At 44.6% G+C, this 558,015-nt stretch overlaps 8 protein-coding genes, 3 long non-coding RNA genes and 2 pseudogenes across 20 annotated transcripts; 4 read left to right on the forward strand and 9 right to left on the reverse strand.

The window, feature by feature from the left end:
* Window positions 1-46,680: 46,680 nt before the first annotated feature.
* On the reverse strand, window positions 46,681-189,937 carry LOC149329978 (uncharacterized). The gene is made up of 8 exons (XM_089559338.1): window positions 189,787-189,937; window positions 187,870-188,697; window positions 187,625-187,763; window positions 187,354-187,560; window positions 163,842-163,895; window positions 162,866-163,078; window positions 50,012-50,092; window positions 46,681-47,405 (listed from the first exon to the last, which is right to left on the reverse strand). Exons 2-8 carry the CDS (start codon window positions 188,671-188,673, stop codon window positions 46,681-46,683), a joined length of 2,223 nt encoding a protein of 740 aa, XP_089415464.1. The 5' UTR covers window positions 188,674-188,697; window positions 189,787-189,937.
* Window positions 75,060-87,130, reverse strand: LOC149329979 (uncharacterized; the record flags this gene model as incomplete). The annotated part of the gene is made up of 5 exons (XM_089561213.1): window positions 75,060-77,133; window positions 77,894-77,947; window positions 86,068-86,274; window positions 86,339-86,477; window positions 86,582-87,130. Coding segments are annotated over 5 exons (1,674 nt in total), but the record flags the coding sequence as incomplete, so codon positions are not given.
* LOC149329980 (uncharacterized) lies at window positions 109,326-111,047 on the forward strand. The gene is made up of 2 exons (XM_089560707.1): window positions 109,326-109,562; window positions 110,481-111,047. The coding sequence occupies exons 1-2, from the start codon at window positions 109,421-109,423 to the stop codon at window positions 110,930-110,932; spliced, it is 594 nt and encodes a 197-aa protein (XP_089416833.1). The 5' UTR covers window positions 109,326-109,420; the 3' UTR covers window positions 110,933-111,047.
* On the reverse strand, window positions 176,781-179,274 carry LOC149329981 (uncharacterized). Its single transcript, XM_089561214.1, has 3 exons — window positions 179,262-179,274; window positions 178,860-178,913; window positions 176,781-177,667 (listed from the first exon to the last, which is right to left on the reverse strand). Exons 1-3 carry the CDS (start codon window positions 179,272-179,274, stop codon window positions 177,027-177,029), a joined length of 708 nt encoding a protein of 235 aa, XP_089417340.1. The 3' UTR covers window positions 176,781-177,026.
* LOC149329982 (uncharacterized) lies at window positions 180,235-181,333 on the forward strand (annotated as a pseudogene).
* Window positions 182,261-185,691, reverse strand: LOC149329983 (uncharacterized; annotated as a pseudogene).
* Window positions 189,938-193,068: 3,131 nt separating the features above from the next.
* Window positions 193,069-196,997, forward strand: LOC149329984 (uncharacterized). 2 transcript variants are annotated; one of them, XR_016285626.1, is made up of 3 exons: window positions 193,069-193,420; window positions 196,182-196,275; window positions 196,885-196,997. It is a non-coding gene; the product is annotated as an uncharacterized LOC149329984 (long non-coding RNA). The 2 variants fall into 2 exon arrangements; XR_016285627.1 differs by lacking the exon at window positions 193,069-193,420 and adding an exon at window positions 193,452-193,734.
* Window positions 196,998-210,737: 13,740 nt separating this feature from the next.
* LOC149329985 (uncharacterized) lies at window positions 210,738-432,696 on the reverse strand. Of its 8 annotated transcripts, XM_089560704.1 has the most exons (9): window positions 432,571-432,696; window positions 430,638-431,456; window positions 430,393-430,531; window positions 430,122-430,328; window positions 291,336-291,389; window positions 289,992-290,045; window positions 288,600-288,713; window positions 280,754-280,807; window positions 278,537-279,417 (listed from the first exon to the last, which is right to left on the reverse strand). In XM_089560704.1, exons 2-9 carry the CDS (start codon window positions 431,430-431,432, stop codon window positions 279,005-279,007), a joined length of 1,830 nt encoding a protein of 609 aa, XP_089416830.1. In that variant the 5' UTR covers window positions 431,433-431,456; window positions 432,571-432,696; the 3' UTR covers window positions 278,537-279,004. The 8 variants fall into 8 exon arrangements, with proteins under 8 accessions (XP_089416828.1, XP_089416824.1, XP_089416830.1 ...); XM_089560705.1 differs by lacking the exon at window positions 280,754-280,807; XM_089560700.1 differs by lacking the exons at window positions 278,537-279,417; window positions 280,754-280,807 and having other exon boundaries at window positions 285,234-288,713.
* Window positions 359,613-368,403, reverse strand: LOC149329986 (uncharacterized). The gene is made up of 2 exons (XR_016285628.1): window positions 367,265-368,403; window positions 359,613-359,735 (listed from the first exon to the last, which is right to left on the reverse strand). It is a non-coding gene; the product is annotated as an uncharacterized LOC149329986 (long non-coding RNA).
* Window positions 376,261-386,979, reverse strand: LOC149329987 (uncharacterized). The gene is made up of 2 exons (XM_089560706.1): window positions 380,871-386,979; window positions 376,261-378,258 (listed from the first exon to the last, which is right to left on the reverse strand). The coding sequence occupies exon 2, from the start codon at window positions 378,218-378,220 to the stop codon at window positions 377,534-377,536; it is 687 nt and encodes a 228-aa protein (XP_089416832.1). The 5' UTR covers window positions 378,221-378,258; window positions 380,871-386,979; the 3' UTR covers window positions 376,261-377,533.
* Window positions 432,697-435,487: 2,791 nt separating the features above from the next.
* Window positions 435,488-439,246, forward strand: LOC149329988 (uncharacterized). The gene is made up of 3 exons (XR_016285488.1): window positions 435,488-435,687; window positions 438,458-438,551; window positions 439,159-439,246. It is a non-coding gene; the product is annotated as an uncharacterized LOC149329988 (long non-coding RNA).
* Window positions 439,247-472,408: 33,162 nt separating this feature from the next.
* LOC149329989 (uncharacterized) lies at window positions 472,409-516,512 on the reverse strand. Of its 2 annotated transcripts, XM_089560708.1 has the most exons (8): window positions 516,403-516,512; window positions 514,405-515,223; window positions 514,145-514,298; window positions 513,874-514,080; window positions 504,301-504,354; window positions 503,325-503,537; window positions 477,119-477,199; window positions 472,409-474,406 (listed from the first exon to the last, which is right to left on the reverse strand). In XM_089560708.1, the coding sequence occupies exons 2-8, from the start codon at window positions 515,197-515,199 to the stop codon at window positions 473,682-473,684; spliced, it is 2,229 nt and encodes a 742-aa protein (XP_089416834.1). In that variant the 5' UTR covers window positions 515,200-515,223; window positions 516,403-516,512; the 3' UTR covers window positions 472,409-473,681. The 2 variants fall into 2 exon arrangements, with proteins under 2 accessions (XP_089416834.1, XP_089416835.1); XM_089560709.1 differs by lacking the exon at window positions 504,301-504,354.
* A 31,761-nt stretch (window positions 516,513-548,273) lies between these two features.
* LOC149329990 (uncharacterized) lies at window positions 548,274-551,955 on the reverse strand. The gene is made up of 2 exons (XM_089560710.1): window positions 551,513-551,955; window positions 548,274-550,266 (listed from the first exon to the last, which is right to left on the reverse strand). Exon 2 carries the CDS (start codon window positions 550,184-550,186, stop codon window positions 549,629-549,631), a length of 558 nt encoding a protein of 185 aa, XP_089416836.1. The 5' UTR covers window positions 550,187-550,266; window positions 551,513-551,955; the 3' UTR covers window positions 548,274-549,628.
* Window positions 551,956-558,015: the final 6,060 nt, after the last annotated feature.

A 558,015-nucleotide genomic window follows, 5' to 3' on the forward strand; every position in this document is an offset into this window, starting at 1 on the left:
TGTGAAAAGTTCACTGGTGACCGAGTCAATGAGATGGTCACGACCAAAAACACACCCCCATATGAGTGTTCATAAATTAACGACAAATGCAGCTTTGCAGCCTATTGTATCTACTTGCCAACTGATGCAAGTGTTGAAGTAGCAGGTTCAAAGGAATAATTCCAGCAAATTTCACAGAAGAAAATTTGTCTGGTATTGCGGTCATACAGTGCTGCGGCTTTCATGTTACTGAAAAAAGCGTCAATAAGCCCAAATCTCTTTCATGACTGCACGATGACATTTGGGCACGCACGTACAAAGACGGAGCATATCATCACAAGCGTACGCTGCCATACGCGACCGAAGCGTGGCCTTGTGGTAGAGCATCCGCCTCGCATTCGGGAGGTACTCGATTCGATCTCCAGTGCTGCCGGGTACCCACCGGTTTCTTTAATGGGTACAAGATTTCCCCTGGCCTGGTGCTCGGCTCTTCTAGGGTGAGATGCTTGGGAAAAGGGTCTTAGACCAAACAGTTGCCTTGACGGATCAGCGATAAGTTCCACCGTCAGGCAAACATAAGCCCGCCTCGTGCGGCAGAAGCCCAACTTGTGGCCCTTTTTTTTCCTATAAGGCGCAGCTTTTTGCTCAAGTTGGCGCAGTGCCACTGAACTCACGTTAGAGCGAACTCGTTTAAACTTCATCGAACTCTTGAAACTCTGTCGAAACTGTGAACTCTGAACTGAATCACGAACTACCTTTGCAGGCTGATGGTGTTCGAAACTGGTTTTGCCCCCAAAAGGACACAGCGGGGTTTGCGGAGCCTCTTCCAAGCGCACACCCCTGAAGAAGCTGGGCGCCGGGCCGGGGGTGGCTTGTACCCATTTTTACCGGTGGGTGTCCGGTGGTGGGTTTCGAACCAACCACCTCCCGCAGCCGAAGCGGACGACCAAGCCTCTAGGCCACGACTGCGGTGGCCTAGCGTGGCCTTGTGGTAGAGCATCCGCCTCGCATTCGGGAGGTGCTGGGTTCGATCCCCAGTGCCGCTGGGTACCCATCGGTTTCTTTAATGGGTACAAGATTTCCCCTGGCCTGGTGCTCGGCTCTTCTAGGGTGAGATGCTTGGGAAAAGGGTCTAAGACCAAACAGTTGCCTTGACGGATGAGTGATAAGTTCCCCTGTCAAGCAACCTTAAATCCGCCTCGTGCGGTAGAAGCCCGACTTGTGGCCCTTTTTTACTTCTGCCAAACGTACATCCCTAAGGAAAGCCGAGCGCCAGGCCGGGGGTGGCTTGTACCCTTTTAACCGGTGGGTGCCCGGTGGTAGGTTTCGAACCACCCACCTCCCGCAGCCGAGACAGGCGCTGAAACCACTAGGCCATGACTGCGGTCGAATAATGTTATCCTTGCTTTGTATGCACATAGATTTCTTCTTCATCCTCTTAAGAATGGCGCATACCCACGTGGGGGGATTGGCCAAGGTGTAGCAACATAAACAAGTAAATTTCCATCAGCGATTACTGTATCGGTGATCGCTAAAACTGTACGGTGCACGCCAGCCAGTCTGGCAACGTGCTCGGGCACTTCCGGTGAGCGGGCAATAAACGTCAGTTGTTTCATGGCTACCGCACGTGTCGGTCTCTTGTATACATGGTGTCAGAAGTGACCAGTTCCCGCGCCGAAAAATGACGGAGCTTCCGCCTCCAGAGCCGTTACGTTTCGGGGATAGTGTGGCGGACAACTGGACTCGATTCAAGCAACGCGTAGAGCTCTACTTCATCGCCACTGAGTCAACAGAACCAGGAAGACAACGCAGCAACGCCCAGAAAGCCGCCATTTTGCTTCACCTCGCCGGTCAAGAGGCAATAGATGTTTACAACACCTTCGATCTTACCGCTGAAGACAAGAATGACTACGACAAGCCTAGTGCAAGCTTTTGAAGCCTACTGCCTACCGCAGAGCAATGAGACGTTCGAGCGCTACGTGTTCCGGAACCGCACGCAAGCCGAAGGTGAGCCGTTCGAGCACTTCTATCGAGACCTGCAACTGAAATCGAAGACCTGCAATTTTGACACCCTTCGGGAATCGATGCTGCGTGACCAAATAGTGTACGGCACATCTAGTAGGACGCTGAGGGAAAAACTTCTAGCCAAAAAGGACTTGACACTCACCGCAGCCGTCGAGTGGGCAAAGGTTGAGGAAATTGCTGCCGCACAAAGCAAAGTGTGGAGTGAAGACAAAAGCGTCGACGCAGTGGGTGAAGAGAAAAACAAGCATCAGCAGCACAGGAACGATGCGCTGGGTTACGGCAAAGGGAGACACCAAGAAAAGAAATGCGGCTACTGCAACCGCTCGCATAGGCCTCGCGAGTGTCCAGCATATGGGAAAAAATGTGCTAGGTGCGGAAGGCAGAATCATTTCGCAGTTTGCTGCAAAGCAAGAGCAGCGGATGTTAACGAGGTTGCCGAGCGGCCGGACGACGACGACGGCTTTACCGTGCTGCACGTATCTACAGCATGCAAGAAAGCGAGCGCTGCTGATGCGCGCGACTGGGAGGGAGCGACTCGTATTTCGGGACGGGAAGTGCGGCTGAAAGTCGACACCGGCGCGCAGGCCAACCTGCTGCCGCGCGGCTTGTTTGAAGCCCTGGGAACCAAGCAGCAGCCAGAGCCAGCCAGGGCCGTACTACGCAGCTACGGCGGGAATGAAATCGTGCACATGGGAAAGGTATGCCTCCCGGTTCGGATTGGCGCCGACACTCGACTAGTGGAATTCTTTGTTGTGAAGAAGGGCCGTCAGGCGATCTTGGGACTGCAGGCTTGTAAGCAGTTTGGTCTTGTCAACAGAATCAGAGCAGTAAAAAAAGATGAGGCTTTGTCCGAGTGCGTTCGCCGGCAGTATCCCAAGTTGTTCACGGGCATCGGAAAACTGAAGCGGGAATACAGCATGACTCTTCAAGATGGCGCCCGTCCAGTCGCCGAGCCAGCGCGGCGGGTACCTCACGCAATTCGATCGCGGCTGAAAGAGGAGCTTGATCGCCTGGAGGCTGCAGGCATCATTGCTAAGGTGCGAGAGCCATCTGACTGGGTAAGCCCACTTGTTATTGCTCGAAAGAAGAACGGCCGACTTCGCGTTTGCATGGACCCCAAAAGAGTGAACGAGGCTTTGAAGAGGGAACACTTTCAGCTTCCGCGCAGGGAAGAGATAGAAAGTGAGCTGGCAGGAGCGAAATATTTCAGCACGCTTGACGCCAATAGTGGATTCCACCAATTCCCGCTTGATGACATGTCCTCGAGAATTTGCACATTTAGCAGTCCATTTGGTCGTTACCGGTTCCTAAGGCTGCCTTTTGGTATTTCATCGGCTCCAGAGATATTTCAAAGGACAATGACAGAGATTTCGACGGACTACCAGGGGTACGCATCTACATCGATGACATTTTGGTTTGGGGTGCCTCATGGGAAGAGCACCAGGAAAGACTGTACAGAGCTTTGGAAACGGCCAGTGCTGCTGGCCTAACTCTTAATTGGGACAAATGTAGGTTCGGAGAGTGAAACAGATCGACTTCCTTGGAGACAGAATAAGTGAACAAGGCATCAAACCAAACCCAGAACTGGTAGAGTGCCTAGCCCATTGCCAGAAGCCAGCTACGAAAAAGGAAGTCCAGAGGCTACTTGGAGCAGTCAACTATTTCAGCAAGTACTTGCCGAACTTAGCAGGTCAGACAGAATCACTTCGTGGTCTGTTGCGGGAGGACTCTGTCTTTGAATGGACTAGGGCGCACGACATCGAGTGGGCTCGTCTAAACGAAATGCTCACGCAAGCTCCTGTACTTGCTATATTTGATCCATCTTTACCTACAAAGCTGTCCACTGACGCATCCGCCTTTGCATTGGGTGCAGCCCTTTCCCAGCAGCATGGTAGCGACTGGCGGCCTGTGGGCTATGCGTCAAGGGTCCTGACAGAGGCTGAGCGCAGATACGCACAGATTGAAAAGGAAGCCCTTGGAATAGTGTTTGGCTGTGAGAAGTTTAATGAGTTTGTCTTGGGCCGAAGAATCACTATAGAGACCGATCACAGTCCATTGATATCTATCTCGAAGAAAGGACTCGGAGACATCCCGCCTCGACTTCAAAGGCTCTTCCTGCGACTGCTGAAATACGACTACCTGTTGCAATTTGTTCCTGGGAAGAAACTGGTTATTGCTGACACTCTTTCCAGGATGCAAGGGAAACGCTTGTCAGATAACTTCTCAGATGACTTGGAAGTACACGCCATAAGTGTCTTGGAGGACCGGGTGAGCAAGAGAACAATGGACAAATTGAAAGATACCACGGCTAGGGACCCGGAGCTGCAGCAAATCATGGCAAAATTGCAGGCGTCACAGTCTTTGAACGGGGAGTGGAAAACGCACACAAGTGAACTGTCGGTGGTGGAAGGTGTTTTGTTGAAAGGTACCAAAGTTGTCATTCCTTCCGAGCTTCGAAAGGAAATGCTTTGTCGGTTGCATCGAGGGCATCTGGGCATAGCGAAATGCACATCACGAGCACGCAGCCTCATGTACTGGCCCAGGATGGCAGCTGAAATAAGAGAAATGGCTGAGCGGTGTCCGACTTGTTAGATACATGCTTACAAACAGCTTGCTGAACCTCTGCTGTTACGGGATACGCCCAGTCGCCCCTGGTACAGGGTGGGAGCTGACTTGTGCGAGCATGCTGGGAAGCATTACCTTGTTGTGTACGATGCCTACTCTAACTATCCGGAGGTGGAGGAGTTGAACGGCACCACAACTACTGAGGTCATAAACAAACTATCTCGGATATTTGCACGTTATGGAATGCCCCACGAAGTCTGCACTGATGGAGGTCCCCAATTCACAGCCAAGGAATTTAAAGACTTTGCAGTGATGTTTGACTTTGAACACATCATTTCCAGCCCTTATTATCCGAAATCGAATGGACTTGCGGAGAAAGGCGTACAATTAATCAAAAGGTTACTCAAGAAGGCAGCATCATCAAAGGAGTTTTGGCTTGGCCTCCTCAACTATCGTGCGTCTCCGCTAGAAGACTGTGTCTCACCATCCAAATATCTCATGGGTCGCGACAGCAGAACGCCGCTCCCGGACCCCTGCTCGGATTCAGCTCAGCAGCTCTCAGAACCTCGAAAACATAAGCAGGATACGAACAAAGGACAGCAGCTCCCGCCATTACAGCCTGGAGACAGCGTTCGGATTAGGTCTGGAAGCGAGTGGGGCACAAAAGCTATAGTTTTAGATCTTGTGGCCCCCCGATCATACAGAGTAATAACAGAGGATGGAAGCGAACTTAGAAGGAACCGTCAAGACTTGCGAAAAACAAGAGAGGTTTGCAACCCAACATCACAACAGCTTCATCCTACAGGACGCAACGCTGGAGACGTAGAAAGTCGCCCAGTGCTGCAGAGAGCGACAAGACCCCAACAGGCCCTCATGCGTGTTGACACTCCGTTATCGAATGCAAGATCAACAGCCCCAGCAAGCGAGCAGTGTACACCACCTAGAATACTAAGACCGCCTACAGCATCCTCGCCAGCAGCAGGAGAAAGGGGTTCCGCAGAGTTCGTTCCTCTCACACCCCCTAGACCAGCTGGAGTGTTGGGTGCAACCGAACCAAGCGTGTCGCCCAAGCAACAAACAGGGGAGCAGCCAGCGGTGCAACCTCGAGGGGGAGCAGCAGAGACTGCTACAGAACACACTACATCCTCTGGACCGACTAGAGTGGTTGGTGCAGAACTAAGACGGTCCTCAAGACTCAGAAGGCCTCCCCGCCGGTTGGCCTACCAGAATTAAAGCGCCCCGTCCTGCATATCACCCGCTCCCTATTGTGGAGGACTTACTCTATAGTCACCTTCTCAATGTTTAAAGAAAAGAGGATGTATCAGTGACCGCTAAAACTGTACGGTGCACGCCAGCCAGTCTGGCAACGTGCTCGGGCACTTCCGGTGAGCGGGCAATAAACGTCAGTTGTTTCATGGCTACCGCACGTGTCGGTCTCTTGTATACAATTACGACAAAATATTGGAGCCAAGCGTAAATTTTGAAAAATGTGTCAATGAAAAACGACAGAAGAATATTTAAAGTTAAATAACAAAGAACACTCCAGTGAAAAAAAAAGAAAAATTACAAGAATTTTACAAGAGTTAGCGAATCAACCGACCAGTTGCAATTATGTAATCACGGAGAATCCCACAAACTGAACCCAATGCAAATCCTTTGGCGCTCGCACCGAAGGATAACAACACTGGCAGAGATAACGGGAGCCCTAACCTGGAGAGGGACCTCCAGGTAAATCTTTCTCTGAAGTGCGAACTTTGGACAGTACAGAAGGAAATGGTCCACAGATTCAGCATGCCCGCATGAGTCACGTAGGTTTGTCGGTGACCACCCACATCCGCACAGATATAAATTTGAACTGGGAATCCTGCATCGCAGCCGCGTCATTGATACCTTAGACAGCCTGACATCAGTCATCGGGTCCAACGACCTGAGGAAAGCTCGCACCGTGAGTACTTGAAAGCGGGAAATTAGATCAGGGATACTGGCTTTGAGATAAAGCAGGGCGTTTGAAACTGATTTCGGGAGACCAAGGCAGAGACGTAGAGCTCGTCTTTCCAGTAAGTTTAAGAGTTACATCTCGTAGTTTGCACTACCAGAGAACAGAATGCAACCAAATTCAAGTATAGGTCTTACATAGGCTTTGTACAGTAACAATAATGCGTGGCGGCGCATCCCAAACTTTTTATTGTCGATTCGTCTCAGCCGGCCTAGAGCATGTTCTCCCTTAAATACATTGTTCTTTATATGAAGGCTCCAATCTATAGCTGGGTGATAAGTAACACCCAGATATTGAATGGATTCCGCTTGTGGAATCTGGTTAGAGCGATGGACTAATGAAATGTGCAAAGGCGTGTCTGGAGGAAATACCGGTATGCCACATTTGTTAACATTCAGGGATGAATTAATATGGTGCAACCAAACTCCAACAGCATCAAAATATCCCTGCAGAATCTGGTAAAAGGGAATGGATATCCCTGGCCAAAGCGAAAAAAGCTATGTCATCTGCATACAAAAAATCTGTTATATCAGGACGAATGGGGATGTCATTGACCAAAGTATTAAAAAGCAGCAGTGATAGCACTGAACCTTGCGGCACTCCTCTTGATTGATAATAAGTATTAGAACATAGGGTTTCCTCTGTGCAGTAAAAGTATCTGTCCTTGAAAAATTCAGAGATCCACGCATAAATGTAGGTTGGAGGATGTACCTGTGCAAGTCTGTTAAGTGAAATAGTACGTTCTACACTATCATAGGCCTTTGCTACATCAAGAGTCACCAAAGCTGAAGCTTCCCTTCTACATATTGAGAGCCTGATTCTACTCTCTAGATCCACATACGCAGAATATATAGAGCATCCGCGACGAAAGCCAACCTGTACTGAGCTAATGCCATTAACATCTTGAACATGTTTTGTGAGACGACTACGCACTATTCTTTCTATTAATTTGACTAAATTTGAAGTTAGCGCAATTGGCCGAATATTATCTCACATATCCTTTCCCTGCATCTTTCATCAATAAAATAATTTTCGCTATCTGCAAAAAGCTTGGAATGCATGCATCTTTCAATCAAGCACGTGCAACATATAAGAGGTTGCCTGTAAAATCCTGGGCTAAAATTTTAATCACACCAACAGTGACACCATCTCCTTGTCCCGGAGCTGCAGGATGCAACATTGCCAGGACTGAGAGTAGCTCTGATGCGTCAGCCTCGGTGTAATCCAAAGAGGGTGAGACTGTGCACAAAGGGACGTTTCTCTGCATCTGGAAATGTAACGCCAGTGCCCGAGCAATACTCTCCATGGTTTCCTGAGCCTTTTGTGGTGATAACACTGTTGAAGAAGTGAGGTGAGGGACTGGAGAACTCTTGTTACGTTCCATGAATATATACGGGGCCATCAGATTACGAGGATTTGAAAGATAAGCGTTTAAATTTTGGCTATACTCCTCCTTGGCTTTTGCAATTGTTCTTTTGAAAGATGCAGACAAAAATTTGTAATTTAACCAATTTGATGGACTGGTTGCAGGATGGCCTCTTCCAGGCTGCCTTTTTGCAACGATAGACCTTCTCGCATTCTTCAGTCCACTAGGGAGACAGCTGTGTATTAGAGGCTGCTGCGGGCACAGTGAATATTGAGTGCTCTACTGCACTTTGCAAAAGTGAAACTGTCTGCTGAGCTCTGTCATCCCTGCTAGTACTGACTATAGAGGCGAGGCAGACATCAAACTTTTATAAATACTGTGGTTGACAAATTTATGGGTTACATAACTATTTTTGAGCAGAGATAACCGGAGAGTGAAAGTTATAGGAAAGTGGTCACTAGATGTACCCGAATCTTCTGTTCACCAATCAGTTATAGCCTGCCTGCTGATAATGTCAAGTCAATGGCTGAGCGAGCAACACCTCGCATAAAAGTTATTTCTCTTGAATTGCAGCAGTGTACAGCATTTGCAGACAGCCACGACCAGAGAAGTTGGCCGCAGGAATCAGTGTGACTTCCCCAATCACTATGGTGGGAATTAAAATCCACTGCCATGACTACACTGCTTTCATCAACCACCAAGCAGTCTAAACAGTCTGTCCTGTGTACACGTAAAGGAAAATAGACATTAGCAGTTGTAATATCGGCACACTGCGGAAATGAAATTTTGATCGCTAAAAGCTCGCAGTCAGGAAGAAGAATTTTCTCAGAGATACATGCCTGATGACATATATGTCTAGATAGCATGGTTACCAATCCGCCTCCCCTACCAGTATTTCGATCTGATCCGAAAACTCTAAAGTTTCTCATTGAAAATGATTTATAACGTGATAACCACCTTTCTTGTAAAAGTACGATATCAGGGTTATGTTTGTGAATAAGTAGTTCTAAATCTAGAAGAGAAGAGAGTATGGAGTGGCAATTCCATTGTAACACTGATACCTGCCCTGATTATTGACCAATTGAAGAGGCAGAAACCGCCTATTTGAGGATATCAACATGTGAAGGAAGTTTGGGTGGGCCTTTTTTAGCTTTCATCCAGGGAGAACTAGATATAAATGGTGACGAGGAAGCACGACGCTTATGCGGAGGACAGGACATTTCGACATCTGTTGTGCATATGTCGGGGCGACATGCACTGCTAGGAACAGAGATGTGAGGTGGGACCTTAGAAGCATCAGCAGGTGATGTCGAGCGGCTAGCACTAGCTGCACAAGCTGACACAGATGCAGACGTTGCTGCCAGAACGGATGTTGATGGTGACACACATTGAACTGCAGCAAACTGAGCCAACACCTCATAAAATGTGTTTAGCATTCACTCAGACACATTTTTAAGGGCTTTTTCTACAGTGGTGACAATTGAGGCAGTCAAGTTGGACTCAGTGTCCCCAAAAGAAGCACGCACGCGACTAGCGTATGAATCTTTTTTCCTGTTAAGAAGAGCGCAAGCATCAGCTCTGGAGCACCGCTTCTCTTTGGTGATGCCTAACAAGCTACGCTCTTCATTGCGCTTTGCGCAATCGGCATCATCTGCTCGGTGGTTATTGCTGCAGAAGCAGCAGTGAGGCTGCTCTGAGGTGCAGTTATCAGCAGCACGACCTTCTCCAACGAAACGGCAGCAGGTCTCTGACTTGCATGCTTTGCCGCTATGCCCAAACCACCAACAGTTGGTGGATTGTAAAGGGGGCGGTTGCAGAGTGTCCACACGATTTAATATCAGCCAGATTTTTAGTTCATCAGAGCAGGAAGAGCCGGCAAAAGTTTTTATCACAGACTCAGTAGGCACACGCGAGCCATTGACCTCTCTACTGCAGCTCCAACTGCACTCCAACTGCAGCTCCAAATTCTTACAGCATTTCCTGCGGGGAAGATGCTGGGTCGACACCGCGTACAATACCCTTGACACGTGCAAGCTGTTCGAGAATGAATGCTCTCACTTGCAATGACCTGAAAATTTTGCACTGGAGCAAGTCTGCTACACAAGCGTTGTCTGGGGCCTTGCAGAAAATGCCTCGACGGCCAAATGGACGCACTCAGAGATCTGCAGATAGCGGGCTGTCAATGATCTTAGCTCCCGTTAAATCAGTTTGGGGATTTTCATTTTGATCGCACCCTCACCGATTGGGACGAGAGCCACAGGAATTGCATCAATGCCATTTTTTTAGAAGGACTCAAGTGGCAGGCTTTGGACTCGCAAGCTGGCAAACCAAGCTGCCAACCCTCCACCTGGGGAGGTCAAAGACATCTCTCAGCGAAACACGCCCTCAGGTTCACTTGAACTGCGTCTTAACCTAAGCCTTGGCCAAAACCCCCCAACGTAGAACGGCCTCACCAATGATGAACGAGCCGGAACCGCCAGGAGAAGCACAGAAACAGCAGCATCCCGCAAGGATACGTCAGCGCACTCCTTCTATCTTATTCTTCTTACAGACCGACAACACACAAATTATGTAATGCAACAACTAGAGGAAACTGGAGGAACGGTCACAACCGGCAACAGACGAAAAGTAGGTCCCTGAGGAACGAAAAGTGTGCGATTATTGATGCCACCCGCGATGCAGCTTGCGCCATCATACATATTCTCTCAAGGTTGGCGTTGGCACGTTTGAATAGATGTATAAAATAAAGCAATATCAGGACCATGTGGACAACCTCAATTAAGTATTAACGACGAAGGAAAGTTTGAGCTGTGCCCAAGGTATAGTTGATTGAAAACTGGCATTCTGACCTTCCAAAGCGATCGAAAGCAAAACCGAAATTCGACACTGTTGGTTTCGATATCGCACCTGATTGGGCGCAATGCTTGAATTTTGTATCTGAATTTTATATCTGAATTTTATATCCGCGGCTTAACTTGTACGTGCGACGGTTTACTGAGCGCCACTGCGAACGGCGCGAATAGAAACCATATGTGGAGATCATTCTCCACTGCACTATAGTTGATTGAAAACTGGCTGTCAGCTGTGACCTTCCAGCGTGATCGAAAGCAAAACTGTTGGTTTCGATATCGCACCCTCTGCTGCGCAATGCTTGAATTTTGTATCCGAATTTTATATCCGGCTTAATTTGCACGTGCGATGGTTTGCTCGTCGCCACTGCTAACTGCCCGAATAGAAACCATATGCGGCGAATCCTCTCCACTGTATTGAAACTACACTCCGCCGATGCGTTGAATGAGCAGCACTATAGAACGCGTCCAGCTCGAAGCCGCCACGCACAACGCATGTCACGCCTATCGCGAACGCCTTTTACAAGGACCTCATCATGCGTAGAGTTTTAAACTGCAGCTCCTGTCCGGGCTTATTTTCAGCAAACGCGTTAAGGTGACGCGATGCAACGAGATCCTTTGGATCGAGGGACACTTCGTTAATTGCGATTGTAGATGGTAACGTTCTACTCCGCCAGTTGTAATCGATTTCGGCGCATTCGTTGTGGAGTAGAGGAGGTATCACCCTGGTATGCGAGCTCCCTGTCCCCTCTTCCACAACCTACAGAGACTTCCATATTTATCTGCCGGATTTTGTCTAAAAATATTTCTGGGAGCAAATTTCAAAAGCAGATATATATCGCTTACGTGCTTGTCTTTGCGTTGAGTTTTATGGCGCGTATGCGACTACGACTACCATGCGCCCACCAGAGGATAGAATTTGTTTGCTTTTAAGAAACCTCTGGGATGCTTATAAAGCCTCAGTTTGATAAGCTTGCTTTTTTTTTAAATGTATAAACATGAGACATTTCCACAAGCACACTTTCTCGAAAGAGCAAACAAGGGTTTTTGAAAAGAGCAGCATATATTCAGAATAAAACAGTTGAAAATATTTTTTCTCACTTTGTGCAGCTTTGTGCATGAACATCGGATATGATTTATGGTGAGCACTTCTCCGCACAACTCGCATGCTTATCATCTTTTGCCAGAATAAAACTGTGTAGTGCGTTTATCCAATATATTCGAAGGCGACATAAAATGACTTTGAGCTATATAGGCGAGCTAGTACATTATCAGGCATTCATGCCTTTTCATCAGCGTAAACACAGAATGAGTGCAGTACCTTTTATTTTGTTCTGCTAAATAAATGACCCGATTTGAAACTTTGCAAGCATTGTTCTGAAGATGTTATTGATTTATGATACATTTATACTGTAATCTGGGTATCTAAAATCTTCTATAGGGACTATTGGCACTTACTCTGTTATCTGAATCATTTTTGCAGTGAGCACAGGTTCTTCCGATTGTATATTCCTCCAGGCTTCATATTTAATGGGATTCGATATATGCTTTACATAGTTTTCTTGCTTGATTCAGTAACTTTGATAACAATTAAACTACAAGAGCTTTCAACCTAAAAACTTAATAACCAAATTATTTCAGCTTTTATTTCTTTGATACCCAAATAATCATATGACCCAATTAAGTCCCTCATTGCAGTTGTAACCCTTGCTCTTTCTCTCTGCTTGATCAAAATGACATACTTTTCAGCCAAAACGCAGTTGGTCCCAATTTATTTCAGCACTTGCTTGAAAGCCCTTTAAACCCATTTTTTTCTAGGTATATCCATATAAATGACTTCAATGAATCATTTTTGGAGTGACCATGACCTCTATTCTGCTATAATAGGTTTTACTAGGTGTATCTTAAGATTTACTTCAATATTTCATTTCAACAATTTTATTTATTCAATTCTTACTATCTCAAAGGCCCTTTCAAGGGGTATTACATGAGGGAGTGGATTACAGAGCATAACGTTGCTTCAGTTGATGACTTGGATAGTGATCAATCAGTCAGTATGGGGCATGACATGGCCGGGCAAGTCATTCCAGTCTTTCGCAGTGCGTAAAAAAATGAAGACAGATGTGCAGGCAGGTGGAGGAAAGGTGGTCTTTTCATGGTTCGTGCAGCTGGAGATGCAGTAGGGAGGAATGATAACAGACTCGTGCAGAACATGATAAAAAAATGATATAGACATAGCCTTGCGATATGATGTTGGTTAGTTAAATCTGTGAGATGAGCATTGCAATTTAGTTTGGTGACACTTTCGTGATGCTAGTGAGCAAAGATGAACCGAGTGGCGTGGCTTTGTATTGCTTCTAGTGCATTAGAAAGATTGATTAGGGTCTTAAATAGTGCGTGCATACTCTAGTTTGGGCCATACAAATGTTACATAGCATAATTATTTCAACGATGGTGGTTGAAAGCTTATAGTGTATAGAGTTTATTGGGTACCACATGCAGGGAATGTTCACTCTTGATTTCTTTGTGGCAAGCTTGCGCAGGACATTGATCTACTTTCTGATTACCACTGATTTTGTCTATTTATTGTGGCTCTTGCTACCTTGTGCATGATGTCTCTGACTAGTGGTGTGACTGCATTGACATAGTGAAGTGAGGCGAGTATGCTCAGAGTATCAGTAAAAATGATGCTGTTCCCGATGTTATCATTTACTATTTTTCCTACAGCCAGAGACACAACGTAACACACTGCAGAAAAGATGGATGCACTCTGAGATAGATGTATTGTTCTTTCCCAGTTGTTTTGTACTATGGCACTTCCAACGTAGTGTGCTGATTTTGAACCATTAGCATAAGATGCTGCGTATTCTTCGTATCTTTTTGTTTCATAATTATTCTTGTAATATATGTTCATTCACAGTGTATTTCTTCCAAAATGTCTTAATATGTGGTAATGTGAAGTATGTACAGGACCGCGTAACAATCTACGTTCTTTAAAAAGCAATTTAAAACATCAGCACTAACCTGGATTTTCTGTAACTGATGACAAACTGCCTAATGATGATCAAAGCTCCCTTGGACGTACCACGGGCATCTAAAACATCCACAGGACATCCAAGAGAGTTTATTGCCCACTTGGTGGTGCCGCTCACATATAAAATTTCCAGAAAGGCAGCCATAAGGATTGGCTGTGCCCCCCTGCCAGTCGGTGAAGCAACCGAAGGCTTGGCTCGGTAGATGGGCAAGTTGTGCGGTTCCTCGAAGATGCTATTTGATTCTCTTGCCAAAATAAAGAGAGATGGGATCTTAGAAAAAAAATTTTTAAATGAAGTCACAATTATGATATCTTCAGAGAACATGTACTTTTGGACGCTGATGCCAAGAGTTCATATAATATTATGTACGTCCTTCTAAAGTATGTTACATAAAATATCCCATTACTTATTGCAATATTTTATGTTTATGTAACAATTTGCCGTGTGTTTTATAGAAACTGACAAAATGAAGGCAGGCCATTGGTTTCTCTTGATATCAAGCTAAGCAATAAGGGTAAGATTGTCATCCTGCCTGTAATAGAAGTTGAGTTACACGGTTTTGAAGTTCACACATCAGAAACAGGAGTGGGTATTTCTCTTCCCGTTTATGAAGGCAAAATCAAAACTTTGTAGCCCAACTCCTACGATAGGCAGGATAATAATTTTACCCTACTTGCAAGGCTTGATATCAAGAATTCATATTCGCAATGCTGCATTCTTTTCGCCCCTCCTGCTAGGGCCCAAAGTACTTGTTAAATAAAAAAAAAAGAGAATCCAACAACATGCATTCTAGGAAGATCTCTACAGAAAAATTTCTTGAAAGCTCTCAGCAAAAAAAGTTTATGTACCTAAAGTGCATAAGGACTTTTCACATAAAATTAAATTACATATTTGGAATCGGGACACAAAAATACATCTTCCATGAAGATTCCATAAATATGACTTTATGACTTTATTAGCAGAATTTTTTTGAAAGACCACTTCCGTCCTAAAGCCAAAAGAAGAGACATATTCACGAAAACTTTGCGCAGAATAACACAAGACAGAGGGAGAAACACATACACACACACGAGCGCTCGTGTGTGTGTATGTCTTTCTCCGTCTGTCTTGTGTTATTCTGCACCAAGTTTTCGTGAATTTATCACTGCACCAACTGGCCCAACATTCTGCTCTACCCAAATGAAGAGCCATCACTCGTCTAACTAAAACACGACACAAATGCTGCAGCAACCTTCAAAACAGACGCACAACTCGTGCTGCCACCGAGCCAGAATTTCGGTTGCACTTCTTCGTCTCGAGGTGCAGCAGCCTGTCGGATCAGATGCTTGGCTTGCACCTGTGAAAACTGTACTCTCAGCCAACCGCAGTTTCTTCTTAATTCAAGAAACTGCAGGCAAGCGCCAATGTTTAATTATATTTCAAAGAACATCGACCATAACTTGCTGCCTTGCAAGCGATGTATGCTCCTGATTAGGCCAGCAGCTTGCATACAGAAATTTTTCAATCCAGCATATAAAAAGAGAAGTCTCTGTAGATGCCAACTTCAGCTGCCTATGTTACAAATAGGAGTTTGTTATAATGTACCACTTATCTTCGCTTGGATGCATTGCAGTAATTTGTCAAAGATACATTCCAAGTGTCCGTTATTCATCGCAGTGACCACGGTTTTATTAGGAAAAATCAGCACAGCTGTGCAGTTTTCGTTCCCTTCTTAATTTACAACAGGATACGTTCCGCAGATCACAGGGCACAATCCAGCAACACAATTACCAGCAGTATACACACAGAAAACTCCAGACTGGCTACAAAACTTATGCGGTCATCTTTGTTAGCTTCCCAGATAGCTAAATCTAGAAGACTGCTGGGCACTTTTCTCATTTTGGTCAGCTACATTACAGAGAGTTTTACAAAGAACCAGAATGTATTCAACATTTTGTAATGAATATTGCAATATAATACTCATGTGCACTAAGCAATTTCATACAGTTAACGCAAATTATGAACTTTACAATGCACTACAAGATTACAATGTTTTTTGTAGGTACTAAACACAGTATTTTTTGTGTCAGCAGCCATGACCTTTGCAGCTAGTTATCAAGAATGCCTTATATAGATAAATGCTTTTTCAAGTGACATCAACACAACATAGATGCTAGCAGAATATGAAATGGTCAAAAACAGTTACTAATCTGACAGATAAAATAGATTAAAGATGGTGTTGAAACAATGAGCCACAAATACGCCTTTTTTTATATTCAGCGCAGACAATGCATTAAGAAATGATAAATCAGATGTTAGTGAACTCTTTTGCTAGTTCCCGTTCCAAACTACAGAGAACTCTTAAAACCACCAAATTAACACAAGACACCTCCATTTGAAGTTGGACACTTACTCGGCCTTAATCATTCCTGCCACAAACACTGAAGAATAAACACACAAAAATTTACACAAAGTCAAGTTTTCCTCTGTTGTCATACAGACATTTAGAGGTTGTGACATAAATGAGTGAGTTTATATTGTTTGTCACAAAAATTAGCCCCCGCAGGCTAAAAGATTAAAAGAAATTTTGAGCACTTTTACTCCGCGAAATTTCTTCACCGAGGCAGGCCGACAGACTGGCACCAGCAATAAATATTCAATATAAAGTGTTTGAAAGTCTCTCTCCAGCAAGAAGTGATGCTATCCACGTATTACCATGATTTTATTTCCATTCATGCAGGTTTACGAGCATAGCAGGCTCACTCTCTGTGTTCAGGAAAGACTGAGTGACTGTCTGTGTGTTGCCTAAGGGAACAAATGTTGTTTTCTGAAAACTGCATTAGAGTTAATGATGAAAAGTGCATGATGGAGTTAATGATGAGGTTAGCTACCAACACCTTCCGTAAGGTAGTCAGTCAGTATGTCATTAGCTTCCACACCAAACAGTAGCTAGCAAAACACATTGACTACGGGCATCACGAACCACTGCTATTTTTTGTGAAGAGCCATCTTGTGGAGTTTCAAATTATGGCTCTGAGTGAATCTCTTTTCGCACAAGCCACATTGGTAGGGCTTTTCGCCCTTATGGGATCTAACATGCCTCGTAAGACTTGCACTGGCTGCAAAAGCCATGGGACACAGTTGGCACTGAAACGGCTTATCACCCGTATGGGTACGAATGTGCGTCACCAGGTTCTTCCTCAGTGCAAAGCTGCTGCCACATTGGTCACAATGGTAAGGGCACTCACCTGTGTGAGTGCGCCGGTGTGACTCCAGATTGACCTTTAGTGCAAAGCTGCTATCACACTGGTCACAACAGTAAGGTCGCTCGCCTGTGTGAGTGCGCTCGTGTCTCTTTAGGGTGACAGCTAGTGCAAAGTTCTTTCCACAGTCGTTACAATGGTATGGGCGTTCGCCGGTATGGACTCGGAGATGCTCCACTAGCTGGTATCTTCTTTTAAATCCTTTGTTGCAATGGGTGCATTTGAGCATCTTATTTCCTATGGGATTACCCAGGTGGTTACCCCTGCCAGGTTGAGTAGATTCCATGCAGCGGCTCACAGGGTGCCTTTCACTGCTTGAATCTTGCACAGGAGGTGCGCCACGTCCCATCTCTGTGAAGACTGAACCTGCATTTTAAAACAAAGTACATTCAACAAAATGCTAGAACCTACAATCCATAGTTCACAAGGAGTTAGGGATAAAAAATGAATGCAGAGGACACACTCATCAACAGGTGTAGATGTTTATAAAAAGTTTTATTTAACAGATAGGCCTTAAGGACAATCCAGGACTGAAACGAAATGTCCCTATAGTGAATTCTGCACAGAGCTGAAGAAAATATTTAGCAGGCAAGAAATATCATCAATGCCAGTCAACGCCTTTGACCCTTGCACTGGCATTGCTGGCACGACGTATGGAGCTTTCAATAAGGAGTAATAATATGTTTTCCCCGCTAAAATCCAACTGACACAGTTCAAAACTGCCAGATCCCATCCTGTGATCTCGTACGACACTAAGCGCACGCTGAACACAGCGGGCCTTGCTCTGAAGGAACAAAGGATTGACAGTGTGGCGCAAATAAAGAGGATTTATTGCTACAGTAATAACGCCAGCTAGCAAGATACGCTAAGGAATCAAGGACGACCAACTGAGCAGCACAGTTACAAGCAAACGTTTGCCCACCCCAGGGCAAATGGGAAACTCCGAAACAAGACGGGACGAGCTGAAAAGAAGAATGTTTCCACCACAAAGCCTCCCTGCACTAGTGGAGAGTGGAGCGCCGCATCGAAGCGACCGCACACGACAAACTGCCTATCCCAAGAGAGAGTGCTCTCCCGCCTGCGCGCAGCAGTCACGCAATCTGTGGCACTCAGGTCGGTGCGACGCAGGCACCCTCTCTTGTTAGCAAAGGTAACTAACTAGGGAGGGTCACATGGCGCTCTCCTCCTCGGGACCGGCCGTGGGAGGGTGCATCGGAGGAACACAAACCACAGGAGAAGGCGTGGGGCAACGTCCCGACACGACAGACACTGCCCAACGTCCACCCAGGTGCACTTAATACCTAAACACGACAAACTGCCTATCCCAAGAGAGAGTGCTCTCCCGCCTGCGCGCAGCAGTCACGCAATCTGTGGCACTCAGGTCGGTGCGACGCAGGCACCCTCTCTTGTTAGCAAAGGTAACTAACTAGGGAGGGTCACATGGCGCTCTCCTCCTCGGGACCGGCCGTGGGAGGGTGCATCGGAGGAACACAAACCACAGGAGAAGGCGTGGGGCAACGTCCCGACACGACAGACACTGCCCAACGTCCACCCAGGTGCACTTAATACCTAAACGATGGCAATTAGCTATGCTTAGCACATAGGACAGTGTCACTTTTTTTGCTTTATTTGCTCCTCAGTGTCTAAGGGAGGGCGAAGGCGTCAAACCCTGCACAATTTTTACATCATTGAACAGAACCCAAAGGGGGTGATAGTTCGGTCAAAAGTCGATATTTCAAAGGAAACTTTCCAAAATATCGTACGCAATTATCGCCACTCAGCAGAGTCCTGTAAACTAAAGCTTCCATATCCTTTATGCTGATTGTTAAAAGGCAACCTCCACGAAAGAGCTCATGCAGAAAAACTGCAGATTCCAACCTGGTGAGTTCTGTCCAGGAGGTACACCATGTTTGTGGTCTCCATAGCTCAAGCCTGCATACGAAAACCACATTACATCCAATAAGACAAAAGATTACATGTGCAAAAGCTCATGTGGTGTCATGTGCATGAGGCGGTCAATATAGAATACAATTTCGTAAAACAGCTTTTCCAGATTATGCAGACTGAGTAGAACGAACTTAAAAAGAAGCGAATTCCAAAGCAAACATAATTGACATAATTCTGCACACAGATGATCACGACATTTACGGTCATGAAAAACTGATTACTGTCTACGAATTTATAGACCTACTGGAACCCAGACAACAGACATGAAGAATGAACTTGCACAATTTCTGGCTTCATGGGAAGGACAGTACAAGTCTGCCTACATAGGCAGACTTGTAGGCTTAAGGCTTAAGGACATAGGCTTAAGAACTAATGAGTCTCAGTAATTCTTAATGACACAACATGACAGAGCACTCATTTTTTAATGAACTTTTTATACCTCCTGAACATGCAGCGCTGACAGACGAGGGACGAAGGAGAGACGAGACACATAGGGCGCTGAGACACTGCACCCTGTGACTGTCGTCTATCCCTCGTCTGTCAGCGCTGCATGTTCAGGATGTCAAACCAACTTGCCCAGCAACACACCCAGCTTTTATACCCGTTATACATACGAAAAAAAAAGGACTTTCACAGCATAGCTACTGGTAAAAACTGCCAAGTTACAGCTGCCCATGAATGTTGCCAATATGTCCAACAATGTACCGCCTCCACAGTCTCCAAGAGTGCAATTAATTGAGTAGAAGCATGTCTGAAACTACACAGAGCATACCAAATTTACTTGTGCAACACCCGCATCTCCAATTCTGGGATGAGAAATCAGGGGGGAAAAAAGGAAGAAACTATCGTGACTGAGATTCTCAATGCACTGCTCTGAAAGAGGTTTAAGGTGACCAGCTTTTCTAACACCATGGATGGCACAGAAGAAGTCCACCCCTGGGAACACGGTGATGAGGTGATATTGATGCGGGTAGACGACGACGACAAAGAGTGATGGCACGAGTGAGAAGAGTAGAAGACGACAACGAAGTTCGGACTGTGTTCTCGGTGCCGCTCGCAGCTGTTCTTGTCTATTTGTAAATATCTGTAAATATATTCTTTCCTGCAACATATTTGGTGGAGGTGCGGATTTCCCCTACGTCTACCGACGACGGAGCTCCGCAGCGGCCGCCAGTTGCCTTCACTCATCATGACCCACGACGCCGCCCAGCAAACCTCAGCCCCGGCCATGACATCACTCGTTCTTTCTCCCCCTCGTGACCCTGGGACATTTTCTGGTATCGACAACACTGACGTCGACGACTGGATCAACATGTACGAGCGAGTGAGTGCCTACAACCGCTGGGATCCGACCCTTATGCTCGCAAATGTAATATTCTATCTAAAAGACACCGCCCGGGTCTGGTATGAGACACACGAAGACCATCTCACCAGCTGGGACGTGTACAAAGAGAAACTCCGCGAATTGTTTGGATGGCCGCACGGTCGAACGCTTGCCGCTAAGAAGGACCTCGCCTCCCGAGCTCAAACATCTACGGAGTCTTATGTGTCGTACATTCAAGATGTGCTGGCCCTCTGTCACAAAGTTGACGCCAACATGCCCGAGTCTGACAAAGTCGGCCACGTGTTGAAGGGAATCGCCGACGATGCCTTCAACTTGCTCGTATACAAGAGCTGCACTACAGTCGACGGAATTATTAAGGAATGTCGACGCTTCGAGGAAGCCAAAAGCAGGCGTATCAGCCAGCCGTACACACGCCTCCCCAACACGGCTGCGACTTCTTCATGTGAAGACCTGCGACACCGGGCAACTCCAGCGCCCCCAGAAAATGTGACCCGCATCATCCGACGCGAGCTCGAAGCTATGTCCCCTGCCCCCCTGCATCTACATGATGGCGACACCCGCTTGCCTACCATCTCTCTGGTACAAGCTGTCGTCCGCCAAGAGCTTGCCAACCTTGGTTTCCAGCCCGTCAGTCCTGTACGGTCTTCACCACCACCCGAAATCACTGCGATTGCTCCTGGACGACCTTCGTACTTCACTCCACGTCGCCGAAACCCTAACGACTGGCGGACAACCGACGACAGGCCCATCTGTTTCCATTGCCACCGCATTGGCCACATCTCCCGCCACTGTCGAAATTATTGGTCCCGTCGCAGCACATACCGTCCTCTCAGCTCCCACCGCGACGACGAACAGCCCAGCCACTACACGCCCCCTCCAGCTCAGCACAGTGCTACAGTCGACGGCCAGATTCCCCGCTCCAGCCGCTCCCCGTCCCCCCTGCGTCGCCAGTCTCGTTCGCCCCAACGCCGTCGCTCCTCTCCTGGCCCCTACGGACACTCGCAAGCGGAAAACTAGACGCTGCAGTGTCTGGAGGTGATGCTGCAGTACAGCCCCAGTCCCAAAATCCTCGATTAGTCCTTCGCGCACACCATAATTTGCTTGCCATTCATGTCGATGGAGTGCCTGTGAGAGCCCTGATCGATACAGGCGCGCACGTATCCGTCATGAGTTCAGCCCTACGACTCCGCCTCCGAAAAGTACTGACCCCTGCACCCAAAGCCGTTCTCCGCGTTGCCGACGGCGGAACTGCTCACGTTGTTGGACTATGCACAGCCCGTGTGACCATATCCGGCCGCCATACATCCGTTCTGTTCTCTGTTCTGGACCAGTGCCCTCATGAAGTCATTCTTGGCCTCGACTTCCTGTCTGAGCATTCAGCCCTCATTGACTGCGCCACTAATGTTGTTCAGCTTGACCTTCCTTTCTGCTGAGTCGCCGTCCCCAGTTATCCACCGTCTATGTGCTGTCGACTTTGTCCGTCTACCGCCTCAAGCCGCAACTTACATTTCTTTCTCATCTGTTCCCCCTGTACCTGATGGTCACTACGTAGTCACTCCGGAACTTGACGTCGCCCTGACGCGCAGCATTGCGCTTCCACACATTGTATTTACAATGTCGGCCAACCGAGCTTGCCTTCCGGTCCTGAACTTCGGTTCATCCATCCAACCGCTCCCGCAAGGCATCTCACTCGCCACGCTGTGCCCTGCTGCCGAATGTGTGATATCAGTGGTGGACAGCTGCTTACCTTCCACTCAGCAATGCCGGTTGCCTGCGGCCACATCAACAGCGAACCCAACGGACGACTACGCAGACATGATCGCTTCTGACCTACCGCCGATGCAGGCTCGCGATCTTAGGTGCCTCTTATCATCTTTCCGCGACATCTTCGACTTTGATAGCCGTGTTTTGGCTCGGACCTCTGTGGTGACGCATCACATAAACACCGGTGATTCCGCTCCTCTCCGCAGACGTCCGTACCGAGTGTCCAGCGCCGAACGCACCGTCATAAATCAAGAGGTGGACAAGATGCTCGCAAAAGACATCATCGAGCCCTCGTCAAGTCCTTGGGCTTCACCAGTCGTCCTGGTGAAAAAGAAGGATGGCAGCTGGCGCTTCTGCGTTGATTATCGGCACCTCAACCGCATCACCAAAAAAGACGTATATCCACTCCCAAGGACCGATGATGCCTTATATTGCCTCCACGGTGCCAAATATTTCTCTTCAATTGATCTTCGATCGGGGTACTGGCCAATTGCCGTTGATGAAAAAGACCGCGAGAAGACCGCCTTCGTGACGCCTGATGGCTTATACCAGTTTAAAGTCATGCCGTTCGGCCTCTGTAACGCCCCGGCTACCTTCGAACGAATGATGGACTCCCTTCTTCGTGGCTTTAAATAGTCCACCTGCCTCTGTTACCTAGACGATGTTGTGGTTTTCTCGCCTACTTTTGCCACGCACCTCGAGCGCCTCTCCAATATTCTGACAGTGTTTCGTAACGCCGGACTTCAGCTGAACTCATCGAAATGCAAGTTCGGTCGTCGCCAACTCACTATTCTCGGACACCTCGTTGACGCTTCTGGTGTACGCCCAGATCCCATCAAAATTCAAGCTGTGAAGGACTTTCCTCTTCCAAGGTCGTCGAAAGATGTGCGCAGCTTTGTCGGCTTGTGCTCATATTTTCGCCGTTTTATCAAAGATTTCGCCGGCATCGCTCGTCCCCTCACCGATCTTCTGAAGAACGACACGCCCTTTACCTGGGGCCCTGCTCAAGAGAACTCATTTTCATCTCTCGTCCATTTGCTGACCACTCCGCCCATCTTAGCACATTTTGACCCGTCGTCTCCCACTGAGGTTCGCACCGACGCCTCCGGATATGGCATCGGCGCCGTCCTAGCCCAACGTCAACAGGGTCAAGATCGAGTCATCGCTTATGCCAGCTGCCTACTTTCAGCCGCAGAGCAAAATTACACCATTACTGAGCGCGAGTGTCTTGCCCTTGTCTGGGCAGTAGCTAAATTCAGACCCTACCTGTTCGGCCGTTCATTCGCTGTTGTCACTGATCACCACGTTCTCTGTTGGTTGTCTTCACTAAAAGATCCCACCGGTCGCCTTGGTCGCTGGGCATTGCGCCTCCAAGAATACTCATACTCCGTCGTGTACAAGTCAGGGCGCCATCACCAGGACGCTGACTGCTTATCCCGATACCCTATGGAACCACCTGACCTAGAGGACGCTGAGACCCTGCCCTGCCTCTTAGCTATCTCCGATCTTGCTGATATTGCCAACGAACAGCGTCACGACTCATCTTTACGACCTATCTTTGATGGCATCCGTTCTGCAAACCGATCTCCGTCTCTGAACCTTTATGTGGTCCAGAACGGCATTTTGTATCGTCGAAACCTACGCTCCGATGGCCCTCCGCTCCTGCTCGTGATACCCCACCGTCTACGCTCTTCTGTCCTTGCAGAACTGCACGATCTACCGACAGCCGGTCACCTTGGCGTGTCCCGCACGTACGCTCGGGTGCGGCATCGCTTCTTTTGGCCTGGACTCTATCGTTCCGTCAAGCGTTACGTGGCCGCTTGCGACCTGTGTCAACGTCGGAAAAGGCCCTCCACTCTGCCTGCCGGTCTTCTGCAACCCATCGACATACCTCCGGAACCTTTTCACCGTGTTGGCCTCGACCTTCTTGGTCCTTTTCCGACGTCCCTCTCCGGCAACAAGTGGATCGCTGTCGCAACTGATTATACGACTCGGTACGCCATCACACGTGCTTTGCCGTCCAGCTGCGCTACCGATGTTGCCGATTTTCTTCTGCAAGACGTTATCCTTCACCACGGCGCCCCTCGTCAACTGCTCACCGACCGCAGTCGTATTTTCTATCCAGAGTAGTTCACGACATTCTTCGTTCGTGTGACACGCAGCACCAGCTCGCGACAGCTTACCACCCACAAACCAATGGGCTTACGGAAAGGTTCAACCGCACGCTCACCGACATGTTAGCCATGTACGTATCGCCAGACCACCGAGATTGGGACGCAGCCTTGCCTTATGTGACATTTGCATATAACTCTTCCCTTCATGACAGAACAGGCTATTCTCCTTTCTACCTTTTGTTTGGTAGGTATCCCACCTTGCCTTTGGACACACTCTTGCCGCCTTCTTCAGCCCCCACCACTGCTTACGCTCGGGACGCCATCTCCCAGGCCACGCAGGCGCGCCAAATAGCACGTAGTAGGCTCCAAGCCTCTCAAGTTTCCCAGAAGTCAGCCTACGACCGCCGTCACCAGGCCGTCGAATATACCCCGGGATCACTCGTCCTTCTCTGGACGCCCTCTCGCAGCGTCGGTCTCTCCGAGAAGCTTCTTTCGCACTACCGTGGCCCTTACCGTGTCGTGCGTCGTGTTACCGACGTGAACTATGAAATTGCTCCCCTTGAAACCTCGCCCTCGTCATCTGGCGCCACCACCGACATCGTCCATGTCTGTCGCCTTAAACCTTACCACGACGCTCATACGTCGCCGCCCTAACGCCGATACGGCGTTTCAGCAGCCGGGGGTCCTGATGCGGGTAGACGACGACGACAAAGAGTGATGGCACGAGTGAGAAGAGTAGAAGACGACAATGAAGTTCGGACTGTGTTCTCGGTGCCGCTCGCAGCTGTTCTTGTCTATTTGTAAATATCTGTAAATATATTCTTTCCCGCAACAATATCATCGAACAGCAACGAGCGTGAGAGCTGGTAATGATAATGATAAATTGCATCACAGCAGCACTATACTCAATTTACGGACATTTCGTGATGCAAGGGAACCAGTGGGGCAACACTAAAAAACAAACACTGCAGGTCAGTGTCGTAAAACTGGTGCTGCGCTTAGCAACAGTTTATAGCATCACTAGAACGCACAGCTTAAAAAAAAGCATAGGCCAATTTTTGAAATTCCTTTTCTTTATAATAAGACAATTTCCACCGCAAAGATAAATCAAAGCCCGTACCACCATCATGAAATGAAATCCATAAACAATGAATTCCAGTTGTGCAGATCAACATTGAGTATTGTAAGAACACTACAATAAACATTGTCACAGCACACACCATACAGCCAAATGTAACCTGCTCTTAAAAAGGCCTAAAAACAAAATGAACGATGTCAGAATGCAGGCTAAATGAACACAGCAATGGATATAGTTTGGACAGAGTCAGTAAAGGGCGACCCACATGGAGCGAACTTGCGCTGCGGATTTTGAGCGGCGCGGCGGAACGCGGCCGCACCGCCGCTGTGCCGCACCACAAGAGGCGGAAAACGGGCGGCTGCTGCCAAACCGCTGCCGACAAAAACAAACAAAAAAAAGATTTGTAAGCTTACTCTAAAGCCATTGTTTATTGGAGGGCGCATTCTCACTTTTTAGTTCAGCGTATGCTATCTCCCCTCTCCACTCCACCCCCACTCGGTTTCACCCTGCGCACCGAGCCACCGGCAGCTGCTGCCAGCAGAGACGTAAAAATAGACTCAGCCTATAGTAGCGCCATCTGGTTCTCGGGACAGGAACCATTATTGTAAACTAACCGGCTCTCCTCTTAAGCCTAGAAGTGGGAGAATCGTCACTCTAAATCAAAAAATAAGGCCAATTTATCACTTATAAGTTTTATTATAGGCAAGGCGAGACGAAGCGAAATACCGGTGCTCCATTTACGGCTAGTGAACGCAGTGAAAAAGGCAGCAACAACGAGAATTCAGTCCAAAGCGAGGGGTCCGGCTTCGAAAGGCGCCACCATGTTTGTCGCCGCGCGCGGGCGGAAGCTAGATGCGGGAAGAGAGCGCCCTCATTGGTCCGCGCTGACAGCCCGCATTCGCCGCTTCCGGTGAGCGGCTGACCGCCGGGCGAACGTATCTAGCACTGCTTGGTCGGCGGCGAACGGCCGCCGGCGGCCAAGCGGCCGCCGCCGGGCGGCCGTACGCAGGTTTTCCGTGAGAAAACTGCTCCATGTGGGTCGGGCTTAATGCTATCTGCAATGACAGAATAATGCCACTCATGTGTGAACAACCACAAGCAATCAGTGTACTCTTCAGCAAGGCCAAAGGATGCCCAAACAAAAACCAGTAAACAGCGGCAAATACAATACAATATAAAATTCACTACACGATACAGGTCAGGTTTTGCAGAGCTGCATTCTTCACAAGGCGCCAACCAGGAGTAAAAAGTGGTGGTTACATTGAAGTATGTAAGCAAACATTCGCGGATTTAAGGTCATACAGCACAAGAATCAGGACTAATATTGAGGCGTCAAACACAGAGGCACGAAATGCTGAGTTCCAATGCATGTAATTTTCAACCTTGATGTTCCTGCTTCGACTGAAAAATCAAAGAATCTTGTATAAATATAAGAAATAAATTCATCCACATAACACAATGATCACACAAGTACCAGCATAATTTTGTGCTTTCATACAATGTCACACGATGTTTTTCATAATGACCATCACCTCAGAAGTGATCTTGCTTTGATTTTTTAACGACAAGATGGGGTCTGATTCACCCCATTTTTCACCAAAATTAAAAGCATCATTTTCTGCTGTTTCTATTTTTCATGCAGCATATTTTCGAACCAATGAGCCTCCTATACTAAACGTGCACACTAGGTGCTCATTTTTTTTTTTTTTCAATTCTTCACGTCACAAAGCTGCTATGTGACATGCGATGCCCTACTGACACCGGCAGAGACTTTCCTACAAAAATATGCAACATCTCCTGAATGTTGTAACTGCCCTAAAACATATGCCAATCTGACCCATTCTCTTCCGGAATGCCCCATGGCCATTCAGCTTCCGAGTGACCAAATAATGTGATTCTACTATAGTACTACTAATTGCCCACGTTGCTGGCCACGCTTGATTCCTCTATGTGGTCAGGTGTTCTGTTTGTGCCGTGACTGAAATGCGAATCCCGCTGAGAGCTTAATTTAAAGTGTTCAACCATTGCACGCCAGTGGGTCCTGCTACATGGCTCTTGAGCTAAGAAGAATGTAGTGCCATTTTTATTCCTGTTATTCCCTCCTTCCCTCTCCATCCTAAGCCTGATGTCATTTCTGTGGAAAGAATATTATTGTTTACGAAATGAGTTCACTAAAAAAAATTTGTAATGAGGGCGGTCCACATTTTCCTTATTATTTAGATCCCTGTAATTCAAGCAATACATTAAAAACGCTTCCATCTAATTTTGTACATAGACACAGTGCACTGAGATCATTGCACATAGAATTTTCTAGCTTATGAGCATCAAGCAGTGGAGTCATGGAAAGTTGTCAGGCGTGGTTTTGAAGGTTTCTTCCTCTGGAACCTTGAACACATCGGCTTATCGATAATGGCCTGCAAAAGAATAAAGAACAAATGAGAGTCGCTACAAAACAAACACAAATGCCACAAGCAACACGGCCGGTGTGCTTTTGAGCAAATGGCAATGCACACAGAAGCGAGCAGGCTCAGCAGATCATAATATGAGCAGGCAGGCTCATATTATGATCCAGTTTTGCAACAACGGTGCACGCTTAAGATTTTTTTTGCCTCCTTTCATACTAAAACGATGATTTGCAATCAGTAAATCATTCATGACATGTACACAAGCTGTCTAGTTTTGACAATAAAGGCAAAATAGCCCTCATCTGCATTAGGCTTAAAAATGCAGCCCATGCAACTTGAAAAATGTAATTGAAAACATCAGGATACAAACCTAACCTAAACAGCGTCCGAGCGAGAAGGTGCCTTCATGAGCCTTAATTTGGATCTCTATAGCCAAACATTCGCGTGCCTGAAAAGTATGACCAGATTACCAAGGAGGCAGCCGATAAGAAGCTCACAAACTGGTCATGCTTTCTGGCCACATATGAGGCTGCAAGGGTCAGGGGATAATGTAGCGCATCCAACAGTGAGGTTTTTACCATGGCATCGACAGACTGCCAGCTTATACCCCTGTCACACTAGCAAATTTAATGTCATTCGAATCGAATGACATTAGCACCTAATGTCATTATTCGACTGCTACACGGGAACATGTAATGTCATTAGGTTCGAATGACATTCGCCATCGAATGAGTTAGGGGAACTCATTCGCATTCGATCTCGAACCGAATGCGTACTCTGGACACCAGATACGCAGCAGGAACAAGCGACGCGAAAAAATAATGTGCACACTGCCAAACCTAAAAAGTGCATTTATTTAGTTCTGCTAAAAAAAAAGTTAATGTTGGTGTGACTCTGTTCACACTAGAGGCTGTCGTGGATAGCTATTACTCTCGGTCTCAGCAGCCTACAGCAGCGGCCGAGCGCGAAGCAGCGTCTTTCCCACGACCGTCGGTCATTTTGGGATGCGTGATTCTTGCTGGCTGGCGTGCCCTGTTTGTTAAGCTCGAAGGTACTTAAAGACGTAACTGAGCAGTTCACCTTTTGGAAGTCATTTCCAAGCTCCGCGCGTGTCCGCGCGCCGCTATGTCAGCCATTTTGTTTGTTTACATTCATCGGATTTGTGGTTGACTTTGTACTTGGCTTGGCTTTTGATGGCTAAAGTGGTGCAGAATGGACACAAATAATATTTTAAGCGTATAATACGGCACACAAATGTTCTCACCCGCTTTTTAAACACTGCACAATAATTTCAAACATCTTTTATGCGCGCCGATGACGTTCGGTTGGACTATTTTTTTATCACTGATCGTCGATGCCATCATTTTCGAATGACATTACTTTTTTCCGTGTAGCACCGAAAGAGACCGAATGACATTCGATGCATCGAATGCCATTAGGTTCGAATGACATTAAATTTGCTAGTGTGACAGGGGTATTACAATGCAACCCCATGCCTTTCCACAGAAAAATTCTGACTTGTGACGCCGCATGACTACATTTGTGGCTGTGGCCTAATGGCCACTGTCATGACATGTGGCAACACAGTTCGTAGGTCAGGATGAGATGTCTTCCTCTGACCCTTTGAAGGGTTGATTAAACATAAAAATATGGCTACAGTCATGCATTACAACCAGCCAACACAAATCCAATAAAGTATTTTCAATTCGGGACATGAGAAATGCATGCACAACTAACCAAAGATTTGCTCAACCAGAAAAAGAATGCTTCAGTTGCAATTTCAAGCTGAACATCCAACCGTCATGCAGAAATGACTCCTGCCTTACTTTTATGCAATTTTTTCACTGGCACTTCCTAGCAAAAATATTATACCAAACAACAGACAAAAAAGCACATATGAAATAAATAAAATAATGATGGCTAGAAGAAGAGGCATTATCACAACTAAGAAATGCAGGACAATTTGTGAACCTGGAGGAGCTGGTGCATAACTTGCAAGAAACTCTTAGAAAAACACACAATGGCTAATGTGCCATCAGACTCCAAGGAAAATGTAGAACGAAAAAATTATGCAACACGTCATAGAAATCGAAGCAATATAGCGTGGAATACAAAAAATAGCAATGGGAAAAAAAATAAACAGAACTGGATCCAAAGCTTAAAGATAGGAAGGGGAAGTAGAAAAATAAAACAATGAACCACTTCAGCTGCCTAGGCGAGGTGGCACTCGCCACAGGCCTGATACAAAGGGGATGCCGATAGTTATCTATTTACCTAGGCGACATCTCTTGGTGCATGGTACAAAGGCACGTCCTGCAATACATATTTTACAGGATAGGAGCATCAAGCTATGGGTCAGCATAGACTGGCTGCAGTTCTTCCCCTGGAATGTTCTTAAAACCCCTGGCTACTTGTGCTCCTTCACTGGCTGCAAAATCGAGAACACACAATAAAGGCACACACACACACAAAAAATACACTGACATTGTTTAATATGGCTATGGGATGTAGCCCTGCTTTTTAAAATAGACCATTTAGTGGAACTGAAGGGTATAATGCATTTTTCATTCCAGTGAAGAGGCTATATTAGGATGTGGAAAAAGAATTTTATACTTGCATGCCAAGGAGACTACTTCAGTATAAAAAAAAACACTGGTGACATGCGCTGAAGGTGTTTGTACCAGTTTTCGGCATAAACTCCTGGTTACAGGTACCGCCATCGGGATATGGTTAACCAGCTTACACAAGTCACCGTAACGCACCATGAACGGTTTTCACACATAACGACACAGAATTCATAAATCATCACCCTCTTTACCGCAAAGCTCTATACTGCAAAAGAACTAATTGTTGCATTTGCTATGCGATTACAAACACAGAGAACGTAGGTATCCGAGAAGAAATGCGAACGGCGCAATCTCCACGAACGTGCTGTCTTTGCTAAAGCCTGCTACAAGAGAAATAAGGTGTGGAAAGTTCACTGGTGACCAAGTCAATGAGATGGTCACGACCAAAAACACACCCCCATATGAGTGTTCATAAATTAACGACAAATGCAGCTTTGCAGCCTATTGTATCTACTTGCCAACTGATGCAAGTGTTGAAGTAGCAGGTTTAAAAAAATAATTCCAGCAAATTTCACAGAAGAAAATTTGTCTGGTATTGCGGTCATACAGTTCTGCGGCTTTCATGTTACTGAAAAAAGCGTCAATAAGCCCAAATCTCTTTCATGACTGCACGATGACATTTGGGCACGCACGTACAAAGACGGAGCATATCTTCACAAGCGTACGCTGCCATACGCGACCGAAGCGTGGCCTTGTGGTAGAGCATCCGCCTCGCATTCGGGAGGTGCTGGGTTCGATCCCCAGTGCCGCCGGGTACCCACCGGTTTCTTTAATCGGTACAAGATTTCCCCTGGCCTGGTGCTCGGCTCTTCTAGGATGAGATGCTTGGGAAAAGGGTCTTAGACCAAACAGTTGCCTTGACGGATCAGCGATAAGTTCCACCGTCAGGCAAACATAAGCCCGCCTCGTGCGGCAGAAGCCCAACTTGTGGCCCTTTTTTTTCCTATAAGGCGCAGCTTTTTGCTCAAGTTGGCGCAGTGCCACTGAACTCACGTTAGAGCGAACTCGTTTAAACTTCATCGAACTCTTGAAACTCTGTCGAAACTGTGAACTCTGAACTGAATCACGAACTACCTTTGCAGGCTGATGGTGTTCGAAACTGGTTTTGCCCCCAAAAGGACACAGCGGGGTTTGCGGAGCCTCTTGCAAGCGCACACCCCTGAAAAAGCTGGGCACCGGGCCGGGGGTGGCTTGTACCCATTTTTACCGGTGGGTGTCCGGTGGTGGGTTTTGAACCAACCACCTCCCGCAGCCGAAGCGGACGACCAAGCCTCTAGGCCACGACTGCGGTGGCCTAGCGTGGCCTTGTGGTAGAGCATCCGCCTCGCATTCGGAAGGTGCTGGGTTCGATCCCCAGTGCCGCCGGGTACCCACCGGTTTCTTTAATGGGTACAAGATTTCCCCTGGCCTGGTGCTCGGCTCTTCTAGGGTGAGATGCTTGGGAAAAGGGTCTTAGACTAAACAGTTGCCTTGACGGATGAGTGATAAGTTCCCCTGTCAAGCAACCTTAAATCCGCCTCGTGCGGTAGAAGCCCGACTTGTGGCCCTTTTTTACTTCTGCCAAACGTACACCCCTAAGGAAAGCCGAGCGCCAGGCCGGGGGACGCTTGTACCCTTTTAACCGGTGGGTGCCCAGTGGTGGGTTTCGAGCCACCCACCTCCCGCAGCCGAGACGGGCGCTCAAACCACTAGGCCACGACTGCGGTCGAATGTTATCCTTGCTTTGTATGCACACAGATTTCTTCTCCTTCTTCATCCTCTTAACAATGGCGCATACCCACGTGGGGGGATTGGCCAAAGTGTAGTGACATAAACAAGGAAATTTTCATCAGCGATTACGACAAAATATTGGAGTCAAGCATAAATTTTGAAAAATGTGTCAATGAAAAACGACAGAAGAATATTTAAAGTTAAATAACAAAGAACACTGCAGTGAAAAAAAAAGAAAAACTCCAAGAATTTCACAAGAGTTAGCGAATCAACCTCCCCGTTGCAATTATGTAATCACGGAGAATCCCACAAATTGAACCCAATGCAAATCATTTGACGCTCGCACCGAAGGATAACAACACTGGCAGAGATAACGGGAGCCCTAACCTGGAGAGGGACATCCAGGTAAATCTTCCTCTGAAGTGCGAACTTTGGACAGTAGAGAAGGAAATGGTCCACCGATTCAACGCGCCCGCATGAGTCACATAGGTTTGTCGGTGACCACCCATATCCGCATAGATATAAATCTGAAGTGGGAATCCTACATTGCAGCCGCATCATTGATACCTCAGACAGCCCGACATCAGTCATCGGGTCCAACGACCTGAGGAAAGTTCACACTGTGAGTACTTGAGAGTGGGAAATTAGATCAGGGATACTGGCTTCGAGATAAAGCAGGGCATTTCAAACTGATTTTGGGAGACCAAGGCAGAGAGCTTGTCTTTCCAGTAAGATTAAGAGTTACATCTCGTAGTTAGCACTACCAGAGAACAGAATGCAACCAAATTCAAGTACAGGTCTTACATAGGCTTTGTACAGTAACAATAATGTGTCACGGCGCATCCCAAACTTTTTATTGGCGATTTGTCTCAGCCGGCCTAGAGCATGTTCTCCTTTAAAAACATTGTTCTTCATATGAAGGCTCCAATCTATAGCTGGGTGATAAGTAACACCAGATATTGAATGGATTCCGCTTGTGGTATCTGGTTAGAGCGATGGAGTAATGAAATGTGCAAAGGCGTGTCTGGAGGAAATACCGGTATGCCACATTTGTTAACATTCAGGGATGAAATAATATGGTGCAACCAAACTCCAACAGCATCAAAATATCGCTGCAGAATCTGGCAAAGGGAATGGATATCCCTGGCCAAAGCGAAAAAAAAACTGTTATATCAGGATGAATGGGGATGTCACTGACCAAAGTATTAAAAAGCAGCAGTGATAGCACCGAACCTTGCGGCACTCCTCTCGACCGATAATAAGTATTAGAACATAGGGTTCCCTCTGTGCAGTAACAGTATCTGTCCTTCAGAAATTCAGATATCCACGCCTAAATATAGGTTGGAGGATGTAACTACGAAAGTCTGTTAAGTACAATAGTATGTTCTATACTATTCATAGGCCTTTGCAACATCAAGAGTAACCAAAGCTGACACTTCCCTTCTGCATAGCGAGAGCCAGACTCTACTCCCGAGATCCACATGTGCAGACCATATAGAGCACCCGCGAAGAATGCCAACCTTTACTGAGCTAAGGCCATTAACATCTTGAACATGTTTTGCGAGATTACTACGCACTATTCTTTCTATTAATTTGGATAGATTTGAAGTTAGCGCAATCGGACGAATATTATTTAAGACGTATGCTTTGAAATTAATGGCGGCGCAGCAAGGACGCTAACACGAAAGGGACACCACATGCGCACACTACCAACTGTTCACTACATGGAAAGGTGGCATGTATAAACATACAGCTCAGGCATGACACTCATCGCATTATTGCTCCGAACCTAACACATGGAAAAAAAGCAGCAACATCAGGATAACGGACAAGAAACCTTTAACCCCTGCAGAATTCGACCCGCCTCCGTTTTCTAACGATTTTTTATGCTCCCGCGCCCTGTCGTTAGAAAAATCGTTAGAAAACAGAGGCGGGTCGAATTTGCCCCTACAATGTAAAGATTGCAATTGTGAGCCAGTGCTAAACGGAATAAGGATTCTGGGCAGGAGTTGCGATCAGGTGGCACGTGAAATTCTTGAGGCTTTTATGATCAATAAGAAGGGAAGCACTTGTGTTAGCGACTGTTCAGTATACCTCCGTAGAAATGAAGTGTCCTTTCTTTATAGTTTTTTGTGACGTCATGTACTGTGCGTCTTTTCAGCCCTGCATCTCTAGCGGCCGTCCGTTGTTTGTTTAGGCGGGTTGTTAATTTTGTTATTGTTTTGGTCTCTTCCTTTGTGTTGTTTTTTCGGGTTCTGACTGCTTTTGCTTCATGTGTTTGACTCTGCCTTTGCTACGATTGTCATTTGTTTTCTTTTTTACTTTTTATTTTCGATATTTGGTTTCTGACTGGTTTTGCTTCTCATGAGAGAGAGAGAAACTGTTTAATGAAATAGATTGTTTGACACTGCTTTTGCCAAGAGATGGCCTCCTCCACTAATTTCTGTTATCAGAGTCTCTTAGTTTTTTTCTACAGGGGTTAAAGGTTTCTTGTCTGTTCTCCTGGTGTTGCTGCTTTTTTTCCAAATGTTTGGTTCGGAGCGATAATCTGATGATGTCTTGCCTGAGCTGTATGCTTAAATATGCCACCTTTCCATGTAATGAACAGCTACTTGTTAGTGTCCTTTTTGCGCCGCCGTTCATTTCACCATGCACCAACTCGCCCCTCAGGCCATTCTCCTGATGCATCCTTTCCCTGCATCTTTCATCAATAAAATAATGTTCGCTATCTACCAAATGCTAGAAATCCATGCATTTTTCAATCAAGCACTGGCAATATCTAAGAGGTTGCTTGTAAAATCCCGGCCTAAATTTTTAATCACACCAATAATGACACCATCTTCTTCTCCTGGAGCTGCAGGATGCAACATTGCCAGGAATGAGAGGACCTCTGATGCGTCAACCTCGGTATAATCTGAAGAGGGTGAGGCTGTGCACAGAGGGATGTTTCTCCGCGTCTGGAAATGTAACGCCAGTCCCCAAGCAATACTCTCCACGGTTTCCTGAGCCTTTTGTGGTGATAACACTGTTGAAGAAGTGAGGTGAGCGACTGGAGAACTCTTGTCACGTCCCATGAATCTATACAGGGCCTTCAGATTACGAGGATTTCAAAGATATGTGTTTAAATTTTGGTTATATTCCTCCTAGGCTTTTGCAATTGTTCTTTTTAAAGATGCAGAGAAAAATTTGTAACTTAACCAATTAGCTGGACTCTGGTTGCAGGATGGCTTCTTCCAGGCCGCTTTTCTGCGACGATAGGCCTTCTCATTCTTCAGTCCACCAGAGTGACGGCTCTTCATTAGAGGCTGCTGCGCACACAGTGAATATTGAGTGGTCTACTGCACTTTACCAAAATGAAACCGTCTGCTGAGCTCTGTCATCCCGGCTAGCACTGACTATAAAGGCAAGTAAGGCAGACATTAAACTTTTATAAACACTATGGTGGACAAATTTATGGGTTACATAACTATTTTTGAGCAGACATAACTGGATAGTGAAAGTTATAGGAAAGTGGTCACTAGATGTACCTGAATCTTCTGTCGACCAATCAGCCTGCCTGCTGATGATGTTAAGTCAATGGCTGAGCGAGCAAAACCTCGCATAAAAGTTATTTCTCTTGAATTGCAGCAGTGTACAGCATTTGCAGACAGCCAAAAACAGAGAAGCTGGCCGCAGGAATCAGCACGACTTTTCCAATCACTATGGTGGTAATTAAAACCTCCTGCAATAACTACACTGCTTTAGCCAGCCACCAAGCTGTCTAAACAGTCTGTCCTGTGTACACCTGGAGGAAAATAGACATTAGCAATTGTAATATCGGCACACTGCGGAAATGAAATTTTTGATTGCTAAAAGCTCGGTCAGGGAGACGAATTTTCGTAGAGATAGATGCCTGATGAGACATATGTTTAGATAGCATGGTTACCAATCCACCTCCCCTACCAGCATTTCGATATGATCTGAAAACTCTTAAAGTTTCTCACTGAAAATGATTTATAAGGTGATAACCACCTTTCTTGTAAAAGTATGATACCAGGGTTATGTTTGTGAATAAGTAGTTCCAGAACTGGAATAGACGAGAGTACGGAGCGGCAATTCCATTGTAACACTTTGATACCAGCCATGATTATTCACCAATTGAAGAGGCAGAAACTGCCTCTTTGATTGGTTTATTGGGGTTTAACGTTCGAAAGCAACCCAGGCTATAAGGGACACCACAGTGAAGGGCTCCGGAAATTTCGACCACCTGAGTTCTTTAACATGCACTGACATCGCACAGTACACGGGCCTCTAGAATTTCGCCTCCATCGAAATTCAGCATCCGCGGCTGGGATCGAACCCGCGTTATCCGGGCCAGCAGCCAAGTGCCGTAACCACTGAGCCACCGTGCCTCTTTGAGGATATCAACATGGGCAAGAAAATTGGGTGGTTCTTTTTTAGTTTTCATCTGGGGAGAACTAGGTTTAGATGGTGACAAGGAAGCACGATGCTTCTGCGCACGACAGGACATTTCGACATCTGTTGTGCAGATGTCGGGGCAACATGCACTGCCAGGAACAGAGATGTTAGATGGGACCTGGGAAGCATCAGGAGGCGATGTCGAGCGGCTAACACTAGCTGCACAAGCTGAAACAGATGCAGATGTTGCTGCCAGAACGGATGTAGATGGTGACACAGACTGAACTGCAACAAACTGAGCCAACACCTCAGAAAATGTGTTTAGCATTCACTCAACCGCAATGTTAAGGGCTTTTTCTACAGTGGTGACAGTGGAGGCAGTCAAGTTGGACTCAGTGTCCCCAACAGAAGCACGCACATGACTAGCGTACAAATCTTTTTCCTGTTGAGAAGAGCGTAAGCATCAGCTCTGGAGCCCCGCTTCTCTTTGGTGACGTCTAACAAGCTGCGCTCTTCACTGCGTTTTGTGCAATCGGCACCATCTGCTGGGTGGTTATTGCTGCAGAGGCAGCAGTGAGGCTGCTCTGGGGTGCTGTTATCAGGAGCATGACCTTCTCCAACGAAACGGCAGCAGGTCTCTGACTTGCTCTGCCACTATGCCCGAACCGCCAACAGTTGGTGCATTGCAGAGGGGGCGGTTGCAGAGTGTCTGCATGGTATACAATTGGCCAGACTTTTAGCTCGTGAGGGTAGGAAGAGCCGGCAAAAGTTGTTATTACAGATTCGCCAGCAACATGCGAGCTGTTTACCTCTCTACTGCAGCGATTGACTGAAAGGACTCCAACTCCTGGTTTGGTTTGGTTTGGGGGGTTTAACGTCCCAAAGCGGCTCAGGCTATGAGACGCCGTAGTGAAGGGCTCCGGAAATTTCGACCACATGGGGTTCTTTAACGTGCACTGACAGCGCACAGTAAAAGGGCCTCTAGAATTTCTCCTCCAAAGAAATTCCGCCGCCGCGGCCGGGATCGAACCCGCATCTTTTGGGTCACCAGCCGAGCACCATAACCACTGAGCCACCGCGCCGGCGGACTCCAACTCCTGCATTTTTAAAATTATTCTATAATTTCTTGCGGGGAAGATACTGGGTCGATACCGCGCACAATACCCTTGACACATGCAAGCTGTTCGGGAATGAATGCTCTCACTGACAATGAGCTGAAAATTTTGCACTGAAGCAAGACTGCTACACAAGCGATGTCTGAGGACTTGCAGACAATGTTCTTAGCTCCTGTTGAATTCGTTTGGGTGGTTTTCATTTTGATCGCACCCTCACCGATTGGGACGAGAGCCACAGGAATTGCATCAATGCCATTTTTTGGAAGGACTCAAGCGGCAGGCTTTGGGCTGGCAAGCTGGCAAACCAAGCGGCCAACCCTCCACCTGGGGAGGTCAAAGACATCTCTCAGCGAAACGCACCCTCAGGTTCACATGAACTGCGTCTTAACCGAAGCCTTGGCCAAAACCCCCCAACGTAGAACGGCCTCACCAATGATGAACAAGCCGGAACCACCAGGAGAACCACAGAAAAGCAGCATCCCGCAAGGATACGTCAGCGCACTCCTTCCGTCTTATTCTCCTTACAGACCGACAGCACACAAGTTATGTAATGCAACAGCTAGAGGAACCTGGAGGAACTGTCACAACCAGCAACACACGTAAAGCTGGTCCCCTTGGCACGATGTGTGTGTGATTATTGATGCCACCCGCGATGCAGCTTGCGCAATCATACATCGCATGGAGGTAAAAAAAACTAGGAGAGAGTGCGCTCAGCCTCTGCAAGCCATCCTCCTCTGACGCCGCTGCCGAGGGCCCTTTTGCGCACTGACTCATGGGAAATAGGCCCTCCTCCACAGTTACCAGACTGCCAACCAGCGGTGCTTTTTAGTGAACGTCCGTGCTCCGATGTAGCGCAGAAGCGCAGCGCCTGTGTTGCAGCTTTGGCGGAATGCGTACCGAGCTCGAGGTTGTCTGAAGGCTCCGCGTCTCAACACTTCTGTTGATTACACTCTTGAGTTTCTGGGTGCACTGTAGAAAACTGCAGGTAAACTTTTCATCAAAGGGTGCGGCCGCGACCTCGTCACTGTTCAACTGTGGTTCATAAAGAGAATGGAGAGGAATTCCTTTCGTCGTTATACTCACATACGGAGCGTTTATTTCAGCGCATGCTATAAGCGCAGAACTCGAGAGTAGACGAAGAAACGAGCCTCTAAAAAAGGGCGCAGCGGCTTCCAGAGCACTCACGGCGGACGGACGTGTTTTGACGAGCGCTTCGGCGCGCTGCGCAAGATTCTATTTCTCAGGCGGACTTCGGCCCGCCCATGGGCCCGGCACAAGTCGTGCCGAATACGCTCGCGCACATACGCGGTTCCGACGTGAAATGCAGCAGTGAAGTATTTCTCTCTCTCTCGCTGTCGAGAGAGAGTGCCGGCGGCTTTACGTCTGCCCCTGCGCGGGGTCTCCCGGCCACTGCGCACAATCACTTACAAAAAGAAGTAAACTGTATGTATACATAGCCGCGCGCTCGTAGCGTCCTGTCTCGGACTAATCGCGCGCGCGGCACACTGCACTAGCTGCCGGGGTGGGGCGCCCGGCCGCGTATAACCGTCCGAGGTAGCACCCACGGAGCGTTCGTGTCACGGGTGCACTACCTGGCGTAGAGCAAGCGGGAAGTCAAGCCCGCCTGCTCGATGAACGCACAGAGGCTCACCATTGTTCTGTCACGGGTGCGCGCACTGCCGCGCGGCCACAGGAGCGCTTCGAGACTGTCCGGGATGATTCCCAGCGCCCTGCAGGCCGCGAGAATCTCGCGACGCGGCACTGCAGAAGCGGCACAGCGAAGGAGCATGTGCTCCAATATCTCCACTGCGCCGCAGTCAGCGCACGCGTCGCTCGGGGACGGTGGCCGCTGCGGCGAGCGAGCAGTTTGCGCTCACCACGGAGCCGTCAGTTAACACAAGCAGATGGTCCCGCAGTTGCTCGTAGAACGAAAGAGCGAAACCGAAACCGAAATCCGGCTAAGAGCTACCACTGCCTTGTCACGTGAGGGCCTATTTCCCATGATTCTTTCCATTATATTTTTTATGACTAGGCTTCAAGATTGTGACGTCATGCTCCCTCCTAGTTTTTCTTCCTCCATGATACATCGTCTCTCATGGTAGGCGTAGGCACGTTACAACAGATGTATAAAAGAAAACATTATTAGGACCATGTGTACGACCTCAATTAAGTATTAACGACGAAGGAAAGTTTGAGCTGTGCCCAAGGTATAGTTGATTGAAAACTGGCATTCAGTTCTGACCTTCCAAAGCGATCGAAAGCAAAACCGAAATTCAACACTGTTGGTTTCGATATCGCATCTGATGTGGCGCAATGCTTGAATTTTGTATCTGAATTTTATATCCGCGGCTTAACTTGTACGTGCGACGGTTTACTGAGCGCCACTGCGAACGGCGCGAATAGAAACCATATGTGGAGATCATTCTCCACTGCACTATAGTTGTTTGAAAACTGGCTGTCAGCTGTGACCTTCCAGCGTGATCTAAAGCAAAACTGTTGGTTTCGATATCGCACCCTCTGCTGCGCAATGCTTGAATTTTGTATCCGAATTTTATATCCGGCTTAATTTGCACGTGCGATGGTTTGCTCGTCGCCACTGCTAACTGCCCGAATAGAAACCATATGCGGCGAATCCTCTCCACTGTATTGAAACTACACTCCGCCGATGCGTTGAATGAGCAGCACTATAGAACGCGTCCAGCTCGAAGCCGCCACGCACAACGCATGTCACGCCTATCGTGAACGCCTTTTACAAGGACCTCATCATGCGTAGAGTTTTAAAATACAGCTCCTGTCCGGGCTTATTTTCAGCAAACGCGTTAAGGTGACGCGATGCAACGAGATCCTTTGGATCGAGGGACACTTCGTTAATTGCGATTGTAGATGGTAACGTTCTACTCCGCCAGTTGTAATCGATTTCGGCGCATTCGTTGTGGAGTAGAGGAGGTACCACCCTGGTATGCGAGCTCCCTGTCCCCTCTTCCACAACCTACAGAGACTTCCATATTTATCTGCCGGATTTTGTCTAAAAAAATTTCTGGGAGCAAATTTCAAAAGCAGATATATATCGCTTACGTGCTTGTCTTTGCGTTGAGTTTTATGGCGCGTATGCGACTACGACTACCATGCGCCCACCAGAGGATAGAATTTGTTTGCTTTTAAGAAACCTCTGGGATGCTTATAAAGCCTCAGTTTGATAAGCTTGCTTTTTTTTTTAAATGTATAAACATGAGACATTTCCACAAGCCCACTTTCTCGAAAGAGCAAACAAGGGTTTTTGAAAAGAGCAGCATATATTCAGAATAAAACAGTTGAAAATATTTTTTCTCACTTTGTGCAGCTTTGTGCATGAACATCGGATATGATTTATGGTGAGCACTTCTCCGCACAACTCGCATGCTTATCATCTTTTGCCAGAATAAAACTGTGTAGTGCGTTCATCCAATATATGCGAAGGCGACATAAAATGACTTTGAGCTATATAGGCGAGCTAGTACATTATCAGGCATTCATGCCTTTTCACAGCGTAAACACAGAATGAGTGCAGTACCTTTTATTTTGTTCTGCTAAATAAATGACCCGATTTGAAACTTTGCAAGCATTGTTCTGAAGATGTTATTGATTTATGATACATTTATACTGTAATCTGGGTATCTAAAATCTTCTATAGGGACTATTGGCACTTCCTCTGTTATCTGAATCATTTTTGCAGTGAGCACAGGTTCTTCCGATTGTATATTCCTCCAGGCTTCGTATTTAATGGGATTCGATATATGCTTTACATAGTTTTCTTGCTTGATTCAGTAACTTTGATAACAATTAAACTACAAGAGCTTTCAACCTAAAAACTTAATAACAACCAAATTATTTCAGCTTTTATTTCTTTATGATACCCAAATAATCATATGACCCAATTAAGTCCCTCATTGCAGTTGTAACCCTTGCTCTTTCTCTCTGCTTGATCAAAATGACATACTTTTCAGCCAAAACGCAGTTGGTCCCAATTTATTTCAGCACTTGCTTGAAAGCCCTTTAAACCTATTTTTTTCTAGGTATATCCATATAAATGACTTCAATGAATCATTTTTGGAGTGACCATGACCTCTATTCTGCTATAATAGGTTTTACTAGGTGTATCTTAAGATTTGCTTCAATATTTCATTTCAACAATTTTATTTATTCAATTCTTACTATCTCAAAGGCCCTTTCAAGGGGTATTACATGAGGGAGCGGATTACAGAGCATAACGCTGCTTCAGTTGATGACTTGGATAGTGATCAATCAGTCAGTATGGGGCATGACATGGCCGGGCAAGTCATTCCAGTCTTTCGCAGTGCGTAAAAAAAATGAAGACAGATGTGCAGGCAGGCGGAAGAAAGGTGGTCTTTTCATGGTTCGTGCAGCTGGAGATGCAGTAGGGAGGAATGATAACAGACTCCTGCAGAACATGATAAAAAATTTGATATAGACAGTCTTGCGATAAGACGTTGGTTAGTTAAATCTGTGAGATGAGCATTGCAATTTAGTTCGGTGACACTTTCTTGATGCTAGTGAGCAAAGAAGATGAACCGAGTGGCGTGGCCTTGTATTGCTTCTAGTGCATTAGAAAGATTGATTAGGGTCTTAAATAGTGCGTGCATACTGTAGTTTGGGCCATACAAATGTTACATAGGCTAATTATTTCAACGATGGTGGTTGAAAGCTTATAGTGTATAGAGTTTATTGGGTACCACATGCAGGGAATGTTCACTCTTGATTTCTTTGTGGCAAGCTTGTGCAAGACATTGATCTACTTTCTGATTGCCACTGATTCCGATGTCGCTTGGAACACAGCAAAATTTTCTCGTGTCTATTTATTGTGGCTCTTGCTACCTTGTGTATGATGTCTCTGACTGGTGGTGTGACTGCATTCACATAGTGAAGTGAGGCGAGTATGCTCAGAGTATCAGTAAAAATGATGCTGTTCCCGATGTTATCATTTACTATTTTTCCTACAACCACAGACACAACGTAACACACTGCAGAAAAGATGGATGCACTCTGAGATAGATGTATTGTTCTTTCCCAGTTGTTTTGTATGACGGCACTTCCAACGTAGCGTGCTGATTTTGAACCATTAGCATAAGATGCTGCGTATTTGTTTCCTAAATATTTTGTAATATAAGTTCATTCATAGTTTATTTTTTTCTAAAAATGTGTGAATGTGTGGTAATGTGAAGTATGTACAAGATAGCATAACCATCTACGTTCTTTAAAAAGCAATTTAAACATCAGCACTAGCTTGGATTTTCTATAACTGATGACAAACTGCCCAATGGTCATCGAAGGTCCCTTAGACGTCCCATGGACATCCAAAACGTCCACAGGACATCCAAGGGAGTTTATTGCCCACTGGGTGGTGCCGCTCACATATACATTTTCCAGAAAGGCTGTCCGAGCAGCCATAAGAACGGGCTGTGCCCGACTGCCAGTCGGTGAAGCAATTGAAGGCTTGGCTCGGTACATGGGCAAGTTGTGCAGTTCCTCGATGATGCTATTTCATTTTCTTGCTAAAATGAAGAGAAATGGGGTCTTAGAAAAAAACTTTCAAAAATGAAGTCACAATTATGAAATCTTCTGGGAACATGTACTTTTGCACGCTGATGCCAAGCATTCATTTAATTTTATGCACAAGTCCTTCTGGAGTATGCTACATAAAATATTGCATAACTTATTGCAATATTTTATGTAACATTTTGCCGCGTGTTTTATACAAACTGACAGGATGCAGGCAGGCCATTGGTTTTTCTTGACATCAAACTATGCAATAAGGGTACAAGTATCGTCCTGCCTGTCATATAAGTTGAATTACAGGGTTTTGAAGTTCACACTTCAGAAACAGGAATACATATTTCTCTTCCCGTTTATGAAGTAAGTAGCAAAATCAAAAATTTGTAACTCAACTCCTACGATAGGCAGGATAATAATTTTACCCTTTTTGCAAAGCTCGATGTCGAGAATTCATATTCACAATGCTGCATTCTTTTTGCCCCTCCTGCTAGGACCCACTTAGGGCCGGCAGTATTAGTTAAATAAATAAATAAATAAATAAATAAGAGAATCCAACAGCATGCATTCTAGCAAGTTCTCTACAGAAAAATTTCTTGAAAGCCCTCAGCAAAAAAGCTTATGTACATAAAGTGCATAAGGACGTTTTAAATAAAATTAAATTACATATTTGGAAACAGCACACAAAAATACATCTTCCAACAAGATTTCATAATTATGACTTTATTAGCAGAAATTTTTTTTAAACACCACTTCCCTCCTAAAACCAAAAGAAGAGACATATTCACGAAAACTTTGCGCAGAATAACACAAGACAGAGGGAGAAACACATACACACACACGAGTGCTCGTGTGTGTGTATGTCTTTCTCCCTCCATCTTGTGTCATTCTGCGTAAAGTTTTCGTGAATATATCGCTACGCCAACTGGCCCAACATTCTGCTCTACCAAAATGAAGAGCCATCACTCGTCTAACTAAAACACAACAAAAATGCTGCAGCAACTTTCAAAACAGACGCACAACTTGAACCAGCCACCAAGTAAGAATTTCGGTTGCCTCTTCGTCTCGCAGGTGAGGCAGCCTCTCTGATCAGATGCTTGGCTCGCATCTGCGAAAACTACTCACAGCCAACCGCAGTTTCTTCTTAATTCAAGAAACTGCAGGCAAGCACCAGTGTTTAATTATATCCCAAAGAACATAGACCGTAATTTGATGCCTTGCGAGCAATGTATTCTCATAATTAGGTCAGCAGCTTGCATGCAGAAATTGCATACAGCAGCTTGCACACAGAATAAAGAAGTCTCTGTAGATGCCGACTTCAGCTGCATATGTTATACCGTATTTTCCGGTGTATAAGACGCGGCTTTTTTTCAAAAATCTTGCTGGTGCGTCCTATACAAGGCTGCGTCTTATAAGCGAATTTTTCGTTTTTTTGTGAATTCGAAAATTACTCAGGTTCATGTTCAAGCTTTTCTCACTGAAAAAGTACCGCTAGCAATAACGCGGTTTTCACACGGTTAATACTTCACTACGGGTATTGCCGTGCGCATCTTTTTTAGGTGAACTTTATTATGAAACGGCGGTGAAAACGACTTCCAGGATCACAAACACACAGCAGTTTCGGAGGCCCTAAACAAAAGTAATATGAATTGCCAAAAGATGGCTTAAAATCACGCTTCTCGCCATTGTCAAGACAAGACAAGCCAAGACAAGCCGTCGTTTTTTTTAGTCGCCCTTTGCAACTGTGTTTGCTCTGTGTGCGTAGTACGTCTATAGTGCGAAGAGAATGTTTCAGCCACGTTGCCTCCAGAAATGGGCAAACTTTTTGATAGCTTACCCGAAGATGAAGACGTCGAAGGTTTTAAGTTAAAATAAAAAGTTGTTGCGAAAATGAAAAAAGTCCGTTCGTTTTTTTTTTTCTTTTTTGCTAAAACGTGGGTGGGTATGCTGTGAGTGTTGCCTTTTTCGATCACTTAAGTGATCGAGCGTTGCTTAAGAACTCACAGGTATGGTGCACGATGGCCGCACAAGCATGTTTAATTAAGCCTCACTAGGCTAACTGGGTAAATTGGGGTACGTCTTATACACAAGTGCGTCTTATATACCAACTTTTTCAATTACAGCCTGCATATATGGCAGGTGCGTCTTATAGACCGGATAATACGGTAAATAGGAGTTTGTTACATTGTGCCAGTTATCTTCGCTCGGATGAATTGCAGCAATTCGTCAAAGACACATTCCAAGTGTTCGTTATTCATCGCAATGATCACGATTTTATTAGGAAAACTCGGCACTGCTGTGCAGTTTTCGTTCGCTTTTTATTTACAACAGGATATGTTCCGAAGATCACATGGAACAATGCAGGAACACAATTACATGCAGTAAACACACAAAAAATTACCAACGGTCTACTCAACTTATGTGGTCATCTTTGTTAGCCTGCGAGATAGCTACATCTAGCAGACTGCTGGGCACTTTTCTCATTTTGGTCAGCTACATTACAGTGAGTTTTACAAAGAGCCAGAAAGTGTTCAACATTTTGTAATGGAAATTGCAATATAATACTCATGTGCACTAAGCAATTTCATACAGTTAACGCAAATTATGAACTTTACAACATACCACAAGATTACAATGTTTTTCGTAGGCATAAACACAGTATTTTTTATTTCAGCAGCCATGACCTTTGCAGCTTGTTATCAAGAACACCTTATATAAATAAATGCTTTTTCAAGTAACACCAACACAACAAAGCTAGCACAATGTGAAATGGTCACAAACACCTGATATTCTGACAACCAAAACAGATTAAAAATGCTGCCGACACAATTATCCATAGATACGTCATTTATATTCAGCGCAGACAATGCACTAAGAAATGATAAAGCAGATATCAGTAAAATATTTTCTTAGTTCCCGTTCCAAACTACAGAGAACCCTTAAAACCACCAAACTAATGCAACACACCTCCATATGAGGCTGGACACTTACACGGCCTTAATCATTCCCGCCACAAACACTGAACAAACACACAAAAATTTACACAAGGTAAAGTTTTCCTCTGTTGTCATACAGACATTTAGAGGTTGTGACATAAATGAGTGAGTTTACATTTTTTGTCACAAAAATTAGCCCCCACAGGCTAAAAGATTAAAAGAAATTTTGAGCACGTTTACTCCACGAAATTTCTTCACCGAGGCAGGCCGACAACTGGCACCAGCAATAAACATTCGATATAAAGTGTTTGAAAGTCTCTCTCCAACAAGAAGTGATGCTATCCACGTACTACCATGATTTTATTTCCATTCATGCAGGTTTATGAGCATAGCAGGCTCACTCTCAGTGTTCAGGCTGTCTGTGTGTTGCCTAAGGGAACAAATGTTTTCTGAAAACTGCATTAGAGTTAATGATGAGAGTTAACGACGAGGAGTTAATGACGAAAACTGCAAAATGGAGTTAATGATGAGGATAGCTACCAACACCTTCCATAGGGTAGTCAGCTAGTATCTTGTTAGCTTGCATACAAAATGGTAGCTAGCAAAACACATTGACTAAGGGCATCACGAACCACTGCTATTTTTTGTGAAGAGCCTTCATGTGGTGGCTCAAATTATGCCTTTTACTGAATCTCTTTTGGCACAAGTCACATTGGTATGGCTTTTCGCCCTTATGGGATCTAACTTGCCCCACAAGGCCTCGACGTACCGCAAAAGCCATGGGGCACAGTTGGCACTGAAATGGCTTTTCACCCGTGTGGGTACGGATGTGTCCCACCAGGTGACTCCTCCGTGCAAAGCTGCTGCCACAGTGGTCACAACAGAAGGGACGCTCACCTGTGTGTGTGCGCTGGTGTCTCTTTAGGGTGACCTCGTGTGAAAACCTGTTGCCACAGTGGTCACAAGAATAAGGGCGTTCGCCTGTGTGAGTGCGCTGGTGTCTCTTTAGGGTGACTGCAAGTGCAAAGCTGTCACCGCAATGGTCACAACAATAAGGACGTTCACCAGTGTGAATAAGCATGTGTTGCCCTAGGGTGAACTTGCGTGCAAAGCTTTTTCCACAATGGTCACAATGGTATGGCCGGTCGCCGGTATGGACTCGGAGATGCACCACCAGATTGGATCTCGTTTTGAATTTCTTGCTGCATTGGGTGCATTTGTGCATCCTATTTTCTGTGGGATTACCACTGTGGTCACCCATGCCAGAAGGAGTGGATTCCATGCAGTGGCTCACTACGTGCCTTTGACTGGTTGAATCTTGCATACGAGATGCGCCACGTCTGATCTCCGTGAAGACGGAACCTGCATTTTAAGACAAAGTACTTTCAACAAAATGCAAGAATCGAAAATCCCCAGTTCACTAGGCGTTAGGGAAAAAAATGAATACAGAGGAGACACTCATCAACAGGTATAGGTATTTATAAGAAGTTTTATTTACCAGATTGACATTAAAGGGACAGTGAGGAGAACTCTATTAATATTTTTTTATAGCAAAATCCGATAGTTCGGCATTTCATGACTTTGTTGCCACTTGGCCAGCAGCGAAAGATGCATTTATTTCTGAGAAATTTGGATTGGAAGTTGAAAAAGTTTTTCCCGCCACTCAGATTCAAACTTGGGATTCTCCTATGACGACACAGGACTAAGTGACGTGAAACACGTTCTCATGACGTAACGCGGACTCCGTGATTTCTGACGGCCAGCATACAGCGGCCTAGCAGCAGCCGAAATGAAAGCTACCGCCGGCCGCATGTTGAAGGCATCTATCGGCTATTGCGGCCATCGCTACCGTCGCTTCGCTTACGTTTGCACTGGCGTTTTGCCAGCATTACGATGGATCCTGTTCTCGAAGTCGTCAACGAAGTTCTCGCAAATAGACACCTTTAGCATACTATGTACCTTGTTACTGTTAGCGGAATACCGGGAGCCCACCTATAGCCGGTGAGCAGGCGCTGATTGGTCCCGATACTGCAGGCGCGCGTAGCTGCCATGTACGTGGTGCCATCTGGCGACGTCAAGGAGATCTGCGCATGCATTGGCTGCGCCTCAGTGATTCGTGGCTCCTCGTGTCCCAGTGTTATTAGAACCATTGGTTCTAGCAACTTTCTTGTCCTATGACGTCATCCCGCTTGTACTTGCGAGTTTGGCCTGTGGCGGCGATACCTGCATTTCGGTTCTTCTCTTTTCTACATTACAAGAGCTTTGTTTTCAGTATGAGTGGCGTTTTTGTAATCAGGAGCTGGTATTCTATCGATACAAGCCAACTTCAATTTCTCCTCAGTGTCCCTTTAAAGTCAATTCAAAACTGAAACAAGATGTCCCTATAGTGATTTCTGCAAACAGTTGAAGAAAACATTTAGCCTGTAAGAAATATCATGAATGCCAGTCACCGCCATTGGCCCTTGCACTGGCATTACTGGCACCTTGTATGGGGCTTTTAATAAGGAGTGATAATACATTATCCACGCTTACCCACGGCTGACACAGTTCAAAACCGCTGGACCCCATCCCATGATCTCGTACGCTACTCAGCGCACGTCGAACACGGCAGACCTTGCTCTGAGAGAATAAATGAACGACACTGTGGCTGAAATAAACAGGCATTTATTGATACAACAAGAATAACGCCAGCTAGCAAGATACACTAAGGAATTAAGGACGTCCAACTGAGCAGCACAGTTACTAGCAAACGTTTGCCTACGCCAGGGCAAGGGGGAAACTCCGAAACAAGACGGGACGAGCTGGCGGGAGAATGTTCCCACCACAAGGCCTCTCTGGACTAGTGGAGAGTGGAGCGCTGCGTCGAAGCGACCATACACGATAAATTGCCTAGCAAAAGAGAGTGTACTCCCGCCTGTGTGCAGCAGTCATGCAATCTGTGGCACTCAAGTCGGTACAAGGCAGGTGCCCTCTCATGTTAGTTAAGGTAACTAACGAGGGAGGGCCACATGGCGCTCCCCTCCTCGAGACCGGTCATGGGAGGGTGCATCGCAGGAATGCAAACCACAGAGGAAGACGAGGGGTAATGTCCTGACACATGACAGACACTGTCCAACGTCCACCCAGGTGCGCTTAATAACCATACAAATGGCAATTAGCTGTGCTTAGTACATAGGACAACGCCATTTTTTATTGCTTTATTCGCTCCTCAGACAGTGTCTAAGGGAGGTCTAAGGGTAATTGCCTGAGGAGGCAACAAACCCTGTTCGTTTTTACGTCACTGAACCAAACTCACAGGCGTGACACTTCGGTAAAAAGTTAATATTGCAAAGAAAACATTCAAAGAAAAAACTTTCCAAGGCAAATATCATCACTACAACGAGCCCCTCATCCCCTTCCCTTGTTTGCTTAATTGCTTAGCGAGGGCCTCGATTCTGGCAGCCTTGACGCCTTAGGAAGCATAAGAGGGTTCTCACGCAGCTTCCACCCTCTCCGTTCGATGACGTTCTACGTCACACCTGCGGTAACTCAGGACGTTCTACGTCCGCCACTTGTGAACGTGGGTGGCGCTGATGAACACTCTCAAGGTTAGGTTACTTGTAAACATAAATACCTCCGAAAGCAGAAGAATTGACAGCCGTCGCCGTAGCTCAGAGGTAGAGCACCGGACGCGTAATTCGGAGGTCGTGGGTTCGGATCCCACCGGCGGCAGGTGGTTGTTTTTTCTTCTGCTTTTCTAATCAGTTATCTTTAAACGATAACATATTCAGTAATATTCTAAATTGATCAACACCACAAAATACATAACTTAAAAAAAAAAATCCCCTGTGCCCCTTGGTTTCTGTGGCTGTTGGCTTCTGTCATCACTCAGCAGAGTTATGCAAACTGAAGCTTCCGTATCCTTCGTGCTGATTGTCAAAAGACAACCTTCACGAAAGCATATATGGAGAAAAACTGCAAATTCTAACCTGGTGAGCTCTGTCCAGAAGGTACACCATGCTTGTGGTCCCCGGAGCTCAAGCCTTCATGTGAAAACCAGGTGACATCCGCTGAGACAAAAGATTACACATGTATATGGTGTTATGTGCATGACAAGGTGAATATAGAATACACACTTGTAAAACAGCATTACAAGGTTGTATAAATACAGTAGGGTGAAAATGAAAAGAACCGAGTTCCAAAGCAAACATTCTAGACTTTTAATTCTGCATGCAGATGACTACTATACTTACGCTATTGAAAAACTGATTACTGCCTACAAATTTATAGACCTACTAGAACCCAGTCAACAGCTATTGCATTGAAGAATGAACTTGCATGCACATTTCCTGGCTTCATGGGAAGGACAGTAAAAGTCTCCCTACACAGGCTTAAGAACTACTGAGTGTCAGTTATTGTTAATAACACAACACATTGACAGAGCACTCATTTTTTTAATAAACCTATTACAACAGTTACACTGCACCCAGGAAAAAAAAAAGACTTTCAGAGCCTAGCTACTGGTAAAAATGCCATGGTTACAGCTGCCCACGAATGTTGCCAATATGCCCAACATAATTTTCCGCCTCCACATACTCCAAGAGTGCAATTAATTGAGTAGAAGCATGTCTGAAGCTGCACACTACACTGTCTTAAGTGAAGTTAGAGCATGCCATAATTAAATGTGCAACACCTGCATCTCGAATTTTAGGAGAAGAAACCAGAGGGGAAAAAGGAAGAAACTGTTGAGACTGAGTTTCTCAATAAGCTGCTCTGAAAGAGCTCTATAAGGTGACCAGCTTTTCTAACACCATGGATGGCACAGAAGAAGTCCATCCCTGGGAACATGGTGATGAGGTGACATCGAACAGCAACGAGCGTGAGAGCTGGTGATGACAATGATAAATTGTATCACAGCAGACTATACTCATTTTAAGGAAATTTTGTGATGCAAGGGAAACAGTCGGGCAAAACTAAAAAACAAGCACTGCGGGTCTGTATGATAAAACTGGTACTGCGCTAAGCAACAGTGTATAGCATCACTAGAGCACACAGCTTAAAAAGAAAGCATAGGCAAATTTTTTGAAATTGATTCGCATTATAATAAAACAATTTCCACCGCAAAGACAAATCAAAGCCCGTACCACCATTATGAAATGAAATCCATAAACAATGGATTCCAGATGTGCAGGTCAACACTGAGTACTGTTAGAACACTACAATAAACATGGTCACAGCACACTCATATAGAGCCAAATTCAACCTGCTCTTAAAAAGGCCTCAAAACAAAATGAACAATGTCAGAATGCAGGCTAATTGAATGCAGCAATGAATACAGTTTCGACACAGTCAGTAATGCTATTGTGCAATGACAAAATGAGGTCACTCACTTGTGCACAACCACAAGGAATCATAGTGTACTCTTGAGCAAAGTCAAAAGGATCCCGAAAATCAGTAAACAGCGGCAAACAGAATAGAATATAGAATTCACTACACGATACACCACCGGTTCTACAGAGCTAGTTTTCACAAAACCCCAACCAGAAGTGCAAATTGGTGGAGTTGCATCAAATTACATAAGCAAGCATTCGCAGATTCGAGCTCATACGGCACAAGAATCAGGATAAAGATTGAGGCATCAAACAAAGAGCCACGAAACGCTAAAAGCTTCAACGAGTGCAAATCTCATCCTTGACGTTCCTGCTTTGATTCAGAAAGGAAATAATAATGCATAAATGAAAAAATCAATTCATCCACATAACAGAACAATCACAGAAATAACAGCATACTTTTGTGCTCTCATACGATGATACGATGTCACACGTGATGGTTTTCACAACGATCATCAACTCAGAGGTGCTCTTGTTTTGATCTCTGAATAACAGGATGGGGTCTGCTTCACCCCAGTTTGCACCAAAAATAAAGTCATCATTTCCTGCAACTTGTATTTTTGATTGAGGATGATATTTTCAAATCAATGGGTCTCCTTTATTAAGGTGCACACCAGATGCTTATTTTTACAATTTATTTTTTTCAGTTCTCCGTGTCACAAAGTTACTTGATGAAGGGACATGCAGTGTCCTACTGACACCAGCACAGACTTTCTTACAGAAATATGCAACATCTCCTGAATGTTGTAACTGCCCTAAAACATGCGCCAATCTGACTCATTGTCTTCTCAAATGCCCCAAGGCCATTTAGCTGTTGAGTGACCAAATAATGTGATTCTATGACTACTACTAATTGCCCACCACAAGAGTACACACATTGCAGGCTTCACTTGATTCCTCTACGTGGTCAGGTGTTCTGTTAGTGCCGTGACTGAGATGGGAATCCCACTGAGAGCTTAATTTAAACTGTTCAACCATTGCACGCCAGTGGGTCCTGCTACACCACCCTGGAGCCAAGAAGAAGAAAAGAACTTGGTGCCTATTTTTATTGCCGTTATTCCCTGCTTGCCTCTCCGTCCAAGCCTAATGTCATTCCTGTGGAAAGAATATTATTGTTTATGGAACAAATTCCCTAAAAAAAATTTGTACTGAGGGCGGTCCACATTTTCCCTATTATTTAGATCCCTGTAATTCAGCCAATATCATTAAAAACACTTCCATCTACTATTGTGCATGGACACAGTTCACTGAGATCATTGCACATGGAATTTCCTAGCTTATGATCATCAAGCAATGGAGTCATGGAAAGTTGTCAGGCATGGCTTGGAAGGTTTCTTCCTTTGAAACCTTGTTCACAATGGATTACTGATAATGGCCTGCAAAATAATAAAGAACAAATGAGAGTCACTACAAAACAAACACAAATGCCATAAGCAACACGGCCGGTGTGCTTTTGAGCAAATGGCAATGCACAAAGAAGCGAGAATGCACAAAATCCACGTCTGACAACATATTCTGTAATCTCCTTTGTTCTGCAGGCACAAAATGTGAAAGGACACAGATAGCAAAAAAGTCCGATGGCAATCTACTGTAAGCTGCAAGTCCACATTTGTAAAACAGATGTTTACTACCAGCTAAAATGCAATGTACTTGTCATATTTTTAGTAGCACAGCTGGTCTGGATAATTCTGAGATGGATTCCCATGCACCTAACTTTTCATATGCACATAAGTGAAGGTAAGGTTCTATATATGTTCGCAGCAGAAGGCTGCATTCAAAGGTTCTTCCTCAAGCATTAGCTCTGTGTCCTCCTAATACTGCGACTCATGCCTGCAACTTGAAACAACACGTAGTAGATTAAGGAGAAGTCTCCAAGACTTTAACAGCATTGTTTATATGCTTTGTGTATTGAATACATATAATTCAGTCCTAGAAGTCATGAGTAGACTGACTCAGGCTCATATTGAGAGCCTGAGTCTTACTGAGCCTGAGCGGTGATCGAGTTGGATATGGACTCAAATTCAGTGAGTGAGTCCGGGCAGGCTCATATTGTGATCTATGTTTTTGCAACGACGGTGCACACTTAGATTTTGTTGCCTCCTTTTATACAAATGAGGATCATTTGAAATCAGTAAATCATTCGTGACACGTACATAAGCTGTATAGATTAGACAATAAAGGCAAAAGAGCACTTATCTCCATTAGGCTTAAAAATGCGGTCCATGCAACTTGAAAAATGTAACTGAAAACATCAGAATACAAACCTAATCCAAAGAACATAAGACCAAGAAGATGCATTTGTGAGTGTTAATTTGGAACTCTGTAGCCAAATATATGAGTGGCAGAAAAGTATGACCAGATTACCAAGCAGGCAGAAGATAAGAAACTGGTCATGCTTTCCCTCCACATATATGGATGCACGGACGTCAAGGGATAATGCAGTGCATCCAATATGGAGGTTTTTTTTTACTGTGGCATCGACCGACTGCCAGCTTACAATGCAACCCTATGCCTTGCCACAGACAAATTTTGACTTGTGATGCCACATGACTACGTTTGTGGCTGTTGAATAATGGTCGCTGTCATGACAACACAGTATGTCGGTCGGGATAAGATCTCCACTGACCCTTTGAAGGCATGACTAAGCATAAAAATATGGCAACAATCATGCATTACAACCAGCCAATACAAATTCAATAAAGTATTTTCAATTCGGCACATGAGAAATGCGTGCACAACCAACCAAAGATTTGCTCAATCAGAAAAAGAAGGTTTCATTTGCAATTTTAAACTGAATAGCCACACGCAATGCAGAACTGACTCTTGTCTTACTTGCAATTTGCAATTTCAATTTGTAATTTTTTCACCTGACACTTACTAGCAAAAATATTATGCCAAATAACAGACAGAAAAGCAGATACGAAATAAATAAAATTATGGCTAGAAGTAGAGGCATTATCACAACTAAGGCAGGACAATTTGTGAACTTGGAGGAGCTAGTGTGTAACTTGCAAGGAACTCTTACAAAAGCACACAATGGCTAATGTGCCATCAGACTCCAAGAAAATGTAGAGCGAAAAAATTGTGCAACACGTCATAGAAATCGAAGGAATATAGTGTAGAATACAAAAACTAGTCTTGAAAGGAAAAAAATAAACAGAAATGGATCCAAAGCTTACAAATATGAATGGCCAGTAGAAAAATAAAACAATGAACCACTTTAATTTACTAGGCAAGGTGGCACTCGCCACAGGCCTGATACAAAGGGGATGCCAATAGTTATCTATGTGTCTAGGGGAGATATCTTGGTGCACAGTACAGACACGTCCCACAATACATCCCAGAAAACCACAAACCTCCCATAGATGTCCAGATTAAGTCTGAACATCTATGTACCAAAGAAAAATCTCTCAGACGTCTTATTTACCAACCTTTTTTCATGAAAAAGCTGGAGACGTACCCACGACATTATATCTGCCTGAACCTAGACTCCTCGTAGATATTACTTGTCACGTCCTGGGAATGTAAGTGAGATATAATTTAAGAATTCCATGTTTTTCAATCTTTCGTGTTGCCTTACTGCATTTAAAGTTGGAAATCGCTGTTGACTACAAATTGGAGGCATGACCAGCGCTACCTGTGTTTTTGTGTGCTTTCGTGCTCGCTTCACGCCAACATTATCCTACTTAGAAAGAAGGAAAATATGGGAAGTAGTAAAGACAAATCTGAATACACACGCATCAGGTTTCTGACTCAACTGTACGCAGTTGGTTTGAAATGCCAGTTACTTTGGTCAGGATTCGCATTGTTATTTCATTACTATCCAATGCAAGCTATCTCAACCACACTGAAAAGTGAGGACACACTGAAAAACTTTCTTGTTATTCAGCAGCCAGGACTATAATACCATTTTCTTCTGATTAAGCATGTTTTATTCAACTTATCCAACTATTTAAAGTACAAAAATTGGTTCAGTTCAATTTTTGGGAGTTATTTGTTCTCAAAAATGTGTTACATCTGCTAATCGCACTAGCAATGATAACTATTGGAATGTTGAACTGAGGAAAGCTTTGGCATTTGTGTAGCTGAATGTGTGACCTCATATTTCTTGAGAATAAACTTCTTGAGTCCCGCTTTTTATCATCATGTCCACTACAGGCCGAAAATTTCTCCAGTTAACCTTGTGCCAGTGGCAGCCACCTTATCCCAGCAAACTTCCGAACCTCAGCTGCCCACCTGTCCTGATCCTCTCTGCTGTGCTTGCATTCTCTCTGAATCTAGCCCGTTACCCTAATGATAATTGGTTATCTTGCCTTCATGCTACATGCGCTGCCCATATGCCTGTTCTGTGCCGCGGACAGGCGGCAGCGGAAGTTCGTATCGTATTTTATCAATAATAGCGCAAACTGCGCATGGCGATTGCAGCTGTGAAAAAAAGTAATATGCTACAATTTAAAAATTATTAACTTATTTTTCGTGTCACAGCAAGCATACTACTAAGTATAAAAAAGAGACGATACAAAACATGTGTCAGTTTCGCACACTCCGCACGAGGCTAGGTTCAGCCATGGCAGCAATGGTAGAGCGCACGGTGTGTGCAATTTCTCATCGTGTTCCGTGGGAACGTTGTGTTTGAAGAACCTCGACACAGAATTATTCCCTTATTATTGCTGGCGAGATTGTTCAACAGTTCTTTCCTTGATGGAGTTGAAGGAATACAGTTTGCTTGCTTTTATTATGCAAAAAAAACAGCGCGAACAAACGGGGACGAAAGGAAGAATACACAGCAACAAGCGCTGTTCCTGTGTATTCTTCCTTTCGTCCCCGTTTGTTCGCGCTGTTTTTTTGCATAATGTATCACTAACTCACCCGCTTATCTATCCTGTTGCTTTTATTACTCGGCGAAGTGGACCCGTCAGTACGAATTAGGACTACAAGTAGTTTTCACCGGCTGGAATCGTGACCTTTCCTGGTGCGTACTCAGTCTCAGTTTACTCATTGAAGTGTATTTTATGCTATTTTTGCGTTCGTAATGAAAAAATTCTAATGCATTTATCGGCACGTTATATTTTTACGCTCACTCGTTTGGCTGTTTTGCCAAACTCGCTGTGTATTGAAACAAAGGCTGGTGATGTATGCAACTGGCCTCCACTACCGAAATGTGAGCATGCGTTCGGATGGTGTGCCGAAGTGCATGTGCAAGCATACTCCGCTCAGCACGACTGCCTTTTAGTGCTGCAAGGGCAACCTTTGACGCTTCATAGACTTGCATCGGTAAAAATGCCGTAAATTACTGGGCTTGTTTGTTGTGGTTGCTATGCTATTCTCTTGTCACCTATAAAGGTGAACAATTATGCTTTCTTTTGCAGCAACCCTGACTTATTGGGCTCGGCAGAAGAGTATTGACGCCACCTCATCTGTAGACCTGACGATTATGCTCAACGAGAAGATTCAAGATTCAGTGAAAGCGCCGAGCGCAATAAAAGACTGACGCACTCAGAAGTCATCTGCAGTGTTTTGGGCTCCCGTGATGGCCATGTACTCGCTTACTCAACTGTATTTGAGCTAGCTGGAGTGCTTGGACGTCCCGACAACTCCATAGGGAAGTCTGTGGCTGGGATGCAGTAGGTCTCCGTTCCATCTGGAATTGTAACAGGTGTCAGCTGCATCTCGTATTGCAACTGGTTCCAGTTGCAACTGGTTTAAGGAACAAATTTCCAGTTGCAACAACTGGAAATGTGTCCCTTAAAACAGGTGGACTGGAACCATTTAGAAATTTTCACCTGGATATTGATCTATGTATAGTCATATTCTCTTTATATAGACGTCCAGACTACGTAGACTGGGCGTACTTACATGTTCACAAATATCTGATAAATGTCAAGCTGGATGTCTGCAGTATGTACTTATAACGTGGACTGGACCCCAATTTTCGTGTTGCGGGTACATAGATTTTTCGTAAACGATACTAAAATGGATGTCTAGTGGAGATGTCTAATGTCAAGTGTAAATATCTCGCTGATGTCTATGTGACGTTTTATGGTTTACTGGGATATTTTACAGGATAGAAGCATCAAGCAATGGGTTGGCATAGACTGGCAGCAGTTCTGCTGGAATCTTCCTATCCTGGCTACGGGTGCTCCTCCAATGCCTGAAAAACTGAGAACACACAAAAAGGCCCAGCAGAGAGACAAAAAAACGACACCAGCATATTTCAATATGGCTATGGGATGTATTCCTGCTTTTTAAAATAGGCCATTTAGTGGAAGGGAAGGGTATCATGCATTTTTCATTCCTGTGAGGTGGCTATATTAGGATGCGGAAAAAGAATTTTGTAGTTGCATGCCGAGGAGACTACTTCAGTATAAAAAAAAACACTGGTGACATACGTTGAAGCTGTTTGTACCAGTTTTTGGTGTAAACTGCTGGTTACAGGTACTGCCATCAGGATATGGTTAACCAGCTTGCACAAGTCACCATAACGCACCATGAACAGTTTTCACACATAACGGCACAGAATTCATAAATCACCCTTTTTACCACAAAGCTCTAGACAGCAAGATAACAAATTGTTGCATTTGCTATGCGATTAGGAACACTTAAGAACGCAGACATCCGAGAATAAACGCGAATGGCGCGCTCCACGAACATGCTGTCTTTGCTGAAGCCTGCTACGACAGAAATGAGGTGTGGAAAGTTCACAGGCGACCGAGTCTCAATAAGATGGTCATGGCTGAAAACACACTCCATGTGAATTTTCATAAATTAACGCCAAATACAGCTTTGCAGCCTATTGTGTCCACTTGCCCACTGATGCAAGTGTTGAAGTAGAAGGTTTAAAGGAATAACTCCAGCAGATTTCACTGAAGAAAATTTGTCTGGTATTGCCTATACTTTTCTGCGGGTTTCATGCCACCGGTAAAAGGCTTAACAAGCCCGAATCTTTCGTGACAGCACAATGACACTTGGGCACGCAGGCAGAAAGACGGACCATGTCTTCACAAGCGCACGTTAGAAAAGTGACGTTCATCGGGTATCTGTATGTACATAGATTTCCTCTTCTTCTTCATCCTCTCAATAAGAATGGCACACATTCACATGGGGGGATTGGCCAAGGTGTAGTGGCATAAATAAGGAAATTTCCGTAGAGTTACGACAAAATATAGGAGCCAAACGTGAATTTTGAAAAATGTATCGATGGAGAACGACAGAAGAATATTGAAAGTTAAGTAACAAAGAACATTGCAGGCGAAAAAAAAGAAAGGAAGCATTTTAAAAGAGTTAGGGAATCAACCTACCAGTTGAAATTATATAATCATGGAGAATCCCACAAACTGAACCCAATGCAAATCTTTTGGCGCGCGCAGTGCACGATAAAAACAGGAGCCCTAGCCGGGAGAGAGAGACCTCCAGGTAAATCTTTCTCTGTGGTGCAAACTTTGGACAGTAGAGAAAGGAATGGTCTACAGATTCAACGTCCCCGCATGATTCACATTACTTTGTTGGTGACCATCCACATCTGTATAGATGTAAATTTAAACTGGGAATTCTGCACCACAACCGCGCCATTGATACCTCACACAGCCTGGTTTTACAAGAACGGACATTGCAATTACATGCTAAGTGTTGATAATCATTGGTATTTAGTAAGGGATCGCGTAACCTGGCTAATATGTGTTGGAACCGCTGAAACCTGGGAATCGCCAGCAGACTGAAATTCGGGACGGGATGTGTCACTGACCAGTCAGGAGCTGACCTTGCCAAGTAATCAGCCACCTCGTTTGAATGAATGCCTGCATGGCCAGGAACCCAGACAAAACGGACCTCCTTTAAAGTGAACGGGACAAGAAATCACAGGACACGGCTCAAAAAATCTTTTTCTCAAGTAATACTGACAAACAATCAACCAGGATGATAATGTGGGATACATGACATGGAATTTTGTGCAGGGCCATTCCAAGAGCCAAGAATTCTGCAAATAATATATGAATATATTCTGGCTTGCGGACAGAATAGCTCCATGCCAAATCCTGCGAAAAGATGCCAACTGCAGCTTTCTGGCAGATGACGGAGGCATCGGTAGAAAGCACCATATGATGGGGGTATTCCGCTATGTGATCAGAAAGAATACTGTATAAAATGTTTGCGGGCATGTGTTTCGCATCAGATGGGAAGATGCGGTCAAAATGGATTTCCACTGCTGCCGGCGTGTTGTCAACCCACTGCAAAGAACTGAGATCAACACCAATCGGTGTTAAAAGGTTCTGCATTAAGGTAATTTGTGTCATTTGATAACGTGACCAATGATGAGAAGAGAATAACGCAGGCTGAGACACAAAAATCTGAGTACTGACATAAGTCATCGGGTCCAACAACCTGACGAAAGTTCGCACCGTGTGTAGTTGAAAGCGGGAAATTAGATCAGGGATACTGGCTTCGAGATAAAGCAGAGTGTTTGAAATTGATTTTGGGAGACCAAGGCAGAGACGTAGAACTCGTCTTTCCAGTAAAATTAAGGGCTGAATCTTGTAGTTTGCGGCACATCCCGAACTTTTTACTGCCGCTTCGTCTCAGCCGGCCTAGAGCGTGTTGTCCTTTAAACACGTTCTTTATATCAAGGCTCCAATCTAATGCTGGGTGATAAGTAACAGATATTTAACGAATTACCCTTCTGGAATCTGGTTAGAGTGATAGACTAATGAAATGTGCAAAAGCGTGTCTGGAGGAAATACCAGTATGCCACATTTAATAACATTCAAGGATAAATTAATACGGTGCACCAAACTCCAAGAGCATCCAAATATCCCTGCAGAATCTGGTAAAGGGAATAAATATCCAAGGCCGAAGCAAAAAAAGAAAACATATCAGGACGAATGGGGATGTCACTGACCAAAATATTAAAAAAGCAGCGGCGACAGCACCAAACCTTGCGGCACTCCTCTTGATTGATAATAAGTATTAGAACATAGGGTTCCCACTGTGCAGTAAAAGTGTCTGTCCTTCAGAAATTCAGATATCCACGCATAAATGTAGGTTGGAGAAAGTAACTGCGAAAGACTGTTAAGTAAAATAGTATGTTCTATACTATTCATAGGCCTCTGCTACATCAAGAGTGACCAAAGATGAAGCTTCCCTTCTGCATATCGAGAGCCGGACTCTCCTTCCCAGATCCACATGTGCAGACCATATAGAGCATCCGCGATGAACGCCAACCTGTACTGAGCTAAGGCCATTAACATCTTGAACATGGTTTGTGAGATTACTATGCACTATTCTTTCTATTAATTTGGATAGATTTGAAGTTAGCGCAATCGGCCGAATATTATCTAAGACGTATGCTTTGAAATGAATGGCAGTGCAACAAGGACGCTAACACGAAAGGGACACCACATGCGCACACTGCCAACTGTTCACTACATGTAAAGGTGGCATGTATAAACATACAGCTCAGGCATGACACTCATCGCATTATCGCTCTGAACGTAACACGTGGAAAAAAAGCAGCAACATCAGGATAACGGACAAGAAACCTTTAACCCCTGCAGAATTCGACCCGCCTCCGTTTTCTACCGATTTTTTATGCTCCCGCGCCCTGTCGTTAGAAAAATCGTTATAAAACGGAGGCGGGTCGAATTTGCCCCAACATTGTAAAGATTTAAAGTGTGAGCCAGTGCTAAACGGAATAAGGATTCTGGGCAGGAGTTGTGATCAGGTGGCACGTGAAATTCTTGAGGCTTTTATGATCAATAAGAAGGGAAGCACTTGTGTTAGCGACTCTTCAGTATCCCTCAGTAGAAATTAAGTGTCCATTTTTGATCGTTTTTTGTGACGTCATGTACTGTGCATCTTTTCAGCCCTGCATTTATAGCGGCCGTCTGTTGTTTGTTTAGGCGGGTTGTTAATTCTGTTATTGTTTTTATGTTTCCTTTGTGTTGTTTTTTCGGGTTCTGACTGCCTCTGCTACGATTGTCATTTGTTTTTTTTACTTTTTATTTTCGATATTTGGTTTCTGACTGGTTTTGCTTCTCATGAGAGAGAGAAAAACTCTTTAATGAAAAAGATTGTTTGACACTGCTTTTGCTACGAGATGGCCTCATCCTCTAATTTCTGTTATCAGAATCTCTACTTTTTTTCTGCAGGGGTTAAAGGTTTCTTGTCTGTTCTCCTGATGTTGCTGCTTATTTTCCACATGTTTGGTTCGGAGTGATAATGTGATGAGTGTCATGCCTGAGCTGTATGCTTAAATATGCCACCTTTCCATGTAATAAACAGTTACTTGTTAGTGTCCTTGCTGCACCGCCGTTCATTTCACCATGCACCAACTCGCCCCTCAGGCCATTCTTCTCATGTATCCTTTCCCTGCATCTTTCATCAATAAAATAATGTTCGCTATCTTCCAAATGCTTGAAATCGATGCATTTTTCAATCAAGCACTGAAAACATCTAAGGGTTTGCTTGTAAAATCCTGGGCTAAAATTTGAATCACGCCAACGGTGACACCATCTTCTCCTGGAGCTGCAGGATGCAACATTGCCAGGAATGAGAGGAGCTCTGATGCGTCAACCTCGGTATAATGCGAAGGGGGTGAGATTGTGCACAATGGGACGTTTCTCTATATCTGGAAATGTAACGCCAGTCCTTGAGCAATACTCTCCACGGTTTCCTGAGCCTGATAACACTGTTGAAGAAGTGAGGTGAGCGACTGGAGAACTCTTGTTACGTTCCATGAATCTATACAGGGCCTCCAGATTACGAGGATTTGAAAGATATTTGTTTAAATTTTGGTTATACTCCTCCTAGGCTTTTGCAGTTGTTCTTTTGAAACATGCAGAGAAAAATTTGTAATTTAACCAATTAGCTGGACTCTGGTTGCAGGATGGCCACTTCCAGGCCGCTTTTCTGCGACGATAGGCCTTCTCACATTCTTCAGTCCACCAGGGAGACGGCTGTGTATTAGAGGCTGCTGCAGGCACAGTGAATATCGAGTGGTCTACTGCACTTTGTAAAAATTAGACTGTCTGCTGAGATCTGTCATCCCGGCTAGTACTGACTATAGAGGCAAGTGAGGCGGACATCAAATTTTTATAAATATTATGCTTGACAAATTTATGGGTTACATAACTATTTTTGAGCAGAGAAAACCGGAGAGTGAAAGTTATAGGAAAGTGGTCCCTAGATGTACCCGTATCTTCTGTTGACCAATCAGTTATAGCCTGCCTGCTGATAATGTTAAGTCAATGGCTGAGCGAGCAACACCTCGCATAAAAGTTATTTCTCTTGAATTGCAGCAGTGTACAGCATTTGCAGACAGCCACGACCAGAGAAGCTGGCCACAGGAATTAGTACGACTTCCTCAATTACTATGGTGGGAATTAAAATCTCCTGTAATTACTTCACCAGACACCAAGCTGTCTAAACAGTCTGTCCTGTGTACACCTAAAGGAAAATAGACATTAGCAACAGTAATATCGGCACACTGCGGAAATGAAATTTTGATCGCTAAAAGCTCACAGTCAGGAACAGGAATTTTCTTAGAGATAGATGCCTGACAACACATATGTTTAGCTAGCATGGTTACCAATCCGCCTCCCCTACCAGTATTTCGATCTGATCCGAAAATTCTAAAGTTTCTCACTGAAAATGATTTATAAGGTGATAACCACCTTTCTTGTAAAAGTGTGATATCAGGGTTGTGTTTGTGAATAAGTAGTTCTAGATCTGGAAGAGAAGAGAGTATGGAGCGGCAATTCCATTGTAACACTTTGATACCAGGCAAGATTATACACCAATTCAAGAGGCAGAAACCGCCTCTTTGAGGCGGAGGAAGTTTAGGTGGTCCTTTTTTAGCTTTCATCTGGGAAGAACCAGATTTAGATGGTGACAAGGAAGCACAACACTTCTGCGTAGGACAGGACATTTCGACATCTGTTGTGCACATGTCGGGGCGACATGCACTGCTAGGAACAGAGATGTGAGGTGGGACCTTGGAAGCATCAGCAGGTGACGTTGAGCGGCTAGCACTAGCTGCACAAGCTGACACAGATGCAGACGTTGCTGCCAGAACGGATGTTGATGGTGACACACATTGAACTGGAACAAACTGAGCCAACGCCTCAGAAACTGTGTTTAGCATTCGCTCAACCACATTGTTAAGGGCTTTTTCTACAGTGGTGACAATGGAGGCAGTCAAGTTGGACTCAATGCCCTCAACAGAAGCGCACACACGACTAGTGTATGAATCTTTTTCCTGTTGAGAAGAGCGCAAGCATCAGCTCTGGAGCACCACTTCTCTTTGGTGATGTCCAACAAGCTAAGCTCTTCACTGCATTTTGCGCAATCGGCACCATCTGCTGGGTGGTTGTGGCTGCAGAGGCAGCAATGAGGCTGATCTGAGGAGCAGTTATCAGCAGCATGACCTTCTCCAATGAAATGGCAGCAGGTCTCTGACTTGAATGCTTTGCTGCTATGCCCAAACCACCAACAGTTGGAGGATTGTAAAGGGGGCGGTTGCAGAGTGTCCACACGGTTTACAATCAGCCAGATTTTTAGTTCATCATGGCAGGAAGAGCCGGCAAAAGTTTTTATCACAGACTCAGTAGGCACACGCGAGACGTTGACCTCTCTAATGCATCGACAGACAGAAAGGACTCCAACTCCTGCATCCTGAAACAGCATTTCCTGCGGGGAAGATGCTGGGTCGACACCGCGTACAATACCCTTGACACATGCAAGCTGTTCGGGAATGAATGCTCTCACTGGCAATGACCTGAAAATTTTGCACTGGAGCAAGTCTGCTACATAAGCGTTTTCTGGGGACTTGCAGAAAATGCCTCGACGGCCAAATGGACGCACTCAGAGATCTGCAGATAGTGGGCTGTCAATGATCTTAGCTCCCGTTAAATCAGTTTGGGGATTTCCATTTTGATCGCACCCTCACCGACTGGGACGAGAGCCACAGGAATTGCATCAATGCCATTTTTTTAGAAGGACTCAAGTGGCAGGCTTTGGGCTCGCAAGCTGGCAAACCAAGCTGCCAACCGACCACCTGGGGAGGTCAAAGATATCTCTCAGCGAAACGCCCCCTCAGGTTCACTTGAACTACGTCTTAACCGAAGCCTTGGCCAAAACTCCCCCAACGCAGAACGGCCTCACCAATGATGAACAAGCCGGAACCGCCAGGGGAAGAAGCACAGAAACAGCAGAATCCCGCAAGGATACGTCAGCGCACTCCTTCCGTCTTATTCTCCTTACAGACCGACAACACACAAATTATGTAAAGCAACAGCTGGAGGAACCTGGAGGAACTGTCACAATTGCCGGCAACACACGAAAAGTAGGGCCCCGAGGAACGAAAAGTGTGCGATTATTGATGCCACCCACGATGCAGCTTGCGCCATCATTCACCTCTCAAGGTTGGCGTAGGCACGTTTGAATAAATGTATAAAAGAAAACATTATCAGGACCATGTGTACAACCTCAATTAAGTATTAACGACGAAAGAAAGTTTTATCTGTGCCCAAGGTATAGTTGATTGAAAACTGACATTCAGTTCTGACCTTCCAAAGCTATCGAAAGCAAAACCGAAATTCGACACTGTTGGTTTCGATATCGCACCTGATGGGGCGCAATGCTCGAATTTTTTATCTGAATTTTATAACCTCGGCTTAACTTGTACGTGCGACAGTTTACTGAGCGCCACTGCGAACGGCGAGAATAGAAACCATATGTGGAGATCATTCTCCACTGCACTATAGTAGATTGAAAACTGGCTGTCAGCTGTGACCTTCCAGCGTGATCGAAAGCAAAACTGTTGGTTTCGATATCGCACCCGCTGCAGCGCAATGCTTGAATTTTGTATCCGAATTTTATGTCTGGCTTAATTTGCACGTGCGATGGTTTGCTCGTCGCCACTGCTAACTGCCCGAATAGAAACCATATGCGGCGATTACTCTCCACTGTATTGTAACTACACTCCGCCGACGCGTTGAATGCGCAGAACCCGTCCAGCTCGATGCCGCCACGCACAACGCATGTCACGCCTATCCTAAACGCCTGTTATGAGGACCTGATCATGTGTACAGTTTTAAAATACAGCTCCTGTCCGTGCTTATTTTCAGAAAATGCGATAAGGTGACTCTATGCAACGAGATCCTGTGGAGGGACACATCGTTAATTGCGATTGTAGACGGTATAACGTTCTGCTCCGGCAGTTGTAATGGATTTTAGCGTATTCGTTGCGGAGTTGAGGAGGTATTACCCTGGTATGCGAGCTCCCTGTTCCCTTTTCCACAACATACAGGGACTTCCATATTTATCTGACGGATTTCGATGAAAAAAATTCCTGGGAGCAAATTTCAAAAGCAGATATATCGGTCAGCAAGATATATCGCGAGCGTGCTTGTCTTTGTGTCGAGTTTTATGGAGCGTATGCGACTACGACTACCATGCGCCCACCAAAGAATAGATCTATTTGTTTGCTTTTGAGAAATCTCTGGGATGCTTATGAAATATCTCATGGTTTGATAAGCTTGCTTTTTTAAAATATATAAAAACGAGACATTTCCACAAGTGCACTTTCTCCAATGAGCAAACAAGGGTGAAAACACCGGCAGATATTCAGAATAAAACAGCTGAAAATATTTTTTCCTCACTTTGTCCAGTTTTGGGCATGAACATAAAATACGTGATTTATGGTGACCACTTCTCTGCACAACTTGCATACAGATGACTCCTCTTTTGCAGGAATGAAACTGTGCATGTGTGCATCTGATAATATATATGCAAAGACAACATAAAATGACTTTAATTAATGACATATATATATACGAAAGAGCTAAGCGTGCTGCTTGCAGGCATTCGTGCCTTTTGTTCGGTTTAATAAGTGACCTGATTTGAAATTTGACGAGCATTGTTCTGAACATGTTGATCTATGATTGATTTGTACTGTAATCTAAGCATTTAAATTCTTCTATAGGGGGCTATTGGCACTGCATCACTTTTGCAGTGAGCACAGGTTGATCTGATAGTGTGTTCCTCCAGGCTTCACATTTAATAAGATCTGATGCATTTTTTTACACAGTTTTCTCGACTGATTAACTTGAATAACAAACTTCAACAGCTTTCAACCAGAAAACTTAATAATAAGCAAATTATTTCAACTTTTATTTCTTTATGATGCTCAAGTAATCATATGACCCAAGTCCCGCATTGCAGTTCTAATCACTGCTCTCTCTCTCTCTGCTTGATCAAAATGCCATACTCTTCAGTGAAAATGGAGAGGGTCTTAATTTACCTTAGCATGCACTTACTTGAAGGATCTTTAAACCTATTTTTTTATATGTATATCCTTATAAGTGACTTCAATGAATGGTTTTAGTAGTGACCATGACCTCACTTCTGCTATAATAAGTTTTACTAGGTGTATCTTAAGATTTACTTCAATATTTAATTTCAGAATTTTTACTTATTTGTTTCTTACTACCCCAAAGGCCCTTGAACGGGTAATACATGCGGGAGAGCTAGGGTTACAGAGCATAACATTGCTTCAGTTGATGACTTGAATAGTGATCAACTGGTCAGTATGGAGCATGACATGGTCAGGAAAGTTGTTCCAGTCTTTCGCAGTGCGTACAAAAAATGAAGACAGATGTGCAGATGAGCAGGCAGTCAGAGGAAAGGTGGCCTTTTCATGGTTCCTGCGGCTGGAGGTGCACTAGGGTGGAATGAAAACATGGCAACAGACTCATACAGAACATGATAATAGAATTGGTGGTATAGACATAGTCTGGCGATGTGACATCGGTTAGCTAAATCTGTGAGATGAGCATAGCATTTTAGCTTGGCGACACTTTCATGATACTAATAAGCAGAGACAATGAGCCTAGCGGTGTGATATTGTATCACTTCTAGAGTATTTAGATCATTTTCATTAGGATCCTAAATAGCCCATGCATACTCCAGTTTGGGCCATACAAATGTTACATAGGCTAATGATTTCAACGATGGTGGTTGAATGCTTATTGAGTATAGAGCTTATAGAGTACCATTCATAGGGAATATTCACTCTTGATTTCTTTGTGCCGAGCCTGTGCAGCCCATTGATCCACTTTCTCATTGCCACTGATTCCGATGTTGCTCGGAACACAGCAAAAATTTCTTGTGTCCGTCTATTGCGGCTCTTGTTACGTTGTATATGATGTTTCCGACTAGCAGTGAAACTGCATTCGCATAGTGAAGCGAGGCGAGTATGCTGAGAGAATCAGTGGAAATGATGCTGTTCTCGATGCTATCATTTACTGTTTTTTCTACAGCCACAGAGACAGCGTAACACTGCAGAAAAGATGGATGCATTCTGAGATAGCCGTACTGTTCTTTCCCAATTGTTTTGTACAATGGCACTTCCAACACATAGTCTGCTGATTTTTAACAATTAGCACAAGATGCTTCGTATTCCTCATATTTCTTGTTTCCTAAATATTCTTGTATACTATGCTCATGCACAGTTTATTTTTTTCTAAAAATGTGTTAATGTGTGGTAATATGAAGTATGTACAAGATAATTGGTCCGTGTTCTTTAAGAACCAGTTTAAACCTGGATTTTCTGTAACTGATGACAAACTGCGCAATGGTCATCAAAGCTCCCATGGACGTCCCATGAACTTCCAAAACGTCCACAAGACATCCAAGGAAGTTTATTGCCCACTGTGTGCTGCCGCTCGCATATACAATTGCAAGAAAGGCTGTCCGAGCAGCCATAAGAATGGGCTGCTCCCCACTGCCAGTCGGTGAAGCAACTGAAGGCTTGGCTCGGTAGGCAGACAAGTTGAGCAGGTCCTCAAAGAGAACATTTCATTTCATTAAATGAAATTTAATTTTCTTGCACAAATGAAGAGAAGTGTGGATTTTGAAAAAAAATTTTATAAATGAAGTCACGATTATAAACTCTACAAGGACCACATACTTTTGCATGCCGATGCCAAGCGTTCATTTCATTTTATGTACAATAAGTCCTTCTGAAGTTACACAACATTTTATGTAACATTTTGCCGTGTGTTTTATAGAAACTTTGCTGAGAGGAACTTGACAGAATGCAAGCCATTGCTTTCTCTTGACATCAAGCTATACAATCAGGGTGAAGTTATCATCCTGCCTGTCATAGAAGTTGAGTCACAGGATTTTGAAGTTCACCCTTCAGAAACAGGAATACATATTTCTCTTCCCCTTTATGAATTAAGTGGCAAATTCAAAACTTTGTAACTCAGCTCCTACAATAGGCAGGATAATAATTTTACACTTATTGCAGATCTTGATGTCAAGAGAAGCAAATAGCATGCATTCTAGCAAGTTTTCTACAGAAAAATTTCTTGAAAGCTCTTGGCAAAAAGTTACGCATAGTGTACAAGAACATTTTACATAAAATTAAATTACATATTTGGAATCAGCATACAAAAATACATCTTTCATGAAGATTCCATAATTATGACTTTATTAGCAGAAATTTTTTTCAAAGACCACCTCCCCCTTAAGCCAAAGGAAGAGCCATCGTTCCTCTAACTATCTATGTTTATCTGGCTCACTAAATATGTTTATCTCACTATGTTTATCTGGCTCACATATGCGGAAACTGTACGCGCAGCCAACAGGAGTTTCTTCTTAATTCTAGAAATATACAGGCAATTACCAGTGTTTAGTTAAATCTCAAAGAACGTAAACCAAAGTTTGCTACTTAGTGAGCAATATTTGCTCATGATTAGGTGAGTAGCTCACATACAGGAACTTTTAATCCAGCATATAACTACATGTCTCTGCAGACGCCGACGTCAGTAGCATAGGCGATAAATAGAAGTTTGTTATAACGTACCGGTTACCATGGCTCTTATGCATAACAGAGATTCATCAAAGACACATTACAAGAGTGAACGTTATTCATTGCAATGATCGCTGTTTTATTAGGAAAACTCAGCACTGCTCTGCAGTTTGCGTTCTTTCTTTAATTACCAGTAACACACATTCGGAAAATGGGATGGCACAGTGGAGGAACACAATTGCTAGCAGTAAACATGTGAAAAACTCTCGACAGTGTACTAAACTCATGCAGTCATCTTTAACTTAGTTTGCAAGATAGCTAAATTTAGCAGACTACAGGGTACTTTTCTCATTTTCTAAAGCTACATTATTCAGAGCCAGTTATAGATGTGCTACGAATGTACTCTATGATAAAGGGAAGTCTTAGTAGGCTAGGAGTGTAAAAGAAGGTTCGTTTCCTTACCTCATGCTTGGAGATGTATACCACAATCCAAGGCTTGCAAACGGCTGTATTTTGAGTAGTCTGCCAGGTTTTTGTCAAACAAAAACTTTGGTCAAGAAATTAAAATGTATGTCTAAATACGAGTCAGGCATGATCACATTTTAAAGTATACAATTCCAGCAACTTGCGCTAAATGCATGAAGCTATGTTTAACAGAGTAGCCTGATAGGTGATACTCATGTGATTTCAGAGGAGAGTATAACTGCTGCCGAGTACATCTGAATTTAAGGCTTGCCTAGTATGGGAGTCTATAATGAGAACATAGTTCTTGTGAATCCTTAAACTTCACAACTACGCTGCTTGTGTGCTTGGTTCTGTGTTTATACTAGGAATCCGGAAACAGATGCTCCGAATACAGTTTGCACCCCATTGGCTGTGGTGAAGAATTCCTTGAAGGAAAGTGGAGATTGTTTTTAGCTCAGTTTCAAACTGTTGCTACTGATGTGCATTTTTGGAGACTGGCTTGAGCTACTTACAGAACATATCATCATCACCATCAACCTGACTATGTGCACTGCAGGGCAAAGGCCTCTCCCATGTCTCTCCAATTAACCCTGTGCTTTGCAAGCTGCAGCCACAGTATCCACACAAACTTTCTAACCTCATTAGCCCACCTTACTTTCTGTCGCCCCCAGCATCGCTTGCCTTCGCTTGGATTCCACTCTGTTGCCCTTAAGGACCAGCGGTTATATTGGCTACGCATTATGTGCCCTTCCCAAGCTCATTTCATCCTCTTGCTTTCAACAAGAATGTCATTAACCCGCATTGGTTCCCTCACACACAGCACCTGCTTCTGGTCTCTTAATGTTACACCTATCATTTTTCTTTCCATAGTTCATTGCGTTGTCCATAACTTAAGCTGAACCCTTTTTGTTAGCCTCCAAGTTCCTGCCCCATAGGTGAGTACCGGTATGTCAGGCTAATGATGATGATGTTGCACTGTGTACGAAGAGCAGTAATATTGTCACGTGCTACCTATGGACTCTGAAGGAACAATGAAGTGCGCAAGCAAAAGAGGAGGTCCATGCCAGAAGATGACAGCATGAAGAATAAAGACAGAGGTTTCAGCAGCGGTGGCGGAAGGTAGAGCAGCAGTTTCGCAGTAAAGGGTGAGGAGATCAACACACATGATGGCCGATCGGTTATCGTTGGAAGAGCGGGGAAACAGGCCTAGCAGGTCGAGACCCACTTGTTCGAGGATGCAAGTGTCCCAGCGGAGAAGTTGTCAGAATGTCAAACCGCTGACGCTGCACACACACCTGGCTATGTAACGCTGAAGCGTGCGACGCAATTTTGGCCAATAAAAACATTCATTGACATGGTTAAGGGTCCTGGCAATCCCCAAGTGCCCAGCCATGACGTCATTGTGCGTTGTGTGTAGAACATAGGAATACAGAGTAGCCGGATGACGACGAGAAAGTGCGCAGTTTTAGATGAGTAATTCATTCAATAGAGTAAACAGTCGTGAATGCAGAAAGGGCTGGCGTCGGGTCACGGGCTTCGGCAAAAAGCGGCATCAAGCACTCATCCTTGCATTGTTCGGTCTTGAAAGTGGCAAGATCCGAAAACTCTGGGGAAATGGCGGGAAGATAGTGGTCAAAGTTTTCATCATCGAAAATAGACGCGAGCAGCAGCGTGCGTCGGTGTGTTGGCGGCCACTTTCGTAGGACACTCTGAAGTGGAACTCTATCAGGTGTAATGCCCACCAGGGGTCGCTCAGAATCACAAGCCAGCACAGAGAATGATGGTCTGTGATCACTGTGAAAGCATGTCCCCAAAAGTACGAATGAAATAATTGTACGCCAAAAACAACGATGAGATGCTCTTGCTCAGTCACAGTGTATTTATGTCCAGACTTGCTGAGTGTGCAACTGTCATAAGCGACGTGTTGACTGCCGTCATGACATTGGATGACCGCGGCACCCATGCCGATGCCGTTGGCGTCACTGTGGAGTTCAGTGGGTGCTTCTCGGGCAGGAATGACGCAATATTGGCTGCGAGGTAAGGTGAAGCTTGAGCTGGCGAAACACGGAGTTGCATTTGGGAGTCCACTGGAAAAGAATGTCTTTCTGCAAAAGACTTGTAAGCGGGTGGGCTAAGTTAAAAAACTTGGGAATGAAGCACCCAAAATATGCCCAAGTTCTCAGAAACTCCTAAGAAGTCTTAAGAAACTCCTGAGCTTTTCCACAGAATTGGGCTCTTTGGCACTGCTTACAGCTTCAATCTTCTGCGGGTCGGGCCTGACACCATCCTTGCCAACCATATGAGCAATAAGCGGAGATAGAGGAAGAAGCTATTGGATTTTGGCGTTCACCGAAGTGACACTTCTTAGAGCTCAGAACGAGGCCCGCTCTCTCTATGCAGTCCAGGACAACTGCAAAGCGGCTGTTATGTTCGGAGAAGGTCCTTCCAAAAATAACATCATCATCTAGATCACACATGCAAACTTGTCACTTCAGGTCGCGTAAGAGCGTATCTATGAATCATTCAAAAGTTGCAAGAGCATTCAAAGGCTGATTGGCATCACATTAAATTCATACAACTCATCAGGCGTCACGAACACTGTCTTCCCTTTGTCTTTCGACTGCATCGGGATCTGCCAGTATCTGGAAACTAAGTCAGCAGAGGGAAAGTGGGAGGCTGAGTGGAGGCAGTCGATGGCATCATCAACACGTGGGAGTGGGTAAACATCCTTCTTTGTGACACTGTTGAGGCGGCAATAGTCGACACAAAATCGCTGTGTGCCATCTTTTCTGACGAGGATCACTGGAGTGGCCCAGAGGCTTGACGATTTCTGAATAATGCCCTGGTGACACACGTCACGGACTTCTTCATGGATTATTTGACGATCTGAAGGCAAGACGTGGTATGGCTTCGGTCTAATGGGTTGTGCAGATCCAGTATTTATCATGTGATGGGTATGGGAAGCTGGAATCGTCGGTGGTTGGTCGCAAGCGAAGTCAAACACATCTGCATGCTTCAAAAGAATGGCCACCAATATTCTACGGTCGCCGATGGGTAGGGATTTGTTGATCATGGCCAGGAACTGAGATTAGGTCAGGTCACGGTGTCTACTTGGACGGGAAACGTTGTCAGTGAGCGAGGCAACTTGCACAGAAAGCCGTTCTTCAGAGCTGGCGAGTATTAAACCGCATGGCAATACGGCAGGTTCATTGGAATGATTGACAGTACAAAGAGTGGCTTGGCCCGTGAAAATATTGAAATTTTGGAACACGAATTGAACACAAGTGCACAGAGAAAATGTCTTTGAATATCGCACCGAATATCGCATATCTGTTCACGCTAAAAATATTTTCACAAGAAGATTAATGGGCAACCTTTATTATTTTCCGAACAGTCTATGGACTTTGGAACGCAAGTAAACAAAGTTATACAGACACAGCACCAAGCAAAAAAAAACATAATGTGCACAGAAGTGTGCACTTGTTGATTATGCAGGATAAACAGCATACAACCTTAAATGTGGTCATGCAAAATGATGATGATGATGAATTTTTATGATGCAAGGGCATCTGTGGCCAAAGAGCTCCCTGGCACAAAGTTTTTTCTTTTACTCATGGTGGGCTCAAAGACGCATTTAATAAGCACTTAACCCTACAGAAGCTGAGCACCAGGAAGGTTAAAGCTTGTACCCATTGTATCCCCAGAGTGTACCCGGCGGCACTAAGGACCGAACCCTGCACCTGCCACATGTGAGGCAGAAGCTCAAACGACTGGGCCACCGGTGTGGTTGGTTATGCAAAACGAGTGACAAACTGAGTTCCATGAACTGACACATAAGTTGCCACTAGTTAATAGCATGACGGGTAGTAAAATCTTCATAACTTGTATTTCAAGTGACCATAAGAATGCCCGATTTATTTGAAGGTTGACACATGGAATGCCAGCCCCACCCTCAAAATAATAAAAATAAAAACTACCAAACATGCGGTGACAGCTTATGAGGAGGCTCCGTTGCCCAAACAACAAACAGCATGTGACGAGCAGCTTCGGCGTGCCAGAAGAAAAAAGTGGACGTAAACGAGAGGAACACAAGTTTGCATCACAGCTTTTCTAGCATGAGCTCCGCTATCTCTTGATAAACTGAGGTATGCAGGAAAGCCCACTTGCCTGATGAAGGGGTGGGGTTGAATCGAGGTGTCACCGGCAGTGCAAGTGATAGTGCAAAAATCCCGCCTATTGCATGCTGCATTATAGCCCATGCACTCTTATGTGCCTATAGCAAAAGTAGTGCCGACAATTTTAGGAGAATCTTTGTTCTTTGTTGCTAGGCTAAGGAATAGTGTAGGCATGTAGGTTATGTTTCTGAGCTTAACTGCTAACCTGTGGCAACGTCAACTGGCTTGTCAAGTCTGATATCTTTTTGAAAACACTACGACTGCTAATATATATATATATATATATATATATATGTATATAGTCGTAGTGTTTTCGATGCGAACTTGTGTTCCTCTCGTCACCGGCGGCATGTGGTTGTTTTTTCTTCTGCTTTTCTAATCAATTAGCTTTAAGCGACAGTAATATTCTTACTTGATGAACACCACAAAAAATAAATTAATTAAAAAAAAAATCCCCTGCGCTCCTTGGTTTCTGTGGCTGTTGGTTTCTGTCATATATATATATATATATATATATATATATATATATATATATATATATATATATATATATATATATATCAGAGTTGACAAGCCAGTTGATGGGTGGCGCTGATGAACACTCTCAAGGTTAGGTTATTTGTAAACATAAATGCCCCCGAAAGCAGAAGGTTTGACAGCCGTCGCCGTAGCTCAGAGGTAGAGCACCGGACGCGTAATTCGGAAGTCGTGGGTTCGGATCCCACCGGTGGCATGTGGTTGTTTTTTCTTCTGCTTTTCTAATCAATTAGCTTTAAGCGACAGTAATATTCTTACTTGAACACCACAAAAAATAAATTAATTTTAAAAAAAATCCCCTGCGCTCCTTGGTTTCTGTGGCTGTTGGTTTCTGTCATATATATATATATATATATATATATATATATATATATATCAGAGTTGACAAGCCAGTTGATGTTGCCATAGGCTAGCAGTTAAGCTCAGGAACTTAATCTACATGTCTACACTATTCCTTAGCCTAGCAACAAAGAACAAAGATTCTCCTAAAACTGTTGGCACTACTTCTGCTATAGGCACATAAGAAGTGCATGGCCTATAATGCAGCATGCAATAGGCGGGATTTTTGCACTATCACTTGCACTGCCGGTAACCCCTCGATTCAACCCCACCCCTCCGTCGGGGAAGTGGGCTTCCCTCATACCTTACTTTATCAAGAGATAACGGAGCTCATGCTAGAAAATCTGTGACGGGGACGAGACAACTGATATGAGTGCGGGCGTTATGCATATATCACATTATGGATGAAAAAAAAAACTTCAGGCTTTCATTCTGTGATTGTTCGAAAGGGGCATTTGGCCATCTTATTCTCGTCACATGTGGGAAGGTACAGTAACAGAACTGCGCAGGAGGTCCAAGCCTCTCAGCATCAAAATGTGGCCAGCCCACATGATAAATAATGTGAAAGAAATGATTTTGTACTGTTTTTCTAACATTTATTGCTTGACTGATTTTTTGATTGATACCGATGTGCACTAATCGATTTCAAACAATGGACCCAAATTACGAGCTTTACAATACGATCTTTATCGTCGGCACTAATCATAGTATTTACCAGCCACGACCCTTGTAGCGTGTTATCATGAACACCTTATGTAAATCACGAAGGATTTTTCAAATAACACCAACACAACATGGAAGCTAGCAGAATGTGAAATGGTCACGGACAGTTGCTATTCTGACAGAAAAAATAGATTAAACATGGCGTAGAAACAATGCTCCACAAATATTATGCCATTTATATTAAGCAGAGACAGTGCCCTGAGAAATGGTGAAGCAGATTTTAGTGAAATCATTTGTTAGTTCTTGCTCCAAACAACAGAGAACTCTTCAAACTAACGCAAGACACATCATTTTGAGGCTGAACGTCTACTTGTCCTCACTTATTCCTGCCATTAACACAGCGCCCGTGTCTGTGTTTTGCTCCTCGTGTTTCGTCCCGTTCCTTACGCTGTTTTATTTATTGCTGCTGGAAAAAACACAAAGGTTTACACAAGAACAAGTTTTCCCTTATTGTCATACTAATATTTATAGGTTCAGTGATATTAATAAGTGAATTTCTAATTAGTGTCACAAAAATTATCCCACTCAGACTGCACGAATAAAATGAATTATTGCGCGACCTTTCACTCCCCCAAATCTATTTATTGAGGCAGGGTGACAACTAGCGCCAGAGAATAACACTGAGTACAATGTTTTTGAAAGTCTCGGTCCAACAAGAAGTGATGCTACTCATGTGTGACAGTGATTTGATTTCCGTTCATGCAAGTTTACAAGAATAACAGGCTCCCTCTCCATCTTCAGGAATGACTCAGAGAGAGTGTGTGCGCAGTCTAAAGGCATAAAAACTGTCATTTGCAGACAAGTTTGTCGAAATGAACAAAGCTTAAAATGTAATTTTGATGTAGGTTAGCTACCGGCACCTTTCATAGGGTAGTAAGCTAGAATCATCTTAGCTTGTAGACAAATTGGGAATTAGTCAAACATTTACACCAGGGGCATCACGGACCACTGCTAGTTTTTGTGAACAGCCTTCTTGTGGTAGCTCAAATTCTTCCTCTCGCTGAATTTCTTTTGACACAAGTCACATTGAAAGGGCTTTATGCCCTTATGGGATCTGACATGACAAACAAGGCTTGAACGTGCCGCAAAAGCCATGGGGCACAGCTGGCACTGATAGGGCTTTTCACCCGTATGGGTGCGGATGTGAGTCACCAGGCTCATGCTGTGTGCAAAGCTGCTACCACAGTGGTCGCAACGATAAGGTCGCTTGCCTGTGTGAGTGCGTTGGTGTGCCTCCAGATGGCCCTTTTGTATAAAACTGTTACCACAGTGGTCACAGTGGTATGGGCGGTCGCCTGTGTGAATGCGCTGGTGTTTCTCTAGGGTGAACTTTCTTGCAAAGCTATCTCCACAGACGTTACAATGGTATGGGCGGTTGCCTGTGTGAATGCGTTGGTGTTGCTGTAGGGTGAACTTTTGTGCAAAGCTATCTCCACAGTCGTTACAATGGTATGGGCGGTCGCCTGTATGGACTCTGAGATGCCGCACTAGATGGAATCTGTTTTTGAATCCCTTGCTGCAGTGGGTGCATTTGTGCAGCTTATTTCTTGCAGCTTTACTCCGGTGGTTCCCCATGCCAGAAGGAGTAGATTCCATGCAGCGGCTCACAGGGTGCCTTCCACTGGTCGAACCTTCCACAGCAGGTGCACCATGGCCGCTCTGTGTGATGACTGAACCTGTGTTGCACAGGCGGAGAACTTTAAAAAACTGCAAGAACAAACAATCCACAGTTCATTTGGAACTAGGAATAAATGTTGAACGCAGTGGTCACACTCATCAAAAGCTGTGGATGTCTGTCAACAATTTCATTCAACAGGTCAGCCTTAGAACTCGGGCCTCAAACAACACGTCTCTATAGTCATTTCTGCACGCGGGCAAAAAAACATTTAGGCTGCAAGAAATTTTGCCACTGCCAAAAAAATTGGGCAGGTTTTGCAATCCATCCAAAGGAGGAGGTGGTAGAAGAGGAAAGGCAGGGAGGTTAACCGGAATAATAATCGGTTTGCTACCTAAGTTGCTGCATTGGACCCTAGTGCTTACATTACTGGCATCATGACGAACACTGTCCAAAGTCCCCACAGGTGGGCTTAATGGCTAAACAAGTGGCAGTCAGCTATGCTTAGCCCAATGCATGATGCCATTTTCTTCCTTTTATTTCCTCCTTAGTGTCTAATAGGAGAAAACGGCTAAAGGCTATAAGCCAGATGAGCCCTTGGTCTCCTGTACAATTTCTTTGCATCAATGAACAGAACTCACAGCGGAGACAGTTCGGTGAGTATAGTTCACTTATCACAGAACAACTTTGCAGAATATTGAACGCCCATATCACCATCATTCACCACAGTCCGGTAAACTAAAGCTTCCGTATCCTACAAACTGCTCTTTGAGAGACAACCTTCACGAAAGCATATAAGGAGAAAAACTGCCGATTCTAACCTGGTGAGCTATGTCCAGAAGGTACAGCATGTTTGTGGTCCCTGGAGCGCAAGCCTGCATGTGAAAACCAGATTGCATCCACTAAGACACTTAGCTCATGTGGTGTTATGTGCATGACATGGCGAAAGTGGAATAAAATCTCATAAAACATCTTTTCCCGGTTGTGTAAATTCAGTAGGGCTAGCTTGAAAAGTAGTGAGTTAAAAAAGAAATATTCCGCACTTAAAATTCTCCATGGAGATGACTACTGTACCTGTGGTCACGAAAAACTGATGATTGCCTACAAATTGATAGACCTAATGGAATGGAGCCAACAGCTATTTCATCGACAAATGAACATGCACAATTTCTCGCTTCAAGGGAAGGACAGCACAAGCCTGCCTATACAGGCGTAAGAACTAACAAGTGTCATTCACGCTTAATGAACCAAAATATTGATACAGCCGTCATTTGCTTATTAATTAAGCCTTCTATGCTTGTTGTACTGCACACAGGGAAAAAACTTTCAAAGCACAACTACTGAAGAAAACACCCAGATTACAGCTGCCCACGAATGTGGCTATATGCCTAACGTGATGTTCCACCTCCACAGTCTCCAAGAGTGCAATTAATCGAGTAGAAGCAAATCTGAAATTGTACACTATTCTGTCCTAAATGCAATTAGAGCATACCAGATTTACTCGTGTAGTACCCTCACCGCCAATTTTGGGACAAGAAACCAGGAGGGGGAGGGGGGAAGAAACTATCATGACCGAGTTTCTCCATACGCTGCTCTGAAAAAGGTTCAAAATGACCAGCTTTCTTAACACCATGGATGGCACTGAAGCCCATTTCTGTGAACATGATGATGAGGCAAGCTCATTGGAACTAATAACAGTGAGAGCTGAAGATGACAGTGATGAATTTTTTAAGAAGCAAGGGCAGCATTGGTGAAAGAGCATCGTGGTGTAAGGCACTTTCGTTAACACAGGGGGGATCTAATACCCATTTCCAGGCACTCACTAAAGCAGAAGCCAGAAGGAAAGCTTGCGTATCGTACCACAGGTGGGTACCTAGCGGCACAGGGAATCCAACCCAGCACATCCTACATGCGAAATGCACGCTCCAATGATTAGGCCACCGTGGCAGGGAGAGTGAATGTGGCAAGAAACAGCGAATAAAGAAGCGACTTGTCATCAGATGTTGCAATATTCTGAGCAGAAATCATAGCAGCACTACACTCGTTTTACGAACATTTTGTGATGCAAGGGAACCAGTCAGGCGAAACTAAAAAACGAACACTGTGGATTAGTAAATCTGGTAAAACTGGCACTGCACTGTGTAATAGTGTAAAAAGACAGCTTAAAAACACTTAGCTTAAGAAGACATAGGTCATTTTTTTTTAAATTGCTTGCATCATAATAAAACAATTTCCAGTTAAAAAAAAACGAATCAAAGACCATAACACCACCATGAATTGAAATCCGTACACGATGAATTCCAGATGTGCGGATATACATTCAGTATTGTTAGAAAACTAAAAAAAAACATAACACTGTCAAATTACAGTCCATACAGCCAAATGTAACCTGCTTTTAAAAAGGCCTCAAAACAAAACTGAAGATCTCAGAATGCAGGCAAAATGAGCACAGCAATGAACTTAGTTTAGAAAGTCACTAATGCTAAGAGTACATTAATCACAGTGTACTCTTCAGCAAAGCCAGTAAACAGTGGCAAATACAATGGGATATAAAATTCACCACACAATACAGCACAGGTTTTTTACAGCTACAGTCATCACAAAGCCCCAACCAGGAGACAAAGCAGAAGTGCGAAGTGGTAGAGTTACATCGAATTACATAAGCAAACATCCGCAGATTCGAGCTCATACACACAAGATTAAGGATAACGGTTGAAGTGTAAAACACAGATGCACAAAAGGTGAATAATTTCAATGCACACAATTTTCACCCTTTATTTTTCTTCTTTTACTGAAAAATGAAAGAATATTGCATAGATGAAAAAGAAACAATGCCCCATGGTCATTCAGCCTCTCAGTGACCAAATAATGTGATTCTACTACTACTAATCGCCCACCACGAGAGTACACATGTTGCAGGCTTTACTCAATTGCTCTATGTGGTCAGGTGTCCTGTTAGTACCGTGACTGATATGGGAATCCAACTGAGAGCTTAATTTAAGCTGTTCAACCATTGCACGCCAGTGAGTGCTGTTACACGACCCTTGAGCAAAGAAGAAAGAACTTGGTGACTTTTTTAATCTCGCTACTCCCTCGTACCCTCTCCATTCCAAGCCTGATGTCATTCGTGTGGAAAGAATTTTACTGTTTACAAAATGAGTTCACTAAAAAAAATTTGTTTCGAGGGCAGTCCTCATTTTCCTTATTATTTACATCCTTGTAATTCAAGAAAAATCATTCAAAACACCTCCATCTAACTCTGTATAGTTTTTGTCAAAAGTAACCAGGCTGCACGTTTTGCTTCTCGGTTGTATATTAAAGCTATTATGCCAGCCCTCAAGCTCTAAATCTCTGTATGGTAAGAAGAACCCCTATTCTCACCTTCAAAGAACTTTTTGATATTTAGGGAAGCCGTGAGGGCCCTGTTATGCGAGTAAGAATCAAACCATGCAGCCTGGTTAATTTTGACAAAGACTGTACATAGACACAATGCACTGAGATCATTGCACATGCAATTTTATAGCTTATGAGCATCAAGCAATGCAGTCATGGAAGGCTGGCAGGCGTGGTACTGAGGGTTTCTTCCTCTGGAACCTTGCACACATTGGCTTATCGATAATGGCCTGCAAAGTAATGGAGAACAAATGAGTGTCACTACAAAACAAACACAAATGCCACAAGCAATGCGGCCTGTGTGCTTTTGAGCAAATGGCAATGTACAAAGAAGTAAAAATGCACAAAATCCACGTCTGACTACACATTCTGCCATCTTCTTTGTTCTGCGGGCACAAAATGTGAAAGGATATGGACAGGAAATAAGAAAAGCAATGGCAATGTACTGTAAACTGTGAGTACAAATTTTTGAAACTGATATTTTCTACCAGCTTAAATACGATGCCACTTGCCATATTTTCAGCACAGCTGGTCTGGAAAGTTCTCTTAGCACAGACAAATGGATTCTCATGCACCTAATTTTGCACACGCATACAAATGAAGGTAAAGTTCTGCATATGTAGCAGTAGGTTACACTCAAAGGTGCTTCATCAGGCATGTACTCTGTGTCATCCAAATACTGCTCCTCATGCCTGCAATTCGAAACATTGTGTAGCAGACTAAGGAGAAGTCTCCAAAGATAAAACTACATTGTTCATATGCTTTGTGTATCGAATATGTATAATAGATCAATGGAGGGAGTAATGATTAGTTTAGTTTAGTTTATGGGGTTTAACGTCCCAAAGCGACTAAGGCCATGAGAGACGCTGTAGTGGAGGGCTCCGGAAATTTCGACCACCTGGGGTTCTTTAACGTGCACTGACATCGCACAGTACATGGGCCTCGAATTTCTCCTCCAAAGAAATTCAGTTGCCGCGGCCGGGATCGAACCCGCGTCTTTCGGGTCAGCAGCCGGGCACCATAACCACTTAGCCACCACGGCGGCTGTGAGTCATGAGCAGACCAACTCAGGCTCATATTGAGAGCTTGAGAATTATCTGAGTGGTGAGCAAGTTAGATCCGGACTCAAATTCAGACCGTGACACGAGTCCTGAGCGAGTCCGGATTAGGCTCATATTATGATCTGTGTTTTCGCAACAACGGTGCCCGCTTTGATTTTTTTTGCCTCCTTGTTTAATAACAGTGGAGAGCAGGAATGATTAACTGCCGCGAACAAGGACACCTGAGGGTGAGGCTGGCTGGCGACGTCTGCGGGTGACCGAAGAAGGGGATTCTGCGGAAGCAAGGAAGACAGTATTTCGTCCCATCCCCATAGCTAGTTTGTGCAGGTGCAGTAATGAGCCGGTAGCTTTGTTCAAGTCCCTCCATGCTGCTGAGAGTTCATATTAGTACAAAGATTTGCAATCAGCACAACATTTTTGACACGCAGATAAGCTGTTCACTTTTGGTATAAACTTAACCCAAACAGCGTCAGATCAAGAACATACGTCCATGAGCCTTAATTCGGACCTCTATATGCAAACATATGCGCGGCCGAAAAGTATGACCAGATTACTGAGCAGTCAGGAGATAAGAAGGTGAGAAACTGGTCATGATATCTGGCCACATATGTGGCTGAAGGGACGTCAGAGAGGCAGTGCATCCAACATTGGGGTTTTTTTACATTGCATCGACAGACTGCCAGCTTATAATGCGATCCTATCCCTTGCCACAGAAAGATTTTCACTTCTGACGCCACATGACTACATTTGTGGCTGTGGCCCAATGGTCGTTGTCGTCACATGTGGCAACACTCTACGTAGGTGCGGATGAGATGTCCTCCACTGACCTTTTGAAGGCAGGACTAAACATAAATATATGGTAACATTCATAAGTTACAACCAGAAAAAGAATGTTTCAGTTGCAATTTCAAGCTGAATAGCCAACCGCAATGCAGCTATGACTGTTATGTAATCTTTTTTTTTATGTAATCTCTTCACCTGAAACTTCCTAGCAAAAATATTATGCCAAAAAACAGACAATAAAGCAGATATGAAATAAATAAAATGATGGCTAGAAGTAGAGGCATTATAACAACTAAGAAAGGCAGGACAATTTATGAGCCTGGAAAAACTAGTGCGTAACTTGCAAGGAACTCTTAAAGAACCACACAATGGCAAATGTGCCATCGGACTCCAAGAAACATCAGAATGAAAGAATTGCACGACACATCACAGAAATCGAAGAAATACAGCACAGAATAAAATAATAGCCTTCAATGGGAAAAAAATAAATGTATCAAGATTAATGAAAGCATAGGAAAAGGAAAAGCAAGTAAAAAAACAATGAACCACTTTAACTTTCTAGGCGAGGTGACACGATCGCCACAGGCCTGATACAAAGGGGATGCCAACAGTTATCTATTTATCTAGGGGACATCTCTTCGTGCGTGGTACAAAGACACGTCCTTCAATACATATTTTACAGGATAGGAGCATCAAACTATGGATTGGCATAGGCTGGCAGCAGTTCCGCAGGAATCTTCTTCTCCTGGCTACGAGTGGTGCGCCAATATCTGAAGAACTGAGAACATACAAAAAAGGCCCGGCAGACACACAAAAGAACGACATCAGCGTTGTTCAATACTGCTATGGGATGTAGTCCTGCTTTTTAATGTAGACCATATATTGGAACTGAAGGGTGCCATGCATTTTTCATTCCTGTGAAGAGGCTATATTAGGACGCGGAAAAGAGATTTTTTCGGTATACAAAAAAAAAAAAGACTGGTGATATGCCATGAAGCTGTTTGTACCAGTTTCGGCGTAAACGGCTGGTTGCAGGTACCGCCACCGGGATATGGTTCACCAGCCTCCACAAGTCACCATAACGCACCATGAACGGTTTTCACACATAAGGCCACAGAATTCATAGATCATCACCCTTTTTACCGCAAAGCTTTAGACAGCAAGATAACAAATTGTTGCATTTGCTATGCGATTAGGAACATTGAAGAACGCAGACATCCAAGAAGAAATGCGAACGGCGTGATTTCCACGGACGTGCCGTCTGCTAAAGCCTGCTACAAGAAAAATAAGGCGTGGAAAGCTCACTGGCGGCCGAGTCAGTGAGATGGTCACGGCTGAAGACACTCACCTAATAACTCCGGCAGCTTTCATTGAAGTAGATTTGTCTGTTATTGCGGTTATACACTTCTGCAGCTTTCATGTTACTGGTAAAGGCCCGAATCTTTCGTGATTGCGCGATGGCATTTGGCACGCGCGCACAAAGACGGACCACGTCTTCACAAGCGCACGCTGCAAAAAGTGATGTTCACCGGGTCGCACGGAGTTATCCTTTCTCTGTCTGTAGGCCCACAGATTTCCTGCTGCAAAACTTCTTCTCACGGACTGACACACGAAATCGGGCACGCAAAGCAACAGATTAGGGAACTGGCCCAAACGGCCACACACGAATTGTGTGCGATAATTGATGCCGCCCGCGATGCAACTTGCGCCATCATACGTGTTTCCTGCATGGGTTTTTTTTTTAGAAAATTGAAACCTTTTATTGGCGTCGTGTGTCGTCGCGTTTTCACTACTATGGGTTTTGCACACTGCGTTCGCGAGAAAGTCGTCTGCGCACACACGAACAGCGTTTTCGGAATGAAACATCTTAGTAGTGCCACTCCATGTTCTCCCAAAAAAGTACGACTGTTCCGCAACAAGTAGCTCACCGCCCCATGATGCTTTGAGCGTCCATGGTGGCTGAAGTGCAGCGCCGCCAGCTTTCAACCAGCACCGCACCGCAACTAGTATGGGAAATAGAAACGCCGTCCCGTTAAGACCAACGAGGTTTTAGCACTTGGACGCGAAACCACCGAAAAATCGCGGCTGTGCTGCACATGGAGACCGCAACTTTCTTTCGAGCCCATGCACCGATTCAGTCAGGGAAATTTCACGAATTGTCCGTTACAGGATTTATACCCACAAGAACCCAACACGTACTATGTACGCACCGAAGCTCCTGCATTCCCGCACATCACAGACGTCCCTCATGCTAGCCAGCGATAGCACTCCTCACCTAGGATGGATGCGTAACTATTCGCTCACCGCCGACGTCCAACCACTAGCGTAGTTTTCACCACCTCACTGCTCACTCCTTTGTAGTTTCCACGAGCCAGAGTCGAATTCGAACGAGCGCGCACCAGAATGTCTACACCTCGACAGCCATTACCACCGTAGCACTTGCTGCCAGCCTACCTTTTCCGTACAAGCCGCAGGTCCGTACTCGCGGCCACCGCGCCCCCACTACAAATTCCACGCCATTCAAGACTTTACCAGTACACTGGCAGTCCTCCGAAAGCAGAACAGACTACACAAGTCTATTGAAATAGATCTTTATTCTATACTTTTATTTCGCGTAGGCAGATCCGATCTTTACCAGGTTCACCTTTGTCCGGCTGAAGTCCAGGGGAGGGGGAACCTGCGAAGAACGCACGCACAGCGAACCCACCTAGGCAAACCCCCTTCGAGCACGTACCAGCCTCACGGACAGCTTAATCAAATCACTGCAACAAAGTTGGAACTCTCAATGACTAGCGAAGCTGCCATTTAATTTGGTTCCGTACCCGCTGCCCAGTGTAGCAATACGTATCGCGACGAGCAAATTGTGTACAATATTCGGTGTAACAGCACAACCTGCACTCACCCATTCTCGCATCTCTCCTTACACCCACACTTTCATACTTCCAATCGCCCATCCTCGCAAACCGTTTTTTTTTTTTGAACACTTGTCGCCCCGTGTCAATGTCCAGAAAGAAAAACCCGACACCAGAACCAAACCAGCAATTTACTTCCTTCCGGTACAGATACAAAGCATCGCTACAGTGACAACGCAAAGCGAAACCCCTAAGGCCCTGACAAGTTACGTCAAAGGGAGGGGAAAGAGCGGGACTGGGCTAAGAAGTGACTTACCATCCAGAGCTGAGACTCCAGTGCTGGTAGAAGCTTGCAGCAAGTCGGAACGAAAAACCGCAACGGCACGAGACGCGAAAAAAAGCGCGTGATGACTGCAGGCTGGATGTCATCCTCGCAGTGGCCAGGCAGGACAAGGTGGTCTGAAGATCTTCCGAAGGTCCAAAAAATACCCAATCCACTTGGAAACTCGCACCGCGAAAGCGCCGAAGATAAAAATGACACAAGAAACGGGACAAATGACTGGGCGTCTTCTGAGAAGCCTCCGGGGTCGAGGCAGCGAGGGAAGATGACTTTACTTAGTCGATTGTACAAAGCAGGGCGATACAGAGAATACAGCACAGCTCTTACATAACCCTGACAAGCTATAACCATTAACACATTGAACGGTGGCCTCAAGGTGGAGACCAAATCTCCATGTAACAAGCCTGAATGGCAGAACCAGAGACCAGCGTTGGAATAGAGCCCGATACAACCGTAGCACCGGCACTAACCCGGCGTTGCAGCCGAAGCTGAACCCCAAGCACGACGGGGGCTAGGGCTGTCGTGGGGCAAGAGAAGGGGATAGGAGAGAGGACGGGGTAACGTACCATGAGACGGCGTTGACTGCTGCTGCTTGTCCGGATGATAATTGGACGGGCCGGCGATGGCAGGAACACCAGAAGTGTCCGTGTACATCACCATGGCGCCAGATGCGCCGTCCCCGGACGACGCAGCGGCAGGAGGGGCGGAAACGACAGGCGATATCGCCTGCTCGACATAGGGCATTAAACTAGAAGGCGACGGCTTGATATCCACTGAAAACAGAACAGCAAAGGTGGCTTAGGCTTCATGAGTGAACACACACGTATTACAACATACCTTGACTCGAGATGTCTGAAGGCAATGAGGCTTGAACAGGAACAAGTGCTGAGTTGTCTGCTGATGTGGACCCTGTGTGATGCGACTCGTTCCCTAGTGCTTGCGATGATGAGGCGACGTCCGCGAACACAGGTTCCTCCTACGAAAGGGCAAGCAACCATAAGCACTGGAAATAAAAACACGGAACTTTACGGAGTCCACCGCACAGACTTAAAAGGAGCACAACAGCAAGGGAGCACCTACGTTCTCCGTCGACATAGACTGTTCCAGAAGGTTCGAAGGCTCCACCTCAAAGTCTGCATCGTCGCCCTCCCCCACGTCGTCACCAACCGAGTCCTGAGTATGCTGCGAGGTGGTCATAGAGTTTGTGGCCTGGGCGCTGGAACCGAGAAGTGCGCCTGAAGGCTCGGCCGTAGAAGACACCGCCACAGTGAAAGAAGTCCGACTCGAAGGAGACTCGGCCGGAAGGGCGGGCACGCGGTCGCTAGACAAACTACCGTCCTCAATAATTTCGGGACTCTCCGGCCCCTTGATGCGCGTTGCCGGCGGCGCATCTTCGGAGTCGCTGGATGACCGCCGCCGCGGTCGGCCTCTTTTACGTTTACTACTTAGCGGCGGAGATTCGGCACAAGGAGTGCCCACAGGTTTAGCGTCCGCACCGTCTACACTCACGAGCGCACCTTGCTTGTTCTCACCGGTGATATCGGCAAGACCTTTCACCTTCAACGTTTCCGCGGTATTGAGTAAAGCGTGGCCCGCATGGAGCGTTTTTCCGGGCGATTCGTCGGCGTCGACGGCACCGGAGCGTTTTTTTGCCGCCGGAGAGGACGTTTTTGCCAAATCGTCGGGTTCTGTCGAAACAGATAAAAACGTCGACGCCGCGCCGACGCCAGGAGAGGGCAGCGACAGAGGGCCAATGAGAGCCGGAACGGGCGTCACGTGACTCTGGGCGGAGCCACGCCGGTCGAGAGAGACGCGCTTGCGAGCTCTCTCTGGCACTGTAGCTTGACCACCAAAACTGCGTCGTGCTTCCCGGAAAGCATAGTTATTATCCGGAAACACGGGCGTTTGACACACCGAGGGTACCGAGTTCTAGTTCACTATAGTACCGAGGCTTGGGCTTCGGGTTTCTCGGCCGAAACGGCCGAGCAGCGTGTTGTCTCTCGGAGGAGTCGCTTTTAGCTGGCCGCGCCGTCCATCAGGGGCACGCGTAAACGGTAGCGCCATCTAGTGACAAGACGCCAAAGCACATAAACGCTGTGTTGAAGAATTTTTTTATCCGTAATTGCTGATAACTACGATGGGTGCATTGCGAGCCTTTTTTCGTTCCAAGTAGAAAAACTGCTAATAGATGAAAATGTAGCAAGTGAATAAAAGCTAGACAACTGCTTCACCAGGTGTCGTTCTTGCGAGGTAAACACAGTTAGGCCTAAGAGCTTGAAAATCGCGAAATTATCTGAAAAACAAAGGCTAGTTATCGCTTATACCTCTACGCGTGGGCGAGCTGTGCGAAGTAAAAGCGAACCGCTACCATCTGAGCGAGCTATCACGTCGAATAATCCAGCGGTGACATGTATTTATTCCGAAGTGGGCGAGCAGGGCGCAACCATCTTGTCAACGTCGCCCGTAGCGCGCGCCGCTCGGCTGCTGACCATGCGGGAGTGAATTCGTCGACGCCGGCGCGGGCGTTGGGCGCGCGACGCGATTTCGCGGGTAAAAAACGCTCCATGCGGGCCAGGCTTCACTGACGATCCGCAACGAACATCGTCCCGCACTGACGAAAACGAAGCCACGGGGTTGACGGGGTCTCCCACTGTGCGGCCAAGCGCCAATAGAAAGCCGCCGTTCGTTTCCCGCGCTTTGTCAACCAATGGCAGCGCACAACGTCGACGCAGGCGCCGGGCGCTGAGATGCGGAGGGAGGAAGAACGGATGAGCGAGAAGCAAGGGAAAATGGCCGACGAGGCAGCCGTTGGTCGAATTTTCAAACATGGCGGACGCGGCATGACAAAAAAAAAAGCAAGCAATATTTAGATAAAGTGACGCGCTAAATTAGCCATCTGTGGATGACTGAATCCCAGACGTTACGGCAATATCATGTACGAGGCATCTTATTAATCAACAGAGGGCGGAGGGCACCGTTCGTTGGTATTGGTGGAAGTAGCCCAAAATAGAGGCGATGTCCGTTGGCGGTAGTCATGGAGGAAGAAAAACTAGGAGGGACCATGACGTCACAATCTTGAAGCCTAGTCATAAAAAATATAATGGAAAGCATCATGGGAAATAGGCCCTCACGTGACAAGGCAGTGGTAGCTCTTAGCTGGATTTCGGTTTCGGTTTCGCTCTCTCGCTGTACGAGCAACTAGGCGACCATCTGCTTGCGTTCACTGACGGCTCCGTGGTGAGCGCAAACTGCTCGCTCGCCGCAGCGGCCACCATCCCCGAGCGACGCTTGCGCTGACTGCGGCGCAGTGGAGACACTTGGAGCACATGCTCCTTCGCTGTGCCGCTTCTGCAGTGCCGCGTCGCGAGATTCTCGCGGCCTGCAGGGCGCTGGGAATCATCCCGGACAGTCTCGAAGCGCTCCTGTGGCCGCGCGGTACTGCGCGCACCCGTGATATTCTAGCCTCTATTCCCGTGACAGAACAGTGGTGAGCCTCTGTGCGTTCATCGAACAGGCGGGCTTGACTTCCCGCTCGCTCTTCGCCAGGTAGTGCACGCGTGACACGAACACTCCGTGGGTGCTACCTCCGACGGTATACGCGGCCGGGCGCCCCACCCCGGCCGCTAGTGCAGTATGCTGCGCGCGCGATTAGTCCGAGACAGGACGCTACGAGCGCGCGGCTATGTATACATACAGTTTACTTCTTTTTGTAAGTGATTGCGCGCAGTGGCCGGGAGACCCCGCGCAGGGGCAGACGTAAAGCCGCCGGCACTCTCTCTCGACATCGAGAGAGAGATAAATACTTCACTGCTGAATTTCACGTCGGAACCGCCTATGTGCGCGCGCGTATTCGGCACGACTTGTGCCTTGAGAATAGCGGAGAACGGAGGGCCCATGGGCGGGCCGAAGTCCGCCTGCCCGAGAAATAGAATCTTGCGCAGCGCGCCGGAGCGCTCGTTCAACACGTCCGTCCGCCGTGAGCGCTCTGGAAGCCGCTGCGCCCTTTTTTAGAGGCTAGTTTCTTCGCCTACTCTCGAGTTCTCCTCTCATAGCATGCGCTGAAATAAACGCTCCGTATGCGTGTATAACGACGAAAGGAATTCCTCTCCATTCTCTTTATGAACCACAGTTGAACAGTGACGAGGTCGCGGCCGCACCCTTTGATGAAAAGTTTACCCGCAGTTTTCTACAGTGCACCCAAAAACTCAAGAGTGTAATCAACAGAGACGCGGAGCCTGCAGACAACCTCGAGCTCGGTACGCATTCCGCCAAAGCGCTGCGCTGCGCTACTTCGGAGCACGGACGTTCACTAAAAAGCACCGCTGGCTGGCAGTCTGGTAACTGTGGAGGAGGGCCTATTTCCCATGAGTCAGTGCGCAAAAGGGCCCTCGGCAGCGGCGTCAGAGGAGGATGGCTTGCAGAGGCTGAGCGCACTCCCTCCTAGTTTTTTTACCTCCATGGCGGTAGTCCGGCAGGCAGGGAGAAGACGAGGCGCCATGTTGGAAATTCGTTCATTATCCAGTGCACGTAACAGGGCCGTTGGGAAGGCTGATTCTCGCATTTTATCGCTTTTAATACGTTTTATAGGGTTACTTCAAACTGTTGGCGGTCTCTCCTGATACTCCGAATGACATAAACATGAATGACATATGAATTTTGACCAATTCCTTTTTGTTCGTATTAAGAGCGCGGAATTTTGCTCGAATAAGCACAAATGCGTTCTCACAACCTCGCTTCTCTGCTTTGAGCAGCACAAGCAATTAAATAGCTCTCTGCTGTGCAATTAATTCTTGCCACAAAATTATCGGATTATTTTGTCGTCTAAACAAACGACCGATTACACAAGCGCTTTCGTTGAAATTACTGCCTTGAGCAGGTTTTACAATGCGCATTCTCAGAAACAAAGCTGCTTACCAGCACGAAATTTCGAGTGGACGCATGACCCGTGCCAGTTCGCAGACAGCCGCAGATGTATGCATGTTGTTTATTTTATCATTCTGAGAAATTTTCCTGCGATACAAATGTTTGCTTTGTAATGACTTCGGTGTATGCATGATGGTCGTAGTACGCTAACTCAGACACATATTTGCTCGAGACGCGTATATTTTATTTTTTCACGTTACTGCAAGCTTTTTGGTTAGCGGGCCGCAATATGCCTTCTGAGGGGATTCTAGCACGTTTTGTTTTTTCACAGATGCAGAAAGCGTTACGACAGCAGATAACAACGGCAGGAGTCAAGGATTTGTGCTGAATTAACATCCGATTCTAACGCAACTCCTTCGCGCTAGATAAAAATTGGTTCTGTGGCTCTTTGTTCTGTCGCAGAATGTGGTACTCTTTATTTTTGTAGGATTCTCCTGTTGCAGTGGTTTTTACACTTCCAGTCGACGTTTTTACAGCTGGGAGAAAACACGGAATGGAGCAAGGCGTCAACGTTTCTATCCCGCCCGAGCAGTTTAGAAGAGCAAGGTTCCGGGCTAGTTGGTAATGCTTTTAAAGAAAGAACAGCGCGAAGAAACACATACGACGAGTGTGTGTGTCGTTTTTTCGTATGTAACATGTTTCTTCGCGCTGTTCTTTCTTTAAACGGAGCAGTTTGTGTCCCGTTTCCCGGCCTACCGGCTCATTCATCGTATCATGTTGTGTGGATGACGACAGACGCTGTTGTTGTTGTTGTGACTGAGAGAAGGATGAAAAGGAAATTGCACGGGCCTGCTACTGGCTCGAGCCAAGCCACCACCGCTGTCACATGCAGATAGAGGAGAGTTAAAAGATCAGAGGAAAGAGAGAGAGGAAAGGAAAAACGCGCGTCGCAGCAACAACTGCGTCCGCCGGAGCGGACGCTGCTCGAAAAACAGATAAGCGGCCGAAGCCGCGCTCGCCCAAGCGAGAACAACACACGCAGCTGCAATGAGTGCCTTTGTATTCTGCGATATGCGTGATAGTGCGTTCTGTACTTTTAAATCCGTAAAAGTCGGTCGCATGGTTCGCTTATAAAAAAAATAACATCAGGGCACTGAGTCACAAGCGCAGTATTTTATTTCGTGCACAGGTTCACACGGATTTGCATAAACTGGCATGAATAGCAAGCCGACAAATTCGCATGCCGCTAATGAAGATTTGCGCGAGTGTCATGCCTAGCCAAGCACTAATAAATGTAAATGAATGTGCTTAAACTGTTAGCTGCAATTTTTGCAACGACAGTTGGAACTGTTAGGCCGCCGCGGTGGCTCAGTGGCTATGGTGCTCGGCTGCTGGCCCGAAAGACGCGGGTTCGATCCCGGCCGCGGCGCCTGAATTTCTTTGGAGGAGAAATTCGAGGCCCGTGTACTGTGCGATGTCAGTGCACGTTAAAGAACCCCAGGTGGTCGAAATTTCCGGAGCCCTCCACTACGGCGTCTGGGACGTTAAACCCCATAAACCAAACCAGTTGGAACTGTTGCAATATAACTGCTCAGTTTTTATATATATTGTCAACACTGCATAAGCATGCCGCTAATGAAGATTTCCACGAGTGTCATGCCTAACCAAGCACTAACAAATGTAAATGCATAACTGTTAGCTGCAATTTTTGCAATGACAGTTCGAACTGCTCAGTTTTAATATATATTGTCAACACTGCATAATTTGCATCACAGACACATTTGTAACACTGTCATATAAAAAGCATAAAACATATCCTCTGTTAAGCTGACCGTCAGCCAGCATACACAACTATATAAAAACACAAAGCCTGCAGAAAGTGTACACAAAGGTGCATTTTTTGTTAGCAGTTTTGCACCAACTGCACACTTTGCTCTGTGTGACATTTCAGCCAGCACATGCAGTGTATCCCTGAATTGCACAGAACTGAAGGTTTGATGTACTGGAATTATCATGTGAGTTTCAAAATCTCTCTTAAAGTCCATGTTGTAAACCACCTGTATGATCACAAAGAGCCAATTATCAAAATTTGTAAATGATGTGGTGCCTCTTAAAAATATGCATAGTGCTCTTGAAAAGTAGCAAAGGCTGCAGTAATGACTGCACAACCAAGCAAGTACATCCAAGTGCATCCAAGCAAGTGCACGCTGCCAGATTAGCTATTGGCTAATCGCATTGGCAACTTCCGGGCGACGAGCGAAATTTTCTGTGAGTGCAGATCCGAGCGACACGACAAGCGACACGGGTATTTTGCTTCGCGCGACGGCGTCGCTCGTCGCTTGTGTAAGTGGAAACAAGCGATTAGTGCATCGCGCCAATCCTCGCCGACATCGAGCGGAAACAACGAAGCGCGAACGTGGCGGTCTGCGAGCAACTGACCTCAGCTGTACCGGTCACGACTGGTCCAAGTGGGCTGAGGGACTCGAGATCATTTTTGTAGGATGCAACACTACGGCGGATGCACGCAAAAAAGTGCCTCATCATAATATCGGCGAAAAACACAGTAAGTCCCCTTATGTGTTTTACGCATGGCTCAGATGGCTCCATGCGTGAGTCAGATGGCTCCCTCGGCACTGTTACTTTGGAAATGCCGACCTTGAGATAAAGAAAAAGATAATCCTTGCCTCAGTGCCGTCTCGCATCCGGAAGGGCACTATGCTACAAGGGTGAATGTCTTGGAACGTTGAATGTGGTGTGCCCGAAATCTTCAAGAGCGCCGACCGCGACGCGAGTGTGCCTGCTGCGCACAAGCGTGGTCAGCACCGTAGCCGACAACACAGCGGAAACATCAGACAGATATGCCTTGGAAAGGCCTGAGGTGAAAGATGCTTAGTCTAAACCCCGTAGCATTTTTTAGACTGTGGTTGAAGCATTCTGGCGGTGTCCATTCCACATGCAGCCCGGAGAATTTCTTGACTGGTTACTTGTTACAGTTCATTTTGGCCGCTGACGTGTGATGTACCGGACTGATATGGCTTTAACCAATGAACAGATACAAATTAAGAGTACTCCCCTATTTTTTGACGGCTCTTATTCGCTACTGAGAAGTTCGAGGTATAAAGCTTAAAATATCAATGTAGCTGGAGAGAGCTGGAAGCGGAAGCAATTACTAATAAATTGTTCTAGTGCGACAAAAAGTGCTCTGAAGTGCCGTTGTGGTCTTCTTGTCGCGCGACGGGCTCAAGTCTCGAGCTCGCAGACAACCTGCTAATAATGTGTTTTGCTTCCCATCTTCGTTTCTTTCTTTTTGGTCTTTATAGGTGAGGTGCGTTTCCGCTGTCAACGCAAAGAGTCATGGGAAAATCGTCTGCTAGCTACTTCCGGTTCCAAATTGCTCAACTGATTGCATGCATCGCCCTATTCACCGCGTAAGTTGACATCGTTTATGCGATAAATAACTCTTGGTACTAGTCACTGATTGCACTGAAGCATCGAAAGAGAAATTCAACTTCGCCTCATGAGCAGTCTGCAAGTTGATTCGCCTTGTAGCCTGCTGCAGTTGTGATTTTAGGGTGACGAAAGGAGCCTGGTACCTAACACACTTTTAGCTCTAATATGGTACGTTGCGCAGCGCAGGGCTAATCACACATGCGATTGAAGTAAGTAACGTGGTGACCTTGACTTCATGCAACGTATTTCCAACGGATCACTGAAGCAGTAAGTACTCGATAAAATATTTCTGCTCCACAACACGCGGGCAAGCCATTTCATTTTATTCAAGCAGCTCCGTACAACACAGTGTGGCATATATAATCTAACGCCTCTACTCTCCTTTGCGGCGTGTTCCTGAGTGTTCTCACATGAAATGCCGCCTGCACTTCATCTAGAATAACAAAAAGGCGACAAGGCGATTTATTACTGCACCATGTGATGTGCTGAGACGCGTGCCTCGCGCAGTGGCATATATGGGTTGTCTGCTAGCACACTGGCGGCTCTACACGCTGTCAGGAAAATACGAGCATTGTCTAATCAGCTGCACAGATTGCAGTTTACCAAAGTGCGGCAAAAAACGGCTGTATAATGACTTATGCGCTAAACATGTCGAAACGCACACGAAATCACCCTCAGCGCATATGCACAACAGACGTGGACTAAGGCGGCCGGCATATATCAACCATGAAAAAATACTCTTACCTCTCTAGATTGTCCATTTCTGCGCTCAGGTCATGCAGATATGTAGTACGGGCTTCTCTTTCGATGCTTCACTGCAATCAGTGAATAGTACCAAGAGTTATTTATCGCATAAACGATGTTAACTTACGCGGTGAATAGGGCGATGCATGCAATCAGTTGAGCAATTTGGAACCGGAAGTAGCTAGCAGACGATTTTCCCATGACTCTTTGCATTGACGGCGGAAACGCACCTCACCCATTGTCTTCGTCATTCCACGACACGATTGCTGGTTTGGCTCACATGGACTATCTCGAAAGGATGCCTTAAATTCCTATTGCTCTGTTCCCTATTCGCAGCACTTGCAACCCAATGAGCAGTCAAGTTTCTGTTGATGAAAATTGCTATTTGCGTTAGCATGGAAGGTAGATCATGAGCATTCTCTCTCTCTTGAAAGACGGCCATGAGAATATCAAGATCAATTTTGGTAAACTGTCACATGGTTTTATCTAGCCAATCAGAGGCAGGTGCTTTGTAATTTTTAGGACAAATTTCTCCTGGTCGCTGGGGAAATAGACACTTTTTTCTCCCTCGACTAGTCTGCTTTTCCATATACAGGCAAAGAATGTGCACAAATGGCAATAAAAAGATCAAAATAATTTAGAGTAAAGATGAAGTGTAATGCCCTTAGACCCATTACATTCCAGTAATTAGTTATTTAATTACTTGTCCGTTTCAAACTTTCTACTGAATTCTTCAAAATTTGTCATGGCTCGCAATTCTCTCTAATTGTAGAATAGGTTTTGTATATCATTTGCTGCAATGGCTGATCACACAACCTTCTGCATTCTTGGTTTTGAACTTTTCAGTGGAAGCAAAGAAAAAGTTTGCGAGAGTCACAGAGAAGGTGCACTCATATGGAGCTGATTGACTACGCTATGCCCCATCAAGGATTAAGCAAAGGTGAGAAACTGTTTCTGCATAAGTCGTTCACCTCAGTGCTTTGCCAAATATGTGGAGAGATGCAGCTGCTGCAAGTGCAAGATGCCTTTTGAGTGTATTGTGCTTTATGAGCACAACTGTCAGCACGTACTGTGACATTCAACTTGGCCGACAGCAGACCTTAGTCTGGACAGCACCTGTGGAACAGTTATGACAGCGGCTGCATGGTGGTATTGTGAACTAGTAATTCTATAGAATATCCCTCCCTGCTCATGTTTTTCTCTTTTTATGCACAGTATTATTTACAGATATGCTCCTGGGACAACAGAAGGTTCAAAAACAAACAGAACAAGGTGTCCATATGAACCATCTGCAGTGCCGACTCTCAGCTATACCGTGCTTTGGTTGCGGACACAAATTCATTTTACCATGACTTCTCTGCAGTCATAGCACTGCACTGCAAAGAACATCTAAGTTCCATGTTTCGCACTCTTCATGGCATGTTTCTGTCAAAACATGTCTGTGGTATATATGATTGCATACAAAAGCTAGTAGAACATTTTTGTTCTTGCAGGTATTCTCCGTCAGATTTCCTATTGTTTTAAGTGCAACTTTTTTTATACTTTGCAGAACTTGGGCTACACTCAGCAGGGACTCGTGCAGGATGCAGCATTGCCGATTACGGGCCAGAAATATCTCCATTAGTTCCGAGGTCAAGCAAAAGTCCTACTAGTCACTCTGCACATTTGTTTGTCTGTTTAAGCACTGCCGTTCTCACAAGCTGCTGGCTGGTCAAGCTATGAACAGCAGGAGCACAATCTTCAAGGTGTGCACGCAGCATGCGTGCGTATATTGTATGTTACTGGAATGTTGTTTTATGTTTCCTGAAACATTACATAACGTTGCTTAAACGTTTCAGCAATGATGCAGCAACATTGTTGAAATGTGGCAGCAACGTTGTTGTGATGTTGCATGCTAACGTTACCTGAATGTGATTTCAAGAGGACATTATCCACGTTGTAGCAACGTTGCAGTGAAACATTGCTGCAATGTTGCTGCAACATTTTGTGCTACCAGGGCAATTTAGCGCAATGCTTTAATTTTATATCAGAATGGCCCTACGCCAAAAATTTGAAATTTGGGAATGAAACTGCAGTGGTTCCCACCGTAATCGGGCCCACTTGCAGCTCCATATCCCACAAACACCGTCTGTTACAACCCCAGACGTGATTGCAAGAAGCTAGCGGCTGGGCTACACTTCCAGGATACTGCCACCCTATTATTACACTAGTAACGCAACCGGCTCCTTCACAGCCACGCTCGTGCATAGAAATATCACCGCGATTCAACATTTTATAAACGAATCGGGAGAAGATCACACCCTACTTGAGATAGTACCAAGGCAAAAAGGGGACACCAATCTTTTCATCCGCCCAGAAGCAAAGGCACCGGACTCCCGCAGTTGTTGATAAACACAATAAAGCTGGCTGCTAGAGCTTAACTAATAATTATATGAAGACTTCAACTCTCAACAGTCAGCCTGGGGATATCCCAGGTGAAAATATGAAGTGGGATTTGAGATGGACCTACTTGTATTCAAGTGGTGCGACTTCAAAGCAAGTGGTTTTACAAATGGTCCCATTTGCTTTCAAGCGGTCCCACATGAAAGCTGGTGGTTTTGCGAATGGTCCCACTTGCTTTCAAGTGGCACCATTTGAAAGCAAGTTTTTTTCACAAATGGTCCCACTTGCTTTCAAGTGGTGCCATTTAAGCAAGTGGTTTTTCACAAATGGTCTCATTTGCTTTCAAGTGGTGCCATTCAAAAGCAAGTGGTTTTCAAAGTGCGACCACCAGACTGAAAGTGGCCACAGCTGGGCATCAAGTGCAACCATGATCCATGTGAACATTTGCATATTAAACAAACAAGGCCGAACTATAAGAGATTCTTAAATAGAGAGGTCAGCAGCTTAACCTACTGAATTGTATTCTTCATTTGCTCAACCACTGTGGTCGAAATTATATGAAATAACTGCGCTCAACAGGCAAGCGCCACTGGCCCCAGTATGGGAGTCTCACAAGGAGGGTATATATATATATATATATAGAAGGAAAAAAGTGTTCTGGGGATGTGTACACACAAGGCAGTGTTATTAATGTCTGACTATAGTATGTCTTTCTTCTGTGCGATGTATGCTTGTGTATGTGTCTTGATTTCCATGACAGTATATGCGATTCTCAGTTTCAATTCTCCTGTGAAAATGTTGGCACCAAGCTCAACGCCACCCTGCAGTCCTCACAAATCAGTTTTCCTTTTGCTCCTTAATAATACGCAAAGGCACAATTGGAACCAATTTCAAAACCCAGTTGGAATCATCTGAAATATCGAATTTCATGGTTCTACTTAAAATTTCAAAATTTTTTTAATGGTTCCGTTTGCTCAAGTGGTCCCATTTGCTCAAGTGGTCCCTGTCCAATGACCCACTTTAAGTGGTCCCACTTGCAAATTTCCACCTGGGATACCAAAGCAACTCCGAAAGGTAACCTGCTGTGGCAAATCATCCAATCACTAGGGCTCACAACGCTAAACAACCCGAGCGACCACACACGCATGGGTAACAGTGTATGTGTAGACACATCTCCTGACTTATCCCTCTCTAAAAACGTCAAGGACGTAAAGTGGGTAACACCGGGAAAAATCTTGGTAGCGATTACTTCCTCCATAGCATCACCTTCCCCACGAGAAAACTAAAAAACAAAGCTAAAGAAATATGAACCACGGATTGGGACATGTTCAGGGAACTTCGCAACAAAATAGCTCCAAAGGAGATATCTCTAACCTTGACTGCATGGGTTATCTGCCTGAATAAGGATGACAGCTCCATTAGAGATGTGGTGCCAGTTGAGAAAGTGGATATGCAGACTCAAAACTTTTACACCTGTGGCAGGCACAAAAAGGGCCCCACAAACTCTGTAAGAAGCAAAAACACAACAAGCGACCCCGCAAAAAGATCACTGGAATCGAGATGCGAATTGAGGAACATACATTTACTCCAAACACAACAATGGAACCGAATATGTGAAAGCATCAGTGGACAGCTCGCAAAAAAGAAGACATATGGCATCTTCTAAGACACCTGCTTGACCCAGAACAAACACGTACCGTGCAACAAAGTTGACTGTACAGACTCATACATAAATATGAGGGTACAACTGAAGACATAATCAAAGAGCTAGCAGAACACTCTCTAAACACAGATGAGGGTACCATACAACCAGACTACCGGGGACTCCTAATCCAAATGCAGACACAGATCTTAAAGACGCAGACGGACAAAATTTGTGGCAGGACCACACAAAGTAACAAATAAGACTCTCAGGAACTTAGACACAACGTCGATCGCGGCAGTTACAGACCTTATGAACAAATACTGGCATGCAGGCACATATTACAAGAGTGGAAATGCGAAAATCCCTTTTATTCCTAAAGCGGGTGAGAAATTCAGCACTGAGAATCTACGCCCAACTTCATTAACATTATGCCTAGGCAAATTAATGGAGCATGTCATCATCAACAGGCTCCAAAACTATGCGGAGGACATGAACCTCCTACCTGAAGCAATATTAGGACTCAGGACCCAACTATCTACCCAGGACATACTCTTGCAGCTTAACAAGGACATAATTGAAGCTGACGAGGGAACGGGAACGAAAGAAATGTTGGGTTTAGCTTTCTACAACATCACCCGCAAAGCCATATCGACAAACTTGTCAGAAATCAACCCCAGAGAAAGGACATACAACTGGAATCTGATCCTTCCTCACTAACAAAACAACAGTGATAATGGTGAGAACAATAGAGTCTGCCCCAATCACACTTGGAAGCAAAGGAACACCACAGGGCTCCGTCCTGTCCCCTTTCCTTTTTAACCTCTCCCTCATCAAAATTCCCTCCAAATTGCCACAAATCCCAGACCTACATCACACGTCCTATGCAGTGCAGATGACATCTCGCTTTGGGTAACCAAAGGATGCGAAGGCTACATAGACGACACACTCCAAGAAGCAATGGACATCATTGAGGCATACGCATGGCAGTTCGGCCTCACTTGTTCAGAGAAAAAATCTGAACTCCTTGTGATACAACATAAACGAAGAGCTAGGAGAACTACGACTTACCCCCTGCAAAAAAATATCTATCTCAATGGACGATCCGTCAAATAGGTACAAACCATCAGAATCCTGGAGTTGTATTTACAAACAAATGGAAAGAATAATGACACACTCACTAAGCTAAAACGCACGATAGAAGCGACGGCGCGATTAATCCACCCCATAGCTGATCGAAGACAAGGGGTGAGGGAAAGAGATTTATGCCGACTAGTGCAGGCCGTTGCGCTAAGCAGGATACCCTATGTGACATCTTATCTCAAATTTGCAAAAGCAGAAAGGACAAATTGGATAGCATGATACAGCAGGCCTACAAAGCTGAATTAAGACTCCAACTAAATGCCTCAACTAAAAGGCTTATGAGGATAGGAATACAGAACACCTACAATGAACTGAAAGAAGCCCATTTAATGGCTCAAACAGCGAGATTAGCCAATTCCAGAACTGGCAGGAGTATTCTTACCAGGCTTGATATTAACTTTCAACCTACGAATAAAGACAATAAAGTAGACTTGCCCCGTGACTATAGGACGGCCCTACTAATCAAAGCCACTCCCCAAACACATGCACCCCAAACACCATGAGAGTAGAAGACAAGCCCGAGCCAAAGCCTTACATAATAAAATACAGACAATGCGCTGGAACACTTGATGTAGATGCGGCAGAATACAAACGTAAGAATGTCTTTGCACTGCCAGTGACACCTGATCTCACCCCCCCCCGTCCGATTGGAACCCCATGTGAAAGTCAGCAAGTGAGCTTTCCCACATATTAATGTACAAAGAGATTGCGGAGCTTGTGCTAGAAAAGCTGTGAAGGCGACGAGACGAGTGCTGTGGGTGTGGGCGTTAAGCATGCATCACATTATCGATAAAACAAAAACTTCAGGCTTATGTGCTGTTATTGTTCGATAAGGGGTGGTTGGACATCTTATTCTCGTCACACGCGATACGTGAGAAGGTACACCAACAGAACTGTGCAGGAGGGCCAAGCCTCCTAGTGTCAAAATGTGACCAGCCCACATGAAAAATAACTCTAAGACAATAACTTTGTACTGTTTTCTTAACATTTATTGCTTTAGTGATTTCTTGATAGATTGTATCTGCTCAGATAGTGTACTTTTTTCCACACCTGTAGCATAAAAACAGCGACTATATTTCCAGTGTCTGCCAGCATTGCCATGATCAACCAACACAAAGCCTTCCAGTCCATGTGAGCAGATCCATGATTCACTGCAACAATACAGCTCTGAACTGCACAGAAGTGCACTAGACAGGGCAATGCCAGCTTCTGCACGTGCAGCCGAACAACGAACTGTGACGCACGAGTGCACCTCATCACACTGCTGTCACGTTAACATACAACAATGCACATCCAGTCCAAAACTGTGCCCGCACTCTCGTCTCATCTGCTTGTCGACTTTAGACCAACGGTAAAACATGTCCCACAACATGGTGTTGCACACCGGGTAACGAAACTGTGCCAGAATTGTGCACCATTACACCGCAGTACATTTCACATCCAACTACCATGGTGGTTCGAGGCTAGCAGCGAGATCCCTCTCCTGTGGTTCTGCTGGGTAAGGGATGCAGTGGTATGCGTGTGAGCACTCACTCAGCATCACCTATAGTGACGAAGCATCTCAATGTTGTGGTGTGTAGGCTGAAAAATAGCCACTGGTCCATTCTGCAGAGTCAGAAGTGATTCCTCACTTGTCCACGCAATTTTAAAACAGCAAATGGGATCCCTGTAAGTGAGAACCATCACCTTAATGACGCTCCTCACGAGCCCTTTCGGATGTCATGAAATCGTGAGCCAGCACAACTCAAAAGCACCTGATTTGCTTTTTATGCAATCAAGGAGAGGGAAGTGTGTGTACAGAGTTGGCTTTGTAGCTAGTTTAGATTAGCTTATGAGGGATTAATGGCCCCAAAAGACTCGGGCAATGAGGGACGGCGTATTAAAGGGATCCGGAAATTTTGACCACCTGGTGTTTCATAACATGTACTGACATTACAGGGGCCTCTAGAATTTCGTCTGCATTGAAAATTGACTGCAGCAGCCGGCATAAATTGTAGTGTGACCTTTCACTCCACAGAATGTACATTTTGTAATGGAAACTTCAATAAGATACTAATGGGCACTAAGAAATTTCATACAATGGACCCAATTACGAACTTTAAAATACACTATAAGATTAAAATGTTTTTCATAGGCACTAATCACAGTATTTTTTGTTTCAGCAGCCATGAACCTTGCAGCATGTTATCATGAACACCTCATGTAAATCGATAAGGCTTTTTCAAGTAACACCAACACAACATAGAAGGTAGCAGAATGTGAAATGGTCACAAACAGTTGCTATTCTGACAGACAAAATATATTAAAAATCGCTTCGAAACAATGCTCCATAAATATTATGCCATTTCCATTCAGTGGAGACAGTGCTCTGAGAAATGATGATGCAGGTGTTAGTGAACTCTTTTATTGGCTTTCGTTCCAAGGAACAAAGAACTCTTAAAGCCTGCAAAATAACACAAGACACATCATTTTGATGTTGGACCCCTATTTGTCACTATTCAATCCCGCCACTAACACTGCTGGAATAAAGACAAAGATTTACACAAGAAAAAGTTCTCCTTTATTGCCAGACAAACTTTACAGGTTCAGTGATATTAATAAGTGAATTTATAATTAGGGTCAGAAAAATTATCTCACTAAGACTGCACTAATAAAATGAATTGTTATACGACCTTTCACTTCCCCAAATCTTTTTATTGAGGCAGGGTGACAACTAGCGCCAGTGAATAATACTGAGTACAATGTTTTTGACAGTCTCAGCCCAACAAGAAGTGATGGCATTGATGTGTGATCGTGATTTTACTTCCATTCACGCAAGTTTATAAGCATAGCAGGCTTCCTATCCGTCTTTAGGAATGATTCAGAGCGGGTGTGTAGTCTAATGACACAAAAAATGTCATTTTCTGAGAAGTTTGTCAAAACGAACAAAGCTTGCAAATGTAATTAATGATGAGGGATAGCTACCAGCACCTTTCATGTGGTAGTCAGCTAGAATATTGTTAGCTTGTACACATACTGGCAGTTAGCAAAACATTTGTACCAGGGGAATCACGGACCATTGCTATTTTTTGTGAATAGTGTTCTTGTGGAGGTTCAAATTATGGCTCTGAGAGAATCTTTTTTGGCACAAGTCACATTGGAAGGGCTTTATGCCCTTATGGGATCTAATATGCCTTGCAAGGTCTGAACGTACCGCAAAAGCCATGGGGCATAGCTGGCACTGAAACGGCTTTTCACCCGTGTGGGTACGGATGTGTGCCACCAGGCTGTTTCTCTGTGCAAAGCTGCTACCGCAGTGGTCACAATGGTATGGGCGGTCACCTGTGTGAGTGCGCTCGTGTACCTTTAAGGTGAAATTTAGTGAAAAGCTCTTTCCACAGTTGTTACAGCGGTATGGGCGGTCACCTGTATGGACTCGTAGATGCCGCACTAGATGGTCTCTTCTTTTGAATCCCTTGCTGCAGTGGGTGCATTTGTGCAGCTTATTTCCTGTGGGATTACCCCGGCGGTTACCCATACTAGGAGTAGATTCCATGCAGTGGCTCACAGGGTGCCTTTCACTGGTTGAATCTTCCACAGCAGGTGCGCCATGGTCGCTCTGTGTCACGACTGAACCTGTGTTACACAGGCAGAGTAATTTAAAAAAACAGCGAGAACCAACAATCCACAGTTCACTTGGAGTTAGGAAGAAATGTTGAATGCAGCAGACACACTCATCAAAAGCTGTTGATGTCTATCAAAAGTTTTGTTCAACAGATCAGCCTTAAAGAGTTAACTGAGACCTGAAACAAGATGTCTCTACAGTCAATTCTGCACGCAGGCAAAAAAAACATTTAAACTGCAAGAAATGTCGTCACTGCTGAAAGACAAATATGGCAGCCATTGTAATCCATCCCAAGTCGCTGCATTTGACCCTTGCGCTTACATAAACTGGCATCATGACAGACACCACCCAAAGACCACCTAAGTGGGCTTAACCCTTTCTGGTCATCTGCCGCACTGTGCCTGACAGCTTAAAATTCCACGTCCGGTCAGTTCAGGCCATGGCTTGACACACAGTTTTGCCTGCTATTTCCGTATGAAAAATTTTGCACCATTTGTTTATAATTATTGTAGCCTGCAAATTAACTATTTGGCCTTCCTTCTGAGGATAGCTCCCCACACTGATGCAAAATTATTTCATTGATGACATGGATTTAAAGGCAATAAATGGCGCCAAAATATAACGGCATGACTTCCATTCCAGTAGGTGAATGTTATTGACAGTTGTCAAATAAGTTTGTAGAAAAGACGACGACTTTAGTGACAAAGAAAACTATGTGCACCCTGCGACAAGGATTGCGAGCTGTATGCAGTGAGAGAACGATAAAAGGAGGCAGACGGGAGATGGTGTTTTTTTTTAAGATTGGCGAGAGGAAGCCTGGCCTCCACCTGCGAGGTACCACACTCTAAACAAGCACGGGTGAAACCCTACCAAAGCTGAACAAAAATGGTTTAAATATGTGCCTATAACCAAATCTTGATGTGGCAGTCACTTTCTTTGCTATGGGCCAGAAAGACCATAATGCTGACCGGTGTAGTATTCACTGGAAAAAATACACTCGACTGGAAAGGGTCAATAGCTAGACAAGTAGCTCTAAGCTTACCTTAGCCCAATGGCATTTTTTTTTTATTTGGTCTGTGTAGGTAGGTCGAGGCTAGAGGCCTAAGGAAGCCTTGGTGCCCTGTACAATTTCTTGCATCAATGAACAGAACCCATATAGGTCCTAGTTCGGTGAGTATAGTTCACATATCACAGAAAACAAATTTACAGAATATCGAAGACACATATCACCATACTTCACCACAGTTCAGTAAACTAAAGCTTCCGTATCCTAGAAACTGTTCTTTGAAAGACAACCTTCAGGAAAGCATATATGGATAAAAAGTGTAGATTCTAACCTGGTGAGTGGTGTCCAGAAGGTACAGCATGTTTGTGGTCCCCGGAGCACAAGCCTGCATGTGAAAACCACATTACATATACTAAGACACTAAGCTCATGTGGTGTTCTGTGCATGACACGGTGAATATGGAACACAATGGCACAGAAAAACTTTTCCAGGTTGTGTAGGTCGAGCTGGAAAAGAAGTGTGTTGAAAAGCAAACATTCATTTTAGTTCTGAATGAAGATAAATACTATACTTATGCTCACAAAAAACTGACAATTGCCTACAAATTTATAGGCCTACTGGAATCGAGCCGACAACCATTGCATTGAAGAATGAACTTGCACCATTTCTGGCTTCATGGGACAGACAGTAAAAGTCTGCCTACACAGGCTTAAGAACTAATGAGTATCATTCACTGCAAAAAACATTGGTACAGCCATCATTTTTTTATTAAAACTTTATGGCAGTTCTACTGTGCACAGTAAAAGAACTTTCGGTGGATGATAACTGGTAAAAATACCCTGGCTACAGCTGCCCACAAATGCTGCAGATATGCCCAACATGCTGGTCCGCCTCCAGCGTCTCAAGAGTGCAATTAATGGAGTAGAAGCACATATAAAACTGCACACTACTCTTTCTGAAGTGCAGTGCGAGCATACCATATTTACAAGTTTGGCACCCGAATCTCCAATTTTGACAAGAAACCAGGGGGTTTTTGAAAAAAGGAAGAAACTGTTGTGACCACGTTTCACAATGCTCTGCTCTGAAAAATGTTTAAGGTGACCAGCTTTTCCAACGCCATGGATTTCACGGAAGAAATCCATCCCTCGGAAAATGATGATGAGGTGACATCATCGAACAGCAATGAGCGAGAGAGCTGGTGATGACAGCGATGAAATTTTATGACGCAAGGGCCGCTTTGGTCAAAGAGCAGTGTGGTATAAGGCACTTTCGTCAACGCAAGTGGGAGGGTCGAATACCCATTTCCAGGCACTCCATTCAGCAGAAGCCAGGGGGAAAGCTTGCGTATCGTAACACAGGTGGGTACCCAGTGGCACAGGGATTCCAACCCAGCACATCCTACGTGCGAGATGCACGCTCCAATGACTAGGCCACCATTGCAGGGAGAGTGAATGTGGCGAGAAACGAGTAAAGGTGCGGCGTGTCATCAGTTGTTGCATTATTCTGAGCAGAAATCACAGCTAGCGCTACACTCGTTTTACGGACATTTTGTGATGCAAGGGAACCAGTCAGGCAAAACTAAAAAGCGAACACTGTGGGTCAGTAAATCTGGTAAAACTGGTGCTGCATTGTGCAATAGTGTATAGCAAAAGAGCACACAGCTTAACAAAAACATAGGCCAACTTTTTAAATGGCTTCGCATTATAATAAAACAATTTCCAGCTCAATAACAAATCAAAGCTCATACCACCATCATGAAATGAAATCTGTACATAATGAATTCCAGATGTGCAGATATACACAGCAATGAATATAGTTTTGACAGTCAAAAATGCTTTGTAGAATGACAAAATGAGGTCAGTCACTTATGACAAACCACAAGGAATCATAGTGTACTCTTCAGCAAAGCCAAAAGGACGCCAATAAACCAGTGAACAGCGAATACAATAGAATGTAAAATTCACCACACCATACAGGACAGGTTTTACAGAGCTACAGTCTTCACACAGCGCCAACCAGGAGACAAAGGAAGAGTGTGAAGTGCTGAAGTTACATCGAATTACGTAAGCAAGCATTCGCAGATTCGAGGTCATACAGCACAAGATTCAGAATAAATGTGGTGTGTCAAACACAGAGGCACGAAACGCCAAGAGTTCCAATGCGTGCCATTTTCATCCTTGATGTTTCTGCTTTGATTGAGAAATGAAAGAATATTGCATAAATGAAGAAATTCCGAAATGACCGAATCCGAATAAGAAAAGTTACAAAACAAGAAGGAACGAGCTGGCGGGAGAATGTTTCCATCTGTGGCATCTTCACGTGTGTTTCCGATGTGCGCGCACCTTTTATCGCCTTATCTGGCGATCCTTCATAGCTTCGAGCTATCACTATGTACACGTGCTCCTTCCTATCTTCCGGCCACTCGGCTGCTTATAAATACGTCCTACACTTTTGAATAAACGTTCATTTTTCTGGTTCTACTGGCTGTGCGGCTGCTTCCCTGGTGCGGCGTTCTGCGGGCATGCTATGAATAATGCAACAGTGGCGACGAGGATGAACACTGCCCATGCAGTGAAAGTCGACATTGAACAGGAACCCACAGAGAACCGAGAAACCAAGGCCAGCATGGCTCACCACCTTCCGGACTTCGAAGAAGGCAAAGATAAGTGGCAACCGTACCTTGTTAAAGTGGAAGCATACTTCGAAGCGAATGTGATTGAAGACAGGTCTAAGAAAAGAGCATTGCTGGTTGCCGCGTTAAATACGCATACGATTCAAGTGCTGGCAGGAAAGGTTGCCCCGCGAAAACCAAATGCGTTGACGTATGCAGAAGTCGTCGAAGTACTAAGTGAGCACTACAGTCCGAAGAGACACGAAATCACCGAAAGCTTCAAGTTCTTCAGTCGTCGTCAAGCGGAGGGAGAGCCGATTAATGAATTCCTGGTAGAGATTCGCCGAATAGCTGACAATTGCAATTTTGGCAGTGCTTTGGATCGCATGCTACGAGATCGCATTGTGTGTGGTATACGGTCAAGTGCCCTACAGAAGCAGCTACTGGCAAAGCAGGACTTAACGCTTCAAGACGCTGAGACGATGGTCCTTGCAGCTGAGGCTGCGGATAGTGGCGTGGAACGCATGTTTAGACCGACAACGACACCCGGTACAACGACACCCGTGTTAAAAGTACGGGCGTATCAGACGGGAATTCGGCCAGATGAGAGGAGGGCTGCTGAGCATCAAGAATGCGCAAGGTGTGGTAGTACAAAATATAATGACGCAGGTTGCTCCTGGTCTAACGCCCGTTGTTACCGCTGTGGACGACGTGGTCACCTCGCAAGGAAATGTCGAAGCCACGGCGCTCGGGGACAATGCACGGCAAGGACGGCGCAAACTAACGCCCTTTCAGGGACGGAAAACTCAGTAGACGAGGAACACGATGCCGCCCACATTTGGACTTTGGTATCTCAACGAAAAAACTGTCTGGAACCACCTATCCGCCGAACATTTGCCTGGGGAGGCGTGCAGCTTAGCATGGAAGTCGATACTGGGTCGCCCGTTTGTGTCATTCCGCGTCAGCTGTACGATAAGCATCGCGAGCAATGGCCGAAACTCAAACCGTCCAGCCTGAATTTATCGTCCTACACAGGACGCCTTCCAATAGTTGGGGAGCTTGCGCTCCAGGTTTGCCATAAAGGGGCGACAGTAAAGTGTGCGCTGACCGTGTTGGACTGTGCGGGACCAAGCCTCTGTGGTCGTGATTTAATCCAGCAGCTGAACAGAGCAGGCGTTCCGGTGGTTCGGTTTGTCGAGGACTCCGTGTCAACAAAAGAAGCAAGCGAAGCCAGCGTGAACAACATATTCCATGACTACCACGACGTGTTCTCCGAGGAACTGGGGCTAATCAAGGGTCCTCCAGCCAGCTTGCACCTGAAGGAAGGCGCCGTACCCAAGTTCTGTAAGGCCAGACCCATTCCATACGCGTTACGCGAGCGAGTGTCACTTGAACTAGACCGTTTAGTTTCTCTGGGCGTACTGTCCCCGGTGGCTCATTCTGAATGGGCAACGCCCATAGTCACAGTGCTTAAGAAAGACGGTGCAGTAAGAATCTGCGGAGATTTCAAGGCCACGGTAAATCCAGCGTGTGCAACAGAGCAGTACCCATTGCCAATCATTGAGGATATGTTTGCCCAACTTCATGATGGGGACTATTTCAGCACTCTGGATTTACGGGATGCATACAGTCAAGTGGCTTTAGACGATAACGCGAAGAAAGTTTGCGTCATTAATACGCCAAAAGGGCTATTTTGCTACAATAGGCTTCCTTTCGGGATAGCCTCTGCACCCGCAATATTCCAAAGAAAAATGGATGAGGTTTTGGCTGGCCTTCCAGGAGCGCAGGCTTATCTTGACGATGTGCTCATTTCCGAGAGAGCGAGTGACAGCGGTGAGAGGCTCAAAAGCGTCTTAGAGCGCTTCCGAGAGTGCGGTGTAAAGCTAAGGATCGATAAGTGCAAGTTGCGTAGCCCAGCGGTAACTTATCTTGGTCATCGCATCGATCGTGATGGGCTTCATCCGACAGAGAAAAACCTTGACGCTATCATGCAGGTGCCGAGCCCCTGTAATGTCAGCGAGCTACGTGCGTTTTTGGGTATGGTTACGTTTTACATGAGGTTTCTGCCGAACATGTCAACCACACTTGGTCCATTGTATCAGCTGCTTGAAAAAAATGCACGTTGGCAATGGAAACAGCCTCAAGAGCTCGCGTTTGAACGTGCCAAGGAAAGCCTTAAAACAGCCAAGGTTCTCGTTCATTTCGACCCTTCGAAGGAACTTAAGCTTGAATGTGATGCATCTCCGTACGGTGTGGGAGCTGTCTTGTTTCACACGACTGGTTAACATTCACAGGCCAATTCGCGAACATTGACCCAGGCGGAGCGCAAGTATTCACAGCTCGAGCGAGAGGCACTGGCTCTGGTATTCGGCGTCACGAAATTCCGTGACTACCTTCTAGGTCGGGAATTTACCTTGGTGACTGACCATCAGCCACTGCTCGGCCTGCTGAGATCAGACAAGCAAACGCCCACAATGGCCGCCGCACGGATACAACGGTGGGCGCTTCACCTGGGGGCCTACCGATACCGGTTACAGTACGCACCAGGACGACAGATGCTGAATGCGGACGCCCTGAGCCGACTTCCGCAGCGGTCTCCGGAATCTGGCGACGACGGTGAGCCGCCCGAATATGTGCTGTCGCTGAACCAGCTGAACAATGGCGTCGTAACAACGCGTGAGCTAAAGGCATTGACGTCTTCTGACCCTGTCCTGGTCGAGGTCAAACGGTACATACTACATGGGTGGCCCAGGAACACAAACGGAATGACCCGGGCTGTGCTGCCGTTTTTTGACCGTAAACTAGAACTATCCGTAGCACATGAACTGGTGTACTGGGGTAATAGGGTCATAATACCGACCGAAGCTAGGGAGCGTGTGCTGCATATCCTACACGAAACGCACCAGGGTTCACCGGCAATGAAATCCGTCGCACGTTCTCTGTTCTGGTGGCCAGGCCTCGACAGAAACATTGAAGAGGTGTCTGCTCAGTGCCAGCACTGTGTGCAAAATCTGCCGATGCCAGCCGCGGCCCCCGTCGTTAACTGGCCTGAAACAGGCGAAAGGTGGTCCCGTATTCACATTGACTACGCGGGTCCGATCTGCGGAAAACTGATACTCGTAGTAGTCGACGCACATACCAAGTGGCTCGAAGCACTGCCTTTGGCGCATGCTTCAACGCAGACTACAATTAACGGTCTGCGTGACATTTTCAGCAGGTTTGGAATACCTCGCACAGTCGTTTCTGACAACGGTACCCAGTTTACCAGTGAAGACTTCGCGTCGTTCATGGCAAACAACAACATTGTGCACCTTCGATGCACTCCATACCATCCCCAGTCTAATGGTGCGGCGGAAAGGGCCGTGCGAACTGTGAAAAATGGCCTCCGAAAGATGAGTAAAGGGAACCTGGAAGAGAACCTAGCACGGTTGCTTTTTAACTACCGGAGGACTCTGCAAAAGTCGGGTAAATCCCCAGCAGAGCTGCTTTTGGGCTATCAAACACGCTCACGCTTGGACACATGTTTTCCTCCAGCCCTTGCGGGACCAAAAGAGAGCAACGATGACTGGCTGCCACTACCTGGAAGTGAGGTATATGCCCGCAATTACGGTGCGGGGAGCAAGTGGACACCCGGCCATGTGAAGGCGACGTCTGGATCGAGAATGGTGACAGTGGAAACATCGGACGGAGTCGTCCAGCGGCACGTAGACCAGGTCCGCCCGCGGCAAGAAGCGCCAGGGGTTACCCCGGCAGTAGCTACAACCACCACACATCCCAGTGAGCCAGACGAAGCAACACAACTACAGCATCCAGAAACTGTGAGCCCGGATGAAGACACCAATGCGCGGCGCATCCCAAATGGCAACGATTCTCCACATTTTCCAGCACCAGATATTCCGGTGGCCCCGTTGAATACGGGTGTCGCCCAGCAAGCGCTAAGACGCTCGACAAGAGAACGCAAGCCAGTGCAGCGCTTTCATTTCTGAGGAGGAAGGAATGTGGCATCTTCACGTGTGTTTCCGATGTGCGCGCACCTTTTATCGCCTTATCTGGCGATCCTTCATAGCTTCGAGCTATCACTATGTACACGTGCTCCTTCCTATCTTCCGGCCACTCGGCTGCTTATAAATACGTCCTACACTTTTGAATAAACGTTCATTTTTCTGGTTCTACTGGCTGTGCGGCTGCTTCCCTGGTGCGGCGTTCTGCGGGCATGCTATGAATATGCAACACCATCACAAGGCCTCCCTGCACTAGTGGAGAGTGGATCGCCGCGTGGAAACCAACATTTGCGACAAATTGCCTAGCCCAAGAGAGAGTGCTCTCCTGCGTGAGCGCAGCAACCACGCAATCTGTGGTGCTCATTTCAGTGCAACGCAGGCACCCTCTCTTGTTAGTTAAGGTAACTAACTAGGGAGGGTCACATGGCACTCCCCTCCTTGAGACCGGCTGTGGGAGGGTGCATCACAGGAATGCAAACCACAGGGGTACACGTGGGGCAACGTCCCGACACACGACAGACACTGTGGAAAATCCACCCAGGTGCTTTTAATAGCTATATGAATGGCAATTAGTGATGCTTAGCACATAAGACAACACCATTTCTTTTGCTTTATTTGCCTCTCAGACATTGTTGAAGAGAGGGCCAAGGTTAAAGGCTAACAGCCTGAGGAGGCGTCAAATGCTGTGAAGTTTTAACATCATCGCACAGAACTCACAGCGGTGACAGTTCGGTAAAAAGTTGATATTTCAAAGAACACAACTTTCCAGGATATCGAAGGCCAATATTGTCACTTAGCAGAGTTCTGCAGACTGAAGCTTCCGTATCATTCACGCTGATGGTCAAAAGACAACCTTCACGAAAGCATATATGGAGAAAAACTGTAGACACCAACCTGATGAGTTCTGTCCAGAAGGTACACCATGTTTGTGATCCTCGGAGCTCAAGCCTGCATGTGAAAACCAGATAACATTCACTAAGACAAAAGATTACATGTGCAACAGATCATGTGGTGTCATGAGGATGACACAATGAATACTGAATACACTATCGAAAACAGCTTTACCAGGTTGCGCAAATTCAGTAGGACGAGACTGAGAAGAAGCGAGTACCAAAGCAACATCATTGACTTTTAACTCTGCATGCAGATTACTATACCTACACCCACAAAAAATAGACAATTGCCTATAAATTTAAAGACCGATTAGAACCTAGCCAACAGCCATTGCATTGACAAACTTGCATAATTTCTGATTTCATGGGAAGGTCAGTTCAAGTCTGCCAGCAGAGGCTTAAAAACTAACGAGTCTCAGTCATGCTTAATGACACAAAACATTGATAGAGCCATTATTTTCCTATTAAACCTTTTTGTAGCCATTGTACTGAGCACAGGAAAAAATATTCAGAGCATGGCTACTGGTAAAAACGCCCAGTTTACAGCTGCCCACGAATGTTGCTAATATGGCCAGCATGATGTCCTGCTTCCACCATCTCCAAGAGTGCAATTATACGAGTAGAAGCACATAGAAAACTGCACACTACTCGGTCTTAAGTGCAGTTAAAGCATATCTCATTTACTTTTGCAACACCCGCATCCCCAATTTTGGGACAAGAAACCAGGGGGGGAAAGGGAAGAAACTATCGTGACCGAAATTCTCAATGCGCTGCTCTGAAAGAGGTTTAAGGTGACCAGCTTTTCTAACACCATGGATGGCACAGAAGAAGTCCATCCCTGGGCCCATGGTGATGAGATCATCGAACAGCAACGAGTGTGAGAGCTGATCATGACAACAATGAAAGGTATCACACCAGACTATACTCATTTTAAAATTAAGGACATTTTGTGATGCAAGGGAACCAGTCGGGCAAAAGTAAAAAACGGACACTGCGGATCAGTATGGTAAAACTTGTCTTGCACTAGAGCACACAGCTTAAAAGAAAAAGCATAGGCCAATTTTTCCAAATGGCTTCAGAAAATAAAAAAACAATTTCCAGCTCAAAGACAAATCAAAGCCCACACCACCATCATCAAATGAAATCCATACACAAACTCCAGATGAGCAGATCAACATTCAGTATTGTTAGAAAACTAAAACAAACATTGTCGCAATATACAGTATACAGATAAAAATAGCCTGCTCTTAAAAAGGCCTAAAAATGAAATGGAAGATGTCAGAATGCATGCTAAATGAACACAGCAATGAATATAGTTTCGACAGAGTCAATAATGCTTTGTGCAATGACAAAATGAGGTCAGTCACATAGGACAAACCACAAGGAATCATAGTGTACTCTTCAGCAAAGCCAAAAGGACGCCAATAAACCAGTAAACAGCGGCAAACACAATAGGGCATAAAATTCACCACACGATACAGAACAGGTTTTACAGAGCTAAAGTCTTCACAATTTCCTACTGACACCAGCACAGACTTTCCTACAAAAATATGCAACATCTCCTGAATGTTGCAACTGCCCTAAAACATGCGCCTATCTGACTCACTCTCTTCTAGAATGCCCCAAGGCTATTCAGCTGCTGAGTGAACAAATAATGTGATTCCACTATAGTACTACTAATTGCCCACGTTGCTGGCCACACTTGATTCCTCTATGTGGTCAGGTGTTCTGTTTGTGCCGTGACTGAAATGCGAATCCCGCTGAGAGCTTAATTTAAAGTGTTCAACCATTGCACGCCAGTGGGTCCTGCTGCACGGCTCTTGAGCTAAGAAGAATGTGGTGCCATTTTTATTCCTGTTATTCCCTCCTTCCCTCTCCATCCTAAGCCTGATGTCATTTCTGTGGAAAGAATATTATTGCTTACGAAATGAGTTCACTAAAAAAAATTTGTAATGAGGGCGGTCCACATTTTCCTTAATATTTAGATCCCTGTAATTCAAGCAATACATTAAAAACGCTTCCATCTAATTTTGTACATAGACACAGTGCACTGAGATCATTGCACATAGAATTTTCTAGCTTATGAGCATCAAGCAGTGGAGTCATGGAAAGTTGTCAGGCGTGGTTTTGAAGGTTTCTTCCTCTGGAACCTTGAACACATCGGCTTATCGATAATGGCCTGTAAAAGAATAAAGAACAAATGAAAGTCGCTACAAAACAAACACAAATGCCACAAGCAACACGGCCGGTGTGCTTTTGAGCAAATGGCAATGCACACAGAAGCGAGCAGGCTCAGCAGATCATAATATGAGCAGGCAGGCTCATATTATGATCCGGTTTTGCAACAACGGTGCACGCTTAAGATTTTTTTTGCCTCCTTTCATACTAAAACGATGATTTGCAATCAGTAAATCATTCATGACATGTACACAAGCTGTCTAGTTTTGACAATAAAGGCAAAATAGCCCTCATCTGCATTAGGCTTAAAAATGCAGCCCATGCAACTTGAAAAATGTAATTGAAAACATCAGGATACAAACCTAACCTAAACAGCGTCCGAGCGAGAAGGTGCCTTCATGAGCCTTAATTTGGATCTCTATAGCCAAACATTCGCGTGCCTGAAAACTATGATTACCAAGGAGGCAGCCGATAAGAAGCTCACAAACTGGTCATGCTTTCTGGCCACATATGAGGCTGCAAGGGTCAGGGGATAATGTAGCGCGTCCAACAGTGAGGTTTTTACCATGGCATCGACAGACTGCCAGCTTATACCCCTGTCACACTAGCAAATTTAATGTCATTCGAATCGAATGACATTAGCACCTAATGTCATTATTCGACTGCTACACGGGAACATGTAATGTCATTAGGTTCGAATGACATTCGCCATCGAATGAGTTAGGGGAACTCATTCGCATTCGATCTCGAACCGAATGCGTACTCTGGACACCAGATACGCAGCAGGAACAAGCGACGCGAAAAAATAATGTGCACACTGCCAAACCTAAAAAGTGCATTTATTTAGTTCTGCTAAAAAAAAAAGTTAATGTTGGTGTGACTCTGTTCACACTAGAGGCTGTCGTGGATAGCTATTACTCTCGGTCTCAGCAGCCTACAGCAGCGGCCGAGCGCGAAGCAGCGTCTTTCCCACGACCGTCGGTCATTTTGGGATGCGTGATTCTTGCTGGCTGGCGTGCCCTGTTTGTTAAGCTCGAAGGTACTTAAAGACGTAACTGAGCAGTTCACCTTTTGGAAGTCATTTCCAAGCTCCGCGCGTGTCCGCGCGCCGCTATTTCAGCCATTTTGTTTGTTTACATTCATCGGATTTGTGGTTGACTTTGTACTTGGCTTGGCTTTTGATGGCTAAAGTGGTGCAGAATGGCCACAAATAATATTTTAAGCGTATAATACGGCACACAAATGTTCTCACCCGCTTTTTAAACACTGCACAATAATTTCAAACATCTTTTATGCACGCCGATGACGTTCGGTTGGACTATTTTTTTATCACTGATCGTCGATGCCGTCATTTTCGAATGACATTACTTTTTTCCGTGTAGCACCGAAAGAGACCGAATGACATTCGATGCATCGAATGCCATTAGGTTCGAATGACATTAAATTTGCTAGTGTGACAGGGGTATTACAATGCAACCCCATGCCTTTCCACAGAAAAATTCTGACTTGTGATGCCGCATGACTACATTTGTGGCTGTGGCCTAATGGCCACTGTCATGACATGTGGCAACACAGTTCGTAGGTCAGGATGAGATGTCCTCCTCTGACCCTTTGAAGGGATGATTAAACATAAAAATATGGCTACAGTTATGCATTACAACCAGCCAACACAAATCCAATAAAGTATTTTCAATTCGGGACATGAGAAATGCATGCACAACTAACCAAAGATTTGCTCAACCAGAAAAAGAATGCTTCAGTTGCAATTTCAAGCTGAACATCCAACCGTAATGCAGAAATGACTCCTGCCCTACTTTTATGCAATTTTTTCACTGGCACTTCCCAGCAAAAATATTATACCAAACAACAGACAAAAAAGCAGATATGAAATAAATAAAATAAGGATGGCTAGAAGAAGAGGCATTATCACAACTAAGAAATGCAGGACAATTTGTGAACCTGGAGGAGCTAGTGCGTAACTTGCAAGGAACTCTTACAAAAACGCACAATGGCAAATGAGCCATCAGACTCCAAGAAACATCAGAACGAAAAAATTGTGCAACACGTCATAGAAATCGAAGTAATATAGCGTGGAATACAAAAAATAGCAATGGAAAAAAAAAATAAACAGAACTGGATCCAAAGCTTAAAAATAGGAAGGGGAAGTAGAAAAATAAAACAATGAACCACTTCAACTGCCTAGCCGAGGTGGCAATCGCCACAGGCCTGATACAAATGAGATGACAATAGTTATCTATTTATCTAGGCGACATCTCTTGGTGCATGGTACAAAGGCACGTCCCGCAATGCATATTTTACAGGACAGAGGCATCAAGCTATGGGTGGCAGAGACTGGCTGCAGTTCTTCCTCTGGAATGTTCTTAAAACCCCCGGCTACTTGTGCTCCTTCACTGGCTGCAAAACCAAGGACACACAAAACAGACACAGCACACACACACACAGGCTCCAATCAAAATGCTGGGTGATAAGCAACACCTAGATATTTAACAAATTCCCCTTGTGGAATCTGGTTAGAGCGATGGACTAATGAAATGTGCAAAGGCATGTCAGGAGGAAATACCGGTATGCCACATTTGTTAACATTCAGGGATGAATTAATATGGTGCAACCAAACTCCAAGAGCATCAAAATATCCCTGCAGAATCTGGTAAAAGGGAATGGACATCCCTGGCCAAAGCGAAAAAAAAACTGTTATATCTGGACAAATGGGGATGTCACTGACCAAAATATTAAAAAGCAGCAGTGATAGCACCGAACCGTGCAGCACTCCTCTTGACTGATAATAAGTATTAGAACACAGGGTTTCCTCTGTGCAGTAAAAGTATCTGTCCTTCAAAAATTCAGATATCCACGCATAAATGTAGGTTGGAGGATGTAACTGCGAAAGTCTGTTAAGTAAAATAGTACATTCTACACTATCATAGGCCTTTGCTACATCAAGAGTCACCAAAGCTGAAACTTCCTTTCTGCATATCGAGAGCCAGACTCTCCTTCCCAGATCCACATGTGCAGACCATATAGAACATCCACGATGAACGCCAACCTGTACTGAGCTAAGGCCATTAACACCTTGAACATGTTTTGTGAGATTACTTTGCACTATTCTTTCTATTAATTTGGATAGATTTGAAGTTAGCGCAATTGGCCGAATATTATCTAAGACATATGCTTTGAAATTAATGGCGGCGCAACAAGGACGCTAACACGAAAGGCACACCACATGCGCACACTACCAACTGTTTATTACATGGAAAGGTGGCATATTTAAACATACAGCTCAGGCATGACACTCATCGCATTATTGCTCCGAACCTAAGACGTGGAAAAAAACCAGCAACATCAGGATAACAGACAAGAAACCTTTAACCCCTGCAAAATTCGACATGCCTCCGTTTTCTAACGATTTTTTATGCTCCCGCGTCCTGTCGTTAGAAAAATCGTTATAAAACGGAGGCGGGTCGAATTGGCCCCTACATTGTAAAGATTGCAATTGTGAGCCAGTGCTAAATGGAATAAGGATTCTGGGCAGGAGTTGCGATCAGGTGGCACGTGAAATTCCTTGAGGCTTTTATGATCAATAAGAAGGGAAGCACTTGTGTTAGCGACTCTTCAGTATCCCTCCGTAGAAATGAAGTGTCCTTTTTTGATAGTTTTTTCTGACGTCATGTACTGTGCGTCTTTTCAGCCCTGCATTTCTAGCGGCTGTCTGTTGTTTGTTTAGGCGGGTTTTTAATTCTGTTATTGTTTTTATGTTTACATTTGTGTTGTTTTTTCGGGTTCTGACTGCCTCTGCTACGATTGTCATTTGTTTTGTTTTTTTTTACTTTTTATTTTCGATATTTGGTTTCTGACTGGTTTTGCTTCTCATGAGACAGAGAGAAACTCTTTAATGAAATAGGTTGTCTGACACTGCGTTTGCCAAGAGATGGCCTCCTCCACTGATTTCTGTTATCAGAATCTCTTAGTTTTTTTCTGCAGGGGTTAAAGGTTTCTTGTCTGTTCTCCTGATGTTGCTGCTTTTTTTCCACATGTTTGGTTTGGAGCGATGAGTGTCATGCCTGAGCTGCATGTTTGAATATGCCACCTTTCCATGTAATGAACAGTTACTTGTTGGTGTCCTTGTTGCGCCGCCGCTCATTTCACCATGCACAAACTCGCCCCTCAGGCCATTCTTCTCATGTATCATTTCCCTGCATCTTTCATCAATAAAATAATGTTCGCTACCTTCCAAACGCTTGGAATCCATGCATTTTTCAATCAAGCACTGACAATATCTAAGAGGTTGCTTGTAAAATCCCGGACTAAATTTTTAATCGTACCAACAGTGGCACCATCTTCTTTTCCTGGAGCTGCAGGATGCAACATTGCCAGGACTGAGAGGAGCTCTGATGCGTCAACCTCGGTATAATCTGAAGAGGGTGAGATTGTGCACAAAGGGACGTTTCTCTGCATCTGGAAATGTAACGCCACTCCTTGAGCAATAAATACTCTCCACGGTTTCCTGAGCCTGATTACACTGTTGAAGAAGTGAGGTGAGCGACTGGAGAACTCTTGCTATGTTCCATGAATCTATACAGGGCCTCCAGATTACGAGGATTTGAAAGATATGTGTTTAAATTTTGGTTATACTCCTCCTAGGCTTTTGCAGTTGTTCTTTTGAAACATGCAGAGAAAAATTTGTAATTTAACCAATTAGCTGGACTCTGGTTGCAGGATGGCCTCTTCCAGGCCGCTTTTCTGCGACAATAGGCCTTCTCACATTCTTCAGTCCACCAGGGTGACTGACGGCTCTTCATTAGAGGCTGCTGCGTACACAGTGAATATTGAGTGGTCTACTGCACTTTGCAAAAATTAGACTGTCTGCTGAGCTCTGTCATCCCGGCTAGTACTGACTATAGAGGCAAGTGAGGCGCACATCAAATTTTTATAAATATTATGGTTGACAAATTTATGGGTTACATAACTATTTTTGAGCGGAGATAACCGGAGAGTGAAAGTTATAGGAAAGTGCTCCCTAGATGTACCCGAATCTTCTGTTGACCAATCAGTTATAGCCTGCCTGCTGATAATGTCAAGTCAATGGCTGAGCGAGCAACACCTCGCATAAAAGTTATTTCTCTTGAATTGCAGCAGTGTACAGCATTTGCAGACAGCCACGACCAGAGAAGCTGGCCGCAGGAATTAGTACGACTTCCTCAATTACTATGGTGGGAATTAAAATCTCCTGTAATTACTTCACCAGACACCAAGCTGTCTAAACAGTCTGTCCTGTGTACACCTAAAGGAAAATAGACATTAGCAACAGTAATATCGGCACACTGCAGAAATGAAATTTTGATCGCTAAAAGCTCGCAGTCAGAAAGAAGAATTTTCTTAGAGATAGATGCCTGACAACACATATGTTTAGCTAGCATGGTTACCAATCCGCCTCCCCTACCAGTATTTCGATCTGATCCGAAAATTCTAAAGTTTCTCAATGAAAATGATTTATAAGGTGATAACCACCTTTCTTGTAAAAGTACGATATCAGGGTTGTGTTTGTGAATAAGTAGTTCTAGATCTGGAAGAGAAGAGAGTATGGAGCGGCAATTCCATTGTAACACTTTGATACCAGGCAAGATTATACACCAATTCAAGAGGCAGAAACCGCCTCTTTGAGGCGGAGGAAGTTTAGGTGGTCCTTTTTTAGCTTTAATCTGGGAAGAACTAGATTTAGATGGTGACGAGGAGATGGTGACGAGGCGTAGGACATGACATTTCGACAACTGTTGTGCAGATGTCGGGGCGACATGCACTGCCAGGAACAGAGATGTTACGTGGCATTTGAGAAGCATCAGGAGGCGATGTCGAGCGGCTAGCACTAGCTGCACAAGCTGACACAGATGCAGACGTTGCTGCCAGAACGGATGTTGATGGTGACACACACTGAACTGCAGCAAACTGAGCCAACGCCTCAGAAACTGTGTTTAGCATTCGCTCAACGACATTGTTAAGGGCTTTTTCTACAGTGGTGACAATGGAGGCAGTCAAGTTGGAGTCAATGCCCTCAACAGAAGTGCGCACACGACTAGCGTATGAATCTTTTTCCCTGTTGAGAAGAGCGTAAGCATAAGCTCTGGAGCACCGCTTCTCTTTGGTGATGTCTAACAAGCTGCGCTCTTCACAGCGTGTTGCGCAATCGGCATCATCTGCTGAGTGGTTGTTGCTGCAGAGGCAGCAATGAGGCTGAACTGAGGTGCAGTTATCAGCAGCATGACCTTCTTCAATGAAACGGCAGAAGGTCTCTGACTTGAATGCTTTGCTGCTATGCCCAAACCACCAACAGTTGGAGGATTGTAAAGGGGGCGGTTGCAGAGTGTCCACACGGTTTACAATCAGCCAGATTTTTAGTTCATCATGGCAGGAAGAGCCGGCAAAAGTTTTTATCACAGACTCAGTAGCCACACGCGAGACGTTGACCTCTCTACTGCAGCAACAGACTGGAAGGACTCCAACTCCTGCATCCTGAAATTCTTCCAGCATTTCCTGCGGGGAAGATGCTGGGTCGACACCGCGTACAATACCCTTGACACATGCAAGCTGTTCGGGAATGAATGCTCTCACTGGCAATGACCTGAAAATTTTGCAACTGGAGCAAGTCTGCTACATAAGCGTTGTCTGGGGACTTACAGAAAATGCCTCGACGGCCAAATGGACGCACTTCAGAGATCTGCAGATAGTGGGCTGTCAATGATCTTAGCTCCTGTTGAATTAGTCGGGGGGTTTTCATTTTGATCGCACCCTCACCGATTGGGACGAGAGCCACAGGAATTGCATCAAGACGCGGTCTGTGCGCACGACGTCGTGATCTTGAACCGGGAAAAGTATGCGCACGACGCGACCTTAGCGCCCTCAGCCGCGACGGCGCGCGCGCTCGATGTCGGGATGTCGGCTCGGCCGCCGCGCTAGCAGACAAAACTAAGACGAAATGCGATGTATCGCGACTCACAGATATGGACGTGGAGAGTGCCTTTTCGGCGCATTCAGACTACTGAAATCGGCAGCCGGACGTACTGCTCGGCGCGGCGTCGTGTGGTGCTGCTGCATGCTCACGCTGGCGTTGCAGTCTGTAAATAAAGCGATGCGCGGTGGCAATTCTATTCCGCTTTATTTGAAGTCCTTTTACGGGGGTATCCGAATTGTTGACAGCGAGATTCGTGGCAGCGCACAACGCCATGCTCGTGCCGTATCGCTCCGAATCAGAACTGGCAACAGTAAAACCCCGACCCTAATCATAGTCGGGCTGACCCGCGCGCGGGACTCGATTTTCGGTTGGTGCTCCTGATCACATATAACAACAAATTCTACGACATACGTCACATTAAGTTCTAGTAGTTCACAATGAAAAAGCATAGCCAGGCATGCGAGGAAACAGTGGTAAAGTTACGTAAACTAGTTTTCCGGCAATTTATCAGAAGGAACGAATTACTTCTTTCCATTGAGTAAAGGTTGGTTTATGGTTGGTTTATGGGGTTTAACGTCCCAAAGCGACTAAGGCTATGAGAGACGCCGTAGTGGAGGGCTCCGGAAATTTCGACCACCTGGGGTTCTTTAATGTGCACTGACATCGCACAGCACACGGGCCTCGAATTTCTCCTCCAAAGAAATTCAGCCGCCGCGGCAGGGATCGAACCCGTGTCTTTCGGGTCAGCAGCCGAGCACCATAGCCACTGAGCTACCGCGGCGGCGGTCCATTGAGTTTGCAACGGAATATGGGTGACTAGTAGATCTACCGCAGAGAGCCATGCAGATAGCCGCAGACAGATAACCATGCACGCCGACGTACGCGTGACATTTTGCGCTGAAATTATCTGAAGTGACATCTCTTACAAAGCAGGAAGGAGCAAATCTCTCATCCAAATCTATCGCGGATGGCGAGCGAAAAAATGTGGGAAGCAAAGCAACGTCGCGCGTAGGAGACCGTCTGGCGCTGGACTCGGTTTGCGGATGCTGCTCGCTCCGGGTCACATAGTAAGAGCAATTCATTACGGTACCGTCGTCAGATCTATGCGGGAACACTTGGACAGGGCAACGTACCACAAGGAAGCGGGGGAGCATATAACCACGACGTTGACCGCACCCGCGATTGATTAGTATCACCGGCATGAGCAGCGGTAGCGGCACACAACGCCGCGCCGTCCGGCCGCCGATTTCAGTAGCGTTTAGAGGGAGACTTCGGCACCGGGGGGGGGGGGGGGGGGGGGGCACGGGCTCGACAGCCGTAGGGAGCCTACATGTTGCCTGGCTGTCGCCTGACATGTAGGCTCCCTAGACCGCCGAACCAGAACAGCCTTCATCGAGCGCGCGCCGCCGCTGCGCCGCCGCGACGCTGAGGTCGCGTCGTGCGCATACTTTTCCCGGTTCAAGATCACGACGTCGTGCGCACAGATCGCGTCTTGCATCAATGCCATTTTTTGGAAGGACTCAAGCGGCAGGCTTTGGGCTGGCAAGCTGGCAAACCAAGCTGCCAACCCTCCACCTGGGGAGGTCAAAAACATCTCTCAGCGAAACGCACCCTCAGGTTCACATGAACTGCGTCTTAACCTAAGCCTTGGCCAAAACCCCCCAACGTAGAACGGCCTCACCAATGATGAACAAGTTGGAACCGCCAGGAGAAGCACAGAAACAGCAGCATCCCGCAAGGATACGTCAGCGCACTCCTTCTGTCTTATTCTTCTTACAGGCCGACAACACACAAATTATGTAATGCAACAGCTAGAGGAACCTGGAGGAACGGTCACAACTAGCAACACACGAAAAGTAGGGCCCCGAGGCCCCGAACATCATTCTTTCCTCCATGCCCCGAGGAACGAAAAATGTGCGATTATTGATGCCACCCGCGATGCAGCTTGCTCCATCATACATATTCTCTCAAGGTTGGCGGAGGCACGTTTGAATAGATGTATAAAAGAAAACAATATCAGGACCATGTGTACAACCTCAATTAAGTATTAATGACGATGGAAAGTTTGATTTGATTTGTGCCCAAGGTATAGTTGATTGAAAACTGGCATTCAGTTCTGACCTTCCAAAGCGATCGAAAGCAAAACCGAAATTTGACACTGTTGGTTTCGATATCGCACCTGATGGGACGCAATGCTTGAATTCTGTATCTGAATTTTATATCCGCGGCTTAACTTGTACGTGCGACAGCTTACTGAGCGCCACTTCGAACGGCGAGAAAAAAAAAGCATATGTGGAGATACTTTTCCACTGGCTGTCAGCTGTGACCTTCCAGCGTGATCGAAAGCAAAACTCTTGGAGGAAGGAAAAAGAGAGGAGAGGCCCTTTCCACACAGCACCCTGGGAGTATAGTGCCTAGAGGCACTATACTGGGAGAAAAGTGTGGAGGAAATCACGTGGTTTTTCCACGATCGGAAGAACATCTAGTCCGGGCAGCTTAGCAACGGTGGCAACGGCGTCGTAGTTGCTGCTTGCAAGCCGGGCGGTAGCAGACGGCCGCTGCGTAGCATTTGCGGTGCAGCGTAGGCGTACTTTTCTCAACTGCTCGAGTTTGTTTTTGGTCGTGCTCACAGGCTGACGTTGGCGCCGTTCACTTATATCTCAGGTGGAATTCGCTGCAAAACTCTCGTTGTTGCGTGCATTGATTTCAACGTGCTCGTCGCGACGGGCATTTCATCACTGCGTCACTGCTCGGAGCCGTCGTGGCCGTCGGGAGACCACCGCTGCTCACCGAGGAGCACTCGCGCTGTTCGTTCACCAGTGGTTCAATACCCCGTGCGCTACAGAGGTCGTCGTCGTATTGTGCGGACGTTTCGCGTCCTGTCCGCGCAGTGTGCGTGTGCCACTCGCGCTCCCGTTTCCATCGGCAGTGAATTCTTGCAACGCTCCAGTGATCGTCGTGTAACTGTCATTTTCGTTTTTCGCGATTGCGCTTGTGTGAGCGGCGGGGGCCATGACATGGGCGGAGGGCGATATTTTAAAGGATTCAAGCAGCTGCGCTCGCTTTGCTCTTAGTATACTGCAGAAACTTTGTTACACGCCCGTTTCAAGCGTGTAACATTTGAAGTGTCTAGCGAGCTCTAGCTTCTGGGACGTCCCGGGCTCAAGTGTGTTCGTTCATATCGTGGCCAAGTCTGTGTTTCTGGTCGCGCGACCGGTTTCCCGTCGCAGGTTTGCAATTGCTTTTTTATCTGATGTCATGGTCAAGAAGTGCGAAAAAGACGAAGCTTTAACTGAATTAGGAGGCCTTTTCTCATGTGTTTATTGTGCCCATGTCCTGTGATAGTGTTTTTTGGGGTAAAAAGTACATATATAGTGAAATGAGGATCCACATATATGTGCGCTGAATTTCATTGATGCCTGTGGTTATGTTGAAGAAAAATAATTTGATGCATTTGATCATTACGTACAATAGATCTACTTTCATTTTATGTATTGTCGATCACAAGTAAAGTGTGCTACTATGCAGTGACATTACAAGCTAGTATTTCATCAAGTAGCGAAAAGCGGTGTGTACAGCTGCAGCTCTGCACATTAAACATAAAACACAGCATTGAAATGATGCACAACACAGTGAAACTTATGCTGCAGCCACTGGGTACTCCTAAACTTCTAGAAGTCTGAAAAGCTACGGTAATATGTGAAACATGCTATGTTGACATGCTACAAAGGATGGATTTATGGAGAGGGGCAGTCACATTTTAAACATGTATTTCTTGGACTTTTTTCATCCAGAAAAAGATGTTCAGAATGGTTATCCTGTTTTAAATTTTTAGATAAATCCTCCCCTGCTGTCTACTATACGCACTTTGGCCCTCTCCGTCTCTGTCACCTGTGTGAGTGGCTCTTGGAGTTGTGAATCAAAAGTCATTGGTGGCACAGCCACCATTACAACATGTTATGATATTACATTTTGCGTTCAGGGTCAAGAACTCAAACTTTTTAGTATACTTGCCCATCCTCACTGCTGTACACGAGAAAGCATTCCTTGCATCACCAGCCGCACGAAAACATGCTATGAAGATAAGTATAGCATTTAAGACCAACAACAAAGTACTGCAGAATTTTTCTTGCCCTCACTTCTGCAGCAAAGGGCACTGTTGACACAGCCAGCTTCCCAAACATATGCAATGCAAGCAGATTGCAACATTCAGCAGCAAGAGCTGCATTAAAAGCACCGTGATTAAAAGGCAGGTTGAACACTAAGGTGGGGTGTGACCATGCATGGCAGCATTGTTCACATCTCACCCGAAAGGAGACACGTGCACACTCATTCAGCATAAAACTGAGAGGTTAGTGCTATCCACCAGAGAGCGCAATTAAAAGTGTGGCCAGTATGTGGGACACTTTTATGCGAGCATAGCATGCAAACAACCCAATATCAATAACCTTGCTCAGGGCTCTCATGCATGAACCTCTAAACTCATTCTAGCAAAGGAGGATTTTTTTTACAACCTCATGAGCACATTTGACAGCTGTCCACTCAAAACTCATTATGCTCTCAAATAGAAAGTGTTGCAGAGTACCATTCAAATTTAAGTCTCGTGCAAGCAAGCTGTACATGAAAGGCTTCCAGGGTAGCCATATACTAAAACATTTCAGGGAGCTTAAGTTTAAAGGCAGTACTTTACACTGCATTAAGGTCGGATAGTTTGTTCAGAAGCTTCATGAAATACACTGTGAGATCCAAGACACACAGCATTAAAAAAAGAAAGAAAAAGAAAAAAGAAAGTGCTTTCAGGCAATCGGTATGTGAAATCTCTTAATTTTAGAATGTTTCCCAAAGCTCTTATAAAATTTGATAAAATATTTTTGCAGAAATGACTCAAAAACCTGAGCTACCGGTGACTATTGCATGCAATACTCAGCAAAGAATGCAGGGGCTCGTTCGGTCGAATGTGAAATTTATCGTTGATTTTATATGCGACTATTGTTGCGTATACCTTTATGCACTAGCTGTAGTTTCTACCGGCATCTTGGTTATACCTGCGATTAATTCGATCCCGACTTAACGTAGTCATTGATCACATGCGCCCTTAGGTTATTCTAAACTCAAGGTAGACACGTGCGCCAAAGCAGATGAGTAAATTTTTCACAATACAGCCACTACCAGTGGCGTAGGCAGAAATATTTTTCGGGGAGTGTTATACGCCACTGGTAAAAAGAAAGAGACCCTGCGCTTAAACAATACCTTAGAGATTTTTCTTCCTTAATAAATGTGAAGGGTTAGTTTTGTTCACTACATAAATATACGAACGCACACAGGATCCCGAGAACTTCATTCATAAAAAACATTTTTCTCACAAAAAACAACTCATACGGAAAAACGTGGCTATTTACAATATTTTCACATCATATACAACAACACAAAAGCTTCTGCTGTACAACAAAGTCGTCAACTGCGAACAAATGGCATTTGTCAAAACTTCTACCCCATACATGCAAACCTGCGGGGGCGTGTTGCCAATGCGGTAGCACGCTCCTTCGTTGGCTTTGAAACGCGCGCGCAATCGGCGCGGAGGTGAAACGTCAGCATGACGTCAGCCCGGACAAGATGGCGCCGAGCTTGTTTCCGGCTTCACAAAATGTCACGTGACGGCCTCTCCTCTAAATTTTCCTTCCTCCATGGCAAAACTGTTGGTTTCGATATCGCACCCGCTGCAGCGCAATGCTTGAATTTTGTATCCGAATTTTATATCCGGCTTAACTTGCTCGTGCGATGGTTTGCTCGTCGCCACTGCTAACTGCCCGAATAGAAACCCTATGCGGCGATTCCTCTCCACTGTATTGAAACTACACTCCGCCGACGCGTTGAATGCGCAGCACTAAACCCGTCCAGCCCGATGCCGCTACGCACAACGCATGTCACGCCTATCCTAAACGCCTGTTACGAGGACCTGATCATGTGTACAGTTTTAAAATACAGCTCCTGTCCGTGCTAATTTTCAGAAAATGCGATAAGGTGACGCTATGCAACGAGATCCTTTGGAGGGACACTTCATTCTACTTTGGCAGTTGTAAAAAGTAAAGGCGGTATTACTCTAGTGTGCAAGCTTTCCTTTCCCGCAAACGCACAGAGAATTCTTTACATCTACCAGATTACAAAAAAAAATGCGGGCCGAGCAATCCAATGGCCTGTAATGAAGAGCAAACATCGCTCAGAAGATATAGTGTTGGCTTGCGCCGAGTTTTACATTTTTTTTAAATATAAAAATATGTGAGACATTTCCTAAAGCACACTTTCTCCAATGAGCAAACAAGGGTGAAATGACCGGAAGACATTCAGAATAAAACAGTGCAAAATATTTTCTCCTCATTTTGGCCAGCTTTGCATATGAACATAAGAAACGGTTTATGGTGACCACTTCTCCGCACAACTCACATGGTGATGTCTCTTCTTTTGCAAGAATAAAACTGTGTAGTGTGCACATCCAATATTATATACGCAAAGATGCCATAAAATGACTTCAAATTCAGTAAACCATGAATATGCGAGGATATCCACAAATGGTCCTAACGTCCAATGTTCATGTATCAATATCCTCAGCATCACGCATGTTCATCAGAACCATAGGTAGTACCTTTTATTTTGTTCTGCTCAATAAATGAACTGACTTGAAACTTTGCAAGCATTGTTCTGAACATATCGGTTTATTATTGAGTTATACTGTAATGTGGGCATTTAAATTCTGCTAGAGGGGGCTATTGGCATTTATTGTGTTGTATGCGTCATTTTTGCAGTGAGCACAGGTTCATCTGATAGCATTCCTCCAGGCTAACAAATCAAACGGGGCTCGATATATATACATTTTCTTGCTTAATTTTGATATCAAACTTCAAGAGCTTTCAACGTGAAAACTCAATAATCAGCAAATTATTTCTACTTTTATTTCTTTATGATGCAGAAGTAATCATATGACTCAAGTCCCAAATTGAAGTTATAATCCTTGCTCTCTTCAGCTTGATAAAAATTCCATACTTTTCAGTGAAAATGCAGTGTGTATGTGCGTGCGTGTGCGTGTGTGTGGTGACCTCAATGAATCGTTTCTGGAGTGGCCATGACTCATTCTGTAATAATAGATTTTATCAGGTGTATCTTAAGAAAGATTTACTTAAAACTTTCCTAAAGACATTTTTATTTCTTCCTGTCTTACAACCTTAAACGCTCTTTGAAGGGGTATTACATGAGAGAGTGGGTTACAAAGCATAACATGGCATCAATTGATGACTTGAATATTGATGGGTCAGTAAGGAGCACGACGTGGCCACGCAAGTCATTCCAGTTTTTCATAGTGTTAAAAAAAAATGAAGACAGATGTGCGGCAGGCAGAGGATATAGGTGGTCTTTAGCCTGGAGCTTCTACTGTCAAAGGTCTTCGAAGAAAACGGCAGTATTTAGAGCCACTCTGCTTCAATGGCGGCTTCAGTGCACCTTCGTGGACAAATGGCGACTGATATAATTACTGACAAACATAATCTCTTCAATTTTGTGACCCGAACTACATCCACAGCAAAACAAAAGCCTCTGTCCCTCATCTAGAGTACACCCTGCCAGACAGATCGAGCCACCTAATCCCGAAAAACCTCTGAATCTCATCTACTGACTCCACTCATTACCATGCAGTGCTATTTCGGCTTCTTTCACGATATGACCTTTTTGTAGTAGGACACAAAAACTTAGAGAAACTTCTTGAAAAAAAACACTACTTGTGTTAGCAACATTCTTTAGTGCTGTCATCTATAAGCTCTTAAAATTTAATAGAAGAAGCTTTTACTTTTGGCTCTGTTATGAACTGTCATCAGGCCATCAAATACAAAACTAATGATGCACTGGTCCTGTGTACCATGTAGACATATAAATTTGGGATGTGCAAATATAGAAATTTTTGAATACGAATTGAACACCAATGCGAAAAAAAAAATGCCTTTGAATATAGTGTCAAATATCGCATATCTGTTTAGTATAAAAAAATTTCAGAAAAAGATCAATGGGCAAATGCATTATTATTTTAAAAACAATGTATGGGGATTGGAATCCAAATAAACGTAGTTATACTGACATAGCACCATGCAAAAAAAAAGTCTTAATGTACACAGAAGTGTCTACTTCTTGATTAGGCAGCATAAACAGTATAAAATCTGTGATGTGGCGATGCAAAATGAGTGACAAACTGAAATTCATGATCTGACACGTAAGTGGCCACTACTTAATAGCATGACGGGTAGTAAAAGCTTCATAACTTGTATTTCAGGAGACCACAAGAAATGCCTGAATTATTCCAAGGTTGCCGCATGAAATGCCACCCCTCCCCCTAAAAAAAATAAAAACTGCCAAAAATGTCGCAACAGCCTATGAGGGGACTCTGTTGCCCAAACAGCAAACAGCACCTGATGAGCAGCTTTGGTGTCCCGGAAGAACAAAGTGGACGTAAATGAGAGGAACACCCGTTGGTGTCAAAATGGTGAGACTGCTTATATATATAAAAAAAAAGATATGACCCATGAAAACCCAATAAGCCCTGAAACTCCTCTGGACGTCCATGGGACGTCCAGAGGAGCACTAAGGGAAAGCGAATTCCAGTGACCCTTTTAAGCTCGTTGAAGGCCAGTTGGCATCGCCATGGGCTAGCAGCGAAGCTCAAAAACTGAATTCATATGCCTAGGCTATTTTTTGGCCTAGCAGCAAGGATCCTTCTATTGTCGGCACTACTTCTGCTATAGGCACAGCAGAGGTGCATGGACTACAATGCAACATGCAATAGATGGGATTTTTGCACTATTACTTGCACTGCCAACAACACCTCGACTCTCCAACAAGTGGGCTTTCGCGCATACCTTAGTTTACCAAGAGATAGCAGAGCTCATGCTAGAAGAACTGTGAAGGCGGTGAGACAACTGCCGTGGGCATTAAGCATGTATCACATAATGGATAAAACAAAAACTGCAGGCTTTCGCGCTGTGATTGTTCGAATGGGGTGGTAGGCCATCTTATTCTCATCACGTGATATGTGGGAAGGCACACCAACAGAACTGTGCAGGAGGTCCAAGCCTCCCAGTGTCAAAATGTGACCAGCCCACATGATAAATAAAGCGAGGACAATACCTTCGTACTGTTTCCCTAACATTTATTGCTTGACTGATTGTATCCGTTCAGATATTATTTTTTCCACACCTGTAATATAAAAAAAACGACTAGCTTTTCTGTGCCTGTCAGCACTGCCACGATCAACCAACAGAAAGTCTTCCAGTCTATGTGAGCAGTTCCGTGACTCACTGCAACAATAGAGCTCTGAACTGCACAAAAGTGCACTAGACAGAGCAATGCCAGCTTTTGCACGTGCAGCCTACCAACGAACTGAGACGGACGCACGACTGCACCTCATCACACTGCTATGACGTTAACATACAACAATGTACATCCATTCTAAAACTGTGCCCGCACTCATATGTCATCTGCTTGTCGACTTTGCACCAACGGTCAAACCTGCCCCACAACATGGTGATGCACTCATGCTGACAAAACAAGGGTGCCAGCACCGTGCACTATTACACTACAGGATATTTCACATGCAACTACCATGGTGGTATCCTCACAAACTTCTTAATCTCATCCACCCACCTAACTTTCTGCTGACCCCTGCTACGCTTGCCTTCTCTTGGAATCAACTTCGTTACCCTTAAGGACCAGCGGTTATATTGCCTCCGCATTATATGCCCTGCCTAAAACTATTTGTTCCTCTTGATTTCAACTAGGATGTCATTAACTCGCATTTATTCCTTCAGCTACTTTGCCCACTTCCGGTTTTTTAACGTTGCACCCACCATTTTTCTTTCCATAGCTCGCTGTGTTGTCCTTAACGTAAGCTGCAGCTGGCAAAAGACGGTTAAATGGAAAGATGTGGGAAAGGCCTTTGCCCTGCGGTGGGCATAGTCAGGTTGATGATGATGACGACCAGGTGGTTCAAGGCTGACAGCAAGATCCCTCTCCTGTGGACCTGCTATGTAGGGAACGTGGCGGTACGTGTACGAGCACTCATTTAACATCACCTATGGTGATCAAGCATGTCAAAGCTGTGGTGTGTAAATTAAAAAAAGGTCACTCGTGCATTGTGCAGAGTCAGAAGCGATTCCTCTTTTGTGTATGCAATCTGAAAAAACAAATGGGATCCGTGCAAGTGAGAATTATGACCTTAATGATGCTGCTTACCGGCCCTTTCTCTTATCATGAAATCGTGAGCCATCAGAACTCAAAAGCACTTGATTTGCTTTTTATGCAGTCAGTTAGAGGGCATTACATACAGAGCTGGCTTTGTAACTAGTTTAGATTAGTTTATGGGAGTCTAACCTCCCAAAGCAACTATGTCTATGAGGGACGCCACAGTAAAGGGCTCTGGAAATTTTGACCATGTAGGGTGCTTCAACGTGCACTGACACTGCACAGTAGACACGCCTCTAGAATTTCACCTCCATTGAAATTTGATCGCCACGGCTGGGATCAAACCCGCGTATTTTGTGTTGCCAGCTAAGCGCCATGGCCACTGAGCCCCTACGGCGGCGGCTGTGTAATTGTGACGTGCATTGTAATCATTCTTTCTTTGAGAACACAGCTGAACTTGTACACGCCGAAACTTCTGAAATTTGAAAACAATGCAATAATTTTAAAATACAAAGTTTATTTCAACCTCTAATCAGAACAATTCTTTAATTGGCCCCCTATGGCGGCGGCTGTGTAATTGTGACGTGCATTGTAATCATTCTTTCTTTGAGAACACAGCTGAACTTGTACATGCCGAAACTTCTGAAATTTGAAAACAATGCAATAATTTTAAAATACAAAGTTTATTTCAACCTCTAATCAGAACAATTCTTTAATTGGAAGAAATATTTTTCAGAACACCCATCTTCAAGCTGTCCTGCAATGAAGAATGCTAGGCAAATTAGCTGCCTGTTACATGCCGTAAATCTTCAAACATTTGATAGTGAGTTTAAAATCGCATTTTTCATCAGGTGTGGTGGTTTCCTAACGACAATGGCCAAAAATGATTTGTGTTTATTGCAGAATTACAAGGTATATGATGGAGTTGAATTTCAAAACTGGTTTCTTGAAGGCTGCCCAATCTTTCTGAACACATACAACGCGTAAAAGTGAAAAACACAACACAACCCTTGCACATGAAAAGTTCAGACCCTCTTGAAACCACACTAGCAGGCACAAGTTTTGTGCTAAATAAACTTTCAGAGTTACTCCGCACGAAAGCGGTGTCCTGCTCAGGGAAGAGTGCACATCGTGCAACAGAGACGAACGAGGGTTATTTGTTTTGGGTTCACCAAAGAGCTTGCTGCTCAATCTTTATTAGAACGAATATCTGCAACGCATTTAAAGGTACACTCGTTGAGAAGATGAGAAGTTTAAACTTTCCTCCAAAGCAACCAACAAAACAACCACAAGCTGTTGTGCCACTGGTAATGCAACGTCATCAGAGAAAATAGCTTTGTTGTCGCGAGTGATGATTGAAAGTTTTTGCTGGATGCAAGGCATAACGATGTATGTCAAAGCTCGAAGTATAGCAGCAAGAAAACAGAGCAGCAGCTTTTTTGAAGAAGCAGGCTAACTAAAGAACTGCACTGCTTTTGAATATTAATAAAATATGTCAAGTAAATGAGTTTTAGAAACAGCCAGAACGTATATTTAACATTTTGTAATAGAAATTACAATAAAATACTATTGCACAATAAGCAGTTTCACACAACTGACCCAGATTATGAGCTTTACAATGCACTACAAGGTTACAATGTTTTTCATAGGCTCTAATCACACTATTTTTTTTGTTTCAGAAGCCACGACCCTTGCAACTTGTTATCAAGAACACCTTACGCAAATAAAAAAGGCTCCTTCCAGTAACAACAACACAACAAAGAAGCTAGCACAAAGTGAAATGGTCACAAACAGTTGATATTCCAACAACCAAAAAAAGAATAAAAATGATACAGACATAATCCTCGACAAATATTACGACATTTATATCCAGCAGAAACAATACTCTGGGAAATGGTATGCAGATGTTGGTGAACTCTCTTGTTTTTTTTTTTGTTCCAAACAACAGATAGCACTCGTAAAGCCTGCAAACTAACACCAGACACATCACTTTGATCTTGGACACCTATTTGTCGCCACTCATTCCTGCCGCTAAAACTGCTCGAATAAACAAACAGATTTTCACAGGAGCTGGTTTTCCTGTGCTGTCATAAAAACAATCATATGTTTAGCATAGGTCGGCACACTCACTCATGAGTGCACTCATGTCGCCTCACTAGTAAGTGGTAGTGCGTGCAAGTGGGAGTGAGTGTGAGTGAGTGGATGTTAGTGTGAGCAGAGACGAGTGTGAGTGAGTGGCTTTGAGTGGAAATGAGTGAGAGAGATGAGTGGTGATAGGGCATGAGTGATGAGCAGACATGATTGGGTGTAAGTGTATGTGAGTCGACATGAGTGGCGTGTGAAAATGAGAGGCGGCAAGCTTCATGTGACAGTGAAGTTTGTTCCGTATGATTAGCTATTTTCATGCTGACAGTTGAAGAATGTAAATATTCACTGCCGAGGGCACTCGAGGCAGCATAAGGCATCATTCCGGTGTCTATTTCCAACCGAAGCAGAAGATTACACTGGCGCCGGAACGGTAATCTTTCGTTGCTGTTCGCCTTAGTAGTTCACCGCTGGCATGGGCGCAAGCCCTTCGTGGGTATAGTGAGCCGCTATGAGTTGTGTCAGATCCTGGCCGCAAAGAACCTGGCCTACTTGGCCCAGCAATTGAACTGCACATGCTCGGCTGAAGCATGAAAACGATGCTAAAACCAAGTGCGCTTTTCAGGAATGCAAGACGTTCTTGTTTCTATTATGTACTTAAAGAAGTACAGTGATGCAAATCAAGCATGTGGTTTTTATTTTTTGTATGCATAGCATGAGGCGGTGATGCCTTGACGCCAAGGAGGTAGCCGATTTGACAGCATTTATGTTTTATTCTGCTCAGAAATCATTGTTTCGTGCCAATAGTGAAGAAATATTGCAGCTATTTTGGGCAGTGGATATGAAGAGGCAGCCACATTGGCCACACCCTTTTTGAATGGTTGGACGTACAGTCCAAATTTATTTCTTATATACGCGGGAAAGGAATCTAAAATATGTTTCTGGGTATCGTCACCTTTTCATTCTAGCAAAAAAAAACTCCAATACAAAAGCAGTACAAGCGAATGAAAGGTAAAAAATTAGCCTACTGTGGCCACACGCATTAGGACAATGCGTAAGCATTGACGCTTCCTCGGCACTCGTCGACTATTTTTACCATTCTTTTTGTTTGTTAATCAATTTACTTATTTAGCGTAATTATCTTATGCTTTAATTAAATATCAATTTATTCACTCTGATTACACTCTTTTGTCTCAATCAACCATTTTGGTTTTTCAGATTTGGTGCCGTGGTTGCTTTCCCTTCCACTTACTATATTTCTGTCCAGCCTATTCAACTGTCCAATGGTTTTCGCTGATAATTAATTAATTAATCGAAGTATATGAAACTTTTTGCTCAATGTATTATTGCTCACCAAATACATTTCATTTCTTTTGAAACTTTATTTTCACTCCTTTGCCTATTTTTCCACGACTTTGCTGTCTACGGATGTTCTCCCGTCGACTCACTATATGGACGTCCACGCTATTTCGAAGCTTTTTCGACATTCCTGGCTCTAATTAATGAACCAATCATTCTATCGACATAACTTTTTTTTATTGTGCACCATCGTCACATCATCCACTTTTAATTACAATCACTCTTTTAATGCTACCTTTTCTGAGAACATCACAACTGCTGCGGACACGCTTTGGTGATATGATCCTGCCGACATAGCCTAGAAATGCTTTTGCATTAATAAGAATCAAGGTAGGGATGAGAGTTTTTGTTTCGCCTGAAAGCATTAAGCAAGCGAGCGCTACTCTTCAAACTGCCGATACCAATAAAGCAGCGTAGAAAAGGCTTCCAACGGACATCATAGCCATAGTGAACTAGAATACTGATATTCTAGTTCATTATAATCATCGCCAGAAATGTGACGAGAAGAGGACAGGAGGCTGACAGCGAGGAGTTTTTCATAAACAGGTTGAAGGGTGCCGGCATGTTGAACACTGAACTGCGCTTGTAGAACAGGAAAGGGTTGATGACTATGCTCCCCCATGCTCTCTTTAGAGTCGAAAAAAAAAAAGGTTTTTCTGTAGGGTCACGAAGAGGCTCCCGTCAGCACCATGTATGCGAAACTACGCCGTTACCGATTTGGGCTGCTGCAGGCTTTCCTACGAAGTCAAGAACTGCATACAAGCTTCCGCTGCATATGTGCAAGGCGTGGATCTGATTTGTGGTGCCCGATCTTCGAAACAAGGGAAATGAAATGGGCTTGTGAAATCTGCCTTCTTTAATCATCAAAGGGGGTGCCAGGTCTGCCCCATACCTTTAATTTTCGGATCTGTTCTGTCATTGTTTATAGTGCAGTGTTATGGCCATTCAGGTTTTATGACGATACCGGCAGCCGAAGACCCATGATACTGCATTCAAAAAACAGGTACTAGCCTGGTCACTTCGAGGCAAACTTTTCCGGCCCTTTTTTTTATGCGGTTAACAAAAGACAGATGTGTCCTATTTTCTGTGGTTTAGAGGGAATGGAAATTCATTTGGAAGCGCTTTGTTACACTCATGCGCAGAGACTGCTTTCCTCTGCCGATCTTGGACATGAAAGTAAAAACTACTGCTCAATAATATTCTGTACACATTGAAATAAATATTTTATGATTATTCCTCAGCTTTGCACTCCGTTTTGACCATAGGCGCCTAGGGGAGAGGATGTTGGGGGAAGAGAGTGATGCACTGAAACCTGGCTCCCCTTTATGAAGAATCCTGGACATGCCTATGGAAATCGTTGAAAACGTCCCTAAGCAAATGCGCTGATGCTAAACAGGCACTCATCATCTCAGCAGCAAGCACGGAAGCACACGTGCGTAACACTGGTTCGGAACATGGAAGATATGAGTGATAAGCGACCACTTCCTATGATCATTGAAACTGTGAAGACTGGCCAAAGAGCCGGGCAGAGCGTCGGGCGACTCGCCACATCTGTGCGGCCAAGACTATGCCAGAGGAGCCACGAGCACAGATGGCCAAGGCAGCAAATCTTTCATCCCCTACGATGTCAGCAAAGAAAACAGTGAGTAAACGTGAATGTGAGAGAGTGGGCATCAGTACTTGAGTGTGGTTGTGGGTGTGAGAACGAGTGAGTGGTTGCGAGTGCGAGTGAGTTGTCACTGCGAGTGAGTGGTTGTGAGTGTGTGACTGGTTGTGTGTTAGTGGACATGAGAGTGAGTGAGAGGTTGTGAGTAGTCATGAGTGCGAATATGAGTGAGTGATTGTGGGTGCAAGTGGTCATGAGTGGGAGCGTGAGAGTCGCTATGAGTGGTTGTGAGTGTGAGTGAGCAGGTGTGAGTGCAAGTGGCCGTGAGTATGAGTGTGCTGAGCAACCACTCAAGGTGCTAAGGTATGATATCTAGTGATATTAACGAGTAACTTTATAATTACATCACACAAATTTGTCCGCTCAGACTGAATGAATAAAATAACTTGTACACCCTTTTACTGCCTCAAATCTCTCCAATGAGGTAGGCTGACAATTGGCACCTGTGATAAATCATGGCCATAATGTTTTTCAGCAGGAAGTGATGTCATCCACACATGCCAAGATCTTATTTCCATTCATACAAGTTTACCTGCTTACCAGACACACATTCCTTGTTCAGGAAAGCCTGAGTGACTGTGTGTTGCCTATGGGAACAAATGTGTTTTATGAAAACTTCGTTAAAGTAAACAAAACTTACAAATGAAGATATGACGCAGGTTAACTACCAAAACCTTTCAAAGGGTATTCAGCTAGAATCTCGGTAGCTTGCACATAAAATGGTAGCTGGCAAAACACTTTGACTAAGGGACACCAACCGCTGCTATTCTTTGTGAATAACCTTTTTGTGGAGTTTCAAATTTTGCCTTTGAGTGAATTTCTTTTGGCACAAGTCACATTGGTAGGGCTTTTTACCCTTATGGGATCTAACATGCCTTGCAAGGTCTGAACGTACCGCAAAAGCCATGGGGCACAGTTGGCACTGAAAAGGCTTTTCACCCGTGTGGGTACGGATGTGTCTCACCAGGCTGGTCCTCTGTGCAAAGCTGCTACCACAGTGGTCGCATCGGTAAGGACGTTCGCCTGTGTGAGTGCGCTGGTGTTTAATTAAGGTGGTCCGTTGTGCAAAGCTGCTACCACAGTGGTCACATCGGTAGGGACGGTCGCCTGTGTGAGTGAGCTGGTGTTTCATTAAGGTGGCCACTTGTGCAAAGCTGTTCCCACAATCGTCACATTGGTATGGGCGGTCACCTGTGTGAGTGCGCTGGTGCGCGTTCAAAGCGGTCTTTTGTGCAGAGCTGTATCCACATTGGTCACAACAGTAAGGACGCTCGCCTGTGTGGATGCGCTGGTGTTGCTTTAGGTAGAACTTGCGCGCAAAGCTTTTTCCACAATGGTCACAATGGTATGGGCGGTCGACGGTACGGTCTTGGAGATGCGCCACCAGCTTGGACCTCTTTTTGAATCCCTTGCTAGAGTGGGTGAACTCGTCAAGCTTCTTTTTTGCGGGCTTATCACGGTGGTTACCCCTGCCAGAGGGAGCAGATTCCGTGCAGTGGCTCACTATACAACTTTCACTGGTTGATTCTTGCACGGGAGGTACGCCACGTCCACTCTCCGTGAAGACGAAACCTGCATTATAAGACAAAGTACTTTCAACAAAATGCAAGAACCTACAATCTACAGTTCATTAGGAGTTAGGGATAAATGATGGATGTGGAAGACACCCGCATCAAAAGGTGTAAATGTTTATCAAAAGTTTTATTTAACAGACTGCCCTTAAAGACAATTCAGGACTGAAACAAGATGTCCCTGTAGTGAATTCTGCACGCAGTTGAAGAAAAGATTTAGCCCGCAAGAAACATCACCAATGCCAGTCCCTGCCATTGGCCCTTGAACTGGCATTACTGGCATCACGTATGGGGTTTTAGTAAGGGGAGATAATACCTGCTCCCCACTTAACCGCACCTGACAGAGTTAAAAACCACCAGATCCCATTCCGCGATCATGTACGCTACTCAGCACACGCTGAAAACAGTGGGCCTTGCTCTAAGGGAACAAAGAAATGACACTGTGGCTGAAATAAACAGGCATTTATAGCTACAACAATAATGACAGCTAGCAAAATACACTAAGGAGTCAAGGACGTCCAACTGAGCAGCACAGTTACAAGCAAACATTTGCTAACGCCAGGGCAAAGGGGAAACTCCGAAACAAGGCTGAACGAGCTGGCGGGAGAATGTTCCCACCAAAAAGCGTCCCTGCACTAGTGGAGAGTGGAGCGCCGTGTCGAAACGAACATTCGCGACAAATTGCTTAGCCCAAGAGAGAGTGCTCTCCCGCCTGTGCGTAGCAGTCACGCAACCTGTGGCACTCATTTAGGTGCAACGCAGGCACCCTCTCTTGTTAGTTAAGGTAACTAACTAGGGAGGGTCACACAGCACTCCCCTCCTCGAGACCAGCCGTGGGAGGGTGCATCGCAGGAACGCAAACCACAGAGGAAGACGTGGGGCCACGTCCCGACACACGACAGACAGTGTCCAAAGTCCACCCAGGTGTGCTTAATAACTCCACGAATAGCAATTAGTGATGCTTAGCACATAGGACAATGCCATTTCTTTTGCTTTATTTGCCTCTCGGACAGTGTTGAAGAGAGGGCCAAGGCTAAAGGCTAACAGCCGCAGGAGGCGTCAAACCCTGTGAAGTTTTTACATCATTGCACAGAACTCACAGGGGTGACAGTTTGGTAAAAAGTTGTTATTTCAAAGGGCACAACTTTCCAGAATATCGAAGGCTAATATTGTCACTCAGCAGAGTTCTGCAGACTGATGCTTCCGTATCCTTCACGCTGACTGTCAAAAGACAACCTTCACGAAAGCATATATGGAGAAAAACTGTAGACACCAACCTGATGAGTTCTGTCCAGAAGGTACACCATGTTTGTGATCCCCGGAGCTCAATCCTGCATGTGAAAACCAGATAACATTCACTAAGACAAAAGATTACACGTGCAACAGCTCATGTGGTGTCATGTGGATGACACAATGAATACTGAATACACTCTCGTAAAACAGCTTTACCAGGTTGTGCAAATTCAGTAGGAAGAGATTGAGAAGAAGCGAGTACCAAAGCAACATCATTGACTTTTAATTCTGTATGCAGATTACTATACCTACACCCACAAAAAAATAGACAATTGCCTATAAATTTACAGACCTATTAGAACCTAGCCAACAGCCATTGCATTGACAAACTAGCATATTTTCTGGTTTCATGGGAAGGTCAGTTCAAGTCTGCCAACAGAGGCTTAAAAACTAATTAGTCAGAGTCATGCTTAATGACACAAAACATATAAAGAGCCATTATTTTCTATTAAACCTTTTATAGCCATTGCACTGCGCACAGGAAAAAAGATTCAGAGCATGGCTACTGGTAAAAACGCCCAGTTTACAGCTGCCCACGAATGTTGCCAATATGCCCAGCATGATGTACTGCCTCCACCATCTCCAAGAGTGCAATTATACGAGTAGAAGCACATAGAAAACTGCACACTACTCGGTCTTAAGTGCAGTTAGAGCATATCTCATTTACTTTTGCAACACCCGCATCCCCAATTTTGGGACAAGAAACCAGGGGGGGAAAAAGGGAAGAAACTATCGTGACCGAAATTCTCAATGCGCTGCTTTGAAAGAGGTTTAAGGAGACCAGCTTTTCTAACACCATGGATGGCACAGAAGAAGTCCATCCCTGGGACCATGGTGATGAGATCATCGAACAGCAACGAGTGTGAGAGCTGATGATGACAACAATGAAATGTATCACAGCAGACTATACTCATTTTAAAATTAAGGACATTTTGTGATGCAAGGGAACCAGTCGGGCGAAACTCAAAACCGGACACTATGGATCAGTAGGGCAAAACTTGTCTTGCGCTAAGCTTTACTGCATAGCATCACTAGAGCACACAGCTTAAAAGAAAAAGCATAGGCCAATTTTTCTAAATGGCTTCAGATAATAAAAAACAATTTCCAGCTCAAAGACAAATCAAAGCCCACACCACCAACATTAAATGAAATCCATTCACAACCTCCAGATGTGCAGATCAACATTCAGTATTGACAGAAAACTAAAACAAACATTGTTGCAGTATACACCATACAGATAAAAATAACCTGCTCTTAAAAAGGCCGCAAGATAAAATGGAAGATGTCAGAATGCATGCTAAATGAACACAACAAATGAACACAGTCACTTATGACAAACCACAAGGAATCATAGTGTACTCTTCAGCAAAGCCAAAAGGACGCCAATAAACCAGTGAACAGCGGCAAACACAATAGGGTATAAAATTCACCACACGATATAGCACAGGTTTTACAGAGCTAAAGTCTTCACAAAGCCCCAACCAGGGGACAAAAAAAGTGTGAAGTGCTGGAGTTACATCGAATTACATAAGCAAGCACTCGCAGATTAGAGGTCATACAGCACAAGAACCAGGATAAAGATTGATGTGTCAAACAGAGATGCTCAAAAGGCAAGTAATTTCAATGCACGCTATTTTCACCCTTTATGTTTCACCTTTGATTGAAAAATGAGAGAATATTGCATAAATGAAAAAAATCAATTTGTCCAAATAACAGAAAGTTCATACAAGCACCAGCATAACTGCATTCTGTGCTTTCATGCGGTGTCACAAATGAAGTTCTTCACAATGACCATCGACTCATAAGTGATCTTGCTTTGATATCTGAATAACAAGATGGGGTCGGATTCACCCCAGTTTTCACCAACAATAAAGTCGTCATTTTCTGCAATTTGTATTTTTGATTGAGGATGATATTTTCGAATCAATAGGTCTTCTTTATTAAGGTGCACACCAGATGCTTATTTTTATAATTTATTTTTTCCAGTTCTCCGTGTCACAAAGTTACTTGACGAAGGGCATGCAATTTCCTGACACCAGCACAGACTTTCCTACAAAAATATGCAACATCTCCTGAATGTTGCAACTGCCCTAAAACATGCGCCTATCTGACTCACTGTCTTCTAGAATGCCCCAAGGCTATTCAGCTGCTGAGTGAACAAATAATGTGATTCTACTAGAGTACTACTAATTGCCCACGTTGCTGGCCACACTTGATTCCTCTATGTGGTCAGGTGTTCTGTTTGTGCCGTGACTGAAATGGGAATCCCACTGAGAGCTTAATTTAAACTGTTCAACCATTGCACGCCAGTGGGTCCTGCTACACGGCTCTTGAGCTAAGAAGAACTTGGTGCCACTTTTATTCCTGTTATTCCCTCCTTCCCTCTCCATCCCAAGCCTGATGTCATTCCTGTGGAAAGAATATTATTGTTTACGAAACGAGTTCCCTAAAAAAAATTTGAAATGAGGGCGGTCCACATTTTCCTTATATTTAGATCCCTGTAATTCAAGCAATACATTAAAAACGCTTCCATCTAATTTTGTACATAGACACAGTGCACTGAGATCATTGCACATAGAATTTTCTAGCTTATGAGCATCAAGAAGTCGAGTCATGGAAAGTTGTCAGGCGTGGTTTTGAAGGTTTCTTCCTCTGGAACCTTGAACACATCGGCTTATCGATAATGGCCTGCAAAAGAATAAAGAACAAATGAGAGTCACTACAGAACAAACACAAATGCCACAAGCAACACGGCCGGTGTGCTTTTGAGCAAATGGCAATGCACACAGCAGCGAGCAGGCTCAGCAGATCATAATATGACCGGGCAGGCTCAAATTATGATCTGGTTTTGCAACGGCGGTGCACACTTAGATTTTTTTGCCTCCTTTCATACTACAACGATGATTTGCAATCAGTAAATCATTCCTGACATGTACACAAGCTGTCTAGTTTTGACAATAAAGGCAAAATAGCACTCATCTGCATTAGGCTTAAAAATGCGGCCCATGCAACTTGAGAAATGTAATTGAAAACATCAGGATACAAACCTAACCTAAAGAGCGTCAGTGCGAGAAGGTGCATTCATGAGCCTTAATTTGGATCTCTGTAGCCAAACATACGTGTGCCCGAAAAGTATGACCAGATTACCAAGGAGGCACCTGATAAGAAGCTCACAAACTGGTCATGCTTTCTGGCCACATATGAGGATGCAAGGGTCAGGGTAAAATACAGCACGTCCAACAATGAGGTTTTTACCAAGGCATCGACAGACTGCCAGCTTACAATGCAACCCTATGCCTTTCCACAGAAAAATTCTGACTTGTGACGCCGCATGACTACGTTTATGGCTGTGGCCTAATGGTCGCTATCGTGACATGTGGCAACACAGTTTGTAGGTCAGGATGAGATGTCCTCCTCTGACCCTTTGAAGGGATGATTAAACATAAAAATATGGCAACTTTCATGCATTACAACCAGCCAATACAAATTCAATAAAGTATTTTCAATTCGGGAGAAGACGGATGCGTGCACAACCAACCAAAGATTTGCTCAACCAGAAAAAGAATGCTTCAGTTGCAATTTCAAGCCGAACATCCAACCGTAATGCAGAAATGACACCTCCCTTACTTTTATGCAACTTTTTCATCAACACTTCCTAGCAAAAATATTTTACCAAATAGCAGACAAAAAAGCAGATATGAAATCAATAAAATAAGGATGGCTAGAAGAAGAGGCATTATCACAACTAAGAAATGCAGGACAATTTGTGAACCTGGAGGAGCTAGTGCGTAACTTGCAAGGAACTCTTACAGAAACACACAATGGCTAATGTGCCATCAGACTCCAAGAAACATCAGAACGAAAAAATTGCGCAACACGTCATAGAAATCGAAGCAATATAGTGTGGAATATAAAAAATAGCCTTGAATGAAAAAAAAAATAAACAGAACAGGATCCAAAGCTTACAAATAACAGGATTAAAAGCTTACAAATAGGAAGGGGCAGTAGAAAAAAAAAACAATGAACCACTTTAACTGCCTAGGCGTGGTGGCACTCGCCACAGGCCTGATACAAAGGGGATGCCAATAGTTATCTATTTATCTCTTGGTGCCTGGTATAAAGACACGTCCCGCAATACATATTTTACAGGACAGGGGCATCAAGCTATGGGTCAGAAGTGACTGGCTGCATTTCTTCCTCTGGAATGTTTTTCCCCTGGCTACTGCTGCTCCTCCAATGCCTGCAAAACTGAAAACACACAAAAGAGGCACAGCACACACACACACAAAATCCACTGGCATTGTTCAATATGGTTATGGGATGTAGTCCTACTTTTTAAAATAGACCATTTAGTGGAACTGAAGGGTATAATGCATTTTTCATTCCTGTGAAGCGGCTATATTAGGATGCGGAAAAAGAATTTTGTACTTGCATGCCAAGGGGACTACTTCCGTATACAAAAAAAAAAACAAAAAAACACTGGTGACATGCCTTGAAGCTGTTTGTACCAGTTTTCGGCATAAACTCCTGGTTACAGGTACCGCCATCGGGATATGGTTAACCAGCTTACACAAGTCACCGTAACGCACCATGAACGGTTTTCACACATAACGGCACAGAATTTATAAATCATCACCCTTTTTACCGGAAAGCTCTATACTGCAAAAGAACTAATCGTTGCATTTGCTATGCGATTACAAACACAAGAGAACGTAGGTATCCGAGAAGAAATGCGAACGGCGCAATCTCCACGAACGTGCTGTCTTTGCTAAAGCCTGCTACAAGAGAAATAAGGTGTGGAAAGTTCACTGGTGACCGAGTCAATGAGATGGTCACGACCAAAAACACACCCCATATGAGTGTTCATAAATTAACGACAAATGCAGCTTTGCAGCCTATTGTATCTACTTGCCAACTGATGCAAGTGTTGAAGTAGCAGGTTTAAAGGAATAATTCCAGCAAATTTCACAGAAGAAAACTTGTCTGGTATTGCAACATACAGTTCTGCGGCTTTCATGTCACTGAAAAAAGCGTCAATGAGCCCAAATCTCTTTCATGACTGCACGATGACATTTGGGCTCGCACGTACAAAGACGGAGCATATCTTCACAAGCGTACGCTGCCGTACGCGACCGAAGCGTGGCCTTGTGGTAGAGCATCCGCCTCGCATTCGGGAGGTGCTGGGTTCAATCCCCAGTGCCGCCGGGTACCCACCGGTTTCTTTAATGGGTACAAGATTTCCCCTGGCCTGGTGCTCGGCTCTTCTAGGGTGAGATGCTTGGGAAAAGGGTCTTAGACCAAACAGTTGCCTTGACGGATCAGCGATAAGTTCCGCCGTCAAGCAACCATAAGCCCGCTTCGTGCGGCAGAAGCCCGACTTGTGGCCTTTTTATTTTTCTGTAAGGTGCAGCTTTTTGCTCAAGTTGGCGCAGTACCACTGAACTCACGTTAGAGCGAACTCGTTGAAACTTCATCGAACTCTTGAAACTCCGTCGAAACTGTGAACTCTGAACTGAATCACGAACCACCTTTGCAGGCTGATGGTGTTCGAAACTGGTTTTGCCCCCGAAAGAACACAGCTGGGTTTGCGGAGCCTCTTCCAAGCGCACACCCCTGAAGAAGCCGAGCGCCGGGCCGGGGGTGGCTTGTACCCATTTTTACCTGTGGGTGTCCGGTGGTGGGTTTGGAACCAACCACCTCCCACAGCCGAAGCGGACGACCAAGCCTCTAGGCCACGACTGCGGTGGCCTAGCATGGCCTTGTGGTAGAGCATCCGCCTCGCATTCGGGAGGTGCTGGGTTCGATCCCCAGTGCCGCCGGGTACCCTGGGTACCGGTTTCTTTAATGGGTACAAGGTTTCCCCTGGCCTGGTGCTCGGCTCTTCTAGGCTGAGATGCTTGGGAAAAGGGTCTTAGACCAAACAGTTGCCTTGACAGATGAGTGATAAGTTCCCCTGTCAAGCAACCTTAAATCTGCCTCGTGCGGTAGAAGCCCGACTTGTGGCCCTTTTTTACTTTTCCCAAACGTACACCCCTAACGAAAGCCGAGCGCCAGGCCGGGGGACGCTTGTACCCTTTTCTGCCGGTGGGTGCCCGGCGGTGGGTTTCGAACCACCCACCTCCCGCAGCCGAGAGGGGCGCTCAAACCACTAGGCCATGACTGTGGTCGAATAATGTTATCCTTGCTTTGTATGCACATAGATTTCTTCTTCTTTTTCTTCATCCTCTTAAGAATGGCGCATACCCACGTGGGGGGATTGGTGTAGCGACATAAACAAGGAAATTTCCATCAGCGATTACGACAAAATATTGCAGCCAAGCATAAATTTTGAAAAATGTGTCAATGAAAAACGACAGAAGAATATTTAAAGTTAAATAACAAAGAACACTGGAGTGAAAAAAAAAGAAAAACTCTCAAGAATTTTACAAGAGTTAGCGAATCAACCGACCAGTTGCAATTATGTAATCACGGAGAATCCCACACATTGAACCCAGTGCAAATCCTTTGGCGCTCGCAGCGAAGGATAACAACACTGGCAGAGATAACAGGAGCCCTAACCTGGAGAGGGACATCCAGGTAAATCTTTCTCTGAAGTGCGAACTTTGGACAGTGAGAAGGAAATGGTCCACAGATTCAACGTGCCCGCATGAGTCACATAGGTTTGTCGGTGACCACCCACATCTGCATAGATATAAATTTGAACTGGGAATCCTGCATTGCAGCCGCATCATTGATACCCCAGACAGCCTGACATCAGTCATCGGGTCCAACGACCTGAGGAAAGTTCGCACCGTGAGTACTTGAAAGCGGGAAATTAGATCAGGGATACTGGCTTTGAGATAAAGCAGGGTGTTTGAAACTGATTTTGGGAGACCAAGGCAGAGACATAGAGCTCGTCTTTCCAGTAAGATTAAGAGTTGCATTTAGTAGTTTGCGCTACCAGAGAACAGAATGCAACCAAATTCAAGTATAGGTCTTACATCAGCTTTGTACAGCAACAATAATGTGTCACGGTGCATCCCAAACTTTTTATTGGTGATTTGTCTCAGCCGGCCTAGAGCATGTTCTCCTTTAAACACATTGTTCTTTATATGAAGGCTCCAATCTATAGCTGGGTGATTAGTAACACCCAGATATTGAATGGATTCCGCTTGTGGAATCTGGTTAGAGCGATGCATTAATGAAATGTGCAAAGGCGTGTCTGGAGGAAATACCGGTATGCCACATTTGTTAACATTCAGGGATGAATTAATATGGTGCAACCAAACTCCAACAGCATCAAAATATCCCTGCAGAATCTGGTAAAAGGGAATGGATATCCCTGGCCAAAGCGAAAAAAATCTGTTATATCAGGACGAATGGGGATGTCACTGACCAAAGTATTAAAAAGCAGCAGTGATAGCACCGAACCTTGCGGCACTCCTCTTGACTGATAATAAGTATTAGAACATAGGGTTTCCTCTGTGCAGTAAAAGTATCTGTCCTTCAGAAATTCAGAGATCCACGCATAAATGTAGGTTGGAGGATGTACCTGTGCAAGTCTGTTAAGTAAAATAGTACGTTCTACACTATCATAGGCCTTTGCTACATCAACAGTCACCAAAGCTGAAGCTTCCCTTCTACATATTGAGAGCCTGATTCTCCTCTCTAGATCCACATGCGCAGAATATATAGAGCATCCGCGACGAAAGCCAACCTGTACTGATCTAATGCCATTAACATCTTGAACATGTTTTGTGAGACGACTACGCACTATTCTTTCTATTAATTTGACTAAATTTGAAGTTAGCGCAATTGGCCGAACATTATCTCACACATCCTTTCCCTGCATCTTTCATCAATAAAATAATTTTCGCTATCTGCAAAAAGCTTGGAATGCATGCATCTTTCAATCAAGCACGTGCAACATATAAGAGGTTGCCTGTAAAATCCTGGGCTAAATTTTAATCGTACCAACAGTGACACCATCTTGTCCCGGAGCTGCAGGATGCAACATTGCCAGGACTGAGAGTAGCTCTGATGCGTCAGCCTCGGTGTAATCCAAAGAGGGTGAGATTGTGCACAAAGGGACGTTTCTCTGCATCTGGAAATGTAACGCCAGTGCCCGAGCAATACTCTCCACGGTTTCCTGAGCCTTTTGTGGTGATAACACTGTTGAAGTGAGGTGAGGGACTGGAGAACTCTTGTTACGTTCCATGAATATATACAGGGCCATCAGATTACGAGGATTTGAAAGATAAGCGTTTAAATTTTGGCTATACTCCTCCTTGGCTTTTGCAATTGTTCTTTTGAAAGATGCAGAGAAAAATTTGTAATTTAACGAATTTGATGAACTGGTTGCAGGATGGCCTCTTCCAGGCTGCCTTTTTGCAACGATAGACCTTCTCGCATTCTTCAGTCCACTAGGGAGACAGCTGTGTATTAGAGGCTGCTGCGGGCACAGTGAATATTGAGTGCTCTACTGCACTTTGCAAAAGTGAAACTGTCTGCTGAGCTCTGTCATCCCTGCTAGTACTGACTATAGAGGCGAGGCAGACATCAAACTTTTATAAATATTATGGTTGACAAATTTATGGGTTACATAACTATTTTTGAGCAGAGATAACCGGAGAGTGAAAGTTATAGGAAAGTGGTCACTAGATGTACCCGAATCTTCTGTTCACCAATCAGTTATAGCCTGCCTGCTGATAATGTCAAGTCAATGGCTGAGCGAGCAACACCTCGCATAAAAGTTATTTCTCTTGAATTGCAGCAGTGTACAGCATTTGCAGACAGCCACGACCAGAGAAGTTGGCCGCAGGAATCAGTGTGACTTCCCCAATCACTATGGTGGGAATTAAAATCCCCTGCCATGACTACTCTGCTTTCATCAACCACCAAGCAGTCTAAACAGCCTGTCCTGTGTACACCTAAAGGAAAATAGACATTAGCAGTTGTAATATCGGCACACTGCGGAAATTAAATTTTGATCGCTAAAAGCTCGCAGTCAGGGAGAAGAATTTTCTCAGAGATACATGCCTGATGACATATATGTTTAGATAGCATGGTTACCAATCTGCCTCCCCTACCAGTATTTCGATCTGATCCGAAAGTTTCTCATTTAAAATGATTTATAACGTGATAACCACCTTTCTTGTAAAAGTACGATATCAGGGTTATGTTTGTGAATAAGTAGTTCTAAACCTAGAAGAGAAGAGAGTACAGAGTGCGGCAATTCCATTGCAACACTGTTACCTGCCATAATTATTGACCAATTGAAGAGGCAGAAACCGCCTATTTGAGGATATCAACATGTGAAGGAAGTTTGGGAGGGCCTTTTTTAGCTTTCATCCGGGTAGAACTAGATTTAGATGGTGACGAGGAAGCACGACGCTTCTGCGGAGGACAGGACATTTCGACAACTGTTGTGCATATGTCGGGGCGACATGCACTGCTAGGAACAGAGATGTGAGGTGGGACCTTGGAAGCATCAGCAGGTGATGTCGAGCGGCTAGCACTAGCTGCACAAGCTGACACAGATGCAGACGTTGCTGCCAGAACGGATGTTGATGATCATGGAAGACAGTTGGGCTAGTTGGTGTGAATTCGTTAATGACTGCGACATTGCAACTAGCGTGGAAACACAAGGACAGCGACACAAGAAACCGACGGGACAGCACGCTAGACTTCAACTGACGTTTTAATGCACACATAACAGATTTTTACACTTCTATTCGGCGCATGCTCAGGAGACTGTACCCCCGCCCCCTTCTCTTTATCACGAAGCAGGTTGTCAAGCAAACAGTAAAGATTTAAACCAAATTGACGCGCAAGTTTTTCGACAGATAGGTTAACTCTTTTCTCGTGAGGGCTACTGAGGGTGTGCTCACGCACTTGTCCCCTGCCTTATCAATGCAAAATGCTTCAAATATCTCCCTATCACCCTGCCTATGAAGCCGCCTCAGCACTCTCGTGTGGCTAAAGAGTGGAACGCATTTTTCTTCATTTCCGCCTGTTGTTTTGACTTTGCATTTGCGGCAATGTGCGGCCAAATGGCTGATGGCGGGGGGCCATTTGGCCGCACATTGCCGCAAATGCAAAGTCAAAACAACAGGCGGAAATGAAGAAAAATGCGTTCCACTCTTTAGCCACACGAGAGTGCTGAGGCGGCTTCATAGGCAGGGTGATATGGAGATATTTGAAGCATTTTGCATTGATAAGGCAGGGGACAAGTGCGTGAGCACACCCTCAGTAGCCCTCACGAGAAAAGAGTTAACCTATCTGTCGAAAAACTTGCGCGTCAATTTGGTTTAAATCTTTACTGTTTGCTTGACAACCTGCTTCGTGATAAAGAGAAGGGGGCGGGGGTACAGTCTCCTGAGCATGCGCCGAATAGAAGTGTAAAAATCTGTTATGTGTGCATTAAAACGTCAGTTGAAGTCTAGCGTGCTGTCCCGTCGGTTTCTTGTGTCGCTGTCCTTGTGTTTCCACGCTAGTTGCAATGTCGCAGTCATTAACGGATGTTGATGGTGACGCAGATTGAACCACAATGAACAGAGCCAACACCTCATAAAATGTGTTTAGCATTCACTCAGACACATTTTTAAGGGCTTTTTCTACAGTGGTGACAACGGAGGCAGTCAAGTTGGACTCAGTGTCCCCAAAAGAAGCACGCACACGACTAGCGTATGAATCTTTTTTCCTGTTAAGAAGAGCGCAAGCATCAGCTCTGGAGCACCACTTCTCTTTGGTGATGCCTAACAAGCTACGCTCTTCATTGCGCTTTGCGCAATCGGCATCATCTGCTCGGTGGTTATTGCTGCAGAAGCAGCAGTGAGGCTGCTCTGAGGTGCAGTTATCAGCAGCACGACCTTCTCCAACGAAACGGCAGCAGGTCTCTGACTTGCATGCTTTGCCGCTATGCCCAAACCACCAACAGTTGGTGGATTGTAAAGGGGGCGGTTGCAGAGTGTCCACACGATTTAATATCAGCCAGATTTTTAGTTCATCAGAGCAGGAAGAGCCGGCAAAAGTTTTTATCACAGACTCAGTAGGCACACGCGAGCCATTGACCTCTCTACTGCAGCTCCAACTCCTGCATCCTGAAATTCTTCCAGCATTTCCTGCGGGGAAGATGCTGAGTCGACACCGCGTACAATACCCTTGACACATGCAAGCTGTTCGGGAATGAATGCTCTCACTGGCAATGACCTGAAAATTTTGCACTGGAGCAAGTCTGCTACATAAGCGTTGTCTGGGGACTTGCAGAAAATGCCTCGACGGCCAAATGGACGCACTCAGAGATCTGCAGATAGTGGGCTGTCAATGATCTTAGCTCCCGTTAAATCAGTTTGGGGATTTCCATTTTGATCGCACCCTCACCGATTGGGACGAGAGCCACAGGAATTGCATCAATGCCATTTTTTTAGAAGGACTCAAGCGGCAGGCTTTGGGCTGGCAAGCTGGCAAACCAAGCTGCCAACCCTCCACCTGGGGAGGTCAAAGACATCTCTTAGCGAAACGCGCCTTCAGGTTCACATGAACTGCGTCTTAACCTAAGCCTTGGCCAAAACCCCCCCAACGTAGAACGGCCTCACCAATGATGAACAAGTTGGAACCGCCAGGAGAAGCACAGAAACAGCAGCATCCCGCAAGGATACGTCAGCGCACTCCTTCTATCTTATTCTTCTTACAGACCGACAACACACAAATTATGTAATGCAACAACTAGAGGAAACTGGAGGAACGGTCACAACAGGCAACACACGAAAAGTAGGGCCCCGAGGAACGAAAAGTGTGCGATTATTGATGCCATCCGCGATGCAGCTTGCGCCATCATACATATTCTCTCAAGGTTGGCGTTGGCACGTTTGAATAGATGTATAAAATAAAGCAATATCAGGACCATGTGGACAACCTCAATTAAGTATTAACGACGAAGGAAAGTTTGAGCTGTGCCCAAGGTATAGTTGATTGAAAACTGGCATTCAGTTCTGACCTTCCAAAGCGATCGAAAGCAAAACCGAAATTTGTCACTGTTGGTTTCGATATCGCACCTGATGGGCCGCAATGCTTGAATTTTGTATCTGAATTTTATATCCGCGTCTGAACTTGTACGTGCGACGGTTTACTGAGCGCCACTGCGAACGGCGAGAATAGAAATCATATGTGGAGATACTTTTCCAGTGCACTATAGTTGATTGAAAACTGGCTGTCAGCGGTGACCTTCCAGCGTGAGCGAAAGCAAAACTGTTGGTTTCGATATCGCACCCGCTGCATCGCAATGCTTGAATTTTGTATCCGAATTTTATATCCGCGTCTTAACTTGTACGTGCGACGGTTTACTGAGCGCCACTGCGAACGGCGAGAATAGAAATCATATGTGGAGATACTTTTCCAGTGCACTATAGTTGATTGAAAACTGGCTGTCAGCGGTGACCTTCCAGCGTGAGCGAAAGCAAAACTGTTGGTTTCGATATCGCACCCGCTGCATCGCAATGCTTGAATTTTGTATCCGAATTTTATATCCGCGTCTTAACTTGTACGTGCGACGGTTTACTGAGCGCCACTGCGAACGGCGAGAATAGAAATCATATGTGGAGATACTTTTCCAGTGCACTATAGTTGATTGAAAACTGGCTGTCAGCGGTGACCTTCCAGCGTGATCGAAAGCAAAACTGTTGGTTTCGATATCGCACCCGCTGCATCGCAATGCTTGAATTTTGTATCCGAATTTTATATCCGCGTCTTAACTTGTACGTGCGACGGTTTACTGAGCGCCACTGCGAACGGCGAGAATAGAAATCATATGTGGAGATACTTTTCCAGTGCACTATAGTTGATTGAAAACTGGCTGTCAGCGGTGACCTTCCAGCGTGATCGAAAGCAAAACTGTTGGTTTCGATATCGCACCCGCTGCATCGCAATGCTTGAATTTTGTATCCGAATTTTATATCCGCGTCTTAACTTGTACGTGCGACGGTTTACTGAGCGCCACTGCGAACGGCGAGAATAGAAATCATATGTGGAGATACTTTTCCAGTGCACTATAGTTGATTGAAAACTGGCTGTCAGCGGTGACCTTCCAGCGTGAGCGAAAGCAAAACTGTTGGTTTCGATATCGCACCCGCTGCATCGCAATGCTTGAATTTTGTATCTGAATTTTATATCCGCGTCTTAACTTGTACGTGCGACGGTTTACTGAGCGCCACTGCGAACGGCGAGAATAGAAATCATATGTGGAGATACTTTTCCAGTGCACTATAGTTGATTGAAAACTGGCTGTCAGCGGTGACCTTCCAGCGTGAGCGAAAGCAAAACTGTTGGTTTCGATATCGCACCCGCTGCATCGCAATGCTTGAATTTTGTATCCGAATTTTATATCCGGCTTAACTTGCTCGTGCGATGGTTTGCTCGTCGCCACTGCTAACTGCCCGAATAGAAACCCCATGCGGCGATTCCTCTCCACTGTATTGAAACTACACTCCGCCGACGCGTTGAATGCGCAGCACTAAACCCGTCCAGCCCGATGCCGCTACGCACAACGCATGTCACGCCTATCCTAAACGCCTGTTACGAGGACCTGATCATGTGTACAGTTTTTAAATACAGCTCCTGTCCGTGCTTATTTTCAGAAAATGCGGTAAGGTGACGCTATGCAACGAGATCCTTTGGAGGGACACTTCGCTAATTGCGATTGTAGATGGTAGATTGTATGGTAGCAGTTGTAATGGATTTTAGCGCATTCGTTGCGGAGCTTGCGGAGTATATTACCCTGGTATGTGAGCTCCCTGTTCCCTTTTCCACAACATACAGAGACTTCCATACTTATCTGCCGGATTTTGACAAAAAGTATTCCTGGAAGCAAATTTCAAAAGCAGATATATATATCGATCAACAAGATATATCGCGTACGTGTTTGTCTTCTCGTTGAGTTTTATGGCGCGTACGCGACTACGACCACCATGCGCCCACCAAAGGATAGAATTCGTTAGCTTTTGAGAAACCTCTGAGATGCTTAAAAAAAGTCATAGTTTAAGCTTGCTTTTTTTTTAATATATAAAAACGAGACATTTCCACAAGCGCACTTTCTCCAATGAGCAAACAAGGGTTAAAAGACTGGCAGGCATTCAGAATAAAACAGCTGAAAATATTTTTTCTCACTGTGTCTAGCTTAGTGCATGAACATAAAATACGCGATTATGGTGACCACTTCTCCTCACAACTCGCATGCTGATGACTCCTCTTTTGCAAGAATAAAACTGTGTAGTGTGCTCGTCCAATATATGCGAAGTCAACATAAAATGACTTTAATTAATGACATAGGAGAGAGCTAGGGGCGCTGCTTGTCAGGCATTCATGCCTTTTGTTCGACTTAATGTGACCTGATTTGAACCTTGGCGAGCATTGTTCTGAACGCGTGTTGATTTATTATTCATTTGTACTGCAATCTAGGCATTTAAATTCTTCTAGAGGGGGCTAATGGCACTTACAGTATTGTCTGCATCATTTTTGCAGTGAGCATAGGTTCATCCGATAGTATATTCCTCCAGGCTTTATATTTAATGGGATTCGATACATTTTTTACAAAGATTTCTTGACTGATTAACTTTGGTAACAAACTTCAACAGCTGTCAATCTGAAAACTTAATAATAAGCAAATTATATCAGCTTTAATTTTTTTATGATGCCCAAGTAATCATATAACCGAAGTCTCGCATTGCAGTTCTAATCCTTGCTCCCTCTCTCTGCTTGATCAAAATGCCATACTTTTCAGTGAAAATGGAGTGGGTCTTACTTTACCTTAGCAACCACTTGAAGAATCTTTAAACCTATTTTTTTCTATGTATATTCATATAAATGACTTCAGTGAATCATTTTTGGAGTGACCATGACATCAACTCTGGTAAAATAGCTTTTACTAGGTGTATCTTAAGATTTACTTCAATATTTCATTTCAGAATTTTTATTTATTTGTTTCTTACTACCTCAGAGACCCTTTGAAGAGTTAGGTATTACATGCAGGGGTGGCTTACAGAGCATATAACATTGCTTCAATTGATAACTTCAATAGTGATCAACTGGTCAGTATGTGGCATGACGTGGCCGGGCAAGTCATTCCTGTCTTTCGCAGTGCGTACAAAAAACGAAGACAGATGTGCAGATGTGCCGGCATGCGGAGGAAAGGTGGTCTTTTCACGGTTCTTGCGGCTGGAGGTGCAGTAGGGAGGAATGATAACATGATAAAAGACTCGTGCGGAACATGATAATCGAATTGATGATATAGACACAGTCTTGCAATGTGACGTCGGTTAGCTAAATCTGTGAGATGAGCATAGCATTTTAGCTTGGCGACACTTTCATGATACTAATAAGCAGAGACAATGAGCCTAGCGGTGTGATATTGTATCACTTCTAGAGTATTAGATCATTTTCATTAGGATCCTAAATAGCCCATGCATACTCCAGTTTGGGCCATACAAATGTTACATAGGCTAATGATTTCAACGATGGTGGTTGAATGCTTATTGAGTATAGAGCTTATAGAGTACCATTCATAGGGAATATTCACTCTTGATTTCTTTGTGCCGAGCCTGTGCAGCCCATTGATCTACTTTCTCATTGCCACTGATTCCGATGTCGCTCGGAACACAGCAAAACTTTCTTGTGTCCGTCTATTGCGGCTCTTGTTACGTTGTATATGATGTTTCCGACTAGCAGTGAAACTGCATTCGCATAGTGAAGTGAGGCGAATATGCTCAGAGAATCAGTGGAAATGATGCTGTTCTCAATGTTATCATTTACTATTTTTTCTACAGCCACAGAGACAGCGTAACACCGCAGAAAAGATGGATGCATTCTGAGATAGCCGTGCTGTTCTTTCCCAATTGTTTTGTACAATGGCACTTCCAACACATAGTCTGCTGATTTTTAACAATTAGCACAAGATGCTGCGTATTCCTCATATTTCTTGTTTCCTAAATATTCTTGTATACTATGCTCATTCACAGTTTATTTTTTTCTAAAAATGTGCTAATGTGTGGTAATATGAAGTATGTACAAGATAATTGGTCCGTGTTCTTTAAGAACCAATTTAAACCTGGATTTTCTGTAACTGATGACAAACTGCGCAATGGTCATCAAAGCTCCCATGGACGTCCCATGAACTTCCAAAACGTCCACAAGATATCCAAGGAAGTTTATTGCCCACTGTGTGCTGCCGCTCGCATATACAATTGCAAGAAAGGCTGTCCGAGCAGCCATAAGAATGGGCTGCTCCCCACTGCCAGTCGGTGAAGCAACTGAAGGCTTGGCTCGGTAGGCAGACAAGTTGAGCAGGTCCTCAAAGAGAACATTTAATTCTCTTGCACAAATGAAGAGAAGTGTGGATTTTGAAAAAAAATTTTATAAATGAAGTCACGATTATAAACTCTACAAGGACCACATACTTTTGCATGCTGATGCCAAGCGTTCATTTAATTTTATGTACAATAAGTCCTTCTGAAGTTACACAACATTTTATGTAACATTTTGCCGTGTGTTTTATATAAACTTTACTGAGAGGAACTTGACAGAATGCAAGCCATTGGTTTCTCTTGACATCAAGCTATACAATCAGGGTGAAGTTATCATCCTGCCTGTCATAGAAGTTGAGTCACAGGATTTTGAAGTTCACCCTTCAGAAACAGTAATACATATTTCTCTTCCCCTTTATGAATTATGTGGCAAATTCAAAACTTTGTAACTCAGCTCCTACAATAGGCAGGATAATAATTTTACACTTATTGCAGATCTTGATGTCCAAGTTTTCTACAGAAAAATTTCTTGAAAGCTCTTGGCAAAAAAGTTACGCATAGTGTACAAGAACATTTTACATAAAATTAAATTACATATTTGGAATCAGCATACAAAAATACATCTTTCATGAAGATTCTATAATTATGACTTTATTAGCAGAAATTTTTTTCAAAGACCACCTCCCCCTTAAGCCAAAGGAAGAGCCATCGTTCCTCTAACTATCTATGTTTATCTGGCTCACTAAATATGTTTATCTAACTAACTATGTTTATCTGGCTCACATATGCGGAAACTGTACGCGCAGCCAACAGGAGTTTCTTCTTAATTCTAGAAATATACAGGCAGTTACCAGTGTTTAGTTAAATCTCAAAGAACATAAACCAAAGTTTGCTACTTAGTGAGCAATATTTGCTCATGATTAGGTGAGTAGCTCACATACAGGAACTTTTAATCCAGCATATAACTACACGTCTCTGCAGACGCCGACGTCAGTAGCATAGGCGATAAATAGAAGTTTGTTATAACGTACCGGTTACCATGGCTCTTATGCATAACAGAGATTCATCAAAGACACATTATAAGAGTGAACGTTATTCATTGCAATGATCGCTGTTCTACTAGAAAAACTCAGCACTGCTCTGCAGTTTGCGTTCTTGCTTTAATTACCAGTAACACACATTCGGAAAATGGGATGGCACAGTGGAGGAACACAATTGCTAGCAGTAAACATGTGAAAAACTCTCGACAGTGTACTAAACTCATGCAGTCATCTTTAACTTAGTTTGCAAGACAGCTAAATTTAGCAGACTACAGGGTACTTTTCTCATTTTCTAAAGCTACATTATTCAGAGCCAGTTATAGATGTGCTACGAATGTACTCTATGATAAAGGGAAGTCTTAGTAGGCTAGGAGTGTATAAGAAGGTTCCTTTCCTTACCTCATGCTTGGAGATGTATACCACAATCCAAGGCTTGCAAACGGCTGTATTTTGAGTAGTCTGCCAGGTTTTTGTCAAACAAAAACTTTGGTCAAGAAATTAAAATGTATGCTTAAATACGAGTCAGGCATGATCACATATTAAAGTATACAATTCCAGCAACTTGCGCTAAATGCATGAAGCTATGTTTAACAGAGTCGCCTGATAGGTGATACTCATGTGATTTCAGAGGAGAGTATAACTGCTGCCGAGTACATCTGAATTTAAGGCTTGCCTAGTATGGGAGTCTATAATGAGAACATAGTTCTTGTGAATCCCCCCCCCATACTAAACTTCACAACTACGCTGCTTGTGCGCTTGGTTCTGTGTTTATACTAGGAATCCGGAAACAGATGCTCCAAATGCAGTTTGCATCCCATTGGCTGTGGTGAAGAATTCCTTGAAGGAAAGTGGAGCTTGTTTTTAGCTCAGTTTCAAACTGTTGCTACTGATGTGCATTTTTGGAGACTGGCTTGAGCTACTTACAGAATATATCATCATCACCATCAACCTGACTATGCGCACTGCAGGGCAAAGGCCTCTCCCATGTCTCTCCAATTAACCCTGTCCTTTGCAAGCTGCAGCCACAATATCCACACAAACTTTCTAACCTCATTAGCCCACCTTACTTTCTGTCGCCCCCAGCATCGCTTGCCTTCGCTTGGATTCCACTCTGTTGCCCTTAAGGACCAGCGGTTATATTGGCTACGCATTATGTGCCCTTCCCAAGCTCATTTCATCCTCTTGCTTTCAACAAGAATGTCATTAACCCACATTGGTTCCCTCACACACAGCACCTGCTTCTGGTCTCTTAATGTTACACCTATCATTCTTCTTTCCATAGTTCATTGCGTTGTCCATAACTTAAGCTGAACCCTTTTTGTTAGCCTCCAAGTTCCTGCCCCATAGGTGAGTACCGGTACGTCAGGCTAATGATGATGATGTTGCACTGTGTACGAAGAGCAGTAATATTGTCACGTGCTACCTATGGACTCTGAAGGAACAATGAAGAAGTGCGCAAGCAAAAGAGGAGGTCCATGCCAGAAGATGACAGCATGAAGAATAAAGACAGAGGTTTCAGCAGCGGTGGCGGAAGGTAGAGCAGCAGTTTCGCAGTAAAGGGTGAGGAGATCAACACACATGATGGCCGATCGGTTATCGTTGGAAGAGCGGGGAAACAGGCCTAGCAGGTCGAGACCCACTTGTTCGAGGATGCAAGTGTCCCAGCGGAGAAGTTGTCAGAATGTTAAACCGCTGACACTGCACACACACCTGGCTATGTAACGCTGAAGCGTGCGACGCAATTTTGGCCAATAAAAACATTCTTTGACATGGTTAAGGGTCCTGGCAATCCCCAAGTGCCCAGCCATGACGTCATTGTGCGTTGTGTGTAGAACATAGGAATACAGAGTAGCCGGATGACGACGAGAAAGTGCGCAGTTTTAGATGAGTAATTCATTCAATAGAGTAAACAGTCGTGAATGCAGAAAGGGCTGGCGTCGGGTCACGGGCTTCGGCAAAAAGCGGCATCAAGCACTCATCCTTGCATTGTTCGGTCTTGAAAGTGGCAAGATCCGAAAACTCTGGGGAAATGGCGGCAAGATAGTGGTCAAAGTTTTCATCATCGAAAATAGTAGACGCGAGCAGCAGCGTGCGTCGGTGTGTTGGCGGCCACTTTCGTAGGACACTCTGAAGTGGAACTCTATCAGGTGTAATGCCCACCAGGGGTCGCTCAGAATCACAAGCCAGCACAGAGAATGATGGTCTGTGATCACTGTGAAAGCATGTCCCCAAAAGTACGAATGAAATAATTGTACGCCAAAAACAACGATGAGATGCTCTTGCTCAGTCACAGTGTATTTATGTCCAGACTTGCTGAGTGTGCAACTGTCATAAGCGACGTGTTGACTGCCGTCATGACATTGGATGACCGCGGCACCCATGCCGATGCCGTTGGCGTCACTGTGGAGTTCAGTGGGTGCTTCTCGGGCAGGAATGACGCAATATTGGCTGGGAGGTAAGGAGAAGCTTGAGCTGGCGAAACACGGAGTCGCATTTGGGAGTCCACTGGAAAGGAATGTCTTTCTGCAAAAGACTTGTAAGCGGGTGGGCTAAGTTAGAAAACTTGGGAACGAAGCGCTCAAAATATGCCCAAGTTCCTCAGAAACTCCTAAAAAGTCTTAAGAAACTCCTGAGCTTTTTCACAGAATTGGGCTCTTTGGCACTGCTTACAGCTTCAATCTTCTGCGGGTTGGGCCTGACACCATCCTTGCCAGCCATATGAGCAATAAACGGAGATAGAGGAAGAAGCTATTGGATTTTGGCGTTCACCGAAGTGACACTTCTTAGAGCTCAGCACGAGGCCCACTCTCTCTATGCAGTCCAGGACAACCGCAAAGCGGCTGTTATGTTCGGAGAAGGTCCTTCAAAAAATAACAACATCATCTAGATCACACATGCAAACTTGTCACTTCAGGCCGCATAAAAGCGTATCTATGAATCATTCAAAAGTGACAAGAGCGTTCAAAGGCTGAATGGCATCACATTAAATTCATAAAACTCATCAGGTGTCACGAACACTGTCTTCTCTTTGTCTTTCGGCTGCATCGGGATCTGCCAGTATCTGGAAACTAAGTCAGCAGAGGGAAAGTGGGAGGCTGAGTGGAGGCAGTCGATGGCATCATCAACACGTGGGAGTGGGTAAACATCCTTCTTTGTGACACTGTTGAGGCGGCAATAGTCGACACAAAATCGCTGTGTGCCATCTTTTCTGACGAGGATCACTGGAGTGGCCCAGAGGCTTGACGATTTCTGAATAATGCCCTGGTGCAACACGTCACGGACTTCTTCATGGATTATTTGACGATCTGAAGGCAAGACGTGGTATGGCTTCGGTCTAATGGGTTGTGCAGATCCAGTATTTATCATGTGATGGGTATGGGAAGCTGGAATCGTCGGTGGTTGGTCGCAAGCGAAGTCAAACACATCTGCATGCTTCAAAAGAATGGCCACCAATATCCTACGGTCGCCGATGGGTAGGGATTTGTTGATCACGGCCAGGAACTGAGATTAGGTCAGGTCGCGGTGTCTACTTGGACGGGAAACGTTGTCAGTGAGCGAGGCAACTTGCACAGAAAGCCGTTCTTCAGAGCTGGCGAGTATTAAACCGCATGGCAATACGGCAGGTTCATTGGAATGATTGACAGTACAAAGAGTGGCTTGGCCCGTGAAAATATTGAAATTTTGGAACACGAATTGAACACAAGTGCACAGAGAAAATGTCTTTGAATATCGCACCAAATATCGCACATCTGTTCACGCTAAAAATATTTTCACAAGAAGATTAACGGGCAACCTTTATTATTTTCCGAACAGTCTATGGACTTTGGAACGCAAGTAAACAAAGTTATACAGACACAGCACCAAGCAAAAAAAAACATAATGTGCACAGAAGTGTGCACTTGTTGATCATGCAGGATAAACAGCATACAACCTTAAATGTGGTCATGCAAAATGATGATGATGATGAATTTTTATGATGCAAGGGCATCTGTCCCCTGGCACAAAGTTTTTTCTTTTACTCATGGTGGGCTCAAAGACGCATTTAATAAGCACTTAACCCTACAGAAGCTGAGCACCAGGAAGGTTAAAGCTTGTACCCATTGTATCCCCAGAGTGCACCCGGCGGCACTAAGGACCAAACCCTGCACACCTGCCACATGTGAGGCAGAAGCTCAAACGACTGGGCCACCGGTGCGGTTGGTCATGCAAAACGAGTGACCAACTGAGTTCCATGAACTGACACATAAGTTGCCACTAATTAATAGCATGACGGGTAGTAAAATCTTCATAACTCGTATTTCAAGAGACCAGAAGAAATGCCCGATTTATTTGAAGGTTGACACATGGAATGCCAGCCCCACCCTCAAAATAATAAAAATAAAAACTACCAAAAATGCGGTGACAGCTTATGAGGAGGCTCCGTTGCCCAAACAACAAACAGCCTGTGACGAGCAGCTTCGGCATGCCAGTTGATGCCAGTTGACAAGCCAGTTGATGTTGCCACAGGCTAGCAGTTAAGCTCAGGAACATAATCTACATGTCTACACTATTCCTTAGCCTAGCAACAAAGATTCTCCTAAAATTGTCGGCACTACTTCTGCTATAGGCACATAAGAAGTGCATGGTCTATATGCAGCATGCAATAGGCGGGATTTTTGTACTATCATTTGCACTGCCGATGACACCTCAATTCAACCCCACCCCTCCGTCGGGGAAGTGGGCTTTCCTCATACCTTAATTTATCAAGAGATAGCGGAGCTCATGCTAGAAAAGCTGTGACAGGGACGAGACAACTGATATGGGTGCGGGCGTTATGCATATATCACATTATGGGTGAAAATAAAAACTCCAGGCTTTCACGCTGTGATTGTTAGAAAGGGGTGGTTGGCCATCTTATTCTCGTCACATGTGGGAAGGTACAGCAACAGAACTGCGCAGGAGGTCCAAGCCTCCCAGTGTCAAAATGTGACCAGCCCCCATGATAAATAATGCTAAGACAATGACTTTGTACTGTTTTCCGAACATTTATTATTGGACTGATTTTTTGACTGATACTGATGTGCACTAATCGATTTCAAACAATGGACCCAAATTATGAGCTTTACAATACAATGTTTATCGTCGGCACTAATCATAGCATTTACCAGCCACGAACCTTGTAGCGTGTTATCGTGAACACCTTATGTAAATCAAGAAGGCTTTTTCAAATAACACCAACACAACATGGAAGCTAGCAGAATGTGAAATGGTCACGGACAGTTGCTATTCTGACAGACAAAATAGATTAAACATGGCGTGGAAACAATGCTCCACAAATATGCCATTTATATTAAGCAGAGACAGTGCTCTGAGAAATGGTAAAGCAGATTTTAGTGAAATCATTTGTTAGTTCTTGCTCCAAACAACAGAGAACTCTTCAAACTAACGCAAGACACATCATTTTGAGGCTGAACACCTACTTGACCTCACTCATTCCTGCCACTAACAGTGCTGGAATAAACACAAAGGTTTACACAAGAACAAGTTTTCCTTTATTGTCATACTAATATTTGTAGGTTCAGTGATATTAATAAGTGAATTTCTAATTAGTGTCACAAAAATTATCCCACTCAGACTGCACGAATAAAATGAATTATTGTGCAACCTTTCACTCCCCCAAATCTCTTTATTGAGGCAGGGTGACAACTAGCGCCAGAGAATAACACTGAGTACAATGTTTTCGAAAGTCTCGGTCCAACAAGAAGTGATGCTACTCATGTGTGACAGTGATTTGATTTCCGTTCATGCAAGTTTACAAGAATAGCAGGCTCCCTCTCCATCTTCAGGAATGACTCGGAGAGAGTGTGTGCGCAGTCTAAAGGCATAAAAACTGTCATTTCCAGACAAGTTTGTCCAAATGAACAAAGCATAAAATGTAATTATTGATGTAGGTTAGCTACCGGCACCTTTCATAGGGTAGTCAGCTAGAATCATCTTAGCTTGTAGACAAATTTGGGATTAGTCAAACATTTACACCAGGGGCATCACGGACCACTGCTAGTTTTTGTGAACAGCCTTCTTGTGATAGCTCAAATTCCTCCTCTCGCTGAATTTCTTTTGACACAAGTCACATTGAAAGGGCTTTATGCCCTTATGGGATCTGACATGACAAACAAGCCTTGAACGTGCCGCAAAAGCCATGGGGCACAGCTGGCACTGATAGGGCTTTTCACCCGTATGGGTGCGGATGTGAGTCACCAGGCTCATTCTGTGTGCAAAGCTGCTACCACAGTGGTCGCAACGATAAGGTCGCTCGCCTGTGTGAGTGCGTTGGTGTGCCTCCAGATGGCCCTTTTGTATAAAACTGTTACCACAGTGGTCACAGTGGTATGGGCGGTCACCTGTATGGACTCGGAGATGCCGCACAAGATGGCATCTGCTTTTGAATCCCTTGCTGCAGTGGGTGCATTTGTGCAGCTTATTTCTTGCAGCTTTACTCCGGTGGTTCCCCATGCCAGAAGGAGTAGATTCCATGCAGCGGCTCACAGGGTGCCTTCCTCTGGTCGAATCTTCCACAGCAGGTGCACCATGGCCGCTCTGTGTGACGACTGAACCTGTGTTGCACAGGCGGAGAACTTTAAAAAACTGCAAGAACAAACAATCCACAGTTCATTTGGAACTAGGAATAAATGTTGAACGCAGTGGTCACACTCATCAAAAGCTGTGGATGTCTGTCAACAATTTCATTCAACAGGTCAGCCTTAGAACTCGGGCCTCAAACAACACGTCTCTATAGTCATTTCTGCACGCGGGCAAAAAAACATTTAGGCTGCAAGAAATGTTGCCACTGCCAAAAAAATTGGGCAGGTTTTGCAATCCACCCAAAGGAGGAGGAGGAGGTAGAAGAGGAAAGGCAGGGAGGTTAACCGGAATAATAATCGGTTTGCTACCTAAGTTGCTGCATTGGACCCTAGTGCTTACATGACTGGCATCATGGCGAACACTGTCCAAAGTCCCCACAGGTGGGCTTAATGGCTAAACAAGTGGCAGTCTGCTATGCTTAGCCCAATGCATGATGCCATTTTCTTCCTTTTATTTCCTCCTTAGTGTCTAATAGGAGAAAACGGCTAAAGGCTATAAGCCGGATGAGCCCTTGGTCTCCTGTACAATTTCTTTGCATCAATGAACAGAACTCACAGCGGAGACAGTTCGGTGAGTATAGTTCACTTATCACAGAACAACTTTGCAGAATATTGAACGCCCATATCACCATCATTCACCAAAGTCCGGTAAACTAAAGCTTTCGTATCCTACAAACTGCTCTTTGAGAGACAACCTTCACGAAAGCATACAAGGAGAAAAACTGCCGATTCTAACCTGGTGAGCTATGTCCAGAAGGTACAGCATGTTTGTGGTCCCTGGAGCACAAGCCTGCATGTGAAAACCAGATTACATCCACTAAGACACTTAGCTCATGTGGTGTTATGTGCATGACATGGCGAAAGTGGAATAAAATCTCATAAAACATCTTTTCCCGGTTGTGTAAATTCAGTAGGGCTAGCTTGAAAAGTAGTGAGTTAAAAAAGAAATATTCCGCACTTAAAATTCTCCATGAAGATGACTACTGTACCTGTGGTCACGAAAAACTGATGATTGCCTACAAATTCATAGACCTAATGGAATGGAGCCAACAGCCATTTCATCGACAAATGAACATGCACAATTTCTCGCTTCAAGGGAAGGACAGCACAAGCCTGCCTATACAGGCGTAAGAACTAACAAGTGTCATTCATGCTTAATGAACCAAAATATTGATACAGCCGTCATTTGCTTATTAATTAAGCCTTCTATGCTTGTTGTACTGCACACAGGGAAAAAACTTTCAAAGCATAACTACTGAAGAAAACACCCAGATTACAGCTGCCCACGAATGTGGCTATATGCCTAACGTGATGTTCCACCTCCACAGTCTCCAAGAGTGCAATTAATCGAGTAGAAGCAAATCTGAAATTGTACACTATTCTGTCCTAAATGCAATTAGAGCATACCAGATTTACTCGTGTAGTACCCTCACCGCCAATTTTGGGACAAGAAACCAGGAGGGGGAGGGGGGAAGAAACTATCATGACCGAGTTTCTCCATACGCTGCTCTGAAAAAGGTTCAAAATGACCAGCTTTCTTAACACCATGGATGGCACTGAAGCCCATTTCTGTGAACATGATGATGAGGCAAGCTCATTGGAACTAATAACAGTGAGAGCTGAAGATGACAGTGATGAATTTTTTAAGAAGCAAGGGCAGCATTGGTCAAAGAGCATCGTGGTGTAAGGCACTTTCGTTAACACAGGGGGGATCTAATACCCATTTCCAGGCACTCACTAAAGCAGAAGCCAGAAGGAAAGCTTGCGTATCGTACCACAGGTGGGTACCTAGCGGCACAGGGAATCCAACCCAGCACATCCTACATGCGAAATGCACGCTCCAATGATTAGGCCACCGTGGCAGGGAGAGTGAATGTGGCAAGAAACAGCGAATAAAGATGCGACTTGTCATCAGATGTTGCAATATTCTGAGCAGAAATCATAGCAGCACTACACTCGTTTTACGAACATTTTGTGATGCAAGGGAACCAGTCAGGCGAAACTAAAAAACGAACACTGTGGATTAGTAAATCTGGTAAAACTGGCACTGCACTGTGTAATAGTGTAAAAAGACAGCTTAAAAACACTTAGCTTAAGAAGACATAGGTCAGTTTTTTTTTTAAATTGCTTGCATCATAATAAAACAATTTCCAGTTCAAAAATAACGAATCAAAGACCATAACACCACCATGAAATGAAATCCGTACACGATGAATTCCAGATGTGCGGATATACATTCAGTATTGTTAGAAAACTAAAAAAAAACATAACACTGTCAAATTACAGTCCATACAGCCAAATGTAACCTGCTTTTAAAAAGGCCTCAGAATGCAAGCAAAATGAGCACAGCAATGAACTTAGTTTAGAAAGTCACTAATGCTAAGAGTACATTAATCACAGTGTACTCTTCAGCAAAACCAGTAAACAGTGGCAAATACAATGGGATATAAAATTCACCACAAAATACAGCACAGGTTTTTTACAGCTACAGTCATCACAAAGCCCCAACCAGGAGACAAAGCAGAAGTGCAAAGTGGTAGAGTTACATCGAATTACATAAGCAAACATCCGCAGATTCGAGCTCATACACACAAGATTAAGAATAACGGTTGAAGTGTAAAACACAGATGCACAAAAGGTGAATAATTTCAATGCACACAATTATCACCCTTTATTTTTCTTCTTTTACTGAAAAATGAAAGAATATTGCATAGATGAAAAAGAAACAATGCCCCATGGTCATTCAGCCTCTCAGTGACCAAATAATGTGATTCTACTACTACTAATCGCCCACCACGAGAGTACACATGTTGCAGGCTTTACTCAATTGCTCTATGTGGTCAGGTGTTCTGTTAGTACCGTGACTGATATGGGAATCCAACTGAGAGCTTAATTTAAGCTGTTCAACCATTGCATGCCAGTGAGTGCTGTTACACGACCCTTGAGCAAAGAAGAAAGAACTTGGTGACTTTTTTAATCTCGCTACTGCCTCGTACCCTCTCCATTCCAAGCCTGATGCCATTCGTGTGGAAAGAATTTTACTGTTTACAAAATGAGTTCACTAAAAAAAATTTGTTTCGAGGGCAGTCCTCATTTTCCTTATTATTTACATCCTTGTAATTCAAGAAAAATCATTCAAAACACTTCCATCTAACTCTGTACAGTTTTTATCAAAAGCAACCAGGCTGCACGTTTTGCTTCTCGGTCGTATATTAAAGCTATTATGCCAGCCCTCAAGCTCTAAACCTCTGTATGGTAAGAAGAACCCCTATTCTCACCTTCAAAGAACTTTTTGATCTTTAGGGAAGCCGTGAGGGCCCTGTTATACGAGTGAGAATCAAACCATGCAGCCTGGTTAATTTTGACAAAGACTGTACATAGCCACAATGCACCGAGATCATTGCAAATGCAATTTCCTAGCTTATGAGCATCAAGCAATGGAGTCATGGAAGGCTGGCAGGTGTGGTATTAAGGGTTTCTTGCTCTGGAACCTTGCACACATTGGCTTATCGATAATGGCCTGCAAAATAACGAAGAACAAATGAGTGTCACTACAAAACAAACACAAATGCCACAAGCAACGCGGCCTGTGTGCTTTTGAGCAAATGGCAATGTACAAAGAAGTAAAAATGCACAAAATCTACGTCTGACTACACATTCTGCCATCTTCTTTGTTCTGCGGGCACAAAATGTGAAAGGATATGGACAGGGAAAAAGAAGATCAATGGCAATGTACTGTAAACTGTGAGTAAAAATTTTTGAAACTGATGTTTTCTACCGGCTTAAATACAATGCCACTTGCCATATTTTGCAGCACAGCTGGTCTGGAAAGTTCTCTTAGCACAGACAAATGGATTTTCATGCACCTAATTTTGCACACGCATAAAAATGAAGGTAAAGTTCTGCATATGTAGCAGTAGGTTACACTCAAAGGTGCTTCATCAGGCATGTACTCTGTGTCATCCAGATAGTGCTCCTCATGCCTGCAATTCGAAACATTGTGTAGCAGATTAAGGAGAAGTCTCCAAAGCTAAAACAACATTGGCTAAAACAACATTGTTCATATGCTTTGTGTATCGAATACGTATAATGCAGTTCTAGATCAATGTAGTGAGTCATGAGTAGACCAACTCAGGCTCATATTGAGAGCTTGAGAATTATCTGAGTGATGAGCAAGTTGGATCCGGACTCAAATTCAGATCGTGACGCGAGTCCTGAGCGAGTCCGGATTAGTCTCATATTATGATCTGTGTTTTCGCAACAACGGTGCCCGCTTTGATTTTTTTGCCTCCTTGTTTAATAACAGTGGAGAGCAGGAATGATTAACTGCCGCGACCAAGGACACCTGAGGGCGAGGCTGGCTGGCGATGTCTGCGGGTGACCGAAGAAGGGGATTCTGCGGAAGCAAGGAAGACAGTATTTTGTCCCATCCCTATTGCTAGTTTGTGCAGGTGCAGTAATTAGCCGGTAGCTTTGTTCAAGTCCCTCCATGCTGCTGAGAGTTCATATTAGTAGAAAGATTTGCAATCAGCACAACATTTGTGACACGCAGATAAGCTGTTCACTTTTGGTATAAACTTAACCCAAACAGCGTCAGATCAAGAACATACGTCCATGAGCCTTAATTCGGACCTCTATATGCAAACATATGCGCGGCCGAAAAGTATGACCAGATTACTGAGCAGTCAGGAGATAAGAAGATGAGAAACTGGTCATGATATCTGGCCACATATGTGGCTGAAGGGACGTCAGGGATGCAGTGCATCCAACATCGGGGTTTTTTTACATTGCATCGACAGACTACCAGCTTATAATGCGATCCTATGCTTGGCCACAGAAATATTTTCACTCCTGATGCCCCATGACTTCGTTTGTGGCTGTTGAGTAATGGTCGCTGTCGTGACATGTGGCAACACTCTACGTAGGTGCGGATGAGATGTCCTCCACTGACCTTTTGAAGGCAGGATTAAGCATAAAAATATGGTAACATTCATAAGTTACAACCAACCAGAAAAAGAATGTTTCAGTTGCAATTTCAAGCTGAATAGCCAACCGCAATGCAGATATGACTGTTATGTAATCTTTTTTTTTATGTAATCTCTTCACCTGAAACTTCCTAGCAAAAATATTATGCCAAAAAACAGACAAAAAAGCAGATATGAAATAAATAAAATGATGGCTAGAAGTAGAGGCATTATCACAACTAAGAAAGGCGGGACAATTTATGAGCCTGGAAAAACTAGTGCATAACTTGCAAGGAACTCTTACAACAACACACAATGGCAAAGGTGCCATCAGACTGCAAGAAACATCAGAATGAAAGAATTGCACGACACATCACAGAAATCGAAGAAATACAGCACAGAATAAAATAATAGCCTTCAATGGGAAAAAAATAAATGTATCATGATTAATTAAAGCTTAGGAAAAGGAAAAGCAAGTAAAGAAACAATGAACCACTTTAACTTTCTAGGCGAGGTGACACGATCGCCACAGGCCTGATACAAAGGGGATGCCAACAGTTATCTATTTATCTAGGGGACATCTCTTCGTGTGTGGTACAAAGACACGTCCTTGAATACATATTTTACAGGATAGGAGCATCAAACTATGGATTGGCATAGGCTGGCAGCAGTTCCGCTGGAATCTTCTTCTCCTGGCTACGGGTGGTCCGCCAATAGCTGAAAAACTGAGAACATACAAAAAAGGCCCGGCAGACACACAAAAGAACGACTCCAGCATTGTTCAATACTTCTATGGGATGTAGTCCTGCTTTTTAATGTAGACCATTTAGTGGAACTGAAGGGTGCCATGCATTTTTCATTCCTGTGAATACTTGCAGGCCAAGGGGGCTACTTCGGTATACAAAAAAAAAAAAGACTGGTGATATGCCATGAAGCTGTTTGTACCAGTTTCGGCGTAAACGGCTGGTTACAGGTACCGCCACCGGGATATGGTTCACCAGCCTCCACAAGTCACCATAACGCACCATGAACGGTTTTCACACATAACGCCACAGAATTCATAAATCATCACCCTTTTTACCGCAAAGCTTTAGACAGCAAGATAACAAATTGTTGCATTTGCTATGCGATTAGGAACACTGAAGAACGCAGACATCCGAGAAGAAATGCGAACGGCGCGATCTCCACGAACGTGCTGTCTTTGCTAAAGCCTGCTACAAGAAAAATAAGGCGTGGAAAGCTCACTGGCGGCCGAGTCAGTGAGAAGGCCACGGCTGAAGACACTCACCTAATAACTCCGGCAGCTTTCATTGAAGTAGATTTGTCTGTTATTGCGGTTATACACTTCTGCAGCTTTCATGTTACTGGTAAAGGCGTTAATAAGCCCGAATTTTTCGTGATTGCGCGATGACATTTGGCACGCGCGCACAAAGACGGACCACGTCTTCACAAGCGCACGCTGCAAAAAGTGATGTTCACCGGGTCGCAGGGAGTTATCCTTTCTCTGTCTGTAGGCCCACAGATTTCCTTCTGCAAAGCTTCTTCTTCTCACGGACTGACAACACACAAAATCGGACACGCAAAGCAACAGATTAGGGAACTGGCACCAACCGACAACACACGAATTGTGTGCGATAATTGATGCCGTCCGCGATGCAGCTTGCGCCATCATACTTGTTTCTTGCATGGGTCTTTTTTTTTTAGTTGTTTGCCATTAGGCACAATGAAAAGGGAAAGAAAGTTATAAAAAAGAGTGTAAACAAGCCTCGCTTAAAAAGCGGCAAAAGTTCGCGATGGCAGGGCACGTCTAAAATAAATATAAAAAAAAACAATTTAGGAACATGTAAAGAATCAGAATTAAATAATAATAATGACGCAGAAAAGTTTGATGTGTGCACAAGATATAATTGATTGAACATTGGCTGTCAGTTGTGATGTTCAAGCGTGACTACACTGTAAGCGTGACCGAAAGCAAAACCGAGTTTCGACACTCTTGGTTTCGATATCGCTCCATATTTAGCGCAATGCTTGAATTTTACATCCAAATTTTGTATCCGTAACTCAACTTGTATGCGCGATGGTTTGCTAGTCGCCACTGCGTACTGCGCGAAAAGGAACCATAAGTGGCGATACTTCTCCACTGTATTGAAGCTACGCTCCACCGACTTGTTGTGGCCGGTTTTTTATTTGCTGAATGCGCTGTACATGAATACGTCCAGCTCGATGCCGCCACGCACAACGCATGTCGCGCGTACCCTTTGCATGACCAGGGCCTTTGTTGCAAGGACCTGATCATGCGTAGAGTTTTAAAATACAAAAAACGCGATCAGGTGACGCTGCAAGGCCCTTGTATGCTGCGTTGCGATTGCAGTTTTCCTTCGGCAGTTGTAATGGATATCGGCGAATTCCCTTTCCCCCAACCTACAGGGACTTCAGTATTTATCTGCCGGAATAAAAAAAAGTGGGCGCAAATATCAAGACCAAATATATATCGCACACGAGATAGCATATATGTTGTCTTGCGCCGAGTTTTATGGCGCATAAACGACTGCGACTATCATGCCCCAACCAAAGGATAGAATTTGCTTGCTTTTAAGAAACCTCTGAGATATGCTTGTTTTTTATTAATATATGTAAAAACACGAGACATATCCACAAGCGCACTTTCAATGAGTAAACAAGGGTGAAAACACCGGTAGACATTCAGAATAAAACATCGGCACTAGGCTGGATTTTCTGTAACTGATGAAAAACTGATGCTGCACACACATACAGTTTCCAGAAACGCTGTCCGAGCAGCTGCCAAAGCAATGGTCTGTGCCCCAATGCCAGTCGGAGAAGCAAGCGATTGCTTGGCTCGTAGGTGGGCAAGTTGTGCGGTTCCTCTAAGATGCCGTTTCATTTTCTTGCTAAAATAAAGCCAAAGGAAGAACCATCACTCAGCCAACTAAAACATGACAAAAATCCTAACGGGAACATTCAAAACAGACACGAAACTCACGCAGGTACCAAGTGAGAATTTCGGTTGCTTCTTCCTCTGACAGATGAAGCATCCTGTCGGATCAGAAGCTTGGCTCACATCTGTGAAAGCAGTATCGAGATCAAAAAGAGTTTCTTCATAATTAAAGAACCTGCAGACAAGCACCAATGTTTAATTATTTATCAAATATCATAGGACACAATTTCTGATCTCATGAGCAATGTTTGCTTATGATTAGATCAGCAGATTGCATACAGGAATTTTGAAGTCTCTGTAGACGGCGACATCAGCTGCGTATGTGTTAAATAGGAGTTTGTTACAATGTACCAGTTATCTTGGCTCTGATGCATTGCGGTAGTTCGTCAAGGACATGTAGCGCACAGCGATGCTGTAAAGCAGAGGCGCTAAGATCGGTACGTGTTCCCAGCCGGTGAAAGAAAAAAATGAAGTTGAACGGCGTGTGCTCGGCGCGTTAAGACGGCATGGGCTATTCGGTTTGAGAAGCCTGCCACGCTGGACCTCTTGTTCTGGTGCTCCTTTGTGACCCCGTAAATTCTCTACAGACATATTCTAAGTAAGCGTCATTCATCGCAATGACCACCGTTTTATTACAAAAACTCAGCGCTGCTGCGCAGTATTCATTCTTTTTTTATTTTACAATAGGATGCATTCGGAAGATCGCACGGCACAATGGAAGAGCACAATTGCCAGCCGTAAACACAAAAAAAACAGCCAGCAGTCTGATAAACTTGCGCACTCATCTTTGAATTAGGTTGCAAGATATCTAAATCTAGCAGACTGCTGGGCACTTTTCTCATTTTGGTCAGCTACATTTTTCAGAGCAAGTTACAGATGTGCTAGTAATATCCTCTATGATAAAAGGAAGTATTTATAGGCTAGAAGTGCATCATTGGTATTTGAGCACGTTTCTTTCCTTACCTCATGCCTGGAAATGCATACCACTCATTTCAAGGTCTGCTAACATTGACTGTATTTTGAGTTGTCTGCCACGTTTTTAACAAGCAAATTCTTTGGTCGAGAAATTAAAATTTGTCTAAATACCACTTCGGCATGTGTACAGATTTAAGTAAACAACTGCAGCAACCTGCGCTAGGTGCTTGAAGCTGTGTTTAACAGAGTAGCCTGACCAGTGATACCCAGGTGATTTCAGAGGAGAGTATAACTGTTGCCAAGTGCATTTGAACTAAACATGTTCCTAGTGCGGGCGTCTGTAATCAGTACTTAGTTCTTGTGAATCACCCAATATTGATCTTCACAACTACGCTGCTTGTGTGCTCAGTTCAGGGTATATACCAAGAATCCGGAAACAAATGCCCCGAATGAGCTGTTTTGATCCCATTGGCTGCGGTGCAGAATTCCTTGAAGGAAACCTCTAGTTCAGTTTCAAACTGTTGTTACTTATGTGCATTCCTAGGAGGCTTGCTTGAGCTACTTACAGTACATATCATTCATCTTTAAATTTGATCCAAGATATTACACATGTGCTCCTCACCTTAACCATCTGAGTACGCACTCCTTCTCATGCATTCAACGTTCAGTCGTTTCAAAGCACAAATTTTTCTGCATAAAAATTTTTTCTCACATCTGTTGAATGCCTTTATTATTTTCAAAACAATGCATGGACTTTGGAACCCAAGTAAACAAAGTTATATTGAAACAGCACCAAGCAAAAAAAAACGATTTGCACAGAAGTGTGTACTTCTTGACTAGTCAGCATAACAGTATTCAACCTGAGATGTGGACATGCAAAATGATGATTAATTTTTATGGTGCAAGGGCATCTGTGGCCAAAGAGCGCCATGGCACAAAGTTTTTTTTTCTACTCAAGGTGAGGTCAATGACCCATTTCCCAAGCATTTCACCCTAAAGAAGCCGAGCGCCAGGCAGGGGAAAGCTTGTACCCATTATAACACTGGTGTGTACCGGCGGCACTGTAGACCGCACCCCACACCACCCATATGTGAGGCAGATGCTCAAACGACAAGGCGACCGCTGGGGCTGGTCATGCAAAATGAGTGACAAATAGAAATCCATGAACTGGCACATAAGTGGCCACTAATTAGTAGCATGAAGGGTAGCAAGACCACAATAACGTGTATTTCAAGGGACCAGAAGAAATGCAAGAATAATCCAAAGGCCAACGCACCAACTGCCACCCGCACCCCTAAAAAAATTAAAAACTGTCAAAACTGCAGGTACAGCTTACGACGAAGCTCCATTACCCAAACAGCCAACAGCACATGGCGAGCAGCTTTGGTGCCGGAAGAACAAGCTCGATGTAAACGAGGGGAACACTTGTTTGCATTGAAACGGTGAGACTGCTCATATATATATATATATATATAAATATATATATATATATATATATATATATATATATATATATATGGGGCCACCTGGCCCCATTACCAAGGAGTAAAAGCGGCATTAGCGTACGGATTTCGCATTTTTAAAAAAAGTTAGTAAAGTCTAACTTTTAACACCCTCTCTAATATATATATATATATATGTGACCTATAAGACCCATGACAACACAATAAACACAGACACTCAATAAGCAACTTTGGTGTGCCGGAAGAACAAAGCAGATGGAACTGACAGGAACACATGTTGGCATCAAAATGGTGAGACTGCTTATAAAAAAAAATATGACACAAGACAACCCAATGGCACTGAAACTCCCTTGGACGTCCCATGGACATCCACAGCACGTCTAAGGGAGTTTCACTGACGTCCAGTTGGCATCGCCATGGGCTAGATGTTAAGCTCAGAATCTGAATCTAGATGTCTAGGCCATTCCTTAGCCTAGCAACAAGGACCCCTCTATTGTTGGCACTACTACTGCTATAGGCACATAAGAGGACTTATAATAAAAAAATGACTATATTTCCTGTGTCTGTCAGCATTGCCACGATCAATCAACGGAAAGCCTTCCAGTCCATGTCAGCAGTTCCCCGATTCACTGCAACAATACCGTTCTGAACTGCACAGAAGTGCACTAGACAGAACAAAGCCAGCGTCTGCCCATGGAGCCGAGCAACGAACTGTGACGCATGACTGCAGCTCGTCACACTGCCGTCACATTAACATACAACAAAGCACATCCACTACAAAACTGTCATATCTCTACTCATATCTTATCTGCTTGTTAACTTCGCATCAATGGTCAAACCTGTCCCACAACATGGTGCTGCACACCTGCTGGCGAAACTAGGGTGCCAGCACAGTGTGCTATTACACCGCAGTATATTTCACATGCAACTACCATGGTGGTTCAAGGCTGAAAGGAAGATCCCTCTCCTGTGGTTCAGCTGAGTAAAGGATGCGGTGGTATACATGTGAGCACTCACTTAACGTCACCTATGGTGATGAAGTATTTCAAAATTGTGATGTGTACGCTGAAAAAAAATGGCTCATGCATTGTGCAGAGTCAGAAGCGATGCCTCTTTTGTGCATGCAATTTTAAAACAACAAATGGAGTCCCTGTCAGTGAGAACCATGAACTTAATGACCCTGCTTATGAGGCCTTTCTCTTGTCATAAAATCATGGCTAGCATAAATCACAAGCACCTGATTTGCTTTTTATGCAATCAAAGAGAGGGCGCTGTACATTGTGGCTTTGCAACTAGTTTAGTTTAGTTTATGGGGGTTTAACGTCCCAAAGCAACTTAGGCTATGAGGGACGGCGTATTAAAGGACTCCGGAACAGTACGCAGGCCTCTAGAATTTTATTTCCATCAAAAATTGACCGCTGCGGCTGGGATGAAAACGTCTTTTGGGTCAGAAGCCGAGCGCCATAACCACTGAGCCACCGTAACTTTGACATGCTTTGTAAGCAATTTTGATTAACAAGATAAACATTCTCTGAGTTACAGCTGAACTTGAATATGCCAGAACTACAGATATTGAAAAACATTAAAATATTTTGAATATGAAAAGCTTATTTCAATCCCAAATCAGAATCATTCTTTTATTGGCGGAAATATTTTTCTCAACTCCAAATTTAAAGCTGTCCTACAATGTAGAATACTAAGCAGATTCACAACCTGTTAGATGTGAGAAACCTTTAGACATTTGACATAGACTTTAAAATAGCATTTCTCATCACGTGCAGTGGTTTCCTTAATGATAACGAACAGAAATGATTTCTTTTTATTGCAGTATGACAATGTATTCGATGGGGTTGGATTTCAAGACTAGTGTCCAGAGAAGACTCTCAGATATTTCTGAACATATACAATGAATAAAAGTGAACTACCACACGTTGTTGTGCCACTTGTAATGCAATACCATCAGAGAATAGCCTTGTTCTGGGTAATAGCACTGACAGCTGAAGAAAGTGTGGACAGATATTCTTTGCTGAATGTAAGGCACAAGATGTCTGTATAGATGCTCGAAGTATAATGGTCAAAAAAAGGGAACAGCAGCTTTTTGAAGATGCTGTTCCCATTTTTTTTACCATTATACTTCGAGCATCCACAAACATCATTGTGCCTTGCATCCGGAAAAAAAAAAGGGGGGGGAGGGGGAACAGCAGCTTTTTGAACAGCCCGCTGCGGTGGCTTAATGGTTAGGGCGCTCGGCTATTGAGCCAGAGTACCCAGGTTCGAACCCAACCGGTGCGGCCATGTTTCGATGGAGGTGGAACGAAAAAGGCACTCATGTGCTGTGGGATGTCAGTGCACGTTAAAGATCCCCAGGTGGTCGAAATTACTCTGGAGACCTCCACTACGGCACCTCTTTCTCTTTTTCTTCTTTCACTCCCTCCCTCCCTTCCCTTAGGGCGTGGTTCCGATGTCCACCAACATATAGTTCTGGTGTCCAACATCATATGTGAGATAATTACAGCACCATGTTCTTTCCTCAAAAACCAATTTTGATTTTCTTTTGAAGAATTGCACTGCAATTGAATTTCAATGCACAATATGTCAACCAAGTGAGTTTACAAACAGCCAGAATGCATTCCACATTTTGCAACAGCATCTGTAATAAAATACTCAAGTGCACTAAGCAATTTCACACAACCGACCCAAATTACGAGCTTACAATACACTACAGCATTACAGTGTTTTTCGTAGGCACTAATCACAATATTTTTTTTCAGCAGCCATGACCCTAGCAGTGTATTATCAAGAACATTTCATGTAAGTAAAGAAGGCTTTTTCAAGTCACGCCAACACAAGAAAGAAGCTAGCACAATGTGAAGTGGTCACAAGAAGCCACTGATGACGCAGACACAATGATCCTCAAATACGCCATTTATAGTTAGTGCCAACCGTCCTCTGAGAAATGGTAAAGCACATGTTAGTGAACTCTTTTCTTAGTTCTCATTCCAAACAACAGAGAACTCTTCAAACCACCAAAATAACGCAAGACAAATAATTTTGAGGCTGTACACCTACTTGTCCGCACTCATTCCTGCCATAAACACTGCTGGAATAAACAGATTTACACAAGAACAAGTTTTTCGCTATTCTCACACATACATTTCAAGGTTCAGAGATATAAATGAGTGAATTTATATTGACTGTCACAAAAATTAGCCCACCCAGGCTTAAAGATTAAAGGAGTTGTTTTGTGCACTTTTACTCCCCGAAATTTTTCTGCTGCGGCAGGGTGACAACTAGCGCTAGTAAAGAATATTGGGCACAATGTTTTTGAAAGTCACTCTCCAACAAGAAATGATGCTATCCACGTGTGACCACAAGTTTATTTCCATTCACACAAGTTTACGAGCACAGCAGGCTCATGCTCAGTGTTCAGGAAAGACTGAGTGACTGTCTGTGTATTGCCTAAGGGAAGAAATGTTGTTTTCTCAAAGCTCGGTTAAAGTGAACAAAACTTACAAATGGAGTTAAATATGCAGATTAGCTACCAACACCTTTCGCTAGAATCTCATTAGCTTGCATACAAAATAATGGCAAAACACTCATACCAGGGGCATCATGGACCACTGCTATTTTTTGTGAATAGCGCTCTTGTGGTGGTTCAAATTATGTCTCTTTGCGAATCTCTTTTTGCATAAGTCACATTGGTAGGGCTTTTCACCCTTATGGGATCTAACATGCCTTGCAAGATTTGAATGTACTACAAAGGCCATGGGGCACAGCTGGCACTGAAACGGCTTTTCACCCGTGTGGGTACGGGTGTGTGTCACCAGGTAACTGCTCTCTGCAAAGCTGCTACCACAGTGGTCACAACGGAAAGGCCGCTCACCTGTGTGAGTGCGCTGGTGTTTCTTTAGGGTGACTTCAAGTGCAAAGCTGTTGCCACAATGGTCACAGCGATAAGGACGCTCCCCTGTGTGGATGCGCTGGTGTCTCTTTAGGGTAACCAGTTGTGCAAAGCTGTCACCACAATGGTCACAATGGTATGGGCGGTCGCCGGTATGGGCTCGGAGATGCTGCACTAGATGGTCTCTTCTTTTGAATGCCTTGCTGCAGTGGGTGCATTTGTGCAGCTTATTTCTTGCAGCTTTACTCCGATGGTTCCCCCTGCCAGAAGGAGTAGATTCCATGCAGTGGCTCACAGGTTGCCTTTGACTGGTTGAGTCTTGCACAGGAGATCCGTCACATCCAGTCTCCGTGAACACTGAACCTGCATTTTAGGACAAAGTACTTTCAACAAAATGCAAGAACCTAAAATCCACAGTTCCCTACGAGTCAGGGATAAAAAATGAATGCAGAGGACACACCCACGAACAGGTGTAGGTGTTTATAAAAAGTTTTATTTAACAGATTGGCCTTACGAAGAATTCAGGACTGAAACAAGATATCCCTATAGTGAAATCTGCACGCAGGTGAACAAAACACTTAGCCGGCAAGAAATATGATCAATGCCAGTCACCGCCATTGGCCCTGGCATTGGCATTACTGGCATGACGTATGGGGCTTTTAATAAGGAGTGAAAATACGTTCTCCCTTCTTAATCGCGGCTGGCACAGGTCAAAACCGCCAGATCCCATTCCACGACAGCGTACGCTACAGAGCGCACGCCGAACACGGCGGGCCTTGCTCTGGGGAAACAAAGGAACGACACTGTGGCTGAAATAAACAGGCATTCAATGCTACAACAACAATAATGCCGGCTAGCCAGATACGCTAAGGAATCATGGACGTCCAACTGAGCAGCACAGTTACAAGCAAATGTTTGCTAATGCCAGGGCAAGGGGGAAACACCGAAACAAGATATACGAGCTGGTGGGAGAATGTTCCCACCACAAAGCCTCCCTGCACTGGTGCAGAGTGGAGCGCCGCGTCGAAGCGACCGTACACGACAAACTGCCTAGCCCAAGAGAGAGTGCTCTCCCGCCTGTGCGCAGCAGTCACGCAATCCGTGGCACTCATGTCACTGCGACGCAGGCACCCTCTCTTGTTAGTTAAGGTAACTAACTAGGGAGGGTCACACGACTGACATTGTCCTAAGTCCACCCATGTGGTCTTAATCACTACACTAATGGCAGTGAGCTATGCTTAGCACACAGGACAACGCAATTTTTTCCCCTTTATTTGCTGCTCAGGCAATGTCCAAGAGAGGGCCAAGGCTAAAGGCTAATAGCCTGAGGAGGCATCAAACCTTGTACAAGTTTTTGCATCACAGAACAGAACTCACAAGGGTGATTGCTCGGTCAAAAGTTCATATTTCAAAGAAAAGAACTTTTTATAATATCGAAGGCAAATATCATCACTTAGCAGAGTTCTGTAAACTGCAGCTACCGTATCCTTCATGCTGCTTTTTTGAAAGACTGCCTTCAGGAAAGCGTACATGGAGACAAACTGCCGATTCTAACCTGACGAGTTCTGCGATGAAGGTTCCCCATGTTTGCGGTCCCTGGAGCGCAAGCCTGCATGTCAAAACCATATTACATCTATTAAGACACTAGATTATACGTGCAACAGCTCATGTGGTGTTATGTGCATGACATGGTGAAAATTTAATACAATCTCATAAAACAGCTTTTCCAGCTTGTGCAAATTCAGTATGGCAAGCCTGAAAAGTAGTGAGTTCCAAAGGATATATTCCTGAATTTTAATTCTTCTACTTATGCTCACAAAAAACTGACGACTGCCTACAAATTCATAGACCTATTGGAATCGTGCCAATAGCCATTGCATTGAAGAATGAACTTGCATAATTTCTCGCTTCAAAGGAAGAACAGCACAAGTCTGCCTACACAGGCTTAAGAACTAACGAGTGTCATTCATGCTTAATGAACCAAAATATTGATACCGCCGACATTTGTTTATTAAGCCTTCTATGGTCGTTGTACTGCACACAGGAAAAGAACTTCCAAAGCATAACTACAGGTGAAAACACTCAGGTTAAACTGCCAATGAGTGTCGCCAATATGCCCAACATGATGTTCTGCCAAAACCGTCTCCAAGAGTGCAATTAACCGAGTGGAAGCACATCCGAAACTGCACACTATTGTGCTAAGAGCAGTTAAAGCACACCATATTTACTCGTGTAGTACCCGCATCTCCAATATTGGGACAAGAAGCAAGGGAGTTTTTGAAAAAAGGAAGAAGCTATTGTGACCGAGTTTCACAATACGCTGCTCTGAAAAAGGTTTAAGGTGACCAACTTTTCTAACACCATGGAATGCATTGAAGAAGTCTTTCCCTGCAAACATGATGATGAGGCGAGCTCATCAGAACCAATGAGGAAAAGATGGTGATGACAATGATGAATTTTTATGACGCAAGAGCTGCTTTGGTCAAAAAGCATAGTGGTATAAGGCGCCTTCGTCAACGCAAAGGGGGTAGGTCCAACACCCATTTCCAGGCATTCCATCCAGCAAAAGCCAGGGAGAAAGGTTGCGTAACGTACCACAGGTGGGTCCCCAGTGGCACAGAGAATCCAGCCCTGCACAACGTACATGCGAGATGCACGCTCCAATGACTAGGCCGCTATTGCAGGGAGAGTGAATGCAGCGAGAGAGTAAAGGTGTGACTTGTCATCAGTTGTTGCATTACTTTGAGCAGAAATCACAGCAACACTACACTCGTTTTACGGACGTTCTTTTGATGCAAAGGAACCAGTCAGGCAAAACTAAAAAAGCAACACTGCGGCTCAGTAAATCTGGTAAAACTGGTGCTGCATTGTGCAATAGTGTATAGCAAAAGAGCACACAGCTTGACAAAAACATAAGCCAATATTTTTAAATGACTTCGCATTATAATAAAACAATTTCCAGCTCAAAGACAAATCAAAGCACATACCACCATCATGAAATAAAATCTGTTTCCTGCGCGACAGGACCCTCCGACATCGTCGGAAAATGCATCGCGCAAATGAAGAGTGTGGACTACGACGTGCGATTGACGGTAAGCGCATTTCATGAAACAGCGTTATATTTATTCTTTGCATGCGTGTGAAAATGTGTATCGTGTTTGTGCAGTTGTCTGCGAACCCAAGGGAAATCGTTGAAACCAGCTGCACGTGTAAGGCGGGATGCCGAGGATGGTGCAAGCATGCGGCGGCACTAGCTGTGTTCGTGAACAATTCCGTGCACACGTCCTGCACAGACCTGCCGTGCGCGTGGCACAAACCTTCAGCGCGTCCAACCCTGGACACGAAAAAGCAAATTAAGGAACTTTTCCCAGGTAAGAAGAAGAATTGTGTGACAAGGTTCTTTGCATAACCTATTCCAATTGTCCGCCCAGGTCGCCCCTTGCCTGTACCAGTGCTTAAGGCACTGTCCCCATCCGATGTTCACCTTCTATTTCCGGGCGTTAGGTGCGCCTTCATAGATCTGCTACAAGGCAATGAGGGCGATACATTCAAAGAATGCGAGGCTGTGCGGCCCAGTGCAGTTGGTCAGGTAGCCAGTCAGACAGCTTCTGAGCTCGTAAAAGCAATTGTGAAAAACGAGCGCGCCACGCATGGCGTAATGGAAATCCTGAGTACACTGCCGCTCAGAATTAAAAGATGTGACCTGTTGTCTGCACTGCCAAACAGGGAGAAAGCATTTTATGAAAAGTTTGTGCAAAAAAGTATTAGTGAAATAGTCGAAATCGAACAGACTACCAGGGGCCAAGGAAGAGTAAAAAGGTTTGTTATTTGTCTGCATATGTCGCTTAACTTTCTTCCTGTCAGTAATGGCATGTTCTTGATACCAGGTGGCATCAAGAGAGGAACCTTCGGATCACAAGCTCCACTGCTCACAGAATTAAGACAAGAGAGGCAGAGTTCGAAGCTCTTGCAGATGCAGTGGTGACACCAAGGGCCTTTTCAACTGCTGCCACAACCTACAGTAAGTAGCAGTACAGCCCGTTCAAACAGAACATGCAAATATGAATGAGCAAACTTGTAGTGCCCTCACTCGTTAAAAAAAGGCCAGTCCCATAAAGTGTATCATTCAGTGCACATTACGAAGGTGCCCAATATGAATGTGACCTCTCATTCTGCAGGCAAGAATACAGAAGATGCGGCAAGGAAGGAGCTCTCAGTGCTGCTGCGAGTTCCAATTCATGAGGTAATGATACAGTGTGTTCGGGAAGACTGTCATGTTCCTTATTTCTTGCCATATTTTTTCTTGCAGGTTGGACTAGTTATTCATCCAGAACAACACTGGCTGTGCTGCAGCCCTGATGGCATATTTGTAGCCGGCAGAACAGCTCGTGTAGTTGAGATTAAATGCCCCTTTTCTCTTAAAGATTCAAAGCTTATCGATGCTGATCAGGAAGTTAGCTATGTTAAGTATATTCACTATGTAAATGGAAAATTGACTCTTAAGAAAAAGCCACCCATATTTCACGCAGGTGATGGTAATATTGTATGTTTTAAATATTGATGAGGCGCTGTTTTTTGTATATTCAGAAAAGCAGAGCGTCAGCATAACTGTCGAGAGGGATGAAAAATTCCTCTCCGAGTACATCCCTAAGCTAGAAGGGTACTATTTCAAGTATATTGTAACGGCTGGCAAATCTGTCGCGAAATGTTCAGGTTTAACGCACTGTCCACCTAATTTCGTGCTGTATGTCTTTGAAGTACTGGGTTTTTGAGAATGAGAGCAATAAAAAGTGGCCATGTTGACAGTAAGAACAAGGTTTATTGCACTGCAAACATGCATTTTATACAGTTCATGGAAGTCAATAAAATTGGTTCCCCGTCTCACATGAGGTTCTGGAAATATGAATTTGAACACTTCTTTGGGCTCGTTTTTGCTGAACTGGCTATGCTAAGATTTCAGCGCTCCTGTACATGGTCAGGCTTTTGGGCACCAAAGATTGGTGGCTGCAGGTTGGCCAAAATGCAACACATTCGCATAATATCACTCATGTGGGGAATCAGTTCAATGGGTATCCTTGTGTTCAGGATGTTGAACATCTTCACATGCTGAATGACTCTTTCTATGTGTATACGCACCTGGGCGATGTTGTATGTCTCCTGGAGTTCCTCATGTGTAAACTGTACATTCCCTTTTGAAAAAGGGGGCAAAACAACGCCTTCCTGCTCTGCAGCGGGCGCTCTAATGCCTGGAAAGCCCTTGTCAGCGAGCACTATGTCACCTGGCTCAATCCTGTCAAGGAACCCAGACACGAGCGTGATGTGTATGTCCGATGCACGACCACCGTAGGCCTTCAACACAAAAGTGACGACACCATTAGGAACAATTCCTAGTAAGAACTTCAAAGTGTAACCGCCCTTGTAGTGTGAAAAAAGTGCCCTCCTTTGCTCAACAGTAGGTGGCTCTTCAGTTCTTCTCTCGGTGCAGTCTATTATGTAACGGCAGCGAGGATAGTGTTTCTGAAAACATGCTGGCATGGATGCCTGCACGCTGCACGGTGGCAAGCGACGGCTCTGGAATCCATTCATTCAGTGCAGCCAGCAAATTACTTAAAACAAAATAAAATATGCGGCTTACTGCTGTCCGGTGAAGCCCAAAAAGAACGGCAAGGCTAGCAAATGAGATTCCTAGTTTAAGTTTCATAAGAAAAATAACAAGTTTCTGAGGAGTCGGCACATCAATTCGCCTTACGACTATGGGTGAAAGGGCAAACGTCAGCAATGCAAAGACGTTCGTGCTGACGCCGCACAGTTCTCTGAATGAATCTTGTCTCTCATTCAGCGAATCATAGCCAAGAAAGACACAGCTTCTCTCATCTGTTCCAGTGGTTGTGGACCTTGTGGGTGCAACTGCCTGCACAGCAACGCTTGTTGCGCTTGTGTGTGACACTTGTGCAGAGGCTGAACTGTTTGATGTCACCGAGAGAAAAATGCAGCAGTGGCCTCCGGCCACTGCTGCACAAATGGCAGTAAATGCTTAAGGCCTTAAGTTTGTTAATGCCATTATTTTCGGAGTTTGTGCTACACGTCCACATTTAATGCCATTATCGAAAGTGACGATGACGATAACGCTTGCAAGGTAGTCAAAAGTTACATCTAAATATAAACATTCCTAATGAGCACAATATATCGGGAATGTTGTTCAAATGCAATGTAAAAACGATTTTCCTGAAAATTCGGCTGTTCCTGCTTTACTAGTCGGAAAAGTAGCTATAAACTCGCATGTCACAACACAAGTCGAGAGTACCTGTCAATAAGGCTGGTTAAAATGGCGCTCTTCGCATCGAAAATGCGGTATAGACGCCTCATCTGACTGAAACTTAAGAATTAACCATTTCTGACTGGTTAGGAAGTTGTTACTAACAAAGCTGCATGCTTTTCTGCGTGTGGAATGGGAACGAGAGTACACAATGCACGGGCAAATGAGTTGTGGCGAACTCAGTAGGTCGCGAATGGCAGTAAGGCTAATGCCATTAAATTTATGCGTGTGGCACCGCACGAATGCCATTAAAACTTAAGGCAGTAAGCACTTAATGGCATTAAATCTGTCCGTGTGGCACGGGTATTACACATGTACAGGCACCCTTTTGTTATTCAGCACAAATAATTTTGTTGTGAAGCTGTATGAAGAAATTACCATGACTAGTTAGAACAGAATATGAGTGCTGTTGAGGACACATATGCATAACACCAAGCACATTAAGATACTCTCAGGGGAAGTTAACATTACTGACAGGACTGCCATGGTTGCGCACAGCTGCACTATTTAGGACGCACCAGCTGTGCCTGTCTTTATTTTCTTTTTCAAAGCTAAACAAATCTGTTCACTCAGAAGAGCCAGGGTCAGCAAACTGCACACGCAAGTTACTTTTCATTCATGGAGGGAGGTAAAGTAGAAGCCGAAATGAAAACTAGAACGACTAATGCGCAATTTTGTTGTATCCCCCTCTTAGCAGTGCGTTTCCCCAGTAGTTTAGGATCGTTAAAAATGCATACTGTAGAATTACGCCACCGCGCATAAGAACACCCTACGTACAGCGCGCGTTATTATTTAAGGTTATTCTAAATGTGAAGGGTTTACCATGGACGCAAATGTAACGCTTTCTTCTGGCGCTTCACATTGCCCCTCATCGGCACCAAGGGCCTGACCACTGAGACACGGAACGCCTGGTACAGTAGCTGAATCGGCAGATGTCTGTGCCGCACCCGCTGATACGCGCCGTTGAAACCAAATACAAAGAACGCATGATTGTTCCAAAGAACCGAAAACTGCGCAACTTGATTTGGGTTTGTTCGGAGCGCGTCATCGATGTAAAGCACTGTATCGTATCAGAACTTGCCGCTCGTATCTCCCTAGCTTCGTTGCCCAACGCCATCGTCTTTTCGGTAGCAGGACGGGAATATTGTTGGGATGTAGGCTGGATGGTGGGCAACAGAACTTCTCTCGCTACATATGCGTGTATGGCCCTTAATGAGATGCCACTGACCTCCGTCCGCACTAATAAAGAAAAAAAACGCAGTATTACTTGCAACTGTAACACTGGAGTAAGCCAAAACAAGCTTATTCTATCGCGTGTTGCGTAAATCAGAGAAAATCGAAAAAAAATTCTCTCGGCTTAACCGCGCGTTTGTTTGGGATCAAATTTCGCACAGAGGTTGCATTTGGTGGTCAGTTTTGTTTTATACTACGTTTAGGTGGGGTACTTGCCTGATTCAGTCAGAATTTTTTTGAAATCCCCATCGTATGTGGCGACGACGATCCAAAACTGAAAGACATCACAGCAATGGTACCCGTAGCGCCATCTCGCACCCACCGGAGAAACCCAGCTGTGCTAAGTGGAGAGCTCGTTTCTCCGATGGCTGCGAGATGGCGCCACGCGTACCATTGCTGCAGAGTCTTTCGATTTTGGTTTTCCGTCGCCACAGACGATGGGGATTTCCAAATAATTCTGCCCGAATCAGGCAAGTACCCCACATAAATGTAGTATAAAACAAAACTGACCACTAAATGCAACCTTTGAGCCCGAACAAACGCGCGGTTCAGCAGAGAGAATTTTTCTTCGTTTTCTCTGATTTGCGCAACAGTCGGTAGTAACGTTGGCCAAAGCAGTCAAAAATATGAAATGGGCACTTGTTTACCTTGCTCGTAGTACTGCTTTGATCCAGCGCTCCCGTCGCTTTCTCGTAGTGTTTCCATGGACAGCCATAGAACTTCACTTTCGGGAGCTTTCCCACATTTCTGTAGCTATTGTGGCAACCATAGACGCAGCAATAAACGGTACCACCTTTTTTTTTGCGCGAGATTCGGTGCCGTCAGACTGAGACGCCATGCTGACTGCACCGAGACCGGCTGCTCGGAGACGATGGGAAACTTCCGCCGCGTTTCAAAGCTCCTGCATTCCCGCATATCACTGACGTCCCCCCATGCTGGCCAGCGATAGGACTCCTCACCTAGGATAGATGCGCAACTATTCGCTCACCGCATTAGTCTAACCACTGGCGTAGCTTTCACCGCCTCATTGCGCACTCCTTTGTAGTTTCCACGAGCCAGAGTCGAATTCGAACGAAAGAGCGCCCCAGAATGCCTACACCTCGACAGCCATTACCAGCGTAGCAGTTGCTGCCAGCCTACTTCTTCCATACCACAAGCCGCAGGTCCGTACTCGTGGCCACCGCGCCCCCAATGCAAATTCCACGCCATTCGGGACTTTACCAGAACACTGGCAGTCCTCCAAAAGCAAAGCACAGCAACTAGACGAGTCTATTGAAATATATCTTTATTCGATACTTCTATTTCGCGAAGGCAGATCCGATCATAACCAGGTTCACCTTTGTCCGGTTGGAGTCCAGGAGGAGGGGGGCACCTGCGAAGAACGCAAGCACAGCGAACCCACCCAGGCCAACCCCTTCGAGCACGTACCAGCCTCACGGACAGCTTTATCTAATCACTGCAACAAAGTTGGAACTCGCAATGACTAGCGAAGCTGCCATTTAATTTGGTTCCGTACCCGTTGCCCAGTGTAGCAATACGTATCGCGACGAGCAAATTGTGTACAATATTCGGTGTAACAGCACAACTTTCACTCAGCCATTCTCGCACCTCTCCTTACACCCACTTTCATACTTCCTCAGTCACCCATTCTCACACCACACACAACCCCACACTTGCATACTTCCAATCGCCCATCCTCGCAAACCGTTTTCTTTTTCTTTTTGAACACTTGTCGCCCCGTGTCAATGTCGAGAAAGAAGAACCCGACACCAGAACCAAACCAGCAATTTACTTCCTTGCGGTACACAGATACAAAGCATCACTACAGTGACAACGAAAAGCGAAACCCCCAAGGCCCTGACAAGTTACGTCAAAGGGAGGGGAAAGAGCGGGACGGGGCTAAGAAGTGACTTACCATCCAGAGCCGAGACTCCATTGCCGGTAGAAGCTTGCAGCAAGTCGGAACGAAAAACCGCAATGGCACGAGACGCGAAAAAAAGCGCGTGATGACTGCAGGCTGGATGTCATCCTCGCAGTGGCCAGGCAGGACGAGGTGGTCTGAAGACCTTCCGAAGGTCCAAAACATCCCCAATCCACTTGGAAACTCGCACCGCGAAAGCGCCGAAGATAAAAATGACACAAGAAACGGGACAAATGACTGGGCGTCTTCTGAGAAGCCTCCGGGGTCGAGGCAGCGAGGGAAGACGATTTTACTTAGTCGATTGTACAAAGCAGGGCGATACAGAGAATACAGCACAGCTTACATAACCCTGACAAGTTAACCATGAACGCATTGAACGGTGGCCTCAGGTGGAGACCAAATCTCCATGTAACATGCCTGAATGCCAGAACCAGAGACCAGCGTTGGAATAGAGCCCGATACAACCGTAGCACCGGCACTAACCCGGCGTTGCAGCCGAAGCTGAACCCCGAGCACGACGGGGGCTAGGGCTGTCGTGGGGCAAGAGAAGGGGATAGGAGAGAGGACGGGGTAACGTACCATGAGACGGCGTTGACTGCTGCTGCTTGTCCGGATGATAATTGGACGGGCCGGCGATGGCAGGAACACCAGAAGTGTCCGTGTACATCACCATGGCGCCAGATGCGGCGTCCCCGGACGACGCAGCGGCAGGAGGGGCGGCAACGACAGGCGATATCGCCTGCTCGACATAGGGTATTAAACTAGAAGGCGACGGCTTGATATCCACTGAAAACAGAACAGCAAAGGTGGCTTAGGCTTCATGGCTGAACACACACGTATTACAACTTACCTTGACTCGAGATGTCTGAAGGCAATGAGGCTTGAACAGGAACAAGTGCCGAGTTGTCTGCTGATGTGGACCCTGTGTGCCGTGACTCGTTCCCGAGTGCTTGCGATGATGAGGCGACGTCCGCGAACACAGGTTCCTCCTACGAAAGGGCAAGCAACCATAAGCACTAGAAATAAAAACACGGAACTTTACGGAGTCCACCGCACAGACTCTTAAAAGGAGCACAACAGCAAGGGAGCACCTACGTTCTCCGTCGACATAGACTGTTCCACAAGGTTCGAAGGCTCCACCTCAAAGTCTGCATCGTCGCCCTCCCCCAGGTCGTCACCAACCGAGTCCTGCTGAGTATGCTGCGAGGTGGTCAGAGAGTTTGTGGCCTTGGCGCTGGAACCGAGAAGTGCGCCTGAAGGCTCGGCCGCAGAAGGCTCGGCCACAGTGGAAGAAGTCCGACTCGAAGGAGACTCGGCCGGAGGGGCGGGCACGCCGTCGCTAGACAAACTACCGTCCTCAATAATTTCGGGACTCTCCTTGATGCGCGTTGCCGGCGGCGCATCTTCGGAGTCGCTGGATGACCGCCGCCGCGGTCGGCCTCTCTTACGTTTACTACTTAGCGGCGGAGATTCGGCACGAGGAGTGCCCACAGGTTTAGCGTCCGCACCGTCTACACTCACGAGCGCGCCTTGCTTGTTCTCACCGGTGAATTCGGCAAGACCTTTCACCTTCAACGTTTCCGCGGTGTTGAGTAACGCGCTCAGCTGGTCTTGCGATACGTTGACCTCGCCGCGGTACATGAACTCGACAATAGCTTTCACGTCCATGTAGCGCATGTCCTTCATTATCACAATGGGGTGCTTGCTGGGGTTCTCGACGAACAGCGTTTGAAAGAAAGGGCTGCAAGCGGACAGGACAATCCTGTGAGCTTTCAGAGATAAACCCTCGCACGCTAGGGTCACATCCACCAACGCTTCGTTTGATAACAGCTGCTCGAACACGGCCAGCATGTTCGACTGGTGGTGGTTCCACTTGAGGCAGAACTGTTGAGACCCCATCTCGGCTCGTGGTCGTCGCCGCGGCTGCAAAAAAAAAAAAAAAGTCACTGCAAATTCGCGAACGCATTGGAAGTAAACAGAATCCAACATGTTGAAGAAAAAATGGCTGCATAAGTGCGCACTTGCTTGCTTTCTTTCAGTTTCGTATTTCGCCCATCATTGAAACTTCTAAAACAAAGCAGCGCTCGCGGTCGCGCCCGAGGCGCCTGCGTCTAGGCGGCCAAGAACGATTAATAGCGGCTCCGGAACACGCGTCTGTACAGGCGCGCGCGCACGCACACACACATTTTGCTCCGGACGCAGCAAGGCTGTAGCAGCATTGGAAACATAGGACTGACAATTTTGTAAACAAGACTGACGTAAACAAGTTCAAACGCGCTGCGTAGAAGCGGACGACTTTTCACCACTCCCTCCGCCTTTCCTCTCGGGCCCGCAGTTAGGAAAAATAAAAGTAAAAAAAACACAAATGCGAGCGAGAGGACGTTACGTAATTGCAGTGCGTGGAGTCTCATACGACAGGCTGGGACGGAGCGGTGGGACCGTGGCCCCCGCTATAGAGCAAAGAGCAGCGGCGCGCCGCCGGAGCCGATCACGGAGGCCACGGAGAAACAAAGTTGATATTGCTTTTTCTCGTCAGATGGCTCAAGCGTATCACATCACAAAAAAGTGCTCGTTCACAAAGCTGTGTTTATTCGTTCTGACTCGGAAAATCAGGCCGTTGAGCATGGATGGGGGAGAAAAAAAACGCAGCACGCGACTACGCGCGGCGAGAGCAAGCGACCCACGTCGGGCGCATACAATCACTCAACAGAGTACCACAACGCAACCTGAGACCTCTCCTACACAGCTATGTAGCTACTGAAGTCATTAACAAAGAAAAAAACCAAACGAGCACTGCTTGAACATTAAGAAATCAGCCACATGCCAACAAGTGACAACTCGAAATCTCGTCGTTAACAAAGAAAAATATCGGACTAGCACTGAACATTCAGAGGTCAGCCACAAGCCAATATTTGTCAGAATTCCTAAATCTCCCTCGTATTAACGTATTACACCAGTCCTAAGTTAACGGGCCTCTCCAATGTAAGTACTGTCACACAGTAGTATACATACCTATACAGGACTAGTCATTCACGTTGCAGCGGCTCACCGCAGGCACGGCCGTCCTACTCGCGTCCTCGTCTCTCACTGACAGCCGCAACGAACATCGTCCCGCACTGACGAAAACGAAGCCACGGGGTCTCCCACTGTGCGGCCAAGCGCCAATAGAAAGCCGCCGTTCGTTTCCCGCGCTTTGTCAACCAATGGCAGCGCACAACGTCGACGCAGCGCCGGGCGCTGAGATGCGGAGGGAGGAAGAACGGAAGAACGGATGAGCGAGAAGCAAGGGAAAATGGCCGACGAGGCAGCCGTTGGTCGAATTTTCAAACATGGCGGACGCGGCATGACAAAAAAAAAAAAAAAAGCGAGCAATATTTAGATAAAGTGACGCGCTAAATTAGCCATCTGTGGATGACTGAATCCCAGACGTTACGGCAATATCATGTACGAGGCTTCTTATTAATCGACAGAGGGCGGAGGGCACCGTTCGTTGGTATTGGTGGAAGTGGCCCAAAATAGAGGCGATTTCCGTTGGCAGTAGTCCGGCAGGCAGGGAGAAGACGAGGCGCCATGTTGGAAATTCGTTCATTATCCAGTGCACGTAACAGGGCCGTTGGGAAGGCTGATTCTCGCATTTTATCGCTTTTAATACGTTTTATAGGGTTACTTCAGACTGTTGGCGGTCTCTCCTGATACTCTGAATGACATAAACATGAATGGCATGAATTTTGACCAATTTCTTTTTGTTCGTATTAACAGCGCGGAATTTTGCTCGAATAAGCACAAATGCGTTCTCACAACCTCGCTTCTCTGCTTTGAGCAGCACAAGCAATTAAATAGCTCTCTGCTGTGCAATTAATTCTTGCCACAAAATTATCGGATTATTTTGTCGTCTAAACAAACGACCGATTACACAAGCGCTTTCGTTGAAATTACTGCCTTGAGCAGGTTTTACAATGCGCATTCTCAGAAACAAAGCTGCTTACCAGCACGAAATTTCGAGTGGACGCATGACCCGTGCCAGTTCGCAGACAGCCGCAGATGTATGCATGTTGTTTATTTTATCATTCTGAGAAATTTTCCTGCGATACAAATGTTTGCTTTGTAATGACTACGGTGTATGCATGATGGTCGTAGTATGCTAACTCAGACACATATTTGCTCGAGACGTGTATTTTTTTATTTTTTCACGTTACTGCAAGCTTTTTGTTTAGCGGGCCGCAATATGCCTTCTGAGGGAATTCTAGCACGTTTTGTTTTTTCACAGATGCAGAAAGCGCTACGACAGCAGATAACAACGGCAGGAGTCAAGGATTTGTGCTGAATTAACCCCCGATTCTAACGCAACTCCTTCGCGCTAACTAAAAATTGGTTCTGTGGCTCTTTCTGGCGAAATTGATATTTGTTCGGTCGCAGAATGTGCATCTCTTTATTTTTGTAGGAATATTCTTCTGTTGCAGTGGTTTTTACGCTTCCAGTCGACGTTTTTACAGCTGGGAGAAAACACGGAATGGAGCAAGGCGTCAACGTTTCTATCCCGTCGGAGCAGTTTATAAGAGCAAGGTTCCGGGCTAGTTGATAATGCTTTTAAAGAAAGAACAGCGCGATCGAAGAAACACGGACATACGAAGAAATGACACAGTGTGTGTGTCGTTTTTTTCGTATGTACATGTTTCTTCGCGCTGTTCTTTCTTTAAACGGAGCAGTTTGTGTCCCGTTTCCCGGCCTACCGGCTCATTCATCGTATCATGTTGTGTGGATGACGACAGACGCTGTTGTTGTTGTTGTTGTGACTGAGAGAAGGATGAAAAGGAAATTGCACGGGCCTGCTACTGGCTCGAGCCAAGCCACCACCGCTGCCACATGCAGAAAGATTAGAGGAAGGAGAGAGAGGAAAGGAAAGACGCGCGTCGCAGCAACAACTGCGTCCGCCGGAGCGGACGCTGCTCAAAAAACAGATAAGCGGCCGAAGCCGCGCTCGCCGAAGCTAGAATAACACACGCAGCTGCACTGCCTTTGTATTCTGCGATATGCGTGATAGTGCGTTCTGCACTTTTAAATCCGTAAAAGTCGGTCGCATGGTTCGCTTATAAAAAAAATAACATCAGGGCACTGAGTCACAAGCGCAGTATTTTATTTCGTGCACAGCTAGGTTCACACGGATTTGCATAAACTGGCATGAATAGCAAGCCGACAAATTCGCATGCCGCTAATGAAGATTTGCGCGAGTGTCATGCCTAGCCAAGCACTAACAAATGTAAATGAATGTGCTTAAACTGTTAGCTGCAATTTTTGCAACGACAGTTGGAACTGTTAGGCCGCCGCGGTGGCTCAGTGGCTATGGTGCTCGGCTGCTGGCCCGGCAGACGCGGGTTCGATCCCGGCCGCGGCGGCTGAATTTCTTTGGAGGAGAAATTTGAGGCCCGTGTACTGTGCGATGTCAGTGCACGTTAAAGAACCCCAGGTGGTCGAAATTTCCGGAGCCCTCCACTACGGCGTCTCTCATAGCCTTAGTCACTTTGGGACGTTAAATCCCATAAACCAAACCAGTTGGAACTGTTGCAATATAACTGCTCAGTTTTTATATATATTCTCAACACTGCATAAGCATGCCGCTAATGAAGATTTCCACGAGTGTCATGCCTAGCCAAGCACTAACAAATGTAAATGCATAACTGTTAGCTGCAATTTTTGCAATGACAGTTTGAACTGCTCAGTTTTAATATATATTGTCAACACTGCATAATTTGCATCACAGACACAATTGTAACACTGTCATATAAAAAGCATAAAACATATCCTCTGTAAAGCTGACCGTCAGCCAGCATACACAACTATAAAAACACAAAGCCTGCAGAAAGTGTACACAAAGGTGCATTTTTTGTTAGCAGTTTTGCACCAACTGCACACTTTGCTCTGTGTGACATTTCAGCCAGCACATGCAGTGTATCCCTGAATTGCACAGAACTGAAGGTTTGATGTACTGGAATTATCATGTGAGCTTCAATATCTCTCTTAAAGTCCATGTTGTAAACCACCTGTATGATCACAAAGTGCCAATTATCAAAATTTGTAAATGATGTGGTGCCTCTTAAAAATATGCATAGTGCTCCTGAAAAGTAGCAAAGGCTGCAGTAATGACTGCACAACCAAGCAAGTACATCCAAGTGCATCCAAGCAAGTGCACGCTGCCAGATTAGCTATTGGCTAATCGCAATGGCAACTTCCGGGCGACGAGCGAAATTTTCTGTGAGTGCAGATCCGAGCGACACGACAAGCGACACGGGCATTCCGCTTCGCGCGACAGCATCGCTCGTCGCTTGTGTAAGTAGAAACAAGCGATTAGTGCATCGCGCCAATCCTCGCCGACATCGAGCGGAAGGTAGGTAGGTAGGTAGGAAAGACTTTTATTGCTCTAGAAAGGTGATAGTAGCAGACGAGAAAGAAGACAACGAAGCGCGAACGTGGCGGTCTGCGAGCAACTGACCTCCGAAGACATCATCATCATCATCATCAACTGACCTCAGCTGTACCGGTCACGACTGGTCCAAGTGGGCTGAGGGACTCGAGATCATTTTTGTAGGATGCAACACTACGGCGGATGCACGCAAGAAAGCGCCTCATCATAATATCGGCGAAAAACACAGTAAGTCCCCTTATGCATTTTTACACATGGCTCAGATGGCTCCATGCGTGAGTCAGATGGCTCCCTCGGCACTGTTACTTTGGAAACGCCGACCTTGAGATAAAGAAAAAGATAATCCTTGCCTCAGTGCCGTCTCGTATCCGGAAGGGCACTATGCTACAAGGGTGAATGTCTTGGAACGTTGAATGTGGTGTGCCCGAAATCTTCAAGAGCGCCGACCGCGACGCGAGTGTGCCTGCTGCGCACAAGCGTGGTCAGCACCGTAGCCGACAACACAGCGGAAACGTCAGACAGATGCCTTGGAAAGGCCTGAGGTGAAAGATGCTTAGTCTAAACCCCGTAGCATTTTTTAGACTGTGGTTGAAGCATTCTGGCGGTGTCCATTCCACATGCAGCCCGGAGAATTTCTTGACTGGTTACTTGTTACAGTTCATTTTCGCCGCTGACGTGTGATGTACCGGACTGATATGGCTTTAACCAATGAACAGATCCAAATTAAGAGTACTCCCCTATTTCTTGACGGCTCTTATTCGCTACTGAGAAGTTCGAGGTGTAAAGGTTAAAATATCAGTGTAGCTGGAGAGAGCTGGAAGCGGAAGCAATTACTAATAAATTGTTCTAGTGCGACAAAAAGTGCTCTGAAGTGCCGTTGTGGTCTTCTTGTCGCGCGACGGGCTCAAGTCTCGAGCTCGCAAACAACCTGCTAATAATGTGTTTTGCTTCCCATCTTCGTTTCTTTCTTTTTGGTCTTTATAGGTGAGGTGCGTTTCCGCCGTCAACGCAAAGAGTCACGGGAAAATCGTCCCCTAGCTACTTCCGGTTCCAAATTGCTCAACTGATTGCATGCATCGCCCTATTCACCGCGTAAGTTGACATCGTTTATGCGATAAATAACTCTTGGTACTAGTCACTGATTGCACTGAAGCATCGAAAGAGAAATTCAACTTCGCCTCATGAGCAGTCTGCAAGTTGATTCGCCTTGTAGCCTGCTGCAGTTGTGATTTTAGGGTGATGAAAGGAGCCTGGTACCTAATGCACTTTTAGCTCTAATATGGTACGTTGCGCAGCGCAGGGCTAATCACACATGCGATTGAAGTAAGTAACGTGGTGACCTTGACTTCATGCAACGTATTTCCAACGGATCACTGAAAGCAGTAAGTACTCGATAAAATATTTCTGCTCCACAACACGCGGGCAAGCCATTTCATTTTATTCAAGCAGCTCCGTACAACACAGCGTGGCATATATAATCTAACGCCTCTACTCTCCTTTGCGGCGTGTTCCTGAGTGTTCTCACATGAAATGCCGCCTGCACTTCATCTGGAATAACAAAAAGGCGACAAGGCGATTTATTACTGCACCATGTGATGTGCTGAGACGCGTGCCTCGCGCAGTGGCATATATGGGTCGTCTGCTAGCACACTGGCGGCTCTACACGCTGTCAGGAAAATACGAGCATCGTCTAATCAGCTGCACAGATTGCAGTTTACCAAAATGCGGCAAAAAACGGCTGTATAATGACTTATGCGCTAAACATGTCGAAACGCACACGAAATCACCCTCAGCGCATATGCACAACAGACGTGGACTACGGCGGCCGGCATATATCAACCATGAAAATATACTCTTACCTCTCTAGATTGTCCATTTCTGCGCTCAGGTCATGCAGATATGTAGTATGGGCTTCTCTTTCGATGTTTCAGTGCAATCAGTGACTAGTACCAAGAGTTATTTATTGCATAAACGATGTCAACTTACGCGGTGAATAGGGCGATGCATGCAATCAGTTGAGCAATTTGGAACCGGAAGTAGCTAGCAGACGATTTTCCCATGACTCTTTGCGTTGACAGCGGAAACGCACCTCACCTACTGTCTTTGTCATTCCACGCCACGATTCCTGGTTTGGCTCACATGGACTATCTCGAAAGGATGCCTTAAATTCCTATTGCTCTGTTCCCTATTCGCAGCACTTGCAACCCAATGAGCAGTCAAGTTTCTGTTGATGAAAATTGCTATTTGCGTTAGCATGGAAGGTAGATCTTGAGCGTACTCTCTCTCTTGAAAGACGGCCGTGAGAATATCAAGATCAATTTTGGTAAACTGTCACATGGTTTTATCTAGCCAATCAGAGGCAAGTGCTTTGAAATTTTTAGGACAAATTTCTCCTGGTCGCTGGGGAAATAAAAGCGTTTTTTCTCTCGAGAACACGAAGTGATGGGCCCTGACACTTGGCACAACAGCAGAAACTCAGTACAGATATTCAAATACTTGAGTGAGACCACACATATCTGTCACATGTGGATCACGACAACCTTGCGTCAACAGTATCGGAGGTCATTTTGATCTAGCCATGTCACTTTCAGAGCATCACTAGTAGCTGAAAGCCTCGGTTTGATTTTCTTGAAAGCCACTGCTGTGCTGAATTTTTCTTTGCATACGATTAGGTCCTAGAGACTTAAATTCAAGGCTCAAATTAAGTTTTATCAACTTGTCTGCTTTTCCATATGCAGGCAAAGAATGTGCACAAATGGCAATAAAAAGATCAAAATAAATTAGAGTAAAGATGAAGTGTAATGCCCTTAGACCCATTACATTCCAGTAATAAGTTATTTAATTAATTGTCCGTTTCTAACTTTCTACTGAATTCTTCAAAATTTGTCATGGCTCGCAATTCTCTCTAATTGTAGAATAGGTTTTGTATATCATTTGCTGCAATGGCTGATCACACAACCTTCTGCATTCTTGGTTTTGAACTTTTCAGTGGAAGCGAAGAAAAAGTTTGCGAGAGTCACAGAGAAGGTGCACTCATATGGAGCTGATTGACTATGCTATGCCCCATCAAGGATTAAGCAAAGGTGAGAAACTGTTTCTGCATAAGTCGTTCACCTCAGTGCTTTGTCAAATATGTGGAGAGATGCAGCTGCTGCAAGTGCAAGATGCCTTTTGAGTGTATTGTGCTTCATGAGCACAACTGTCAGCACATACTGTGACATTCAACTTGGCCGACAGCAGACCTTAGTCTGGACAGCACCTGTGGAACAGTTATGACAGCGACTGCATGGTGGTATTGTGAACTAGTAATTCTATAGAATATCCCTCCCTGCTCATGTTTTTCTCTTTTTATGCACAGTATTATTTACAGATACGCTCCTGGGACAACAGAAGGTTCAAAAACAAACTGAACAAGGTGTCCATATGAACCATCTGCAGTGCCGACTCTCAGCTATACCGTGCTTTGGTTGCGGACACAAATTCATTTTACCATGACTTCTCTGCAGTCATAGCACTGCACTGCAAAGAACATCTAAGTTCCATGTTTCGCACTCTTCATGGCATGTTTCTGTCAAAACATGTCTGTGGTATATATGATTGCATACAAAAGCTAGTAGAACATTTTTGTTCTTGCAGGTATTCTCCATCAGATTTCCTATTGTTTTAAGTGCAACTTTTTTTATACTTTGCAGAACTTGGGCTACACTCAGCAGGGACTCGTGCAGGATGCAGCATTGCCGATTACGGGCCAGAAATATCTCCATTAGTTCCGAGGTCAAGCTTCGGAGAGCAATAGAAAGTCTTACTAGTCACTCTGCACATTTGTTTGTCTGTTTAAGCACTGCCGTTCTCACAAGCTGCTGGCTGGTCAAGCTATGAACGCCAGGAGCACAATCTTCAAGGTGTGCACGCAGCATGCGTGCGTATATTGTATGTTACTGGAATGTTGTTTTGTGTTTCCTGAAACATTACATAACGTTGCTTAAACGTTTCAGCAATGATGCAGCAACATTGTTGAAACGTGGCAGCAACGTTGTTGTGATGTTGCATGCTAACGTTACCTGAATGTGATTTCAAGAGGACATTATCCACGTTGTAGCAACGTTGCAGTGAAACATTGCTGCAATGTTGCTGCAACATTTTGTGCTACCAGGGCAATTTAGCGCAATGCTTTAATTTTATATCAAAATGGCCCTACGCCAAAAATTTGAAATTTGGGAATGAAACTGCAGCGGTTTCCACCGTAATCGGGCCCACTTGCAGCTCCATATCCCACAAACACCATCTGTTACAACCCCAGACGTGAATGCAAGAAGCTAGCGGCCGGGCTACACTTCCAGGATACTGCCACCCTATTATTACACTAGTAACGCAGCCAGCTCCTTCACAGCCACGCTCGTGCATAGAAATATCACCGCGATTCAACATTTTATAAATGAATCGGGAGAAGATCACACCCTACTTGAGATAGTACCAAGGCAAAAAGGGGACACCAATCTTTTCATCCGCCCAGAAGCAAAGGCACCGGACTCCTACAGTTGTTGATAAACACAATAAAGCTGGCTGCTATAGCTCAACTAATAATTATGGAAGACTTCAACTCTCAACAGTCAGCCTGGGGATATCCCAGGTGAAAATATGAAGTGGAATTTGAGATGGACCTACTTGTATTCAAGTGGTGCGACTTCAAAGCAAGTCGTTTTGCGAATGGTCCCATTTGCTTTCAAGCGGTCCCACACGAAAGCAGGTGGTTTTGCGAATGGTCCCACTTGCTTTCAAGTGGCACCATTTAAGCAAGTGGTTTTCACAAATGGTCTCATTTGCTTTCAAGTGGTGCCATTCAAAAGCAAGTGGTTTTCAAAGTGCGACCACCAGACTGAAAGTGGCCACAGATGGGCATCAAGTGCAACCATGATCCATGTGAACATTTGCATATTAAACAAACAAGGCCGAACAATAAGATTCTTAAATAGAGAGGTCAGCAGCTTAACCTACTGAATTGTATTCTTCATTTGCTCAATCACTGTGGTCCAAATTATACGAAATAACTGTGCTCAATTGGCAAGCGCCACTGGCCCCAGTATGAGAGTCTCACAAGGAAGGTATATATATATATAGAAGGAAAAAAGTGTTCTGGGGATGTGTACACACAAGGCAGTGTTATTAATGTTTGACTATAGTATGTCTTTCTTCTGTGCGATGTATGCTTGTGTATGTGTCTTGATTTCCATGACAGTATATGCGATTCTCAGTTTCAATTCTCCTGTGAAAATGTTGGCACCAAGCTCGACGCTGCCCTCCAGTCCTCACAAATCAGTTTTCCTTTTGCTCCTTAATAATATGCAAAGGCACAATTGGAACCAATTTCAAAACCCAGTTGGAATCATCTGAAATATCGAATTTCATGATTCTACTTAAAATTTCAAATTTTTTTTAATGGTTCCGTTTGCTCAAGTGGTCCCATTTGCTCAAGTGGTCCCATTTGCTCAAGCGGTCCCACTTTTCCAAGTGGTCCCTGTCCAATGACCCACTTTAAGTGGTCCCACTTGCAAATTTCCACCTGTAGACTCAAAACTTTTACACCTGTGGCAGGCACAAAAAGGCCCCCACAAACTCTGTAAGAAGCAAAAACACAACAAGCGACCCCGGAAAAAGATAGCTGGAATCGAGATGTGAATTGAGGAACATACATTTACTCCAAACACAACAATGGAACCGAATATGTGAAAGCATCAATGGACAGCTCGCAAAAAAGAAGACATATGGCATCTTCTAAGACACCTGCTTGACCCAGAACAAACACGTACCGTGCAACAAAGTCGACTGTACAGATTCATACATAAATATGAGGGTACAACTGAAGACATAATCAAAGAGCTAGCAGAACACTCTCTAAACACAGATGAGGGTACAATACAACCAGACTACCGGGGACTCCTAATCCAAATGCAGACACAGATCTTAAAGACGCGGACGGACAAAATTTGCGGCAGGACCACACAAAGTAACAAATAAGACTCTCAGGAACTTAGACACAACGTCGATCGCAGCAGTTAGACCTTATGAACAAATACTGGCATGCAGGCACATATTACAAGAGTGGAAACGTGAAAATCCCTTTTATTCCTAAAGCGGGTGAGAATTTCAGCACTGAGAATCTACACCCAACTTCATTAACATTATGCCTAGGCAAACTAATGGAGCATGTCATCCTCAACAGGCTCCAAAACTATGCGGAGGACATGAACCTCCTACCTGAAGCAATATTAGGATTCAGGACCAAACTATCTACCCAGGACATACTCTTGCAGCTTAACAAGGACATAATTGAAGCTGACAAGGGAACGGGAACGAAAGAAATGTTGGGTTTAGCTTTCTACAACATCACCCGCAAAGCCATATCGACAAACTTGTCAGAAATCAACCCCAGAGAAAGGACATACAACTGGAATCCGATCCTTCCTCACTAACAAAACAACAGTGATAATGGTGAGAATAGAGTCTGCCCCAATCACACTTGGAAGCAAAGGAACACCACAGGGCTCCGTCCTGTCCCCTGTCCTTTTTAACCTCTCCCTCATCAAAATTCCCCCCAAATTGCCACAAATCCCAGACCTACATCACACGTCCTATGCAGTGCAGATGACATCTCGCTTTGGGTAACCAAAGGATGCGAAGGCTACATAGACGACACACTCCAAGAAGCAATGGACATCATTGAGGCATACGCATGGCAGTTCGGCCTCACTTGTTCAGAGAAAAAATCTGAACTCCTTGTGATACAACATAAACGAAGAGGTAGGAGAACTACGACTTACCCCCCGCAAAAAATTATCTATGTCAATGGACGATCCGTCAAATAGGTACAAACCATCAGAATACTGGAGTTGTATTTACAATCAAATGGAAAGAATAATGACACACTCACTAAGCTAAAACGCACAATAGAAGAGACGGCGCGATTAATCCACCCCATAGCTGATCGAAGACAAGGGGTGAGGGAAAGAGATTTATGCCGACTAGTGCAGGGCGTTGCGCTAAGCAGGATACCCTATGTGACATCTTATCTCAAATTTGCAAAAGCAGAAAGGACAAATTGGATAGCATGATACAGCAGGCCTACAAAGCTGAATTAAGACTCCAACTAAATGCCTCAACTAAAAGGCTTATGAGGTTATGAATACAGAACACCTACAATGAACTGAAAGAAGCCCATTTAGTGGCTCAAACAGCGAGATTAGCCAATTCCAGAACTGGCAGGAGTATTCTTACCAGGCTTGATATTAACTTTCAACCTACGAATAAAGACACTAAAGTAGACTTGCCCCGTGACTATAGGATGGCCCTATACTAATCAACCCACTCCCCATAAACATGCACCCCAAACACCACGAGAGTAGAAGACAAGCCCGAGCCAAAGCCTTACATAATAAAATACAGACAATGCGCTGGAACACTTGATGTAGATGCGGCAGAATACAAACGTAAGAATGTCTTTGCAATCGTGGCTGTGAACGAGAATGGTGGCCACATCGTCTCCGCAACAATCTAAACGAAATCCTCTGAAACGGCAGAAGAGGCGGCTGTAGCCCTCGCCCTAGCGCATACCCAAGAGAGCATCATTCTCAGCGATTCAAAATGGCTATTATTAATTTCGCAAAAGGGCTAAATACAAACACCTCCCTTAGAATCCTTAAAGCCATCAAATTCTCACCAAATTATTCGAAACTGATATGGATCCCGGCCCATTCAGGGAATCCGGGGAAAGAGGCAGCCCACAATAAATCCCAAGGTTTCATCGACTGGGCAGTGGATTAGTCTGGCTCCCTGAATTTCACGAAGGACTCCATGATCACATATCATGATGCCACCAATCATTTTAAACTAAAGAGGAGAACTTTCCCTGCTCCAGACAAAAGCCTGACTAAAGAACAAGAGGTCACATAGTGTCGTCTACAGACGAGATCGATACGCACCCCATCAGTCCTCAAGCACATTTATCCGGATGTATACAACCCAAACTGTAAACACTGTGGCCAATGAGCCAACTACGATCACATCTTGTGGGTTTGTAAAATAGAGCTACCTCCGGGTGATCACTCCTTTTCTCGAGCGGTGGGAGACCGTGCTGGCTAGCTCTGACCCCAGAACACAAGTTTTGGTGGTGGAGTGGGCTGACAAAGCCGTCGAGGTCTATGTACTCTCGACCACTTAACGCGACCTCTTACCAAGCTCTTTCAGGTGAATAAATGTTTTACAATCAATCCGTGGCTTAACTTGTACATGCGATGTTTTACTCGTTGCCTCTGCATACTGCACAAATAGAAGTCATATGTGGAGATATGTCTCCACTGTATTGAAACTACACTCCACTCATGCGATGAATGCACAGCACTAGAATGTGTATATAGCTCGATGCCGCCACGTGGAACGCATGTCACTCATACCCTGAAGTCTTTGCATGGGCAGGGCCTTTGTTAGAAAGACCTGATCATGCACAAAGATTTAAAATACAGCTGCTGTCCGGGATTGTTTTCAGAATAAAACAGAATAGTGTGTGTGTCTAATATATGTGAAGGCGGCATAAAATGATTTCAATAAATGACTTATGTAGGAAATATTTAGGGGCGCTGGTTGTCAGGCATTCATTCATGCTTTTCCTTAAGCTTACACACAGAATGAGTGCAGTACCAAAAATTTTATTCTGCTCAATGACCTGATTTGAAAATTTGCAAGCATTGATTTATGAATGATTTATACTGTAATCTGGGCGTTTAAATTCTTATACAAAGGCTACTGGCACATGTGTTGTCTGCATCATTTTTGCAGAGAGCATGTACAGGTTACACTGATAGTTCATTCCTCCAAGCTTCACATTTAATGAGATTCGGTGTGTGTGTGTGTGTGTGTATATATATATATATATATATATATATTGCTACGACAAACAGGAAGTGGAAGACGAAGTGGCCTCCAGCGTGAAAAGGGATGAACGAAGGAGAAGAGGTTGATGGTGCTTCCTGTTCGCGTTGGTGCTCCCTGCCGCTCCTTGCTTGGAACTACTCAGTCTGTACCCCTACCACTTGTAAATAAATGTAAATAGTATTTTCCCTCAACATCCTTGGTGGTGGTGCGGCGTAAATACTATTTACGTTTATATATATAACTTGATAATAAGGAAATTATTTCTACTTTTATTTGGTTATGATGCCTAAGAAATCATATGACCCAAGTCCAACATTGAAGTTGTAATCCTTGCTCTCTTCCTCTGCTTGATCAAACTGCCACACAGCTCAGTGAAAATGAAATGGTTATTTTACCTCAGGACTTACTTGAAGCATCCTCAAACCTATTTTTTCTCTCTCTCTCCCTCTGTGTATGTGTGTGTGTTTGGCGCTGGTCCAAGTTCGAACCCCAGACCAGGACAAATTCTTCTTTAACTACGAAGTTTCCGAGAAAGCTGTATAGCTTTTCTTTGTAGCCGTACGGCTGTGTTCAGGTGGATGTCAGTGAGACACAGCCTTGCGATGTGACGTCGGTTAGTTAAATTTGTGAGATGAGCATTGCATTTTGTTTGCTGACACTTTTATGATACAATGAGCAGAGAAGATGAACCTAGCGGCAAGGCTTTGAATTGCTTCTAGTGCACAAGATTATTTTGATTACAGTCTAAATATAGCTCATGCATACTCTAGTTTGGGCCATACAAATGTTACACAGGCTAACGATTTCAACGATGGTGGTTGAAAGCATATAGAGTATAGAGCTTATACAGTACCATTTGTAGGGAATGTTCACTTTTGATTTCTTTGTGCTGAGCAAATGCAGCACATTGATCTATTTTCTCACTGCCACTGACTGTGACGTCGCTAGAAACCCAGAAAAATTTTGTCATGTCCATGTGTTATGGCCCTTGTCATGTGGTGTATGATGCCTCCAATTGGTAGTCTAACTGCATGCGCATAGTGGAGTGAGGTGAGTATGCCCAGAGAATCAGTGGCAATGATGCTGCTCTTAATGTTATTGTCTACTATTTTCTCTACAGCAACAGGCTGTGCATAACACTCTCCACCAAAGATGGGTGCATTCTGAGATAGCCGCACTGTTCTTTCCCAATTGTTTTGCACCACGGCACTTCCAAAGCAGCATGCCGATTCTGAACCATTGGCATAAAATGCTGTGTGTTCCTCACATTTTCGTTTCCTAAATATTCTTGTAATATATGTTCATTAGCTGTTTATTTAAAAAAAAATGTGTTAATGTGTGGTAATGTACAAGACAGCATTATGGCCTGCGTTCTTTAAGAAGAAATTTAGAACATCGGCACTAATCTAAATTTCACGTGAGTGATGAAAATTTGGTGCCCCCTGCGAATACAGTTTAACCCAGAAAGGCTGTCCAAGCAGCCAAAGCAATGGACTGCACCCCATTGCCAGTTGGAAAAGCAAGCAATTTGTTGGCTTGGTAGGTGGACAAGTTGTGCAGTTTTTCAGGGATGCCATTTAGTTTTCTTGCTAAAATTGAAGCCAAAGGAAGAGCCATCACTCCTCCAACTAAAACAGGACGAAAATCCTAACAGTAACCTTCAAAAGAGACACTCAACTCTCCCAGCCACCAAGCCAGAATTTCGGTTGCCTCTTTGTCTGGCAGGTGAAGTGGCCTCTCTGATCAGATGCTTGGCTCGCACCTGCAAAAACTGTACTTGCAACCAACAAGAGTTTCTGCTTAATTACAGAAGCTGCAGGCAAGCAACAATGAATGATTATTTCTCAACGAACCTAGGCCATAATTTGCTACCTCGCAAGTGATGTTTGCTCAGGATCTTTCATACAGAAATTTTTCAGTCCAGCATACAGAAGTCTGAAGATGCCAACATCAGCTGCATATGTGATAAATAGGAGTTTGTTACAATGTACCAGGTATTTTGGCTCCGATGCATTGCAGTAATGCATCAAAGAAACATTCCAAGTATACGTTATGTATGATTAGAGACCGGATTTTAGGCAAATGCCTATTTTTTTCAACGCTTGGTAGACACACCATTTTTACATATGAGCACGAATTAGGTGTTGACAATATGTTTAATACTCTTTTTATAGTGCCTATAAATGCCTTTTTGGTGTCAGTGCCTACAAATGCCTATTTCCGACGTCAGTGCCTAAAAATGCCCTATTTTACAGAAAAGGGGCCTGAAATACGCTGTGGTTTTGCTTTCAGATTCTGTTTGCTTTCGAAGCCATTTCGGTTTTCAGTGGAACACACACGTGGCAACATTAGATGACCTCGTAAGTTGGCTGTGGTGAACACTGCACTTACGCCGGCTGCGTACACAATACCAACCACGCCAGCCGAAAATATCGAAGCAACCTTTTTCCTATTTTCTGCCATTTTATAGTGGCAGCTTGTTGATGACTTTGGCTGTTAAAGTGGTAGTTAACCAGATGGCACCACAAATGACAACATATTTATTAATGTTGAAGCATCGTGTATGCCTGCAATAAATAAGTTCAATTCCTGTGTGAGCGAAGACTGAACTCATTTGTCAGATGCTTTGAATTGACAATGTTTCTACCAAATTCTAAATACATGGCCTCCTGTTAAGGCGTTCATTGTTTCTACCTTTGTGCACGACAAGCAAATTGTTTCTTTGAGAGGTTCACCAAAGTGTTATCAAAGGGTTGGTAACCGTCCCTTTTGCTCTGCTGAAGCATATGTATTGTACGAAAAGTTGCGTGACAGCCTTAAAAAAAAATGGCTTCTAATGTTCGCACCTTGCTTAAGGTCCCAAATCCTTCTTGCTGTGTTTTTCTTTTATTTTACGGCAGATATTGCGCGCTGAAGTTCGAAATTGTCTTCACTTTTGATAAAGTTTATAGTGCCTATTTATCTCCGTTAGGTGCCTAAAATGGAATTTTAGCCGCCTATTTATGGCGCCTAAAACGTGCTTTTTAGTGCCTAAAAATCCGGCCTCTATTCATGATACTGATCATCGTTCTATAAAAAAAAGTCAGCGTTGCTGGGCAGTTTTTGTTCTCTTTTTAATTTACAATAGGATATGTTTGAAAGATCGCACGACACTGTGCAGGAACACAATTGCCAGCAGTAAAAACACAAAAAACTGCCAATGGTCGAATAAACTTAAGCATTCATCTTTGACTTAGGCTGCGAGATAGCTAAATCTAGCAGACTGCCAGGCACTATTGCAGACTGCTAGGCAAAAGAGGGATGAGTGAAACACTGTACCTAAGGAAAGGCACGTTAACTGGCACGTGGAACCTGAGAGAAAGAGTAGAGGGAAGAAAAGAGAGTGCAGTGGTATTTATGAAAGAGATGGAGAAGACGATGACGATGAAACTGAATACAAGGCGGAAGAAGGAGAAAATGAAGTGAACGATTAAAAGCAGGGGTGGTGACGTGGACAGGAGGAGGAACTTCATAAGTGCGGACGTTAGCACAAGGCCGTCAGCTGTTGCAAGAGGTGTTCGATCGTGAGCCTACTGACCAGGAATGGTCCTCACCGGCTGATGCCGCGGTCCCATTTTGGAACACAAGCGCTGTTCCAATGCCTCAGGAACGATGACCCAGCCAGCACCTGGTGTTTCCTCCCAGACCTCGGCACCAGTACGAGGACACTCCAGCGCCAACATCCAGCTAAGGTGACGCGGCCGCACTGACTCCCTTCACCTGATCCTCTTCAACACTACTCTCTTGAAACAGTTGCTTGTCTTGAAACAAGGTACCACCTGGGTTTTTGTTTGTACTCCGTCTCTGAGATAGCGTGCTAACCACCCGTGTTTGGTAGCAAGCCTGTACGAGTGTGATTTTGTGGTTTACGCATGACGATCATTAGTGTGGAAGGGCTGCGGAGTTTTCTGTAGCGTTATCTTGGTGTAGGTGTAGTGCGCTTTTTGTTTGTTGTTCAGTCAAGTATAAAGTGTGTCGTCTTGAGTTTCCCTTTAAAGCCTTTTCTCTGCTTTATAGGCCTCACGCACATAGAGCACTTACCATTCAACATCGCAGGCACATTTTTGTATGACAGCGTACCCGGGGGCACTGACAATCGAACCGTGCACCTCCCACATGCGAGGTGGATGCTCAAACGACTAGGCCACCACTGCGGTTAGGCATGAAAACGAGTGACAAACTGAAATCCATGAACTGACACATAAGTGGCCACTAATTAAAGGGTCCCTGAAACGGTGTCCATGTAGGCAAAGAGAAGTCGAAGTATTGATAGACATTGAACGATCCATCATCCTACCGCAAAAATTTTTGATCTACCTTGTGCGGAACCAGAGATAATGGATATTAAAAATGACCACCAGCCTTTTCCCTCTCAACTCGTACACCGGAGCGAACCATAAAAAAATAAAGATTACAGGCCGGGACCATGCTCCGCCCACAAATATGTCATCGACGAGATCGGTTTGTTTACTTCCGGTTGACGCGCTCTTTCGCTCGCTCGATCACTCGCTCGCTCGCTTTCCCGCTGTCTGCTATGTTCACCTGTGTCTCGCAACCGTCGCTGCGGCTTCTCTCGTACTATAGACCCCGAGCAGAAGGAACGACTTTTGCGGATGAGTGCCGAAATGGGATTTCAGCCTTAAGGCGGGGACACATGTGCGAAAAGTGTGTGCGATTCGCTGCGGCGCGCCGTTGTGAACGACGTCGTAACAACCGATCGCAGCCCGTCGCCTGCGTCCAACCTGCTGGATGTCTACGACAAGCCGCGCGCGGAAAACGCAAGGACGGGAAGCGGGAGCCAATACGAGTGCGGAGAGCGGCAGCGTCATGATGCCGTACAGCGCGCTGCTCAGGGCGCTCGGGGCCGAGCCACGCCGGACCGGCCTGCCAGCCTTGATGCCGGCCACCGGCGACTGAAAAACGCGCTAGTATTGTTTGTTCTCGTCCATAGCAAGCCCTTGGATAGATGCATGTCAAAAATGCATAATTTCTGACGATCGTTGGCCAATACCGAGTTGCTGGTAAAAGTGATGACTGCGATACAAGCAAATTTCATCCAACAGCCGATTTGGAGCTGCTGCTACTTAGTGCAGTTCGCCTACCGTCTGCTAGCTCCGTTGCTGAAGGCATCGTGGAAATCGAACATATCTTTTATTATGGGACGAGTTCGCAGTAAAGCGATGTGGATAGTAGGCCTTTTATTATAGCGCAGGCAACTTCCGAAGCGCCATCAGCTGCGGTTTCAATGCGAAACCAGATAGGCCTAGCGACGACTAGGGCAGCCTGGGACCAGCGCGCAGTTCGTCGCGCGGCGTTGCCGCAGGCGGTGTCGTTGCCGAAAGATCCACTTTTGCACAGACATATTTTCGTTGCTTGAATCTAGGAAGCATCCTCGCTGGTATCATGGCTGTTTTGCATTTTCTTGTGCGAACGTGATGTACGCCGAGCATGCCGGCCGGCCGGCCAGCCTGGATCCCGTCTGCCGGCGACATAAAAACGAGCTAAAGTGTGTTCTTGACGTAAATAATAAACCCTGGGATAAGAAATGTGAAAAATGTGTCATTTTTGAGGATCGCTGACCAATACTGAGCTGCTGGTAAAGGTAACGACTGTGATACGAGCAAATTTCTTGCCACAACCGTCTCGCAGCTGCCGCTGGTCCGACGTGGGGTCCGGCTCGCCTGGCGCCCGCTCGCTTCGCTGCAGAAGGAGTCGCGGAAAGTGACCATACTATTATTTTATTGTGAGATGATGCTGTTGACTGCAAAGCGATGTGTAGAGTAAACCTTGTATTATAGCTCAGGCGACTTCCGAAGCGCCGGCCGCTGCAGCTTCGATGCCAAAGAGGCAATAGGCCTAGCGACGACCACGGCAGCCAGGCAGCAGCAGAGCTCGTCGCCCTGAGCGCCCGCGAGCGGTGCCGTTGCCTAAAGCTCGCAACATAAGCAGGCGTGCTTTGTCGCTGCTCGAGAAGTATTTCTGATAACAAGGCGATCTTTCCTTGTGATATTTGTACACCATCCCAAGCAGCGCTCAGGCATTGCTGCACGGCGGCGAAGTGCGACACGTTTTGTGAGCGGAGCTTGGGTAGGGCGGCGCAGCGATGCTCACCGCTCCGTGTCTCCCTGCTTGTAGTGGGGCGGCAGTTCGCAAGCGACGATCGGTGCAGCGCGTCGGCCAAGCTTTTAAGGACACGCCGTTCAGAAATCGAGCGCTGAATCCTGACGACGACGACGGCTCGCTCACTTCCATCTTTCGGCAGACAGTGCCGAAGGGCAACATCTTGCCGAACCCTGGCTTTGCAACCAACGACACAGCACGGCCGGTCCATTTTGATTGCGCATGCGACGGAGGTCGCGACAGAAATCAGTAGTGCGGTGACTCCAAATCGCACCTCGATTCTCGATTCGGTTCGACGGCGGCGCCGGCGGAGTGACACAAGCGGCACGAGCAGACGAAAACATTGTAAACCGGAAGTGCAGTACTAATTTCTGACACCAGACACACAATAACTGCGTAAACATGCATATAAACGACAACTCTGCTTGCTGAAATGCGAAATGTTTCCGAAAAGAGTAAGAGTGTGAAGTATCTAGAGCTTCTAGTTTGTTAAATGCGTGATTTCACGTTGGCACCGCGAACCAATCTTAGGCCAGCACTTGTGACGTAAAGAGTACAAACTGACGTAATGAGTACGGATTCGGGCGGAAGTTCACCGCCGCTGGTCGCCGCGAGGCTCGGGAGAGGTAGTTTTTGAAAATGTATTGTAAATTATCTACTCGCCTTTGATGTATTGTACGCGGCATGAACGTTCAGTGGCCTACGCTCTACATAATGCAAGTATTTGTTTGCCAACCTCAGACACCCCTTTCAGGGACCCTTTAATAGCATGATGGGTAGTAAACTCTTCATAATTCGTATTTCAAGAGACCAGAAGAAATGCCTGAGTTATCTGCATGTCGACGCATGAAATGCCATCCCCGCCCTCAAAAAAATAAACAAACACTGCCAATAATGCGCTGACAGGTTAAGAGGAGTCTACATTGCCAAACAACAAACAGCATGTGACAAGCAGCTTCAGCGTGCCGGAAGAAAAAAGTGGACTTAAATGAGGGGAACACAAGTTTGCATCGGAAGGGTGACACTGCTCATATATGTATAAAAAAAAAGATGTGACCCTTGACAAGCCAGTTGACATCGCCACGGGCTAGCAGTTAAGCTCAGAAACTGAATCTACAAGTCTAGGCGGTTTCTTGGGCTAGCAGCAATTACCCTTCTATCGTCGGCACTACTGCTACTGTAGGCACATCAGATGTGCATGGACTACAATGTGCAACGCAATAGGTGGGATTTTTACACTATCGCTTGAATTGCCAGTGACACCTCCTCTTCCCCCCCTCCCCCCCCGTCCGATTGGAACCCCATGCGAAAGTCAGTAAGTGAGCTTTCCCACATATTAGTTTACAAAGAGATAGCGGAGCTCATGCTAGAAGAGCTGTGAAGGCGACAAGACGAGTGCCGCGGGCGTTAAGCATGTATCACATTATGGATATAACAAACTGCCGGCTCATGCACTGTTATGGTTCGAAAGGGGTGGTAGGCCATCTTATTCTCGTCACATGTGATACGTGAGAAGGTACACCAACAGAACTGTGCAGGAGGTCCAAGCCTCCCAGTGTCAAAATGTGACCGGCCCACATGAAAAATAACTCAGACAATACCTTTGCTGCATGTTATCATGATTACCTCATGTAAATCGATAAGGCTTTTTCAAGTAACACCAACACAACATAGAAGCTAGCAGAATGTGAAATGGTTACAAACAGTTGCTATTCTGACAGACAAAATAGATTAAAAATGGCTTGGAAACAATGCTCCATAAATATTATGCCATTTCTATTCAGCGGAGACAGTGCTCTGAGAAATGATGATGCAGGTGTTAGTGAACTCCTTTATTGGCTTTCGTTCCAAGGAAGAAAGAACTCTTAAAGCCTGAAAATTAATGAAAGACATTATTTTGGAGCTGGACACCAATTTGTCGCTAATCATTCCAGCCACCAAGACTGCTGGAATAAGCATATAAATATTTACACAAGAACAAGTTTTCCTTTATTGTCATACAAACATTTATAGGTTAAGTGATATTAATAAACGAATTTATAATTAGGGTCAAAACAATTGTCCTACTCAGACTAATTACTGTGCAACCTTTCACTCCCTCAAATCTTTTTATTGAGGCAGGGTGAACACTAGCGCCAGAGAATAATACTGAGTACAATGCTTTTGACAGACTCAGCCCAACAAGAAGTGATGGCATTCACGTGTGATGGTGATTTTACTTCCACTCACGCGAGTTTATAAGCACAGCAGGCTTCCTATCAGTCTTCAGGAATGACTCAGAGCGGGTGTGTTGTCTAATGACACAAAAATGTCATTTTCTAACAAGTTTGTCAAAATGAACAAAGCTTAAAATGCAATTACTGATGCAGATTAGCTACCCACAACTTACATAGGGTAGTCAGCTAGAATCTTTCTAGCTTGTACACAAATTGGCAGTTAGCAAAACAGTTAAACCAGGGGGCATCACGGACCATTGCTATTTTTTGTGAACAGCGTTTTTGTGGTAGTTCAAACTATGGCTATGAGTGAATCTCTTTTGGCACAAATCACATTGGTAGGGCTTTTCACCAGTATGGGTTCTAACATGAGTCACAAGGCTTGAACATACCGCAAAAGCCATGGGGCACAGCTGGCACTGAAACGGCTTTTCACCCGTGTGGGTACGGGTGTGTGTCACCAGGTTGTTTCTCTGTGCAAAGCTGCCACCACAGTGGTCACATCGGTAGGGACGTTCCCCTGTGTGAGTGCGCTGGTGTACCCGCAGATGTGCTCTTTGTGAAAAGCTGCTACCACAGTGGTCACAGTGGTATGGGCGGTCGCCTGTGTGAATGCGCTGGTGTTGCTCTAGGGTGGAATGTAGTGCAAAGTTCTTTCCACAGTCGTCACAGTGGTATGGGCGGTCGCCTGTATGGACTCTGAGATGCCGCACTAGATGGTATCTTTTTTTGAATAACTTGCTGCAGTGGGTGCATTTGTGCATTTTATTTCCTGTAGGTTTGCCCCGGTGGTTACCCATGCCAGAAGGAGTAGATTCCATGCAGTGGCTGACTACGTGCTTTTCCCTGGGTAAATCTAGCAGAGGAGGTGCACCACGTCCGGTCTCTGTGAAGACTGAACCTGCATTTTTAGACAAAGTACATTCAACAAAATTCAAGAACCTACAATCCATAGTTCACTGGGAGTTAGGGATAAAAAATGAATGCAGAGGACACACTCATCAAGAGGTGCAGGTGTTTATAAAAAGTTTTATTTAACAGATAGGCCTTAAGGACAATTCAGGACTGAAACAAGATGTCCCTATAGTGAATTCTGCACAAAGCTGAAGAAAACATTTAGCAGGCAAGAAATATCATCAATGATAGTCACCGCCATTGGCCCTAGCATTCGCATTACTGGCCCTACTTATGGCACATTTAATAAGGAGTAATAATATGTTCTCCCTGCTCAACTCCGGCTGACACAGTTCAAGACTGCCGGATCCAATCCTGTGATTGTGTATGCTACTGAGCGCACGCCGAACACAGCGGGCCTTGCTCTGAAGGAACAAAGGTATGACACTGTGGCTCAAATAAAAAGGCATTTATTGCTACAACAACAATAACGCCCGCTAGCAAGATATGCTAAGGAATCAAGGACGTCCAACTGAGCAGCATAGTTACAAGCAAACGGGCACGCCAGGGCAAAGGGGAAACTCCGAAACAAGACAGGATGAGCTGGCAGGAGAATGTTCCCACCATAAGGCCTCCCTGCATTGGTGGAGAGTGGAGCGCCGCATCGAAGCGACCGTACGCGACAAACAGCCTAGCCCATGAGAGAGTGCTCTCCCGCCTGTGCGCAGCAGTCACGCAATCTGTGGCACTCAAGTCGGCACAACACAGGCGCCCTCTCTTGCTAGTTAAGGTAACTAACCAGGGAGAGTCACACTGCGCTCTCCTCCTTGAGACCGGTCGTGGGAGGGTGCATCGCAGGAACGCAAACCACAGGGGAAGGCGTGGGCAACGTCCAGACACAAGACAGACACTGTCCAAAGTCCACCCAGGTGTGCTTAACTATACGAATGGCAATTAGCTATGCTTAGCACAAAGGACAACACCATTTTTTTGCTTTATTTGCTCATCAAACAGTGTCTAAGGGAGAGCGAAGGCGTCAAACCCTGCACAAGTTTTTACATCACTGAACAGAACTCAAAAGGGTGATAGCTTGGTCAAAAGTTGATATTTCAAAGAAAACTTTCCAGAATATCGTACGCAATTATCGTCACTCGGCAGAGTTCTGTAAACTGAATCTTCCATATCCTTTATGCTGATTTAGACCACCGGAGCCCTCCACTACGGCGTCTCTCATAGCCTTAGTCGCTTTGGGACGTTAAACCCCATAAAACCAAACCAAACCTTTATGCTGATTGTTGAAAGGCAACCTCCACGAAAGAGCTCATGCAGAAAAACTGCAGATTCTAACCTGGTGAGTTCTGTCCAGAAGGTACACCAGGTTCGTGGTCTCCGTAGCGCAAGCCTGCATACGAAAACCACATTACATCCACTAAGACAAAAGATTACATGTGCACCAGCTCATGTGGCGTTATGTGCATGAGACGGTCAATATGGAATACAATCTCGTACAACAGCTTTTCCAGACAATGCAGACTGAGTAGGGCAAACTTAAAAGCGAGTTCCAAAGCAAACATTCTTGACTTTTAATTCTGCATGCAGATGATTACGATATTTACGCTCACGAAAAACTGATTACCGCCTACGAATTTATAGACCTACTGGAACCCAGTCAACACCTATTGCATTGAAGAATGAACTTGCACAATTTCTGGCTTCATGGGAAGCACAGTACAAGTCTGCCTACACAGGCTTAAAAACTAATGACTGTCAGTAATTCTTAATGACACAACACAATGACAGAGCACTCATTTTTTTAATAAACCTTTTATACCTCCTGAACATGCAGCGTAGACAGACGAGGGACGAACGAGAGACGAGACACACAGTGTGCTGAGGCACAGCACCCTGTGACTGTCGTCTCTGCTTCGTCCCTCGTCTGTTAGCGCTGCATGATCAGGATGTCAAACCAACTTGCCCAGCAACACACCCTGCTTTTATACCTGTTATTCTGCAAAGAAGGAAAAAAAAAGGCTTTAGAGCATAGCTACTGGTAAGAACGGGCAGGTTACAGCTGCCCATGAATGCTACCTATATGCCCAGCATAATGTTCCGCCTCCACAGTCTCCAAGAGTGCAATTAATCGAGTAGAAGCATGTTTGAAACTGCACACTACACTGTCTTAAGTGCAGTTAGAGCATACCACATTTACTTGTGCAACACCAGCATCTCCAATTCTGAGACGAGAAAGCAGGGGGGAAAAAAGAAAAACTATCGTGACTGAGATTCTCAATGCACTGCTCTGATTAAGGTTTAAGGTGACCAGCTTTTCTAACACCATGGCTGGCACAGAAGAAGTCCATCTCTGGGAACATGGTGATAAGGTGACATCATCGAACAGCAAAATGAGCATGAGAGCTGATGATGACAATGATGAATTGTATCATAGCAGATTATACTCATTTTAAGGACATTTTGTGATGCAAGGGAACCAGTCAAGGAAAACTAAAAAACAAACACTGCGGGTCAGTATGATAAAACTGGTCCTGCACTAAGCAACAGTGTATAGCATCACTAGAGCACAAAGCTTAAAAAAAAGCATAGGCCAATGTTTTTAGATGGATTCGCATTACAATAAAACAATTTCCACTGCAAAGACAAATAAAAGCCCGTACCACCATCATGAAATGAAATCCATAAACCATGAATTCCAGGTGTACTCATCAACATTCTGTATTTTAGAACCCTACAATAAACATTGTCACAGCACAATCCATACAGCCAAATGTAACCTGCTCTTAAAAAGGCCTCAAAACGGAAAGGAAGATGCCAGAATGCCGGCTAAATGAACACAGCAATGGATATAGTTTGGACAGAGTCAGTAATACTATGTGCGATGACAAAATGAGGCCACTCACTTGTGAACAACCACAAGGAGTCATAGTGTACTCTTCAGCAAAGCCAAAGGATGCTCAAACAAAAACCAGTAAACAGCGGCAAATACAATAGAGTATAAAATTCACCACATGATACAGCACAAGTTTTGCAGAGCCAGTCTTCACAAAACCCCAACCAGGAGTAAAAAGTGGTGGCTACACTTAAGTACGTAAGCAAACATTCACAGATCTGAGGTCATATGGCACAAGAATCAGGACAAATATTGAGGCGTCAAACACAGAGGCACGAAATGCTAAGAGTTCCAATGCGTGCAGTTCTCATCCTTGATATTCCTGCTTCGACTGAAAAATTGAAGAATATTGTATAAATAAAAAAATCAATTCGTCCTCCTATACCAAACGTTCGCACTAGGTGCTCATTTTTTTTTTTTCAATTCATCGCATCACAAAGTTGCTAAGCGACATGCAATGACCCTTTGACATTGGCACAGACTTTCCTACAAAAATATGCAACATCTCCTGAATGTTATAACTGCCCTAAAACATATGCCAATCTGACCCATTCTCTTCTGGAATGCCCCACGGCCATTCAGCCTCTTAGTGACTAATCAATGTGATTCACTACTGATACTAATTGCCCGCCACAAGAGTACACACGATGCAGGCTTCACCTGATTGCTCTATGTTGTCAGATGTTCTGTTAGTACCACGATTGAAACGGAAATCCCATTGAGAGCTTAATTAAAACTGTTCGAACATTGCACGCCAGTGAGTTCTGCTACATGACCCTTGAGCTAAGAAGAAGAAAGAACTTGGTCCCTATTTTCATTCCCGTTGTTCCCTCCTTGCCTCCCTATCCCAAGCCTAATGTCATTCCTGGGAAAAAATTATATTATTTTCAAAATGAGTTCACTAAAAAAGTTTTCAGGACTGTCCCCATTTTCATAATTATTTAAATTCCTTTAATTCAAGCAAAATCATTAAAAACATTTCCATCTAATTTTGTACATAGACACAGTGCACTGAGATAATTTCGCATGCAATTTTCCAGGTTATAAGCATCAAGCAATGCAGTCATGCAAGGCTGTCAGGTGTGGCATTGAAGGCTTCTTCCTCTGGAACCTTGTACGCATTGGCTTATCGACAATGGCCTGCAAAGTAACGGAGAACAAATGAGCGTCACTATAAAACAAACACAAATGCCACAAGCAGCGGGGTCTGCGTGCTTTTGAGCAAATCGCAATGCACAAAGAAGTAAGAATGAACAGTATCCACGTCTGACTACACACACTGTCGTTTTCCTTCTTGTGCAAGCACAAAATGAGAAAGGATGTGGATAGGAAAAAAAGTGCAATGGCAATGCAGTGTACACATTTTTTAAACTGATATTCTCACCAACTACAATGCAATGTCACTTGTACTATTTTTAGCACAGCTGGTCTGGATAGTTCCCTTAGCACAGACAGATGGATTCTTATGCATCTAACTTTGCACATGCATAGAATTGAATCTAAGGTTATGCATATGTTCGTAATAGTAGGTTGCATTCAAAGGTTCTTCTTCAAGCATTTACTCTGTGTCCTCCAAATACTGCTTTTCATGCCTGCAGTTTGAAACAATGCGTAGTAGATTAAGGAGAAGTCTCCATGGCCTCAACAGCATTGTTCATAAGCTTTGTGAATCGAATACATATAATTCAGTCTTAGATCAATGCACTTCATCAGTAGACAAACTAAGGTTCATATTCAGATGATTATCTCATTGGTGAGTGAGTGAGGATCCAGACTCAAATTCAGATCGTGACCTGAGTCGTGAATGAGTCTGGGTCAGGCTGATATTATGATCTGTGTTTTCGCAACAACGGTGCAAGCTTAGATTTTTTCGCCTCCTTATTTAATAACAGCAGACAGGAGTAGTGATTTACTGCCACGACCAGGGAAGCTTGAGGGTGAGGCAGGCTGGCGACGTCTGTGGGGGACCGAAGAAGGGAATTCCACAGAAGCAAGGAAGACAGTATTTCGTCCCATCCCCATTGCTAGTTTTACGCGGGTGCAGTAATGAGCCAGTAGTTTTCTCCGAGCCCCTCCATGATGCTGCGAGTTCATACTACCACAATGATTTGCAATCAGTAAATCATTCGTGACACATATATAAGCTGTATAATTTTGGCATAAACTAAACCCAAACAGCGTCAGACCAAGAACATGCCTTCATGAGCCTTAATTCAGATCTCTATAGCCAAACATATGTGCGGCCAAAAAGTATGACCAGACTACCAAGCAGGCAGCAGATCAAAGGATGAGAAACTGGTCATGCTATCTGGACACAAATGTGGCTGCAGGGATGTCGGAGAATACGCAGCGCGTCCAACACAGGTTTTTTTCACCATGGCATCGACCGACTGCCAGCTTACAATGCGACCCTATGCCTTGCCACAGAAAAACTTTGACTTGTGACACCACATGACCATATTTGTGGCTGTGGCCTAATGGTAGATGTCGTGACACGTGACAACACAGTACGTAGGTCAGGAAAAGATCTCCTCCACTGACCCATTGAAAGTATGATTAAACATAAAAATATGGCTACATTGATGCATTACAGCCAGCCAATACAAATTCAATAAAGTATTTTCGATTTGAGATGTGAGAAATGCGTGCACTACGAAACATAGGATTTGCTCAACCAGAAAGAGAATGCTTCAGTTCTGATTTCAAGCTGAATATGCAACCGCAATGCAGAAATGACTCCTGCCTTACTTTCATGTAATCCTTTCACCTAAAACTTCCTAGCAAGAATATTACGCCAAACAGCAGGCAAAAAAGCAGATATGAAATGAGCAAAATGATGGCTAGAAGAAGAGGCATTATGCAAACTAAGAAAAGCAGGAGATAGTGTGAACGTGGATGAGCTAGTGCATAGCTTGCAAGGAACTCTTACAAAAACACACAACAAACATCAGAATGAAAAATTGCACAGCACATCACAGAAATTGAAGAAATACAGCATAGAATAACAAAATAGCCTTCTATGGGAAAAAAAATCAAATGTACCAAGATTAATTAAAGCTTCAAAAAAAAGGAAGATCCAGTAGAAGAAACAATGAACCACTTAACTAGGCAAGGTAGCATTCACCACAGGCCTGATAAAAAAACGATGCCAATAGTTATCTATTTATCTAGGACAGATCTCTTGGTGCATGGTACAAAGGCACGTCCTGCAATACATATTTTAGAGATAGGAGCGTCAAACAAAGGCTTGGCATAGACTCTGCCGCAGTTCCGCTGGAATCTTCTCCTGGCTATGGTGCTTCTCCAATGCCTGCAAAACCAAGAACACACAAAAAGCACAAAACACACAAAAAAACGACACCAACATTGTTCAATATGGCTATGGGACGTAGTCCTGCTTTTTAAAGTAGACCATTTAGTGGAACCGAAGCATATCCTGCACTTTTCATTCCTGTGAAGCGGCTATATAAGGACGCGAAAAAAGGATTTTATACTTGCATGCCAAGGAGACTACTTCCGTACACGAAAAATAAAAAAGAATGACGATATGCCGTGCAGCTGTTTTAATAGTTTTCAGCGTAAACTGCGGGTTACAGGTACCGTCATCGGGATATGATTCACCAGCTTCCACAAGTCACCGTAACGTACCATGAACGGCTATCACACATACCGTGACAGAATTCATAAATCATCACCCTTTCTACCGCAAAGCTCTAGACCGAAAAATAACCGACTGCTGCATTTCCTCCGCGATTACGAAGACAGAAGAACACAGACATCCGAGAAGAAATCCATACGGCGCGATCTCCAAGAACAAGCTGTCTTTGCTAAAGCCTGCCACAAGAGAAATAAGACATGAACAGTTCACTTGCAATAGATTCAGTGAGATGGACATAGCTGAAAATACACATCTCATGAATTTACATAAATCAACGCCAAGTACAGCTTTGAAATTTATTGCGTCTACTTGCCTGCACATGCAAGTGTTCAAGTAACACGTTTGAAGGAATAACTTCGGCAGGTTTTACTGCAGCAGATTTGTCTGGTATTGCGGTTATACACTTCTGCGGCTTTCATGTTACTGGTAAAGGCTTTAATAAGCCCGAATCTTACGTGACTGTGCGGTGAGAATTGGGCACACGCGCACAAAGACGGACCATACCTTCACACGCGTACGCTGCTGCAAAAGTGACGTTCACCGGGTCGTACGGAGTTATCCTTGCTCTGTATGCGCATAGACTTCCTTCTGCGAAGCTTCTTCTTCTCACACACTGGCAACACACAAAAACGAATATTTAAAGCAACAGATTTAGGAACTGCACAACCCGCACATGAAAACTGTGCATTGTTGATGCCGCCCGCGATGCCGCTTGCGCCATCGTACATTTTCCCAGCATGGTTGGAGTGGTCACATTTAAATACACAAAAAAAAAACATAATGAGGACCATGTAGACAGCCTCAATTAAATACTAATGAGGCACAAAAGTTTGATCTGTGTGCAAGGTATAGTTGATTGACAACTGGCTATCAGTTATGACCACTGATCTCCACAGGCCGATTGAAAGCAAAACTGAATCTCGACACTGTTGGTTTCGATATCGCACCGAAGAAGCGCAATGCTTGAATTTTATATCCGAATTTTATATCCGGCTTGACTTATACGTGCAATGAATTGCTCTTTGCCACTGCGTACTGCCCGAATAGAGACCATGTGTGAAGATATTTATCCACTTTATTGACACTACACTCCGCCGGCTCGTTGAATGCGCAGCACTAGAACGCGTCCAGCTCGATGCCGCCTGCAAACGCATGTCACACGTACCCTGAACTTTTTGCATGGCCACGGCCTTTGTTTACAAGGAGCTGATCGTGCGGAGAGTTTTAAAATGCAGGTGCTGCGGGGGCTTGTTTTCAGAAAACGCGATTAGGTGACGAATGAGATCCTTTGGAGGTACGCGAATTCGTAGCTGTTCTAGGTCCTAACGTTCTACTTCTGCAGTTGTCACGGATATCGACGCATTCGTAGTGGAGCAAAGGAGGTGATACCCCAGGGTGCGAGCTCCTTCCCCAGGTGAAGATTTCAAACTGGGAATCTGCTGGTTTGTGCTGCTAAGCTGATTTCAGTAGTTTGGTTTAGGTTTTGTGGGGGTTAACGCCACAAAGTAACTCAGGCTATTAAAGGGACACTGAGGAGAAATTGAAGTTGGCTTGTATCGACAGAATACCAGCTTCTGATTACAAAAACGCCACTCATACTGACAACAAAGCTCTTGTAACGTAGAAAAGAGCAAGAACCAAAATACAGGTATCGCCGCCACAGGCCAAACTCGCAAGTACAAGCGTGATGAGATCATAGAACAAAACAGTGTTGCTAGAACGAATGGTTCTAGCAACACCAGGAACCGAGAAACCATGCATCACTGAGGCGCAGCCAATGCATGCGCAAATCTCCTTGACGTCGCCAGATGGCGCCACGTGCCCGGCTGCTACGCGCGCTCCTGAAGCATCGGGACAAATTAGCGCCTGTTTTCCGGCGGTAGGCGGGCTCCCGGTATTCCGCTAGCGGTAACAAGGTACACGGTATGCTAAAGGTGTCTATTTGCGAGAACTTCGTTGACGACTTCGAGAACGAGATCCATCGTAACGCTGGCAAAACGCCAGTGCAAACGTAATCGAAGCGACTGTAGCGACGGCCGCAATAGCCGATAGATGCCTTCAACGTGCGGCCGGCGGTAGCTTTCTTTTCGGCTGCTGCTAGGCCGCACTGCTGGCAGCCAGAAATCACGGAGTCTGCGTTACGTCATGTGCACGTCATGTTTCACGTCTCTTAGTCCCTTGTCGTCATAGACGAATCCCAAGTTTGAATCAGAGCGGTGGGAAAAACTTTTTCAACTTCGAATCCAAATTTCTTAGAAATAAATGCATCTTTCGCTGCCGGCCAAGTGGCAACAAAGCCATGACATGCCGAACTATCGGATTTTACTATAAAAAAAATATTAATAGTGCTCTCCTCAGTGTCCCTTTAAGGACGCTGCAGTGAAGGGCTGCGGAAATGTCGACCACCTGGTGTTCTTTAACGTGCGCTCGCATCGCACAGTACGCAGGACCAACTGGTTCCAGCAGAAAACTGCTGGTCCAGAGCTTGCTGGTTTAAATTTGAAAGAGGATTTGTGGTTCCAGCTGATAACTTTTCGCTCTTCAATGTGGAGCACTTTTCCTTTGCTTGGGTTGATGAAGCTCTTCAGCCAAAATAGAAATTTTAACCTAAATCTCATGGATTGTGCCCACTATAAATTGCATAAAAAGTGCCAGTATTTGATGAGAAAACTTTGCTCATTAACCATTCCTCACTGACAGTGCTGGTACGTCCTCAACGGAGAGCATATATAAGCATGAGTGGTTAGTTCTACATGTAAGTGATATATGTAATGCAGTTTGTTGTTGCTCTTGCGCTGCTTGTCGAGTTGGGTTTGAAGCTGTACGTGTGCTCTCGCTACAAAGGCAATATCTGCGCTGTCCTGCAAGGTGACTGTTATTTTATTGTAGGTTAAAGCGGCGGCTGGTCCCAATAGCTGCTGGTTCCAACAGCTATTGATCTCAGCAGCTGTTGGAAATGTGTTAATACCCAACACTGCTTGAACCAGCAGATTCCCAGTTTGAAACTTTCATCTTCCCTTTTCTGCAATATACAGAGACTTCATACTAATATGCCAGATTAAAAAAAAAATTCCTGTGTACATTTTAATGGCATACAATCGAGACCAAACATCGCTGACAAGATAGTGTAAGTGTTGTATTGCATTCAGTTTTATGGCGCATAAGCGATTACGACTATCATGCGCCAACCAAAGGATAGAATTTGTTTGCTTCTAAGAAACCTCTGAGATGTTAAATTTTAACTCTCATAGTTTGTTAAGCTTGCTTCTTTCAAAACTATAAAAACTCTACACATGTCCACAAGCACACTTTCTACAATGAGCAAACAAGGGTGAAAACACCAGCAGACATTCAGCAGTGGAAACTGTTTTTGCTCACTTTGTCCGGATCTCCACATGAGCATAAAATATGATTTATGGTGACCAGTTCTCCGCACAGCTTGCATATTGCTGTCTTTTCTTTTTGAAAAAATAAAACTGTGTGGTCTGTGCGTCCAATATATGCATAGGCGACATAAAATGACTTCAATTAATGACACCTGCAGGAAAGAGCATTGGTACACTGTCATTCATGCCTTTTCATCAGCGTATACACAGAACAAGTGCAGTACCTTTTATTTTCTTCTGCTCAATAAGTGACCTGATTTGAAACTTTGCAAGCAATGTTCCGAACGTATTGATTTATGATTGATTTGTACTGTAATCTGGGCATTTCAATTCTTCTAGAGAGGTTTGGTTGGTTGGTTTATGGGGTTTAACGTCCCAAAGCGACTGAGGCTATGAGAGACGCCGTAGTGAAGGGCTCCGGAAATTTCGACCACCTGGGGTTCTTTAACGTGCACTGACATCGCACAGTACACGGGCCTCTAGAATTTCTCCTCCAAAAAAATTCCAGCCGCCGCGGCCGGGATCGAACCTACGTCTTTCGGGTCAGCAGCCGAGCACCATAGCCACTGAGCCACCGCGGCGGCTCTTCTAGAGAGGCTATTGGCACTTGTTGTACGAGTCGTCTCGGTCATTTTTGAAGTGGGCACATGTTCATCCGTTACTACATTCCTCCAGGCTTTACATTTCATGGGATTCGATACATGCTTTACACAGCCTTCTTGCTTGATTGAGTAACTTCAATAACAACAAGCATCAAGGGCTTTCAAGCTGAAAACTTAACAATTAAAAGACCTGTATTTACAGAAGTCTCTTATTCTGGAAGATAAATGCAAAGATTTCTGTATCTATCTGCCAGATTAAACAAAAAAATTCCAATGTGCGATCTAATGGCCTCATATCAAGACCAAACATCGCTGACAAGATAGCTTACATGCTGTCTTGCATTGAGATTTATAGCGCATAAGTTACTAGTACTGTCATGCGCCAACCAAAGGATAGAATTTATTTGCTTTTCAGAAACCGCCAAGATGTTTAAAATCTCGTGGTTTGTTAAGCTTTCTTTTAAAAATCTAAAAACTCGAGGCATGTCCACTTTCTCCAGTGAGCAAACAAGGACGAAACAACCGGTAGACATTCAGAATAAAACAGTGGAAAATGTTTTTTCCTCACTTCGTCCAGCTTTGCACATGAACATAAAATATGGCTTAAGGTGACCAGTTCTCCGCACAGCTAGAATATTGATGCTACTTCTTTTGCAAGAATAAAACTGTGTGTATACATATACACGTCCAATATATGCGAAAGTGACATAAAATGACTTATATTAATGACATAAATAGGAAAGAGCTAGGACTGGTACGCTGTCAGGCATTCATGCCTTTCAGTACCTGTTATATTTTTCTGCTCAATGACCCGATCTGAAACTTTGCAATGCGATCCCCACTATATAATGCTTCGGGCCCATAAGGAAACAATAAATGAACTTAAATGAAGATAACTCTAGCTTGGGCCGTACAAATACTATATAGGCTAATGATTTCGACTATGGTAACTGAAAGCTTATAGAGTAGACCTTATAGAGTGCCGTTTGTAGGGAATGTTCATTCTTGATTTCTCTGTGCCGAGCTCGTGCAGCACGTCGATCTGCTTTCTCAATGCCACTGATAGCGATGTCGCTTGGAACCCAGCAAAATTTTGTTCTGTATTATGTCTCTGATTACTGATGTAAGTACATATATATGGAGAAGTGAGATGAGTATGCTCAGAGAACCAGTGGAAATGATGCTGTTCTCAATATTAGTATTTATAATTTTTTCTATAGCCACAGACAGCGTAACACTGCAGTGAAGAGGGATGCACACAGAGGTAGCCATGCTGTTTTTTTCCCCAATTTTTACGTACTGTGGCACTACCAACGTAATGTGCAAATTTTAAACCATCCGCATAAAATACTGAGTATTCCTCGCATTTGTCGTTTTCCAAACATTCTTATATTAGGTTTGTCATTACAGGAGGCTGTGGCCTGGTACTACACCAGGGTGGCCAAATTCTGCCTAGTGAAGGAGTGCATTCTCGGTTCTAGCCATCGAGATCAATGCCTAGTAATGCAATTCCATCAACACACAGAGTTTATTTTTTCTTTTTTTAAACCCGGCAGGAAATTGCACGGCACTGGGTTGTGAACGCCGGCCCTCTTGCATGCGAGGCTGAAGCTCCATTTCTACACCATTGCTGCCCATTGTTCCTGGTCGAAATCAAAAGGATGAAATAGGCCTGGCCAGGGCATGTAATGCAAAGGCAAAACAACAGATGGTCCTTAACATTAAAAGACTGGACTCCAAGGGAAGAGAAGTACAGCAATGGGCGGCAGAAAGTGATGTGGGCGGATAAGATTACGGATGAGATTAAGAAGTGTGTGGGGATAGCTGGCCGCAGCTGGAACAGGGGTATGGGAGAGGCCTGTGTCCGCATAGTGGAAGTCAGGCTGATGATGATGATGGAATATTCCTATATTATATGTTGAACCGCTGTTTACTTTCTGAAAATGTGTTCATGTGAAGTATGTACAAGACAGGATTACGGTCTGCGTTCTTTGTGAAGCAATTTAAAACGTCAGTACAAGCCTGGATTTTCTGTAATTTAAGTAAAACCTGTGTCGCACGCACGTAGAGTTTCTGGAAAGGCTGTCCGAGCAGCCAAAGCAATGGGCGGCACCCCGCTGCCAGTAGAAGTAACTGAAGGCTTGGCTCGGTAGATGGGCAAGTTGTGCGGTTGTTCGAAGATGCCATTTCGTTTTCTTGATAAAACAAAGAGGCGAAGAGGGACATTGAAAAAAACTTCACTAACTCCTTAGAGGCTATGACGACATCAGCTCGTCGCGAGCAATCAGCACCTTTTTGCTTATGACGAGCTGAGGTCATAATGGGTGTTCTGCGATGTGTGTTCTGCACTTGCGATTTCCTCTAATGCGGCTTCGTACACTAGATGGCGGAAGGCCTGCGTTGCTTTTTCCGCACTTTCTAACAAACATGGCATTATCCATGCGGGGTTCTGATGCAGGAGATTATTTTATGTCGGATGATAGCGCAAGTGATGAGGATGTCGTTCTGTTTTATCCTTCAAGTGAAGAAGATACTGATGACGTTCATGCCGACACAACTCTGAAACGGAAGACAGCAGTCGTGGCCTAGTGGTTTGAGCGCCCGTCTCGGCTGCGGGAGGTGGGTGGTTCGAAACCAACCCACCGCCGGGCACCCACCGGTCAAAAGGGTACAAGCGTCCCCCGGCCTGGCGCTCGGCTTCCTTTAGGGGTGTACGTTTGGGAGAAGTGAAAAGGGCCACAAATTGGGCTTATGCCGCACGAGGCGGACTTATGGTTGCTTGGCGGGGGAACTTATCACTCATCCGTAAAGGCAACAGTTTGGTCTAAGACCCTTTTCCCAAGCATTTCACCCTAGAAGAGCCGAGCACCAGGCCAGGGGAAATCTTGTACCCATTAAAGAAACCGGTGGGTACCCGGCGGCACTGGGGATCGAACCCAGCACCTCCCGAATGCGAGGCGGATGCTCTACCACAAGGCCACGCTTCGGTTTTAAACCGAAGCCTGCCTGCGGACTTTACAGGTTCAACGGAGTTTGGAGAGTTCGATGAAGTTTAAACGAGTTCGCTCTAACGTGAGCTCAGTGGCACTGCGCCAACTTGAGAAATTGAAAAGCTGCGCCTTACAGAAAAAAAAAAAAGGGCCACAAATTGGGCTAATGCCGCACGAGGCGGACTTACGGCCACAGTCGTGGCCTCGTGGCAGAGCGCCCGCCTCGGCTTCGGGAGGTGATGGGTTCGACTCCCGCCACCGGCCGGGTACCCACCGGTTTTCTCAAAATGGGTACAAGCTATGGCCCGGCCTGGTGCTCGGCTCGCTAGGGCTACATTGCTTGGGAAAGGAGCCTGCGCCTTCAAATCCCGTCACTGTGGGCAGAGAGTCGTGTGGACAAAGCGAAAAAAAGGGCCACAAATTGGGCTTATGCCGCACGAGGCGGACTTATGGTTGCTTGGCGGGGGAACTTATCACTCATCCGCCAAGGCAACTGTTTGGTCTAAGACCCTTTTCCCAAGCATTTCACCCTAGAAGAGCCGAGCACCAGGCCAGAGGAAATCTTGTACCCATTAAAGAAACCGGTGGGTGCCCGGCGGCACTGGGGATCGAACCCAGCACCTCCCGAATGCGAGGCGGATGCTCTACCACAAGGCCACGCTTCGGTTGTGGCCCTTTTTTCACTTCTCCCAAACGTACACCCCTAAAGGAAGCCGAGCGCCAGGCCGGGGGACGCTTGTACCCTTTTGACCGGTGGGTGCCCGGCGGTGGGTTGGTTTCGAACCACCCACCTCCCGCAGCCGAGACGGGCGCTCAAACCACTAGGCCACGACTGCGGTCCCCGTTCGACCTCCATTGTTTGATTTCAAGGGTTGTCCAGGACTGAAGCTTATAGTAGGTTCTCCTACGCAGCCACTGGAGCTCTTCGAGGCTTAGTTTGATGATGAACTGCTTGATGTTACTGTTGTGGCGACCAACCGCAATGGGCCTCTCAGCTGTTGAATTCGAGTAAGCTGGGCTAGCACTCTCGCTTCCGAAAATCATTTACACGAGAAGAACTGCGTGTTTCTCTTAGCCTCTTCTTGCTGCAAGGCATTGCACAGAAACCAGATGAAAGGGTGTGCTAGCAAAGAAACCTGGTGGTTGAGACTCCGGCATTGGTGAGGTAGTGCCTAGAAACCGGTTTCAACTCACTACTATAATGTTGCACTTTATTGACAGCACGACCAATGAGAACTCAACCTCATCTCCGAAAAATATGGCCAGTGTATCAGGAGCTTCTGAACAAATACCGCATGTTCAGCGTGCCATGCTTTGAACGCTACCACACGGATGGCGGTCTCATCTTTAGAAGGCAACTTCCAAGTGAAAGTGCATTTTTTGCATGGCAATTATAAGCAAACTCTTACTTTCTGGAATTTCAAGAATTTTTCCATTTACGCATGCACCTCAAAGGCCTTAGGTATAGAATATTACACGAGTGAGCAACTAATGACCAGTAAAAGTTATTGTCTGCCTTAAATTGCTTCTGTAAATACTTTTATGCTTTAACCATCGTACTGAAGCAATTCACGCCATAAAAAAAATGTGGCAATTTGGGAACATAATTGTTTTATTTAATGGGCCAATAAGGGGTTAATGAAGTCTCAATTATGAAGTCTTCAAGGAAGGTGCATCTTTGTGCACTGATGCCAAGTGTGTCATTTAATTTTATGTACAATAAGTCGTTCTGAACTAATGCAATATTTTATGTAACATTTTGCCGCGTCCTGCATAAAAATTTTGCTGCAAGGAACTTGCTAGAACGCACGCCATTTCTCTTGACATCAAGCTATGCAATAAGGGTACAATTCTCGTCCTGCCTGTCATACAAGTTGAGTTATAAGATTTTGAATTTCACACTTCAGAAACAAGAATACATATTTCTCTTCCCGTTCATGAAGTAAGTGGCAACTTAAAAAAATTGTAACTCAACTTCTACAATAGGCAGGATAATAATTTTACCCTTTTTCCAAAGCTTGATGTCAAGAGAAGCCAACAGCATGCATTCTAGCAAGTTCTCTACAGAAAAATTTCTTGAAAACTCTCGGCAAAAAACTTACATAAAGTGCATAAGGATGTTTTAAATAAATTTAATCACATATCTGGAATCAGCACACAAAAATACATCTTCCATAAAGATTGCATAAATATGGCTTTATTAGCAGCAATTTTTTTAAAGACCATTTCCTTCTTAAAGCCAAAGGAAGGGCCATCACTAGACTAAAACCTGACAAAAATGCTATAGCAACCTTCAAAACAGACGCACAACTCGCCCAGCCACTAAGCCTGAATGTCACTTGCTTCTTTGCCTGGCAGGTGAAGCAGCCTGTCGGATCAGATGCTCGATTGGCTCACATCTGCAGAAACTGTACTCACAGCCAACAAGAGTTTCTCCTTAATTACAGAAACAGCAGGCAAGCACCAATGTTTAATTACATCTCAAAGAACAAAGACCATAATGTGCTGCCTTGTGAGCGATGTATGCTCATGATTAGGTCAGCACCTGGCACACAGGAATTTTTCAATCCAGTGTTTAAATGCCAAAACCTCTGTAGACGCAGATGTCAGCTGCATATGTGATAAATAGGAGTTTGTTACAATGTGCCAGTTATCTTCGCTCTGATGCATTGCAGTAAGTCGTCAAAGACAAATTCCAAGTGATTGTTCTTTACTGCTATGATCAACATTTTATTAAGCAAGTTCAGCACGGCTGTGCAGTTTTCGTTCTCTTTTTAATTCACAACAGGATTGCTTCGAAGACCACATGGAACAATGCAGGAACACAATTACATGCAGTAAACACCCAGAAAATTTCCAACGGTCTACTAAACTTATGCGGTCATCTCTGTTAGCTTGCCAGATAGTTAAATCAAGCAGACTGCTGGGCACTTTTCTCATTTTGGTCAGCTACATTACAGTAAGTTTTACAAAGAGCCAGAGCATATTCAACATTTTGAAATGGAAACTGCAACAAAATACTCACATGCACTAAGCAATTTCATACAGTTAATGCAAATTATGAACTTTACAATCCACTACAAGATTACAATGTTTTTGTATGCACTAATCACAGTATTTTTTGTTTCAGGAGCAGCCACGGCCCTTGCAGCTTGTTATCAATAGCATCTTATATAAACAAAGAAGGCTTTTTCAAGTAACACCAACACAACAAAGAAGATAGTGCAATGTGAAATGGTCACAAACAGCTGATATTCTGATAACCAAAATAGATTAAAAATGGTGCCTACACAATGATCCAAAAATACGTCATTTATATTCAACGCAGAGAATGTTCTGAGAAATGATAAAGCAGATGCCAGTGAAATCCTTTGTTAGTTCCCGTTCCAAACTACAGATAACTCTTCAAACCACCAAACTAATGCAAGATACATCAATTTGAGGCTGGACACCTACTCGTCCTTACTCATTCTTGCCCTTAACACTGAAGAATAAATACACAAATATTTACACAAGAACAAGTTTTCCTCGGCTGTCATACAAAGATTTACAAGTTCAGTGATATAAATGATTGAATTTATACTGATTGTCAAAAAAATTAGCCCACTCAGGCTTCAGATTAAAAGGAATTGATTTGTGCACTTTTACTCCACGAAATTTCTTCACCGAAGCAGGCCGACAACTGGCACCAGCGATAAATATTCAATATAGTGTTTGAAAGCCTCTCTCCAACAAGAAGTGATGCCATCCACGTATTGCCATGATTTCATTTCCATTCATGCAAGTTTGCGAGCATAGCAGGCTCACTTTCCATCTTCAGGAGAGAGTGAGTGACCGTGTGTTTCCTAAGGGGAACAAATGTTGTTTTCTGAAAACTACTTTAAAGTGAACAAAACTTACAAATGAAGTTAATGATGCCGTTTAGCTGCCAACACCTTTCATGGGGTACTCAGCTAGAATCTCATTAGCTTGCATACAAAATGGTACCTAGCAAAACATACTGACTAAGGGCATCTAAGGGCATCACGAACCCCTGCTATTCATTGTGAATCATCTTTTTGTGTTGGTTCAAATTTTGCCTCTGTGTGAACCTCTTTTGGCACAAGTCACATTGGTAAGGCTTTTCGCCCTTATGGGATCTAACATGCCTCGTAAGACTTGCACGTACTGCAAAAGCCATGGGGCACAGTTGGCACTGAAATGGCTTATCACCTGTGTGGGTACGGATGTGTCTCACCAGGCTATTCCTCAGTGCAAAGCTGCTACCACAGTGGTCGCAACGGTAAGGATGTTCACCAGTGTGAGTGCGCCGGTGTGACTCCAGATTGGTCTTTAGTGCAAAGATGCTACCACACTGGTCACAATGGTAAGGTCGCTCGCCTGTGTGAGTGCGCTTGTGTCTCTTTAGGGTGATAGCTTGTGCAAAGCTGTCACCACAATGGTCACAACGATAAGGTCGCTCACCAGTGTGAGTGCGCTGGTGTGCCTCCAGATGAACCTTTTGTGCAAAGCTGTTTCCGCAGTGGCCACAACGGTAAGGACGCTCGCCTGTGTGAATGCGCTGGTGTTGCTCTAAAACGAACTTTTGTGCAAAGCTCTTTCCACAGTCATTACAAAGGTATGGGCGGTCGCCGGTATGGATTCTGTGATGCACCACCAGGCTGTATCTAGATTTGAATTTCTTGCTGCACTGGGTGCATTTATGCATCTTATCTTCTGTGGGTTTACCACGGTGGTTATCCCTGCGAGGAGTAGATTCCATGCAGTGGCTCACTACGTGCCTTTGACTGGTTGAATCTTGCACAGTAGGTGCGCCACGTCCGGTCTTCGTGAAGATTGCACCTGCATTTTAAGACAAAGTACTTTCTACAAAATGCAAGAACCTAAAATCCACAGTTGACTAGGAGTTAGGGATAAAAAATGAATACAGGGGACACACTCATCAACAGTTGTAGGTGTTTATAAAAAGTTTTATTTAACAGATTGGCCTTAAGGACAATTTAGGACTAAAACAAGATGTACCTATAGTGAATTCTGCAACCAGTTGAAGAAAACACTTATACTCTTGTTACACGGGCAGAGTTGACCGCGGTTAGCGTAACCTCAGTTACAAAACTTAACTACGGTTATCTCAAATTGAGGTTCGCCGTTGTCACACGGCGCGCTACCGTTCTCAGCATCCACCAGCCGGGTGCAACGAACGAAGTAACGCGATGATCGGCAGGGCGAAGCAGCATTTGAAATACCTGACAACGCAGCGTCTACAGTGCCGTCCGGTGGCAAGTCACATGGCTCGCTACTGTTCTCGGCATCCACCAGCCGGGTGCAACGAACGAAGTAACGCGATGATCGGCAGAGCGAAGCAGCATTATAAATACCTGACAACGCAGCGTCTAGAGTGCCGTCCGGTGGCAAGTCACATGGCTCGCTACTGTTCTCGGCATCCACCAGCCGGGTGCAACGAACGAAGTAACGCGATGATCGGCAGAGCGAAGCAGCATTTGAAATACCTGACAATGCAGCGTCTAGAGTGCCGTCCGGTGGCAAGTCACATGGCTCGCTACTGTTCTCGGCATCCACCAGCCGGGTGCAACGAACGAAGTAACGCGATGATCGGAAGAGCAAAGCAGCATTTGAAATACCTGACAACGCAGCGTCTAGAGTGCCGTCCGGTGGCAAGTCACATGGCTCGCTACTGTTCTCGGCATCCACCAGCCGGGTGTAACGAACGAAGTAACGTGATGATCGGCAGAGTGAAGCAGCATTTGAAATACCTGACAACGCAGCGTCTAGAGTGCCGTCCGGTGGCAAGTCACATGGCTCGCTACTGTTCTCGGCATCCACCAGCCAGGTGCAACGAACGAAGTGACGCAATGATCGGAAGAGCAAAGCAGCATTTGAAATACCTGACAACGCAGTGTCTAGAGTGCCATCCGAAGGCACCGTCCGGTGGCAGCACTGCCTCCACTGCCGTAGTACATACATCGGCGCACCTTCTGCAAGTCCTCTGCGCCAAGGCAACGCCTTTGCGACAGAGCCCTGGCGCCAGCGTCTGAAAACTGTGCTAAGCTTTCATGCTGTCGTAAATAATAAGCCCTGGGATAAGGGAATCTCAAAAATTATTCCTCTTCAAGGATCGCTGATCCGTACCGAGTTGACAGTAGGAGTAATAACTGCGATACAAGCTAGGGCGTAGCAGCTGCCGCTGGTGTACCGCGGCTCACACGATCTCTTGCACGCTAGCTCCGCTGCTAAGCCGTGACTGAAATTGATCATACAATTTCTTTTAGCATGAGACAATGGGGTAGTCAGTAAGGCAGTGCAATGAGTAGGCCATTCACTGTAGCGCTGGTCAATTCAAAAGCGGCATCTGCTGTCGGTTTGATGCGAAACAAGTTAGGCCTAGCGACGACTACGGAGTAGCACACTGTCAGAGTGATAAGGGAGTAATTACTCATTGACGTCCACCCGAGCGCAGCCACACGGCTACAAAGGAAAGCTATACAGCCTTCTCAGAAACTTCGTAGTTAAAGAAAAATTCGTCCTGGTCCGGGGTTCGAACCCGGGACCACCGCTTCACCGGAGCAGTCGCTCTACCAATTGAGCTAACCGGAACGGCAACCTTATGGTAGGGCGAGAGCGAATTGATCAATAACTAGAAGTGGGAACAGTGTTGACCAAATGTTTAGGGGAATTCCTCAAGGTGGAGTAGATTTGTAAGAAGGGTGGCACCACCGCAGTCAGCTCGTGAAATCCGGTGCAGCGAGCGTTGCGCACTTGTCGCCTACTTTAAAGATGCAGCGCAGGGAGCGGTTCTTTTTCAATATTACAGTGGTACAATGTTCACAATTGCTAGCAAGGTGCTGGAAGTAGTAAGAGAATATGTCTACTTAGGGCAGGTAGTGACCGCTGATCCGGATCATGAGAGGGAAATAACTAGAATAAGAACGGGGTGGAGCGCATATGGAAAGTTCTCTTAGATCATGAATGGCAGTTTACCAATACCCCTCAAGATAAAAGTATACAACAGCTGTATCTTACCGGTAATCACCTATGGGGCAGTAATGTGAAGGCTAACAAAAAGGGTTCAGCTTAAGTTAAGGACAACACAGCAAGCTATGCAAAAAAAATGATAGGTGTAAAGTTAAGAGATCGGAAGCGGGCGGAGTGGCTGAGCGAAAAAACGCGGGTTAATGAACTCCTAGTTGAAATCAAGAGGAAGAAGTGGGCTTGGGCAGGGCATGCAATGTGAAGGCAAGATAACCGCTGGTCCTTAAAGGTAACGGAGTGGATTCCAAGAAAAGGCAAACGTAGCAGGGGATGACAGAAAGTTAGGTGGGCAGATGGATTAAGAAGTTTCCCGGGATACAGTGGCTGCAACTGGCAAAGGACAGAGTTAATTGGACAAACATGGGAGAGGCCTTTGTCCTGCAGTAAGTGAAGTCAGGCTGATGATGATGAGAATGTGCAGCTCGAGCATCCTGGGACGGTGCTGCAGTACGCTGCTGCTGCGCCGACGGACGGCACTCTACGCACTGCCTATTATAGTGTGTTGCTCTTGAAACAAGATTTCGCGCGACAAAAGTATGTTGCTGAGGTTCACCAGCTCGTACGCTTTTCAAAAAAACACGGACGCCTACGGACACTTTCCGCCCACAAATGCTGCCCTATTCTCGGTTAACGACGCAAACCGAAGTCGCCAAGCTTGGTTCACAATAACTGCGGTTAGTCGCATAACTGTGGTTTGGTCCTCTGTGTAACATACGCTAACCACGGATATGCTTGACTGCGGTTACGCATGACAGCGGTTACGCTAACCGCAGTTAAGTCTGCCCATGTAACAAGGGTACTAGCTAGCAAGAAATATGATCAATGCCAGTCCCCGCCGTTGGCCCTTGCACTGGCATTACTGGCACCACGTATGGGGCATTTAATAAGGAGAGATAATACGTTCCCCCTGCTTAACCGTGGCTAACACAGTTCAAAACCGCCGGATCCCATCCCATGATCACTTACGCTACTCAGCGCACGCCGAACATGGTAGGCCTTGCTCTGAGGGAATAAAGTAATGACGCTCTGGCTCAAATAAAAAGGCATTTATTGCTACAACAATTATGCCAGATAGCAAGATATGCTAAGGAATCAAGGACGTCCAACTGAGCAGAACAGTTACAAGCAAACGTTTGCTAATGCCAGGGCAAGGAGGGAACTCTGAAACAAGACGGAACGAGCAGGCGGGAGAATGTTCCCATCACAAGGCCCCCCTGCACTAGTGGAGAGTGGAGCACCGCATCGAAGCGACCGTTCACGACAAATTGCCTAGCTCAAGAGAGTGCTCCCCCGCCTGTATGCAGCATTCTGTGACACTCAAGTCGGTGCAACGCAGGCGCCCTCTCTTGTTAGTTAAGGTAACTAACCAGGGAGGGCCCATAGTGCTCGCCTCGTCGAGACCAGATATGGGAGGGTGCATCGCAAGAACGCAAACCAAAGGAATAGACGTGGGCCAACGTCCCAACACATGACAAACATTGTCCAAAGTCCACCCAGGTGCACTTATTAACTATACGAATGGCAATTAGCTATGCTTAGCACATAGGACGTCATTTTTTTTGCTTTATTTGCTCCTCAGACAGTGTCTAAGGGAGGGCCAAGGCATCAAACCCTGCACAAGTTTTTACATCACTGAACAGAACTCAAAAGGGTGATAGCTTGGTCAAAAGTTGATATTTCAAAGGAAACTTTCCAGAATATCGTACGCAATTATCGTCACTAAGCAGAGTTCTGTAAACTGAAGCTTCCATATCCTTTATGCTGATTGTTGAAAAGCAACCTCCACGAAAGAGCTCATGCAGAAAAACTGCAGATTCTAACCTGGTGAGTTCTGTCCAGAAGGTACACCATGTTTGTGGTCCCCGGAGCTCAAGCCTGCATGTGAAAACCATACATCCACTAAGACAAAAGATTACATGTGCAACAGCTCATGTGGCTTTACGTGCATGGGACGGTGAATATGGAATACGATCCCGTAAAACAGCTTTTCCAGACTATGCAGACTGAGTAGGGCAAACTTAAAAAGAAGCGAGTTCCAAAGCAAACATTCTTGACTTATAATTCTGCGCACAGATGATCCCGATATTTACGCTCACGAAAAACTGATTACTGTCTATGAATTTATAGACCTACTAGAACCCAGTCAACAGCCATTGCATTGAAAAATGAACTTGCACAACTTCTGGCTTCATGGGAAGGAGAGTACAAGTATACCTACATAGGCTTAAGAACTAATGAGTGTCAGTAGTTCTTAATGACACAAGACAATGACAGAGCACTCATTTCTTTAATAAACCTTTTATACCTCCTGAACATGCAGCGCTGACAGACGAGGGACGAAGGAGAAACGAGACACACAGGGCGCTGAGACACTGCGCCCTGTGACTGTCGTCTCTGCTTCGTCCCTCGTCTGTCAGCGCTGCATGTTCAGGATGTCAAACCAACTTGCCCAGCAACACACCCAGCTTTTATACCTGTTATACTGCACAGAGTGAAAAAAAAAAGACTTTACAGCATAGCTACTGGTAAAAACAGCCAGGTTACATCTGCCCATGAATATCACGTATATGCCCAGCATAATGTTCCGGCTCCACAGTCTCCAAGAGTGCAATTAATCGAGTAGAAGCATGTTTGAAACTGCACACTACACTGTCTTAAGTGCAGTCAGAGCATACCACATTTACTTGTGCAACACCCACATCTCCAATTTTGGGACAAGAAACCAGGGGGGTAAAGAGGAAGAAACTATCATGACTGAGATTCTCAATGCACTGCTCTGATTAAGGTTTAAGGTGACCAGCTTTTTTAACACCATGGATGGCACAGAAGAAGTCCATCCCTGGGAACACGGCGACGAGATGACATCATCGAACAGCAATGAGAGTGAGAGCTGGTGATGATAATGATAAATTGCATCACAGCAGCACTATACTCATTTTACGGACATTTTGTGATGCAAGAGAACCAGCAAGGCAACATTAAAAAACAAACACTGCAGGTCAGTGTCGTAAAACTGGTGCTGGGCTTAGCAACAGTTTATAGCATCACTAGAGCACACAACTTAAATAAAGAATAAGCCAATTTTTTTAGATGGATTCGCATTATAATAAAACAACTTCCACCGCAAAGACAAATAAAAGCCCGTACCAACATCATGAAATGAAATCCATTAACCATGAATTCCAGGTGTACTCATCAACATTCTGTATTTTAGAACCCTACAATAAACATTGTCACAGCACAATCCAAACAGCCAAATGTAACCTGCTCTTACAAAGGCCTCAAAACGGAAAGGAAGATGCCAGAATGCCGGCTAAATGAACACAGCAATGGATATAGTTTGGACAGAGTCAGTAATGCTATGTGCAATGACAAAATGAGGTCAGTCACTTGTGATCAGCCACAAGAAATCATAGTGTACTCTTAGCAAAGCCAAAAGGACACCCGAAAATCAGTAAACAGCGGCAAATAGAATAGAATATACAATTCACTACACGATACAGCACAGGTTTTGCAGAGCTACACTCTTCAGAAAGCCCCAACCAGGAGTAAAAAGTGGTGGTTACACTTAAGTACGTAAGCAAACATTCACAGATCTGAGGTCATATGGCACAAGAATCAGGACAAATATTGAGGCGTCAAACACAGAGGCACTAAACGCCAAGAGTTCCAACGCGTCCAATTCTAATCTTTGATGTTCCTGCTTCGATTGAAAAATTAAAGAATATTGTTGGTTGGTTTTGGTTGGTTTATGGAGTTTAACGTCCCAAAGCGACTCAGGCTATGAGAGACGCCGTAGTGGAGGGCTCCGGAAATTTCGACCACCTGGGGTTCTTTAACGTGCACTGACATCGCACAGTACACGGGCCTCTAGAATTTCTCCTCCAAAGAAATTCAACCGCCGCGGCTGGGATCGAACCCGCATCTTTTGGGTCAGCAGCTGAGCACCATAGCTACTAAGCCACCGCGGCGGCATATATTAAAGATGCGCCCTGATGCTCAATATTTTTTTTTTTCAATTCTTTGCGTAACAAAGTTGCTAAGTGACATGCGATGTCCTCCTGACATCGGCACAGACTTTCTCGCAAAAATATGCAACATCTCCTCAATGTTGTAACTGCCCTAAAATATATGCCAACATGACCCATTGTCTTTTGGAATCCCCCATGGCCATTAAGCCTCCGAGTGACCAAATAATGTGCTTCTACTACTGCTACTCATTGCCCACCACAAGAGTACACACATTGCAGGCATCACCACACTGCACTAAGTGGTCATGTGTTCTGTTAGTACCCCAACTGATATGGGAATCCCAATGACTGCGTAAATTAAACTGTTCAACCACTGCCTGCCAGCGACTTCTGCAACACGACTGCTGAGCTAAGAAGAACTTGGTGCCATTTTTATTCCCGCTATTTCCTCCTTGCCTCTCCGTCCCAAGCCTAATGTCATTCCTGTGGAAAGAGATAGATTATTTTCAAAATGAGTGCACTAAAAAAAATGTTTTCAGGACGGTCCTCATTTTCATAATTATTTAAATCCCTGTAAATCAAGCAAAATGCATTAAAAACACTTCCATCTAATTTTGTACATAGACACAGAGCACTGAGATCATTTCGCATGCAATTTTCCAGGTTATGTGCATCAAGCAATGGAGTTGAGGAAGGCTGGCAAGCGTGGTACTGAAGGTTTCTTCCTCTGGAACCTTGTACACATTGGCTTATCGACAATGGCCTGCAAAATAACGGAAAAAAAATGAGTGTCACTACAAAACACACACAAATGCCGCAAGCAGTGGGGCCATTCTGCTTTTGTGCAAATGGCACAGCACAAAGAACTAAGAATGCACAATATCCACGCCTGACTACACATTCTGCCGTTTTCCTTCTGCAAGTAAAAAATGAGAAAGGATATGAATAGGGAAAAATAAGTGCAATGGCAATCTACTGTAAACTTCGAGTACAAATTTTTGAAACTGATGTCCTCTACCAGCTAAAATGCAATCTCACTTGTACTATTTTTAGCACAGTTGGTCTGGATAGTTCTCTTAGCACAGAACGATGGATTCTGATGAACTTAACTTTGCACACACACATAAGTGAAGGTAAAGTTCTGCATATGTTCGTAGTAGTAGGCTGCATTCAAAGATTCTTCCCCAAGCATTTACTCTCTGTCCTACTAATACTGCCATTCATGCCTGCAGTTTGAAACAACGCGCAGTAGATTAAGGAGAAGTCTCCAAGGCCACAACAGCATTGTTTATATGTTTTGTGTATTGAATACGTATAATGCAGTCCTAGATCAGTGGACTGACTTATGAGGAGACTGACTCGGGCTCATATTCAGAAGATTCCCCGAGTGGTGAGCGAGTCGGATCCAGACCCGCATTCAGATCATGATCCGAGTCGTGGGTGAGTCTGGGTCAGGCTCATATTATTATGATCTGTGTTTCTGCAACAACGCTGCAAGCTTAGATTTCTATGCCTCCTTGTTTAATAACAGCGGAGAAGAGGAATGATTTAGTGCCGCTATTAAGAACGCTTGAGGGCCAGGCAGTTTGGCGACGTCTGTGGGTGACCGAAGAAGAGGATTTCGCGGAATCAACGAAGACGGTATTTCGTCCCATCCCCATTGCTAGTTTTACGCGGGTGCAGTAATGAGCCGATAGCTTTGACCGAGTCACTCCATTCTGTTGAGAGTTTCAATTAGCACGACGATTTGTATAACATACATGTACAGTCTTTGTCAAAAGTTTAGAGCCCAGGGGGTTTGCTTTTAGGCCTTGTAGTGGGACTCCTGAAACATTCGTGGCAGCCCTACCCATGGGAGAAGACAGGAGCAGAAATGTTTTTACCTTCAGGAAATTTGGAGCGCTGGAGATGCACTACGAACCACACAGTGTGGCTCAGAAGGAAACTCCCTGGGCTCCAAACTTTTGACAAAGGCTGTACATAAGCTGTCTGATTTTGGCATAAAGGCAAAATAGCATTTATCTGCATTAGGCTTAAAAATGCGGCCCGTGTAACTTGAAAAATGTAATTGAAAGCATCAGGGTACAAGCCTAATCCAAAGAGCGTCAGACCAAGAAGATGCACTCGTGAGCCTTAATTTGGATCTCTTTAGCCGCACACATGTGTGGCTGAAAAGTATGACCATACCAGAAAAGTATGATCGGGCAATATGAGAGCCGTTTAGAAGCTAAAAAAGTGGTCATGCTTTCTGGCCACATATGAGGCTGCAGGGGCGTGAGAGAATAATGCAGCATATAAAATATTCAGGCTTTTTACCATGGCATCGACAGACTGCCAGCTTACAATGGAATCCTATGCCTTGCTGCAGAAAAATTTTGACTTCTGACACTACACAACTACTTTTGTGGCTGTGGCCTAATGGTCGCTGTCATGATATGTGGCAACACAGTACGTACGTCAGGAACAGATCTCCTCCACTGACCTTTTGAACGTATGACTAAACTTAAAAATATGGCAATATTTAGGCATTACAACCAGCCAAAACAAATTCAATAAAGTATTTTCGATTCATGACATGAGAAATGCTGGCACAACCAACTAAAGATTGCTTCAGTTGCAATTTCAAGCTGAATATCCAACTGCAATCAAAAAATGAGTCCTGCCTTACTTTAATGCAATCTTTTCATCTGAAACTTCCAATCACAAATATTATGGCAAATAACAGACAAAAAAGCAGATATGAAATAAATAAAATGATGGCTAGAAGAAGAGGCATTACCACAACTAAGAAAGGGAGGACAATTTGTGACCCTAGAGGAGACAATGTGCAACTTGCAAGTAAGTCTTACAAAACAACACATTGGCTAATGTGCCATCAGACTCCAAGAAACATCAGAATGAAAAAATTGCACGACACAGCACAGAAATCTCAGAAATACAGCAGAGAATAAAATAATAGCCTAGAAAGAAAAAAAAATTAATAGACATGCCAAGATTAATCAGAGCTTAAAAAAAAGGAAGAGCCAGTAGAAAAAACAATTCACCACTTTAACTTACTAGGCGAGGTGACACTCGCCACAGGCCTGACACAAAGGGGATGCCATTAGTTATCTATTTATCTAGGGGAGATCTATTGGTGCATGGTACAAAGATACGTCTCTGAATAAATTGTTTTACAGGCTATGAGTCTGCATAAGTTGGCAGCAGTTCCTCTGGAATGTTCTTCCCCTGGCTACTGGTGCTCCTCCAATGCCTGCAAAACGAGAACATGCATACAAAAAAAAGACAATGGCATTGTTCAATATGGCTATGGGATGTAGTCCTGCTTTTTAAACTAGACCATTTAGTAGAAATTAAGGATATCATGCACTGTTCATTCCTATGAAGCGGCTATATTAGGAGCACGGAAAAAGGATTTTATACCTGCATGCCAAGGCGATTACTTCCGTACGCACAAAAAAAGCCTAATGATATGCCGCAACTAGAAGCTGTTTGTACCAGTTTTCGGCGTAAACTGCTGGTTACAGGTACCGCCATCGGGATATGATTCACCAGCTTCCACAAGTCACCCAACGCACCATGAACGGTTCTCATACGCAACGACACAGAATTCATAAATCATTGCCCTTTTTACCAAAAAGCTCTAGAGCACAAAAGAACTAACTGTTGCATTTGCTATGCGATTACGAAGACAGAAGAACGCAGACATTCGAGAAGAAATGCGAACGGCGCGATCTCCACGAACCTGCTTTCTTTGCTAAAGCATGCCACAAGAGAAATAAGGTGTGGAAAGTTCACTGGCGACCGAGTCAGTGAGATGGTCACGGCCAAAAACACACCCCATGTGAATTTCCACAAATCAACGCCAAATACAGCTTTGCAGCCTATTGTATCTACTTGCCCACTTATGCAAGTGTTGAAGTAGCAGGTTTAAAGGAATAACTCCGGCAGATTTCACTGAGGAAAATTTGTCTGGTATTGCGGTCATACAGTTCTGCGGCTTTCATGTTCCTGGAAAAAGTGTCAATAAGCCCGAATCTCTTTCGTAACTGCGCGATGACATTTGGGCACGCGCGCACAAAGACGGAGCATGTCTTCACAAGCACACGCTGCAAAAGTGAAGTTCACCGGGTCGAATAATGTTATCCTTGCTTTGTATGCACATAGATTTCTTCTTATTTTTCTTCATCCTCTTAAAAATGGCGCATACCCACGTGGGGGATTGACCAAGGTGTAGTGACATAAACAAGGAAATTTCCATCAGCGATTACGACAAAATATCGCAGCCATGCGTGAATTTTGAAAAATGTGTCAACGAAAAATGACTGAAGAATATTTAATGTTAAATAACAAAGAACATTGCAGTGAAGAAAAAAAGAAAAACCCCAAGAATTTCAAATGAGTTAGCGAATCAACCTACCAGTTGCGATTATGTAATCACGGAGAATCCCACCAATTGAACCCAATGAGAGACTGAGGCGTCTCTCATAGCCTCAGTTGCTTTGGGACGTTAAACCCCAACAAACCAAACCAATGCAAATTCTCTGGCGCTCGCACCGAAGGATAACAACCGTGGCAAAGATAACGGGAGAGCTAACCTGGAGAGAGGGACCTTCAGGTACCTATGAAGTGCGAACTTTGGGACAGTAGAGAAGGAAATGGTCTATAGATTCACCGTCCCCGCATGAGTCACTTATGTTTGTCGGTGACCACCCGCATCTGCATAGATATAAGTTTAAACTGGGAATTCTGCACTGCAGCCACACATTGAGACCTCACACAGCCTGGTTTTATACGAACGGACGTTGCAAATATATGCTAAGTGCTGATAATCAGTGGTATTTAGTAAGGAATCGCGTAGCCTGGCTGATATGTGTTGGAACTGCTGAAACCTGGAAATCGCCAGCAGACTGGAATTCGGGACGTGATGTGTCGCTGACCGTCAAGAGCTGACCTTGCTAAGTAATCAGCCACCTCGTTTGAATGAATGCCAGCATGGCCAGGAACCCAGACAAACTGGACCTCCATTAAAGTGGACGGGACAAAAAATCGCAGAAAACAGCTCAAAAAACCTTTTTGTGAAATTTCAAGGGAGACTAAAACTGACAATCATCCAGGATGATAACGTGAGATACATGTCATGGAATTTGGTGCAAAGTTATTCCAAGAGCCAAGAGTTCTGCAAAGAATATAGGAATATAATCTGGCATGCGGACAGAATAGCTCCATGCCAAATCTTACGAAAAGATGCCAACTGCACCATTTTGGCAACTGACGGAGGCATCGGTAGAAAGCACCATATGATGGGGGTATTCCGCTATGTGAACAGAAAGAATACTGTTTAAAATGTCTGAGGGCATGTGTTTCGCATCAGGTGGGAAGATGTGGTCAAAATGGAATTCCACTGCTGCCGGCGTGTCGTCAACCCACTGCAAAGAACTGAGATCAACACCAATCGGTGTTAAAAGATTCTGCGTTAAGGTAATTTATGGCATTTGATAACGTGGCCAATGATGACAAAAGAATAATGCCGGCTGGGACACAAAAATAGGAGTAGTGACTTCAGTCATTGGGTCCAACGACCTGAGGAAAGTTCGCACCGTGAGTAGTTGAAAGCGGGAAATTAGATCAGGGAAACTGGCTTCGAGATAAAGCAGAGTGTTTGAAACTGATTTTGGGAGACCAAGACAGAGACGTAGAGCTCGTCTTTCCAGTAATATTAAGGGTTCAATCTTGTAGTTTGCGCTACCAGAAAACAGAACGCAACCAAGTTCAAGTATAGGTCTTACATAGGCTTTGTATAGTAACAATAATGTGTCGCGGTGCATCCCGAACTTTTTATTAGCAATTAGTCTCAGCCGGCCTAGAGAGTGTTCTCCTTGAAACACATTGTTCTTTATATCAAGGCTCCAATCTAATGCTGGGTGATAAGTAACACCCAGATATTTAACGGATTCTCCTTGTGGAATCTGGTTAGAGCGATGGACTAATGAAATGTGGAAAGGCGTGTCTGGAGGAAATACCAGTATGCCACATTTGCTAATATTCAGGGATAAATTAATACGGTGCAACTAAACTCCAAGAGCATCAAAATATCCCTGCAGAATCTGGTACAGAGTATGAATATCCCTGGCCGAAGCAAAAAAAAACTGTTATATCAGGGCGAATGGGGATGTCACTGACCAAAATATTAAAAAGCAGCAATGATAGCAGTGAACCTTGCGGCACTCCTCTTGAATGATAATAAGTATTAGAACATAGGGTTCCATCTGTGCAGTAAAAGTGTCTGTCCTTCAGAAAATCAGATATCCACGCATAAATGTATGTTGGAGGATGTAACTGCGAAAGTCTGTTAAGTAAAATAGTATGTTCAACACTACCATAGGCCTTTGCTACATCAAGAGTCACCAAAGCTGAAACTTCCCTTCTGCATATCGAGAGCCAGACTCTACTCCCCAGATCCACATGTGCAGACCCTATAAAGAATCCGTGACGAAAGCCAATCTGTGCTGAGCTAACGCCATTAACATCTTGAACATGTTTTGTGAGACGACTATGCACTATTCTATTTCTTTCTATTAATTTGATGAAATTTGAAGTTAGCGCAATTGGCCGGATATTATATTTCATCAATAAAATAATGTTCGATATCTTCCAAATGCTTGGAATCCATACAACTCTCAATCAAGCATTGACATATTTAAGATATATTTATACATATTTATGATATATTTATACATATTCAAGACATATTTATGCCTCCTGATAATGTAAGTCAATGGCTGAGTGAGCAACACCTTTGCATAAAACTTATTCCACTTGAATTGCAGCAGCGTACAGCATTTGTCGACAGCCACGACCAGAGATGCTGGGCGCAGGAATCAGTGACACTTCTCCAATCACTATGGTGGGAATTAAAATCTCCTGCAATGACTACACCGCTGTGAGGATCTGTGTGATTGCAGGTCTTATTTTAAACAGACACAAAAGTACAAACAATAAACGAGGCGGCTTTTATCGGAAAGGAAACCAATTTCAATATGAGCGAGAAAAAAGGAAAGGAACAAGAGAGCAACGCAACAACACACGGGAAAAACACACGGGGGAACAGAACAAAGTGCTTACGAAAAATGCAGGAAAAAGAGTCAAAGAGGAAAGTCACACTACTTGTCTTATTCGAGCAACGAGCGGGGAGGACTGGCTGGGTGTCGGGCAGTCAGGGAGTCTCTGGGTGTTTCAATGTCGATGCAACGCTACCGCAGCGTCGGCGTCTGTGGGCTCCCAGCACGGTTCCCAGGTCTGGTATCCCGGAAAAGTCACGTAGGCACCAGAGGCGGCCTGTGTGGAGCAGCTGACGGATGGACGAAGAAGAGTGGCGACTGGGCCTGGTGGTTGGGGCTCTCGACGATGGAAGGTGGCCCGGACGTCTGCGGCTAAGGCCCAAGCCCGGAACTCGGGGAGCCAGCAGAACTCGTCCACGTCCGTCGCCCACCGCGCTCTTCTCTTCTCTGCCACCTAATCCTCTTCGACCTGTCCCGCGTTCCCCTCCGCACGCGCTCCTCGTGCTTTGTCTTCTTCTCCTCACGAACGCCGCTGGGTGGCGCTATCTCCTTACAGAAGGCCCCCTCTTCGGAAGTTTTTTCCAAGGGAAAGAACTCAACTTCAGGAGAGCGACACCAGACGCGTTCGACGATCGCAACACAGAACACCGCACCACAGCGCGCACACTACACACCACACACAATACGACGGTCGTCAATGTTCGAAGCGTTCACAGACATTCGCACACACAGCACAGAGAGCACATGGAAAGTCAACGTAAAGCGTCCATAGAGGGCGAAGAAACACGGAAAGCATAAAAAGTAAGTAGCCGACACCCAAAAACAAACATGAACAAACACAGACAATGCTAACAAGAACAGGTGTGGGCTACATTCTTCCGTATTCTATTCTTCACATCAAACCACTTCACCGTCGCGAGAACTCTTTCAACTAGTACTTCCGTTTTCCTTTGTGAAACCGGTTTCTCCAAACCGACCTCGGTCTCCACCATGGTTTTAAATGTCCCCGTCCTACGATGTTATACACTCTGTGCCGGCCGTTGTCCACCGGCACCGATGGAACAACGGCGTCATTTACTTTGTTCTCCCTTTCCTTTGACACAGTCGGTTGACACTTAACGCACGATCTGACATAACTCTTAATGTCAGCCTGTACACCGGGCCAGTAAAACTCACTGAGCACCCTTGCTATTGTTTTCCGTATTCCTTGATGGCCGGATAATGCACTCTTATGCGCCAACTTAAGGACTTGTGTGCGTAAGCCCTTCGGTACCACCGCTTGCTCAACGACTCGGCCGGGACACACTTGGTGTGTCCGGAAGAGAACACCTTCATCTGTATCAAAAGAGTGGGCGGTCTGTCCCTTGCCACGAAATATTTGCCCCAACTTCCTGCGACACACCTCTAAAGTCAGGTCTTCTTCCTGTTTCAGGCGAAACTCCTGCCGTGACAAGTGGAGTGTGTTCAGAGTGGGGCTTTTACTACTCTCTGAAACCTTTACTGTCACCGTAAGGGAAGGAACATCGACCGCACCCGTCATGGCAAGGGAAACTGTCTGATCAGTTAGAACTGGCGGGTCAACCGATAATGGAGGTTTAGCCCCGGGGACATTGCCTATTATAATGTCGTACAAGGGTGTAGACAAGCAGCGCGCGATGGCCTTACCCGAGAAATATGGAGAAGAAATCACCACCTCCGCTTCCGGAACTTCTACACGGGTCCCATTGGCCAAGAATAATGTAGCCTGTTTCCCTGTAAGCACCGCTGCCGGTACAAGGGACTCACGCACAACAATGCCGGTGCTGCCCGTATCCCGTAATACCGAACCAGGCTGGCCGAACACCTCACCGTGCGCCACGGGCATAGCAGTTTCCACCGGGTTGGAAGGACAGACCATCTCCCCCAACTGGCCCTCTACGCGCGTTACCACTGCAGTGCTACCGGGATGTGAATACCGAGGTGTCATGCAACAGGCGGACTCCTCACGGTCTCCTGGCCTCTTAGCTTTGCATGACTGGGCATCATGTCCTACCTCGCGGCACCAGGTGCAATACGATTGCTTCGGCTTCGTCCGACAATCCGCCGCCTTGTGCCCAGTCTTCTCGCAAAGAAAACACCTAAGGCGGGATTGTGAACCTGAAACCTCGTCCTTGGCTTTATTCATCGTGTGCTCCCCCTGCTCTTTGAAGACTAACAAGTTATTTTGCCGCTGCGCTTCGAGAAAATGATCGGCAGCCTCCGCCAGCTTGGACACTGTCTTGCCCTCCCGCTCACGTAAGAAAAGGGCTAAACAAGAATGACAGTTGTTCAGAAATTGCCTCGCGGCACCAGGTGCAATACGATTGCTTCGGCTTCGTCCGACAATCCGCCGCCTTGTGCCCAGTCTTCTCGCAAAGAAAACACCTAAGGCGGGATTGTGAACCTGAAACCTCGTCCTTGGCTTTATTCATCGTGTGCTCCCCCTGCTCTTTGAAGACTAACAAGTTATTTTGCCGCTGCGCTTCGAGAAAATGATCGGCAGCCTCCGCCAGCTTGGACACTGTCTTGCCCTCCCGCTCACGTAAGAAAAGGGCTAAACAAGAATGACAGTTGTTCAGAAATTGCTCGCTCACGACCATCTCGCGAACCACCTCAAAAGTGCGGCCTTCTCCCCGCATCTCGACCCAACGGTCAAAGAAGCTAAACAACCTGGCAGCATATTGCGAGGCCGTTTCGCCATCCTGGGGCTTGCTCTGGCGAAACTTTTCCCGGTACCCTTCCGCGGTGAACCTAAACCTCTGAAGCAAGGCAAGCTTCGCTTTGTCATAGTCCACTGAATCCTCAGGCGAGAGCCGACCGAAGACCCTAAGTGCTTCGCCACCAAGGCACAAGCTCAACGCCGTTGCCCACTTTTCTTTTGGCCAACTCTGCCCCGTAAGCCACATACTCAAACCTCTTTAAGTAGGCATCGAGGTCATCCCGCGCTTCATTGAACTGTGGTATGAGGCTGTGCGGGTTAATGGAGCTGGTCGATGAGACGCTACGCTCTCCACGGTCACACGGAGGATTTGCGCCACCCTCCTTGAGCCTTATTTGTAGCTGCAAGTTCTGCGCCTCTAACTCCAAACGTTCCTTCGCAGCTTCACGCCCCGTCTCCAAATTCCGTGCCTCTAACTCCAAATTCCGTGCCTCTAACTCCAGTTTCTGCTTCGCAGCTTCACGCTCAGCGGCTCTCTCTTCCCGTGCCTTATGAAGCTCGTCCTCCAACCACGCTCGTAACTCAGCGCCGCACAAGCCCATGCGCTCGCCTAAAGCAACCAAATCTGAAGCACTCATACTGTTCCTAAATTAACACAACAGGCAAAGCAATAAAAACCGACCTCGTCCTGTCGTAGTGGACGCCAAATTTGTGAGGATCTGTGTGATTGCAGGTCTTATTTTAAACAGACACAAAAGTACAAACAATAAACGAGGCGGCTTTTATCGGAAAGGAAACCAATTTCAATATGAGCGAGAAAAAAGGAAAGGAACAAGAGAGCAACGCAACAACACACGGGAAAAACACACGGGGGAACAGAACAAAGTGCTTACGAAAAATGCAGGAAAAAGAGTCAAAGAGGAAAGTCACACTACTTGTCTTATTCGAGCAACGAGCGGGGAGGACTGGCTGGGTGTCGGGCAGTCAGGGAGTCTCTGGGTGTTCCAATGTCGATGCAACGCTACCGCAGCGTCGGCGTCTGTGGGCTCCCAGCACGGTTCCCAGGTCTGGTATCCCGGAAAAGTCACGTAGGCACCAGAGGCGGCCTGTGTGGAGCAGCTGACGGATGGACGGAGAAGAGTGGCGACTGGGCCTGGTGGTTGGGGCTCTCGACGATGGAAGTCCAGGTCTGGTGGCCCGGACATCTGCGGCTAAGGCCCAAGCCCGGAACTCGGGGAGCCAGCAGAACTCGTCCACGTCCGTCGCCCACCGCGCTCTTCTCTTCTCTGCCACCTAATCCTCTTCGACCTGTCCCGCGTTCCCCTCCGCACGCGCTCCTCGTGCTTTGTCTTCTTCTCCTCACGAACGCCGCTGGGTGGCGCTATCTCCTTACAACCGCGTTCGCAGCCACCAAGCTGTCTAAACAGTCTGTCCCGTGTACACCTGAAGGAAAATAGACATTAGCGATTGTAATATCGGCACACTGCGGAAATGAAATTTTGATCACTGAAAGCTCACAGTCAGGGAGAAGAATTTCCATAGAGATAGATGCCTGACAACATATATGTTTAGATAGCATGGTTACCAATCCACCTCCCCTACCATTATTTCGACCTGATCTGAAAACCCGAAAGTCTCTAGTTGAAAATGATTTACAAGGTCATAACCACGTTTCTTGTAAAAGTGCGACATCAGGGTTATGTTTGTGAATAAGTAGTTCTAGAGTACGGAGTGGCGATTCTATTGTAACTCTGTTACCTGCCATAATTATTGACCAATTGAAGAGGCAGAAGCCGCCTCTTTGAGGCAGAGGAAGTTTAAGTTGTCCTTTTTTTAGCTTTCATCTGGGGAGAAGAAGATTTAGATCGTGACGAGGAAGCACGACGCTTCTGCGTATGACACATTTCAACATCTGTTGTGCAGAGGTCGGGGCGACATGCACTGCCAGGAGCAGAGATGTTAGGTGGGACCTGGGAAGAATCAGCAGGTGATGTCCCGCGGCTAGCACTAGCCGCGCAAGCTGAAACAGATGCAGACGTTACTGCCAGAACGGATGTTGATGGTGACACAGATTGAACCGCAACATACTGAGCCAACGCCTCAGAAAATGTGTTTAGCATTCACTCAGCCACATTTTTAAGAGCTTTTTGTGTTGTGTTGTGTTTAATGGCGCATAAGCGGCTAAGGCTATCGTGCGCCAAGAACAAGGTTTAGTAAAATTAGCTCGAGCAAAGTTTGAAGACAAAGTGTATAAAAACGGTGGTGTAAAGGGCCTAAAAGTTATTTTTATTACCTGGCTGATTAAATACAAACTTTTTAGAAATGGCTGTATGCAGAAGCTTTTAAAAGTTGGTTAACCTCTGTGGACATCCTTGGCTTGCCAAGGATCTCGAGGCCACCAACTACTCAGATAAAAACCTCAGCCTCCTTCTCAGGGCTGAGAAAGGGCTGAGGTGTATCGTTTTAAGTAGAGAAGCACAGGGTAAGAACATTACAGGTTTTGAAGAACACCGGCTTCCTTTAAAAAGCTAAAAACATCAAGCATACTAACGGGTGCATGTTCAGCTAAAATCAACGCTGGATGAAATGGAATATGTTCTTTGTAAAATGTAGCAAAATATTTTTTTCTTACCGATTCAAGTTTTGTGCATGATAATAGTATGTGGTTTACGGTAAGTTCATGTCCGCATTGCTCGCAAACAGGTTTGTCTTTCTTTGTTAGCAGGAAGTTGTGTGTCAGATGAGTGTGTCCAATACGGAGACGGCATAAAATAACTTCGATGAATCGTTTTTGGTGTGAGCATGATTTCCATTCGCCTAGGATGGGTTTTACTAAATGTAGCTTATTATTTCTTTCGATGTTCCATTGCGACTGCCATTTATTCCTTAATTTGCACTGCACCAACCTCATACCATCTTTGTAAGGAATGTACACTTTCTTTATTTCTTTGTTCCGAGCTTTTGCAGCACATTCATCCGCCTTCTCATTGCCAGTGATTCCAATGTGACTGGGAACCCAGCAAAATTTTATGTCTTGTCCCTGTATTGTGGCGCTTCTTACGTTGTGTATGATATCACCAATTAGTGGTGTCACTGCATTTCTATGGTGAAGTGAGGTTAGTATGCTCAGAGAATCAGTGTAAATGATACTGTTCTGAATGTTCTCATTTATTATTTTTTCTAGAGCCACCAAGACTGCGTAACACTCGGCGGTGAAAATGGATGTACACTCAGGTAGCCGTACTATTTTTTCCCAATTATTCTGAACTACAGCACTTCCCACGTAGTGCGCCGATTTTGATCCATCGGTGTAAAATGCTTCGTATTCTCCGTATTTTTCGTTTAGTGCTAAATACTCTTGTAATATCTGTTCATGCGGTGTATGTTTCTTCTGAAATTGTGTTAATGTGAAGTCGCACACAGATGGTAGGCAGTACCAAGGAGGGAGTGGATCACGTTTGCGGGCAATATTAGGCAATGTGTCCATTATATCTAGTTCTTGGCATTTCTCTTCAAACCGGAGAAGAAGTGGCCTGATTGCGAGGGGTCTGTTGGTAAATAGTGTTCGGGATGGGCACTTTGTAACGAGTGGGTAACAGATGTGTTTAGGCTGGGACCGGATCTTTAAAATGTATGAGCATGTGAGCGTTGTTCTTCGGTCTGCAAGTGGTGGTTCATTGGTTTCTACGTACAGGCTTTTTATTGGTGACGTCCTGTATGCACCAGTTGAAAGGCGCAATCCCAAATTGTGCACAGGATCCAGTCGCTTCAAGAACGATGGCCTTGCTGATCCATACACTATGCAACCATAATCTAGAATGGAACGTACTACAGAGCGATAAATGTGTAGAAGACATACCCGATTAGAACCCCAGTGTTTGCGTGATAGGACTTTCAGTACGTTCAGTGCTAGCGACGCCTTCTTTTTCAGTGCATTGATGTGAGGCAGGAAAGTAAGTTTTTTGTCGAAGGTGATGCCTAGAAATTTGTGTTCCTTTTTGAAAGGCAGCTCGGTTTGGTTGAGGTGTAATGTTGGATTTGTGTGCAAGCCTCGTTTCAGTGAAAAAAGTAAGGCCACTGTTTTCTGTGGTGAGAACTGGAAACCATTCTTGTCTGCCCATGTTGCCATTTTGTTGATTGTAAGCTGTACTTGTCGTTCGCATGTGGATATATTGGAAGATGTGCACGCTATCTGAAGATCATCAACATACATTGAATACATAATGGACCTTGGGATTATTTTTCTAATAGAATTCATTTTTACAACGAAGAGAGTTGTGCTTAAAATGCACCCTTGAGGAACTCCATTTTCCTGAATGAAGTCCCTCGAAAGGGTCGAGCCTAGGCGAACATTAAATGAGCGGTTAGACAAAAATTCTTTAATGGAGTTCAGCATTCTGCCACGGATGCCGAGCTCAGCTAAGTCCTGGAGGATCCCGAACCTCCAGGTTGTATCATATGCTTTCTCTAAATCAAAAAAGACGCTAAGACAGTGTTGTTTGTGTATAAAAGCTTCTCTGACTGTATTTTCGAGACGGACTAGGTGATCTGTAGTGGAGCATCCTTTTTTAAATCCACATTGATGGATATCAAGCAGTTCACAGGATTGCAGAACAAAGGTTAGTCTTATATTTAGGACACTTTCGAAGGATTTGGCGAGGCAACTGGTTAAGGCTATGGGTCTATAACTGCTAGGAGAGGTTGGGGGTTTACTAGGTTTAAGAAACGGGACAATAATAGCTTTCTTCCAGGCTTCAGGTATTTTCCCTGACATCCAAACTGTGTTAAAGAATCTCAAAAGTGCTTCTATGGCAGGCTCAGAAAGATGTGCAAGCATTTCATAATGTATGTGGTCGGGTCCTGGAGCAGTTTTTTTTTCGGCAGACAGTACTGTATTGATTTCTTGGAGGGTAATTAGACTATTGTATTTTTCATTTGCACCTCCAGTTGTTGGGAGCCTCTGTTTTTCAGCTGTATTTTTGTATTTTAAAAAGGCCTGCGTGTAGTGTGATGAACTTGAAACTGCAGTGAAATGTTCCCCCAATATGTCTGCCTGTTCCTGTATGCTTGTTTGTGTTCCGGGTGTTGTTAAAAAAGGAATTGTGAATGGTGAAAAGTTGCCGTTTATTTTTCGAACCTGCTCCCACATTTTTTTAGATGGGATCTGACTGTTGATATTTGAAACATAATTCTGCCATGAAGCTTTTTCGGCACTGCGACGGACATACCGAGCTTTAGCTTTTGCCTTTTTAAAATTTAGGAAATTTTCATGTGTCGGATACCTACGGAATTTACCCCACGCTCTATTTTGCTGTTTTTTGCTTCTTTACAGTCCTTTGTCCACCATACTTTATGGTTTTGTCGCGCCACTCCTGACGACTGAGGAATAGCTGTGAGTGCGGCAGTTATGATACAATTAGTGAACTTTTCGTTTATCTCGTCAACGGTAAGATTTCCTAAAACTATATCTTCTAAAGTTGCCTTTGCTCTAAAAAGTGACCAGTCGGCGAGGTGAAGCTTCCAGCGCCGTGGCCTTGTGGGGATTATTTCCGGTGGTGATGTTAAAGTGATTAGTATAGGGAGGTGGTCACTGCCATATGGGTTATCAATGATATCCCATTTAAAATCATTAAAAACAGAAGGTGAGCTAAAAGACAAATCTAAAAAGGTCATTTTCCCCGAGGCAGGGGAGCAGTAGGTGGCTTTTCCTGTATTTAAAAGACATACATTGTTTGTGAGGATAAAATCTTCAATTATTTGACCCCTAGAGTCACAGTGCTCGCTTCCCCAAAAAGGGGAGTGAGCGTTAAAGTCCCCAACTACTAGATACGGTTCTGGAAGTTCATTGACAATTTCTTGTAAATCGTGGACTGTTAATGTAAAGTGTGGAGGAATATATACAGAACAGATAGAAATTGTTTTATGGCTGACGACACTGACCGCAACAGCTTCGAGTCTTGTTTTTAGTTTAAGCTCTCGAGCTGGGACACCGTTTTTCACTATGATGGCTACGCCTCCCGACAGCCTGCTCGCCTGCTCTCGATCGCGGCGGAAAACAGTATAATTCTTAAGAAAGTTATTTTTTTTGGGACCTAAATTTGTCTCTTGTAGACATAAGGCAACAGGAGCGTGCGCTCCTAGTATGTCTTTTATGTCACTGTAGTTGTTTAGAAGTCCTCTACAGTTCCATTGTATTATGAAAGCCATCTTAATTTTGTGCTTCTATAGGGTGAAAAAGTAGATTAAGTTGTCGATAGCCCCGTGACTCGGGGCCTGTCTTTTTTTGACCGATCCAGGGAGCTCCGCCGACCGTCCGACGTGGACGGCGCGGGGCTGCCCGGGGTCGTGTCCATCGCCTCTGTGGAGGCGCTGGACGACCGTGCAGGAGGTATGTTGATTTTCGAGTTTGACCTCGACCTGTGGGAAGAGGTCTTGAGGCCCGCCGACCCGGGGGTCTGCGTTGCCTCCTTTGGGGTTTGCGGAGTAGCGCTAGCTACTCCACACGGGGGCGCGGGTGGCCCCGCCACAGGCACACTGCGTGTGGCCTGGACGGGTGCCGAAGCCTGGTGTGGTGTCCCGCGCCCACGCACCACATCAGCGAAGTTTGTTTTTGCACTGAAAGAGAATGTGTTCGTTTGAGCATATCGCCTTCTTGCTTCCTTGAAAGAAATGTTTGCCGTAGTCTTGAGAGTAATTATTTCTTTTTCTTTTTTCCAAGAAGGACAAGCTCTGGAGTAGGCAGCATGTTCTCCTTCACAGTTTGCACACCGCGGTGTAGCAACACATTCTTCAGATTGGTGTTCCTTTGACGAGCATTTTGCGCAAGTTTTGCGGCCGCGACAACTCTGTGAGCCATGGCCGAATCTCTGACAGTTAAAACATCTTCGTGGGTTGGGTATATATGGTCTTACATTTATTTTCAGGTAACCAGCTTCAATGCTTTCAGGCAGTGTGCTGGTATTGAAAGTGAGGATCAGGTGCTTCGTGTCTATTTCCTTGTTATCCTTCCGGATCTTTATGCGTTGAACATTTATGACATCTTGGTCAGTAAGGCCCTCAAGCATTTCTTTCTCAGAGAGGTGGATAAAGTCGATTTCAGATATGACGCCTCGGACAGTATTCAAAGATCGATGTGAAGTGACAGAGACTGGGATTTCCCCAATGGACGCAAGGTTTGAGAGTTTAGAGTGTTGGACAGTGTCACGAAGTTCGAGCAGTAAGTCACCGCTGGCCATTTTGGATACCTTGTACCCAAGGCCCAAGGTGTTTGTAAGGCACTTTGCTACTAGGAACGGGGATATCAGTCTTGCTTGTTTTCCTTCTGCTTCGCTATGGACAACATGAAATTTTGGGAAAGATAGCTTTCTTTTCTGAAAAAAATCGTCTGCATCGTTCCGCCCTCTTTTTAGAGAGCGATCTGGTTTGGAAAAAGGGGGAGCCATAAATAATTAATGTTTTTCAGTCATGGTGCCAGCCACCCACCATGGAGCCCAACAAGGGGACGGGACAGGAACTTACAAGCAAGTCCTGCCCACGCCAGCTGTACACCCCAACTATAACCTAATATGACTCAACTCAGGGTAGTTGGTCACACACGGTTAACCCTCGCCGCCAGGAAAAAGAGGAAAAAACTGAAGAAGAGAGGAGGATACAGGAAAGTTGTAAGAAAGGAAATAGGAAAGTGATAGGTAGAGGGGAGGACAGGAAAAGGCGACTGCCGATTTCCTCCGGTTGGGTCAGGCCGGAGGTGCCGTCTACAGGAAGCTGGGGCCAAAGTGGTGTGTTGCCTCCGCCGAGGGGCCTTAAGGGTCCAAACGCTCGGCATCGGCTCAACCACCAGGATCCCCTTTTCCCCGGACACGGCGATGCCACGCACGGCTAAGCGCGGATGCTCGGGTCCGTGGTGACGCATTGTTCACCATCATCCCCTTGCGGGGATGTCCCTGCGGATGCTCGGGTTAACCCCGTGGTGTCGCCACTCACCAACGTCTGCATGTTGCAGACGCCTCCCTGCGGGGGTTAAGAGCTTTTTCTACAGTGGTGACAATGGAGGCAGTCAAGTTGGACTCAGTGTCCCCAAAAGAAGCGCGCACATGACTAGCGTATGAATCCTTTTTCCTGTACACCCGAACCACCAACAGTTTGTGCTTTGCAGAGGGCGCAGTTGCAGAGTGTCCACACGGTACACAATCGGCCAGATTTTTAGTTCATCAGTGCAGGAAGAGCCGGCAAAAGTTGTTATCACAGATTCACCAGCAACATGCGAGCCGTTGACTTCTCTACTGTAGTGACAGACTGAAAGGACTCCAACTCCTGCATCCCGAAATTCTTCCAGTATTTCCTGCGGGGAAGATGCTGCGTTCACACCGCGTACAACACCCTTGACACATGCAAGCTGTTCGGGAATGAATGCTTTCACCAGCAATGAGCTGAAAATTTTGCACTGCAGCAAGTCTGCTACACAAGCGTTGTCTGGAGACTTGCAGACAATGCCTCGACGGCCAAATGGACGCACTTCAGAGATCTGCAGATAGTGGGCTGTCAATGATCTTAGCTCCCGTTGAATTAGTTCGGGGGTTTTCATTTTGATCGGACCCTCACCGATTGGGGCGTGAGCCACAGGAATTGCATCAAGAGTGATTGTATACGCACGACGTCGTGTTCGCCGACCGGAGGTTTGTACACGCACGACGTGGGTCGCTTGCGCCGTCTAGCGACGAAAATAAGCGTTCGCTCTCGCCGCGCGTAGTCGCGTGCTGCGTTTTTTTTCTCCCCCATCCATGCTCGACGGCCTCTACCAGTTTGGACGACAGGCATTTCGGCGTTGCTGTGATGGAGATCTGCTTAGGGGAGAAGTACGACAGCTTTGCGAAGTTCGCGAAACAAGCGTTCAGAGATTTTCCGAGTCAGAACGAATACACTGTTCGCGACTAAACACAGCTTTGTGAACGAGCACTTTTTTAAGTTCGGAAATTTCTAACTTGAGTGGTTTTCACGAGTGCAAGACGTCAGAGTTATAACGTTGTTTGAACCATTCCCCTTCCATCACCGCCACCTCCCGTCTTTCGGTTCCTTCGAGGCGCGCCTTAGCCGCTCATACACTGCTTGCCTCTTCTAAACTATTCTAGTAGATACCGCGCGGCATTCGGCAGCGCTTTTTGGCACCCCCGTGCTGCAGACCTTCGTGCACCTTTTGCTTTTCGAAGCAAGTGGTTTTCCCCCTCACCACCTTGGTTATAGTTCGCCGGTCCCACAGCGGAGCTTCAAACCCCTTCCCAACGGCTGCAGCCGCCCTCGGCGTCCCTTTCCGTAGTCCAGCCTGCCATTGACGCGCGTAGCCTTTGGGAGCTGCCGCTACACATGTGTAGCGGCAGCATAAGTGCGCGCTTGCTTGCTTTCTTTGTTTCGTATTTCGCCCATCATTGAAACTTCTAAAACAAAGCAGCGCTCGCGGTCGCGGCCGAGGCGCCTGCGTCTAGGCGGCCAAGAACGATTGTTAGCGGCTCTGTTATTCCCGATCACGCGTCTGTACAGGCTACAGGCCACGGTGTAAGAATAATTTAGGTGCTGACACTCGCCGCTCCCCGTAGAGAGAAGGCGCGGGCAGATTGTGTTCGCAGATGACCTTGAGTCAGCGGTAGTTTTCGCCGCAAGAGTACAGATGGCGCTGTAGTATGGGAGCCCAGGGGCCCGCGCTGCCCGCTCGCGTGCGTTCGGAAATTTCCTGAAACTCGTGTGTGTGTGTGTGTGAAGGCTTCTCCGGGTCCTCGAAAATTGTTTGGTTGTGCCCGTGAGTCCTGTGAGTGCATTGTTCGGCTGATTGGTATTCTGCTGGGATTCACTCAACGTATACCACGCCGCGGCATGTGACGCCGAGTGCAATTAGTTGCGCTCAGGCTTGCTGCGTTTCAAAATGGGCAAGAAGTGCTTTGTACCGAATTGCAAGTCGGGGTATCGGACTTGTACGGAACGTGCGTCGCTTTTCAAGGCTCCGCGTAAACCCGAACGTTTAGAAAAGTGGCGACGGGCGATTCCGAGAGCAGATAGAGTTTTGCAGCCTACTGACCATGTGTGCGCGAAGCATTTCCGGAATGAAGTGATCTCTGCAACATATCACGCGGAATACAAGGGGAGCGTCCTTCTACGCGCACAAAAAAAAAACCGGTGCTCTCACCCGACGCTGTGCCTAGCATTTTCCCGAACAGCCCAGGGTACTTGACTTTGCAGCAAAAAAGAAAACCTCCGCGGAAACGGCAGGCTCTGCCGCCGACTTCTCAGAAGCCTAAGAAGCAAGGATTGCCAGAAGGAGCTTCTGACGAGCTTCACCTGGTCGTTGAAAATACACCAAGTTTATTGCTGGTTGACACAACGAGTTCAGGACATTCTGATGCCGAATCAACAGACGCGCCTTGTAAGAGGCCCCGCTTGGATTTCAGCAGCGTCGCGCCCCCTCCACGTGAAGAAGAGGATACTTTTCAACACGATACTGACACTTTGAGTGACACATGCACTGCCGACGCACCTAGTCATACAGCTGAAAAGGTAATTTCCTGTTTTAAATTCAGGTGGCATTCCTCCAGCCGCCTCATCTAAGCTCACTAGGCGCAACAAATCATGATATTGTTCTACAATAACTACTGAGTGGAAATTATCGTAAATACGATTTGGTTGCCGCAGCCGTGTTTTCTTCCCTTCAGTATATTTATTTGATTATAATTAATTAGCCAGGATCTCACTGGACATCTAATAGCACAGTGTGCTAGTAATCGCATAAGCTTTGCTCACTATTAGGTGGCATCCGGAAAGTGAACATTCATTTATTTAATTTCAGCACCGGCGTTCTGGCGTTAAAGAAGAGGTTGGTAACAGGAAAATTTTAGATTGATAAGAAATAATAAAATAGCAAGAAACATATAACACCAACTTGTTTAAGGGAAGTAATGACATAATATAGATGACGTAAACGAAACATTGGCATAGTTGGGACGGCAGAAACATTCCTGATTCTATCATGTCTTTTCATTCAGCAATAAGTTTGTTCCTCATCTGAAAAAACTACGAAGCAAGAGAGAAGTCATGGACCAACGCAAGAGCAGCGACCCACCGAGTCCCTGTTCCTCCAAGACGGAGAACAGCAAATGACAATTTCCGCTCTGTCGTGCTGTGCTTCCAGCCTTAAACTCCCAAGTGAAGCCTGAGCAGTTCAAGTTTCTGACAGATTTGGGGTTAAATCTGTTGTTTTTTGTGAGCTAAAATTGCCGAAAGATAGTAACCAAGCGCCTTTTCATAGAAAAGTACTAGAAGTAACCATATCACATAATTACTCCTTGTCAGTGAAATGTTTTGTTTATGGCCGTATTCTTAACGTACAGACCATAAGTTCTGGTTTGCCCATGAATTTTACCATTCCGGAAAACAGCTCTGCTGAAGCATCCCTGACCAACACAAAGAGCAGGGGTGCACTGTTGCACCCCAACGTGAATCTCTTTGAGCTGTTGAGAGCAGCTGAGGAGCACTTTGCAAAAAATGCAGACAGTCAGTCTGTATACTGGGAAACGGTGGAGCATGTGCTTGACACAAAGACCTTGACTTTTCCATGTGCTCAGCACAAAGAAGAGGTCATTGCACAAATTCTGCACTATTTCTTAACAATGAGAATGAGGCAGCACTGCAAGGCTGTAACCACGAACTTAAAAAACAAGCTCAAGAGAAAAAAAGCTTGCAAAACTTTGTTCAGCCTGAATCTTCTTGCCAAGTTTACAGAATGTACTAATTTTTGTTAGATTTTTTGTGAATGTATGTTTTAAACAGTTTGTGCCATGTAATGTATAGTTTTGTAACAGAATAAAGTTTATGTTCAGCCCCCCTTTCCGCATACCATTCCTAATATTCTACACAAATGTAAGAGCCTGTACACACCACCAGACCTACTATTGTTCTCTTGAAATGACAGAGTAGGATAGAAAAACTATGCCCATTCATGGGCAACTAGCACAAGATATACTGCTTTGAGAGTTGCTATGCATTTAACCGTGTGACAAGCCCTTCATCAAGCTATACTGCACACGGCTTGCTGTAATGGCGCAAAGTATAACCGCCATCGCCTTAGCACTGAGCAGAAGTCTGCGTAGGGGTCGCGTGTCGAGCGAAGTTTGTAACCAAGTACATGTGTAAGCTAGAGGTGCAATGGTTCAAGGTGCTTTGAGGACGTTTATTTTGTAAAGAGGAAGATGAGCAGCGGCGGCAGCCGCACCGCGAGCGCACAGCGCGAGATCGCTGGGTTGACGACCGAAGCTCGGAACGGCATTTTGGCTAGCTGTCCTTAGGCTATTTCCCCGGAAATCCTGCTACAATTTATTTTTGCTTTAATTAGCCAACATTGGCGGGCGCAACTAGAAAATACGATTGATATACTGGCTTCAACGTATGGTAGCTATCAGAGCTATTACAAAAACGCCGTCGAGAAATCAGTTGCGCATTCATTTAGATAATCAGTCTGGTTACTGCAGAATCCCGGTGTATTAATGCCTGTGCATACTTTTATATATACCCCGATATCGAGCGCGACAAACGAGCAACGCTTAGCATCGACAACCTACGCAGCGCGAATCCGAGAGCCTCCACCTACTAGCGCCACCTGTCGCCGGGAAACGGAAACAGCGCCGGCGGCGAACACAACCAGGACGGTGCGCCGGCCGCAGTGTCATCACCTAAATTATTCTTACACCGTGCTACAGGCGCACGCACGCACGCACGCACGCACGCACGCACGCACACACACACACACACACACACATTTTGCTCCGGACGCAGCAAGGCTGTAGCAGCATTGGACTGACAATTTTGTAAACAAGACTGACGTAAACAAGTTCAAACGCGCTGCGTAGAAGCGGACGACTTTTCACCACTCCCTCCGCCTTTCTTCTCGGGCCCGCAGTTAGGAAAAAGAAAAGTAAAAAAAAAAACACAAATGCGAGCGAGAGGACGTTACGTAATTGCAGTGTGTAGAGTGTCATACGACAGGCTGGGACGGAGCGGTGGGACCGTGGCCCCCTCGATAGAGCAAAGAGCAGCGGCCCGCCGCCGGAGCCGATCACGGAGGCCACGGAGAAACACAGTTGATATTGGTTTTTCTCGTCAGATGGCTCAAGCGTATCACATCGTGCGTGTACGAACTTCCGGTCGGCAAATCACTCTTGCATCAATGCCATTTTTTGGAAGGACTCAAGCGGCAGGCTTCGGGCAGGCAAGATGGCAAACCAAGCTGCCAACTCTTCACCTGGGGAGGTCAAAGACATCTCTCAGCGAAACGCCCCCTCATGTTCACATGCATGAACGGCGTCTTAAACTAAGCCTTGGCCAAAACCCCCCAACGCAGAACGGCCTCACCAATGATGAACAAACCCGAACCACCAGGAGAAGCACAGAAACAGCAGCAGCCCGCAAGGATACGTCAGCGCACTCCTTCCGTCTTCTTCTTAGAGACCGACAACACACAAATTATGTAATGCAACAGCTAGAAGAACCTGGAGGAACTGTCACAATTACCGGCAACACACGAAAAGTAGGGCCCCGAGGAACGAAAAGTGTGCGATTATTGATGCCACCCGCGATGCAGCTTGCGCCATCATACATCTCTCATGGTTGGCGTAGGCACGTTTGAATAGATGTATAAAAGAAAACATTATCAGGACCATGTGTACAACCTCAATTAAATATTAAAGACGAATGAAAGTTTGATCTGTGCCCAAGGTATAGTTGATTGAAAACTGGCATTCAGTTCTGACCTTCCAAAGCGATCAAAAGCAAAACCGAAATTCGACAACTGTTGGTTTCGATATCGCACCTGATGAGGCGCAATGCTTGAATTTTGTATCTGAATTTTGTATCCGCGGCTTAACTTGTACGTGCGACGGTTTAATGGGAGCACTGCGAACGGCGCGAACAGAAACCATATGTGGAGGTACTTCTCCACTGCACTATAGTTGTTTGAAAACTGGCTGTCAGCTGTGACCTTCCAGCGTGATCGAAAGCAAAACAGTTGGTTTCGACATCGCACCCGCTGCAGCGCAATGCTTGAATTTTGTATCCGAATTTTATATCCGGCTTATAACTTGCTCGTGCGATGGTTTGCTCGTCGCTACTGCTAACTGCCCGAATAGAAACCATATGCGGCGATTCCTCTCCACTGTATTGAAACCACACTCCGCCGACGCGTTGAATGCGCAGCACTGGAACCCGTCCAGCTCGACGCCGCCACGCACAACGCATGTCACGCCTATCCTAAACGCCTGTTACGAGGACCTGATCATGTGTACAGTTTTAAAATACAGCTCCTGTCCGTGCTTATTTTCAGAAAATTCGATAAGGTGACTCTATGCAACGAGATCCTTTGGAGGGACACTTCGCTAATTGCGATTGTAGATGGTATAAATAACGTTCTACTCCGACAGTTGTAATGGATTTTAGCACATTCGTTGCGGAGTAGAGGAGGTATTACCCTGGTATGTGAGCTCCCTGTTCCCTTTTCCACAACATACAGAGACTTCCATATTTATCTGCCGGATTTTGACAAAAGATATTCCTGGAAGCAAATTTGAAAAGCAGATATATATCGCTCAAGAAGATATATCGCGTACGTGTTTGTCTTCGCGTTGAGTTTTACGGCGCGTACGCGACTACGACTACCATCCACCAAAGGATATAATTTGTCTTTGAAAAACCTATGGGATTCTTATAAAATCTCAGTTTAACGTGACATACTTCCACAAGTTCATTTTTTCCAATGAGCAAACAAGGGTGAAAAGACCGGCAGACATTCAGAATAAAACAGCTGAAAATATTTTTTCCTCACTTTGTCCACTTTTGCGCATGAACATAAAATATGTGATTTACGGTGACCACTTCTCCGCACAGCTCGCATATGCTGATGACTCCTCTTTTGCAGGAATAAAACTGTGCAGTGTGTGCATCCGATAATATATGTGCAAAGACAACATAAAATGACTTTAATTAATGACTTATATATATATAGGAAAGAGCTAAGCGCTGCTCGTCAAGCATTCATGCCTTTTGTTCTGTTTAATAATTAGTGACCTGATTTGAAACTTGGCGAGCATTGCTCTGAACATGTTGATTTATGATCGATTTTTACTGTAATCTAAGCATTTAAATTCTTCTATATGGGGCTATTGGCACTGCATCACTTTTGCAGTGAGCACCGGTTCATCTGATAGTATATATTCCTCCAGGCTTCACATTTAATAAGATCTGATACATTTTTTTGCACAGTTTTCTCGACTGATTAACTTGAATAACAAACTTCAACAGCTTTCAACCTGAAAACTTAATAATAAGCAAATCATTTCAGCTTTTATTTCTTTATGATACCCAAGTAATCATGTGACCCAAGCGCCGCATTGCAGTTCTAATCCTTGCTCTCTCTCTCTCTCTGTGCTTGGTCAAAATGCCATACTTTTCAGTGAAAATGGAGTGGGTCTTATTTCACCTTAGCACTTACTTGAAGGACCTTTAAACCTATTTTTTCTATGTATATCCATATAAGTGACTTCAATGGATCATTTTTGGAGTGATCATGACCTCAATTCTGCTATAATAGGTCTTACTAAGTGTATCTTAAGATTTACTTCAATATTTCATTTCAACATTTTGATTTATTTTTTATTACCTTAAAGGCCCTTTGAAACGGTATTACATGCAGGAATGGGTTAAAGAGCATAACATATTGCTTCAATTGATGACTTGAATAGTGATCAATCGGTCAGTATGGAGCATGACATGGCCAGGCAAGTCATTCCTGTCTTTTGCAGTGCGTACAAAAAATGAAGACAGATGTGCAGATGTGCGGGCATGCGGAGGAAAGGTGGTCTTTTCTTGGTTCGTGCAGCTGGAGGTGCAGTAGGGAGGAATGATAGCATGATAACAAACTCGTACGGAACATGATAATCGAATTGATGATATAGACATAGTCTTGCAATGTGACTTCGGTTAGCTAAATCTGTGAGATGAGCATTGCATTTTAGATTAACGACACTTTCATGATACTAATAAGCAGAGAAGATGAGCCTAGCGGTGTGATATTGTATTGCTTCTAGTTTATTACATTATTTCAATCAGGGTCCCAAATAGCGCATGCATACTCTAGTTTGGACCATACAAATGTTACATAGGCTATTGATTTCAACGATGGTGGTTGAAAGCTTATAGAGTATAGACCTTATAGAGTACCATTTATAGGGAATATTGACACTTGATTTCTTTGTGCCGAGCTTGTGCAGCACAATGATCCACTTTCTCACTGCCACTGACTCCGATGCTGCTCGGAAGACAGCAAAATTTTCTTATGTCCATCTATTGTGGCTCTTCTTACGTTGTGTACGATGCCTCCAATTAGTGGTGCAACTGCATTCACATAGTGAAGTGAGGAGAGTATGCTCAGAGAATCAGTGGAAATGATGCTGTTCTCGATGTTATCATTCACTATTTTTTCTACAGCCACAGAGACAGCGTAACACACTGCAGAAAAGATGGAAGCACTCTGAGATAGCCGTATTGTTCTTTCCAAATTGTTTTGTACAATGGCACTTCCAACACATAGTCTGCTGATTTTTAACAATTAGCACAAGATGCTGCGTATTCCTCATATTTCTTGTTTCCTAAAAATTCATGTGTACTATGCTCATTCACAGTTTATTTTTTTCTAAAAATATGTTAATGTGTGGTAATGTGAAGTATGTACAAGATAGCATAACAATCTACGTTTTTTAAGAAGCAATTTAAAACATCAGCACTAGCCTGGATTTTCTGTAAATGATGACCAACTGCCCAATGCTCATCGAAACTCACTTGGACGTCCCATGGACATCCAAAACGTCCACAGGACATCCAATGGAGTTTATTGCCCACTGGGTAGTGCCGCTCGCATATACATTTTCCAGAAAGGCTGTCCGAGCAGCCACAAGAATGGGCTGTGCCCCAGTACCAGTCGGTGAAGCAACCGAAGGCTTGGCTCGATAGGTAGAGATGAGTGGTTCCTCAAAGATGCTCTTTAATTTTCTTGCGACTTTCGAAAAATTTTATAAATGAAGTCACAATTATAAACTCTTCAGGAAACACATACTTTTGCATGCTGATGTCAAGTGTTCATTGAATTTTACATACAATGAGTCCTTCTGAAGTTATGCAATATTTTAGGTCAAGTTTTGCAGTGCGTTTTATAGAATATTGCTGAAAGGAACTTGACAGAATGCAAGCCATTGGTTTCTCTTGACATCAAGCTATACAATAAGGGTGCAATCATCGTCCTGCCTGTCATAGAAGCTGAGTCACAGCATTTTGAAGTTCACACTTCAGAAGCAGGAATACATATTTCTCTTCCCATCTATGAAGTGGCAAATTCAAAACTTTGTAACTCAGCTTCTACGATGGGCAGGATAATAATTTTACCCTTATTGCAGATCTTGATGTCAAGAGAAGAAAATAGCATGCATCTCTCTACAGAAAAATTTCTTGAAAGCTCTCGGCAAAAAAAGTTACGCAGTGTACAAGAACCTTTTACACAAGATTAAATTACATTTTTGAAATCAGCATACAAAAATACATCTTTCATGAAGATTCCATAATTATGACTTTATTAGCAGGAATTTTTTTTAAACACCACCCCCCCTTAAGCCACAGGAAGAGCCATCGTTCCTGTAACTAAAACACCACAAAAATCGGATCCGATGCCTAACTGGCTCACATCTGCGGAAACTGCACGTGCAGCCAACAGGAGTTTCTCCTTAATTCTTGAAAATACAGGCAATTACCAGTGGTTAGTTATATCTCAAAGAACATAAACCAAAGTTTGCTACTTAGTGAGCAATATTTGCTCATGATTAGGTGAGTAGCTTACATACAGGAACTTTTCAATCCAGCATATAACTACACACGTCTCTGCTGACGCCGACGTCAGTAGCATAGGTGCTAAATAGGAGTTTGTTATAACGTACTGGTTACCTTGGCTCTGATGCATTAAAGAGATTCATCAAAGACACATAAGAGTGTACGTTATTCATTGCAATGAACTGTTATTAGGAAAACTCAGCGCTGCTCTGCAGTTTTCGTTCTTTCTTTAATTTACAATAGCATACGTTAAGAAGATGGGATCGCACAGTTGAGGAACACAATTGCTAGCAGTGAACATGCGAAAAACCCTTGACAGTCTACTAAACTTATGCGGTCATCTTTAAATTAGTTTGCAGGATAGCTAAATTGGGCAGACTACTGGACACTTTTCTCATTTTCTTCAGCTACTTTATTCAGAGCAAGCTATAGATGCGATAGGAATATACTCTATGATAAAGGGAAGTCTTAGTAGGCTAGAAGTGTACAAGAAGGTTCCTTTCATAACCTCATGCATGGAAATGCATACCACATTCGAAGCCTTCCAAACGTTGACTGTATTTCGAGTTGTCTGCCACGTTTTTGTCAAACAAATACTTTGGTCAAGAAATTAAAATGTATGTCTAAATACGAGTCAGGCGTGAGCACATATTAAAGTACACAATTCCAGCAACCTGCGCTAGATGCATGAAGGTATGTTTAAGAGAGTAGCCTGATAGGTGATACTCATCTGATTTCAGAGGAGAGTATAACTGCTGCCGAGTCATCTGAATTTAACGCTTTCCTCGTATGGGAGTCTATAACGAGAACTTAGTTCTTGCAAATCCCCCCATACTGAACTTCACAACTACGCTGCTTGTGTTTTCGGTTCAGGGTGTATACTAGGAATCCGAAAAAAAATGCTCCGAATGCAGTTTGCATCCCATTGGCTGTGGTGAAGAATTCCTTGAAGGAAAGGAGAGCCTGTTTTTAGCTCAGTTTCAAATTTTTGCTACTGATGTGCATTTTTGGAGACTGGCTTGAGCTACTTACAGTACATATCATCCCCATAAACCTGACTACGTGCACTGCAGGGCAAAGGCCTCTCCCATGTCTCTCCAATTAACCCTGTGTTTTGCAAGCTGCGGCCACAATATCCACACAAACTTTCTAATCTCATTAACCCACCTTGCTTTCTGTCGCCCCCTGCATCGCTTGCCTTCTCTTGGAATCCACTCCGTTGCCCTTAAGGACCAGCGGTTATATTGGCTACGCATTATGTGCCCTTCCCAAGCTCATTTCATCCTCTTGCTTTCAACAAGAATGCCATTAACCCGCATTGGTTCCCTCACACACAGCGCCTGCTTCTGGTCTCTTAATGTTACACCTATCATTTTTCATTCCATAGCTCGCTGCGTTGTCCGTAACTTAAGCCGAACCCTTTTTGTTAGCTTCCACGTTCCCGCCCCATAGGTGAGTACCGGTAAGTCCGGCTAATGATGATGATGTTGCACTGTGTACGAAGAGCAGTAATATTGTCACGTGCTACCTGTGGACTCTGAAGGAACAATGAAGAAGTGCGCAAGCAAAAGAGGAGGTCCATGCCAGAGGATGACAGCATGAAGAATAAAGACAGAGACTTCAGCAGCGGTGGCGGAAGGTAGAGCAGCAGTTCCGCAGTAAAGGGTGAGGAGATCAACGCGCATGATGGCCGATCGGTTATCGTTGGAAGAGCGGGGAAACAGGCCTAGCAGGTCGAGACCCACTTGTTCGAGGATTCAAGTGTCCCAGCAGAGAAGTTGTGGTAATGTTAAACCGCTGACACTGCACACACGTAGCTATGTAATGCTGAACCGTGCAACACATTTTTAGCCATTAAAAACATTCTTTGGCATGGTTAAGGGTCCTGGCAACCCACAAGTGCCCAGCCATGACGTCATTGTGCGTTGCGTGTAGAACAGAGGAGTACAGAGTAGCCGGATGACGACGAGAAAGCGCGCAGTTTTAGATGAGTAATTCATTCAATAGAGTAAACAGTCATGAATGCAGAAAGGGCTGGCAGATGTCGGGTCACGGGCTTCGGCAAAAAGCAGCATCAAGCACTCATCCTTGCATTGTTTGGTCTTGACAGTGGCATGATCCGGAAACTCTGGGGAAATGGCGGCAAGATAGTGGTCAAAGTTTTCATCATCGAAAACAGTAGCCGCGAGCAGCAGTGTGTGTCAGTGTGTTGGCGGCCACTTTCGTAAGGAACTCTGAAGTGGAACTCTATCAGGTGTAATGCCCACCAGGGGTCACGCATATTCACAAACCAGCACAGAGAATGATGGTCTGTGATCACTGTGAAAGCATGTCTCCAAAAGTACGAATGAAATAATTGTACGCCAAAAACAATGATGAGACGCTCTTGCTCAGTCACAGTGCAATTATGTCCAGACTTGCTGAGGGTGCAACTGTCATAAGCGACGTGTTGACTGCCCTCATGACGTTGGACGACCACGGCACCCATGCCGATGCCGTTGGCGTCACTGTGGAGTTCAGTGGGCGCTTCTCGGGCAGGAATGACGCAATATTGGCTGCGAGGTAAGGTGAAGCGAACTGGAGAAACACAGAGGCGCATTCGGGAGTCCACTGGAAAGGAATCTCTTTCTGCAAAAGACTTGTAAGCGGGTGGGCTAAGTTAGAAAACTTGGGAACAAAGCGCTCAAAATATGCCCAAGTTCCTCAGAAACTCCTAAGAAGTCCTAAGAAACTCCTGAGCTTTTTCACAGAATTGGGCTCTTTGGCACTGCTTACAGCTTCAATCTTCTGCGGGTCGGGCCTGACACCATCCTTGCCAACCATACGAGCAATAAGCGGAGATAGAGGAAGAAGCTATTGGATTTTGGCGTTCACCGAAGTGACACTTCTTAGAGCTCAGCACGAGGCCCGCTCTCTCTATGCAGTCCAGGACAACTGCAAAGCGGCTGTTATGTTCGGAGAAGGTCCTTCCAAAAATAACAACATCATCTAGATCACACATGCAAACTTGTCACTTCAGGCCGCATAAAAGCGTACCTATGAATCATTCAAAAGTGGCAAGAGCGTTCAAAGGCTGAATGGCATCACATTAAATTCATAAGACTCATCAGGCATCTGGAACACTGTCTTCTCTTTGTCTTTCGACTGCATCGGGATCTGCCAGTATCTGGAAAGTAAGTCAGCAGAGGGAAAGTGGGAGGCTGAGTGGAGGCAGTCGATGGCATCAACGCGTGGGAGTGGGTAAACACCCTTCTTTGTGACACTGTAAGGTGGAAATAGTTGACATAAAATCGCTGTGTGCCATCTTTCCTGACGAGGATCACTGGAGTGGCCCACAGGCTCGAGGATTCCTGAATAATGCGTTGGTACAACACGTCACGGACTTCTTCATGAATGATTTGACGTTCTGAAGGCAAGACGTGGTATGGCTTCAGTCTAATGGGTTGTACAGATCCAGTATTTATCATGTGATGGGTATGGGAAGCTGGAATCGTCGGTGGTTGGTCGCGAGCGCAGACAAACACGCCTGCATGCTTCAGAAGAATGGCCACCAATATCCTACGGTCGCCGATGGGTAGGGATTTGTTGATCATGGCCAGGAACTGAGATTAGGTCAGGTCGCGGTGTCTACTTGGACGGAAGCGTTGTCAGCGAGCGAGGCAACTGGCACAGAAAGCCGTTGTTCAGAGCTGGCGAGTATTAAACCGCATGGCAATACGGCAGGTTCACTGGAATGATTGACAGTACAGAGTGGCTTGGCCCGTGAAAATATTAAAATTTTGGAACACGAATTGAACACAAGTGCACAGAAATAATGATTTGAATATCGCACCGAATATCGCACCGAATATCGCATATCTGTTCACGCTAAAAGTATTTTCACAAGAAGATTAACGGGCAACCTTTATTATATTCAGAACAGTCTATCGACTTTGGAACGGAAGTAAACAAAGTTATAACGACACAACACCAAGCAAAAAAAAAAAAACATGATGTGCACAGAAGTGTGCACTTGTTGATTATGCAGGATAAACAGTATACAACCTGAAATGTGATCATGCGAAATGATGAAGATGAATTTTTATGATGCAAGGGCATCTGTGGCCAAAGAGCTCCCTGGCACAAAGTTTTTTCTTTTACTCAAGGTGGGCTCAAAGATGCAATCAATAAGCACTTAACCCTACAGAAGCCGAGCACCAGGAAGGGGAAAGCTTGTACCCATTGTATCCCCAGAGTGTACCCGGCGGCACTAAGGACCGAACCCTGCACCTGCCACATCTGAGGCAGAAGGTCAAACGACTGGGCCACCGCTGCGCTTGGTCATGCAAAACGAGTGGCAAACTGAGTTCCATGAATTGACACATAAGTTGCCACTAATTAATAGCATGACGGGTAGTAAAATCTTCATAACTCGTATTTCAAGAGACCAGAAGAAATGCCAGATTTATTTGAAGGTTGACACATGGAATGCCAGCCCCACCCTCAAAACAATAAAAATAAAAACTACCAAAAATGCGGTGACAGCTTACGAGGAGGCTCCGTTGCCCAAACAACAAACAGCATGTGACGAGCAGCTTCGGCGTGCCGGAAGAAAAAAGTGGACGTAAACGAGAGGAACACAAGTTTGCGTCTCAGCTTTTCTAGCATGAGCTCCGCTATCTCTTGATAAACTGAGTTATGCAGGGAAGCCCACTTCCCCGACGGCAGGGTGGGGTTGAATCGAGGTGTCACCGGCAGTGCAAGTGATAGTGCAAAAATCCCGCCTATTGCATGCTGCATTATAGACCATGCACTTCTTATGTGCCTATAGCAGAAGTAGTGCCAACAGTTTTAGGAGAATCTTTGTTGCTAGGCTAAGGAATAGTGTAGACATGTAGATTATGTTTCTGAGCTTAACTACTAACCTGTGGCAACGTCAACTGGCTTGTCAAGTCTGATATCTTTTTGAAAACACTACGACTGCTAATATATAGATATATATATATATATATATATATATATATATATATATATATATATATGGGCGTGTTCAGATAAGAACGGTAATCGAGGTCCCATGACCATTTTTTCTTTTCGATAAAATTTTTATATACGATGGGCAAATGTGTCCACACAAAGGAATGAACCTTAGTTTTGCAAAAAGCTTCGTAGTTTTCTCGGAAAAAAATCGCACGTCACAAGAGGCGGAGAATGTCGTTTTTGGCACTTCGCAAACATGCAAGTTTGAAGCCTCATTCCATGCACGAAAAATTTTTCCCGCGCATCAACATTTCTTCAGAGTTTTTTTACAACTTGTACAATCTAAGGAAATTAAAAATGTTTTCTTGCTTTTTCAACTTTCCGAGTAAAAAAAATTGCAAACTTCGCTTCTGGAGCTATGCGGTGCAAAAAAGGCACTTTTCAGGTCAGCCTTAGGGCAAGATGCCTAAAGATCTTCCCACTGAATATTTTTCTCAGTATTTTTCAGCTGTTTTTACTCACCTCAGGCAAGTTCTGTTGCTCTAGACTTGACAGATAGTTTTCAGTACGGTCTCAAAATTGGCCGAAATTCAAAAACGCCAAAAAAGTTACAACTTTGACTTGGGTTTAAAAAAAAACACCATCATCGAATTCTGTTAAAATTTGCCTGAATAATCCTCAATACATGATAATTTTAATGCACTAGAAAAGTGGTGCATTATATTGTTTTAAAATACAAAAATAAACACAAAACTGAGTTCATGTTTTCGTTATATAGAACTGCTTATTACTGCCTCTTAGAAATAGTAGCTGTCAGAAATTTGATTTAGCACTCATTGAACGTGGTTAAATATTATTTACCCCAATATCCGAACCAGTCTCAATGCTTATAGAGCTTCTATTCGCTTGTTAGCGGCACTCTTAATGCGTGAAAATGGGAATTCATAAATTCGCGATTTTGCCTGATGTCATAAGAATTGGCTGGTGGCGGTCAAACGTTGTTTGTATTCTCTAATTTATTTGTCGTACGGCCTATTGGTATAATTGATTCATTAAAGAATTTAGATCATTTCTCGGTTCTTAGAAAAATTTTTGTGTATAAAAGTTAATATTAATGCGTTTCTGAAGTCGGCGTTTTCGAACCTGCGTCTTTTTACCTCTGTGTTCCATGGTTCTACTAGGCACTGTCAGGAGACAAAACGTCCTCTCCGGAGGGGAACGATTTATCTGCAAGGTTTTTAATCATGGGGAGTTTTAATCGGGAGGCAATTTAAACTTGGGATGCCGCTTCATGTGCACATTGCAATTCAGAAAATCGTAACAAGAAATAAACGGCGGCAGTTGATTTCGGCTTTGCGCACAGTATATTGTCCAGCACGAAGCACTAACCAGATCACAGTCTCTTCCATTCAGAAGCAGCGGTGGAGGCCACGTAGGATGCACTGCCTTCAGTTGACTGAACCTATAGGTGGAGCGTCTGAACTCCAGACACTTTCTTTGCCAGTTTTAATTGTTCCTTCTTCACTTCGCAAAAGTCTGCAAGTTCCCTCTGTGGCAGCTCCAGAATGGTGATGTTCTTTAGTGTTTCTTGAATTGCGTCTGCAAAGCCTCCGGCTCTGTGTATGGCCTCACTTGCAGGCTTCCGCAAGTTGTGCTGTGATGCTCGATGGTGTGATGCTGCGTCATGTTTCCTCAGGAATTGTGCCACTATCAACACGATGGCATTTTCACTTTGGAAAATTTTTAAATGAGCAGCGAGGATGAGGTGTTGATTGCTACATGGGAATACGGTGAGCTAGTTAAAAAAACTCTGACCGCTTCATCGTTTATGAGAGAATTTCAAAGAGTGGCCATGAAATGCATTCCCTACAACTATATTATATCTGTGCAAGCAAGAGCAATACATGAAAAAACACACGGCTTCAAGAGAGGTGCAATTGTTTTACACTTTGATTTCGCCAAAAAATGAACAGTTGTGCTTCCAGACTCAGTACAAGCGTACCATTGGCAGAAAAAGCAGGTAGCCGTGTTTACCTGCGTTGTCATGTCAAGAAAATCGACTCGTAACTACGCCGTTAATTTCGACGATATGTCTTATGATTCCTCTCATGCATGCTTGGCTCTGTCGAAAATCAAAGCACATCTCGAAGAAAACGCGCCAATCTGCACCAAGATAATATATTTGAGCGACGGGGCTCCCGCTCACTTCAGGAATAAATACGTTTCATGAGCTGCAGCGCAGTGAATGTCAACGGACGATATTGATGTTTTCGGCCTTTGGACACTGCAAAAATGCTTGCGACGGCGTTGGTGGGCTAGTGAAACATTGAGCATCAAAGCACAACTTGCGGAAGCCTGCAAGTGAGGCCATACACAGAGCTGGAGGCTTGCACATTGCAATGTGCACATGAAGCGGCATCCCAATTTTAAATTGCCTCCCGATTAAAACTCCCCATTAAAACCTTGCAGATAAATCGTTCCCCTCAGGAGACGACGTTTTGTCTCCTGACAGTGCCTTGTAGAACCATTGAACACAGAGGAAAAAAGACGCAGGTTCGAAAACGCCGACTTCAGAAACGCATTAATATTGACTTTTATATACAAAAATTTTTCCAAGAACCGAGAAATGATCTAATATCTTTAATGAATCGATTATACATACCAATAGACCGTACGATGACAAAATTAGAGAATACAAACAATGTTTGACCGCCACCAGCCAATTCTTATGACATCAGGCAAAATCGCGAATTTATTCCTATTTTCACGCATTAAGAGCGCCGCTAACAAGCGAATAGAAGCTCTATAAGCATTGAGAATGGTTCGGATATTGGGGTAAATAAAATGCAACCACGTTAAATGAGTGCTAAATCAAATTTCTAACAGCTACTATTTCTAAGAGGCAGTAATTAGCAATTCTATACAACGAAAACATGAACTCAGTTTTGTGTTTATTTTTGTATTTTAAAACAATATAATGCAACACTTTTCTAGTGCCCTAAAATTATCATGTATTGAGGATTATTCAGGCAAATTTTAACAAAATTCGATGATGATGTTTTTTTTAAACCCAAGTCAAAGTTGTCACTTTTTTGGCGTTTTTGAACTTCGGCCAATTTTGAGACCGTACTGAAAACTATCTGTCCGGTCTAGAGCAACAGAACTTGCCTGAGGTGAGTAAAAACAGCTGAAAAATACCAAGAAAAATATTCAGTGGGAAGATCTTTAGGCATCTTCCCCTAAGGCTGACCTGAAAGTGCCTTTTTGGCACCGCATAGCTCCAGAAGCGAAGTTTGCAATTTTTTACTCGGAAGGTTAAAAGAGCAAGGAAACATTTTTAATTTTCTCAGACTGTACAAGTTGTAAAAAAAACTCTGAAGAAATGCTGATGCGCGGGAAAAATTTTTTGTGCATGGAATGAGGCTTCAAACTTGCAACTTTGCGAAGTGCCAAAAATGACATTCTCCACCTCTTGTGACATGCGATTTTTTTCCTAGAAAACTACGAAGCTTCTTGCAAAACTAAGGTTCATTCCTTTGTGTGGACACATTTGCCCATCATATATAAAAATTTCATTGAAAACAAAAAATGGTCATGGGACCTCGATTACCGTTCTTATCTGAACACGCCCATATATATAGGAGAGAGCTAGGGGCGTTGCTTGTCAGGCATTCATGCCTTTTGTTCTGCTTAATATGTGACCTGATTTAAAACTTTGCGAGCATTGTTCTGAACGTACTGATTTATGATTGATTTGTACTGCAATCTAGGCATTTAAACTCTTCTATAGGGGGCTAATGGTTAACACGTTTTGGCGGGCTAGTTGGTTAAGCATCTTGAATAAACAGCGCGAATGAAGACGAGCACGAAAGACAAGAAAAAGGACGACACAGCGCTGACTAACAACTGAGGGTTTATTGCTGATCACACAAGTATAAATACATAGATGTCGGCAGAGAGGGAAAGGTTTACAAAGTGCAAAAAAAAAAGGAAAAAAAACATAAATGTGACAACAGCAACAGAAGCGCACTAGAAATCAGCTGAGATTATCAGCCCCCAGGAGTGACAGCTCTTTTTGCAGTAGTGTTAGCGAAGGAGTGCTTATACATGAATTTCCCTGCTTGAATATGTTGTAGGCCTCGATAATTTCCCTCGCAGTTTTTTCCGGATTTATTCAAGGGCTAATGGCACTTACTGTGTTGTCTGCATTATTTTTGCACTGAGCACAGGTTCATCTGATAGTATATTGCTCCAGGATTCACACTTAACGGGATTCGATACATTTTTTACACAGTTTTCTTGACTGATCAACTTTGATAACAAACTTCAACAGCTGTCAACCTGAAAAATTAATAACAAGCAAATTATTTCAGCTTTTATTTTTTATGGTGCCCAAGTAATCATATAACCCAAGTCCCGTATTGCAGTTCTAATCCTTGCTCCCTCTCTCTGCTTGATCAAAATTCCATACTTTTCAGTGAAAATGGAGTTGGTCTTACTTTACCTTAGCACTTACCTGAAGGATCTTTAAACCAATTTTTTTCTATGTATATTCATATAAGTGGCTTCAATGAATCATTTTTGGAGTGACCATGACATCAATTCTGCTATAATAGCTTTTACTAGGTGTATCTTAAGATTTACTTCAGTGTTTCATAGTGTTTCATTTCAGAATTTTTGTTTCTTTCTACCTGAAAGGCCCTTTGAAGGGGTATTACATATAGGGGTGGGTTACAGAGCATACAACAATGCCTCAGTTGATGACTTGAATAGTGATCAATCGGTCAGTATGGAGCATGACGTGGCCAGGCAAGTCATTCCTGTCTTTCGCAGTGCATACAAAAAATGAAGACAGATGTGCAGGCAGGCGGAAGAAAGGTGGTCTTTTCTTGGTTCGTGCAGCTGGAGGTGCAGTAGAGAGGAATGAAAAAATGGCAACAGACTCGTACAGAACATGATAATCGAATTGGTGATATAGACATAGTCTTGCTATGTGACGTCGGTTAGCTAAATCTGTGAGATGAGCATTGCATTTTAGATTGACAACACTTTCATGATACTAATAAGCAGAGAAGATGAGCCTAGCGGTGTGATGTTGTATTGCTTCTAGTGCATTAGATCATTTTTATTAGTACCCAAATAGCGCATGCATACTCCAGTTTGGGCCATACAAATGTTACATAGGCTAATGATTTCAACGATGGTGGCTGAAAGCTTACAGAGTATCATTTATAGGAAATATTCACTCTTGATTTCTTTGTGCTGAGCCTGCGCAGCACAATGATCTGCTTTCTCATTGCCACTGATTTTGATGTCGCTCGGACCATAGCAAAATTTTCTCGTGTCTATTTATTGTGGCTCTTATTACGTTGTGTATGATGCCTCTGACCAGTGGTGCGGCTGCATTCTCATAGTGAAGTGAGGCGAGTGCACTCAGCGAATCAGTGGAAATGATGCTGTCCTCGATGTTATCATTTACTGTTTTTTTCTGCAGCCACAGACGCAGCGTAACACTCTGCAGGAAAGATGGACACACTCTCAGATAGCCGTACTCTTCTTTCCCAATTGTTTTGTACTACGGCACTTCCAACGTAGCGTGCTGATTTTGAACCATTAGCATAAGATGCTGCGCATTCTTCATATTTTTTGTTTCCTGAATATTCTTGTAATATATGTTCATTCAGTTTATTTTTTCTAAAAATGTTGTTAATATGTGGTAATGTGAAGTATGTACAAGATAGCATTATGGTCTGTATTGTTTTAGAAGTTATATAAAACATCGGCACTAGCCTGGATTTTCTGTAACTGATGAAAAATTGCCCAATGGCCATCAAAACTCTCTTGGACGTCCCATGGACATCTAAAACGTCCACAGGACATCCAAGGGAGTTTATTGCCCACTGGGTGGTGCCGCTCACGTATGCAATTTACCAAAACGCTGTCTGAGCAGCCATAAGAATGGGCTGTGCCCCAGTACCAGTCGGTGAAGCAAGCGAAGGCTTGGCTCAGTAGGTAGAGAAGTTGAGTGGTTCCTCGAAGATGCCGTTTAATTTTCTTGCAAAAATGAAGAGAAGTGCGGTTTTAAAAAAAAAATGTTATAAATGAAGTCACAATTATAAACTCTTCAAGGAACACATACTTTTGCATGCTGATGCCAAGCGTTCATTTAATTTTATGTACAATAAGTCCTTCTGAAGTTAAGCAATATTTTATGTAACATTTTGCTGCGTGTTTTATAGAAAGTTTGCTGAGACGAACTTGATAGAACACAAGCCATTGGTTTCTCTTGACATCAAGCTATACAATAAGGGTGCAGTTATCATCCTGCCTGTCATAGAAGCTGAGTCGCAGGATTTTGAAGTTCACCCTTCAGAAACAGGAATACATATTTCTCTTCCTGTTTATGAATGAAGTGGAAAATTGAAAACTTTATAACTCAGATCCTACAATACGCAGGATAATAATTTTACCCTTATTGCAGAGCTTGATGTCAAGAGAAGCCAATACCATGCATTCTAGCAAGTTTTCTATAAAAAAATTTCTTCAAAGCTCTCGACAAAAAAGTTACGCAAAGTGTACAAGAACATTTTACATAAAATTAAATTACATATTTGGAATCAGCATTCAAAAATACATCTTCCATCAAGATTACATAATTATGCCTTGATTAGAAGAAATTTTTTTAAAGACCACTTCCCCCCTGAATCCAAAGGAAGAGCCATCCCTCCTCTAAAACACCACAAAAATCGGATCCGATGCCAAACTGGCTCACATCGCAAAATTGTATGTGCAGCCAACAGGAGTTTCTCCTTAATTCTAGAAAATACAGGCAATTACCAGTGGTTAGTTATATCTCAAAGAACATAAACCAAAATTTGCTACTTAGCGATATTTGCTCATGATTAGGTCAGTAACTTACATACAGGAACTTTTCAAACCAGCATATACTACACAGGCCTCTGTAGATGCCGACATCAGTTGCATAGGTGATAAATAGCAGTTTATTATGACGTACCGGATACCTTGGCTCTGATGCAGTACAGAGATTCGTCAATGAAACATTATAGAAGTGAACGTTATTCATTGCAATGATCGCTGTTTTATTAGGAAAACTCAGCACAGCTCTGCAGTTTTCACTCTTTCTTTAATTATCAATGACATACATTCAGAAGATGGGACGGCACAGTGGAGGAACGCAATTACTAGCAGCAAACATGCGAAAAGCTTGACGGTCTACTAATCTTATGCGGTCATCTTTAAAATAGTTTGCAAGATAGCTAAATTTGGCAGACTACTGGGTACCTTTCTCATTTTCTTCAGCTACATTATTCAGAGCAAGCTATAGATGTGCTAGGAATATACTCTATAATAAAGGGAAGTCTTAGTAGTGTGGAGGTGTGTGAGAAGGTTTCTTTCCTTACCTCATGCACGGAAATGCATACCACATTCCAAGGCTCGCAATCAATGACTGTATCTTGAGTTGTCTGCCAGGTTTCTGTCAAACAAATACTTTGGTCAAGAAATTAAAATGTATGTATAAATACGAGTCAGGCGTGAGCACATATTAAAGTATACAATTCCAGCAACCTGGCCACCAATATCCGGCGGTCAATAATGACTAGAGATTTGTTGGCCATGGCCAGGAATTGAGATTCGGTCAGGTCGCAACGTCTACTTGGATGGGAAACGTTGTCAGTGAGCACAGCAACTGGCACAGAAAGCCGTCCTTCAAAGCCGGCGAGTTTTAATCCACGTGGCAATACGGCATGTTCATTGGAATGATTGACAGTCCAAAGAGTATTGAAATTTTGGGACACGAATTGAACACAAGTGCGCAGAAAAAATGTCTTTGAATATCGCACCGAATATCGCAAATCTGTTCACTCTAAAAATATTTTCACAAGAAGATTAACGGGCAACCTTTATTATTTTCAGAACAGTCTATGGACTTTGGAATGCAAGTAAACAAAGTTATACAGACACAGCACCAAGCAAGAAAACATGATGTGCACAGAAGTGTGCACTTGTTGATTATGCAGGATAAATGGTATACAACTTGAAATGTGGTCATGCAAAATGATGATGATGATGAATTTTTATGATGCAAGGGCATCTGTGGCATGCAAAATGATGATGATGATGATGATGAATTTTTATGGCGCAAGAGCATCTGTGGCCAAAGAGCCCCCTGGCACAAAGTTTTTTCTTCTGCTCAAGGTGGGCTCAAAGACGCATTTAATAAGCACTTAACCCTACAGAAGCCAAGCACCAGGCAGGAGAAAGCTTGTACCCGTGATAACACTGGTGGGTACCCAGCGGCACTGAGGATCGAACCCCGCACCTGCCGCATGTGAGGCAGAAGCTCAAACGACAAGGCTACCGCTGTGGTTGGTCATGCAAAACGAGTGACCAACTGAGTTACATGAACTGACACTTAACTTGCCACTAATTAATAGTACGACGGGTAGTAAAGTCTTCATAACTCGTAATTCAAGAGACCAGAAGAAATACCCAATTTATTTGAAGGTCGACACATTAAATGCCAGCCCCACCCTCAAAAGAATAAAAATAAAAACTACCAAAAATGCGGTGACAGCTTATGAGGAGGCTCTGTTGCCCAAACAACAAACAGCATGTGATGAGCAGCTTCAAAAGATATCAGAATTGACAAGCCAGCTGATGTTGCCACAGGTTACCAGTTAAGCTCACAAACTTAATCTACATCTCCACGCTATTGCTTAGCCTAGCAACAAAGATCCTCCTAGAATTGTCGGCACTACTTCTGCTATAGGCACATAAGAGGTGCAAGGACTACAATGCACCATGCAATAGGCAGCATTTTTGCACTATCGCTTGCACTGCCGGTGACCCCTCGATTCAACCCCACCCCTCCGCCAGGAAGTGGGCTTTCCTGCATACCTCAGTTTATCAAGAGATAGCGGAGCTCATGCTATGAAAGCTGTGACGGGGACGAGACAACTCGTATGGGTGTGGGCGTTAAGAGTATATCACATTATGGATGAAAATAAAAACTGCAGGCTTTCATGCTGTGATTGTTTGAAAGGGGCATTTGGCCATCTTATTCTTGTCACATGTGGGGAGGTACAGCAACAGAACTGCGCAGGAGGTCCAAGCCTCTCAGTGTCAAAATGTGTACAGCCCGCATGAGAAATAATGCGAAAGCAATGAATTTGTACTGTTTTTCTAACATTTATTGCTTGACTGATTTTTTGATTGATACCAATGTGCACTAATCAATTTCACACAATGGACCCAAATTACGAGCTTTAGAATACAATGTTTATCGTAGGCACTAATCATAGTATTTACCAGCCACCACCATTGTAGCGTGTTATCATGAACATCTTATGTAAATCAAGAAGGATTTTTCAAATAACACCAACACAACATGGAAGCTAGCAGAATGTGAAACGGTCACAGACAGTTGCTATTCTGACAGACAAAATAGATTAAAGATGGTGTGGAAACAATGCTCCACAAATATTACGCTATTTATATTCAGCAGAGCCAGTGCTCTGAGAAACGGTGATGTAGATGTTAGTGAATTCTTTTGTTGGCTTTCATTCCAAGGAAGCAAGAACTCTTAAAGCCTGCAAAATAACACAAGACACAACATTTTGATGTTGGGCCCCTATTTGTCACTATTCATTCCTGCCACTAACACTGCTGGAATAAACACAAAGATTTACACAAGAACAAGTTTTCCTTTATTGTCATACAAAGATTTATAGGTTCAGTGATATAAATAAGTGAATTAGTGTCACAAAAATTATCCCACTCAGACTGCACGAATAAAATGAATTGTTGTGCGACCTTTCACTCCCCCAAATCTCTTTATTGAGGCAGGGTGACAACTAGCGTCAGTGAATAATACTGGGTACAATGTTTTTGAAAGTCTCAGTCCAAAAAGAAGTGATGGCATTCATGTGTGATCGTGATTTTACTTCCATTCACGCGAGTTTATAAGCATAGCAGGCTCCCTCTCTGCCTTCAGGAATGACTCAGAGCAAGTGTGTGCAGAGTCTAAAGGCATAAAAACTGTCATTTCCTAACAAGTTTTTCGAAATGAACAAAGCTTACAAATGTAATTAATGATGCAGGTTAGCTACCAGCACCTTTCATAGGGTAGTAAGCTAGAATCATCTATGCTTGTAGACAAATTGGCAGTTAGCAAAACATTTGAACTTGAGGGGCATCACGGACCACTGCTATTTTTTGTGAATAGCGTTCTTGTGGCAGTTCAAACTACGGCTCTGAGTGAATCTCTTTTGGCACAAGTCACAATGGTACGGTTTTTCACCAGTATGGGATCTAACATGAGTAACAAGGCTTGAACATACCGCAAAAGCCGTGGGGTACAGCTGGCACTTAAATGGCTTTTAACCCATGTGGGTACGGATGTGTCCCACTAGGCGACTCCTCTGTGCATACCTGCTACCACAATGGTCGCAGCGGAAAGGGCGTTCCCGTGTGAGTGCGCTGGTGTACCCGCAGATTTGCTCTTTGTGAAAAGCTGCTACCAAAGTGGTCACAGTGGTATGGGCGGTCGCCTGTGTGAATGCGCTGGTGTTGCTCTAGGGTGAACTTTTTTGCAAAGCTATCTCCACAGTCGTTACAATGGTATGGGCGGTCGCCTGTATGGACTCGGAGATGCTCCACTAGCTGGCATCTGCTTTTGAATCCTTTGCTGTAGTGGGTGCATTTGTGCAGCTTAATTCTTGTAGCTTTACTCCGGTGGTTCACCATGCCAGAAGGAGTAGATTCCATGCAGTGGCTCACAGGGTGCCTTTCACTGGTTGAATCTTCCACAGCAGGTGCGCCATGGTCGCTCTGTGTCACGACTGAACCTGTGTTGCACAGGCAAAGTTAAATAAACTGCGAGAACCAACAATCCACAGTTCACTTGGAATTAGGAATAAATGTTGAACGTAGCGGACACACTCATCAAAATCTGGTGATGCATATCAAAAGTTTTATTCAACAGATCAGCCTTAATGAGAACTCAGACTGAAACAAGATGTCTCTACAGTCAATTCTGCATGCAGGCAAAAAAAAACATTTAGGCTGCAGTAAATGTCATCACTGCTAAAAAAAATATGGCAGCCGTTGTAATCCATCCAAAGCTGCTGCATTTGACCCTTGCACTTACATAAACTGGCATCATGATAGACACTGCACAAAGTCCACCCAAGTGGGCTTAACCCTTTCCAGTCATTTGCCGCGCAGTGCCCGACAGCGGAAAATTGCACGTCCGGTCAGTTCAGGGCATGGCTTGACACACAGTTTTGCCTATTTCCGTACGAAAAATTTTGTGCCATTTGGTTAGTATTGTAGCCCGCAAATTAACTATTTGACATTCCTTCCAAGGATAGCTCCCCACACTGATGCAAAATTATTTCGTTGATGACATGGTTTTAAAGCCAACAAATGGCTCCAAAAAATCACGGCATGACTTCAATTCCAGACGGTGGATGTTATTAACAGTTGTCAAATGACTTTGTAGAAAAGAAGACGACTTTAGTGACAAAGAAAACTATGTGCCCCCTGCGACAAGGACTGCGAGCTGCATGCAGTGAGAGAATGGTAAAAGGAGACAGATGAGAGACGGTGGTTTTTTTTTTGTAAGACTGGCGAGAGGAAGCCTGGCCTCCACCTGCGAGTTACCACACTCTAAACAAGTACGAGTGAAACCCTACCAAAGCTGAACAGAAATGCTTTAAATATGTGTCTGTAACCAAATCTTGATGCGGCAGTCACATTCTTTGCAGTGGGCTAGAAGGACCAAAAGAATGCTGACCAGAGTAGTAGTCACTGCAAAAAATACACTCGACCGGAAAGGGTCAATAGCTAAACAAGTAGCTGTTAGCTAAGCTTAGCCAAATGCCCAATGGCATTTGTTTTCTTTTATTCGGTCTGTGTAGGTAGGCCAAGCCTAGAGGCCAAAACCCTAAGGAAGCCTTGGTCCCCTGAGCAATTTCTTGCCTCAATGAACTGAACTCACAGCAGTGACAGTTCAGTGATTAGAGTTAACGTATCACCGAAAAATACTTTCCACAAAATCGAAGGCCAATATCACCATCATTCACCACAGTTACGCAAACTGAACCTTCCGTATCCTACAAACTGCTCTATGAAAGACAACCTTCAGGAGAGCATATATGGAGAAAAAGTGAAGATTCTAACCTGTCAAGTTATGTCCAGAAGGTACAGCATAATTGTGGTCCCTTGAGCGCAATCCTGCATGTGAAGACCAGATTACATCCACTAAGACACTAAGCTCATGTGGTGTTATTTATGTGCATGAAACGGTGAATATGGAATACAATCTCACAAAAAAGCTTTTCCAGGTTGTGTAGGTAGAGCTGGAAAAGAAGTATGTTCGAAAGCAAACATTTGTTTTAGTTCTGCATGAAGATAACTACGAAATATGCTCACTAAAAACTGACAATTGCCTACAAATTTATAGGCCTACTGGAACCGAGCCAACAGCCATTGCATTGAAGAATGAACTTGCACCATTTCTGGCTTCATGGGAAAGACAGTAAAAGTGTGTCTGCCTACACAGGGTTAAGAATTAACGAGTGTCATTCGTTGTTAATGACAAAAAACATTTATACAGCCATCATTTTTTTATTAAAACTTTATGGAAGTTCTACTGCGCACAGTAAAAAAACTTTCGAAGCATGGCTACTGGTAAAAACGTCCAGGCGACAGCTGCCCACGAATGCTGCAAATATGCCCAGCATAATGATGCGCCTCCACCGTCTCCAAGAATTGAATTAATTGAGTAGAAGTACATCTGAAACTGCACACTACTTTGTCTTAAGTGCAGTGAGAGCATACCATATTTACTTGTGCCACACCCGCATCTCCAACTTTGGGACAACAAACCGGGGGGGTTTTTGAAGAAAGGAAGAAACTATTGTGAGCGAGTTTCACAATGCTCTGCTCTGAATAAGGTTTAAGGTGACCAGCTTTTCTAACACCATGGATGGCACAGAAGAAGTCCATCCCTAATCAGAACCAATGAGAGAGAGTGGTGATGACAATGATGAATTTTCAAGATGCAAGGGCAGGTTTGCTCAAAGCGCACCGTAACACAAGGCACTTTTGTCAACACCAGGGGAAGTCTAAGACCCATTTCCAGGCATTTCATCTAGCAAAAGCCAGGAAAAAAGGTTGCATATTGTACCACTGGTGGGTATCCAGTGGCACAGCGTATCAAACCCTGCACACCCTACATGCGAGGTGCACGCTCCATTGACTAGGCCATCGTTGCACGGAGAGTGAATGTGGAGAAAAAGAGTGAGTCAAGGTGCGACATGTCATCAGTTGTTGCATTATTCTAAGCAGAAATCACAGCTACCACTAAACTCGTTTTGCGGACATTTTGTGATGCAAGGGAACCAGTCAGGCAACAATAAAAAACGAACAATGTAGGTCAGAAAATCTGGTAAAACCACCACTGCACTGAGCAATAGTGTATAGCATCACTACAGCACACAGCTTAACAAAAATATAGGCCAAGTTTTTTAAATGGCTTCGCATTAAAATAAAACAACTTCCAGCTCAAAAACAAATGAAAACCCATACTACCACCACGAAATGAAATGCCTACATGATGAATTCCAGATGTGCAGATATACAACACTAGACACATAAAGCTATGTTTAAAAAAGTAGCCTGATAAGTGGTACTCTTGTGATTTCAGAGGACAGTATAACTGCTGCCGAGTACACTTGAATTTAACGCCTTTAATTTAGTGCAGGGTATATACTAAGAATCCAAAACAAATACCCGAATGCAGTTTGCACCCCATTCGCTATGGTGAAGAATTCCTTGAAGGAAACTTGAGCTTGTCTTTAGTTCAGTTTCAAACTATTGTTACTTATGTGTTCCTACGAGGCTAGCTTGAGCTACTGACAGTACATATAATACTGCTTCAAATTTAATCCAAGGTGTTTCATAAGTGCTCCTAACTTTAACCATCTGAGTATCCATCTCAGTATGCACTCCTTCTGATGCATTCAACATTCAGACGTTTCAAAACACAAATTTTTCTGCGCATATACTTTTTCTCACATCTGTTGAAGATGAACTGGGAGTTTCCCATGTAGCTCTCCTTTTCTCTGTTTGATGCCAATAAAGTTTTTAAAGCAATGTTTTCAGGCTTGATGCCCCTCTTGTAACAACACATGTTGCTGGTTTTATATAGTGGGAAGCATTGTGGATTGCTTCTTTCCACTGATACTACATTATCACCTTGCAGGCATCAGCTGACAGCAGCATATAACTTTAGGGCTCCAACTCTGCCCTAGGCTCACAGCTTAGGCTGTTCAGTGTAAAAAAATTTCAGAAAATGATCAATGGGCAAATGCCTTTATTATTTTCAAAACAATGCATGGACTTTGGAACCCAAGTAAACAAAGTTATAATGACACAGCACCAAGCAAAAAAATGATGTGCACTGAAGTGTGCCCTCCTTGATTAGGCAGCACAACAGTATACAGCTTGCGATGGGGTCATGCCAGATTATGAAAATTTTTATAGCTCGAGGGCAACTGTGGCCAATGAGTACCATGGCACAAAGTTCCTTCTTCCACTCAAGGTGGGGTCAAAGACCCATTTCCCATGATTTTCACCCTAAAGAAGCCGAACACCAGGCGGGGGAAAGCTTGTACCCGTTAAATCACGGGTGGGTACCTGTCAGCACTGAGGATCGAATGCTGCACGTCTCTTATGCGAGGCAGATGCTCTAATGACTAGACCACCGCAGCGGTTGGTCATGCAAAACGAAAGAGAAATTGAAATTCAGCAAACAGCACCCGATGAGCAGCTTTGGTGTGCCGGAAGAACAAAGCGGACTTACTTGAAAGGAACATATGTTGGCATCAAAATGGTGAGACTGCTTATAAAAAAATAAAAGATATGACCCATAACAACCTAATGGACACAAACTCCCTTGGACGTCCCATCCATGTCCAGAGGATGGCTAACAGAAGCTCGGTGACCACTGGAAGCCAGATGAGATGCAGTTGGCATCGCTACAGGTAACAGCGAAGCTCAGAAACTGAATCTACATGTCTAGGCTATGTCTACATCTACATGTAGACATTTACATGTAATGTACATGAAATCTACATGTCTAGGCAACGAGACAAGTGGTGCGGGCGTAAGCGTTAAGCAAGTGTCACATTATGGATAAATCAAAAACTGCAAGCCACCGCGGTGGCTCAGTGGCTATGGTGCTCGGCTGCTGACCCAAAAGACGCGGGTTCGATCCCGGCCGCGGCGGCTAGAATTTCTTTGGAGGAGAAATTCTAGAGGCCCGTGTACTGTGCGATGTCAGTGCACGTTAAAGAACCCCAGGTGGTCGAAATTTCCGGAGCCCTCCACTACGGCGTCTCTCATAGCCTTAGTCGCTTTGGGACGTTAAACCCCATAAACCTAAACCAAAAACTGCAGGCATTCACGCTGGGATTCTTTGAAATGGGTGGCCGACCATCTTATCCTGATCATAAGTAATATATGGGAAGGTACACCAACAGAACTGCGCAGGAGGTCCAAGCCTCACAGTGTCCACGTGTGACCGGCCCAGATTATAAATAACACGAAGACAATGCCTTTGTACTGTTTTCGCAACATTTATTGCTTGAGTGATTTTTTGATTGATTGTACCTGCCCAGATATTGTGCCTTTATCACACCAGCAATATAACAAAAAAACAACTATCTTTCCTGTGTCTGTCAGCACTGCCGTGATCAACCAACAGAAAGCCTTCCAGTTGAAGCCAGCAGTTCCACGATTCACTGCAACAATACCGTTCAGAACTGCACAGAAGTGCACTAGACAGAACAAAGCCAGCGTCTGCCCATGGAGCCGAGCAACGAACTGTGACGCACGACTGCACCTCGTCACACTGCTGTGATGTTAACATACAACAATGCACATCCAGTCCAAAACTGTGCCTGCACTCATGTCTCATTTGGTTGTCGACTTTGCACCAATGGTGAAACCTGTCCCACAACATGGATATGTATACAAGATGATGACACTAGGGTGCCAGCATTGTGCACTATTACACCGCACTGTATTTCACATGCAACTACCGTGGTGGTTCAAGCCTGACAGCAAGATCACTCTCCTGTGGTTCTGCTGTGTAAGGGACGTGGCGGTACGCATGCGAGCACTCACTTAACATCATATGGTGATGAAGCATTTCTAAGTTGTGGTGTGTATGCTGACAAGTCACTTTTGAACTGTGTTGAGTCAGAAGTGATTCCTCCTTTATGAAATTTTAAAACAACAAATGGGATCCCTGCGCGTGAGAACCTTAATGACACTGGTTACAGGCCTCAGTGACCTTAACGATGCTGGTTACAGGCCCTTTCTCTTACCATAAAATCGCGAGCCAGTAGAACTCAGACACACCTATTTGTTTTTATGTACTCAGAGAGGGCATTGTGTCTACAGAGTCGGCTCTATAACTCGTTTGGTTTAGCTTACAGGGGTTTCACATCCCAAAGCGGCTCAGGCTTTGAGGGACGCTGTAGTAAACGGCTCAGAAAATTTTGAATACCTGTCACTTTGTACAATGACACTGCACAGTACACAGGCCTTAAGAATTTCACCTCCATCGAAATTCAATCACCGTGGCCAGGATTGAACCTGCGTTTTCGAGTCAGCTGCCGAGCGCCCTAACCACAAAGCCACCGTGGCTGTGGTTTTCTAACTGCGACGTACTTAGTGATCATTCTTTGAATACACAAGGTAAACTACATAAATTTGAAATCATTGAACTATTTTTCAAAATAAAAAGTTTCTTACAACCCCAAATCTGAATTATTTATTATTGGTGGAAATATTTTTCTCAATGCAAACTTTAAAGCAGTCCAGGATACTAGGCAGATTTGCAACCTATTACGTGTCGTACATCTTCAAACATTTGACAGACTTTTAATACAGTCTAGCCCGTTTATAACGAAGCCACTTATAGCGAAATAGCGGTTATAACGAAGGGATTTCAATTTCCCATTGCCATTTTTGCATTTTCAATACATTTTCAGTCCGGTTTTAACGAAGTAAATAAGTGCGCGTCAGCGGATATAACGAAGAGATTTAATACCAACCGAAAAACAATCTGCCAATCAACACATTTTTGCGTCCTTGAGGCGATTTTTTCCGCGAAAATAAGAGCAAAATCGGCTGACAGCGTCCTTTCGTAGCGTCGTCTGCTCTCCTGCGGAGCAAAAGGTTGCTTCACTGCATCGCATGGCACGCCGGCCTCGCGTTGCGCCGTCCTTGAACGGCGTCACGGCGTAGAGCGGTAGAGCACGCCGCACAGGGGAAAAATGTAAAAAAGAACAGAGACGATTTTTTTTTCGATGACGTCACAGAGAGCGGCCGTCTTGGCCAATCGCGGTTCTCTATTTCTCCCAGGCAGTCGGCGCCACGGCTGGACTGCAGTCTGCAGGAGGTGTGGCAGCGTGCGCTTTGTTTTATATCGGTGCCGCGGTGCGCAAGGAAGGGAGAAAGCGTGGCAGCATTGTGCATGTTGGAAGCGTGGCTCATTTTTTTCGTTATCGCGGATCATTGTATGCTGTTGTATGGGACGCTGGACGACTTCTTTCAGCGGCAATAAATCGGTATGCCGATGTTGGCATTTTTTTTTCGTAGTCCGTATATAACGAAATAGCGGATATAGCGAAGTGATTTCCGATTCCCGCCGACTTCGTTATAACATGGCTAGACTGTATCACATCTCTCATCACACCCAGTAGTTTCCTTAGTGATGAAGGACAGAAATGATTTATTTTTATTGGAGAATTACAATGTGTCTGATGAGGTTGAATTTCAAAACTGGTGTCCAGAGAAGGCTGTCCGATCTTTCTGAGCACATACAACATATAAAAGTGAACAAACTCAACACAACCCTTGAACATGACAAGTTCAGACCCTCTTGAACCTACGCTACCAGGCACACGTTTTTGCTCAATAAACTTTCACAGTTACTTCACACAAAGGTGGTGTCCTGCATGGGGAAGACTGCACAACGTGCAACAGAGAAGAATGGGAAGAACGGGGGGTTATTCATTTTGAACTCACCTAAAAGGCTGCTCATCAATCTTTATTAGAATGAATGCATGCAACGGCATGTCAATGTGCTAAACACAGCGGATGAGAAAATGAGAAGTTTAAACTCTTCTCCAAAGCAAAAAAAGAAACAAAAGTTGTTTTGCCACTGCCAATGCAATGCCATCAGACTAAATAGCTTTGCTGTGGAGAACAGCACTCAGTGCTGAAGAGAGTGATGATAGCGATTCTTTGCTGGATGCAAGGTACAATGATGTCTGATGTTGCTCGAAGTACAAGATTAAAAAAAAAAAGTGAACAGCAGCTTTTTGAAGAACTGCACTGCTTTTGATTTCTAACACACAATACGCCAAGCAGGTGAGATTTTACAGAGAGCCAGAATGTATTCAAACATTTTGCAATGGAAACTGCAATAAAATACTAATGTGCACTGAGCAATTTCATACAACTGACGCCAATTAGCAGCTTTGCAATACACTACAAGATTACAATGTTTTTCATAGGCTCCAACTCTAATCGCAGTATTTTTTGTTTCAGCAGCCACGACCTTTGCACGTTGTTATCAAGAACACCTTACGCAAATAAAAAAGGCTTCTTCAAGTAACACCAACACAACAAGGAAGCTATTACAATGTGAAATGGTCACAAACACCTGATATTCTGACAGCCAAAAAAGATTAAAGCAGATATTAGATAACTCTTTTACTAGTTCGTGTTTCAAAATAAAATAACTTTTCACACCACCAAACTAACGCAAAAGACATCATTTTGAGGTTGGACACCTACTCGTCCTCACTCATTCCTGCTACTAACACTGATGGATAAACACACAAAGATTCACACAAGATAAAGTTTTCCTTCGTTGTCATACAAATATTTATAGGTTGTGACATACATGAGTGAATTTATAATGATTGCAAAAAAAATCAGCCCTCTCAGCCTAAAAATTAAATGGAATTTTGTGCACTTTTACTCCACGAAATTTCTTCACCGAGACAGGCCGACAACTGGCACCAGCGATATTTTTGAAAGTCTTTCTCCAACAAGAAGTGATGCCATCCACGTATTACCATGATTTTATTTCCACTCACGCAGGTTTGCGAGCATAGGAGGCTCATACTCCGTGTTCAGGAAAGACTGAGTGACTGTCTGTGTGTTGCCCAAGGGAACAAATGTTTTCTGAAAACTGAGTTAGAGTGAACAAAACTTACAATTTACAATAATGAGGTTAGTTACCAACACCAAAAGAGGGTACTCAGCTAGAATCTTGTTAGCTTGCATACAAAATGACAGCAAAACACTTATACCAGGGGCATCATGGACCACTGCTATTTTTTGTGAATAGCATTCTTGTGGAGGTTCAAATTATGTCTCCGTGTGAATCTCTTTTCGCACAAGTCACACTGGTAGGGCTTTTCACGCTTATGGGTTCTAACGTGAATCAAAAGGCCTGAATGTGCCGCAAAAATCATGGGGCACAGCTGGCACTGATACGGCTTTTCACCCGTGTGGGTACGAATGTGTGTCACCAGGTTGTTCTTAACTGCAAAGCTGCTACCACAGTGGTCGCATCTGTAAGGACGTTCGCCTGTGTGAGTGTGCTGGTGATTCATTAAGGTGCCCACTTGTGCAAAGCTGTCACCACAGTGGTCACAACGGTAAGGACGCTCGCCTGTGTGAGTGCGCTGGTGTTGCTCTAGGGTGAACTTTTGTGCAAAGCTTTTTCCACAATGGTCACAATGGTAAGGACGCTCGCCTGTGTGAGTGCGCTGGTGTGCCTTCAGATGGCCCTTTTTTGTAAAGTTGCTACCACAGTTGGCACAATGGTATGGGCGGTCGCCGGTATGGACTCTGAGATGCACCACCAGATCGGATCTCTTTTTGAATTTCTTGCTGCACTGGGTGCATTTGTGCATCTTATTTTCTGTGGGTTTACCATGGTGGACACCCCTGCGAGGAGTAGATTCCATGCAGTGGCTCACTATACGGCTCTGACTGGTTGAATCTTGCACGGGAGGTGCGCCATGTCCAGTCTCCGTGAAGACGGAACCTGCATTTTAAGACAAAGTACTTTCAACAAAATGCAAGAATCTACTATCCACAGTTCATTAGGCGTTAGGGATAAATGATAGATGTGGAAGACACCCACATCAAAAGGTGTAGATGTTTATCAAAAGTTTTATTTAACAGACTGCCCTTAAAGACAATTCAGGACTGAAACAAGATGTCCCTGTAGTGAATTCTGCACGCAGTTGAAGAAAAGATTTAGCCTGCAAGAAACATCACCAATGCCAGTCCCTGCCATTGGCCCTTGCACTGGCATTACTGGCATCACGTATGGGGTTTTTAGTAAGGGGAGATAATACCTGCTCCCCACTTAACCGCACCTGACAGAGTTCAAGACCGCCAGATCCCATTTCGTGATCGCGTACGCTACTTAGAGCACACTGAAAACGGCGAGCCTTGCTCAAAGGGAACAAAGGAATGACATTGTGGCTGAAATAAACAGGCATTTATTGATACAACAATAACGCCACCTACCAAGATACACTAAGGGATCAAGGACGTCCAACCGAGCAGCACAGTTACAAGAAAACGTTTGCTAACACCAGGGCAAGGGGGGAAACTCTGAAACAAGACGTAACGAGCTGGCGGGAGAATGTTCCAACCACAAGGCCTCCTTGCACTAGTGGAGAGTGGAGCGCCGCGTCGAAACGACCGTACGTGACAAATTGCCTAGCCCAAGTGAGAGTGCTCTCCCGCCTGTGCGCAGCAGTCATGCAACCTGTGGCACTCATTTCGGTGCGACGCAGGCACCCTCTCTTGTTAGTCAAGGTAACTAATTAGGGAGGGTAACACGGCGCTCTCCTTATCGAGACCGGCCGTGGGAGGGTGCATCGCAGGAACGCAAACCACAGAGGAAGACGTGGGGCAACGTCCCGACACACGACAGACACTGTCCAAAGTCCACCCAGGAGTGCTTAATAACTACACGAATAGCAATTAGTGATGCTTAGCACATAGGACAATGCCATTTCTTTTGCTTTATTTGCCTCTCTGAGAGTTTTGAAAAGAGGGCCAAGGCTAAATGCTAACAGCCTGAGGAGGCGTCAAACCCTGAGAGGTTTTTACGTCATTGCACAGAACTCACAGGGGTGACAGTTCAGTAAAAAGTTGATATTTCAAAGAACACAACTTTCTAGAATATTGGCGGCCAATATTGTCACTCAGCAGAGTTCTGCAAACTGAAGCTTCCGTATCCTTCACACTGATTGTCAAAAGACAACCTTCACGAAAACATATATAGAGAAAAACTGTAGACACCAACCTGATGAGTTCTGTCCAGAAGGTACACCATGTTTGTGATCCCCGGAGCTCAAGCCTGCATGCGAAAACCAGATAATATTCACTAAGACAAAAGACCACGTGTGCAACAGCTCATGTGGTGGATGACACAATGAATACTGAATACACTCTCGTAAAACAGCTTTAATAGGTTGTGCAAATTCAGTAGGACGAGACTGAGAAGAAGCGAGTTCCAAAGCAACATCATTGACTTTTAATTCTGCATGTAGATTACTATACCTAGGCCCATGAAAAACAGTCAATTGCCTATAAATTGTCTCTTTAGGGTGACCACTTGTGCAAAGCTGTCACCACAATGGTCACAATGGTAAGGATGTTCACCAGTATGAAAGTGCTGGTGTTGCTCTAATGTGAGCTTTAGTGCAAAGCTATCTCCACAGTCGTTACTATGGTATGGGCAATCGCCGGTATGGACTCTGACATGCCGCACTAGCTGGAATCTTATTTTGAATCCCTTGCTGCAGTGGGTGCATTTGTGCAGTTTATTTCCTGTGGGTTTACCCCTGCGGTTACCCATGTTAGGAGTAGATTCAATGCAGCGGCCCACATTGCGCCTTTCGCTGGTTGAATCTTGCACAGGAGGTGTGCCATGGTCGCTCTGTGTGACTGAACCTGTGTTGCACAGGTAGAGAAATTTAAATAAAATACATGGATCAGCATTCCACAGCTCACTTAGAATTAGAAAGAAAAGTTGAATGTGGAGGACACACTTATCAAAAGTTATTAATGTATACCAAAAGTTTTATTCAACAGATCAGTCGTAAAGAGAACTCATGCCTGAAACAAGACGTGTCTGCAGTCAATTCTGCACGCATGAGGAAAAACATTACGGCTGCAAGAAATGTTTTCAGTGCGAAAAAATAGGGCAGCCTTTGTAATCCATCCAAAGTTGCTGCGTTTGACCCTAGCGCTTACACTACTGGCATCATGACGGACACTGTTCAAAGTCCACAGAGGTGGGCTTAATAGCTAAACAAGTGCCAGTCAGCTATGCTTAGCCCAATGCACAAAGCCATTTTTTTGTTTTATTTGCTCTTCAGAGAGTGTCTAATAGGAGGAAAAGGCTAAAGGCTAAAAGCCCTTGGTCTCCTGTACAATTTCTTGCATCAATGAACAGAACTCACAGAGGAGAAAGTTCGGTTAGTATAGTTCACGTATCATAGAAAACAACTTTGCAGAATATCGAAGGCCAATACCACCATCATTCACCACAGTTCAGTAAACTAAAGTTTCCGTATCCTACAAACTGCTCTTTGGAAGACAACCTTCAGGAAACCATATAAGGAGAAGAAGTGCAGATTCTAACCTGGTGAGTTCTGTCCAGAAGGTACACCATGTTTCTGGTCCCTGGAGCGCAAGCCTGCACGTGAAAACCAGATAACATTCACTAAGACAAAAGACCACATGTGCAACAGCTCATGTGGTGTAATGTGGATGACACAATGAATACAGAATACACTCTTGTAAAACACCTTTACCAGGTTGTGCAAATTCAGTAGGACGAGACTGAGAAGAAGCGAGTTCCAAAGCAACATCACTGACTTTTAATTCTGCATGCAGATTACTATACCTACGCTCATGAAAAACAGACAATTGCCTATAAATTTACAGACCTATTAGAATCTAGCCAACAGCCATTGCATTGACAAACTTCCATATTTTGTGGTTTCATGGGAAGGTCAGTTCAAGTCTGCCGACAGAGGCTTAAAAACTAATCAGTCTGAGTCATGCTTAATGACACAAAACATTGATAGAGCCATTATTTTTCTATTAAACCTTTTTGTAGCCATTGCTCTGTGCATAAGAAAAAAAGATTCAGAGCATGGCTACTGGTAAAAACGCCCAGTTTACAGCTGCCCACGAATGTTGCCAATATGCCCAGCATGATGTACTGCCTCAACCATCTCCAAGAGTGCAATTATACGAGTAGAAGCACATAGAAAACTGCACACTACTCGGTCTTAAGTGCAGTTAGAGCATATCTCATTTACTTTTGCAACACCCGCATCCCCAATTTTGGGACAAGAAACCAGGGGAAAAAGGGAAGAAACTATCATGACCGAAATTCTCAATGCGCTGCTCTGAAAGGGGTTCAAGGTGGCCAGCTTTTCTAACATGATGGATGGCACAGAAGAAGTCCATCCCTGGGACAATGGTGGTGAGATCATCGAACAGCAAAGGGTGTGAGAGCTGATGATGACAACAATGAAATGTATCACAGCAGACTATACTCATTTTAAAATTAAGGACATTTTGTGATGCAAAGGAACCAGTCGGGCGAAACTAAAAAACGGACACTGCGGATTAGTATGGTAAAACTTGTCTTGCACTAAGCACTACTGCGTAGCATCACTAAAGCACACTACTTAAAAAAAAAAGCATAGGCAATTTTTCCAAATGGCTTCAGATAATAAAAAAAAAATTTCCAGCTCAAAGACAAATCAAAGCCCACACCACCATCATCAAATGAAATCCATACACAAACTCCAGATGAGCAGATCAACATTCAGTATTGTTAGAAAACTAAAACAAACATTATCACAATATACACCATACATATAAAAATAACCTGCTCTTAAAAAGGCCGCAAGATGAAATGGAAGATGTCAGAATGCATGCTAAATGAACACAGCAATGAATATAGTTTCGACAGAGTCAATAATGCTTTGTGCAATGACAAAATGAGGTCAGTCACTTATGACAAACCACAAGGAATCGTAGTGTACTCTTCAGCAAAGCCAAAAGGACGCCAATAAACCAGTAAACAGTGGCAAACACAACAGGGTAAAAAATTCACCACACGATACAGCACAGGTTTTACAGAGCTCAAGTCTTCACAAAGCCCCAACCAGGGGACAAAGAGTGTGAAGTGCTGGAGTTACATCAAATTACGTAAGCAAGCATTTGCAGATTCGAGGTCATACACACAACATTCAGGATAAAGATTGGTGTGTCAATCACAGATGCACAAAAGGCCAATAATTTCAATGCACGCAATATTCGCCCCTTTGTTTCTTCTTTGACTAAAAAATGAAAGAATATTGCATAAATGAAAAAAATCAATTTGTCCACATAACAGAAAGTTCATACAAGCACCAGCATAACTGCTTTCCGTGCTTTCATGCGATGTCACAAATGAAGTTCTTCACAATGACCATCAACTCATAAGTGATCTTGCTTTGATGTCTGAATAACAGGATTGGGTCGGATTCACCCCAGTTTGCACCAAAAATGAAGTCATCATTTCTGTAATCTCTATTTTTGATTGAGGATGATATTTTCGAATCAATGGGTCTCCTTTATTAAGGTGCACACCAGATGCTTATTTTTATAATTTATTTTTTTCAGTTCTCCGTGTCACAAAGTTACTTGACGAAGGAACATGCAATGTCCTACTGACACCAGCACAGACTTTCCTACAAAAATATGCAACATCTCCTGAATGTTGCAACAGCCCTAAAACATGCGCCTATCTGACTCACTGTCTTCTAGAATGCCCCAAGGCTATTCAGCTGCTGAGTGAACAAATAATGTGATCAGTGGTGGAACTGGCAACTGGCTTCTTGTAGCAGCTTTTGTAGCAGAAGAAATCGCAGTTTGTAGCAGCAATTTTAAGTTTTGTAGCAGGAAAAATGGCATTTTGTAGCAGAATTCGAGCTTTTGTAGCACAAAAAAAAAGCTTCGTACCAAAATTTCATGCCAAAGAACAGTTATTTTAAATAAAGAAGCTTTGTTGTATTTCTGGAACAGGCATTTGCTCAGACGTTTTTAGCAACCACAGCCATGCAAGAGCAAGCTTCAATCCCAAATGCCGTTTAAAGTGCTTGGTTCCTTAAAAAGAGCCGAAAATAAGCAAAACAGGAGGTTCTCCTAAAAACACTGCCGTTTTTATTCAGAAGAGCGACATAACGAGATGCTCAACAGAACTATAAAAAATGATACCGTTCTTAAAACAAACTTTCAGGTACTATTTCTTCCCTTTTCTTGATCACTCCAGCTTAGTGCCGCTGCGAGCTTTTCCTGTCCATTCTTCAGAAGGGCTTGTCCACTCTCAACGTCTGCAAAATGTTTAGACTTGTCACCTTTTGTGAAAAGCAGCTCAGCATTGGTGATCATATTCCTGGCCAGTCTGATCTCTTCTTGTACCTTTTCATTCTGACCTCTTTTCTGGGTGTCTTTGTCCTGTACATCAGTCTTGTTTCGCTTGTTTTGCACGGGTCTCTTCTCCTGCATCTGCCTCCAACCGTTGCAGCTGACGCTTCCGCGATCCTTTCACCGCTCTGATTAATCCTTGTGTCATAGGAATGGCAGCTGGATTTTCTGCCCGATATAAGTTAGTCATAAGTTTTGTTGCCTTTCAGCTTTGACAAAGACATCGAAGACGTGAAGTGTCCATCCACACAGGCAGTGCGCTGACAGTGGTCCCTTTGTTCACCTTCGGTACCTTCGGTTGCAAAGCAGCGATGGCGATGTGGCTGCCGGCAGATGCGTTGCCAGAAGTGTTGCCGGCAGACATCAGTTTTGGTTTCACGGAAATGAGTTTCGGTTTCGTTCTCGGCAGAGTTATTGGAGTTATTCAGAGATATTTCGGTGCAGGCGTGGCGCAAAAGTAGGCAAAAAACCGATTTTGTAGCAGCATGTAGCAGGATTTCTCATTTGGCGCAGTTTGGCGCAATTGGCGCAGCAGTTCCACCACTGTGTGATTCTACTATAGTACTACTAATTGCCCATGTTGCTGGCCTCACTTGATTCCTCTATGAGGTCAGGTGTTCTATTAGTGCCATGACTGAAATGGGAATCCCACTGAGAGCTTAATTTAAACTGTTCAACCATTGCACGCCAGTGGGTCCTGCTGCACGGCTCTTGAGCTAAGAAGAACTAGGTGCCATTTTCATTCCCGTTATTCCCTCCTTGCCTCTCCATCCCAAGCCTAATGTCATTCCTGGGGAAAAACTATATTATTTTTAAAATGAATGCACTAAAAAAGTTTTAGGATGGTCCCCATTTTCATAATTATTTAAAACTCTGTAATTCAAGCAAAATCATTAAAAACGCTTCCATCTAATTTTGTACATAGACACAGTGCAACGAGATCACTGCACATGCAATTTCCCAGGTTATGAGCATCAAGCAGTGGAGTCATGGAAGGCTGGCAGGCATGGTATCGAAGGTTTCTTCCTCTGGAACCTTGGAACACATCGGCTTATCGATAATGGCCTGAAAAAGAATAAAGAACAAATGAGAGTCACTATAAAACAAACACAAGTGCCACAAGCAACACGGCCGGTGTGCTTTTGAGCAAATGGCAATGCACACAGAAGCGAGCCGGCTCAGCAGATCATAATATGAGCGGGCAGGCTCATATTATGATCCGGTTTTGCAACAACGGTGCACGCTTAAGATTTTTTTTTTGCCTCCTTTCATAATACAACGATGATTTGCAATCAGTAAATCATTCATGACATGTACACAAGCTGTCTAGTTTTGACAATAAAGGCAAAATAGCACTCATCTGCATTAGGCTTAAAAATGCGGCCCATGCAACCTGAAAAATGAAATTGAAAACATCAGGATACAAACCTAAACTAAAGAGCGTCAGAGTGAGAAGGTGCATTCATGAGCCTTAATTTGGATCTCTGTAGCCAAAGATACGCGTGCCCGAAAAGTATGACCAGGTTACCAAGGAGGCAGCCGATAAGAAGCTCACAAACTGGCCATGCTTTCTGGCCACATACGAGGCTGCAGGGATGCGAGAGGATAATGCAGCGTATCCAATATTGAGGTTTTCACCATGGCATCGACAGACTGCCAGCTTACAATGCAACCCTATGCCTTTCCAAAGAAAAATTCTGAATTGTGACGCCGCATGACTACGTTTGTGGCTGCGGCCCAATGGTCGCTGTCGTGACATCTGGCAATACAGTTCGTAGGTCAGGATGAGATGTCCTCGACTGACCCTTTGACGGTATGATTAAACATAAAAATATGATTGCATTGATGCATTACAGCCAGCCAATACAATTTCAATACACTATTTTCAATTCGGGATGTGGGAATGCACGCACAACCAACCAAAGATTTGCTCAACCAGAAAAAGAATGCTTGAGTTGCAATTTCAAGCTAAATAGCCAACCGCAATGCAGAAATGACTCCTGCCTTACTTTTATATAATCTTTTCACCTGAAAATTCCTAGCAAAAATTTTATACCAAACAGACCAAAAAGCAGATATGAAATAAATAAAATAATGATGGCTAAAAGAAGAGGCATTATCACAACTAAGAAAGGCAGGACAATTTGTGAACCTGGAGGAGCTAGTGCGCAACTTGCAAGGAACCCTTACAAAACACACAATGGCTAATGAGCCATCAGACTCCAAGAAAATGTAGAACGAAAAAATTGCGCAACACGTCATAGAAATCGAAGGAATATAGCGTGGAATACAAAAAATAGCCTTGAATGGAAAAAAAATAAACAGAACAGGATCCAAAGCTTACAAATAACAGCATTAAAAGCTAACAAATAGGAAGGGGCAGTAGAAAAAAAAACAATGAACCACTTTAACTGCCTAGGCGAGGTGGCACTCGCCACAGGCCTGATACAAAGGGGAAGCCAATAGTTATCTATTTATCTAGGCGACATCTCTTGGTGCCCGGTATAAAGATACGTCCCGCAGTACATATTTTACAGGACAGGGGCATCAAACTAGGGGTAAGAATTGACTGGCTGCAGTTCTTCCTCTGGAATGTTCTTCCCCTAGCTACTTGTGCTTCTTCACTGGCTGCAAAATCGAGAACACACAAAAAAGGCACAGCACGCACACAAAAAATACACTGGCATTGTTCAATATGGTTATGGGATGTAGTCCTGCTTTTTAAAATAGACCATTTAGTGGAACTGAAGGGTATAATGCATTTTTCATTCCAGTGAAGAGGCTATATTAGGATGTGGAAAAAGAATTTTATACTTGCATGCCAAGGAGACTACTTCAGTATAAAAAAAAACACTGGTGACTTGGTTGAAGTTGTTTGTACCAGTTTTCGGCATAAACTCCTGGTTACAGGTAAAGCCATCGGGATATGGTTAACCAGCTTACACAAGTCACCGTAACGCACCATGAACGGTTTTCACACATAACGGCACAGAATTCATAAATCATCACCCTTTTTACCGCAAAGCTCTATACTGCAAAAGAACTAATTGTTGCATTTGCTATGCGATTACAAACACAAGAGAACGAGGTATCCGAGAAGAAATGTGAACGGCGCAATCTCCACGAACGTGCTGTCTTTGCTAAAGCCTGCTACAAGAGAAATAAGGTGTGGAAAGTTCACTGGTGACCGAGTCAATGAGATGGTCCTGACCAAAAACACACCCCATATGAGTGTTCATAAATTAACGACAAATGCAGCTTTGCAGCCTATTGTATCTACTTGCCAACTGATGCAAGTGTAGAAGTAGCAGGTTTAAAGGAATAATTCCAGCAAATTTCACAGAAGAAAATTTGTCTGGTATTGCGACATACAGTTCTGCAGCTTTCATGTTACTGAAAAAAGCGTCAATGAGCCCAAATCTCTTTCATGACTGCACGATGACATTTGGGCACGCACGTACAAAGACGGAGCATATCATCACAAGCGTACGCTGCCATACGCGACCGAAGCGTGGCCTTGTGGTAGAGCATCCGCCTCGCATTCGGGAGGTACTCGGTTCGATCTCCAGTGCCGCCGGGTACCCACCGGTTTCTTTAATGGGTACAAGATTTCCCCTGGCCTGGTGCTCGGCTCTTCTAGGGTGAGATGCTTGGGAAAAGGGTCTTAGACCAAACAGTTGCCTTGACGGATCAGCGATAAGTTCCACCGTCAAGCAACCATAAGCCCGCCTCGTGCGGCAGAAGCCCAACTTGTGGCCCTTTTTTTTTCTGTAAGGCGCAGCTTTTTGCTCAAGTTGGCGCAGTGCCACTGAACTCACGTTAGAGCGAACTCGTTTAAACTTCATCGAACTCTTCAAACTTCGTCGAAACTGTGAACTCTGAACTGAATCACGAAACACCTTTGCAGGCTGATGGTGTTCGAAACTGGTTTTGCCCCCGAAAGGACACAGCGGGGTTTGCGGAGCCTCTTCCAAGCGCACAACCCTGAAGAAGCTGGGCGCCGGGCCGGGGGTGGCTTGTACCCATTTTTACCGGTGGGTGTCCGGTGGTGGGTTTCGAACCAACCACCTCCCGCAGCCGAAGCGGACGACCAAGCCTCTAGGCCATGACTGCGGTGGCCTAGCGTGGCCTTGTGGTAGAGCATCCGCCTCGCATTCGGGAGGTGCTGGGTTCGATCCCCAGTGCCGCTGGGTACCCATCGGTTTCTTTAATGGGTACAAGATTTCCCCTGGCCTGGCGCTCGGCTCTTCTAGGGTGAGATGCTTGGGAAAAGGGTCTTAGACCAAACAGTTGCCTTGACGGATGAGTGATAAGTTCCCCTGTCAAGCAACCTTAAATCCACCTCGTGCGGTAGAAGCCCGACTTGTGGCCCTTTTTTACTTCTGCCAAACGTACATCCCTAAGGAAAGCCGAGCGCCAGGCCGGGGGACGCTTGTACCCTTTTAACCGGTGGGTGCCCGGTGGTAGGTTTCGAACCACCCACCTCCCGCAGCCGAGACGGGCGCTCAAACCACTAGGCCATGACTGCGGTCGAATAATGTTATCCTTGCTTTGTATGCACATAGATTTCTTCTCCTTCTTCTTCATCCTCTTAAGAATGGCGCATACCCACGTGGGGGGATTGGCCAAGGTGTAGCGACATAAACAAGTAAATTTCCATCAGCGATTACTGTATCGGTGATCGCTAAAACTGTACGGTGCACGCCAGCCAGTCTGGCAACGTGCTCGGGCACTTCCGGTGAGCGGGCAATAAACGTCAGTTGTTTCATGGCTACCGCACGTGTCGGTCTCTTGTATACATGGTGTCAGAAGTGACCAGTTCCCGCGCCGAAAAATGACGGAGCTTCCGCCTCCAGAGCCGTTACGTTTCGGAGATAGTGTGGCGGACAACTGGACTCGATTCAAGCAACGCGTAGAGCTCTACTTCATCGCCACTGAGTCAACAGAACCAGGAAGACAACGCAGCAACGCCCAGAAAGCCGCCATTTTGCTTCACCTCGCCGGTCAAGAGGCAATAGATGTTTACAACACCTTCGATCTTACCGCTGAAGACAAGAATGACTACGACAAGCTAGTGCAAGCTTTTGAAGCCTACTGCCTACCGCAGAGCAATGAGACGTTCGAGCGCTACGTGTTCCGGAACCGCACGCAAGCCGAAGGTGAGCCGTTCGAGCACTTCTATCGAGACCTGCAACTGAAATCGAAGACCTGCAATTTTGACACCCTTCGGGAATCGATGCTGCGTGACCAAATAGTGTACGGCACATCTAGTAGGACGCTGAGGGAAAAACTTCTAGCCAAAAAGGACTTGACACTCACCGCAGCCGTCGAGTGGGCAAAGGCTGAGGAAATTGCTGCCGCACAAAGCAAAGTGTGGAGTGAAGACAAAAGCGTCGACACAGTGGGTGAAGAGAAAAACAAGCATCAGCAGCACAGGAACAATGCGCTGGGTTACGGCAAAGGGAGACACCAAGAAAAGAAATGCGGCTACTGCAACCGCTCGCATAGACCTCGCGAGTGTCCAGCATATGGGAAAAAAGTGCTAGGTGCGGAAGGCAGAATCATTTTGCAGTTTGCTGCAAAGCAAGAGCAGCGGATGTTAACGAGGTTGCCGAGCGGCCGGACGACGACGACGGCTTTACCGTGCTGCACGTATCTACAGCATGCAAGAAAGCGAGCGCTGCTGATGCGCGCGACTGGGAGGGAGCGACTCGTATTTCGGGACGGGAAGTGCGGCTGAAAGTCGACACCGGCGCGCAGGCCAACCTGCTGCCGCGCGGCTTGTTTGAAGCCCTGGGAACCAAGCAGCAGCCAGAGCCAGCCAGGGCCGTACTACGCAGCTACGGCGGGAATGAAATCGTGCACATGGGAAAGGTATGCCTCCCGGTTCGGATTGGCGCCGACACTCGACTAGTGGAATTCTTTGTTGTGAAGAAGGGCCGTCAGGCGATCTTGGGACTGCAGGCTTGTAAGCAGTTTGGTCTTGTCAACAGAATCAGAGTAGTAAAAAAAGATGAGGCTTTGTCCGAGTGCGTTCGCCGGCAGTATCCCAAGTTGTTCACGGGCATCGGAAAACTGAAGCGGGAATACAGCATGACTCTTCAAGATGGCGCCCGTCCAGTCGCCGAGCCAGCGCGGCGGGTACCTCACGCAATTCGATCGCGGCTGAAAGAGGAGCTTGATCGCCTGGAGGCTGCAGGCATCATTGCTAAGGTGCGAGAGCCATCTGACTGGGTAAGCCCACTTGTTATTGCTCGAAAGAAGAACGGCCAACTTCGCGTTTGCATGGACCCCAAAAGAGTGAACGAGGCTTTGAAGAGGGAACACTTTCAGCTTCCGCGCAGGGAAGAGATAGAAAGTGAGCTGGCAGGAGCGAAATATTTCAGCACGCTTGACGCCAATAGTGGATTCCACCAAATCCCGCTTGATGACATGTCCTCGAGAATTTGCACATTTAGCAGTCCATTTGGTCGTTACCGGTTCCTAAGGCTGCCTTTTGGTATTTCATCGGCTCCAGAGATATTTCAAAGGACAATGACAGAGATTTTCGACGGACTACCAGGGGTACGCATTTACATCGATGACATTTTGGTTTGGGGTGCCTCATGGGAAGAGCACCAGGAAAGACTGTACAGAGCTTTGGAAACGGCCAGTGCTGCTGGCCTAACTCTTAATTGGGACAAATGTAGGTTCGGAGTGAAACAGATCGACTTCCTTGGAGACAGAATAAGTGAACAAGGCATCAAACCAAACCCAGAACTGGTAGAGTGCCTAGCCCATTGCCAGAAGCCAGCTACGAAAAAGGAAGTCCAGAGGCTACTTGGAGCAGTCAACTATTTCAGCAAGTACTTGCCGAACTTAGCAGGTCAGACAGAATCACTTCGTGGTCTGTTGCGGGAGGACTCTGTCTTTGAATGGACTAGGGCGCACGACATCGAGTGGGCTCGTCTAAACGAAATGCTCACGCAAGCTCCTGTACTTGCTATATTTGATCCATCTTTACCTACAAAGCTGTCCACTGACGCATCCGCCTTTGCATTGGGTGCAGCCCTTTCCCAGCAGCATGGTAGCGACTGGCGGCCTGTGGGCTATGCGTCAAGGGTCCTGACAGAGGCTGAGCGCAGATACGCACAGATTGAAAAGGAAGCCCTTGGAATAGTGTTTGGCTGTGAGAAGTTTAATGAGTTTGTCTTGGGCCGAAGAATCACTATAGAGACCGATCACAGTCCATTGATATCTATCTCGAAGAAAGGACTCGGAGACATCCCGCCTCGACTTCAAAGGCTCTTCCTGCGACTGCTGAAATACGACTACCTGCTGCAATTTGTTCCTGGGAAGAAACTGGTTATTGCTGACACTCTTTCCAGGATGCAAGGGAAACGCTTGTCAGATAACATCTCAGATGACTTGGAAGTACACGCCATAAGTGTCTTGGAGGACCGGGTGAGCAAGAGAACAATGGACAAATTGAAAGATACCACGGCTAGGGACCCGGAGCTGCAGCAAATCATGGCAAAATTGCAGGCGTCACAGTCTTTGAACGGGGAGTGGAAAACGCACACAAGTGAACTGTCGGTGGTGGAAGGTGTTTTGTTGAAAGGTACCAAAGTTGTCATTCCTTCCGAGCTTCGAAAGGAAATGCTTTGTCGGTTGCATCGAGGGCATCTGGGCATAGCGAAATGCACATCACGAGCACGCAGCCTCATGTACTGGCCCAGGATGGCAGCTGAAATAAGAGAAATGGCTGAGCGGTGTCCGACTTGTTAGATACATGCTTACAAACAGCCTGCTGAACCTCTGCTGTTACGGGATACGCCCAGTCGCCCCTGGTACAGGGTAGGAGCTGACTTGTGCGAGCATGCTGGGAAGCATTACCTTGTTGTGTACGATGCCTACTCTAACTATCCGGAGGTGGAGGAGTTGAACGGCACCACAACTACTGAGGTCACAAACAAACTATCTCGGATATTTGCACGTTATGGCATCCCCCACGAAGTCTGCACTGATGGAGGTCCCCAATTCACAGCCAAGGAATTTAAAGACTTTGCAGTGATGTTTGACTTTGAACACATCATTTCCAGCCCTTATTATCCGAAATCGAATGGACTTGCGGAGAAAGGCGTACAATTAATCAAAAGGTTACTCAAGAAGGCAGGATCATCAAAGGAGTTTTGGCTTGGCCTCCTCAACTATCGTGCGTCTCCGCTGGAAGACTGTGTCTCACCATCCAAATATCTCATGGGTCGCGACAGCAGAACGCCGCTCCCGGACCCCTGCTCGGATTCAGCTCAGCAGCTCTCAGAACCTCGAAAACATAAGCAGGATACGAACAAAGGACAGCAGCTCCCGCCATTACAGCCTGGAGACAGCGTTCGGATTAGGTCTGGAAGCGAGTGGGGCACAAAAGCTATAGTTTTAGATCTTGTGGCCCCCCGATCATACAGAGTAATAACAGAGGATGGAAGCGAATTTAGAAGGAACCGTCAAAACTTGCGAAAAACAAGAGAGGTTTGCAACCCAACATCACAACAGCTTCATCCTACAGGACGCAACGCTGGAGACGTAGAAAGTCGCCCAGTGCTGCAGAGAGCGACAAGACCCCAACAGGCCCTCATGCGTGTTGACACTCCGTTATCGAATGCAAGATCAACAGCCCCAGCAAGCGAGCAGTGTACACCACCTAGACTACTAAGACCGCCTACAGCATCCTCGCCAGCAGCAGGAGAAAGGGGTTCCGCAGAGTTCGTTCCTCTCACACCCCCTAGACCAGCTGGAGTGTTGGGTGCAACCGAACCAAGCGTGTCGCCCAAGCAACAAACAGGGGAGCAGCCAGCGGTGCAACCTCGAGGGGGAGCAGCAGAGACTGCTACAGAACACACTACATCCTCTGGACCGACTAGAGTGGTTGGTGCAGAACTAAGACGGTCCTCAAGACTCAGAAGGCCTCCCCGCCGGTTGGCCTACCAGAATTAAGGCGCCCCGTCCTGCATATCACCCGCTCCCTATTGTGGAGGACTTACTCTATAGTCACCTTCTCAATGTTTAAAGAAAAGAGGATGTATCAGTGACCGCTAAAACTGTACGGTGCACGCCAGCCAGTCTGGCAACGTGCTCGGGCACTTCCGGTGAGCGGGCAATAAACGTCAGTTGTTTCATGGCTACCGCACGTGTCGGTCTCTTGTATACAATTACGACAAAATATTGGAGCCAAGCGTAAATTTTGAAAAATGTGTCAATGAAAAACGACAGAAGAATATTTAAAGTTAAATAACAAAGAACACTGCAGTGAAAAAAAAAAGAAAAACTACAAGAATTTTACAAGAGTTAGCGAATCAACCGACCAGTTGCAATTATGTAATCACGGAGAATCCCACAAACTGAACCCAATGCAAATCCTTTGGCGCTCGCACCGAAGGATAACAACACTGGCAGAGATAACGGGAGCCCTGACCTGGAGAGGGACCTCCAGGTAAATCTTTCTCTGAAGTGCGAACTTTGGACAGTACAGAAGGAAATGGTCCACAGATTCAGCATGCCCGCATGAGTCACGTAGGTTTGTCGGTGACCACCCACATCCGCACAGATATAAATTTGAACTGGGAATCCTGCATCGCAGCCACGTCATTGATACCTCAGACAGCCTGACATCAGTCATCGGTCCAACGACCTGAGGAAAGCTCGCACCGTGAGTACTTGAAAGCGGGAAATTAGATCAGGGATACTGGCTTTGAGATAAAGCAGGGCGTTTGAAACTGATTTTGGGAGACCAAGGCAGAGACGTAGAGCTCATCTTTCCAGTAAGTTTAAGAGTTACATCTCGTAGTTTGCACTACCAGAGAACAGAATGCAACCAAATTCAAGTATAGGTCTTACATAGGCTTTGTACAGCAACAATAATGCGTAGCGGCGCATCCCAAACTTTTTATTGTCGATTCGTCTCAGCCGGCCTAGAGCATGTTCTCCCTTAAACACATTGTTCTTTATATGAAGGCTACAATCTATAGCTGGGTGATAAGTAAGACCCAGATATTGAATGGATTCCGCTTGTGGAATCTGGTTAGAGCGATGGACTAATGAAATGTGCAAAGGCGTGTCTGGAGGAAATACCGATATGCCACATTTGTTAACATTCAGGGATGAATTAATATGGTGCAACCAAACTCCAACAGCATCAAAATATCCCTGCAGAATCTGGTAAAAGGGAATGGATATCCCTGGCCAAAGCGAAAAAAGCTATGTCATCTGCATACAAAAAATCTGTTATATCAGGACGAATGGGGATGTCACTGACCAAAGTATTAAAAAGCAGCAGTGATAGCACTGAACCTTGCGGCACTCCTCTTGATTGATAATAAGTATTACAACATAGGGTTTCCTCTGTGCAGTAAAAGTATCTGTCCTTCAAAAATTCAGAGATCCACGCATAAATGTAGGTTGGAGGATGTACCTGTGCAAGTCTGTTAAGTAAAATAGTACGTTCTACACTATCATAGGCCTTTGCTACATCAAGAGTCACCAAAGCTGAAGCTTCCCTTCTACATATTGAGAGCCTGATTCTACTCTCCAGATCCACATGCGCAGAATATATAGAGCATCCGCGACGAAAGCCAACCTGTACTGAGCTAATGCCATTAACATCTTGAACATGTTTTGTGAGATGACTACGCACTATTCTTTCTATTAATTTGACTAAATTTGAAGTTAGCGCAATTGGCCGAATATTATCTCACATATCCTTTCCCTGCATCTTTCATCAATAAAATAATTTTCGCTATCTGCAAAAAGCTTGGAATGCATGCATCTTTCAATCAAGCACGTGCAACATATAAGAGGTTGCCTGTAAAATCCTGGGCTAAAATTTTAATCACACCAACAGTGACACCATCTCCTTGTCCCGGAGCTGCAGGATGCAACATTGCCAGGACTGAGAGTAGCTCTGATGTGTCAGCCTCGGTGTAATCCAAAGAGGGTGAGACTGTGCAGAAAGGGACGTTTCTCTGCATCTGGAAATGTAACGCCAGTGCCCGAGCAATACTCTCCATGGTTTCCTGAGCCTTTTGTGGTGATAACACTGTTGAAGAAGTGAGGTGAGGGAATGGAGAACTCTTGTTGCATTCCATGAATCTATGCAGAGCCTTCCAATTACGAGGATTTGGAAGATAAGCGTTTAAATTTTGGCTATACTCCTCCTTAGCTTTTGCAATTGTTCTTTTCAAAAGATGGAGAGAAAAATTTGTAATTTAACCAATTAGCTGGACTCTGGTTGAAGGATAGCCTCTTCCAGGCCACTTTTCTGTGACAGTAGGCCTTCTCGCATTCTTCTGTCCACCAAGCATAGGTCGGCACACTCACTCATGAGTGCACTCATATAGCCTCACTCACACTCATGTCTGTGAGTGTGAATGAGTGGTCGTGAGTGTGAGTGGACGTGAGTGTGAGTGCGAGTGAGTGGATGTGAGTGAGGGTGGTCATGAGTGTGAGTGCGAGTGAGTGGATGTCAGCATGGGTGGCCATGAGTGTGAGTGAGTGGATGTGAGTGTAAGTGGAGATGAGTGTGAGTGAGTGGATGTGAGCGTGAGTAGAGGTGAGCAGTGAGTGGACATGTTTGATGAGTGGCTGTCAGTGGACATGAGTGGCAATGAGTGGTCGTGATGGGGTTGTGAGTGGCAATGATTGGACGCAAGTGGCAATGAGTGGTTGTGAGTGGACATGAGTGGCAATGAGTGGCTGTGAGTAGACATGAGTGGTTGTGAGTGGACATGAGTGGCATTGAGTGGTTGTGAGTGGACGTGAGTGGCAATGAGTGGTGGGTGGACGCGACAGCAAAGTCTGTCGCGTATGTTTCGCGATTCGCTTAGCTATTTTCATGTTGTTGAGAGCTGAGGGAAGCGAATATTGACTACTGAGGGCGCTCGAGGCAGCATAAGGCATCATGCTCGTGTCTTTCGACAACCGAAACAGAGGATTCTGCTGGCACAGGAACGGCAATATTTCGTTGTATTTGTAGTTCAGCATTGGCACGAGCGCAGACCCTTCTCGGATGCAAAGTGCCGCTACAAGTTTTGTGACATCCTTTATCGAATTTGGCATTGCCAGTCCTGAAAATATAGACAGGTGTATCTTACCATGCTCCCCGCACGGCTCGATCTCATATACACAAGAGTTACGATGCTTACTGCTGAAACAACGACTGTCCGCTTCTTGGCAATAACTACCATAAGATGGGATCTCGAGTGCTGCAGTGAACTCTTAGGTTTTTTTTTGTGTGTGTGCCCAGGTGTGTGCATTGCAGAGCTTTGCTCTCGCCGTAATTTGTTGATTGGGCCGGACCCACGCGAAAACCTGACCTACTTGGCGCCGAAGCTTTGTCACTGGGGGAGTCAAATCGAAATGAGCTTGTGAAATGCGATTTTGTTTATTTTTCCTGTTTTCAGTGAAGCTTCTCTTTGCACGCATCGATTTCCACAATCCTACCCACACTGATATATGGACAGCATGAGTTATCCTTTGAACCGTATACTACGATGTCCTCTGAGAACTTCTAGATAGCGCTTTTTCCCACTAAAGTCTTTTAGTTTCAGAAGGGCGCGCGCAACAAAATGGCTCACAAGTTACGTGCATACGCATTCTTCCGCGAACGACGTTAAAGAATAATGAGGTGAAATGTAAGCGCCCCCTATCACCCCGCGGATGCGCAGGTGGTCTCCGCACGCACTAGCCTCAAAAACATCGCACTGGTTTGTAAAACCTCCTTCAGACAGGGATTATATGTAATGCAGAAAACGTTCTGCACAGTAGACATGTCCACAGATCTGTCACACATAGTAGCTTAGGAGGTTTTGTAAATGGATTGCTAATGACAACCCCCCTTAGCATCGTTATTACGCGGGGTAATCCTCCACTTGCGGCCCATTTCAGCCATTTTGCTTTGCGTGAGGAAATCACTCGATCGTTTGAAAAACACGCTCCATTTTCCACGCTGCGAAAAGTATTCATAGTTGCCATTTGACTCCAATGTGTTCATGCAGAGTCACGGAATGTCGTTGTCAAGCAAGACCAAATATTGGTAATTAGACACCATCCAATACTATTGTCAAGACAAATTCATTATTTTTACTTAGACACCGTCATAGGCGTGCGCCCAAGAAAGGGAGGTGCGCCAAACCCCCCCCTCCCCCCCCCCCCCCCCAGTCGCCTAATCCCCCTAATCGCCAAGTCTGCCTCATACAATTACTTGTCGGACCTGTTCCGGCACAATTTACAGTGCAGTGCTATGTCCAATCAGATTTTTTAGTGGCCGAAGACCCATGATGTTCCGTTCAAGAAATGTTTACTGGCCGGGTCATTTTGAGGCAAGCTTTTCAGGTTCTTTTTTGCTGTGACAGTGAAAAAAAACAAATCTGCCACATTTGCTGGGGTCTAGAGAGAATGTAAATTACTCTGGAAGCGGGATGTTACATTGATGCTTCAGCGACACTGTGACATGCCTTCCTCTGCCGGTACTCACGTGGTGAACAACGGAGCCGAAAGCCTCAGTGTGCTTGCGAACGTTTCAACAAGAGGGCTGTCTTAGTCGGGATGAAGACAAGACCTCTTGTGGAAACGCTGGCAAGCACCCTTAGCTTTTCGCCTCCCTTCGTTCACATTTTAAGTGTGACGGAACCAGCGGCTTATTCTCTCTATACCATGTATTCCTCTGCCGATGTTACAGATTAAAATAAAAACTACTGCTGAATAATATCTTGTGTATTTTGAAATTACATCGAATGAAAATAAATGTTCTATAATCATTCCTCACCTTTGCGCTCCGCTCTGGCCGTAAGGGCCTAGGAGAGAAGGTTGGGGGTGGGGGTGAGGGTGGGGGGGGGGGGGGCACTGCGCTGAAGCATGGCTCATTTTCATGGAGAACCCTGCGCACGCATATGGACACCGTTCAAAAACTTCTCTAAGCATCTTAGCTGACGCTGAACAGGCACTCATCGTCTCAGCAGCAAGCCCGGAAGCGCACGTGTGTACCATTCAGTGCATGGAATATGCGTGATCAGTGACCACTTTCATCGAGCAGTGAAGCTGTGAAAATTGGCCAAATAGCCCGACAAAGCCTGGGCCGCTCAGCACCCCATCTTTGAGACACAGGCTGTGCTAGGGGAGCCATGAGGGCAGTCGGCTGCGGCAGTAAATCTCTCAACCCCTCCGTTGTTAGCAAACAAGGAAAGAGTGAGTGAACGTGAATGAGAGTGAGCGGACATGAGTGTGAGTGGTTGTGAGTGTGAGTGAGTGGTTGGGAGTGCGAGTGGTCATGAGTGTGAGCGAGTGATTGTGAGTGCGAGTGGTCATGAGTGTGAGTGAGTGGACATGAGTGCGAGTGTGAGTGAGTGGTTGTGAGTGTGAGTCGACATGAGTGTGAGTGAATGGACATGAGTGTGAGTGAGTGGTTGTGAGTCTGAGTCGACATGAATGCAAGTGTGAGTGGTGGGTGCGAGTGGTCATGAGTGCTTGTAGTCATGAGTGTGAATGCGAGTGAGTGGTTGTGAGTGCGAGTGGTCATGAGTGGGAATGTGAGTGAGTGGTTGCGAGTGTGAGTGGACATGAGTGTGAGTGTGAATGAGTGGATGTGAGCGCGAGTGGCCGTGAGTGTGATTGAGCGACCTCTATTGGTGCCGAGGTATGCCACACCAAGGAGATGGCTGTTTATTAGAGGCCGCTGCGTGCACAGTGAATATTGAGTGGTCTACTGCACTTTTCAAAAATGAAACCGTCTGCTGAGCTCTGTCATCCCGGCTAGTACTGACTATAGAGGCGAGGCTGACATCAAACTTTTATAAATATCATGGTTGACAAATTTATGGGTTACATAACTATTTTTGAGCAGAGATAACCGGAGAGGGAAAGTTATAGGAAAGTGGTCACTAGATATACCCGAATCTTCTGTTGATCAATCAGTTATAGTCTGCCTGCTGATAATGTCAAGTCAATGGCTGAGCGAGCAACACCTCGCATAAAAGTTTTTTCTCTTGAATTGCAGCAGTGTACAGCACTTGCAGAGAGCCACAAACAGAGAAGCTGGCCGCAGGAATCAGCACGACTTTCCCAATCACTATGGTGGTAATTAAAACCTCCTGCAATGACTACACTGCTTTAGCCAGCCACCAAGCTGTCTAAACAGTCTGTCCTGTGTACACCTGAAGGAAAATAGACATTAGCAATTGTAATATCGGCACACTGCGGAAATGAAATTTTTGATTGCTAAAAGCTCGCAGTCAGGGAGAAGAATTTTCGTAGAGATAGATGCCTGATGACACATATGTTTAGATAGCATGGTTACAAATCCACCTCTCTTACCAGCATTTCGATATGATCTGAAAACTAACGTTTCTCACTGAAAATGATTTATAAGGTGATAATCACCTTTCTTGTAAAAATATGATACCAGGGTTATGTTTGTGAATAAGTAGTTCCAGAACTGGAATTGACGAGAGTACGGAGCGGCAATTCCATTGTAACACTTTGATACCAGCCAAGATTATTCACCAATTGAAGAGGCAGAAACTGCCTCTTTGATTGGTTTATTGGGGTTTAACGTCCCAAAGCAACTCAGGCTATAAGGGACACCGTAGAGAAGTGCTCCGGAAATTTCGACCACCTGGGGTTCTTTAACATGCACTGACATCGCACAGTACACGGGCCTCTAGAATTTCGCCTCCATCGAAATTCAGCAGCCGCGGCTGGGATCGAACCCGCGTTATCCGGGCCAGCAGCCAAGTGCCGTAACCACTGAGCCACCGTGCCTCTTTGAGGATATCAACATGGGGAAGAAAATTGGGTGTTTTTTTTTTAGTTTTCATCTGGGGAGAACTAGGTTTAGATGGTGACAAGGAAGCACAACACTTCTGCGTAGGACAGGACATTTCGACATCTGTTGTGCAGATGTCGGGGCGACATGCACTGCTAGGAACAGAGATGCTAGATGGGACCTTGGAAGCATCAGCAGGTGATGTCGAGCGGCTAGCACTAGCTGCACAAACTGAAACAGATGCAGACGTTGCTGCCAGAACGGATGTAGATGGTGACACAGATTGAACTGCAAAAAACTGAGCCAACACCTCAGAAAATGTGTTTAGCATTTTCCACATTGGTGACAGTGGAGGCAGCCAAGTTGGACTCAGTGTCCCCAACAGAAGCACGCACATGACTAGTGTATGCATCTTTTTCCTGTTGAGAAGAGCGTAAGCTTCAGCTCTGGAGCACCACTTCTCTTTGGAGATGTTAAACAAGCTGCGCTCTTTACTGGGTTTTGTGCAATCGGCACCATCTTCTGGGTGGTTATTGCTGCAGAGGCAGCAATGAGGCTGCTCTGGGGTGCAGTTATCAGCAGCATGACCTTCTCCAACGAAACGGCAGAAAGTCTCTGACTTGCATGCTCTGCCACTATGCCCGAACCGCCAACAGTTGGTGCATTGCAGATGGGGCGGTTGCAGAGTGTCTGCACGGTATACAATCGGCCAGACTTTTTTAGCTCATGAGGGCAGGAAGAGCCGGCAAAAGTTGTTATTACAGATTCGCCAGCAACATGCGAGCCGTTTACCTCTCTACTGCAGCGATTGACTGAAAGGACTCCAACTCCTGGTTTGGTTTGGTTTGGGGGTTTAACGTCCCAAAGCGGCTCGGGCTATGAGACGCCGTAGTGAAGGGCTCCGGAAATTTCGACCACCTGGGGTTCTTTAACGTGCACTGACAGCGCACAGTAAAAGGGCCTCTAGAATTTCTCCTCCAAAGAAATTCCGCCGCCGCGGCCGGGATCGAACCCGCGTCTTTTGGGTCAGCAGCCGAGCACCATAACCACTGAGCCACCGCGCCGGCGGACTCCAACTCCTGCATTCTAAAATTATTCTATAATTTCTTGCGGGGAAGATACTAGGTCGATACCGCGCACAATACCCTCGACACATGCAAGCTGTTCGGGAATGAATGCTCTCACTGGCAATGAGCTGAAAATTTTGCACTGAAGCAAGACTGCTACACAAGCGATATCTGAGGACTTGCAGACAATGATCTTAGCTCCTGTTGAATTCGTTTGGGTGGTATTCATTCTGATCGCACCCTCACCGATTGGGACGAGAGCCACAGGAATTGCATCAATGCCATTTTTTGGAAGCACTCAAGCGGCAGGCTTTGGGCTGGCAAGCTGGCAAACCAAGCGGCCAACCCTCCACCTGGGGAGGTCAAAGACATCTCTCAGCGAAACGCCCCCTCAGGTTCACATGAACTGCGTCTTAACCGAAGCCTTGGCCAAAACCCCCCAACGTAGAACGGCCTCACCAATGATGAACAAGCCGGCACCACCAGGAGAACCACAGAAACAGCAGCATCCCGCAAGGATACGTCAGCGCACTCCTTCCGTCTTATTCTCCTTACAGACCGACAACACAAATTATGTAATTCGACAGCTAGAGGAACCTGAAGGAACTGTCACAACCAGCAACACACGAAATGCAAGTCCCCTAGGCACGATATGTGCGATTATTGATGCCACCCGCGATGCAGCTTGCGCCATCATACATCGTCTCTCATGGTAGGCGTAGGCACGTTTGAATAGATGTATAAAAGAAAGCAATATCAGGACCATGTGGACAACCTCAATTAAGTATTAACGATGAAGGAAAGTTTGAGCTGTGCCCAAGGTATAGTTGATTGAAAACTGGCATTCAGTTCTGACCTTCCAAAGCGATCGAAAGCAAAACCGAAATTTGAGACTGTTGGTTTCGATATCGCACCTGATGGGGCGCAATGCTTGAATTTTGTATCTGAATTTTATATCCGCGGCTTAACTTGTACGTGCGACGGTTTACTGAGCGCCACGGCGAACAGCGCGAACAGAAACCACATGTGGAGATACTTCTCCACTGCACTATAGTTGATTGAAAACTGGCTGTCAGCTGTGACCTTCCAGCGTGATCTAAAGCAAAACCGTTCGTTTCGATATCGCACCCGCTGCAGCGCAATGCTTGAATTTTGTATCCGAATTTTATATCCGGCTTAATTTGCACGTGCGATGGTTTGCTCGTCGCCACTGCTAACTGCCCGAATAGAAACCATACGCGGCGAATCCTCTCCACTGTATTGAAACTACACTCCGCCGATGCGTTGAATGCGCTGCACTAGAACCCGTCCAGCCCGATGCCGCTACGCACAACGCATGTCACGCCTATCCTAAACGCTTGTTACGAGGACCTGAACATGTGTACAGTTTTAAAATACAGCTCCTGTCCGTGCTAATTTTCAGAAAATGCGGTAAGGTGACGCTATGCAACGAGATCCTTTGGAGGGACACTTCGTTCTACTTCGGCAGTTGTAAAAAGTAAAGGCGGTATTACCCTAGTGTGCAAGCTTTCCTTTCCCGCAAACGAACATAGAATTCCGTACATCTACCAGATTACAAAAAAAAAATGCGGGCCGAGCAATCCAATGGCCTGTAATGAAGAGCTAACATCGCTCAGAAGATATAATGTTGGCTTGCGCCGAGTTTTATATTTGTTTTAAATATAAAGATATCAGACATTTCCTAAACCACACTTTCTCCAATGAGCAAACAAGGGTGAAATGACCGCCAGACATTCAGAATAAAACAGTGCAAAATATTTTCTCATTTGGCCAGCTTTGCATATGAACATAAGAAACGGTTTATGGTGACCACTTCTCCGCACAACTCACATGTTTATGTCTCTTCTTTTGCAAGAATAAAACTGTGTAGTGTGCACATCCAGTATTATATATGCAAAGACGCCATAAAATGACTTCAAACTCAGTAAACCATGAATATGCAGAGGATATCCACAAATGGTCCTAACGTTGCAATGTTCACGTATCGATATCCTCAGCATCATGCCTGTTCATCAAAATCATAGGTAGTACCTTTTATTTTGATCTGCTCAATAAATGAACTGACTTCAAACTTTGCAAGCATTGTTCTGAACATATCGGTTTATGATTGAGTTATACTGTAATGTGGGCATTTAAATTCTGCTAGAGGGGGCTATTGGCATTTATTGTGTTGTATGCGTCATTTTTGCAGTGAGCACAGGTTCATCTGATAGCATTACTCCAGGCTAACAAATCGAACGGGGTTCGATATATATGAATTTTCTTGCTTAATTTTGATATCAAACTTCAATAGCTTTCAACGTAAAAACTCAACAATCAGCAAATTATTTCTACTTTTCTTTCTGTATGAAGCAGAAGTAATCATATGACTCAAGTCCCAAATTGAAGTTATAATCCTTGCTCTCTTCAGCTTGATCAAAATTCCATACTTTTCAGTGAAAATGCAGTGTGTGTGCGTGCGTGCGCGTGTGTGTGGTGACCTCAATGAATCGTTTCTGGAGTGGCCATGACTCATTCTGTAATAATAGATTTTATCAGGTGTATCTTAAGAAAGATTTACTTAAAAGTTTCCTAAAGACATTTTTATTTCTTCCTGTCTTACAACCTTAAAGGCTCTTTGAAGGGGTATTACATGAGAGAGTGGGTTACAAAGCATAACATGGCATCAGCTGATGACTTGAATATTGATGGGTCAGTAAGGAGCACGACGTGGCCACGCAAGTCATTCCAGTTTTTCATAGTGTTAAAAAAAAATGAAGACAGATGTGCGGCAGGCAGAGGATATAGGTGGTCTTTAGCCTGGAGCTTCTACTGTCAAAGGTCTCAGAAGAAAACGGCAGTATTTAGAGCCACTCTGCTTCAATGGCGGCTTCAGTGCACCTTCGTGGACAAATGTCGACTGATATAATTACTGACAAACATAATCTCTTCAATTTTGTGACCCGAACTACATCCACAGCAAAACAAAAGCCCCTCTCAATCATCTAGAGTACACCCTGCCAGACAGATTAAGCCACCTAATCCCGAAAAACCTCTGAATCTCATCTACTGACTCCACTCATTACCATGCAGTGCTATTTCGGCTTCTTTCACGATATGACCTTTTTGTAGTAGGACACAAAAACTTAGAGAAACTTCTTGAAAAAAACACTACTTGTGTTAGCAACATTCTTTAGTGCTGTCATCTATAAGTTCTTACAATTTAATAGAAGAAGCTTTTACTTTTGGCTCTGTTATGAACTGTCATCAGGCCATCAAATACAAAACTAATGATGCACTAGTCCTGTGTACCATGTAGACATAAATTTGGGATGTGCAAATATAGAAATTTTTGAATACGAATTGAACACCAATGCGAAAAAAAAAAATGCCTTTGAATATAGTGTCAAATATCGCATATCTGTTTAGTATAAAAAAATTTCAGAAAAAGATCAATGGGCAAATGCATTATTATTTTAAAAACAATGTATGGGGATTGGAATCCAAGTAAACGTAGTTATACTGACATAGCACCATGCAAAAAAAAAGTCTTAATGTGCACAGAAGTGTCTACTTCTTGATTAGGCAGCATAAACAGTATAAAATCTGTGATGTGGCGATGCAAAATGAGTGACAAACTGAAATTCATGATCTGACACGTAAGTGGCCACTACTTAATAGCATGACGGGTAGTAAAAGCTTCATAACTTGTATTTCAGGAGACCACAAGAAATGCCTGAATTATTCCAAGGTCGACGCATGAAATGCCACCCCTCCCCCTAAAAAAATAAAAACTGCCAAAAATGTCGCAACAGCCTATGAGGGGACTCTGTTGCCCAAACAGCAAACAGCACCTGATGAGCAGCTTTGGTGTCCCGGAAGAACAAAGTGGACGTAAATGAGAGGAACACCCGTTGGTGTCAAAATGGTGAGACTGCTTATATATATAAAAAAAAAGATATGACCCATGAAAACTAAATAAGCCCTGAAACTCCTCTGGACGTCCATGGGACGTCCAGAGGAGCACTAAGGGAAAGCGAATTCCAGTGACCCTTTTAAGCTCGTTGAAGGCCAGTTGGCATCGCCATGGGCTAGCAGCGAAGCTCAAAAACTGAATTCATATGCCTAGGCTATTTTTTGGCCTAGCAGCAAGGATCCTTCTATTGTCGGCACTACTTCTGCTATAGGCACAGCAGAGGTGCATGGACTACAATGCAACATGCAATAGGTGGGATTTTTGCACTATTACTTGCACTGCCAACAACACCTCGACTCTCCAACAAGAGGGCTTTCGCGCATACCTTAGTTTACCAAGAGATAGCAGAGCTCATGCTAGAAGAACTGTGAAGGCGGTGAGACAACTGCCGTGGGCATTAAGCATGTATCACATAATGGATAAAACAAAAACTGCAGGCTTTCGCGCTGTGATTGTTCGAATGGGGTGGTAGGCCATCTTATTCTCATCACGTGATATGTGGGAAGGCACACCAACAGAACTGTGCAGGAGGTCCAAGCCTCCCAGTGTCAAAATGTGACCAGCCCACATGATAAATAAAGCGAGGACAATACCTTCGTACTGTTTCCCTAACATTTATTGCTTGACTTATTGTATCCGTTCAGATATTATTTTTTCCACACCTGTAATATAAAAAAAACGACTAGCTTTTCTGTGCCTGTCAGCACTGCCACGATCAACCAACAGAAAGTCTTCCAGTCTATGTGAGCAGTTCCGTGACTCACTGCAACAATAGAGCTCTGAACTGCACAAAAGTGCACTAGACAGAGCAATGCCAGCTTTTGCACGTGCAGCCTACCAACGAACTGAGACGGACGCACGACTGCACCTCATCACACTGCTATGACGTTAACATACAACAATGTACATCCATTCTAAAACTGTGCCCGCACTCATATGTCATCTGCTTGTCGACTTTGCACCAACGGTCAAACCTGCCCCACAACATGGTGATGCACTCATGCTGACAAAACAAGGGTGCCAGCACCGTGCACTATTACACTACAGGATATTTCACATGCAACTACCATGGTGGTATCCTCACAAACTTCTTAATCTCATCCACCCACCTAACTTTCTGCCGACCCCTGCTACGCTTGCCTTCTCTTGGAATCAACTTCGTTACCCTTAAGGACCAGCGGTTATATTGCCTCCGCATTATATGCCCTGCCTAAAACTATTTGTTCCTCTTGATTTCAACTAGGATGTCATTAACTCGCATTTATTCCTTCAGCTACTTTGCCCACTTCCGGTTTTTTAACGTTGCACCCACCATTTTTCTTTCCATAGCTCGCTGTGTTGTCCTTAACGTAAGCTGCAGCTGGCAAAAGACAGGGTTAAATGGAAAGATGTGGGAAAGGCCTTTGCCCTGCGGTGGGCATAGTCAGGTTGATGATGATGGTGATGACGACCAGGTGGTTCAAGGCTGACAGCAAGATCCCTCTCCTGTGGACCTGCTATGTAGGGAACGTGGCGGTACGTGTACGAGCACTCATTTAACATCACCTATGGTGATCAAGCATGTCAAAGCTGTGGTGTGTAAATTAAAAAAAGGTCACTCGTGCATTGTGCAGAGTCAGAAGCGATTCCTCTTTTGTGTATGCAATCTGAAAAAACAAATGGGATCCGTGCAAGTGAGAATTATGACCTTAATGATGCTGCTTACCGGCCCTTTCTCTTATCATGAAATCGTGAGCCATCAGAACTCAAAAGCACTTGATTTGCTTTTTATGCAGTCAGTTAGAGGGCATTACATACAGAGCTGGCTTTGTAACTAGTTTAGATTATTTTATGGGAGTCTAACCTCCCAAAGCAACTATGTCTATGAGGGACGCCACAGTAAAGGGCTCTGGAAATTTTGACCATGTAGGGTGCTTCAACGTGCACTGACACTGTACAGTAGACACGCCTCTAGAATTTCACCTCCATTGAAATTTGATCGCCACGGCTGGGATCAAACCCGCGTATTTTGTGTTGCCAGCTAAGCGCCATGGCCACTGAGCCCCTACGGCGGCGGCTGTGTAATTGTGACGTGCATTGTAATCATTCTTTCTTTGAGAACACAGCTGAACTTGTACATGCCGAAACTTCTGAAATTTGAAAACAATGCAATAATTTTAAAATACAAAGTTTATTTCAACCTCTAATCAGAACAATTCTTTAATTGGCCCCCTACGGCGGCGGCTGTGTAATTGTGACGTGCATTGTAATCATTCTTTCTTTGAGAACACAGCTGAACTTGTACATGCCGAAACTTCTGAAATTTGAAAACAATGCAATAATTTTAAAATACAAAGTTTATTTCAACCTCTAATCAGAACAATTCTTTAATTGGCAGAAATATTTTTCAGAACACCCATCTTCAAGCTGTCCTGCAATGAAGAATGCTAGGCAAATTAGCTGCCTGTTACATGCCGTAAATCTTCAAACATTTGATAGTGAGTTTAAAATCGCATTTTTCATCAGGTGTGGTGGTTTCCTAACGACAATGGCCAAAAATGATTTGTGTTTATTGCAGAATTACAAGTTATATGATGGAGTTGAATTTCAAAACTGGTTTCTTGAAGGCTGCCCAATCTTTCTGAACACATACAATGCGTAAAAGTGAAAAACACAACACAACCCTTGCACATGAAAAGTTCAGACCCTCTTGAAACCACACTAGCAGGCACAAGTTTTGTGCTAAATAAACTTTCAGAGTTACTCCGCACGAAAGCGGTGTCCTGCTCAGGGAAGAGTGCACATCGTGCAACAGAGACGAACGAGGGTTATTTGTTTTGGGTTCACCAAAGAGCTTGCTGCTCAATCTTTATTAGAACGAATATCTGCAACGCATTTAAAGGTACACTCGTTGAGAAGATGAGAAGTTTAAACTTTCCTCCAAAGCAACCAACAAAACAACCACAAGCTGTTGTGCCACTGGTAATGCAATGTCATCAGAGAAAATAGCTTTGTTGTCAGGAACAGCACTGAGTGCTGAAGCGAGTGATGATTGGAAGTTTTTGCTGGATGCAAGGCATAACGATGTATGTCAAAGCTCGAAGTATAGCAGCAAGAAAACAGAGCAGCAGCTTTTTTGAAGAAGCAGGCTAACTAAAGAACTGCACTGCTTTTGAATATTAATAAAATATGTCAAGTAAATGAGTTTTAGAAACAGCCAGAACGTATATTTAACATTTTGTAATAGAAATTACAATAAAATACTATTGCACAATAAGCAGTTTCACACAACTGACCCAGATTATGAGCTTTACAATGCACTACAAGGTTACAATGTTTTTCATAGGCTCTAGTCACACTATTTTTTTTGTTTCAGAAGCCACGACCCTTGCAACTTGTTATCAAGAACACCTTACGCAAATAAAAAAGGCTCCTTCAAGTAACAACAACACAACAAAGAAGCTAGCACAAAGTGAAATGGTCACAAACAGTTGATATTCCAACAACCAAAAAAAGAATAAAAATGATACAGACATAATCCTCGACAAATATTACGACATTTATATCCAGCAGAAACAATACTCTGGGAAATGGTATGCAGATGTTGGTGAACTCTCTTGTTTTTTTTTGTTCCAAACAACAGATAGCACTCGTAAAGCCTGCAAACTAACACCAGACACATCACTTTGATCTTGGACACCTATTTGTCGCCACTCATTCCTGCCGCTAAAACTGCTCGAATAAACAAACAGATTTTCACAGGAGCTGGTTTTCCTGTGCTGTCATAAAAACAATCATATGTTTAGCATAGGTCGGCACACTCACTCATGAGTGCACTCATGTCGCCTCACTAGTAAGTGGTAGTGCGTGCAAGTGGGAGTGAGTGTGAGTGAGTGGATGTTAGTGTGAGCAGAGACGAGTGTGAGTGAGTGGCTTTGAGTGGAAATGAGTGAGAGAGATGAGTGGTGATAGGGCATGAGTGATGAGCAGACATGATTGGGTGTAAGTGTATGTGAGTCGACATGAGTGGCGTGTGAAAATGAGAGGCGACAAGCTTCATGTGACAGTGAAGTTTGTTCCGTATGATTAGCTATTTTCATGCTGACAGTTGAAGAATGTAAATATTCACTGCCGAGGGCACTCGAGGCAGCATAAGGCATCATTCCGGTGTCTATTTCCAACCGAAGCAGAAGATTACACTGGCGCCGGAACGGTAATCTTTCGTTGCTGTTCGCCTTAGTAGTTCACCGCTGGCATGGGCGCAAGCCCTTCGTGGGTACAGTGAGCCGCTGTGAGTTGTGTCAGATCCTGGCCGCAAAGAACCTGGCCTACTTGGCCCAGCAATTGAACTGCACACGCTCGGCTGAAGCATGAAAACGACGCTAAAACCAAGTGCGCTTTTCAGGAATGCAAGACGTTCTTGTTTCTATTATGTACTTAAAGAAGTACAGTGATGCAAATCAAGCATGTGGTTTTTATTTTTTGTATGCATAGCATGAGGCGGTGATGCCTTGACGCCAAGGAGATAGCCGATTTGACAGCATTTATGTTTTATTCTGCTCAGAAATCATTGTTTCGTGCCAATAGTGAAGAAATATTGCAGCTATTTTGGGCAGTGGATATGAAGAGGCAGCCACATTGGCCACACCCTTTTTGAATGGTTGGACGTACAGTCCAAATTTATTTCTTATATACGCGGGAAAGGAATCTAAAATATGTTTCTGGGTATTGTCACCTTTTCATTCTAGCAAAAAAAAACTCCAATACCAAAGCAGTACAAGCGAATGAAAGGTAAAAAATTAGCCCACTGTGGCCACACGCATTAGGACAATGCGTAAGCATTGACGCTTCCTCGGCACTCGTCGACTATTTTTATCATTCTTTTTGTTTGTTAATCAATTTACTTATTTAGCGTAATTATCTTATGCTTTAATTAAATATCAATTTATTCACTCTGATTACACTCTTTTGTCTCAATCAACCATTTTGGTTTTTCAGATTTGGTGCCGTGGTTGCTTTCCCTTCCACTTACTATATTTCTGTCCAGCCTATTCAACTGTCCAATGGTTTTCGCTGATAATTAATTAATTAATCAAAGTATATGAAACTTTTTGCTCAATGTATTATTGCTCACCAAATACATTTCATTTCTTTTGAAACTTTATTTTCACTCCTTTGCCTATTTTTCCACGACTTTGCTGTCTACGGATGTTCTCCCGTCGACTCACTATATGGACGTCCACGCTATTTCGAAGCTTTTTCGACATTCCTGGCTCTAATTAATGAACCAATCATTCTATCGACATAACTTTTTTTTATTGTGCACCATCCTCACATCATCCACTTTTAATTACAATCACTCTTTTAATGCTACCTTTTCTGAGAACATCACAACTGCTGCGGACACGCTTTGGTGATATGATCCTGCCGACATAGCCTAGAAATGCTTTTGCATTAATAAGAATCAAGGTAGGGATGAGAGTTTTTGTTTCGCCTGAAAGCATTAAGCAAGCGAGCGCTGCTCTTCAAACTGCCGATACCAATAAAGCAGCATAGAAAAGGCGTCCAACGGACATCATAGCCATAGTGAACTAGAATACTGATATTCTAGTTCATTATAATCATCGCCAGAAATGTGACGAGAAGAGGACAGGAGGCTGACAGCGAGGAGTTTTTCATAAACAGGTTGAAGGGTGCCGGCATGTTGAACACTGAACTGCGCTTGTAGAACAGGAAAGGGTTGATGACTATGCTCCCCCATGCTCTCTCTAGAGTCGAAAAAAAAAGGTTTTTCTGTAGGGTCACGAAGAGGCTCCAGTCAGCACCATGTATGCGAAACTACGCCGTTACCGATTTGGGCTGCTGCGGGCTTTCCTACGAAGTCAAGAACTGCATACAAGCTTCCGCTGCATATGTGCAAGGCGTGGATCTGATTTGTGGTGCCCGATCTTCGAAACAAGGGAAATGAAATGGGCTTGTGAAATCTGCCTTCTTTAATCATCAAAGGGGGTGCCAGGTCTGCCCCATACCTTTAATTTTCGGATCTGTTCTGTCATTGTTTATAGTGCAGTGTTATGGCCATTCAGGTTTTATGACGATACCGGCAGCCGAAGACCCATGATACTGCATTCAAAAAACAGGTACTAGCCTGGTCACTTCGAGGCAAACTTTTCCGGCCCTTTTTTTTATGCGGTTAACAAAAGACAGATGTGTCCTATTTTCTGTGGTTTAGAGGGAATGGAAATTCATTTGGAAGCGCTTTGTTAAACTCATGCGCAGAGACTGCTTTCCTCTGCCGATCTTGGACATGAAAGTAAAAACTACTGCTCAATAATATTCTGTACACATTGAAATAAATATTTTATGATTATTCCTCAGCTTTGCACTCCGTTTTGACCATAGACGCCTAGGGGAGAGGATGTTGGGGGAAGAGAGTGATGCACTGAAACCTGGCTCCCCTTTATGAAGAATCCTGCACATGCCTATGGAAATCGTTGAAAACGTCCCTAAGCAAATGCGCTGATGCTAAACAGGCACTCATCATCTCAGCAGCAAGCACGGAAGCACACGTGCGTAACACTGGTTCGGAACATGGAAGATATGAGTGATAAGCGACCACTTCCTATGATCATTGAAACTGTGAAGACTGGCCAAAGAGCCGGGCAGAGCGTCGGGCGACTCGCCACATCTGTGCGGCCAAGACTATGCCAGAGGAGCCACGAGCACAGATGGCCAAGGCAGCAAATCTTTCATCCCCTCCGTTGTCAGCAAAGAAAACAGTGAGTAAACGTGAATGTGAGAGAGTGGACATCAGTACTTAAGTGTGGTTGTGGGTGTGAGATTGTGAGAACGAGTGAGTGGTTGCGAGTGCGAGTGAGTTGTCACTGCGAGTGAGTGGTTGTGAGTGTGTGACTGGTTGTGTGTTAGTGGACATGAGAGTGAGTGAGAGGTTGTGAGTAGTCATGAGTGCGAATATGAGTGAGTGATTGTGGGTGCAAGTGGTCATGAGTGGGAGCGTGAGAGTCGCTATGAGTGGTTGTGAGTGTGAGTGAGCAGGTGTGAGTGCAAGTGGCCGTGAGTATGAGTGTGCTGAGCAACCACTCAAGGTGCTAAGGTATGATATTTAGTGATATTAACGAGTAACTTTATAATTACATCACACAAATTTGTCCACTCAGACTGAATGAATGAAATAACTTGTACACCCTTTTACTGCCTCAAATCTCTCCAATGAGGTAGGCTGACAATTGGCACCTGTGATAAATCATGGCCATAATGTTTTTCAGCAGGAAGTGATGTCATCCACACATGCCAAGATCTTATTTCCATTCATACAAGTTTACCTGCTTACCAGACACACATTCCTTGTTCAGGAAAGGCTGAGTGACTGTGTGTTGCCTATGGGAATAAATGTGTTTTATGAAAACTTCGTTAAAGTAAACAAAACTTACAAATGAAGATATGACGCAGGTTAACTACCAAAACCTTTCAAAGGGTATTCAGCTAGAATCTCGGTAGCTTGCACATAAAATGGTAGCTGGCAAAACACTTTGACTAAGGGACACCAACCGCTGCTATTCTTTGTGAATAACCTTTTTGTGGAGTTTCAAATTTTGCCTTTGAGTGAATTTCTTTTGGCACAAGTCACATTGGTAGGGCTTTTTACCCTTATGGGATCTAACATGCCTTGCAAGGTCTGAACGTACCGCAAAAGCCATGGGGCACAGTTGGCACTGAAAAGGTTTTTCACCCGTGTGGGTACGGATGTGTCTCACCAGGCTGGTCCTCTGTGCAAAGCTGCTACCACAGTGGTCGCATCGGTAAGGACGTTCGCCTGTGTGAGTGCGCTGGTGTTTAATTAAGGTGGTGCGTTGTGCAAAGCTGCTACCACAGTGGTCACATCGGTAGGGACGTTCGCCTGTGTGAGTGAGCTGGTGTTTCATTAAGGTGGCCACTTGGGCAAAGCTGTTCCCACAATCGTCACATTGGTATGGGCGGTCACCTGTGTGAGTGCGCTGGTGCGCGTTCAAAGCGGTCTTTTGTGCAGAGCTGTATCCACATTGGTCACAACAGTAAGGACGCTCGCCTGTGTGGATGCGCTGGTGTTGCTTTAGGTAGAACTTGCGCGCAAAGCTTTTTCCACAATGGTCACAATGGTATGGGCGGTCGACGGTACGGTCTTGGAGATGCGCCACCAGCTTGGACCTCTTTTTGAATCCCTTGCTAGAGTGGGTGAACTCGTCAAGCTTCTTTTTTGCGGGCTTATCACGGTGGTTACCCCTGCCAGAGGGAGCAGATTCCGTGCAGTGGCTCACTATACAACTTTCACTGGTTGATTCTTGCACGGGAGGTACGCCACGTCCACTCTCCGTGAAGACGAAACCTGCATTATAAGACAAAGTACTTTCAACAAAATGCAAGAACCTACAATCTACAGTTCATTAGGAGTTAGGGATAAATGATGGATGTGGAAGACACCCGCATCAAAAGATGTAAATGTTTATCAAAAGTTTTATTTAACAGACTGCCCTTAAAGACAATTCAGGACTGAAACAAGATGTCCCTGTAGTGAATTCTGCACGCAGTTGAAGAAAAGATTTAGCCCGCAAGAAACATCACCAATGCCAGTCCCTGCCATTGGCCCTTGAACTGCCATTACTGGCATCACGTATGGGGTTTTAGTAAGGGGAGATAATACCTGCTCCCCACTTAACCGCACCTGACAGTTAAAAACCACCAGATCCCACTCCGCGATCATGTACGCTACTCAGCACACGCTGAAAACAGCGGGCCTTGCTCTAAGGGAACAAAGAAATGACAATGTGGCTGAAATAAACAGGCATTTATAGCTACAACAATAATGACAGCTAGCAAGATACACTAAGGAGTCAAGGACGTCCAACTGAGCAGCACAGTTACAAGCAAACATTTGCTAACTCCAGGGCAAAGGGGAAACTCCGAAACAAGGCTGAACGAGCTGGCGGGAGAATGTTCCCACCACAAAGCGTCCCTGCACTAGTGGAGAGTGGAGCGCCGTGTCGAAACGAACATTCGCGACAAATTGCTTAGCCCAAGAGAGAGTGCTCTCCCGCCTGTGCGTAGCAGTCACGCAACCTGTGGAACTCATTTCGGTGCAACGCAGGCACCCTCTCTTGTTAGTTAAGGTAACTAACTAGGGAGGGTCACACAGCACTCCCCTCCTCGAGACCAGCCGTGGAAGGGTGCATCGCAGGAACGCAAACCACAGAGGAAGACGTGGGGCCACGTCCCGACACACGACAGACAGTGTCCAAAGTCCACCCAGGTGTGCTTAATAACTCCACGAATAGCAATTAGTGATGCTTAGCACATAGGACAATGCCATTTCTTTTGCTTTATTTGCCTCTTGGACAGTGTTGAAGAGAGGGCCAAGGCTAAAGGCTAACAGCCGCAGGAGACGTCAAACCCTGTGAAGTTTTTACATCATTGCACAGAACTCACAGGGGTGACAGTTTGGTAAAAAGTTGTTATTTCAAAGAGCACAACTTTCCAGAATATCGAAGGCCAATATTGTCACTCAGCAGAGTTCTGCAGACTGATGCTTCCGTATCCTTCACGCTGACTGTCAAAAGACAACCTTCACGAAAGCATATATGGAGAAAAACTGTAGACACCAACCTGATGAGTTCTGTCCAGAAGGTACACCATGTTTGTGATCCCCGGAGCTCAAGCCTGCATGTGAAAACCCGATAACATTCACTAAGACAAAAGATTACACGTGCAACAGCTCATGTGGTGTCATGTGGATGACACAATGAATACTGAATACACTCTCGTAAAACAGCTTTACCAGGTTGTGCAAATTCAGTAGGAAGAGATTGAGAAGAAGTGAGTACCAAAGCAACATCATTGACTTTTAATTCTGTATGCAGATTACTATACCTACACCCACGAAAAATAGACAATTGCCTATAAATTTACAGACCTATTAGAACCTAGCCAACAGCCATTGCATTGACAAACTAGCATATTTTCTGGTTTCATGGGAAGGTCAGTTCAAGTCTGCCAACAGAGGCTTAAAAACTAATTAGTCAGAGTCATGCTTAATGACAGAAAACATATAAAGAGCCATTATTTTCTATTAAACCTTTTATAGCCATTGCACTGCGCACAGGAAAAAAGACTCAGAGCATGGCTACTGGCAAAAACACCCAGTTTACAGCTGCCCACGAATGTTGCCAATATGCCCAGCATGATGTACTGCCTCCACCATCTCCAAGAGTGCAATTATACGAGTAGAAGCACATAGAAAACTGCACACTACTCGGTCTTAAATGCAGTTAGAGCATATCTCATTTCCTTTTGCAACACCCGCATCCCCAATTTTGGGACAAGAAACCAGGGGGGGAAAAAGGGAAGAAACTATCGTGACCGAAATTCTCAATGCGCTGCTTTGAGAGAGGTTTAAGGTGACCAGCTTTTCTAACACCATGGATGGCACAGAAGAAGTCCATCCCTGGGACCATGGTGATGAGATCATCGAACAGCAACGAGTGTGAGAGCTGATGATGACAACAACGAAATGTATCACAGCAGACTATACTCATTTTAAAATTAAGGACATTTTGTGATGCAAGGGAACCAGTCGGGCGAAACTCAAAACCGGACACTATGGATCTTGTCTTGCGCTAAGCTTTACTGCATAGCATCACTAGAGCACACAGCTTAAAAGAAAAAGCATAGGCCAATTTTTCTAAATGGCTTCAGATAATAAAAAACAATTTCCAGCTCAAAGACAAATCAAAGCCCACACCACCATCAAATGAAATCCATACACAACCTCCAGATGTGCAGATCAACATTCAGTATTGTTAGAAAACTAAAACAAACATTGTTGCAATATACACCATACAGATAAAAATAACCTGCTCTTAAAAAGGCCGCAAGATAAAATGGAAGATGTCAGAATGCATGCTAAATGAACACAACAAATGAACACAGTCACTTATGACAAACCACAAGGAATCATAGTGTACTCTTCAGCAAAGCCAAAAGGACGCCAATAAACCAGTGAACAGTGGCAAACACAACAGGGTATAAAATTCACCACACGATACAGCACAGGTTTTACAGAGCTAGTCTTCAAAAAGCCCCAACCAGGGGACAAAAAAAGTGTGAAGTGCTGGAGTTACATCGAATTACATAAGCAAGCACTCGCAGATTAGAGGTCATACAGCACAAGAACCAGGATAAAGACTGATGTGTCAAACAGAGATGCTCAAAAGGCAAGTAATTTCAATGCATGCTATTTTCACCCTTTATGTTTCACCTTTGATTGAAAAATGAGAGAATATTGCATAAATAAAAAAATCAATTTGTCCACATAGCAGGAAGTTCATACAAGCACCAGCATAACTGCATTCCGTGCTTTCATGCGGTGTCACAAATGAAGTTCTTCACAATGACCATCAACTCAGAGGTGATCTTGCTTTGATGTCTGAATAACAAGATGGGGTCGGATTCACCCCAGTTTTCACCAACAATAAAGTCGTCATTTTCTGCAATTTGTATTTTTGATTGAGGATGATATTTTCGAATCAATGGGTCTCCTTTAATAAGGTGCACACCAGATGCTTATATCTATAATTTATTTTTTTCAGTTCTCCGTGTCACTAAGTTACTTGACGAAGGAACATGCAATGTCCTACTGACACCAGCACAGACTTTCCTACAAAAATATGCAACATCTCCTGAATGTTGCAACTGCCCTAAAACATGCGCCTATCTGACTCACTGTCTTCTAGAATGCCCCAAGGCTATTCAGCTGCTGAGTGAACAAATAATGTGATTCTACTATAGTACTACTAATTGCCCACGTTGCTGGCCACACTTGATTCCTCTATGTGGTCAGGTGTTCTGTTTGTGCCGTGACTGAAATGCGAATCCCACTGAGGGCTTAATTTAAAGTGTTCAACCATTGCACGCCAGTGGGTCCTGCTACACGGCTCTTGAGCTAAGCAGAATGTGGTGCCATTTTTATTCCTGTTATTCCCTCCTTCCCTCTCCATCCTAAGCCTGATGTCATTTCTGTGGAAAGAATATTATTGTTTACGAAATGAGTTCACTAAAAAAAGTTTGTAATGAGGGCGGTCCACATTTTCCTTAATGTTTAGATCCCTGTCATTCAAGCAGTACATTAAAAACGCTTCCATCTAATTTTGTAGATAGACACAGTGCACTGAGATCATTGCACATAGAATTTTCTAGCTTATGAGCATCAAGCAGTCGAGTCATGGAAAGTTGTCAGGCGTGGTTTTGAAGGTTTCTTCCTCTGGAACCTTGAACACATCGGCTTATCGATAATGGCCTGCAAAAGAATAAAGAACAAATGAGAGTCACTACAGAGCTAACACAAATGCCACAATCAACACGGCCGGTGTGCTTTTGAGCAAATGGCAATGCACACAGAAGCGAGCAGGCTCAGCAGATCATAATATGAGCGGGCAGGCTCATATTATAATCTGGTTTTGCAACAACGGTGCACGCTTAGATTTTTTTGCCTCCTTTCATACTACAACGATGATTTGCAATCAGTAAATCATTCATGACATGTACACAAGCTGTCTAGTTTTGACAATAAAGGCAAAATAGCACTCATCTGCATTAGGCTTAAAAATGCGGCCCATGCAACTTGAACAATATAATTGAAAACATCAGGATACAAACCTAACCTAAAGAGCGTCAGAGCGAGAAGGTGCATTCATGAGCCTTAATTTGGATCTCTATAGCCAAACATACGCGTGCCCGAAAAGTATGACCAGGTTACCAAGGAGGCAGCCGATAAGAAGCTCACAAACTAGTCATGCTTTCTGGCTATATATGAGGCTGCAGGGACGCGAGAGGATAATGCAGCGTATCCAATATTGAGGTTTTTACCATGGCATCGACAGACTGCCAGCTTACAATGCAACCCTATGTCTTTCCACAGAAAAATTCTGACTTGTGACGCCGCATGACTACGTTTGTGGCTGTGGCCCAATGGTCGCTGTCGTGACATGTGGCAACACAGTTCGTAGGTCAGGATGAGATGCCCTCCACTGACTCTTTGAAGGTAAGATTAAGCATAAAAATATGGCAATATTCATGCATTACAACCAGCCAATATAAATTCAATAAAGTATTTTCAATTCGGAACATGAGAAATGCGTGCACAACCAACCAAAGATTTGCTCAACCAGAAAAAGAATGCTTCAGTTGCCATTTCAAGATGAACATCCAACCGTAATGCAGAAATGACTCCTGCCTTACTTTTATGCAATTGTTTCACCGACACTTCCTAGCAAAAATATTATAGCAAACAACAGACAAAAAAGCAGATATGAAATAAATAAAATAATGATGGCTAGAAGAAGAGGCATTATCACAACTAAGAAATGCAGGACAATTTGTGAACCTGGAGGAGCTGGTGCATAACTTGCAAGGAACTCTTACAAAAAAACACAATGGCTAATGTGCCATCAGACTCCGAGAAAATGTAGAACGAAAAAATTATGCAACACGTCATAGAAATCGAAGCAATATAGCGTGGAATACAAAAAATAGCAATGGAAAAAAAAAATAAACAGAACTGGATCCAAAGCTTAAATATAGGAAGGGGCAGTAGAAAAAAAACAATGAACCACTTCAACTGCCTAGGCGAGGTGGCAATCGCCACAGGCCTGATACAAATGGGATGACGATAGTTATCTATTTATCTAGGCGACATCTCTTGGTGCATGGTACAAAGGCACGTCCTGCAATACATATTTTACAGGATAGGAGCATCAAGCTATGGGTCAGCATAGACTGGCTGCAGTTCTTCCTCTGGAATGTTCTTCCCCTGGCTACTTGTGCTTCTTCACTGGCTGCAAAATCGAGAACACACAAAAAAGGCACAGCACACACACAAAAAAAATACACTGACATTGTTCAATATGGCTATGGGATGTTGTCCTGCTTTTTAAAATAGACCATTTAGTGGAACTGAAGGGTATAATGCATTTTTCATCCCTTTGAAGCGGCTATAGTAGGATGCGGAAAAATAATTTTATACTTGCATGCTAAGGGGACTACTTCCGTATACAAAAAACAAAAAAAACACTGGTGACATGCCTTGAAGCTGTTTGTACCAGTTTTTCGCATAAACTGCCAGTTACAGGTATTGCCATCGGGATATGGTTCACCAGCTTGCACAAGTCACCATAACGCACAATGAACGGTTTTCACACATAAGGCCACAGAATTCAAAAATCATCACCTTTTTCACCGCAAAGCTCTATATTGCAAAAGAACTAATTTTTGCATTTGCTATGCGATTACGAACACAAGAGAAAGTAGATATCCGAGAAGAAATGCGAACGGCGCGATCTCCACGAACGTGCTGTCTTTGCTAAAGCCTGCTCACTGGCGACTGAGTCAGTGAGATGATCACGGCCAAAAAAACACCGCATGTGAATTTTCATAAATTAACGAAAAATAAAGCTTTGCAGCCTATTGTATCTACTTGCCCACTGAGGCAAGTGTTGAAGTAGCAGGTTTAAAGGAATAATTCCAGCAGATTTCACTCAAGAAAATTTGTCTGGTATTGCGGTCATACAGTGCTGCGGCTTTCATGTTACTGGAAAAAGCCAATAAGCTGTCAATAAGCCCGAATCTTTTCATGACTGCGCGATGACATTTGGGCACACGTGCACAAAGATTGAGCATGTCTTCACAAGCGCACTCTGCAAAAGTGAAGTTCACTGCATTGAATAATGTTATCCTTGCTTTGTATGCACATAGATTTCTTCTTCTTCATCCTCTTAACAATGGCGCATACCCACGTGGGGGGATTGGCCAAGGTGTGACATAAACAAGGAAATTTCCATCAGCGATTACAACAAAATATTGCAGCCAAGCATGTATTTTGAAAAATGTGTCAATGAAAAACGACAGAATATTTAAAGTTATTGTGGGTATGTTGAAAATTTTAGTGCAAGACTTCACCACTCATCTTTTAGATACCGTCAACGTGCCATTGGAAAACACGTGGATTCCTCAGAGTTGGAAGATTGCGAAAATAATTTTGCTTTTGAAGAATGCAGAGAATGGATTTCAATTAGACAATATACGGCCAAGTGCTTTAACCTCAAATTTAGTCAAGTTGATGGAAAGAGTAGTACATAGTCGCCTCACAAAACATGTTAATGCTGTAAATGGCCTCAGCTCTGCGCAGTTTGGCTTTCGTCGCGGTTGTTCCATTTGGACCGTGCATGTGGATCTAGAAAGCCGAATCAGACTTTCAATGCGCAAGAGGGAAGTTTCGGCCTTGGTGACACGATGTTGCTAAGGCTTATGACAGCGTAGAACACACGATCCTTCTTAACAAACTTGCACAGCTACATCCACCGCACTATATTTATGCCTGGATTTGTGAATTTTTAAAAGACAGCATGTTCTACTGTACTAACAGATCTTTCTGTTCTAATACCTCTGTCCAATCCAGAGGTGTGCCGCAAGGATCTGTTCTGTCACCGCTGCTTTTTAACATATTGGTTCGAGACAGTCCCATTCATCCCAACATTACAGTATTTGTATACGCAGACGATATAGCTTTTTTCACCTCAGAAAAGAATATTCATGCTCTTTACCAGTCTTTGCAGGCTTACCTGATTGCTCTTGAAGATTGGTTGGACCAAATTAGTTATCACTTAATGTCAGCAAGTGTGGCGTGCTGGTATTTCCTCCAGACACCCCTTTGTACATCTCGCTAGTCTACCGTTCCACCCCAATTCCGCAGGTGGAGTCGGTTAAATACCTAGGTGTTACTTACGACCCAAGTTTGGAATGGCGCCAGCGTATTAAGAATAATGTTATTAAAGGCGAACGTGCTCTAGGCCGGCTGATACGGGTAAGCAATAAAAATTTTGGCATGCGTCGCGACACCCTACTTTTTCTCTATAAGGCTTATATGAGAGCAATTCTGGAATTCGGTTGCGTCTTGTTCTCTGGCAGCGCAAACTATAAGCTGCAGCCTTTAGCCTTACTGGAAAGGCGTGCCCTACGGCTATGCCTAGGGCTCCCAAGATCGGCTTCCAATGCTCTCCTTTATCTGGAAGCCCGTATTCCCGATCTATATTACCGCTTCCAACTACTCACGGTGCGTACTTTTCTCAGGTCCTTTGACCCGGCCCCCGATGTTAATACTCCCATTTTTCTATCCCACCCACACCTGTTTTTCTCCACTCATTGGCCATGTTATCAGCTCCCACAAGTTAGGTTTACGCAGAACCTGTTGGCCCCGCTTCAGGTCGATCTGACCTCCTTGCAACGAGTTGCTGACAAGCAGGCTGATCCCGTCTTCTATTACGACCATATATTTCCGTCCCACGCAAAACACATGCCCACAAATATCCTAAATGGTCTGCTCGCTGAGCACTTACAGCATTTTCCTCATCATGCTGTTGTCTCCACTGATGCTTCCAGGAGCTGTAAGAAGGCGGCAATTGGGATATATTCACAGGATCTGGCTTTCAGCTATTCCGTTCGTATCCCGGATTACACTTCTGTATTCTTTGCAGAGTTTTTGGCTCTTGGTTTGGCTCTTCTTAAAATTCCGTCACAAGTAGCACACGTAATTATTCTTGCAGACTGCCTTTCAGTTTTAGTCTCTCTCCAAACTTCCGGCACCTCTCTATTGATGCGTTCCCTTAGGTTTTTTGTTCCGCACACAGTAAGGGAGGTCCGCTTTGTCTGGGTACCTGGTCATTCGGGAATCTATTTCAACGAGGTGGCTGATTTATTGGAAAGGTCAGCTCTCACTGCCCCAGTAATATATCCCGTACCACACCTTATTATGTTAGAGACCTCCCGTTTCCAGCGATTCCAACATATATCAGCAAGCTTGGGTGATCCGTTCTTGATTACCGTGGACTTTCAACATTTAAAGTTCCCATGGAATGTCCGTTCATGTAAGACAAGGCAGTATGAAGTGTCCATGACGCTTTTGCGATGCAGAATCCCCCACCTCAACTTGTACTTATGCAGATGCGGGTTCGCTACGACAAACCTTTGTAACACATACAGAGAAGTTAAAACAATTGACCATTATCTCCTCTCTTGCCGGCGGTTCGCATTTCAGAAAAAACAGTATTTGGAAGTCTCTCTTTAGAGGTTAGGACTCCCTTTGTCTCTACCAGTTCTGCTCTCGTTTGGTGCGAGCGCCATGGGATTCTCGTTAAGCACTATTTGCGGCTACCTTCATGATTACATCATTGCAACTGGTCGCTTACCCCGTTAACTCCACCTAAAATTCCACTGCGTGTCCAAAAGCGTATTTTATTTTATTCCTGAAATATCTAATTTGTTTATTGATTAAAGATTTTTAACAATTCATACATATTTTCTAATTTCAAACATTCTACTATTTTACTTAGCTTTTTTTCCCCCGTTCTTTTCTCCTTGGCATTCACCACCGTACCTTGGCCAATCCCCCTGCGTGGGTATGTGCCATTTTCATATGGTGAAGAAGAAGAACCGACCAGTTGCAATTATGTATTCACGGAGAATCCCACAAACTGAACCCAATGCAAATCCTTTGGCACTCGCACCGAAGGATAACAACACTGGCAGAGATAACGGGAGCCCTAACCTGGAGACGGACATCCAGGTACATCTTTCTCTGAAGTGCGAACTTTGGACAGTAGAGAAGGAAATGGTCCACAGATTCAACATGCCAGCATGAGTCACCTAGGTTTCTCGGTGACCACCCACATCCGCATAGATATAAATTTGAACTGGGAATCCTGCATTGCAGCCGCATCATTGATACCTCAGACACCCCGACATCAGTCATCGGGTCCAATGACCAGAGGAAAGTTCGCACTGTGAGTAGTTGAAAGCGGGAAATTAGATCAGGGATACTGGCTTTGAGATAAAGCAGGGTGTTTGAAAGTGATTTTGGGAGACCATGCAGAGCTTGTCTTTCCAGTAAGATTAAGAGTTGCATCTCGTAGTTTGCACTACCAGAGAACAGAATGCAACCAAATTCAAGTATAGGTCTTACATAAGCGTTGTATAGAAACAATAATGCGTCGCGGCGCATCCCAAACTTTTTATTGGCGATTTGTCTCAGCCGGCCTAGAGCATGTTCTCCTTTAAACACATTGTTCTTTATATGAAGGCTCCAATCTAATGCTGGGTGATAAGTAACACCCAGATATTGAATGGATTCCGCTTGTGGAATCTGGTTAGAGCGATGGACTAATGAAATGTGCAAAGGCGTGTCTGGAGGAAATACTGGTATGCCACATTTGTTAACATTCAGGGATGAATTAATATGGTGCAACCAAACTCCAAAAGCATCAAAATATCCTTGCAGAACCTGGTAAAGGGAATGGACATCTGTAAGGAGATAGCGCCACCCAGCGGCGTTCGTGAGGAGAAGACAAAGCACGAGGAGCGCGCACACTCGAGGAGCGCGTGCTGAGGGGTACGCCGGGACAGGTCGAACAGGATTACGTGGCAGAGAAGAGAAGAGCGCGGTGGGCGACGGACGTGGACGAGTTCTGCTGGCTCCCCGAGTTCCGGGCTTGGGCCTTAGCCGCAGACGTCCGGGCCACCAGACCTGGACATCCATCGTCGAGAGCCTCAACCACCAGGCCCAGGCGCTACTCTTCTCCGTCCATCCGTCAGCTGCTCTACATAGGCCGCTTCAGGCGCCTACGTGACCTTTTTCCGGGATACCAGACCTGGGAACCGTGCCGGGAGCCCACGAACGCTGACGCTGCGTTAGCGTTTCATCGACGTTGGAACGCCAAGAGACTCCTTGACTGCCCGACACCCAGCCAGTCCTCCCCGCTCGTTGCTCGAATAAGACAAGTAGTGTGAACTTTCCTCTTTGACTCTTTTTCCTGCATTTATCATAAGCACTTTGTTCTGTTCCCCCGTGTGTTTTTCCCGTGTATTGTTGCGTTGTTCTCTTGTTCCTTTCCTTTCTTCTCGCTCATATTGTAATTGGTTTCCTTTCCGTTAAAAGCCGCCTCGTTTATTGTTTGTACTTTGGTGTTTGTTGAAAATAAGACCTGCAATCTCACAGAGTCCTCACAAATTTGGCGTCCACTACGACAGGACGAGGTCGGTTATTATTTCTTTGCCTGTTGTGTTAATTTAGGCACAGTATGAGCGCGTCAGATTTGGTTACTTTAGGCGAGCGCATGGGCTTGTGCGGCGCGGAGTTACGAGCGTGGGTGGAGGACGAGCTTCGTAAGGCACGGGAAGAGAGAGCCGCTGAGCGTGAAGCTGCTAAGCAGAAATTGGAATTAGAGGCACGGAATTTAGAGGCGGAGCGTGAAGCTGCTAAGCAGAAATTGGAATTAGAGGCACGGAATTTAGAGGCGGAGCGTGAAGCTGCGAAGCAGAAATTGGATTTAGAGGCACGGAATTTGGAGACGGAGCGAGAGGCTGCGAAGGAACGCTTGGAGTTAGAGGCGCGGAACTTGCAGCTACAAATAAGGCTCATGGAGGGTGGCGCAAATCCTCCGAGTGACCGTGGAGAGCGTAGCGTCTCATCGACCAGCTCCATTAACCCGCACAGCCTCATACCACAGTTCAATGAAGCGCGGGATGACCTCGATGCCTACTTAAAGAGATTTGAGCATGTGGCCACGGGGCAGGGTTGGCCAAAAGAAAAGTGGGCAACGGCGTTGAGCTTGTGCCTTGGTGGCGAAGCACTTAGGGTCTTCGGTCGGCTCTCGCCTGAGGATTCCGTGGATTATGACAAAGCGAAGCTTGCCTTGCTTCAGAGGTTTAGGTTCACCGCGGAAGGTTACCGAGAGAAGTTTCGCCAGAGCAAGCCCCAGGATGGAGAAACGGCCTCGCAATATGCTGCCAGGTTGTTTAGCTTCTTTGACCGTTGGGTCGAGATGCGGGGTGAAGGCCGCACTTTTGAGGTGGTTCGCGAGATGGTCGTGAGCGAACAGTTTCTGAACAACTGTCATTCTCGTTTAGCCCTTTTCTTACGTGAGCGGGAGGGCAAGACAGTTGCCAAGCTGGCGGAGGCTGCCGATCATTTTCTTGAAGCGCAGCGGCAAAATAACTTGTTGTTCTTCAAAGAACAGGGGGAGCATACGATGAATAAAGCCAAGGACGAGGTTTCAGGTTCACAATCTCGCCTGCGGTGTTTTCTTTGCGAGAAGACTGGGCACAAGGCGGCGGATTGTCGGACGAAGCCAAAGCAATCGTATTGCACCTGGTGCCGCGAGGTAGGACATGATAGCCAGTCATGCAAAGCTAAGAGGCCAGGAGACCGTGAGGAGTCCGCCTGTTGCATGACATCTCGATATTCACATCCCGATAGCACTGCAGTGGTAACGCGCGTAGAGGGCCAGTTGGGGGAGATGGTCTGTCCTTCCAACCCGGTGGAAACGGCTATGCCCGTGGCGCACGGCGAGGTGTTCGGCCAGCATGGTTCGGTATTACGGGATACGGGCAGCACCGGTATTGTTGTGCGTGAGTCTCTTGTACCGCCAGCGGCACTAACAGCGAAAAAAGCTACATTATTCTTGGCCAATGGGACCCATGTAGAAGTTCCGGAAGCGGAGGTGGTGATTTCTTCTCCATACTTCTCGGGTAAGGCCATCGCGCGCTGCTTGTCTACACCCTTGTACGACATTATAATAGGCAATGTCCCCGGGGCTAAACCTCCATTCTCGGTTGACCCGCCAGTTCTCACTGATCAGGCAGTTTCCCTTGCCATGACGGGTGCGGTCGATGTTCCTTCCCTTATGGTGACAGCAAAGGTTTCAGAGAGTAGTAAAAGCCCCACTCTGAACACACTCCACTTGTCACGGCCGGAGTTTCGCCTCAAACAGGAAGAAGACCCGACCTTAGAGGTGTGTCGCAGGAAGTTGGGGCAAATATTTCATGGCAAGGGACAGACCGCCCACTCCTTTGATACAGATGACGGTGTTCTTTTCCGGTCGTACCAAGTGTGTCCCGGCCAAGTCGTTGAGCAAGCGGTGGTACCGAAGGGCTTACGCACGCAAGTTCTTAAGTTGGCACATAAGAGTGCATTATCCGGCCATCAAGGAATACGGCAAACAATAGCTAGGGTGCTCACTGAGTTTTACTGGCCCGGTGTACAGGCTGACATTAAGAGTTATGTCAGATCGTGTGACATGTGTCAGCAGACTGTGTCGAAGGCAAGGGAGAACAGAGTGAATAACATCATAGGACGGGAACATGTAAAATCATGGTGGAAACTGAGGTCGGTGTGGAGAAAACGGTTTCACAAAGGAAAACGGAAGTATTAGCCGGAAAAGTTCTCGCGACGTTGATGTGGTTTGATGGGAACAATGGAATACGGAAGAATGTAGGCCACACCTATTGTTGGAATTGTTTTTGTTTGTTCATGTTTGTTTTTGAGTGTCGGCTATCTACTTTTTATGTTTTCCGTGTTTCTTCGCCCTCTATGGACGCTTTACGTTGACTTTCCATGTGCTCTCTGTGCTGTGTGTGCGAAGGTCTGTGAACGCTTCGAACATTGACGACCGTCGTATTGTGTGTGGTGTGTAGTGTGCGCGCTGTGGTGCGGTGTTCTGTGTTGCGATCGTCGAACGCGTCTGGTGTCGCTCTCCTGAAGTTGAGCTCTTTCCCTTGGAAAAAACTTCCGAAGAGGGGGCCTTCTGTAAGGAGATAGCGCCACCCAGCGGCGTTCGTGAGGAGAAGACAAAGCACGAGGAGCGCGCACACTCGAGGAGCGCGTGCTGAGGGGTACGCCGGGACAGGTCGAACAGGATTACGTGGCAGAGAAGAGAAGAGCGCGGTGGGCGACGGACGTGGACGAGTTCTGCTGGCTCCCCGAGTTCCGGGCTTGGGCCTTAGCCGCAGACGTCCGGGCCACCAGACCTGGACATCCATCGTCGAGAGCCTCAACCACCAGGCCCAGGCGCTACTCTTCTCCGTCCATCCGTCAGCTGCTCTACATAGGCCGCTTCAGGCGCCTACGTGACCTTTTTCCGGGATACCAGACCTGGGAACCGTGCCGGGAGCCCACGAACGCTGACGCTACGTTAGCGTTTCATCGACGTTGGAACGCCAAGAGACTCCTTGACTGCCCGACACCCAGCCAGTCCTCCCCGCTCGTTGCTCGAATAAGACAAGTAGTGTGAACTTTCCTCTTTGACTCTTTTTCCTGCATTTATCATAAGCACTTTGTTCTGTTCCCCCGTGTGTTTTTCCCGTGTATTGTTGCGTTGTTCTCTTGTTCCTTTCCTTTCTTCTCGCTCATATTGTAATTGGTTTCCTTTCCGTTAAAAGCCGCCTCGTTTATTGTTTGTACTTTGGTGTTTGTAGAAAATAAGACCTGCAATCTCACAGAGTCCTCACAAATCCCAGGCCTATACGAAAAAAAACTATTATATCAGGACGAATGGGGATGTCACTGACCAAAATATTAAAAAGCAGCAGTGATAGCACCAAACCTTGCGGCACTCCTCTCGACTGATAATAAGTATTAGAACATAGGGTTTCCTCTGTGCAGTAAAAGTACCTGTCCTTCAGAAATTCAGATATCCACGCATAAATGTAGGTTGGAGGATGTAACTGCGAAAGTCTGTTAAGTACAATAGTATGTTCTATACTATTCATAGGCCTCTGCTACATCAAGAGTCACCAAAGCTGACACTTCCCTTCTGCATATCGAGAGCCAGACTCTACTCCCCAGATCCACATGTGCAGACCATATAGAGCATCCGCAACAAACGGCAACCTGTACTGAGCTAAGGCCATTAACATCTTGAACATGTTTTGTGAGATTACTATGCACTATTCGTTCTATTAATTTGGACAGATTTGAAGTTAGCGCAATCGGCCGAATATTATCTAAGACGTATGCTTTGAAATGAAAGGCAGCGCAACAAGGACGCTAACACGAAAGGGACACCACATGCGCACACTACCAACTGTTCACTACATGGAAAGGTGGCATGTATAAACATACAGCTCAGGCATGACACTCATCGCATTATCGCTCTGAACGTAACACGTGGAAAAAAAGCAGCAACATCAGATTAACAGACAAGAAACCTTTAACCCCTGCAGAATTCAACCCGCCTCCGTTTTCTAACGATTTTTTATGCTCCCGCGCCCTGTCGTTAGAAAAATCGTTAGAAAACGGAGGCAGGTCGAATTTGCTCCTACATTGTAGAGATTGCAAGTGTGAACCAGTGCTAAATGTAATAAGGATTCTGGGCAGGAGTTGCGATCAGGTGGCACATGAAATTCTTGAGGCTTTTATGATCAATAAGAAGGGTAGCACTTGTGTTAGCGACTGTTCAGTATTCCTCCGTAGAAATGAAGTGTCCTTTTTTGATAGTTTTTTGTGACGTCATGTACTGTGCGTCTTTTCAGCCCTGCATTTCTAGCGTCTGTCTGTTGTTTGTTTAGGCGGGTTGTTAATTTTGTTATTGTTTTGGTCCCTTCCTTTGTGTTGTTTTTTTGGGTTCTGACTGCTTTTGCTTCATGTGTTTGACTCTGCCTTTGCTACGATTGTCATTCGTTTTTTTTTTTACTTTTTATTTTCGATATTTGGTTTCTGACTGGTTTTGCTTCTCATTAGAGAGAGAGAAACTCTTTAATGAAATAGATTGTTTGACACTGCTCTTGCCAAGAGATGGCCTCCTCCACTGATTTCTGTTATCAAAATCTCTTAGTTTTTTCTGCAGGGGTTAAAGGTTTCTTGTCTGTTCTCCTGATGTTGCTGCTTTTTTTCCAAATGTTTGGTTCGGAGCAATAATGCAATGAGTGTCTTGCCTGAGCTGTATGTTTAAATATGCCACCTTTCCATGTAATAAACAGTTACTTGTTAGTGTCCTTGTTGCGCCGCCGTTCATTTAATCATGCACCAACTCGCCCCTCAGGCCATTCTTCTGATGTATCCTTTCCCTGCATCTTTCATCAATAAAATAATGTTCGCTATCTACCAAATGCTAGAAATCCACGCATTTTTCAATCAAGCACTGACAATATCTAAGAGGCTGCTTGTAAAATCCTGGGCTAAAATTTTAATTACACCAACAGTGGCACCATCTTCTTTTCCTGGAGCTGCAGGATGCAACATTGCCAGGACTGAGAGGAGCTCTGATGCGTCAACCTCGGTATAATCTGAAGAGGGTGAGACTGTGCACAATGGGACATTTCTCTGCGTCTGGAAACGTAACGCCAGTCCCCGAGCAATACTCTCCACGGTTTCCTGAGCCTTTTGTGGTGATAACACTGTTGAAGAAGTGAGGTGAGCGACTGGAGAACTCTTGTTACGTCCCATGAATCTATACAGGGCCTTCAGATTACGAGGATTTCAAAGATATGTGTTTAAATTTTGGTTATATTCCTCCTAGGCTTTTGCAATTGTACTTTTTAAAGATGCAGAGAAAAATTTGTAACTTAACCAATTAGCTGGACTCTGGTTGCAGGATGGCTTCTTCCAGGCCGCTTTTCTGCGACGATAGGCCTTCTCATTCTTCAGTCCACCAAAGTGACGGCTCTTCATTAGAGGATGCTGCGTACACAGTGAATATTGAGTGGTCTACTGCACTTTACCAAAATGAAACCGTCTGCTGAGCTCTGTCATCCCGGCTAGCACTGACTATAGAGGCAAGTAAGGCAGACATTAAACTTTTATAAACACTATGGTGGACAAATTTATGGGTCACATAACTATTTTTGAGCAGACATAACTGGATAGTGAAAGTTATAGGAAAGTGGTCACTAGATGTACCCGAATCTTCTGTCGACCAATCAGCCTGCCTGCTGATGATGTTAAGTCAATGGCTGAGCGAGCAAAACCTCGCATAAAAGTTGTTTCTCTTGAATTGCAGCAGTGTACAGCATTTGCAGACAGCCACAAACAGAGAAGCTGGCCGCAGGAATCAGCACGACTTTCCCAATCACTATGGTGGTAATTAAAACCTTCTGCAATGACTACACTGGTTTAGCCAGCCACCAAGCTGTCTAAACAGTCTGTCCTGTGTACATCTGAAGGAAAATAGACATTAGCAATTGTAACATCGGCACACTGTGGAAATTAAATTTTTGATTGCTAAAAGCTCGGTCAGGGAGACGAATTTTCGTAGAGACAGATGCCTGATGACACATATGTTTAGATAGCATGGTTACCAATCCACCTCCCCTACCAGCATTTCGATATGATATGAAAACTCTAAAGTTTCTTACTGAAAATGATTTATAAGGTGATAACCACCTTTCTTGTAAAAGTATGATACCAGGGTTATGTTTGTGAATAAGTAGTTCTAGATCTGGAAGAGAAGAGAGTACAGAGCAGCAATTCCATTCTAACACTGATACCTGCCCTAATTATTGACCAATTGAAGAGGCAGAAACCGCCTATTTGATTGGTTTATTGGGGTTTAACGTCCCAAAGCAACTCAGGCTATAAGGGACACCGTAGTGAAGGGCTCCAGAAATTTCGACCATCTGGAGTTCTTTAACGTGCACTGAGATCGCACAGTACAGGGGCCTCTAGAATTTCGCCTCCATCAAAATTCAGCCGTCGCGGCCAGGACCGAACCCGCGTCTTTCGGGCCAGCAGCCGAGTGCCGTAAGCACTGAGCCACTGTGCCTCTTTGAGGATATCAACATGGGGAAGAAAATTGGGTGGTTCTTTTTTAGTTTTCATCTGGGGAGAACCAGATTTAGATGGTGACAAGGAAGCACAACACTTCTGCGTAGGACAGGACATTTCGACATCTGTTGTGCACATGTCGGGGCGACATGCACTGCTAGGAACAGAGATGCTAGATGGGACCTTGGAAGCATCAGCAGGTGATGTCGAGCGGCTAGCACTAGCTGCACAAACTGAAACAGATGCAGACGTTGCTGCCAGAACGGATGTAGATGGTGACACAGATTGAACTGCAAAAAACTGAGCCAACACCTCAGAAAATGTGTTTAGCATTTTCCACATTGGTGACAGTGGAGGCAGCCAAGTTGGACTCAGTGTCCCCAACAGAAGCACGCACATGACTAGTGTATGGTTGGTTTGGTTTATGGGGTTTAACGTCCCAAAGCGACTAAGGCTATGAGAGACGCCGTAGTGGAGGGCTCCGGAAATTTCGACCACCTGGGGTTCTTTAACGTGCACTGACATCGCACAGTACACGGGCCTCTAGAATTTCTCCTCCAAAGAAATTCCAGCCGCCGTGGCCGGGATCGAACCCGCGTCTTTTGGGTCAGCAGCCGAGCACCATAGCCACTGAGCCACCGCGGCGGCAACTAGTGTATGAATCTTTTTTTTTTTTAACATCTCCATCTTTTTTTTATCTTCTTTTTTAACATCTCCAAAGAGAAGTGGTGCTCCAGAGCTAAAGCTTACGCTCTTCTTAACAGGAAAAAGACTAGTGTATGAATCTTTTTCCTGTTGAGAAGAGCGTAAGCTTTAGCTCTGGAGCACCACTTCTCTTTGGAGATGTTAAACAAGCTGCGCTCTTCATTGCGTTTTGCGCAATCGGCACCATCTGATAGGTTGTTATTGCTGCATAGGCAGGAATGAGGCTGCTCTGAGGTGCTGTTATCAGGAGCATGACCTTCTCCAACGAAACGGCAGCAGGTCTCTGACTTGCATGCTCTGCCACTATGCCCAAACCGCCAACAGTTGGTGCACTGCAGAGGGGGCGGTTGCAGAGTGTCTGCACGGTATACAATCGGCCAGACTTTTAGCTCATGAGGGCAGGAAGAGCCGGCAAAAGTTTTTATCACAGACTCAGTAGCCACACGCGAGCCATTGACCTCTCTACTGCAGCGATTGACTGAAAGAACTCCAACTCCTGGTTTGGTTTGGTTTGGGGGTTTAACGGCACAAAGCGACTCAGGCTATGAGACGCCGTAGTGAAGGGCTGCGGAAATTTCGACCACCTGGGGTTCTTTAACGTGCACTGACAGCGCACAGTAAAAAGGCCTCTAGAATTTCTCCTCCAAAGAAATTCCGCCGCCGCGGCCGGGATCGAACCCGCGTCTTTTGGGTCAGCAGCCGAGCACCATAACCACTGAGCCACCGCGCCGGCGGACTCCAACTCCTGCATTCTAAAATTATTCTATAATTTCTTGCGGGGAAGATACTGGGCGATACCACGCACAATACCCCTGACACATGCAAGCTGTTCGGGAATGAATGCTCTCACTGGCAATGAGCTGAAAATTTTGCACTGAAGCAAGACTGCTACACAAGCGATGTCTGAGGACTTGCAGACAATGATCTTAGCTCCTGTTGAATTCGTTTGGGTGGTTTTCATTTTGATCGCACCGTCACCGATTGGGACGAGAGCCACAGGAATTGCATCAATGCCATTTTTTGGAAGGACTCAAGCGGCAGGCTTTGGGCTGGCAAGCTGGCAAACCAAGCTGCCAACCCTCCACCTGGGGAGGTCAAAGACATCTCTCAGCAAAACGCGCCCTCAGGTTCACATGAACTGCGTCTTAACCTAAGCCTTGGCCAAAACCCCCCAACGTAGAACGGCCTCACCAATGATGAACAAGCCGGAACCACCAGGAGAAGCAGAGAAACAGCAGCATCCCGCAAGGATACGTCAGCGCACTCCTTCCGTCTTATTCTTCTTACAGACCGACAACACACAAATTATGTAATGCAACAACTAGAGGAAACTGGAGGAACGGTCACAACCGGCAACACACGAAAAGTAGGGCCCCGAGGAACGAAAAGTGTGCGATTATTGATGCCACCCGCGATGCAGCTTGCGCCATCATACATATTCTCTCAAGGTTGGCGTTGGCACGTTTGAATAGATGTATAAAAGAAAGCAATATCAGGACCATGTGGACAACCTCAATTAAGTATTAACGACGAAGGAAAGTTTGAGCTGCGCCCAAGGTATAGTTGATTGAAAACTGGCATTCAGTTCTGACCTTCCAAAGCGATCGAATGCAAAACCTAAATTCGACACTGTTGGTTTCGATATCGCATCTGATGTGGCACAATGCTTGAATTTTGTATCTGAATTTTATATCCGCGTCTTAACTTGTACGTGCGACGGTTTACTGAGCGCCACTGCGAACGGCGCGAATAGAAACCATATGTGGAGATCATTCTCCACTGCACTATAGTTGATTGAAAACTGGCTGTCAGCTGTGACCTTCCAGCGTGATCGAAAGCAAAACTGTTGGTTTCGATATCGCACCCGCTGCAGCGCAATGCTTGAATTTTGTATCCGAATTTTATATCTGGCTTAATTTGCTCGTGCGATGGTTTGCTCCTCGCCACTGCTAACTGCCCGAATAGAAACCATATGCGGCGATTCCTCTCCACTGCTTTGAAACTACTCTCCGCCGATGCGTTGAATGAGCAGCACTAGAACGCGTCCAGCTCGAAGCCGCCACGCACAACGCATGTCACGCCTATCGTGAACGCCTTTCACAAGAACCTCATCATGCGTAGAGTCTTAAAATACAGCTCCTGTCCGGGCTTGTTTTCAGCAAACGCGTCAAGGTGACGCTATGCAACGAGATCCTTTGGAGGTACACGATCGTTAATTACGATTGTAGATGGTAACCTCAGTTGTAATGGATTTCGGCGCATTCGTTGTGGAGTAGAGGAGGTATCACCCAGGTATGCGAGCTCCCTCTTCCACAACATACAGAGACTTCCATATTTTTCTGCCGGATTTTGACTAAAAAAAATTTCTGGGAGCAAATTTCAAAAGCAGATATATATCGCTTACGTGCTTGTCTTTGCGTTGAGTTTTATGGCGCGTATGCGACTACGACTACCATGCGCCCACCAGAGGATAGAATTTGTTTGCTTTTAAAAAACCTCTGGGATGCTTATAAAACCTCATAGTTTGATAAGCTTGCTTTTTTTTTTAAATATATAAAAATGAGACATTTCCACAAGCACACTTTCTCGAAAGAGCAAACAAGGGTTTTTGAAAAGACCAGCATATATTCAGAATAAAACAGTTGAAAATATTTTTTCCTCACTTTGTCCAGCTTTGTACATGAACATCAGATATGATTTATGGTGGGCACTTCTGCGCACAACTCGCATGCATATCCTCTTTTGCCAGAATAAAACTGTGTAGTGTGTTCGTCCAATATATGCGAAGGTGACATAAAATGATTTTGAGCTATATAGGCACGCTGGTACATTATCAGGTATTCATGCCTTTTCATCAGCGTAAACACAGAATGAGTGCAGTACCTTTTATTTTGTTCTGCTAAATAAATGACCTGAATTGAAATTTTGCAAGCATTGTTCTCAAGATGTTATTGATTTATGATACATTTATACTGTAATCTGGGTATCTAAAATCTTCTATAGGGACTATTGGCACTTACTATGTTATCTGCATCATTTTTGCAGTGAGCACAGGTTCATCCGATAGTATATTCCTCCAGGCTTCATATTTAATGGGATTCGATATATGCTTTACATAGTTTTCTTGCTTGATTCAGTAACATTGATAACAATTAAACTACAAGAGCTTTCAACCTAAAAACTTAATTATAACCAAATTATTTCAGCTTTTATTTCTTTATGATACCCAAATAATCATATGACCAAATTAAGTCCCTCATTGCAGTTCTAACCATTGCTCTTTCTCTCTGCTTGATCAAAATGGCATACTTTTCAGCCAAAACGCAGTTGGTCCCAATTTATTTCAGCACTTGCTTGAAAGCCCTTTAAACCTATTTTTTTCTAGGTATATCCATATAAATGACTTCAATGAATCATTTTTGGAGTGACCATGACCTCCATTCTGCTATAATAGGTTTTACTAGGTGTATCTTCAGATTTACTTCAATATTTCATTTCAACAATTTTATTTATTCAATTCTTACTATCTCAAAGGCCCTTTCAAGGGGTATTACATGAGGGAGCGGATTACAGAGCATAACGTTGCTTCAGTTGATGACTTGGATACTGATCATTCAGTCAGTATAGGGCATGACATGGCTGGGCAAGTCATTCCAGTCTTTCGCAGTGCGTAAAAAAATGAAGACAGATGTGCAGGCAGGTGGAGGAAAGGTGGTCTTTTCATGGTTCGTGCAGCTGGAGATGCAGTAGGGAGGAATGATAACAGACTCGTGCAGAACATGATAAAAAAAATGATATAGACATAGCCTTGCGATATGATGTTGGTTAGTTAAATCTGTGAGATGAGCATTGCAATTTAGTTTGGTGACACTTTCGTGATGCTAGTGAGCAAAGATGAACCGAGTGGCGTGGCTTTGTATTGCTTCTAGTGCATTAGAAAGATTGATTAGGGTCTTAAACAGTGCGTGCATACTCTAGTTTGGGCCATACAAATGTTACATAGGCTAATTATTTCAACGATGCTGGTTGAAAGCTTATAGTGTATAGAGTTTATTGGGTACCACATGCAGGGAATGTTCACTCTTGATTTCTTTGTGGCAAGCTTGTGCAGGACATTGATCTACTTTCTGATTACCACTGATTTTGATGTCGCTTGGAACACTGCAAAATTTTCTCGTGTCTATTTATTGTGGCTCTTGCTACCTTGTGCATGATGTCTCTGACTAGTGGTGTGACTGCATTCACATAGTGAAGTGAGGCGAGTATGCTCAAAGTATCAGTAAAAATGATGCTGTTCCCGATGTTATCATTTACTATTTTTCCTACAGCCAGAGACAACGTAACACACTGCAGAAAAGATGGATGCACTCTGAGATAGATGTATTGTTCTTTCCCAGTTGTTTTGTACTATGGCACTTCCAACGTAGTGTGCTGATTTTGAACCATTAGCATAAGATGCTGCGTATTCTTCGTATCTTTTTGTTTCATAATTATTCTTGTAATATATGTTCATTCACAGTGTATTTCTTCCAAAATGTCTTAATATGTGGTAATGTGAAGTATGTACAGGACCGCGTACCACGGGCATCTAAAACATCCACAGGACATCCAAGGGAGTTTATTGCCCACTTGGTGGTGCCGCTCACATATACAATTTCCAGAAAGGCAGCCATAAGGATTGGCTGTGCCCCCCTGCCAGTCGGTGAAGCAACCGAAGGCTTGGCTCGGTAGATGGGCAAGTTGTGCGGTTTCTCGAAGATGCTATTTGATTCTCTTGCCAAAATAAAGAGAGATGGGATCTTAGAAAAAAAAATTTTTAAATGTAGTCACAATTATGAAATCTTCAGAGAACATGTACTTTTGGACGCTGATGCCAAGAGTTCATATAATATTATGTACAAGTCCTTCTAAAGTATGTTACATAAAATATCCCATTACTTATTGCAATATTTTATGTAACAATTTGCTGTGTGTTTTATAGAAACTGACAAAATGAAGGCAGGCCATTGGTTTCTCTTGATATCAAGCTAAGCAATAAGGGTAAGATTGTCATCCTGCCTGTAATAGAAGTTGAGTTACACGGTTTTGAAGTTCACACATCAGAAACAGGAGTGGGTATTTCTCTTCCCGTTTATGAAGGCAAAATCAAAACTTTGTAGCCCAACTCCTACGATAGGCAGGATAATAATTTTACCCTACTTGCAAGGCTTGATGTCGAGAATTCATATTCGCAATGCTGCATTCTTTTCACCCCTCCTGCTAGGGCCCAAAGTACTTGTTAAATAAAAAAAAACAGAATCCAACAACATGCATTCTAGGAAGATCTCTACAGAAAAATTTCTTGAAAGCTCGCAGCAAAAAAAGTTTATGTACATAAAGTGCATAAGGACCTTTCACATAAAATTAAATTACATATTTGGAATCGGGACACAAAAATACATCTTCCATGAAGATTCCATAAATATGACTTTATGACTTTATTAGCAGAATTTTTTTGAAAGACCACTTCCCTCCTAAAGCCAAAAGAAGAGACATATTCACGAAAACTTTGCGCAGAATAACACAAGACCGTGGGAGAAACACATACACACACACGAGCGCTCGTGTGTGTGTATGTCTTTCTCCGTCTGTCTTGTGTTATTCTGCACCAAGTTTTCGTGAATTTATCACTGCACCAACTGGCCCAACATTCTGCTCTACCCAAATGAAGAGCCATCACTCGTCTAACTAAAACACGACACAAATGCTGCAGCAACCTTCAAAACAGACGCACAACTCGTGCTGCCACCGAGCCAGAATTTCGGTTGCACTTCTTCGTCTCGAGGTGCAGCAGCCTGTCGGATCAGATGCTTGGCTTGCACCTGTGAAAACTGTACTCTCAGCCAACCGCAGTTTCTTCTTAATTCAAGAAACTGCAGGCAAGCGCCAATGTTTAATTATATTTCAAAGAACATCGACCATAACTTGCTGCCTTGCAAGCGATGTATGCTCCTGATTAGGCCAGCAGCTTGCATACAGAAATTTTTCAATCCAGCATATAAAAAGAGAAGTCTCTGTAGATGCCAACTTCAGCTGCCTATGTTACAAATAGGAGTTTGTTATAATGTACCACTTATCTTCGCTTGGATGCATTGCAGTAATTTGTCAAAGATACATTCCAAGTGTCCGTTATTCATCGCAGTGACCACGGTTTTATTAGGAAAAATCAGCACAGCTGTGCAGTTTTCGTTCCCTTCTTAATTTACAACAGGATATGTTCCGCAGATCACAGGGCACAATCCAGCAACACAATTACCAGCAGTATACACACAGAAAACTCCAGACTGGTTACAAAACTTATGCGGTCATCTTTGTTAGCTTCCCAGATAGCTAAATCTAGAAGACTGCAGGGCACTTTTCTCATTTTGGTCAGCTACATTACAGAGAGTTTTACAAAGAACCAGAATGTATTCAACATTTTGTAATGAATATTGCAATATAATACTCATGTGCACTAAGCAATTTCATACAGTTAACGCAAATTATGAACTTTACAATGCACTACAAGATTACAATGTTTTTTGTAGGTACTAAACACAGTATTTTTTGTGTCAGCAGCCATGCCCTTTGCAGCTAGTTATCAAGAATGCCTTATATAGATAAATGCTTTTTCAAGTGACATCAACACAACATAGATGCTAGCAGAATATGAAATGGTCAAAAACAATTGCTAATCTGACAGATAAAATAGATTAAAGATGGTGTTGAAACAATGATCCACAAATACGCCTTTTTTTATATTCAGCGCAGACAATGCACTAAGAAATGATAAATCAGATGTTAGTGAACTCTTTTGCTAGTTCCCGTTCCAAACTACAGAGAACTCTTAAAACCACCAAATTAACACAAGACACCTCCATTTGAAGTTGGACACTTACTCGGCCTTAATCATTCCTGCCACAAACACTGAAGAATAAACACACAAAAATTTACACAAAGTCAAGTTTTCCTCTGTTGTCATACAGACATTTAGAGGTTGTGACATAAATGAGTGAGTTTATATTGTTTGTCACAAAAATTAGCCCCCGCAGGCTAAAAGATTAAAAGAAATTTTGAGCACTTTTACTCCGCGAAATTTCTTCACCGAGGCAGGCCGACAGACTGGCACCACCAATAAATATTCAATATAAAGTGTTTGAAAGTCTCTCCCCAGCAAGAAGTGATGCTATCCACGTATTACCATGATTTTATTTCCACTCATGCAGGTTTACGAGCATAGCAGGCTCACTCTCTGTGTTCAGGAAAGACTGAGTGACTGTCTGTGTGTTGCCTAAGGGAACAAATGTTGTTTTCTGAAAACTGCATTAGAGTTAATGATGAAAAGTGCATGATGGAGTTAATGATGAGGTTAGCTACCAACACCTTCCGTAAGGTAGTCAGTCAGTATGTCATTAGCTTCCACACCAAACAGTAGCTAGCAAAACACATTGACTACGGGCATCACGAACCACTGCTATTTTTTGTGAAGAGCCATCTTGTGGAGTTTCAAATTATGGCTCTGAGTGAATCTCTTTTCGCACAAGCCACATTGGTAGGGCTTTTCGCCCTTATGGGATCTAACATGCCTCGTAAGACTTGCACTGGCTGCAAAAGCCATGGGACACAGTTGGCACTGAAACGGCTTATCACCCGTATGGGTACGAATGTGCGTCACCAGGTTCTTCCTCAGTGCAAAGCTGCTGCCACATTGGTCACAATGGTAAGGGCACTCACCTGTGTGAGTGCGCCGGTGTGACTCCAGATTGACCTTTAGTGCAAAGCTGCTATCACACTGGTCACAACAGTAAGGTCGCTCGCCTGTGTGAGTGCGCTCGTGTCTCTTTAGGGTGACAGCTAGTGCAAAGTTCTTTCCACAGTCGTTACAATGGTATGGGCGTTCGCCGGTATGGACTCGGAGATGCTCCACTAGCTGGTATCTTCTTTTGAATCCTTTGTTGCAATGGGTGCATTTGAGCATCTTATTTCCTATGGGATTACCCAGGTGGTTACCCCTGCCAGGTTGAGTAGATTCCATGCAGCGGCTCACAGGGTGCCTTTCACTGCTTGAATCTTGCACAGGAGGTGCTCCACGTCCCATCTCTGTGAAGACTGAACCTGCATTTTAAAACAAAGTACATTCAACAAAATGCTAGAACCTACAATCCATAGTTCACTCGGAGTTAGGGATAAAAAATGAATGCAGAGGACACACTCATCAACAGGTGTAGATGTTTATAAAAAGTTTTATTTAACAGATAGGCCTTAAGGACAATCCAGGACTGAAACGAAATGTCCCTATAGTGAATTCTGCACAGAGCTGAAGAAAATATTTAGCAGGCAAGAAATATCATCAATGCCAGTCAACGCCTTTGACCCTTGCACTGGCATTGCTGGCACGACGTATGGGGCTTTCAATAAGGAGTAATAATATGTTTTCCCCGCTAAAATCCAACTGACACAGTTCAAAACTGCCAGATCCCATCCTGTGATCTCGTACGACACTAAGCGCACGCTGAACACAGCGGGCCTTGCTCTGAAGGAACAAAGGATTGACAGTGTGGCGCAAATAAAGAGGATTTATTGCTACAGTAATAACGCCAGCTAGCAAGATACGCTAAGGAATCAAGGACGACCAACTGAGCAGCACAGTTACAAGCAAACGTTTGCCCACCCCAGGGCAAATGGGAAACTCCGAAACAAGACGGGACGAGCTGAAAAGAAGAATGTTTCCACCACAAAGCCTCCCTGCACTAGTGGAGAGTGGAGCGCCGCATCGAAGCGACCGCACACGACAAACTGCCTATCCCAAGAGAGAGTGCTCTCCCGCCTGCGCGCAGCAGTCACGCAATCTGTGGCACTCAGGTCGGTGCGACGCAGGCACCCTCTCTTGTTAGCAAAGGTAACTAACTAGGGAGGGTCACATGGCGCTCTCCTCCTCGGGACCGGCCGTGGGAGGGTGCATCGGAGGAACACAAACCACAGGAGAAGGCGTGGGGCAACGTCCCGACACGACAGACACTGCCCAACGTCCACCCAGGTGCACTTAATACCTAAACACGACAAACTGCCTATCCCAAGAGAGAGTGCTCTCCCGCCTGCGCGCAGTAGTCACGCAATCTGTGGCACTCAGGTCGGTGCGACGCAGGCACCCTCTCTTGTTAGCAAAGGTAACTAACTAGGGAGGGTCACATGGCGCTCTCCTCCTCGGGACCGGCCGTGGGAGGGTGCATCGGAGGAACACAAACCACAGGAGAAGGCGTGGGGCAACGTCCCGACACGACAGACACTGCCCAACGTCCACCCAGGTGCACTTATACCTAAACGATGGCAATTAGCTATGCTTAGCACATAGGACAGTGTCACTTTTTTTGCTTTATTTGCTCCTCAGTGTCTAAGGGAGGGCGAAGGCGTCAAACCCTGCACAATTTTTACATCATTGAACAGAACCCAAAGGGGGTGATAGTTCGGTCAAAAGTCGATATTTCAAAGGAAACTTTCCAAAATATCGTACGCAATTATCGCCACTCAGCAGAGTCCTGTAAACTAAAGCTTCCATATCCTTTATGCTGATTGTTAAAAGGCAACCTCCACGAAAGAGCTCATGCAGAAAAACTGCAGATTCCAACCTGGTGAGTTCTGTCCAGGAGGTACACCATGTTTGTGGTCTCCATAGCTCAAGCCTGCATACGAAAACCACATTACATCCAATAAGACAAAAGATTACATGTGCAAAAGCTCATGTGGTGTCATGTGCATGAGGCGGTCAATATAGAATACAATTTCGTAAAACAGCTTTTCCAGATTATGCAGACTGAGTAGAACGAACTTAAAAAGAAGCGAATTCCAAAGCAAACATAATTGACATAATTCTGCACACAGATGATCACGACATTTACGGTCATGAAAAACTGATTACTGTCTACGAATTTATAGACCTACTGGAACCCAGACAACAGACATGAAGAATGAACTTGCACAATTTCTGGCTTCATGGGAAGGACAGTACAAGTCTGCCTACATAGGCAGACTTGTAGGCTTAAGGCTTAAGAACTAATGAGTCTCAGTAATTCTTAATGACACAACATGACAGAGCACTCATTTTTTAATGAACTTTTTATACCTCCTGAACATGCAGCGCTGACAGACGAGGGACGAAGGAGAGACGAGACACATAGGGCGCTGAGACACTGCACCCTGTGACTGTCGTCTATCCCTCGTCTGTCAGCGCTGCATGTTCAGGATGTCAAACCAACTTGCCCAGCAACACACCCAGCTTTTATACCCGTTATACTGCACATACGAAAAAAAAAGGACTTTCACAGCATAGCTACTGGTAAAAACTGCCAAGTTACAGCTGCCCATGAATGTTGCCAATATGTCCAACAATGTACCGCCTCCACAGTCTCCAAGAGTGCAATTAATTGAGTAGAAGCATGTCTGAAACTACACAGAGCATACCAAATTTGCTTGTGCAACACCCGCATCTCCAATTCTGGGATGAGAAATCAGGGGGGAAAAAAGGAAGAAACTATCGTGACTGAGATTCTCAATGCACTGCTCTGAAAGAGGTTTAAGGTGACCAGCTTTTCTAACACCATGGATGGCACAGAAGAAGTCCACCCCTGGGAACACGGTGATGAGGTGATATTGATGCGGGTAGACGACGACGACAAAGAGTGATGGCACGAGTGAGAAGAGTAGAAGACGACAACGAAGTTCGGACTGTGTTCTCGGTGCCGCTCGCAGCTGTTCTTGTCTATTTGTAAATATCTGTAAATATATTCTTTCCCGCAACATATTTGGTGGAGGTGCGGATTTCCCCTACGTCTACCGACGACGGAGCTCCGCAGCGGCCGCCAGTTGCCTTCACTCATCATGACCCACGACGCCGCCCAGCAAACCTCAGCCCCGGCCATGACATCACTCGTTCTTTCTCCCCCTCGTGACCCTGGGACATTTTCTGGTACCGACAACACTGACGTCGACGACTGGATCAACATGTACGAGCGAGTGAGTGCCTACAACCGCTGGGATCCGACCCTTATGCTCGCAAATGTAATATTCTATCTAAAAGACACCGCCCGGGTCTGGTATGAGACACACGAAGACCATCTCACCAGCTGGGACGTGTACAAAGAGAAACTCCGCGAATTGTTTGGATGGCCGCACGGTCGAACGCTTGCCGCTAAGAAGGACCTCGCCTCCCGAGCTCAAACATCTACGGAGTCTTATGTGTCGTACATTCAAGATGTGCTGGCCCTCTGTCACAAAGTTGACGCCAACATGCCCGAGTCTGACAAAGTCGGCCACGTGTTGAAGGGAATCGCCGACGATGCCTTCAACTTGCTCGTATACAAGAGCTGCACTACAGTCGACGGAATTATTAAGGAATGTCGACGCTTCGAGGAAGCCAAAAGCAGGCGTATCAGCCAGCCGTACACACGCCTCCCCAACACGGCTGCGACTTCTTCATGTGAAGACCTGCGACACCGGGCAACTCCAGCGCCCCCAGAAAATGTGACCCGCATCATCCGACGCGAGCTCGAAGCTATGTCCCCTGCCCCCCTGCATCTACATGATGGCGACACCCGCTTGCCTACCATCTCTCTGGTACAAGCTGTCGTCCGCCAAGAGCTTGCCAACCTTGGTTTCCAGCCCGTCAGTCCTGTACGGTCTTCACCACCACCCGAAATCACTGCGATTGCTCCTGGACGACCTTCGTACTTCACTCCACGTCGCCGAAACCCTAACGACTGGCGGACAACCGACGACAGGCCCATTTGTTTCCATTGCCACCGCATTGGCCACATCTCCCGCCACTGTCGAAATTATTGGTCCCGTCGCAGCACATACCGTCCTCTCAGCTCCCACCGCGACGACGAACAGCCCAGCCACTACACGCCCCCTCCAGCTCAGCACAGTGCTACAGTCGACGGCCAGATTCCCCGCTCCAGCCGCTCCCCGTCCCCCCTGCGTCGCCAGTCTCGTTCGCCCCAACGCCGTCGCTCCTCTCCTGGCCCCTACGGACGCTCGCAAGCGGAAAACTAGACGCTGCAGTGTCTGGAGGTGATGCTGCAGTACAGCCCCAGTCCCAAAATCCTCGATTAGTCCTTCGCGCACACCATAATTTGCTTGCCATTCATGTCGATGGAGTGCCTGTGAGAGCCCTGATCGATACAGGCGCGCACGTATCCGTCACGAGTTCAGCCCTACGACTCCGCCTCCGAAAAGTACTGACCCCTGCACCCAAAGCCGTTCTCCGCGTTGCCGACGGCGGAACTGCTCACGTTGTTGGACTATGCACAGCCCGTGTGACCATATCCGGCCGCCATACATCCGTTCTGTTCTCTGTTCTGGACCAGTGCCCTCATGAAGTCATTCTTGGCCTCGACTTCCTGTCTGAGCATTCAGCCCTCATTGACTGCGCCACTAATGTTGTTCAGCTTGACCTTCCTTTCTGCTGAGTCGCCGTCCCCAGTTATCCACCGTCTATGTGCTGTCGACTTTGTCCGTCTACCGCCTCAAGCCGCAACTTACATTTCTTTCTCATCTGTTCCCCCTGTACCTGATGGTCACTACGTAGTCACTCCGGAACTTGACGTCGCCCTGACGCGCAGCATTGCGCTTCCACACATTGTATTTACAATGTCGGCCAACCGAGCTTGCCTTCCGGTCCTGAACTTCGGTTCATCCATCCAACCGCTCCCGCAAGGCATCTCACTCGCCACGCTGTGCCCTGCTGCCGAATGTGTGATATCAGTGGTGGACAGCTGCTTACCTTCCACTCAGCAATGCCGGTTGCCTGCGGCCACATCAACAGCGAACCCAACGGACGACTACGCAGACATGATCGCTTCTGACCTACCGCCGATGCAGGCTCGCGATCTTAGGTGCCTCTTATCATCTTTCCGCGACATCTTCGACTTTGATAGCCGTGTTTTGGCTCGGACCTCTGTGGTGACGCATCACATAAACACCGGTGATTCCGCTCCTCTCCGCAGACGTCCGTACCGAGTGTCCAGCGCCGAACGCACCGTCATAAATCAAGAGGTGGACAAGATGCTCGCAAAAGACATCATCGAGCCCTCGTCAAGTCCTTGGGCTTCACCAGTCGTCCTGGTGAAAAAGAAGGATGGCAGCTGGCGCTTCTGCGTTGATTATCGGCACCTCAACCGCATCACCAAAAAAGACGTATATCCACTCCCAAGGATCGATGATGCCTTATATTGCCTCCACGATGCCAAATATTTCTCTTCAATTGATCTTCGATCGGGGTACTGGCAAATTGCCGTTGATGAAAAAGACCGCGAGAAGACCGCCTTCGTGACGCCTGATGGCTTATACCAGTTTAAAGTCATGCCGTTCGGCCTCTGTAACGCCCCGGCTACCTTCGAACGAATGATGGACTCCCTTCTTCGTGGCTTTAAATAGTCCACCTGCCTCTGTTACCTAGACGATGTTGTGGTTTTCTCGCCTACTTTTGCCACGCACCTCGAGCGCCTCTCCAATATTCTGACAGTGTTTCGTAACGCCGGACTTCAGCTGAACTCATCGAAATGCAAGTTCGGTCGTCGCCAACTCACTATTCTCGGACACCTCGTTGACGCTTCTGGTGTACGCCCAGATCCCATCAAAATTCAAGCTGTGAAGGACTTTCCTCTTCCAAGGTCGTCGAAAGATGTGCGCAGCTTTGTCGGCTTGTGCTCATATTTTCGCCGTTTTATCAAAGATTTCGCCGGCATCGCTCGTCCCCTCACCGATCTTCTGAAGAACGACACGCCCTTTACCTGGGGCCCTGCTCAAGAGAACTCATTTTCATCTCTCGTCCATTTGCTGACCACTCCGCCCATCTTAGCACATTTTGACCCGTCGTCTCCCACTGAGGTTCGCACCGACGCCTCCGGATATGGCATCGGCGCCGTCCTAGCCCAACGTCAACAGGGTCAAGATCGAGTCATCGCTTATGCCAGCCGCCTACTTTCAGCCGCAGAGCAAAATTACACCATTACTGAGCGCGAGTGTCTTGCCCTTGTCTGGGCAGTAGCTAAATTCAGACCCTACCTGTTCGGCCGTTCATTCGCTGTTGTCACTGATCACCACGTTCTCTGTTGGTTGTCTTCACTAAAAGATCCCACCGGTCGCCTTGGTCGCTGGGCATTGCGCCTCCAAGAATACTCATACTCCGTCGTGTACAAGTCAGGGCGCCATCACCAGGACGCTGACTGCTTATCCCGATACCCTATGGAACCACCTGACCTAGAGGACGCTGAGACCCTGCCCTGCCTCTTAGCTATCTCCGATCTTGCCGATATTGCCAACGAACAGCGTCACGACTCATCTTTACGACCTATCTTTGATGGCATCCGTTCTGCAAACCGATCTCCGTCTCTGAACCTTTATGTGCTCCAGAACGGCATTTTGTATCGTCGAAACCTACGCTCCGATGGCCCTCCGCTCCTGCTCGTGATACCCCACCGTCTACGCTCTTCTGTCCTTGCAGAACTGCACGATCTACCGACAGCCGGTCACCTTGGCGTGTCCCGCACGTACGCTCGGGTGCGGCATCACTTCTTTTGGCCTGGACTCTATCGTTCCGTCAAGCGTTACGTGGCCGCTTGCGACCTGTGTCAACGTCGGAAAAGGCCCTCCACTCTGCCTGCCGGTCTTCTGCAACCCATCGACATACCTCCGGAACCTTTTCACCGTGTTGGCCTCGACCTTCTTGGTCCTTTTCCGACGTCCCTCTCCGGCAACAAGTGGATCGCTGTCGCAACTGATTATACGACTCGGTACGCCATCACACGTGCTTTGCCGTCCAGCTGCGCTACCGATGTTGCCGATTTTCTTCTGCAAGACGTCATCCTTCACCACGGCGCCCCTCGTCAACTGCTCACCGACCGCAGTCGTTATTTTCTATCCAGAGTAGTTCACGACATTCTTCGTTCGTGTGACACGCAGCACCAGCTCGCGACAGCTTACCACCCACAAACCAATGGGCTTACGGAAAGGTTCAACCGCACGCTCACCGACATGTTAGCCATGTACGTATCGCCAGACCACCGAGATTGGGACGCAGCCTTGCCTTATGTGACATTTGCATATAACTCTTCCCTTCATGACAGAACAGGCTATTCTCCTTTCTACCTTTTGTTTGGTAGGTATCCCACCTTGCCTTTGGACACACTCTTGCCGCCTTCTTCAGCCCCCACCACTGCTTACGCTCGGGACGCCATCTCCCAGGCCATGCAGGCGCGCCAAATAGCACGTAGTAGGCTCCAAGCCTCTCAAGTTTCCCAGAAGTCAGCCTACGACCGCCGTCACCAGGCCGTCGAATATACCCCGGGATCACTCGTCCTTCTCTGGACGCCCTCTCGCAGCGTCGGTCTCTCCGAGAAGCTTCTTTCGCACTACCGTGGCCCTTACCGTGTCGTGCGTCGTGTTACCGACGTGAACTATGAAATTGCTCCCCTTGAAACCTCGCCCTCGTCATCCGGCGCCACCACCGACATCGTCCATGTCTGTCGCCTTAAACCTTACCACGACGCTCATACGTCGCCGCCCTAACGCCGATACGGCGTTTCAGCAGCCGGGGGTCCTGATGCGGGTAGACGACGACGACAAAGAGTGATGGCACGAGTGAGAAGAGTAGAAGACGACAATGAAGTTCGGACTGTGTTCTCGGTGCCGCTCGCAGCTGTTGTCTATTTGTAAATATCTGTAAATATATTCTTTCCCGCAACAATATCATCGAACAGCAACGAGCGTGAGAGCTGGTAATGATAATGATAAATTGCATCACAGCAGCACTATACTCAATTTACGGACATTTCGTGATGCAAGGGAACCAGTGGGGCAATACTAAAAAACAAACACTGCAGGTCAGTGTCGTAAAACTGGTGCTGCGCTTAGCAACAGTTTATAGCATCACTAGAACGCACAGCTTAAAAAAAAGCATAGGCCAATTTTTGAAATTCCTTTTCTTTATAATAAGACAATTTCCACCGCAAAGATAAATCAAAGCCCGTACCACCATCATGAAATGAAATCCATAAACAATGAATTCCAGTTGTGCAGATCAACATTGAGTATTGTAAGAACACTACAATAAACATTGTCACAGCACACACCATACAGCCAAATGTAACCTGCTCTTAAAAAGGCCTAAAAACAAAATGAACGATGTCAGAATGCAGGCTAAATGAACACAGCAATGGATATAGTTTGGACAGAGTCAGTAAAGGGCGACCCACATGGAGCGAACTTGCGCTGCGGATTTTGAGCGGCGCGGCGGAACGCGGACGCACCGCCGCTGTGCCGCACCACAAGAGGCGGAAAACGGGCGGCTGCTGCCAAACCGCTGCCGACAAAAACAAACAAAAAAAAGATTTGTAAGCTTACTCTAAAGCCATTGTTTATTGGAGGGCGCATTCTCACTTTTTAGTTCAGCGTATGCTATCTCCCCTCTCCACTCCACCCCCACTCGGTTTCACCCTGCGCACCGAGCCACCGGCAGCTGCTGCCAGCAGAGACGTAAAAATAGACTCAGCCTATAGTAGCGCCATCTGGTTCTCGGGACAGGAACCATTATTGTAAACTAACCGGCTCTCCTCTTAAGCCTAGAAGTGGGAGAATCGTCACTCTAAATCAAAAAATAAGGCCAATTTATCACTTATAAGTTTTATTATAGGCAAGGCGAGACGAAGCGAAATACCAGTGCTCCATTTACGGCTAGTGAACGCAGTGAAAAAGGCAGCAACAACGAGAATTCAGTCCAAAGCGAGGGGTCCGGCTTCGAAAGGCGCCACCATGTTTGTCGCCGCGCGCGGGCGGAAGCTAGATGCGGGAAGAGAGCGCCCTCATTGGTCCGCGCTGACAGCCCGCATTCGCCGCTTCCGGTGAGCGTCTGACCGCCGGGCGAACGTATCTAGCACTGCTTGGTCGGCGGCCAAGCGGCCGCCGCCGGGCGGCCGTACGCAGGTTTTCCGCGAGAAAACTGCTCCATGTGGGTCGGGCTTAATGCTATCTGCAATGACAGAATAATGCCACTCATGTGTGAACAACCACAAGCAATCAGTGTACTCTTCAGCAAGGCCAAAGGATGCCCAAACAAAAACCAGTAAACAGCGACAAATACAATACAATATAAAATTCACTACACGATACAGGTCAGGTTTTGCAGAGCTGCATTCTTCACAAGGCCCCAACCAGGAGTAAAAAGTGGTGGTTACATTGAAGTATGTAAGCAAACATTCGCGGATTTAAGGTCATACAGCACAAGAATCAGGACTAATATTGAGGCGTCAAACACAGAGGCACGAAATGCTGAGTTCCAATGCGTGTAATTTTCAACCTTGATGTTCCTGCTTCGACTGAAAAATCAAAGAATCTTGTATAAATATAAGAAATAAATTCATCCACATAACACAATGATCACACAAGTACCAGCATAATTTTGTGCTTTCATACAATGTCACACGATGTTTTTCACAATGACCATCACCTCAGAAGTGATCTTGCTTTGATTTTTTAACGACAAGATGGGGTCTGATTCACCCCATTTTTCACCAAAATTAAAAGCATCATTTTCTGCTGTTTCTATTTTTCATGCAGCATATTTTCAAACCAATGAGCCTCCTATACTAAACGTGCACACTAGGTGCTCATTTTTTTTTTTTCAATTCTTCACGTCACAAAGCTGCTATGTGACATGCGATGCCCTACTGACACCGGCAGAGACTTTCCTACAAAAATATGCAACATCTCCTGAATGTTGTAACTGCCCTAAAACATATGCCAATCTGACCCATTCTCTTCCGGAATGCCCCACGGCCATTCAGCTTCCGAGTGACCAAATAATGTGATTCTACTATAGTACTACTAATTGCCCACGTTGCTGGCCACGCTTGATTCCTCTATGTGGTCAGGTGTTCTGTTTGTGCCGTGACTGAAATGCGAATCCCGCTGAGAGCTTAATTTAAAGTGTTCAACCATTGCACGCCAGTGGGTCCTGCTACATGGCTCTTGAGCTAAGAAGAATGTAGTGCCATTTTTATTCCTGTTATTCCCTCCTTCCCTCTCCATCCTAAGCCTGATGTCATTTCTGTGGAAAGAATATTATTCTTTACGAAATGAGTTCACTAAAAAAAATTTGTAATGAGGGCGGTCCACATTTTCCTTATTATTTAGATCCCTGTAATTCAAGCAATACATTAAAAACGCTTCCATCTAATTTTGTACATAGACACAGTGCACTGAGATCATTGCACATAGAATTTTCTAGCTTATGAGCATCAAGCAGTGGAGTCATGGAAAGTTGTCAGGCGTGGTTTTGAAGGTTTCTTCCTCTGGAACCTTGAACACATCGGCTTATCGATAATGGCCTGCAAAAGAATAAAGAACAAATGAGAGTCGCTACAAAACAAACACAAATGCCACAAGCAACACGGCCGGTGTGCTTTTGAGCAAATGGCAATGCACACAGAAGCGAGCAGGCTCAGCAGATCATAATATGAGCAGGCAGGCTCATATTATGATCCGGTTTTGCAACAACGGTGCACGCTTAAGATTTTTTTTGCCTCCTTTCATACTAAAACGATGATTTGCAATCAGTAAATCATTCATGACATGTACACAAGCTGTCTAGTTTTGACAATAAAGGCAAAATAGCCCTCATCTGCATTAGGCTTAAAAATGCAGCCCATGCAACTTGAAAAATGTAATTGAAAACATCAGGATACAAACCTAACCTAAACAGCGTCAGAGCGAGAAGGTGCCTTCATGAGCCTTAATTTGGATCTCTATAGCCAAACATTCGCGTGCCCGAAAAGTATGACCAGATTACCAAGGAGGCAGCCGATAAGAAGCTCACAAACTGGTCATGCTTTCTGGCCACATATGAGGCTGCAAGGGTCAGGGGATAATGTAGCGCATCCAACAGTGAGGTTTTTACCATGGCATCGACAGACTGCCAGCTTATACCCCTGTCACACTAGCAAATTTAATGTCATTCGAATCGAATGACATTAGCACCTAATGTCATTATTCGACTGCTACACGGGAACATGTAATGTCATTAGGTTCGAATGACATTCGCCATCGAATGAGTTAGGGGAACTCATTCGCATTCGATCTCGAACCGAATGCGTACTCTGGACACCAGATACGCAGCAGGAACAAGTGACGCGAAAAAATAATGTGCACACTGCCAAACCTAAAGAGTGCATTTATTTAGTTCTGCAAAAAAAAAAAGTTAATGTTGGTGTGACTCTGTTCACACTAGAGGCTGTCGTGCATAGCTATTACTCTCGGTCTCAGCAGCCTACAGCAGCGGCCGAGCGCGAAGCAGCGTCTTTCCCACGACCGTCGGTCATTTTGGGATGCGTGATTCTTGCTGGCCGGCGTGCCCTGTTTGTTAAGCTCGAAGGTACTTAAAGACGTAACTGAGCAGTTCACCTTTTGGAAGTCATTTCCAAGCTCCGCGCGTGTCCGCGCGCCGCTATGTCAGCCATTTTGTTTGTTTACATTCATCGGATTTGTGGTTGACTTTGTACTTGGCTTGGCTTTTGATGGCTAAAGTGGTGCAGAATGGCCACAAATAATATTTTAAGCGTATAATACGGCACACAAATGTTCTCACCCGCTTTTTAAACACTGCACAATAATTTCAAACATCTTTTATGCGCGCCGATGACGTTCGGTTGGACTATTTTTTTATCACTGATCGTCGATGCCATCATTTTCGAATGACATTACTTTTTTCCGTGTAGCACCGAAAGAGACCGAATGACATTCGATGCATCGAATGCCATTAGGTACGAATGACATTAAATTTGCTAGTGTGACAGGGGTATTACAATGCAACCCCATGCCTTTCCACAAAAAAATTCTGACTTGTGACGCCGCATGACTACATTTGTGGCTGTGGCCTAATGACCACTGTCATGACATGTGGCAACACAGTTCGTAGGTCAGGATGAGATGTCCTCCTCTGACCCTTTGAAGGGATGATTAAACATAAAAATATGGCTACAGTCATGCATTACAACCAGCCAACACCAATCCAATAAAGTATTTTCAATTCGGGACATGAGAAATGCATGCACAACTAACCAAAGATTTGCTCAACCAGAAAAATAATGCTTCAGTTGCAATTTCAAGCTGAACATCCAACCGTCATGCAGAAATGACTCCTGCCTTACTTTTATGCAATTTTTTCACTGGCACTTCCTAGCAAAAATATTATACCAAACAACAGACAAAAAAGCAGATATGCAATCAATAAAATAATGATGGCTAGAAGAAGAGGCATTATCACAACTAAGAAATGCAGGACAATTTGTGAACCTGGAGGAGCTAGTGCGTAACTTGCAAGGAACTCTTACAAAAACACACAATGGCTAATGTGCCATCAGACTCCAAGAAAATGTAGAACGAAAAAATTGCGCAACATGTCATAGAAAGCAAAGGAATATAGTGTGGAATACAAAAAATAGCCTTGAATGGAAAAAAAATAAACAGAACAGGATCCAAAGCTTACAAATAGGAAGGGGCAGTAGAAAAATAAAACAATGAACCACTTCAACTGCCTAGGCGAGGTGGCACTCGCAACAGGCCTGATACAAAGGGGATGCCGATAGTTATCTATTTATCTAGGCGACATCTCTTGGTGCATGGTACAAAGGCACGTCCCGCAATACATATTTTACAGGATAGGAGCATCAAGCTATGGGTCGGCAGAGACTGGCTGCAGTTTTCCTCTGGAATGTTCTTCCCCTGGCTACAGGTGCTCCTTCACTGGCTGCAAAATTGAGAACACACAAAAAAGGCACAGCACGCACACAAAAAATACACTGACATTGTTTAATATGGCTATGGGATGTAGCCCTGCTTTTTAAAATAGACCATTTAGTGGAACTGAAGGGTATAATGCATTTTTCATTCCAGTGAAGAGGCTATATTAGGATGTGGAAAAAGAATTTTATACTTGCATACCAAGGAGACTACTTCAGTATAAAAAAAACCCTGGTGACATGCGCTGAAGCTGTTTGTACCAGTTTTCGGCATAAACTCCTGGTTACAGGTACTGCCATCGGGATATGGTTAACCAGCTTACACAAGTCACCGTAACGCACCATGAACGGTTTTCACACATAACGACACAGAATTCATAAATCATCACCCTCTTTACCGCAAAGCTCTATACTGCAAAAGAACTAATTGTTGCATTTGCTATGCGATTACAAACACAGAGAACGTAGGTATCCGAGAAGAAATGCGAACGGCGCAATCTCCACGAACGTGCTGTCTTTGCTAAAGCCTGCTACAAGAGAAATAAGGTGTGGAAAGTTCACTGGTGACCAAGTCAATGAGATGGTCACGACCAAAAACACACCCCCATATGAGTGTTCATAAATTAACGACAAATGCAGCTTTGCAGCCTATTGTATCTACTTGCCCACTGAGGCAAGTGTTGAAGTAGCAGGTTTAAAGGAATAATTCCAGCAGATTTCACTCAAGAAAATTTGTCTGGTATTGCGGTCATACAGTTCTGCGGCTTTCATGTTACTGAAAAAAGCGTCAATAAGCCCAAATCTCTTTCATGACTGCACGATGACATTTGGGCACGCACGTACAAAGACGGAGCATATCTTCACAAGCGTACGCAGCCATACGCGACCGAAGCGTGACCTTGTGGTAGAGCATCCGCCTCGCATTCGGGAGGTGCTGGGTTCGATCCCCAGTGCCGCCGGGTACCCACCGGTTTCTTTAATGGGTACAAGATTACCCCTGGCCTGGTGCTCGGCTCTTCTAGGATGAGATGCTTGGGAAAAGGGTCTTAGACCAAACAGTTGCCTTGACGGATCAGCGATAAGTTCCACCGTCAGGCAACCATAAGCCCGCCTCGTGCGGCAGAAGCCCAACTTGTGGCCCTTTTTTTTTCTGTAAGGCGCAGCTTTTTGCTCAAGTTGGCGCAGTGCCACTGAACTCACGTTAGAGCGAACTCGTTTAAACTTCATCGAACTCTTGAAACTCTGTCGAAACTGTGAACTCTGAACTGAATCACGAACCACCTTTGCAGGCTGATGGTGTTCGAAACTGGTTTTGCCCCCGAAAGGACACAGCGGGGTTTGCGGAGCCTCTTCCAAGCGCACACCCCTGAAGAAGCTGGGCGCCGGGCCGGGGGTGGCTTGTACCCATTTTTACCGGTGGGTGTCTGGTGGTGGGTTTCGAACCAACCACCTCCCGCAGCCGAAGCGGACGACCAAGCCTCTAGGCCACGACTGCGGTGGCCTAGCGTGGCCTTGTGGTAGAGCATCCGCCTCGCATTCGGGAGGTGCTGGGTTCGATCCCCAGTGCCGCCGGGTACCCACCGGTTTCTTTAATGGGTACAAGATTTCCCCTGGCCTGGTGCTCGGCTCTTCTAGGGTGAGATGCTTGGGAAAAGGGTCTTAGACCAAACAGTTGCCTTGACGGATGAGTGATAAGTTCCCCTGTCAAGCAACCTTAAATCCGCCTCGTGCGGTAGAAGCCCGACTTGTGGCCCTTTTTTACTTCTGCCAAACGTACACCCCTAAGGAAAGCCGAGCGCCAGGCCGGGGGACGCTTGTACCCTTTTAACCGGTGGGTGCCCAGTGGTGGGTTTCGAACCAACCACCTCCCGCAGCCGAGACGGGCGCTCAAACCACTAGGCCACGACTGCAGTCGAATGTTATCCTTGCTTTGTATGCACACAGATTTCTTCTCCTTCTTCTTCATCCTCTTAACAATGGCGCATACCCACGTGGGGGGATTGGCCAAAGTGTAGAGACATAAACAAGGAAATTTCCATCAGCGATTACGACAAAAGATCGCAGCCAAGGGTAAATTTTGAAAAATGTGTCAATGAAAAACGACAGAAGAATATTTAAAGTTAAATAACAAAGAACACTGCAGTGAAAAAAAAAGAAAAACTCCAAGAATTTCACAAGAGTTAGCGAATCAACCTCCCCGTTGCAATTATGTAATCACGGAGAATCCCACAAATTGAACCCAATGCAAATCATTTGACGCTCGCACCGAAGGATAACAACACTGGCAGAGATAACGGGAGCCCTAACCTGGAGAGGGACATCCAGGTAAATCTTCCTCTGAAGTGCGAACTTTGGACAGTAGAGAAGGAAATGGTCCACTGATTCAACGTGCCCGCATGAGTCACATAGGTTTGTCGGTGACCACAAATATCCGCATAGATATAAATCTGAAGTGGGAATCCTACATTGCAGCCGCATCATTGATACCTCAGACAGCCCGACATCAGTCATCGGGTCCAACGACCTGAGGAAAGTTCACACTGTGAGTACTTGAGAGTGGGAAATTAGATCAGGGATACAAGCTTCGAGATAAAGCAGGGCATTTCAAACTGATTTTGGGAGACCAAGGCAGAGAGCTTGTCTTTCCAGTAAGATTAAGAGTTACATCTCATAGTTTGCGCTACCAGAGAACAGAATGCAACCAAATTCAAGTACAGGTCTTACATAGGCTTTGTACAGTAACAATAATGTGTCACGGCGCATCCCAAACTTTTTATTGGCGATTTGTCTCAGCCGGCCTAGAGCATGTTCTCCTTTAAACACATTGTTCTTCATATGAAGGCTCCAATCTATAGCTGGGTGATAAGTAACACCAGATATTGAATGGATTCCGCTTGTGGTATCTGGTTAGAGCGATGGAGTAATGAAATGTGCAAAGGCGTGTCTGGAGGAAATACCGGTATGCCACATTTGTTAACATTAGGGGAAGAAATAATATGGTGCAACCAAACTCCAACAGCATCAAAATATCGCTGCAGAATCTGGTAAAGGGAATGGATATCCCTGGCCAAAGCGAAAAAAAAAACTGTTATATCAGGACGAATGGGGATGTCACTGACCAAAGTATTAAAAAGCAGCAGTGATAGCACCGAACCTTGCGGCACTCCTCTCGACTGATAATAAGTATTAGAACATAGGGTTCCCTCTGTGCAGTAACAGTATCTGTCCTTCAGAAATTCAGATATCCACGCCTAAATATAGGTTGGAGGATGTAACTACGAAAGTCTGTTAAGTACAATAGTATGTTCTATACTATTCATAGGCCTTTGCAACATCAAGAGTAACCAAAGCTGACACTTCCCTTCTGCATATCGAGAGCCAGACTCTACTCCCCAGATCCACATGTGCAGACCATATAGAGCACCCGCGAAGAATGCCAACCTGTACTGAGCTAAGGCCATTAACATCTTGAACATGTTTTGCGAGATTACTACGCACTATTCTTTCTATTAATTTGGATAGATTTGAAGTTAGCGCAATCGGACGAATATTATTTAAGACGTATGCTTTGAAATTAATGGCGGCGCAACAAGGACGCTAACACGAAAGGGACACCACATGCGCACACTACCAACTGTTCACTACATGGAAAGGTGGCATGTATAAACATACAGCTCAGGCATGACACTCATCGCATTATCGCTCCGAACCTAACACGTGGAAAAAAACCAGCAACATCAGGATAACGGACAAGAAACCTTTAACCCCTGCAGAATTTGACTCACCTCCGTTTTCTAACGATTTTTTATGCTCCCGCGCCCTGTCGTTAGAAAAATCGTTAGAAAACAGAGGCGGGTCGAATTTGCCCCTACAATGTAAAGATTGCAATTGTGAGCCAGTGCTAAACGGAATAAGGATTCTGGGCAGGAGTTGCGATCAGGTGGCACGTGAAATTCATGAGGCTTTTATGATCAATAAGAAGGGAAGCACTTGTGTTAGCGACTGTTCAGTATACCTCCGTAGAAATGAAGTGTCCTTTCTTTATAGTTTTTTGCGACGTCATGTACTGTGCGTCTTTTCAGCCCTGCATCTTTAGCGACCATCCGTTGTTTGTTTAGGCGGGTTGTTAATTTTGTTATTGTTTTGGTCTCTTCCTTTGTGTTGTTTTTTCGGGTTCTGACTGCTTTTGCTTCATGTGTTTGACTCTGCCTTTGCTACGATTGTCATTTGTTTTTTTTTTTTACTTTTTATTTTCAATATTTGGTTTCTGACTGGTTTTGCTTCTCATGAGAGAGAGAGAAACTGTTTAATGAAATAGATTGTTTGACACTGCTTTTGCCAAGAGATGGCCTCCTCCACTAATTTCTGTTATCAGAGTCTCTTAGTTTTTTTCTACAGGGGTTAAAGGGTTCTTGTCTGTTCTCCTGGTGTTGCTGCTTTTTTTCCTAATGTTTGGTTCGGAGCGATAATCTGATGATGTCTTGCCTGAGCTGTATGCTTAAATATGCCACCTTTCCATGTAATGAACAGCTACTTGTTAGTGTCCTTGTTGCGCCGCCGTTCATTTCACCATGCACCAACTCGCCCCTCAGGCCATTCTCCTGATGCATCCTTTCCCTGCATCTTTCATCAATAAAATAATGTTCGCTATCTACCAAATGCTAGAAATCCATGCATTTTTCAATCAAGCACTGGCAATATCTAAGAGGTTGCTTGTAAAATCCCGGCCTAAATTTTTAATCACACCAACAATGACACCATCTTCTTCTCCTGGAGCTGCAGGATGCAACATTGCCAGGAATGAGAGGACCTCTGATGCGTCAACCTCGGTATAATCTGAAGAGGGTGAGGCTGTGCACAGAGGGATGTTTCTCCGCGTCTGGAAACGTAACGCCAGTCCCCAAGCAATACTCTCCACGGTTTCCTGAGCCTTTTGTGGTGATAACACTGTTGAAGAAGTGAGGTGAGCGACTGGAGAACTCTTGTTACGTCCCATGAATCTATACAGGGCCTTCAGATTACGAGGATTTCAAAGATATGTGTTTAAATTTTGGTTATATTCCTCCTAGGCTTTTGCAATTGTTCTTTTTAAAGATGCAGAGAAAAATTTGTAACTTAACCAATTAGCTGGACTCTGGTTGCAGGATGGCTTCTTCCAGGCCGCTTTTCTGCGACGATAGGCCTTCTCATTCTTCAGTCCACCAGAGTGACGGCTCTTCATTAGAGGCTGCTGCGCACACAGTGAATATTGAGTGGTCTACTGCACTTTGCCAAAATGAAATCGTCTGCTGAGCTCTGTCATCCTGGCTAGTACTGCCTACAGAGGTAAGTGAGGCGGACATCAAACTTTTATAAATACTGTCGTTGACAAATTTATGGGTTACATAACTATTTTTGAGCAGACATAACCGGATAGTGAAAGTTACACGAAAGTGGTCACTAGATGTACCTGAATCTTCTGTCGACCAATCAGCCTGCCTGCTGATGATGTTAAGTCAATGGCTGAGCGAGCAAAACCTCGCATAAAAGTTATTTCTCTTGAATTGCAGCAGTGTACAGCATTTGCAGACAGCCACAAACAGAGAAGCTGGCCGCAGGAATCAGCACGACTTTCCCAATCACTATGGTGGTAATTAAAACCTCCTGCAATGACTACACTGCTTTAGCCAGCCACCAAGCTGTCTAAACAGTCTGTCCTGTGTACACCTGGAGGAAAATAGACATTAGCAATTGTAATATCGGCACACTGCGGAAATGAAATTTTTGATTGCTAAAAGCTCGGTCAGGGAGACGAATTTTCGTAGAGATAGATGCCTGATGAGACATATGTTTAGATAGCATGGTTACCAATCCACCTCCCCTACCAGCATTTCGATCTGATATGAAAACCCGAAAGTCTCTCATTGAAAATGATTTACAAAGTGATAACCATGTTTCTTGTAAAAGTACGACATCAGGGTTATGTTTGTGAATAAGTAGATCTAGATCTTTAAGAGAAGAGAGTACAGAGTGGCAATAGGGGATATTCAAAATTCCGCAAGTGCGCTTTCCCGCATAACAATGTTGCCCCAAACAAGATGGCCGACTTCGCTATAAAGGAACTGCGTGGGATACAGGACAGGCACTAAAGGTGTAGATAGAATGTAAGAAACGTATTTTGGAAGAATCAAATAAAAAAACAATCTTTCTTGCTTTGTTTCAGCTGGAAACGCATAGTCAGCCATCTTGTTTGGGGCAACATTGTTATGCGGGAAAGCGCACTTGCGGAATTTTGAATATCCCCTGTTTCATTGTAACACTGTTACCTGCCATGATTATTGACCAATTGAAGAGGCAGAAGCCACCTGTTTGAGGCGGAGGAAGTTTAGGTGGTCCTTTTTTAGCTTTCATCTGGGAAGAACCAGATTTAGATAATGACAAGGAAGCACAACACTTCTGCGTAGGACAGGACATTTCGACATCTGTTGTGCACATGTCGGGGCGACATGCACTGCTAGGAACAGAGATGTTAGGTGGGACCTGGGAAGCATCAGGAGGCGATGTCGAGCGGCTAACACTAGCTGCACAAGCTGAAACAGATGCAGATGTTGCTGCCAGAACGGATGTAGATGGTGACACAGACTGAACTGCAACAAACTGAGCCAACACCTCAGAAAATGTGTTTAGCATTCACTCAACCGCAATGTTAAGGGCTTTTTCTACAGTGGTGACAGTGGAGGCAGTCAAGTTGGACTCAGTGTCCCCAACAGAAGCACGCACATGACTAGCGTACAAATCTTTTTCCTGTTGAGAAGAGCGTAAGCATCAGCTCTGGAGCACCACTTATCTTTGGTGACGTCTAACAAGCTGCGCTCTTCACTGCGTTTTGTGCAATCGGCACCATCTGCTGGGTGGTTATTGCTGCAGAGGCAGCAGTGAGGCTGCTCTGGGGTGCTGTTATCAGGAGCATGACCTTCTCCAACGAAACGGCAGCAGGTCTCTGACTTGCTCTGCCACTATGCCCGAACCGCCAACAGTTGGTGCATTGCAGAGGGGGCGGTTGCAGAGTGTCTGCACGGTATACAATCGGCCAGACTTTTAGCTCATGAGGGCAGGAAGAGCCGGCAAAAGTTGTTATTACAGATTCACCAGCAACATGCGAGCCGTTTACCTCTCTACTGCAGCGATTGACTGAAAGGACTCCCACTCCTGGTTTGGTTTGGTTTGGGGGTTTAACGGCACAAAGCGACTCAGGCTATGAGACGCCGTAGTGAAGGGCTGCGGAAATTTCGACCACCTGGGGTTCTTTAACGTGCACTGACAGCGCACAGTAAAAAGGCCTCTAGAATTTCTCCTCCAAAGAAATTCCGCCGCCGCGGCCGGGATCGAACCCGCGTCTTTTGGGTCAGCAGCCGAGCACCATAACCACTGAGCCACCGCGCCGGCGGACTCCAACTCCTGCATTCTAAAATTATTCTATAATTTCTTGCGGGGAAGATACTGGGTCGATACCGCGCACAATACCCTTGACACATGCAAGCTGTTCGGGAATGAATGCTCTCACTGGCAATGAGCTGAAAATTTTGCACTGAAGCAAGACTGCTACACAAGCGATGTCTGAGGACTTGCAGACAATGATCTTAGCTCCTGTTGAATTAGTTTGGGTGGTTTTCATTTTGATCGCACCGTCACCGATTGGGACGAGAGCCACAGGAATTGCATCAATGCCATTTTTTGGAAGGACTCAAGCGGCAGGCTTTGGGCTGGCAAGCTGGCAAACCAAGCTACCAAACCTCCACCTGGGGAGGTCAAAGACATCTCTCAGCGAAACGCCCCCTCAGGTTCACATGCATGAACTGTGTCTTAAACTAGGCCTTGGCCAATACCCCCCAACGTAGAACGGCCTCACCAATGATGAACGAGCCGGAACCGTCAGGAGAAGCACAGAAACAGCAGCAGCCCGCAAGGATACGTCAGCGCACTCCTTCTATCTTATTCTTCTTACAGACCGACAACACAAATTATGTAATTCGACAGCTAGAGGAACCTGAAGGAACTGTCACAACCAGCAACACACGAAAAGTAGGGCCCCGAGGAACGAAAACATTTTTCTTCCTCCATGAACGAAAAGTATGTGATTATTGATGCCACCCGCGATGCAGCTTGCGCTATCATACATGGCCTCTCATGGTAGGCGTAGGCACGTTTCAATAAATGTATAAAAGAAAACATTATTAGGACCATGTGTACGACCTTAATTAAGTATTAACGACGAAGGAAAGTTTGAGCTGTGCCCAAGGTATAGTTGATTGAAAACGAAGTCAAAAGAGCTACTACTGGGGCTAGCTAAAAACCACGGAAAAGAACTAATACACAGGACAAAGCGCTTCGTCCTGTGTATTAGTTCTTTTCCGTGGTTTTTAGCGCTCACCAATTCCTTTAAGTTTGATTGAAAACTGGCATTCAGTTCTGACCTTCCATAGCGATCGAAAGCAAAACCGAAATTCGACACTGTTTCGATATCGCATCTGATGTGGCGCAATGCTTGAATTTTGTATCTGAGTTTTATATCCGCGGCTTAACTTGTACGTGCGACGGTTTACTGAGCGCCACTGCGAACGGCGCGAATATAAACCATATGTGGAGATCATTCTCCACTGCACTATAGTTGATTGAAAACTGGCTGTCAGCTGTGACCTTCCAGCGTGATCGAAAGCAAAACTGTTGGTTTCGATATCGCACCCGCTGCAGCGCAATGCTTGAATTTTGTATCCGAATTTTATATCTGGCTTAATTTGCTCGTGCGATGGTTTGCTCGTCGCCACTGCTAACTGCCCGTATAGAAACCATATGCGGCGATTCCTCTCCACTGTATTGAAACTACACTCCGCCGACGCGTTGAATGCGCAGCACTAGAACACGTCCAGCCCGATGCCGCTACGCACAACGCATGTCACGCCTATCCTAAACGCCTGTTACGAACCTGATCATGTGCAAAGTTTTAAAATACAGCTCCTGTCCGTGTTTATTTTCAGAAAATGCGGTAAGGTGACGCTATGCAACGAGATCCTTCAGAGGGACACTTCGTTAATTGCGATTGTAGATGGTAACGTTCTACTCCGCCAGTTGTAATCGATTTCGGCGCATTCGTTGTGGAGTAGAGGAGGTATCACCCTGGTATGCGAGCTCCCTCTTCCACAACATACAGAGACTTCCATATTTGTCTGCCGGATTTTGACTAAAAAAATTTCTGGGAGCACATTTCAAAAGCAGATATATATCGCTCAACAAGATATATCACTTACGTGCTTGTCTTTGCGTTGAGTTTTATGGCGCGTATATGCGACTACGACTACCATGCGCCCACCAGAGGATAGAATTTGTTTGCTTTTAAAAAACCTCTGGGATGCTTATGAAACCTCATAGTTTGATAAGCTTGCTTTTTTTAAATATATAAAATTGAGACATTTCCACAAGCACACTTTCTCGAAAGAGCAAACAAGGGTTTTTGAAAAGACCAGCATATATCCAGAATAAAACAGTTGAAAATATTTTTTCTCACTTTGTGCAGCTTTGTGCATGAACATCAGATATGATTTATGGTGAGTACTTCTCCGCACAACTCGCAAGCTTATCCTCTTTTGCCAGAATAAAACTGTGTAGTGCGTTCGTCCAATATATGCGAAGGCGACATAAAATGACTGAGCTATATAGGCGCGCAGGTACATTATCAGGCATTCATCAGCGTAAACACATAATGAGTGCCGTACCTTTTATTTTGTTCTGCTAAATAAATGACCTGAATTGAAATTTTGCAAGCATTGTTCTGAAGATGTTATTGATTTATGATACATTTATACTGTAATCTGGGTATCTAAAATCTTCTATAGGGACTATTGGCACTTACTATGTTATCTGCATCATTTTTGCAGTGAGCACAGGTTCATCAGATTGTATATTCCTCCAGGCTTCATATTTAATGGGATTCGATATATGCTTTACATAGTTTTCTTTCTTGATTCAGTAACATTGATAACAATTAAACTACAAGAGCTTTCAACCTAAAAACTTAATAATAACCAAATTATTTCAGCTTTTATTTCTTTATACCTTCAAACCTATTTTTTTCTATGTATATCCATATAAATGACTTCAATGAATCATTTTTGCAGTGACCATGACCTCCATTCTGCTATAATAGGTTTTACTAGGTGTATCTTAAGATTTGCTTCAATATTTCATTTCAATATCTTTATTTGTTCAGTTCTTACTATCTCAAAGGCCCTTTCAAGGGGTGTTACATGAGGGAGTGGATTACAGAGCATAACGTTGCTTCAGTTGATGACTTGGATAGTGATCAATCAGTCAGTATGGGGCATGACATGGCTGGGCAAGTCATTCCAGTCTTTCGCAGTGCGTAAAAAAATGAAGACAGATGTGCAGGCAGGCGGAAGAAAGGTGGTCTTTTCATGGTTCGTGCAGCTGGAGATGCAGTAGGGAGGAATGATAACAGACTCGTAACAGACTTGTGAAGAACATGATCAAAAAAATTTGATATAGACATATTCTTGCAATATGACGCTGGTTGGTTAAATCTGTGAGATGAGCATTGCAATTTAGTTTGGTGACACATTCGTGATGCTAGTGAGCAAAGAAGATGAACCGAGTGGCGTGGCTTTGTATTGCTTCTAGTGCATTAGAAAGATTCATTAGGGTCTTAAATAGTGTTGGTTGGTTGGTTTATGGGGTTTAACGTCCCAAAGCGACTAAGGCTATGAGAGACGCCGTAGTGGAGGGCTCCGGAAATTTCGACCACCTGGGGTTCTTTAACGTGCACTGACATCGTACAGTACACGGGCCTCGAATTTCTCCTCCAAAGAAATTCAACCGCCGCGGCCGGGATCGAACCCGCGTCTTTCGGCTTAAATAGTGTGTGCATACTCTAGTTTGGGCCATACAAATGTTACATAGGCTAATTATTTCAACGATGGTGGTTGAAAGCTTATAGTGTATAGAGTTTATTGGGTACCACATGCAGGGAATGTTCACTCTTGATTTCTTTGTGGCAAGCTTGTGCAGGACATTGATCTACTTTCTGATTACCACTGATTTTGATGTCGCTTGGAACATAGCAAAATTTTCTCGTGTCTATTTATTGTGGCTCTTGCTACCTTGTGTATGATGTCTCTGACTAGTGATGTAACAGCATTCACATAGTGAAGTGAGGGGAGTATGCTCAGACTATCAGTAAAAATAATGCTGTTCTCGATGTTATCATTTACTATTTTTCCTACAGCCACAGACACAACGTAACACACTGCAGAAAAGATGGATGCACTCTGAGATAGACATATTGTTCTTTCCCAGTTGTTTTGTATGACGGCACTTCCAACGTAGCGTGCTGATTTTGAACCATTAGCATAAGATGCTGCGTATTTGTTTCCTAAATATTTTGTAATATAAGTTCATTCATAGTTTATTTTTTCTAAAAATGTGTGAATGTGTGGTAATGGGAAGTATGTACAAGATAGCATAACCATCTACGTTCTTTAAAAAGCAATTTAAACATCAGCACTAACTTGGATTTTCTATAACTGATGACAAACTGCCCAATGGTCATCGAAGGTCCCTTAGACGTCCCATGGACATCCAAAACGTCCACAGGACATCCAAGGGAGTTTATTGCCCACTGGGTGGTGCCGCTCACATATACATTTTCCAGAAAGGCTGTCCGAGCAGCCATAAGAACGGGCTGTGCCCGACTGCCAGTCGGTGAAGCAACTGAAGGCTTGGCTCGGTACATGGGCAAGTTGTGCAGTTCCTCGATGATGCTATTTCATTTTCTTGCTAAAATGAAGAGAAATGGGGTCTTAGAAAAAAACTTTCAAAAATAAAGTCACAATTATGAAATCTTCTGGGAACATGTACTTTTGCACGCTGATGCCAAGCATTTAATTTTATGCACAAGTCCTTCTGGAGTAGGCTACATAAAATATTGCATAACTTATTCCAATATTTTATGTAACATTTTGCCGCGTGTTTTATAGAAACTGACAGAATGGAGGCAGGCCATTGGTTTTTCTTGACATCAAGCTATGCAATAAGGGTACAATTATCGTCCTGCCTGTTATATAAGTTGAATTACAGGGTTTTGAAGTTCATACTTCAGAAACAGAAATACATATTTCTCTTCCCGTTTACAAAGTGGCAAAATCATAAAATTTGTAACTCAACTCCTACGATAGCAGGATAATAATTTTACCCTTTTTTGCAAAGCTTGATGTCGAGAATTCATATTCACAATGCTGTATTCTTTTCGCCCCTCCTGCTAGGGCCCACTTAGGGCCGGCAGTATTAGTTAAATAAAAGAAATAAATAAATAAGAGAATCCAACAGCATGCATTCTAGCAAGTTCTCTACAGAAAAATTTCTTGAAAGCTCTGAGCAAAAAAAGCTTATGTACATAAAGTGCATAAGGACGTTTTACATAAATTTAAATTACATATTTGGAAACAGCACACAAAAATACAACTTCCATTAAGATTTCATAATTAGGACTTTATTAGCAGAAATTTTTTTTGAAGACCACTTCCGTCCTAAAGCCAAAAGAAGAGACATATTCACGAAAACTTTGCGCAGAATAACACAAGACAGAGGGAGAAACACATACACACACACGAGTGCTCGTGTGTGTGTATGTCTTTCTCCCTCCATCTTGTGTCATTCTGCGTAAAGTTTTCGTGAATATATCGCTACGCCAACTGGCCCAACATTCTGCTCTACCCAAATGAAAAGCCATCACTCGTCTAACTAAAACACAACAAAAATGCTACAGCAACTTTCAAAACAGACGCACAACTTGAACCAGCCACCAAGTAAGAATTTCGGTTGCCTCTTCGTCTCGCAGGTGAGGCAGCCTCTCTGATCAGATGCTTGGCTCGCATCTGCGAAAACTACTCACAGCCAACCGCAGTTTCTTCTTAATTCAAGAAGCTGCAGGCAAGCACCAGTGTTTAATTATATCCCAAAGAACATAGACCATAATTTGCTGCCTTGCGCGCAATGTATTCTCATAATTAGGTCAGCAGCTTGCATGCAGAAATTGCATACAGCAGCTTGCACACAGAATAAAGAAGTCTCTGTAGATGCCGACTTCAGCTGCATATGTTATACCGTATTTTCCGGTGTATAAGACGCGGCTTTTTTTCAAAAATCTTGCTGGTGCGTCCTATACAAGGCTGCGTCTTATAAGCGAATTTTTCGTTTTTTTTGTGAATTCGAAAATTACTCAGGTTCATGTTCAAGCTTTTCTCACTGAAAAAGTACCGCTAGCAATAACGCGGTTTTCACACGGTTAATACTTCACTACGGGTATTGCCGTGCGCATCTTTTTTAGGTGAACTTTATTATGAAACGGCGGTGAAAACGACTTCCAGGATCACAAACACGCGGCAGTTTCGGAGGCCCCAAACAAAAGTAATATGAATTGCCAAAAGATGGCTTAAAATCACGCTTCTCGCCATTGTCAAGACAAGACAAGCCAAGACAAGCAGTCGTTTTTTTTAGTCGCCCTTTGCAACTGTGTTTGCTCTGTGTGCGTAGTACGTCTATAGTGCGAAGAGAATGTTTCAGCCGCGTTGCCTCCAGAAATGGGCAAACTTTTTGATAGCTTACCCGAAGATGAAGACGTCGAAGGTTTTAAGTTAAAATAAAAAGTTGTTGCGGAAATGAAAAAAGTCCGTTCGTGTTTTTTTCTTTTTTTGCTAAAACGTGGGTGGGTATACTGCGAGTGTTGCCTTTTTCGATCACTTAAGTGATCGAGCGTTGCTTAAGAACTCACAGGTATGGTGCACGATGGCCGCACATGCATGTTTAATTAAGCCTCACTAGGCTAACTGGGTAAATTGGGGTGCGTCTTATACACAAGTGCGTCTTATATACCAACTTTTTCAATTACAGCCTGCATATATGGCAGGTGCGTCTTATAGGCCGGATAATACGGTAAATAGGAGTTTGTTACAATGTGCCAGTTATCTTCGCTCGGATGAATTGCAGCAATTCGTCAAAGACACATTCCAAGTGTTCGTTATTCATCGCAATGATCACGATTTTATTAGGAAAACTCGGCACTGCTGTGCAGTTTTCGTTCGGTTTTTAATTTACAACAGGATAAGTTCCGAAGATCACATGGAACAATGCAGGAACACAATTACATGCAGTAAACACACAAAAAATTACCAACGGTCTACTCAACTTATGTGGTCATCTTTGTTAGCTTGCGAGATAGCTACATCTAGCAGACTGCTGGGCACTTTTCTCATTTTGGTCAGCTACATTACAGTGAGTTTTACAAAGAGCCAGAATGTGTTCAACATTTTGTAATGGAAATTGCAATATAATACTCATGTGCACTAAGCAATTTCATACAGTTAACGCAAATTATGAACTTTACAACATACCACAAGATTACAATGTTTTTCGTAGGCATAAACAAAGTATTTTTTATTTCAGCAGCCATGACCTTTGCAGCTTGTTATCAAGAACACCTTATATAAATAAATGCTTTTTCAAGTAACACCAACACAACAAAGCTAGCACAATGTGAAATGGTCACAAACACCTGATATTCTGACAACCAAAACAGATTAAAAATGCTGCCGACACAATTATCCATAGATACGTCATTTATATTCAGCGCAGACAATGCACTAAGAAATGATAAAGCAGATGTCAGTAAAATATTTTCTTAGTTCCCGTTCCAAACTACAGAGAACTCTTAAAACCACCAAACTAATGCAACACACCTCCATATGAGGCTGGACACTTACACGCCCTTAATCATTCCCGCCACAAACACTGAACAAACACACAAAAATTTACACAAGGTAAAGTTTTCCTCTGTTGTCATACAGACATTTAGAGGTTGTGACATAAATGAGTGAGTTTACATTTTTTGTCACAAAAATTAGCCCCCACAGGCTAAAAGATTAAAAGAAATTTTGAGCACGTTTACTCCACGAAATTTCTTCACCGAGGCAGGCCGACAACTGGCACCAGCAATAAACATTCGATATAAAGTGTTTGAAAGTCTCTCTCCAACAAGAAGTGATGCTATCCACGTACTACCATGATTTTATTTCCATTCATGCAGGTTTATGAGCATAGCAGGCTCACTCTCAGTGTTCAGGCTGTCTGTGTGTTGCCTAAGGCAACAAATGTTTTCTGAAAACTGCATTAGAGTTAATGATGAGGGTTAACGATGAGGAGTTAATGATGAAAACTGCAAAATGGAGTTAATGATGAGGTTAGCTACCAACACCTTCCATAGGGTAGTCAGCTAGTATCTCGTTAGCTTGCATACAAAATGGTAGCTAGCAAAACACATTGACTAAGGGCATCACGAACCACTGCTATTTTTTGTGAAGAGCCTTCATGTGGTGGTTCAAATCATGCCTTTTACTGAATCTCTTTTGGCACAAGTCACATTGGTATGGCTTTTCGCCCTTATGGGATCTAACGTGCCCCACAAGGCCTCGACGTACCGCAAAAGCCATGGGGCACAGTTGGCACTGAAATGGCTTTTCACCCGTGTGGGTACGGATGTGTCCCACCAGGTGACTCCTCCGTGCAAAGCTGCTGCCACAGTGGTCACAACAGAAGGGACGCTCACCTGTGTGTGTGCGCTGGTGTCTCTTTAGGGTGACCTCGTGTGAAAACCTGTTGCCACAGTGGTCACAAGAATAAGGGCGTTCGCCTGTGTGAGTGCGCTGGTGTCTCTTTAGGGTGACTGCAAGTGCAAAGCTGTCACCGCAATGGTCACAACAATAAGGACGTTCACCAGTGTGAATAAGCATGTGTTGCCCTAGGGTGAACTTGCGTGCAAAGCTTTTTCCACAATGGTCACAATGGTATGGCCGGTCGCCGGTATGGACTCGGAGATGCACCACCAGATTGGATCTCGTTTTGAATTTCTTGCTGCACTGGGTGCATTTGTGCATCCTATATTCTGTGGGATTACCACTGTGGTCACCCATGCCAGAAGGAGTGGATTCCATGCAGTGGCTCACTACGTGCCTTTGACTGGTTGAATCTTGCATACGAGATGTGCCACGTCTGATCTCCGTGAAGACGGAACCTGCATTTTAAGACAAAGTACTTTCAACAAAATGCAAGAACCGGAAATCCCCAGTTCACTAGGAGTTAGGGAAAAAAATGAATACAGAGGAGACACTCATCAACAGGTATAGGTATTTATAAGAAGTTTTATTTACCAGATTGACATTAAAGGGACAGTGAGGAGAACTCTATTATTATTTTTTTATAGCAAAATCCGATAGTTCGGCATTTCATGACTTTGTTGCCACTTCGCTGGCAGCGAAAGATGCATTTATTTTTGAAAAATTTGGATTCGAAGTTGAAAAAAGTTTTTCTCGCCACTCAGATTCAAACTTGGGATTCTCCTATGACGACACAGGACTAAGTGACGTGAAACACAACGTTCTCATGACGTAACGCGGACTCCATGATTTCTGACGGCCAGCACACAGCGGCCTAGCAGCAGCCGAAATGAAAGCTACCGCCGGCCGCATGTTAAAGGCATCTATCGGCTATTGCGGCCATCGCTACCGTCGCTTCGCTTAAGTTTGCACCAGCGTTTTGCCAGCGTTACGATCGATACTGTTCTCGAAGTCGTCAACGAAGTTCTCGCAAATAGACACCTTTAGCATACCATGTACCTTGTTACTGTTAGCGGAATACCGGGAGCTCGCCTATAGCCGGTGAGCAGGCGCTGATTGGTCCCGATGCTGCAGGCACGCGCGTAGCTGCCATGTACGTGGCGCCATCTGGCGACGTCAAGGAGATTTACGCATGCATTGGCTGCGCCTCAGTGATTCGTGGCTCCTCGTGTCCCAGTGTTATTAGAACCATTGGTTCTAGCAACACTGTCTTGTCCTATGACGTCATCACGCTTGTACTTGCGAGTTTGGCCTGTGGCGGCGATACCTGTATTTTGGTTCTTCTCTTTTCTACGTTACAAGAGCTTTGTTGTCAGTTTGAGTGGCGTTTTTGTAATCAGGAGCTGGTATTCTGTCGATACAAGCCAACTTCAATTTCTCCTCAGTGTCCCTTTAAAGTCAATTCAGGACTGAAACAAGATGTCCCTATAGTGATTTCTGCAAACAGTTGAAAACATTTAGCCTGTAAGAAATATCATCAATGCCAGTCACCACCATTGGCCCTTGCACTGGCATTACTGGCATTACTGGGGCTTTTAATAAGGAGTGATAATACATTATCCACGCTTACCCACGGCTGACACAGTTCAAAACCGCTGGACCCCATCCCATGATCTCGTACGCTACTCAGCGCACCTCTAACACGGCAGACCTTGCTCTGAGAGAATAAATGGAACGACACTGTGGCTGAAATAAACAGGCATTTATTGATACAACAAGAATAACGCCAGCTAGCAAGATACACTAAGGAATTAAGGACGTCCAACTGAGCAGCACAGTTACTAGCGAACGTTTGCCTATGCCAGGGCAAGGGGGAAACTCCGAAACAAGACGGGACGAGCTGGCGGGAGAATGTTCCCACCACAAGACCTCTCTGGACTAGTGGAGAGTGGAGCGCTGCGTCGAAGCGACCATACACGATAAATTGCCTAGCAAAAGAGAGAGTGTACTCCCGCCTGTGTGCAGCAGTCATGCAATCTGTGGCACTCAAGTCGATACAAGGCAGGTGCCCTCTCACATGTTAGTTAAGGTAACTAACGAGGGAGGGCCACATGGCGCTCCCCTCCTCGAGACCGGTCGTGGGAGGGTGCATCGCAGGAACGCAAACCACAGGGGAAGACGAGGGGTAATGTCCTGACACATGACAGACGCTGTCCAACGTCCACCCAGGTGTGCTTAATAACCATACAAATGGCAATTAGCTATGCTTAGTACATAGGACAACGCCATTTTTTCTTGCTTTATTCGCTCGTCAGACAGTGTCTAAGGGAGGTCTAAGGGTAATTGCCTGAGGAGGCAACAAACCCTGTTCGTTTTTACGTCACTGAACCAAACTCACAGGCGTGACACTTCGGTAAAAAGTTAATATTGCAAAGAAAACATTCAAAGAAAAAACTTTCCAAGGCAAATATCATCACTATAACGAGCCCCTCATCCCCTTCCCTTGTTTGCTTAATTGCTTAGCGAGGGCCTCGATTCTGGCAGCCTTGACGCCTTAGGAAGCATAAGAGGGTTCTCACGCAGCTTCCACCCTCTCCGTTCGATGACGTTCTACGTCACACCTGCGGTAACTCAGGACGTTCTACGTCCGCCGCTTGTGAACGTGGGTGGCGCTGATGAATACTCTCAAGGTTAGGTTACTTGTAAACATAAATACCCCCGAAAGCAGAAGAATTGACAGCCGTCGCCGTAGCTCAGAGGTAGAGCACCGGACGCGTAATTCGGAGGTCGTGGGTTCGGATCCCACCGGCGGCAGGTGGTTGTTTTTTCTTCTGCTTTTCTAATCAGTTATCTTTAAACGATAACATATTCAGTAATATTCTAAATTGATCAACACCACAAAATACATAACTTAAAAAAAAAATCCCCTGTGCCCCTTGGTTTCTGCGGCTGTTGGCTTCTGTCATCACTCAGCAGAGTTATGCAAACTGAAGCTTCCGTATCCTTCGTGCTGATTGTCAAAAGACAACCTTCACGAAAGCATATATGGAGAAAAACTGCAAATTCTAACCTGGTGAGCTCTGTCCAGAAGGTACACCATGCTTGTGGTCCCCGGAGCTCCAGCCTTCATGTGAAAACCAGGTGACATCCGCTGAGACAAAAGATTACACATGTATATGGTGTTATGTGCATGACAAGGTGAATATAGAATACACACTTGTAAAACAACATTACAAGGTTGTATAAATACAGTAGGGTGAAAATGAAAAGAACCGAGTTCCAAAGCAAACATTCTAGACTTTTAATTCTGCATGCAGATGACTACTATACTTATGCTATTGAAAAAGTGATTACTGTCTACGAATTTATAGACCTACTGGAACCCAGTCAACAGCTATTGCATTGAAGAATGAACTTGCATGCACATTTCCTGGCTTCATGGGAAGGACAGTAAAAGTCTGCCTACACAGGCTTAAGAACTACTGAGTGTCAGTTATTGTTAATAACACAACACATTGACAGAGCACTCATTTTTTTTAATAAACCTATTACAACAGTTACACTGCACCCAGGAAAAAAAAAAGACTTTCAGAGCATAGCTACTGGTAAAAATGCCATGGTTACAGCTGCCCACGAATGTTGCCAATATGCCCAACATGATGTACTGCCTCCACCATCTCCAAGAGTGCAATTATACGAGTAGAAGCATGTCTGAAGCTGCACACTACACTGTCTTAAGTGAAGTTAGAGCATGCCATATTTAAATGTGCAACACCCGCATCTCCAATTTTAGGAGAAGAAACCAGAGGGGAAAAGGAAGAAACTGTTGAGACTGAGTTTCTCAATAAGCTGCTCTGAAAGAGCTCTATAAGGTGACCAGCTTTTCCAACACCATGGATGGCACAGAAGAAGTCCATCCCTGGGAACGCGGTGATGAGGTGACATCGAACAGCAACGAGCGTGAGAGCTGGTGATGACAATGATAAATTGTATCACAGCAGACTATACTCATTTTAAGGAAATTTTGTGATGCAGGGGAAACAGTCGGGCAAAACTAAAAAAAAAGCACTGCGGGTCAGTATGATAAAACTGGTACTGCGCTAAGCAACAGTGTATAGCATCACTAGAGCACACAGCTTAAAAAGAAAGCATAGGCAAATTTTTTAAAATGGATTCGCATTATAATAAAACAATTTCCACCGCAAAGACAAATCAAAGCCCGTACCACCATCATGAAATGAAATCCATAAACAATGGACTCCAGATGTGCCGGTCAACACTGAGTACTGTTAGAACACTACAATAAACATGGTCACAGCACACTCATATAGAGCCAAATTTAACCTGCTCTTAAAAAGGCCTGAAAACAAAATGAACGATGTCAGAATGCAGGTTAATTGAACGCAGCAATGAATACAGTTTGGACAGAGTCAGTAATGCTATTGTGCAATGACAAAATGAGGTCCCTCACTTGTGCACAACCACAAGGAATCATGTGTACTCTTGAGCAAAGCCAAAAAGATCCCGAAAATCAGTAAACAGCGGCAAACAGAATAGAATATAAAATTCACTACACGATACAGCACAGGTTTTGCAGAGCTACAGTTTTCACAAAACCCCAACCAGAAGTGCAAATTGGTGGAGTTGCATCAAATTACGTAAGCAAGCATTCGCAGATTCGAGCTCATACGGCACAAGAATCAGGATAAAGATTGAGGCATCAAACAAAGAGCCACGAAATGCTAAAAGCTTCAGCGAGTGCAAATCTCATCCTTGATGTTCCTGCTTTGATTCAAAAATGAAAGAATAATGCATAAATGAAAAAATCAATTCATCCACATAACAGAACAATCACACAAATAACAGCATACTTTTGTGTTCTCATACGATGTCACACATGATGGTTTTCACAACGATCATCAACTCAGAGGTGCTCTTGTTTTGACCTCTGAATAACAGGATGGGGTCTGCTTCACCCCAGTTTGCACCAAAAATAAAGTCATCATTTCCTGCAACTTGTATTTTTGATTGAGGATGATATTTTCAAATCAATGGGTCTCCTTTATTAAGGTGCACACCAGATGCTTATTTTTACAATTTATTTTTTTCAGTTCTCCGTGTCACAAAGTTACTTGATGAAGGGACATGCAGTGTCCTACTGACACCAGCACAGACTTTCTTACAGAAATATGCAACATCTCCTGAATGTTGTAACTGCCCTAAAACATGCGCCAATCTGACTCATTGTCTTCTCAAATGCCCCAAGGCCATTTAGCTGTTGAGTGACCAAATAATGTGATTCTATGACTACTACTAATTGCCCACCACAAGAGTACACACATTGCAGGCTTCACTTGATTCCTCTACGTGGTCAGGTGTTCTGTTAGTGCCGTGACTGAGATGGGAATCCCACTGAGAGCTTAATTTAAACTGTTCAACCATTGCACGCCAGTGGGTCCTGCTACACCACCCTGGAGCCAAGAAGAAGAAAAGAACTTGGTGCCTATTTTTATTGCCGTTATTCCCTGCTTGCCTCTCCGTCCAAGCCTAATGTCATTCCTGTGGAAAGAATATTATTGTTTATGGAACAAATTCCCTAAAAAAAATTTGTACTGAGGGCGGTCCACATTTTCCCTATTATTTAGATCCCTGTAACTCAGCCAATATCATTAAAAACACTTCCATCTACTATTGTGCATGGACACAGTTCACTGAGATCATTGCACATGGAATTTCCTAGCTTATGATCATCAAGCAATGGAGTCATGGAAAGTTGTCAGGCATGGCTTGGAAGGTTTCTTCCTTTGAAACCTTGTTCACAATGGCTTACCGATAATGGCCTGCAAAATAATAAAGAACAAATGAGAGTCACTACAAAACAAACACAAATGCCATAAGCAACACGGCCGGTGTGCTTTTGAGCAAATGGCAATGCACAAAGAAGCGAGAATGCACAAAATCCACGTCTGACAACATATTCTGTAATCTCCTTTGTTCTGAAGGCACAAAATGTGAAAGGACACAGATAGCAAAAAAGTCCGATGGCAATCTACTGTAAGCTGCAAGTCCACATTTGTAAAACAGATGTTTACTACCAGCTAAAATGCAATGTACTTGTCATATTTTTAGTAGCACAGCTGGTCTGGATAATTCTGAGATGGATTCCCATGCACCTAACTTTTCATATGCACATAAGTGAAGGTAAGGTTCTATATATGTTCGCAGCAGAAGGCTGCATTCAAAGGTTCTTCCTCAAGCATTAGCTCTGTGTCCTCCTAATACTGCGACTCATGCCTGCAACTTGAAACAACACGTAGTAGATTAAGGAGAAGTCTCCAAGACTTTAACAGCATTGTTTATATGCTTTGTGTATTGAATACATATAATTCAGTCCTAGAAGTCATGAGTAGACTGACTCAGGCTCATATTGAGAGCCTGAGTCTTATTGAGCCTGAGCGGTGATCGAGTTGGATATGGACTCAAATTCAGTGAGTGAGTCCGGGCAGGCTCATATTCTGATCTATGTTTTTGCAACGACGGTGCACACTTAGATTTTGTTGCCTCCTTTTATACAAATGAGGATCATTTGAAATCAGTAAATCATTCGTGACACGTACATAAGCTGTATAGATTAGACAATAAAGGCAAAAGAGCACTTATCTCCATTAGGCTTAAAATGCGGTCCATGCAACTTGAAAAATGTAACTGAAAACATCAGAATACAAACCTAATCCAAAGAACATAAGACCAAGAAGATGCATTTGTGAGTGTTAATTTGGAACTCTGTAGCCAAATATATGAGTGGCAGAAAAGTATGACCAGATTACCAAGCAGGCAGAAGATAAGAAACTGGTCATGCTTTCCCTCCACATATATGGATGCACGGACGTCAAGGGATAATGCAGTGCATCCAATATGGAGGTTTTTTTTTACTGTGGCATCGACCGACTGCCAGCTTACAATGCAACCCTATGCCTTGCCACAGACAAATTTTGACTTGTGATGCCACATGACTACGTTTGTGGCTGTTGAATAATGGTCGCTGTCATGACAACACAGTATGTCGGTCGGGATAAGATCTCCACTGACCCTTTGAAGGCATGACTAAGCATAAAAATATGGCAACAATCATGCATTACAACCAGCCAATACAAATTCAATAAAGTATTTTCAATTCGGCACATGAGAAATGCGTGCACAACCAACCAAAGATTTGCTCAATTAGAAAAAGAAGGTTTCATTTGCAATTTTAAACTGAATAGCCACACGCAATGCAGAACTGACTCTTGTCTTACTTGCAATTTGCAATTTCAATTTGTAATTTTTTCACCTGACACTTACTAGCAAAAATATTATGCCAAATAACAGACAGAAAAGCAGATACGAAATAAATAAAATTATGGCTAGAAGTAGAGGCATTATCACAACTAAGGCAGGACAATTTGTGAACTTGGAGGAGCTAGTGTGTAACTTGCAAGGAACTCTTACAAAAGCACACAATGGCTAATGTGCCATCAGACTCCAAGAAAATGTAGAGCGAAAAAATTGTGCAACACGTCATAGAAATCGAAGGAATATAGTGTAGAATACAAAAACTAGTCTTGAAAGGAAAAAAATAAACAGAAATGGATCCAAAGCTTACAAATATGAATGGCCAGTAGAAAAATAAAACAATGAACCACTTTAATTTACTAGGCAAGGTGGCACTCGCCACAGGCCTGATACAAAGGGGATGCCAATAGTTATCTATGTGTCTAGGGGAGATATCTTGGTGCACAGTACAGACACGTCCCACAATACATCCCAGAAAACCACAAACCTCCCATAGATGTCCAGATTAAGTCTGAACATCTATGTACCAAAGAAAAATCTCTCAGACGTCTTATTTACCAACCTTTTTTTTCATGAAAAAGCTGGAGACGTACCCACGACATTATATCTGCCTTAACCTAGACTCCTCGTAGATATTACTTGTCACGTCCTGGGAATGTAAGTGAGATATAATTTAAGAATTCCATGTTTTTCAATCTTTCGTGTTGCCTTACTGCATTTAAAGTTGGAAATCGCTGTTGACTACAAATTGGAGGCATGACCAGCGCTACCTGTGTTTTTGTGTGCTTTCGTGCTCGCTTCACGCCAACATTATCCTACCTAGAAAGAAGGAAAATATGGGAAGTAGTAAAGACAAATCTGAATGCACACGCATCAGGTTTCTGACTCAACTGTACGCAGTTGGTTTGAAATGCCAGTTACTTTGGTCAGGATTCGCATTGTTATTTCATTACTATCCAATGCAAGCTATCTCAACCACACTGAAAAGTGAGGACACACTGAAAAACTTTCTTGTTATTCAGCAGCCAGGACTATAATAACCATTTTCTTCTGATTAAGCATGTTTTATTCAACTTATCCAACTATTTAAAGTACAAAAATTGGTTCAGTTCAATTTTTGGGAGTTATTTGTTCTCAAAAATGTGTTACATCTGCTAATCGCACTAGCAATGATAACTATTGGAATGTTGAACTGAGGAAAGCTTTGGCATTTGTGTAGCTGAATGTGTGACCTCATATTTCTTGAGAATAAACTTCTTGAGTCCCGCTTTTTATCATCATGTCCACTACAGGCCGAAAATTTCTCCAGTTAACCTTGTGCCAGTGGCAGCCACCTTATCCCAGCAAACTTCCGAACCTCAGCTGCCCACCTGTCCTGATCCTCTCTGCTGTGCTTGCATTCTCTCTGAATCTAGCCCGTTACCCTAATGATAATTGGTTATCTTGCCTTCATGCTACATGCGCTGCCCATATGCCTGTTCTGTGCCGCGGACAGGCGGCAGCGGAAGTTCGTATCGTATTTTATCAATAATAGCGCAAACTGCGCATGGCGATTGCAGCTGTGAAAAAAAGTAATATGCTACAATTTAAAAATTATTAACTTATTTTTCGTGTCACAGCAAGCATACTACTAAGTATAAAAAAGAGACGATACAAAACATGTGTCAGTTTCGCACACTCCGCACGAGGCTAGGTTCAGCCATGGCAGCAATGGTAGAGCGCACGGTGTGTGCAATTTCTCATCGTGTTCCGTGGGAACGTTGTGTTTGAAGAACCTCGACACAGAATTATTCCCTTATTATTGCTGGCGGGATTGTTCAACAGTTCTTTCCTTGATGGAGCTGAAGGAATACAGTTTGCTTGCTTTTATTATGCAAAAAAGACAGCGCGAACAAACGGGGACGAAAGGAAGAATACACAGCAACAAGCGCTGTTCCTGTGTATTCTTCCTTTCGTCCCCGTTTGTTCGCGCTGTTTTTTTGCATAATGTATCACTAACTCACCCGCTTATCTATCCTGTTGCTTTTATTACTCGGCGAAGTGGACCCGTCAGTACGAATTAGGACTACAAGTAGTTTTCACCGGCTGGAATCGTGACCTTTCCTGGTGCGTACTCAGTCTCAGTTTACTCATTGAAGCGTATTTTATGCTATTTTTGCGTTCGTAATGAAAAAATTCTAACGCATTTATCGGCACGTTATATTTTTACGCTCACTCGTTTGGCTGTTTTGCCAAACTCGCTGTGTATTGAAACAAAGGCTGGTGATGTATGCAACTGGCCTCCACTACCAAAATGTGAGCATGCGTTCGGATGGTGTGCCGAAGTGCATGTGCAAGCATACTCCGCTCAGCACGACTGCCTTTTAGTGCTGCAAGGGCAACCTTTGACGCTTCATAGACTTGCATCGGTAAAAATGCCGTAAATTACTGGGCTTGTTTGTTGTGGTTGCTATGCTATTCTCTTGTCACCTATAAAAGTGAACAATTATGCTTTCTTTTGCAGCAACCCTGACTTATTGGGCTCGGCAGAAGAGTATTGACGCCACCTCATCTGTAGACCTGACGATTATGCTCAACGAGAAGATTCAAGATTCAGTGAAAGCGCCGAGCGCAATAAAAGACTGACGCACTCAGAAGTCATCTGCAGTGTTTTGGGCTCCCGTGATGGCCATGTACTCGCTTACTCAACTGTATTTGAGCTAGCTGGAGTGCTTGGACGTCCCGACGACTCCATAGGGAAGTCTGTGGCTGGGATGCAGTAGGTCTCCGTTCCATCTGGAATTGTAACAGGTGTCACCTGCATCTCGTATTGCAACTGGTTCCAGTCGCAACTGGTTTAAGGAACAAATTTCCAGTTGCAACAACTGGAAATGTGTCCCTTAAAACAGGTGGACTGGAACCATTTAGAAATTTTCACCTGGATATTGAGCTATGTATAGTCATATTCTCTTTATATAGACGTCCAGACTACGTAGACTGGGCGTACTTACATGTTCACAAATATCTGATAAATGTCAAGCTGGATGTCTGCAGTATGTACTTATAACGTGGACTGGACCCCAATTTTCGTGTTGCGGGTACATAGATTTTTCGTAAACGATACTAAAATGGATGTCTAGTGGAGATGTCTAATGTCAAGTGTAAATATCTCGCTGATGTCTATGTGACGTTTTATGGTTTACTGGGATATTTTACAGGATAGAAGCATCAAGCAATGGGTTGGCATAGACTGGCAGCAGTTCTGCTGGAATCTTCCTATCCTGGCTACGGGTGCTCCTCCAATGCCTGAAAAACTGAGAACACACAAAAAGGCCCAGCAGAGAGACAAAAAAACGACACCAGCATATTTCAATATGGCTATGGGATGTATTCCTGCTTTTTAAAATAGGCCATTTAGTGGAAGGGAAGGGTATCATGCATTTTTCATTCCTGTGAGGTGGCTATATTAGGATGCGGAAAAAGAATTTTGTAGTTGCATGCCGAGGAGACTACTTCAGTATAAAAAAAAAACACTGGTGACATACGTTGAAGATGTTTGTACCAGTTTTTGGTGTAAACTGCTGGTTACAGGTACTGCCATCAGGATATGGTTAACCAGCTTGCACAAGTCACCATAACGCACCATGAACAGTTTTCACACATAACGGCACAGAATTCATAAATCACCCTTTTTACCACAAAGCTCTAGACAGCAAGATAACAAATTGTTGCATTTGCTATGCGATTAGGAACACTTAAGAACGCAGACATCTGAGAATAAACGCGAATGGCGCGCTCCACGAACATGCTGTCTTTGCTGAAGCCTGCTACGACAGAAATGAGGTGTGGAAAGTTCACAGGCGACCGAGTCTCAATAAGATGGTCATGGCTGAAAACACACTCCATGTGAATTTTCATAAATTAACGCCAAATACAGCTTTGCAGCCTATTGTGTCCACTTGCCCACTGATGCAAGTGTTGAAGTAGAAGGTTTAAAGGAATAACTCCAGCAGATTTCACTGAAGAAAATTTGTCTGGTATTGCCTATACTTTTCTGCGGGTTTCATGCCACCGGTAAAAGGCTTAACAAGCCCGAATCTTTCGTGACAGCACAATGACAGTTGGGCACGCAGGCAGAAAGACGGACCATGTCTTCACAAGCGCACGTTAGAAAAGTGACGTTCATCGGGTATCTGTATGTACATAGATTTCCTCTTCTTCTTCATCCTCTCAATAAGAATGGCACACATTCACATGGGGGGATTGGCCAAGGTGTAGTGGCATAAATAAGGAAATTTCCGTAGAGTTACGACAAAATATAGGAGCCAAACGTGAATTTTGAAAAATGTATCGATGGAGAACGACAGAAGAATATTGAAAGTTAAGTAACAAAGAACATTGCAGGCGAAAAAAAAGAAAGGAAGCATTTTAAAAGAGTTAGGGAATCAACCTACCAGTTGAAATTATATAATCATGGAGAATCCCACAAACTGAACCCAATGCAAATCTTTTGGCGCGCGCAGTGCACGATAAAAACAGGAGCCCTAGCCGGCAGAGAGAGACCTCCAGGTAAATCTTTCTCTGTGGTGCAAACTTTGGACAGTAGAGAAAGGAATGGTCTACAGATTCAACGTCCCCGCATGATTCACATTACTTTGTTGGTGACCATCCACATCTGTATAGATGTAAATTTAAACTGGGAATTCTGCACCACAACCGCGCCATTGATACCTCACACAGCCTGGTTTTACAAGAACGGACATTGCAATTACATGCTAAGTGTTGATAATCATTGGTATTTAGTAAGGGATCGCGTAACCTGGCTAATATGTGTTGGAACCGCTGAAACCTGGGAATCGCCAGCAGACTGAAATTCGGGACGGGATGTGTCACTGACCAGTCAGGAGCTGACCTTGCCAAGTAATCAGCCACCTCGTTTGAATGAATGCCTGCATGGCCAGGAACCCAGACAAAACGGACCTCCTTTAAAGTGAACGGGACAAGAAATCACAGGACACGGCTCAAAAAATCTTTTTCTCAAGTAATACTGACAAACAATCAACCAGGATGATAATGTGGGATACATGACATGGAATTTTGTGCAGGGCCATTCCAAGAGCCAAGAATTCTGCAAATAATATATGAATATATTCTGGCTTGCGGACAGAATAGCTCCATGCCAAATCCTGCGAAAAGATGCCAACTGCAGCTTTCTGGCAGATGACGGAGGCATCGGTAGAAAGCACCATATGATGGGGGTATTCCGCTATGTGATCAGAAAGAATACTGTATAAAATGTTTGCGGGCATGTGTTTCGCATCAGATGGGAAGATGCGGTCAAAATGGATTTCCACTGCTGCCGGCGTGTTGTCAACCCACTGCAAAGAACTGAGATCAACACCAATCGGTGTTAAAAGGTTCTGCATTAAGGTAATTTGTGTCATTTGATAACGTGACCAATGATGAGAAGAGAATAACGCAGGCTGAGACACAAAATTAGGAGTACTGACATAAGTCATCGGGTCCAACAACCTGACGAAAGTTCGCACCGTGTGTAGTTGAAAGCGGGAAATTAGATCAGGGATACTGGCTTCGAGATAAAGCAGAGTGTTTGAAATTGATTTTGGGAGACCAAGGCAGAGACGTAGAACTCGTCTTTCCAGTAAGATTAAGGGCTGAATCTTGTAGTTTGCGGCACATCCCGAACTTTTTACTGCCGCTTCGTCTCAGCCGGCCTAGAGCGTGTTGTCCTTTAAACACGTTGTTCTTTATATCAAGGCTCCAATCTAATGCTGGGTGATAAGTAACAGATATTTAACGAATTACCCTTCTGGAATCTGGTTAGAGTGATAGACTTATGAAATGTGCAAAAGCGTGTCTGGAGGAAATACCAGTATGCCACATTTAATAACATTCAAGGATAAATTAATACGGTGCACCAAACTCCAAGAGCATCCAAATATCCCTGCAGAATCTGGTAAAGGGAATAAATATCCAAGGCCGAAGCAAAAAAAGAAAACATATCAGGACGAATGGGGATGTCACTGACCAAAATATTAAAAAAGCAGCGGCGACAGCACCAAACCTTGCGGCACTCCTCTTGATTGATAATAAGTATTAGAACATAGGGTTCCCACTGTGCAGTAAAAGTGTCTGTCCTTCAGAAATTCAGATATCCACGCATAAATGTAGGTTGGAGAAAGTAACTGCGAAAGACTGTTAAGTAAAATAGTATGTTCTATACTATTCATAGGCCTTTACTACATCAAGAGTGACCAAAGATGAAGCTTCCCTTCTGCATATCGAGAGCCGGACTCTACTCCCCAGATCCACATGTGCAGACCATATAGAGCATCCGCGATGAACGCCAACCTGTACTGAGCTAAGGCCATTAACATCTTGAACATGGTTTGTGAGATTACTATGCACTATTCTTTCTATTAATTTGGATAGATTTGAAGTTAGCGCAATCGGCCGAATATTATCTAAGACGTATGCTTTGAAATGAATGGCAGTGCAACAAGGACGCTAACACGAAAGGGACACCACATGCGCACACTGCCAACTGTTCACTACATGTAAAGGTGGCATGTATAAACATACAGCTCAGGCATGACACTCATCGCATTATCGCTCTGAACGTAACACGTGGAAAAAAAGCAGCAACATCAGGATAACGGACAAGAAACCTTTAACCCCTGCAGAATTCGACCCGCCTCCGTTTTCTACCGATTTTTTATGCTCCCGCGCCCTGTCGTTAGAAAAATCGTTATAAAACGGAGGCGGGTCGAATTTGCCCCAACATTGTAAAGATTTGAAGTGTGAGCCAGTGCTAAACGGAATAAGGATTCTGGGCAGGAGTTGTGATCAGGTGGCACGTGAAATTCTTGAGGCTTTTATGATCAATAAGAAGGGAAGCACTTGTGTTAGCGACTCTTCGGTATCCCTCAGTAGAAATTAAGTGTCCATTTTTGATAGTTTTTTGTGACGTCATGTACTGTGCATCTTTTCAGCCCTGCATTTATAGCGGCCGTCTGTTGTTTGTTTAGGCGGGTTGTTAATTCTGTTATTGTTTTTATGTTTCCTTTGTGTTGTTTTTTCGGGTTCTGACTGCCTCTGCTACGATTGTCATTTGTTTTTTTTTACTTTTTATTTTCGATATTTGGTTTCTGACTGGTTTTGCTTCTCATGAGAGAGAGAGAAACTCTTTAATGAAAAAGATTGTTTGACACTGCTTTTGCTACGAGATGGCCTCATCCTCTAATTTCTGTTATCAGAATCTCTACTTTTTTTCTGCAGGGGTTAAAGGTTTCTTGTCTGTTCTCCTGATGTTGCTGCTTATTTTCCACATGTTTGGTTCGGAGTGATAATGTGATGAGTGTCATGCCTGAGCTGTATGCTTAAATATGCCACCTTTCCATGTAATAAACAGTTACTTGTTAGTGTCCTTGCTGCACCGCCGTTCATTTCACCATGCACCAACTCGCCCCTCAGGCCATTCTTCTCATGTATCCTTTCCCTGCATCTTTCATCAATAAAATAATGTTCGCTATCTTCCAAATGCTTGAAATCGATGCATTTTTCAATCAAGCACTGAAAACATCTAAGGGTTTGCTTGTAAAATCCTGGGCTAAAATTTGAATCACGCCAACGGTGACACCATCTTCTCCTGGAGCTGCAGGATGCAACATTGCCAGGAATGAGAGGAGCTCTGATGCGTCAACCTCGGTATAATGCGAAGGGGGTGAGATTGTGCACAATGGGACGTTTCTCTATATCTGGAAATGTAACGCCAGTCCTTGAGCAATACTCTCCACGGTTTCCTGAGCCTGATAACACTGTTGAAGAAGTGAGGTGAGCGACTGGAGAACTCTTGTTACGTTCCATGAATCTATACAGGGCCTCCAGATTACGAGGATTTGAAAGATATTTGTTTAAATTTTGGTTATACTCCTCCTAGGCTTTTGCAGTTGTTCTTTTGAAACATGCAGAGAAAAATTTGTAATTTAACCAATTAGCTGGACTCTGGTTGCAGGATGGCCTCTTCCAGGCCGCTTTTCTGCGACGATAGGCCTTCTCACATTCTTCAGTCCACCAGGGAGACGGCTGTGTATTAGAGGCTGCTGCAGGCACAGTGAATATCGAGTGGTCTACTGCACTTTGCAAAAATTAGACTGTCTGCTGAGATCTGTCATCCCGGCTAGTACTGACTATAGAGGCAAGTGAGGCGGACATCAAATTTTTATAAATATTATGCTTGACAAATTTATGGGTTACATAACTATTTTTGAGCAGAGAAAACCGGAGAGTGAAAGTTATAGGAAAGTGGTCCCTAGATGTACCCGTATCTTCTGTTGACCAATCAGTTATAGCCTGCCTGCTGATAATGTTAAGTCAATGGCTGAGCGAGCAACACCTCGCATAAAAGTTATTTCTCTTGAATTGCAGCAGTGTACAGCATTTGCAGACAGCCACGACCAGAGAAGCTGGCCACAGGAATTAGTACGACTTCCTCAATTACTATGGTGGGAATTAAAATCTCCTGTAATTACTTCACCAGACACCAAGCTGTCTAAACAGTCTGTCCTGTGTACACCTAAAGGAAAATAGACATTAGCAACAGTAATATCGGCACACTGCGGAAATGAAATTTTGATCGCTAAAAGCTCACAGTCAGGAACAGGAATTTTCTTAGAGATAGATGCCTGACAACACATATGTTTAGCTAGCATGGTTACCAATCCGCCTCCCCTACCAGTATTTCGATCTGATCCGAAAATTCTAAAGTTTCTCACTGAAAATGATTTATAAGGTGATAACCACCTTTCTTGTAAAAGTGTGATATCAGGGTTGTGTTTGTGAATAAGTAGTTCTAGATCTGGAAGAGAAGAGAGTACGGAGTGGCAATTCCATTGTAACACTGATACCTGCCCTAATTATTGACCAATCGAAAAGGCAGAAACCGCCTCTTTGAGGCGGAGGAAGTTTAGGTGGTCCTTTTTTAGCTTTCATCTGGGAAGAACCAGATTTAGATGGTGACAAGGAAGCACAACACTTCTGCGTAGGACAGGACATTTCGACATCTGTTGTGCACATGTCGGGGCGACATGCACTGCTAGGAACAGAGATGTGAGGTGGGACCTTGGAAGCATCAGCAGGTGACGTTGAGCGGCTAGCACTAGCTGCACAAGCTGACACAGATGCAGACGTTGCTGCCAGAACGGATGTTGATGGTGACACACATTGAACTGCAGCAAACTGAGCCAACGCCTCAGAAACTGTGTTTAGCATTCGCTCAACCACATTGTTAAGGGCTTTTTCTACAGTGGTGACAATGGAGGCAGTCAAGTTGGACTCAATGCCCTCAACAGAAGCGCACACACGACTAGTGTATGAATCTTTTTCCTGTTGAGAAGAGCGCAAGCATCAGCTCTGGAGCACCACTTCTCTTTGGTGATGTCTAACAAGCTAAGCTCTTCACTGCATTTTGCGCAATCGGCACCATCTGCTGGGTGGTTGTGGCTGCAGAGGCAGCAATGAGGCTGATCTGAGGAGCAGTTATCAGCAGCATGACCTTATCCAATGAAATGGCAGCAGGTCTCTGACTTGAATGCTTTGCTGCTATGCCCAAACCACCAACAGTTGGAGGATTGTAAAGGGGGCGGTTGCAGAGTGTCCACACGGTTTACAATCAGCCAGATTTTTAGTTCATCATGGCAGGAAGAGCCGGCAAAAGTTTTTATCACAGACTCAGTAGGCACACGCGAGACGTTGACCTCTCTACTGCATCTACAGACAGAAAGGACTCCAACTCCTGCATCCTGAAACAGCATTTCCTGCGGGGAAGATGCTGGGTCGACACCGCGTACAATACCCTTGACACATGCAAGCTGTTCGGGAATGAATGCTCTCACTGGCAATGACCTGAAAATTTTGCACTGGAGCAAGTCTGCTACATAAGCGTTTTCTGGGGACTTGCAGAAAATGCCTCGACGGCCAAATGGACGCACTCAGAGATCTGCAGATAGTGGGCTGTCAATGATCTTAGCTCCCGTTAAATCAGTTTGGGGATTTCCATTTTGATCGCACCCTCACCGACTGGGACGAGAGCCACAGGAATTGCATCAATGCCATTTTTTTAGAAGGACTCAAGTGGCAGGCTTTGGGCTGGCAAGCTGGCAAACCAAGCTGCCAACCGACCACCTGGGGAGGTCAAAGATATCTCTCAGCGAAACGCCCCCTCAGGTTCACTTGAACTACGTCTTAACCGAAGCCTTGGCCAAAACTCCCCCAACGCAGAACGGCCTCACCAATGATGAACAAGCCGGAACCGCCAGGGGAAGAAGCACAGAAACAGCAGAATCCCGCAAGGATACGTCAGCGCACTCCTTCCGTCTTATTCTCCTTACAGACCGACAACACACAAATTATGTAAAGCAACAGCTGGAGGAACCTGGAGGAACTGTCACAATTGCCGGCAACACACGAAAAGTAGGGCCCCGAGGAACGAAAAGTGTGCGATTATTGATGCCACCCACGATGCAGCTTGCGCCATCATTCACCTCTCAAGGTTGGCGTAGGCACGTTTGAATAAATGTATAAAAGAAAACATTATCAGGACCATGTGTACAACCTCAATTAAGTATTAACGACGAAAGAAAGTTTTATCTGTGCCCAAGGTATAGTTGATTGAAAACTGACATTCAGTTCTGACCTTCCAAAGCTATCGAAAGCAAAACCGAAATTCGACACTGTTGGTTTCGATATCGCACCTGATGGGGCGCAATGCTCGAATTTTTTATCTGAATTTTATAACCTCGGCTTAACTTGTACGTGCGACAGTTTACTAAGCGCCACTGCGAACGGCGAGAATAGAAACCATATGTGGAGATCATTCTCCACTGATTGAAAACTGGCTGTCAGCTGTGACCTTCCAGCGTGATCGAAAGCAAAACTGTTGGTTTCGATATCGCACCCGCTGCAGCGCAATGCTTGAATTTTGTATCCGAATTTTATGTCTGGCTTAATTTGCACGTGCGATGGTTTGCTCGTCGCCACTGCTAACTGCCCGAATAGAAACCATATGCGGCGATTACTCTCCACTGTATTGTAACTACACTCCGCCGACGCGTTGAATGCGCAGAACCCGTCCAGCTCGATGCCGCCACGCACAACGCATGTCACGCCTATCCTAAACGCCTGTTATGAGGACCTGATCATGTGTACAGTTTTAAAATACAGCTCCTGTCCGTGCTTATTTTCAGAAAATGCGATAAGGTGACTCTATGCAACGAGATCCTGTGGAGGGACACATCGTTAATTGCGATTGTAGACGGTATAACGTTCTGCTCCGGCAGTTGTAATGGATTTTAGCGTATTCGTTGCGGAGTTGAGGAGGTATTACCCTGGTATGCGAGCTCCCTGTTCCCTTTTCCACAACATACAGGGACTTCCATATTTATCTGACGGATTTCGATGAAAAAAATTCCTGGGAGCAAATTTCAAAAGCAGATATATCGGTCAGCAAGATATATCGCGAGCGTGCTTGTCTTTGTGTCGAGTTTTATGGAGCGTATGCGACTACGACTACCATGCGCCCACCAAAGAATAGATCTATTTGTTTGCTTTTGAGAAATCTCTGGGATGCTTATGAAATATCTCATGGTTTGATAAGCTTGCTTTTTTAAAATATATAAAAACGAGACATTTCCACAAGTGCACTTTCTCCAATGAGCAAACAAGGGTGAAAACACCGGCAGATATTCAGAATAAAACAGCTGAAAATATTTTTTCCTCACTTTGTCCAGTTTTGGGCATGAACATAAAATACGTGATTTATGGTGACCACTTCTCTACACAACTTGCATACAGATGACTCCTCTTTTGCAGGAATGAAACTGTGCATGTGTGCATCTGATAATATATATGCAAAGACAACATAAAATGACTTTAATTAATGACATATATATATACGAAAGAGCTAAGCATGCTGCTTGCAGGCATTCGTGCCTTTTGTTCGGTTTAATAAGTGACCTGATTTGAAATTTGACGAGCATTGTTCTGAACATGTTGATCTATGATTGATTTGTACTGTAATCTAAGCATTTAAATTCTTCTATAGGGGGCTATTGGCACTGCATCACTTTTGCAGTGAGCACAGGTTGATCTGATAGTGTGTTCCTCCAGGCTTCACATTTAATAAGATCTGATACATTTTTTTACACAGTTTTCTCGACTGATTAACTTGAATAACAAACTTCAACAGCTTTCAACCAGAAAACTTAATAATAAGCAAATTATTTCAACTTTTATTTCTTTATGATGCTCAAGTAATCATATGACCCAAGTCCCGCATTGCAGTTCTAATCACTGCTCTCTCTCTCTCTGCTTGATCAAAATGCCATACTCTTCAGTGAAAATGGAGAGGGTCTTAATTTACCTTAGCATGCACTTACTTGAAGGATCTTTAAACCTATTTTTTTATATGTATATCCTTATAAGTGACTTCAATGAATGGTTTTAGTAGTGACCATGACCTCACTTCTGCTATAATAAGTTTTACTAGGTGTATCTTAAGATTTACTTCAATATTTAATTTCAGAATTTTTACTTATTTGTTTCTTACTACCCCAAAGGCCCTTGAACGGGTAATACATGCGGGAGAGCTAGGGTTACAGAGCATAACATTGCTTCAGTTGATGACTTGAATAGTGATCAACTGGTCAGTATGGAGCATGACATGGTCAGGAAAGTTGTTCCAGTCTTTCGCAGTGCGTACAAAAAATGAAGACAGATGTGCAGATGAGCAGGCAGTCAGAGGAAAGGTGGCCTTTTCATGGTTCCTGCGGCTGGAGGTGCACTAGGGTGGAATGAAAACATGGCAACAGACTCATACAGAACATGATAATAGAATTGGTGGTATAGACATAGTCTGGCGATGTGACATCGGTTAGCTAAATCTGTGAGATGAGCATAGCATTTTAGCTTGGCGACACTTTCATGATACTAATAAGCAGAGACAATGAGCCTAGCGGTGTGATATTGTATCACTTCTAGAGTATTTAGATCATTTTCATTAGGATCCTAAATAGCCCATGCATACTCCAGTTTGGGCCATACAAATGTTACATAGGCTAATGATTTCAACGATGGTGGTTGAATGCTTATTGAGTATAGAGCTTATAGAGTACCATTCATAGGGAATATTCACTCTTGATTTCTTTGTGCCGAGCCTGTGCAGCCCATTGATCCACTTTCTCATTGCCACTGATTCCGATGTCGCTCGGAACACAGCAAAAATTTCTTGTGTCCGTCTATTGCGGCTCTTGTTACGTTGTATATGATGTTTCCGACTAGCAGTGAAACTGCATTCGCATAGTGAAGTGAGGCGAGCATGCTGAGAGAATCAGTGGAAATGATGCTGTTCTCGATGCTATCATTTACTGTTTTTTCTACAGCCACAGAGACAGCGTAACACTGCAGAAAAGATGGATGCATTCTGAGATAGCCGTACTGTTCTTTCCCAAGTGTTTTGTATGACGGCACTTCCAACACATAGTCTGCTGATTTTAAACAATTAGCACAAGATGCTTCGTATTCCTCATATTTCTTGTTTCCTAAATATTCTTGTATACTATGCTCATGCACAGTATATTTTTTTCTAAAAATGTGTTAATGTGTGGTAATATGAAGTATGTACAAGATAATTGGTCCGTGTTCTTTAAGAACCAATTTAAACCTGGACTTTCTGTAACTGATGACAAACTGCGCAATGGTCATCAAAGCTCCCATGGACGTCCCATGAACTTCCAAAACGTCCACGAGACATCCAAGGAATTTTATTACCCACTGTGTGCTGCCGCTCGCATATACAATTGCAAGAAAGGCTGTCCGAGCAGCCATAAGAATGGGCTGCTCCCCACTGCCAGTCGGTGAAGCAACTGAAGGCTTGGCTCGGTAGGCAGACAAGTTGAGCAGGTCCTCAAAGAGAACATTTCATTTCATTTCATTAAATGAAATTTAATTTTCTTGCACAAATGAAGAGAAGTGTGGATTTTGAAAAAAAATTTTATAAATGAAGTCACGATTATAAACTCTACAAGGACCACATACTTTTGCATGCCGATGCCAAGCGTTCATTTCATTTTATGTACAATAAGTCCTTCTGAAGTTACACAACATTTTATGTAACATTTTGCCGTGTGTTTTATAGAAACTTTGCTGAGAGGAACTTGACAGAATGCAAGCCATTGGTTTCTCTTGACATCAAGCTATACAATCAGGGTGAAGTTATCATCCTGCCTGTCATAGAAGTTGAGTCACAGGATTTTGAAGTTCACCCTTCAGAAACAGGAATACATATTTCTCTTCCCCTTTATGAATTAAGTGGCAAATTCAAAACTTTGTAACTCAGCTCCTACAATAGGCAGGATAATAATTTTACACTTATTGCAGATCTTGATGTCAAGAGAAGCAAATAGCATGCATTCTAGCAAGTTTTCTACAGAAAAATTTCTTGAAAGCTCTTGGCAAAAAAGTTACGCATAGTGTACAAGAACATTTTACATAAAATTAAATTACATATTTGGAATCAGCATACAAAAATACATCTTTCATGAAGATTCCATAATTATGACTTTATTAGCAGAAATTTTTTTCAAAGACCACCTCCCCCTTAAGCCAAAGGAAGAGCCATCGTTCCTCTAACTATCTATGTTTATCTGGCTCACTAAATATGTTTATCTCACTAACTATGTTTATCTGGCTCACATATGCGGAAACTGTACGCGCAGCCAACAGGAGTTTCTTCTTAATTCTAGAAATATACAGGCAATTACCAGTGTTTAGTTAAATCTCAAAGAACGTAAACCAAAGTTTGCTACTTAGTGAGCAATATTTGCTCATGATTAGGTGAGTAGCTCACATACAGGAACTTTTAATCCAGCATATAACTACATGTCTCTGCAGACGCCGACGTCAGTAGCATAGGCGATAAATAGAAGTTCGTTATAACGTACCGGTTACCATGGCTCTTATGCATAACAGAGATTCATCAAAGACACATTACAAGAGTGAACGTTATTGATTGCAATGATCGCTGTTTTATTAGGAAAACTCAGCACTGCTCTGCAGTTTGCGTTCTTGCTTTAATTACCAGTAACACACATTCGGAAAATGGGATGGCACAGTGGAGGAACACAATTGCTAGCAGTAAACATGTGAAAAACTCCCGACAGTGTACTAAACTCATGCAGTCATCTTTAACTTAGTTTGCAAGATAGCTAAATTTAGCAGACTACAGGGTACTTTTCTCATTTTCTAAAGCTACATTATTCAGAGCCAGTTATAGATGTGCTACGAATGTACTCTATGATAAAGGGAAGTCTTAGTAGGCTAGGAGTGTATAAGAAGGTTCCTTTCCTTACCTCATGCTTGGAGATGTATACCACAATCCAAGGCTTGCAAACGGCTGTATTTTGAGTAGTCTGCCAGGTTTTTGTCAAACAAAAACTTTGGTCAAGAAATTAAAATGTATGTCTAAATACGAGTCAGGCATGATCACATATTAAAGTATACAATTCCAGCAACTTGCGCTAAATGCATGAAGCTATGTTTAGCAGAGTAGCCTGATAGGTGATACTCATGTGATTTCAGAGGAGAGTATAACTGCTGCCGAGTACATCTGAATTTAAGGCTTGCCTAGTATGGGAGTCTATAATGAGAACATAGTTCTTGTGAATCCTTAAACTTCACAACTACGCTGCTTGTGTGCTTGGTTCTGTGTTTATACTAGGAATCCGGAAACAGATGCTCCGAATACAGTTTGCATCCCATTGGCTGTGGTGAAGAATTCCTTGAAGGAAAGTGGAGCTTGTTTTTAGCTCAGTTTCAAACTGTTGCTACTGATGTGCATTTTTGGAGACTGGCTTGAGCTACTTACAGAACATATCATCATCACCATCAACCTGACTATGTGCACTGCAGGGCAAAGGCCTCTCCCATGTCTCTCCAATTAACCCTGTCCTTTGCAAGCTGCAGCCACAGTATCCACACAAACTTTCTAACCTCATTAGCCCACCTTACTTTCTGTCGCCCCCAGCATCGCTTGCCTTCGCTTGGATTCCACTCTGTTGCCCTTAAGGACCAGCGGTTATATTGGCTACGCATTATGTGCCCTTCGCAAGCTCATTTCATCCTCTTGCTTTCAACAAGAGTGTCATTAACCCGCATTGGTTCCCTCACACACAGCACCTGCTTCTGGTCTCTTAATGTTACACCTATCATTTTTCTTTCCATAGTTCATTGCGTTGTCCATAACTTAAGCTGAACCCTTTTTGTTAGCCTCCAAGTTCCTGCCCCATAGGTGAGTACCGGTACGTCAAGCTAATGATGATGATGTTGCACTGTGTACGAAGAGCAGTAATATTGTCACGTGCTACCTATGGACTCTGAAGGAACAATGAAGTGCGCAAGCAAAAGAGGAGGTCCATGCCAGAAGATGACAGCATGAAGAATAAAGACAGAGGTTTCAGCAGCGGTGGCGGAAGGTAGAGCAGCAGTTTCGCAGTAAAGGGTGAGGAGATCAACACACATGATGGCCGATCGGTTATCGTTGGAAGAGCGGGGAAACAGGCCTAGCAGGTCGAGACCCACTTGTTCGAGGATGCAAGTGTCCCAGCGGAGAAGTTGTCAGAATGTTAAACCGCTGACGCTGCACACACACCTGGCTATGTAACGCTGAAGTGTGCGACGCAATTTTGGCCAATAAAAACATTCATTGACATGGTTAAGGGTCCTGGCAATCCCCAAGTGCCCAGCCATGACGTCATTGTGCGTTGTGTGTAGAACATAGGAATACAGAGTAGCCGGATGACGACGAGAAAGTGCGCAGTTTTAGATGAGTAATTCATTCAATAGAGTAAACAGTCGTGAATGCAGAAAGGGCTGGCGTCGGGTCACGGGCTTCGGCAAAAAGCGGCATCAAGCACTCATCCTTGCATTGTTCGGTCTTGAAAGTGGCAAGATCCGAAAACTCTGGGGAAATGGCGGGAAGATAGTGGTCAAAGTTTTCATCATCGAAAATAGTAGACGCGAGCAGCAGCGTGCGTCGGTGTGTTGGCGGCCACTTTCGTAGGACACTCTGAAGTGGAACTCTATCAGGTGTAATGCCCACCAGGGGTCGCTCAGAATCACAAGCCAGCACAGAGAATGATGGTCTGTGATCACAGTGAAAGCATGTCCCCAAAAGTACGAATGAAATAATTGTACGCCAAAAACAACGATGAGATGCTCTTGCTCAGTCACAGTGTATTTATGTCCAGACTTGCTGAGTGTGCAACTGTCATAAGAGACGTGTTGACTGCCGTCATGACATTGGATGACCGCGGCACCCATGCCGATGCCGTTGGCGTCACTGTGGAGTTCAATGGGTGCTTCTCGGGCAGGAATGACGCAATATTGGCTGCGAGGTAAGGTGAAGCTTGAGCTGGCGAAACACGGAGTTGCATTTGGGAGTCCACTGGAAAAGAATGTCTTTCTGCAAAAGACTTGTAAGCGGGTGGGCTAAGTTAAAAAACTTGGGAATGAAGCACCCAAAATATGCCCAAGTTCTCAGAAACTCCTAAGAAGTCTTAAGAAAGTCCTGAGCTTTTCCACAGAATTGGGCTCTTTGGCACTGCTTACAGCTTCAATCTTCTGCGGGTCGGGCCTGACACCATCCTTGCCAACCATACGAGCAATAAGCGGAGATAGAGGAAGAAGCTATTGGATTTTGGCGTTCACCGAAGTGACACTTCTTAGAGCTCAGAACGAGGCCCGCTCTCTCTATGCAGTCCAGGACAACTGCAAAGCGGCTGTTATGTTCGGAGAAGGTCCTTCCAAAAATAACATCATCATCTAGATCACACATGCAAACTTGTCACTTCAGGTCGCGTAAGAGCGTATCTATGAATCATTCAAAAGTTGCAAGAGCATTCAAAGGCTGATTGGCATCACATTAAATTCATACAACTCATCAGGCGTCACGAACACTGTCTTCCCTTTGTCTTTCGACTGCATCGGGATCTGCCAGTATCTGGAAACTAAGTCAGCAGAGGGAAAGTGGGAGGCTGAGTGGAGGCAGTCGATGGCATCATCAACACGTGGGAGTGGGTAAACATCCTTCTTTGTGACACTGTTGAGGCGGCAATAGTCGACACAAAATCGCTGTGTGCCATCTTTTCTGACGAGGATCACTGGAGTGGCCCAGAGGCTTGACGATTTCTGAATAATGCCCTGGTGCAACACGTCACGGACTTCTTCATGGATTATTTGACGATCTGAAGGCAAGACGTGGTATGGCTTCGGTCTAATGGGTTGTGCAGATCCAGTATTTATCATGTGATGGGTATGGGAAGCTGGAATCGTCGGTGGTTGGTCGCAAGCGAAGTCAAACACATCTGCATGCTTCAAAAGAATGGCCACCAATATTCTACGGTCGCCGATGGGTAGGGATTTGTTGATCATGGCCAGGAACTGAGATTAGGTCAGGTCACGGTGTCTACTTGGACGGGAAACGTTGTCAGTGAGCGAGGCAACTTGCACAGAAAGCCGTTCTTCAGAGCTGGCGAGTATTAAACCGCATGGCAATACGGCAGGTTCATTGGAATGATTGACAGTACAAAGAGTGGCTTGGCCCGTGAAAATATTGAAATTTTGGAACACGAATTGAACACAAGTGCACAGAGAAATGTCTTTGAATATCGCACCGAATATCGCATATCTGTTCACGCTAAAAATATTTTCACAAGAAGATTAATGGGCAACCTTTATTATTTTCCGAACAGTCTATGGACTTTGGAACGCAAGTAAACAAAGTTATACAGACACAGCACCAAGCAAAAAAAAACATAATGTGCACAGAAGTGTGCACTTGTTGATTATGCAGGATAAACAGCATACAACCTTAAATGTGGTCATGCAAAATGATGATGATGATGAATTTTTATGATGCAAGGGCATCTGTGGCCAAAGAGCTCCCTGGCACAAAGTTTTTTCTTTTACTCATGGTGGGCTCAAAGACGCATTTAATAAGCACTTAACCCTACAGAAGCTGAGCACCAGGAAGGTTAAAGCTTGTACCCATTGTATCCCCAGAGTGTACCCGGCGGCACTAAGGACCGAACCCTGCACCTGCCACATGTGAGGCAGAAGCTCAAACGACTGGGCCACCGGTGTGGTTGGTTATGCAAAACGAGTGACAAACTGAGTTCCATGAACTGACACATAAGTTGCCACTAGTTAATAGCATGACGGGTAGTAAAATCTTCATAACTTGTATTTCAAGTGACCATAAGAAATGCCCGATTTATTTGAAGGTTGACACATGGAATGCCAGCCCCACCCTCAAAATAATAAAAATAAAAACTACCAAACATGCGGTGACAGCTTATGAGGAGGCTCCGTTGCCCAAACAACAAACAGCATGTGACGAGCAGCTTCGGCGTGCCAGAAGAAAAAAGTGGACGTAAACGAGAGGAACACAAGTTTGCATCACAGCTTTTCTAGCATGAGCTCCGCTATCTCTTGATAAACTGAGGTATGCAGGAAAGCCCACTTCCCTGATGAAGGGGTGGGGTTGAATCGAGGTGTCACCGGCAGTGCAAGTGATAGTGCAAAAATCCCGCCTATTGCATGCTGCATTATAGCCCATGCACTCTTATGTGCCTATAGCAAAAGTAGTGCCGACAATTTTAGGAGAATCTTTGTTCTTTGTTGCTAGGCTAAGGAATAGTGTAGGCATGTAGGTTATGTTTCTGAGCTTAACTGCTAACCTGTGGCAACGTCAACTGGCTTGTCAAGTCTGATATCTTTTTGAAAACACTACGACTGCTAATATATATATATATATATATATGTATATAGTCGTAGTGTTTTCGATGCGAACTTGTGTTCCTCTCGTCACCGGCGGCATGTGGTTGTTTTTTCTTCTGCTTTTCTAATCAATTAGCTTTAAGCGACAGTAATATTCTTACTTGATGAACACCACAAAAAATAAATTAATTTAAAAAAAAATCCCCTGCGCTCCTTGGTTTCTGTGGCTGTTGGTTTCTGTCATATATATATATATATATATATATATATATATATATATATATCAGAGTTGACAAGCCAGTTGATGTTGCCATAGGCTAGCAGTTAAGCTCAGGAACTTAATCTACATGTCTACACTATTCCTTAGCCTAGCAACAAAGAACAAAGATTCTCCTAAAACTGTTGGCACTACTTCTGCTATAGGCACATAAGAAGTGCATGGTCTATAATGCAGCATGCAATAGGCGGGATTTTTGCACTATCACTTGCACTGCCGGTAACCCCTCGATTCAACCCCACCCCTCCGTCGGGAAAGTGGGCTTCCCTCATACCTTACTTTATCAAGAGATAGCGGAGCTCATGCTAGAAAATCTGTGACGGGGACGAGACAACTGATATGAGTGCGGGCGTTATGCATATATCACATTATGAATGAAAAAAAAAACTTCAGGCTTTCATTCTGTGATTGTTCGAAAGGGGCATTTGGCCATCTTATTCTCGTCACATGTGGGAAGGTACAGTAACAGAACTGCGCAGGAGGTCCAAGCCTCTCAGCATCAAAATGTGGCCAGCCCACATGATAAATAATGCGAAAGAAATGATTTTGTACTGTTTTTCTAACATTTATTGCTTGACTGATTTTTTGATTGATACCGATGTGCACTAATCGATTTCAAACAATGGACCCAAATTACGAGCTTTTCAATGCGATCTTTATCGTCGGCACTAATCATAGTATTTACCAGCCAGGACCCTTGTAGCGTGTTATCATGAACACCTTATGTAAATCAAGAAGGATTTTTCAAATAACACCAACACAACATGGAAGCTAGCAGAATGTGAAATGGTCACGGACAGTTGCTATTCTGACAGACAAAATAGATTAAACATGGCGTGGAAACAATGCTCCACAAATATTATGCCATTTATATTAAGCAGAGACAGTGCCCTGAGAAATGGTGAAGCAGATTTTAGTGAAATCATTTGTTAGTTCTTGCTCCAAACAACAGAGAACTCTTCAAACTAACGCAAGACACATCATTTTGAGGCTGAACGTCTACTTGTCCTCACTTATTCCTGCCATTAACACAGCGCCCGTGTCTGTGTTTTGCTCCTCGTGTTTCGTCCCATTCCTTGCGCTGTTTTATTTATTGCTGCTGGAAAAAACACAAAGGTTTACACAAGAACAAGTTTTCCCTTATTGTCATACTAATATTTATAGGTTCAGTGATATTAATAAGTGAATTTCTAATTAGTGTCACAAAAATTATCCCACTCAGACTGCACGAATAAAATGAATTATTGCGCGACCTTTCACTCCCCCAAATCTATTTATTGAGGCAGGGTGACAACTAGCGCCAGAGAATAACACTGAGTACAATGTTTTTGAAAGTCTCGGTCCAACAAGAAGTGATGCTACTCATGTGTGACAGTGATTTGATTTCCGTTCATGCAAGTTTACAAGAATAACAGGCTCCCTCTCCATCTTCAGGATTGACTCAGAGAGAGTGTGTGCGCAGTCTAAAGGCATAAAAACTGTCATTTGCAGACAAGTTTGTCGAAATGAACAAAGCTTAAAATGTAATTTTGATGTAGGTTAGCTACCGGCACCTTTCATAGGGTAGTCAGCTAGAATCATCTTAGCTTGTAGACAAATTGGGAATTAGTCAAACATTTACACCAGGGGCATCACGGACCACTGCTAGTTTTTGTGAACAGCCTTCTTGTGGTAGCTCAAATTCTTCCTCTCGCTGAATTTCTTTTGACACAAGTCACATTGAAAGGGCTTTATGCCCTTATGGGATCTGACATGACAAACAAGGCTTGAACGTGCCGCAAAAGCCATGGGGCACAGCTGGCACTGATAGGGCTTTTCACCCGTATGGGTGCGGATGTGAGTCACCAGGCTCATGCTGTGTGCAAAGCTGCTACCACAGTGGTCGCAACGATAAGGTCGCTCGCCTGTGTGAGTGCGTTGGTGTGCCTCCAGATGGCCCTTTTGTATAAAACTGTTACCACAGTGGTCACAGTGGTATGGGCGGTCGCCTGTGTGAATGCGCTGGTGTTTCTCTAGGGTGAACTTTCTTGCAAAGCTATCTCCACAGACGTTACAATGGTATGGGCGGTTGCCTGTGTGAATGCGTTGGTGTTGCTGTAGGGTGAACTTTTGTGCAAAGCTATCTCCACAGTCGTTACAATGGTATGGGCGGTCGCCTGTATGGACTCTGAGATGCCGCACTAGATGGAATCTGTTTTTGAATCCCTTGCTGCAGTGGGTGCATTTGTGCAGCTTATTTCTTGCAGCTTTACTCCGGTGGTTCCCCATGCCAGAAGGAGTAGATTCCATGCAGCGGCTCACAGGGTGCCTTCCACTGGTCGAATCTTCCACAGCAGGTGCACCATGGCCGCTCTGTGTGACGACTGAACCTGTGTTGCACAGGCGGAGAACTTTAAAAAACTGCAAGAACAAACAATCCACAGTTCATTTGGAACTAGGAATAAATGTTGAACGCAGTGGTCACACTCATCAAAAGCTGTGGATGTCTGTCAACAATTTCATTCAACAGGTCAGCCTTAGAACTCGGGCCTCAAACAACACGTCTCTATAGTCATTTCTGCACGCGGGCAAAAAAACATTTAGGCTGCAAGAAATGTTGCCACTGCCAAAAAAATTGGGCAGGTTTTGCAATCCATCCAAAGGAGGAGGAGGAGGTAGAAGAGGAAAGGCAGGGAGGTTAACCAGAATAATAATCGGTTTGCTACCTAAGTTGCTGCATTGGACCCTAGTGCTTACATTACTGGCATCATGGCGAACACTGTCCAAAGTCCCCACAGGTGGGCTTAATGGCTAAACAAGTGGCAGTCAGCTATGCTTAGCCCAATGCATGATGCCATTTTCTTCCTTTTATTTCCTCCTTAGTGTCTAATAGGAGAAAACGGCTAAAGGCTATAAGCCAGATGAGCCCTTGGTCTCCTGTACAATTTCTTTGCATCAATGAACAGAACTCACAGCGGAGACAGTTCGGTGAGTATAGTTCACTTATCACAGAACAACTTTGCAGAATATTGAACGCCCATATCACCATCATTCACCACAGTCCGGTAAACTAAAGCTTCCGTATCCTACAAACTGCTCTTTGAGAGACAACCTTCACGAAAGCATATAAGGAGAAAAACTGCCGATTCTAACCTGGTGAGCTATGTCCAGAAGGTACAGCATGTTTGTGGTCCCTGGAGCGCAAGCCTGCATGTGAAAACCAGATTACATCCACTAAGACACTTAGCTCATGTGGTGTTATGTGCATGACATGGCGAAAGTGGAATAAAATTTCATAAAACATCTTTTCCCGGTTGTGTAAATTCAGTAGGGCTAGCTTGAAAAGTAGTGAGTTAAAAAAGAAATATTCCGCACTTAAAATTCTCCATGGAGATGACTACTGTACCTGTGGTCACGAAAAACTGATGATTGCCTACAAATTGATAGACCTAATGGAATGGAGCCAACAGCTATTTCATCGACAAATGAACATGCACAATTTCTCGCTTCAAGGGAAGGACAGCACAAGCCTTCCTATACAGGCGTAAGAACTAACAAGTGTCATTCACGCTTAATGAACCAAAATATTGATACAGCCGTCATTTGCTTATTAATTAAGCCTTCTATGCTTGTTGTACTGCACACAGGGAAAAAACTTTCAAAGCATAACTACTGAAGAAAACACCCAGATTACAGCTGCCCACGAATGTGGCTATATGCCTAACGTGATGTTCCACCTCCACAGTCTCCAAGAGTGCAATTAATCGAGTAGAAGCAAATCTGAAATTGTACACTATTCTGTCCTAAATGCAATTAGAGCATACCAGATTTACTCGTGTAGTACCCTCACCGCCAATTTTGGGACAAGAAACCAGGAGGGGGAGGGGGGAAGAAACTATCATGACCGAGTTTCTCCATACGCTGCTCTGAAAAAGGTTCAAAATGACCAGCTTTCTTAACACCATGGATGGCACTGAAGCCCATTTCTGTGAACATGATGATGAGGCAAGCTCATTGGAACTAATAACAGTGAGAGCTGAAGATGACAGTGATGAATTTTTTAAGAAGCAAGGGCAGCATTGGTGAAAGAGCATCGTGGTGTAAGGCACTTTCGTTAACACAGGGGGGATCTAATACCCATTTCCAGGCACTCACTAAAGCAGAAGCCAGAAGGAAAGCTTGCGTATCGTACCACAGGTGGGTACCTAGCGGCACAGGGAATCCAACCCAGCACATCCTACATGCGAAATGCACGCTCCAATGATTAGGCCACCGTGGCAGCGAGAGTGAATGTGGCAAGAAACAGCGAATAAAGATGCGACTTGTCATCAGATGTTGCAATATTCTGAGCAGAAATCATAGCAGCACTACACTCGTTTTACGAACATTTTGTGATGCAAGGGAACCAGTCAGGCGAAACTAAAAAACGAACACTGTGGATTAGTAAATCTGGTAAAACTGGCACTGCACTGTGTAATAGTGTAAAAAGACAGCTTAAAAACACTTAGCTTAAGAAGACATAAGTCAGTTTTTTTTTTAAATTGCTTGCATCATAATAAAACAATTTCCAGTTAAAAAAAAACGAATCAAAGACCATAACACCACCATGAATTGAAATCCGTACACGATGAATTCCAGATGTGCGGATATACATTCAGTATTGTTAGAAAACTAAAAAAAAACATAACACTGTCAAATTACAGTCCATACAGCCAAATGTAACCTGCTTTTAAAAAGGCTTCAAAACAAAACTGAAGATCTCAGAATGCAGGCAAAATGAGCACAGCAATGAACTTAGTTTAGAAAGTCACTAATGCTAAGAGTACATTAATCACAGTGTACTCTTCAGCAAAGCCAGTAAACAGTGGCAAATACAATGGGATATAAAATTCACCACACAATACAGCACAGGTTTTTTACAGCTACAGTCACACAGGTTCACAGGTCAGGGCGGTTGTAATATAGATTATGAAATAAACTCAGCCGTAATGTCTTCCTTCGATGAGTTAACGAGTCGAGATCAATGGATGATTTGATGGCACTAACGCTGATCCGTGTATCATATTTTGAGCAGATGAAGCGAGCTGCACGATTCTGGATGCTTTCTAGTAAGTCAATTAAGTATTGTTGATGAGGGCTCCATATTGCGCAGGCATATTCAAGTTTAGGTCTAATGTATACTTCATATGCGAGCTTACGAATGTTACTGGGGGATAAAGAGAGAGAACGCCTGATGAAGCCAAGTGTTTTAGATGTGTCCGCCACAAGTTTCGTGATATGCTCAGACCAGTTCAGTTTGTCTGTGATAATAACTCCCAGATATCGGTATGATTCTACACGTGAAATGATCATGGAGTTCAATGAGTATGAATAATCAAGGTTGGAGCGTTTTCGGGAGACTTGCATGCTCTTACACTTGGACACATTCAGTTTCATCAGCCAGGTGGCGCACCAGGTTTCTATTGTGTTGAGGTCTTTCTGCAGGAGCAACTGGTCAGATGTATTAGTGATGCGACGATAAAGCACACAATCGTCAGCGAAAAGGCGGATTGTGGATGAAATGCCTGTAGGGAGGTCGTTTATAAAGACTAAAAATAAAAGTGGACCGAGGACAGAGCCTTGGGGTACGCCTGAAATGACATTGGAGTTTTTGGAGCGATGGTCGCCAAAAACAGTGAACTGAGTGCGGTCTGAAAGGAAGGAGGAAATCCATGATAGTACCAAGGGGTCAAGAGAGAGGGATGAGAGTTTAAACATCAGACGTTGATGTGGGACACGGTCAAAGGCCTTAGAGAAATCCAGATAGACAATATGAGTTTGAAATGAAGAATCCAAATTGAGGTTAAGGTCCGTAGTAAATTCGTAAAGCTGGGTATCACACGAGAAACCAGAACGGAATCCATGCTGGTTGGCAAAGAAGAAGGAATTTTTGTCTAGATGAAGAGCAACCTGTGAGTATATGATATGTTCTAGCATTTTGCATGCAATACATGTTAATGAAATAGGGCGATAGTTTGATGGATCAGAGCGATCACCTGACTTGAAAACCGGAACAACCCTACTTAACTTCCAGTCATTTGGAATCAAACTACTTGAAATTGATTGGCTAAAGATTATTTGTAATATCTGACATGAAATTTCTCTAGTGCCTTTTAGTATTTTGGTAGGTATCTCGTCTTTTTTTTATGTAATCTCTTCACCTGAAACTTCCTAGCAAAAATATTATGCCAAAAAACAGACAAAAAAGCAGATATGAAATAAATAAAATGATGGCTAGAAGTAGAGGCATTATCACAACTAAGAAAGGCAGGACAATTTATGAGCCTGGAAAAACTAGTGCATAACTTGCAAGGAACTCTTACAGAAACACACAATGGCAAATGTGCCCTCAGACTCCAAGAAACATCAGAATGAAAGAATTACACGACACATCACAGAAATCGAAGAAATACAGCACAGAATAAAATAATAGCCTTCAATGGGAAAAAAATAAACGTACCAAGATTAATTAAAGTTTAGGAAAAGGAAAAGCAAGTAAAAAAACAATGAACCACTTTAACTTTCTAGGCGAGGTGACACGATCGCCACAGGCCTGATACAAAGGGGATGCCAACAGTTATCTATTTATCTAGGGGACATCTCTTCGTGTGTGGTACAAAGACACGTCCTTGAATACATATTTTACAGGATAGGAGCATCAAACTATGGATTGGCATAGGCTGGCAGCAGTTCCGCTGGAATCTTCTTCTCCTGGCTACGGGTGGTCCGCCAATATCTGAAAAACTGAGAACATACAAGAAAGGCCCGGCAGACACACAAAAGAACGACACCCTCATTGTTCAATACTGCTATGGGATGTAGTCCTGCTTTTTAATGTAGACCATTTAGTGGAACTGAAGTGTGCCATGCATTTTTCATTCCTGTGAAGCGGCTATATTAGGATGCGGAAAAGGGATTTTATACTTGCAGGCCAAGGGGGCTACTTCGGTATACAAAAAAAAAAAAAAGACTGGTGATATGCCATGAAGCTGTTCGTACCAGTTTCGGCGTAAACGGCTGGTTACAGGTACCGCCACCGGGATATGGTTCACCAGCCTCCACAAGTCACCATAACGCACCATGAATGGTTTTCACACATAACGCCACAGAATTCATAAATCATCACCCTTTTTACCGCAAAGCTTTAGACAGCAAGATAACAAATTGTTGCATTTGCTATGCGATTAGGAACACTGAAGAACGCAGACATCCGAGAAGAAATGCGAACGGCGCGATCTCCACGAACGTGCTGTCTTTGCTAAAGCCTGCTACAAGAAAAATAAGGCGTGGAAAGCTCACTGGCGGCCGAGTAAGTGAGAAGGCCACGGCTGAAGACACTCACCTAATAACTCCGGCAGCTTTCATTGAAGTAGATTTGTCTGTTATTGCGGTTATACACTTCTGCAGCTTTCATGTTACTGGTAAAGGCGTTAATAAGCCCGAATTTTTCGTGATTGCGCGATGACATTTGGCACGCGCGCACAAAGACGGACCACGTCTTCACAAGCGCACGCTGCAAAAAGTGATGTTCACCGGGTCGCACGGAGTTATCCTTTCTCTGTCTGTAGGCCCACAGATTTCCTTCTGCAAAGCTTCTTCTTCTCACGGACTGACAACACACAAAATCGGACACGCAAAACAACAGATTAGGGAACTGGTCCAACCGGCAACACACGAATTGTGTGCGATAATTGATGCCGCCCGCGATGCAGCTTGCGCCATTGTACGTGTTTCCTGCATGGTTTTTTTTTATTCTAGTTTTTTTGCCATTACGCATAATGAAGAGGAAAAGAAAATTCTAAAAAGGAGTGTAAACAAGCCTCGCTTAAAAAGCGGCAAAAGTTCGCGATGGCGGGGCACGTCTAAAATAAATATAAAAAAAACAATTTAGGAACATGTAAACAACCAAAATTAAATAATAACAACGACGCAGAAAAGTTTGATGTGTGCCCAAGATATAATTGATTGAACATTGGCTGTCAGTTGTGGTGTTCAAGCGTGACTACACTGTAAGCGTGACCGAAAGCAAAACCGAGTTTCGACACTCTTGGTTTCGATATCGCTCCATATTTAGCGCAATGCTTGAATATTACATCCAAATTTTGTATCCGTGGCTCAACTTGTATACGCGATGGTTTGCTAGTCGCCACTGCGTACTGCGCGAAAAGGAACCATAAGTGGCGATACTTCTCCACTGTATTGAAGCTACGCTCCAACGACTCGTTGAGGCCGGTTTTTTATTTGCTGAATGCGCTGTACATCCAGCTCGATGCCGCCACGCGCAACGCATGTCGCGCGTACCCTGAACTCTTTGCATGACCAGGGCCTTTGTTGCAAGGACCTGATCATGCGTAGAGTTTTAAAATACAGCTCCTGTATAGGCTTGTTTTCAGAAAACGCGATCAGGTGACGCTGCAAGATCCTCGTGTGCTTCGTTGCGATTGCAGGTGCTAACGTTTTCCTTCGGCAGTTGTAATGGATATCGGTGCATTCGTCGTGGAGTAGAGGAGGTATTACCCTGGCCTGCGAGCTCCCTGTTCTCTTCCCCCAACATCCAGGCACTTCAGTTTTTATCTGGAATTTCCCTCACTTTGTGCAGCTTTGGGCATGAATATAAAATATGATTTATGGTGACCACTTCTCCGCACTACTCGCATGTTGATGTCTCTTCTTTTGAAAGAATAAAACAGTGTGGTGTGTGTGCGTCCCATATGCAAAGACAACATAAAATGACTTCAATCAATGACTGCTTGTCAGGCGTTCATGTCATTTCATCAGCGTATATATACAGAACGAGTGCAATACCGAGAATTCTGTTCTGCTCAATAAGTGACCTGACTTGAAACTTTGCAAGCATTGTTCTGAACATGTTGATTTAATTATCATTGATTTGTACTGTAATCTAGGCATTTAAATTCTTCCACAATGGGCTACTGGCAGTCTGCATCCTTTTTGCAGTGAGCACAGGTTCATCTAGCTCATAGTATTTTCTTCCAGGCTTTACATTTAATGGGATTCAGTACATGTTTCACACAGTTTTCTTGAATGATTAACTTTCATAACAAACTTCAACAGCTTTCAACCTGAAAACTTGATATGTTCATTCGCTGATTATTTTTCTCAAAATGTGCTAATGTGTGGTAATGTGAAGTATGTAAAAGATCGCATTATGGTGTTCATTCTTTAAGAATCAATTTAAAACATCGGCACCAGGCTGGATTTTTATAACTGATGAAAAAATCGTGCCGCACACACGCGCAGTATCCAGAAAGGCTGTCTGAGCAGCCAAAGCAATGGTCTGTGTGCCATCACTCCTGTGACTAAAACACGACGAAAATCCTAACAGTACCCTTCAAAACAGACACGCAACTCGCCCAACCACAAAGTCGGAATTTTGGTTGCTTCTTCAGGCAGGTGAGGCAGCCTATCGGATCAGAAGCTTGGCTCGCACCTGCAAAAACTTTACACGCAACCAACAGCAATTTCTTCACCAGAAACTGCAGGTAAGCCCCAATGTTTAATTATTTCTCAAAGATCATAGATCATAATTTCCGACCTTGTGAGCAGTGTTTGCTTATGATTAGATCAGCACCTTGCATGCAGGAATTTTTTAATTCAGCATATATAGAAGTCTCTGTAGACAGCGACGTCTGCTGCATATGTGTTAAATAGGAGTTTGTTACAATGCACCAGTTATCTTGGCTCCGATGCATTGCAGTAATTTGTCAGACATGTAGCGCATAGCGATGCTGTACAGTGGAGGCGCTAAGATGGGCGTTCCCACCAGGTGAAAGAAAAAAATTATGTTGAACAGCGAGCACTTGGCGCACAAAGACGGCATAGACTATTCGGTTTGAGAATCCTGCCACGCCGGACCTCTTGTTCTGGTGCTCCGTTGGGACCCCGTAAATTCTCTACAGACACATTCCAAGCAAGCGTCATCCTTTGAATTGGCCACCGTTTTATTAACAAAAACTCGGCGCTGCTGCGCAGTATTCATTCTTTACTTATTTTACAATAGGATACGATCGGAAGATCGCACGGCACAGTGGAAGAGCACAATTACCAGCCATAAACACACAAAAAACAGCCAACGGTCTGATAAACTTACGCATTCATCTTTGAATTAGGTTGCGAGATATCTGAATCTAGCAGACTGCTGGGTACTTTTCTCATTTTGGTCAGCTACATTTTTCAGAGCAAGATACAGATGTGCTAGGAATATGCTCTATGATAAAAGGAAGTATTTATAGGCTAGAAGTGTATTATTGGTATATGAGAAGGTTTCTTTCCTTACCTCATGCCTGCAAATGCATACCACTCATTTCAAGGTCTGTAAACATTGACAGTATTTTGAGTTGTCGGCCACGTTTTTAACAAGCAAATACTTTGGTCGAGAAATTAAAATTTGTCTAAATACCACATAGGCATGCGTACAGATTAAAGTACACAACTGCAGCAACCTGCGCTAGGTGCTTGAATTTATGTTTAACAGAGTAGCCTGACCAGTGATACGCGGGTGATTTCTGAGGACAGTATAACTGTTGCCAAGTGCATTTGAATTAACCATGTTCCTAGTGCAGGCGTCTGTAATCAGCACTTAGTTCTTGTGAATCACCCAATATTTATCTTCACAACTACGCTGCTTGTGTGCTCAGTTCAGGGTATATACTAGGAATCCGAAAACAAATGCCCAGAATGAGCTCTTTAGATCCCATTGGCTGTGGTGCAGAATTCCTTAAAGGAAACCTCTGGTTCAGTTTCAAACTGTTGTTACTTATGCGCATTCCTAGGAGGCTTGCTTTAGCTACTTACAGTACATATCATTCACCTGGAAATCTGATCCAAGATATTACACATGTGCTCCTCACCTTAACCATCTGAGTATGCACTCCCCCTCATGCATTCAACGTTCAGTCGTTTCAAAGCACAAATTTTTCTGCGTATCTATTTTTTTCTCACACCTGTTGAATGCCTTTATTAATTTCAAAACAATGCATGGACTTTGGAATCCAAGTAAACAAAGTTATATTGAAACAGCACCAAGCAAAAAAACATGATGTGCACAGAAGTGCGTACTTCTTCACTAGTCAGCATAACAGTATACAACCTGAGATGTGGTCATGCAAAATGATGATAATTAACTTTTATGGTGCGAGGGCACCTGTGGCCAAAGAGCACCACGGCACAAGGTTTTTTCTTCTACTCAAGGTGAGGTCAAAGACCTATTTCCCAAGAATTTCACCCTAAAGAAGCCGAGCACCAGGCATGGGAAAGCCTGTGCCCGTTGTATGACGAGTGGGTACCCGGTGGCACTGTAGACCGCACCCCGCACCACCCGTATGTGAGGCAGATGCCCAAACGACAAGGCCGCCGCCGACATTGGTCATGCGAAACGAGTGACAAATAGAAATCCATGAACTAGCACATAAGTGGCCACTAATTAATAGCATGAAGGGTAGTAAGACCTTCATAACGCGTATTTCAAGGGACCAGAATAAATGCATGAATAATCCAAAGGCCGACGAATCAACTGCCACCCGCACCCCTGAAAAAACATAAAAACTGTCAAAACTGCAGGGACAGCTTACGACGAAGCTCCATTACCCAAACAGCCAACAGCACAGGACGAGCAGCTTTGGTGCCGGAAGAACAAACTCGACGTAAACGAGGGGAACACTTGTTTGCATTGGAACGGTGAGACTAAGGAGCAAAAGCGGCATTAGCGTATGGCTTTTCGCATTTTTTTTTTAAATCTGTAAAGTCTAACTTTTAACACCCTGTATATATATGTATATATATATATATATATATATATATATATATATATATATATATATATGACCCATGACAACCCAATAAGCCCTGACATACAATAAGCAACTTTGGTGTGCCAGAAGAACAAAGAGGATGGAACTGAAGGGAACACACGTTGGCGTCAAAATGGTGAGCCTGGTTATAAAAAAAAAACGCCCAGGCTTAGCTTGGTTAAGCCAAGAATGCGTTGCATATTGCGCGGTCTTTTTGCACGAGGTATTGCTTGGCAGCACTCCATTTTCTCAGCAGCTTTTCCTCCGCGACGTATGGATGGATGGATAGGAGCGCCCCCTTTGAAATGGGGCGGTGGCAGCTGCCACCATGCTCTACCCGGCACCTGCCAAGGGGCTGAGTAAGGCGGAGGAGCGAACTCTGCGGCACCTGCAGACAGGAACCCTTCTCTGTCCTGCAATAGCAAAACACTTCGATCCGAACCCAGATGGGCGCTGCCCGCACTGTGGAGAGATCTGCGATATCTTTCACATGGTGTGGGCATGTACTCAGAATCCTCACCTTCCCCCCTCCCCCACCCCCACCCGAGAGGCATGGGAGACTGCCCTCCTCAACTGCTCCACACTGGAGTCCCAAAGGGCTCTGGTCAAGCGGGCGCGAGACGGGGCCTCGTCATGTGGTGTCCCGGACTGAGGATACCGACCATGCAGCAGGGTTAATTTTTTTATTTTTTTATTTTTTTTAACCCTCAAGCTCTCTTTGATTAAAGTTTTTCGCCACCACCACCACCATGCTCAGCCGTCCTTTTTTTTTTTTTACGTGGTTTGGTGGCTGCCCGGCCGTGCCCAAGGGCTGAACTGAGTGATTGCAATATGCTATGCATAAAAAGATATGACATAAAAAAAAACAATGGGCACTGAAACTCCCTTGGACGTCCCATGGACATCCACAGCACATCTGAGGGAGTTTCGGTGACCACTGGAAGCCAGTTGACGTTCAGTTGGCATTGCCATGGGCTAGATGTTAAGCTCAGAAATTGAATCTAGATGTCTAGGCCATTTCTTGGCCTAGCAACAAGGACCCCTCTATCGTTGGCACTGCTACTGCTATAGGCACATCAGAGGACTTATAATAAAAAAATGACTATATTTCCTGTGTCTGTCAGCATTGCCACGATCAACCAACGGAAAGCCTTCCAGTCCATGTCAGCAGTTTCACGATTCACTGCAACAATACCGTTCTGAACTGCACAGAAGTTCAATAGACAAAACAAAGCCAGCGTCTGCCCATGGAGCCGAGCAACGAACTGTGACGCATGACTGCACCTCGTCACACTGCCGTCACGTTAACATACAACAAAGCACATCCACTACAAAACTGTCATATCTCTACTCATACCTCATCTGCTTGTTAACTTCGCATCAATGGTCAAACCTGTCCCACAACATAGTGCTGCACGCCTGCTGGCAAAACTAGGGTGCCAGCACAGTGTGCTATTACACTGCAGTATATTTCACATGCAACTACCGTGACGGTTCAAGGCTGAAAGGAAGATCCCTCTCCTGTGGTTCAGCTGTGTAAATGATGCGGTGGTATACATGTGAGCACTCACTTAACGTCACCTATGGTGATGAAGTATTTCAAAATTGTGATGTGTACGCTGAAAAAAATGGCTAATGCATTGTGCAGAGTCAGAAGCGATGCCTCTTTTGTGCATGCAATTTTAAAACAACAAATGGAGTCCCTGTCAGTGAGAACCATGAACTTAATGACCCTGCTTATGAGGCCTTTCTCTTGTCATGAAATCATGAGCCAGCATAAATCACAAGCACCTGATTTGCTTTTTATGCAATCAAAGAGAGGGCACTGTACATACAGAGTTGGCTTTGCAACTAGTTTAGTTTAGTTTATGGGGGTATAACGTCCCAAAGCGACTTAGGCTATGAGGGACGGCGTATTAAAGGGCTGCGGAACAGCACGCAGGCCTCTAGAATTTTATTTCCATCAAAAATTGACCGCCGCGGCCGGGATGAAAGCGCCTTTTGGGTCAGAAGCCAAGCGCCATAACCACTGAGCCGCCGCAGCAGCAGCTTTGTAACTTTGACATGCTTTGTAAGCAATTTTGAATAAACAAGATAAACATTCTCTGAGTACACAGCTGAACTTGAATATGCCAGAACTACAGATATTCAAAAACATTAAAATATTTTGAATATAAAAAGCTTATTTCAATCCCAAATCAGAATCATTCTTTTATTGGCGGAAATATTTTTCTCAACACCAAATTTCAAGCTGTCCTACAATGTAGAATACTAAGCAGATTCACAACCTGTTACGTGTGAGAAACCTTTAGACATTGGACATAGACTTTAAAATAGCATTTCTCATCACGCGCAGTGGTTTCCTTAGTGATAACGAACAGAAATGATTTCTTTTTACTGCAGTATGACAACTTATTCGATGGGGTTGGATTTCAAGACAAGTGTCCAGAGAAGACTCTCTGATATTTTTGAACATATACAATGAATAAAAGTGAACTACCACACGTTGTCGTGCCACTTGTAATGCAATACCATAAGCGAATAGCCTTGTTCTGGGTAATAGCACTGACTGCTGAAGAAAGTGTGGATAGATATTCTTTGGTGAATGTAAGGCACAAGATGTCTGTATGGATGCTCGAAGTATAATGGTCAAAAAAGGGAACAGCAGCTTTTTCAAGATGCTGTTCCCTTTTTTTTTGACCATTATACTTAGAGCATCCACAAACATCATTGTGCCTTGCATCCGGAAAAAAAAAAGGGGGGAGGGGAACAGCAGCTTTTTGAACAGCCCGCTGCGGTGGCTTAGTGGTTAGGGCGCTCGGCTATTGAGCCAGAGTACCCAGGTTCGAACCCAACCGGGGCGGCCATGTTTCGATGGAGGTGGAACGAAAAAGGCACTCATGTGCTGTGGGATGTCAGTGCACGTTAAAGATCCCCAGGTGGTCGAAATTACTCCGTAGACCTCCACTACAGCACCTCTTTCTCTTTTTCTTCTTTCACTACCACCTCCCTCCCTTCCCTTAGGGCGTGGTTCCGATGTCCACCAACATATAGTTCTGGTGTCCAACATCATATGTGAGATAATTACTGCGCCATGTTCTTTCCTCAAAAACCAATTTTAATTTTCTTTTGAAGAATTGCACTGCAATTGAATTTTAATGCACAATATGTCAAGCGAGTTTACAAACAGCCAGAATGCATTCCACATTTTGTAACAGCATCTGTAATAAAATACTCATGTGCACTAAGCAATTTCACACAACTGACCCTAATTACGAGCTTACGATACCCTACAGCATTACAGTGTTTTTCGTAGGCACTAATCACAGTATTTTTTGTTTCAGCAGCCATGACCCTAGCAGTGTATTATCAAGAACATTTCATGTAAGTAAAGAAGGCTTTTTCAAGTCACGTCAACACAACAAAGAAGCTAGCACAATGTGAAGTGGTCACAAGAAGCCACTGATGACGCAGACACAATGATCCTCAAATACGCCATTTATAGTTAGTGCCAACAGTCCTCTGAGAAATGGTAAAGCAGATGTTAGTGAACTTTTTTCTTAGTTCTCATTCCAAACAACAGAGAACTCCTCAAACCACCAAACTAATGCAAGACAAATAATTTTGGGGCTGAACAAATACTTGTCCGTACTCATTCCTGCCACAAACAAACACTGCTAGAATAAACAAAGATTCACACAAGAACAAGTTTTCCTCTATTTTCATAGAAACATTTCTAGGTTCAGAGATATAAATGAGTGAATTTATATTGATTGTCACAAAAATTAGCCCACTCAGGCTTAAAGATAAAAGGAATTGTTTTGTGCACTTTTACTCCCCCAAATTTTTTTGCTCAGGGAGGGTGACAACTAGCGCTAGTGAAGAATATTGGGCACAATGTTTTTGAAAGTCACTCTCCAACAAGAAGTGATGCCATCCACGTATGAACACAATTTTATTTCTATTCACGCAAGTTTACGAGCATAGCAGGCTCACGCTCCTTGTTCAGGAAAGACTGAGTGACTGTCTGTATGTTGCCTAAGGGAACAAATGTTGTTTTCTCAAAGCTCCGTTAAAGTGAACAAAACATGCAAATGGAGTTAAATATGCAGATTAGCTACCAACACCTTTCACAAGGTACTAAGGTAGAATCTCGTTAGCTTGCATACAAAATGGTAGCGAGCAAAACATATTGACTAAGAGCATCACGAACCACTGCTATTCTTTGTGAATCACTTTTTTGTGGCGGTTCAAATTATGGCTCTTAGTGAATCTCTTTTCGCACAAGTCACATTGGTAGGGCTTTTCACCCTTATGGGATCTAACATGACTCACAAGGTTTGAACGTACCGCAAAAGTCATGGGGCACAGCTGGCACTGATACGGCTTTTCACCTGTGTGGGTACGGATGTGTCTCACCAGGTTACTCCTCTGTATAAAGCTGCTACCACAGTGGTCACAACGGTAAGGATGTTCACCAGTGTGAGTGCGCTGGTGTCTCTTTAGGGTGATCAGATGTGCAAAGCTGTCACCACAATGGTCACAACAGTAAGGACGTTCCCCAGTGTGAATGCGCTGGTGTTGCTCCAGGGTGAACTTATGCGCAAAGCTCTTTCCGCAGTCATTACAATGGTAAGGGCGATCGCCGGTGTGGACTCGAAGATGCACCACCAGATGGCATCTCTTTTTGAATTTCTTGTTGCACTGGGTGCATTTGTGCATCTTATTTTCTGTGGGATTACCCCGGTGGTTACCCCTGCCAGAAGGAGTAGATTCCGTGCAGTGGCCCACAGGGTGCCTCTTACTGGTTGGGTCTTGCACAGGAGGGCCGCCATGTCCGGTCTCCGTGAACACTGAACCTGCATTTTAAGACAAAGTACTTTGTACAAAACGCAAGAACCTAAAATCCACAGTTCAGTACGAGTTAGGGACAAAAAAATTAATACAGAAGACACACTCATCAACAGGACCGAAACAAGATGTCCCTATAGTGAATTGACCATTTGCGGAAAAGCGAGCGCCGCCTGTCGTGCAAAGAGGGAAGCTCTACCGGAACTTTTGGTTGGAAAGTTGTTCCCGAGCAGACAAGTTCAGCAGTTCTCGTGCGCTTGTTGTGTTATTTTAGTGTTGTTTATTTGCCGGAAACGTGCGTTTGCTAACGAAAGAGGATGACAGAGGAGGAGAACCTCCCATTTGCGTTTTTAGAAACTATGTGGAGCAAAGATTTTTCATGTGGTAGCCTGAAATGTGTGGCAAAACCTTTACTCCACCACCTCAGCTGTTGGCTAGGCTCATCGCAGCTGGTCCTTCAAGGAGGAAGGTTACGTCAGAAACTTGATGATGAATCTTCAAGCAACTAACGATGAACTAGATTTCGTGAGAGTGGCGCGTGCGTGGTCGGTGAATACCGGTGTTTATGTGACAACGGCATGGTTCGTCGTTAGTAACGGCCTTCCTTGTCGTTGGTTTCTCGTCATTGGTACGCTTTCTTGATAGGGCAGGAGTTTCTGCGAACTTCATACAGCACATTTTGCTGCTGAGCACACTTAACTGATTAGTAACTGACCCGTTGTACTATCTCAATAATGGCTCGTGCTGATATGGCACAGCATTGCTTTGCGTGCTGGCGGACTGCAGGAACGTTAGAATGAACGGATATACGCGAGGTTGCGCTCTGCCGTGCTCCCGCTGTTCAGATAGAACGGCTTGACATTGTTGCATTTATGGTGAGTGTTCATACTAGTATATATTATTCGGTTTCCACCGAATACGCACGTGCGTCGATGGCAAAACTCTTCTAGAACGACAGAGCTGCGTGCACCTGGCAGCAAGCGCGAAATACAGCAGGAACATTCATTTCGAAACAAGCTAGGCGAGAACCTGAGCTTTGTGCTTCCTTGGTGAATGAAGTAATTCGTGCAGCCGTAGGCCAAGCAATGAGTTGGCATTTTCATTCACGCTGCAAAAGCGAGGCAAGGAGCTCACATCATTCGCCGCACTACAGCGAGGGAATGCACGGCCGGCTCATGTTTTTCAACCAAAATCAAATCGCCTATAGAGGGCGCTGGCTGTGTCCTCACTGCTCATGCGCAGAAACTTTTCCGCAAATGGTCAATTCCGCACGCAGTTAAAAGAACATGTAGCCTGCAAGAAATATGATCAATGCCAGTCACCGCCATTGGCCCTTGCACTGGCATTACTGGCACAACGTATGGAGCTTTTAATAAGGAGTGATAATATGTTCCCTCGCTTAACCACGGCTGACACAGTACAAAACCGCCAGATCCCATACCACGATCGCGTACGCTACTCATCGCAAGCATAACACGGCAGGCCTTACTCTGAGGGAACAAAGAAACGACACTGTGGCTGAAATAAACAGGCATTTAATGCTACAGCAACAATGACAGCTAGCAAGATATGCTAAGGAATCAAGGACGTCCAACTGAGCAGCACAGTTACAAGCAAAACATTTGCTAATGCCAGGGCAAGGGAAAAACTCCGAAACAAGAATGGACGAGCTGGTGGGAGAACGTTCCCACCACAAGGCCTCCCTGCACTGGTGGAGAGTGGAGCGCCGCGCCAAAGCGACCGTACGCGACAAATTGCCTAGCCCAAGAGAGTGCTCTCCCACGCGCACACAGCAGTCACACAACCTTTGGCACTCATGTCGCTGCGACGCAGGCACCCTCTCTTGTTAGTTAAGGTACTAACTAGGGAGGGTCACCAGCCGTGGGAAGGTACATGGCAGGAACGCAAACCACAAGGGAATGTGGGGCAAAATGCCCACACACAACTGACACCGTCCTAACTCCACCCATGTGGGCTTAGTCACTACACGAATGGCAGTGAGCTATGCTTAGTACACAGGACAACGCCATTTTTTTCCCTTTATTTGCTGCTCAGGCAATGTCCAAGAGAGGGCCAAGGCTAAAGGCTAATAGCCTGAGGAGGCATCAAACCCTGTACAAGTTTTTCGATCACGGAACAGAACTCACAAGGGTGATTGTTCGAACAAAAGTTCATATTTCAAAGAAAAGAACTTTTTAGACATCGAAGGCAAATATCATCACTCAGCAGAGTTCTGTAAACTGCAGCTACCGTATCCTTCATGCTGCTTTTTGAAAGACCGCCTACAGGAAAGCATACATAGAGAAAAACTGGAGATTCTAACCTGAAGACTTCTGCGATGAAGGTCCCCCATGTTTGCGGTCCCTGGAGTGCAAGCCTGCATGTCAAAACCATATTACATCCATTAAGACACTAGATTACACGTGCAACAGCTCATGTGGTGTTATGTGCATGACACGGTGAAAATGGAATACAATCCCATAAAACAGCTTTTCCAGGTTGTGCAAATTCAGTATGGCAAGCCTGAAAAGTAGCGAGTTCCAAAGGAAATATTCCTGACCTTTAATTCTCCATGGAGATGACTACTGTACTTATGCTCACAAAGCACTGACGACCGCCTACAAATTCATAAACCTATTGAAATCGAGCCAACAGCCATTGCATTGAAGAATGAACTTGCACAATTTCTCGCTACAAAGGAAGGACAGTACAAAACTACACACAGGAAAAAAACTTTCAAAGCATAACTACTGGTGAAAGCACTCAGGTTACAGCTGCCCATGAATGTTGCCAATATGCCCAACATGATGTTCTGCCAAAACCGTCTCCAAGAGTGCAACTAATCGAGTAGAAGCACATCTGAAACTGCACACTATTGTGCTACGAGCAGTTAAAGCACACCATATTTACTCGTGTAGTACCCACATCTCCAATATTGGGACAAGAAACAAGGAGGTTTTTGGAAAAAGGAAGAAGCTATTGTGACCGAGTTTCACAATACGCTGCTCTGAAAAAGGTTTAAGGTGACCAACTTTTCTAACACCATGGATGGCATGGAAGAAGTCTTTCCCTGCAAACATGATGATGAGGCGAGCTCATCAGAACCAATGAGGAAGAGCTGGTGATGACAATGATGAATTTTTATGATGCAAGAGCTGCTTTGGTCAAAGAGCATAGTGGTATAAGGCGCTTTCGTCAATGCAAGGGGGTGGTCCAACACCCATTTCCAGGCATTCCATCCAGCAAAAGCCAGGGAGAAAGGTTCCGTAACGTACCACTGGTGGGTACCCAGTGGCACAGGGAATCCAGCCCTGCACAACCTACATGCGAGATGCCCACTCCAATGACTAGGCCACTATTGCAGGGAGAGTGAATGCAGCAAGAAATAGCGAGTAAAGGTGCGACTTGTCATCAGTTGTTGCATTACTTTGAGCAGAAATCACAGCAACACTACGCTCGTTTTACGGACATTCTTTTGATGCAAAGGAACCAGTCAGGCAAAACTAAAAAAGCAACACAGCAGCTCAGTAAATCTGGTAAAACTGGCGCTGCATTGTGCAATAGTGTATAGCAAAAGAGCACACAGCTTAACAAAAACAGAGGCCAATTTTTTTAAATGGCTTCACATTATAATAAACAATTTCCAGGTCAATAACAAATCAAAGCTCATACCACCATCATGAAATGAAATTCGTACATAATGAATTCCAGATGTGCAGATATACACTGGGTATTGTTAGAAAACTAAAACAAACTTTGTAACAGTACACTCCACATAACTTAATATAACCTGCTCTTAAAAAGCCCTCAAAACGAAATGGAAGATGTCAAAATGCATGCCAAATGAACACAGCAATGAATATAGTTTCGACAGAGTCAATAATGCTTTGTGCAATAACAAAATGAGGTCAGTCACTGATGAGCAAACAAGGAATCATAGTGTACTCTTCAGCAAAGCCAAAAGGAAACCCAAAAACCAGTAAACAGCATGAAATACAATTGATAATAAAATTCACCACACAATACAGGACAGGTTTAACAGAGCTACAGTCTTCACACAGCGCCAACCAGGAGACAAAGGAAGAGTGTGAAGTGCTGGAGTTACATCGAATTACGTAAGCAAACATTCGCCGATTCGAGGTCATACAGCACAAGATTCAGAATAAAGATTGGTGTGTACATCACAGAGGCACGAAACGCCAAGAGCTCCAGTGTGTGCAATTTTCATCCTTGATGTTTCTGCTTTGATTGAAAAATGAAAGAATATTGCATAAATGAAAAAAAAATCAATTCATCCACATAAAAGAAAGTTCGCACAAGTACCACCACAAATGCATTTCGTGCTTCATGCCATGTCACACGTGACGTTTTTCACAGTGCCTATCACTTCAGATGAGATTTGGCTTTGATCTCTGATTAATAGGACGGGGCCTCATTCACCACATTATACACCAAAAATAATGGTGTCATTTTCTGCCATTTGTATTTTTTGATTGAGCACAATAGTTTAGAACCAATGGTCCTCCTTTATTAAAGGTGCGCACCAGATGCTTACTTTATTTTTTTTTCAGTTCTCCGTGTCACAAAGCTACTTGACGAAGTGACATGCGATATCTTACTGACACCTTGTTTACTGACCCATTGTTTTCTGGAATGCCCCACGGCCATTCGGCATCTGAGTGACCAAATAATGTGATTCTACTGCTACTACTAATTGCCCACCACGAGAGTACACACGTTGCAGGATTCGGTTTGGTTTATGGGGTTTAACGTCCCAAAGCGACTCAGGCTATGAGAGACGCCGTAGTGGAGGGCTCCGGAAATTTCGACCACCTGGGGTTCTTTAACGTGCACTGATATCGCATAGTACACGGGCCTCTAGAATTTCGCCTCCATCGAAATTCGACCGCCGTGGCCGGGATCGAACCCGCATCTTTCGTGACAGCAGCCGAACAACATAACCACTGATCCACCGCGGCGGCGGCGAAAAAAAAAAAAAAAAAGAGGTGCCGTTGTGGAGGGCTCAGGAATAATTTCGACCACCTGGGGATCTTCAACGCGCTCTGAAATTGCACAGCACACAGGCGCCTTTTTGCATTTCGCCTCCAGCAAGACGTGGCCGCTGTGCGGCTGGGTTTAAACCCGGGTACTCGGCACTGAGCGCACCACTGATCCAGGACTTAAATTCTGCTATTCAAATGTGCCCCATGAGGGAAGTAGTAAACGTTCATCGTGTAATCAATTTAATTTCAATAACTTTTATTAATACCCTCTCGGGGCACTAATTCCTAGTCGCTGCCGGAGCACCCAGCTCAACAGTAGGAAGCTAACTCAGCCCGCTTTTCTTTAATGCGTTACCATTAAAAAAGGGCTGCGAACAAAAAAAAAAAGTCTGTAAGCTTGTGTACGGCGTCATTGAAAGAGGAGACCAGTGCAGCCCCGCAGATTGTCGATCGGCTCACGTGCCTATTCCGCGGCGTTCGGCCACAGACGGACACGTGTCGCGCGCTCCAAGAATCGCATATTACAACTAAAACTACTGCGTCACTGCTGCATGAATCCCATTGATCGCACTTCGTTCTTTTAAATTTGGTGGAATTACAATGAAACATGGGATATATTCCATTAGTGTAGCAGGGGGGGGGGGCCAATGGAGGAAAAGGGAGAGGGGAATACATGCGCATCAGCCCAGGGCCCCCCCCCATTTTTCTTAATTCGGCCCTGGCGACGACGAATCGGTGGTGAAGCAAGATTCACGGCCAAAGCCATCTTTGCCAGAGCCGGCGAGAGGCTCGGTAGTGACGTCCATTCATCGTCGCCTAGCTGGAGAGCATTTAGGAAACATATGGGCCACGTTACGGTGCACCGCAACTAGTATAGGAAATAGAAACTCCGTCCCGTTAAGACCAACGAGGTATTAGACAGTTTTAGTATAGCGTACGCAAAACCTTTGCGTACGCAATAAAATAGCGCATGTAGAATGCGCATGCGCAGAACGCTAAAAGAAGCTTAGCGTTTAGCGTACGCACGCAATTTTCTGGAAATAGCGTAGCGTCTTTGCGGGGCTTGCGGAGACAACATGGCGGCGCCCTGTTTGCCCGCTTCGGTTCTAAAATACCTCGTCATTGAGTTATTCGGCACTCAACAGGCAATAAATGGTGGTATTCGCTTCCGCTTTCTGTCGTTTCACTGGGACGCAATGCTATGTGCGATAACTTGCCGGTACTTTTGAGATAGCAGTCTGTTTTCAAGCCCGTAAGCCTAACGACAGGTTGTGTACACTGTCGTCATGGCAACGGCCATTTTTGGCACTTCTCAGAAGTTGGTTGGCTTGGTTTGGATCAAAACGACCTCAATTTTTTTTTTTTTCGACGTGAGGTGGCGTTAAGTACTTGCCCAAACGGGGCTGAACCTGGATGTTGTATGTCTACTTAGCGCCTATTGCGGAACGGTCCGCAAACGCTCACCTAAAAGAGTTGTTCGCGCTTTGAATTTAGCGTACGCAAACATCTTGCGTGTTGCGTACGCAAAAAACGCAAACGCTATACTAAAACTGTCTATTAGCACTTCTACGCTAAACCAACGAAAAAATCGCCTGTGCTGCCCATGGAGACCGCAACGTTTATTCGAGCCCATGCGCAGATTCAGTCAGGCAAATTTCACGTTACAGGGACTTAAACAAGAACCCAACACCTACCTACGCACCGAAGCTCCTGCATTCCCGCATAACACCGACGTCCCCATGCTAGGACTCGCCTAGGATGGATGCGTAACTATTCGCTCACCGCCGACGTCTAACCGTAGCTTTCACCACCTCATTGCTCACTCCGTTTTAGTTTCCACGAGCCAGAGTCGAATTCGAACGAAAGAGCGCACCGAAACCAGAATGCCTACACTTCGACAGCCACTACCACTGCCAATTCCACGCCATTCGGGACTTCCACCAGACCACTGACAGTCCTCCAAAAGCAAAGCACAGACCTAGACAAGTCTATAGAAATAGATCTTTAATTATTACACTTTTATTTCGCGAAGGTAGATCCGATCTTTACCAGGTTCACCTTTGCCCGGCTGGAGTCCAGGGGGAGGGGGCACCTGCGAAGAACGCACGCACAGCGAACCCACCCAGGCCAACTCGAAGACGGTTTTATCTAATCACTGCAACAAAGTTGGAACTCTCAATGACTAGCGAAGCTGCCATTTAATTTAGTTCCGTACCCGTTGCCCAGTGTAGCAATACGTATCGCGACGAGCAAATTGTGTACAATGTTCGGTGTAACAGCACAACTTTCACTCCCCCATTCTCACACCTCTCCTTACACGCACACTTTCATACTTCCTCAGTCACCCATTCTCACACCACACACAACCCCCACACTTCCATACTTCCAATCGCCCATCCTCGCAAACCGTTTCCTTTTTTTCAACACTTGTCGCCCCGTGTCAATGTCGAGAAAGAAGAACCCGACACCAGAACCAAACCAGCAATTTACTTCCTTTCGGTACACAGATACAAAGCATCACTACAGTGACAACGCAAAGCGAAACCCCAAGGCCCTGACAAGTTACGCCAAAGGGAGGGGAAGAGCGGGACGGGGCTAAGAAGTGACTTACCATCCAGAGCTGAGACTCCATTGCTGGTAGAAGCTTGCAGCAAGTCGGAACGAAAAACCGCAATGGCACGAGACGCGAAAAAAAGTGCGTGATGACTGCAAGCTGGATGTCATCCTCGCAGTGGCTAGGCAGGACGAGGTGGTCTGAAGACCTTCCGAAAGTCCAAAAAAATCCCCAATCCACTTGGAAACTCGCACCGCGAAAGCGCCGAAGATAAAAATGACACAAGAAACGGGACAAATGACTGGGCGTCTTCTGAGAAGCCTCCGGGGTCGAGGCACCGAGGGAAGATGATTTTACTTAGTCGATTGTACAAAGCAGGGCGATACAGAGAATACAGCACAGCTCTTACATAACCCTGACAAGTTAACCATTAACGCATTGAACGGTGGCCTCAAGGTGGAGACCAAATCTCCATGTAACATGCCTGAATGGCAGAACCAGAGACCAGCGTTGGAATAGAGCCCGATACAACCGTAGCACCGGCACTAACCCGGCGTTGCAGCCGAAGCTGAACCCCGAGCACGACGGGGGCTAGGGCTGTCGTGGGGCAAGAGAAGGGGATAGGAGAGAGGACGGGGTAACGTACCATGAGACGGCGTTGACTGCTGCTGCTTGTCCGGATGATAATTGGACGGGCCGGCGATGGCAGGAACACCAGAAGTGTCCGTGTACATCACCATGGCGCCAGATGCGCCGTCCCCGGACGACGCAGCGGCAGGAGGGGCGGAAACGACAGGCGATATCGCCTGCTCGACATAGGGCATTAAACTAGAAGGCGACGGCTTGATATCCACTGAAAACAGAACAGCAAAGGTGGCTTAGGCTTCATGACTGAACACACACGTATTACAACATACCTTGACTCGAGATGTCTGAAGGCAATGAGGCTTGAACAGGAACAAGTGCCGAGTTGTCTGCTGATGTGGACCCTGTGTGATGTGACTCGTTCCCTAGTGCTTGCGATGATGAGGCGACGTCCGCGAACACAGGTTCCTCCTACGAAAGGGCAAGCAACCATAAGCACTAGAAATAAAAACACGGAACTTTACGGAGTCCACCGCACAGACTCTTAAAAGGAGCACAACAGCAAGGGAGCACCTACGTTCTCCGTCGACATAGACTGTTCCAGAAGGTTCGAAGGCTCCACCTCAAAGTCTGCATCGTCGCCCTCCCCCACGTCGTCACCAACTGAGTCCTGAGTATGCTGCGAGGTGGTCATAGAGTTTATGGCCTTGGCGCTGGAACCGAGAAGTGCGTCTGAAGGCACGGCCGTAGAAGACACCGCCACAGTGGAAGAACGAGACTCGGCCGGAAGGGCGGGCACGCGGTCGCTAGACAAACTACCGTCCTCAATAATTTCGGGACTCTCCGGCCCCTTGATGCGCGTTGCCGGCGGCGCATCTTCGGAGTCGCTGGATGACCGCCGCCGCGGTCGGCCTCTTTTACGTTTACTACTTAGCGGCGGAGATTCGGCACGAGGAGTGCCCACAGGTTTAGCGTCCGCACCGTCTACACTCACGAGCGCGCCTTGCTTGTTCTCACCGGTGACTTCAGCAAGACCTTTCACCTTCAACGTTTCCGCGGTCTTGAGTAACGCGGTCAGCTGGTCTTGCGATACGTTGACCTCGCCGCGGTACATGAACTCGACAACAGCTTTCACGTCCATGTAGCGCATGTCCTTCATTATCACAATGGGGTGCTGGCTGGGGTTCTCGACGAACAGCGTTTGAAAGAAAGGGCTGCAAGCGGACAGGACAATCCTGTGAGCTTTCAGAGATAAACCCTCGCACGCTAGGGTCACATCCACCAACGCTTCGTTTGATAACAGCTGCTCGAACACGGCCAGCATGTTCGACTGGTGGTACTTCCACTTGAGGCAGAACTGTTGAGACCCCATCTCGGCTCGTGGTCGTCGCCGCGGCTGCAAAAAAAAAAAAAAAGTCACTGCAAATTCGCGAACGCATTGGAAGTAAACAGAATCCAACATGTTGAAAAAAATGGCTGCATAAGTGCGCACTTGCTTGCTTTCTTTCAGTTTCGTATTTCGCCCATCATTGAAACTTCTAAAACAAAGCAGCGCTCGCGGTCGCGCCCGAGGCGCCTGCCGCCAAATGCGCCTGCGTCTAGGCGGCCAAGAACGATTATTAGCGGCTATGTTATTAAGGAACACGCGTCTATACAGGCGCGCGCGCACGCGCACACATTTTGCTCCGGACGCAGCAAGGCTGTAGCAGCATTGGAAACACTGGACTGACAATTTTGTAAACAAGACTGACGTAAACAAGTTCAAACGCGCTGCGTAGAAGCGGACGACTTTTCACCACTCCCTCCGCCTTTCCTCTCGGGCCGGCAGTTAGGAAAAAGAAAAGTAAAAAAAAAACTCAAATGCGAGCGAGAGGACGTTACGTAATTGCAGTGTGTGGAGTGTCATTACAGGCTGGGACGGAGCGGTGGGACCGTGGCCCGGGCGATAGAGCAAAGAGCAGCGGCGCGCCGCCGGAGCCGATTACGGAGGCCACGGAGAAACAAAGTTGATATTGGTTTTTCTCGTCAGATGGCTCAAGCGTATAACATCACAAAAAAGTGCTCGTTCACAAAGCTGTGTTTAGTCGCGAACAGTGTATTCGTTCTGACTCGGAAAATCAGGCCGTCGAGCATGGATGGGGGAGAAAAAACGCAGCACGCGACTACGCGCGGCGAGAGCGACCCACGTAGTGCGTATACAATCACTCAAAAGAGTACCACAACGCAACCTGAGACCTGTCCTACACAGCCTATGTAGCTACTGAAGTCGTTAACAAAGAAAAAAAACCAAACGAGCACTGCTTGAACATTAAGAAAGCAGCCACATGCCAATAAGTGACAACTCAAAATCTCGTCGTTAACAAAGAAAAATATCGGACTAGCACTGAACATTCAGAGGTCAGCCACAAGCCAATATTTGTCAGAATTCCTAAATCTCCCGCGTATTACACCAGTCCTAAGTTAACGGGCCTATCCAATGTAAGTACTGTCACACAGTAGTATATACATACCTATACAGGACTAGTCATTCACGCTGCAGCGGCTCACCGCAGGCACGGCCGTCCTACTCGCGTCCTCGTCTCTCACTGACAGCCGCAACGAACATCGTCCCGCACTGACGAAAACGATGCCACGGGGTTGACGGGGTCTCCCACTGTGCGGCCAAGCGCCAATAGAAAGCCGCCGTTCGTTTCCCGCGCTTTGTCAACCAATGGCAGCGCACAACGTCGACGCAGGCGCTGGGCGCTGAGATGCGGAGGGAGGAAGAACGGATGAGCGAGAAGCAAGGGAAAATGGCCGACGAGGCAGCCGTTGGTCGAATTTTCAAACATGGCGGACGCGGCACGACAAAAAAAAAAGCGAGATAAAGTGACGCGCTAAATTAGCCATCTGTGGATGACTGAATCCCAGACGTTACGGCAATATCATGTACGAGGCATCTTATTAATCAACAGAGGGCGGAGGGCACCGTTCGTTGGTATTGGTGGAAGTGGCCCAAAATAGAGCCGATTTCCGTTGGCGGTAGTCCGGCAGGCAGGGAGAAGACGAGGCGCCATGTTGGAAATTCGTTCATTATCCAGTGCACGTAACAGGGCCGTTGGGAAGGCTGATTCTCGCATTTTATCGCTTTTAATACGTTTTATAGGGTTACTTCAAACTGTTGGCGGTCTCTCCTGATACTCCGAATGACATAAACATGAATGACATGAATTTTGACCAATTTCTTTTTGTTCGTATTAACAGCGCGGAATTTTGCTCGAATTAGCACAAATGCGTTCTCACAACCTCGCTTCTCTGCTTTGAGCAGCACAAGCAATTAAATAGCTCTCTGCTGTGCAATTAATTCTTGCCACAAAATTATCGGATTATTTTGTCGTCTAAACAAACGACCGATTACACAAGCGCTTTCGTTGAAATTACTGCCTTGAGCAGGTTTTACAATGCGCATTCTCAGAAACAAAGCTGCCTACCAGCACGAAATTTCGAGTGGACGCATGACCCGTGCCAGTTCGCAGACAGCCGCAGATGTATGCATGTTGTTTATTTTATCATTCTGAGAAATTTTCCTGCGATACAAATGTTTGCTTTGTAATGACTTCGGTGTATGCATGATGGTCGTAGTACGCTAACTCAGACACATATTTGCTCGAGACGCGTATTTTTTTATTTTTTCACGTTACTGCAAGCTTTTTGGTTAGCGGGCCGCAATATGCCTTCTGAGGGGATTCTAGCACGTTTTGTTTTTTCACAGATGCAGAAAGCGTTACGACAGCAGATAACAACGGCAGGAGTCAAGGATTTGTGCTGAATTAACCCCCGATTCTAACGCAACTCCTTCGCGCTAACTAAAAATTGGTTCTGTGGCTCTTTGTTCTGTCGCAGAATGTGCATCTCTTTATTTTTGTAGGATTCTTCTGTTGCAGTGGTTTTTACGCTTCCAGTCGACGTTTTTACAGCTGTGAGAAAACACGGAATGGAGCAAGGCGTCAACGTTTCTATCCCGCCGGAGCAGTTTAGAAGACCAAGGTTCCGGGCTAGTTGCAATGCTTTTAAAGAAAGAACAGCGCGAAGAAACACGGACATACGAAGAAATGCCACACACACGAGTGTGTGTGTCGTTTTTTCGTATGTACATGTTTCTTCGCGCTGTTCTTTCTTTAAACGGAGCAGTTTGTGTCCCGTTTCCCGGCCTACCGGCTCATTCATCGTATCATGTTGTGTGGGTCATGACGACAGACGCTGTGTTTGTTGTTGTGACTGAGAGAAGGATGAAAAGGAAATTGCACGGGCCTGCTACTGGCTCGAGCCTATTAGCCACCACCGCTGCCATGTGCAGATAGAGGAGAGTTAAAAGATCAGAGGAAGGAGAGAGAGGAAAGGAAAAACGCGCGTCGCAGCAACAACTGCGTCCGCCGGAGCGGACGCTGCTCAAAACACAGATAAGCGGCCGAAGCCGCGCTCGCCGAAGCGAGAACAACACACGCAGCTGCAATGAGTGCCTTTGTATTCTGCGATATGCGCGTGATAGTGCGTTCTGTACTTTTAAATCCGTAAAAGTCGGTCGCATGGTTCGCTTATAAAAAAAATAACATCAGGGCACTGAGTCACAAGCGCAGTATTTTATTTCGTGCACAGCTTCACACGGATTTGCATAAACTGGCATGAATAGCAAGCCGACAAATTCGCATGCCGCTAATGAAGATTTGCGCGAGTGTCATGCCTAGCCAAGCACTATAACAACTGTAAATGCATAACTGTTAGCTGCAATTTTTGCAATGACAGTTTGAACTGCTCAGTTTTAATATATATTGTCAACACTGCATAATTTGCATCACAGACACATTTGTAACACTGTCATATAAAAAGCATAAAACATATCCTCTGTAAAGCTGACCGTCAGCCAGCATACACAATTATAAAAACACAAAGCCTGCAGAAAGTGTACACAAAGGTGCATTTTTTGTTAGCAGTTTTGCACCAACTGCACACTTTGCTCTGTGTGACATTTCAGCCAGCACATGCAGTGTATCCCTGAATTGCACAGAACTGAAGGTTTGATGTACTGGAATTATCATGTGGGTTTCAAAATCTCTCTTAAAGTCCATGTTGTAAACCACCAGTATGATCACAAAGTGCCAATTATCAAAATTTGTAAATGATGTGGTGCCTAGCTCTTAAAAATATGCATAGTGCTCTTGAAAAGTAGCAAAGGCTGCAGTAATGACTGCACAACCAAGCAAGTACATCCAAGTGCATCCAAGCAAGTGCACGCTACCAGATTAGCTATTGGCTAATCGCATTGGCAACTTCCGGGCGACGAGCGAAATTTTCTGTGAGTGCAGATCCGAGCGACACGACAAGCGACACGGGTATTTTGCTTCGCGCGACGGCGTCGCTCGTCGCTTGTGTAAGTGGAAACAAGCGATTAGTGCATCGCGCCAATCCTCGCCGACATCGAGCGGAAACAACGAAGCGCGAACGTGGCGGTCTGCGAGCAACTGACCTCAGCTGTACCGGTCACGACTGGTCCAAGTGGGCTGAGGGACACGAGATCATTTTTGTAGGATGCAACACTACGGCGGATGCACGCAAGAAAGCGCCTCATCATAATATCGGCGAAAAACACAGTAAGTCCCCTTATGCGTTTTACGCATGGCTCAGATGGCTCCATGCGTGAGTCAGATGGCTCCCTCGGCACTGTTACTTTGGAAACGCCGACCTTGAGATAAAGAAAAAGATAATCCTTGCCTCAGTGCCGTCTCGCATCCGGAAGGGCACTATGCTACAAGGGTGAATGTCTTGGAACGTTGAATGTGGTGTGCCCGAAATCTTAAAGAGCGCCGACCGCGACGCGAGTGTGCCTGCTGCGCACAAGCATGGTCAGCACCGTAGCCGACAACACAGCGGAAACGTCAGACAGATATGCCTTGGAAAGGCCTGAGGTGAAAGATGCTTAGTCTAAACGTCTAAACCCCGTAGCATTTTTTAGACTGTGGTTGAAGCATTCTGGCGGTGTCCTTTCCACATGTAGCCCGGAGAATTTCTTGACTGGTTACTTGTTACAGTTCATTTTGGCCGCTGACGTGTGATGTACCGGACTGATATGGCTTTAACCAATGAACAGATCCAAATTAAGAGTACTCCCCTATTTTTTGACGGCTCTTATTCGCTACTGAGAAGTTCGAGGTGTAAAGCTTAAAATATCAGTGTAGCTGGAGAGAGCTGGAAGCGGAAGCAATTACTAATAAATTGTTCTAGTGCGACAAAAAGTGCTCTGAAGTGCCGTTGTGGTCTTCTTGTCGCGCGACGGGCTCAAGTCTCGAGCTCGCAAACAACCTGCTAATAATGTGTTTTGCTTCCCATCTTCGTTTCTTTCTTTTTGGTCTTTATAGGTGAGGTGCATTTCCGCCGTCAACGCAGAGTCATGGGAAAATCGTCTGCTAGCTACTTCCGGTTCCAAATTGCTCAACTGATTGCATGCATCACCCTATTCACCGCGTAAGTTGACATCGTTTATGCGATAAATAACTCTTGGTACTAGTCACTGATTGCACTGAAGCATCGAAAGAGAAATTCAACTTCGCCTCATGAGCAGTCTGCAAGTTGATTCGCCTTGTAGCCTGCTGCAGTTGTGATTTTAGGGTGACGAAAGGAGCCTGGTACCTAACACACTTTTAGCTCTAATATGGTACGTTGCGCAGCGCAGGGCTAATCACACATGCGATTGAAGTAAGTAACGTGGTGACCTTGACTTCATGCAACGTATTTCCAACGGATCACTGAAAGCAGTAAGTACTCGATAAAATATTTCTGCTCCACAACACGCGGGCAAGCCATTTCATTTTATTCAAGCAGCTCCGTACAACACAGCGTGGCATATATAATCTAACGCCTCTACTCTCCTTTGCGGCGTGTTCCTGAGTGTTCTCACATGAAATGCCGCCTGCACTTCATCTGGAATAACAAAAAGGCGACAAGGCGATTTATTACTGCACCATGTGATGTGCTGAGACGCGTGCCTCGCACAGTGGCATATATGGGTCGTCTGCTAGCACACTGGCGGCTCTACACGCTGTCAGGAAAATACGAGCATCGTCTAATCAGCTGCACAGATTGCAGTTTACCAAAGTGCGGCAAAAAACGGCTGTATAATGACTTATGCGCTAAACATGTCGAAACGCACACGAAATCACCCTCAGCGCATATGCACAACAGACGTGGACTAAGGCGGCCGGCATATATCAACCATGAAAAAATACTCTCACCTCTCTAGATTGTCCATTTCTGCACTCAGGTCATGCAGATATGTAGTACGGGCTTCTCTTTCGATGCTTCAGTGCAATCAGTGACTAGTACCAAGAGTTATTTATCGCATAAACGATGTCAACTTACGCGTTGAATAGGGCGATGCATGCAATCAGTTGAGCAATTTGGAACCGGAAGTAGCTAGCAGACGATTTTCCCATGACTCTTTGCGTTGACAGCGGAAACGCACCTCACCTATTGTCTTTGTCATTCCACGCCACGATTGCTGGTTTGGCTCACATGGACTATCTCGAAAGGGTGCCTTAAATTCCTATTGCTCTGTTCCCTATTCGCAGTACTTGCAACCCAATGAGCAGTCAAGTTTCTGTTGATGAAAATTGCTATTTGCGTTAGCATGGAAGGTAGATCATGAGCGTTCTCTCTCTCTTGAAAGACGGCCGTGAGAATATCAAGATCAATTTTGGTAAACTGTCACATGGTTTTATCTAGCCAATCAGAGGCAAGTGCTTTGAAATTTTTAGGACAAATTTCTCCTGGTCGCTGGGGAAATAGACACTTTTTTTTTCTCTCGAGAAGACGAAGTGATGGGCCCTGACACTTGGCACAACAGCAGAAACTCAGTACAGATATTCAAATACTTGAGTGAGACCACACATATCTGTCACAAGTGGATCACGACAACCTTGCGTCAACAGTATCGGAGGTCATTTTGATCTGGCCATGTCACTTTCAGAGCATCACTAGTAGCTGAAAGCCTCGGTTTGCATTTCTTGAAAGCCACTGCTGTGCTGAATTTTTCTTTGCATACGATTAGGTCCTAGAGACTTAAATTCAAGGCTCAAATGAAGTTTTATCAACTAGTCTGCTTTTCCATATGCAGGCAAAGAATGTGCACAAATGGCAATAAAAAGATCAAAATAATTTAGAGTAAAGATGAAGTGTAATGCCCTTAGACCCATTACATTCCAGTAATAAGTTATTTAATTACTTGTCCGTTTCTAACTTTCTACTGAATTCTTCCAAATTTGTCATGGCTCGCAATTCTCTGTAATTGTAGAATAGGTTTTGTATATCATTTGCTGCAATGGCTGATCACACAACCTTCTGCATTCTTGGTTTTGAACTTTTCAGTGGAAGCGAAGAAAAAGTTTGCGAGAGTCACAGAGAAGGTGCACTCATATGGAGCTGATTGACTATGCTATGCCCCATCAAGGATTAAGCAAAGGTGAGAAACTGTTTCTGCATAAGTCGTTCACCTCAGTGCTTTGTCAAATATGGGGAGAGATGCAGCTGCTGCAAGTGCAAGATGCCTTTTGAGTGTATTGTGCTTCATGAGCACAACTGTCAGCACATACTGTGACATTCAACTTGGCCGACAGCAGACCTTAGTCTGGACAGCACCTGTGGAACAGTTATGACAGTGGCTGCGTGGTGGTACTGTGAACTAGTAATTCTATAGAATATCCCTCCCTGCTCATGTTTTTCTCTTTTTATGCACAGTATTATTTACAGATACGCTCCTGGGACAACAGAAGGTTCAAAAACAAACTGAACAAGGTGTCCATATGAACCATCTGCAGTGCCGACTCTCAGCTATACCGTGCTTTGGTTGCGGACACAAATTCATTTTACCATGACTTCTCTGCAGTCATAGCACTGCACTGCATAGAACATCTAAGTTCCATGTTTCGCACTCTTCATGGCATGTTTCTGTCAAAACATGTCTGTGGTATATGTGATTGCATACAAAAGCTAGTAGAACATTTTTGTTCTTGCAGGTATTCTGCATCAGATTTCCTAGCTTTAAGTGCAACTTTTTTTTTACTTTGCAGAACTTGGGCTACACTCAGCAGGGACTCGTGCAGGATGCAGCATTGCCGATTACAGGCCAGAAATATCTTCATTAGTTCCGAGGTCAAGCTCCGGAGAGCAATAAAAAGTCTTACTAGTCACTCTGCACATTTGTTTGTCTGTTTAAGCACTGCCGTTCTTACAAGCTGCTGGCTGGTCAAGCTATGAACGGCAGGAGCACAATCTGCAAGGTGTGCACGCAGCATGCGTGCGTATATTATATGTTACTGGAATGTTGTTTTATGTTTCCTGAAACATTACATAACGCTGCTTAAACGTTTCAGCAATGATGCAGCAACATTGTTGAAACGTGGCAGCAATGTTGTTATGTTGCATGCTAACGTTACCTGGATGTGATTTCAAGAGGACATTATCCACGTTGTAGCAACGTTGCAGTGAAACATTGCTGCAATGTTGCTGCAACATTTTGTGCTACCAGGGCAATTTAGCGCAATGCTTTAGTTTTATATCAGAATGGCCCTGCGGCAAAAATTTGAAATTTGGGAATGAAACTGCAGCGGTTTCCACCGTAATCGGGCCCACTTGCAGCTCCATATCCCACAAACACCGTCTGTTACAACCCCAGACGTGATTGCAAGAAGCTAGCGGCTGGGCTACACTTCCAGGATACTGCCACCCTATTATGACACTAGTAACGCAGCCGGCTCCTTCACAGCCACGCTCGTGCATAGAAATATCACCGCGATTCAACATTTTATAAACGAATCGGGAGAAGATCACACCCTACTTGAGATAGTACCAAGGCAAAAAGGGGACACCAATCTTTTCATCCGCCCAGAAGCAAAGGCACCGGACTCCCACAGTTGTTGATAAACACAATAAAGCTGGCTGCTAGAGCTTAACTAATAATTGTGGAAGACCAACTCTCAACAGTCAGGCTGGGGATATCCCAGGTGAAAATATGAAGTGGGATTTGAGATGGACCTACTTGTGTTCAAGTGGTGCGACTTCAAAGCAAGTGGTTTTACAAATGGTCCCACTTGCTTTCAAGTGGTGCCATTTAAGCAAGTGGTTTTCACAAATGGTCTCATTTGCTTTCAAGTGGTGCCATTCAAAAGCAAGTGGTTTTCAAAGTGCGACCACCAGACTAAAAGTGGCCGCAGCTGGGCATCACGCGCAACCATGATCCATGTGAACATTTGCATATTAAACAAACAAGGCCGAACTATAAGAGATTGTTAAATAGAGAGGTCAGCAGTTTAACCTACTGAATTGTATTCTTCATTTCCTCAATCACTGTGGTCAAAATTATATGAAATAACTGCGCTCAATAGGCAAGCACCACTGGCCCCAGTATGAGAGTCTCACAAGGAGGGTATATATATATATATATAGAAGGAAAAAAGTGTTCTGGGGATGTGTACACACAAGGCAGTGTTATTAATGTCTGACTATAGTACGTCTTTATTCTGTGCGATGTATGCTTGTGTATGTGTCTTGATTTCCATGACAGTATATGCGATTCTCAGTTTCAATTCTCCTGTGAAAATGTTGGCACCAAGCTCAACGCCACCCTGCAGTCCTCACAAATCAGTTTTCCTTTTGCTCCTTAATAATATGCAAAGGCACAATTGGAACCAATTTCAAAACCCAGTTGGAATCATCTGAAATATCAAATTACATGGTTCTACTTAAAATTTCAAATTTTTTTTAATGGTACCGTTTGCTCAAGTGGTCCCATTTGCTCAAGTGGTCCCACTTTGCCAAGTGGTTCCTGTCCAATGACCCACTTTAAGTGGTCCCACTTGCAAATTTCCACCTGGGATACCAAAGCAACTCCGAAAGGGAATCTGCTGTGGCAAATCATCCAATCACTAGGGGCTCACAACGCTAAACAAAGCGAGCGACCACACACGCATGGGTAACAGTGTATGTGTAGACACATCTCCTGACTTATCCCTCTCTAAAAACGTCAAGGACGTAAAGTGGGTAAGACCGGGAAAAATCTTGGTAGTGATTACTTCCTCCATAGCATCACCTTCCCCACGAGAAAACTCAAAAACAAAGCTAAAGAAATATGAACCACGGATTGGGACATGTTCAGGGAACTTCTCAACAAAATAGCTCCAAAGGAGAAATCTCTAACCTTGACTGCATGGGTTATCTGCCTGAATAAGGATGACAGCTCCATTAGAGATGTGGTGCCAGTTGAGAAAGCGGATATGCAGACTCAAAACTTTTACACCTGTGGCAGGCACAAAAAGGCCCTTACAAACTCTGTAAGAAGCAAAAACACAACAAGCGACCCCGCAAAAAGATCACTGGAATCGAGATGCAAATTGAGGAATATACATTTACTCCAAACACAACAATGGAACCGAATATGTGAAAGCATCAATGGACAGCTCGCAAAAAAGAAGACATATGGCATCTTCTAAGACACCTGCTTGACCCAGAACAAACACGTACCGTGCAACAAAGTCGACTGTACAGACTCATACATAAATATGAGGGTACAACTGAAGAGATAATCAAAGAGCTAGCAGAACACTCTCTAAACACAGATGAGGGTACCATACAACCAGACTACCGGGGACTCCTAATACAAATGCAGACACAGATCTTAAAGACGCAGACGGACAAAATTTGCGGCAGGACCACACAAAGTAACAAATAAGACTCTCAGGAACTTAGACAAAACGTCGATCGCAGCAGTTACAGACCTTATGAACAAATACTGGCATGCAGGCACATATTACAAGAGTGGAAACGCGAAAATCCATTTTATTCCTAAAGCGGGTGAGAAATTCAGCACTGAGAATCTACGCCCAACTTCATTAACATTATGCCTAGGCAAATTAATGGAGCATGTCATCCTCAACAGGCTCCAAAATTATGCGGAGGGCATGAACCTCCTACCTGAAGCAATATTAGGATTCAGGACCCAACTATCTGCCCAGGACATACTCTTGCAGCTTAACAAGGACATAATTGAAGCTGACGAGGGAACGGGAATGAAAGAAATGTTGGGTTTAGCTTTCTACAACATCACCCGCAAAGCCATATCGACAAACTTGACAGAAATCAACCCCAGAGAAAGGACACACAACTGGAATCCGATCCTTCCTCACTAACAAAACAATAGTGATAATGGTGAGAACAATAGGGTCTGCCCCAATCACACTTGGAAGCAAAGAAACACCACAGGGCTCCGTCCTGTCCCCTGTCCTTTTTAACCTCTCCCTCATCAAAATTCCCCCCAAATTGCCACAAATCCCAGACCTACATCACACGTTCTGTGCAGTGCAGATGACATCTCGCTTTGGGTAATGAAAGGATGCAAAGGCTACATAGAAGACACACTCCAAGAAGCAATGGACATCATTGAGGCATGCGCATGTCAGTCCGGCCTCACTTGTTCAGACAAAAAATCTGAACTCCTCGTGACACAACATAAATGAAGAGGTAGGAGAACTACGACTTACAACAGCCAAATATACGTCTATGTCAATGGACAATATGCCAAATAGGTACAAAGAATCAGAATAATGGGGTTGTATTTACAAACAAATGGAAAGAGTGATGACACACTCACTAAGCTAAAACGCGCGGTAGAAGCGACGGTGCGATTAATCCACCGCATACCTGATCGAAGACAAGGGGTGAGGGAAAGAGTATGCCGACTAGTGCAGGCTGTTGTGCTTAGCAGGATACTCTATGTGACATCTTATCTCAAATTTGTGAAAGCAGAAAAGGACAAATTGGATATCATGATACGGCAGGCCTACAAAGCTGCGTTAGGACTCCCACTAAATGCCTCAACTAAGAGGCTTATGAGGTTAGGAATACAGAACACCTACAATGGACTGAAAGAAGCCCATTTAATGGCTCAAACAGTGAGATTAGCCATTTCCAGAACTGGCAGGAGTATTCTTACCAGGCTTGGTATAAACTTTCAACCTACGAATAAAGACACTACAATAGACTTGCCCCGTGACTATATCATGGCCCTACTAATCAAACCACTCCCCAAAAACATGCGCCCCAAACACCATGAGTGTAGAAGACAAGCACGAGCCAAAGCCTTGCATAATAAAATACGGACAGTGCACTGGAACACTATGTAGATGCGGCAGAATACAAACATACGAATGTCTTTGCAATTGTGGCTGTGAACGAGAAAGGTGACCACATCGTCTCAGCAACAATCTAAACGAAATCCTCTGAAACGGCAGAAGACGCGGCTATAGCCCTTGCCCCAGCGCAAACCCAAGAGAGCATCATTCTATATATATATATATAAAACTTAATAAGGAAATTATTTCTACGTTTATTTGGTTATGATGCCTGAGAAATCATATCATATGACCCAAGTCCAACATTGAAGTTGTAATCCTTGCTCTCTTCCTCTGCTTGATCAAAGTGCCACACAGCTCAGTGAAAATGAAATGGTTCTTATTTTACCTCAGGACTTACTTGAAGCATCTTCAAACCTATTTTTTCTCTCTCTCTCTCCCTCTTGTGTGTGTGGCACTGGTCCAAGTTCGAACCCCAGACCAGGACGAATTTTTCTTTAACTAAGAAGTTTCTGAGAAAGCTGTATAGCTTTGCTTTGTAGCCGCATGGCTGTGTTCAGGTGGATGTCAGTGAGACACAGCCTTGCGATGTGACGTCGGTTAGTTAAATTTGTGAGATGAGCATTGCATTTTGTTTGCTGACACTTTTATGATACTAATGAGCAGAGAAGACAAACCTAGCGGCAAGGCTTTGAATTGCTTCTAGTGCACTAGATTATTTTGATTAAGGTCTAGAAATAGCTCATGCATACTCTAGTTTGGGCCATATAAATGTTACACAGGCTAACGATTTCAACGATGGTGGTTGAAAGCATATAGAGTATAGAGCTTATACAGTACCATTTGTAGGGAATGTTCACTCTTGATCTCTTTGTGCTGAGAAAATGCAGCACATTGATCTATTTTCTCTTTGCCACTGACTCTGACGTCGCTAGAAACCCAGAAAAATTTTGTCGTGTCCATGTGTTATGGGCCTTGTTATGTGGTGTATGATGCCTCCAATTAGTAGTCTAACTGCATGCGCATAGTGGAGTGAGGTGAGTATGCCCAGAGAGTCAGTTGAAATGATGCTGCTCTTAATGCTATTGTGTACTATTTTTTTCTGCAACAACAGACAGCGCATAACAACACTCTCCAGCAAAGATGGGTGCATTCTGAGATAGCCGTACTGCTCTTTCCCAATTCTTTTGTACTACGGCACATCCAAAGTAGCATGCTGATTTTGGACCATTGGTATAAAATGCTGTGTTCCTCGTATTTTTCATTTCCTAAATATTCTTGTAATATATGTTCATTAGCTGTTTTTTTTTTTTTTAAAATGTGTTATAGTGTGGTAATGTCAAGTACTTAGAAGATAGCATTATGGCCTGCATTCTTTAAGAAGAAATTCAGAATATCGGCACTATAATCTGGATTTTCTGTGAGTGATTAAAATCTGCTGCCCCCTGAGTGTACAGTTTAACCCAGAAAGGTTTTCCGAGCAGCCAAAGCAATGGACTGCGCCCCACTGCCAGCTGCAGAAGCAAGTGATTGCTTGGCTTGGTAGGTGGACAAGTTGTGCAGTTTTTCAAAGATACCATTTAGTTTTCTTGCTAAAATTAAAGCCAAAGAGCCATCACTCCTCCAACTAAAACACAACGAAAATCCTAACAGTAACCTTCAAAAGAGACGCGCAACTCGCCCAGCCACCAAGTAAGAATTTCGGTTGCCTCTTTGTCTGGCAGGTGAGGCAGCCTCTCTGATCAGAAGCTTGGCTCGCATCTGCAAAAACTGTACTCGCAGAAAACAAGAGTTTCTCCTTAATTACAGAAACTGCAGGCAAGCACCAATGAACGATTATTTCTCAAGGATTATAGACCATAATTTGCTACCTCGCAAGCGATGTTTGCTCATGATCTTGCATACAGAAATTTTTCAATCCAGCATACAGAAGTCTGTACATGCCAACATCAGCTGCATATGTGATAAATAGGAGTTTGTTACAATGTACCAGTTATTTTGGCTCTGATGCATTGCAGTAATGCATCTAAGAAACATTCCAAGTAAATGTTATTCATGGTATTGATCATCATTCTATAAGAAAAACTCAGCATTGCTGTGCAGTTTTTGTTCTCTTTTTAATTTAGAATAGGATATGTTTGGAAGAGCGCACAGCACTGTGCAGGAACACAATTACCAGCAGTAAACTCATCAAAAATTGCCAACGATCTAATAAATTTAAGCATTCATCTTTGATTTAGCTTGCAAGATAGCTAAATCTAGCAGACTGCCAGGCACTTTTGCAGACTGCCAGGCAAAAGAGGGATGAGTGAAACACTGTACCTAAGGTAAGGCACGCTAATTGGCACGTGGCACTTGAGAGAAAGAGGAGAGGGAAGAAAAGGGAGTGCAGTGGTATTTACGAAAGAGATGGAGAAGACGACGGCGGAACTGAATATGTGGCAGAAGAAGAAGAAAATGAAGTGAATGTATAAAAGGAGGGGTGGTGACGTTGACAGGAGGAGGAACTTCATAGGTTCAGACGTAAGCACAAGGCCGTCAGCTGCTGCAAGAGGTGTTCGATCGGGAGGCCTACTGACCAGGAATGGTCCTCACTGGCTGATGCCCAGTCCCATGGATCATGACGCTGACCCAGTCTTCGGGACACGGGCCCTGTGTCAATGCCTCAGGAACGATGACCCAGCCAGCACCTGGTGTTTCCTCCCAGACCTCGTCACCGGTACAAGGGCGCTCCAGCGCCAACATCCAGCTAAGGTGACGTGGCTGCACCGACTCCCTTCACCTGATCCTCTTCAACACTACTCTCTTGAAACAAGGTACAACTTGGGTTTTTGTCTGTACTCCGTCTCTGAGATAGCACGCTAACCACCCGCATTTGGTAGCAAGCCTGTCTGAGTGTGACTTCGTGGTTTACGCATGACGACCAGACTGTTAGTGTGGTAGGACTGCGGTGTTTTCTGTAGCGTTATCTTGGTGTAGGTGTAGTGCGCTTTTTGTTTGTTGTTCAGTAAAGTATAAAGCATGGCGTCTTGAGTTTCCCTTTCGAAGCCTTTTCTCTACTTTGTAGGCCTGCACGCACATAGAGCACTTACCATTCAACATCGCAGGCACATTTTTGTACGACAGCGTACTCGGTGGCGCTGACAATCGAACCCCGCACCACCCACATGCGAGGTGGATGCTCAAACGACTACGCCACCACTGCGGTTAGTCATGAGTGACAAACTGAAATCCATGAAGTGACACATAAGTGGCCACTAAATAATAGCATGAAGGGTAGTAAACTCCTCATAATTCGAATTTAAAGGGACCAAAAGAAATGCCTGAGTTATCTGCATGTCGAAGCATGAAATGCCATCCCCGCCCTCAAAAAAATAAACAAACACTGCCAATAATGCAGTGACAGGTTAGGAGGAGGCTCCATTGCCCAAACAACAAACAACATGTGACGAGCGAGCAGCTTCAGCGTGCCGGAAGAAAAAAGTGGACTTAAACGAGAGGAACACAAGTTTGCTTCGGAATGGTAACACTACTTATATATGTATAAAAAAAAGATATGGCCCTTGACAAGCCAGTTGCAACGCTGCCACAGGCTAGCAGTTAAGCTCAGAAACAGAATCTACATGTCTAGGTGATTTCTTGGGCTAGAAGCAATGACCCTTCTATTGTTGGCATTACTTATTTCACTGTAGGCACATCAGATGTGCATGGACTACAATGCGCAAAGCAATAGGTGGAATTTTTACACTATCGCTTGCACTGCCAGTGACACCTCCTCTCCCCCCCCCCCTCCCGTCCGATTGGAACCCCATGCGAAAGTCAGCAAGTGAGCTTTCCCACATATTAATTTACAAAGAGATTGCGGAGCTCATGCTAGAAGAGCTGTGAAGGCGACGAGACGAGTGCTGTGGGCGTTAAGCATGCATCACATTATGGATAAAACAAAAACTGCAGAGGCTTTCGTGCTGCGATTGTTCGAAAGGGGTGGTTGGCCATCTTATTCTCGTCACACGTGATACGTGAGAAGGTACACCAAAGAACTGTGCAGGAGGTCCAAGCCTCCCAGTGTCAAAATGTGACCAGCCCACATGAAAAATAACTCAAAGACAATAACTTTGTACTGTTTTCTTAACATTTATTGCTTTAGTGATTTCTTGATAGATTGTATCTGCTCAGATAGTGTACTTTTTTCCACACCTGTAACATAAAAACGACTATATTTCCAGTGTCTGCCAGCATTGCCACGATCAACCAACACAAAGCCTTCCAGTCCATGTGAGCAGTTCCGTGACTCACTGCAACAATACAGCTCTGAACTGCACAGAAGTGCACTAGACGGAGCAATGCCAGCTTCTGCACGTGCAGCCGAACAACGAACTCTGACGCACGAGTGCACCTCATCACACTGCTGTCACGTTAACATACAACAATGCACATCCAGTCCAAAACTGTGCCTGCACTCTCGTCTCATCTGCTTGTCGACTTCAGACCAACGGTAAAACATGTCCCACAACATGGTGTTGCACACCGGGTAACGAAACTAAGGTGCCAGCATTGTGCACTATTACACCGCAGTACATTTCACATCCAACTACCTTGGTGGTTCAAGGCTAGCAGCGAGATCCCTCTCCTGTGGTTCTGCTGTGTAAGGGATGCGGTGGTATGCGTGTGAGCACTCACTCAGCATCACCTATAGTGACGAAGCATCTCAATGTTGTGGTGTGTAGGCTGAAAAATAGCCACTGGTTCATTCTGCAGAGTCAGAAGCGATTCCTCACTTGTCCACACAATTTTAAAACAACAAATGGGATCCCTGTAAGTGAAAACCATCACCTTAATGACGCTCCTCACGAGCCCTTTCGGATGTCATGAAATCGTGAGCCAGCACAACTCAAAAGCACCTGATTTGCTTTTTATGCAATCAAGGAGAGGGCAGTGTGTGTACAGGGTTGGCTTTGTAGCTAGTTTAGATTAGCTTATGAGGGTTTAATGGCCCCAAAAGACTCGGGCTATGAGGGACGGCGTATTAAAGGGATCCGGAAATTTCGACCACCTGGTGTTTCATAACATGTACTGACATTACAGGGGCCTCTAGAATTTCGCCTGCATTGAAAATTGACTGCAGCAGCCGGCATAAATTGTAGTGCGACCTTTCACTCCACAGAATGTACATTTTGTAATGGAAACTTCAATAAGATACTCATGGGCACTAAGAAATTTCACACAATGGACCCAAATTACGAACTTTAAAATACACTATAAGATTAAAATGTTTTTCATAGGCACTAATCACAGTATTTTTTGTTTCAGCAGCCATGACCCTTGCAGCGTGTTATCATGAACGCCTCATGTAAATCGATAAGGCTTTTTTAAGTAACACCAACACAACATAGAAGGTAGCAGAATGTGAAATGGTCACAAACAGTTGCTATTCTGACAGACAAAATATATTAAAAATCGCTTCGGAACAATGCTCCATAAATATTATGCCATTTCTATTCAGTGGAGACAGTGGTCTGAGAAATGATGAGGCAGGTGTTAGTGAACTCTTTTGTTGGCTTTTGTTGCAAGGAAAAAAACTCTTAAAGCCTGCAAAATAACAAGACATCATTTTGATGTTGGACCCCTATTTGTCACTATACAATCCCACCACTAACACTGCTGGAATAAACACAAAGATTTACACAAGAAAAAGTTTTCCTTTATTGCCAGACAAACTTTACAGGTTCAAGATATTAATAAGTAAATTTATATTTAGGGTCACAAAAATTATCTCACTAAGACTGCACTAATAAAATGAATCGTTGTGCGACCTTTCACTCCCCCAAATCTTTTTATTGAGGCAGGGTGACAACTAGCGCCAGTGAATAATACTGAGTACAATGTTTTTGACAGTCTCAGCCCAACAAGAAGTGATGGCAATGACGTGTGATCGTGATTTTACTTCCATTCACGCGAGTTTATAAGCATAGCAGGCTTCCTAACCGTCTTTAGGAATGACTAAGAGCGGGTGTGTAGTCTAATGACACAAAAAATGTCATTTTCTGAGAAGTTTGTCAAAACGAACAAAGCTTACAAATGTAATTAATGATGAGGGATAGCTACCAGCACCTTTCATGTGGTAGTCAGCTAGAATATTGTTAGCTTGTACACAAACTGGCAGTTAGCAAAACACTTGTACGAGGGGAATCACGGACCATAGCTATTTTTTGTGAATAGTGTTCTTGTGGAGGTTCAAATTATGGCTCTGAGTGAATCTTTTTTGGCACAAGTCACATTGGAAGGGCTTTATGCCCTTATGGGATCTAATATGCCTTGCAAGGTCTGAACGTACCGCAAAAGCCATGGGGCACAGCTGGCACTGAAACGGCTTTTCACCCGTGTGGGTACGGATGTGTGCCACCAGGCTGTTTCTCTGTGCAAAGCTGCTACCGCAGTAGTCACAATGGTATGGGCGGTCACCTGTGTGAGTGCGCTCGTGTACCTTTAAGGTGAAATATAGTGCAAAGCTCTTTCCACAGTTGTTACAGCGGTATGGGCGGTCACCTGTATGGACTCGTAGATGCCGCACTAGATGGTCTCTTCTTTTGAATCCCTTGCTGCAGTGGGTGCATTTGTGCAGCTTATTTCCTGTGGGATTACCCCGACGGTTACCCATACTAGGAGTAGATTCCATGCAGTGGCTCACAGGGTGCCTTTCACTGGTTGAATCTTCCACAGCAGGTGCGCCATGGTCGCTCTGTGTCACGACTGAACCTGTGTTGCACAGGCAGAGTAATTTAAAAAAACAGCGAGAACCAACAATCCACAGTTCACTTGGAGTTAGGAAGAAATGTTGAATGCAGCAGACACACTCATCAAAAGCTGTTGATGTCTATCAAAAGTTTATTCAACAGATCAGCCTTAAAGAGTTAACTCAGACCTGAAACAAGATGTCTCTACAGTCAATTCTGCACGCAGGCAAAAAAAAACATTTAAACTGCAAGAAATGTCGTCACTGCTAAAAAAAAAATATGGCAGCCATTGTAATTCATCCAAAGTTGCTGCATTTGACCCTTGCACTTACATAAACTGACATCATGAAAGACACCGCCCAAAGTCCACCTAAGTGGGCTTAACCCTTTCTGGACATCTGCCGCACTGTGCCCGACAGCTTAAAATTGCACGTCCGGTCAGTTCAGGCCATGGCTTGACACACAGTTTTGCCTGCTATTTTCGTACGAAAATTTTTGCACCATTTGGTTATAATTATTGTAGCCTGCAAATTAACTATTTCGCTTTCCTTCCGGGGATAGCTCCCCACACTGATGCAAAATTATTTCATTGATGACATGGTTTTAAAGGCAATAAATGGTGCTGAAAAATCACGGCATGACTTCCCTTCCAGTAGGTGAATGTTATTGACAGTTGTCAAGTGAGTTTTTAGAAAAGAACGTGACTTTCCTGACAAAGAAAACTATGTGCACCCTGCTTCAAGGATTGCGAGTTGTATGCAGTGAGAGAATGGTAAAAGGAGGCAAACGGTGTTTTTTTTTTTAAGATTGGCGAGAGGAAGCCTGGCCTCCACCTGTGACGTACCACACTCTAAACAAGTACGGGTGAAACCCTACCAAAGCTGAACAAAAATGGTTTAAATATGTGCCTATAACCAAATCTTGATGTGGCAGTCACTTTCTTTGCTATGGGCCAGAAAGACCATAACGCTGACTGGTGTAGTATTCACTGGAAAAAATACACTCGACTGGAAAGGGTCAATAGCTAGACAAGTAGCTCTAAGCTTACCTTAGCCCAATGGCATTTTTTTTTTCTTTGGTCTGTGTAGGTAGGTCAAGGCTAGAGGCCTAAGGAAGCCTTGGTGCCCTGTACAATTTCTTGCATTAATGAACAGAACCCATATAGGTCCTAGTTCGGTGAGTATAGTTCACATATCACAGAAAACAAATTTACAGAGTATCGAAGACACATATCACCATACTTCACCACAGTTCAGTAAACTAAAGCTTCCGTATCCTAGAAACTGTTCTTTGAAAGACAACCTTCAATAAAGCATATATGGATAAAAAGTGTAGATTCTAACCTGGTGAGTGGTGTCCAGAAGGTACAGCATGTTTGTGGTCCCCGGAGCACAAGCCTGCATGTGAAAACCACATTACATATACTAAGACACTAAGCTCATGTGGTGTTCTGTGCATGACACGGTGAATATGGATTACAATCTTGTTGAACAGCTTTTCCAGGTTGTGTAGGTCGAGCTGGAAAATAAGTGTGTTGAAAAGCAAACATTTGTTTTAGTTCTGAATGAAGATAAATACTATACTTATGCTCACGAAAAACTGACAATTGCCTACAAATTTATACGCCTACTGGAATCGAGCCGACAACCATTGCATTGAAGAATGAACTTGCACCATTTCTGGCTACATGGGAAGGACAGTAAAAGTCTGCCTACACAGGCTTAAGAATTAACGAGTGTCATTCACTGTTAATGACAAAAAACATTGGTACAGCCATCATTTTTTTGTTAAAACTTTATGGCAGTTCTACTGTGCACAGTAAAAGAACTTTCGGTGGATGATTACTGGTAAAAATACCCTGGCTACAGCTGCCCACAAATGCTGCGAATATGCCCAACATGCTGGTCCGCCTCCAGCGTCTCAAGAGTGCAATTAATGGAGTAGAAGCACATATAAAACTGCACACTACTGTTTCTTAAGTGCAGTGCGAGCGTACCATATTTACATGTTTGGCACCCGAATCTCCAATTTTGACAAGAAACCAGGGGGTTTTTGAAAAAAGGAAGAAACCACTGTAACCAAGTTTCACAATGCGCTGCTCTGAAAAAGGTTTAAGGTGACCAGCTTTTCTAACACCATGGATGGCACTGAAAAAGTCCATCCCTCGGAAAATGATGATGAGGTGACATCATTGAACAGCAATGAGCGAGAGAGCTGGTGATGACAGCGATGAAATTTTATGACGCAAGGGTAGCTTTGGTCAATGAGCATCGTGGTACAAGGCGCTTTCGTCAATGCAAAGGGGCGGGGGGATCTAATGTCCATTTTCAGGCACTCCATCCAACAAAAGCCAGGGAGAAAGATTGCACATTGTACCACAGGTGGGTACCCAGTGGCACAGGGAATCCAGCCCTGCACAACCTACATGCGAGATGCACGCTCCAATGACTAGGCCGCTATTGCAGGGAGAGTGAATGCAGCGAGAAATAGCGAGTAAAGGTGCGACTTGTCATCAGTTGTGCAATTTTTCTGAGCAGAAATCACAGCTAGCGCTACAATCGTTTTACGGACATTTTGTGATGCAAGGGAACCAGTCGTGCAACACTAAAAAGCGAACACTGCGGGTCAGTAAATCTGGTAAAACTGGCGCTGCATTGTGCAATAGTGTACAGCAAAAGAGCACACAGCTTAACAAAAACATAGGCCAACTTTTTAAATGGCTTCGCATTATAATAAAACAATTTCGAGCTCCATAACAAATCAAAGCTCATACCACTATCATGAAATGAAAACTGTACATAATGAATTCCAGATGTGCAGATATACACAGCAATGAATATAGTTTTGACAGAGTCAAAAATGCTTTATAGAATGACAAAATGAGGTTAGTCACTTATGACAAACCACAAGGAATCATAGTGTACTCTTCAGCAAAGCCAAAAGGACGCCCATAAACCAGTAAACAGTGGCAAACACAATACGGTATAAAATTCACCACACGATACAGCACAGGCTTTACAGAGCTACAGTCTTCACACAGCGCCAACCAGGAGACAAAGGAAGAGTGTGAAGTGCTGGAGTTACTTGGAATTACGTAAGCAAGCATTCGCAGATTCGAGGTCATACAGCACAAGATTCAGGATAAAGATTGGTGTGTACATCACAGAGGCACGAAACGCCAAGAGCTCCAGTGCGTGCAATTTTCATCCTTGATGTTTCCGCTTTGATTGAAAAATGAAAGAATATTGCATAAATGAAAAAAAAACACAATTTGTCCACATAACAGAAAGTTCACACAAGCACCAGCGTAACTGCATTTCGTGCTTTCATGCGGTGTCCCAAATGAAGTTTTTCATAATGACCATCAACTCATAAGTGATCTTGATTTGATGTCTGAATAACAGGATAGGATCGGATTCACCCCAATTTGCACCAAAAATAGTCATTTCCTGCAATTTGTATTTTTGACTGAGGATGATAATTTGGAATCAATTTTTTTTCAGTTCTCCGTGTCACAAAGTTACTTGACGAAGGGATATGCAATGTCCTACCGACACCAGCACAGACTTTCTTACAAAAATATGCAACATCTCCGGAATGTTATAACTGCCCTAAAACATATGCCAATCTGACCCATTGTCTTCTGGAATGCCCCATGGCCATTCAACCTCTGAGTGATCAAATAATGTGATTCTATGAGTACTACTAATTGCCCACCACAAGGGTACACACGTTGCTGGTTTCACTTGATTCCTCTATGTGGTCAGGTGTTCTGTTAGTGTCGTGACTGAAATGGGAATCCCACTGAGAGCGTAATTTAAACTATTCAACCATTGCACACCAGTGGGTCCTGTTACACAGCTCTTGAGCTAAGAAGAACTAGGTGCCATTTTTATTCCTGTCATTCCCTCCTTCACTCTCCACCCTAAGCGTGATGTCATTATTGTGGAAAGAATATTACTGTTTACAAAACGAGTTCCCTAAAAAAAATTTGCAGTGGGGGCAGTCCACTTTTTGCTTATTCATTAAAAACGCTTCCATCTACTTTTGTACATAGACACAGTGCACAGAGATCATTGCACATGGAATTTTCTAGCTTATGAGCATCAAGCAGTCGAGTCATGGAAAGTTGGCAGGCGTGGTTTTGAAGGTTTCTTCCTCTGGAACCTTGAACACATCGGCTTATCGATAATGGCCTGCAAAAGAATGAAGAACAAATGAGAGTCACTACAGAACAAACACAAATGCCACAAGCAACACGGCCGGTGTGCTTTTGAGCAAAAGGCAATGCACACAGAAGCGAGCAGGCTCAGCAGATCATAATATGAGCGGGCAGGCTCATATTATAATCTGGTTTTGCAACCACGGTGCACGCTGAGATTTTTTTTGCCTCCTTTCATACTACAACGATGATTTGCAATCAGTAAATCATTCATGGCATGTACAGTACGGTCCATTGTTAAAGGGAACATGCGATCGAAATGGACTTTGCACTTCACGAAGCCCTGCTGCCTAGATGCGGCGAGAACAGGCGGCATGAAGCCCATGCGCGGAGAGACCAGCCGCCATGCTTACTGTGCATACATCTTGTGCCGACAACTCCCACAAATTCTCGGCGGCAGCGCTCCGCGAAGCGCTGAGGCCACGTGATCGCATGTTCCCTCTAACAGTGGACCGTACTCTACACAAGCTGTCTAGTTTTGACAATAAAGGCAAAATAGCACTCATCGGCATTAGGCTTAAAAATGCGGCCCATGCAACTTGAAAAATGTAAGTGAAAACATCAGGATACAAAACTAACCTAAAGAGCGTCAGAGCGAGAAGGTGCATTCATGAGCCTTAATTTGGATCTCTATAGCCAAACATATGCGAGTCCAAAAAGTATGAACAGATTACCAAGGAGGCAGCCGATAACAAGCTCACAAACTAGTCATATTTTCTGGCCACATATGAGGATGCAGGGACCTGAGAGGATAATGCAGCGTATCCAATATTGAGGTTTTTACCATGGCATCGACAGACTGCCAGCTTACAATGCGACCCTATGCCTTTCCACAGAAAAATTCTGACTTGTGCCGCCGCATGACTACGTTTGTGGCTGTGGCCTAATGGCCACTGTCGTGACATGTGGCAACACAGTACCTAGGTGCGGATGAGATGTCCTCCACTGACTCTTTGAAGGTATGATTAAGCATACAAATATGGCAATATTCATGCATTACAACCAGCCAATACAAATTCAATAAAGTATTTTCAATTCGGAACATGAGAAATGCGTGCACAACCAACCAAAGATTTGCTCAACCAGAAAAAGAATGCTTCAGTTGCAATTTCAAGCTGAACATCCAACCGTAATGCAGAAATGACTCCTGCCCTACTTTTATGCAATTTTTTCACCGACACTTCCTAGCAAAAATATTATACCAAACAACAGACAAAAAAGCAGATATGAAATAAATAAAACGATGATGGCTAGAAGAAGAGGCATTATCACAACTAAGAAATGCAGGATAATTTGTGAACCTGGAGGAGATAGTGCGTAACTTGCAAGGAACTCTTACAAAAACACACAATGGCTAATGTGCCATCAGACTCCAAGAAACATGAGAACGAAAAAATTATGCAACACGTCATAGAAATCGAAGCAATATAGCGTGGAATACAAAAAATAGCAATGGAAAAAAAAATAAACAGAACTGGATCCAAAGCTTAAAAATAGGAAGGGGAAGTAGAAAAATAAAACAATGAACCACTTCAACTGCCTAGGCGAGGTGGCACTCGCCACAGGCCTGATACAAAGGGGATGCCAATAGTTATCTATTCATCTAGGCGACATCTCTTGGTGCATGGTACAAAGGCACGTCCTGCAATACATATTTTACAGGATAGGAGCATCAAGCTATGGGTCTGCATAGACTGGCTGCAGTTCTTCCTCTGGAATGTTCTTCCCCTGGCTACAGGTGCTCCTTCACTGGCTGCAAAATCGAGAACACACAAAAAAGGCACAGCACACACACACAACAAATACACTGGCAGTGTTCAATATGGTTATTGGATGTAGTCCTGCTTTTTAATAGAGACCATTTAGTGGAACTGAAGGGTATAATGTACTTTTCATTCCTGTGAAGCGGCTATATTAGGATGCGGAAAAAGAATTTTATACTTGCATGCCAAGGGGACTACTTGTGTATAAAAAAACAAGACAAAAAAACACTGGTGACATGCCTTGAAGCTGTTTGTACCAGTTTTTCGCATAAACTGCCGGTTACAGGTACCGCCATCGGGATATGCTTCACCAGCTTGCACAAGTCACCATAACGCACCATGAACGGTTTTCACACATAACGGCACAGAATTCATAAATGGTTTGGTTCATGGTTTGGTTCATGGGGTTTAACGTCCCAAAGCGTCTAAGGCTATGATAGACGCCGTAGTGAAGAGCTCCGGAAATTTCGACCACCTGGGGTTCTTTAACGTGCACTGACATCGCACAGTACACGGGCCTCTGGAATTTCTCCTCCAAAGAAATTCAACCGCCGCGGCCGGGATCGAACCCGCGTCTTTCGGGTCAGCAGCCGAGCACCATAACAACTGAGCCACCGCGACGGGGAGAATTCATAAATCATCACCCTTTTCACCGCAAAGCTCTATACTGCAAAAGAACTAATTGTTGCATTTGCTATGCGATTACGAACACCAAAGAGCGTAGATATCCGAGAAGAAATGCGAACGGTGCGATCTCCACGAACGTGCTGTCTTTGCTAAAGCCTGCTACAAGAGAAATAAGGTGTGAAAGTTGACTGGCGACAGAGTCAGTGAGATGGTCACGGCCAAAAACACACCCCATATGAGTGTTCATAAATTAACGACAAATACAGCTTTGCAGCCTATTGTGTCTACTTGCCAACTGATGCAAGTGTTAAAGTAGCAGGTTTAAAGGAATAATTCCAGCAGATTTCACTGAAGAAAATTTGTCTGGTATTGCGGTCACACAGGTCTGCAGCTTTCATGTTACTGGAAGAAGCTTCAATAAGCCCGAATCTCTTTCGTGACTGCGCGATCACATTTGGGCACGCACGCACAAAGACAGAGCATGTCTTCACAACCGCACGCTGCAAAAGTGAAGTTCACCGGGTCGAATAATGTTATCCTTGCTTTGTATGCGCATAGATTTCTTCTTCTTTTTCTTCATCCTCTTAAGAATGGTGCATACCCACGTGGGGGGATTGGCCAAGGTGTAGCGACATAAACAAGGAAATTTCCATCAGCGATTACGATTAAATATCGCAGCCAAGCGTGAATTTGGAAAAATGTGTCAATGAAAAATGACAGAAGAATATTTAAAGTTAAATAGCAAAGAACATTGCAGTGAAAAAAAAAGAAGAAAAACTCCAAGAATTTTACAAGAGTTAGCGAATCAACCTACCAGTTGCAATTATTGTTTGTTTGTTTGTTGGGTTTTATGGCACATAGGCAACTGAGGCCATCATGCACCAAGCTTGGGGTATGAGGGAATTGTCCAGTGGAGAATTTTATAGGAATATTAAAATAATCGGCGGTGTAGAGAGCCTATAACATTGGTATGTGTTATCTAGTGACGACAGAAAAAAATTTTGTAAATGGCTAATGGTAAAAGCGTTAAGAAGGTCAGGTAGGCTCCGCGGCCATCCTTGGCTGGGCAAGGACGTTGAGCCTCCCAACCAACCAGATAAAAACCTCAGTCCCTTTCTCAGGAATGAGAAGGTGGCTGAAGTGCATCTTTAGGTAAAGTGAGGCAGTGGATGAAAATTTAGAGATTGTTGAGCAGACCTGCTTCTCTTAAAAAACCAAACACGCAAGCTGTGTTAACAATTGCATCTTCTCCCAACAATAACATCGGGTGCATAGGAATGTAGTAATTATAAAACTGTGCATAATACTTTTTCCTTAGTTTTTCTACTTTTGTACATGACAGTAAAATGTGATTTACTGTTAATTCTTCACCGCACTTCTCACAAAGGGGTTTTGCTTGTTTTATCAATAGAAAGTTATGAGTAAGATGTGTGTGTGTCCTATACGAAGCCGGCAGAGAATTACTTCTTTCAAACGTTCCTGGTGTATGCAAGACTTCCATTCACCTAAAACTGGCTTTATCAAATGTAGTTTGTTATTTACTTCATCGTTCCAAGTTAACTGCCATTTTTCCCTTAATTTACGGTGTACTGAATGCATGCAATCATTAAAGGGTATGTTTACTTTGTTTATTTGCTTGCAACGGGCTTTAGCAGCACACAACTCTGCTCTCTCGTTGCCTTGAATTCCAATATGGCTTGGTACCCAGCAGAGTTTTATGTTTTGTCCTTGAGCTATGGATGTTGTTATGTTGTGTATGAGGTCACCAAGTAGTGGACTGATTGCACTTCTGGAGTGGAGGGCTCCAAGTGCACTTAGTGAGTCTGTGTATATAATACTGTTTGCGAGGTTCTACTTTTTTTTTTTATGGCTAGAGAGATGGCGTGACATTCGGCAGTGAAGATGGATGTACACTGCGGAAGCCTTACTATTTGATTCCAGTCCCCTTGTACCACTGTACTTCCAACATAGAGATCTGTTTTTGAACCATCTGTGTAAAATGCTGTGAAAGTACTGTACTTTTCCTCAAGTGCGAGAAATTCTTGTAATATATGTTGTTGAGTTTGTTTTTTATGGAACTGTGTAAGGGTGAAATCGCAGACTGCAGGGAAATTGTACCATGGTGGCAGTGGATTTCGTCTTTGCGCAATACCAGGCAATGTGTTTAGTACGCCGAGATCCTGGCACATCTCTTCAAATCGCAGTAGTAGTGGTCTGGTAGCTTGCGGTTTGCTGTTAAAGAGTATTCTAGATGGACACTCTGTGGCTATAGGATAACATAGATGTTTCTGCAGTGACCGGATTTTTAGGACGTACGAGCATGTGAGCATGGCTCTTCTGTGTGTAAGTGATGGTTCGTTAGTTTCTACATGCAGACTGTTAATGGGCGATGTCCTGTATGCACCAGTGGAGAGACGTAAACCTAAGTTATGTACTGGATCCAGTCGTTTGAGATACGACGGTCTCGCTGACTCGTACACGATACAACCATAATCTAAGGTAGAGCGCACTACAGAGCGATAAATTTGTAAAAGGCAGGTCCTATTGGAACCCCAGTGTTTTCGAGAGAGTACCTTAAGTATGTTCAAGGATCGAGAGGCTTTCTTTTTGAGACCGTTAATATGAGGTATGAAAGTTAATTTTTTGTCAAAAGTAATGCCTAGAAATTTTGTTTCATTCTTTATAGGTAGTTCGGTATTGTTCAGATGTAATGTGGGGTTTGATTGTAGGCCTCGTTTTAGTGAGAACAGGACACCCACTGTTTTCTGTGTGGAGAATTGGAATCCATTTTTGTCTGCCCATGTTGCCAGTTTATTTATTGTTAGCTGTATTTGTCTCTCACAGGTTGTTACGTTGGAGGACGTGGAGGCTATTTGGAGATCATCGACATAGACAGAATACATAATTGACTTCGGGATTATTTTGCTTATGGAATTCATTTTTACAACAAAGAGTGTTGTGCTTAAAACACACCCCTGAGGAACCCCGTTCTCTTGAATGAAGTTCCTGGAAAGGGTTGATCTCAGGCGTACTTGAAATTTGCGGTTCGACAAGAAATCATTTAGACAGTTTAACATCCTGCCGCAAATGCCAAGTTCTGCAAGATCGCGAAGAATCCCAAACTTCCATGTAGTGTCGTCTGCTTTCTCCAGATCGAAAAATATGGCTAGGCAGTCTTGTTTGTGTATAAAAGCTTCGCGCACAGTATTTTCAAGGTGAACTAGATGGTCAGTTGTTGAGCAACCTTTTTTATAACCGCATTGATGGATATCAAGGAGTTCACGCGATGTAAGGACAAAATTCAGTCTTATATTAAGCACACTTTCGAAGGATTTGGCTAAGCAACTCGTAAGGGCTATTGGTCTATAGCTGCTTGGGGAGGTTGGTGGCTTTTCAGGTTTAAGAAATGGTACAATTATAGCTTTCTTCCAATCTTCAGGTATTCGCCCTAGTATTAATATTTGGTTGAAAATTTTCAAAAGTGCCTCTTTAGCAGGCTCGGAGAGATGGGCCAGCATTGAATAGTGTATTTCGTCAGGCCCCGGAGCAGTTAGTTTTCCGGAAGACAGCACTCTGTTTATTTCTGAGAGTGTGAAGAGACTATTGTATTGTTCATTAGTGCTGCCACTAGTTGGGAGTCTTTGCTTTTCTGCTATATTTTTGTAATTTAGAAATGACTGCGTGTAATGTGACGAACTAGAAACGGCAGCAAAGTGCTCCCCTAATATGTCTGCCTGTTCTTTTATACGTGTTTGTGTACCGGGTGTCATCAAAAGAGGAATTGTGAACGGTGAGAAGCTGCCGTTCAATTTTCGAACCTGCTCCAACATTTTTTTAGACGTGACCTGGCTGTTTATGGATGAGATGTAACTTTGCCATGATGCTTTCTCGGCGCTGCGACGAATGTACCGAGCTTTAGCTCTGGCTTTTTTAAAATTTATGAGGTTTTCTTGTGTCGGGTATCTGCGAAATGTGCGCCACGCTTTGTTTTGTCATTTTTTCGCTTCCTTGCAGTCTTGTGTCCACCATAGTTAGTGATTCTGTTGCACCACTCCAGAAGACTGAGGAATAGCTAAGTGTGCGGCAGCTAGAATGCAACTTGTGAAATTTTTATTTATCTCATCGATGTTAAGATTATCTAACGGTATTTTTTCTAAAGTGGCTTCTGTTCTAAAAAGTTCCCAGTCTGCTAAATGAAGTTTCCAATGTCGCGGTTTTGTTGGGATGATTTCTGTTGGAGGTGTTAGACTGATTAGTACTAGAAGGTGATCGCTGCCATATGGGTTGTTAATAACATCCCATTTAAAATCGTTAAAAACAGACGGTGAACTAAAAGACAAATCTAAACAACTCATTTTCCCCGAAGTTGGGGAGCAATATGTACTTTTACCCAAGTTTAACAAACAAATACTACTGCTAAGAATAAGACCCTCTAAAATTTGGCCTCTGGTATGTTTTTTCACTTCCCCAGAAGGAGGAATGTCCATTAAAATCGCCAACCACCAAATAAGGCTCTGGTAGTTGCGCTAAAAGGTTTTGTAGCTCTATGTTTGTGACTTTATGGTGTGGTTCCAGGTATACAGAGCACACTGTAATAGTTTTGTATGTAAGTAGAGTGGCTGCTACAGCCTCTAATTTAGTCGTAAGTTTCACCTCACGGGCTGGTATTCCACTTTGCGCAATGATGGCTACCCCTCCCGATAGCCTGTTTGCATGCTCTCGGTCACGCCGGAATAACTTATATTTTTTAGATTTTTATGCTGCTGACCTAGGTTACTTTCTTGCAGGCACAACGCAACAGGGGAGAATGAAGTTAGGATGTCCTTTATGTCAATGAAATTATTTAAAAGTCCCCTGCAGTTCCAATGAATTATGAATGCCATCTTGGGTGTGGAGGGTAAGAACTGTGTTTAGGTTGGCCCCATGATTCGGGGCTTGTCTCTTTTTTTCCGATCCAGGGAGTTCCGCCGTACTTGTGACGTCGACGGCATGGAGCTACCCGGGCTCGTGTCCATCACCTCTTCAGAGGCGCTGGACAATCGTGCAGACTGCACGTGGCTCTGTGTGACAGACCTTGCCTGGTGGGCAGAGGTCTTGAGGTCCGTTGCCTCGAGAGACAGCTTGACCTGCTTTGGAGGTGGTGGAGTAGTGTTAGCTACTTCCACCTGGGGCGAGGATGGCTCCGCCGCAGCCTCAGTGCGTGAGGTCTGGGCAGGTGCCAGAGGCCGGTGTGATGGGTCGCCCCGTCGCACCACATCGGCAAAGCTTGTATGTACAGTGAGTGAAAAATTGCTCGCCATTCTGATACGTGTTCTTGGTTCTTTAAATGAAATGTTCTCTTTCGTTTTCAGTGTGATGATTTCTTTTTCCGTCTTCCACGATGGGCAAGACCTAGAGTAGGCTCGGTGTTCGCCTTCGCAGTTAGCGCAGCGGAATGCTGCTTCGCAGTTTTCTGAGGAGTGTTCTTTTGAAGCACATTTCGCGCACGTTTTGCGACCACGGCAACTCTGGGATACATGGCCAAATCTTTGGCAATTGAAACAGCGTCTGGGGTTGGGAATGTATGGTCTCACGGCAATCTTTGTGTACCCCACTTCGATGGAGTCGGGGAGTGTACAACAAGTGAAAGTAAGTACTAGATGCTTCGTTGGGATTTCTTTGTTTTCTTTCCTTATTTTGATCCGTTGAACATTGGTAACATTTTGATCGGTTAGGCCATCCAGCATTTCCTCATCGGTGATATCCAGTAAGTCAATTTCAGAGGTCACTCCATGGACTGTGTTTAGTGACCTGTGGGGTGTGACAGAGACACGAATGTCCCTAAATGTCAGAATGTTTGAGAGTTTCGGAACTTGAACTTTGTCACATATTTCTAGGAGCAAGTCTTCGCTAGCTAGTTTCGTCACCTTGTAACCGGGGCCCAAGGCTTCTTTGAGACTCTTCGCAACCATAAATGGTGATATTTTCCTTGCTGGTTTTTCAGGATCTTCACTGTGGACTACGCGATATTTCAGGAAGGCTTCTTTTGTTTTGCTTACAAACTGCTTCATTACTTTGGTCCGCCCTCTCTTGAGAGGGCGATCGTTTGATGAAGGAGGGGGAGCCATAGGATATGTGTATTGTTCGGCTACGGTGCCAACCACCCACCATGGAGCCCAACAAGGGGACGGGACAGGTACTTGCAAGCAAGCCCTACCCACGCCAGCTGTACACCCCAACTATAACCAAATATGACGCAGCTCAGAGTAGTTGGCCACACAAGGTTAACCCTCGCTGCCAGGAAAAAGGAAAAAGCGAAGAAGTAAGTAGAAGACAGGAGAGTTGTGAGAAAGGAATAGGAAAGTGAAAGTTAGAGGGGAGGACAGGAAAAGGCGACTGCCGATTTCCCCCGGTCGGGTCAGGCCGTAGGTGCCGTCTACAGGAAGCTGGGGCCAAAGTGGTGTGTTGCCTCCGCCGAGGGGCGTTAAGGGTCCAAACGCTCGGCATTGACTCAACCACCCGGATCCCCTTTTCCTCGGACACGGCGATGCCACGCACGGCTAAGCGCGGATGCTCAGGTCCATGGTGACGCGTTGCTCACCATCATTCCCCTGCAGGGATGTCCCTGCGGATGCTCGGGATACCCTGTGGTGTCGCCACTCACCAACGTCTGCATGCTGCAGACGCCCCCCTGCGGGGTAGAAGTACGATATCAGGGTTAAGTTTGTGAATAAGTAGTTCTAGATCTGGAAGAGAAGAGAGTACGGAGCGGCAATTCCATTGTAACAGTGATACCTGCTATGATTATAGATGAATTGAAGAGGCAGAAACCGCCTCTTTGAGGCAAAGGAAGTTTAGGTGGTCGTTTTATAGCTTTTGTTGTAGGTACGAATTGCGCACAAAAGACACACACAGGAAAAAAACACACGAGGGAGACTGAAAGAGCGCTCCCTCGTGTGTTTTTTTCCTGTGTGTGTCTTTTGCGTGCAATTCGTACCTACAACAGTATGCACCAACTCGCCCAACAAGAAGTTCTTCTTAACTACCTTTTTTAGTTTTTATCTGGGAAGAACTAGATTTAGATTGTGACGAGGAAATGGTGACGAGGCGCAGGACACGACATTTCGACATCTGTTGTGCAGATGTCGGTGCGACATGCACTGCTAGGAACAGACATTATGTGGGACCTGAGAATCATCAGCAGGTGACGTTGAGTGGCTAGCACTAGCTGCACAAGCTGACACAGATGCAGATTGCTGCCAGAACGGATGTCGATGGTGACACACATTGAACTGGAACAAACTGAGCCAACGCCTCAGGAACTGTGTTTAGCATTCGCTCAGCCACATTGTTAAGGGCTTTTTCTACAGTGGTGACAATGGAGGCAGTCAAGTTGGACTCAATGCCCTCAACAGAAGCGCGCACACGACTAGCGTATGAATCTTTTTTCCTGTTGAGAAGAGCGTAAGCATCGGCTCTGGAGCCCCGCTTCTCTTTGGTGGTGTCGAACAAGCTACGCTCTTCACTGCGTTTTGAGCAATCGGCACCATCTGCTGGGTGGTTATGGCTGCAGAGGCCGCAATGAGGCTGATCTGAGGAGCAGTTATCAGCAGCATGACCTTATCCAAAAAAAACGGCAGCAGGGCTCTGACTTGCATGCTTTGCATTTATGCCCGAACAACCAACAGCTGGTGGATTGTAAAGGGGGCGGTTGCAGAGTGTCCACACCGTTTACAATCAGCCAGATTTTTAGTTCATCAGGGCTGGAAGAGCCGGCAAAAGTTTTCATCACAGACTCAGTAGCCACACGCGAGCCATTGACCTCTCTACTGTAGTGACAGACTGAAAGGACTCCAACTCCTGCATCCTGAAATTCTTCCGGCATTTCCTGCAGGGAAGATGCTGGGTCGACACCGCGTACAATACCGTTGACACATGCAAGCTGTTCGGGAATGAATGCTCTCACTGGCAATGACCTGAAAAGTTTCCACTCGAGCAAGCCTGCTACATAAGCGTTGTCTGGGGACTTGCAGAAAATGCCTCGACGGCCAAATGGACGCTCTTCAGAGATCTGCAGATAGTGGGCTGTCAATGATCTTAGCTCCCGTTGAATTAGTTTGGAGGTTTTCATTTCGATTGCACCCTCACCGATTGGGACGAGAGCCACAGGAATTGCATCAATGCCATTTTTTGGAAGGACTCAAGCGGCAGGCTTTGGGCTGGCAAGCTGGCAAACCAAGCTGCCAACCGACCACCTGGGGAGGTCAAAGACATCTCTCAGCGAAACGCCAACTCAGGTTCACATGAACTGCGTCTTAACCTAAGCCTTGGCCAAAACCCCCCAACGTAGAACGGCCTCACCAATGATGAACAAGCCGGAACCGCCAGGAGAAGCACAGAAACCGCAGCATCCCGCAAGGATACGTCAGCGCACTCCTTCCGTCTTATTCTTCTTACAGGCCGACAACACACAAATTATGTAATGCAACAGCTAGAGGAACCTGGAGGAACGGTCACAACCGGCAACACACGAAAAGTAGGGCCCCGAGCATCTTTCTTTCTTCCATGGCCCCGAGGAACGAAAAGTGTGCGATTATTGATGCCACCCGCGATGCAGCTTGCGCCATCATACATATTCTCTCAAGGTTGGCGGAGGCACGTTTGAATAGATGTATAAAAGAAAATAATATCAGGACCATGTGGACAACCTCAATTAAGTATTAATGACGAAGGAAAGTTTGAGCTGTGCCCAAGGTATAGTTGATTGAAAACTGGCATTCAGTTCTGACCTTCCAAAGCGATCGAAAGCAAAACCGAAATTCGACACTGTTGGTTTCGATATCGCACCTGATGTGGCGCAATGCTCGAATTTTGTATCCGAATTTTATATCCGCGGCTTAACTTGTACGTGCGACTGTTTACTGAGCGCCACTGCGAACGGCGAGCATAGAAACCATATGTGGAGATCATTCTCCACTGCACTATAGTTGATTGAAAACTGGCTGTCAGCTGTGAGCTTCCAGCGCGATCGAAAGCGAAACTGTTGGTTTCGATATGGCACCCGCTGCAGCGCAATGCTTGAATTTTGTATCCGAATTTTATATCCGGCTTAACTTGCACGTGCGATGGTTTGCTCGTCGCCACTGCTAACTGCCCGAATAGAAAGCATATGCGGCGATTCCTCTCCACTGTATTGAAACTACACTCCGCCGTCGCGTTGAATGCGCTGCACTAGAACCCGTCCAGCCCGATGCCGCTACGCACAACGCATGTCACGCCTATCCTAAACGCCTGTTACGAGGACCTGATCATGTGTACAGTTTTAAAATACAGCTCCTGTCCGTGCTAATTTTCAGATAATGCGGTAAGGTGACGCTATGCAACGAGATCCTTTGGAGGGACACTTCGTTCTACTTCGGCAGTTGTAAAAAGTAAAGGCGGTATTACCCTAGTGTGCAAGCTTTCCTTTCCCGCAAACGAACATAGAATTCCGTACATCTACCAGATTACAAAAAAAAAATGCGGGCCGAGCAATCCAATGGCCTGTAATGAAGAGCTAACATCGCTCAGAAGATATAATGTTGGCTTGCGCCGAGTTTTATATTTGTTTTAAATGTAAAGATATGAGACATTTCCTAAAGCACACTTTCTCCAATGAGCAAACAAGGGTGAAATGACCGCCAGACATTCAGAATAAAACAGTGCAAAATATTTTCTCATTTGGCCAGCTTTGCATATGAACATAAGAAACGGTTTATGGTGACCACTTCTCCGCACAACTCACATGTTTATGTCTCTTCTTTTGCAAGAATAAAACTGTGTAGTGTGCACATCCAGTATTATATATGCAAAGACGCCATAAAATGACTTCAAACTCAGTAAACCATGAATATGCAGAGGATATCCACAAATGGTCTTAACGTTGCAATGTTCACGTATCGATATCCTCAGCATCATGCCTGTTCATCAGAATCATAGGTAGTACCTTTTATTTTGTTCTGCTCAATAAATGAACTGACTTCAAACTTTGCAAGCATTGTTCTGAACATATCGGTTTATGATTGAGTTATACTGTAATGTGGGCATTTAAATTCTGCTAGAGGGGGCTATTGACATTTATTGTGTTGTATGCGTCATTTTTGCAGTGAGCACAGGTTCATCTGATAGCATTACTCCAGGCTAACAAATCGAACGGGGTTCGATATATATAAATTTTCTTGCTTAATTTTGATATTAAACTTCAATAGCTTTCAACGTAAAAACTCAATAATCAGCAAATTATTTCTACTTTTCTTTCTGTATGAAGCAGAAGTAATCATATGACTCAAGTCCCAAATTGAAGTTATAATCCTTGCTCTCTTCAGCTTGATCAAAATTCCATACTTTTCAGTGAAAATGCAGTGTGTGTGTGTGTGTGTGTGCGTGCGTGCGCGCGCGTGTGTGGTGACCTCAATGAATCGTTTCTGGAGTGGCCATGACTCATTCTGTAATAATAGATTTTATCAGGTGTATCTTAAGAAAGATTTACTTAAAAGTTTCCTAAAGTCAGGCTCATATTATGATCTGTGTTTTCGCAACGACGGTGCACGATTCACTTTTTTTGCCTTCTTGTTTAATGACAGCGGAGAGAGGAATGATTTACTGCAGCGGCCAAGGACACTTGAGGGCGAGGCAGTCTGGCGACGTCTGTGGGCAACCGAAGAAGGGGATTCCATGGAAGCAAGGAAGACTGCATTTTGTCCCATCCCCATTGCTAGTTTACGTGAGTGCATTAATGAGCCAGTAGCTTTATCAGAGTCCCCCCATGCTGCTGAGAGTTCATATTACCACGATGATTTGCAATCAGTAAATCATTCATGACATGTACATAAGCTGTGTGATTTGGGCATAAAGGCAAAATAGCACTTATCTGCATTAAGTTTAAAAATTCAGCCCATGCAGCTTGAAACATGTAATTGGAAACATCAAGGTACAAATCTAATCCAAAGTGCGTCAAGCTGAGAACATGCATTCGTGAGTCTTAATTTGAATCTCTGTAGCCAGACACATGCGGAGGCCGAAAAGTATGACCAGATTACCAAGCAAGCAGGAGATAAGAAGATGAGAAACTGGTCATGCTCTCTGGCTGTAAGGACGTCAGGGGAAAATGAAGAGCATCCAACACTGAGGTGTTTTTCACCATGGCATCGACCAACTGCCAGCTTACAATGTGACCCTATGCTTGCCACAGAAAAACTTTGACTTGTGATGCCACATGACTACATTTGTGGCTGTGGCCTAATGGTCGCTGTCGTGATATGTGGCAACACAGTGCGTAGGTCAGGGTGAGATCACCTCCACTGACCTTTTGAAGGTACGATTAAACATACATATATCGCAGTATTAATGCACTACAACCAGTCAATACAAATTCAATACAGTATTTTCAATTCTGGAAGTGAGAAACATGTGCACTACCAAACATAAGATTTCCTAAACCAGAAAAAGAATGCTTCAGTTGCAATTTCAAGCTGAATAGCCAACTGCAATGCACAAATGACTCCTGCCTTACTTTTATGCAATTTTTTTTCACCTGAAACTTCCTAGCAAAAACGTTATGAAAAACAACAGACAAAAAAGCAGATATGAAACAAATAAAATGATGGCTAGAAGAAGAGGCATTATCACAACTATGAAAGGCAGGACAATTTGTGAACCTAGAGGAGCTAATGCGCAACTTGCAAGGAACTCTTACAAAAGCACACAATGGCAAATGAGCCATCAGACTCCAAGAAACATAAGAATGAAAAAATTGCACAACACGTTACAGAAACCAAAGGAGTATAGCGTAGGATACAAAAAATAGCCTTGAATGGGAAAAAAAATAAACAGATCAGGATTTAAAGCTTACAAATAGGGAAGGGGCAGTAGAAAAATAGAACAATTCACCAATTTAACTTACTAGGCGAGGTGGCATTCGCCACAGGCCTGATACGAAGGGGATGCCAACAGTTATCTATTTATCCTGGGGAAATTTCTTAGGGGACAGTAAAAAAACATGTCCCACGATACAGATTTTACAGGACAGGAGCATCAAACAATGGGTCAGCATAGACTATAGCCACAGTTCTGCTGGAATCATCTCCTGGCTACGGGTGCTCCGCCAATGTCTGGAAAACTGAGAACACACAAAAAAAGCCCAGCAGAGACACAAAAAAACAACACCAGCATTGTTCAATGCGGGTGTTGGATGGAGTCCTGCTTTTTAAAGAAGACCATTTAGTGGAACCAAAGCATATCATGCACTTTTCATTCCTGTGAAGCGGCTATATTAGGACGCGGAAAAAGAATTTTATACTTGCAGGCCAAGGAGACTACTTCCCTTAAAAAAAAATACTGGTGATATGCCTTGAAACTGTTTGCACCAGTTTTCGGCGTAAACTGCTGGTTACAGGTACCGCCAGGTTCACCAGCTCCCACAAGTCACCATAACGCACAATGAACGCTTTTCACACGTAACGCCACAGAATCATCACCTTTTCAGAGCAAAGTAACAGACTGCAAAAGATGGTTGGTTTATGGGGTTTAACGTCCCAAAGCGACTAAGGCTATGAGAGACGCCGTAGTGGAGGTGTCCGGATATTTCGACCACCTGGGGTTCTTTAACGTGCACTGACATCGCACAGTACACGGGCCTCTAGAATTTCTCCCCCAAAGAAATTCAACCGCCGCGGCCGGGATCGAACCCGCGTCTTTCGGGTCAGCAGCCGAGCACCATAACCACTGAGCCACCGCGGCAGCCAGACTGCAAAAGAATTAATTACTGCAACTGCTATGTGATTATGAAGACAGAAGAATGCAGACATCCGAGAAGAAATGCACACTGCGCGATCTCCAAGAACATGCCGTCTTTGCTAAAGCCTGCTAGAAGAGAAATAAGACGTGGAAAGAAGTTCACTGTCGATCGATTCAGCGAGATGGTCATGGCTGAAGACACACACCTAATGAATTTACATAAATTAACGCAAATTACAGCTATGAAATTTATTGCGTCTACTTGCCCACAGTTGCAAGTATTGAAGTGCCAGGTTTAAAGGGATAACTCTGGCAAGTTTCACAGAAGAAAATTTGTCTGGTATTGCGGTGTTACACTTCTGCGGCTTTCATGTTACTGGTAAAGGCGTAACAAGTTCAAATATTTCGTGACGGCATGGTAACATTTGGGCAGGCACGCACAAAGATGGACCATGTCATCACATGCGTACACTGCAATAGTGACGATCACCGGGTTGCACGAAGTAATCCCTGCCCTGTATACGCATATTTCCTTCTGCAAAGCTTCTTCTCATATACTGACAACACACAAAAACAAATATGTAAAGCAATAGATTAAAAAACTGGCACAACCAGCAACACACGAGATACATGCGATTGTTGATGCGGCCCGCAATGCAGCTTGCATCATTATACATCTTCTGTCATGGTTGGCGTGGGCACGTTTAAATATATGTATAAAAAGACATTATCAGGAGCATGTAGGCAACCTCAATTAGGTATTAACGAAGAAGCAAAGTGTGGTCTCTGCGCAAAGTATAGTTGATTGAAAACTGGCTCGTAGTTGTGGCCTCCTAGTGCGATCGAAAGCAAAACCGAATTTCGACGCTGTTGGTTTCGATATCGAACACGATGGAGCGGAATGCTTGAATTTTATATCCGAATTTTGTACCTGAGGCTTAATTTGTACGTGCGATAGTTTACTCGTCGCCTCTGCGTATTGCGCGTAGAGCAAGCATATGTGGAGATACTTCTCCACTGTACTGAAACTACACTCCGCCGACGCGTTGAATGCACAGCACTGGAACGCGCCCAGCTCGATGCCACCGCGCACAATGCATGTCATGTGTATCTATCTGAACTCAGTGCATGGCCAGGGCATTTAATTGTTGCAAGGACCTGATCACACGCAGTGTTTTAAAGTACAGCTCCTGTCCGGGTTTGTTTTCAGCAAATGCGATTAGGTGACGCTATGCAACGAGATCCTTGTATGCTTCGTTGCGATTGCAGATGCTAACGTTTTCCTTCGGCACTTGTAATGGATATCGGCGCATTCATATAGTGGAATAAAGGAGGTCATACCCTAGGGTGCTAGCTCCCTCTTCCCTTTTCCTCAAAATACAAGAACTCCCGTATTTATCTCCCGGAGTAAAAAAAAAAAAGCTCTGGGGCGCAACCTCATGGCCTGTAATCGAGACCAAACATCGTTGACAAGATAGTGCAAGTGTTGTATTGCATTGAGTTTTATGGCGCATAAGCGACTATGACTATCATGCGCCAATCAAAGGATAGAATTCGCTTGCTTTTAACTTTTAAGAAACCTCAAAGATACTTAAAATCTGATAGTTTGATAAGCTTTCTTCTTTTAAAAATATAAAAACACAAGACTTATGCCCACAAGCGCACTCTCTTCAGTGAGCAAATAGGGGTGAAAAGACCAGTAGACACTCAAAATAAAACATCTCAAAATAAAACTTCCCTCCTGAAGGCAAAAGAGCCATCACTCGTCTAACTAAAAGAAGACAAAAATGCTACAGCAACTTTCAAAACAGGCGCACAACTTGAACCAGCCACCAAGTAAGAATTTCGGTTGCCTCTTCGTCTGGCAGGTGAGGCAGCCTCTCTGATCAGATGCTTGGCTCGCACCTGTGAAAACTGTACTGACAGCCAACCGCAGTTTCTTCTTAATTCAAGAAACTGAAGGCAAGCACCAATGTTTAATTATATCTCAAAGAACATAGACCATAATTTGCTGCCTTGCGAGCAATGTATTCTCATGATTAGGTCAGCAGCTTGCATACAGAAATTGCATACAGCAGCTTGCACACAGAATAAAGAAGTCTCTGTAGATGCCGACTTCAGCTGCATATGTTATACCGTATTTTCCGGTGTATAAGACGCGGCTTTTCTTCAAAAATATTGCTGGTGCGTCCTATACAAGGCTGCGTCTTATAAGCGAATTTTTCGTTTTTTTTTTGTGAATTCGGAAATTACTCAGGTTCATGTTCAAGCTTTTCTCACTGAAAAAGTACCGCTAGCAATAACGCGGTTTTCACACGGTTAATACTTCACTACGGGTATTGCCGTGCGCATCTTTTTTAGGTGAACTTTATTATGAAACGGCGGTGAAAACGACTTTCAGGATCAGAAACACGCGGCAGTTTCGGAGGCCCCAAACAAAAGTAATATGAATTGCCAAAAGATAGCTTAAAATCACGCTTCTCGCCATTGTCAAGACAAGACAAGCCAAGACAAGCCGCCGTTTTTTTTAGTCACCCTTTGCAACTGTGTTTGCTCTGTGTGCGTAGTACGTCTATAGTGCGAAGAGAATGTTTCAGCCGCGTTGCCTCCAGAAATGGGCAAACTTTTTGATAGCTTACCCGAAGATGAGGATGTCGAAGGTTTTAAGTTAAAATAAAAAGTTGTTGCGGAAATGAAAAAAGTCCTTTCGTTTTTTTTTCTTTTTTGCTAAAACGTGGGTGGGTATGCCGTGAGTGTTGCCTTTTTCGATCACTTAAGTGATCGAGCGTTGCTTAAGAACTCACAGGTATGGTGCACGATAGCCGCACAAGCATGTTTAATTAAGCCTCACTAGGCTAACTGGGTAAATTGGGGTGCGTCTTATACACAAGTGCGTCTTATATACCAACTTTTTCAATTACAGCCTGCATATATGGCAGGTGCGTCTTATAGACAGGAAAATACGGTAAATAGGAGTTTGTTACAGTGTGCCAGTTATCTTCGCTCGGATGAATTGCAGCAATTCGTCAAAGACAGATTCCAAGTGTTCGTTATTCATAGCAATGATCACGATTTTATTAGGAAAACTCGGCACTGTTGTGCAGTTTTCGTTCGCTTTTTATTTTACAACAGGATATGTTCCGGAATCACATGGAACAATGCAGGAACACAATTACATGCAGTAAACACACAAAAAATTACCAACGGTCTACTCAACTTATGTGGTCATCTTTGTTAGCCTGCGAGATAGCTACATCTAGCAGACTGCTGGGCACTTTTCTCATTTGGTCAGCTACATTACAGTGAGTTTTACAAAGAGCCAGAATGTGTTCAACATTTTGTAATGGAAATTGCAATATAATACTCATGTGCACTAAGCAATTTCATACAGTTAACGCAAATTACGAACTTTACAACATACCACAAGATTACAATGTTTTTCGTAGGCATAAACACAGTATTTTTTATTTCAGCAGCCATGACCTTTGCAGCTTGTTATCAAGAACACCTTATATAAATGCTTTTTCAAGTAACACCAACACAACAAAGCTAGCACAATGTGAAATGGTCACAAACACCTGATATTCTGACAACCAAAACAGATTAAAAATGCTGCCGACACAATTATCCATAGATACGTCATTTATATTCAGCGCAGACAATGCACTAAGAAATGATAAAGCAGATGTCAGTAAAATCTTTTCTTAGTTCCCATTCCAAACTACAGAGAACTCTTAAAACCACCAAACTAATGCAACACACCTCCATATGAGGCTGGACACTTACACGCCCTTAATCATTCCCGCCACAAACACTGAACAAACACACAAAAATTTACACAAGGTAAAGTTTTCCTCTGTTGTCACACAGACATTTAGAGGTTGTGACATAAATGAGTGAGTTTACATTTTTTGGCACAAAAATTAGCCCCCACAGGCTAAAAGATTAAAAGAAATTTTGAGCACGTTTACTCCACGAAATTTCTTCACCAAGGCAGGCCGACAACTGGCACCAGCAATAAACATTCGATATAAAGTGTTTGAAAGTTTCTCTCCAACAAGAAGTGATGCTATCCACGTACTACCATGATTTTATTTCCATTCATGCAGGTTTACGAGCATAGCAGGCTCACTCTCCATGTTCAGGCTGTCTGTGTGTTGCCTAAGGGAACAAATGTTTTCTGAAAACTGCATTAGAGTTAATGATGAGAGTTAACGATGAGATGTTAATGATCAAAACTGTATGATGGGGTTAATTATGAGGTTAGCTACCAACACCTTCCATAGGGTAGTCAGCTAGTATCTTGTTAGCTTGCATACAAAATGGTAGCTAGCAAAACACATTGACTAAGGGCATCACGAACCACTGCTATTTTTTGTGAAGAGCCTTCATGTGGTGGTTCAAATTATGCCTTTTACTGAATCTCTTTTGGCACAAGTCACATTGGTGTGGCTTTTCGCCCTTATGGGATCTAACGTGCCTCACAAGGACTCGACGTACCGCAAAAGCCATGGGGCACAGTTGGCACTGAAACGGCTTTTCACCCGTGTGGGTACGGATGTGTTCCACCAGGTCACTCCTCCGTGCAAAGCTGCTGCCACATTGGTCACAACAGAAGGGACGCTCACCTGTGTGTGTGCGCTGGTGTCTCTTTAGGGTGACCTCTTGTGAAAACCTGTTGCCACAGTGGTCACAACGATAAGGGCGCTCGCCTGTGTGAGTGCTCTGGTGTCTCTTTAGGGTGACTGCAAGCGCAAAGCTGTCACCGCAATGGTCACAACAATAAGGACGTTCACCAGTGTGAATAAGCATGTGTTGCCCTAGGGTGAACTTGCGTGCAAAGCTTTTTCCACAATGGTCACAATGGTATGGCCGGTCGCCGGTATGGACTCGGAGATGCACCACCAGATTGGATCTCGTTTTGAATTTCTTGCTGCACTGGGTGCATTTGTGCATCCTATATTCTGTGGGATTACCACTGTGGTCACCCATGCCAGAAGGAGTGGATTCCATGCAGTGGCTCACTACGTGCCTTTGACTGGTTGAATCTTGCATGCGAGATGCGCCGCGTCTGATCTCCGTGAAGACGGAACCTGCATTTTAAGACAAAGTACTTCCAACAAAATGCAAGAACCGAAAATCCCCAGTTCACTAGGAGTTAGGGAAAAAAATGAATACAGAGGAGACACTCATCAACAGGTATAGGTATTTATAAGAAGTTTTATTTACCAGATTGACATTAAAGGGACAGTGAGGAGAACTCTATTAATATTTTTTTTATAGCAAAATCCGATAGTTCGGCATTTCATGACTTTGTTGCCACTTGGCCGGCAGCGAAAGATGCATTTATTTCTGAAAAATTTGGATTCGAAGTTGAAAAAAGTTTTTCCCGCCACTCAGATTCAAACTCGGGATTCTCCTATGACGACACAGGACTAAGTGACGTGAAACACAACGTTCTCATGATGTAACGCGGACTCCATGATTTCTGACGGCCAGCACACAGCGGCCTAGCAGCAGCCGAAATGAAAGCTACCGCCGGCCGCATGTTAAAGGCATCTATCGGCTATTGCGGCCATCGCTACCGTCGCTTCGCTTACGTTTGCACCAGCGTTACGATGGATACTGTTCTCGAAGTCGTCAACGAAGTTCTCGCAAATAGACACCTTTAGCATACCATGTACCTTGTTACTGTTAGCGGAATACCGGGAGCTCGCCTATAGCCGGTGAGCAGACGCTGATTGGTCCCGATGCTGCAGGCGCACGCGTAGCTGCCATGTACGTGGTGCCATCTGGCGACGTCAAGGAGATTTACGCATGCATTGGCTGCGCCTCAGTGATTCGTGGCTCCTCGTGTCCCAGTGTTATTAGAACCATTGGTTCTAGCAACACTGTCTTGTCCTATGACGTCATCACGCTTGTACTTGCGAGTTTGGCCTGTGGCGGCGATACCTGTATTTTGGTTCTTCTCTTTTCTACGTTACAAGAGCTTTGTTGTCAGTATGAGTGGCGTTTTTGTAATCAGGAGCTGGTATTCTGTCGATACAAGCCAACTTCAATTTCTCCTCAGTGTCCCTTTAAAGTCAATTCAGGACTGAAACAAGATGTCCCTATAGTGATTTCTGCAAACAGTTGAAAACATTTAGCCTGTAAGAAATATCATCAATGCCAGTCACCACCATTGGCCCTTGCACTGGCATTACTGGCACCACGTATGGGGCTTTTAATAAGGAGTGATAATACATTATCCATGCTTACCCACGGCTGACACAGTTCAAAACCGCTGGACCCCATCCCATGATCTCGTACGCTACTCAGCGCACGTCTAACACGGCAGACCTTGCTCTGAGAGAATAAATGAATGACACTGTGGCTGAAATAAACAGGCATTTATTGATACAACAAGAATAACGCCAGCTAGCAAGATACACTAAGGAATTAAGGACGTCCAACTGAGCAGCACAGTTACTAGCGAACGTTTGTCTACGCCAGGGCAAGGGGGAAACTCCGAAACAAGACGGGACGAGCTGGCGGGAGAATGTTCCCACCACAAGGCCTCTCTGGACTAGTGGAGAGTGGAGCGCTGCGTTGAAGCGACCATACACGATAAATTGCCTAGCAAAAGAGAGAGTATACTCCTGCCTGTGTGCAGCAGTCATGCAATCTGTGGCACTCAAGTCGGTACAAGGCAGGTGCCCTCTCATGTTAGTTAAGGTAACTAACGAGGGAGGGCCACATGGCGCTCCCCTCCTCGAGACCGGTCGTGGGAGGGTGCATCGCAGGAACGCAAACCACAGGGGAAGACGAGGGGTAATGTCCTGACACATGACAGACACTGTCCAACGTCCACCCAGGTGCGCTTAATAACCATACAAATGGCAATTAGCTATGCTTAGTACATAGGACAACGCCATTTTTTATTATTAAGTAGAACGTGTTGTCGGGCTAGTTGGTTGTAAGTTTGCGCTCGTCCCGTAACCTGTCTTGTGTGTGTGTGTTTCGCGCAACTGCCATGTCTGAACCATTTTTTATTGCTTTATTCGCTCCTCAGACAGTGTCTAAGGGAGGTCTAAGGGTAATTGCCTGAGGAGGCAGCAAACCCTGTTCGTTTTTACGTCACTGAACCAAACTCACAGGCGTGACACTTCGGTAAAAAGTTAATATTGCAAAGAAAACATTCAAAGAAAAAACTTTCCAAGGCAAATATCATCACTATAACGAGCCCCTCATCCCCTTCCCTTGTTTGCTTAATTGCTTAGCGAGGGCCTCGATTTTGGCAGCCTTGACGCCTTAAGAAGCATAAGAGGGTTCTCACGCAGCTTCCACCCTCTCCGTTCGATGACGTTCTACGTCACACCTGCGGTAACTCAGGATGTTCTACGTCCGCCGCTTGTGAACGTGGGTGGCGCTGATGAACACTCTCAAGGTTAGGTTACTTGTAAACATAAATACCCCCGAAAGCAGAAGAATTGACAGCCGTCGCCGTAGCTCAGAGGTAGAGCACCGGACGCGTAATTCGGAGGTCGTGGGTTCGGATCTCACCGGCGGCAGGTGGTTGTTTTTTCTTCTGCTTTTCTAATCAGTTATCTTTAAACGATAACATATTCAGTAATATTCTAAATTGATCAACACCACGAAATACATAACTTAAAAAAAAATCCTCTGTGCCCCTTGGTTTCTGTGGCTGTTGGCTTCTGTCATCACTCAGCAGAGTTATGCAAACTGAAGCTTCCGTATCCTTCGTGCTGATTGTCAAAAGACAACCTTCACGAAAGCATATATGGAGAAAAACTGCAAATTCTAACCTGGTGAGCTCTGTCCAGAAGGTACACCATGCTTGTGGTCCCCGGAGCTCCAGCCTTCATGTGAAAACCAGGTGACATCCGCTGAGACAAAAGATTACACATGTATATGGTGTTATGTGCATGACAAGGTGAATATAGAATACACACTTGTAAAACAGCATTACAAGGTTGTATAAATACAGTAGGGTGAAAATGAAAAGAACCGAGTTCCAAAGCAAACATTCTAGACTTTTAATTCTGCATGCAGATGACTACTATACTTATGCTATTGAAAAACTGATTACTGTCTACGAATTTGTAGACCTACTGGAACCCAGTCAACAGCTATTGCAATGAATGAACTTGCATGCACATTTCCTGGCTTCATGGGAAGGACAGTAAAAGTCTGCCTACACAGGCTTAAGAACTACTGAGTGTCAGTTATTGTTAATAACACAACACATTGACAGAGCACTCATTTTTTTAATAAACCTATTACAACAGTTACACTGCACCCAGGAAAAAAAAAAGACTTTCAGAGCATAGCTACTGGTAAAAATGCCATGGTTACAGCTGCCCACGAATGTTGCCAATATGCCCAACATAATTTTCCGCCTCCACATTCTCCAAGAGTGCAATTAATTGAGTAGAAGCATATCTTGGGGCATGAAGCATATCTGAAGCTGCACACTACACTGTCTTAAGTGAAGTTAGAGCATGCCATATTTAAATGTGCAACACCCGCATCTCGAATTTTAGGAGAAGAAACCAGAGGGGAAAAAGGAAGAAACTGTTGAGACTGAGTTTCTCAATAAGCTGCTCTGAAATAGCTCTATAAGGTGACCAGCTTTTCCAACACCATGGATGGCACAGAAGAAGTCCATCCCTGGGAACACGGTGATGAGGTGACATCGAACAGCAACGAGCGTGAGAGCTGGTGATGACAATGATAAATTGTATCACAGCAGACTATACTCATTTTAAGGAAATTTTGTGATGCAAGGGAAACAGTCAGGCAAAACTAAAAAACAAGCACTGCGGGTCAGTATGATAAAACTGGTATTGCGCTAAGCAACAGTGTATAGCATCACTAGAGCACACAGCTTAAAAAGAAAGCATAGGCAAATTTTTTAAAATGGATTCGCATTATAATAAAACAATTTCCACCGCAAAGACAAATCAAAGCCCGTACCACCATCATGAAATGAAATCCATAAACAATGGATTCCAGATGTGCCGGTCAACACTGAGTACTGTTAGAACACTACAATAAACATGGTCACAGCACACTCATATAGAGCCAAATTTAACCTGCTCTTAAAAAGGCCTCAAAACAAAATGAACGATGTCAGAATGCAGGTTAATTGAACGCAGCAATGAATACAGTTTGGACAGAGTCAGTAATGCTATTGTGCAATGACAAAATGAGGTCACTCACTTGTGCACAACCACAAGGAATCATAGTGTACTCTTGAGCAAAGTCAAAAGGATCCCGAAAATCAGTAAACAGCGGCAAACAGAATAGAATATAGAATTCACTACACGATACACCACCGGTTTTGCAGAGCTACAGTTTTCACAAAACCCCAACCAGAAGTGCAAAGTGGTGGAGTTGCATCAAATTACGTAAGCAAGCATTCGCAGATTCGAGCTCATACGGCACAAGAATCAGGATAAAGATTGAGGCATCAAACAAAGAGCCACGAAACGCTAAAAGCTTCAACGTGTGCAAATCTCATCCTTGATGTTCCTGCTTTGATAGAAAAATGAAAGAATGATGCATAAGTGAAAAAATCAATTCATCCACATAACAGAACAATCACAGAAGTAACAGCATACTTTTGTGCTTTCATACGTCACACATGATGGTTTTAACAATGACCATCACCTCAGAAGTGATCTTGCTTTGATTTCTTAATGATAGGATGGGGTCTGATTCACCCCCATTTGCACCAAAAATAAAGGCATGATTTCCTGCAATTTGTATTTTGGATTCAGCATAATATTTTGAACCAATGGGCCTCATTTATTAAAGGTGCGCACCTGATGCTTAGTTTTTTGGGTTTTTTTTTAGTTCTCCGTGTCACAAAGTCGCTTGACGAAGGGACATGCAATGTCCTACTGACACCAGCACAGACTTTCTTACAGAAATATGTAACATCTCCGGAATGTTATAACTGCCCTAAAACATACGCCAATCTGACTCATTGTCTACTCAAATGCCCCAAGGCCATTTAGCTGTTGAGTGAACAAATAATGTGATTCTATGACTACTACTAATTGCCCACCACAAGAGTACACACATTGCAGGCTTCACTTGATTCCTCTACGTGGTCAGGTGTTCTGTTAGTGCCGTGACTGAGATGGGAATCCCACTGAGAGCTTAATTTAAACTGTTCAACCATTGCACGCCAGTGGGTCCTGCTACACCACCCTGGAGCCAATAAGAAGAAAAGAACTTGGTGCCTATTTTTATTGCCGTTATTCCCTGCTTGCCTCTCCGTACAAGCCTAATGTCATTCCTGTGGAAAGAATATTATTGTTTATGGAACAAATTACCTTAAAAAAATTTGTACTGAGGGCAGTCCGCATTTTCCCTATTATTTAGATCCCTGTAATTCAGCCAATATCATTAAAAACACTTCCATCTAATATTGTACATGGACACAGTTCACTGAGATCATTGCACATGGAATTTCCTAGCTTATGATCATCAAGCAATGGAGTCATGGAAAGTTGTCAGGCATGGCTTGGAAGGTTTCTTCCTTTGGAACCTTGTACACAATGGCTTACCGATAATGGCCTGCAAAATAATAAAGAACAAATGAGTCACTACAAAACAAACACAAATGCCATAAGCAACACGGCCGGTGTGCTTTTGAGCAAATGGCAATGCACAAAGAAGCGAGAATGCACAAAATCCACGTCTGACAACATATTCTGTAATCTCCTTTGTTCTGCAGGCACAAAATGTGAAAGGACATAGATAGCAAAAAAGTCCGATGGCAATCTACTGTAAGCTGCAAGTCCACATTTTTAAAACAGATGTTTTCTACCAGCTAAAATTCAAAGTCACTTGTCATATTTTTAGTAGCACAGCTGGTCTGGATAATTCTGAGATGGATTCCCATGCACCTAACTTTTCATATGCACATAAGTGAAGGTAAGGTTCTATATATGTTCGCAGCAGTAGGCTGCATTCAAAGGTTCTTCCTCAAGCATTAGCTCTGTGTCCTCCTAATACTGCGACTCATGCCTGCAACTTGAAACAACACGTAGTAGATTAAGGAGATGTCTCCAAGGCTTTAACAGCATTGTTTATATGCTTTGTGTATTGAATACATATAATTCAGTCCTAGAAGTAATGAGTAGACTGACTCAGGCTCATATTGAGAGCCTGAGTCTTATTGAGCCTGAGCGGTGATCGAGTTGGATATGGACTCAAATTCAGTGAGTGAGTCCGGGCAGGCTCATATTGTGATCTATGTTTTTGCAACGACGGTGCACACTTAGATTTTGTTGCCTCCTTTTATACAAATAACGATCATTTGAAATCAGTAAATCATTCGTGACACGTACATAAGCTGTATAGATTAGACAATAAAGGCAAAAGAGCACTTATCTCCATTAGGCTTAAAAATGCGGTCCATGCAACTTGAAAAATGTAACTGAAAACATCAGAATACAAACCTAATCCAAAGAACATAAGACCAAGAAGATGCATTTGTGAGTGTTAATTTGGAACTCTGTAGCCAAATATATGAGTGGCAGAAAAGTATGACCAGATTACCAAGCAGGCAGAAGATAAGAAACTGGTCATGCTTTCCCTCCACATATATGGATGCACGGACGTCAAGGGATAATGCAGTGCATCCAATATGGAGGTTTTTTTTTACTGTGGCATCGACCGACTGCCAGCTTACAATGCAACCCTATGCCTTGCCACAGACAAATTTTGACTTGTGATGCCACATGACTACGTTTGTGGCTGTTGAATAATGGTCGCTGTCGTGACAACACAGTATGTCGGTCGGGATAAGATCTCCACTGACCCTTTGAAGGCATGACTAAGCATAAAAATATGGCAACAATCATGCATTACAACCAGCCAATACAAATTCAATAAAGTATTTTCAATTCGGCACATGAGAAATGCGTGCACAACCAACCAAAGATTTGCTCAATCAGAAAAAGAAGGTTTCATTTGCAATTTTAAACTGAATAGCCACACGCAATGCAGAACTGACTCTTGTCTTATTTGCAATTTCAATTTGTAATTTTTTCACCTGACACTTACTAGCAAAAATATTATGCCAAATAACAGACAGAAAAGCAGATACGAAATAAATAAAATTATGGCTAGAAGTAGAGGCATTATCACAACTAAGGCAGGACAATTTGTGAACTTGGAGGAGCTAGTGCGTAACTTGCAAGGAACTCTTACAAAAGCACACAATGGCTAATGTGCCATCAGACTCCAAGAAAATGTAGAGCGAAAAAATTGTGCAACACGTCATAGAAATCGAAGGAATATAGCGTAGAATACAAAAACTAGTCTTGAAAGGAAAAAAATAAACAGAAATGGATCCAAAGCTTACAAATATGAATGGCCAGTAGAAAAATAAAACAATGAACCACTTTAATTTACTAGGCAAGGTGGCACTCGCCACAGGCCTGATAAAAAGGGGATGCCAATAGTTATCTATGTGTCTAGGGGAGATATCTTGGTGCACAGTACAGACACGTCCCACAATACATCCCAGAAAACCACAAACCTCCCATAGATGTCCAGATTAAGTCTGAACATCTATGTACCAAAGAAAAATCTCTCAGAAGTCTTATTTACCAACCTTTTTTCATGAAAAAGCTGGAGACGTACCCACGACATTATATCTGCCTTAACCTAGACTCCTCGTAGATATTACTTGTCACGTCCTGGGAATGTAAGTGAGATATAATTTAAGAATTCCATGTTTTTCAATCTTTCATGTTGCCTTACTGCATTTAAAGTTGGAAATCGCTGTTGACTACAAATTGAAGGCATGACCAGCGCTACCTGTGTTTTTGTGTGCTTTCGTGCTCGCTTCACGCCAACATTATCCTACCTAGAAAGAAGGAAAATATGGGAAGTAGTAAAGACAAATCTGAATGCACACGCATCAGGTTTCTGACTCAACTGTACGCAGTTGGTTTGAAATGCCAGTTACTTTGGTCAGGATTCGCATTGTTATTTCATTACTATCCAATGCAAGCTATCTCAACCACACTGAAAAGTGAGGACGCACTGAAAAACTTTCTTGTTATTCAGCAGCCAGGACTATAATAACCATTTTCTTCTGATTAAGCATGTTTTATTCAACTTATCCAACTATTTAAAGTACAAAAATTGGTTCAGCTCAATTTTTGGGAGTTATTTGTTCTCAAAAATGTGTTACATCTGCTAATCGCACTAGCAATGATAACTATTGGAATGTTGAACTGAGGAAAGCTTTGGCATTTGTGTAGCTGAATGTGTGACCTCATATTTCTTGAGAATAAACTTCTTGAGTCCCGCTTTTTATCATCATGTCCACTACAGGCCGAAAATTTCTCCAGTTAACCTTGTGCCAGTGGCAGCCACCTTATCCCAGCAAACTTCCGAACCTCAGCTGCCCACCTGCCCTGATCCTCTCTGCTGTGCTTGCATTCTCTCTGAATCTAGCCCGTTACCCTAATGATAATTGGTTATCTTGCCTTCATGCTACATGCGCTGCCCATATGCCTGTTCTGTGCCGCGGACAGGCGGCAGCGGAAGTTCGTATCGTATTTTATCAATAATAGCGCAAACTGCGCATGGCGATTGCAGCTGTGAAAAAAAGTAATATGCTACAATTTAAAAATTATTAACTTATTTTTCGTGTCACAGCAAGCATACTACTAAGTATAAAAAAGAGACGATACAAAACATGTGTCAGTTTCGCACACTCCGCACGAGGCTAGGTTCAGCCATGGCAGCAATGGTAGAGCGCACGGTGTGTGCAATTTCTCATCGTGTTCCGTGGGAACGTTGTGTTTGAAGAACCTCGACACAGAATTATTCCCTTATTATTGCTGGCGAGATTGTTCAACAGTTCTTTCCTTGATGGAGCGCTGAAGGAAGACAGTTTGCTTGCTTTTATTATGCAAAAAAACAGCGCGAACAAACGGGGACGAAAGGAAGAATACACAGGAACAAGCGCTGTTCCTGTGTATTCTTCCTTTCGTCCCCGTTTGTTCGCGCTGTTTTTTTGCATAATGTATCACTAACTCACCCGCTTATCTATCCTGTTGCTTTTATTACTCGGCGAAGTGGACCCGTCAGTACGAATTAGGACTACAAGTAGTTTTCACCGGCTGGAATCGTGACCTTTCCTGGTGCGTACTCAGTCTCAGTTTACTCATTGAAGTGTATTTTATGCTATTTTTGCGTTCGTAATGAAAAAATTCTAACGCATTTATCGGCACGTTATATTTTTACGCTCACTCGTTTGGCTGTTTTGCCAAACTCGCTGTGTATTGAAACAAAGGCTGGTGATGTATGCAACTGGCCTCCACTACCGAAATGTGAGCATGCGTTCGGATGGTGTGCCGAAGTGCATGTGCAAGCATACTCCGCTCAGCACGACTGCCTTTTAGTGCTGCAAGGGCAACCTTTGACGCTTCATAGACTTGCATCGGTAAAAATGCCGTAAATTACTGGGCTTGTTTGTTGTGGTTGCTATGCTATTCTCTTGTCACCTATAAAAGTGAACAATTATGCTTTCTTTTGCAGCAACCCTGACTTATTGGGCTCGGCAGAAGAGTATTGACGCCACCTCATCTGTAGACCTGACGATTATGCTCAACGAGAAGATTCAAGATTCAGTGAAAGCGCCGAGCGCAATAAAAGACTGACGCACTCAGAAGTCATCTGCAGTGTTTTGGGCTCCCGTGATGGCCATGTACTCGCTTACTCAACTGTATTTGAGCTAGCTGGAGTGCTTGGACGTCCCGACGACTCCATAGGGAAGTCTGTGGCTGGGATGCAGTAGGTCTCCGTTCCATCTGGAATTGTAACAGGTGTCAGCTGCATCTCGTATTGCAACTGGTTCCAGTCGCAACTGGTTTAAGGAACAAATTTCCAGTTGCAACAACTGGAAATGTGTCCCTTAAAACAGGTGGACTGGAACCATTTAGAAATTTTCACCTGGATATTGATCTATGTATAGTCATATTCTCTTTATATAGACGTCCAGACTACGTAGACTGGGCGTACTTACATGTTCACAAATATCTGATAAATGTCAAGCTGGATGTCTGCAGTATGTACTTATAACGTGGACTGGACCCCAATTTTCGTGCTGCGGGTACATAGATTTTTCGTAAACGATACTAAAATGGATGTCTAGTGGAGATGTCTAATGTCAAGTGTAAATATCTCGCTGATGTCTATGTGACGTTTTATGGTTTACTGGGATATTTTACAGGATAGAAGCATCAAGCAATGGGTTGGCATAGACTGGCAGCAGTTCTGCTGGAATCTTCGTATCCTGGCTACGGGTGCTCCTCCAATGCCTGAAAAACTGAGAACACACAAAAAGGCCCTGCAGAGAGACAAAAAAACGACACCAGCATATTTCAATATGGCTATGGGATGTATTCCTGCTTTTTAAAATAGGCCATTTAGTGGAAGGGAAGGGTATCATGCATTTTTCATTCCTGTGAGGTGGCTATATTAGGATGCGGAAAAAGAATTTTGTAGTTGCATGCCGAGGAGACTACTTCAGTATAAAAAAAAAAAACACTGGTGACATGCGTTGAAGCTGTTTGTACCAGTTTTCGGTGTAAACTGCTGGTTACAGGTACTGCCATCAGGATATGGTTAACCAGCTTGCACAAGTCACCATAACGCACCATGAACAGTTTTCACACATAACGGCACAGAATTCATAAATCACCCTTTTTACCACAAAGCTCTAGACAGCAAGATAACAAATTGTTGCATTTGCTATGCGATTAGGAACACTTAAGAACGCAGACATCCGAGAATAAACGCGAATGGCGCGCTCCACGAACATGCTGTCTTTGCTGAAGCCTGCTACGACAGAAATGAGGTGTGGAAAGTTCACAGGCGACCGAGTCTCAATAAGATGGTCATGGCTGAAAACACACTCCATGTGAATTTTCATAAATTAACGCCAAATACAGCTTTGCAGCCTATTGTGTCCACTTGCCCACTGATGCAAGTGTTGAAGTAGAAGGTTTAAAGGAATAACTCCAGCAGATTTCACTGAAGAAAATTTGTCTGGTATTGCCTATACTTTTCTGCGGGTTTCATGCCACCGGTAAAAGGCTTAACAAGCCCGAATCTTTCGTGACAGCACAATGACACTTGGGCACGCAGGCAGAAAGACGGACCATGTCTTCACAAGCGCACGTTGGAAAAGTGACGTTAATCGGGTATCTGTATGTACATAGATTTCCTCTTCTTCTTCATCCTCTCAATAAGAATGGCACACATTCACATGGGGGGATTGGCCAAGGTGTAGTGGCATAAATAAGGAAATTTCCGTAGAGTTACGACAAAATATAGGAGCCAAACGTGAATTTTGAAAAATGTATCGATGGAGAACGACAGAAGAATATTGAAAGTTAAGTAACAAAGAACATTGCAGGCGAAAAAAAAGAAAGGAAGCATTTTAAAAGAGTTAGGGAATCAACCTACCAGTTGAAATTATATAATCATGGAGAATCCCACAAACTGAACCCAATGCAAATCTTTTGGCGCGCGCAGTGCACGATAAAAACAGGAGCCCTAACCGGGAGAGAGAGACCTCCAGGTAAATCTTTCTCTGTGGTGCAAACTTTGGACAATAGAGAAAGGAATGGTCTACAGATTCAACGTCCCCGCATGATTCACATTACTTTGTTGGTGACCATCCACATCTGTATAGATGTAAATTTAAACTGGGAATTCTGCACCACAACCGCGCCATTGATACCTCACACAGCCTGGTTTTACAAGAACGGACATTGCAATTACATGCTAAGTGTTGATAATCATTGGTATTTAGTAAGGGATCGCGTAACCTGGCTGATATGTGTTGGAACCGCTGAAACCTGGGAATCGCCAGCAGACTGAAATTCGGGACGGGATGTGTCACTGACCAGTCAGGAGCTGACCTTGCCAAGTAATCAGCCACCTCGTTTGAATGAATGCCTGCATGGCCAGGAACCCAGACAAAACGGACCTCCTTTAAAGTGAACGGGACAAGAAATCACAGGACACGGCTCAAAAAATCTTTTTCTCAAGTAATACTGACAAACAATCAACCAGGATGATAATGTGGGATACATGACATGGAATTTTGTGCAGGGCCATTCCAAGAGCCAAGAATTCTGCAAATAATATATGAATATATTCTGGCTTGCGGACAGAATAGCTCCATGCCAAATCCTGCGAAAAGATGCCAACTGCAGCTTTCTGGCAGATGACGGAGGCATCGGTAGAAAGCACCATATGATGGGGGTATTCCGCTATGTGATCAGAAAGAATACTGTATAAAATGTTTGCGGGCTTGTGTTTCGCATCAGATGGGAAGATGCGGTCAAAATGGATTTCCACTGCTGCCGGCGTGTTGTCAACCCACTGCAAAGAACTGAGATCAACACCAATCGGTGTTAAAAGGTTCTGCATTAAGGTAATTTGTGTCATTTGATAACGTGACCAATGATGAGAAGAGAATAACGCAGGCTGAGACACAAAATTAGGAGTACTAACATAAGTCATCGGGTCCAACAACCTGACGAAAGTTCGCACCGTGTGTAGTTGAAAGCGGGAAATTAGGTAAGGGATACTGGCTTCGAGATAAAGCAGAGTGTTTGAAATTGATTTTGGGAGACCAAGGCAGAGACGTAGAACTCGTCTTTCCAGTAAGATTAAGGGCTGAATCTTGTAGTTTGCGGCACATCCCGAACTTTTTACTGCCGATTCGTCTCAGCCGGCCTAGAGCGTGTTGTCCTTTAAACACGTTGTTCTTTATATCAAGGCTCCAATCTAAAGCTGGGTGATAAGTAACAGATATTTAACGAATTACCCTTCTGGAATCTGGTTAGAGTGATAGACTAATGAAATGTGCAAAAGCGTGTCTGGAGGAAATACCAGTATGCCACATTTAATAACATTCAAGGATAAATTAATACAATGCACCAAACTCCAAGAGCATCCAAATATCCCTGCAGAATCTGGTAAAGGGAATAAATATCCAAGGCCGAAGCAAAAAAAGAAAACATATCAGGACGAATGGGGATGTCACTGACCAAAATATTAAAAAAGCAGCTGCGACAGCACCAAACCTTGCGGCACTCCTCTTGATTGATAATAAGTATTAGAACATAGGGTTCCCACTGTGCAGTAAAAGTGTCTGTCCTTCAGAAATTCAGATATCCACGCATAAATGTAGGTTGGAGAAAGTAACTGCGAAAGTCTGTTAAGTAAAATAGTATGTTCTATACTATTCATAGGCCTCTGCTACATCAAGAGTGACCAAAGATGAAACTTCCCTTCTGCATATCGAGAGCCAGACTCTACTCCCCAGATCCACATGTGCAGACCATATAGAGCATCCGCGATGAACGCCAACCTGTACTGAGCAAAGGCCATTAACATCTTGAACATGTTTTGCGAGATTACTACGCACTATTCTTTCTATTAATTTGGATAGATTTGAAGTTAGCCCAATCGGCCGAATATTATCTAAGACGTATGCTTTGAAATGAATGGCAGTGCAACAAGGACGCTAACACGAAAGGGACACCACATGCGCACACTGCCAACTGTTCACTACATGTAAAGGTGGCATGTATAAACATACAGCTCAGGCATGACACTCATCGCATTATCGCTCTGAACGTAACACGTGGAAAAAAAGCAGCAACATCAGGATAACGGACAAGAAACCTTTAACCCCTGCAGAATTCGACCCGCCTCCGTTTTCTACCGATTTTTTATGCTCCCGCGCCCTGTCGTTAGAAAAATCGTTATAAAACGGAGGCGGGTCAAATTTGCCCCAACATTGTAAAGATTTGAAGTGTGAGCCAGTGCTAAACGGAATAAGGATTCTGGGCAGGAGTTGTGATCAGGTGGCACGTGAAATTCTTGAGGCTTTTATGATCAATAAGAAGGGAAGCACTTGTGTTAGCGACTCTTCAGTATCCCTCAGTAGAAATTAAGTGTCCATTTTTGATAGTTTTTTGTGACGTCATGTACTGTGCATCTTTTCAGCCCTGCATTTATAGCGGCCGTCTGTTGTTTGTTTAGGCGGGTTGTTAATTCTGTTATTGTTTTTATGTTTTCCTTTGTGTTGTTTTTTCGGGTTCTGACTGCCTCTGCTACGATTGTCATTTGTTTTTTTTACTTTTTATTTTCGATATTTGGTTTCTGACTGGTTTTGCTTCTCATGAGAGAGAGAGAAACTCTTTAATGAAAAAGATTGTTTGACACTGCTTTTGCTACGAGATGGCCTCATCCTCTAATTTCTGTTATCAGAATCTCTACTTTTTTTCTGCAGGGGTTAAAGGTTTCTTGTCTGTTCTCCTGATGTTGCTGCTTATTTTCCACATGTTTGGTTCGGAGCGATAATGTGATGAGTGTCATGCCTGAGCTGTATGCTTAAATATGCCACCTTTCCATGTAATAAACAGTTACTTGTAAGTGTCCTTGCTGCACCGCCGTTCATTTCACCATGCACCAACTCGCCCCTCAGGCCATTCTTCTCATGTATCCTTTCCCTGCATCTTTCATCAATAAAATAATGTTCGCTATCTTCCAAATGCTTGAAATCCATGCATTTTTCAATCAAGCACTGAAAACATCTAGGAGTTTTCTTGTAAAATCCTGGGCTAAAATTTGAATCACACCAACGGTGACACCATCTTCTCCTGGAGCTGCAGGATGCAACATTGCCAGGAATGAGAGGAGCTCTGATGCGTCAACCTCGGTATAATGCGAAGGGGGTGAGATTGTGCACAATGGGACGTTTCTCTATATATGTAACGCCAGTCCTTGAGCAATACTCTCCACGGTTTCCTGAGCCTGATAACACTGTTGAAGAAGTGAGGTGAGCGACTGGAGAACTCTTGTTACGTTCCATGAATCTATACAGGGCCTCCAGATTACGAGGATTTGAAAGATATGTGTTTAAATTTTGGTTATACTCCTCCTAGGCTTTTGCAGTTGTTCTTTTGAAACATGCAGAGAAAAATTTGTAATTTAACCAATTAGCTGGACTCTGGTTGCAGGATGGCCTCTTCCAGGCCGCTTTTCTGCGACGATAGGCCTTCTCACATTCTTCAGTCCACCAGGGAGATGGCTGTGTATTAGAGGCTGCTGCAGGCACAGTGAATATCGAGTGGTCTACTGCACTTTGCAAAAATTAGACTGTCTGCTAAGATCTGTCATCCCGGCTAGTACTGACTATAGAGGCAAGTGAGGCGGACATCAAATTTTTATAAATATTATGCTTGACAAATTTATGGGTTACATAACTATTTTTGAGCAGAGAAAACCGGAGAGTGAAAGTTATAGGAAAGTGGTCCCTAGATGTACCCGTATCTTCTGTTGACCAATCAGTTATAGCCTGCCTGCTGATAATGTTAAGTCAATGGCTGAGCGAGCAACACCTCGCATAAAAGTTATTTCTCTTGAATTGCAGCAGTGTACAGCATTTGCAGACAGCCACCACCAGAGAAGCTGGCCGCAGGAATTAGTACGACTTCCTCAATTACTATGGTGGGAATTAAAATCTCCTGTAATTACTTCACCAGACACCAAGCTGTCTAAGCAGTCTGTCCTGTGTACACCTAAAGGAAAATAGACATTAGCAACAGTAATATCGGCACACTGCGGAAATGAAATTTTGATCACTAAAAGCTCACAGTCAGGAACAGGAATTTTCTTAGAGATAGATGCCTGACAACACATATGTTTAGCTAGCATTGTTACCAATCCGCCTCCCCTACCAGTATTTCGATCTGATCCGAAAATTCTAAAGTTTCTCACTGAAAATGATTTATAAGGTGATAACCACCTTTCTTGTAAAAGTGTGATATCAGGGTTGTGTTTGTGAATAAGTAGTTCTAGATCTGGAAGAGAAGAGAGTACGGAGTGGCAATTCCATTGTAACTCGGATCAGATCGAAATACTGGTAGGGGAGGCGGATTGGTAACCATGCTAGCTAAACATATGTGTTGTCAGGCATCTATCTCTAAGAAAATTCCTGTTCCTGACTGTGAGCTTTTAGCGATCAAAATTTCATTTCCGCAGTGTGCCGATATTACTGTTGCTAATGTCTATTTTCCTTTAGGTGTACACAGGACAGACTGCTTAGACAGCTTGGTGTCTGGTGAAGTAATTACAGGAGATTTTAATTCCCACCATAGTAATTGAGGAAGTCGTACTAATTCCTGCGGCCAGCTTCTCTGGTCGTGGCTGTCTGCAAATGCTTGACCAATCGAAAAGGCAGAAACCGCCTCTTTGAGGCGGAGGAAGTTTAGGTGGTCCTTTTTTAGCTTTCATCTGGGAAGAACCAGATTTAGATGGTGACAAGGAAGCACAACACTTCTGCGTAGGACAGGACATTTCGACATCTGTTGTGCACATGTCGGGGCGACATGCACTGCTAGGAACAGAGATGTGAGGTGGGACCTTGGAAGCATCAGCAGGTGACGTTGAGCGGCTAGCACTAGCTGCACAAGCTGACACAGATGCAGACGTTGCTGCCAGAACGGATGTTGATGGTGACACACATTGAACTGCAGCAAACTGAGCCAACGCCTCAGAAACTGTGTTTAGCATTCGCTCAACCACATTGTTAAGGGCTTTTTCTACAGTGGTGACAATGGAGGCAGTCAAGTTGGACTCAATGCCCTCAACAGAAGCGCACACACGACTAGTGTATGAATCTTTTTCCTGTTGAGAAGATGGTTGGTTGGTTTATGGGGTTTAACGTCCCAAAGCGACTAAGGCTATGAGAGACGCCGTAGTGGAGGGCTCCGGAAATTTCGACCACCTGGGGTTCTTTTACGTGCACTGACATCGCACAGTACACGGGCCTCTAGCATTTCTCCTCCAAAGAAATTCTAGCCGCCGCGGCCGGGATCGAACCCGCGTCCTTTGGGTCAGCAGCCGAGCACCATAACCGCTGAGCCACCGCGGCGGCTCTGTTGAGAAGAGCGCAAGCATCAGCTCTGGAGCACCCCTTCTCTTTGGTGATGTCTAACAAGCTAAGCTCTTCACTGCATTTTGCGCAATCGGCACCATCTGCTGGGTGGTTATGGCTGCAGAGGCAGCAATGAGGCTGATCTGAGGAGCAGTTATCAGCAGCATGACCTTCTCCAATGAAATGGCAGCAGGTCTCTGACTTGAATGCTTTGCTGCTATGCCCAAACCACCAACAGTTGGAGGATTGTAAAGGGGGCGGTTGCAGAGTGTCCACACGGTTTACAATCAGCCAGATTTTTAGTTCATCATGGCAGGAAGAGCCGGCAAAAGTTTTTATCACAGACTCAGTAGGCACACGCGAGACGTTGACCTCTCTACTGCATCGACAGACAGAAAGGACTCCAACTCCTGCATCCTGAAACAGCATTTCCTGCGGGGAAGATGCTGGGTCGACACCGCGTACAATACCCTTGACACATGCAAGCTGTTCGGGAATGAATGCTCTCACTGGCAATGACCTGAAAATTTTGCACTGGAGCAAGTCTGCTACATAAGCGTTTTCTGGGGACTTGCAGAAAATGCCTCGACGGCCAAATGGACGCACTCAGAGATCTGCAGATAGTGGGCTGTCAATGATCTTAGGTCCCGTTAAATCAGTTTGGGGATTTCCATTTTGATCGCACCCTCACCGACTGGGACGAGAGCCACAGGAATTGCATCAATGCCATTTTTTTATAAGGACTCAAGTGGTAGGCTTTGGGCTCGCAAGCTGGCAAACCAAGCTGCCAACCGACCACCTGGGGAGGTCAAAGACATCTCTCAGCGAAACGCCCCCTCAGGTTCACTTGAACTACGTCTTAACCGAAGCCTTGGCCAAAACTCCCCCAACGCAGAACGGCCTCACCAATGATGAACAAGCCGGAACCACCAGAAGAAGAAGCACAGAAACAGCAGAATCCCGCAAGGATACGTCAGCGCACTCCTTCCGTCTTATTCTCCTTACAGGCCGACAACACACAAATTATGTAAAGCAACAGCTGGAGGAACCTGGAGGAACTGTCACAATTGCCGGCAACACACGAAAAGTAGGGCCCCGAGGAACGAAAAGTGTGCGATTATTGATGCCACCCACGATGCAGCTTGCGCCATCATTCACCTCTCAAGGTTAGCGTAGGCACGTTTGAATAAATGTATAAAATAAAACATTATCAGGACCATGTGTACAACCTCAATTAAGTATTAACGACGAAAGAAAGTTTGATCTGTGCCCAAGGTATAGTTGATTGAAAACTGACATTCTGTTCTGACCTTCCAAAGCTATCGAAAGCAAAACCGAAATTCGACACTGTTGGTTTCGATATCGCACCTGATGGGGCGCAATGCTCGAATTTTTTATCTGAATTTTATAACCTCGGCTTAACTTGTACGTGCGACGGTTTACTGAGCGCCACTGCGAACGGCGCGAATAGAAACCATATGTGGAGATACTTCTCCACTGCACTATAGTTGTTTGAAAACCGGCTGTCGGTTGTGACCTTCCAGCGGATCGAAAGCAAAACTGTTGGTTTCGATATCGCACCCGCTGCAGCGCAATGCTTGAATTTTGTATCCGAATTTTATATCCGGCTTAATTTGCACGTGCGATGGTTTGCTCGTCGCCACTGCTAACTGCCCGAATAGAAACCATATGCGGCGATTACTCTCCACTGTATTGAAACTACACTCCGCCGACGCGTTGAATGCGCAGAACCCGTCCAGCTCGATGCCGCCACGCACAACGCATGTCACGCCTATCCTAAACGCCTGTTACGAGGACCTGATCATGTGTACAGTTTTAAAATACAGCTCCTGTCCGTGCTTATTTTCAGAAAATGCGATAAGGTGACACTATGCAACGAGATCCTGTGGAGGGACACATCGTTAATTGCGATTGTAGACGGTATAACGTTCTGCTCCGGCAGTTGTAATGGATTTTAGCGTATTCGTTGCGGAGTTGAGGAGGTATTACCCTGGTATGCGAGCTCCCTGTTCCCTTTTCCACAACATACAGGGACTTCCATATTTATCTGACGGATTTCGACGAAAAAAATTCCTGGGAGCAAATTTCAAAAGCAGATATATCGGTCAGCAAGATATATCACGAGCGTGCTTGTCTTTGTGTCGAGTTTTATGGAGCGTATGCGACTACGACTACCATGCGCCCACCAAAGAATAGATCTATTTGTTTGCTTTTGAGAAATCTCTGGGATGCTTATGAAATATCTCATGGTTTGATAAGCTTGCTTTTTTAAAATATATAAAAACGAGACATTTCCACAAGTGCACTTTCTGCAATGAGCAAACAAGGGTGAAAACACCGGCAGATATTCAGAATAAAACAGCTGAAAATATTTTTTCCTCACTTTGTCCAGTTTTGGGCATGAACATAAAATACGTGATTTATGGTGACCACTTCTCTGCACAACTTGCATACAGATGACTCCTCTTTTGCAGGAATGAAACTGTGCATGTGTGCATCTGATAATATATATGCAAAGACAACATAAAATGACTTTAATTAATGACATATATATATACGAAAGAGCTAAGCGTGCAGCTTGCAGGCATTCGTGCCTTTTGTTCAGTTTAATAAGTGACCTGATTTGAAATTTGACGAGCATTGTTCTGAACATGTTGATCTATGATTGATTTGTACTGTAATCTAAGCATTTAAATTCTTCTATAGGGGGCTATTGGCACTGCATCACTTTTGCAGTGAGCACAGGTTGATCTGATAGTGTGTTCCTCCAGGCTTCACATTTAATAAGATCTGATACATTTTTTTACACAGTTTTCTCGACTGATTAACTTGAATAACAAACTTCAACAGCTTTCAACCAGAAAACTTAATAATAAGCAAATTATTTCAGCTTTTATTTCTTTATGATGCTCAAGTAATCATATGACCCAAGTCCCGCATTGCAATTCTAATCACTGCTCTCTCTCTCTCTGCTTGATCATGAATGCCATACTCTTCAGTGAAAATGGAGAGGGTCTTAATTTACCTTAGCATGCACTTACTTGAAGGATCTTTAAACCTATTTTTTTATATGTATATCCTTATAAGTGACTTCAATGAATGGTTTTAGTAGTGACCATGACCTCACTTCTGCTATAATAAGTTTTACTAGGTGTATCTTAAGATTTACTTCAATATTTAATTTCAGAATTTTTACTTATTTGTTTCTTACTACCCCAAAGGCCCTTGAACGGGTAATACATGCGGGAGAGCTAGGGTTACAGAGCATAACATTGCTTAAGTTGATGACTTGAATAGTGATCAACTGGTCAGTATGGAGCATGACATGGTCAGGAAAGTTGTTCCAGTCTTTCGCAGTGCGTACAAAAAATGAAGACAGATGTGCAGATGAGCAGGCAGTCAGAGGAAAGGTGGCCTTTTCATGGTTCCTGCGGCTGGAAGTGCACTAGGGTGGAATGAAAACATGGCAACAGACTCATACAGAACATGATAATAGAATTGGTGGTATAGACATAGTCTGGCGATGTGACATCGGTTAGCTAAATCTGTGAGATGAGCATAGCATTTTAGCTTGGCGACACTTTCATGATACTAATAAGCAGAGACAATGAGCCTAGCGGTGTGATATTGTATCACTTCTAGAGTATTTAGATCATTTTCATTAGGATCCTAAATAGCCCATGCATACTCCAGTTTGGGCCATACAAATGTTACATAGGCTAATGATTTCAACGATGGTGGTTGAATGCTTATTGAGTATAGAGCTTATAGAGTACCATTCATAGGGAATATTCACTCTTGATTTCTTTGTGCCGAGCCTGTGCAGCCCATTGATCCACTTTCTCATTGCCACTGATTCCGATGTCGCTCGGAACACAGCAAAAATTTCTTGTGTCCGTCTATTGCGGCTCTTGTTACGTTGTATATGATGTTTCCGACTAGCAGTGAAACTGCATTCGCATAGTGAAGTGAGGCGAGTATGCTGAGAGAATCAGTGGAAATGATGCTGTTCTCAATGTTATCATTTACTATTTTTTCTACAGCCACAGAGACAGCGTAACACTGCAGAAAAGATGGATGCATTCTGAGATAGCCGTACTGTTCTTTCCCAATTGTTTTGTACAATGGCACTTCCAACACATAGTCTGCTGATTTTTAACAATTAGCACAAGATGCTTCGTATTCCTCATATTTCTTGTTTCCTAAATATTCTTGTATACTATGCTCATGCACAGTTTATTTTTTTCTAAAAATGTGTTAATGTGTGGTAATATGAAGTATGTACAAGATAATTGGTCCGTGTTCTTTAAGAACCAATTTAAACCTGGATTTTCTGTAACTGATGACAAACTGCGCAATGGTCATCAAAGCTCCCATGGACGTCCCATGAACTTCCAAAACGTCCACAAGACATCCAAGGAAGTTTATTGCCCACTGTGTGCTGCCGCTCGCATATACAATTGCAAGAAAGGCTGTCCGAGCAGCCATAAGAATGGGCTGCTCCCCACTGCCAGTCGGTGAAGCAACTGAAGGCTTGGCTCGGTAGGCAGACAAGTTGAGCAGGTCCTCAAAGAGAACATTTCATTTCATTTCATTAAATGAAATTTAATTTTCTTGCACAAATGAAGAGAAGTGTGAATTTTGAAAAAAAATTTTATAAATGAAGTCACGATTATAAACTCTACAAGGACCACATACTTTTGCATGCCGATGCCAAGCGTTCATTTCATTTTATGTACAATAAGTCCTTCTGAAGTTACACAACATTTTATGTAACATTTTGCCGTGTGTTTTATAGAAACTTTGCTGAGAGGAACTTGACAGAATGCAAGCCATTGGTTTCTCTTGACATCAAGCTATACAATCAGGGTGAAGTTATCATCCTGCCTGTCATAGAAGTTGAGTCACAGGATTTTGAAGTTCACCCTTCAGAAACAGGAATACATATTTCTCTTCCCCTTTATGAATTAAGTGGCAAATTCAAAACTTTGTAACTCAGCTCCTACAATAGGCAGGATAATAATTTTACACTTATTGCAGATCTTGATGTCAAGAGAAGCAAATAGCATGCATTCTAGCAAGTTTTCTACAGAAAAATTTCTTGAAAGCTCTTGGCAAAAAAGTTACGCATAGTGTACAAGAACATTTTACATAAAATTAAATTACATATTTGGAATCAGCATACAAAAATACATCTTTCATGAAGATTCCATAATTATGACTTTATTAGCAGAAATTTTTTTCAAAGACCACCTCCCCCTTAAGCCAAAGGAAGAGCCATCGTTCCTCTAACTATCTATGTTTATCTGGCTCACTAAATATGTTTATCTCACTAACTATGTTTATCTGGCTCACATATGCGGAAACTGTATGCGCAGCCAACAGGAGTTTATTCTTAATTCTAGAAATATACAGGCAATTACCAGTGTTTAGTTAAATCTCAAAGAACATAAACCAAAGTTTGCTACTTAGTGAGCAATATTTGCTCATGATTAGGTGAGTAGCTCACATACAGGAACTTTTAATCCAGCATATAACTACACGTCTCTGCAGACGCCGACGTCAGTAGCATAGGCGATAAATAGAAGTTTGTTATAACGTACCGGTTACCATGGCTCTTATGCATAACAGAGATTCATCAAAGACACATTATAAGAGTGAACGTTATTCATTGCAATGATCGCTGTTTTATTAGGAAAACTCAGCACTGCTCTGCAGTTTGCGTTCTTGCTTTAATTACCAGTAACACACATTCGGAAAATGGGATGGCACAGTGGAGGAACACAATTGCTAGCAGTAAACATGTGAAAAACTCTCGACAGTGTACTAAACTCATGCAGTCATCTTTAACTTAGTTTGCAAGATAGCTAAATTTAGCAGACTACAGGGTACTTTTCTCATTTTCTAAAGCTACATTATTCAGAGCCAGTTATAGATGTGCTACGAATGTACTCTATGATAAAGGGAAGTCTTAGTAGGCTAGGAGTGTATAAGAAGGTTCCTTTCCTTACCTCATGCTTGGAGATGTATACCACAATCCAAGGCTTGCAAACGGCTGTATTTTGAGTAGTCTGCCAACTTTTTGTCAAACAAAAACTTTGGTTAAGAAATTAAAATGTATGTCTAAATACGAGTCAGGCATGATCAAATAATAAAGTATACAATTCCAGCAACTTGCACTAAATGCATGAAGCTATGTTTAACAGAGTAGCCTGATAGGTGATACTCATGTGATTTCAGAGGAGAGTATAACTGCTGCTGAGTACATCTGAATTTAAGGCTTGCCTAGTATGGGAGTCTATAATGAGAACATAGTTCTTGTGAATCCCCCCCCCCATACTAAACTTCACAACTACGCTGCTTGTGTGCTTGATTCTGTGTTTATACTAGGAATCCGGAAACAGATGCTCCAAATGCAGTTTGCATCCCATTGGCTGTGGTGAAGAATTCCTTGAAGGAAAGTGGAGCTTGTTTTTAGCTCAGTTTCAAACTGTTGCTACTGATGTGCATTTTTGGAGACTGGCTTGAGCTACTTACAGAATATATCATCATCACCATCAACCTGACTATGCGCACTGCAGGGCAAAGGCCTCTCCCATGTCTCTCCAATTAACCCTGTCCTTTGCAAGCTGCAGCCACAATATCCACACAAACTTTCTAACCTCATTAGCCCACCTTACTTTCTGTCGCCCCCAGCATCGCTTGCCTTCGCTTGGATTCCACTCTGTTGCCCTTAAGGACCAGCGGTTATATTGGCTACGCATTATGTGCCCTTCCCAAGCTCATTTCATCCTCTTGCTTTCAACAAGAATGTCATTAACCCACATTGGTTCCCTCACACACAGCACCTGCTTCTGGTCTCTTAATGTTACACCTATCATTTTTCTTTCCATAGTTCATTGCGTTGTCCATAACTTAAGCTGAACCCTTTTTGTTAGCCTCCAAGTTCCTGCCCCATAGGTGAATACCGGTACGTCAGGCTAATGATGATGATGTTGCACTTTGTACGAACAGCAGTAATATTGTCACGTGCTACCTATGGACTCTGAAGGAGCAATGAAGAAGTGCGCAAGCAAAAGAGGAGGTCCATGCCAGAAGATGACAGCATGAAGAATAAAGACAGAGGTTTCAGCAGCGGTGGCGGAAGGTAGAGCAGCAGTTTCGCAGTAAAGGGTGAGGAGATCAACACACATGATGGCCGATCGGTTATCGTTGGAAGAGCGGGGAAACAGGCCTAGCAGGTCGAGACCCACTTGTTCGAGGATGCAAGTGTCCCAGCGGAGAAGTTGTCAGAATGTTAAACCGCTGACGCTGCACACACACCTGGCTATGTAACGCTGAAGCGTGCGACGCAATTTTGGCCAATAAAAACATTCATTGACATGGTTAAGGGTCCTGGCAATCCCCAAGTGCCCAGCCATGACGTCATTGTGCGTTGTGTGTAGAACATAGGAATACAGAGTAGCCGGATGACGACGAGAAAGTGCGCAGTTTTAGATGAGTAATTCATTCAATAGAGTAAACAGTCGTGAATGCAGAAAGGGCTGGCGTCGGGTCACGGGCTTCGGCAAAAAGCGGCATCAAGCACTCATCCTTGCATTGTTTGGTCTTGAAAGTGGCAAGATCCGAAAACTCTGGGGAAATGGCGGCAAGATAGTGGTCAAAGTTTTCATCATCGAAAATAGTAGACGCGAGCAGCAGCGTGCGTCGGTGTGTTGGCGGTCACTTTCGTAGGACACTCTGAAGTGGAACTCTATAAGGTGTAATGCCCACCAGGGGTCACGCATATTCACATGCCAGCACAGAGAATGATGGTCTGTGATCACTGAAAAAGCGTGTCCCCAAAAGTACGAATGAAATCATATTGTACGCCAAAAATAACGATAAGACGCTCTTGCTCCGTCACAGTGCAATCATGTCCAGACTTGCTGAGGGTGCAACTGGCATAAGCGACGTGTTGATTGCCCTCATGACCTTGGATGAGCGCAGCACCCATGCTGATGCCGTTGGCATCACTGTGGAGTTCAGTGGGTGTTTCTCGGGCAGAATTGACGCAATATTGGCTGCGAGGTAAGGTGAAGCTTGAGCTGGCGAAACACGGAGTTGCATTTGGGAGTCCACTGGAAAAGAATGTCTTTCTGCAAAAGACTTGTAAGCGGGTGGGCTAAGTTAAAAAACTTGGGAATGAAGCACCCAAAATATGCCCAAGTTCCTCAGAAACTCCTAAGAAGTCTTAAGAAACTCCTGAGCTTTTCCACAGAATTGGGCTCTCTGGCACTGCTTACAGCTTCAATCTTCTGTGGGTCGGGCCTGACACCATCCTTGCCAACCATATGAGCAATAAGCGGAGATAGAGGAAGAAGCTATTGGATTTTGGCGTTCACCGAAGTGACACTTCTTAGAGCTCAGCACAAGGCCCACTCTCTCTATGCAGTCCAGGACAACTGCAAAGCGGCTGTTATGTTCGGAGAAGGTCCTTCAAAAAATAACATCATCATCTAGATCACACATGCAAACTTGTCACTTCAGGCCGCATAAAAGCGTATCTATGAATCATTCAAAAGTGACAAGAGCGTTCAAAGGCTGAATGGCATCACATTAAATTCATAAAACTCATCAGGTGTCACGAACACTGTCTTCTCTTTGTCTTTCGGCTGCATCAGGATCTGCCAGTATCTGGAAACTAAGTCAGCAGAGGGAAAGTGGGAGGCTGAGTGGAGGCAGTCGATGGCATCATCAACACGTGGGAGTGGGTAAACATCCTTTGTGACACTGTTGAGGCGGCAATAGTCGACACAAAATCGCTGTGTGCCATCTTTTCTGACGAGGATCACTGGAGTGGCCCAGAGGCTTGACGATTTCTGAATAATGCCCTGGTGCAACACGTCACGGACTTCTTCATGGATTATTTGACGATCTGAAGGCAAGACGTGGTATGGCTTCGGTCTAATGGGTTGTGCAGATCCAGTATTTATCATGTGATGGGTATGGGAAGCTGGAATCGTCGGTGGTTGGTCGCAAGCGAAGTCAAACACATCTGCATGCTTCAAAAGAATGGCCACCAATATCCTACGGTCGCCGATGGGTAGGGATTTGTTGATCACGGCCAGGAACTGAGATTAGGTCAGGTCGCGGTGTCTACTTGGACGGGAAACGTTGTCAGTGAGCGAGGCAACTTGCACAGAAAGCCGTTCTTCAGAGCTGGCGAGTATTAAACCGCATGGCAATACGGCAGGTTCATTGGAATGATTGACAGTACAAAGAGTGGCTTGGCCCGTGAAAATATTGAAATTTTGGAACACGAATTGAACACAAGTGCACAGAGAAAATGTCTTTGAATATCGCACCAAATATCGCACATCTGTTCACGCTAAAAATATTTTCACAAGAAGATTAACGGGCAACCTTTATTATTTTCCGAACAGTCTATGGACTTTGGAACGCAAGTAAACAAAGTTATACAGACACAGCACCAAGCAAAAAAAAACATAATGTGCACAGAAGTGTGCACTTGTTGATCATGCAGGATAAACAGCATACAACCTTAAATGTGGTCATGCAAAATGATGATGATGATGAATTTTTATGATGCAAGGGCATCTGTCCCCTGGCACAAAGTTTTTTCTTTTACTCATGGTGGGCTCAAAGACGCATTTAATAAGCACTTAACCCTACAGAAGCTGAGCACCGGGAAGGTTAAAGCTTGTACCCATTGTATCCCCAGAGTGCACCCGGCGGCACTAAGGACCAAACCCTGCACACCTGCCACATGTGAGGCAGAAGCTCAAACGACTGGGCCACCGGTGCGGTTGGTCATGCAAAACGAGTGACCAACTGAGTTCCATGAACTGACACATAAGTTGCCACTAATTAATAGCATGACGGGTAGTAAAATCTTCATAACTCGTATTTCAAGAGACCAGAAGAAATGCCCGATTTATTTGAAGGTTGACACATGGAATGCCAGCCCCACCCTCAAAATAATAAAAATAAAAACTACCAAAAATGCGGTGACAGCTTATGAGGAGGCTCCGTTGCCCAAACAACAAACAGCCTGTGACGAGCAGCTTCGGCATGCCAGTTGATGCCAGTTGACAAGCCAGTTGATGTTGCCACAGGCTAGCAGTTAAGCTCAGGAACATAATCTACATGTCTACACTATTCCTTAGCCTAGCAACAAAGATTCTCCTAAAATTGTCGGCACTACTTCTGCTATAGGCACATAAGAAGTGCATGGTCTATATGCAGCATGCAATAGGCGGGATTTTTGTACTATCATTTGCACTGCCGATGACACCTCAATTCAACCCCACCCCTCCGTCGGGGAAGTGGGCTTTCCTCATACCTTAATTTATCAAGAGATAGCGGAGCTCATGCTAGAAAAGCTGTGACAGGGACGACAACTGATATGGGTGCGGGCGTTATGCATATATCACATTATGGGTGAAAATAAAAACTCCAGGCTTTCACGCTGTGATTGTTAGAAAGGGGTGGTTGGCCATCTTATTCTCGTCACATGTGGGAAGGTACAGCAACAGAACTGCGCAGGAGGTCCAAGCCTCCCAGTGTCAAAATGTGACCAGCCCCCATGATAAATAATGCTAAGACAATGACTTTGTACTGTTTTCCGAACATTTATTATTGGACTGATTTTTTGACTGATACTGATGTGCACTAATCGATTTCAAACAATGGACCCAAATTATGAGCTTTACAATACAATGTTTATCGTCGGCACTAATCATAGCATTTACCAGCCACGAACCTTGTAGCGTGTTATCGTGAACACCTTATGTAAATCAAGAAGGCTTTTTCAAATAACACCAACACAACATGGAAGCTAGCAGAATGTGAAATGGTCACGGACAGTTGCTATTCTGACAGACAAAATAGATTAAACATGGCGTGGAAACAATGCTCCACAAATATGCCATTTATATTAAGCAGAGACAGTGCTCTGAGAAATGGTAAAGCAGATTTTAGTGAAATCATTTGTTAGTTCTTGCTCCAAACAACAGAGAACTCTTCAAACTAACGCAAGACACATCATTTTGAGGCTGAACACCTACTTGACCTCACTCATTCCTGCCACTAACAGTGCTGGAATAAACACAAAGGTTTACACAAGAACAAGTTTTCCTTTATTGTCATACTAATATTTGTAGGTTCAGTGATATTAATAAGTGAATTTCTAATTAGTGTCACAAAAATTATCCCACTCAGACTGCACGAATAAAATGAATTATTGTGCAACCTTTCACTCCCCCAAATCTCTTTATTGAGGCAGGGTGACAACTAGCGCCAGAGAATAACACTGAGTACAATGTTTTCGAAAGTCTCGGTCCAACAAGAAGTGATGCTACTCATGTGTGACAGTGATTTGATTTCCGTTCATGCAAGTTTACAAGAATAGCAGGCTCCCTCTCCATCTTCAGGAATGACTCGGAGAGAGTGTGTGCGCAGTCTAAAGGCATAAAAACTGTCATTTCCAGACAAGTTTGTCCAAATGAACAAAGCATAAAATGTAATTATTGATGTAGGTTAGCTACCGGCACCTTTCATAGGGTAGTCAGCTAGAATCATCTTAGCTTGTAGACAAATTTGGGATTAGTCAAACATTTACACCAGGGGCATCACGGACCACTGCTAGTTTTTGTGAACAGCCTTCTTGTGATAGCTCAAATTCCTCCTCTCGCTGAATTTCTTTTGACACAAGTCACATTGAAAGGGCTTTATGCCCTTATGGGATCTGACATGACAAACAAGCCTTGAACGTGCCGCAAAAGCCATGGGGCACAGCTGGCACTGATAGGGCTTTTCACCCGTATGGGTGCGGATGTGAGTCACCAGACTCATGCTGTGTGCAAAGCTGCTACCACAGTGGTCGCAACGATAAGGTCGCTCGCCTGTGTGAGTGCGTTGGTGTGCCTCCAGATGGCCCTTTTGTATAAAACTGTTACCACAGTGGTCACAGTGGTATGGGCGGTCACCTGTATGGACTCGGAGATGCTGCACTAGATGGTCTCTTCTTTTGAATCCCTTGCTGCAGTGGGTGCATTTGTGCAGCTTATTTCTTGCAGCTTTACTCCGGTGGTTCCCCATGCCTGAAGGAGTAGATTCCATGCAGCGGCTCACAGGGTGCCTTCCTCTGGTCGAATCTTCCACAGCAGGTGCACCATGGCCGCTCTGTGTGACGACTGAACCTGTGTTGCACAGGCGGAGAACTTTAAAAAACTGCAAGAACAAACAATCCACAGTTCATTTGGAACTAGGAATAAATGTTGAACGCAGTGGTCACACTCATCAAAAGCTGTGGATGTCTGTCAACAATTTCATTCAACAGGTCAGCCTTAGAACTCGGGCCTCAAACAACACGTCTCTATAGTCATTTCTGCACGCGGGCAAAAAAACATTTAGGCTGCAAGAAATGTTGCCACTGCCAAAAAAATTGGGCAGGTTTTGCAATCCATCCAAAGGAGGAGGAGGAGGTAGAAGAGGAAAGGCAGGGAGGTTAACCGGAATAATAATCGGTTTGCTACCTAAGTTGCTGCATTGGACCCCAGTGCTTACATTACTGGCATCATGGCGAACACTGTCCAAAGTCCCCACAGGTGGGCTTAATGGCTAAACAAGTGGCAGTCTGCTATGCTTAGCCCAATGCATGATGCCATTTTCTTCCTTTTATTTCCTCCTTAGTGTCTAATAGGAGAAAACGGCTAAAGGCTATAAGCCAGATGAGCCCTTGGTCTCCTGTACAATTTCTTTGCATCAATGAACAGAACTCACAGCGGAGACAGTTCGGTGAGTATAGTTCACTTATCACAGAACAACTTTGCAGAATATTGAACGCCCATATCACCATCATTCACCAAAGCCCGGTAAACTAAAGCTTTCGTATCCTACAAACTGCTCTTTGAGAGACAACCTTCACGAAAGCATATAAGGAGAAAAACTGCCGATTCTAACCTGGTGAGCTATGTCCAGAAGGTACAGCATGTTTGTGGTCCCTGGAGCACAAGCCTGCATGTGAAAACCAGATTACATCCACTAAGACACTTAGCTCATGTGGTGTTATGTGCATGACATGGCGAAAGTGGAATAAAATCTCATAAAACATCTTTTCCCGGTTGTGTAAATTCAGTAGGGCTAGCTTGAAAAGTAGTGAGTTAAAAAAGAAATATTCCGCACTTAAAATTCTCCATGAAGATGACTACTGTACCTGTGGTCACGAAAAACTGATGATTGCCTACAAATTCATAGACCTAATGGAATGGAGCCAACAGCCATTTCATCGACAAATGAACATGCACAATTTCTCGCTTCAAGGGAAGGACAGCACAAGCCTGCCTATACAGGCGTAAGAACTAACAAGTGTCATTCATGCTTAATGAACCAAAATATTGATACAGCCGTCATTTGCTTATTAATTAAGCCTTCTATGCTTGTTGTACTGCACACAGGGAAAAAACTTTCAAAGCATAACTACTGAAGAAAACACCCAGATTACAGCTGCCCACGAATGTGGCTATATGCCTAACGTGATGTTCCACCTCCACAGTCGCCAAGAGTGCAATTAATCGAGTAGAAGCAAATCTGAAATTGTACACTATTCTGTCCTAAATGCAATTAGAGCATACCAGATTTACTCGTGTAGTACCCTCACCGCCAATTTTGGGACAAGAAACCAGGAGGGGGAGGGGGGAAGAAAGAAACTATCATGACCGAGTTTCTCCATACGCTGCTCTGAAAAAGGTTCAAAGTGACCAGCTTTCTTAACACCATGGATGGCACTGAAGCCCATTTCTGTGAACATGATGATGAGGCAAGCTCAATGGAACTAATAACAGTGAGAGCTGAAGATGACAGTGATGAATTTTTTAAGAAGCAAGGGCAGCATTGGTCAAAGAGCATCATGGTGTAAGGCACTTTCGTTAACACAGGGGGGATCTAATACCCATTTCCAGGCACTCACTAAAGCAGAAGCCAGAAGGAAAGCTTGCGTATCGTACCACAGGTGGGTACCTAGCGGCACAGGGAATCCAACCCAGCACATCCTACATGCGAAATGCACGCTCCAATGATTAGGCCACCGTGGCAGCGAGAGTGAATGTGGCAAGAAACAGCGAATAAAGATGCGACTTGTCATCAGATGTTGCAATATTCTGAGCAGAAATCATAGCAGCACTACACTCGTTTTACGAACATTTTGTGATGCAAGGGAACCAGTCAGGCGAAACTAAAAAACGAACACTGTGGATTAGTAAATCTGGTAAAACTGGCACTGCACTGTGTAATAGTGTAAAAAGACAGCTTAAAAACACTTAGCTTAAGAAGACATAGGTCAGTTTTTTTTTTAAATTGCTTGCATCATAATAAAACAATTTCCAGTTAAAAAAAAACGAATCAAAGACCATAACACCACCATGAAATGAAATCCGTACACGATGAATTCCAGATGTGCGGATATACATTCAGTATTGTAAGAAAACTAAAAAAAAAAACATAACACTGTCAAATTACAGTCCATACAGCCAAATGTAACCTGCTTTTAAAAAGGCCTCAAAACAAAACTGAAGATCTCAGAATGCCGGCAAAATGAGCACAGCAATGAACTTAGTTTAGAAAGTCACTAATGCTAAGAGTACATTAATCACAGTGTACTCTTCAGCAAAGCCAGTAAACAGTGGCAAATACAATGGGATATAAAATTCACCACACAATACAGCACAGGTTTTTTACAGCTACAGTCATCACAAAGCCCCAACCAGGAGACAAAGCAGAAGTGCGAAGTGGTAGAGTTACATCGAATTACATAAGCAAACATCCGCAGATTCGAGCTCATACACACAAGATTAAGGATAACGGTTGAAGTGTAAAACACAGATGCACAAAAGGTGAATAATTTCAATGCACACAATTATCACCCTTTATTTTTCTTCTTTTAGTGAAAAATGAAAGAATATTGCATAGATGAAAAAGAAACAATGCCCCATGGTCATTCAGCCTCTCAGTGACCAAATAATGTGATTCTACTACTACTAATCGCCCACCACGAGAGTACACATGTTGCAGGCTTTACTCAATTGCTCTATGTGGTCAGGTGTTCTGTTAGTACCGTGACTGATATGGGATTCCAACTGAGAGCTTAATTTAAGCTGTTCAACCATTGCACGCCAGTGAGTGCTGTTAAACGACCCTTGAGCAAAGAAGAAAGAACTTGGTGACTTTTTTAATCTCGCTACTCCCTCGTACCCTCTCCATTCCAAGCCTGGTGTCATTCGTGTGGAAAGAATTTTACTGTTTACAAAATGAGTTCACTAAAAAAAATTTGTTTCGAGGGCAGTCCTCATTTTCCTTATTATTTACATCCTTGTAATTCAAGAAAAATCATTCAAAACACCTCCATCTAACTCTGTATAGTTTTTGTCAAAAGTAACCAGGCTGCACGTTTTGCTTCTCGGTTGTATATTAAAGCTATTATGCCAGCCCTCAAGCTCTAAATCTCTGTATGGTAAGAAGAACCCCTATTCTCACCTTCAAATAACTTTTTGATATTTAGGGAAGCCGTGAGGGCCCTGTTATGCGAGTAAGAATCAAACCATGCAGCCTGGTTAATTTTGACAAAGACTGTACATAGTCACAATGCACTGAGATCATTGCACATGCAATTTTATAGCTTATGAGCATCAAGCAATGGAGTCATGGAAGGCTGGCAGGCGTGGTACTGAGGGTTTCTTCCTCTGGAACCTTTAACACATTGGCTTATCGATAATGGCCTGCAAAGTAATGGAGAACAAATGAGTGTCACTACAAAACAAACACAAATGCCACAAGCAACGCGGCCTGTGTGCTTTTGAGCAAATGGCAATGTACAAAGAAGTAAAAATGCACAAAATCTACGTCTGACTACACATTCTGCCATCTTCTTTGTTCTGTGGGCACAAAATGTGAAAGGATATGGACAGGGAATAAGAAGAGCATGGCAATGTACTATAAACTGTGAGTACAAATTTTTGAAACTGTTGTTTTCTACCAACTTAAATACGATGCCACTTGCCATATTTTCAGCACAGCTGGTCTGGAAAGTTCTCTTAGCACAGACAAATGGATTTTCATGCACCTAATTTTGCACACGCATACAAATGAAGGTAAAGTTCTGCATATGTAGCAGTAGCTTACACTCAAAGGTGCTTCCTCAAGCATGTACTCTACGTCCTCCTAACACTGCTCCTCATGCCTGCAATTCGAAACATTGTGTAGCAGATTAAGGAGAAGTCTCCAAAGCTAAAACTACATTGTTCATATGCTTTGTGTATCGAATATGTATAATAGATCAATGGAGGGAGTAATGATTAGTTTAGTTTAGTTTATGGGGTTTAACGTCCCAAAGCGACTAAGGCTATGAGAGACGCCGTAGTGGAGGGCTCCGGAAATTTCGACCACCTGGGGTTCTTTAACGTGCACTGACATCGCACAGTACACGGGCCTCGAATTTCTCCTCCAAAGAAATTCAGTTGCCGCGGCCGGGATCGAACCCGCGTCTTTCGGGTCAGCAGCCGGGCACCATAACCATTTAGCCACCACGGCGGCTGTGAGTCATGAGCAGACCAACTCAGGCTCATATTGAGAGCTTGAGAATTATCTGAGTGGTGAGCAAGTTAGATCCGGACTCAAATTCAGACCGTGACACGAGTCCTGAGCGAGTCCGGATTAGGCTCATATTATGATCTGTGTTTTCGCAACAACGGTGCCCGCTTTGATTTTTTTTGCCTCCTTGTTTAATAACAGTGGAGAGCAGGAATGATTAACTGCCGCGAACAAGGACACCTGAGGGTGAGGCTGGCTGGCGACGTCTGCGGGTGACCGAAGAAGGGGATTCTGCGGAAGCAAGGAAGACAGTATTTCGTCCCATCCCCATAGCTAGTTTGTGCAGGTGCAGTAATGAGCCGGTAGCTTTGTTCAAGTCCCTCCATGCTGCTGAGAGTTCATATTAGTACAAAGATTTGCAATCAGCACAACATTTTTGACACGCAGATAAGCTGTTCACTTTTGGTATAAACTTAACCCAAACAGCGTCAGATCAAGAACATACGTCCATGAGCCTTAATTCGGACCTCTATATGCAAACATATGCGCGGCAGAAAAGTATGACCAGATTACTGAGCAGTCAGGAGATAAGAAGGTGAGAAACTGGTCATGATATCTGGCCACATATGTGGCTGAAGGGACGTCAGGGAGGCAGTGCATCCAACATTGGGGTTTTTTTACATTGCATCGACAGACTGCCAGCTTATAATGCGATCCTATGCCTTGCCACAGAAAGATTTTCACTTCTGACGCCACATGACTACATTTGTGGCTGTGGCCCAATGGTCGTTGTCGTCACATGTGGCAACACTCTACGTAGGTGCGGATGAGATGTCCTCCACTGACCTTTTGAAGGCAGGACTAAACATAAAAATATGGTAACATTCATAAGTTACAACCAGAAAAAGAATGTTTCAGTTGCAATTTCAAGCTGAATAGCCAACCGCAATGCAGCTATGACTGTTATGTAATCTTTTTTTTTATGTAATCTCTTCACCTGAAACTTCCTAGCAAAAATATTATGCCAAAAAACAGACAAAAAAGCAGATATGAAATAAATAAAATGATGGCTAGAAGTAGAGGCATTATAACAACTAAGAAAGGCAGGACAATTTATGAGCCTGGAAAAACTAGTGCGTAACTTGCAAGGAACTCTTAAAGAACCACACAATGGCAAATGTGCCATCGGACTCCAAGAAACATCAGAATGAAAGAATTGCACGACACATCACAGAAATCGAAGAAATACAGCACAGAATAAAATAATAGCCTTCAATGGGAAAAAAATAAATGTATCAAGATTAATGAAAGCTTAAGAAAAGGAAAAGCAAGTAAAAAAACAATGAACCACTTTAACTTTCTAGGCGAGGTGACACGATCGCCACAGGCCTGATACAAAGGGGATGCCAACAGTTATCTATTTATCTAGGGGACATCTCTTCGTGCGTGGTACAAAGACACGTCCTTCAATACATATTTTACAGGATAGGAGCATCAAACTATGGATTGGCATAGGCTGGCAGCAGTTCCGCAGGAATCTTCTTCTCCTGGCTACGGGTGGTCCGCCAATATCTGAAGAACTGAGAACATACAAAAAAGGCCCGGCAGACACACAAAAGAACGACATCAGCGTTGTTCAATACTGCTATGGGATGTAGTCCTGCTTTTTAATGTAGACCATATATTGGAACTGAAGGGTGCCATGCATTTTTCATTCCTGTGAAGAGGCTATATTAGGACGCGGAAAAGAGATTTTTTCGGTATACAAAAAAAAAAAAGACTGGTGATATGCCATGAAGCTGTTTGTACCAGTCTCGGCGTAAACGGCTGGTTGCAGGTACCGCCACCGGGATATGGTTCACCAGCCTCCACAAGTCACCATAACGCACCATGAACGGTTTTCACACATAAGGCCACAGAATTCATAGATCATCACCCTTTTTACCGCAAAGCTTTAGACAGCAAGATAACAAATTGTTGCATTTGCTATGCGATTAGGAACATTGAAGAACGCAGACATCCAAGAAGAAATGCGAACGGCGTGATTTCCACGGACGTGCCGTCTGCTAAAGCCTGCTACAAGAAAAATAAGGCGTGGAAAGCTCACTGGCGGCCGAGTCAGTGAGATGGTCACGGCTGAAGACACTCACCTAATAACTCCGGCAGCTTTCATTGAAGTAGATTTGTCTGTTATTGCGGTTATACACTTCTGCAGCTTTCATGTTACTGGTAAAGGCGTTAATAAGCCCGAATCTTTCGTGATTGCGCGATGGCATTTGGCACGCGCGCACAAAGACGGACCACGTCTTCACAAGCGCACGCTGCAAAAAGTGATGTTCACCGGGTCGCACGGAGTTATCCTTTCTCTGTCTGTAGGCCCACAGATTTCCTGCTGCAAAACTTCTTCTCACGGACTGACACACGAAATCGGGCACGCAAAGCAACAGATTAGGGAACTGGCCCAAACGGCCACACACGAATTGTGTGCGATAATTGATGCCGCCCGCGATGCAGCTTGCGCCATCAACGTGTTTCCTGCATGGGTTTTTTTTTTAGAAAAGTGAAACCTATTATTGGCGTCGTGTGTCGTCGCGTTTTCACTACTATGGGTTTTGCACACTGCGTTCGCGAGAAAGTCGTCTGCGCACACACGAACAGCGTTTTCGGAATGAAACATCTTAGTAGTGCCACTCCATGTTCCCAAAAAAGTACGACTGTTCCGCAACAAGTAGCTCACCGCCCCATGATGCTTTGAGCGTCCATGGTGGCTGAAGTGCAGCGCCGCCAGCTTTCAACCAACGTTTCTAGATAAAGACAGTTGGGAAACTGCGCCGGCGAGCCAGGGAGCAGAGCGGCCCCACGCGATCGCCTTCTAGGCGGTGGCGCTGCGGTCGCTTTAGGATGAGCGCGTCGTCTGCTACTGCCAGCTTGAGGAGCGTCGGAAGGAGATGGCTCACGTCCGTTAAAAAAAAAAAACAACGTATTTAAGGAATATTACCCGCCCGAGGAATATTATCAACATAAACTACGAAGAGGCAAGCGGTACGTCATGTTTCTCTGAACCGCGGAAAGAAGGGCTTCCAGTTTTTCCCGATATTTACAGCCAAAAGCTCAACCTCGAGCATCCTGCCCTCACGTACCCCAGACGTGGAGCGCACGCGGACTTCGCAATTCGTAGATGAGCGCGGCTAGAAGCAGCCGCCCCCGGCGCAGACGATGCGAGGCGCGAACTAACGTTAATCATTCGCGCAGCAAACAGTGACCAAGCGCAGTCAATGGGCGCCGCGGCGGTGAAGAGAAATCGTGGCCTCTGAGATCAAGCGCGCTGTTAAAGTACCGATGCCCGAGCTGGTCACGGAGGCCATGGAAAACAAACGCGGTACTCCCACCACCTGAGAGATGGCGCTCGCATCTCTTTGAGATGAAATCGGCGGCAGAAAGGGGCCGCATACCCGGAGAGAGTTTTCCAACTGTCTTCATCTATAAACGTTGGTCTTAACGGAACGGCGTTTCTATTTCCCATACTCGGTGCGGTGCTAGTTGAAAGCAACGTTTATAGATGAAGACAGTTGGAAAACTCTCTCCGGGTATGCGGCCCCTTTCTGTCGCCGATTTCATCTCAAAGAGATGCGAGCGCCATCTCTCAGGTGGTGGGAGTACCGCGTTTGTTTTCCATGGCCTCCGTGACCAGCAGAGCCATCGGTACTTTAACACTGCGCTTGATCTCAGAGGCCACGATTTCTCTTCACCGCCGCGGCGCCCATTGACTGCGCTTGGTCACTGTTTGCTGCGCGAATGATTAACGTTAGTTCGCGCCTCGCATCGTCTGCGCCGGGGGCGGCTGCTTCTAGCCGCGCTCATCTACGAATTGTGAAGTCCGCGTGCGCTCCACGTCTGGGGTACGTGAGGGCAGGATGCTCGAGGTTGAGCTTTTGGCTGTAAATATCGGAAAAAACTGGAAGCCCTTCTTTCCGCGGTTTAGAGAAACATGACGTACCGCTTGCCTCTTCGTAGTTTATGTTGATAATATTCCTCGGGCGGGTAATATTCCTTAAATACGTTGTTTTGTTTTTTTTAACGGACGTGAGCCATCTCCTTCCGACACTCCTCAAGCTGGCAGTAGCAGACGACGCGCTCATCCTAAAGCGACCGCAGCGCCACCGCCTAGACGGCGATCGCGTGGGGCCGCTCTGCTCCCTGGCTCGCCGGCGCAGTTTCCCAACTGTCTTTATCTAGAAACGTTGGTTAAGACCGAGGTTTTAGCACTTGGACGCGAAACCAGCGAAAAATCGCGGCTGTGCTGCCCATGGAGACCGCAACTGCTTTTCGAGCCCATGCACCGATTCAGTCAGGCAAATTTCACGAATTTTCCGTTACAGGATTTATACCCACAAGAACCCAAAACCTCTGCACGCACCGAAGCTGCCGAAGCTCCTGCATTCCCGCATATCACAGACGTCCCTCATGCTAGCCAGCGATAGCACTCCTCACCTAGGATGGATGCGTAACTATTCGCTCACCGCCGACGGCTAACCACTGGCGTAGTTTTCACCACCTCATTGCTAACTCCTTCGTAGTTTCCACGAGGCAGTCGAATTCGAACGAAAAAGCGCACCAGAATGCCTACACCTCTACAGCCATCACCACCGTAGCAGTTGCTGCCAGCCTACCTTTTCCATACAAGCCGCAGGTCCGTACTCGCGGCCACCGCGCCCCCACTGCAAATTCCACGCCATTCGGGACTTTACCAGACCACTGGCAGTCCTCCAAACGCAAAGCACAGCAACTAGACAAGTCTATTGAAATAGATCTTTATTCGGTACATTTATTTCGTGAAGGCAGATCCGATCTTTACCAGGTTCACCTTTGTCCGGCTGGAGTCCAGGGGGAGGGGGCACCTGCGAAGAACGCACGCACAGCGAACCCACCCAGGCCAACTCGCAAGACAGTTTTATCTAATCACTGCAACAAAGTTGGAACTCGCAATGACTAGCGAAGCTGCCATTTAATTTAGTTCCGAACCCATTTCCCAGTGTAGCAATACGTATCGCGACGAGCAAATTGTGTACAATGTTCGGTGTAACAGCACAACTTTCACTCACCCATTCTCACACCACACACAACCCCACACTTGCATACTTCCAATCGCCCATCCTCCCATCCTAGTTTTCTTTTTTTGAACACTTGTCGCCCCGTGTCAATGTCGAGAAAGAAAAACCCGACACCAGAAACCAGCAATTTACTTCCTTTCGGTACACAGATACAAAGCATCAATGCAGTGACAACGCAAAGCGAAACCCCGAAGGCCCTGACAAGTTACGTCAAAGGGAGGGGAAAGAGCGGGACGGGGCTAAGAAGTGACTTACCATCCAGAGCTGAGACTATTGCAGGTAGAAGCTTGCAGCAAGTCGGAACGAAAAAACGCAATGGCACGAGACGCGAAAAAAAGCGCGTGATGACTGCAGGCTGGATGTCATCCTCGCAGTGGCCAGGCAGGACGAGGAGGTCTGAAGATCTTCCGAAGGTCCAAAAAAATCCCCAATCCACATGGAAACTCGCACCGCGAAAGCGCCGAGATAAAAATGACACAAGAGACGGGACAAATGACCGGGCGTCTTCTGAGAAGCCTCCGGGGTCGAGGCAGCGAGGGAAGATCATTTTACTTAGTCGATTGTACAAAGCAGGGCGATACAGAGAATACAGCACAGCTCTTACATAACCCTGACAAGTTAACCATTAACGCATTGAACGGTGGCCTCAAGGTGGAGACCAAATCTCCATGTAACAAGCCTGAATGGCAGAACCAGAGACCAGCGTTGGAATAGAGCCCGATACAACCGTAGCACCCGCACTAACCCGGCGTTGCAGCCGAAGCTGAACCCCGAGCACGACGGGGGCTAGGGCTGTCGTGGGGCAAGAGAAGGGGATAGGAGAGAGGACGGGGTAACGTACCATGAGACGGCGTTGACTGCTGCTGCTTGTCCGGATGATAATTGGACGGGCCGGCGATGGCAGGAACACCAGAAGTGTCCGTGTACATCATCATGGCGCCAGATGCGGCGTCCCCGGACGACGCAGCGGCAGGAGGGGCGGCAACGACAGGCGATATCGCCTGCTCGACATAGGGCATTAAACTAGAAGGCGACGGCTTGATATCCACTGAAAACAGAACAGCAAAGGTGGCTTAGGCTTCATGACTGAACACACATGTATTACAACTTACCTTGACTCGAGATGGAGATGTCTGAAGGCAATGAGGCTTGAACAGGAACAAGTGCTGAGTTGTCTGCTGATGTGGACCCTGTGTGATGTGACTGCTGTGACTCGTTCCCGAGTGCTTGCGATGATGAGGCGACGTCCGCGAACACAGGTTCCTCCTACGAAAGGGCAAGCAACCATAAGCACTAGAAATAAAAACACGGAACTTTACGGAGTCCACCGCACAGACTCTTAAAAGGAGCACAACAGCAAGGGAGCACCTACGTTCTCCGTCGACATAGACTGTTCCATAAGGTTCGAAGGCTCCACCTCAAAGTCTGCATCGTCGCCCTCCCCCACGTCGTCACCAACCGAGTCCTGAGTATGCTGCGAGGTGGTCATAGAGTGTGTGGCCTGGGCGCTGGAACCGAGAAGTGCGCCTGAAGGCTCGGCCGTAGAAGACACCGCCACAGTGGAAGGAGGAGACTCGGCCGGAAGGGCGGGCACGCGTTCGCTAGACAAACTACCGTCCTCAATAATTTCGGGACTCTCCGGCCCCTTGATGCGCGTTGCCGGCGGCGCATCTTCGGAGTCGCTGGATGACCGCCGCCGCGGTCGGCCTCTTTTACGTTTACTACTTAGCGGCGGAGATTCGGCACGAGGAGTGCCAACAGGTTTAGCGTCCGCACCGTCTACACTCACGAGCGCGCCTTGCTTGTTCTCACCGGTGACTTCAGCAAGACCTTTCACCTTCAACGTTTCCGCGGTCTTGAGTAACGCGGTCAGCTGGTCTTGCGATACGTTGACCTCGCCGCGGTACATGAACTCGACAATAGCTTTCACGTCCATGTAGCGCATGTCCTTCATTATCACAATGGGGTGCTTGCTGGGGTTCTCGACGAACAGCGTTTGAAAGAAAGGGCTGCAAGCGGACAGGACAATCCTGTGAGCTTTCAGAGATAAACCCTCGCACGCTAGGGTCACATCCACCAACGCTTCGTTTGATAACAGCTGCTCGAACACGGCCAGCATGTTCGACTGGTGGTGGTTCCACTTGAGGCAAAACTGTTGAGACCCCATCTCGGCTCGTGGTCGTCGCTGCGGCTGCAAAAAAAAAAAAAAGTCACTGCAAATTCGCGAACGCATTGGAAGTAAACAGAATCCAACATGTTGAAGAAAAAATGGCTGCATAAGTGCGCGCTTGCTTGCTTTCTTTCAGTTTCGTATTTCGCCCATCATTTAAACTTCTAAAACAAAGCAGCGCTCGCGCGCGGGGTGCGGGCGCTCGCGGTCGCGCCCGAGGCGCCTGCGTCTAGGCGGCCAAAGAACGATTATTAGCGGCTCTGTTATTCCGGAACACGCGTCTGTACAGGCGCGCGCGCACACACATTTTGCTCCGGACGCAGCAAGGCTGTAGCAGCATTGGAAACACTGGACTGACAATTTTGTAAACAAGACAGACGTAAACAAGTTCAAACGCGCTGCGTAGAAGCGGACGACTTTTCACCACTCCCTCCGCCTTTCCTCTCGGGCCCGCAGTTAAGAAAAAGAAAAGTAAAAAAAACTCAAACGCGATCGAGAGGACGTTACGTAATTGCAGTGTGTGGAGTGTCATACGACAGGCTGGGACGGAGCGGTGGGACCGTGGCCCCCGCGATAGAGCAAAGAGCAGCGGCGCGCCGCCGGAGCCGATCACGGAGGCCACGGAGAAACAAAGTTGATATTGGTTTTTCTCGTCAGATGGCTCAAGCGTATCACATCACAAAAAAAGTGCTCGTTCACAAAGCTGTGTTTAGTCGCGAACAGTGTATTCGTTCTGACTCGGAAAATCAGGCCGTCGGGATGGATGGGGGTGAGAAAAAACGCAGCACGCGACTACGCGCGGCGAGAGCGAACGCTTATTTTCAAGCGACCCACGTCGTGCGTGTACAAACCCCCGGTCGGCGAACACGACGTCGTGCGTATACAATCACTCAAAAGAGTACCACAACGCAACCTGAGACCTCTCCTACACAGCCTATGTAGCTACTGAAGTCGTTAACAAAGAAAAAAACCAAACGAGCACTGCTTGAACATTAAGAAATCAGCCACATGCCAATAAGTGACAACTCAAAATCTCGTCGTTAACAAAGAAAAATATCGGACTAGCACTGAACATTCAGATGTCAACCACAAACCAATATTTGTCAGAATTCCTAAATCTCCCTCGTATTAACGTATTACACCAGTCCTAAGTTAACGGGCCTCTCCAATGTAAGTACTGTCACACAGTAGCATACATACCTACACAGGACTAGTCATGCACGTTGCAGCGGCTCACTGCAGGCACAGCCGCCCTACTCGTGTCCTCGTCTCTCACTGACGGCCGCAACGAACATCGTCCCGCACTGACGAAAACGATGCCACGGGGTCTCCCACTGTGCGGCCAAGCACCAATAGAAAGCCGCCGTTCGTTTCCCGCGCTCTGTCAACCAATGGCAGCGCATAACGTCGACGCAGGCGCCGGGCGCTGAGATGCGGAGGGAGGAAGAACGGAAGAACGGATGAGCGAGAACCATGGGAAAATGGCCGACGAGGCAGCCGTTGGTCGAATTTTCAAACATGGCGGACGCGGCATGACAAAAAAAAAAAAAAAGCGAGCAATATTTAGATAAAGTGACCCGCTAAATTAGCCATCTGTGGATGACTGAATCCCAGACGTTACGGCAATATCATGTACGAGGCATCTTATTAATCAACAGAGGGCGGAGGGCACCGTTCGTTGGTATTGGTGGAAGTGGCCCAAAATAGAGGCGATTTCCGTTGGCGGTAGTCCGGCAGGCAGGGAGAAGACGAGGCGCCATGATGGAAATTCGTTCATTATCCAGTGCACGTAACAGGGCCGTTGGGAAGGCTGATTCTCGCATTTTATCGCTTTTAATACGTTTTATAGGGCTACTTCAAACTGTTGGCGGTCTCCCCTGATACTCCGAATGACATAAACATGAATGACATGAATTTTTACCAATTTCTTTTTGTTCGTTTTAACAGCGCGGAATTTTGCTCGAATAAGCACAAATGCGTTCTCACAACCTCGCTTCTCTGCTTTGAGCAGCACAAGCAATTAAATAGCTCTCTGCTGTGCAATTAATTCTTGCCACAAAATTATCGGATTATTTTGTCGTCTAAACAAACGACCGATTACACAAGCGCTTTCGTTGAAATTACTGCCTTGAGCAGGTTTTACAATGCGCATTCTCAGAAACAAATCTGCTTACCAGCACGAAATTTCGAGTGGACGCATGACCCGTGCCAGTTCGCAGACAGCCGCAGATGTATGCATGTTGTTTATTTTATCATTCTGAGAAATTTTCCTGCGATACAAATGTTTGCTTTGTAATGACTTCGGTGTATGCATGATGGTCGTAGTACGCTAACTCAGACACATATTTGCTCGAGACGCGTATTTTTTTATTTTTTCACGTTACCGCAAGCTTTTTGGTTAGCGGGCCGCAATATGCCTTCTGAGGGGATTCTAGCACGTTTTGTTTTTTCACAGATGCAGAAAGCGTTACGACAGCAGATAACAACGGCAGGAGTCAAGGATTTGTGCTGAATTAACACCCGATTCTAACGCAACTCCTTCGCGCTAGCTAAAAATTGGTTCTGTGGCTCTTTGTTCTGTCGCAGAATGTGGTACTCTTTATTTTTGTAGGATTCTTCTGTTGCAGTGGTTTTTACGCTTCCAGTCGACGTTTTTACAGCTGGGAGAAAACACGGAATGGAGCAAGGCGTCAACGTTTCTATCCCGCCGGAGCAGTTTAGAAGAGCAAGGTTCCGGGCTAGTTGGTAATGCTTTTAAAGAAAGAACAGCGCGAAGAAATGACACACACACGAGCGCTCGTGTGTGTGTCGTTTTTTCGTATGTACGTGTTTCTTCGCGCTGTTCTTTCTTTAAACGGAGCAGTTTGTGTCCCGTTTCCCGGCCTACCGGCTCATTCATCGTATCATGTTGTGTGGATGACGACAGACGCTGTTGTTGTTGTTGTGACTGAGAGAAGGATGAAAAGGAAATTGCACGGGCCTGCTACTGGCTCGAGCCAAGCCACCACCGCTGTCACATGCAGATAGAGGAGAGTTAAAAGATCAGAGGAAGGAGAGAGAGGAAAGGAAAGACGCGCGTCGCAGCAACAACTGCGTCCGCCGGAGCGGACGCTGCTCAAAAAACAGATAAGCGGCCGAAGCCGCGCTCGCCGAAGCGAGAACAACACACGCAGCTGCAATGAGTGCCTTTGTATTCTGCGATATGCGTGATAGTGTGTTCTGTACTTTTAAATCCGTGAAAGTCGGTCGCATGGTTCGCTTATAAAAAAAAAATAAAATCAGGGCACTGAGTCACAAGCGCAGTATTTTATTTCGTGCACAGGTTCACACGGATTTGCATAAACTGGCATGAATAGCAAGCCGACAAATTCGCATGCCGCTAATGAAGATTTGCGCGAGTGTCATGCCTAGCCAAGCACTAATAAATGTAATGAATGTGCTTAAACTGTTAGCTGCAATTTTTGCAACGACAGTTGGAACTGTTAGGCCGCCGCGGTGGCTCAGTGGCTATGGTGCTCGGCTGCTGGCCCGAAAGACGCGGGTTCGATCCCGGCCGCGGCGCCTGAATTTCTTTGGAGGAGAAATTCGAGGCCCGTGTACTGTGCGATGTCAGTGCACGTTAAAGAACCCCAGGTGGTCGACATTTCCGGAGCCCTCCACTACGGCGTCTGGGACGTTAAACCCCATAAACCAAACCAGTTGGAACTGTTGCAATATAACTGCTCAGTTTTTATATATATTGTCAACACTGCATAAGCATGCCGCTAATGAAGATTTCCACGAGTGTCATGCCTAGCCAAGCACTAACAAATGTAAATGCATAACTGTTAGCTGCAATTTTTGCAATGACAGTTCGAACTGCTCAGTTTTAATATATATTGTCAACACTGCATAATTTGCATCACAGACACATTTGTAACACTGTCATATAAAAAGCATAAAACATATCCTCTGTTAAGCTGACCGTCAGCCAGCATACACAACTATATAAAAACACAAAGCCTGCAGAAAGTGTACACAAAGGTGCATTTTTTGTTAGCAGTTTTGCACCAACTGCACACTTTGCTCTGTGTGACATTTCAGCCAGCACATGCAGTGTATCCCTGAATTGCACAGAACTGAAGGTTTGATGTACTGGAATTATCATGTGAGTTTCAAAATCTCTCTTAAAGTCCATGTTGTAAACCACCTGTATGATCACAAAGTGCCAATTATCAAAATTTGTAAATGATGTGGTGCCTCTTAAAAATATGCATAGTGCTCTTGAAAAGTAGCAAAGGCTGCAGTAATGACTGCACAACCAAGCAAGTACATCTAAGTGCATCCAAGCAAGTGCACGCTGCCAGATTAGCTATTGGCTAATCACATTGGCAACTTCCGGGCGACGAGCGAAATTTTCTGTGAGTGCAGATCCGAGCGTCACGACAAGCGACACGGGTATTTTGCTTCGCGCGACGGCGTCGCTCGTCGCTTGTGTAAGTGGAAACAAGCGATTAGTGCATCGCGCCAATCCTCGCCGACATCGAGCGGAAACAACGAAGCGCGAACGTGGCGGTCTGCGAGCAACTGACCTCAGCTGTACCGGTCACGACTGGTCCAAGTGGGCTGAGGGACTCGAGATCATTTTTGTAGGATGCAACACTACGGCGGATGCACGCAAGAAAGTGCCTCATCATAATATCGGCGAAAAACACAGTAAGTCCCCTTATGTGTTTTACGCATGGCTCAGATGGCTCCATGCGTGAGTCAGATGGCTCCCTCGGCACTGTTACTTTGGAAATGCCGACCTTGAGATAAAGAAAAAGATAATCCTTGCCTCAGTGCCGTCTCGCATCCGGAAGGGCACTATGCTACAAGGGTGAATGTCTTGGAACGTTGAATGTGGTGTGCCCGAAATCTTCAAGAGCGCCGACCGCGACGCGAGTGTGCCTGCTGCGCACAAGCGTGGTCAGCACCGTAGCCGACAACACAGCGGAAACATCAGACAGATATGCCTTGGAAAGGCCTGAGGTGAAAGATGCTTAGTCTAAACCCCGTAGCATTTTTTAGACTGTGGTTGAAGCATTCTGGCGGTGTCCATTCCACATGCAGCCCGGAGAATTTCTTGACTGGTTACTTGTTACAGTTCATTTTGGCCGCTGACGTGTGATGTACCGGACTGATATGGCTTTAACCAATGAACAGATACAAATTAAGAGTACTCCCCTATTTTTTGACGGCTCTTATTCGCTACTGAGAAGTTCGAGGTATAAAGCTTAAAATATCAATGTAGCTGGAGACAGCTGGAAGCGGAAGCAATTACTAATAAATTGTTCTAGTGCGACAAAAAGTGCTCTGAAGTGCCGTTGTGGTCTTCTTGTCGCGCGACGGGCTCAAGTCTCGAGCTCGCAGACAACCTGCTAATAATGTGTTTTGCTTCCCATCTTCGTTTCTTTCTTTTTGGTCTTTATAGGTGAGGTGCGTTTCCGCCGTCAACGCAAAGAGTCATGGGAAAATCGTCTGCTAGCTACTTCCGGTTCCAAATTGCTCAACTGATTGCATGCATCGCCCTATTCACCGCGTAAGTTGACATCGTTTATGCGATAAATAACTCTTGGTACTAGTCACTGATTGCACTGAAGCATCGAAAGAGAAATTCAACTTCGCCTCATGAGCAGTCTGCAAGTTGATTCGCCTTGTAGCCTGCTGCAGTTGTGATTTTAGGGTGACGAAAGGAGCCTGGTACCTAACACACTTTTAGCTCTAATATGGTACGTTGCGCAGCGCAGGGCTAATCACACATGCGATTGAAGTAAGTAACGTGGTGACCTTGACTTCATGCAACGTATTTCCAACGGATCACTGAAAGCAGTAAGTACTCGATAAAATATTTCTGCTCCACAACACGCGGGCAAGCCATTTCATTTTATTCAAGCAGCTCCGTACAACACAGTGTGGCATATATAATCTAACGCCTCTACTCTCCTTTGCGGCGTGTTCCTGAGTGTTCTCACATGAAATGCCGCCTGCACTTCATCTGGAATAACAAAAAGGCGACAAGGCGATTTATTACTGCACCATGTGATGTGCTGAGACGCGTGCCTCGCGCAGTGGCATATATGGGTTGTCTGCTAGCACACTGGCGGCTCTACACGCTGTCAGGAAAATACGAGCATTGTCTAATCAGCTGCACAGATTGCAGTTTACCAAAGTGCGGCAAAAAACGGCTGTATAATGACTTATGCGCTAAACATGTCGAAACGCACACGAAATCACCCTCAGCGCATATGCACAACAGACGTGGACTAAGGCGGCCGGCATATATCAACCATGAAAAAATACTCTTACCTCTCTAGATTGTCCATTTCTGCGCTCAGGTCATGCAGATATGTAGTACGGGCTTCTCTTTCGATGCTTCACTGCAATCAGTGAATAGTACCAAGAGTTATTTATCGCATAAACGATGTCAACTTACGCGGTGAATAGGGCGATGCATGCAATCAGTTGAGCAATTTGGAACCGGAAGTAGCTAGCAGACGATTTTCCCATGACTCTTTGCATTGACGGCGGAAACGCACCTCACCTATTGTCTTTGTCATTCCACGACACGATTGCTGGTTTGGCTCACATGGACTATCTCGAAAGGATGCCTTAAATTCCTATTGCTCTGTTCCCTATTCGCAGCACTTGCAACCCAATGAGCAGTCAAGTTTCTGTTGATGAAAATTGCTATTTGCGTTAGCATGGAAGGTAGATCATGAGCATTCTCTCTCTCTTGAAAGACGGCCATGAGAATATCAAGATCAATTTTGGTAAACTGTCACATGGTTTTATCTAGCCAATCAGAGGCAGGTGCTTTGTAATTTTTAGGACAAATTTCTCCTGGTCGCTGGGGAAATAGACACTTTTTTCTCCCTCGACTAGTCTGCTTTTCCATATACAGGCAAAGAATGTGCACAAATGGCAATAAAAAGATCAAAATAATTTAGAGTAAGGATGAAGTGTAATGCCCTTAGACCCATTACATTCCAGTAATTAGTTATTTAATTACTTGTCCGTTTCAAACTTTCTACTGAATTCTTCAAAATTTGTCATGGCTCGCAATTCTCTCTAATTGTAGAATAGGTTTTGTACATCATTTGCTGCAATGGCTGATCACACAACCTTCTGCATTCTTGGTTTTGAACTTTTCAGTGGAAGCGAAGAAAAAGTTTGCGAGAGTCACAGAGAAGGTGCACTCATATGGAGCTGATTGACTACGCTATGCCCCATCAAGGATTAAGCAAAGGTGAGAAACTGTTTCTGCATAAGTCGTTCACCTCAGTGCTTTGCCAAATATGTGGAGAGATGCAGCTGCTGCAAGTGCAAGATGCCTTTTGAGTGTATTGTGCTTTATGAGCACAACTGTCAGCACGTACTGTGACATTCAACTTGGCCGACAGCAGACCTTAGTCTGGACAGCACCAGTGGAACAGTTAAGACAGCGGCTGCATGGTGGTATTGTGAACTAGTAATTCTATAGAATATCCCTCCCTGCTCATGTTTTTCTCTTTTTATGCACAGTATTATTTACAGATATGCTCCTGGGACAACAGAAGGTTCAAAAACAAACTGAACAAGGTGTCCATATGAACCATCTGCAGTGCCGACTCTCAGCTATACCGTGCTTTGGTTGCGGACACAAATTCATTTTACCATGACTTCTCTGCAGTCATAGCACTGCACTGCAAAGAACATCTAAGTTCCATGTTTCGCACTCTTCATGGCATGTTTCTGTCAAAACATGTCTGTGGTATATATGATTGCATACAAAAGCTAGTAGAACATTTTTGTTCTTGCAGGTATTCTCCGTCAGATTTCCTATTGTTTTAAGTGCAACTTTTTTTATACTTTGCAGAACTTGGGCTACACTCAGCAGGGACTCGTGCAGGATGCAGCATTGCCGATTACAGGCCAGAAATATCTCCATTAGTTCCGAGGTCAAGCAAAAGTCCTACTAGTCACTCTGCACATTTGTTTGTCTGTTTAAGCACTGCCGTTCTCACAAGCTGCTGGCTGGTCAAGCTATGAACGGCAGGAGCACAATCTTCAAGGTGTGCACGCAGCATGCGTGCGTATATTGTATGTTACTGGAATGTTGTTTTATGTTTCCTGAAACATTACATAATGTTGCTTAAACGTTTCAGCAATGATGCAGCAACATTGTTAAAATGTGGCAGCAACGTTGTTGTGATGTTGCATGCTAACGTTACCTGAATGTGATTTCAAGAGGACATTATCCACGTTGTAGCAACGTTGCAGTGAAACATTGCTGCAATGTTGCTGCAACATTTTGTGCTACCAGGGCAATTTAGCGCAATGCTTTAATTTTATATCAGAATGGCCCTACGCCAAAAATTTGAAATTTGGGAATGAAACTGCAGTGGTTCCCACCGTAATAGGGCCCACTTGCAGCTCCATATCCCACAAACACCGTCTGTTACAACCCCAGACGTGATTGCAAGAAGCTAGCGGCTGGGCTACACTTCCAGGATACTGCCACCCTATTATTACACTAGTAACGCAACCGGCTCCTTCACAGCCACGCTCGTGCATAGAAATATCACCGCGATTCAACATTTTATAAACGAATCGGGAGAAGATCACACCCTACTTGAGATAGTACCAAGGCAAAAAGGGGACACCAATCTTTTCATCCGCCCAGAAGCAAAGGCACCGGACTCCCGCAGTTGTTGATAAACACAATAAAGCTGGCTGCTAGAGCTTAACTAATAATTATATGAAGACTTCAACTCTCAACAGTCAGCCTGGGGATATCCCAGGTGAAAATATGAAGTGGGATTTGAGATGGACCTACTTGTATTCAAGTGGTGCGACTTCAAAGCAAGTGGTTTTACAAATGGTCCCATTTGCTTTCAAGCGGTCCCACATGAAAGCAGGTGGTTTTGCGAATGGTCCCACTTGCTTTCAAGTGGCACCATTTGAAAGCAAGTTTTTTTCACAAATGGTCCCACTTGCTTTCAAGTGGTGCCATTTAAGCAAGTGGTTTTTCACAAATGGTCTCATTTGCTTTCAAGTGGTGCCATTCAAAAGCAAGTGGTTTTCAAAGTGCGACCACCAGACTGAAAGTGGCCACAGCTGGGCATCAAGTGCAACCATGATCCATGTGAACATTTGCATATTAAACAAACAAGGCCGAACTATAAGAGATTCTTAAATAGAGAGGTCAGCAGCTTAACCTACTGAATTGTATTCTTCATTTGCTCAATCACTGTGGTCGAAATTATATGAAATAACTGCGCTCAACAGGCAAGCGCCACTGGCCCCAGTATGGGAGTCTCACAAGGAGGGTATATATATATATATATATAGAAGGAAAAAAGTGTTCTGGGGATGTGTACACACAAGGCAGTGTTATTAATGTCTGACTATAGTATGTCTTCTGTGCGATGTATGCTTGTGTATGTGTCTTGATTTCCATGACAGTATATGCGATTCTCAGTTTCAATTCTCCTGTGAAAATGTTGGCACCAAGCTCAACGCCACCCTGCAGTCCTCACAAATCAGTTTTCCTTTTGCTCCTTAATAATACGCAAAGGCACAATTGGAACCAATTTCAAAACCCAGTTGGAATCATCTGAAATATCGAATTTCATGGTTCTACTTAAAATTTCAAAATTTTTTTAATGGTTCCGTTTGCTCAAGTGGTCCCATTTGCTCAAGTGGTCCCACTTTGCCAAGTGGTCCCTGTCCAATGACCCACTTTAAGTGGTCCCACTTGCAAATTTCCACCTGGGATACCAAAGCAACTCCGAAAGGTAACCTGCTGTGGCAAATCATCCAATCACTAGGGCTCACAACGCTAAACAACCCGAGCGACCACACACGCATGGGTAACAGTGTATGTGTAGACACATCTCCTGACTTATCCCTCTCTAAAAACGTCAAGGACGTAAAGTGGGTAACACCGGGAAAAATCTTGGTAGCGATTACTTCCTCCATAGCATCACCTTCCCCACGAGAAAACTAAAAAACAAAGCTAAAGAAATATGAACCACGGATTGGGACATGTTCAGGGAACTTCGCAACAAAATAGCTCCAAAGGAGATATCTCTAACCTTGACTGCATGGGTTATCTGCCTGAATAAGGATGACAGCTCCATTAGAGATGTGGTGCCAGTTGAGAAAGTGGATATGCAGACTCAAAACTTTTACACCTGTGGCAGGCACAAAAAGGGCCCCACAAACTCTGTAAGAAGCAAAAACACAACAAGCGACCCCGCAAAAAGATCACTGGAATCGAGATGCGAATTGAGGAACATACATTTACTCCAAACACAACAATGGAACCGAATATGTGAAAGCATCAGTGGACAGCTCGCAAAAAAGAAGACATATGGCATCTTCTAAGACACCTGCTTGACCCAGAACAAACACGTACCGTGCAACAAAGTTGACTGTACAGACTCATACATAAATATGAGGGTACAACTGAAGACATAATCAAAGAGCTAGCAGAACACTCTCTAAACACAGATGAGGGTACCATACAACCAGACTACCGGGGACTCCTAATCCAAATGCAGACACAGATCTTAAAGACGCAGACGGACAAAATTTGCGGCAGGACCACACAAAGTAACAAATAAGACTCTCAGGAACTTAGACACAACGTCGATCGCGGCAGTTACAGACCTTATGAACAAATACTGGCATGCAGGCACATATTACAAGAGTGGAAATGCGAAAATCCCTTTTATTCCTAAAGCGGGTGAGAAATTCAGCACTGAGAATCTACGCCCAACTTCATTAACATTATGCCTAGGCAAATTAATGGAGCATGTCATCATCAACAGGCTCCAAAACTATGCGGAGGACATGAACCTCCTACCTGAAGCAATATTAGGACTCAGGACCCAACTATCTACCCAGGACATACTCTTGCAGCTTAACAAGGACATAATTGAAGCTGACGAGGGAACGGGAACGAAAGAAATGTTGGGTTTAGCTTTCTACAACATCACCCGCAAAGCCATATCGACAAACTTGTCAGAAATCAACCCCAGAGAAAGGACATACAACTGGAATCTGATCCTTCCTCACTAACAAAACAACAGTGATAATGGTGAGAACAATAGAGTCTGCCCCAATCACACTTGGAAGCAAAGGAACACCACAGGGCTCCGTCCTGTCCCCTTTCCTTTTTAACCTCTCCCTCATCAAAATTCCCTCCAAATTGCCACAAATCCCAGACCTACATCACACGTCCTATGCAGTGCAGATGACATCTCGCTTTGGGTAACCAAAGGATGCGAAGGCTACATAGACGACACACTCCAAGAAGCAATGGACATCATTGAGGCATACGCATGGCAGTTCGGCCTCACTTGTTCAGAGAAAAAATCTGAACTCCTTGTGATACAACATAAACGAAGAGCTAGGAGAACTACGACTTACCCCCCGCAAAAAATATCTATCTCAATGGACGATCCGTCAAATAGGTACAAACCATCAGAATCCTGGAGTTGTATTTACAAACAAATGGAAAGAATAATGACACACTCACTAAGCTAAAACGCACGATAGAAGCGACGGCGCGATTAATCCACCCCATAGCTGATCGAAGACAAGGGGTGAGGGAAAGAGATTTATGCCGACTAGTGCAGGCCGTTGCGCTAAGCAGGATACCCTATGTGACATCTTATCTCAAATTTGCAAAAGCAGAAAGGACAAATTGGATAGCATGATACAGCAGGCCTACAAAGCTGAATTAAGACTCCAACTAAATGCCTCAACTAAAAGGCTTATGAGGTTAGGAATACAGAACACCTACAATGAACTGAAAGAAGCCCATTTAATGGCTCAAACAGCGAGATTAGCCAATTCCAGAACTGGCAGGAGTATTCTTACCAGGCTTGATATTAACTTTCAACCTACGAATAAAGACACTAAAGTAGACTTGCCCCGTGACTATAGGACGGCCCTACTAATCAAGCCACTCCCCAAACACATGCACCCCAAACACCATGAGAGTAGAAGACAAGCCCGAGCCAAAGCCTTACATAATAAAATACAGACAATGCGCTGGAACACTTGATGTAGATGCGGCAGAATACAAACGTAAGAATGTCTTTGCACTGCCAGTGACACCTCATCTCACCCCCCCCGTCCGATTGGAACCCCATGTGAAAGTCAGCAAGTGAGCTTTCCCACATATTAATGTACAAAGAGATTGCGGAGCTTGTGCTAGAAAAGCTGTGAAGGCGACGAGACGAGTGCTGTGGGTGTGGGCGTTAAGCATGCATCACATTATCGATAAAACAAAAACTGCAGGCTTATGTGCTGTTATTGTTCGATAAGGGGTGGTTGGACATCTTATTCTCGTCACACGCGATACGTGAGAAGGTACACCAACAGAACTGTGCAGGAGGGCCAAGCCTCCTAGTGTCAAAATGTGACCAGCCCACATGAAAAATAACTCTAAGACAATAACTTTGTACTGTTTTCTTAACATTTATTGCTTTAGTGATTTCTTGATAGATTGTATCTGCTGAGATAGTGTACTTTTTTCACACCTGTAGCATAAAAACAGCGACTATATTTCCAGTGTCTGCCAGCATTGCCATGATCAACCAACACAAAGCCTTCCAGTCCATGTGAGCAGATCCATGATTCACTGCAACAATACAGCTCTGAACTGCACAGAAGTGCACTAGACAGGGCAATGCCAGCTTCTGCACGTGCAGCCGAACAACGAACTGTGACGCACGAGTGCACCTCATCACACTGCTGTCACGTTAACATACAACAATGCACATCCAGTCCAAAACTGTGCCCGCACTCTCGTCTCATCTGCTTGTCGACTTTAGACCAACGGTAAAACATGTCCCACAACATGGTGTTGCACACCGGGTAACGAAACTGTGCCAGAATTGTGCACCATTACACCGCAGTACATTTCACATCCAACTACCATGGTGGTTCGAGGCTAGCAGCGAGATCCCTCTCCTGTGGTTCTGCTGGGTAAGGGATGCAGTGGTATGCGTGTGAGCACTCACTCAGCATCACCTATAGTGACGAAGCATCTCAATGTTGTGGTGTGTAGGCTGAAAAATAGCCACTGGTCCATTCTGCAGAGTCAGAAGTGATTCCTCACTTGTCCACGCAATTTTAAAACAGCAAATGGGATCCCTGTAAGTGAGAACCATCACCTTAATGACGCTCCTCACGAGCCCTTTCGGATGTCATGAAATCGTGAGCCAGCACAACTTAAAAGCACCTGATTTGCTTTTTATGCAATCAAGGAGAGGGAAGTGTGTGTACAGAGTTGGCTTTGTAGCTAGTTTAGATTAGCTTATGAGGGATTAATGGCCCCAAAAGACTCGGGCAATGAGGGACGGCGTATTAAAGGGATCCGGAAATTTTGACCACCTGGTGTTTCATAACATGTACTGACATTACAGGGGCCTCTAGAATTTCGTCTGCATTGAAAATTGACTGCAGCAGCCGGCATAAATTGTAGTGTGACCTTTCACTCCACAGAATGTACATTTTGTAATGGAAACTTCAATAAGATACTAATGGGCACTAAGAAATTTCATACAATGGACCCAATTACGAACTTTAAAATACACTATAAGATTAAAATGTTTTTCATAGCCACTAATCACAGTATTTTTTGTTTCAGCAGCCATGAACCTTGCAGCATGTTATCATGAACACCTCATGTAAATCGATAAGGCTTTTTCAAGTAACACCAACACAACATAGAAGGTAGCAGAATGTGAAATGGTCACAAACAGTTGCTATTCTGACAGACAAAATATATTAAAAATCGCTTCGAAACAATGCTCCATAAATATTATGCCATTTCCATTCAGTGGAGACAGTGCTCTGAGAAATGATGATGCAGGTGTTAGTGAACTCTTTTATTGGCTTTCGTTCCAAGGAACAAAGAACTCTTAAAGCCTGCAAAATAACACAAGACACATCATTTTGATGTTGGACCCCTATTTGTCACTATTCAATCCCGCCACTAACACTGCTGGAATAAAGACAAAGATTTACACAAGAAAAAGTTCTCCTTTATTGCCAGACAAACTTTACAGGTTCAGTGATATTAATAAGTGAATTTATAATTAGGGTCAGAAAAATTATCTCACTAAGACTGCACTAATAAAATGAATTGTTATACGACCTTTCACTTCCCCAAATCTTTTTATTGAGGCAGGGTGACAACTAGCGCCAGTGAATAATACTGAGTACAATGTTTTTGACAGTCTCAGCCCAACAAGAAGTGATGGCATTGACGTGTGATCGTGATTTTACTTCCATTCACGCAAGTTTATAAGCATAGCAGGCTTCCTATCCGTCTTTAGGAATGATTCAGAGCGGGTGTGTAGTCTAATGACACAAAAAATGTCATTTTCTGAGAAGTTTGTCAAAACGAACAAAGCTTACAAATGTAATTAATGATGAGGGATAGCTACCAGCACCTTTCATGTGGTAGTCAGCTAGAATATTGTTAGCTTGTACACATACTGGCAGTTAGCAAAACATTTGTACCAGGGGAATCACGGACCATTGCTATTTTTTGTGAATAGTGTTCTTGTGGAGGTTCAAATTATGGCTCTGAGAGAATCTTTTTTGGCACAAGTCACATTGGAAGGGCTTTATGCCCTTATGGGATCTAATATGCCTTGCAAGGTCTGAACGTACCGGAAAAGCCATGGGGCACAGCTGGCACTGAAACGGCTTTTCACCCGTGTGGGTACGGATGTGTGCCACCAGGCTGTTTCTCTGTGCAAAGCTGCTACCGCAGTGGTCACAATGGTATGGGCGGTCACCTGTGTGAGTGCGCTCGTGTACCTTTAAGGTGAAATTTAGTGAAAAGCTCTTTCCACAGTTGTTACAGCGGTATGGGCGGTCACCTGTATGGACTCGTAGATGCCGCACTAGATGGTCTCTTCTTTTGAATCCCTTGCTGCAGTGGGTGCATTTGTGCAGCTTATTTCCTGTGGGATTACCCCGGCCGTTACCCATACTAGGAGTAGATTCCATGCAGTGGCTCACAGGGTGCCTTTCACTGGTTGAATCTTCCACAGCAGGTGCGCCATGGTCGCTCTGTGTCACGACTGAACCTGTGTTACACAGGCAGAGTAATTTAAAAAAACAGCGAGAACCAACAATCCACAGTTCACTTGGAGTTAGGAAGAAATGTTGAATGCAGCAGACACACTCATCAAAAGCTGTTGATGTCTATCAAAAGTTTTGTTCAACAGATCAGCCTTAAAGAGTTAACTGAGACCTGAAACAAGATGTCTCTACAGTCAATTCTGCACGCAGGCAAAAAAAAACATTTAAACTGCAAGAAATGTCGTCACTGCTGAAAGAAAAATATGGCAGCCATTGTAATCCATCCCAAGTCGCTGCATTTGACCCTTGCGCTTACATAAACTGGCATCATGACAGACACCACCCAAAGACCACCTAAGTGGGCTTAACCCTTTCTGGTCATCTGCTGCACTGTGCCTGACAGCTTAAAATTCCACGTCCGGTCAGTTCAGGCCATGGCTTGACACACAGTTTTGCCTGCTATTTCCGTATGAAAAATTTTGCACCATTTGTTTATAATTATTGTAGCCTGCAAATTAACTATTTGGCCTTCCTTCTGAGGATAGCTCCCCACACTGATGCAAAATTATTTCATTGATGACATGGATTTAAAGGCAATAAATGGCGCCAAAATATAACGGCATGACTTCCATTCCAGTAGGTGAATGTTATTGACAGTTGTCAAATAAGTTTGTAGAAAAGACGACGACTTTAGTGACAAAGAAAACTATGTGCACCCTGCGACAAGGATTGCGAGCTGTATGCAGTGAGAGAACGATAAAAGGAGGCAGACGGGAGATGGTGTTTTTTTTTAAGATTGGCGAGAGGAAGCCTGGCCTCCACCTGCGAGGTACCACACTCTAAACAAGCACGGGTGAAACCCTACCAAAGCTGAACAAAAATGGTTTAAATATGTGCCTATAACCAAATCTTGATGTGGCAGTCACTTTCTTTGCTATGGGCCAGAAAGACCATAATGCTGACCGGTGTAGTATTCACTGGAAAAAATACACTCGACTGGAAAGGGTCAATAGCTAGACAAGTAGCTCTAAGCTTACCTTAGCCCAATGGCATTTTTTTTTTATTTGGTCTGTGTAGGTAGGTCGAGGCTAGAGGCCTAAGGAAGCCTTGGTGCCCTGTACAATTTCTTGCATCAATGAACAGAACCCATATAGGTCCTAGTTCGGTGAGTATAGTTCACATATCACAGAAAACAAATTTACAGAATATCGAAGACACATATCACCATACTTCACCACAGTTCAGTAAACTAAAGCTTCCGTATCCTAGAAACTGTTCTTTGAAAGACAACCTTCAGGAAAGCATATATGGATAAAAAGTGTAGATTCTAACCTGGTGAGTGGTGTCCAGAAGGTACAGCATGTTTGTGGTCCCCGGAGCACAAGCCTGCATGTGAAAACCACATTACATATACTAAGACACTAAGCTCATGTGGTGTTCTGTGCATGACACGGTGAATATGGAACACAATGGCACAGAAAAACTTTTCCAGGTTGTGTAGGTCGAGCTGGAAAAGAAGTGTGTTGAAAAGCAAACATTCATTTTAGTTCTGAATGAAGATAAATACTATACTTATGCTCACAAAAAACTGACAATTGCCTACAAATTTATAAGCCTACTGGAATCGAGCCGACAACCATTGCATTGAAGAATGAACTTGCACCATTTCTGGCTTCATGGGACAGACAGTAAAAGTCTGCCTACACAGGCTTAAGAACTAATGAGTATCATTCACTGCAAAAAACATTGGTACAGCCATCATTTTTTTATTAAAACTTTATGGCAGTTCTACTGTGCACAGTAAAAGAACTTTCGGTGGATGATAACTGGTAAAAATACCCTGGCTACAGCTGCCCACAAATGCTGCAGATATGCCCAACATGCTGGTCCGCCTCCAGCGTCTCAAGAGTGCAATTAATGGAGTAGAAGCACATATAAAACTGCACACTACTCTGTCTTAAGTGCAGTGCGAGCATACCATATTTACAAGTTTGGCACCCGAATCTCCAATTTTGACAAGAAACCAGGGGGTTTTTGAAAAAAGGAAGAAACTGTTGTGACCAAGATTCACAATGCTCTGCTCTGAAAATTGTTTAAGGTGACCAGCTTTTCCAACACCATGGATGGCACTGAAAAAGTCCATCCCTGAGAACATGGTGATGAGGTGAGCTCACTGGACAGCAACGGGAGTGAGAGCTGGTGACGACAGTGATTAATTCTTATGACGCAAGGGCAGCTTTGGTCAGAGAGCATTGTGGTACTTTCATCAACAAGAGGCGGGGGGGGGGGTTGAATACCCATTTCCAGGCACTCCATTCAGCAGAATCCAGGGGGAAAGCTTGCGTATCGTAACACAGGTGGGTACCCAGTGGCACAGGAAATCCAACCCCGCACATCCTACGTGCGAGATGCACGCTCCAATGACTAGGCCACCGTTGCAGGGAGAGTGAATGTGGCAAGAAACAACGAGTAAAGGTGCGGCGTGTCATCAGTTGCATTATTCTGAGCAGAAATCACAGCTAGCGCTACACTCGTTTTACGGACATTCTTTTGATGCAAGGGAACCAGTCAGGCAAAACTAAAAAGCGAACACTGCAGGTCAGTAAATCTGGTAAAACTGGCGCTGCATTGTGCAATAGTGTATAGCAAAAGAGCACACAGCTTAACAAAAACATAGGCCAACTTTTTAAATGGCTTTGCATTATAATAAAACAATTTCCAGCTCAATAACAAATCAAAGCTCATACCACCATCATGAAATGAAATCTGTACATAATGAATTCCAGATGTGCAGATATACACAGCAATGAATATAGTTTTGACAGAGTCAATAATGCTTGGTAGAATGACAAAATGAGGTCAGTCACTTATGACAAACCACAAGGAATCATAGTGTACTCTTCAGCAAAGCCAAAAGGAAACCCAAAAACAAGTAAACAGCATCAAATACAATAGAATGTAAAATTCACCCCACAATACAGGACAGGTTTAACAGAGCTACAGTCTTCGCACAGCGCCAACCAGGAGACAAAGGAAGAGTGTGAAGTGCTGGAGTTACATCGAATTACGTAAGCAAGCATTCGCAGATTCGAGGTCATACAGCACAAGATTCAGGATAAATGTCGTGTGTCAAACACAGAGGCACGAAACGCCAAGAGCAATTTTCGTGCAATTTTCATCCTTGATGTTTCTGCTTTGATTGAGAAATGAAAGAATATTGCATAAGTGAAAAAATTCCGAAATGACCGAATCCGAATGAGAAAAGTTCCGAAACAAGACGGAACGAGCTGGCGGGAGAATGTTTCCACCACAAGGCCTCCCTGCACTAGTGGAGAGTGGATCGCCGCGTCGAAACGAACATTCGCGACAAATTGCTTAGCCCAAGAGAGAGTGCTCTCCTGCATGTTCGCAGCAACCATGCAATCTGTGGTGCTCATGTCGGTGCAATGCAGTCACCCTCTCTTGTTAGTTAAGGTAACTAACTAGGGAGGGTCACATGGCACTCCCCTCCTTGAGACCGGCCATGGGAGGGTGCATCGCAGGAACGGAAACCACAGGGGAAGGCGTGGGCAATGTACCGACACACGACAGGCACTGTCCAAAATCCACCCAGGTGCACTTAATAGCTAGATGAATGGCAATTAGTGACGCTTAGCACATAGGACAATGCCATTTCTTTTGCTTTATTTGCCTCTCAGACAGTGTTGAAGAGAGGGCCAAGGCTAAAGGCTAACAGCCGCAGGAGGCGTCAAACCCTGTGAAGTTTTAACATCATCGCACAGAACTCACAGGGGTGACAGTTTGGTAAAGAGTTGATATTTCAAAGAACACAACTTTCCAGGATATCGAAGGTCAATATTGTCACTTAGCAGAGTTCTGCAAACTGAAGCTTCCATATCCTTCACGCTGACTGTCAAAAGACAACCTTCACGAAAGCATATATGGAGAAAAAGAGAAAAACTGTAGACACCAACCTGATGAGTTCTGTCCAGAAGGTACACCATGTTTGTGATCCCCGGAGCTCAAGCCTGCATGTGAAAACCAGACAACATTCACTAAGACAAAAGATTACATGTGCAACAGCTCACGTGGTGTCATGTGGATGACACAATGAATACAGAATACACTCGTAAAACAGCTTTACCAGGTTGTGCAAATTCAGTAGGACGAGACTGAGAAGAAGCGAGTTCCAAAGCAACACCATTGGCTTTTAATTCTGCATGCAGATTACTATACCTACGCCCACGAAAAAGAGACAATTGCCTATAAATTTACAGACCTATTAGAACCTAGCCAACAGCCACTGCATTGACAAACCTGCATATTTTCTGGTTTCATGGGAAGGTCAGTTCAAGTCTGCCAACAGAGGCCAACAAAAGACATGTCCCACAATACATATTTTACAGGACAGGGGCATCAAGCTACGGGTCAGCATAGACTGGCTGCAGTTCTTCCTCTGGAATGTTCTTCCCCTGGCAACTGGTGCTCCTTCACTGGCTGCAAAATCGAGAACACACAAAAAAGGCACAGCACACACACAAAAAATACACAGGCATTGTTCAATATGGTTATGGGATGTAGTCCTGCTTTTTAAAAAAGACCATTTAGTGGATCTGAAGGGTATAATGCATTTTTCATTCCAGTGAAGCGGCTATATTAGGATGTGGAAAAAGAATTTTATACTTGCATGCCAAGGAGACTACTTCAGTATAAAAAAAAAAACACTGGTGACATGCGTTGAAGCTGTTTGTACCAGTTTTCGGCATAAACTCCTGGTTAAAGGTACCGTCATCGGGATATGGTTAACCAGCTTACACAAGTCACCGTAACGCACCATGAACGGTTTTCACACATAACGGCACAGAATTCATAAATAATCACCCTTTTTACCGCAAAGCTCTATACTGCAAAAGAACTAATTGTTGCATTTGCTATGCGATTACAAACACAAGAGAACGTAGGTATCCGAGAAGAAATGCGAACGGCGCAATCTCCACGAACGTGCTGTCTTTGCTAAAGCCTGCTACATGAGAAATAAGGTGTGGAAAGTTCACTGGTAACCGAGTCAATGAGATGGTCCCGACCAAAAACACACCCCCATATGAGTGTTCATAAATTAACGACAAATGCAGCTTTGCAGCCTATTGTATCTACTTGCCAACTGATGCAAGTGTTCAAGTAGCAGGTTTAAAGGAATAATTCCAGCAAATTTCACTGAAGAAAATTTGTCTGGTATTGCGACATAGAGTTTTGCAGCTTTTATGTTACTGAAAAAAGCGTCAATGAGCCCAAATCTCTTTCATGACTGCACGATGACATTTGGGCACGCATGTACAAAGACTGAGCATATCTTCACAAGTGTACGCTGCCATACGCTACCGAAGCGTGGCCTTGTGGTAGAGCATCCGCCTCGCATTCGGGAGGTGCTGGGTTCGATCCCCAGTGCCGTCGGGTACCCATCGGTTTCTTTAATGGGTACAAGATTTCCCCTGGCCTGGTGCTCGGCTCTTCTAGGCTGAGATGCTTGGGAAAAGGGTCTTAGACCAAACAGTTGCCTTGACGGATCAGCGATAAGTTCCGCCGTCAAGCAACCATAAGCCCGCCTCGTGCGGCAGAAGCTCGACTTGTGGCCTTTTTATTTTTCTGTAAGGCGCAGCTTTTTGCTCAAGTTGGCGCAGTACCACTGAACTCACGTTAGAGCGAACTCGTTTAAACTTCATCGAACTCTTGAAACTCCGTCGAAACTGTGAACTCTGAACTGAATCACGAACCACCTTTGCAGGCTGATGGTGTTCGAAACTGGTTTTGCCCCCGAAAGGACACAGCTGGGTTTGCGGAGCCTCTTCCAAGCGCACACCCCTGAAGAAGCCGAGCGCCGGGCCGGGGGTGGCTTGTACCCATTTTTACCGGTGGGTGTCCGGTGGTGGGTTTCGAACCAACCACCTCCCACAGCCGAAGCGGACGACCAAGCCTCTAGGCCACGACTGCGGTGGCCTAGCGTGGCCTTGTGGTAGAGCATCCGCCTCGCATTCGGGAGGTGCTGGGTTCGATCCCCAGTGCCGCCGGGTACCCACCGGTTTCTTTAATGGGTACAAGATTTCCCCTGGCCTGGTGCTCGGCTCTTCTAGGGTGAGATGCTTGGGAAAAGGGTCTTAGACCAAACAGTTGCCTCGACAGATGAGTGATAAGTTCCCCTGTCAAGCAACCTTACATCTGCCTGGTGCGGTAGAAGCCCGACTTGTGGCCCTTTTTTACTACTGCCAAACGTACACCCCTAAGGAAAGCCAGGCGCCAGGCCGGGTGACGCTTGTACCCTTTTAACCAGTGGGTGCCCGGTGGTGGGTTTCGAACCACCCACCTCCCGCAGCCAAGAGGGGCGCTCAAACCACTGGGCCACGACTGCGGTCGAATAATGTTATCCTTGCTTTGTATGCACATTGATTTCTTCTTCTTCTTCATCCTCTTAAGAATGGCGCATACCCACGTGGGGGAATTGGCCAAGGTGTAGCGACATAAACAAGGAAATTTCCATCAGCAATTACGACAAAATATTGGAGCCAAGCGTGAATTTTGAAAAATGTGTCAATGAAAAACGACAGAAGAATATTTAAAGTTAAATAACAAAGAACACTGCAGTGAAAAAAAAAGAAAAACTCCAAGAATTTTACAAGAGTTAGCGAATCAACCGACCAGTTGCAATTATGTAATCACGGAGAATCCCACAAATTGAACCCAATGCAAATCCTTTGGCGCTAGCACCGAAGGATAAGAACACTGGCAGAGATAACGGGAGCCCTAACCTGGAGAGGGACCTCCAGGTAAATCTTTCTCTGAAGTGCGAACTTTGGACAGTAGAGAAGGAAATGGTCCACAGATTCAGCGTGCCCGCATGAGTCACATAGGTTTGTCGGCGACCACCCACATCCGCATAGATATAAATATGAACTGGGAATCCTACATCGCAGCCGCGTCAATGATACCTCAGACAGCCTGACACCAGTCATCGGGTCCAACGACCTGAGGAAAGTTCGCACCGTGAGTACTTGAAAGCGGGAAATTAGATCAGGGATACTGGCTTTGAGATAAAGCAGGGTGTTTGAAACTGATTTTGGGAGACCAAGGCAGAGACGTAGAGCTCGTCTTTCCAGTAAGATTAATAGTTACATCTCGTAGTTTGCGCTACCAGAGAACAGAATGCAACTGAATTCATGTATAGGTCTTACATAGGCTTTGTACAGTAACAATAATGTGTCGCGGCGCATCCCAAACTTTTTATTGTCGATTCGTCTCAGCCGGCCTAGAGCGTGTTCCCCTTCAAACACATTGTTCATTATATGAAGGCTCCAATCTAATGCTGGGTGATAAGTAACACCCAGATATTGAATGGATTCCGCTTGTGGAATCTGGTTAGAGCGATGGACTAATGAAATGTGCAAAAGCGTGTCTGGAGGAAATACCGGTATGCCACATTTGTTAACATTCAGGGATGAATTAATATGGTGCAACCAAACTCCAACAGCATCAGAATATCTCTGCAGAATCCGGTAAAGGGAATGGATATCCCTGGCCAAAGTGAAAAAAAAAACTGTTATATCAGGACGAATGGGGATGTCACTGACCAAAATATTAAAAAGCAGCAGTGATAGCACCAAACCTTGCGGCACTCCTCTTGACTGATAATAAGTATTAGAACATAGGGATCCCTCTGTGTAGTAAAAGTATCTGTCCTTCAGAAATTCAGTAATCCACAGATAAATGTAGGTTAGAGGATGTAACTGCAAAAGTCTGTTAAGTAAAATAGTATGTTTTACACTACCATAGGCCTTTGCTACATAAAGAGTGACCAAAGCTGAAGCTTCCCTTCTGCATATCAAGAGCCAGACTCTACTCCCCAGATCCACATGTGCAGACCATATAGAGCATCCGCGACGAAAGCCAACCTGTACTGAGCTAAGACCATTAACATCTTAAACATGTTTTGTGAGATTACTATGCACTTTTCTTTCTATTAATTTGGATAGATTTGAACTTAGTGCAATCGGCCGAATATTATCTAAGACGTATGCTTTGAAATGAATGGCAGCGCAACAAGGACGCTAACACGAAAGGGACACCACATGAGCACACTACCAACTGTTCACTACATGTAAAGGTGGCATATTGAAACATACAGCTCAGGCATGACACTCATCGCATTATCGCTCTGATCGTAACACGTGGAAAAAAAGCAGCAACATCAGATTAACGGACAAGAAACCTTTAACCCCTGCAGAATTCAACCCGCCTCCGTTTTCTAACGATTTTTTATGCTCCCGCGCCCTGTCGTTAGAAAAATTGTTAGAAAACGGAGGCAGGTCGAATTTGCTCCTACATTGTAAAGATTGCAAGTGTGAACCAGTGCTAAACGGAATAAGGATTCTGGGCAGGAGTTGCGATCAGGTGGCACGTGAAATTCTTGAGGCTTTTATGATCAATAAGAAGGGTAGCACTTGTGTTAGCGACTTTTCAGTATCCCTCCGTAGAAATGAAGTGTCCTTTTTTGATAGTTTTTTGTGACATCATGTACTGTGCGTCTTTTCAGCCCTGCATTTCTAGCAGCCGTCTGTTGTTTGTTTAGGCGGGTTGTTAATTTTGTTATTGTTTTGGTCCCTTCCTTTGTGTTGTTTTTTCGGGTTCTGACTGCTTTTCCTTCATGTGCTAGAGTCTGCCTTTGCTACGATTGTCATTTTTTTTTCTTACTTTTTATTTTCGATATTTGGTTTCTGACTGGTTTTGCTTCTCATGAGAGAGAGAAAAACTGTTTAATGAAATAGATTGTTTGACACTGCTTTTGCCAAGAGATGGCCTCCTCCTCTAATTTCTGTTATCAGAATCTCTTAGCTTTTTCTGCAGGGGTTAAAGGTTTCTTGTCTGTTCTCCTGGTGTTGCTGCTTTTTTCCACATGTTTGGTTCGGAGCGATAATGCGATGAGTGTCTTGCCTGAGCTGTATGTTTAAATATGCCACCTTTCCATGTAATGAACAGTTACTTGTTAGTGTCCTTGTTGCGCCGCCGCTCATTTCACCATGCACCAACTCGCCCCTCAGGCCATTCTTCTCATGTATCCTTTCCCTGCATCTTTCATCAATAAAACAATGTTCGCTACCTTCCAAACGCTTGAAATCCATGCATTTTTCAATCAAGCACTGACAATATCTAAGAGGTTGCTCGTAAAATCCTGGGCTAAAATTTTAATTACACCAACAGTGACACCATCCAAGGGCGTCCGCAGAACTTTTTCCAGGGGGGTGCACCCGATGGCCACTTATGGGGGAGGCGGCAGATGTGTAGTTGTTTTCTACTAGTGCATAAATAATATCCGTAATTCCAAGGGGGGCAACCGCCCCCCCTTGCCCCCCCTTCCGGACGCCCATGACACCATCTTCTTTTCCTTGAGCTTCAGGATGCAACATCACCAGGACTGAAAGGAGCTCTGATGCGTCAACCTCGGTATAATCCGAAGAGGGTGAGACTGTGCACAAAGGGACGTTTCTCCGCGTCTGGAAACGTAACGCCAGTCCTTCAGCAATACTCTCCACGGTTTCCTGAGCCTTTTGTGGTGATAACACTGTTGAAGAAGTGAGGTGAGCGACTGGAGAACTCTTGTTACGTTCCATGAATCTATACAGGGCCTACAGATTACGAGGATTTGAAAGATAAGTGTTTAAATTTTCGTTATATTCCTCCTAGGCTTTTGCAATTGTTCTTTTTAAAGATGCAGAGAAAAATTTGTAACTTAACCAATTAGCTGGACTCTGGTTGCAGGATAGCCTCTTCCAGGTCGCTTTTCTACGACGATAGGCCTTCTCGCATTCTTCAGACCACCAGGGAGACCACTGTGTATTAGAGGCTGCTGCGGGCACAGTGAATATTGAGTGGTCTACAGCACTTTGCAAAAGTGAAACTGTCTGCTGAGCTCTGTCATCCCGGCTAGTACTGACTACAGAGGTAAGTGAGGCGGACATCAAACTTTTATAAATACTATGGTGGACAAATTTATGGGTTACATAACTATTTTTGAGCAGACATAACTGGATAGTGAAAGTTATAGGAAAGTGGTCACTAGATGTACCCGAATCTTCTGTCGACCAATCAGCCTGCCTGCTGATGATGTTAAGTCAATGGCTGAGCGAGCAAAACCTCGCATAAAAGTTGTTTCTCTTGAATTGCAGCAGTGTACAGCATTTGCAGACAGCCACAAACAGAGAAGCTGGCCGCAGGAATCAGCACGACTTTCCCAATCACTATGGTGGTAATTAAAACCTTCTGCAATGACTACACTGGTTTAGCCAGCCACCAAGCTGTCTAAACAGTCTGTCCTGTGTACATCTGAAGGAAAATAGACATTAGCAATTGTAACATCGGCACACTGTGGAAATTAAATTTTTGATTGCTAAAAGCTCGGTCAGGGAGACGAATTTTCGTAGAGACAGATGCCTGATGACACATATGTTTAGATAGCATGGTTACCAATCCACCTCCCCTACCAGCATTTCGATATGATATGAAAACTCTAAAGTTTCTTACTGAAAATGATTTATAAGGTGATAACCACCTTTCTTGTAAAAGTATGATACCAGGGTTATGTTTGTGAATAAGTAGTTCTAGATCTGGAAGAGAAGAGAGTACAGAGCAGCAATTCCATTCTAACACTGATACCTGCCCTGATTATTGACCAACTGAAGAGGCAGAAACCGCCTATTTGATTGGTTTATTGGGGTTTAACGTCCCAAAGCAACTCAGGCTATAAGGGACACTGTAGTGAAGGGCTCCAGAAATTTCGACCATCTGGAGTTCTTTAACGTGCACTGAGATCGCACAGTACAGGGGCCTCTAGAATTTCGCCTCCATCAAAATTCAGCCGTCGCGGCCGGGACCGAACCTGCGTCTTTCGGGCCAGCAGCCGAGTGCCGTAAGCACTGAGCCACTGTGCCTCTTTGAGGATATCAACATGGGGAAGAAAATTGGGTGGTTCTTTTTTAGTTTTAATCTGGGGAGAACCAGATTTAGATGGTGACAAGGAAGCACAACACTTCTGCGTAGGACAGGACATTTCGACATCTGTTGTGCACATGTCGGGGCGACATGCACTGCTAGGAACAGAGATGTTAGGTGGGACTTGGGAAGCATCAGCAGGTGATGTCGAGCGGCTAGCACTAGCTGCACAAGCTGAAACAGATGCAGACGTTGCTGCCAGAACGGATGTTGATGGTGACACAGACTGAACCGCAACATACTGAGCCAACGCCTCAGAAAGTGTGTTTAGTATTCGCTCAGCCACAATGTTACGGGCTTTTTCTACAGTGGTGACAGTGGAGGCAGCCAAGTTGGACTCAGTGTCCCCAACAGAAGCACGCACATGACTAGTGTATGGTTGGTTTGGTTTATGGGGTTTAACGTCCCAAAGCGACTAAGGCTATGAGAGACGCCGTAGTGGAGGGCTCCGCAAATTTCGACCACCTGGGGTTCTTTAACATGCACTGACATCGCACAGTACACGGGCCTCTAGAATTTCTCCTCCAAAGAAATTCCAGCCGCCGCGGCCGGGATCGAACCCGCGTCTTTTGGGTCAGCAGCCGAGCACCATAGCCACTGAGCCACCGCGGCGGCAACTAGTGTATGAATCTTTTTTTTTTTTAACATCTCCATCTTTTTTTTATCTTCTTTTTTAACATCTCCAAAGAGAAGTGGTGCTCCAGAGCTAAAGCTTACGCTCTTCTCAACAGGAAAAAGACTAGTGTATGAATCTTTTTCCTGTTGAGAAGAGCGTAAGCTTTAGCTCTGGAGCACCACTTCTCTTTGGAGATGTTAAACAAGCTGCACTCTTCATTGCGTTTTGCGCAATCGGCACCATCTGCTGGGTGGTTATTGCTGCAGAGGCAGCAATGAGGCTGCTCTGAGGTGCTGTTATCAGGAGCATGACCTTCTCCAACGAAACGGCAGCAGGTCTCTGACTTGCATGCTCTGCCACTATGCCCAAACCGCCAACAGTTGGTGCATTGCAGAGGGGGCGGTTGCAGAGTGTCTGCACGGTATACAATCGGCCAGACTTTTAGCTCATGAGGGCAGGAAGAGCCGGCAAAAGTTTTTATCACAGACTCAGTAGCCACACGCAAGCCATGGACCTCTCTACTGCACCGATTGACTGAAAGGACTCCAACTCCTGGTTTGGTTTGGTTTGGGGGGTTTAACGTCCCAAAGCGGCTCAGGCTATGAGACGCCGCAGTGAAGGGCTCCGGAAATTTCGACCACCTGGGGTTCTTTAACGTGCACTGACAGCGCACAGTAAAAGGGCCTCTAGAATTTCTCCTCCAAAGAAATTCCGCCGCCGCGGCCGGGATCGAACCCGCGTCTTCTGGGTCAGCAGTTGAGCACCATAACCACTGAGCCACCGCGCCGGCGGACTCCAACTCCTGCATTCTAAAATTACTCTATAATTTCTTGCGGGGAAGATACTGGGCGATACCACGCACAATACCCCTGACACATGCAAGCTGTTCGGGAATGAATGCTCTCACTGGCAATGAGCTGAAAATTTTGCACTGAAGCAAGACTGCTACACAAGCGATGTCTGAGGACTTGCAGACAATGATCTTAGCTCCTGTTGAATTCGTTTGGGTGGTTTTCATTTTGATCGCACCGTCACCGATTGGGACGAGAGCCACAGGAATTGCATCAATGCCATTTTTTGGAAGGACTCAAGCGGCAGGCTTTGGGCTGGCAAGCTGGCAAACCAAGCTGCCAACCCTCCACCTGGGGAGGTCAAAGACATCTCTCAGCAAAACGCGCCCTCAGGTTCACATGAACTGCGTCTTAACCTAAGCCTTGGCCAAAACCCCCCAACGTAGAACGGCCTCACCAATGATGAACAAGCCGGAACCACCAGGAGAACCACAGAAACAGCAGCATCCCGCAAGGATACGTCAGCGCACTCCTTCCGTCTTATTCTCCTTACAGACCGACAACACAAATTATGTAATTCGACAGCTAGAGGAACCTGAAGGAACTGTCACAACCAGCAACACACGAAAAGCAGGTCCCCTAGGCACGAAAAGTGTGTGATTATTGATGCCACCCGCGATGCAGCTTGCGCCATCATACATCGTCTCTCATGGTAGGCGTAGGCACGTTTCAATAGATGTATAAAAGAAAACATTATTAGGATCATGTCATCAATTAAGTATTAACGACGAAGGAAAGTTTGAGCTGTGCCCAAGGTATAGTTGATTGAAAACTGGCATTCAGTTCCGACCTTCCAAAGCGATTGAAAGCAAAACCGAAATTCGACACTGTTGGTTTCGATATCGCGCCTGATGTGGCGCAATGCTTGAATTTTGTATCTGAATTTTATATCCGCGGCTTAACTTGTACGTGCGACGGTTTACTGACCGCCACTGCGAACGGCGCAAATAGAAACCATATGTGGAGATCATTCTCCACTGCACTATAGTTGTTTGAAAACTGGCTGTCGGCTGTGACCTTCCAGCGTGATCTAAAGCAAAACTGTTGGTTTCGATATCGCACCCGCTGCAGCGCAATGCTTGAATTTTGTATCCGAATTTTATATCCGGCTTAATTTGCACGTGCGATGGTTTGCTCGTCGCCACTGCTAACTGCCCGAATAGAAACCATATGCGGCGAATCCTCTCCACTGTATTGAAACTACACTCCGCCGATGCGTTGAATGAGCAGCACTATAGAACGCGTCCAGCTCGAAGCCGCCACGCACAACGCATGTCACGCCTATCGTGAACGCCTTTTACAAGGACCTCATCATGCGTAGAGTTTTAAAATACAGCTCCTGTCCGGGCTTATTTTCAGCAAACGCGTTAAGGTGACGCTACAACGAGATCCTTTGGAGGGACACTTCATTAATTGCAATTGTAGATGGTAACGTTCTACTCCGCCAGTTGTAATCGATTTCGGCGCATTCGTTGTGGAGTAGAGGAGGTATCACCCTGGTATGCGAGCTCCCTCTTCCACAACATACAGAGACTTCCATATTTACCTGCCGGATTTTGACTAAAAAAATTCCTGGGAGCAAATTTCAAAAGCAGATATATATCGCTCAACAAGATATATCACTTACGTGCTTGTCTTTGCGTTGAGTTTTATGGCGCGTATATGCGACTACGACTACCATGCGCCCACCAGAGGATAGAATTTGTTTGCTTTTAAGAAACCTCTGGGATGCTTATAAAACCTCATAGTTTGATAAGCTTGCTTTTTTTTAAATATTTAAAAATGAGACATTTCCACAAGCACACTTTCTCGAAAGAGCAAACAAGGGTTTTTGAAAAGACCAGCATATATCCAGAATAAAACAGTTGAAAATATTTTTTCTCACTTTGTGCAGCTTTGTGCATGAACATCAGGTATGATTTATGGTGAGCACTTCTCCGCACAACTCGCAAGCTTATCCTCTTTTGCCAGAATAAAACTGTGTAGTGCATTCGTCCAATATATGCGAAGGCGACATAAAATGACGTTGAGCTATATAGGCGCGCTGGTACATTATCAGGCATTCATCAGCGTAAACGCATAATGAGTGCAGTACCTTTTATTTTGTTCTGCTAAATAAATGACCTGAATTGAAATTTTGCAAGCATTGTTCTGAAGATGTTATTGATTTATGATACATTTATACTGTAATCTGGGTATCTAAAATCTTCTATAGGGACTATTGGCACTTACTATGTTATCTGCATCATTTTTGCAGTGAGCACAGGTTGATCCGATTGTATATTCCTGCAGGCTTCATATTTAATGGGATTCGATATATGCTTTACATAGTTTTCTTGCTTGATTCAGTAATTTTGATAACAATTAAACTAAAAGACCTTTCAACCTAAAAACTTAATAACAACCAAATTATTTGTTTTTATTTTCCTTTATGATACCCAAATAATCATATGACCCAATTAAGTCCCTCATTGCAGTTGTAACCCTTGCTCTTTCTCTCTGCTTGATCAAAATGACATACTTTTCAGCCAAAACGCAGTTGGTCCCAATTTATTTCAGCACTTGCTTGAAAGCCCTTTAAACCTATTTTTTTCTAGGTATATCCATATAAATGACTTCAATGAATCATTTTTAGAGTGACCATGACCTCCATTCTGCTATAATAGGTTTTACTAGGTGTATCTTAAGATTTACTTCAATATTTCATTTCAACAATTTTATTTATTCAATTCTTACTATCTCAAAGGCCCTTTCAAGGGGTATTACATGAGGGAGCGGATTACAGAGCATAATGTTGCTTCAGTTGATGACTCGGATAGTGATCAATCAGTTAGTATAGGGCATGACATGGCTGGGCAAGTCATTCCAGTCTTTCGCAGTGCGTAAAAAAATGAAGACAGACGTGCAGGCAGGTGGAGGAAAGGTGGTCTTTTCATGGTTCGTGCAGCTGGAGATGCAGTAGGGAGGAATGATAACAGACTCCTGCAGAACATGATAAAAAATTTGATATAGACATAGTCTTGCGATAAGACATTGGTTAGTTAAATCTGTGAGATGAGCATTGCAATTTAGTTTGGTGACACTTTTGTGATGCTAGTGAGCAAAGATGAACCGAATGGTGTGGCTTTGTATTGCTTCTAGTGCATTAGGTTGATTAAGGTCTTAAATAGTGCGTGCATACTCTAGTTTGGGATATACAAATGTTACATAGGCTAATTATTTCAACGATGGTGGTTGAAAGCTTATAGTGTATAGAGTTTATTGGGTGCCACATACAGGGAGTGTTCACTCTTGATTTCTTTGTGGCAAGCTTTTGCAGGACATTGATCTACTTTCCGATTACCACCGATTTTGATGTCGCTTGGAACACAGCAAAATTTTCTCGTGTCTATTTATTGTGGCTCTTGCTACCTTGTGTATGATGTCTCTGACTAGTGGTGTGACTGCATTCACATAGTGAAGTGAGGCGAGTATGCTCAGAGTATCAGTAAAAATGATGCTGTTCCCGATGTTATCATTTACTATTTTTCCTACAGCCAGAGACACAACGTAACACACTGCAGAAAAGATGGATGCACTCCGAGATAGATGCATTGTTCTTTCCCAGTTGTTTTGTACTATGGCACTTCCAACGTAGCGTGCTGATTTTGAACCATTAGCATAAGATGCTGCGTATTCTTCGTATCTTTTTGTTTCATAATTATTTTTGTAATATATGTTCATTCACAGTGTATTTCTTCTAAAAATGTCTTAATATGTGGTAATGTGAAGTATGTACAGGACCGCGCAACAATCTACGTTCTTTAAAAAGCAATTTAAAACATCAGCACTAACCTGGATTTTCTGTAACTGATGACAAACTGCCTAATGATGATCAAAGCTCCCTTGGACGTACCACGGGCATCTAAAACATCCACAGGACATCCAAGGGAGTTTATTGCCCACTTGGTGGTGCTGCTCACATTATACAATTTCCAGAAAGGCAGCCATAAGGTTTGGCTGTGCCCCCCTGCCAGTCGGTGAAGCAACCGAAGGCTTGGCTCGGTAGATGGGCAAGTTGCACGGTTCCTCGAAGATGCTATTTGATTCTCTTGCTAAAATAAAGAGAGATGGGATCTTAGAAAAAAAATTTTATGAATGAAGTCACAATTATGAAATCTTCAGAGCACATGCACTTTTGGACGCTGATGCCAAGCGTTCATATAATACAAGTCTTTCTAAAGTATGTTACATAAAATAGCCCAAATTACTTATTGCAATATTTTATGTAACATTTTGCCGTGTGTTTTATAGAAACTGACAAAATGCAGGCAGGCCATTGGTTTCTCTTGATATCAAGCTAAGCAATAAGGGTAAGACTGTCATCCTGCCTGTAATAGAAGTTGAGTTACACGGTTTTGAAGTTCACACTTCAGAAACAGGAGTGGGTATTTCTCTTCCCGTTTATGAAGGCAAAATCAAAACTTTGTAACCCAACTCTTACGACAGGCAGGATAATAATTTTACCCTACTTGCAAAGCTTGATGTCGAGAATTCATATTCGCAATGCTGCATTCTTTTCACCCCTCCTGCTAGGGCCTAAAGTACTTGTTAAATAAAAAAAAAACAGAGAATCCAACAACATGCATTCTAGGAAGATCTCTACAGAAAAATTTCTTGAATGCTCTCAGCAAAAAAAGTTTATGTACATAAAGTGCATAAGGACCTTTCACATAAAATTAAATTGCATATTTGGAATCAGGACACAAAAATACATCTTCCATGAAGATTCCATAAATAAGACTTTATTAGCAGAATTTTTTTTAAAGACCACTTCCCTCCTAAAGCCAAAAGAAGAGACATATTCACGAAAACTTTGTGCAGAACAACACAAGACCGAGGGAGAAACACATACACACACACGAGCGCTCGTGTGTGTGTATGTCTTTCTCCGTCTGTCTTGTGTTATTCTGCACCAAGTTTTCGTGAATTTATCACTGCACCAACTGGCCCAACATTCTGCTCTACCCAAATGAAGAGCCATCGCTCGTCTAACTAAAACACGACAAAAATGCTGCAGCTACCTTCAAAACAGACGCGCAACTCGTGCAGCCACTAAGCCAGAATTTCGGTCGCAATTCTTTGTCTGGAGGTGCAGCAGCCTGTCGGATCAGATGCTTGGCTTGCACCTGTGAAAGCTGTACTCTCAGCCAACCGCAGTTTCTTCTTAATTCAAGAAACTGCAGGCAAGCGCCAATGTTCAATTATATCTCAAAGAACACAGACCACAACTTGCTGCCTTGCGAGCAATGTATGCTCATGATTAGGTCAGCAGCTTGCATGCAGAAATTTTTCAATCCAGCTTATAAATAAAGAAGTCTCTGTAGACGCCGACTTGAGCTACGTACGTTATAAACAGGAGTTTGTTACAGTGTGACAGTTATCTTCACTCTGATGCCCTGCAGCAATTCGTCAAAGACACATTCGAAGTGTCCGTTATTCATCGCAATGATAACGGTTTTATTAGGAAAACTCAGCACAGCTGTGCAGTTTTCGTTCCCTTCTTAATTTACAGCAGGATATGTTCCGCAGATCACAGGGCACAATCTAGCAACACAATTACCAGCAGTATACACACAGAAAACTCCAGACTGGCTACAAAACTTATGCGGTCATCTTTGTTAGCTTCCCAGATAGCTAAATCTAGAAGACTGCTAGGCACTTTTCTCATTTTGGTCAGATACATTACAGTGAGTTTTACAAAGGGCCAGAATGTGTTCAACATTTTGTAATGAAAATTGCAATATAATACTCATGTGCACTAGGCAATTTCATACAGTTGACCCAAATTATGAACTTTACAATGCACTACAAGATTACAATGTTTTTTGTAGGTACTAAACACAGTATTTTTTGTGTCAGCAGCCATGACCTTTGCAGCTTGTTATCAAGAACGCCTTATATAAAAAAAATGCTTTTTCAAGTAACACCAACACAACAAAGAAGCTAGCACAATGTGAAATGGCAACAAACACCGATATTCTGACAACCAAAAGAGATTAAAAAAGGTGCCGCCACAATGATCCATCAATACACCATATACATTCAGTGCAGACAATGCACTAAGAAATGATAAAGAAGATATTAGTGAACCCTTTTGTTAGTTCCCATTCGAAACTACAGAAAACTCTTCAAACTAACGCAAGACACATCCATTTGAGTCTGGACAACTAATCACCCTTTACCATTCCTGCCACAAACACTGAAGAATAAACACACAAAAATTTACACAAGATCAACTTTTCCTCTGTTTTGATACAAACATTTAGAGGTTGTGACATTAATGAGTTTATATTGTTAGTCACAAAAATTAACCACCGCAGGCTACAAGATTACAAAAAATTTTGAGCACTTTTACTTCACGAAATCTCTTCACTGAGGCAGGCCGACAACTGGCACCAGCAATAAATATTCAATATAAAGTGTTTGAAAGTCTCTCCCCAGCAAGAAGTCATGCTATCCACGTATTACCATGATTTTATTTCCATTCATGCAGGTTTACGAGCATAGCAGGCTCACTCTCCGTGTTCAGGAAAGACTGAGTGACCGTCTGCGTGCTGCCTAAGGGAACAAATGTTTTCTGAAAACTGCATTAGAGATCATGACGAGAGTTAACGATGAGAAGTTAATGATCAAAACTGCATGATGGGGTTAATGATGAGGTTAGCTACCAACACCTTCCATAGGGTAGTCAGCCAGTATCTTGTAAGTTTGCATACAAAATGGTAGGTAGCAAAACACATTGACTAAGGTCATCACGAAGCACTGATATTTATTTGTGAAGAGCCTTCTTGTGGTAGGTCAAATTTTTCCTCTCACTGAATGTCTTTTCGCACAAGTCACATTGGTATGGCTTTTCGCCCTTATGGGATCTAACGTGCCTCACAAGGCCTCGACGTACCGCAAAAGCCATGGGGCACAGCTGGCACTGAAACGGCTTTTCACCCGTGTGGGTACGAAGGTGTGCCACCAGGCTGCTCTTCAATGTAAAGCTGCTACCACAGTGGTCGCAACGGTAAGGACGTTCACCAGTGTGAGTTCGCTGGTGTACCCCCAGATTCGCCCTTTGTGTAAAGCTGCTACCACATTGGTCACAGTGGTATGGGCGGTCGCCTGTGTGAATGCGGCGGTGTTGCTTTAGGGTGGAATTTAGTGCAAAGTTCTTTCCACAGTCGTTACAATGGTATGGGCGGTCGCCGGTATGGACTCGGACATGCTGCACAAGCGTGGATCTTTTCTTGAATCCTTTGTTGCAGTGGGTGCATTCGTGCAGATTATTTCCTGTGGGATTACCCCGGTGGTTACCCATGCCAGAAGGAGTAGACTCCATGCAGTGGCTGACTACGTGCTTTTCACTGGTTGAATCTTGCACAGGAGGTGCGCCACGTCCGTTCTCTCTGAAGACTGAACCTGCATTTCAAAACAAAGTACATTCAACAAAATGCAAGAACCTACAATCCATAGTTCACTAGGAGTTAGGGATAAAAAGGAATACAGAGGACACACTCATCAGCAGGTGCAGATGTTTATAAAAAGTTTTATTTCACAGATAGGTCTTAAGAACAATTCAGGACTGAAACAAAATGTCCCTATAGTGAATTCTGCACGCAGCTGAAGAAAACATTTAGCAGGCAAGAAATATCATCATGCCAGTCACCGCCATTGGCCCTTGCACTGGCATTACTGGCACCGCGTATGGGGCATTTAATAAGGAGTGAAAATATGTTCTCCCCGCTTAACTTTGGCTGACACAGTTCATTACTACCCGATCCAATCCTGTGATCGCGTATGCTACTGAGCGCACACCGAACAGTGGGCTTTGCTCTGAAGGAACAAAGGAATGACACTGTGGCTCAAATAAAAAGGCATTTATTGCTAGAGCAATAACGACAGCTAGCAAGATATGCTAAGGAATCAAGGACGTCCAACTGAGTAGTACAGTTACAAGCAAACGTTTGCCCATGCCAGGGCAAGGGGGAAACACCGAAACAAGACGGGACGAGCTGGCAGGAGAATGTTCCCACCACAAGGCCTCCCTGCACTGCTGGAGAGTGGAGCGCCGCGTCGAAGCGACCGTACACGACAAACTGCCTAGCCCAAGAGTGAGTGCTCTCCCGCCTGTGCGCAGCAGTCACGCAATCTGTGGCACTCAAGTCGGCGCAACGCAGGCGCCCTCTCTTGCTGGTTAAGGTAACCAACTAGGGAGGGTCACACCGCACTCTCCTCCTCGAGACTGGCCGTGGGAGGGTGCATCGCAGGAACGCAAACTAGACAGGAAGGCGTGAGGCAACATTCCAACACATGACAGACACTGTCCAACGTCCACCCAGCTGCGCTTAATAACGATACAAATGGCAATTAGCTATGCTTAGAACAAAGCACAACAACATTTTTTTTCTTTATTTGCTCCTTAGACAGTGTCTAAGGGAGAGCCAAGGCGTCAAACCATGCAAAAGTTTTTACATCATTCAACAGAACTCAAAGGGGTGATAGTTCGGTCAAAGGTTGATATTTCAAAGGAAACTTTCCAGAATATTGTACGCAATTATCGTCACTTGGCAGAGTTCTATAAACTGAATCTTCCATATCCTTTATGCTGATTGTTGAAAGGCAAACTCCACGAAAGAGCTCATGCAGAAAAACTGCAGATTTTAACCTGGTGAGTTCTGTCCAGAAGGTACACCATGTTCGTGGTCTCTGTAGCGCAAGCCTGCATGTGAAAAGCAGATTACATCCAATAAGACAAAAGATTACATGTGCACCAGCTCATGTGGTGTCATGTGCACGAGACAGTCAATATGGAATACAATCCCGTAAAACAGCTTTTCCAGACAATGCAGACTGAGTAGGATGAACTTAAAAAGAAGCGAGTTCCAAAGCAAAAATTCTTGAGTTTTAATTGTGCGTGCAGATGATTACGATATTTATGGTCATGAAAAACTGATTGCTGCCTATGAATTTATAGACCTACTGGAACCCAGTGAACAGCTATTGCATTGAAGAATGAACTTGCACAATTTCTGGCTTCATGAGGACAGTACAAGTCTGCCTACATAGGCTTAAGAAATAGCGAGTCAGTTATTCGTAATGAAACAACACATTGACAGAGCACTGATTGTTTTAATAACCCTTTTATACCTCCTGAACATGCAGCGCTGACAGACGAGGGACGAAGGAGAGACGAGACACACAGGGCAGTGAGACACTGCGTCCTGTGACTGTCGTCTCTGCTTCGTCCCTCGTCTGTCAGCGCTGCATGTTCAGGATGTCAAACCAACTTGCCCAGCAACACACCCAGCTTTTATACCTGTTATACTGCACAGAGGGAAAAAAAAAGACTACAGCATAGTTACTGATAAACACAGCAAGGTTACATCTGCCCATGAATGTTACCTATATGCCCAACATAATGTTCCACCTCCACAGTCTCCAAGAGTGCAATTAATCGAATAGAAGCTTGTCTGAAACTGCACACTACACCGTCTTAGGTGCAGTTAGAGCATACCACGTTTACTTGTGCAACACCCGCATCTCCAACTCTGGGACGAGAAATCAAAGGGGAAAAAAGGAAGAAACTATCATGACTGAGACTCTCAATGCACTGCTCTGAAAGAGGTTTAAGGTGACCAGCTTTTCTAACACCATGGATGGCACGGAAGTCCGTCCCTGCAAACATGATGAGGTGACACCATCGAACAGCAATGAGCATGAGAGCTGGTGATGATAATGATAAAATGCAGCACAGCAGTGCTATACTAACTTCACGGACATTTTGTGATGCAAGAGAACCAGTAAGGCAACACTAAAAAACGAATACTGCAGGTCAGTGTTGTAAAACTGGCACTGTGCTTAGCAAAAGTTTATAGCATCACTAGAGCACACAACTTAAAAAAAAAGCATAGGCCAATTTTTTTAAATTCCTTCTTATTATAATAAAACAATTTCCACCGCAAAGTCAAATCAAAGCCCGTACCACCATCATGACATGAAATCCATAAACAATGAATTCCAGATGTGCAGATCAACTTTGAGTATTGTTAGAACACTACAATAAACATTGTCACAGCACAATCCATATAGCCAACTGCAACCTCCTCTTAAAAAGGCCTCAAAACAAAATGAACGATGTCAGAATGCAGGCTAAATGAACACAGCAATGGATATAGTTGGGACAAAGCCAGTAATGCTATGTGCAATGACAACATGACGCTACTCACTTGTGAACAACCACAAGCAATCATAGTGTACTCTTCAGCAAAGCCAAAGGATGCCCAAACAAAAACCAGTAAACAGCGACAAATACAATACAATATAAAATTCACTACATGATACAGGTCAGGTTTTGCAGAGCTGCACTTTTCACAAAGCCCCAACCAGGAGTAAAAAGTGGTGGTTACATTGAAGTACGTAAGCAAACATTTGCAGATTTGAGGTCATACGGCACAAGAATCAGGACAAATATGGAGGCGTCAAACACATAGGCACAAAATGCTAAGAGTTCCAATGCATGTAATTTTCATCCTTGATGTTCCTGCTTGCACTGAAAAATTAAAGAATATTGTATAAATAAAAAAATCAATTTGTCCACATAACACAATGACCACACAAGAACCAGCATAATTTTGTGCTCTCGTACAATGTTGCACATGATGTTTTTCACAATGACCACCTCAGAAGTGATCTTGCTTTGATATCGTAATGACAGGATGGGGTCTGGTTCACCCCATTTTTCACCAAAACTAAAAGCATCAATTTCTGCCATCCGTATTTCTTATGCAGCATATATTCAAACCAATGGGCCTCGCATACTAAACGTATGCACTAGGTTCTCTATATTTTTTTTTCAATTCTTCGCGTCACAAAGTAGCTAAGTGACATGCGATGTCCTCCTGACATAGGCAAAGACTTTCCTGAAAAAATATGCGGCATCTCCTGAATGTCGTAACTGCCCTAAAACATGCGCCAATCTGACCAACTTTCTTCTGGAATGCCCCATGGCCATTCAGCCTCTGAGCGACCAAATAATGTGACTCTACTACTACTACTAATTGCCTACCACAAAGGTACACACGTTGGAGGATTCACTTGAATACTCTATGTTGTCAGGTGTTCTGTTAGAACCCCAACTGATATGGGAAACCCAATGAGAGCTTAAGTTAAACTGTTCATTCATTGCCCACCAGTTATTTCTGCTACAAGATTCAAGACCAAAGAAGAAGAAAGAACTTCGTGCCTATTTTTATTCCCGTTATTCCCTCAACATCCCAAGAATAATACCATTCCTGTCAAAATAATTATTTTTGAAATGAGTTTACAAAATAAATTCTTGTTTTGAGGGCAGTCCCATTTCCATAATTATTTAAATCCCTCTAATTGAAGCAAAATCATTAAAAACACTTCCATCAAATTTTGTACATAGACAGAGTGCACTGAGGTCATTGCACATACAATTTTCTAGCTTATGAGCATCATGCAATGGAGTCATGAAAGGTTGTCAGGTATGGCACTGAAGGTTTCTTCCTCTGGAACCTTGTACACATTGGCTTATCAACAATTGCCTGCAAAGTAATGGAGAACAAATCAGCGTCACTATAAAAGAAACACAAAGGCTGTGAGCAGCGGGCTCTGCGCTTTTGCGTAAATGGCAATGCACAAAGAAAAGAGAATGCACAATATCCATGTTCGACTACACATTCTGCTGTTTTCTTTCTCCTTCAAGCACAAAATGAGAAAGGATATGGATAGGGAAAAAGAAGTGCAATGGCAATGTGCACATTTCTGAAACTGATGTTATCTACCAGCTAAAATGCAATGTCACTTGTGTTACTTCTAGAACAGCTGGTATGGATAGTTCTCTTTGCACAGACAGATGGATTCTCGTGCACCTAACATTTCACATGCACATAATGAGAAGGTAAGCCAGCAGTAGGTTGAATTGAAAGGTTCATCATCGGGCATGTACTCTCTGTCCTCCTAATACAGCTACCGATGCCTGCAATTTGAAACAGCGCATAGTAGCATAAGGAGAAGTCTCCAAGGCCTCAGCAGCATTGTTCATGTGCTTTGTGTATAAAATACATAAAATGCAGTCCTAGACCAACAGACTGAGTTGACTCACTCAGGCTCATATTCAGATGATTATCTTATCTGAGTGGTGAGCGAGTGAGGATCCAGACTCAAATTCAGATCGTGACCCGATTTGTGAGCGAGTCCGGGTCAGGCTGATATGATCTGTATTTTTGCAAGGGCAGTGCACACTTACATTTTTTTGCCTCCTTATTTAATAACAGCGGAGAGGAGGAATGATTTACTGCCACGACCAAGGATGATTGAGGGCGAGGCAGGATGGCGACGTCTGTGGCCGACCGAAGAAGGGTATTCCGCCGAAGCAAGGAAGATGGTATTTCGTTCCATCCCTATTGCCAGTTTTACATGGGCGCAGTAATGAGCCGGTAGCTTTGTTCGACTAACTCTATGCAGCTCAGACTTCTTATCACTACGATTTGCAATCAGCATAACATTCCTGACACGTAGGTAAGCTGTCTACTTTTGGCATAAACTTAACCCAAACAGCAGAGCAAGAACATGCGTTCGTGAGCCTTAATTAAGATCTCTAAAGCCAAACATATGTGCGGCCAAAAAGAATGACCAGACTACCAAGCAGGCAGCAGATCAAAGGATGAGAAACTGGTCATGCTTTCTGGCCACATATGTGGCTGAAGGGACGTCAGGGGATAATGCACCGCGTCCAACACTGAGGTTTTTTTCACCTTGGCATCGACCGACTGACAGCTTATAATGCGATCCTATGCCTTGGCACAAAAAATATTTGACTTCTGATGCCGCATGACTACGTTTGTAGCTGATGAATAATGGTCGCTGTCGTGACATGTGGCACTACAGTATGTAGGTCAGCATGAGATGTCCTCAACTGACCTTTTGAAAGTAAAATTAATCATAAGAATATGGCAATTTTCAAGCATAACAACCAGCCAAAACTAATTCAATGCAGTATTTTTTACTCCCGGAAGTGAGAAACACGTGCACGACCAACCAAGAACTTGCTTAACCAGAAAATGTATGCTTCAGTTGTGATTTCAAGCTGAATATCCAAATGCACTACAAAAATAACTCCTGGCTTACTTTTATGCAATCTTTTCACCTGAAACTTCTAAGCAAAAGTATTATGCCAAATAACAGAAAAAAGCAGGTATGAAATAAATAAAACAATGGCTAGAAGAGGCACTGCCACAACTAAGAGAGGCAGGACAATTTGTGAACCTATAGAGGAGATAATGCGTAAGTTGAAAGGAACTCTTACAAAAACACACATTGGCTACAGAGCCATCAAACTCCAAGAAAATGTAGAACGAAAAAACTGCACAACACATCATAGAAACCGAATAAATAAAGCTTAGAATACAAACAATTGCCTAGAATGGAAAAAAAGTAAACAGAACAGGAACCAAAGCTTACAGATAACTGGATTAAAACCTTACAAATAGGAAAAGCCAGTAGAAAAATAAAGCAATTAACCACTTTAACTTACTAGGCAAGGTGGCATTCGCCAAAGGCCTGGTACAAAGGGGATGCCAATAGTTATCTATTAATCTAAGGGGAGATCTTTTGGTGCACAGTACAAAGACATGTCCCATCAATACATATTTTACAGGATAGGAGCATCAAGCTATGGGTCGGCACAAACTAACCACAGTTCCACGGGAATCTTCTCCTGGCTACTGGTGCTTCTCTAATGCCTGCAAAACTGAGAACACACAAAAAGCACAAAACACACAGAAAAAAATGACACCAGCATTGTTCGATATGGCTATAGCATGTAGTCCTGGTCATTAAAGTAGCCCATCTAGTGGAACCGAAGGGCATCATGCATTATTCATTCCTGAGAAGCGGCTATTGCAGGACGCAGAAAACGCAGTTTATACTTGCAGGCCAAGGAGACTACTTCCGCATACAAAAAAAAAATACTACTGATATGCCGTGAATCTGTGAGTGAGCAAATTTGGGTGAAAAGACTGGTAGACACTCAAGATAAAACAGTGGAAAATGTTTTTTCCTGATCACTCCATCCAGCTTTGTGTATTAACATCAAATAGGAATCATGGTGACCACTTTTCCGCACAGCTCACACGTCTCTTCTTTTGGAAGAATATGCTGCGCGTATGTCCAATATGCGAAGGCGACATAAAATGACTTCAATGAATGCCTCCAATAGGAAAGAGAGCTGGTACACTGTCAGAAATTCATCCCTTTTCATCAATTTATAGAGAGAAAGAGTTCAGTACTTTTTATTTACCTCTGCTCAATAAATTAGCCGATTTGCAACTGTGCAAGCATTGTTCTGAACAAATTATTGATTTGATTTTTATTGTAATATGGGCATTTATAGGCGCTATTGGCACTTACTATTGGCACTCGCTCGCACAGTCGGCTTATTGTCGCGACTGCAATTTCTTTTGCCACAAAACACAAAATTGCTACTCTACAATTCATTGTTTCTTCCACACTGAGCTACTGTTTTCTGATCTGGGGCGCTACCACACAAACTAAGATTAACATCATTCTTTTTAGGTTACAGAAAAAAGCAATACTATCATTAAAATGCCAACTTTAACACCCACACAAAACCATTCATTGAAGAATTGCAGCTTCCACCCGTCACCGAATTGCAAAATTCAGTGCTTAGCTCATGCTACTGCCGCGGCATAACCAAAAATGACACAAACCTCAAAGATCTTGCTTCATTAACATTGCGAACCAATGTGTACAACACACGTAGCACTGACCGCTGTGCAGTTCCTCGCACCCGAACAAATTACGGGCGTCAAATGTTAAAATACTGTTTGCCAACTACTCTTAACTCAGAATATATCTCCTCACTCTGAAAGAAGATTGCATGCCATTCGTTTTGTCTAATGTTTCTTTTGTGTTCTTCCGAATTTTTCCTATCTTTTTGTGCTCATTCCTAACATAGTGATCATCATAGCTGTTTCTGCCAAGTGTTTGTTAGTAGGTGTCACAAGCTGCCTCTCTTGTAGAGCGGAAGTTACGGGATCTTCCCGCTCCTCCGAGCATGCCTCGACATGACTCTCCGGGGCAGCGACCGGCCAATTCGTGTCCTTTAATTAAGTGCGCGTCTCT

This window comes from Amblyomma mixtum, chromosome 9 (genome assembly GCF_055824585.1).
Source record: "Amblyomma mixtum isolate Tamu chromosome 9, ASM5582458v1, whole genome shotgun sequence".
In the NCBI taxonomy this organism is placed as follows: Eukaryota; Metazoa; Arthropoda; class Arachnida; order Ixodida; family Ixodidae; genus Amblyomma; species Amblyomma mixtum.

Bases quoted from the DNA above. Each gene is read 5' to 3' on its own strand.
- LOC149329980 (XM_089560707.1), top strand. From the start codon at position 109,421: ATGGCCGCCGCACGGATACAACGGTGGGCGCTTCACCTGGGGGCCTAC. The intron at 109,563-110,480 runs GTGAGCCGCCCG...GTTTTCCTCCAG, and splicing joins TCCGGAATCTGGCGACGACG to CCCTTGCGGGACCAAAAGAG.
- LOC149329981 (XM_089561214.1), bottom strand. The intron at 177,668-178,859 runs GTTAGAATCGGC...CCTAAAATGCAG, and splicing joins TTCATCGCAGAACTCGTCAG to GTTCAGTGTTCACGGAGACT.
- LOC149329978 (XM_089559338.1), bottom strand. From the start codon at position 188,673: ATGGGGTCTCAACAGTTCTGCCTCAAGTGGAACCACCACCAGTCGAAC. The intron at 187,561-187,624 runs GTAAGTTGTAAT...TTCTGTTTTCAG, and splicing joins TTCAGACATCTCGAGTCAAG to TGGATATCAAGCCGTCGCCT. The intron at 50,093-162,865 runs GTGACCGCCCAT...CTTTTGTCTCAG, and splicing joins GCATCTCCGAGTCCATACAG to CGGATGTCACCTGGTTTTCA.
- LOC149329987 (XM_089560706.1), bottom strand. From the start codon at position 378,220: ATGCAAGATTCAACCAGTCAAAGGCACGTAGTGAGCCACTGCATGGAA.
- LOC149329985 (XM_089560697.1), bottom strand. From the start codon at position 431,432: ATGGGGTCTCAACAGTTCTGCCTCAAGTGGAAGTACCACCAGTCGAAC. The intron at 430,532-430,637 runs GTAGGTGCTCCC...GCCCTTTCGTAG, and splicing joins AGTCTATGTCGACGGAGAAC to GAGGAACCTGTGTTCGCGGA. The intron at 430,329-430,392 runs GTATGTTGTAAT...TTCTGTTTTCAG, and splicing joins TTCAGACATCTCGAGTCAAG to TGGATATCAAGCCGTCGCCT.
- LOC149329989 (XM_089560708.1), bottom strand. From the start codon at position 515,199: ATGGGGTCTCAACAGTTTTGCCTCAAGTGGAACCACCACCAGTCGAAC. The intron at 504,355-513,873 runs GTACGTTACCCC...TTTCACATGCAG, and splicing joins GCAGTCAACGCCGTCTCATG to GCTTGTGCTCCAGGGACCAC. The intron at 477,200-503,324 runs GTGACCGCCCAT...CTTTTGTCTCAG, and splicing joins GCATCTCCGAGTCCATACAG to CGGATGTCACCTGGTTTTCA.
- LOC149329990 (XM_089560710.1), bottom strand. From the start codon at position 550,186: ATGGAGTCTACTCCTTCTGGCATGGGTAACCACCGGGGTAATCCCACA.